At 46.5% G+C, this 576,716-nt stretch overlaps 1 protein-coding gene and 1 pseudogene across 1 annotated transcript; one reads left to right on the forward strand and one right to left on the reverse strand.

The window, feature by feature from the left end:
• Positions 1-50,651: 50,651 nt before the first annotated feature.
• On the reverse strand, positions 50,652-367,910 carry EPHB1 (EPH receptor B1). Its single transcript, XM_052645625.1, has 16 exons — positions 367,889-367,910; positions 367,528-367,592; positions 343,494-344,175; positions 202,924-203,079; positions 175,707-176,042; positions 152,953-153,077; positions 145,656-145,818; positions 142,047-142,155; positions 141,137-141,201; positions 128,006-128,128; positions 113,464-113,711; positions 101,870-102,085; positions 62,890-63,039; positions 56,049-56,242; positions 54,090-54,245; positions 50,652-50,760 (listed from the first exon to the last, which is right to left on the reverse strand). Exons 1-16 carry the CDS (start codon positions 367,908-367,910, stop codon positions 50,652-50,654), a joined length of 2,919 nt encoding a protein of 972 aa, XP_052501585.1.
• A 202,853-nt stretch (positions 367,911-570,763) lies between these two features.
• Positions 570,764-575,568, forward strand: LOC128053182 (protein BEX3-like; annotated as a pseudogene).
• Positions 575,569-576,716: the final 1,148 nt, after the last annotated feature.

Below are 576,716 nucleotides of genomic sequence, written 5' to 3' on the forward strand. Positions count from 1 at the left end.
GGGTTTGTGGAATTGGTCATGAGCCCAGATGGAATGCGTAAGTAGACAGAGAAGGAATATTGACTGGGTTACCTGTTGTGCTCACCTGAGATGCCACGAGCCCAGTGAAGGTGCAGCCCTGCTGCAGAGCATGGAAGGAGGCAAGCCGTGGACACGATGGGTCCGTGGCAGAGCATCCGATAGCATAAAGAATGTCCTACCCTAAGCTCAAACAAAAATCTATCCTTAAAGTAAATAATTTCTCATCTGTAACTGAAGCATCTTTAAAAATTCTGAAGATTGTGTCTCTTGTTTCTGAATGACAGCACTCCATAATTCACAATCTCATGGATCTGGGGCATGAAGGAGGGAGCTTATGATACAGGGATGGAGAACTCTGAGCACCAGAGGATTTGAGGACCCTGATTCTGCAATCCCTTCTGAAATACACACTCACCCTGCCCCTGGGTTGCTTGTAGAAGAGGCTGACAGTTTGCACCCACCTCACTGTTTGTCTCTGAATAAGCAGGAGTTGGATTTGACATGGCCTGGGGTGAAATGGATAATCAGGATACAAAAGAAAAGATTGTGCCTGGATGTATTGTAACTCCACCATTTGGGGTAACTTGGGGGCATACGATTTGAGAGTTAACTAATGAGGGTGAAATATAATTTTAAATGAGGCAGAATATATTGTCATAGGTGAGCCCATCAGATTCTGTTCCTGCTGTGTGTCTCCTTGGACATCTAGCTGGGTTCCAACAACTGGATTCTTTTATTAATGAAAACTTCTCCTGAAGATTGGCACATGCTGGGTGGAACCAAAGGGCCAGATAGCTCTGCAGCAATGCAGAGAAGGAAATTCAAAGACTCACTTTCTTGTTATATCCCTTGACAAGACCCCAAAGACTCCTATCTCCCTTGCCTTGAAGAAGAGATAGTAACGGAAATGCCAGAATCTTTTAAAAATGCGTTATGGATAGTCCCCTCTGGGCCAATACTGTGTATAGAGCTCACTAAAAATGGGCCGTTGGGCAGGAGTATGGACTGAGACACAGAGAGCAGACCCATGGACACAGTGGGGGAAGGAGAGGGTAGGATGAATTGAGAGAGTAGCACATGTAAAGAGATCTCATGTGTAAAAGAGATAGCTAGCGGGAAGCAGCTGGATAACACAGGGAGCTCAGTTTGATGCTCCCATATAAGAGGGAGGGGATGCGAGTATACTTATACATAAGTATATAATCAACTATATATACTTACAGTTGATTCACTTTGTTGTACAGCAGAAACTAAGACAACATTGTAAAGCAATTATTTCCCAGTTTTAAAAAGTGGGCCCTGGGTATCCTTGAGGATGGAAGAATCTTAGAATGGCATAGCCCAGGGCACAACTGGAAGCAAAGCAGCTGTGGTTCTCGTAATAGACAGTTTTGTAAGTGTGGCTGGGACTCAGTGAAGAATCTTATGCCCAGTAATAACTACTTGTGATCAGTCAGTCATGCATTCACAGAGACTGTGACCACTCAAGTCAGGCTAGGTTATGTTGCAGTAACAAACAACTTCTGTAATATCAGTTACTTAAAATAACAAAGATTTAAATCTCTCTCACTCAACACCATTTTCCACTGGAGTTACCCAGAGGAGGGTCTTGCACTAAGCCTCAGTGGAGCTATATATATATGATTCCTCCCTGGGCAGAAGTAGTCTCACAGTCCCACCCAACCAATAGGAAGCCAGGAAACACACTCCACTGTGTACTTAAAAGTGGAAAGCTGAAAATAATTGGGAGACAAAACTAATTCTGACTACTATCCTACCCACTTGAACATCACACAACACCTTGACAAGGTGGGTGGTTCTAGCAGCATCTGTTAGTCCCACCAAGAAGTGAGGGCATCTCCACTAAGAGATGCTCTGAAATACTGCTGGGAGAGTGATAACCCTCCCCAGAGGCCAGTTCAGCCTAGAAGAATAGATGAGTGTCAAGGTCTGGGTACTGGGCTCAAGAAAAAAACAAACAAACAAACAAAAAATCTCCTCTGGACACATCTTAGCAAACTCTTTCATGGATAAGAATGATTTCCATACATGTGTGTCTTCATTTCTTTATCCATCCAGCCTGTGGTGTCCCTCCCCAGTGCCAAGCCTTCAATACACTTACAAATATGAAGGGGCCTCGTCTTCCTGAACCACAGTCTCCTTTGGTTGTCACTGCAGAGCTCTGCCCTTGGGGAAGGAATGGATGGGAATAAGCCCTCATGTCCTGGCCAGGGATCCCAACTCACGGTAGGAAAGGGGACTTCCCTGTCTCTTAACTGTCTACAGTGGTATTAGCCCAGAGGTAGGCAGCATGGAGGTGGAAAGCCTCAGGACCAGTGTTGGGGTTTGGCCCTCTAGTTTCCTGCCCAGGTGGTGGGGAGCCATTAGATATTTCTGAGGAAGAAACAGAGGTTTCTAGATTGGTGGCTTAACTCCTGATGGTCAAAAGCTGGGTTGCTTGCTCTTGGTAGTAATTGAATTTTCCTCTGAGCATGCTAAGGACACTGGCATGACATGGCATGGTGCAGGTTTTCTGGCCTAAAGTTCCCCTCGGTAAGGCTCAGACTCTTGTCAGACCGTGCATACACCCTGAAGCCACTGCAGTCCCAGGAAGAACAGCCTGGCACAGTGAACGTGGAGCCCCGGGCAGCCTGCAGGAAGGTCATGACATTGTGGCATGTGCTGTCAGCCAACTCCTGAGTGGCACCCACTCAGGGCTAGAAGCAGAAATGGCTGGTCCAGGTCAATTGGAGATTGATTTACTTGACATGTCCATGTTATATGTCTATTGGATTTCCACAGATGGCTGATCTTTAGTTGATATCACAGTGGACAGAAGGAGAGTGATGAGATGGGCTGCTTGCTCAGATCCTGGCTGCCATAGCCCTCCCCTGTAACTGAACTATTTAATCCTTGCAGGTCCTTGAGACTGGACAGATCTTCCAGACTCAGGGACCACGTCCAGCTCCAGGCTAGTGCTCTGTAAGGAGCCTGAGGTCTGTGATTTGTTGACTTGGGTTTTCATCAGTCTGGTTGTGGTACCATCTCAAGTGTCCTGGATTACAAAACTGAGGCATTCATCCCTTTTCTAGGATCAACCTTTCTATCTTCTTTTGCCTCCACGGTCACAGCAGGGGTCCCCAACCTTTCTGGCACCAGGGACCAGTTTTGTGGAAGGCAATTTTTTCATGGGCTGGGGAAGGGGGATAATTCAAGTGCATTACATTTATTGTGCACTTTGTTTCCAATTTTATTATGTCAGCTCCACCTCAGATCATCAGGCATTAGATCCTGGAGGCTGGGGACCCCTGTTCTACAGTGAATCCCTAACTGTGGGTTCCAGCTTCTGCTGATCTATGGAAGACCCTGATTGACCTCAAGTCTCCCAGAGATTTGTCCTGCCCTTAGCCTGTGTCTGGGACACTGACACCTCTCAGATTTTGTCTTGTTCTCAGCCTTTGCCTTTCTTTGACCCCCCCTCCCCCCTACAAGTTTTATCCCATCCCTGGACCAAGCCATTAATACCTGTCAGGATACTGCCCACTTGTCAGGGCCCCTTATTGCTCTGCACTGGAACGTCTGTGCCCCATCTTTGTGTTGACTCTCTGTCCCATTGGAACCTCACAACCCCTGGACATATGCTTATCTCCCTGGCCTCATGGTCCAGGCTCCTAGCTCCTGCTGGGTAGACTCAGCGCTCCCTCCTGGCTTCTTCCCACTGTCCTGCTTCCAGGAAGATACTGGAAATACTGCCTCCCACCCAATGCCACCTGCATTGATTCCATGATCTAATGGGTGTGTGCTCTGCCCTGTGTCTGTGGATTGGGTCTAAAGGGTAGGACCATCCCTCTGGACAACTACTCAGGTGCCAGCTTTATATAGGCCAGCTGAAGAGGCATCACCGCTTGCCTCTTTGAAGATACCAAGAGGGACCGTATTTTATGCTAAGAAAGCTACCGGGGCTTCCCTGGTGTCTTAGATGGTAAAGAATCTGCCTGAAATGCAGGAGACCTGGGTTCGATCCCTGGGTTGGGAAGGTTACCTGGAGAAGAGCATAGCAACCCACTCCAGTATTCTTGCCTGTGAAATCCCATGACCAGAGGAGCCTGGAGGGCTACAGTCCATTGGGTTGCAAAGAATGAGACATGACTTAGCAGCTAAACCACAACCACAAGAAAGCCAGCAGGCATGTGCTTCTGGGTTGTAAGGAGTGCCTTGATGGTATCCACTGGAAGAGTGCAGACCATCCAATAAAAAGGGCTGGAGCAATGGATTCTCGATAACTGACTCTCTTTTGTACTTGATTATCTAATGCCATATTACAAATATTTGTAGAGCACCTACTGTGTTAGAAACAAAACAAGACCATCCTGACTACAGGAAAGAGTGGGCGGTATCCTGAGTACCGAGTATTGAACCTTGTTCTAGTCTTAAGGCCTGGTTTTAGCATAGCACATGACATAGGGTTCAGGGTTTCTGTTTGGGCTGAAATGTGAAATAAAAAATCAGATTGCCTGAACCCAGGTGGAGGTGTTATCGGCTACTAGCGAGATCCCAGTGAGAAGCAGAACCTTGGCAGTGAGAATCTGAATAGGCTGGTGGTTCCTCCAGCACTCTCATTGGAGACCCACCATCCTTAGGAGGCTGGCAGCGTGGAGCACCTTACAAGTATGGATTCTGAACGCAGATGAACCTGGGATACAGACTCACCTCCATCACTCACTAGGTTTACAATTTGGACAGTTTACCTAATCTTTTTGTTCTTTAGTTTCCTCACTTTGTAAAGTGAAAACTCAAATACTTGGGTTACAGGAGTTGAGATGACATATCCCAAACAGCATAGTGCCTGGAAAAGAGTAAACCTTCAGTAAATGGCAACTACTATATTTAATGTTTCCAACCTTGTATGATTGGAATTTGATTTAATCAGGAAGGAAGCAACTTCCTTTTACTGTCTTGCCTGCTCAGTCTTCTGTCACCTGATGCTTGGACCTGCCCTTTCCTAAGCCTGAGGAAGGAACCACTCTCTGGGTCCTGGCCAACCCACTGTTTGGTTCTTCCCTTTACCCACTGGGCCCCAGCTCTGGCAGCTGCCAAACCTTGCACACAGAGTGTCAAGACCTTTCTTTTGTGCTCCCTAGTCCTTGAAGATGTCTTGATAGTGCATTTGAACTCTACCATCACAGGTTAGTCATCTAACCTGAAGGATTTTGTGAGTTTCCTTTTAAAGAAAATAATAATCTAAAGTGAATGTGTGGGGACTTCCCTGGTGGTCCAGTGGTTAAGAGTCTGTCTTTCAGTGTAGAGGACCCGGGTTCCACCCCTGGTCGGGGAACTAAGATCGCACATGCTGCGGAGAAACTAAGCCTGCAGGCCACAACTAGAGAGTCCATACACTGCAAAGAGGGATCCCACATGATGCACTGAAAATTCCATATGCCACGACTAAGACTCGATGCAGCCAACTAAATAAAGATTTTTGTAAAAAGTGAATGTGTGGGTTGAGAGGAGTGGAAAGATCATAAAGTCACTGACAAACCATGGGAAGATCATGCTGACACCCACCTCCCCCCCCATTTCAATGAAGAGTTTGGTTTTGCAGCCCTACCTTCATTCCCTTTGTGAATCTAAGTTGGGCCTTATGCAATCTATCCCACTCAGTGCTAATTAGATGTGCATGCCAACTATCACTTTCACACCCTCTCTTCTTTTGTGCAACATAAGCATTTAATTGTCTAATAAGGGTGTTTGTAAGATAATCAAAAGGAGAGAAATCACAGCAAGGCCTGGGAGGATGGAGAATCTGATGGTGCTGGGGAACATGGGACGGCAAGCTGGTGCCCCTACCCACTCCCAACTCTGACCCCTACTGGTGTGTGTGTACACCAAGGTTCAAGGTTCAAGAATTCCACCTGGTCAGCCACTCCACACACAAACTCAGCTCCAAATTCCTTCACGCTAAATTAGGGATCACTCTCCTATCTTTCTTATCTTCTCACATCTTTCTCCTTCTCCTTTGAAATACACTGAAGAGAAGCCTTCTGTGTTATGTCCCATTGTTATTGGTACTTCACATTCATTCATTAAAAAAATGTTCATCAGGAGCCTCCTCTGATCTAAAGATACTGGTTATGTCAAGGTGAGTAGCCTTGAGCTGAAGGCTTTGTATGTTTGACCATATTGAGCACAGGGGAGAATACAAGGTGTGCTCAACAAATACCTTCCACTGATTGTCTTAATGTTCCTGTCCTTGACCTTGAGAAAAATGATCATCATTTCTCAGATGATCATGAAAAAGGAGGCCTGTCCCTATTACAAGGGGTGGATACACACCACATGCCCTGCGCTGGGGAGTCCACACGACTATTCTCCTATCTCCTTTTTGGCCCTTCCTTGCCCTTTGCTTTCTACCAGAGACACGGTCACTCACCAAGATTTTGCTTAGAAACAGCTCTCAGTGTAGGGCTGGAACCATAGATACAAGACAAATGGATGAACAGCGAACATCTGCCAGAACCTGAACATGTGGAAACATGTGAAAGACAGGCCGCCTCACCCACCCCGCCCTGGGCAAGGCAGACAGTGGGGGCTTTCTGCTTTCCTGTTTCCCTATCATTTATAGCAGCGTCTGTGAGCTCCTAGTAGTGTGGTCTTTTTGCTCTCTTGACACCGTTTTTCTCCTGTCAGCATCTTAGGATGGACACTCGTCTTGAGTTCTAATTCTGCAGTGCACCTCACTTAACCTTGTACCCCATTCATCTCATAACAACCATGGCTGACAGGAGAGGAAAAGGCTCTGCCTGGCAGGTTTTGTTCTGTGTTGAGATGATGGAAGACGGGTGTGCACTGGAGCGAGAGCTGTCCCTTGGGATGGAAATGGTCTGCTGTACGCTGTCACTGACAGAGTGTCTCTCCTACGACAGCCCCTCCCCAGGCCAGACTCTGACTCTAGAACACCTCCTCCCCTGCTGGCTTCCTGGGTCCGGCTCCAATCAGAGCTTGGGCTGCCCTGTTTATCCCCTGCATGCATCTCCCCCGCTTTCCTTTGCCCTTCAGAAGTCGCCCGAGGACCCTAATGATTCTCCACTTCCAAGTGGAACAGGGACAGGAAATCTGGTGCTCATCCGCTCCCGCTGAGACACAGCTGTTCCTGCTCAGTGGGTAGAGAGCCAGGCTCACCACTTCAGAAGAGCGAACTTAGGTGCCACTGACTTCTGCCAGCGGGACGATGAGATGTCTACATCCCACTGAAGGACATGCCCAGATCCTTCCTGGTTACGTGGTGAGCAAAAATCTGTCACTGAAGTCTGCTGCCTTGGCAGTCTCCAGGCTGCAAGTTCATGGAGAGACCAAGAGCCAGGAAATGAGTTAGCGAGCAGTGTGGCTGCAGGCAGACTCGAAGAGGCTGGCACAGGAAGAACTCAGAGACAGATTCATCCAGCCACTAGACAGGGCCTCACTATCTTGGCTCAGAGCAGAAGAAGGATGGGCGAGACACAGAGGGGCATAAAGAATGTAGTGGGGATTCCAGGCCTCCTCTGTGACCACACGCAGGGGCTCGTCTCCTCTTGAGGTTCTCTCTTTCCGAAGATTCCTGCTGTCACTGCATCTGGGGTCATTCATCCTGCCACCCCCTTGCTTTGCTGCAGGGCGCCAGCTTTGTTATCGTGGTCACTGGTCAAGCCAGTGTTAGTTCACAGACCTCTAGAGCTGCAGATATCAGCAGAGCCCGTAAGAAATTTCTTCCTTATATTGCCAGAAACTTTTCCTCCCTACAATTTCTACCCATTTAGTCTGAATTCTGAAGCTCCAGAAAACAGGCTTCTCCTTTGTGTGACAGTCTTCCAAGTATCTGAAGGCATTCAAGAGTCACGACATCCATGTGATCCAGGCAAGTTACCCCTTGTTTCTCCAGGGACTGTTTCTAAACCCCTCTTAATCCTCCTATTTTCACTGGATGTTCATAACTTGCTACTGAAACTGTGGTTCGCAGACCAATAGCATTCGCATCCCCTGGGAGCCTGCTAGACATGCAGAATCTCAGGTCATCCAGATTTCCTGAAGCTGCCTTTTAACAGTTTCTCTGTGTGAATCACATACATGTTAAACTTTGAGCACTGGCTTATAGCATCTTCATAGCAACACATGTGTCCATATGTAACCCCTATCCAAACAATAGGAGAAAGATTAATTACATTATGGCATATTTGGGCTCTTAGGTTTTATGCATAGGAACAATCTAGAAAATACATAGAAACCTGCTGTTGCTGCTGCTGCTGCTAAGTAGCTTCAGTCGTGTCCAACTCTGTGCGACCCCATAGATGGCAGCCCACCAGGCTCCCCCATCCCTGGGACTCTCCAGGCAAGAACACTGGAGTGGGTTGCCATTTCCTTCTCCAGTGCATGAAAGTGAAAAGTGAAAGTGAAGTAGTTCAGTTGTGTCCAACTCTTCACGACCCCATGGACTGCAGCCCACCAAGCTCCTCTGTCCATGGGATTTTCCAGGCAAGAGTACTGGAGTGGGGTGCCATTGCCTTCTCCAGGAAATCTTCCTGACCCAGGGATTGAACCCGGGTCTCCCACATTGTAGGCAGATGCTTTACCATCTGAGCCACTAGAGAAGTCCATGTTAATAATATTTAAAGAGAGTTTTGACTACACCTCAGACTCTGTTCAAAGCATATTAGTGATTACCTTTATGAATCACCACTATAACCTCACAAAGAAGATAATACTGTTATCTCCATTTTAAAGCAGTGAAAGAGGCCCAGAGAGGCTGAGTAACTTGCCCACAGTCACACAGCCCAGGCAGTTTAATTCCAGAGAAACTGTCTGACCACTGCTAAAGTCGAATGATGAAGCAAAGGTACAGAATTGTGTATAAGTGCTGACCACATCAATGAGGATATACACTGAGTATGCTCTAATGCTGTCATATTGTGCTATTGTAATAAAAATAATAAAAAGCAGCATGCCCCAAGTGGAAAACAGCTTTATCCATTCCCAACAGTGTTTCTATCACCTCATTTGCATTTTTTTCCAATTTAAACAATGTTTACAGTACAAAAATAATATACGGTCACACTAAAAAAAAATTCACATGCACAAAAGGATATAAAATAAAAAGTAGGCTTCCCTCCCCACTAGCCTTTCTCCACTTTGAGATCATCACTGTTAGCAGTTTCTTATATATCTTTCAAAAATGTGTTCTTCATTTAAAATAAAGAACACACACACACACATAGGTACATATATAACACACACAATCCACCCTTATCTTGGCTACATCTGTTAAACAGCCTCCCGATTGGCTCCTGTTTTATTTATGATGAATTGGAACACCCATATCTTTCGCACATGAAGTGTTATTAAGTTTTCATCTCTCCATCTTGTACAGTTTTTTTTCTCACCTAAATGTAGGATATTTTATATCTTCATACTGAGTTTCATGTAGCTGGTTGTGTTCTACCATTCCAGCGAATTAAATCTTTTTTTACTTCTGAATCCAAAGCCTAGAAGCTTTCTCCTTCACAAGTCTAACATTGTACGTATACCCTGATTTTCCAGGCCTAAGGAAACAACTACAGGGCTGGAGCAAGGGGGGCATTGGGATGCTTTTTGAGGGTTACTATATTAACGATTAACCCAAAATGTGCTAAATGTTAGCAGTGGCTGTTTCCAGATGGTGGGTATTTGTATACATTTTCCAAATGTCTAATGGTGAGCATGGGTTAATTTTGTCATTAAAAACAATGAAATAAAAGCTGAAGTTGTACAGATTGGATATTATTTCTGCTTATTTATTGTCTTCGTAAAAGAGATGATACACCCATTTCTTCTGCTGGGATACTTTGCAGTGACCCCCAGTAGAGTATCACTAATATGTACCTGATCTATTGACATGGTGTTTACCCATGTGACCTCCTGGTGTGATGTGAGCAGAGGCAGCAACTTGTCTGTGTGGTCTGGTTGGCCCCTTGTGCTTCCGCAGCCCACCATCCACTATGAGAAGCGTGTGCTCCAGATAAACGCTGGTCCCAAAATTGAGAGCCCTTGGCTCAGATATCAACCTGGTCCATAGCCCAAGGCAGAAGTCCCCAGTCCCCAATCAACCCACAGAACCCTGATTGACAAAAATAAATGAAATTGGGGGAGTCTTTTAATAATAGCATATTTACAGTAATAATTGAGTAGAAGGGAGAGTCAGCTCCTCCCATGCTGACTGGAATGTCCTGGAAAGAGTCACCTGCCCTTCTCCAGCTGTTGTAGCCACCCTCTCCTTAGTTTGTGCCTCCCCACCACCCATTTGACCTATGCTCACCCACTCCGGCCCTTAAGCCACCTGCCTCCCACCATTACCTGCTGGTAAGGAAGTGGGAGCCACACCTCCTGGCTAGTCCTAACATTCCTTTCTCCAAAAGTTCCTATTCTGTGGAGTAGAAAGGACTTTGGTCTATAGCTTAATCATGAGTTGTTGTGAGTTGAATTGTGTCCCTTCCAAATTCACTTGCTGAAGTCCTAACCACCAGCACCCCAGAATATGACCTCATTTGAAAACAGGGTCCTTGCAGATGTCATTAGTAAAGATGAGGTCATAGTGGAGCAAGATAGCCCCTGATCCAGTATGACTGATGTCCTTCGAAGAAGGAGAATTTGGACACAGAAAAAGATACACACACAGGGAGAACGCCTTGTGAACCTGAAGGTGGCGACCAGGGTGATGCCTCTAAAAGCTAAGGAATGTGGAACATTGCCAGCTGATCATCAGAAGCTATGAGAGAAGCAGGAAACAGATTCTTCCTCATGGCCTCAGAAGGGAGAAGCAACCCTGCTGACACCCTGACCTCTAGACTCCAGCTTCCAGCAGTGTGAGACAACACATTTCTATTGTGTAAGTCAGCCAGTTTGAGGTGCTTTCTTATGGCAGTGCCAGGAAAGCTAATACATGAGGCCACCTCAGATTCTGCTCCCAATTACAGCCTATGGGTTCTTTCCCCACCAAGCAATTCTCTGACTCAGGTTGGATGGTCTACAGTTCAGATCAACTCTGACGCCACCTATCTAGTGGTACGGTCAGATTCCACAAGTTACGGGCTCATCTTACAAGACTGCCTCCCCCAACTTCAGATTCTAGTTACAAGCCCAGGTTGTCATCTGTGCTTCTAAAGGCAGACCACAGACACAAGGTTTCAACAGCCCCTCCTTGCATTCTCTTAATTTGCTAGAGCCGCTCACAGAATTCAGAGAAACATTTTACTTACCAGATTACCAAATTACTATAAAAGGATACATTTTAGAAACAGCCAGATGAAAGAGATGTGAGAGGCATGGTGCGGGGTAAGGCCCTGTAGCTTCCATGCTCTTTCTAAGCTCAATACTCTCCCAGCACCTCCAAGTGTTCACCAATCCGGAAGCTATCCAAACCCCATTTGGTTTTTCTAGAGGCTGCATTACACAGACGTGATTGATTTAATCATCGGCTATTGGTGATTGATTCAACCTCCAGCTTCTCTCTCTTCCCCAGAGGTCAAGGAGACAGATGGGACTGAGATTTTCAACTTTCTAATTCCATGGTTGATTTTCCTGGCAATCAGCCGCCATCCTTAGCTATTTTCTGAAAGTCCCCTTACTAACATAGCAAAAGACATCTTCATTGCTCTCATCACAGGAAATTAGGAGAGTTTAGGAGCTCTGTGCAGGGAAGGGAAGGGAAGGCAGGGAAATAAAAACCAAGTAAATATTTTTTATTATGAATAACAATGTCACACCACAGCCAAGTCTCTCTGTCCTTTCAGTGCCTCTGGAGGCTCCCTGCCCCAGCCACTAGGTCCAGCTGACCTTGAGGGTGATGAGCAGGTGAGACATCTTCTCTCCTCTCCTCCTTCAGAACCAGTCCTTTCCCCACACTTGATGCCATGCTGTGCCAAAGCCACCCTCACCCCCCACCACAGTCCTACCACTTGTGAACTCAATGCTAGAGTCTATCATCTATTGCTGCAAACTCTTTCACTGTGCTTATGGTGACTGTCATTCTGCAAAATGAACCCAAAATACTGCTCTGTAGGTTCTATGTGAATGCATTGATAACTCTGTCAATAAAGACAGGGCTGAGTACCCCACTTGCCTTCCCCACTGCCATAAGCCATAAGTGACTTTCTATCAGGAGCTGACCTGCCTTCCAGCCCTGTGCCCCATCTACCACATGACTTGTCATGAAAGACCAGCCAGACACAGATGCCTGATAGCCTCAGAATAAAAAGGATATGTGAGCTGGCCTTCCTGGAGGAAGGCATGGCAACCCACTCCAGTACTCTTACCTGGAGAGTCCCATGGACAGAGGAGCCTGGTGGGCTATAGTTTATAGGGTTGCAAAGAGCAGACACGACTGAAGTGACTTAGCACGATGCCCTTAATCTGCCAAGCTAGTGAGGTTATCAAATGGGAAATAAATGAAGTTCAAATTAGAATGTTAGAAATTTAGAGGTGAAAAGAGCTTAGATATTTCAAGCTCTAGCCTCTATTTTATGAGTGAGGAACCTGGGGCCCCATAGAGGAAACAACTTGGAAAAAGTGAGTTCTCACCAAAGCCAGGACAAGAATACTAGTTTTCCATTTCAGTTTTCCTAAGGCCACATTAAAGAGATTTAAAAAAAAATCTATGAATGTTCTAATTGATCATAGTCCTAGTTTCTAATTTTCTCTGATCATTGATTTAATAATCCACTTCATATATCTTATTACAGAAGCAAACACTCACATTGTTAAACAATTTCAAATTGTACAGTAGAGCCTGTGGTGGAAAGTGATGACCCTAGTTGTCCTCCTTCACCTCAAACACGTAAGTTCCTCTCTCTTGGGTTAATCACTCATAACCTCTCCTGTCCTTACCGTGTCTGATGGTTATTTACCATTGTGTCACTAAATAACGTTATTATCCTCTTGATCAAACTTCAGACAGTTTTAATGTTAGGATTTATTTCTTTTACTCAACTTTAGACATTATTTCCCACAATGTTTGGGAAAATATTAATATTCGTTTCTTCTCTGTACCTTCTACATGGTCAAAGTTTATAATATTTATTTTTATTCTATAAGCATAATTTAGTTCTTTAGTACTTATCAATTAAGTACTTAAAATATTATGAATATAAGAATATACAGAGGAAATATACATAAAAGGTTTTAATCACCTGGATAACCACAATGGTGTGGTTACTCACCTAGAGCCAGACATCCTGGAGTGTGAAGTCAAGTGGACCTTAAGAAGGACTACTATAATAAAGCTAATGTAAGTGATGGAATTCCAGCTGATCTATTTAAAAATCTTAAAATTTGATGCTGTTAAAGTGCTACACTCAATGTTAGCAAATTTGGAAAACTCAGCAGTGGCCACAGAACTGGAAAAGTTTTCATTCCAATCCCAAAGAAAGGCAATGTCAAAGAATGTTCAAACTACTGTGCAATTGCTCTCATGTCACATGCTAGCAAGGTTATGCTTAAAATCCTTCAAGCTAGGCTTCAGCTCAAAATTCTCCAAGCCAGGCTTCAACAGTACATCAACCATGAACTTCCAGATGTTCAAGCTGGATTTAGAAAAGGCAGAGGAACCAGAGATCAAATTGCCAACATCCGTCATATCATAGAAAAAGCAGGAGAGTTGCAGAAAAAAACATCTACTTCTGCTTTATTGACTATCCCAAAGCCTTTGACTGTATGGATCACAACAAACTGCAGAAAATTCTTAAAGAGATGGGAATATCAGACCACCTTACCTGCCTCCTGAGAAACCTGTATGCAGGTTAACAAGCAACAGTTAGAACTGGACATGGAACAACAGACTGGTTCCAAACTGGGAAAGGAGTATGTCAAGGCCACATATTGTCACCCTGTTTATTTAACTTATATGCAGAGTACATCATGAGAAATGCCAGGGTGGGTGAAGCACAGGATGGAATCAAGATTGGCAGGGGAAATATCAATTACCTCAGATATGCAGATGGCACCACCCTTATGGCAGAAAGTGAAGAAGAACTAAAGAACCTCTTGATGAAAGTGAAAGAGAAGAGTGAAAAAGAACCTCTTGATGAAAGTGAAAGAGGAGAGTGAAAAAGCTGGCTTAAAGCTCAACATTCAAAAAACTAAGATCATGACATCTGGTCCCATCGGTTCATGGCAAATAGATGGGGAAACAATGGAAACCATGAGAGATTTTATGTTTTGGACTCCAAAATCACTGGCAGATGGTGACTGTAGCCATGAAATTAAAAGACCCTTGCTCCTTGAAAGAAAAGCTATGACCAACCTGGAGAGTGTATTAAAAATTAGAGACATTACTTTGCTGACAAAGGTTTGTCTAGTCAAAGCTAAGGTCCATCTAGTCAAAGCTATGGTTTTTCCAGTACTCATGTATGGATGTGAGAGCTGGACTATAAAGAAAGCTGAGCACCAAAGAACTGATGCTTTTGAACTGTGGTGTTGGAGAAGACTCTTGAGAGTCCCTTGGACTGCAAGGAGATCCAACGAGTCCATCCTAAAGGAAATCAGTCCTGAATATTCATTGGAAGGACAGATGCTGAAGCTGAAGCTACAATACTTTGGCCACCTGATGTTGAGAACTGACTCATTGGAAAAGATCCTGATGCTGGGAAAGATTGAAGGCAGGAGGAGAAGGGGATGACAGAGTATGCAATGGTTGGATGGCATCACTGACTCGATGGACATGAGTTTGAGCAATCTCTGGGAGTTGGTTATGGACAGGGAAGCCTGGCGTGCTGCAGTCCATGGAGTCTCAAAGAGTCGGACACAAGTGAGCAACTGAACTGAACTGAACTGAACTGAGGTTTCAGCAGCACATGAACCAAGAGCTTCCAGATGTAAAAGCTGGGTTTTGAAGAGGCAGAGGAAACAGAGATAAATTGCCAAAATTTGTTATATCATGGAGGAAGCAATAGAGATTCAGAAAAAAAATCTACTTCCTCTTCATTGATTATGCTTAAGCGTTTGACTGTGTGTATGACAATAAATTGTGGAAAATTCTTTAAAGATGGGAGTACCAGACCACCTTACCTGTATGCTGAGAAATCTGTATGCAAGTCAAGAAGCAACAGTTAAAACTGGACATGAAACTAATTCAAAATTGGGAAAGGAGTACAATAAGTCTTTATATTGTCAACTTGCTTATTTAACTTCTATGCAGAGTACATCAAGCAAAATCCTGGGCTGGATAAATTACAAGCTAGAATCAAGATTGCTGGGAGAAATAACAACTTCAAATATGCAGATGAAAGTGAAAGTGAAAGTCACTCAGTCCTGTCTGACTCTTTGCAATCCCATGGACTAAACAGTCAGTGGAATTCTCCAGACCAGAATACTGGAGTAGTTAGCCTTCTCCAGGGGATCTTCCCAACCCAGGGATCAACTCAGGTGTCCCACATTGCAGGTGGATTCTTTAACAGCTGAACCACCAGGGAAGCCCAAGAATACTGGAGTGGGTAGTCTTTCCCTTCAACAGGGGATCTTCCAGACCCAGGAATTGAACCAGGATCTCCTGCATTGCAGGTGGATTCTTTACCAGCTGAGTTACTAGCGAAGCCCCTAAACATGCAGATGAGTGAGTGTAAGTCACTCAGTCGTGTCCAACTCTCTGTGACCCCATGGACTATACAGCCCATGGAATTCTCCAGGCTGAAATACTGGAGTGGGTAGTCATTCCCTTCTCCAGGGGATCTTCCTGACCCAGGGATGGAACCTAGGTTTCCCAAGTGAAAGTGAAAGTCGCTCAGTTGTGTCCGACTCTTTGCAACCCCTTGAACTACACAGTCTGTGAAATTCTCCAGGCCAGAACACTGGAGCGGGTAGCCTTTCCCTTCTCCAGGGGATCTTCCCATTTCAGGAATCGAACCCAGGTCTCCCACAGATAATGCCACTCTAATGGCAGAAAGTAAAGAGGAACTAAACAGTCTCTTAATAAGGGTGAAAGAGGAGAGTGAAAAAGCTGTCTTGAAGCTCAACATTAAAAAAACTAAGATCATGGAATCCAGTTCCATCACTTCATGGAAAATAGAAGGGAAAAAAGTAAAAGCTGTGACAGGTTTTATTGCCTTGGACTCCAAAATCACTGTGGACAGTGACTACAGCCATGAAATTAAAAGACCTAGCTACTTCGAAGAAAAGCTAGGACAAACGTAGACAATGCATTAAAAAGTAGAGACATCACTTTGCCAACAAAGATCTGTCTAGTCAAAACTATAGTTTTTCTAATAGTCATGTATGGAGTTAGACCATAAAGCAGGCTAAGCACCGACTAAATGATGGTTTTGAATTGTGGTGTTGGAGAAGATTCTTGAGAGTCCCTTGGACTGCAAGGAGTTCAAACTTAAAAGGAAATCAGTCATGAATATTCATTGGAAGGACTGATGCTGAAGCTCCAATACTTTGGCCACCTGATGCAAAAAGCCAACACGCTGGAAAAGATCCTGATGCTGGGAAAGGTTGAGGACAAGAGAAGAGGGTGGAAGAGGTGAGACAGCATCTCAAACTCAATGGATATGAATTAGAGCAAACTCCGGGAGATAGTAGAGGACAGAGGAACCTGGTTGCTGCAGTCCATGGTGTCACAAAAGTTGGACATGAACTTAGCGACTGAGCAGCAGCAAGAATATTATGAATATGTAACTATTATTCAATGCAAATTCCAATACTGTGCTTTTTTTCCCCTCAAAAATATATATTCTCCTTCATTGTTATTGAAGACTGGTCGGAAGCTAAAAGCCAAGTGCTTTTTCTTTCCTTTACACCCTGTCAGCATATAACCATACCTCATCTCTGATTTGCTTTTAAAGACAGAACCATGTTCTTCCTGAGTAGCTTTTCATTTCTTCTAGCTATCATGACTGAGAGTCTCCTCACATTTGAAGATCTTTAAGTTCCTTAATCATGTTACAGTTTGAGTGAAATCCCCCTTTTTCATCAGAACATTTTCCACTGAAGTCCTCTTGCCCCTGTTTTTATGTGGCTTATGTTCTAGGATTGCTATACAGCAGTTAGGCCATTTGGGGAGTCCACATTGTCCTCTTTTATTTGGGTATCTGGGATACAGTCTTGAAGTTTTGTGTCAGAAAATATATGTGAATGGAATTTAAACTTTATGAATTTTGGAATGCCTGATATGTCTTCATTTCAGCCTCACACTTGATTGATTACTTAGACTGGCATGGACTTCCGGATTTTTGAAAGCATTCCCCTTTTGTGTCTTCTAGAACCTGCTGTTGCATGTAAGTCTGGATCGGTTTGATTTTTCTTACTTTGAAGTCATGTCTTTGTTTCTCTCCAGGAAGTTTTAGGATCGTCTCTTCCTGTTCGAAATTGTCACTAAGCTTTCTCTCAGTGGGAGCTTTAAGGCATTAATCTCTGTTGGGATATGGTCACTTCTTTCTATTGGAAGAATCTCTTATTCAGTTTCAGGACATTTTCTTCTAATATTTCCTGATAATTGCTGTTATCATGTTCTTCCCTCAGTTTTCACTTTTAAATCTCTTCTGTATGAATATTAGAATTGCTACATCTGTCTTACAGTGCCTGAACTTTCAATTATATGTTTCACTTTATTCTGTTTTGAGACATTAACATAACCTTATTTGCCAGAGGATGAACTTTGTCTTCAGCTGTGTATTTATTATTGGAATGCAATTTAATTTTTTATTTTTGCAATCATATTTGCTAAGAACACTTTTGTTTTCTGATTGTACTTTTTAAATTATCCAATTCTTCTTCTAGAGATTTAATTTCTCTTAAATTGCTATCTGTACTAAAATGAATTATTTTTAGGCACATAATATTCTGAACTTTGTCTTCTGAAACTGTTCGCCTGACAGTTTATTTTGGCGATTGTATGTCGGCACCCATAAGGTTGTTTCTTTTTAATAGCAACCTTATATCTCATTTTATATTTTACATATATGTAACTCTTTAACAAGTATCTTAGTAAAGGATACCTGGTTTTAAAATAAATAATTGATATTAGAAACATTATTTTACAACTATTATCTTAATATGAATATCTTTGTTCATATAGGTTATTATTTCAGTGAAATAAATTCCTAGTTGTAAAAAGTGCTTGTATATATAGGATGTACGCTTTCTAGGTGGCACTAGTGGAAAAAAACCTGCCTCCCAATGCAGGAAACATAAGAGAGGTGGGTGGGATCCCTGGATCAGAAAGATCCCCTGGAGGAGGGCATGGCAACTCACTCCAGTATTCTTGCCTGGAGAATTCTGTGGACAGAGGAGCCTGACTGGCTATAGTCCATAGCGTCACACAGAGTCGGACATGACTGAAGCAACTTAGCACGCACACAGACCACATATTTATTAAGTTATCGCTATTTTAAAAATGTTATAGGAATTCTTATGTATTACAAAAATTAGTATTTTGCTATCTGTGAGTTAAAAGCATTTACTTAGAAACTTTTTACGGAGTTTGTGACTCTTAAATCTCCAATAAACTTCTCAAGTTTTGAATATTTCAGGTTGTTGTTGTTGTTGTTTTTTTAATTGTGAAGGTCAGTGGGAGAACTTGCCATCGAGGTAATATTAAAGTTAAAAACAAACAAACAAAGTAAAAGTCACCTGAATTTTTTAAATATTGTAAAAATAACATAGAACTTCTATACCCTAGCTTCTCCTATTATTAACATCTTAGATGAGTATGGTTCAATTGTAGCAATTAATAAATCAATATTAATACATTATTTTTAACTTAAGTCCATATTTTATTGTTCAGATTTTCCTTAGTTTTCAATTAATGTCCTTTTCCTGTCCCAGGATCCTATCATATTAGATTTAGTCATCATGTCTCCTTGAAAGTGAAAGTGAAAGTTGCTCAGTCGTGTCCGACTCTTTGCGACCCCATGGACTATACAGTCCTTGAATTCTCCAGGCCAGAATACCGGACTGGGTAGCTTTTCCCTTCTCCAGGGGATCTTCCCAACCCAGGGACTGAACACGGGTCTCCCTCATTGCAGGTGGATTCTTAACCAGCTGAGCCACAAGGGAAGCCCTTAGACTTAGAAATCTCCTTGGATGCCTCTTAGTGTCTCAGATTTTCCTTGTTTCTGATGACCTTGACAATTTTGAGGAGTTCTGGTCAGGAATTTTGTATAATGGCCTTCAGTGTTTTCTCATGATTAGACTTGGAAGCAGAGCACAAAATTACGATTCCCATCACATCATGCAAGCTAAACGTACTATAAACATGATGATACTTTTGATGTGAACCTTGATTACCTGGCTGAGGTAGTCCAGTTTCTCCAAGATAAATTTACTCTGCTTTCCCCCCTTTCTAAACTTAACTCTTTGGCAGGAGGATGCTATGTACAGCTCACACCTAAGGAGTGGGGACTTATGCTCCACTTTCATGAAAGGAAACATCTCCCTGAATTATTGAGAATTCTGCATGACAAGATTTGGCTATTCTCCCACAACTTATAATTTGTGTGGATGTGCCACAGATTCACAGCGGGAATTATAATAATTTTGTAAGCCAATAGCATACAGAATAATGTTTCTTAATAAACCAATAAATAACACACTCCAAACAAGTGATAGCTTAATTATGATACTGTTCCAAGCAAGGAAAATGAAGGGAAGAAAGTTCAAATTAAGTAGGAGTTTACATTGTTAGAGTTTCTCTGGAGAGAAGACTGTGGGGAAGTTCAGCTGCCAGCACAGAAATAAAAGTCTCTTGTTGCTGGAGCATGTCACTAGGGAACAATGGTGTTGGCTGGCTGGCTGATCTTGGTGGGCTGGCTCAAGGTCTGCCACCATTGCCAGTAAACGAGTAACCTTTTTTTAGGGCAGAAGCCAGTGTTCCTTCTGTTCTTGAGATTGCTGCATGGTTTAACACCACTGCCGACTGAAAAAGAGTCACTTGGCCATGGCAGAAGCAAGCATCTCAAGATCTTCAAATAGCAGCAGATCAGCAAAGGGCAGATTTCCCCTGAAAGAAACTCTAGGATGTTCCTCACAAACTCTCAATATCTATCATCTACGTGTCCCCTCTCTGTAGCTACTTCTCTGTCTTTACTGATAATCCTGCAATGGGGTCTGTCAACAGCCCTGCTATTAAGTGCTTATCAGCAGCAACAGATGATATAATGATCTTGATGCCATTTATTTCATTTTCATATCAAAACAACTTTATTTCTGAAAATAACATTTTTGGTCTTTGTCATGAACAAGTAGATTAAAATTACTTTCACTTAAATCATGAACAAGTGGGTTTGAAATCAAGTCAAGCCAGTATACAACATACATAACATCATAAACAATAATTTCACCAACCAAAGAAAAAGTTGTTGTTTTTTTTTTTTTTTAAAGGTGGCTGCCAGCACTTCTGTCCTTGGTGAGACTTCCACCATATCCCTCCCCTTTGGGTAAATACCCTAAAATTAGTCAGCGAATCTCCTTCTTATATGACTCAGGTGCTTTTCAACACTCTGCTTCTGTGCTGGGACTTGGAGACAGTATCTGTGTGAACACTTCAGGGGTGGAGTATTGGTTTTCTAACAGCCCTTATGTTCTTCCAGATGTAAACCCCATTGGTTTTCAAAGCCAACTGTCATGGGAACTCTCTTCCTGGTGCAGGTCCCCAAGCTGGAGACTCTTACATGAAGTTTGGACTCTGACTCCTCAGGGGAAGCTTCTGTGATGGTATGTGGGTCTCCACCTCAAGTGTGAGTATTCTGATAAGACTGCATCTGTGCCCCACTTACCTGTCTTAAAGTGGCCTTTTCCTTGTATCCTTAGTTAAAGACAATCTCTCCTGCTTATCTTCAGGTCATTCTCAATATTTATTCTACATGGAGCTATAGTTTTGGTGTATCTGTGGGAGGAGGTGAGCTCAAGGTCATCTTGTTCCAGATTCCTCATATACAAAATTTTTATGTGAACATTGTGTCTATATCTCATTTTCCTTTTCTGTTCCAGTCATAGCAACAGCACACTGTACATTTATAAAATATTTTAAATTACATTTTATAAAATATTTTAATATTTGTAAGACTGATTTTTCCTCATTATTTGTATTTTTCAGAATTTTCTTAATGATGCATACATGGTTATTTTTCCAGTAACATATGATTCAATTCATTCTACTTCAAAAATAATCTATTGCTTTTATAGATATAAAATTAGGACCAAGTGAATTCTTTATAATATTGATTTTTCTGTCCAATAATATAATAGACTTTCCATTATTAAAAACTTATTTTGGGTCTCTCAATAGTATTTTAAAAGTTACCCTCATAATAATGCTATACAGTAATCACATTAAATGCAAGCAATGTTTCCACTCTAATTGTATAGTGGAGTTATAGACTGGATAAGAAATAAGTCTGATGTACTTGCTTCCTAGAAGAAATGCACTTTATATATAAGACATAAGTAAATTAAAAATGAAGGGATAGAAAATGATGCAGCATGCTAGCATTAATCAGAGTAAGAATGTTGTTGTTGCTGTTGTTCAGTCACTAAGTTGTGTCCCCCTCTTTGCGACCCCATGGGCTGCAGCACTCCAGACTTTCCTGTCCTTCACTATCTCCTGGAGTTTGCTCAAATTCATGCCCATTGAGTCAGTGATGTTATCTAACTATCTCATCCTCTGCCTCCCTCTTCTCCTTTTGCCTTCAATCTTTTCCAGCACCAGAGTCTTTTCCAATGAGCCAGCTCTTCACATCAGGTGGCCAAAGAATATTATCAGGGATAAAGAAGGGCATTTCATGATACTATAAGATATCAATCCATCAAGAAAACATACTAGTCCTAAATGTTTATGATCTGAATAACAGAGATTCAAAGTACACAAAAACTAACAGACTACAAAAAGAAATAGATAAATCAGTCATTGCTGGAAATTTCAACCCTCCTCTCTTAATAACTGACAGGACAAGAAGACAGAAAACTAGATCTGAAAGACTTGAAACACTCAGTTAACCTAACCTACTTGACATCCACAGTGTGCTCACCCAAAATGGTGTAAAACAGCTTTTTTCAAATATACATGAATTATTTACCAGGATAAACTATACTATGGATCATAAAATAACACAAAAATAAAATCAAAATGGATTAAAGATCTAAACTAAAGACCAGAAACTATAAAACTCTTAGAAGAAAACATAGGCAGAACACTCTTTGACATAAATCACAGCAAGATCTTCTATGACCGCGCCACCCCCCACCACCCGCCCAGGGTAATGGAAATAAAAGCAAAAATAAACAAATGGGACCTAATTAAACTTAAAAGCTTTTGCACAACGAAAGAAACTATAAGCAAAGTGAAAAGGCAGCCTTCAGAATGGGAGAAAATAATGGCAAATAAAACAACCAAAAAAGAATTAATCTCCAAAATATACAAGCAACTCATGCAGCTCAATACCAGAAAATTAAACGATCCAATCAAAAAGTGGGCCAAAGAACTAAACAGACATTTCTCCAAAGAAGACATACAGATTGCTAACAAACATGTGAGAAGATGCTCAACATCATTCATTATCAGAGAAATGCAAATCAAAACCACAATGAGGTACCATCTCATGCCAGTCAGAATGACTGCCATCAAAAAGTCTACAAGCAATAAATGCTGGAGAGGGTGTGGAGGAAAGGGAAACATCTTACACTGTTGGTGGGAATGCAAACTAGTATAGCTACTATGGAGAACAGTGTGGAGATTTCTTTAAAAACTGGAAACAGAACTGCCAAACGACCCAGCAATCCCACTTCTGGGCATACACACCAAGGAAACCAGAACTGAAAGATATACATGTACCCCAATGTTCATTACAGCACTGTTTACGATAGCTAGGACACGGAAGCAACCTGGCTGTCCACTGGCAGACAAATGGATAAGGAAGTTGTGGTACATATACACAATGGAATATTATTCAGCTATAAAAAAGAACACATGTGGATCAGTTCTAACAAGGTAGACGAAACTGGAGCCTATTATACAGAGTGAAGTAAGTCAGAAAGAGAAAAACCAATACAGTATATTAATGAATATATATGGAATTTAGAAAGACAGTAATGATGACCCTATATGTGAGACAGCAAAAGAGACACAGATGTAAAGAACACTTTTGGACTCTGTGGGAGAAGGCGAGGGTGGGATGATTTGAGAGAATAGCACTGAAACATGTATACTACTATAGGTAAAACAGATGACCAGTACAAGTGTGATGCATGAAGCAGGGCACTCAAAGCCGGTGCTCTGGGACAACCCAGAGGGATGGGTGGGGGAGGAGCTGGGAGGGGGGTTCTGGGTAGGAGGTCACATGTGCATCTGTGGCTGATTTCTATCAATGTATGGAAAAAAATCACTACAATATTATAAAGTAATTAGCCTCCAGTTAAAATAAATTTTTAAAAGTTGATTAATTTAAAAGAATTGAAATGATTAAAAGTTTAAACTTTGACCAGATCTAAAATTACACTGGAAATCAGTAAAAGAACAATATCTAGAAAATTCCCAAATATTTGAAAGCAAATAACATGTTTTCAAGGAACTCATGGGTCAAAGAAAAAAAAAATCAAGAGAAATTATAAAATACTTGGAGCTAAAAAAAAGGAAGAAAAAGAAACACCCCAAGTCAGCGTCCATCTCTAGAAGTTAGAAAAAAGAGCAAATTAAGTTCAAATAAGTAAAAGAAAGAAAACACTAAAAATCAAAGCAGATGACAATGAAATAGGAAATAGGAAAACAGAGAAAATCAATAAAAACAAACTTTTTAAAAAAAATCAGAAATATAGATAGACTTTAAGTCAGACAGGTTATGAAAAAGAGGGAGAAGACACTAGTTGTCAGTGCCAGCAGTGAAATATGCAGCAAGACAGTTGAATGGGTAAAGAAGATATGGTACATATACAAATAGAATACCATTCAACCACAAAAAAGAATAAAACAAAACAATACCATTTGCAGTAACATGGATTCAATTAGAGATCATCATACTAAGTGAAGTAAATCAGGAAGAGAAAGACAAATATCATATCATTTGTGTGTGAAATTTAAGATATGACATAAATGAAACTATCTATGAAATAGAAACAAGATCGGGGGCACGGAGAATACCCTGGTGGCTGCCAAGGGGGAGGGGATAAGAGAGTTGAACTGGGAGTTTGAGATTAACAGATGCAAACTGGTATATATAGAGCAGATAAACAGCAAGGTCCTACTCTTTAACACTGGGAACTATATGCAATATCTTGTGATAAACCATAATGGGAAAGAATATGAAAAACAATGTGTGTGTGTGTGTATATATATAAAACAGAGTCATTTGGCTGTACAGCAGTAATTAACACAACATTGTAATTCAACTATACTTCAATAGTGGAGAAGGAAACGGCAACCAACTTGCCTGGAGAATCCATGGACAGGGGTCACAAGAGTTGCACATGACTTAGTGACTAAACCACTGCCACCACCATACTTCAATAAAAATAAATTTAAAAAGAAATATGCAACAAAATGGATTTTATAACTATAAAAATTTAAAAACACTATGGAGAATTTTTAGCAACAAAATTTTAAAATCTTAGATGAAATGGTGCATTTTCTTTAAATATACAAACTGTTAAAGCTTTTTCAAATGGCAGATAACCTGAATACCCCTATATTATTAAAGAAATTAAATATGTAGCTAAATCCTTTCTCACAAAGAACCTCAGGCCTAGTTCATACCAATAGGGAGTTCCACTAAACATATCAATACAAGGAAGAAAAATGCCAACTTTGCACAAACTCTTTTTGAAAATGTAAAAGAAAGGAAAGCTTCCTACTGAGTTCTATGTGGCCAGCATTACACTGGTAAAGCCAGACAAAGACAAGAATAGTAAAGAACAAATATCCCTCATGAATATCGATGTAAAAATCATAATCCAAAGCAACCAGAATATATAAAGAGGATAATACATCATGACCAAACTGCCTTTATGTCAGGAATTATTTTTTGGGGCTCCAAAATCACTGCAGATGGTGACTGCAGCCATGAAATTAAAATACGCCTACTCCTTGGAAGAAAAGTTATGACCAACCTAGATAGTATATTCAAAAGCAGAGACATTACTTTGCCGACTAAGGTCCGTCTAATAAAGGCTATGGTTTTTCCAGTAGTCATGTATGGATGTGAGAGTTGGACTGTGAAGAAGGCTGAGCACTGAAGAATTGATGCTTTTGAACTGTGGTGTTGGAGAAGACTCTTGAGAGTCCCTTGGACTGCAAGGAGATCCAACCAGTCCATTCTGAAGGAGATCAACCCTGGGATTTTTTGGAAGGAATGATGCTAAAGCTGAAGCTCCAATACTTCGGCCACCTCATGAGAAGTGTTGACTCATTGGAAAAGACTTTGATGCTGGGAGGGATCGGCGGCAGGAGGAGAAGGGGACGACAGAGGATGAGATGGCTGGATGGCATCACTGACTTGATGAAGTGAATCTGAGTGAACTCCAGGAGTTGGTAATGGACAGGGAGGCCTGGTGTGCTGTGATTCATGGGGTTGCAAAGAGTCGGACATGACTGAGTGACGGAACTGAACTGAGCTGAACTGAACTGAGGTTAGATTAACTCTAGCATATTAATAGATTCAATTAGCCATATTATAATCTAAAAAAAAATGATTATCTCAATAGATGCAAAAAAAAAAATTTGTCAAAATGCAGTATCTTTTCCTGACAAAAATGTTCATCAAAGTAGGAAAAGTGAACTCCCTCAATCTAAAAAGGGGCATCTAGAATGATCCTACATTTAATATCACATTTAGTGTGAAAGACTTAACCTTTCCCCCTAAGAAACAAGGCAGGGATGTCTGGTCTGATTTCATCACTTCTGACCAACATTTTACTGGAGTTTCTAGTCAGGCTGACAAGAAAGAAAGAAAAGAAGAAAGGAATGAAGAAAAGAAATCTAGATTGGAAAGGAAGGGACAAACTGTCTTTATTGCAGGTAACATGAGTGTCTATGCAGGAAATTCTAAAAAATGTACAGTGATGCTCCCAGAATTCAATTCAGTTCAGTTCAGTCGCTCTGCCGTGTCCGACTCTTTGCGACCCCATGAATCGCAGCACACCAGGCCTCCCTGTCCATCACCAACTCTTGGAGTTCACGCAGACTCACGTCCATCGAGTCCGTGACGCCATCCAGCCATCTCAACCTCGGTCATCCCCTTCTCCTCCTGCCCCCAATCCCTCCCAGCATCAAAGTCTTTTCCAATGAGTCAACTCTTCGCTTGAGGTGGCCAAAGTACTGGAGCTTCAGCTTTAGCATCATTCCTTCCAAAAATATCCCAGGGTTGATCTCCTTCAGAATGGACTGGTTGGATCTCCTTGCAGTCCAAGGGACTCTCAAGAGTCTTCTCCAACACCACAGTTCAAAAGCATCAATTCTTCGGTGCTCAGCCTTCTTCACAGTCCAACTCTCACATCCATACATGACCAATGGAAAAAGCATAGCCTCGACTAGACGGACCTTAGTCGGCAAAGTAATGTCTCTGCTTTTGAATATACTATCTAGGTTGGTCATAACTTTTCTTCCAATAAATAAATTTAATGAGGTAATAAAAAATTATATTTCTATATATTAGAGATGACCACTTGGAAATGTAATTTAAATAGTTTCATTCGTAACAGCATCATAAACACAAAATGTTAACAAAATATACCCCGATATTTGTGTGCTAAAACTATAAAACATTAATGAAAGCAATCAAAGAAGGACTAAACAAATGGAGAGTTATACCCAAAAAAAATATAAATTCATTGCAACCCCATTCAAAATACCAGCTGGCTTTTTTGTAGAAATCAGAAAGCAGATTCTAAACACTACATGGAAAAGTAAAGAAATTAGAATAGCTAAAACAACCTTGTATAGACCATGGAGGACTCCATCATATTATTTACTTACTTATCGCAAAATACAATTAACACAGTAGTATTTGTGAAAGGTTAGGTATATTGATAAATGGAACAGAAAAAAGATAGGAAAAATAGGATCAAACAAGTATGATCAATTGTTTTTCACTAAAGTTCCCAATGTAATTTAATAGATAAAAGATAGCCCTTCAGCAAATATTGATGGAACAGTTCTTTTTACGGGATGTGAGTGAGTGAAAGTTGTTCATTTGTGTCTGACTCTTTGCGACCTCATGGATATCCCCATATAAAAAGGAAAAAAAAAAAAACAAACTCAACAAAAACAACTCAAAATGGATCACAAGCCTAAATATAAAATTAAAAACTGGGAATTCCTTGGGAGTCCAGTGATTAGAACTCCAAGCTTCCAATGCAGAGGACCTGGTTCAGTCCCTGGTTGGGGAACTAAGATCTCACAAGCTGTGTTGCATGACCAAAAATATTTTAAAAGCAAACCAGAAAAAAAAAAAAAGGAACAGGAAAACTGTAAAGCATAACAAAGAAAACATCAAAGGATATTTTTTGCTTTCAGGTAAACAAAGATTTATCAGAGAAGACACAAAAGTACAAACCATATTTTAAAAAAGTTAAATTGAATGTAACTGTACTCAGTGCTCTGTGACAACCTAGAGGGGTGGAATGGGGTGGGAGGTGGGACAGAGGTTCAGGAGGGAGGGGACATGTGTATACTTATGGCTGATTCATGTTGATGTATGGCAGAAACCAACACAATATTGTGAGCAATTATCCTCCAATTAAAAATAAATAAATTAAGTTTTTAAAAATGTAAAACTTAGGTTCTTTGAATGTCAAGAAGATAAAAAGATAAGCCATAGACTGGAAGAAAACATCTTCGGGGGGAAAAAAAAAAGCCTGGTAAAAGATGTCCATCCAGGATATGCAAAAAATTCTCCAAACTCAGTAAGAAAAAAAAAGCCTTAAAAAATGGAAAGAAGACTTGAATAGCTACTTCACAAAGTAAGACATACAAAATGATAAATAAGCACATTAAAAAGTGTTTGACATCATTAATCATTAAAGAAATGTAAATGAAAATCATAACTGAATATTTATTAGAACGATTGGGATTAAAAACAATTCCATCCAAGTACAAGGATGTGAAGTAACATTTTCATCCACTGCTGTTAGAAATGAAAAATGGTATAAATCACTTTAAAAAACCATAGTCAGTTTTTTTTCTTAAGTTAAACATGAACTTACTCTATGGCCCAAGAATCTATTTCAAACTAATTACTCAAAAGAAATGAAAACATATGTTCACACAAAAGCCTGTACATGGATGTTTATAGCGTATTTATTCATAATAGTAAAAAACTGGAAACAATCCAAATTGCCATCAACTGGTGACTGGATAAAAAAATAATTGTGCATACAATGGAATACTACTCGGCATTAAAAATATATGAGTACTGATACATGCAATGCCATGGAGAAATCTCAAAAGCATAGTGCTAAGTGAAAGAAGCTAGACACAAATGGCTATATTTTTTATGATTCCATTCATATAACACTCTGGAGAAGGCAAAACCATAGAGCTCAAAGTCTAATCAGTGGTTACCAGGGGCCGTGGGTGGAGGGAAGAAGCTGACAAGAAAGGAGCACAGGGGAACTGTGGGGGATGATAAAATATTCTATATTGATTGTGGGAGTGATCACTTGACTATCTGTGTTTTTCAAAACTCATAGGATTGTACACCTCAAAAGGCTGAAAATTGAACGTTTTAGTCACTCAGTTGTGTCCGACTCTGCGGACCCATGGACTATAGCGGGTCAAGATCCTCTATCCATGGAATTTCCCAGGCAAGAACACTGAAGTGAGTTGCCATTTCCTTCTCCAGTGGATCTTCCCAAGCCAGGGATTGAACCCATGCCTCCTGTATTGAAGATTCTTTACCACTGAGTCACCAGGGAAGCTCAAAAGGGTGAACTTCATGTAAATTAGACTTGTTAAGAGACATTTCTCTATGGATTTTTTGCATGTCTTTTGGGTAAGGCAATGCTTGCCCTTTGTTCTGGACTATTTTCTCAAGAATGTCTGCATAGTCCATAGCCTTAGGAGACATGCTCTGGAGCAAAGCACATGCATACTTAGTCACCAGTACAGTAAAGAAAATGCCTCTCTCTGTAACAGAAAGAAAATTTACCATTGAGTAAGTTCAGAGTTCTCTGCAGTACAACTCATTGCAGCGCAGGTGTCATCTGGCCCATGTCATGCCATTCTGTGGGGAATGGGACTCAGGGAGCCAGCCCAAAAACTATGTTATTCTGGTTCCTGCTATTTCTGTGGTAATGAACTGTCCTTCATTTCAGGAGAAATGTTGTCTGACATTCCTTATACATGGAATCTAAAAAGAAATGATACAAATAAACTGCCCTCTGACCCAGGAGTCTGATAGAACAGCATTCATGAAACAATGGCAGGATCACTTAGTTTGCAAGTAGGGTAAAATCTCTTGACCCTTCATGGTTTTGACAGTGTCAGCAAACATGTTCACCAAAATATATGTTCAACCAGGCAATAAATTGTCCTCCATTTCATTGCCTGTTAATGACAAGGAGTTGGGGAGGAACTGTAGATTGGATACTAGGAAAAAGGTTCAAAGACAGCTGCCTGAACTGGGCCTTGGATGTTACAACTCTCCTCTAATGGGGACAATTTGTCAGTCCACTGGACAGCTTCAAGTTCACTATATAACTGATATTAAGAGTTTTCTTGAGGGCCGTTGGCCAAAGGTTCTGTCTCCATTGAATAATAATTAAAAAATACCCACACACACCTGAAAGGAAAGGAGGGGAATTTGTGACCACAATGTGCAGAAAGCCAGAGAAATCTGTAAACTTTTGGCCAGTTCAGTTGGAAGATAAAGAAATGGGATGGATGATGCTTGTTAACGAAAGTTGGGAACAACTGGTTCATCCATCTGTCTGTCATGACAACTACAAATCTATTTGGAAGTGACAATATAGGGTTCAGAGATTTCTTTCTTTCTTTCTTTTTTTTTGCAGTAGGTACTGGCCGCAATAAGGGAGTTTTCCCTAAAACAAACTCCTCTGGGAAACCATAAATGAGGTGTTGACTAGTATCCAGGGCCTTAGTGCCCTGGATTGAGTTTACAATAATGATTAAAGTGACCTACTGCAGAATGAGAAACTGACCCAGTGGAATCTAGACAAATGCTTGCTGTCAACCCTGCCACCCTTGAAAATTCCCCTAGTCCTTATGTAGAGATCAAGTAAGAACATAGGAGGTTTTCTCTTAGTAATGGGAAATGATGCCCCAGATTAATGAGGGCTCCTCAAAGAAGGTTATTGGAGTGGGAGCCAAGCCTAAGCCAGCCAGATGGCACACATCCCATGGCCTCGGTGAGAAATCAGTGTGGCTGTGACTGCTGAGTCAAGAGATTCCCAGTGATGAAATAGAGGGTGTCAGCCGCGAGGACGTCACCATTCCATTTAGTATAGGCTAGGCTAAAACAATGGAAGTTTGTTTGTAAGAGCTGAGAGAAGCTGCTGTACTGCTTGAAATGAAAAGTAAATGTGTCTTGCTTACTGGGGTGGAGTTACTCTCTCCAGTTTCCTCGATTTCTCTATCCCTTGCTATCTCAGTTACTTTGAGGATAAAGATGATTACGCATGGGGCTAAAATTTCCTCCTGTTCCAGGAAGTTCTGAAGTCAGTATGCACCTGTCTGTGTGTGCTAGGAACTTTAAGGAGAGAAAGATTCAAACTGGTGTGGCTCTGTTGCATAGTTACCCAAGTCACTATCATGCCTGTTGCCCGATTATTTAATACTCACTTTTATGAAGTATAATATAGAAGAAAAATTGTCAAAATTGTTTAAGTCAAAAGCCTGATGAATTTTCATAAAGCAAACTAATCCATGTAACCACCACCCAGATCAAGAAATAAGAGAGCAGATGTAGTTAATGGGGTTTGAACAAGTTTCAGAGAGGAGGAAGGGAGTTAATGTAATTTTGTGGTTGGGACCCTTCAGGCCAATTAAATGTACTATGGTTGTGGCTTCCGCTGCTGAATGTGCAATTGATATTGATGTTTTACATGCATGTACTGTGAATGCTAATGAAGTCCAGAGGAGAGTCTCCTGATCAGAAGATAAGTGCTCACTGAATGCTTATTATTTCTCCACAGGTGCCTAAACTGTGCTGTGATTTGCCAGAGATGAATGAGTTGGATTTTAGCAAGAGTGTCTCTACTTCCTGATGTCCAAAGATTTCTTACAAAAATGAAGCCCTGCGGTTGGCAAGTCAGAAGCTTGGGTCTCTGTGGTTCTGACTGTAGTATAATCATACCTCTGGGGTGCCTGATAAACCCTGACAAAATTCAAACTCTACTCTCTTGAGACGATGTGGATGGATTCACAGTGCTCAGGTATACCTCTTCTGAAAAGCATCTATTAGCTTGCTCTTGTGGAAAGCAAATGCCTGATCATGAAGTCCTTGTAAGTCAAGATCAATGATTAACAAATGGGGAATGTCCAGTGAGCCTCACTTGTCATACGGAAATAGTATGTTTAAGTGCTTAGCCAGGTTGGCCCAACAGCCCCTTGGTTTTTTCATTAAAAAAAGTGAAAACTATCTCTTTGGAAGAAACTTCATGTCCTATTCTATGACTTTGGAAAACTACTTGAAAGTATCTGCGCCCAGCAATTTCACTTCTGGATATATACTAACAGAAATGCAAACATGTGTTTATCAAAAGACATGTACACCAAGAGCATGTGTTAGAATATTCATAGTACAGTTATAACAATCAAAAACTGGAAATAACTCAAATGTATGACAATAGGGTAAATAAGCAAATTGTGGTGTATTCACAAAAAGGAATATCATAAGCTATTAAAATGAAGGAATTAAATTGTAAGGACATGAATTTCACAAATATGATTTGAGCAAAAATATCAAGTACAGAAAAATACACATTATTATTCCATTTATACAAAGTTAAAAATAACACAAAACACTATGTTTAATGTTTTAGGTAGCAGGAAATGACTCCCTGTTTACTTTTGCAAAGCTGTAGCAATAGTGACTGGGAGGGAACTTGATGCTAGTGGCTTTCTTATTTCCTGATGTAGGTTGTAGTTATAGGGGTAAATTTGTTTTATGAAAAGTTATCAGAATATTGACTTATGATTTGACAGTTTTTCTTCTGTATTATACTTTTATAAAAGTGAAAATTAAATAATCAGGGTCATTGAAAAGAAAATGCTAGCACAAATATACAAAGAAGAAAACCACACATTAATCATATTTATGAACACAGAAGCAAGAATCCTAAGTAAAAAATAACATATCAGATCCACCACTAAATTAAAAGCAAAACATACCATGATGAAATATTTTGCTTCAGGAATTCAAGTCTAGATCAATATATCATCCTCTCTGTAGATGTCAAAGTGCATTAAAAAAATAAAGTACCTATTTAAAATAATAATTCCTGGCAAAACAAAGATGCTTTCTTACTTGAATATCTATATAATAGCAGTAACCAATATCACACTTCATTATGGAACAATAAAGGCATTTCTGTTTAAATGAGCAGAAAGACAAATATATCTGCCAATATTATTATTGAACACTTTTCTAGAAGTTCCAGACAATGCAATAAGGCAGGAAAATAATTAAATTAAAAATATTGATAACTTGGAATTAATATTCTCTTTTATTGAAGACTGCAATATTATGTACCTGAATAAAAAGCAAATGAAATAATAAATTTCAATGAAGAAATGTTAAATAGTAATAATTCTCAGCATTATTGGATATTTGGATATTTATAAAATATACATTAGGGACTTCCCTGGTGGTCCAGTGGTTGAGAATCCACCTGCCAATGCAGGGCATGCAGATTTGATCCCTGGTCTGAGAAGATTCCACACGCCATGGAGCAACTAAGCCTGTGAGCCTCAACTGCTGAGACTGGGAGCTGCAATTACTGAAGTCTGCATGCTTAGAGCCCATGCTCTGCAATAAGCTAAGCCACCTCAGTGAGAAGCCTACACACCACAAGAAGCCCTTGCTCACTGCAACTAGAGAAAGCCTCCATGCAGCACTGAGGACCCAGTGCAATCAACAAATAAATTAATTAAAAATACATTAAAAATTAGAAAGTGTAATGAGAAACAAGATTCTCTTAACTATATCAAAACTTGAACTACAGTATTTTTTAGCAAAAATGATACACAGCATCTATAAGAAAATTACAACACTTTGCTGCGGACTATAAAATACTACTTAATGAAATGGAGAAAAATGCCATATTTATAAATTACATGGTATATGAGGCAAGGATTTCTACTCTCCCACATTAATATTTAGAGCTATATCTTCCAGCTGGATGAATCACAAGCTAGGATCAAGATTGCTGGAGAAATATCAATAACCTCACATATGCAGATGACCCCACCCTTAAGGCAGAAAGCAAAGAGGAATTAAAGAGCCTCTTCTTGAAGGTAAAAGAGGAGAGCGGAAAAAGCTGGCTTAAAACTCAACATTCAAAATATGAAGATTATGGCCTCTGGTCTAGTCACTTCATGGCAAATAGATGGGGAAACAATGGAAACAACAACACACTTTATTTTCTTGGGCTCCAAAATGATTGTGGATGGTGACTGCAGCTATGAAATTAAACGGCACTCTTTGAAAGAAAAACCGTGACAAACCTAGAGAGCATATTAAAAAGCAGAGACATTACTTTGCCAACAAAGGTCCGTCTAGTCAAAGCTATGTTTTTTCCAGTAGTCATGTATGGATGTGAGAGCTGGACAATAAAAAAGGCTGAGTGATGAAGAATTGATGCCTTCGAACTGTGGTGCTGGAGACGTCCCAAGTCCCTTGGACAGCAAAGAGATAAAACCAGTCAATCCTAAAGGAAATCAACCCTGAACATTCATTGGAAAGACTGATGCTGAAGCTGAAGCTCCAAAACTTTGGCCACCTGATGCAAAAAAATAACGATGCATTAGAAAAGACCCTGATGCTGTGAAAGATTGAAGACAGGAAGAGAAGGTGATGACAAAGGATGAGATGATTGGATGGTATCACCAACTCAAAGGACATGAGTTTGAGGAAACTCTGGGAGATGGTGAAGGACAGGGATGCCTGGTGTGCTGCAGTCCATGGGGTCACAAGCAGTTGGACACAATTGTGTGACTTAACAACAACAGAGCTATATCAATAATATTGCCATTATTTTGGAACTTTACAAAATAATCTCATAATTCAACTGGAAAAATATATAGGGGAAAATAGTAATGAAAATTATGGAAGTGAATAAGGATTGATGACCCATGATACACAACATTAAAATGTGTAATGAGGCTGTGATAATTAAGATAGTGCTGTCCTGGAATAAGAGCTAGCAGACTAATGAAGCATCTCACATGTCCAGAAACAGATACGTATATACGTGTATGTATAGACAAGTGTGTGTGTGTGTATTGACCTAGTTTAAAGGCAGCAAGGGAAATAAGAGGGGAATGGGTAGCTTATCCCCACTATTTCCAATCATAGGCAACCATTTTATTGTGTTCAGTGCAGCTACTTTAGTTATGTATGTATATAATAAAATAAGTATTATATTATCCATCCGAATTCATACTTTGCCTACTGATGTTAAAATTTAAGAAAGCTTCTATGTGAAACTCTGCTGGTCCACTACCCGAGACACAAGCACTCCATGGTGTGCATCCAACACATTTTGGCTATTGACTTTCTCAGCAGTAGGCTCCCAGATTGCCTTGATGTCTTACCATCAGCCAACTTCTGGTAGAGTCAGTGACACTAGTCAACTGAGTTGGGAGATTTGAAATCAGTTAGAATGGCTGATCTTGACTCTTTTGATACTGTTGAGGACTTGCATCTTCTCTTGGTCATGAGTTTTCCCTTTTCTAATGTAAGAACATTCCCCTTGGCAAAGATGCACGTGCCATGTTTGGAAACTGGGCCATACTCGGTGGCAACTGTGTTGTCTTCATGCCTTGGCTCTGTGTGCCATTTGTGATCAGCACCCACACATCAACTTTTACACACAGGAAAGCAAGGTATGTTTTAGATAACAATGTGTATTTTCGGATCAGTTCAATCAGGATTGGAATCTTGTCTCTGCAACCCAATATCTTAGCCAAAGCATGCAGTCTTCCTATGCCTCATCAGTTTTTACATCTAAGTTTTTACATCAGTGAAATGCTAATAATGATACCTTGTTCATTAGTGCATAGTGAGGCATAAATGAGATAGCATATGGCAAGACTACTTACTGTTCTTTGAAGACATCAGGCTGTTTTTTGAACACATCAGATCATAGCTCCAGAGGCATTTGCCTATAAGACTCCCATCCGGGTCATTTCCTTACCTCCTTCAAGTATTTGCTCAAATCCCATCTTCTTAATGAGTTCTGCCCTGATCACCATAATTAAAATTGTGAACTACTCTTCTCCAACTTTTCCTTTTTCCACAGCACTTTCACCTTCAAAGACGTTAGAAAATTTAAGTTTATGTTGATTGTTACTTGTCTGTCTTCCTTCCCTAGGTCCTCCTGAAGATCCAGATCTGTATTTTGTCTACTGATGGATCCTAAACACTTGAAATAGTGCCTGTTTCCAGATGCTTGAGGTTCCTACTAAGTAAACATTTGTTGAATGAATAGTTAGAGTTAGCACTGTTAAAATCAGAGTAGTCCTGAGTCCCATTTTTCACAATGCCAGAATGGATGCTTGAGAAAGTCAGTCTTTGGAGAAGACAAATACCAGGCTGAAGTCTGGGTGGGGTTGAGAACTTATTCTCAATCACTGTGTAAGAGACCAGAGGTCCTTGGGGGATTTAGTCAGGCAGAGTCACCCTTGTATGGAGTAGACACTTCATAAAGGCCTGCTGGCTGGATTTGGAGATGGCATGCATTTATTAACTTTGAACAAGGAGACATACATTTATGCCTTAAGTGATAAGAGCTTATAGCTTAAGCTCCATGACCAAATGAGAAATGTCCTTTCCTGTCCATCAGCCCAACAACTTGAAAAAGAGCTCAACTTTTGTCTAAAAGTCAGCCTAGAAGCTGATCCTTCTGGTAGCTGAAATGAAAATGGAGTGCTCATTAGAAAGGGTTTTCAGGATCCCACGTGAGCAAAGGAGGAACACCATCCCTGTTTTACAGACCAGTGAAATGACATTCCTCCTCCCCCAGTATCAGAAGAAGGCTGCTGCAGCTGCAGGTCACTGATGACTTGGCAGTCAGCTCTGCTCAGAAAACTACTAGCAAAGAGAGGTCCCAGGTGAGGACAGATGCTGGTATCTGTAGGGTCCATGGAATCTGTGGGCTGTTTGTAAACAGCAAGGAGTGTTACAAGGGGTGCTTCTCTTCTCTCTTAGTTGCCTTCTGTGTCTCCTGTGCCACTATCAACTCTCTTCCTTTCTTCCCACCGCTCCCCCTTCCCTGCTCTCCTTTCGTTCCTCTGCTCTAGATCCGTGGAAGCCTGGAAAAGAACACAGCTGGCGGGGCCTGTCCCTCAGAGCTTCTGATCCATTGCTGCTGGGCTGAAGCAGGAGAGCTTGTAGTTCTAAGAAGTGTCCAGCTGATTGCTGCAGCCCCCAGTCTGGGGTCCACTTTGAGAAGCCCTGCTTTTCTGCCTGCTCCCTTTACTCAACGTCTTAGTATGTTTATCTGCTTCTGCCTCCATCTCCTCTCTCTCACTGTCTTGGTCTCTCCTCTGTGTGTGCTCACTCAGTCGTGTCCTACTTGTAGAACCCCATGGATTTTAGCCTATCAGACTCCTCTGTCTGTGGAATTTTCCAGGTAGCAATACTGGAGTAGGTGGCCATTTCCTTCTCCAGGGGATTGAACTCGTGTCTCCTGCATTGGCAAGTAGATTCTTTACCACTGAGCCAACTGGGAATCCCAGTCTCTCCTCTATGTCCTCGCTAATTTGTCTGTGTGCTGCTCTGAGGTCACCGGTTCCTGCTTTGGTAACTTAGAATTGTGAACAGGTAGAGAAGGAAACCCCAGGTCCCATTACCCAGCACCCTGAACCCCAGGCTTGACTTCTGTCTTTCCTTTTCTCCCTGATGTTTCATAAGCCCTTGTGCCAAAGCCTCTCTGTGAGGGACAGTGACACCCTGCACGCCCTGATGGGAACTAAAGCTCAGGTCCTTCCAAATGGCAGACCTGTGCCTTTGTTCCTTTCTCCCACAGAGAATGCCTGGGAATCTTCAAAGAGCTCAGAAGTGGGGGAAGAGATGAGAGAAAGTGAATCTATTAAAAGGCGTAAAAGTTGACAGTTTCAAAAATAATGATCTGGGTTTCCTCTTATTTAAAACTACCCAGATGCCCCGCTGCTTCCATTGCTGTTGCAACTGACACTCAGCTACGTTTGGAATTAAAAATACATAAGTGCTTTTTGAAAGAGCTGCTAATTTGAAGGTCATTAGCAGCCAAAAACATATTTCTTTTATTTATTAAAAAAGGCATGTAATAAAGCTATTAATATTTACTCTCCTCCTGAGCTCTGGCATGCTGACTTGTTCCAGCTTAAGCTGCTTGCCTCCCCTTGGCCCCCAGCAACATGTCCTTTGGTGGCCTTTGCGTCCTCATACCTGCCCTATATCTTACAGCTGCCTGGAGGCCTCCAGGACCCAGAAGAGCCTGTGACTCACAGCTGACTGGGATGGATGTAAATTGCCATCAGAGTTGGTGAAATGGCCCCGTCTTCCAGGACGAGGACACTCGCAGGCAGCTGTTAAGCGCTGATGGGTTCAGAGGCACTTGCCTCGATAATGAGAGTGTTTGGGATAATTTCCCCCGTGAGCTGCAGCTTGTGTCCTCACTAGCCCTGGCCTGTGTCACAGCAGCCAGGCAGGCAGTCTCCCCTGGGGCCTGCTGTGATGGCCAACAGTCAGGCGAGCTCTTGGCTCATCATCCTTGTGCATCTCCAGGAAGCATTGCACACCTTGCTCAGCCCCCCAGGCTGGGGTGGCCCCGGCTCCACACCACTGTCGCTCACTACAGCCTGCACTCTTTCTTTGTGTGTGCACATCACTCTCTTGTGTTTCTCTGTCCCCTGTGGCTTCCAAAGAGCTGGTCTCACCCCACAGCACCGCCTCCCAACTCCCTCTCCTAAGCTGTTTTATGAGGGAAATTACTAGAAGACCAGTCTGTCAGCAGCTTCTCTGCAAATCCTACTTGCAAAAGGAGGAGGGGATGAGGAGAGAAGCGGGGGGTGAGGGAGGCAATGAGGGTGGGGGTTGTGGTTGCCATAGAAATAGAGAAATGCAACTGACAACTGAGAAGCTCTGCGGAGCAAAGGAGAAGGAGGGGAGGGTGACGAGGGCGAGAGGAGCTGTTGATCGATGGGCAGTTGCATAATATGTGTTTGGAGGAAGGAAGATGTGGAGAGAGGTCTCCACCTAAGAGTGCAGATCCTGCCAGAGGGCAGGGATGACTACAGAATGCAGTCTCTAGGCCTAGAGCGAGAGAAGCAAGTAACACAGGGTCTGCAGAAATGCACCAATGCCATGGGTACCAGCCAGATGCCCTCCACTCCAGCTGTGGGACTAGCCACCAGCATTCTGGTGTGGGTGAGATGGAGCCTTATGGCGGCCAGGGGACCCTGGGATTCCAGCTAAAAACCTGATGTGTGACCGAAGGAGACACAAGTGTGCACTCTGCTTTCACTCCTTTTCCCTGAGATTTATTCCTTCATTATATATATATTTTTTTAAAAAGCCATTTTGAGCTTACTTAACCAATTTTATCTCATTGCTTTTATTTCTTCTAATTACTATATGTATGAGGCAACTAGTTATGCTGGCAGCTATGTGCAGGCTGGGAAAGGGACACATTCCCCATGGTATATGAAGAGTATAGGTCTCAGTGAGGCTTTAGGAATGCTCTTGGGGCCTCAGAGGCTGCAGGGGTGGGCCAATGGCTCTGAGAATCAGGGCCAGGAGCACACAGCATCTGGGTCATCAGAACCATTTCCATCACCGCCAATGACAGGGGACCTCACCTGGGAGGGTGCGGGCTGCTGGGGGCCAGACTTGTCTAGCTGGCCTGTCTCTGGAGCATGTCTGCTGCTCCCTGTATGTCCGGGAATGGCCAGCTCGTCTCCTGCCGGATCCCTCATCCAGGAGGCCAGACCTTCTGAAATCAGCCTTCTCTGCCTCCTTCAGGACTCCTGCCCTTATGACAGCACCTCTCACATCATTTTTCTCCACTCCTCAATTAGACTGTTAAGTGCCATTGGAGCAAAGAGCGTGCCTGTGTTATAGGGATTCAGTAAAGACACGTGAGTCAATGAATTCATGAATACATAAATAACTTTGGTTTAACCACTTCAAGACCCTTTTTGAGTCTTAACTGCAGCACTCTCGAGTCACCTGCTTGGATGTCTCTGCTTTCCCCTGTCCCTCTATTGGTCGCCTTGAGAAGGCCTCATTCTTTTCCTTAATCCCTAAGGAGACAGAGTCCCTGGGATGACTCTTCCCTTTCCTGATGCTTCAAGACCAGGATCATTTTAACACTGACCAGGAGCGTCTACCTTCCACCATTCACAGCAATGTTCTGAGAAATTACTTTGTTTCCACCTTTCTGTATGATGGGTGCTAATAAGCAGGGTGAGAGTCCAGTAAGAATCTCCTGAAATGGGCCTTCCAGGATGACTGTAAGAGACCACTGATGAGAGTCCCAGGATCAGGATGTATTTGGGGAGGCTTTTGTAAGTATTTTGGATTCCTGAACTTTACCATAGCCTCCCTGACTCCAGTCACTGCCTTTCCATCCACCTGAGGCAGGTTGTATCCAGGTTGGCCTGACTCCAGAGCGAGAGTTCTTAATCACTAGTTTAGACCAGGCTCAGCAAACTAATACCTGTGTACCTTATGTAGCCCGCCATCTGTTTTTGTAAATAAAGTTTTGTTGGAACACAGTCATACCCACTCATCTAGATATAATTTATGACGACTTTCATGCTACAATGGCAGAGTTGAATAGTTGTAGCAGATACCATATGGCTCACAAGTCTAAAATATTTTTTTCTCAAGCCTTTTACAGAAAAAAATGCTACTATCTCCTGGATTACATCTACTGCAGTAGATTCTAGAAGAGATGCTGAATAGTCCTGCTCTCTGCTTATCCGCAGGACTCAGAACCACAAACAGTTAACTAAACCTCAGCACCATACGACAGTTTGCAAATAAGACCAAAGGAATGGTGTTCACTCAGATGAAATCAGCTGTACAGTTATGCCCCCTGGGCCAGACAAGTTAATGCTTGGCAAACTGCCCTTTCTGTGAAACATCCCAGCAGGAGCTGAGCCCCATGGTGGGAAAAAAACAATAAAAAAAATTGTTAATTGTTAAATTGAATGTCAGAGAGAATATCTTTCAAAGTCGCAGTCGGCAGTTTGCATTTGGAAAACATTAGATTGCGAGTAAGGCTGGAGGTCACCAAAGAGGCAGAGGGCCCCTTCCCCAACTGGGCAAAGTGGATGCGAGGCTGGGTGCCATCTGCTCTGTTCTGCAGGGGGACCCGTCACCAGGTGCCCTGCTCAGCTGCTGCATTTTCCTTCAGAGAAAGCACAAATAAAAGCATGTGAGCAGGGCAGTGTAAACACAGTTCTAAAGAGTTGTAGTAAACGTGGCCCAGCTTTGCACCTGTGGGGAAGTCACTTCAAGAAGAATCAGTGTAATCAATGAGTATTGTTGGTCTTTTGGTTTTCTCAGCTGGAAGCAACTGATGTCAGAGGTGCATGGATTCAATTATTAGTTCATTTATTCAACAGATTTACTGTGTGAGGACTCTGCCCCAGGGCTTCAGGTTCAGCCATGAATAAGACATGCTTCCCAGTTTGGCAAAGCTCCCACTCTGGGAATGTGGGATACAGATGCATCAACAGACCATTATGATACAGAGAGTGAGCATTATGATGGTGAGAAGCACAGGGAACTGAGGGGCCCCAGAAGAGAAGCAGCTGACCAGGTGGGAAGCCTCTGGGATGCCTTCAAGGGGAGCTGAGACTCAAAGCTTGGCCAGGAAGCAGCCAGGTGATAAGAGGTGGGCAGAGCATTGTTCCAACTTGGAGTCCCAGGACAGACAGCAAGGCCATGCATATCAGGGAAAGGGTCATGGGAGATCAGAGCAGGGGGTTGGAAAATGTGAAAAAATATGAGAAAGATGCACAGGTTTCCAAACTTCCATTTTCCAAGTCCCTCCTTTAAGCACTTTGCCACGTGTACTTGCTTGCCAAGTCACTTTAGTCGTGTCTAAGTCTTTGCAACACCATGGACTGTAGCCCACCAAGCTCCTCTGTCCATGGGATTCTCCAGGCAAGAGTACTGGAATGGGTTTCCATGCCCTCCTCCAAGTGATTTTCTCAACCCGGAGATCGAAGGAACCCTCGTCTGTTTTGTCTAGCTGCATTGGCAGGCAGGTTCTTTACCACTAGCGCCACCTGGGAAGCCTAAGCACTTTGCTATATCCACATATTAATTACACTGTCATTTAGTTACTCTTTCTTCTTAAAACCAAGGCACAGTTTTACTTAAATAAATTAATTTAAAAGGAAACTTGATGGTATTCGTGAAATAACATAGTATGTATTTTATGCACCGCATATTTTTTCTCTAGTATACAGTAGAATAAATGTATGATTATTATGAGTTTAAACAATTTAGACACGTAAATTCTTGCCAATGATGCATTCATGGAAACCCAGCAGGTTGACCCGCTAGACAGCATTTTAGTCACAAGAAAATCTCTGAACAGTTACTAGCTGAAGAAAGCGTCTCGTATGGACCAATAGGCCCAGAAACTGGGTTTTGATCCAATGAAGAGATTTGGTTTAGCACCAGGAAGGACGAGAGCAGGCAACGTGCCTAGGCAACATATTGAAGGCATTTCCAGAACCCAAGCCTCGGTCCATGATGACAGGCAGCCTGGAAACCCACTCAGAAGCAAGGCAAAGTTCAGTTTCAACCTCAGCAAACATGCAAGGTGAAGGGCAGAAATGATTAAGATGACAGATACAAGCAACTGTGAAGTTCACACAAACCCCACATCCACAGAGGTTAAGGACTGACCTTATCAGAGGAAGAAGGCTTTTTACAGCAAACCTCAGGCACTGATTTGATTTCTATTTTTAGATCATGTTCCCAAATCTCTAGAAGCAAAACAGATACCAGGCAACATTTATGGAGCCCTCAGTAAAAACCAGAAATTAGACTGTGTGAATAATGGGGGCCCTCCTCACAGAAACCTTGTGAGGTAGAGGATATGATCCCAATTTTACAGACACAAAGCCTCCATGTATCAATAAGTCACCCATGCTGAGTGATAGGATTGGGACATCCGGTAAGGAATTTTGGGAGGACTCCTCACAAAGGATGGCAGTGTGCTTGTGAGTCAGAGAACAACCTTCAGACAAACAACCTGTGTTGAAATCCTGGCTCTTCACTGTCATCTAGAACAAGTTGCTTGAACTTGAGCCTCACTATTTAATTCATTTTCAAAATACGTATAATAATACCAGTTGAATAAATACTTGGTGTGCATGGTTCATAGCAAGTGCTCAAAAAAAAAAAAAAGTAGCAATAGTAGTAATTGCTATTACCAATTATATAATTTAATTTGTGATTATTATTTTTAAGAACTTCTCAAGTGGCCATAATTCCGGCTTCACCCTAGGAATACCTCCTCTAATGAGCTGATAGAAAGACTCACTTTAAATTCTAAATGAAGGATACTCTCTGCTTTTACACAGATTGAAGCAAGATACAGGAGCCCTAATCTGCTTATCTGCCTCTGAAAAATCTCCTGGCTGTGGTCAGAGATTCTGGAGATGTCTGTGGTCACACTGGAAGCCCAGCTGGAAAGCCAAACCCCACCAACCATGTGAGGAGATTGAGAAGAGTGAGGAAGGTGAGCTGGAGTTCTGCTAGAACTCCTGTCTGACATGGGGCCTGGTGGGCTCACAGCCTGCGGGGGGCAGAAGGGATCCTAACACAGGGACAGCCTTGAGTGCAGAGACAGAGGTGGAAAGGGCAAGTGGGGAGCAGACATATGGTAAGAAGGTTGGCTGGAGAGATAGGCATGGGCCTTCCCCACATGGTCAGGAACTGGGACTTTATCCCTTTCGTGGTGGGGGGCCAGTGTTCCGAGTGTGAGAGGGTCCTGAAATGTCCCACATGAGTTCCTCACCAGCTCCTCTCACTGACCACTCATCCATTTCATCTCAAATGTCTGCCTTGCCTCTCCAGTTGTTTCAAGTTGGTGGAGTAGAAGGACATGCACTCATCTTTTCCTGCAGAAACACCAAAATTGCAACTAGCTGCTGAACAACCATCGACAGGAGAGTATTGGAACCCACCAGAAAAAGATATCCCCATGACCAAGGGCAAAGGAGAAGCTTCAACAAGATCGTAGGAGGGGAGCAATCATGTTTAAAATAAAACCTCATACCCATCAGAGACAGTTGGAGGACTCAAAGAGAACCTTGTGTACACCAGGACCAAGTGAAGGGAGCAGTGACCCCACAAGAGACCGAGCCAGACCTGCCTTTGAGTATTCGAGGGTCTAGGCCTTGTCTCCAGCACCATGGGTTCAACTGAGACTCCGGTAGTCACATAAGAGGCTACAGGAACCATGTGACTAGATTGGGAGGAGATGAGAAGGGGAGCTTGAGTTCTGCTAGAACTCCTGTCATTCCTCATTGCATTCACCCTCCAAACTGAATTAGAGCAGCTGCATTTTCAGCCACAACACCCATCCAGCAGCACTCCCTGCCTTCTTGGGGCCTGACCCTCTCCATGCATCTTCCTGTCTTCTCTCCTCATGGATTCCTTTTCATCAGCCTTTAAACATGCTCCAGTTTTCCCCACTAAAACATAACAAGCAAAGGGAGCTTCTTCCAGCTACTTCTTTCTTTTTCTTCTTCCCTTCAAAGTCGAGTTTTTTGAAAGATTGTTGATGGTCTCTCTGTCTTCAGTTCAGCCAGTGTCTTCTGTCACTGCTTCTGCTGAAACTGCCCTACCAAGATCACCCGTGGCCTCCTGCAGCTAAACTTACAGCCCTTCTTGGCAGCCCTGGGCCCTGGAGCTGCTGTTCTCTCCCTAAAAGGCTTTCCTTTGGCTCCACAGACATGGCACACTCTGGCTTTTCCTCGCTTCCTGCAGTGGCTTCATCCTGACCCCTCTGTGGGCCATCATTTGCCAGGGCATCTTTTAAATATGGTTGTTTTCAATGTATCCACTTCTCTCCCCGCCTTCACATTCTCATGCAGGAGACTCTTACACTCCCACGGTTTTGCTGATCATCTAGAAAAAGGATGGCCCCCAAATCTATATAATCTATCCAAATCTCTTTGCTGAATTATGAACCCTGTGTCCAATGGCCCATCAGCAACTCAAATTCAATTGTTACCCCCCTCTCATATCTTCCTCCTCTCGTATCTTTTATTTCTGTGAATACCCACTCAGTTGCCCAAGGCACAAATTTGGGGTGTCCTCCTCAACTCCTCCCACCCTCATCCCTGACAGCCAATCTACCTCTACCTTCTGCTGGTCTTACCTCCTTCATATTCCTTGAATTGGTCCACTTTTCTTCATCCCCAATGGTACTTCATACCCCCACCCAGACCACCATCAGCTCCTGCCTGCATTATTTCACCAGCCTCCTAACCAGGCTTCCAGAACTGAATCTAGTTCCTCCACTACATTTTCCATTTTGTGGCCAGAGTGATTTATAGAACATATTAATTCCCTTGCTTCAGTCCACTTTCCACCATTCGTACTTAGAATAGTACCCAGATTCCTTATGCCACATAAGACCTTTCATGATCTAGCCCCTGCCTACCTGTCCAGGCATCCACATCCAAAATCTTCTCCAGCCTTGTTGAACAGCCGGTGATCCCACAGACATGCCACCTACCCTATGGCTTTCAGACTTTCATCTGTGCTGCTACGTCCTCTTGCAAGGCGAGTTTCATCACTGACATCTCCCCCTTCCCAATTTGATAAGTCCTTTCCACCCTCAGTGAACCCTCTCACCAAGGCCTTTTTTGACCCTCTGGGATAATGGCAGTGCCTTTCTCTGGGCTCCCATAGCCACGTTTGTTTATTTCTCCACTGAAGTTATTTACGAAATTTAGTTCAGCTACCAAAGATGGTAGCTGGAAATTGGCATCATAATCTGAGTCAGAAAACCATTTCCAGAGCTACATTAATTCATACTGTTGTTGCCAATATGAATTTAAAGATCAGAAAAGGAAACTGAAGTCTCATTGGAATGAAGAGAACCTCTCTCTTTTAGAACAGCATAACATGGGCTCAGCATCTCAGTAGCGTAGAAGTGGCTTATTTGCCCATCATTTTGTTTTCCGATTTCATCTCCTGTTGAATGCGTGGCTACAGGAAATCTTGTAGTGGCTTTAGAAATGTAAAACAACTCGTAGAAGAAATTCATAGGGAACAAGGAGTGGCAAAGATGCAAATAAAGTTTCCTTGCTCAGGGAAGTCCTGCCCATCCTTTCTGCCAAATTTGACATTGTCCTGAAGGGACAGGGAGCTGGTTCTGCTTTCAGGAGGATGACCATTCACTGTGTTCCATTGCCCTTCCAGTTTGTCTTAACTGTCCCAGGGACAATGTTGTTTTCATCTCTGCATCTGTGGAACTTCGTACAGTGACTGACACTCGGTGGGAGGCTGCTCTCCCAGATTGGTACTCTGGGGAAGTTCATGAGATCGTATCAAAGATGCAGGGTTGAAAGGGGGCGTGTTAAACTTCACACAACTATAATTAGAATAGCCTACAATTGATTGCCATTAAGAGTAAGTTAGAAAGATTCCCACTGAATATGTAGCTATTTATTTCTTTAAAAGCATGTTGTTTAAGGTCATGGGACCCTATAGGTGATGTAGGACATATTCAACTTTCTCAGCTCAAACTGATTGAAGTCACCCAATATGTGTGGAGCACCTTCCTGTGGCAGGCAGTGTGCTGGCTACAGAGATGAATAGGATGTGCTTCTGTGTCCACTTTCACTTTGGGAATCACTGGAAGTTTCTATCTGGGGACATTTGTGTGCCAGCCATGACTCCCAGCAACACAGGGCCCATCAAGGGCTTGTGATAATATGGTTAACCCAAGAGGGATGCAAATGTGGTGGGAAAGGAGAGGAAGCATCTTCTTTGCTCTCAGGTGAGTGATACAGGTCTATCTGCCACTGCCCATGGGTTGTCCAACCCACCCACCCTGAGGTCTGCAGAATGTGTTTCCCCCACCCACCCCCAACTCCTAGGCCTGATGCTCTCTGAGAAGGACTGAGAGTTTGTTCTTAGACCTCTGTGCTCCCATTCTGTTCTTTATATGAAATGCTGATCTCGAGAGACTCTTGGTGGTGAATAATTCAACATTTGATCTCAATCAACTTGAATGACTTCCTTCCTTTGATAACCTTTCTGTGACTTCAGTGACTCCCCTGTACCACCACCAGCCCCTAGCCCTATTGGTATTTTGGATAATAACAAAACATCTGGCTGCTTTTGAAAATGACCCTGTGACTTCTTTATGAACTGCAAGGTGTGGCAATGAACACAGGGCTCACTCTGACAGGGATCTTCTTTGAGCCTTCTTGGTGGCAGCGAACCCTGGATGATACCTGTCCACTACTGGTACCCTATCATGCTGTGTTTCTCCGTTTACTCACTCTCACACCAGGAATTAATCATGCTTAGTCAGTGAGTGCCCAAGCCGTTATTATTTCAGAAATGATGATGAAGTTCCCAGGCCAGCCCATAAAGGCCTCAGGAACGAAACAGAGCATTAGCATCTTCGTTAACTGATGCTTTATAGATTCTCACCCTCCTGCCTGTCTCCCCTTCCTGCTCTGCCCATGCCCCTTGGTATTCCTGGAGTCCTAGTCCTCAGTCCTCATTAGTTTCTATTCTCTTCACAAATGGATGATCAAGGGTAAGTTCTAATCCTCATTGGATTTAAATTATCCTAAGGGTCCTTAGTGTACTTCCCTGGTGGCTTAGACAGTAAAGAATCTGCCTGCAATGCAGGAGACCTAGGTTTGATCCTTGAGTCAGGGAGATCTCTGGGGAAGAGAATGGCATGGCAACCCACTCCAGTATTCTTGCCTGGAGAATTCCATGGACAGAGGAGCCTGGCAGGCTACAGTCCACAGGATTACAAAGAGTCAGACACAACTGAGCAACTATTACTACTACTCTACTACCAGGGGTCCTTGGTGTGAGCCCAGTGAACTGGTTCTACAATTAACTTGGTGGGGGTTGGGTACAGGGAGGTAGAAGGAGGTGTATGAACTCAGTAGTATGTGTACCTGTTCAACGTTTAAGAACTTCAGTGATTTTTCTGATGATGCAATAAGTACATGTCTGTAGATTTATCTATTCTATCCTTCATTCCTATCTTTGAGTATTGGAGAGGGGCAAGCAGAGGACATAGGAAGTGAGTCATAATCTTCAAGCCTTTCCCACAAATCACTTCCATTCCAATAACTCCTGATCCAGGAACATGGATTAAGCATCTCCCACCTGCCTCCCATGTCACCCCTACCCCTGTGACTCTTGGTGATTCAGGTGGCTCCCTTGGGAGCTACACCCTGGGCTGAACAGCACAGCTGTAGATTTCATTTCTTTAAGCTGGTCCTTAGGGCCACAGGCCACTGACTACTGTGCAAAGTGTGTTTTTAAGGAAGGATCTGAATTAGAATTAATTCTCTTCCAGAGAGTGAGGCAGCCTAGCTGAAATTCGTAAGACTGGGGTCTTGCTGTCACCAGCCTTCTCCCCAGGGACTCTTTTGACAGTGTGAGTAGAGTCACCTAGTGCCAGTAGGCACAGATGCCTCCTGCAGGAGACCAGCCTCTCCCATCCCTCACGCCCAAGAGTGAGAGGCTTCATTCCTCTCTTTCTGAGTTAACTCAAGAACCTTGATGTCTATCAACCACCGAGTCAAGGGCCTTACATCTACTGTCATTAATTGTTAGGAAGTCAGGTTACTGCAGGGGTTCTCATAGTGTGGTCCCCAAACCAAAGGCATCAGCATGACCTGGCAACTTATGAGAACTGTACATTCTCAGGTTCCCCTCCTGAGATCTGCTGAATCAGAAAACTTGGAGGTGGGGCCCAGAGATGTGTGTTTTATTGACTACACCCTCCAGGTGATGCTGGTGCAGGCTCAGGTGTAAGTCCTGCTGGGATGGCAGGTGAGAGTGCGGAGTCAGAGCCTGAGCCACAGCCTGAATCCACCATTCTGTGATCTAGGTAAGGTCCCTGTCCTTCAGTTTCCTCACCTGACATGGGGCATCTGCTAAAGGTTAATACAGGTAAAGCACTTAGGAACATGCCTGGCATGGAGAGCCTGCCCCAGAGTGTTAGCTAGGCTTCCTCCAAGATATTAATAGTTATCACTAGCTGACTATTCACTTGAGGAGACAGAGGTCAGAGAGGTGACTGACTGCCCCATGCTCAGAGGGAGGGCACGGGGTCTCACTCACCAGAGGCACTCTGCATCACTGTAGGTAGTTGTGTTCGGGCTTGGCCATGCCCTTCCTGCTGGGAACTCGGCAGAGGGTGCCTGAGCCTTGACTCTGTTGACCCCTCATGTTGACCCCAAATTTGCAATACACTAGTCTGCTGAGACAGTTTGGATCGTCTTCTCCCAGCAGCCCACGAAGCAAAGGAGGGAGCTTGCAGATAGGGCCCCCCCCTGCATCAGAGCCATACCCCCAGGCCCATGAGCCGCTCTGAAGGGACTTCAAGAAGGTAAGTGTCTCTCCAGGTAAAGTTCCCTGAGAACAGGTAAAAAGGCTAATCTCACCTTAAATATGTTTGAAATTACCTAAGTGGGAAACCTAGCTTCTTTCTCTGCCTCACTTCACCCCCCGACACACACCAACTGCATGTTCACAGACCCCACAAGGAAGTGCCTGGATTAGTCTTCAGTGGCTTTCACAAAATTCGCCTGGATGTGAAATCCTCGAATGCAGTGTGTAAACTGAGCTGAGGGCAGAGTCTGTGTTGCTGTTGGTTGTTTATGTTAATTTGCCAGTGACTTCCTGTGCTTTGGAGCCTCCAGTTTATTTGGTTCTCCTTTGGGGTCACACCAGTGAGAGTGATTCTCACACATTCTGCTTCTTGGGTGTCGTGGGGTCTGGGATGTCCCCCCAACCCCTTATTAGGGGAAGAAACGCAGTTATTAAGGATTCTTCCATACCATGGGGAGGGACCCGCTGGCGTCTGGGAATACACACTCTGACACCATTCTATGTAAACCCGGACATGCTTCTGCTCATTTTAATTAGACAGATAAAATTAGCAAGGAGATTAAGGTAAAAGGAGAAATTAAAAATATTTAAATGTTAGGTGGAATTTACAAAAGTGAATTGAACAATGAGGTACAGGAAGGAATGCAGAGAAACACAGACACATCTGAAACGTTCCTCGGATGCCACACAGCTCAAGCCAGTCCCCAGATGAGGGGAAGAAGACCTCTCTTCTTCACCATCTTGAATTAGGTTCGGGGGATGTGGAAGAACATTCTCCAGAAACACCTTCCTTCTCCTTCTCTTCAGATGTCACCAAGAATAATGAATCAGTCAGTATCATTCTCAAATGGCCCACACTGCATCCAATTCAAACCACTCACCTGTTTCCTGTCTGAATTTGCAAGCTTTCCGGAGATTTTTCCCTTTTTCATTTTATTTTTCTCCCTACTCTCTCTCCCCACTGAGCCAACAGGCCAATGGGGCCAATCAGAAAACCATACCGACAACATGCTCCAGCCCCTGTGGATTTTCCAGGGGCAAAGACTTCCCAGTTCTTTCTTGTTTGCATCTGTTACGAACAAGCAGTTACCTGATAACACAGACATACATAAGCGTGCCTTTGCACACGGAAACAGGTTTTTTTGTTTTTTTTTTTTTCCAATTTGTGGTTTCTTTTTCCTTTTTGCAGAAAATGCAAACAAAAGAAAAACAAGGTTTTCAATTGAAGGTACATCTCTTCTTCAATATGAAGACATTAATTGAATTGGTTGGATCCCCCATGCAGTGGTCAGCAAGGTCCTTTGGCAACTGACAAAACATCTGGAGTCTCAGGAGCTGGGGTTTGTTTGAAGAAACTTCCCTACACGAGTCATGAGCAAAGGGAGATGGATGTGCGGGGAGGGAGAGGGCTCGTGAGGAGGAGGACAAAAGGAGAAAAGAAAAGAACGTCATTGGTGAGGAAGAAAATGGGAAATTACTTCTGTTTCTTCCCTCGACCTCCTTCCCTTTCTTCTTGCCGGTGGATGACTCCAGCCCACCCAGGGTGCGAGCTGAGTTCACTCTCTTGGGGTTTTTGACACTTACTGTTTTGTCTTCACTTCCACTGAACATCACCTTTATGTATTTTTATCATTACATATTTGGTTCCCCACGGCACCTTAAATGTGCATCAGTCACTGAGAAATGAAGGTTGCCTATTAGGAATAGGTCCAGCTTATTCTTCATTATGAGAACACATTTCTCAGGTGAGAAGCCAGTCTCTCCAGAACATTCCACAGTGGTCAACCTCTGGTTCCCCTTGAGCCTAGTCCTTTTCCTTCCTCTCCTCCCCACAGAAAACAAGAGTTGTCATGCCATTGCCGTTGGTGACTGACTCATCTGGACCCTCATAGACAGAATGCTGTTCAGGATCTTCTTCTGATGACCTGCCAAGGTGACCCCTATTCTCAGGAGGTCTCTAGGAGGGAAAAAGCCACAAAGAAGGGACATTAGTGCTTTCCACTGGTCAAAACTCATCACAGAAGGCAAGCTCTAATAATAGTGGGGTAGGCAAGAAAAGGTGTTTACAATCCAATGTGGCCAAGTTTATCCAAGGCTGGCAAACATCTAACTCAATATTCCCTTTCTCAATCTCAATCTCTCCATACAGTGGCCCCTGCCTCCAATGCCCCCTCCAGCTTAGAGGACCCTGAAAGTGCTGTGCATTCTTCTTCACCTGCAGGTTCTGGAGCAGCCCTTTCATTGTGTCCATGACCCTAGGTGGACTAGAACTTTCCTCTGCTATTATTTTTAACATTCCAAGCACACACTGTATGGGGCTTTGGTTATTCTGTGAGGTTTCTGCCTAAGTTAGTGATTGCCCATTGTGATTGAAAAGATGTAGGGCTTGCCTGGTTTTCTGATGTTTTCCCCTGAGTTTCCATTTTCTGCTTCTGTTAGAATTTTAATGTCATGAATTTTTAAGAAGGGTGATCTCAAAATAACTTTCAAATATCTGCCCAAGCAGGAATCCAAGGAAGATGTTTAGGATAGGGATTTGGACTGGATTCATCTTTGAGCTGTGAGTCTTAATATGAACAAGTTCATGGCTTATATTTGACTTTGGGGAGACCTATGCATCTTCTTTTAGTTAATAATATTACATTATTTGAGTGCTTCCCACGTGCCATATATTAATTCATTTATACCCATGGAAGCATTTCATAAAAACTGCCAAACCACTCAGAATCGATTATAATAATTTACCAGCAATCATTTCTCACCTGTGTCCTGTAGGTAAACAATAGACAAGTGCCTTATATGTACTATTCCACTTATCTCTCACCACAAACCAATGAGGTGGGTACTATTATTATTTGCATATTTATAGACGAGGCAAGCAGGGCTCAAAGAAATTGAGTAACATGTTCAAGATCACACAGCAGGTAAGCAGTGGTGGAGCTGGGCTTCAAACTCAGGACAGCCTGGCTCTCAGTTACCCTGCACGGCTGCTCTCAGAATTCTTCTAGTGTCCTGACTGTACTCCCTGAAGACCCCCTGCCCCAGCAGGGCAGATGGCTCTGAGCACTGTACATGAGACTCATGAGGAGGCCCCTGTGCTGGCTTCCTGTCTACACCTGGGCCCTCCCAACTCCTCCTCTCAGCTGGTGGTCAGCCTCCCTTGGGTTGCAGCTGGCCTAGATAGTCAAATTGTCCACGTCTTTTCAGCAAATACTTTTGAGAGGTATCCTTGAATTCTGAATTCACAACTGTCCTGCAATCTACTTTATTTAGTTACACATGTTCTTTTTCTGCCTTTTATCACTCAAGAAGCACAGGAAATTGCTCCAATAGTGTGTGGACATTTTTTACTTTTAACTAAATCCCTTAATTTTCAGTTTCACTTTCCTTTTATTTTTCCTCTAGCTCTTTATCATGTGACTATTCCCAGACTGAAGGAATGTCTCCACTTGATTCCTTAGGCTTGTGGAGGATCAGGTGATGTGGGTCCCCATACTCATCCCATGACAGTGGGAAATCAGATACAGTCCTGCATTCATGGACACTCACTCCACTTCTAAACCCAAGCATCCTTTTTAGCTCTGTAAGATGGGGAAGCTGGTTTTCCACTGAGAAGGACTTATTTTTTATTTTTGGTGTCTGATGATAATTCATGATGCCAAGGGCTTTTTAAGGCATCACCGGGAATTGAACTCAAGTGTAAAAAATGAATTCTGGTGTTTAGTGGATCCAAGGCTAGAGGGACATCCAAGCCATTTCCCAGGAGAAAGCGGAGGTTCCAACATTTCTGGAGGGAATAAACCTGAGAGACGTGAAGCTAGACTCTAGGAAACTTGATTGCAGACTAGGAGTCTGGGACAGAAGGCTGAGGGTCAATAAGCTGTCCCCCTGGCACCCAACTGCTAGAGTTGGAAGACCCCCACCTCTCCCCAGGGACTCAGTAACTGGCCCACCCCAGGATGGAACCCCAGCCCAGAGCACTGTGTCTGAAACAGCACAGGTGATCAGTAAGTGTTTGTCCATTACCTGGCAGACTGACCAGGGGAAATATGTGTCACAGGCCACCAACCCTAGCTGCAGCAGGGCAGCTGGTCAGGTCCCCGCTGGTGTGTGTGTGTATGCATGTGTGTTCAGAATTTGACTCTTGCCCACTGTAATCCAGATGCAGATTTGAGTCAGTCACATTAGAATTACCTAGGGAGTTTTAACATCCGGATGCTCAGGTCTCACCACGTACCAAATCACTCAGAAGATCTGGGTGTAGGAATCAGGCATCAGTTGTTAAAAGGATCTCAGGAGACTCAGTGTACATGCACCAAAGTACAGCCCCGTGCGTCCCCAGTCGGATAGGCGGGAGCATACGGAGCCAGCAGTCAGGAAAGCAGGCTTCAGTTCCCGCTTTGTCACCCCTGACAGCCCAGTCTCCAGGCACTAACGCCATCGCCTTTCTGAATCTCTGAATGGAAGGGGTAGAACTAGACACAGATTTCCCAAACTGCAGGTCCACAGAACCCTGCCTTCTGAAATACAGTTCCACGGTATTTACTAATTTTCCATGGGCTTCTTTATCTCAGGATTTTTCATGGCCTTTACAGTGCTAATATGTGGAGTGAATCTCCAGGAGAGTGATAAAGTACTCAGTATTTCCTAAATTTATTTGACCATGGGACCTTTTTTCCAAGGAGAACCTATTAACATTTCCCAGAACGGGTGCTGCTCAGAACATTCTTGGGGAAATGATGGACTGCATGGGTCTTTAAGACCCTTTCTGGCTCTCATCTTATTTGAATAATTTTAGTTTTTGTATTCCTCCACACTCCTGTGGGGGCTGCAGTTGGAAAATAATTTGTGGGGGCTGGAAACGTCTGCTTATTTACAAGCACTATCTGAGGACAAAGACAGGCTCCGGGCACATAGGCGACTGCTGCTGAATCAGTGCTCTGCCTCTTCCTGCTCTGATGTTTAAAGTGCTGGCTGGCTGTGTTCTTTCCATCTGGATGCTCTCTTTGATGGGCTGAGTTTAAAAACTTAAACAGAGGAGAGGCTCTCGGTGATTAGGCAAATGACATATGGCAGTGGCTTGGAGGAACTCTCATTTGGGACCTGGAATAAATCTCAGCCTCCCCACCTCACCCTTCCATCTTTCCCAGGCTCTTCCCCACCAGGCCTGGTTCTATCCCGAGGTGGGGCTCTGAGGATGAGGCCAGACCCGCACCACGAGGGACAGCAGCGAGGGAGCCTTGACCTCCACCCTCAGGCAGGACAGAGACGATGCCCACCACTTACTCTGATGTCATCTGGGTGACCAGCTGGAGGGACGTGAAGCCGGCAGTGAGGAAGCTGTCCCTGTATTGGACCATCTTGATGGCGCTGAGCCAGTCATCCACGGTGGTGAAGGCTGTGAAGTCTGGGATGGAGCGGTCGAGTAGGGGCTGGGAAGGCCTGCGAGACAGAGGGCAGCAGTGACCCTACAGCTGCAAGGGGGCGTGGGCAGACCACATTCCGGGCGGACGGTGGACTTCATGGAGGTTCGGCGCCTCTGGTGGGATGAGGATTATGGAGGAAACCGGGGCTGACCCTTCCTTCTCTACACAGTTCTGGGCTGGCACAGCTCCTCAAGGCCAGGTGGCCCATCCTCCTGTCCCTGGGCTCTGTCCCATGCCAGTCAGCCCAGACCGGCAGACTGACACAGCGTGCAGTCTGAAGGGAAGAGAAGGATCCCAATCCTTTGTAAAATGAAATCTAAGAGCTTCACCAACCAAAGATATGGTTCTTTTACAAATATATGAAGTTCACTGCGGCCTCCCCAATGTTGGCAACATTCTTTCCTCCTTGTTCCGTCCTCCACTGACTGAAAGAAATGGAATAGAGCAGCCCACCACTGACCTTCTCTCGCATAGTCTCAGAGCAGACCCCCAGGTACCACCTCCAGAAATCAGGGTGCCATCTTCACATCACCCTCACCTTCAGCATCCATACCCAACCCTTCACCAAGTCATAAAGATTTGACTTTCAAAACCTCTCAAGCTCACTTGCTTCTTTCTACACAATTAGCCTGATTCAAGATGCTATCTCTATGGTTACTGACATGTCTTCCTATCAAGTTGGTCTTCATGCTCCCCTCAACATCAGGTCCACACTAGCCTGCACTCTTTAAAAAAGCTAGATGTGATCATGACAGGAACCCTCATCCCTTACCCCGATCCATGTCAAACTTGACCCACTTCAGTGGGTAATCATTGCTATGAAAACTCAGAGGCCTTAGCAGGGCCTAAAGGCTCTGAGCATCTGGCCCTTGCCTATCTTCCCAGCCTCAGTCCCCACCTGGTCCCCTCATAAACAGCACTCCCAACACGCTGGCCCTGTCCTTCCCATGCTTGGCCCTCTACACAGGCCGGGGAACCCTGACCCTCTACTCTCATCTCGCTTTCACTCAGCTAATGCATCCTCGCCCTTCAGCTCTCAACTGAAATAACAGGCATCAGGGTCACCTCCCTCATGCAAGACCAAGGTGTATGCTCTCCAAGTATCACATACTTCCCTGCCATACTGGCCAGCCAAGTGTCAACTGGAGTATCTTTGGGCAACCATCTGCTTAATGTGTACTGCTCCTAAATGATTCTGAGCTCCATGGGGGCATGTCTATCTTGCTCATTCTATACGGCCAGCAAGGTCATGGCAGTTAGCACATAAGCACCCAATACACTCTGGTCCAAAGGATGAATTAAAAAACAAGTTAACACTGCAAATGTAGATGAGTGATGTACAGCTGACAGTTGCTGACAGTAGCTGACAGCTCTGTGCATTTGCTAGTAACAAATCCAATTGCTCTAAATTTCTGTCCCATAGCTGTCAGGTTCCAAGTCTGCAGCTCCCCCTGCCTCATACACTGAAAGGTGTCTTCTGGAAACCGAATTGCCCAGAAGTGGGGTCTCATATCAGTCAGATAAGATCAGCCTAATTATTACAGAGCCCATGCCCAGTCCATCTGAGGCCAACGGACATAGAGAGCCAGACAGGTATTTGATCATCTGTCTACAACCCATGCTGGGGAGAGGGAATATTTCAGAAAGGTAGAGGGGAAAAGGAAGGGAAGAGTCTTAGAACTTCTTCCATCTGTGGATAAGCTCAGCTACCTCTCCCTTGCTCTCAGTGGATTGAAGACTAGCAGCCTTGCTCAGGGCTCTGCCCAACTATGAGACCCCACCCCCACCCCTAGGTACCACCCTGCTCTACTGGACTCACACGGCGGTGATGGTAGCCACAGTCTTGAGACTTGCCGGGTTCCGGATCATCTTGTCCAGGGTGTTGACAATCTCTGCAAAGCGGGGCCGGCTGTTACGGTCCTTCTGCCAACAGTCCAGCATGAGCTGGTGTAGAGCAGCTGGGCAGTCCATGGGAGGGGGCAGCCGGTAGTCCTGCTCGATGGCATTGATGACCTGCAGGGACACACATGAGAACAGGTATGATTGCTGATGAGTCACTAGCCAGTCATTCACAAATTAGCCCCGGAGGGTGGAGCCTCCTTGCCTCAGGTGTCCTCATTCTGTGCCACTATACCTGTCACTATAATAGACTTTATGGGCACTTGGCTTCTGCCCCTAGACTATGAGTTCCCAGAAAGCAGGGCCTGCATCTTATTGTGTCTTTGTGTCCCCAGCTACTGGGATAGGGCCTGACATATACTAGATGGCTATGAAATGTTTGCTAAAGAATGGTTGGAGCTTCTCCTTTGAGAGGATACCAGGCCCAATCTTGCCTTCCTGGCAGCTGGTGGCACCAGGGCAGATGAAACAATGGCACATGGAAATGCAATGAACCCACTGTTTGCAAACAACACCCACCAGAGCCCATGGTGGGCCTCGTCCTTCTGCTGCTATGGGAAGAGAAAGGGAGAGAGGGGATCAGAATGTGATGGAGAACCTACTTCATGCCAGGGACCCTTTAGATGCTTTCTAGACATTATCTGCCTTAGTCTTTATGAGGCAGCGATAGGAATTTGATAGAAGATAATTTAGTTAAACAAACTGGTTCAGTACAATGACTATGGTAGAAATAACAAGGTGATCCAACATAAATATCTTCCATCAAGTTTTGTTAATTTTCACAGATTCCAGGGGATGATATTGTAAAGATTTTAGGATCTGTAAGCACCCTTTACTTCTCAGTTTCCAATTCATTTAAATTAATTATGCCTGCTCTCTGGTTTTGGAAATAGTAAAAATAATTATAAGCAACCCAGTGCTAAACATACAAATTTATTATGACACACTCACAGCACAATGGAAGGAATGGAATACAATGCAGGCCTTAAGATGTTGCAAAAATGTACCTATTGAGATGGAAATATACTCCCATTATAATATTAGGCAAAAGAGCAGGCTGTCTAAGTGCAGGTATGGTATAATCTTACTTTTGTAGAAAAACAAGAATCAAAACAAAACAAAGACTAATAATTACACACATACATAGAAAAGTCCTTGGAAGGATCTATACCATGGAGCTAAGGGTGGTGCCTCTGGGCGGGTAGAAATATGAATGCCCTTTGTGTTTGTCTTTTTCTTTCTTTATATGTTTATACCCTATAATAATTAGGTGTTGATTTTACATTAACATAAACAGTTAAAGACCTTTAACAACATAGGAAATAGTTTGGAGCTCAGGAATTTTCAGGTGTTTTTGCTTCTACTTTAAAAAATGTCAGATTCATTTCAATTGATTATTCTTTGTTTTCCCCCACTTTGTAAATTGGTCAGAAAGTGAATATTCTTGATTAGTTTATACTGTTACAAATTCTATGCATGGTATTCAGGGCATGAGGGGGAATGACATAATATAATAACCTGAAGTCATTAGAGATAATCAAGGTATATTATTACTTCTATTCAATGTGGCAAAAAAAAAAAAAAACCACCCACAATGTTTCAGAAAAACAAGCACACAAACCATACCAATATGATCACTTTATAAAAAAAACCAGCTACTGTGGACGTGCACTTCTGAATAATATGTTATCCCACCAACAAATGTTTATCTCGGCCAGACTGTTGTCAATCAGATTACCTGTTACCCTCTCAGGAGTCCATTTTAGCCCTATTTTCCCCATGAGGAAATGAACATGCAATTGGGGGAGTTATTTACCTGAGGGCACGCAGCTAGTGAGGGACAGGGCTGGGAAAAGAGATATCTAAGTTCAAGTTCTGAACACTTTGAAGCCTACTCTTTCAGACTCCGTGGGATTGCCACAGTGATCTCAGCCTGGAGAATAGTCCTTGGAGCTGTTTGATGTCTTCACAGTAGGAAATGGGGATATGCAGCTAAACCAAGTAACCCGAGAGGGCAAGTAACAGGGCATCCTTTCTAGCTCCTTCCAGACAGCCAGCTGGAGGGGCCCAGTCACAGAGTTCCCACTCAGCATGGGGACAAGTGGGATTACCCACTGAATGGCTCCACAAGCTCTGGATTGCCTAAGGACAAGCTGGTGGGGCCAGCAGGAGGGGTTTGTGTCCAGATTCAACTTCTTTGAAGGGATTGGGGCCCCTAAAGTCTTCCAATGCAAGGCAGCACATGTTCCCCTAAACTGCTGGCCTCGTTGCTCAAATTATTTCATGGCTAGATTCCCATACACCAGTGCTCCCCCCAACAAGATTCCTCTTCTGCCTGCCCAAAAGGAGAAGGAGGACTGGAGGCAGAGCCCTTCTGTGGGCACAGCTCAGAGGTGTGGCCAGCCGACCCAAGCACTCCTGGCACATCACCGAGTGGCCAGAGCACTGGCATGCTCTGACTCTCCTGTCTGGGAGCTTTAGACCAGATGGCATTTAGCCGCTTTACCCCCGTCTCCTCTACACACCGCCTCTTTAGAAGCTCCGGAAGACTGTTCTGGGGTTTGATTATGTATTTCTTCCGTTTGCTTGATGTGCTGACTTTCTTTTTAAGAGGACATCAAAGAGTCACTGATCCCTCCTCCGTGCAGGCCCGAAGCCCCACGCACTGTGTCGGTGATGGTGTGGCATTGCCATTGAGCACATAGACCTTGGAGATCTGGGTTAAAATACTAACTCCACTTCTTATTAGCTCCAGAAACATGGGGGAGTCACTTGACTTCCTGAAACTGCACAGATGGGGGTGTCGGAAGAATCAAGTGATACAATGAGCAGCAAAGGTGAGAGTCATGGAAAGGATCCCATCATCACATGGAGGCTGTCACTGTGGCCACGGCTATTACAGTGGAGGTCTTCTCTGCAGAAAGTGCTGGTGTTCTCCAGCAGCCATCTGGAGGCTTAGGAAGACAGTGTCTGGAAAGCACCAAGCAGGCAGTGGGGACTTGTTAAATGGCACCTCTCTCCCAGTGTGTCACCTTTTGTGACAGAGGAGACAGAAACCCCCTCCCCTGCTTTTGCTTACAAAATTGGACTTTATTCCATCTGCTATTTCTTCTGGACAACTTTGCTGCTATTGCTTGAGTAGATAATACTTTGGGAGCAATGATGTTTCTTAAAGATTTTCTCTCTGCTCCAGAGAAAAAATACCAAATCATTAGTTGGTATATGGGTAACATTAACCTATGATTTTACCAGTGGCTCAGTGGTAAAGAATCCACCTGCCAATGCAGGAGACCTGGGTTTGATTCCTGGGTCAGAAGATCCCCTGGAGAATGAAATGGCAACTCACTCCAGTATTCTTGCCTGGGAAATCTCATGGACAGAGAAGCCTGGTGGGGTACAGTTCATGGGGTTGCAAAAGAGTCTGACATGACTGAGCTACTAAACAACAGCTTTCATCTACTCATGTCCTTCACTGAAGCACTATACATTTGAAGATTTTTATTCTCTTTTTAAGGACTGGTGTTTTCTAAATTTTCTGAGTACATATAAGTTATATTCAAATTAAAACATCATTATTTCAAAAAAGTACTTGTGATCCTCTAATGGGGCTTTGGGATCACTCGCTGTCACACCTGCCTCACTGGTAGCTGTGGAGAAAGCCACGAGGAGGCAGGAGAATTGGGACTTATAGTCCCAACACCAGTGACTGCATCTGACTTGTGAACAAAGATGTGACCCAAACCTGGGGTCAGAGGGCATCCTGCTGAGCAGACTTGAAAATCAGAGCAAGTACTGGGCCCCTTGGGCTTCCCTGGCGGCTCAGACTATAAAAAATTCCACCTGCAATGCGGGAGACCTGAGTTCTACCCTTGGGTTGGGCAGATCCCCTGGAGAAGGGGACAGCTACCCACTCCCATATTCTTGCCTGGAGAATTCCATGGATAGAGGAGCCTGGCAGGCTAGAGTCCATAGCAAAGAGTCGAACAGGACTGAGCGACTTCCACTTCACTTCTGCCTGGGCGCCTTTCCTTGATCCATGACAAGATGAGATAAATGGATGTTGAAAGACTGGTGAGTGAAATGAGATCAGATGGTATTTCCAGAGAGAAGCTGATGGTGAGTGTGGCAGTGAGAACATGTCGGGAGCTGTCACGGAGCAGGCCTAACTCACTTTGAATGGTCTACAGCGACAGGTGCAGTGGGCTGCCTTTGCTCACCTGTACCCTGGGATGGCAGGTGTGGGGTTGGGTGGGGATGAGGGGCAGGTGGTCTGGACCAGGGGCCCAGGGCTGGTGCTCCTCTTTGAAAGGAGCAGGACCCCTCCTCTTGCCTCCTGTCCCCAGCGGGGCTCCCAACTGCCCCCAGACATGCACTTTTCATTAGTGAGTTGGGCGGTGGGCGGGCTTCCTCGACCTTCCATGTGGAGAGTGAAGTGGAGGAGCTCAGAGCAGTGGTGGATCCAGGGCAGAGGGGGTTAAGTTGAGCTCTGATGTTTCAATAAAGCCGCAGCTCCTCTCCACAGACAGCGCCACTCTCATTATCTCTGTCAATCAGATCCAAGCAGTAGAACTTCCAAGTTCTCTCTCTGGCTGACAAACTCTCTGTACATGTTCAAAGAACTTCCTGGGCTCTGGAAGCCCAATTACCAGCACTCCGACTTGCCTCTGCAATTCTGTTTCTTAAAGCCTTTCAATTGTCATCTGTAAAATCCTTTACTGCCACCACCTCAGTGGTTTCTGATGAGTAGGGCTGCAGCCAGGAGCCCCTCCTGGGTCTCTCCCAGGCCGGGTCAGGAGATGCCTTCTGAATGGGCAAAAGTCACTCTCTGCCTTCCACAGAGAGTAGACTGGTACTTGGGACAATGGTGAAAAGGCTTTATTTTAGGGGGAAAAACAAAACAAAACAAAGAACGAAAAGAGAATAAAACTGCTCCTTTGCAGATGTTCCTATTCCCTTTGAGGCCCAGCTCAAGCATTAAATATCTGGAAACCTTCTTTACCTAGCCCCAAATGTTCCCATAGTCCTATGTATATGGTGCTGGGCTGTAAACCCCCAAAGAATAAAGCCAGTAAGCACAATGCTTAGTCACAGTTAGCAAACTCTGAGTGTCTGTTGAGTGAATGATTTGGGATTTCTGAAAGTCTAATATCAGAAACTCCATTTGTTTTCAGCAGAGGTGAATACATTTGGTGAGAATATCCTGAATGTCAAATCTTGCCTGTCAGACAGTTTTCTAATCCATTCCACATGTGCTGAATTGTTCTTAATCGGATTACAGTCTCTGGGCAGGGCAACATGGGTCTGCTTTTTCTGGCTAACATTTATTACTCATCTAGCTGACAGTGTGGACGGAACCAGAGTGCAAAACCAGAGTGCTTTCATAAAAGCAGCCTCGGCATCAATTCCGACACTTACTGATTTGACACGCTACAGGCGCAGAGGCAAAGCATGGAGAATCAGAGATAATAGAGGATCCAGACACCACCCATGGTCGGCAACAGAACCTGGCTGAGGAGACAGCTTTTTCGCCTGCTCCGGGCTGAAGGCACTCTACCCTCTGGAGCAGGTGGCATTACCACTAAGCACCAGCTCCTTTTCTGTCTCATTAGAAAGTGTTTTCTGGGTGCCCAGGTCACCACCTTTCTTAGCCTTCTGAGCAACAGCTATGGCTGGAAACCTCTGACTGGACAGGGGACTGGTTGGGGGCCAACTTCTCCAGTTTACCAGTGCCTCAGGAGCCCACACCCAGGATGCAAGTGCTTCTGGGATGGCTGTTTGCCCCATCTGGACTGGGCCAGCCCTGTCTCTTCTTCCTTGGAAGTCGGGGGAAGATAATAACTGCTACCCAGTGATGGGAAGAGCAAGTGAGAACACAGGTAATGCATATATTGCAGACTGCGATCCCCTTGGCCCCAAAGGAACTGTATATATTCAGAACACAAGAAGGAGTGGTCCCAGGGATGGGGTAGGGGGAACCCAGGTAGGATTTTGATTGTGACCTTATCAAAGCAAATCATCCACAAAAGGTTATCCACTTTTTGGTAATTATGGAGCAAAGGGTCCCATCTGGAACACCCTTAAAATGCCTCTGCTAAAAGCATCTCAGATGACGCTTCTCTTTCCTGTCTCCCTGTCCCTTGAGGGTCACTGACCACTCAGCTTGGGCCCCTCCCAAGACCCGTCTGGAGCTGACCAACTCTGGGACTCTTGCTCAGCACCTCCTTCACCGACAGGTGCCAAGGATTCAGAAGAGCAGATTCTCAGGAAAGAAGGGCCTTTACAATGAATTCCTCCCTTCAGAGCACAGAAGTCGCAGACAAAAGCTGCTGCTGGCTCAACACAGCACATCCATCAGAGTAGAGCAGCTGGAAGCCAGGTCCTGCCAGGCAACCAGCACTGCTTCCTCTCCATCACACATGGTGACAGAGGGCACGCAGGCAAGTGCTTGGCAGCAGGGTACAAGTCCCTGGTCAACTTTGGGCCTAATCTATTCATGATTCAGGCCATTCAGAACCAGCCCATCATCTCCTGGATTGGTCAGGGCACATTTACAGGCTTTGGGGTCATAGGAACCATCACATCTCTGTGCTGGGTTCTTGATTAGTTCAAACATTGGTGCAAAGGAGGTCCCTGCATCCCCTGCATCAGACACTTCACATTCAGGACCCAAGGCCCAGTGAGAAACCAGGTGGGCCTGGCATGCCAGAGCCCTGGGACCCCTGGGGCGAGGGTGGTAGCAGCCAGGAGCAGCTGACACTTACATCTTGGTTGGACATGTCCCAGTAGGGTCTCTCTCCAAATGACATGACTTCCCACATGACAATCCCGTAGCTCCAGACGTCGCTGGCAGACGTGAACTTGCGGTAGGCGATGGCCTCTGGAGCCGTCCATCTCACGGGGATCTTGCCTCCCTGGGGGAAGGAGAAGCCTGGTCAGTCCGACCACTGGGTTCCCAGTCGGTAGGAATAAACTGGGCATGCACATCCACCCCTCCACCCCTACCCCGATGTCTTGCAAACTAGGTCAGCGGGGTCCCCAGGCAGAGGAATCTGCAGGGCTGGTCTCTCTCACACCACGTGTGGGCACACTGCACTGCTCCACACCAGAGGTGGTGACCAGGGTTGCATTCAGCCCCAGTTCCCTATGTCCTGATCCTACCATCACCATGGGTGAGAGGAGCAGTGAAACTAACAGAGAGCCACTACCTCAGGACACTGTGTGAAATCAGCTACGTGAGCCGTGACAGGCAGGTGCGGCTCTGCTGACCTACAGTATTATACGTACCAGTCACAACACTTGGGTCAGAAGAAAGCTAAGCAAGCAAAACAGGAAGACAGTGAAGGTAATACCTCTGGACACCCCCAACCACAAATCATCCTCTGCCCCCTACACCCTGTGCTCCAGCCCCGGGGACAGGCTGTCCTCACTGTGCAGTCCGCAGGCAGCCCTGGCTGCACTTGGTTTACCCGGCCCAGCACTGAAAGATGCTGGCTCTCCTCCCTGCCCTTCTGTGCAGGTTGATATCCAGAGCTGCAGACACTTTCCTAAATGGCCACTCTTAGGTTTGTTTCCCCATCTTACCCTCCAGCCCTACCCTGGAAGTTTTCGGCTTGGCTCTCTGCTTGGCCCTCGGGTCATCTGCCAGATCTCAGCCTATTTTGTTTACCAGTGTGCATGCTCAGCCACAAAGTCACGTCCGACTCCTTGCGACCCCATGGACTAGCCCTCCAGGCTCCTCTGTCCATTAGATTTCCCAGGCAAGAATATTGGAGTGGGTTGCCATTTCCTCCTGCAAGGAATCTTCCTGACTCAGGGATTGAGCCTGCATCTCCTCCATTGGAAAGCAAGTTTCTTACCACTGAGCCACCTGAGAAGCAAGGGATTGCTATCCATCCATTTGTACATGTACCCTGTCAACAGATAGGCAGCAGGCACTGCTTTGTGCCAGGCCCTTCCTGAGGAGCTGGTGTCCCAGAGCTGAGCCAGCTAGGGGCCCTGCCCTCAACCTGCATTGAGCATGGGAAGGCAGACAAGAAACAGAAACTTAATACATACTGTTAACAGGATGGAAAGTGAGGATGAGGCCGAGGGGGATACAGGGTTTGTGAGAACTGGAGGAGACTCCCTAACACAGGAAGGGGTCAGGGAAGGTGGCCAGGAACAGTCAGAGGGGCAGTTCTCTGGAGCCTTTGGCCAGATGTAGATACCAGTACTGTCCCTTTCTACCTGTGTGACACAGGGAAAGTTACCTAACCTCTCTGTGCCTCTATTTCTTATTGCCAAAATGGGGGTAATGATCACGCTTACATAGTCAGGTTGTCATGAAGAAAACGAGGTTACTATCCATCCAGTGCTGGGGCAGGGCCAGGCATAGAAGGTCCATGCTATCCACTTGCTAACTAGTTAATCAGGCAGAGCATGTAGAGGAGGGAAGTCCAGGCAGAGAGGAGCACGGGCAGATGCTGGGGTAGCAGGCAGCAGAGAGGGAGGTAACTGCCACCAATGTAGGGTGGTCAGAGCACAGAATTCTGAAGGGGGATGTAAAGAGAGGGCAGCTCTCTCGGGCACTGATGCCACTCATGGGGGCAGAGTTCATCATTCTCTAGGGAAAAAATGATCCTCATTTTTAAGTCTTCACACCCAACACTGGACTTCACTGCCCTGGCCCCATTGAGATGCCTGGGCTCTGCCTCCATAATGCATGAGGCCTAAAGCTCCCTCCGTCCCCTTCTCATCTGCCCCCTGCCTTGACTAAAGGAGGCTATTTTTATACTGACCATCCTCATGATCTGTTCAGATCACCAGAGATACACGTTGGACTTCAACAAAACATACCTTTAAAATGTATAAGTGGTTAAGCTGAGCGTCAGTGAGAGAAAAAGGAGCAAACTGCAAAGTGTATTTTTATCTGGTTTCCTAGCCGGGGTCTGGGAGGAATGCAGGCATTCTGGCCCCAACCTCCCCAGGCACATATCCAGCTTTCTGCAAAGAAGACAGCTCTGATTTCCCCCAGGACTGTGGCAGGCCTTTGTGGTGGGAGAGTCCTCAACTCAAATACCAGCCATGTGACAAATGCCTTGAGGGCAGGCTCGGGCTGCGGAGGCAACAGGATGCTCTGTTCTCATCATTCCCCAAAACATGAATGAATTGATTGGTTTTATCTCCTTGGTACCATGGTTGGGAAGAGAGGTGGAAAATCCAGCCAGTGAACCAGGAGTTGTTGAACACAGTGTCCGACAGCTCAGAGACCCCATGCTGTGTGCCCACACTGGGTAGGGGATGTTGCCACACCCGGAGAGGACCTGGGGCTCCCTTGGAGCAGAGGGGTCTCTCAATACAATACACCTGGGTTACTTAAGGTAGGAGAGAGCAGGAATTTAATTAGTGTCAGGCTGTGTGACAGAGAGAGAGAGAGGCAATGAGACTCTGTGAGTGAAAACTTACCAGTGAGAAAGAAAATTTGGTCATGTGGGTCTGTGGATAAGAGTCAGGGCTTATCTTTTGCATCTGTTTGTGTCAGGGAATGGGGAAGGGAGATGAAAGCGTGCTTCTCCTGAATTTCAAAGAGGCGATTTGGGAGTCTGAAGGTGTCCTCTCTGCCAAGTCTGGGGCAGACCTCAGGGGCCACTGTGACAGCTGCTGCACCTCCCTCCTGCATGTCAGCTGGCAGTGCCAGGCCCGCTGGCAAGGTGCCTCAGCCCTCCTGCCACCTTGCGCTGTTGGGCCTCACTGAACAGAGTTCGTCCTGTCACCACCCTGCCTCCATCCCAGCAGGTGGCACAGCCTTTGAGAAGAGTGACCCTGGACAGGCAGGTGACAGTTTTGTCACAAAGACCCCCCGCCAAGAGAGCAGGGGACGCTGACCTCCAGGCTGGCAGGAGGGAAGGGGCTGGGTGGTTTCCTTCCTGGGGGTTTTAGAGTTCCCTCTCAGCTTTGCAAACATCACATCATCAGCATTGCCTTCAGATGCTCAGAGGTAATTATGATGGATTATTTAACTCATCTTCAATTACATGGAAGAAAATCTATTAATGTAGAGGATGGTGACCAGCCCCATGCAGGGGATTAGGTGAAAGGGAAGTGGAATGACACCACAGCTGCCAGCATTTCTTCTCATGAGGAAGGTCCTTCTTCCAGAAGCGAAGTCTGGACCAGAAAGACCAAGGTCAAGGTGCCCCTGTGATGGCCAAGTGCTCTGAGGGTCCTGGTTCTTGCCAGCAGAGGCATGAGGAAGAGGCATAAGGAAGGAGTGATTTGCTCTGCCAGATGGGAGGAAGCACTAGGGACAAACTCTCAGTGAGGCAGATGACAGCTGAAGCCCACGGGAAGGATTCTGTGCTCTTGTGGGCCAGAGGGGCTGACACTGGGCTTGAAGAGAGCATTGTCCCCTGCACGGGTTCCTCCAAGCACCAGATGCCTCGATGTCCCCCAGGGATGCTGAAGGCACAGGTGTGCATTCTGCAGGGACCGGGGACCAGGTTCCCTAGAGCTGCTCTAGGACTCACTGCTGGGACATGGGGGAGAGAGAAGAGAAGAGGATGGGAAGGCAGCTCACCATCATCAGTGTACTTCATACACTGACCTTCCAGGGAAAGCGTGGCATTCTTCACAAGTGTGACACTTCTAGAAGTTTGTTTCAGAATAATCATGCCTTAACTCAGGTATGAGACCAACTACAAAGACTCTGTGTGTGTGATTTGATAAACTAGGAAGTGATGTCTGCAGTAGATTAATTTTAACCCAGCCACTCAAGTGAAAGTGAAGTCACTCAGTCGTGTCTGACTCTTTGCGACCCCGTGGACTGTAGCCCACCAGGCTCCTCCATCCATGGGATTCTCCAGGCAAGAGTACTGGAGTGGGTTGCCATTTCCTTCTCCAGGGGATCTTCCCGACCCAGGAATCAAACCCAGGTCTCCTGCACTGCAGGCAGACGCTTTAACCTCTGAGCCACCAGGGAAGACATTCAAGGGCACCTGCTAAAAACACACAGCCATACCTACCACTAAGAGAGATGCCAGTAGGTAGAGGGTTTCAGCCTAGAGGTACTGTAGTCCCTCGGGCTCAGCCAGCCTGCAATAAACATCTATGCAGCACCCACTAGGCAAGCACCCTGCTGGGAACCTGACAGGAAGGACGCTCAGCCCCACTCTCGGGTGACAGAGATCCCCAAGGCCACCCAGACAGCTCACTGCCTTGCTGCGGTGACATTAGAGAGGTATAGCTCATATCTCTGGCTCTAGGACCCACCCAACTGTGGAGTTTTTCAGGCTATAGCCTGAGCATAGCACTGGTTTCTCTTCCTAGCTATTCAGCGTAGAGATGCCCAGAAGGGTAATGTTTCTAGCTGTCTGGGCACTGCTACAGTACTTTTCTCCACCATCAGGTGTGAGACAAAGTCTCAGGGGGGATATTACAGGAATCCAGACACTGATGAATATTGAGTATTGTCAATCATAGAATCTTTGGAATCATGTTGTGGGAGGAATCCCCTTGAAGTGACAGGTTTATAACTGAGACGTCATGTAGTGGCTGTGAATTTCATAATGCCCCCTCTCAAACAGGTTGATAATATATAAAACATATTGGGGTTGTTTTGAAGATCCAACATTTTATATATATATATATATATACATATATATATATATATATATATATATATATATATATATATGTAAACCACTCAGAATATTATTGTTACCATTAAACAAGACTTTATGGAGTGTTGTGAGTTGAGTTTGCCCTCCCAACCCCCAAAACAATACATTCACCTTCTAAATTCCTGTATCAGTACATGTGACCTTATTTGGAAATCTGGTCTTTGGGGATGGAACTGTAACAGAACCAGCTCTAATCTGGACCTATTCTGTTTCTAACAAGATACTGAGTCATTTTTCAGAGGCAATAGGAACAAAACTGCAAGTCATACAGCTGAAGTGTATGCAGAGAATTTATTGATCTCAAATAACACCCGGAACCAAAGTTTCTCCACCCCACAGAACCAAAGGACAAGGACATGATGGTACCAGAATGCTGAATCCCTTTCAGAAGCTAAAGGTTCACTGTCCATGAAGACCAGTTCTGCCACTCCTTTACCATATCATAAACAGCCACGTTCCAAAACCATCTAATGAAAACCTGCCCCACCAGTGGTCCATGTGCCAACCCTCCTCCTCTAATTTGTAAACCTATGACCCAACCCTGGATCGATCAGGGAGATAGATCTGAGCCCTGTCTCTCTGCTGGTTGACCTCATGATAAAGCTTTTCCTGTTCTCAAATGCTAGTGCCATACTGTCGGCTTCTATGCACGTCAGCCCTTTGCTGGGTAACAGAAAGTAGAAGGTGAGGTCATACTGGATTAAAGCGGGCCCTAAATCCAGTCACTGGTGTCCTTACAGGAAGGCCATGTGAAAATACAGAGATGGGAGAGGGCATGTGAATTGAAGACAGAGACAGCAGAGGGAGTGACGCATTTGCAAGCCAAGGAATGGCAAGTGTTGACAGCGGCCACCAGAGATGAGGAGAGAGGTCTCGCTCACATTCCTCTCTGGAGGTTCTGGAGGGAACGTGACACAGCCAACACCTTGATTTTGGACTTTTAGCCTCCACAACTGGGAGAGAAAAAAATGCTTGCTTTTTCAGATCAGTACAGTAGCTCAGTGATGTCTGACTCTTTGCAACCCCACGGACTGCAGCCTGCCAGGCTTCCCTGTCCATCACCAACTCCCAGAGCATGCTCAAACTTATGTCCATCAAGTCAGTGATGCCATCCAATCATCTCATCCTCTGTCGTCCTCTTCTCCTCCTGACTTTAATCTTTCCCAGCATCAGGGTCTTTTCCAATGAGTCAGTTCTTTGCATCAGGTGGCCAAAGTATTGGAGTTTCAGCTTCAACATCAGTCTTTCCAATGAATTTTCAGGACTAATTTCCTTTAGGACTGACTGGTTTGGTCTCCTTGCAGTCCAAGGGACTCTGAAGAGTCTTCTCCAACACCACAGTTCAAAAGCATCAATTCTTCAGTGCTCAGCTTTCTGTATAGTCCAACTCTTATATCCGTACATGACTATTGGAAAAACCATAGCTTTGACTAGACAGACCTTTGTTGGCAAAGTAAATGTCTCTAATTTTTAATACGCTGTCTAGGTTGGTCATAGCTTTTCTTCCAAGGAGCAAGCATCTTTTAATTTAATGGCTGCAGTCACTATCTGCAGTGACTTGGGAGCCCCCCAAAGTTAAAAGCCTGTCATTGTTTCCATTGTTTCTCCATCTATTTGCCATGGAGTGATGGGATCGGATGCCATGATCTTAGTTTTTTGAATGTTGAGTTTTAAGCCAAATTTTTCACTCTCCTCTTTCACTTTCATCAAGAGGCTCTTTAGTTCTTCACTTTCTGCCATAAGGGTGGTGTCATCTGCATATCTGAGCTTATTGATATTTCTCCCAGCAATCTTGATTCCAGCTTGTGCTTCCTCCAGCCCAGTGTTTCTCATGATGTCCTCTGCATATAAGACAATATACAGCCTTGACATACTCCTTTCCCGATTTGGAACCAGTCTCTTGTTGCATGTCCAGTTTTAACTTCTGCTTGTTGACCTGTATACAGATTTCTCAGGAAGCAGGTCAGGTGATCTGGTATTCCCATCTCTTTCAGAATTTTCCACAGTTTATTGTGATCCACATAGTCAAAGGCTTTGGCATAGTCAATAAAGCAGAGTAGATGTTTTTCTCAAACTCTCTTGCTTTTTTGATGATCCAGCGGATGTTGGCAATTTGATCTCTGGTTCCTTTGTCTTTCCTAAATCCAGCTTGAACATCTGGAGGTTCACAGTTGACATACCGTTGAAGCCCGGCTTGGAGAATTTTGAGCATTACTTTGCTGGTGTGTGAGAGGAGTGCAATCGTGTGGTAGTCTGAACATTCTTTGCCATTGTCCTTCTTTGGGACTGGAATGAAAATGGACCTTTTCCAGTCCTGTGGCACTGCTGAGTTTTCCAGATTTGCTAGCATATTGAGTGCAGCACTTTAACATCATCATCTTTTAGGATTTGAAATAGCTCAACTGGAATTCCACCACCTTCACTAGCTTTGTTCGTAGTGATGCTTCCTAAGGCCCACTTGACTTCGCATTCCAGGATGTCTGGCTCTAGGTGAGTGATCACACCATCGTGGTTATCTAGATCATGAAGATCTTTTCTGTATAGTTCTGTGTACTCTTGCCACCTCTTCTTAATACCGAATTTGTGGTATTTTGTTATAACAGCCCAAGGAAATGGATACACTGAGTATATGCCATTTTATCGGGCACTAGTTAAAAATATTGCTGTTAAATTCCCAGGTCCACCATGGGCTGCTACTTGGGGGGGGGGGGGTGATGGTAGTGGGATTTGGGGGTGAGGGAACTTTCTAACATTAAGGTGGAAGCCCAGCAGATAAACCACAGGGCCTTCTGTAATATCTCCTCAGTGCTGTTGATCAGTCTACTTCCTGAAGGACTGCCCTTTGCCTAGCAACATGAGCGCTGTGGGGTGGGGCCTTCAAGGACAGATCCTTGGTGCTTCCATTGATGTGGTACTGAGGACCACAGTCAGAAGGCAGCTCTGATGATGACGGTGACACGCCCCAGGGAGAACCCACCCTCACTCTGCCAGCAGTGTGCACAGACCCAGGCAGTCAGTCCAGGCCTGGGTAGCTACATCTTGATTACATAGCACTAGCTGAAGGCCATGTCAATATCTTTTCCTGACATACCCAGTAAACCTAGCGTGTGCTTCTAGGATCACTCTGGGGAAAGTCATTACTATTATTATTTTAAAATGCCAGTAGGTGATCCAATTTCTTCAAAATCTCTGGGAGTGGTGCCCAAGTACTGGTGATTCTAATGAGCAGTCACTGAGCACACACACTGGTCTGCAGCCGTGGTTCTCAAATTTGAATGTGCATCAGAATCAGTCCTGTTAAAACACACATCACATGGCCCTAACCTGGACTTCGAATGTACTAGCTCTAGGGTTGGCTTTGAGAATTTACAATGTGGCTCCTACACTTTAAGAATCACTAGCATAGACCAATCAAGCAGAAGTCATGGATTGAGTGAAGTCTCATCTCAAATACCAACTCTGGTCATTGTTAACAGCTGGGTTGAGAAGGATTCTAAGGCTTCATCTGGACTCAGCAAGGAAAAGTGCCATGACTGCTGAGCGATGCCTGCCACAAGTGAGGGAATGGTAGCCTATATACGGCAAGTATTTGCCTCACTGCACGGAACCACAAAAGATCTTAAAACGGTGGGGGGAAGGGCAATGAGCTGGTTTCATCAAAGTTTCCATTAAGTATTTTTAAGGCCCAAGGGAAACAGAGGGTTAACTGAGGTCAAGTTTACATCGTATCGAGCAAGCAGCCCTCTGGAGCAGCAAGTGGAGCGCTGCCAGCAGCAATGACTGTCCTGAACGTGTCGCTGAGCAGCCTTGATGAGGCATCTGTCCAGAAGGGGCTCCTTGCAGCCCTTGGTAGACACTTCAGACGCCAATGTCCCTGCCCTCAGGGCACATCCATGGGATGCACTCTCCTGCTCTCCAGCTCCTGTCCACTGCACTGTGCCCAGAGACCTAACATGACTCTAAGTGTTAAACTAAGAAGGTAGTTTAGAATGAACGTCTCTATTTAAAGCACTCTGAAAGTACACTGACCCATTTTTCCCAACCTAATCAGCAGAGTGATTTTTTTTCCAGATAAGACCCATATCAGCCTAGAAGGAAAAGAAGTTTATGTTGAAAAGGTTATCTTTCTCTTAGTGTTACCGGCTTCTAACAGCCAGTGGAAATGGCTTCTGGCTGCTGGATTGCAACTGAGTCTTTATTATAAAGAGGCCATTCCTAGTTCCCTAGGATGCCAGGAATTTGCATGAAAACACTCTCTCCATCTCTCCATCTTCTGAGAGAGTTCATCTGGCCCCACTGCTTATTTCTTTCCAGAAGCCACAATCTTGATGGTGACACTGTAATTTATTACCATGCTAAGGATTATGATGCAACATACAGAGAATTAGAACTTTAGGTGGGAAACCGGCTGCAGGAACAGGTGAGCTTTTGGAGAGGATGGTCTTATTTGTCATGCAAATGGCACACAGAACAGAGAAAAGGGCTGGGAGAAAAGACAACCCAAAGAGACACACTGCGTTGGCTGCAGACAAAATTGTTTCTAAATAGAATGTTTTTCAAAGCTTTTCTTGAAGCATTAGCTGCTCCTCCGAAATGAATGACACAATGTATTTCGTACTAGTAATAAAATATGTGATTTGAATAACTACAAATGGAGAGATTTACAGTCGGTGGGGTCCTGGCTGCCTCTCCCCTGAGCTTTGTGAGCACTGAAACCCTTCTGTGAGATGCTGTGAAAGGTAATTGCAGCCCAAACATCATTTTCCAGCAGCGAGAGAAAGGCCTATTTGGACATAAATTAACTAAAAATATGCGGATGATAGTGTGTGTTTCATGTGTGAAGAACAGAAAGGCCATTTGGTGACGTTTCCCAGCTGGAAAACACACACACACACACCCTGTTTTCAACCATACAGGCGTTGTTTCTCTGTACTATACTGTCAGGGTAAACAGCTGTCTTTTACTATCCACCCCCAAAATAGCCCCTGATGGCTGAGATGTGGGCATTTAGTTGATATATATCACAGATTTCTCGAGTTTATAATTTAAAAGAAAAAGTAGAGAGACAAGGGCTAAAAATTCACTGGCTGCCTTCATTCATTGGACAAGCAGGGTGTCTGTACCCTCTCTGGGCAAGGGCAGGGGCGGTAGAGGGGCAGAGAACAATACCACTTCTGCCCTGAGGAGGGAGCTTTGCGCGGAGTCCAGCAGCGGTAATCAGCAGGGATGGCGGGGCTTGGTCTCTCCTGGTGCAACCCCCAAGCCTGGGCCTCGCTCTCAGTGCTCCTGAAAAGTCTGCCCCTAGAGAGCATTTGGATTAACTGGTCTAATCTGCTTCAGATTCTCCACACTGTGCCTACCTAGAGGCGAACTGCTGGTCACCCAGGGAGGGACCCAGTACCCCTCAAGGACCTGCTGAGCAAGGATGTGTCTGCCCAGCTGTGAAACAAAAACAGCCCCCCCACCCCACCCCAAGAGGGTCGGGTGGGAGAGTGAGCTTCTTCGCCCTCCATCCAGGGATGAGCAGGGCTTAGGAGGAGGCTAGCCAGTCACCCCGATCTCTACCCTTTCCTTCCTGGGCTGATCCAGTGCGCAGGGTAGGAACTGAGCTTTTTCCTGGAGCCGCCATCATCACAGCTTCACTGCTGCCGGTCAGCCTCAGCCCCACCCTTAGAAACCACAGTTCTCTCCTTTTCTAGTCAACCTGCTTGCCTTGCCCTGGACCAGGTCTCGGTGGCTCCTGTCTCTGCCAACAGGCTGTGATGGTGCCCCACTTTGCCCCAAGGGTCGCCCCTGTGACCTTCAGGTAACCACGCTTCTCCCCTTCTAGTCCTGCCTCTGCAAGCTTCCTGCTGCTCTGAGGCTGCACCTCCCGTGGCAACCTGGCGAGGCCTCAGACAGTGAGCGATGAGGGAAGGGGCCGCAGGTCGGGTGGCTGCCCCGTCTACGCGGCCATCCTGGGGACCTCTGTCCCGCTCTGGCAAGCCTGTTTATTCCTCGACCTCACTGAGCTGACTAAAGCCTTCCATGTTTTCCTTCCCCTTCTGTAAGCATCGACAGACGGTGGCAACTCATTTTCACAGGTATACTAGGTCTTTTCCTTATTCACAGGGTAATATGCTGCCTCACCAATGTCCACTAGCCACGCTTCTAGCCTCTCTTCCTGTTCCCACCCTCCAGCAGCTATTTTAAAATAATCAGTCACATTAAATAGCTGAAGTTCCCCTGGCCTTCTGAACTGCCCTCCCTTCTTGGCACGGCTTCTCCCTCAAACAATCCCAGCAGTTATAACCAAGTCACTTAACCACTCTGTCTTACCGTCTCCACCTGCCAATAGGGATAATAATGCTTAATTATCTCAGAGGGGCGCAGGAGGCGCTGCTGGCTGCTGCTGGCAGCGTGTGAGATGTGTGAGTGAGGCTGCTCTGCCTGCCTCCTGGCGGGAGCCTTGTTCTCCAGGCCGCCTGTCCTCTGGCAGCAGTGAAGGAGGGCAGGGCCAGCCCCAAAGACCATTCCGGGAGGCCAGCTCCTCCAGAGCCCCTTCTTAATCAGTTACAGGAACCAAGGGAGGCAAGGATGGTGGCCAGGGGTCCACACTTGACAGAAGGTGGAGGGGGCACTTGAAAGCGGCTTCAGTTCCTAATCCCATGCTGCCTTTTCCTCATAGCAGATAATGAGAAAGAATGGGGACAAATGTCCCTGAATATGGAGGCCAGGAACATCTTGTCTATCCAAAAAGGGAAAAAAAGAATTGATTTCTGTTTCACTTTTACAGAGCACGGAGCCACTAGCTTCGTCATCACCTCTAGACTGTCCGAGTCCCAGTGAGTTCAGGCCTACAAAAGACCATGTGAGTCTACCGCATTTTTGATGTTTGGGGAGCCTTTGTTGCGATATAAGAATATTAAAGTGTACCTCAAAACGAGGAAAAAAAAATGTGTGTTGCTTTCTTTTTCAAATAAAGCATTAACAAGCACAGTGTACTGAGTAGGCATAAACTAAGAAGATTGGTGGTGGTCCCCACATAAGGAGGGGGATGGGGAGGTGGGAGGAATCTCACAAACTGTGGCAGGAGTATATACACTGGCAAAAAAGTTTTAGGAAGTGAACTTTTTTCCTACCCAAACTTGAAATATGCAGTTCTTAACATCACCATGAGGGGCAGCTGAACATCATGTGCTCAAATGTGGTACCCTGAGAAGGACATACCATCATTTATGTAATGCATAAAGCATAGCCTAGTTCTAAGCATGAGGAGAGATCAGACAAACCCCAAAAGAGGAAGCTTCTATTCAAAGTAGGGGCAGTATTCTTTAACAATGACAATACCATAAAAAACAAAGAAAGGCTGTAAAAGTGTTCCAGATTAAGAGACTTTCTCAACATGACAACGAAATGCAATATCTGATCCTGAACTAGATCTTGCACTAGAAGGAAAAAGTGCTAAAAAGGACATTGAGGGTCAGTTAACAGTATTAGAATACAGACAGTAGATTTAATAAAAGTATTTTACCCATGTTAAATTACTGAAGTTGACAACTGTACTATTACAGTTATTAACCGAATATCCCTATTCTTAGGAAATTCAGAAATATATACTGAAGTATGTGGGATACTTCATGGGAATAAAAGCCATGATATCTGCAGCAGGCCTTCCAAGAGTTTAGATAAAAACTTGTTTAGTGGGGAGCAGACAAATAATAAAGAAGTGGGGTGAAATGATAAGAACAAGTGAAAAATCTGGGCAGAGGTTATATGGATATTATTTGTATTATCTTTGGAACTTTCCTTTAAGCTTGACATTACTTTAAAAATTAAAAATGTGCAAATTCTTTGGCTCAGCAATTATTTTTCTTGAAGTTAATTGTACAGAACTAGCTATACAGGTGTGCAGAGTCATCTATATAAGAATATTCACTGAAGCATGGTTTGAAATAATACAACATCAGAAGCTGCCTAGATAGCCATCAAAGACAGTTTGTTAAAAAAGGAAAGTTTGTTAGTTTCTACAGCTCATTCATACACAGGATGCCTGAGAAAAAAATCTGAGAAACCTACAGGGGTAGCAGCAACAGGTTTCCAAAAGCAGGAAGTAATGTACTAAGCAGGGAAAAGCTCATATCTATGATACATTGTCAAGTGACAAAGCAAGGCAATGAATGGATTGGTTTGTATATTGAGACTATTCTTGAGACCATAAAAATATAAACACACACACATACAAGCTGGGAAGGAAACACCAAAATACCCATGACAGTGACTTCTAGAGATTGGGAAGGGAGAATCTCTTTCACTTTTTACTTTAAACACAATTTTAATTTATTTTTTAAGCATTGCTTTTAAAAATAAACCATAATATTTTAAAAACACAGCATTACTAGGGACTTTTTTGGGTCCCTTTGTTCAGATGAGCTGAAGTTTCAAGTTGGACCCATGAGGCCCTTCTTCCGGTCCTCCCTAGGTGTAGGGGGAGGGATTGGGGTGAGGACAGGCCTAAGTCTGGTGAGTGGGGCCTGTGATAACAGCCCCTAAGAGCCACAGGGGGAAGGGTCAAGTCTGGGTTGGAACAGCAGGAACTGAACAGTATCTTCCTCCTGCTGTGAAGAGCCCAGCTGCCTTGGGACAGCCATCTCACTCCCTGGGTTTATGGGTTTCTACTCTGCTCAACACTGATCAGTCTCCTACTTGGTATTTCAGATCTCTAAGAAGCATGTGTGTCACTCATTAATTAATTTCTTAATTCACTCCACAGTTACTGAGCAGCACACGAAAGCGGAGGTAAACGAGGAAGCCAGGCCAGCTGCTGCAAGAGACAGACGCAGGGCTGGGTGAGACCACGAGGCTTGTGGCAGAGGCCTTGATGGGCCACTGAGCCACCTGGAGGAGGGCAGTGATGTGAAAGCAGGTATGGGCTGTGCCAGCAGTGTCGAGAGCACGGTGAGAGCTAGGCTGTAGGCTGAGCTGCCCACGGTTGTTCCCAAGCTCTCATGGTCTTTCTTGGCCTTGGATTCTGCTGTCCAACGAGGCTTGCATACAGAACTTGCTTGGGGTGTACTGGGACCCCAGCCTGATTTAGACTTTAGTCAATGTTGCTTGCATCTTATCTGTTCTTTCTCTTGATTAATCTCTCTATTTTCTGATCTACTTTAGGATTTATAGTTTTCCCATTTCTTAGAAAACTGATTCCTGGAGAGCCTCACACATTCCCAGGCTCAGCTTTCTCCCAACTTGCTGGGTCTAAACCCCTAGTCTGCCTCCCTGTCTATCCTGCTTGAGCCCATAGGAGCCCAGGGCTGGGTGGTTTGGGACCACCTGGGCACTTCACAGTAGAAAGAAGAAACCCATCAGTGTCTGTACCTCCAGCCCTGAACTTGACCTTTTCGCTGTGGCACTTAGTGGCTGTTGTCACTTGGGGCCTTCCTAATCTCACCAGAGCCTTGAAACTCTGTCTGGAATTGCAAGGCCAATTCCATTTCAAATTTTCTGTAATTGTGAGAGTCATGGGAACATTCCCTGCTGAAGTCCAAGCCTCTTTCTCTTCAGAGAGTTCAGAAACCCATTTTATTTGGATCTGGTAAACCGTGAGCCCCTCCAAAACAATTCCTAGTCCCACCAGATCCATAGTCTCCTGAGGTCTGGGAACCCACTGTTTTGTAGGAGCCCCAAAAGTTCAGGAGACAGTCTTCAACCACAAGACAAGACAAACTCTGGCAACTTCCCAAGACCTGTGGCCTCTGCGCATGGTAAGCAGAGCCTGCTTATCTGGGCTTGGTGGACAGCTTCCCAGTGGTTCTACATCCTGTAGGAAACATTTCAGTATCTCTGGAGGCCTCTCAGACTTTCACATTTCTGGGCCCTCCAGTGCTGTGTTTTACTACCTGGGGCAAAGGATGGGTAAGGTCAGAACAGGGCAGGGTGGAGTGGGGGAAGGGAGGGCATCCTAGCTCTGGAACAAAGTAGGCATGAGGCAGAGAAGCAGGAATTAATGAGCCAGCATATCTGTGGGACAGATTGGAGTTTGTCTGCTTCCCCCCTCTTCTCCCCTCCCCTCAAGTAAACCAAGTAGATCAAAAGTGTGGGCACCTTTGAAAGGTCATAGCCTAAAACAGGAATTGGGGACAGATGGAATGTTAATGTTTCTGGCCAAAGATCATTCCAAAGGTTCTCAGGCAAAAATCAGAGAGTGTGATCTTTAGAATGTTATTAGGTTGAGTTTCCAAGCACAACAAAAGAACATTTGATTGGTTTATGGAACTAGCATTGAAAATATTCCCTTTGTCAATGACAAGTGCTGGCCTGGTGACTAGAGTTGGAAAAGGTAATTTTGCGGCTGTGGTAGTACAGGCAGGTTCAGACAAAAATCATCAATGAACGCTAAAGCTGAGGAAGAGAGAGTGAAGATTTTGATGAAGAACAGTGTATTTTCATAGCCTCACTGTCTTCCCACAGACTGCTTATCAGTTACAAGAGAAAAAATATGGAACATATATTGCATGTAAATATACATTGGAGAAGTTGGAGAAAACCTTGACTGGGTGATCAAATCATAAGTCCAGTGTGACGGGGCACGTAGACATGATGCGGCTTGAGATGTGATACTTTAGGAAGGACACACATCACTTCCATAGACTGTGGCCAAGAATGTGGCAACTGAATCTAATTATGATGAATACCAGAAAAACCCAAAGAGATAACGTTCTCTTAATGAAAACAAAACTGGCTGTACTATTTTTAAAAAAGTCAATGTCATCAAAGACAAAGAAAGACAATGGAAATATTCCAGACTGAAGGAGACTGATGAGATATGAGGACTAAGTCCTGACTCTGGACTGCAAGTCCTGGAAGGCAGTCAGTCTTCATAGAGACTGATTTGAAGAAAATTAAAAATCTTATCCATAGTGTAGGTGTCTTCATCAAATTTGAGGTGGTGGCGGGGGTGGAGGGGGCATGGATTTTAGCCAAATAAAAAGCTCTCTGAAATATCCTTTTCAAATGATCAAGTATCCATAGAAATTCTCTGACCAAGTAATGGAATTTCCTTTTGAAATTGTTCCTACAGAGAAGCCAGTGATGAGTGCCTCCAAGCATTTTTATCATGAGTTCAAATGTAGACAGTGAAGAAAATACAACATGGACAATATCCTAGCTTTGATGCTCCCAAAATGTAATAAAACTTCCCTGAATCTTCCTTGAAGACTAATAGTGGGCATGATCTGAAGAGTCTCTTTCAGGCCTGAAAAAATATTGATATGATTGGTGGAATAAAAATATGGAACACATAAAATGACCCATTGTCATCAAATGGGATGATCTATTGTCTTCAGGTACTGTACTTATAGTGGCCAATCCCTTTTCTGAAAGGAAACCCTGGTAAGAGTTCAATCTAAAATAGAGTAGACCAGGTGTGTGGTTGAAGCTGGGTGGTAGTCTAAACCTGGCTAGGTTTCCCCATCTCCCTGGCAGGGCCCCAACCCAGTTCCTATAAATTCTAGGAGCTGACATGGAGCTGGCATATTGGTCATGTGAGTTGAAAGGCATTCTAGTGACTCACATTTTTTTCTTTCCTTTGATTCACATGTATATTCTAACATAATTGCTTAAATTTTGATCTTATTAAGAATTGTAAAAACATTATTTGTCACAAATGGTTAGGCCCAGTGATGGTTCAACTATTTATTAAGCCTAGAGGAAGCATATGCTTCCTGTAGGTGACTGAATGGACTCTAATATCTTAATACAGGCTGGTTTTTTTTTCTATAATGCCCTATATAGTTTTTGAAAAAACCTTACACTCTGCAAAACTGCACAATAAAACAAAAAAGACTATGGGGAAAAATTGTGTTTGGAGAACACAACTCAAAATATAACAAAAACAAAACAGTCCTAGTAAAAATAGCAAATAGGTAAATTAAAACCTGCATTTGCAATCAAAACCTGGATTTTGTGCTTCTTCTTTGGAGATATAGGTCCTGGGAGGCATTCCCATCCCACAGAGATCAGTTTCATTAAAATTAAAAATCTGACACACAGTATAGACTTATTTATCCAAAATATTATAATTTAACATAAAGGACATTCTTCCATAGTCTCCTGATTTTTTTTTGTCTCAGCTTTATCAGGTAGCAGAGTAGAAAATAGAGTGGTTCTAAAAAGTACTAAACCAGCCACTACTTGCACTACAGAAAGGCTTTTCTGTTATTTCAACTTTTTTCTTAAGGTCTTCTTATGATGCTAATTAAGGTTTTCTGTTTAATTTTAGGAAACCTTGCCCCTCATTGCTTTAAGACATGAGTATCCCAGGAAAGGCTCATATGAGAGCCATTACACTGACACTGTTCCCCCATTAACCAACCACATATTGAGTGAGTTTGCATTGAAGAAACAGATGCTATAAGAGAACAGCTATATCTTCATTCCTGTTTTTGTGAGGAATCTCAGAGGAGGTGAGAGCAAATGAACATTTATCAAGGATCCACTGGGTACTCTGCTGGACACTTGGTATATTTAAAACTGTTTGATTTTCACAGTCATACCTTATTAGAAGTAGGTTCTTATCCATGTTTTATAGATTAGAAAACTAAGGTTCATGAAGTAAAAATCTCACCTGGTTTACCTAATATATTAGCAGCAGATTCTGGATTCGTACTTCAGTCTCATTGCCATCCAAGTGTGTACTCTTTATATTACATCAGTCAGATTTTAATGCAAGGATCCCACCATTTGCGTTATTAACTGAATGTAACTTTATTGGCACAGATTTTCTCCCCAAATCAGGTAAAAAATATTTCACTAAGATTCAGAATAATTGATTCTATTTCATCAACTTTTATAGTAATTTGTATCCTGTTACATTTTACAGGACTTTAGAAATGTATTAAAGTACTTTCAATACAATATTTTTCCTTTGATCTCTACAATCAATAGTCATGTGATATAGACAGAGTATAATATCCTATTCCCATCTGACAAATAACAGAGCCTCAGAGAGGTAAAGTGACTCTTACCATAAGTTAATAATTTGGCCAGGACTCACCATGTTTTCTGGCTAAAAACGCAGCCTTGTTCTTATAAATGATGAAGGGGATCACCCTTCAGAATTATCTACTGTGAAGCTCTATGCTTTGAATTGTTTGTCATTAGACCTATTGGACCGAGTTATGCTACATGTTTTGAAATGTGATGAAAACATTGAAAAATAAAGCAGGAAAAAATGATTTTAGTGTGTGTGTCATTGAAGATAATGATTACTGGTAGAATAATGCATATCAAAAGCCAGTACAAATAAACAACAACAACAAAAACTGAATAATGTATTTCAAATGATGAGGTATTCTAATTTACTAAAATAATTTTCTAATACTGAGAACTATTGTAGAAAACCAATCATTATTTTAGAATAATAGAACCATAGCATGTGTAATAACAAGTAATTTAGGAGGAACATAAGCTCCCTTAAAGTGATACTAAGGAACCAGCCCCTCCCCTTTTGCAGGCTTTCGTTCCCACCTTTCACCCCATTCCATCCACTCCTGTCCCAGTGTTTCCTGGCCAAATCTCTGCCCTTCTAATTTCTCCAGGGAGAATATCTAACTACAAAGCCATTTCATACTATTTTATCAGTGATGTTGGTTTAAAAGCATATGAACTCACATTTCTGGGCAACGGAGGATGGAGCCTCCCTGGATTTTCTGCCATCCTCTACCATCCTTGTGCATGCTCAGTCGCTCAGTCATGTCTGACTCTTTGCAACCCCATGAACTGTGGCCTGCCAGGCTTCTCTGTCCACGGGATTTCCCAGTCAAGAATCCTGGAGTGGGTTGCCATTTCCTTTTCCAAGGGATCTTCCCAACCCAGGGATCAAACCTGCATCTCCTGCACTGGCAGGAGAATTTTATTTTTTACCACTGAGCCACTGGGAGAGATCCTTTGAGTGTGCAAAATTCTCTTCCAAAGAAGTTTAAAAAAAAAAAAAAAAAACCAATGGTGCCTAAAGTCAAGGTCCCATGGCCACTCCTGGCTAAGTCATGGGCCAGAGCCCTGGGGTGTGTTCTCAAAACATACATCTCTAATAGTCAAGAAGTAAAATGATGTGTGCAGACAAGGCAAGTATCTTGTCCCATCTGGCATGGAGTAGCAAGATGTGAAGCTGCTGTGTCAGGCCCAGGCAGAATTGGGCTGAGGCTTTGCATGTTAATAGAAAACTCTCAGAAGGTTAATGAATGGAAGGTCAGCCTTGCTCTTGTCACTTGGGTCACCTCCTCTGACTTCTCCCCACTGCGCAGTTCCTTGGCCAACAAGAGAAGAAAGGAACAAAGATCTGACAGGTTACTTTGAAAAGCCAGTCACTGCTGACCAAGAAAAAAAAATATCCACCTCCAGGAAAGAAAGAGCTGGCCAGGAGGAGAGGCAAGCAGCTTGTAACTCACAAGCTGAATCCATGGGCTTTGAACTTTTCTTTATGCCTTTCCCCCCCCCTCTTTTTATCAAACACCCAGATGGCATGTGTTCTCTAAGTGAGCAGTATTAGTAGAAGTCTCCACGGATCTTTTTACCAGAGTCTTCTTTTCCCGTTTTGTACTCTCTCACTTTCTCACAGGAAAAGGGTTTCCTTGAATGCTTTTGTGGGAGGATTAAAATAAAATCTTCCCTCTGAAATCCTCCCCACACATTCCCCCGGAGCTAGAGTATATGCAGGATGAGGCAGCCAAGTGACCTGTGATCAGCTCTCTGCCTGCTCTTTCCCTTTCTCACTTTGCTCTCTCTTCCTCTCTTGCTTACACTCTGATTCACTCTTTCTTTTACCTCTGGATCTATAAACTGCTCTGGAAGAGAGCTCCTTGGCTGCCTTCAGATTTTTAAATTCAGCTTTCCCAGAGGAGGTATAATATGCTCAGCCTTGATAGGGCTGGTTTTGAGTGACTGGGGTCTTCAGAAAATCACTCTTGTTTCCATGTGCTCTCAGAGGGCTGGATGGAAGGGCCTGGTTTTCCTCTCTTGGATAAACAATTTGCCTTCTAGAGATTCGCTAGCCCCAGAGGCCTCTCTGTGAGGAGACTCTGCCCTGGGCAGGGCTCATGAATCAAGCCCTCTCAGGTCCTAAATGCCCTACCAAACTGGGAGCAATCACCTCCCTGTCCCCAGTACCAACTTCTCTAATGACGCAGAGGAGGCCTGCAGAACTAGAGGGAGATTGCAAAGACTCCAGAACCTCCTTCTTAAAAGGACACAGGTCATTGGATTTAGGGCCCACCTTAATCTATCCCATCTTAACTTGATTATATCTGCAAAGACCCTATTTCCAAATAAGGTCACACTCACTGGTACTGAGGTTAGAACTTCAATGTAACTTCTTTTGGGGAAATACAATGCAACTAATAACAGGGCCCTTCCAGGGTTAACATGACATGATTTTACTGGCCTGCACACCCTCTTCCCAAAACCAGCCTGTTTACAGCTGGGAGCACACTAATGCACACACTACTTTCTGACCTCTCCCATTCTGATCTGTTCCCCTTTCTGGAAAATCCTCAGCCTCTGAGCCCTTGTAACCTTATTCATTTACCCATCCATTCACCCAATCCATCCTTTCATCCATCCATCTTGTAAACAGTTACTGAGTACCTTTTCTGTGTCCAGTGTTACTGCTGAGTTTGCCTGTAACTCATCCAGAATTACTCCACCCCTTCTCTCATCTCAGCTGAAAGCCATCTTTCTTTTCTCTAAGCCATGGCTCCAACTTGTATTTACTAAGCATCCAATCAGGTAAGTAAGCTTATATCTTGGTGAATGATTTACAGATACTACTGTCAATCAACATATTAAATATAAATAACATTTATTCTCCTTCCCTAGCAGAGGTCCTTGGCTCTTGCAAGAAATCAATGATCCTTGATTGACAGCTTCATTGACTTCTTGACTCACTCTTTGGGACTTCAGCTGAGAAGGTGAAATCTGGCTCCCCACCCTCTGCTGGGTGTGCTTCAATCCAGGCGCCCTCAGGTTTCAAGCCCCATTTCTGCATAGGGTCCCCCAGCCTATTCCCTGTGGGTGTGGGTCAGGGTCTCATTTACAGCTCCTCCTCTCTTCCTACCCCCAGTCCCACCCCTAGAGCACAAAGGCTGGAGCAAAGCTAATAGAAGCTCACTTGGGTTGCTCACGGTCCTATCCCATGAAGCTGACTCACCTCTCCTCACCATTCCCAAACCATCCCTTTTGAAAGTTTTTCCTCCTGCACAGCTGATTTTCCCCTATCTGTGCTGTACACCAGCTTTCCCAGCACTCTCCTCCCATCCACACCCTGTCCTTGCTGGGATGGTTGGCTTCACTCTTTCACTAATGAACACTTTTCCACCTCTGAGTTTCAGCCCAGACATTCCTTCCTCAGAGTATGTAACACATTCTTGATATCTGTTTCACCATGGCACCTAACAATTGTAATTACAGCATGCAACAACTGTAATTACATGGTTAATTGCATTTGTTGTTTAATCTCCATATTTTTTGCTAGGAAGGAAATTCAAGGAGCTCAGGAAGCATCTGTTTTTTTTCATTGCCGTATTTTGTACACAATAGGTGCTTAATATGTATTTACTGAAAATGACTGGTGGAGGCATTGCAGGGGCCCGCGCTTTCCTACAGGTGGCTGGCCCCTCCTGCATGATGACAGGCATGATGACAGGCACACAGGGAGGAGGGCTTTGCCTGGCTGAACCCACCATCAGGCTTAGAGTAGAGAGAAGTGCTAGCCGAGAAACCTGACCTGGGCCTCGCTCTACTCCCCAGGGTACGAGCTCGCTCAGGCTCTGAAATCCCATCCTGATTCCACTCATGCTAATAATACACTGGCCTTACTAATAATAATTATGCTGAGTCTTTTTCAAAAGGGTATTTCAGTCAGGGCCTAATATCCCTAACTGAGCATCTGGTGACAAAGTGATCCTGGGAGAGACAGCAGTGGAGCAGGGGCAGGGTTGCTGCTGGAAGAAGAGTGATGTCAGTGGCTGAGCAGGGGCTATGGAGGTGGTATTTGAATGATTCAACCCTCAGCTTAATTAATGCAACTAGGGAAAGTTCAGGGGACCGGGATTCAGTTTCATTCTGGCTGCAATTAAAGGAGTTCCCCTCTTTTCTTTCCTCATCTTTGTTCTTCTGCACTTTGTCATCCACCCAAGAGAGAACCTGTTACCCTAGTTCAATGATTGAAAGAAGAGCAAGAGACCATAATTTGAAAACGGCCTCCTGAGGGAAGCCCAGGATCAGACCAGGAGGAGAAGTATGATTTAAATGCAAAAACTTCCAAGAAGGGTGAGGAGAAGTGAAACCAGACCTGAAGTCACTGGACAGAAAGCCAGCACACATTTCTCATTCGGAAGGACTGGGTTCCTAGCCTGAACCCAAAACATTAGGCAGAGCGACAACCTTCTTAGTGGCAACTTCTGAATGAGAAACTGCAGAGTGCAGACAGAGGGGCTCTCTCCTGAAGCCTGGAAGGAGTGATTGTCTCTGAGGTAATTTTCTGCTTTCTAGCATCTTTTAATTATTAAGTATACTATATAACAAACAAAACAACAACAAACAAACAAAAAATAACCCCCAAACAAAATAGAATGCTTTCGCAGCATCACTCACTTCTCAGTGGTAAGGAAAGGGACAGCCTAGCCCTCACCCCATGGCAGCTGGGAGGGTTTGTGTCTGCATGTGTCTGTCTCAAGGTAGCCCTGGGTGCCTATGCGTTCCTCTGTGTCTTACACTATATCTGTGTATGTGACTGTCCGCACGATGTGTGTGATGCTGGTGGAAGTCACTCACCACAGGCTTTAAAAAAAAAACTCATATATATATTCACACACACTATTGAGAAAAGAGAAAGCAAGGGAATTCCAGGAGAAAACATCTACTTCTGTTTCATTGACTGCCCTAAGCCTTTGACTATGTGGATCATAACAAACGGTGGAAAACTCTTAAAGAGATGGGAATATCAGATCATCTTACCCGTTTCCTGAGAAACCTATATACAGGTCAAGAAGCAACAATTAGAATTTTATATGGAACAATGGACTGACTCAAAAGTGAGAAAGGAGTATGACAAGGCTGTATATTGTCACCCTGTTTATTTAACTTATATGCAGCATACATCAGGTGAAATACTGGGCTGGATGAGTTACAAGCTGGAATCAAGATTGCCAGGAGAAATATCAACAACTTCAGATATGCAGATGATACCACTCTAATGACAGAAAGTGAAGAGGAACCAAAGAGCCTCTAGATGAGGGTGAAAGATGAGAGTGAAAAAGCTGGATTAAAACTCAGTATTAAAAAGCTAAGATCATGGCATCAGAATTCCCATCACTTCATGGCAAATAGAAGGGGAAAAGGTGGAAGCAGTGACAGATTTCCTCTTCTTGGGCTCTAAAACCACTGTGAATGATGACTGCTGCCAAGAAATTAGAAGATGATTGCATCTTGGAAGGAAAGCTATGACAAACCTAGACAGTGTGTTAAAAAGCATAGACATGACTTTGCCAACAAATGTCCATATAGTCAAAGCTATGGTCTTTCCAGTAGTCATGCAAGGATGTGACAGCTGGACCCTAAAGAAGGCAGAGCACAAAGAACTGATGCTTTCAAACTGTGGTACTGGAGAAGACTCTTGAGAGTCCCTTGGACATCAAGGAGAACAAGCCAGTTTAATCCTAAAGGAAATCAACCTTGAATATTCATTGGAAGGACTGATGCTGAAGCTGAAGCTCCAATACTTTGACCACCTGATATGAAAAGCCAACTCAAAGGAAAGGACCCTGATCCTGGGAAAGATTGAAGGCAGAAGGAGAAGAGGGTGATATAAGATGAGATGTTTGGATAGCATCACTGCCTCAATGGACGTGAAGTTGGGCAAGCTCCAGGAGACGGTGAGCGACAGGGAAGCCTGGCATGCTACTGTCCATGGGGTCGTTAGGAGTCAGGCACAACTTGGTGACTGAACAACAACAACATTATTGATACTGCGGGGATCAGGCGGTGCCTGCCAATGCAGAAGACATAAGAGATGTGGGTTCAGTTCCTGGGTCAGGAAGATCACCTAGAGGAGGGCACAGCAACCCACTCCAGTATTCTTGCTTGGAGAATCCCATGGACAGAGAAGTCTGACAGGGTATGTTCCATAGGCTCATAAAGAGTTGGACACGACTGAAGTGACTCAGCATGCATTTTGATGCTATATCTAAAATATAAACTACTAAGAACCTACTGTATAGCACAGGCAACTTTGCTCGGTGCTCTGTGGTGATCTAAACAGGAAGTAAACCCAAAAAAAATTCTGAAAGAGATGGGAATACCAGACCACCTGACCTGCCTCTTGAGAAATCTGTATGCAGGTCAGGAAGCAACAGTTAGAACTGGACATGGAACAACAGACTGGTTCCAAATAGGAAAAGGAGTCCGTCAAGGCTGTATATTGTCACTCTGCTTATTTAACTTCTATGCAGAGTACATCATGAGAAATGCTGGACTGGAAGAAACACAAGCTGGAATCAAGATTGCCGGGAGAAATATCAATAATCTCAGATATGCAGATGACACCACCCTTATGGCAGAAAGTGAAGAGGAACTAAAAAGCCTCTTGATGAAAGTGAAAGAGGAGAGTGAAAAAGCTGGCTTAAAACTCAACATTCAGAAAACAAAGATCATGGCATCCAGTCCCATCATGGGAAATAGATGGGGAAACAGTAGAAACAGTGTCAGACTTTATTTTGGGGGGCTCCAAAATCACTGCAGATGGTGACTGAAGCCATGAAGTTAAAAGACGCTTACTCCTTGGAAGAAAAGTTATGACCAACCTAGATAGCATATTCAAAAGCAGAGACATTACTTTGCCGACTAAGGTCGGTCTAGTCAAGGGTATGGTTTTTCCAGTGGTCATGTATGGATGTGAGAGTTGGACTGTAAAGAAGGCTGAGCACCGAAGAATTGATGCTTTTGAACCGTGGTGTTGGAGAAAACTGTTGAGAGTCCCTTGGACTGCAAGGAGATCCAACCAGTCCATTCTGAAGGAGATCAGCCCTGGGATTTCTTTGAAGGAATGATGCTAAAGCTGAAACTCCAGTACTTTGGCCACCTCATGAGAAGAGTTGACTCATTGGAAAAGACTCTGATGCTGGGAGGGATTGGGGGCAGGAGGAGAAGGGGATGACAGAGGATGAGATGGCTGGATGGCATCACTGACTCGATGCACGTGAGTCTGAGTGAACCCCAGGAGTTGGTGATAGACAGGGAGGCCTGGCGTGGTGCAATTCATGGGGTCGCAAAGAGTTGGACACAACTGAGTGACTGAACTGAACTGAATCCCAAAAAAGATGGGATATATGCATATATATAGCTGATGTATTTACTGTACAATGGAAATTGATACAACATTGTAAAGCAACTATACTCCAACAAAAATTAATTTAAAACAAAGTTCACAGAGGCTTCCTATCTTCACCTAGAATCCCCCTAACCATCTGTCACCCATGAAGGCTGGAGATTGCACCACTGGCTCCTGGTGAACAGAAAGTCTGGGCAGCCTGGACGGGAGATGGCTGGCTGTGCTCCCAGCTTTGCCCTCAGTCCCCCACTGGTTCAAGGACAGTGATACAGGTCTTCCACTCCTCCAGAGTGTGCCCAAGCGGCCTCAGATTGTGTGTGGTACCCGCTTCCCCTGTGCAGGGTGGGCTCAGGACCTGGCAAGGGGAAGGGGGAGGGCCTCTAAGGCTGAGGCTCTGACCCCTCCATTGATTTTCTCTGTCGATTCCCTCTTTGAAAGTCTCCCAAGCAGGTTCCTAGAGAATAAAAGACTCTCCATCTCAGACATGCCCCTCAGGCACCCTGGACAACTTCCCTTCCTTAAGCACTTACTGACTTAAAGAAGATGGAGGCTAAACAAGTGCAATGTACAAAACCTCTGGGTGCTGAACTTCAGTGGCTGGCCAGTAACCATGTCAATGAAAATGATGGAGGTGTTAATTTGTGTAAGTTTGGTGCTATGGCATAGAAGAATCTTAAAGCTGACGGTGATCATCAGTCTGTCTCCAACTCCTAAAAACTAACCTCAGGATCTTCAGGACTGATTTAATCAGTTACGCTTCCCACCCCCACCCCCATCCAGAAGAGAGCTGATGAATGGGGCAGGGGTGAGGGGTTCAGATCTGGGAAATGGGTCATTAGGGGGAGCAAAGTAGCAGGGTTAGACAGGGGTGCTGAGAGCTGGAGGCATATGCTGGTGTGGGGCTCTGTGGTGGGGACACTCACAGGTGCAGCGCCCTCTCTGCCTTGTCAGACACAGGTGATGCTGGACTAAGGCAGGGGGGCTCCAGTTCCTGCAAAGACATGGTGCCCAAGGGACCTGCATACTCCCCGGGGCTTGGGGAGAGAGAAAGAGGTCTAGGATGATGGAAAACACATTTTCTTTTCTAGTTTAATTGGACAGGGATTCAGTATCATATTTACTCTGATTTTTGAAAAATAACTGACATGTCTTGCAATGTAGGTTTGTGAGGAAATTTATGCTTCCTCAAACAGTTTCAATGCAGACATTCTAAAAGTGTGGTCCACCATTAGCGATATCAGCATTGTCTGGTTCTTGTATGAAATGCATATTCCTGGGCCCTATCTCAGGCCCACTGATCAGAAATTCTGAGTATAGGACCCAGAAATCTATGCTTTCCTGGCCCTCTAGGCCATTCTGGGGCACAGGGAAGTGAGAACCATGGGGGTTTTTTGTTTTTGTTTTTTTTTTTAATGTGGACCATTTTTAAAATTTTTATTGAATTTGTTATAATATTGCTTCTATTTTATGTTTTGATTCTTTTGGCCATGAGGCTGCACCCCTGGCCTTGGAAGGTGAAATCTTTCAAAATTCTTCCATGCCGATCCTATCACGAGGGCCCTCAGTTTTCCTTTTGAATATCAGCTTTTCCTGGGTTTCTGGAAGCTCTCTGTTCTACTGTTTTCTATTTTGGAATGACTCAGAAGAGGGAACAGAGAATGTAATGGCAACCCATTCCAGTACTCTTGCCTGGAAAACCCCATGGACAGAGGAGCCTGGGAGGCTGCAGTCCGTGGGGTCGTGAAGGTCAGACACGACTGAGCGACTTCATTTTCACTTTTCACTTTCATGCATTGGAAAAGGAAATGGCAACCCACTCCAGTGTTCTTGCCTGGAGAATCCCAGGGACGGGGGAGCCTGATGGGCTGCCGTCTATGGGGTCGCACAGAGTCGGACACGACTGAAGCGACTTAGCAGCAGCAGCAGCAGTGTTAGTTGCTCAGTCATGTCCAACTCTTTGTGACCCCACAGACTGTAGCTTGCCAGGCTCCTCTATCCATGGAATTCTCCAGGCAAGAATAGTGGACTTGGTTGCCATTCTCTTCTCCAGGGGATCTCCCCAACCCAGGGATTGAACCTGCATTGCTGGCAGATTCTTTACTGTCTGAGCCACCAGGGAAGCCAAAGCATCATTTGAATCCAAATCCTGCATATTCCTACCATGTTCAAAGACTTATTTTGCCACCCCAGAGTGAGAGAGAGTTCTAGAGAGATCTTTTTGCCACCTTCCCAGCCCACATTCCTGAAGACATGGGCAGCATATCATGGAATAAAGGCCAATTTTTTTGTGAAAGGAGAGGCCCTAGAGACTTCAGCAGGAATCGATTGTGGCTAGAATGGATGCTGTCTCCTGGAAACACAGTAAGGATGCAGGCTGTGGCTGAGGCGATAAGTCACGGGAATAATGGGAAAGCAGAAGACAAGGGTCCTGCCTCCATGGTGACAGGCGACTGGAAATTTATCACAGGGGAACAAGGGCTTCTGCAGAGCACATGGTGGAGTGGATTCAGGAAGAGCCCTGGGGCCAGGTGCCCCAGAGATGGCTTCAGGGGACAGGCTAACCCTTGTCCCGCAGGGAGGGTGGACCCTCCATGTCCAGTGCCCCCGGGGGCCACTGTGTCTGACACAGATGGAGCAGATTCTAGAGGGAGGGGCCCAGCGGAGCCATCCCAGTGTCCGTCTTCACGGAAAGCGGGGGTGGCAGTAGGGAGTGCAGTGTGTGAGGGAGAGCTGGGCAGCCCAGAAGTCGGCTGGCTGATCACCTGAGAAGATGGATTCTGCTTCCTGCCAGGAAGGGCAGATGCCCAAGAAGCAGCTCTGTTTGAGGTTCACAGATGGGGACAGAGTAGGCAAGGAAAGTCAGCTGACATTTGAACAGAGAGAGCCAGAAGGAGGGAGGCACAGGCAGGCTAGGACAGAAGGGAGCCTCAGAAAAGCAGAAACACCAGAATCACACTGGGAGCCGGGGCTGAGACAAGAGGGTTGAGAGGCAGGCAGAGCAAAGGGGAAGGGGCTCGGGAAGATCAGAGGCACCTTGAAGACAGAGTGCACTTCATATAAATCAGGGAGGCCTGCAGGGAGCAGCTTGAGGGAGGGTGCAGGCGGGGCCAGAGACTTCCTAGAGAGACAGCCTGGGGCTCTGAAGGATGGGAAGGTTGACACTGCTTTAGCAGAAGGAACCTGCCTGAATACTAAGGAGCGAAGATTCTGCTCACAAAGGGACTGGATGGGGCCTCTTCCTACTGATCAGAAAAGAAAGCCAGGCATGATGGAGCAGAGCTTTTGACTTACCCAGCAGAAAGCTGCTACACAGAGAGGGTCCGTGGAACCCTGCGGGGGCTCTGTCCACCAGTGTGGGCTGAGAAAGGGTGAAGGTCAGGTTTGTGAATTGTGTTTGTGAGCCCCAAATGCAAACAGTTAACCAAAGATGTGGCACTTTCCCTGATATGAGTGCCTTTTTGTGCTACTAGTATGTGACCTGTGAAGTCAAACACTGAGTCTGGGTCTGTAACTCAAGCATGGTGTCATGGACTAAATGTACCCTAATTCATATGAATTCATGTTTATATTTATCACATAACCTCCAATGTGATGGTATTTGGAGGTGGGGCCTTTGGGAGGTAATTGGGTCTAGAGGAGGTCATGAGGGTAGAGACCCCATGATGGGGTTAGTGTCCTTATAGGAAGAGGAAGAGAGACCAGAGCTGCTTGCTTTCTCTGTCTCTTTCTCTTTCTCTGCCTCTCTCTGCCATGTGACCATACAGCAAGAAGGCTGCCAACTGTAAGCTGGTAAGAGGGCTCTTGTCAGGAACTAAATTTGCCAGCATCTTGATCTTGGACTTCCCAGTCTCCAGTTTCTCCAAAACTGTGAGAAATAAATGTTTACTGTGTAAGCCACCTAGTCTATGATATTTTGTTATAGCTGCTTGAGCAGACTAAGACACATGGAAATGTCATTTTGAATACCCATAACGGCATTCAGACATATACCTGCCAAAAGGAAAGTGGTGTAAATTGTACAGGTGTTAGAGCCCAGCTAAGCTCATTGATCTGTCTCTCTGGAATGTTAGGAGCAATTCAGAACTCCTCCCTGTTTTAGTAGGCTTATTTCAATCATAAGAGCACAAAGGAGCAATTCTATCTGTTCATTATACGAGGAGCCTGATGGGAAGGAAATGCTCCTGGGGCTAGAAATAGCAATTTAAAACAGAGAAGGAAGACCTGGGGGGAAGCATGGTAGAGAATTAAGACAGAATAAGAGATGAAGGCTGAGGGCCTGGTAGGAAAAACTAGAAAACTTGAATAGCTATGACTGAGGTCTTCACTTATAAAGTAAAACAAGATGTATTAGAAGCTGACGATGTTTAAAAGATCTTGAAAGAATTGCATAAATAGGGAACTTAAGATGGAGCAGAGCTGGCTGAAGGGCTATTTCATGGATCTGCTGATTAAGGGTCATTAATAAGCTGAAGGTTCCACTTTTAGTGTGGAGGAGTATGCCTCTGACAAACAGATTCTCTGCAAATTAAAATAGAAGAGAAGAGAAAGGAAAGAAGAAAAAAAAAAAGAAAGGAAAAACTACCTGAAGGTTCCAGAAACTGAGCAGCACAAGGTGAGTCTTACTTTTTGCAGTTTTGCCCTGGGGCAGCTGTCCACCCAGTGGCTAAAACACTAATGGAAAAAACTACCATCTTTCTGGCTGAGGAAACCAAGGGAAGGAGTCCTGGATAATCAGGGATGCTGGAGAGCTGGGGAAGAATCCCTCAACACAAGAGAACCAGGGACATGGAATTCCAAATTCTAGGTGTAAACTTTCCTCAATTCTATGGCTGACTCCTGAACCATGCAAGCATAAGATAGACTGAAAGCCACAGGAACTGAGCTGTTGCCCACTGCAGACATAAAAGTGTCAGCAGGTTGAGTATAACATGTTCATTTCCTGCTATATCAAAAACATCAATAATCTTTGGGTCAATGTTACAGAAGTCAGAGTCTCTACATCATATAAAAACATTCACAACACATGTAATCCAAAACTACTAGACATACAAAGAGCCAGAGAAATGTGATCCATCTTCATGGGGAAAAAGACGCCAACCCATGATGACCTAGATTTATGATAGTGGCTACTATGGCTGTGTTCAATGGAGTAAAGAAAAATATAGTTATGATGAATTAAAAAAAATCTCAGTGAACAATTAGAAAGTATAAAAGAAAGATTCATAAGTACAAAGCTAAAAAAAATACAATATCAGAAAAAAATCTCTTGAGGGAAATTTTCAAAAGAATGGAGATGGTAAATGAAAGAATCAATGAATTTAAAGATAGAGATGAGGAATGGAGAAGAAAACAATGTGGAAAATGATGAACAGAGCCTTAGGAACCTGTGGGACAATCTACACATTGGTAATTATAGTCCTAGAAGGAGGGAAAATGGGAAAGGAAATAATATATGAAGGACTGTGGTTGAAAAATTCCCAAATAATAGTGAAAGACATAAATTTACAATTTAAGAAGCTTGGAGAATCTCAAAAAGATAAATTGGGGGGGTGGGAGACATGACTGGGCACATCATAGTCAAGTTAAAAACTGAAAATAATGGGAAAATCTTAAAAGCAACCAGAGAAAAAGTGTGTATATATATATATATATATATATATATATATATATATATATATACACACATCTATATATCTCCTAGGGTAACCATGAAAATTATGAAGAAGTAGAACTGAAAAAATGCATAGACAAATGAAAGTTAATAGCCTGCCCACCTCTGCTTAAAGATGGGGTGGTGGCAGTGATGCAACATGGCCTGACCTCCACATCGCCCAAAGGCCAGCAGAGCCAGTTGGCAAACATGACAATTCTTTTCTGGATCTTTGGGAAGGAAAGGGGAAAGAAAGAAGGAGAAATAGGCTTTCTGGGACATCACAAATGACCTAATCTGTGTAGGGAGTCAGGCACACTGTGGGGCCAGGGAGAGAGCCCAGGTGTCCCAAGCACTGGGCTCACAGTCTGGAGACTGGACTGAATGACCAAAGCTGCGTGAACAGGCTTTGAACTGAGCAGCTCATTTGATCACTTTGGGCCTCAGATCCCTCCTCTGCAAAGCGAGGGGGAAGGATTTACAGCAAATTCTTAGTAATTAATTGCCTCTCTAGAGGAAAGGGATAGTGGAGCATTCATGCTCCTACTTTATTTTTGTGCATTTGTGTTGGTCACTGTTGGGCTTCTTCATGCTCAGAATGAATCCCTTCACCCTCTTTGTCCTCTCCTGAGTCAAACACATTTACAGCCCCTGTTTTGATTCTTGTCTTTATGCTGATGACTCCTTAATGCACATCCTTTTTGGACTTCTCCCTCATGCTCCAAACCCATAACCAGTGGCCTGATTCAGCAGCTCTACTTAGCCTATGAGCGCATAAAAGTCAAATATTTCTAAACAAGAGTCTTTCAAAATTTTATATCAGAATCATCCTGGAATCTGTGCCTCTGGGCTCCTTATTAACTCTAGGTAAACCTGATACCCACCAAAATTTGAGCAATACTTATTTAAATGAAACCCACAATTCATTCAAAACCTGCTATTTCTCTAACTGGTTTCTTTCCAGCATTCCCATTCAATCAGAGAATGACACCACCATCCACCCAGAGGCACAGTCCAAGATGCCAGGTGTCATCCTTGGACCTCTGTCAGCCTCTCACCCAAGTATCACCCACTATCAAGTCTTACCCATGTTTCTCTCCTGATTTCTCTGGGTTTCATTCACCCCCACTGCCCTTGGCCTCCTAACACACATTGCTTCCACTTTTGCCATCTGTCCTCCACATTTGAGTCATGGTAAATGTTTTTTAAAAATATTTTATTTTGAAACAAGTTTTAATATCTAGAAAAGTTTCAAGATTATTACCAAAAATGCCTATACATTCTTCATCAAGATACCCCATTCAAATTCTTAAAAATTGTCACAGAAATGCCCTATAGGGATCATATATATTACCCAGTTATCATGCCTCTTTAATGCCCTTCAATCTGGAACAGTTGTTGGTCTACTTAACTTTCATGACTTTGAAATTTCAAGATCATAGGTTAAGCATTTAATAAAGCATATCTCAATTTTAATTTTTCTGATGTTTCCTCATGATAAGACCCAAGTTTTACATTTTGAACAGAGTATCTGAAATACTGTTTTTTCACTGCATCTTCTTAAGTGGCACAGTGTCTGTTATTGGTGGTGTGAACTCTAAACATTTGATTCAGATGGTGTTACCAGATTTCTCTGTAAAGTTACTTTCTCCTCTTTTGTAATACATATTTTGGGGGAAATACTTTGAGGCTATGTAAGATCTCCATTTCTCTCTCCAGTTTCACCCCAAGTACAAGCATCCATTATGTTTCTTAACTATTAATCTGATGGTCACCAAATAGTGATTTTTCATATCAGTGTTAACTCCACAGTTCCTATCTTATTCAATAGGTTATAATCTGTTACCATCAGTATATATTAAGTTCTAAATTATCCTATATTTGGACATTGGGAAGTCCTTCAAGCTGAGTATTGTGTTCTTTTGACATATTACCATTATTCTTTGAGTACTGTCTTACTTTCTGGCACAAAACAATGTACACACTTCCTCTGTCTAGGCCCTGGAAGGGGCCATTTAGCTAGTGAGTCCTGGTTGCTTCTAGTAGAGAAGAGAATATAGAATCCAAGATCTGAGTGCCAGGTGTATTTTTTTGCTACACGGGTGCCATTGCTTTGAGGCATTCTCAGCCCATATTTATTTATCTCTTTTTATACTGAAAACCACAAGTTTCACACTGATACCTCCAATTCCAGTTCAATTTTTTTAAACATGGAGAGGCTATTTATTCAACAGCAACTTTGAAGACAAAGCCTCAGAAGTCTGAGGGGATACATTTTCCTTATTTCTACTTCAGTTCACATAATTCATTCTAGCTTTCATGGTTTTCGTATTTGTACCTCCTTTTCCAAAAGCTTCCATTATCTCCAATATAATTTTCAATATCTCTATGTATATAGCTAATATCCCAATCATATTGGGTTTCCAGCTCCCTCACCTGTGAGTCTCAATTCCTGCTAGGGTTTACTTCTCTAGGTCAGGACATCTACCTAACCTGGGACTGCCAAATGGCCTTTTGGAGAAAGAAGGAAGGAAGGAAGCCAAGAGAGGTTTTTGATTTGTTTATAAAGAAGGGAGGGAAGATATTAGAAAGAAAAAGCAAGAGGAAAAACCAGGTTATTTTTCTAAAATGGAAATTAATCACCTTTGGGTCATGTGTGTGCATCGGTGTACACCCTTCTCTCCCCCCACCCCTACCCCCATACACAGAATGATTGTTTATTGCTCTAAGGCAGTAAATTCCATCACAAATGTCCAGGAGGCCCCATCTAATGTAACTACTGCTGACCTCATTGGTCATTTTCCCTTCTTTATCCAAATGCCAAGTACAGGTGTCCTCTCTCAGCTCTTCTAAAATTCCACCTTCCCTATTGACACAAGTCCTTTGTATGTACTACTTATGTTTCTCAGTGCTCTAACCTACCTTATGCATTTGGTTGACTTTGCTGGAGCCCATCTCCTCTGAAAGCTCTCCTTAATTCCCCTAGATCTAATAAGGCTGTTTTTCTTATGTATTATTTTCTTCATGCTGTCATAGAATACAGTGACTCTCATCTCAACCGTCAATTATGCACTTATTTGTGTATGCATCTGACTAAGCTTCCCTTTCCTCATTCCGTTGTGAGTAATGTGAGAACAGTAATGCTGTCTCTTTTCAATCCTAATTGTGCCTCCAGATTGTAGCCCGGGATTGGCACATAGTAGATGATCAATAAATATTTTTCATGAGAATAAACTGCATTTTTAGAAGCATAAATAGTTTAGTCATCAAACATGATAATTTTCTCTATTTTGAATAAAAGGAAAAACATGGAAGAATAATATGGTAAAATGGATCCTGAAAGCTGTTAGGTTTAGGAGTTTATATACTTCATCATTTAGAAGAAACACATACAAAGTCACAACAGATGATCTAAATAATGTGTGCAGGACAATAACACAGGAAGCTTTACATCTAAGAAATTTTCAGTGTAAGGCATATACAGATTGTATGTTTGGTTCACATTATTATTTATGTGACTCAAGGTCATTAAAATGTCAGGCTTTCCAAATGTAGAATCGCATTCCATTCAAAACTTATATGTGAGTGTATATGTATTACTAGGTAGTTTTAGGTAGATCACTAGACAAAGTGATCTTAAGTTGAAAGAAAATACATTTGAAAAGAGCCAAGATTTTTTAAAGATGAATGAAGATACCTTAATTTATCCAAACAGTAAAACTCTTGCTAAAATTAATATAATCAGAATAATACTGAAAGTAAAACTTTTGATAAAGTTACTATAATTAGAATAATATGGTTGGGCATAAGAATAAATAGATTGACCAACAGAGGAGATTTTAGAATCAAAACATTGTTTATGTAAGAAACTTAACATATGACAAGAATGACATATGAGCCAATAAAATATGGAAAATATCTTCAATAATGGTGTTGATGTAATTTTCTATATTTACCTGCATAAAAACACAATAAAAATATATGTCCTAACATATTCAAAATCATATTTGAGAATAGCCCTGCTGTCTACCATCAAGAGAATGGATAAATAAACATAGACTGTTACAGTAATTAAGAAAAAATGACTGCTTCACTCAGCAACAGGAAAGGATCTCATACTCAGAATGCTAAAAGAAAGCAGTCAGGCATGAAGAGCATTCTGATTCCATTTATGAGGAGTTCTAGAAGAGACGAAAGAAACCTATATTTGAAAAAAAAGTCAGAACAGCAGGCACCTCTACATTTGGGACAGAGGAAGGACATGAGGGAACTTCCTGGTATGATGACCAAGTTCTCTATTTTGGTAGAATTTTGGGTCACATAGTTGTATGCATTTGTTAAAACTCTGTAAATCTACACTTAAGATCTGTGTACTTCTTTTTGCAAATTTTGCCTTAATCAAGGAAAGAAGTATAAACAAATATATATACTCTCATTAAAAGACATATGCCAAAGTGTTTACGGGTGATGTGTACTAATGTCTACAACTTTTCTGGAAACATATCAACAAAACAGGGTGGAGTGATGAACAGACAGAGGAATGGATTAAATAAATAGTTACATGATAAATCAAACTTGTCAAGATAATAAAATAGTATAGAAAGTTTTAAAAAGCATTTTATAACCTTGGGATGGAGAGAACTTTTAGAATAAGCCAAAAAATCCAACAGGTAGAGAAAAAGATAGATATTTTTGACCAAATGAATATGAACCACTTTCGCAAGCCAAAGGGTATCATAAATAATATCAAAAAGACAAGTGTATTTTTTTAAATACAAAAAAGAATTGTACTGGGACTTCCTTGGTGATTCAGTGGTTAAGAATTTGCCTTCCAATGCAGGGGACATAGTTCGAGCCTTGGTCTGGTAACTAAGATCCCACATACTGTGGGGCAACTAAGCCTGAGTGCCGCAATGAAGGTGCGGAGCAGACGAAAAGAAAAAAATAATCTTTATAAAAAAGAATTGTACTTTTTTGTACAGGAAAACATGAAGGAACTAACTGTATTGTATATGGCAGAAAAAGGGTCAATATCTCTACTATAAAAAGAATTCCTATACATTCCTAAGAAACCAGAAAGTAACCCAGTAGAAAAATAGGTAAATACATGTATAGATGATTAGTGAAAGAAGAAACATGAATCCCAATAACTATGCAAAAAGATCTCTAGGAGTCAGTTGAAAATTCAATGAAAACAAAACCAGTTATCATTTTTCATCTTTGGATTAACAACTTTTAAAAATATTGATTACTTCCAATGCTGGTGAAGATGTTAGAAGATGGGCACCATATATCCTTAGTGGAGTGTGCAACCTGGAGTAAGAATCCCCAAGAGACACACAAGACACAGAAAAACAGGCACAGTATGATCCCATTTTTAGAAAATAAAAAATTTCTTTTTGAACAAAGATACAAGCGTGAAAGCAGACACATCTAATTGTTGAAACTGATGCTTCAGCACAGGAGTTGGTAAACCATTGCCTAAGTACCAGATCTGGCAGGTCACCTGCTTTTTTACAGCCCAGGGGCTAGGAATGGCATTCATACATTTTTAAAGGGTTACATTTTAAATGGTTATATAATCATGTACTTAATATCCTCATTTGGCCTCTTAGCCAGCAAAGTCTAAAATATTTTCTATATGGCACTCACTTTAGGAAAAGTTCACCAAACCATTCTTTAAGGGAATTGTAGGTTCTTATTTATCCTTTTTTCTTCTCTGTATTGTTCTGACTTTTGTAATAATCAGGTATTGTTTTTGCAAGTTTAAGGGATATAGCTGGTGGGTAGATTAGGAAGATCAGTCACTTTTGATGCTGTTATGAATGGATGTATGAAGACAAAAGGAAACCAGGGAGACTCATTAGGAAGCTACTGTAACAGTCCAGGTGAGAGAGAATGGTGCTTTGGAATAGGGTGGGGTCACAGTACAGATGTGAGTGTTGGATCATAAAACAGGCTGAGCACCAAAGAATTGACGCTTTCAAACTGTGGTGTTGGATAAGACTCTTGAGAGTCCCCTGGACAGCAAGGAGATCCAACCAGTCAATCCTAAGCAAAATCAACTCTGAATGCTCATTGGAAGAACTGATGTTAAAGCTGAAGCTCCAATACTTTGGTCACCTGATGCAAAGAGCTGACTCATTGGAAAAGACCCTGATGCTGGGAAAGATTGAAGGCAGGAGGAGAAGGAGACGACAGAGGATGAGATGGTTAGATGACATCACCAACTCAATGGACATGAATTTAAGCAAACTCCAGGAGACGATGAAGGACAGGGAAGCCTGGTGTGTTGCAGTCCATGTGGTAGCAAAGTCAGACACGTGACTGAACAGCAGCAGAGATGAGAAGAAAGGAGCAGACGTTATAGATACCTATAGGAATAGGGTAGGGCTGCTCTGGTGGCTCAATGGTAAAGAATCTGCCTGCCAATGCAAGAGATACAGGTTTGATCCTTGCGTCGGGAAGATCCCCTGGAGAAGGAAACAGCAACCCACTCCAATATTCTTGCCTGGGAAATCTCATGGACAGAGGAGCCTGGTGGGCTACAGTCCATGGGGTCACAAAAGAGTTGGACACAACTTAACGACTAAACAACAACATAGGATTAGTGGAAGGATTGTACTTGGATGGGGAGGCACAGAGAGAACTCAAGACTGATTCCTAGGTTTCACCATTAGGAATAGTGCAACCACTGAGTTGAAGAGATGGGGGAGAGGCGATTGGAGAGTAAATCAAGAGCTCTATTTAGGACCTGTTAAGTTCTAAAGGGAATTGTGTGAACTAGGCAGTTGAACACAGATGATTATAGCTGTTCAGGCTGTAGAGGAAGGGGCTGAGATAGAAATACAAATTTGAGAGTACTCATCATGTTGTTGTTGTTCAATTACCAAGTTGTGATACTTATAGCTTTCTGGAAGTAATGGAGACAGAGAAGACGACGGAGGCAGGACACAGATGGGCTCCGGGTTAGGCATTTACAGCTGGCCTCCCGTTTACAATTCATGGGCAGGAATGAAAGTGGGCTTCAGGCTGGACACTTACAACTGTTTGCACTTAGCCTCCTGTTTGCACTGCCTGAGACAGAAGATAGGTGGGCCCCCAGGTAGGCATTTTCAATCAGTCTCCTAATTGCTCTCCAAAATGGAAATAACAACAGAAACAGGGAAATAGCCAGGTTTTGTCTCTTGTGGGCACCTTAAAATAACCAGCATGGCAGGAACAGAGAAGGGCTAAATTTTGTTTGAGTAAAAGATCAAGAGATCACATATTTCCCTCCTTGGGGCAAGGGAGAGACTACACATGCACAGAGAGATTCTTTGGGGGTCAAAAGTCAGGGGATGCCAGGTCTTAATAAGTTTGGCTTCTATCCTCCCAGACACTTTTGTGTTGAAATCCATCTTGGCTGAGGAGTGCATGCGCACCTAGGGGAGGCTCACAGAGTTCAGCCATGTGTCTTATGTACTCTGCTTTTGCAAAAAATGTTTTACTTTTCTCTTTATCTTCCACCTCTTCATCAGAATTCTTTCTTGTCAAGGTAGGTAAGGACTGGGGATTTAGGCTCTAGTCACACTTCTGTGGTCTAGTGGTTAGGACGCTTGGTCAGGGAACCAAAGTCTCATTTCCAACTACCACTCACTGCTGCTGCTTTCTGCAAGCTACCACTAGCTGCTGCATGTGCCCCAAATCAGGACCAGGAATGTACCTGATGACACAGTGCTCAACCCAACCAGAGCCCGCTCCCCATAGATGATGTCTTTCGTGCCACTGACCAAATGTTTGGACTCTCCCAAATCATCCTTTTCAAAACATCCTCTTTCATTGGCCAGGAACAGCATGGCTTCAGAGGAGACACCAACACTTCCTCACAGCCTGTGCCCTAACATTTGCCTGAACAACCAGTGGCTGTCATTTCTCCCGGATGAATGGTCCACCCGGCATTTGGCTTCCCCAGAGGACAAATGAGCCCTGGTGCCAGTCCCTCCCTGTATGCCCCACCATGGGTCCTCGCTATGTGCAGCCACTTTTTACTCCTGCCGTGCTTTGATCTGAAAAGACCCAGAAGGACTCACCAAGGAGCTGGTGTAGGTGGGATCTGAGGTGTCATCCTGGAGGTAGCGGGAAAGGCCAAAGTCGGACACCTTGCACACCAAGTTACTGTTGACCAGAATGTTCCTTGCAGCTAGGTCCCGGTGCACGTAGTTCATCTCCGCCAGGTACTTCATGCCCGCGGCAATGCCCCTCAGCATCCCCACCAGCTGGATCACCGTGAACTGTCCGTCATTTTGCTGTAATAAGACACCAAAGGCATCCAGATCAAGACTGGCTTCAGTGGTTACAAGGAAACCAAGCTGCCAGGGTCCCTCTGCTAGTCACTTCTGTCAGTGCTGGACTAAGCTGCTTCCACCTCCTCCCGGCGCCCCTCCCATTCTCTTTCCTCTCCTCCAATACTCCGCCTTCTTCTGGCCAAGCCTCGTGGATCCCATCTTCAAGTTACATCTCAAAGCCATTCACTCCTGTCTGCCTTCACTGCCACCATTCTAACCAAGTCATCTTCATCCATCACCTGTAACAGCCTCCCTCCACCTGCTCCCCTCTGAAATCCCTTCTCTAAGGGAAGTTAGAGCCATCCTTACAAGACATAAATCCAGTCATGTCACGGGCTGGCTTAAAGCACTCTACTGGCCTCATATTGCATTAAGGGAAAGTGTCAGTCTCCTCAGCTTGGCCCACAGGGCCCCAGGGGATCACCTTATGCCACTTTTCTTGCACTCCCATGCTGAAGGCACAGTGCCTGATGACCTTTCAATTCGCTCCCTGGCCAGGCCCTTCCTGCCTCAGGGCCCTGATACAGGCTCTTCTCTGCTTCTCCCCCATAGTCAACACCCACTTGCCTCAAATCTCCCCTTAAATGTCACCTCCTCAGAGAGGAGTGTCCCTATAGCCAGTCCCCTCCCCCACCCACAACTAGCACGTGCATGTCACTGTCTTTCAGTGCGTGCTCTCACTTTCCTTCTTAGCACGTATCACAAGGTGTAGTTGTATGTGTGGACGGCTGTGTGTCTGCCTGTCTCTGCTGCTCTGAGATAGGAACTCTGTCCCTTGCAGACGCCATAGCACTCCCAGTGCTGATGACGTTTGAGTAGACAGATGTTGCTCAACAAACGTTTGCTGGCTGAACGACTGGTACATTACTTCCTGGCCCCAGAATTAAATGTTAAGATGTTTTCCTGGACACTGGGATAACACATGTGCCTCAGAGGGCTGGCTGGTCAGGAGAAGTGCTTGCGCCATGTCTGGCTCATGGACCATCCCCGTAAATGAAAGCTGTTGCTGCCCCACCTCCTGCCAACCTTCTTTCCAACAGGTTTCTTACCTGGCTGCCCTCCCTCCTCCATGGCTACAGACAGCTTGTCAGTGAATGAATGTGTCCCTTCCTCCACCTCCCCAAAGCCACTGAGTTTGGACATTGCCCGCACTGGTTACGTCAGTGGACCCTGGACCATGCTGCCAAGAACACATTTTCCCAATCAGTCCAGCCCCAGCTGCCCCCTAAAGTGCTGTGGGTTATGTAAGGAGAGCATGGTCCAGGCATTGAGGTGCTCTGACTCGGGGAGAGGTGGGAGGAGTCAAGATACCCTGGGTTAGTCTAGTTATTGCTGAACACAAACCTTGGACAAAGCAGCCTTTCCCTCTGCCCCAGGGTCCTCCTGTAAAATACAGGAAGCATAAACAATGTGTGGAGCTCCCATTTATTGAGCATCTACTGTCTGCGAGATAGCATACAATGCACTCACATGCATTATCTCACTAATATGTATGGGACACATCATTTAGGCATGTGGTTGTGCAAAAGTAAGTTTCTACACAAAAATAAGTAAGGAAAAATAAAACAGCCGTTATCAAAATGTTACACATTTTTTTATTCAGGGAAAAATCCAACAATTGGAAAGTTTAACAATGGTGGCATTAATTGTTGAAGACTCTGTTCCTCATGCAAGATTCCAAGCCTGGGGATGGTTATGCTCCTCGGTCAATTGAAGGAGGGGAGCAAACTGGCACTCCCTCTACTCCTTCCCGAGAACACCTCCTCCACAGGAAGGAGGTTCCTCCAAACACACTGAGTCTGACACACTTTGAGTTTCAATTTCTCACTCAAACCTTAACCACCTCCCCATCTGCCCAGAACGCTTTCCCTGCAATATTTGCTTCTAACCAACTCCAGAAGAAAGTGCAGGGCCACTTTTTGGAAACTGATTGGTTTTCAGCACATGGTGCCAGAGCTGGATGTGCTGTGAGTGATGCAAATCTTTCTTACTAATGAACGTCACTCCACACCTCCTTAAGAAGCTAGCCCTGCTTTCCCCAGCACCATCATTTCTCTAAGTGGGTCTCTGGGGATCTGCCTCCCCAGAAAGTTGTCATGCAACTTTCGTATATTAGAAAATGTATTTCAGCCACAAGCCACAAGGGTCGAGTTTTTTCAATTCAGTTTGTTACTTCTCCTCTGTAAGTGGAGACAACAATGTGGTTAAAAATAAATATCTCCCTACAGAAGCCCACTTGCAGACAGATGTTGGGGAGGGCACTGAGGGCAGCTGCAGTTCTGCCAAGAGAAGCATTGAAAGCAATTGCAGATTTGTGTCTGTGTTTCCACTTTAAGTCATTAAAAACTTCACTGAGCTGCTTCATTTTCTGATTTGAATATTTAGAACAGTCATCTTATAGATTCTGGTGTCAACAGAGGACAAGAAATGGTTAAAAGTCCAGGTACTTCATGGTGGGTCTGAGCTCCATCTCTTACTGGCTGCATGCCCTTGGGTAAGTTATTTAACTGCCAGAGCAGTGATCACCACATCTGTAAAATAAGAGTACAGTGAATCTCTTTTCCTTAGATTTGAGATTCAAGGTTAAATGAGATAATACATATGGAGGGATTGGCTCAATGCCTCATCGATACGAAGACAGCAGCCACTATCGCTGACATTATCAGTAAGGCCACAATGTCTTACTAACCAGCTCTCCCATGAACCCCAGGCACCTGGCAAGAGAGATGGAAGACACCACAGGCCAAGACTGTAGGTTCCTCCTGGCCTCTTTGGTGTGTGGGGCAGATATCTTAGAATCACTGCCCTCAGAGAGCCTAGTTCACTGAGAATTCAGAGTTCAGCAGGTTGGCACACCCACCCAAACTGTCAGTCAGTCAGTCAGTTCAGTCGCTCAGTCGTGTCTGACTCTGCAAGCCCATGGACTGCAGCACACCAGGCTTCCTTGTCCATCACCAACTCCCGGAGCTTGCTCAAACTCATGTCCATCAAGTCGGTGATGCCATCCAACCATTACACCCTCTGTCGTCCCCTTCTCCTCCCACCTTCAATCATTCCCAGCACCAGGGTCTTTTCCAATGAGTCAGTTCTTCACATCAGGTGGCCAAAATATAGAAGTTTCAGCTTCAGCATCAGCCCTTCCAATGAATATTCAGGACTGATTTCCTTTAGGATGGACTGGATGGATCTCCTTGCAGTCCAAGGGACTCTCAAGGGTCTTCTCCAACACCACAGTTCAAAAGCATCAATTCTTCAGCGCTTAGATTTCTTTATAGTCCAACTGTCACATCCATACATGACCACTGGAAAAACCATAGCTTTGACGAGACTGACCTTTGTTGGCAAAGTAATATCTCTGCTTTTTAATATGCTGTCTAGGTTGGTCATAACTTTTCTTCAAAGGAGCAAGCATCTTTTAATTTCATGGCTGCAAACACCATCTGCAGGGATTTTGGAATTCAAGAAAATAAAGTCTTTCACTGTTTCCATTGTTTCCCCATCTATTTGCCATGCAGTGATGAGACCAGATGCCATGATCTTCATTTTCTGAATGTTGAGTTTTAAGCCAACTTTTTACTCTCCTATTTCACTTTCATCAAGAGGCTCTTTAGTTCTTCTTCACTTTCTGCCATAAGGGTGGTGTCATCTGCATATGTGAGGTTATTGATATTTTCCCAGCAATCTTGATTCCAGCTTGTTTCTTCCAGCCCAGCATTTCTCATGATGTACTCTGCATATAAGTTAAATAAGCAGGGTGACAATATACAGCCTTGACACACCCCTTTTCCTATTTGGAACCAGTCTGATGTTTCATGTCCATTTCTAACTGTTGCTTGCTGATCTGTATACAGATTTCTAAGGAGCCAGGTCAGGCGGTCTGGTATTCCCATCTCTTGAAGAATTTCCCACAGTTTGTTGTGATCCATACAGTCAAAGGCTTTGGCATAGTCAATAAAGCAGACATTTTTCTGGAACTCTCTTGCTTTTCGATGATCCAGCGGATGTTGGCAATTTGATCTCTGGTTCCTCTGCCTTTTCTAAAACCAGCATCTTGAACATCTGGAAGTTCACAGTTCACGTATTGCTGAAGCCTGGCTTGGAGAATTTTGAGCATTACTTTACTAGCATGTGAGATGAGTGCAATTGTGCAGTAGTTTGAGCATTCTTTGGCATTGCCTTTCTTTGGGACTGGAATGAAACTGACCTTTTCCAATCCTGTGGCCACTGTTGAGTTTTCCAAATTTGCTGGCATATTGAGTGCAGCACTTTCACAGCATCATCTTTCAGGATTTGAAACAGCTCAACTGGAATTCCATCACCTCCGCTAGCTTTGTTCATAGTGATGGTTTCTAAGACCCACTTGACTTCACATTCCAGGATGTCTGGCTCTAGGTGAGTGATTATCTTGGTCATGAAGATCTTTTTTGTACAGTTTTTGTGTGTATTCCTGCCACCTTTTCTTAATATCTTCTGCTTCTATTAGGTCCATGCCATTTCAGATGGGTATATCTTTCCTTTCCTCTTTGCCTTTAGCTTGTCTTCTTTTCTCAGCTATTGGTAAGGCCTCCTCAGACAAGCATTTCGCCTTTCTGCATTTCTTTTTCTTGGAGACGATCTTGATCACTGCCTCTTGTACAATGTCACGAACCTTCGTCCATAGTCCTCCAGGCACTCTATCAGAATCCCTTGAATCTATTTGTCACTCCCACTGTATAATCGTAAGGGATTTGATTTAGGGCATACCTGAATCTTCTAGTGGTTTTCCTTACTTTCTTCAATGTAAGTCTGAATTTGGCAATAAGGAGTTCATGATCTGAGCCACAGTCAGCTCCCGGTCTTGTTTTTGCTGACTGTATAGAGCTTCTCCGTCTTTGGCTGCAAAGAATATAATCAATCTGATTTTAGTATTGACCATCTGTGATGTCCATGTGTAGTCTTCTCTTGTGTTGCTGGAAGAGGGTGTTTGCTATGACCAGTGCGTTCTCTTGGCAAAACTCTATTAGCCTTTGACCTGCTTTGTTTTGTATTCCAAGGGCAAATTTGCCTGTTACTCCAGGTATCTCTTGACTTCCTACTTTTGCATTCCAGTCCCCTATAATGAAAAGGACCTTTTTTGGGGGGTGTTAGTTCTAGAAGGTCTTGTAAGTCTTCATAGAACCATTCAATTTCAACTTCTTCAGCATTATTGGTCTGGGCATAGACTTGGATTACTGTGATATTGAATGGTTTGCCTTGGAAACGAACAGAGATCATTCTGTCGTTTTTGAGATTGCATCCAAGTACTGCATTTTGGACTCATTTGTTGACAATGATGGCTACTGTTTCTTCTAAGGGATTTTTGCCCACAGTAGTAGATAGAATGGTCATCTGAGTTAAATTCAGCCAATTCAGTCTATTTTAGTTCACTGATTCTTAAAATGTCAATGTTCACTATTGCCATCTCCTGTTTGACCACTTCCAACTTGCCTTGATTCATGGACATAACATTCCAGGTTCCTATGCAATATTGCTCTTTACAGCATTGGACTTTACTTCCATCACCAGTCACATCCACAGCTGGGTGTTGTTTTTGATTTGGCTCCATCTCTTCCTTCTTTTTGGAGTTATTTCTCCACTGATCTCCCATAGCATATTGGGCACCTACCGACCTGGGAAGTTCATCTTTCAGTGTCCTATCAGCCTTTTCATGCTTTTCATGGTGTTCTCAAGGCAAGAATACTGAAGTGCTTTGCCATTCCCTTTTCCAGTGGACCACGTTTTGTCAGATCTCTCCACCATGACCCGCCCGTCTTGGGTGGCCCTACATAGCATGGGTCATAGCTTCATTGAGTTAGACAAGGCTGTTGTCCATGTGATCAGTTTGGTTAGTTTCTTGTGATTGTGGTTTTCATTCTGTCTGTCCTCTGATGGATAAGGACAAGAGGCTTATGGAAGCTTCCTGATGGGAGAGACTTACTGAGGGGGAAACTGGGTCTTGTTCTGATGGGCAAGGCCATGTTCAGTAAATCTTTAATCCAATTTTCTGTTGATGGGGGGAGCACGGCTGTGTTCCCTCCATGTTGTTTGACCTGAGGCCAAACTACGGTGGAGGTAATGAAGTTAATGGTGACCTCCTTCAAAAGGTCCCATGCAGGCCCTGCTGCAGTCAGTGCCCCAGTCCCTGCAGCAGGCCACTGTTGACCCTCACATCCTACTCCCCGAACTGCAGTAGGACCTAATAACAGAGGCCTGAAGTTAGGATCAATTAATCTATAAACTCTGACTTCTTCCCTTCCTTGGTTTTTGTATGGCAAGTCATACTTCATAGAATATGTTTTCATCCTTAACACTGGTCCTGTGGAGTAGGTAAGGCAGGCGATATTACTTCGTTTTTATAGAGAAGTTAAAAGAAGTCCAGAAAGTTTAAGTGATTAGCCTTAAGTCATTCTGTGTGATATTCATTTATTAAAAAAATCTAAGTCAAACAACAAAGTGCTTCTCCACTGACATTCCATCTTTGATCGATTGGGAATGACTGCCTGTGTGGAAAAGTCTGTGTATCAGCTCTGTAGGAAGAAGAGCTATGATTGATGAATGATGTCTGCGATGGCCATAGAAATAGAAAGGAGAGCCATGAACCACAAATATGCTACACTAATCTGAATCTTTTCTAATTCCTGTTCAGTGCCTTTTCCACCTAAAGGGAATCAGTCCTGAATATTCATTGGAAGGGCTGATGCTGAAGCTAAAACTCCAATACTTTGGCCACCTGATGCGAAGAACTGACTCATTGGAAAAGACCCTGATGCTGGGAAAGATTGAAAGGAGGAGGAGGGGACAACAGAGGATGAGATGGTTGGATGGCATCACCAACTCGATGGACATGAGTTTGAGCAAGCTCCGGGAGTTGGGGATGGACAGGGAAGCCTGGCGTGCTGCAGTCCATGGGGTCACAAAGAATCAGACATGACTGAGCAACTGAACTGAACTGATGCTAACTCTGAAATACTTTTTCTTTAAGATCTGCAGGGAAATCACCTACTATGATAAGACAGTCACACCAGTTGAGTTCATAATCTTGGTAAAACTTATAGATATGAACATTAAGTTTTTCTGACATGTCCAGCTGTTTTCTATTCAGTTCATTGATGTAAACTTCCACAAAAGAACTTCCAGAGATAATGAACATCAACATAGAAAGATAAACAAGACAGAAAAAAAAAAAAAAAAAGCCCAGATTTCTTAGAACTCTGGGAAAGGATCTGGTTCCATGCTGAGCACATGGTAAAAACAGTTTATAGAAGAAATACAGGCTGGGTGAAGTGATTTAAACTTTCTTCCCTTCACAAAATGCTTTCTGCTGAAATTGCTTTTCTGCAAATTCACTGAAGCCACTTGCTGGCCCTTTTATTAGACAGGAAGGATTTAGGTATTTCAACTTTCATTGACAAACCCACTTCAGGAAATGAAACCCTTATTTGATTTGTTTGAAGAGAATGAATCATAGATTTTTTTTACCTGAAAGAGCCCTTTCAAGACCATCCAGCTCAATGCCTTTAGTTTATAGACTGGGAAATTGAGTTAACAGACTTGCTCAAGGCCACATGGTGACTCATAGCAGAGTCCAAAGCAGGGCCTTGGTCTCAGAACTTGCAATCTGGGATTCTCTTCCTGACAACTGACTTGCTGTCATCTAGCTCCAGCCTATGAATGAGCATCCCATGAATGATAAATGCCCCCAACTGACGTTGCTCAGTGACTTTTAAGAGTTTCCCAGTTACAGCCATATGTGAATGAACCAGCAATAACCACAAACCCTTGCTTTAGCCAAGAGGGCCTTACAGAGCAGGCCAACCTTCTTGGCTAGGGCATAAGGCATTGAGGAGGGCTTCAGCGCTTATGTCTAAGATGATGGAAGAGCTATCAGATAGAATCCCCTAAATCTGAGTGCCAAGAAGGAAATATTTAATTATAGACTGGCATGCTACGTAATCCATAGCACATTTTTTTAAAATATGGATAATTATGACCCTACTGAATGTATGGTTAAACAGTAGCAATGTTTCCAATCCCTCCATAATGTGAAGGATTCTAAGTTCTGCAATGAGAGAGGAGCACTGAGTGGACTGTGAGAAGCAGTGTCTGATGTCGTCACTGGACCCTTGATGCCCAAAGGCTCTGAGACCAAGCTGGAGGCATGGCCACAATCCAAAGCTACTATGTCTGGTGTGAAGGGGCCCCTCTGTGGGGTTGGAGGAGAGAAAAAGTGCACAAATTGAAGTCAGACCCTTTTCCTTTCTTCTCTGAATGGCGATCCTAAAATTATACTACCTCCCAGAAGATGGACCCTGCAGAACTGAACTGATGACCCACTTTTCAATTTTATCAAGCAGCAGATACATCAATTAATGCTGCTATGCTCCAGGGTCTGGTAGTAAGGCTGAAATTAGATTTATAGATTACCTGCCTCTACACCGCGCGGGGAGTTGGTCACGCTTCATTTCCTTCCCCTCCTGGCGCTGCCTGCTCTGGCCGCTCCCTTTCTGCCATCTTTTCCCTCCATTTCCCTGTGCTCCTCTCTCACCTCAAGCTTTTCTCTCACTGCCTAGGCTGCATCACCATGAAAAATAACTGGCATCCAACTTGCCCCCATGTCCTGTGCCCCCCAAATGGAAATATGCATGTGCAGAGCAGAGCAGAGTTCTGACTTTTTGCAGGCTCCTGAGCATGAATCGCTTTGCTCCCCTGCATGTTCTCGGGAGAGGATCTCATCTCAGTTCCCAGGCTGTGTTGAGAGTCTCTGAGAAGCACAGGCAGGTGACTTGCAGGAAATAAATGACTCCTGAATGGGTCTGGAGGCTGGTTCCAGAAGATACTTCTTCTAACATTACCACCTGTTCATGTTTACTTGACTGTCTGCATAAGCAATCTGATCACGAAGGAATGCCCCCAGGGGAGCATGGTCCATGCCCCACTGTGACACAAGAGGTCTGGTGACAAGGACAAGAGATCCGTGTACACTCAGGATGCTCCATCAATCCTGCCACACCCAACTGCTTTTGCTCCAGAAATGGTCTTTTATTCCACTACCCTCTACTCGGTGCTCACTGTGCTAGGTGCTAGGGTTATACAAAGTATATCCCACACCCTCAAGGAGACTGTACCATGCAAAGGACATGGGCCCCATCACCTAAATCATCTGCCCCCTAACCTGCCAAACAAAAGCCACTACTGCCTATCGACCTAGACGAGCATAAAGCGTGTGCTCCCCCTGCAAAGGAAGCTTCAGTACGTATAAGTGCAGCTTCTAGACAAGTCATCAGCTTCCTGTCCACAGGGAAGCCCCTAAACTCTACTTCTGGGCTTCAGAGCCACCATGCAACTGCTGACAGATTACTGAACAGGCCACCCTGACTTCAGCCTCTAAATACACAGCTCTACTGTTCTGTCAGCCTATCTGCTGTCTGGCAAATTCCTCTTTCTTCAATATTGGAGAAGTTCTCTCTCCTCTTTGAAGCCATCCCTGGCTTTCTCAAGAAGGTTTCAGTTCTACTACATGTGATACCTCTGTCCTTCATGTGTGGAAACAAAAAGTCACCCCAGGGATTGGAGCCTGCCAGGCTCCTCCATCCATGGAATTCTCCAGGCAAGAATACTGGAGTGGGTTTCCATTTCCTTCTCCAGGGGATTTTCCCAACCCAGGGATGGAACCCAAGTCTCTTGCATTGCAGGCAGATTCTTAACCACCTGAGCCACCAGAGAAGCCCATCATCACATATGTGACACCTCTGTGCTTCATGCATAGAAACAAAAAGTACAGTCCAGACAGATGATTATTGGAAGCTTTGGGCATGAAGGTCCCGAGGGGCAGGGGCATCTCTGCAGGTTGTGTTCTCTATGATGGACATAGCAGGACTTCCCATCCCTTATGTGCAAGAAGACATCAGGTTGCAGTACCCATCAAAATGTGGGGAGTGCTTCCTCCCCATGAATCTGGGTGGGCTCATCACCATGACTGAAGGGTGCTATGTGACTGTTCAGGCTAGGTTACAGAACTGATGCAGCTTCTGCCTTCTGTGCTCAGGATGCTTGTTCTGAGGACCCAGCTTGCTGTGAGGAAGCCAGAGATGGCCAGGTGGAGAGATGTCAACGGACACCCAGCATCCACTATGAGACAGATGAGTAAATGAGTCTTTGGGCGATTCCAGATCTTAGCCCTTGAGCTGCCCCTGCTGACAGCACATGGAACAGAGAGGTTCCCAAATTACAGACTTATGAGCAAACTAAATTGCTATTGTGCTAAGTCATTGAAGTTTGGGGTGATTTGTTCCATGGCATTAAAGCAATCTCTCTCTCATCAGTATAGACCCCGTTCCCAGCACAGGGCATGGTCAGAGCAGTCACCTGGTGAATGTTTCAATGACTAGTCCTTTGATCTGCAGCCATAGCTGCTGTTCGGTAGCTTTGGTGACATGCATAGCCAGCTACTTGGTATTACCCTGAAGCCCTTGCTCAGAAGGCCTTGCCCCTGTACCCTCTTGCTCCCAGACTCCCCAACTAAGCCTTTGGTCTGAGGCATGCCTTCCTCCATGGCCTGTGGTTAGACAGCTTCTATCCCCCAGACATAAGCACTATGCCCACACTCATACAAGGCCTCTCTGAGTAGCTCTGAGATGCCCCATAGAAATGAAAGTGCCTCTATTGTGGCTGCATTTGGGCATTCTGACAATGGTCCTTTGTAGATCTCTCGGCCATAGGCCTTTGGGGCCTCTATCCCTGCTCCAGGCTGGGTGGGAGCCACAGTTCTCCATCAACCCCAGAAAAGACTTGTGGTCACTTGTGACACACTGTTCCTGTCTCCTGCCCAGAAGCACCTCCTCAGAGGCCAGGTGGCCCAGGCATCAGATAAGGGTAATGTGTTTTATTTCTGAACTGCAAATGAAGAGAGCTGAATGGAAGGGCGGCTGTGCTGGGGAAAAGGCAGAGATGGCCACTGATGTCTGCATGCATCACGCAGGACAGCATAGCAGCTGGGAGTCTCTTCAATCTCCATGATTCATACGGATGCCGATGGCCATCCTCTGTCCTCTATTCATTCTTACTCATTGAGGCCTGGCTCTGTGCCATCCTTCTACGGAGGGGTCCACGGGCTCTGCTTTGTTCTTTCTTTTTAGCAACAAATCTGTTAATCTTGCTAACACCTCCAATGCCTATCTGTATTTCGTCAGGGATTCCTAAGTGGCAGGTGGTCCTCACGTGGATGCTTCTTCCCAGCCCACCATGGTCCCCCAGCTCCCACCAGCACCAGCATCATCTGTGCTTTTACTCTGAAGGGTAAAGGCAAGCTGAGCAGTTCTTACCCTGAGAAAAGAATCCAAAGCGCCATTCTCCATGAACTCCGTGATGATCATGACCGGCCGGCTCTTGGTGACCACACCCTCCAGGCGGATGATGTTGGGATGGTCAAACTGCCCCATGATGCTCGCCTCGCTCAGAAAGTCCCGTCGCTGCTTCTCTGAGTACCCAGCCTTCAGCGTCTTAATGGCCACATAGATTTCCCTCTTGCCTGGAAGTTTCAAACGCCCCTTGTACACCTCTCCAAACTCTCCTGCAAAAAGAATGCAATTATAACCCGCTTTATCCTCATCCTGTGCTGCCATGAGGGGAGGCAGCTTACCAGGAACAATGGTGCTCCAAGTGGAACAGTGATTAAAGTGGCAAAAAGGAAAGAGTGACCTCTCATTATAACTGTGACGGCCTGGCTCTTAGCAGTTCATGGCAAACACAGAAGAAATACCCAAACACATTCTTTACCTTGGATTTTAGATAGCTTGGGTAACTGAAGTGAAATTTCAGACTCTATATGGGTTTATTTTTCCTCACGTTTAGATTTTCATTTGTATCCCAGCTGAACAATTGAGATGAAATGGTCAGTTTCACTGTGGCAGAAACATAATTCATTTTTAGCAGAGCCTAGTATAAGAATGTTCAGGGGCTAGGGACATGTTCAGGTCCTCCAGTCCTCTGAATGAGATGTATAGTGTTTATGTTCCTACATTGCCCTGAAAGTGTTTATGTCTATTGGGTCCCTGAGAAGCAGACACTGAGGAGTTAGGAAGGGAAGTTAGCAGACTCTGTGCAGGATAAAGGGGAGAGGAAGCAGGATTGCCCAAGCCCCAGATCACAATGCAGGAGAGGTCCAAACTGCAGTGCAGACCTGACAGTCTCATCCAACGCAATGAAGAGCTCCAGAACAAAGAGCGCCCATCCCCAAAAGACCTACCCTAGCATCCCACTGTGCTCTGTCACTGGCTGGGGTTTTGCCAGAAAGAGTTGGGCTCTGCGGGAAAGCTAAGGTAGATCCTGAAGGCACTGCAGTGGGAAGCTGGCAGCTACCTGCACTCCTGGCAGCTGAACAGAAAGTGGCTTTTTCGAGTAGACATGAGCAGCACACCTCCATGGGTTCTGCAGCATTTAAACATTTCTGTAGTAAAATCACCAGGAGTAAAAACAATTCTGGTGACACTATTTCACAGCTGCTTAAAAAATCTGTTGAATCTTGTTCACATGCTTTCAAAAGTTATGATTTAACTTGGTTTTGTAACTTCAGTGCTGTTGTGTGAAGCAGTTTAGAATCTACTTGTGAGTGTATCACAAAGATGGGTGTCAAAGGCCTGATAGGAGAAACACGTCTTTCTGCCAGGAGAAATTTCTTTGTCACTTTCAGCTTCTGGAAGACGATGACGGAGCAAACTGTGAGCAATCAGATAAATCACTGGCCGAATTACGAAAGCAAGTTAACATCTGTGATTTAGATGGGACTTTTTTTGTATTTTCTGCTGCATGGATTGGAAGGAAGCTACATGAAAGGACTTTGGATGGAAAGCTGCTCCAGAGTCAATGGGACTTCTTAAGACTCTAAGGCTGGAGTAGAGGTTGTCTGAAGCACCATTAGGAAGATTTCAACATGAACTCAGGATAGACAGCATATGTAATACTGGTTTTGATACATGATCATACTGTTTGAGGTCAGACCCAGTCCCATTCACGTCTGCACCTTGCACCCGCTGCATTGCCTGGTATGTGGTAGGCATGCAATAGAAGTTGGGGTATCACATTTACTATGACTTCTTTGGCTTTGCCCATCCTTGGGTTACAAACTGTTGGAGGCTCTATCTCTGTCCTATCCAAAATAAGTAGAAGTACCAATATTAACATTTTTATAAAAGACTGTTTACTGGAGCATCTCCTTTAATGTTAAACACCATATGACCATAACCAGGGGAATGGTTAAAAAGAACCTCCATACAGCAGAATGCTATGAGCTACTGAAGACTAATAGATGAGTGAGATAGACTGACTTCAAAAGATGTCCACATTATATTGCTAAGTGAGACAGAACAGAAGAGAAAGTTAAGAAAATGGCCTGTAGAATATGCCCAGGTTGAGATCTGAGTGTGTATGCCAAAAAACATTATGGAAAAAAATCCATAGCAAATTTATTTTCAATTTCAAATTGTTTAAAAAATTGGTTACACTGGAATGGTGGGAATAGGAATGGGGGAGTATGGATTAGTAAACTTAATTTAGTTGCTTTTCTGTTGTTTAAATTGTTACAATAAGCATTGATTTTTCAGTTTGAGTAAAATTTAAAGAGAAGTATTGAATAATTAGTACCTGTCATATATGTGTGTGCTTGCAAATGTACATATTCGCGTGTGTGCACATGTATGTATACATATATGCATCTGTGCATGCATATACATGCGTGTCTATATACATGTTTGCATATATTGTATATATGGCTGTGTATATATGTGAATGTGAAAGTTGCTCAGTTGTGTCCAACTCTTTGCAACCCCATGGACTATACAGTCCATGGAATTCTCCAGGCTAGAATACTGGAGTGGGTAGCTTTTCCCTTCTTCAGGGGATCTTCCCGAGCCAGGGACTGAACCCAGGTCTCCTGCATTGCATGCAGAGATTCTTTACCAGCTGAGCTGTAAGTGAAGTCATGTGCGATTCCCCAGTAGAAGTGGAGAGGCTGTCTTTTGTATCAAGGTCAACAGCGAGGTGTGAGGGCTCTTGGAACTAAAACTCTGTGGTTTTTCTTTAGCTGAGTTTTTACGAGAAAAGAAGAGGTAATTTTTTTCTTGTTGGATTCAGGATTGTCCAAGGGCATGAGAAGCCCCCTCCTGTTCACCAGGTTTTATTTAGTTGCACTTTCTCTTTCTTCTCCTCCTCCTCATGCTTATTCTAATTTTTTTACACTTTCCACTTTGATCAAGGGCTTTCGAGGCGGCACTAGTGGTAAAAAGTCTGCTAGTGGTAAAGACGCAGGAGACTTAGGAGACAAGGTTTGTAAGTATATACATGGGTGCCTGTGCATAGATATATATGCAATCAATTCTCTGACACCTTGACCTAGCAGGTATTCAATAGCTATGAACTGAATGAATATATATGCATTTTAATAAGTATACTAATTGAAGAATATCAGTATTTCTTTCTTATGATTGTACTAATGAGTTCTATTTTCTTTTAGTAAAATGACACATTTCAGAGTGAGGGGAAAACATGCTAATATTTCTTCTTGGGGGAGATAGTACACCGATATGTTTCGACCGCCTATATGCCAGGCACAGTGCTGGGCTCTTTGCATGTCTTATCTCATTAATTCTCACAACCCGTTTATGAGTTGGGTATTATTATGCCCATTTTACTAACAAACAAACTGAGGCACAAGGAAAACATGCCTCACACGCCGCAGCAGTGAGGCAGAGTTAGGGATGCTGTCCATAGTTCATCCCTTTCCCTGGCACATCACCTCTCAGAAGGTGTATTCAGTTAGCAGTGCCACCGGGAAGAGAGCTGGGGGGAAGCCCCACACAGGGACCACTGTGCCCCAAGCATGCGGGTCCTAACCATTCAAATGCAGTCACTGTCACAATGACGCAGGAACAAGGGAACAGCAAACACAGTGGGACTATCTTCTAGACAAATGGCATACTTATGGAAAGCTCTTGCCTGGCTTGTTAGGTAAGATTAGAATATTTAGGAATCAGAATATTTATCAATTTCTACACATCAGTCTGGGAGTCTGTAAAAGCACCCTGGGTGAATTTATTGTTCCCCACAACATACACATAAACCTCATAGTTGAGGACTTCTGTTTTATTCAAGGATGTAACCCACAGCAACCCCCCAGAGAGCTTACAAGGCACAGGGGCCTGGATCCCACCTGCAGGAACTCTGATTAGTTGGTCTGGGTGCAGCCTGGGCATGGACATATTTAAAAGTAGCCCACAGGATCAGCTACATAATTTGCAGGGCCTGGTGCAAAATGAAAATGAGGGACTCACTGTTCAAAATTTATTAAGAATTTTAAGACGGTGGTGGCAGAGCATTAAACTGAGCATGGGCCCTGTTGAGCAAGCGGGCCTGTGCACAGGTCACAGGTTCACAAAGTCAGGCCTGGCTGCCCAGGTGGGTCTGAGGAGCAGCCAAAGTTGAGAGCCATGGGTCAAAACCACCTAAGCATATTGAAACAGATCAGGGAACTGTCAAAGGCCCTGGAGTACCTGGAATTCATCCCTACACCTTTGAATTCTTTTGAAAGCAGTGCTTGCATATAAGCTGCCTCTCACTGCACAGGGCCTGACACACAGAGTTGGCTTTGTAGCTGTGACCAGGGAGGAAGAAGAAGAGAAAGAAGGAAGACGTGGATGAAGGTGTGGCATCGCGAAGTCCCATCTACATGGAACAGGGTGGGCCACGTACATTCCTTTCCTAATCGACAAATGTCGTGTCGTTGTTTAACCTTTGTGGCTGACTGGTCTTCAGGTGTAGCGCTCCTAACACTTTAGCTCTAAATTATATCCTCTATAGGGGGTCTCTTCATATAGTTTTTTGAAATTATAAAGTAAAAATGTGAGAGGATTTTTCAGGCAGTGAAATTCCTCTGTAAGAAATTAAACGGGGGGGGGGGGGGGGTGCCTATCATTATAAATCTGTCTAAACCCATAGCATCAAGAGTGAACCTGCACTAAGGACCTTGGGGATAATGATGTATCAGTGTAGGTTTCTCGCTTGTAACAAGTAGAGCACTCTGCCTGGGGATGTTGACAATGGGAGAGACTGTGTATGTCGGGGCAGAGGTTATATGAGACCTCTCTGTACCTTCCACTCTATTTTTCTGTGAATCTAAAACTGCTCTAAAAAAAAATAGTGTTTTTAAGAAAGTGCTCTCCTTGGATAGGGAGAGATGGGTTCTGTATGGTTACTACACAGCAGCGCTATATGCTCTTGGGAAATTTGCTCCATAATCACTGAAAAGCAGTGATTTAAAGGATTATGGTTCTGTAAAAATAGCTCCTTTCTGATGTCTGACAAAGGAATGACTTCATATTCTCCAAGCCCAGAGGTTTTCAAACCACGAACTGCAAAGGAAGTCACTTCATCCACAGTTCTCACTCAGAGGCTGTCCTCCACCATGTAAGTAAGTGGCCCCCAGAGCAGCTGGGGCAAACTCTGGCCAAAAGGAGAAATCCTGGAGAAAGAAACTGGAGTCTACACCACCTCCTCACCCCCTCAGCCTGGCACCACCCCTGGACTTCAGGCAAGGTGCTTCCCTTGTTCAGCCTCAGATTTCTCAGCTCTGTTGGACAAAAAGAACTGATTAACTGTGGGGCCTTCCCAGGGTAGGGGCTATGACATTTGCATTGCAAACTCCAGACTATTGAAGATACAGCTGGATGGTGATTTTAAAAAGACGAACCAGGGGTGGGGAGTGGAGAATGGAAGAGAGAAGGGTTTCCCTGCAGCCAAGACAAGTAGGGCATCTTGCCAAGGGTGGTGAGAAGTCCCCCTGCCAGGTACCTGGGCATGGACAGTGTCTCCAGGTAAGCCCTGTGCACTAAAGTCTGCAGGTTCTGGCCCTTCTAGCACCCCCACAGGCTCGTAGGGAACTGGAGTTGCACCATTTTTAGTAATAAGCAGAAAATTAAGGCCATCCGTCACTTACAATCTGACTGCTGTCACCTGTGGTCTTTGACCTCAGGTTCATGTACTATGTTCAGGGAACTATTTTTGGACACCTTTCCTGCCATTAGGGCCAGAACTTGAAGTTTGTGGTGCTTTGATTCGCCATGATCTGAATTCTAAACATGACTGAGCACACAGACACATCACATGAACTCTAAAAAGCTTCCTTTCACACGAGCTCCAAATTTTAGCCATCCATTTTCCATATTTTTAAGAAAAATTCTTAACCCCTAAAATCTGTTTTCAACAAATTCAGTATTAGCATTACACACACACACACACACACACACACACACACACACACACACACACACACACACACATTGTTGTTGTTTAGTCGCTAAGTCATGTCTGACTCCTTGTTAGACATGGGCTGTAGCCCACCAGGTCCTCTGTCCATGGGATTTCCCAGGCAAGAACACTGGAGAGGGTTGCCATTTCCTTCTCCAGGGGATCTTCTGGACCCAGAGATAGAAACCACATCTCCTGCATTGGCAAGTGGATTCTTTACCACTGAGCCACCAGGGAAGCCTGTATATACACACACACATAGATATACATATAATTTTAATTTTGGCCCTTCTGTGTGGCTTGAGGGATCTTAGTTCCCCAACCAGGGATTGAACCTGGCTCATGGCAGTAAAAGTGCTGAGTCCTAGTCACTGGACTGCCAGGGAAGTGCACAGAATTATATTTAAAACAGATACTTATAGGAACTGACTGAGTAGTGGTTATGGTTAGTTCTTTCTATGCAGCTCCTTGACTGACAGTATGGCAGCCAACCTAATTTTGATCTGGCTGAACTATGATGGCACAGGTCTTTGCAGCTGACCTTGGATCCTCTCCTAGAACCAAATCTCCTCTTGGCTAGGACCCAAATTCAGCTTCAGGCCAGTTTAGGGCCAGTGGCTCTTAGCAGTGGTTCTCAAAATGTGGTTCCTGCCCAACAGCACCAGCATCACCTGGAAACCTATTAGAAAAAGCAGCTTTGGAGCCCAACCTCTACCCACCTAGATCAGAAGCTCAGTAGGCAGGGCCCAGTGACTTGGGTGTTAACTTGCCTCCAGCTGATTCTGATGCCTGGCTCTAGTTTGAGAACTGCAGCCCTCAAAGCTGTCTGCTGAGGGTCATTTTGCCAGTTCCTGTCACTGCCCTCCCAGACAGCTGCTGAAATGATTCCCTACAAATTTCAGCTCCTTGCCAGGTCCTCTTCCCTATCTTCCTTGACAAAATGAGGAATAGAGAAAAAAAATGGTTTAGCAGTATTAAATGCCTCAACTATTATATATAAAATCAGAGGGAAAGAATTTTCAGTTTTTGGAAATGAAACATCCAACCTGCCAGCAGGTATTTCAAGCACTAGCTGTTGGCTATGTGCTGCTCGGATCCGCACACAATTGCTCTCTTTTCTTTAGCATTTTGAAGTCACAAACTGCCTCAGGGAGGGAAAAAGGGAAGTAGAGCTTCGCGTAACTAATTCAAGCTTCCACCAGAAAAGAAAGTTTTACAGAATTAATTTAAACTAGGTTTAAAAATATGACTTAGAGCAAGTTTTATGATTCTAGCCTGTGTAAGATAGGTTATGGCTAAACTGCTGCTGCTGCTGCTGCTGCTGCTGCTAAGTCGCTTCAGTTGTGTCCAACTTGTGAGACCCCATAGACAGCAGCCCACCAGGCTCCACCGTCCCTGGGATTCTCCAGGCAAGAACACTGGAGTGGGTTGCCATTTCCTTCTCCAATTCATGAAAGTGAAAAGTGAAAGTGAAGTCGCTCAGTTGTGTCCAACTCTTTGTGACCCCATGGACTGCAGCCTACCAGGCTCCTCCAATCCATGGGATTTTCCCGGTAAGAGTACTGAAGTGGGGTGCCATTGCCTTCTCCTAGGGATAGTGAAATCATGGCAGGCATTCCACCACCTCCTGATCCTATATTCAGGACAGACATTACTAACTGATCACAGTCCCATTTCTCCTTCTCAGCAGAGTTCCCCCCGGTACCCATTACTAGGCTACTGGAGTTGGCAAATTAGATGACTCTAATTAGTAGCCATGATGCCCACAATACCTAATACCTAAATGCTGAGAGTAAATCTAGTTTTCTCTTTTCTCATAGTTTCTTATAGTCATTTAGACAACCATATACCTAGATATTATTATTTTTAGATTGAACCCAGGTCTCCTGCATTGCAGGCAGACCATTTATCATCTGAACCACCAGGGAAGTACTTAACATAAGCAAGCACATACAACTAAAAATGCTAAATATTGTGGCACTCATTGTTAGCCTTCTTAAGTCAATAATGGATTATATTAAAATAGAGAGCAGGACAAAGGTATTCTAGGAAAAAGATGCTCTTCCCAGGGAATGAGGGGCTTCTTTGTGGCATCACCATATGGGCACACTGAATTCTAGGACAGTACTGCGATTCCCAGTCAAGCGGCTTGGGTATTCCAAACTGCTAGATAGAGTCTAACATCAGAAGCAATGTCTCTGCATACTTAGCTGCTCTTTTCCAGGACAGTGACAGAAGTGGAAGGTAGTGTGGGAGTTACATTCACTGGATTAAGGTCAGTCATATCTGGGTTTCCATTTTTGCCCTACTATTAACTCAACATGGCCTTTGACAAATTGTTCAATGAATATTGATATCCTTGAAAAGAGAAGTGAAAGTGTTAGTCGCTCAAGTCGTGTCCGACTCTTTGCAATCCCATGGACTGTAGCCCGCCAGGATCCTCTGTCCATGGAATTCTTCAGGCAATAATATTGGCATGGGTAGCCATTTCCTTCTCCAGGGGATCTTCCCAACCCAAGGATCAAACCTGGGTCTCCTGCATTGTAGGCAGATTCTTTAACGTATGAGCCACTGTCCTTACCAGTTTACAAATGCATATGTAAATGCACGAGTGCTTGTGTGCTTGTGTGCACGTGCACACACACACACACACACAAACTCACAGGGCCAACAGGATCATTATGAGGGCTGAATGAAGCATGCACATGGTGAGTGTTTAGCGCATGTCAGCTATATTAATTGTCATTACTGACAACATCTATTTACTTTGCTCCTCTAGAAACCCTATAGTCAAAGCTATGGTTTTTCCAGTAGTCATGTATGGATGTGAGAGTTGGACTATAAAGAAAGCTGAGCACTGAAGAATTGAACTGTAGTGTTGGAGAAGACTCTTAAGAGTCCCTTGGACTGCAAGGGAATCCAACCAGTCAATCCTATATGAAATAAGTCCTGAATATTCATTAGAAGGATTGATGCTGAAGCTGAAGCTCCAATACTTTGGCCATCTGATTGGAAGGACTGACTCATTGGAAAAGACCCTGATCCTGGGAAAGACTGAAGGTGGGAGGTGAAGGGGATGACAGAGGATGAGATGGTTGAATGGCATCACCGATTCAATGGACATGAGTTTGAGTAAGCTCTGGGAGTTGTTGATGGACAGGGAAGCCTGGTGTGCTGCAGTTCATGCGGTTGCAAAGAGTCAGACAGGACTGAGTGTCTGAACTGTAATCTAGAAACCCTTTCTGCTGTGACTCCTATCCAGTATTGCTATTTTCTACCAAATCATCACCAAGAAACCCATTCTCTTCCTCAAAGAGAAGAGATGGGTCTTCTTTGCTAGCCCCATCCTATCTGTATACACCACAGGCTCCCTCTCCCCAACTCTCCTTATCCAGACCTCCCAACTGAGCCATCTGTGGAAATGCTGGGTCAGCATCTGCTGGAGTAAGTGGGGGCGGGGGGGGGGGGGTTATTAATTAAAATACAATGGGCATGCCTCCCCTTCGATGATCCCTTCTGGTGACACCTTTACCTCTATTTTCACTGTTGTGCTCAGGGTTGCTACATACAGTTATGCAGGTTGCACACTGTACAACCCAGGAACACCATTCATGCTTTAGGGCCCAAGTAGACATGGAAGCCTTAGTTTATGTTCTGGGCACGTCTACAGCACACACTGATCAGAATCAAGCAGTGGATCAGAACTCCACAGGTCAATTGAAGCTGACCTGTGAGTGATTCCTATGAGTCAGATTCATGGTTTCAAAGAGTTGACACTCTCCAAAGATAGCAGATGCCCCCTCTAAAAGGACTTCAATAATCCCCATCACTGCAAGGAAAAGAGGAAGGATCAGTCTTCCTCACTCCACTAGTCTCCTTTCAGAGCACTGAATGACTTACATCTCATGTGACCTCTTTCTGGTTTCTCTGCATGCTCCCAAACTATACCTAGTTCTTAAAAGTCTTATCTCTATTATGCTTTTCCTCCAAGGACATTTTTAACTGAGCACCTTAGTGCCACAGCAGGCCAGGCATGGGACTAACAGAAGCACTCAAGTTTCATCACTCCCATGGAACTTTGAGCATGGTGATAAAAGAGGGGCAGTAAACAATAATGGGCCTTCCCTGGTGGTTCAATGGTAAAGAATCCTCCTGCCAATGCAGGAGACACAGGTTGGACCCCTGAGTTGGGAAGATCTCCTGGAGAAGGAAATGGCAACCCACTCTAGTATTCTTGCCTTGGAAATCCCATGGACAGAGGAACCTGGCAGACTATAATCCACAGGGTTACAAAAGGGTTGGAAACAACTGAATGGCTAAACAACAACAAAGCAAACATTACATAATGATAAATGAACTAATTATATAGTTGACTCTTGATAAACATCAAGAGTTTGAATTGCACAGGCTCACTAGCATGGAGACTTCGTTCAATAAATAGGCACTATAGTACTACACAATCCATGGTTGGTTGAGTCCAGGGATGTGGACTCATGGATATAGAGGGCTGGCTGTCAAGTTATACACATCAATTTTCAACCATACAGAGAGGTCTATGCCCCTAACCCCTGTGTTGTTCAAGGGTCAAGTGTAATTCAGTCTTCTTGGTTGGTGTCACATCTGGCTCACAGTTATTTTTATTTTTTTGTTCATTATCCTCAACAATGGTAGAAGAAACTTTGGAGGTTGGTGCAATTCTTCAACCCCAAAGTTTTTAGATTGTATTCCATTGGCCTTTACTGGCAAGCACAACCACCAGTCCCCATACCCTGGTAGCCAGGCAGCCCCCTTTTCCCTTTAAGGTGTTTAACCTGATGGCCAACACTTCTGCCCACAACCTCCATGCCATGTCTCTCCGTCAGCTCCAGCCATCAAGCCCACTGGCGCCCCCCCCCACCCCGCCCATTCACCGTGTTTGGGTACTTTTTTGTTTAGGTTGGTTTACTTGCTGCAGAGCAGCCTTCCTTACCACACTTGATTCTAGCATTGACCACCTCAAACCTACTCCATGTTTCCCAGCCCCATAACCTGTCTACATGCCTCTGAATTCTTACAAACCCTTCCCATCACCCTTTCAAGTTCAATCAACACAGGTTCATCAGGTTCTTCTCCCACCTCATTTCTATTGCCTACCCTACGCTACTCACTCACTGTTTTATATAGGACAAAATCCATACCCACATCCTGATCACTAGATTCCAGACTTAATGCTTGATTAAGTCACCTACCCTCAGGGATCCCCTCTGTAGGAGCCTTCTCTCAGCCTCGTTCTCAGAGTGTGCCACACAGAGAATCAGCCCATCCAGCAGCCCAAAGTTCTTAGGGGCCCCCCAGGTGCCTCTTTCCTGCATTCTTCCTTTGACCATCAAGCCTCTCTTCCTGCTGCCTCTAGGGCTGCGGGTTCTCTGACCCTCCGTCTTACCTCTCAGTCCTATCCCCTCCTCCTGCAGAGCAGGACTTTGTGTTAACAAATCAGCCAGGATTATGAGGCACTGAGTGTGCTTTTCAGCATCCAGCACAGTTTCAGGCATGGAATCAATGTTTAATGAATGAGGATCTTTTAGAATTCTCTATCTAATCCCTCCTGCAACAAACACAGCTCTCTCCTCTGGATCTATATGCAGCAGAAATGGGGAGTTCCTCTGCAACCTCTTTGAAATTATCTTGCACATTCTGGAAGGCCTGGGGTGTGCTAAACTATCAGCTCTCCAGGAAGTGAAGAAACAAAAGCTTTGATTTGTAGCATTTGCCAATTGTCATGGTGTAAATACTCCTCCCATGGCTGACGTCAGACTACCAAGATGTCACCACACACAGGGCTGCAAAACGATGCACCAACTGGCAGTAGCACAAACTGGCTCAGCACACCACTGCTGCCAGGCCATGGTCATTTCCCTCCTGAAGTTATTCAGTTTTCCTCTTCTGCCTCGTTCTCTCATGCGTTTCCTCCAAACTTACTTTTCCTACTAGTTTTCAACCTTAAAAGCTCAGGCCAAAGGTGACCTTCTTTGCAAAGTCCTCCTGATCTCCCCAGTCCCTCCCAGAACAAGGCGCTGGATGCTGCTCTCTGTTGGCCCCAAACTTTGCATTTGCCTGTGTCGTGGGATGTGTGGAACAGTGATCATGTTACTGGCCTGTTTCTCAACAAGATTGTCAGACTTCTGGGCAGGAGAGTGTCTGTTCATCTCTGGGACTCAACCACAAGCAAAAACTATTTAATAAGAGCATTTTGAGGGAAGGAGAAAGGAACAGAATGAAGGAAGGGGAAAGGACTTCTGATTTTTCTCATGTATTACCATTTTGGAACCCAGATTTGATCCCCTGAGCTGAATCTGCCAGCTGGCTAAGGGAAACATTGCCAACTACACTACTAATGTTACCTTACAAAATTCTTTTTTAAAAAACTCAACTCACACCAGCTCTTTTAGCATAAAGTGAGGTCAAGCTCAGTGAGGCAAGGAGTGGGAAAAGCAGGAGTGGTGACAGACAGGAAGAATTGGAGGATAGAGAGAGACTGACTCCAGCCAGGAGTGTCTCCTGATGAAACTGCATTAAGTTCCACATAGTGAATTCACATCCACAGGGATGAGCTGTGCGATTACTGAATTGCAAGCAGATGGGTATCAGGTAGAAGGCAGTCAGCAGCAACTGGACAGAAGACTTTATCCCAAGCTGTTGGGCATCTTCTAAACTGCTCTGTGTATCCATCCCTCCCCAGGACCAGGTAAGCCATGGCAAGGACTAAGTCTTCTCTGAGCAGAATGCAAAAACATTACAGCATCAGCAAAGGCTACCCAGAGGTAGAAGGTGAAGGTGGGCCATGGATTGTCCCTTTATAGGCATCCAGCAGTTGGTGAGCTCACTCCAAGCTGCACCTCCCTGGCAGGATCATAAAGTGAGAAGGCTCTTTACTCCTCCACTGACAAAGATGGGAGGGGGGCTGACATGGGCTCTCTGGGAAGAAATGCAGTCCAGAATGCATTGCACTAAGCACTCGACATAAATAACATTAAAATCACTAGCACCATTTTCACAGGACATAACAATAATGAACAACACAGAGGAGCAGGGTACGAGATCAAAGCTTTCACTTTGAAGTTTACTGGAGAAATCTGAGTGCCTTCAAGTCATCCAGCTTATCTGGGATCCAGCCTTCTAAGGCATGATCCTTAGGTCTGTCGGTATCTAAGGGGGAAGAGAAAATTATCTGCACAGAAGTGAAAGTCGTGGTTCAGTAACATATTTAATGAAAGTCAATGGGAAATACATACAGATTCATGTGGATCAGATTATGGTCAGCTGGCTGGAACATGTGAGAGGTTGGTAGAAAGAGGGTCATGTGTCCTACAGGGAGGGTCCAGCACCCACCACAGGGATGCCATGAGGTTGGAGCTCTTTAAGAGGGAAATCAGAGCAGGAGAACGTGACTTAATGGGGCAAGCTTTCAAACGTGACTTCCAATTTCACAGATGGCTTTTTGACCCCTCAGTGCATTAAGAGAAGAAGTGAATGGGAGGAGGGTGACTTTCCCCCTAAAGATAATATATGGAGTGGCTGTCTGGAAGACTTTGACTAAACATATTTTATGGAGCTTAAAATATTGGAAGAGGCAACCCCACAGCTCTCCAAATATTGACATGAAAAAAAGCACTTCCAGACACAGGAGCTATGGGAGTACACCGCATATGAGTGAAGAGAGCCCGAACAATGTCTAATCCAATTTAAAGAAGAAGCGAAGACAAAGAATGTTGTATAAGGAACCAAAGGTAGGAAAGAGGACACAAAGCAAACGCATCTTTTAAGAAGATTCAGAAAAGACCACAGAGGGGGCACCAAAGAGATTATTTCCAAAGGAATGATATTTGGGGATATTTTCCTCATTCATACCAATAAGGCTGGATCCATTATCCAACTGACTCAACTATTGATCTATTAAAGGAAGATGAAAATGCTAGACCAGCCTTTAGGTAGAATTTCCTAACAGCCTCTCAGATAGTTATTCTCTGCTGGGCTGGGTTTGTACTCCAATGTAGATGAGAACATGCATTTCTTGGGAGGGAAGTCTATCTTATATTACCATCCATTTCATGGATCTTTTGTAGAAAATATGGATATGGGTGAATTTTCTTCTGGAAATATTGGTCCTTCTTTAGTTCATCATAGTCTGTCTCCAAATCCATGTATATCAGAAAAGGAAAACTGAAAGTGTGGGAATAAAGTTTGGCCCAAAGCCATGGAGATATTGGAGTCAGTGCTTGGGATACTAAGTTCAGCTTCTAAAAAGAGAAGTGCATTTCTCAACTTACCGCCCTATTTCTCTCTCTTTATTTACATTTGGTGTTCCATTTCTAGAGCTATTTCTGAATCTTTTAAAGCCAGAGTTGACTTCTCCACAACACCAAATAAGCTTGGACACCATGAACAAGGTCCCCAGAAGATCCTTAGACACATATTATAGATGGCTTAGATGCACCTTTTGGGGAGAAAGATGATAGACATCACCCAGAGTGGTGAAAGAGGATGTCTAGACACCAAGAGGGCAGAAAGGAGGGGAGAGAAGAGCCATACCTGCTCCGATGACCTCTTCGATTTTCACAAAAGAGACATCAATCTCCTTGGCAAACTCCCGGACAGCTTCGTTGGGGTCCTCGTAAGTGAAGGGGTCAATGTAGATCTTCATCCCTGGGGAGCCTTTTTGGAGGAGATAAGCAGGGTTAACATCCCAAAGAGGACACAGCAGTCACTAAGCACTGGCTCGTGTCCCCAGCAGTAATGGTCTGGCTGGGTAGGGGCGTCTCTCCTACATGTCCAGCTGCCTCACTTTTCCTTGTTGGACCTCCCTGTCTCCCTTCCCTCTGGGCCATGCTAGCCTGGTTCTCTGTCCTCTACTTCTCCTCCATATTTTCTGTGTTTGAGCTCTTGATGAAATGTGGAGCAGATTACTTATAAGTGACAGATCGGGACCAGTTCCCACACCAGGCGCTCATAGAAGGCAAAGAAGCTGATTGATGCCAACCAAATGCATTAGCAGAAAAGTGGTGGTAAAATGGCAGGGCAGATATCAATATTTATCAACTTGACAACTTTCCTGAGTGGAGGCCACCGTTAAGGTTATAACTGACAGCTGTGTCGAGGGCTGGAAGAGGTATGAGGATGGATTAAAAACAACAAAAAAGAAATGGCTATTAGAAAAACCTCAAGATAGGAGTGCCAAGCCAGTAACCAGAACAGAAAACGTGAAGAGAAGAGCATAGAAAATACTGAGAGAGAAAATTGTAAAGTCTACACAGAATAAATGAGGTGGAATGAAAGAAGAAATGGTAATTGAACCCCCATGCCTACAGACACAGTGAAGTATGAAAAGTGAATAAAATGGTGAATGAGAAATACATAAAGGAATATGGACTTTGTCACTGATGTTTACAGTGGCAAGATAAATAGGTGCACACGGGGACAAAATAGAGAATTGTCACTGCAGAAAAAATACATTCGAGAAGTGGAAGAGAGGGGACAAAACCAGGAAATGGAACCCAAGAAACAAATGGATTCATCACAACGTCATTTTTCACCATGTTGGACGTATCATTAGGCAAGCATGGAAAGGGATTTCCTGGGGGTGGTGAGATGGGAGGTGGGCTGCAAAGGCTGAACAGAACAGTCTGGCATCGCAGCCTTGTGAAGAGTAGTTGTTTTCCCTTCCTGCTGTTGCTGTCTGGTTCTTAAAAGAGGCAGGTCATCAGGACAGGCAGGTGGGGGAAAGCCCTCGTGCTGTGGCTGCGGTTAAGGTAACCTTAGGTTCCCTGAGCTTTGCCCTCTCAGCACACACTCCCCACTGCAGCTCCTTCTCAGCAACTCCCAGCCTTGGAAACACAATTTATATGTGTATGAATATATATACATATATAATGATAATTTATATATTATAAATTATCACATAATGACATTTCCCATCCAAAAAGTTCTGGTGGCGCTACGGTGACCCCAAATGAATGTTGCCCTAGTCACCAGGTCAGGCCAGAGTTTAATCCAGATGGAGAAGGAAGATGCAGCCAAGAACTCAAAGTGTAAATGTTTTTAAAGCCAGGTACCCCGCCCAGAGGCATTACTTTTTCTGAAATTTGGATTATTCCCAGTCAAGAAATAAAAGCACTCCAAGGGTGCCAGACATCAATCTAAGATGCTCTTTGAAAACTTGGGGATGACAATGTTGACTCTGGAATCTATTGATTAAACTTTGAACAAAGAAAATCCTCATCTTTATGACAGAATGTCTTAATCCCTGGGGCAGGGGTGGAGAGAGAATGGAAATTTTACTTTAATAGCAGTGGACAAAGGGGGAAATAGAACTAGAAGCTCATCTCTTTCTCCTTTGGTCTGGAGAACAAGTAAAGAGCAAGAACGAGCGAAACCACATGGACGCCTCACAATCCAGACCAGCATGTTCATGCAGTCTCACTTGAGGTTTCTTCAGAAGCAACAACTTAAGATAAGACTGTGAAAGTAAGTAGGTGGTGATCCCTACTGGAATTATCTGGGAGGTGATCCCAAGAAGTGCGTGCAGGTTAGCGGGCAGTAAGTTAGGCCGGAAAGGCAGCCTAAGAAAAGTGTGCCCTCAAGGCACTTCCCACCATGGGCTGTGGGTAACTGACACAGGCTTAACTCCCCACCCCAAGAAACGTCTGAGATCACAAGCTTCAGAGTCGGCTAGGGTGGCGTGAGCTGGAGTGGCGCCGCACGACTCCCGTCAGTCATTGGCTGAGGCCTGCTCTGCCTGCTGCGCAGCTGGGCTGGAAGGGTCCAGGGCCAGAGAGGTGCTCAGGTGAGGAAACACAGATGCTCCAGGCGGAAGGTGGCCCCTGTGTGCTGGAGGGCTGGGCCCTGGAGACAAGGCCATGGCAAAAGACCCACTCAGAATGCTAAAGGGGTGGCAGGCCAGTGTCGACAACCTGTGACTTCTCCTCAGTTCTGGACTGAGATGAGAGAAGGCTGAAAGGCCAGAGGCGGGGATCCCAAGGTGAGGTCAGAACTCTGAAGCCTCCCACTAACTGGGCATTTTGCAGCAAGACCACATACATCTCTTCTAGTATTTTTTTCTTCTGCTGAAGGAGGAGAAACACCTTCTTCCTGGGGCGGCTGTAATATTAAAGACCACATTGCAAGTGACAGATCTAACATGGTGCCGGGTGTACAGGGAGGGCTCACAAGCTGAAACACGCATGATTACTACCAGTAAATTGTTCTAGGAAGTGTATGGGGAGGTAGGAAGCTGGGGTGGTGGGGGTGGACAGTGTTAAGGTTATATTAGTTACTTTAAAAATACCACCTTGTTATTTTGGATTAAGGGCTTTTAAATGATGTGTGCTAAGCTGTCCTATAGGAACTCTTCCACGAAAACTAATTAAACAATCTAGAATGTGCTGTAATGAATGGTTTGCAAGTAAAGACATATGTAAGGATGAATGAGAGAGGATTCTGAGTTAATGAGCTCCACAGATATTGGCCCTGATCAGTTCTGGGAAGGAACTATTCCCAGAAGGGAGAGTTTCATCTCTTAATGGTGCCAGGATTCATTCAGGCCAATGATGTCTGGGCAAGTGTATCTTCATGAGAGAAAGTTCACCTTCTAATCACTGTCCGGTTTATTCATGAGCAGGTGTGCTACCTCACTGGCATGTGGAATTAAGGTGTGTGTGTGTGTGTGTGTGTGTGTGTGTGTGCATGTATATGAGTGCGTGTATATATGGCATGTGTGTGTGAGCAAACGAATGTATATCCATGTATGAGTGTGTGTGTGTGCGTGCATGCACACAACGTCTCAACTGCTGCTCTGGGCCAGGCATGGGCTTTGGTCATCACCAGTTTTTCACAAGAAACCAAGGAGAGCACGCAGGCTAGGAGAGCTGATGTACTGTCAGTTTAGAACATCCTGCACCTGTGCAGGGTAGGAATCAGTCTTTGTTTTCCCTGAAACTGAGGGTATCGTTATTAGACTGAGGCAGGAAAACTGAAATCAGAAGTCTAAAATGGATTCAAACCCAGTTCTTTTGCGATGACAAGGGTTTGATACAGAGCCTAGGAATGGCCCTGGCTGGACTCCTCTGCTGAGCCGGTCTCTATTCCTACGTCTGGAGAACCATTTGGCTGAACATGTGCTCTAAAGGCTCTCCCTGCATCCCTGGATGACACATCCCACCAGACCTCTCTCCTGCATCACTACCCTTTTTCTAGTCCCAGAAAGAGACGTGGGGGGAAAAAATGCCTTCAGCTATGCAGAACAGGTCATTTGTCTTTTGGCTCATTTTCTGTTTCTGCATAAATCCTGCATCAGCCTGTTCCTGCTCCCACTTGCCAGTGAGCAGTTTTTAATTATCAGGGAAATGGTATTTAGTGCAATGAATCACCAGACAGTGAACAAGGAATTCACGTCAGCTGCGGAGTCGGGCACAGCCAAACATTTGGAGACAGGGCTCAGAAAATGTTCTCAGATTGTGAGTGTTGGGGAAATATTATTAACGGCAGTTACAATAATATCAGATGTAATATAGCTCTATAATGTAAGACATTTTATAATGCTCCGTTCAATGCTTCTCATTATTATTAGCGTTAATATTGCAATATTTATAATATTTTATAGTTTCTGGTTATTTTAATTATTTTTAACATAAAACTTTGGCACAAAAATGGTATGCACAGATCTAAACTGATTGATGGTGCCAAGAAAGAGAGAAAACTCTTCAATTTTATGATCTTCTAGTTTGCTAATTTCTATTGAAGGTATGATTTGCAGATATGTTTGTTCTTTGCTCTCAAAATTCATTTAAGCTATGACTAGGGTCACAGCCTGGATGGCTAAAGCTTTAAAGGACCATAGTCCCAGGAGATCTGCAAAATCTTACACATGAACCAAGGCTGTAAAGATATTAGGTGAAGTCACTCAGTCGTGTCTGACTCTTTGCGACCCTGTGGACTGTAACCTACTAGGCGTCTCCGTCCGTGGGATTCTCCAGGCAAGAATACTGGAGTGGATTGCCATTTCCTTCTCCAGGGGATCTTCCCAACCCAGGGATCGAACCCAGGTCTCCCACATTGGAGGCAGACGCTTTAACCTCTGAGCCACCAGGGAAGGTTTAAAGATATTAAGTTTGGGGGAAAATGACTCAGCCACTATCCAGAGCCTTTCTACATGGTACAGAGCAGTCCATGAAGCACAAGAAATGGCTGGATATGGCTGGACACTCTGGATCAGGAGATCAGGATGCTCTCAAAAGGAAAGAGGCTGGGACAAATTGGGGGGATGCTGGCAGATTGTGGGGTGTATCTAAAAGTTAGCTTGATATGTTCGCAAGTGCCAGGGTCCCAGGACAGGAGAGCATAGGCTGGGAAAGGGCCAGTTCTAAACAGTCAGTAACATTTGGGTATTAACAGTGGAAGGAGAAGATGGAATGCTGCCATCCAATCCTCTTGCACATTCAGAAAGTACAAAAATGGTACCATGAACATTTTGTGGGTCCCATGACAGAGGCTTCAGGGGTGCCAGGAAGAGCCCAGTGCCTTCCTGCTGGTGGAAGATTCCTGGAATCCCACAGCAGGGTCCAGAAAGCTAGTGTATTAATTAGGCTGTTTTCAGTCTTTGATATCTTGTGTCCCAGCAGATCTGATGGAGCCATGGGGAAGGTGGAAGGCTGCCCCTCCTTTCCCATTCTAGAGCCAAGGCAGACTTTGCCATACTCGTAATTCACCTAAATTTAGTCTAGATATCTAAGCACAAGAAGGAAGCTGTTTAGGGGTTCCTGGGAGGGACCTCAGCTAGCCCTCTGCCTCAGGATGTTGATCACTCATTTTCTCAGTGCTAACCCATCACCCAGCTGTGCCAGGGACCGTAGGAGCCACAGGGGAAACAAAGCTCGTGGAGCTCTCAGGTCACTGAGACATGAACTAACTGGGGAGCGGGGCTGGAGAGTCTAGAGTCAGGAGCCCACAACTGGAAATGAGCCAAAAGTGTGGCAGAAACCAGAAAAGGCAGAAGACTGTGGATGCCAGTCTCAGAGTCAGAGACCAAAAAGGACAGGTCACTTGGTCCTTCACTGATGAGGGACAAGCTTGGAGTGTCACACAGCATAGCTCAGAGTGATACCTGCTGTTGCATGAGTGAGGAGAGTGTGGAAGGAAGTCAGGTCCAAGGTGGAACACTGCTGATACACTAGTGGGAGGGCCTTGACTACCATCAAAGGCATCCGATTGCTGCCACTGGACACACAGAGCTGACCACTGTGCCAGCAGCAGGGGAGGGATGTGCTAAGAATAAGACATCGGGGAGTTCATTTGGCTGGCAGCCCTCACCACTCCCATTCATTGTTAGGAGGAAGGGGCTGGAGGCTGAGAAAACAGCTCTGAGGTTGTTGCAGTAATTAAGGTGCAAGATAACAGTTTTTAGCCAGAGCCTCACAGCGACAACAGCATAAAAAGCAAGAGAAATTTCAAAGGAAAATCTGACAGCACTTGGTGAGCAATTAAAGATGAGGAATGAAGGAAGGACCAGAAGAATCTGAATTAATGTCAAGATTTCCAGAATCAAGTGGTACTATTAACTATGTGATACACTTTCAGAAGGAAACTTGACTGTCCAGGAAGTTTGCACACATGGTTTTAGACTTTGAATGCATGGATGAAACATACGGGTGCCTAGAAGTCAGTCTGAAAACTCAGAATAGAAACAGAGCTGCAAGACTGGATGTGGAGTGGTGGACGTGGGGGACACGTGAGTGACAGCCGAAGCTATTGGTATGACAGGCTAAGCACTGGGCAGGTTCCTAGACCAGATCTACCAGGAAAGGTGGACGGGCACTAGAAACACTTCACTCCACCTGCTTCTTGGGACCAAGGCCAGGAAAATGGGTGGATGTCTTTTTCCATGAAAGAATGGAGGTCATGGGTACCCAGCCAAGGTTAGAGGAAGAATCCAAGATGGGGAGCCCCAGGGTGGGCAACAAGCCTGGGGGGTAAAGCACCGAGTCTGAGGAGGCTCTTCATTCAACCTTCTGTTTGGAGGTTTTACCACATTTCAAGATTTGTCCTTAAAAACACAGTCACAGCCTAATATGTGTCTCTAAGAGAAAAAAAAAAATCGATCACAGGCTACTTACTTCTTGATAGAGAAAGGTATTTCAGGAAAAACAGTTTAACATCTCTCTACTTCTTGGGTATCAATGATTAAGACAGGAATGTCCTTCCAGACAAGGCCCCCTGTCTCTGGGCCACTGAAGTCCTGTCAGGAACCTGAGGGCAACAGCCAAGGAGCTGGGGACTCAAAGAGTTAACCTGGTTTCTAGAGCTCTGGCTTAGAGCCAACAGCAGCCACATGGGTGAAGCCAGCTCATTAAATTTATTTGGCATTTAATAAGCACCCACTGAACACTCAGCCACCTTTTGCACCTGGGGGCCTTTCCTCCTCTTCCCATAGGCCCTCATTTACTCCTGTTCAGGTACCTCCAGGAGAGGCAGCCAAATGCCCAGTCTGTCTCCCTCCTACAGGTATACCTAACTTTCACCCTGGTGTCCAAGGTGATTCCCAGCACACTGGACGCTGTGGTCTGCACAGTTGGGAAATCCCTCCCACCCAGAGTCAAGCAAGCTGGAGCTAGAGGAAATCTTGGAGCCAGATGTGCTTCTGGGATGAATCAAGTCCAGTATCTTACCTAAAGCAGAACTCCGTTCTACAGCATCTTTTACTGAGATCTGTGTCTGCGAGAGCAGAGAGCTCACCCCTCTCTCCACAAAGCAGCCTGTCTCTGCAAGGACAGTTCCAGTTTGGGGGGGCTGTTCTTACACTGAATCAAATCTGGCCTACTTGGATCTCTCACTGATGGTTCCATTTATCTTCACAAAGCACAACAGTGTCACCTTTCCTTTGCCATGATGGTGTCATGCTTGGTGATGACCCCCAGGTCCCTCCCTGGATGTGACAGTTGGACCATAAAGAAGGCTGAACATCAAAGAATTGATGCTTTTGAACTGCGGTGCTGGAGAAGACTCTTGAGAGTCCCCTGGACAGTGAGGAGATCAAACCAGTCAATCTTAAAGGAAATTAACCCTGAATATTCATTGGAAGGACTGATACTGACGCTGAAGCCCCAATACTTCGACTACACAATGCGGAGAGCCAACTTATTGGAAAAGATCCTGACACTAGGAAAGATTGAGGGCAAGAGGAGAAGAGGGTGACAGAGGATGAGATGGTTGGATGGCATCACTGTCTCAATGGACATGAGTTTGAGCAAACTCCAGGAGACAGTGAAGGACAGGGAAGTCTGGCGTGCTATAGTCCATGGGGTCACAAAGAACTGGACATGACTGAGCAGCAGGAAAAAAAAAAAAAAAAACTGCCTGCATTTCCCAAGCACCAAATCAGTTGGTGTCTCTACGGTCGCAACTTGGCACCCTCGATGGGCCGGCTATTTTGTTAACAATATCCTTCTTGACATGGGGTCCCCAGAACCAAGAACGTCCCTTTAGATGTTTCTCACCAGTGCAGAGGACAGCATGTCCATATGTATTACCTCCTCTGATCCAAACTTTAGTCTTGACCACAGAGTCAGATAGACTTGAGTTTAAAACTTTATGTTGCAAATCAGTAACTCCAAGACTCTGGACAGGCTTCTGGATTTTTCTGAGGCTGTTTCCTCACATGTGAAATCTACCTCATGGGATGGTTATGAGGATTAAATTAGTTACTGTGCTTAATACAGTCAGTGCTCAAGGTGGAGGCTTTTGGCAGTATTTTCCTGCTTTAGTGGCAGTGCTTAGCCTTTTTTTACTAGTTTTTTATCATTCCTACTAAGCATGTGATCAAGTAAATACCCAAACTTTCTCATACAAACAGATAGCAAGTCAGGTCTCCTCCTTTTCTTACTGCTTTATTTTTGTTTTAACCAACACTAGCTTCTAGATTTATCCCTCTAACATTTTGTCTTGCAGATTTCAAATTAGCATTCAGAGCTGTTGGATAGTTCTGAATTTTGATTCTATCTTCTGTGGTGTTACTTATACCTCCCAACTGTTACCTACAAACTTGATAAGCATCCCTAGGTTTGCACCTGACTATGATTTTAAAACACAATCAAACAAACAAGAGATCAAATTGGACAAGGACTAAGATAAAACTGATGACTCCCTCCCTGGTTGACAGACTCACTAACCTACCTTCTTTCTGTATGAAGACCAGCTCTGTACCCACTTCACCGTGCTTCTTCCCCTTAGGAGACCATCAAATATTTTGCCAAAATATGCAATGTCTTGCAAATGTACAGCCCTAGTAAATGAGATGAGGGCCCCATGGTGGTGGTTTAGTCACTAAGTTGTGCTGACCCTTGTGACCCCATGGACTGTAACCTGCCAGGGATTCTCTGTCCATGGTATTTTCCACGCAAGAACAGGAGAAGTTGGAATGAGTTGCCATTTCCTTCTCCAGGGGATCTTCCCAACCCAGGAATCGAACCTGGGTCTCCTACATTGCAGGCAGATTTTTTACGCACTGAGGTATGAGGGAAGCCTATATAACTTTTCTTAATAATAACTTTTAAAATAATCCTGTATTTAATCCTTAATAATCCCCAATGATCACTGAACTTAGTTTTAAATGCCCTGAAGGCATCTGCTTCCCAGTTTCTTGGGTGTTTGGCAGGGATTGAGCTCACACTTATGTTCTGAGGTCCCTATGTTCAGTCCTCTTGTCCTGTGTGGAAATTAATGTGTGCCAGTCTTTTATTTGGGATACATATCTCATTTGTTTTCAAAATTTCTCAAAGTTTAATAAAAATAACTCTGTGATGATAACTGCAGTTGCCTGTTAACATGGAGATGATTCTGTTAGTGCTTCTTTTTGAAAACCCTTGACCCCTTCCCAAGCCCTCACCTTCTCTCCCCACTTCTGCTCACTCCATCTATCTTAGAATTCAGTGCAGTGTTAACTACCATCCAGTGTGTAGTTATCCAAGCCTTATAAATACCTGGTAACATTTCCCAAATGTAGCATCAACTGGAACTTTTCTAAAGATAGATTCCCAAGCCCACCTGGATCATCCCATCCAGCCAGTTTTTAGTCAGCCAGCACCTTCTGAGGACTGTCCCGTGGAAACCATAAGAGCTTACCATCTGTCTGCCTCTTTCTAGACATGGGAAACCCACACTTACCCACTCACCCTTGAACATGAACCACAGGCTCCCAGGCTCTTCAGCCCAGCATCTGGCACCATATCCACGCACTTTCTCTTCCCTTCCTGCCTTCCCTCTAGTCACTCTCACCCCAGTCAAATCCTCCTTTACAAGCCCATTCTCTGTGCTGCAGGCTCAGAGCTTGCCTTGGAAGGCACTTGGTATTCTCAAACTGATAAGATCTGTTGCATCTCCACAGTCTAGAGAAGCCATTACATTTGCCAATATTTCTATTATGTCTCCTTCAGCCTTCGCATCAGCTTGAAGGGCAGGTCTGGGAGGACAGATGCCAGCAGACTCTGTATGAAGCCCTGTGCCCTGCCTGCAGGGAAGACAGGCAGGGGCCTTCTTGGGTACTGATGAGTGAGGCTGGGGAGCTGCTGCAGGTTTCTTGTCCCTTCCAGGGCAGGAAGCGCTGAGATGTCCGGGTTAGCATCCACGTCCCCACAGTAAGGTGCATGCATATAGGTAGCCCAGCAATGGTTGTGTGCACACTTTCAGATCAAGTGCACCCGCCTTTCTGCCTCCTGCAGTGGGACCCAGAGGAGGAGCCAACAAACCACCATCTAGGACTCCTGAGAGTGGTCCTCATGTTTTGACTTGCTCCTGACCTCCAGCCACCTTGAGCCTCTGCAATATGGAGAGATGACGGGCTCTGCAGCCAGGTTTAGAGAACGCGAGGTCCGTCTCTGCCACCCATGAGCTGCGAGACCTGGCAAAGTCATGGAACCTCCCTAGATTAATGCCTGCCACCTAGAGTGGTGGTCAGGGTTGGAGGAGTTGAAATGAGCTACCAGAATAAAGTTCCCCCTGCATGGCACTGGGTAAGCTTTCCATAACTAATTATTCCTACCCTCCCCCATCTCGGGCCAGGTCTGTCCTCCATCAGAGCCTTGAGTTTCCTCTTCTGCTATGCGTGTGCTGTGTCTTCCCCAGCTCCACATCCCTTTGGCTGGTTCTCCAACAGTAATAGCGTTAGTCAGAGTGACGGATGTCCGTGGGAGAGAATGCACTGATGCAATTCAGTGCGTGAGGCTATGAGTTCAGAGAACCAGGGTGCGGGAGAGAAGCCAGGTTTCGGGGACTGGGTAAAAAGAAAGGGGTTATTAATAGAAAGAAAGAGCATTTATAAAAGGAGAACAGATGTAAAAAGAAGACAGACTTCTAAGGCAGCAGAGGGACTGAACTCTGGTGCAGGAAGAACTCTGTGTGCCCAAGTCCTGGGGATGAAGACTGCACAGCTTGTCAACACTGTGTCCTCAGCCATCCGCGGTGGTCTCCGCTACTGAGGACTGGGCGTTGGGTCTTCTGCGGACCCTGAGAACCAGGGAGGCTTGATTCTCGTGGCCTTAGAGGTGAGAATTCCCCAGAAGGAGGCTGTGAGCACTTTGGAAGTCTATCTGTGCATGTGGGTGACATGTGGCAGCCCAGGGAAGCCAGGCTCTCCAGAGAAGAAAGTCAGGTCTGAGGCTGAAGAGGCCAAAAAGGCGGCAAGATGCACCCCCGCTTGATGCCTGGGAACTCTCTGTACCCCCAGTGAAGGGTATAAGATTTAACTTGCGTGCCTTTAAAAGGAGGGGCTCCCTCCTAGCGTATCCCATTCTCACTTTGGGCGTCTTTAGTTTTCAAAATGGCATTCCTCCTTTTGAACCCAATTTTGTGTCCTCTGCTTTCAGGTGGACATGACCATCTTTAAGTGTTTCTTTCATCCAAAGAGTTCAAAGGATGCCAAGTCTGAAATTGACTGCATAGTGGCTCTCAAGGTGGCCAGGCATCAGCCCAGAGCAGGGAGGCGGGGTGATGTCAGAACCCCAGGAGGCAGAGGCAGGGAGGTGAGGTGGTGGAGAGAGCCCACCAGGTAATCCTGATGCACCCTGGTGGGGACACCTCCCCCTGAGAATCACAGACAAATCAAAGTCTCTGTCCTTAGGAAGCTAAAGACCTGCCTGGAAGGGAAATGCGTCAGTTTATGTTAAGTAAAAGTATCTGAAGATTTTGCTTTGAGGTGCAAAATCAGAATGTGAGGAAAGGAGAGAGAACGCATTAGGATTTCCCTCTAAAACCAGTGACGTCTGGTTAAAATGGAGGCCCAGGTGGCCTGCTGGGGGGAAGAAAGAGGGATAGATGGACCTGGAGTGTTGCAGGAGCTGTGCCTGTAGCCTTAGAAGGGGGCTGCTCTCCCAGTCTCCCTCCTCTGACCCCAGTTTGTGTTGCTGAACATGGGTGTGAGCTGGACCACCCTGAGAGAGCCTTGGGGTCTCAGCCGGTGCCCAGGCCACAGCCCCATCCCCACCATGACTTACAACAGCAGCCCAGGTGCCAGGGGCTTAGTCCTTTACAGACCCTTGGTAGGTTCTTGGTCTTGGATTGAAAATCCTGGGGAACAAAGCCATATCTACAGAGCAATCTCTGCATCGCCCCAGCCAGCACCAGCCTTGCCCTCACTCGAACACGAACTCCTCCGTGGCAAACCTGCTATGTGAGCACCCCGGCATCACTCTCTTGCCTGGGGTCACCTCGAGTGAGAACTTTTGCCTCGGACGCCATTTCCACTCCCAGAACCACCCAGAGAAGGCCTGCTTATGGTGTGTGTAGACACAGCCTGTTTTCCATGCTCTCCACCCAGGGAGTAGGGAAAGGGGGCTGGTACAGCCGCAGCAGCACTGAGGTGAGATGCGGCTCACGGAGGAAGCCGGAGACAGAGAGGGCAGAGCACGCAGTGCCGGGGCAGGGTTCTGAGTGTGTCCGTGGAATCTGAAAGGAGTTATTTAGAAACAGCATGTCTGCTATAAGGATTTAAGCATTCTGCTTCCTGGAGGCAGGAAATAACCCAGCTGACCAGTAGGGACCTCTGCAGACCCTGCAGTGTTGTTATGACACACATCAAAGAAGAATTCCGACACAGGACTTAACATCACAAGTTGGTAAAGGGAAATTTCAGTTATAAAAATATTATATGTAGGTTTTAAAAAAAGAGAGTAGATAATGAGTGAAAAACTTTTAAAGGCACTGCTTAAAAGAAAACACTTGGGAGATATCCCAACACTTTGGCCTCTTGGGCTCTGCTATCTTTTTAATTCCCTCCATTCAAGTTCTCTGGCTTATCTGTGAATTTGGTTAACACATTCCCCAGCCGCCCCATTGGATAAGATAAGGCAGAAGATGTTAATAGAGAACCCTCCATCTTTTTCCACTGAGTCTGATTTCAGGATTCATTGACTTGCTAAACCCAATCTCCCTGCATTCCGTGTCCTCTATGGGCTTATCAATGAGGAAGATAATCTACCTGCCAGGCATTCAATAAGTGCCCATGATGGGTGGACACAGATGGGGTGGACAGCCTTGGTCCCTGGGGACCCAGCCTCTGGGCACTGGTGGCTGGGAGGGGGCTCTCAGTGGGGATGGGCCAGTCTGCCTACAAGGAGCCCCCAAGCACTTGCCTCTTGACTCCGGAGCTCAGGCGGTGGGTGGCTCAGGCTTTCTACTCACCTCGGCCCGTGCTGTAATGCTGGAGCTTATCACTGTACACAGCTTCTTTGCTGTAAGCACGTTTCCTGTGGACACAAGGGAGAGGAGCTCTCTCAGCCAGGGTATATCCACACCACTCTGCTCCCAGGACCTCCACCCAGGCCCCCTGTTCTGATGGGGGCTCACCCGGGCTTCTCCTGGGGTTGGGAACTGCAGCTGTCCCTTAAGCGGAACTCCTGTTGTGGCCAGTATTCTAGCTTGACCATCTCCATGGGCAGTGGGCTCTGCTTTCAAGTCAAGGTCTTTCAGAGGTCAGGCAGGGCCAGGGTCTCTACAGAGCTTGGTGAGAGGCCCTGGAGGGTGCCTGCTAGCACTCTGGCTGCCCTGTGGAACTTCTCGGGAGGGGCCAGCTGAATCTAGGCTAACCACCCAAGGCAGCAGCAGCAGCAGTATTAAAAATTCACGAGAACTTCCTACCTCCTGTAGGACCCGCTCTTGCAGAGCTCCTCTTTCCCTCCTTAGCTCCCTGCTGCCCACCTGCACCCTGTGCCCAGGCCCCAGCTCTGTAGCCAGAGAATGGGTTGAGGCACAGGGTGGGATGTTCCAGAGGGTCAAATGCAATTTTGTAACTGTCACTCCAGGAAGATCATCGTGTGTAGGGGGGTTAAATGAGTGGGTGAAAATGAGGCTGCGGGACAAATGCTCAGAGCCTTGCCCAGCCCCTCCAGAGGATTTATCCCCAGCACAGAGAAAATAAATGATCTGGAAAGTTCTAGGCTGCCCGTGGACAGAGAAAGGGTGATGACTGGTGAGCCTGATGGTGTGTCCCTGAACGGTCAGGTCCTGTTCCGTCCGCATGACCAGGGAGGGTCCATGAGCCAGCCTTCCTGGGTCTGGGGAGAGCGGGCAGGAGCGGGGCCAGGGGGCCTACCTGCTGCAGACGATGGAGACGGCCACCAGGGACACCACAAACACCACCCCAGCTGCCGCTGAGCCAGCGATCAGGGGCAGCTGCTCCCGCAGCTCAGACTTGTAATCATCTAGCAGAGAGAGAGGTGTTAGAAGCTTCCTGTCTGCCCTCTGCATGGGGCTGCTTGCTACTCAGGGATGCCACCAAGGACATCAGAGTGATAGAGTTTCTATATTTCAGAGCTGTAAGCCTGACCCAAACCAAGAGTAATCTTTAAGTAAAACACACTCACAAAAACAACCCCAAACAAATAACGTCAATAATAAAAGCAAGATAACAGTGACAGAGGACCTCACAACTAAGAGCTGATGACATTAGCCCCAGGGCAAAGGTAACTGTCTCCCTGCACTCATTCAGAAGGCCTCTCAAAGGTCTGTCAGCCATGCCAAGGATACATCTAACAGGGGATATGGAAACCACTGCTGAAGTACCTTCTAAGACACAAAGTTGCTGAGATGAAGCCAGTCAACAGATTCACTGAGCAGAGGCTTAAGAGCGTCTGCAGCCACCCAGTACCACATCCAGTGCTGCAGAGAATGAAGACACGTTGAGAAACAGCCCAGAACTCTCAAGCTCACACTCAAGAAGAATAGGGTCCTGGCTTCTGCCAGTGTTAGAAACACATGGGGTAGTGGCCGCCTGCAGGTCACAGAGGTGGACAGAGCTCTCTCAAACCCTGGCTTTACCATGGGGAAGCTTAGTGATCTTAGACAAAGCATCTAGTCCTTGACTCTCAGATTCTTTATCTGTTAAAATAAATTTTTAAATTAAATCATGTGATGCATATTTCAGTGTCTGATGTATCACAGATGCCCCAAATACAAATTCTCTTCTCCTTAATCCATACAAACCACTCCGCCCAGGGGCCAATTGCTATTATTGTGGTTCTTCTCTCACTTGGTGTCAAGGAGTCATCACAGAATTTTGGGGCTGAGGCAGATGGGGGTCGAGCTATTTATGTCCTATTACAATTGGGGCTGCCAGATACAGTGAATAAAAATATGGAATGATCAGTTACATGTGAATTTCACATAAATAACAAATAAGGTTTTAATCTAACCCAAATATTGCATGGGAGATACTTAGACAAACATTATTTGTTATTTACCTGAAATTCACATGTAACTGTATTTTATCTGCACCCCCTCCCCCCACTGCCCGCCATCATTCTGAGGTTCCCTGCTCTGCAGGTTTCTGCTCTGCAGAATCGCTCAAGCCCAACGGTTAGACCCTTTTCCAGGCCCCTCCTCAGATCTAATGAATCGGAACCTCTGAGTGAAAGGCAGAGTATCTGCGTGTTTACCAAGCACTCGGCATGGCTTTTATGCACCCTAATGTTTGGGAACCATGGTTCAGCTTTGTGGCTACAGGATGAGACTTGCAGAGACAAGGATATTGTTCTAGAAGCCTCCCACTCTCTAGAAATCCATTTTAAAGAGTGAAGGTAGAGTTTCGGTTTCCCTCTGCTGCGAACTTTTTGTAACATGTGTTTTTTAAAAAGTTAATTTTGCAAAAATAAAATAAACAAAAGGAACCACAGGGAGGAGTCCGTGTAAATTAAAAAATTCCTAAGCCATGTGACCTTTAGCCCTTCAAATTGATTTCTAGATGCTTCCAGAACCAGTATCCTTAGGTTTAGAAGTCTCCTTTACCCACAGTGTGGGAGGATGGTTCTCAAACACTGGGGCATAATAATCACCCAGAATGCTTGGCAAACATGTAGATACAGGGTATATACTATACCTATATATACTGTATATACTGATTTAAACTGCTGTATAAATCAGTATTTAAAAAATGAGGCAGCCAAGTCAAAGGTTAGCAGGTTGTAGCTAAGTAAGCCCAGAACCACAGCAGCTCTGTCCTTGTGGAGGTCACCAGTCCAAAGCATGGCCAGTGACCCTGGGCGGGATCCCACAGGTCCTCCTCGACCCAATGACCCTATCGCTGACAAACTTCAGACTCACCTTTGTGCTGCAGGGAGTCCTGAAGCCTCAGTGAACATAATTATTACTGATGTGTGAACCTCAGTCATTAAGACAAATACTCTCCAATTTGGCCACTTACCAGAACTCTCTTACATCCAGCTCCTCTTGGGTTTACAAAACTTAACTGCCAGAGGTAAAAGGAATAGCCTTCTTGGGAGAAATTTGTTACTTCTTGATTTGTCTAGCAGAATTGCCAAGAGACCAGTGCTCACAGCTTTTTGAATTTTGGGCTTTTAATCCTGTGTACCTCTTGATGCCAAAGTGCCCATAAATCTAGATGTGAAGTAAGGTACAAAGAGGGGAACAGAGTCCTTAAGGAACTGAAGATGGACTGCGTTCTTTTCACACCAGCAGCATCATTAATCTGGATAAACTGGCTCACCTTTCTATCCTAACTCACCATCCTCAAAATATGAGTCCAAACTCACCTAAAATAAACTCAGAACTGACTGCAAACTCTACTCCTGCAGAGGCCAGACAGCTCACATTGAAGCATCCAGGTACAGACCACTGGGAAGTGATAAGCCCTGCGTGGGGCAGCAAGCCTCTGTCTCAAGATTAAGTCCTCACACTAAGATGCTCACCAGCATTGCCTTCTCTTACAATTTTTCAAAATAAAACGGATATTATAATTTTTATATGAAATCACTTGATTTTTAAATTTTTCCAATGACTTTACAGAGATTGTTGGCCTAAAATGAAATGTTTTCCAAGGGCAGAGTGTTTTCTATATAATTTAAGTAATAAAGGAAAAAATTAAAGCCTTTCTATTTGAGAGGCTGGGAATAGATTGACACTTGGGAGCTACCAGGAAACAGCTCATCAATGAATAAATATAGATAGGTAGTAGATAAATGAGTACATACACTATGGAAAGTAGCTAATGAAGTAGACACCCATACACAAGTCTGAGGTTACAGGGAAACAGGATTTTCGTAACAACTAAAGGGGGTGATCTCAGAGGAGCAGCAGAGACTGTGGCAACAGGGAACTAATAAAGCCCAAAGGTGGAAGTATTTTCAGGGACAAGATCGTCTAGCCTTGGAGGCAGCTTGGAAAGCAGTGGCTGTTCTCTCTGGAGACACCTCAGCTGGACCTCCTGGGGGTCACATGTGAAGCTGTTTTAAATACTCTGAGGCGTGTGGGACAGCCACTCCCCAGTGCGTCCCTCTGTTTTCTTCCAGGAGCCCCTGACTCATGCAATGAGGCTGTGCACTCAGCTCCCAGCCCCGAGAGCAGAGGAGTGAAGTGGGAGTGAGGTTGAAACAACACAGAATCCCAGAACAGCATGTCCTTTCATTTTGCGTTGGGCTCACTGCTCTGCAGACGCAGGCGTGCATGCGGGAGGCTCTGCGCGTGCGCGGTACAGAGACCTGCGAAGAAAACCCACTAGATGTCGAAAACCCAGCCAGGCTTCAGACAGATGCTCTGCCTAGTGAATGCAGGTCCTCCTGGGGGCAAATGAGGCAATTCCACTGGAATCCAGTTAGCAGCTGGCATTTCGGCTGTGACCACTGCCTCCTGGGGACTTCTTCTCCCCCTTCTGCCTGCCCTGATCCCAGGTCACCTGCCTGCCCCTTACCGTCCGTCAAGGTCTGGAAGCACATCTTGCCGCTGAACTTTCCATAGCCGGCCACGGTGCGGGCGCGCACCTGTACCACGTACACCATGCCGGGCCGCAGGCCGTCAATCCGCGCGGTGTTGGTCTGGCTCCTGGCCATGGAAGAGTTGAACTCATTGTGTTCCTGCAGGAGAGCAAGGGAAAGGCGTTGGCAGCCTGCTCCTGAGCACATGGGACCCTCGGTTCTGGGTCCTTCAGATCTGCTAGAAGGTGTCCAGAGCCCCAGGCCATCCCTCGAAACCCCACAGATTGGGCTGGACCTAAAGAATTATAAACGGACTCTGGACTGTGGGGTGGTGATGGTCTTTACAGAGGTCTGAAGAAATGGCTGAGCTCTCAGGGCCTGGCAAGGACAGTCGTTTTCTACTCCTTCCCCTCCAGGGATGAGAGACAGAATTACAAAGCACTTGCAGCTTTGCACACCCCCTCTCATCCCTGACCTCAGCAGAAGCAAACGGCCACATCTGCACCTGCCTGCCTCTCTTTGCGTTGCTTCTGCCGAGCCCTGGTCTTTCCTCTCCTGGTCACTCCTCACAATGGCTGTTCTAGATCACACCTTAAGAGACCTCAAGTCCTTAGACAAATGACTTTGTGTTCGCTCTGCTAAAAAGCTTGAGACTGAGCTAAAAAGCTTGAAGCTGGACTACCTCCAACACCTGCTTCTGCTTTCATCTCGGCATGTGTCCGTCTCGGTGCCCACTGTCCGAGTTCCTCTCCATCAGCATCTAGGGAGGGCATGCCCCTTCTCCCTGGAGAACATGGCCTCTGCCCTCACCCCTCCCACTATTTAGGGGGTCAGTCCCACTCTCTGTGCGCCGTTCTCTTCAGCACCCTCTGCCTGGCCCTCTACAGTCCCTGTCACCTGCACATGGATATCCTCTGGTGCTCACAGACCTGCTGTGTCTTTCTTCCTTCTGACTCTCCCACCCATCATGAGTGCCTCACTGTGTCCTTGCTTGTGCTCTCTTCGCTGCTGATCTTGTGTAACATATGGTTTGGCCTGAACTTTTGTAGCTTCCGATCTTTTCTGCCACTCTCTTCCTACCCAATCCAAGGTTCTTTTGTAAAAAAGATCTCTGACTCCCTAAAGCTATTATCAGATAAACAAAACTCCTAACTCTCAGTCCAGGGGCCTCTCACAATGAAGTCAACTCCAATCTCTCACATCCCCCTGAGCCGCCACCTTGCTGCCTCTCTGGGTACCATAGCCCTGGCCTCCAGACCTTTGCTTAGGTTGTTTTCCCAGTCTGAAATGCCTCTCTCCAGGGGCTCCTCTGCATTTTCCGGTTTCCTTAAGCCTACACCCCTCAAGATCTCCTCTTCCAGGAAAGTGCCCCTCACTGTTCCAGCCCAAGGACTCTCTACACTGCTGCCCATCATCTTTCTACCTCGCCCGCATGCACCAGCTCATCTCTAATCATTTCCATGTGACCATCATGGAGATGGCAGCTGTTCAGAGTCTAGGTCTGCCCCTAGTTTGCACTGTGAGTCTTAGAACAAAATGAAGATCTTAGTCACCAGGAAGGAAGCCCCCAAGTCCCACATGCAGATCTAGGGCACTGTGACGAGTTCTAGGCATAGCAGTTCAAGAGGCAGGGTGATAAAGGAGGGGAAAGTTGTTGACCAGTGTGGTCTGTGAGCCACATCCTTAGTTAAAGGACAGAAGAAATGTTGGGAGTTGAACCAGGACAAAAGAATACAGTACAGCGATAAGAAATTACCATCATCTTAAAATATGTAGACGTCTACTGTGCAAGGGCAGAGATGACCTGATATGTGATCATTCATTCATTTGGCCAGATGGTCACCATGACAACACACTACCATGTGGTGCCTGCTACCAAGGGCTGTAGGTATCAAGCCATGGTCCCTGCCTTTGGGTACACAACATCTTGTGGGGTGGGGCTGAAAACTGCAGTGCTGAGTGAGTGATGGCACAGAGGGCAGCTCAAGGGGTTATGAGGGTGCAGTAGAGGGCCGCCCCAGCCCAGACTGATAAGGTGGTTGGGAGGGACTCAGAGAAAGGGTGGCATGAGTGAGTCCTGAAAGATGAAAGAAATTAGCCCCATGGATGAGTGAGGAGAGTAAGAACTGAATAGACTATCCTTTGAGAACAGAATAAAATATGCAAAGGTGGGGCTGAAAGGAGATTAGGCACCTGCAAGTAACTGGGAATCTCTGGAGGATAAGTGGCATGGGGTTGGTGATGAGTGACTTACATCATTTAGCCATACATCATTTGATCTATTTAAAAAGAAGGTGGATTCCTAACCCCACTCCACCTCCAATAAGGAATTCAGCAAGAAAGAAGGCTGTCCACTCCAGAAGGGATGCCATCTAAAACTTTCATCATTACTATCTTGACACACTGAAAACACAGTCTGAAACTATGAAAACATGGTCCTTGCAAATTAGGACAAAATCCCATTGCTCCAAAATCTAGGCAGCTGCCTGAATTCTCTGGTTTTATTGTATGGGATGCAAGTGTTCACTGCTTGAAATATGTGAAACATCTCCTGGGCAGCTCTTTTCCTGAAAAATGTGTGCTGGTGTATTGGGATTTGGATGGCGAGAACCCATAATCACGTTATTGTCCACACATCCTTCAAGAAGTTCAGTGATTAAAATGAGTATCAGTCCTTGTTCTCTCAAAACCGTTCATCAACCTCAGGCAAATAAGAGTGAAGAGCAGAGTTGCTTTTCCTTTTCTTCTTCTTTCTTTGGTTGCTTATGATTTTGGAAGTGTGAGGGGGACAGATGCTGCAGCTGTTGAGGGCAGAGACCACATCTTCTTTCTCCATCCCTAACATGTAGCAGGGGGCTCACCTTGCCTGGGTGCCCAACACCTCAGTGCTAAATGAATAAATCAACAGTCCACTTTGGACCAGTAATTTGAACCCATGGATGGAGCACAAGATATTGCCAAGGTCTGAGTAGGTTCCTGTGAGAAAATGAAGGGTGGAAATAAATTTGAAGGGTAGAAATACCCAAGGCCTAAAGCAGTCTGTCCTCACCTAGTTAATATGAAGAGCGAGTCCAGGTCTAAATGCTTAATCATTAAGACAGCCAAGAGCAGCTGTAGACGTTCTCCCTTGGTTTGCCTATAAGCACTGACGTCAGTGAAAAGTGCTACCAGACAGTAAACAAGAGAGAATGATGAATGGAAGCAGATTAAAATGGGGAAGAAGATGACCATGGGAGAGGCCCTGGGAGTGTCATCAGCTTGATGGCATCTGAGCTCTCTATTAATGAGCTATTGGAGGAGCCGAAAGCCTCATTGATTCCACTCACAGTCCTGAAGGTGACAGGTGTCCCAAGCAAAACCAAGAGAGTGATGTGGAGTGGCAGACCCAGACCTGGGAAACTACAGCCTATGACCAACTACCTGTTTTTGCAAATAAGGTCTTATTGGATCCCAGCCATGCCCATATTCTATTGTCACCTATCTACTGCCCATGGCTGCTTCCTGCTATAACGGCACAGTTGAGTAGTGCAGTAGAGACTATGGCCTGTAAGCCTAAAATATTCACTAGCTGGTCCTCACAGAAGAATGACGCTGATTCCTATTAGAAGAAGTGGCAAGGGAAGGAGGAATGATGAGTTCTATTTCTTTGGATTGAATCCAGGACATCTACTGGGCTGCGTTCTGTTTGCATCTTCTAAAGACCAGGATTCCACACCCCTGTGGAACAGGCAGGCAAATGATTCTGGCTACAAGTATTTGGATTGAAAATTAAGATACACTCTCTTATTTCCAAGGCCACACTAATTTTGAGCAGCATCAACATTGCATCCAGTCTTTCATTGAGCTCAGAAATATACTGAAATATAATAAAAATATCTATAGTTCCAATTCTGTGGTTCCCTAGCTGTGGCCTGTGAGGTTAAGGGTAGATCATTTGACCTTTCTGTGACTTAGTTCTATCATCCATAAATTGGTTATACTCAACTTTCAAGTATCTTTCATTTCTTTTGAGGATCAGAACTAATGTATCTGTGAATATCTGGCATATAACTGGCACTCAATATGTGATGAATTATTGTCATTGTGATTATTATTTCAAAACACCCTCATAAGATAATGTCCTTTCTTTAGAAATTAGAAATGGTCAAGGCAATGTAATGGATTTTATATTTGAGCACTTTATAAGCAAGTGAGAATTCTATCATAATATAATGAATGGTAACCAAGGCTTGGGCAAAGAATCTTCTCTTTCAGGAAAGCATTCTATCCTCTGGGACAATGGTCTGCCTCACCGAGGTATGGAAGCCCCCTCTGGCATTGAACTGCAGTGCAGGTGTTCTGTTAATAATCAGCATAAACTATTGAGAAGTTGGGATGGGATCTATAATGGGAGAATAAGCCTTCTTCATAGCATCAGAAGTCGAAGTTAATTGGAGTTTGTTTAGTGGGGAGGCTTGCATGGACAGGGAAAGGCTGTGGAGGAGTTGGGCGTGGGTAGGGGAATGAGGAGCTGGGGGACAGAGGCCTGAGCCTCATGGTTTCAGTTCTGAGGCTTTCACACCCTCCTTTGGTGACTGACCTTGGCACAGTGGGAGAGGAGAAGGGCAGGTGGTCTCCCATACATCCCACCCCTTCCCAGCACCACCACAGGCTACAGGGCAAAGAACCCAGGCTAGAGACTCCCTTTCTAGCTGTGTGATCTGAGTAAGTCAGCCTTGTTTTTTTGAACTTCTTTGTGTATTTGTTTCTTTACCCAAGACAATGTTATTAATATTTACCATACTGGGCTGTGAGGGGCACAGATTGTTTAGAAAGTCTCTGGCACCCAACAGGGGCACAAAAAGAAGAAATTTTTATTTATTTGAGATGAGCTACAAGGCTCAAGTTCATGTGTGTATGGGAAGGGGACTGGGTGTGACCTTACTGGTGACTGACATCACACCATAGATGGCCAAGCATGATATTCTATTGAAGAAGGTCAACAGAACTAAGTCTAGGTCAACCTGAATTTGGTCCAGGTCAACTTCGGTGATGAAATGAGGTCATGAAATCAATAGGTCCGGATTAGTCAAAAAATTTTTTGGATTTGTCCAACATTTACTTCATTAAATGATAAAAAAAAAAATCTAGCAAAGAAACACCCTCAGTTCAAAGCTGAATGAAAATAATGGTGGCTTATGAATCCAGATCATGTGAATTACCCCCAGTTCCCTGAATTATCAGAATCAACTGTCTGTGAAACTCAGAATCCTCTAAATGAGTAAATAGCTGCCTAACCCTCACCTTGCTTGCAAATTCGGCTATAACAGCTGAAGGGCACACCTCCTTGCTGGCTAGATCGGTGATCTATCTGGCCTTCTGCTTTCAGGGAGGTAAATTGGTGAATTTTACAAATGTGAAAACTGACCTAGAGTAAGTGGCTCAGTAATGGGACCACAGCTGTGTGGTTGTCAGTTATGGACAGCTCTGGAAATGAAGGCTCTCTTCCCAATGCAGTCTTGCTCCATTTCAACAACGCCTCCATGTTGGCGTCTGCAGGTCTTCATCCTAGAACCTCTTCTTATCTCCGCTGACCCACTGGACCGTCTTACCTGGGCTCAGGTCTCCACACACTGACAACTTCCAAATGGTCATCTCTAGCCCAGTCAACTCCTCTGAACTCCAAATGTGCATATGTAGCTGCCTGTTGCACATCTCCACTTGGCTATCTCAGGGGCATTTTAGACACGAAGCAGAATGGTCCCTTCCCTCAGCCCAGACGTGTTCCAGCCACGAGTGATCCCATTCTCAGTCATCCTAGTGACTCAGGCCCAAACATTCCCAACTGAAAATCCAACCTGTTGGAAATCCTGTTGGCTTTGGCTTTGTCCCCCATCTTTGTCTTAGATTATTATAATCTAGCAGGTCTATTTTCAGCGGAAACGCTTGAATGATCCTTTTAAAATGTAAGTCAGATTCTGTTTCCCTTCTGCTCCAAACCTGCTATAGATCCCGATCTCATTTGTGGAAATGCTCAGGTTCTTACAGCCCAACGTGAGCACCTGCTCGGATTACCTCTCCCCAACTACTGTTTTCCAGTTGCTCATATCACTCCAGTCATGCTGGTCCCTTCCTGCTCCTTGAACCAGCATTCATTATCTGGCTGCAGGGCCTTTATGTAGGCTCTCTATCTCCCACATTGCCTGCTATACAACACCCTTTCCTCCTTCAGGTCTTTACTTAGAACTTACCTTCTCCAAAAGCCCCACTTTTACCATTCTATTTATTTTTCCAACTACTCCTCCCCCAAACCTGACCATTCTGATCCCATTTACCCTGATCTACTTCCCCCACTTTACAATCCTCATTTTCTAACATACTGTATGATACCCTTATTCATTACGTTCATTATTCATTTTATGTCTACTTGCATTAGAAAATAAGCTTCTTGAGGGCAGGATTCCTTGTTTGATCACTAGTATATCCTAGAATAGTACTTGCCAAATAGCAGGCACTCAAAAAAAAAAAAAAAACTTGCCAAACAAATATAAATGAATAAATGGTGTTTGTATAAATACTGTGTTGGGTCAGTATATAAGAAATACTGTATTTTCCTGAGGTGTTGCAAGTGTTACAGTTCACCATGGTGGGAGGAAAAGCCCTGCTTCCCCCACAGATAGGCCAAGGGTCAATACCACAGGGCACCATTTCTGTTTTCTTGGCAGAACATGCCCTGTTGTAGTCCCCAGCAACAGCTACAAGAGAACAGTCAAAGAAGATAACATACAAACTTCTATTTCTATTAATTTCTAGCTCTCGTTTCTTCATTTCCACTTAGATATTTTAAACCTTCATACATACGTCAGTACATACATGCATATGATTTATAAATAAAAGATCTTATATTGGAGGTACATGATCAAAAACTTTGAAAAACACTAATTTACAAAATCACGAAATCTTCAGAAAGTTCAGGGGACACTGGTGAGTTTGTAGCCCAGCAAACACATGTAGCAAGTTCGTGACTGGGAGAATGGAATTGGTCCTGCCCATCCATGACAGCCCAGTGAGTGGTCCAGACAGTGGGGTGGGGTGTTGGAAGGCTCTCTCTTGAGTTGGTGCAAAAAGCGCCTGGGCGCTGGAGACCTTTGCTGGGGCAGAGCCGGGTTGTGCTCTCAGGGAGCCTCTGGCCTCTGTCACCAGGTTCCTCCCCACATCAGGACTCCCTCCAGCCTGTATCCCCTCAGCTGGCTACCACCCACACAACAGTGGCTGGCCCTGGATCTTGCAAGCCTGCAGGCAGGGCTGGCTTACCTTCTCATAGTACCGTATCTCATAGTCCAGGATGATGCCATTGGGTTGCTCCGGCTGTGGCCATGACAATGTGATGCTCCTCATGGTGGCACTGACCTGGTGCATGATGGGAACAGTGGAAGGGGCTGCAGAAAGAGGAAGAGATAGGGCAGATGAAGAGACCCTTGATGATATGAGAAAGGTTGTCTTTCAGAGATAAATAGGCAGAGAAATGCTGTTGGGTTGGAACTCTGCCTTTTCTTTCTCATCAGCTCAGCTGGATGTACAGAATTTCCTGAAGGTTCTGCAGAATGAATGGAGTTTGGGCACCAAAGGAGAGAAAAGGTAGCAATTTAGGACAGGAAGACATGTTTGAGGGCAGGAACTGGAGTGAACAAGAAGAAAGGTTTGATCAAAACAAGAGATGGCTGGAAAAACCATAGGAGAACAGTATGAACTGACAGCCAGAGTCAGGCACGAAGGGCGTGACCAGCAGGACAAATCTATGCTGCAGGCAGTGGATCACGAAGAGCGATGGACTGTTTTTGAGCAGATGGTGTTGAAGGAGCCTCAGCCTTGCAATAACGGGGTGAGCCATCCCAGAGAAGAGAATGTGGACGCATAGCCTATCAGCAAAAGAGTTGAGCTGGTCAGTGCTGAATTGCTGTGCAGTGGAAAAGAACATTCCAGCAAACATTCTGAGACTGCATGGAAGATTTTGCTGTGTTTCAAAAGGAAGAGAGGTGGCATCTCTCCAAAAGATATGAATACAGGCCAGCAACAGAGTTCTTTTCGACTTCTGTCAGAGTTTTCCAAATGAGGACATTTGCTATTGAGCGCTCACAAATATAAATGAAGAAATGATACACAAACCAAACATTTGGAAACAGAATAATAATTTCAAAATCTGTGAAGTGCTTCCGAAATCTCTGTTTAAAAAGAATATTATTTATTTCCCAATTCAACATTTTTCACACAGTGTAAGTAAAATGAAAACAGTCTGGAAATAATAAATGAGGGCTGTCTGTCTAGGGAAGAAGCGGGTAATGGATGAGGCTGCAATCTGCGCTCTATTCAGGGGCTGTTCCGTTTAGTCCTGGCACTTCTGCAGTGATGAAGGTCACTTCTTCACATGAACTCAACTTTACAAGGCTTTCTCTGGGGACCATGGCTGAGTGACATTTACTGTCCCGGATTTAAGTAAACAGATTCCCCTCTAGGACCTGAAATTACAGAGCACAGCTGCCGGGTCATAGGGCTCCCTCATTCTCCATTTCTCCATGATCCTAGGACTCTCAGCAAACACCTTCTGCATGAGGCGCCTGGGTGAGGTGGAGATGCAGGGGAGATGCAGGGTCGACGCAGGGAAGATATTAGGAAGATGCTTATAGTCTGGGGGAGCCATAAAGAGAGCACAGAGTGGGAGGTACTGTGATGAGCCCTTAGAATCACAGTGTGCATCTGGGACTTTGCCCACTTCCCATTAGAGACCTTGTGATGTCTGTGAAAATGCGCCCCTCAGAGCTCCTACTCCTGGGAGCATAACTGACTAATGGCCCCAGCTGCAGCATTCTGTGATACATCACTGCATCCATGTGGAATGGTTTCCCACACGCTGCTCCCACCCAGTGACTGAAAGTGGTGGGGATGCTATGGCAGGTCCATTCTTAACTCTTCCGATGGGTGACTTATGCTCAAACACGCCCCACTGGACTTCCCAGCACTTCCCTGCAACTCATGTCTGTCTAAAGCTCTTCCCACTCAATTCTTCTTCCTTCCCTCTCTCTCCTCTAGAGGGATCAGATCTTCATTGTGGTCTGATAGCTCTCCCAGCCTCCTCTGGCCTTCACCCCACTTTCCCAGTAAGTCTTTGGTATATCTGGTTTCATCGTGGCATCTGTGAATGGAGGACCTGAATTGATGTAGTTCTGAATCCCCTTATCAATTATTCTCTGCCAGCCCTGCTGTATCCCTTGGGACGGGAGGTTCACTGACTCCAGGAGTTGCTGCTTCATGCCTGCGTATCTCTCACCAGTGTGCACGTCTTCCTTATCCTTATCTGAAATATGTCTTGGAACTTCCCACTGGTCTCAGTTCTGCCAACTGAAGTAATATAGAATGTTCCCTCTTTCACAGAATGGCTTGTCAAATAGCTAAAGAAACTAGTTAGGTCTCCCCTGAGTTTTTCCTGCTGAAAAGAATGGCCAGATCCTATGGAAATTTCTCCCATGATAGGCTGCCACCTGAGGTGGCTCTCTTCCAAATGAGGCTTGTTATCTAAATCTCTTTAGGCACAAGGCCCTGAGGTGAATCCAATTCTCTCACTGCTGTTTGAACAGCAAAGATTAGAGTAAAACTAATATCTACCATGATCTGTGTACTATGCATCTATTCATATGACCATAAGCGTTTGCTTCAAAAACACATACCTGCGATTGGATTTTGAAACCACAGTCAATATAACCTTTAGGTTTTCCCATGGTATGCTCCTCATCTTTTGTCTATAGAGTTGGCTTTTTGCTTGGACTACAGGGATTTAAATGTACCTTCATGGTGTCAAATTTGGCCTATTTGTCAAGTAAGTGGAAATAATTTTTGATCCTGACTCAACTATCACATGCATCTTCACTTCCTCCCAACTTAGGATCATGGCCCAGATCCACTTAATTAACTATTTAAACAAGTATTTACTGAGTATCTGTCATGTGCCAGTAATCATTCTAGGTTCTAGAGAGTCCACAGTGAACAATTAACATTTTCTGTCTTCACAGAGCTTATTTTCTAGTGGAGGGATTCAGAGACTAGACATAGTAAATATATAAATTACAAGGTATGTTAAAAATCTCAAGTACAGTGGGAAAAAAATGGAGCAGAGGAGAAGGGATACAGAATGGTATAATGTAGGAGGCCAGCTGGGGAGGGGCTGCAATTCTGAATCAGGTGGTCAGTCAGGCGCTTCCTGAGGAGCAGGTGTTGGAGCAAAGGATGAAGGAGGGAAGACAGGAGGCAGGTGGATACTTGGGAGGAGAGCCCATGAGATGGAAATGTCAGGGCAAAGGTTCTGATCTGGGAGCAGCCAGGCAACAGGAAGAGCCAGTGGGACCGATGCAAAGACGAGGCCACAGGTGGTAGGGCTGCAGGGACACTATAAAATAGGACCTTGGCTTCTACTGAGAGAGACAGGGACTCATGAGAAGGTTCGAACAGGAGAGTGACATCATGTGAGTTTCATGTATCACCCTCTGTTGTGTTGTACGTGGAGTGCAGAGGCTGTGGGAAAGCTGAAAGAACTATCCTAACACAATTGCAATAGTCCAGCCAGAAGACCATGGTGACTTGGACCAGGCTCGGAGTGGTGGAGGCAGTGAGAATGGGGATGGTCAGATTCTGAATAGACTTAGACTATCTCAGTGGATGTGGGATGTGGAAGAAATAGAAGAGTCATCACGATTCCAAGGTTTCTGGTTTGAGCAGCTGGGAAGTTTTTGGGTAGGGGCATAAGTGAGATCAGGGAAGACACTGATACAGGCAGTCTGGAAGGAAAGGGCAGGTGCTCTACTTGGGACCTGCTTGCTTTGAGACATCTAGGATGTACCAGACTAGTAGTTGGCTGAGGACAGATGCACATAGAAGAGGTCCAGACTGAAGATATAAATTTGAAGTCATCAGTATATCGTATCAAAAGCACCAGAAATGACAGAAATGACCAAGAGAAGGAGCAGAAGAGGTTATACAGTCTAAGATTCAGGAGATGAGGGAAAGCTGCCAAGGGGCCTGAAACGAAAGACCAGGGCTCTGGAAGGAGAACCAGACAGAGTGATCGCCTAGAGACCAAGCAGCAGTGTTCCCAGGAGGACAGGATGTGTGCGGTGCCGCTGCTGAGTTACTAAAGTAAAACTAGGCACCAGGTATGGATTTGGTACAGGCTGGATTGTTAACGGTGGGGGTGGGGTGGGAGTGGGGGTTGACTGTTTCTCTGACACCTGTGCTCACTGCGTGCAGAGCCCCAGGAGAGGATAAAGCTGCTTCAGGGAGAGTAAGGCTGTATTCTGGAGTTTGTAGAGTTGGTCTGGGATCCTGCTGTGTCCACCAGGATGGGTGGGAATGGCCTCCTTGAATCTTCTCCCCACTGTCCCAACCCCTGCCCCCGTCCATCACACTGAAGGGGCTGCCCTTTCAGTCCTCTGGGGAAACAGGCTCCTTTGACCTGATGTTACTCATGTCAGGGCCACACAGATTTTCAGGATCCTTCTGCCTCAAAAGCTGAAGCATAATGTATTAAAAATTGGAAAGATTAATCCCAATGACCTGAGGATTTTGATGGGCTTGGTTCTTTTCTTTGCCTCTAACCCCTGGAAAGCCATCATTCAAAACTCAACATATTTACCACCCATGGTGCCAGGCCCCTGCTCTAACCACTCAGGACAGAAGGACAAGTAAAGTCACTGTCCTGCTTAAAGGTCCTGGTTGGGGTCAAATGGCAAAAAAAAACTCTCGTAGGGTGGGTTGATCCAGACTCAAAGGAGTCAAATCCACGGACATGGACAGGAATGCCCCTGTGACAGAGGTGGCAAGGACCTCCTGGTAGCCCCTCAGCAGCACACAGACCCAGGAGAAACTGCCAGAGGGCAATCCACCTCGGCCAGCATTTCTCAGATCTATGGTGATGACACTGTGGTCACAGACCCCATGGCAGGCTGTTTATCCTCATATAGGTCATTCTAAATGTCTTACCTTTTAATTGAGATGGGATTTTGCACAGGGGAGAAAGTGGGGAAGTATTACTCCACCTCCCTGAAGATCAGGGGCAGCGCACATTTGGTATTCTGCCATCAGTCATCACTTACAGTGACAACTTCTTTTTCCTTCAAGTGCAAATGCCACCTCTAAATCTCATGTTTTATATGCAAGAAAATCTTCAGACCAAACAAAACTAAAAAGTGCTCAGGTATTCATTCAAATACCAATTGCTTTTAGTAAAAGCAGATGTAAGATAGGAGGGAAAATTAATTCAGAGTAAGATAGGAGGGAAAATTAATTCAAAGCAGCAGCCCCTGGAACCCCAAATACAATGGTTTGAACAGTACACCCTGGCCAGCTGTCTTTTCTCATAAACCTGCATCTCAGATGAAGGGATAGTTTCACTGAATTCTTGAAAGAATTTCTTCTTCACAAGCACACAAATCACTTTTGACTAAACTAAACATTCTACAGAGAGAAAGAAATGAAAATTATTAAAATTTAGCAAGTAAGCAAATATAGACCTTTCTTTAGAAAAAGAAAGGACAAAGAATCAATTTAGGGGCTATTTGGAAAGAAGGTACTGATCAAGAAAGATGTGTTTGCAGACACAGAAACCAGATTGGTGCTTGGCAAGGGGGAAGAGTGCTGGGCAGGGATAAACCGGGAGTTTGCGATTAGTAGCTATGAATGCTTACATATAGGCTGGAGAAACAACAAGGTCCTACTGTATAACACAAGGAATTATATTCAATATTTTGTGATAAATCATTATAAAAAAGAATATATATATATATATATGCATGAAAGTGAAAGTTGCTCAGTCGTGTCCAGCTCTTTGCAACCCCATGGACTATACAGTCTATGTAATTCTCTAGGCCAGAATACTGGAGTGGATACGCTTTCTCTTTTCCAGGGGATCTTCCCAACCCATGAATCAAACCCAGGTCTTCCGCATTGCAGGCAGATTCTTTACCAGCTGAGCCACAAGGGAAGCCCAAGAATACTAGAGTGGGTAGCCTATCCCTTCTCCAGCGGATCTTCCTGACCCAGGAATTGAACCGGGGTCTCCTGCATTGCAGGCGGATTCTTTACCAACTGAGCTATCAGGGAGGCCATACTGAGTCATTTTGCTGTACAGCAGAAATTAACACAACACTGTAGATCAACTACACTTCAATACAATTGAAATTAAAAAAAAGAAAGATACGTTTGGCCTAAAGAGACAGTGCTGAGAAAATCCAAACATACTCAAAATTGCCCTGAACTTCTTCTCAGTGAAATAAAGAGGCCAACCCAACAGGAGGCCAGGATCCAAAGAGGAGAGTGGGGAAGCAATGACAAGCATTCCGTCAGGCACTCAGGAAAATCTGTGTGAGGGTCCAAACAGAATCAGAACCAGGGGTGTCTGAATGTATGTCTAGAGTCAATAATAAAAGGCCCTTTAACTGTGTCAGAAGCAGGAAGAGACTTGAACATCATCGGTCCAGGGGCTCAGGGATGGAGAAAATGCAAAGGCAGGTGGGCTGAGTCCTTTGTCTCTGTTGTTGTGAAGGAAGACCTCAGGGAGCCCTTCCTCCCAAACTGCTTTTGAAGCAGACAGATCTAAGCTGGTTATCACATTCAGCAGCGAGAGTGCACAGACTGTTCCTGCCTGAACTGACAAATGAGATGTGGATAAATTGCAGGGATGGGATGGTCCCAGTTGCAAGTTATGAAAGAACTCACATGTGACATGGGACAAGTGTCAGCCCCAACTGGTCACAGGTCACTGCCGGAGGCATCATGGATGACGCCAGGCAGACCACCTACCAGCCCTCCATTTCTAAAGAAGGGCTCCAACAGAGATTGGAGGGTGTGCACCCCTCTGAGATTCTGGCTGGGTCTTGGGAGGGTGGCGTGATTCTGTCTGGAATTTAATAACCCCAAATCTGGACCATGGAGTCTTACTGTGGAGCCTGATTTCCTATCTTGGGTTCTCCTGGACCAAACATTTTATGTTTAAAATATTCCTTGCTTGACCTTTTAATCGAGTTAGAGACTCTAGTCATGTTCAAAGTTTTCTCTGACTCCTTATTTTCGATTTGAGAAAATAAGGGGCAGTTTTCTCCCAATGATTAAGCATCTCAGATTCCAAATGTGAGAATAGATTGACATTTTTTTCCCCTAGGACAATTACTAAGTTCTAAAGCATTATCTTTCCTTATTAAAAATTACTTCCTAATGTCTTCATTGACTTTTATGTCCAAAGAATTCTTTCAACAGTTATCACCATAATCCATTTGGGGATATAATAAATGATGTTAAAATATTTTATTTAAGATAACCAAAGTATTTATCAGTAGGTTTGAAGAAAAATAATAGCAAAACACGCATGCATTTAAAATTAAGCTGATCTATTATATCAACGCTCAATGTTCATTGGAAGGACGGATGCTGAAACTGAAGCTCTACTATGTTGGCCACCAGATGTGAAGAGCCAACTCATTGGAAAGGACCCTGTTGGTGGGAAAAATAGAGGACAGGAGGAGAAGGGGGTGACAGAGGATGAGATGGTTGGATGGCATCATCAACTCAATGGGCATGAGTTTGAGCAAACTCTAGGACAGTGAAGGACAGGGAAGGCTGGCATGCTGGGGTCCATGGGGTCTCAAAGAGTCAGACATGACTTAGCAACTGAACAACAACAACAATCGGAGTGAGATGTTTGAAGAGGTTATGAAAATATGGAACTTGAGTTTTCAGAGTTCAGCAAATCTCATCTAAAGGGGAAAACAGTGTTTCGTCTGCAGGTAGAAAACACGCCAGGGGAAGCCTTGCTGTGAGGCCCTAGAGCGTCACTGCTGAGTCCCCTCTGCTTGGCTTCAGGTAACAAGCTTAGCAAATGTCCTGGAAGACACATGGCCTCTTCAGTTAGGGGTTCTCCTATCTGAACTTCTCAAGGAGGCCCATGGATAGGAGAGTCCATTGCCTCCCTCACAATAACTCAGGCTGGGCTGGCTGGTGCAGCTTTCCTCAGTCCTTCCATGAAGAAATGTTTGCACGGTGGGTGGCAGTCCTCAGAGTGACCCTTCAGAGTGATACAGCTGCCCCCGCCTGAACAGTGTCCACGTGAGGTGGTTTATCACCGCTTCTACCATCATGGGCATTGCTGTTTCTAGGACAAATATCCATCATTTGATGAACATTTGGGTTGTTTCCACATTCTGACTATTGTGAATAATGTTGCTAAGAACAGTCATGTGTAAATTTCTGTGTGGACCTATATTTGCATTTCTCTTGGATACACGCCAAGGAGTGGAACTGCTGGGTCACACGATAATACTAACCCCTCTTACTCTTTCTAGAGTAGCATTTCCCAGCTAAATCATCCCTAGACTAATCACCTGCAATACACCATAGACCCCAGCTGTGAGGAAGATAAAAAGGGTGGTGAGGAACGGTAAGGAGGCCAAGTCCCAGCCCAGACCAGTAGCAGTTAGCAAAAATGCAGACAGGCCATGCTCGGGGCCCTAGAGATGCTACAGAGAGAGGGGGGCTCCTATTCTGGCTTTGCCATCTGCTTACTGTGTGGTCATGGGTTAAGGTTACTTAACTTCTTCGGACCTTTAATCCTTCAACTATAAAACAGGAATATTAACCCTGATGTTTTCAAATGTTCCGAGGATGTGCCCTGTGTGGTCCATTGCTTCTTCCAACTTGATCCAGTCTGCCAACACAGGGGACTTGGCAACCAGCCCAAAGTCTCCTTCTGGGTCCACCACTGTTCACAGATGCAAATCAATCCCTGGGCATAGGTCCTCAAGGTAAATGTGAAAAGCACAACTCCGTGACAGGCCTTGGGTATTTGTGTGATAAATATCTTTGAGGGGATAAATAAACATGTCAACCCAGTCAGAGTGGAGCGATGAATAAGAATGGGCTTAGAGACCAGGAAGGCTAACAGCAGGGTTCCCCGGAGGTTGGTGTGACAAATGCTCCGGAAGAAAGATGGTTTCCTGTAACATCTCAGGATGGCCTGCAGTTTTGCTGGGAAGTAACCTACGAAATAAACGATAGGGTGTCTGTCCTTGAGGACAAGGAGAGCTCGTGACTGTGGGGAGGGGATGGACCCAACCATCCGGTGGTGCGAGTCAGGCCCAGGAGTCATGGACGGTCCCTTGGCTCTGTGCCCACATTTCTTCTGGTCTGGTCACCCACATTGACTGACACGTAACATCCTGTCCCTGATCCTTGTCTCCCTCTGGGCCTCTTCATATTATAGTACAGCCAGATTAACCATCCCAAAGCTCATTTTACCTACTTCCTTGATGCTCCTAAACATTCATTGGATCCCCACTGGAAAGAGATCTCTAACATTTCACAATGTGACAGCGTCTGGCCAGTCCAGGCTGCCTCCCACTCTTCCATCCAAGGAACCAGCCGCTCTCATCTCACCGCTCTACTTACGGATCCCAGCAGCACTCAGCTTTGGGAATCTCTGCCTGCAGAACCAACCCCTCTGCCCACCTCTCTTCATAACCCCACCAAGGCCCAGATCACGCCACTCACTGCCCTGGCTTAGCGTGTCAGATCACGCCCACCAGTGTCCCTTCCTACCTCCCAACTCAAAGTCCTTAGTTTTAATAATGCTCATTGGGCTGTAACTACCACCTTGGGACACAGTGCACTGGGACCTAACTTTCCAGGTGATCAGCTCTGCTCTCCATCACTGGAGTAAATTCTTTAGGGCAGAGGTCTTGTTTTTACCCTCCTCCCACTGTGTTAGCACGTAACAGATGCTTAGGAAAAGTTTGCCTTTACTGGAATGATCAGGGGCTCTTCTCCAAAGGCACTAGAAGTAAAAGGGGTCAAAATCATAGGTTTAAAGGCCAAACTTGGACAATAACCTTTAAAGGAGAAAGATGTGGGGTGGGGAGGCAGAATTGTGATTCTGCAGCCTGTACCTGGGAAGGAATATGGAGTGGGGCTGAGTATAGCAGTCCCAGGGGAATGGGGACAGGAGTGCTTCTAGATCACAGAGGCAGGAACTGGGGAGGCTGGGGTCATTCCCATCTCGCTGGAATGTTTCAGCTGAAATGTTACCCTAACATGCATGGTTTTCTAACTTCTTTTCTTTTTAAACTGTGGAATTCTTTCTCTCAAGAAAAGATTCCCTGAAGCATAAAGTGTGAAACAGACCCATGCAGTGCTGCTCTGGGAGATTCAAAAACAGGGGTCCCAGAACCTTGAGGCCAGCCCATTTTCTATCTCCTCCGCCCAGACTCTAAAGGGTTTGTGGAGGGAACCAAAACTGCTGGGCAGCTTCCATCAGTCCCCTTGAGACCTCAGATTAACTTTTCTGAGTTCCTAAAAGGCATTAGTGATGAGGTTGGACCTGAGGAGTTGGGGGTGGTGGGTTATCTTTTTCTTTATATGAAACACACCCTTAGAAAAAACCCCAAATCTATAAATGTCAGCTAAAGCCATCAGACCCAATAGTACCAATGACAAAGAAGAATAATTTGCACACAGAAGAATTGTGCAAGTGATGAACTCTGTGTAGAGGAATCGTGTTTCTTCTGACATCCCTATTCTAGGAGAGAGTTTTGCTGAGAAGGTAATGCTTAGATAACAGGTTCCTCTTCTGTTGATGAAAACTCATTTCATTGCACAAATATGCTTGAATTTTACATTAGGAAGCCTGACTCATTAAATATTTTTGGTGCAGTAACATTTCTGGTCCAACTAGATTAAACAAATAAGCAATTAGTTTGGAGACTGGGTATGAATACAAAAGCAGAATTCATTATTTTTCTAATTGTTTTTCCCTAATGTGGACATTGGCATCTTTGCTTTCACTCTGGGCTCTGCCTTGAGATGACCCAGACAATCCGTCCCAATCTCCCTCAGTACTTTGAGTCCCCTGGGGATAGAGGACTGCTCTGAGTGGGTGGCATCACTTCTATGCTGTTGTAGAGTATTACCTGAGTCTCATCACGGGCTCAACCAAGTGTGAGTGGGGGAGAAGGTGACGGCTTGCAGCCTGGGTGTCTGAGTCAGCCCCACACCCACAGGGAGGCACTTCCTTCAAGTCCATCCACTGAGGGTTTGGTTCTAAGCCAAGGGAGCATGTGACCATGGGGGCTGGGGCCTGGGGCCTGTTCTAGGGGTGTGGGCTTACAGCAGAGGCCTTTGTTTCTGATAATTGCCTCTGAGGTAATTATATGAAATTACCAGATAATTCTCTAGTTCTCTCCTGGAATCATCTACGTGCTAGTTCTCAAATGTATTCCCAGATCAGCATCACCTGAGCACTGGGAAGAAATGCGGCATCTTGAGCCCCACCCCAGACCTACTGAATCAGAAACCCTGCAGGAGGAGCCCAGCAACCTGTGTTTTAACAAGCCCTTCAGGGGATTCTGGTGCAAGCTCAACTTTGAAAACTGTTTGTCGAGAAATCAGAATGTTACATTTTAAAAGGACATCCGGGGTTATTCAGTTTTCTGTCAATTCTTACAATTTATGGATTATAGCACTGAGGGAGAGAGAGAAAGCTGACTTCCTTGTCCCTAGCGAGCTAGAGCAGAGTCTGAAACAGCATGGTTCCTGCCCCTGAGACAGCCTCTCTCTCCCCTCCCCATATACTCAAGCGCCTAGCATCTTCAGAACCCCTGGAGGATGCACAGCATGGGGAGGGTCACATAATTCATGGTTGCAGAGATCAGGGGTTCCACAGAGGTGAACGTGCGCAGATCCCTATGCTAGGAGGGTAAGACATCCTAGTGAGTGTGTCCTGGGGCTGCTCTGCCTGCTGGGTCACCCCTCCTGGCAATTTCTCTCTCCTAGGGCAACCAGAAGTTACGCTGGTAAAAGGAAGTGACCCTGAATGCTGTGCCCCATGGCAGCAGGAGGCTGTGAAGGGAAGTGTGAGTGATGCAGGGGTCCTTGTCAGGTGATATCCATCCTAGGCAGGGGCCCCAGGGTGGCTTGTAGGGCGGCTGGGGCAGGCCGCTCAGCTCCACCTCCCACAGACATGTCAGCCTTTGTCCTGTGGGACCAGAGCGATGGTAGCTCTGAGTTGCTGAATGCTTGATCACAGGAGGCACCAAAGGGGAGAGCAGATGACGCCCCGTGTGCCCTCTCACTCCCTGATTCTCACCCACACACCTGCAGCAGGGCACCTACCGCCACCACCTGTCATCACCGCACTGACACCAGAGAGGGGAGCCATGCCTGCAGCTCCTGCGACTCTCCTCCCTGGGCCTGGAGGTCAAAGTCTTCTGGCCTCAGGGCCAAGAGGTCCCCTGCAGGCAGGATTCCATGGGCACTGCCCAGCGGTGAGCCATCCCTACACCCCATTTCCACCATGTTCGGAGCCTCCATCCCCTTGACCTTGACTTCCTCCTTCACCACCCTGCACACCTCTGCCCTGGGCCCTCCAAATGACTGCTCAAGAACCAAAAAACTCCCCATGGCCTCCAGCAGGCTCTTTCCAGAACATTCCCTCCATGTCTTCCTTAGGGAACAGTAGCTCCCCTGCAGACCCCTCCATCCTGTGGCTTTCCCCAGCATGGTGCTTACGACTTCATGCCCAGCACACCTCAGGGTCAGGAGGTGGGCCGTGTCCTCCTTGTGCCCCATCCACCTGCACCCTCTGCACAAATGCCCTTGGGCTGAACCGCTGCTCCCCGAGTGATGCTCCCACATCACTCCCTGACTCACTGAAGCCTTGGGCTTCTCTCTCTGTCATCTTCCCAGTCTGTGCCTCGCCCTCCTGTAGGTAACTCCAAGGTCCACCTGAACAGCGCACACTCACTCCCCAACCCCCACAACTCCTCCAAATCTGCCCCTTCCTGACATTCACTTGGACCTGGCCTAGCCTGAAGTTGCTCCAATTTCAAAGCCACACAGCAAGTACACTTTTTGAATGCAAGCATCCTGCCCACGTGGGGCAACCTCTGATAACTCCACCCCCACACAGCCTTAACTGGTTCTGCAGAGCCCTATCCTAATTCGTATCCTGCTTCATCCAGCTTGGGTTGCATTTTGCAATAGTGTAATCGACAATACTCCCCTAAGCAACAGGCGTGAGTTGCCTTCATCTTTCCACAGCATACAACCAGGAAAACCCAACCTGAGAGAGACCCACCATCCTCTTTCTATAGGGCCTGCTCTGAGCAGCCAGGTTCTGCTGAGAAAGCCACACAACAGGGCAAATGGGCAGCTTTGTAAATGGAAGATCACAAACTTCAAATGAGCCTTCAAAATACTTTCTAGAAATGCTGAATTTCTCTGGTCAATTCCATCTCCCCTTCTCTGTAGTGCACTGCCTAACATTTTTCATTCTCCTTCAACCCCAAAGCCTCCTCTCTCATTCTCAGCAACCAAGCTTATCTCCCACCTACAGAGAAAATAGAAGACTGAATGTCCAACTGCGTAAATAATACCTCTGCTTGGGCACTCAGAATCTCCACAAGTGACACAGGCGCAGAACCCAGCCCACCATCCCTGTGCCCTTCTGGGAGCCCCTTTGCGTCTCCCACATATTTGCAAATCAGCCCTTCGTTCTCCTGCTTTGGTTCCTTTGATTTCCATGTAGGCTGCCTGAGGAGCCCATAGAAAAGCTGCTCACTGAGCCAGATTTCCAGGGCCCTCCCTGGGGAGCTGTGGGCTTATGAGAACTCAGTTCCCCTCTGTTCCCTCAGGCAGCACCCACTCAGCCTCCTGGAGCCTGTCTCCCTGCTGAGCTGCAGCACCTCCTCAGAGCCTTGGGGCTACCTGTCTGAGCCTTGAACCTCAGTGACCCTTCAAGGCCTCCTTCCTTGCCTTCCTTGTCTTCTCCTCCTTTTAGGGCATCAGATGAGCCGTCAGACACCAGAAGGCCCTGTCTCCACCCAGCACCCCCAATACCCAGCTCCTCACAAGCTTCCCTCCCCAAATACAAACCCGTTCCTGTGAACAAATGGCAGCCCACTGGGTCAGGAAACGCCACCAAACTGTGAACATTATGTCAGGCCCAAGAGGACTTCCTGGGACACGGGACACTGCTTAGAAGTACAGGGATTACTGGAGCCATGAGACCTGGTCTTTTCCCTTAGGAGCCCTGGTCCATCAGGAGAAATACAGTCCACGTGCACAAACAACTCGTGCACATCTAAGAACTCATGCATTGTCCTTACAACTAGTACAGCTCAGATGACAACGCATGTATGGGGATTTTCTGTGGGGCTCACAGGGTCATGAATGGGTGCTTGTTCCCCTGAGCTTTCCTGGATACAGAAAGCATTTGTTGTGTCCAGAAAAAAAGACAGAACGGAAGAAACACAAGCACATATTTAAATCTCCAGGGCTCAATACTACAGCTGATGTTGCCCTGCAGCTCAGCTCTCTGAGGAAACTGAGCCCCAGGCCTGGGATGCTGGCAGAAAGTGCCCCTTGCACTAGAAGAAATCTGGGGTCCAGCATTGCCTTTATTTACCCGGAATACTTAATGTGTCTTTTTTCCCCATCTTTCATATCCGCTCAGAGAAGATGTTAATTTTCTGAAATTAAACACTTAGCTTGATTACTGTTTTGTTAATTGCTGCATTCAAAAACCCCTGGTGCTTCTGCCTGTTTAACATGGATAGTGCTGTGAAAATGATAGGCGCAGAGCTGGCGTGCAGGTGGACAGACAGCAGCCCTGGAATGCCACCCTGACATCCCCGCTGGTGCCTGCTGGAGCAGCTGGGGCCCTGACTGTAGGGGAGGGGGCAGTCCAACCTCAGCGTGGCTGAGTGTCTCCCACACATGGCTGTGCTTTGGAAGAACATTGCACCCAGGAAGTCCAGGTCTCAGCAACATCTGAGAGAATGTGTGGTCTCAACTCTAATCACAGTGCCTACCCAGAGATGCCAGAGGGAGGAAACACCACAGAGAGAACACAAGCTATACCATTTGTTGATGTCTGAGATGAATTTAATAATGACTGAGGCATCCATTCATACATTCATTTGATAATTTATTAATTCATTCAATGAACATTTCTCAAAAGCTATTATTTCAGGCACCTAGCTAGACACGGGGGAATCATAGCCACACAGATGAATATAGGACCCAACTCTCCTGGAGATGACAGTCTGTTCACGGAACTGATATTTGCCAGAGGAGCAAGGAACAGGCTCATTTGCCTGGGCTACAAAGCAGACAGAAACTATCTCCTGCTCCAACTGGAGGCTCCCTCTGTAAAGAGAGTGAAAACAATCTCATTTGGACTTTGAATAGGGGAGGAACTTACTACAGTTCACTGCCAGCCATCTCCTTTTCACCTAACAAACTCTGTACATAGAGCGCTTGGCCCAAGAGCTAGTAAAATGAGCAAACAGGTCCCCAGGGCCCATGGGGCCCTCCAGTCACCCTCAGAGCAACGCAGCTGTTCGCAAGCTGTTAGCAGCATCCCTAGGCATTGCTTAGGGCTGGAACGGGGAGCATGCCTATGCCCAACCACCGAGTGTCCCAGCACGTGAAATCTGTCCATAAGAAGTTCCTACTGGTCGGATAATGAATAATATAATATCCCACCCAGTACTGTCTCTGTGTGGGCTTCCCAGATGGCGCTAGTGGTAAAGAATCTACCTACCAATGCTGGAGATGCAAGACATGCAGATTTGATTCCTGGGTCAGGAAGAGCCCCTGAAGAAGGAAATGGCACCCTACCCCAGTATTCTTGCCTGGAGAAGACCATGGACAGAGGAGCCTGGCAGGATACAGTCCCTGGGGCTGCAGAGTCGGACATGACTGAGCAACTGAGTGCAGACACTGTGTGGCAAAAACCTCCCCAGACTGAAAGCTCTGGAGCAGCAGCATGCGATCACATCCTAACTTTCACCAAGTGTGAGCTGGCACTTCAGCAGGCTGTGGAACCCAGAGCTCAGCTGAGATTCCCCCTTGGTGCCCTTCTGGGCCACTGAGCCCAGTTTCCAGGAATGCTGGGGACCAGAACATGAGCTCCCGAAGGCACAGACTCTTGCCTGTGCTGTTTGCTCCTGCGGTCTTCGTGCCTGGAACCATGAATGACACACAGAAGACCTCAATAAATATTTGTCGAGTCAGTGAATGAGAGCCCCTAGAAGCAGAAGACAAGCAATCGGCAAGTGGAAGGCAATCACAAAGACTGTGGTGCGTACACTTCCAAAGGTAACATGCTTAAACAAACAAACAAATCCCCCTCTGAACGTGGTTGAATCTCACTATGTTCCTTTGAGAGCACTGGGGCTCCTGGTAATACCCTACGATCAGTCTCTTACATTTTCCCTCTAGCATCTATAGGGGAGGAAGACACCTGGCTCCCTGCTGACCTGGAAGGATCACTTGCCCACCTGTGGATCACCAGGACATATTACAATCACTACACATCAACCAAACATATGTCGTATGCAAGGACTAAAGAAGCGTGGCAAATATTTATCAAGACTTTATGCTAGTGCTGTGTGGTCCTTCTCTCATGAAGCTGGGGTAGGGTGGGAAGTCTGGTTCTCTGCCGAGATCAGCATCTAGTGCAGAACCTAAGGCTGCCAGCAGTGGGAAGCCCATGACTTTGGTCAAGGGCAATGCTACATGCTGACCTGCTCAGCTCAAAAGACAAGAAAGCCTATTTGCTAATGGCAGGACCTCTCTGAGGCTGCTTGGAAGTTCCTTCTCAATACCAGGGCTTCAGAAACAATAAAAACAACCTTTTTATGATAAGAAAGCAATGAAATGAACTATGAAATTGAATTGAGAGCAGTGAAATTTTCATTGACTTTAGGTTTTTAAAAAACTTTTCCTTATTAACCTCAATGAAAGTTTTCCTTAAAGTCATTCCCATCTTTTTGAAGTTCCAACTCAATCTTCTCTCTGCTCTGGAGCAAATTTCACCTGCTAATTTCAAATGAGACCAGCCCTTAAAAACAGACTAGATTCACCATATGGATCGTAACACTCTAAATTTTCACAGGCAGCAGTGTAATATTGTTTTAATATTTAATTTTGAGATTTACATAATATCTTTCCTCCAAAGAGCTCAATATATTGCAATATCATAAAATTCCTTTTCATATTCAAAGATTATTCTTTATGCATGCAAATACTATATTTAACCAAGGAATAATGCAAATTAGGTGATATGTTCAGAGGAATTGGTGGGCTGGGTAATTCATGTATGGGAAAAGTAGCATCTCTGAGTGTCTTTAATTGTTTGGGAACTTCAAAAATGCCTTAAAATGGACAAACTAGGGGCTTGTGGCGATTGACAGAGTGGTATAGAATTTTTTAAATAAAATTAAGTAACGGCTTGTGTCTGTGTTGCAGGCTCAGGGGATATGTTAGTATTTCACATGCAGTCAGCACAGCAGGCCATATATGAACTGTGTGTAAAATAAACGTCAGATAGAAATGCTGCTGATGCGTAGTACAAGGGAAAAGTGCTGTTTCTCCAAACACAATGAGGAGAGACAGGCGGGCTCCTCGGAGCTGCAGGAGGAGCCCGCTTTGGGCACACACATCCCATTCTATCCTCACCCCCTCCATTAGCCCCTTGGGACACAGATTTCCCTGCTCGCCTTTCTGGTACCTACTCCTTTCGTGAAGAATGGCCACACTGACATCTGTCATTTATCTTACCTAGATGACATCAGTCCCAAACAAAGGGACTCAGGGCTTTGGAAAGAGAAAAACTGGGGGGGGAAAGGCCCAGCAAATTGCTGTCTGGCTCAGGATACATTCTCAGAAATGATGCTCATCTCCCAGTCCATCACACGGTTTGCAAAGTCATTTTCTATCCCGTGTCATTTGCTCGTCACACAGCACTAAGAAACAGGTGTCATTACTCCCATCTTACTGGGAAGAAAGGAGGGATCGTGGCAATTCAATGGATTTGGGTGAGTCACGTGAGGAGCAGAGAGAGGGACCAAGCCCAGGACTCCCCGCCCACTGCACAGCCACCACCATGAGCCCAGGAATCAGGAAAGGTGACTGCCCCATGGTGGGATGAGATGGTACATCACAGCACACTCACCATTTAGGCCTGAGTAGATCAGATTAGCTCTTTGAGTCTATGGGCAAGTCACAGCCAAAACGTCAGATCCAGAATTGGATTTGTTTGCCTCTCAGGTGTTTTAAGATTTTCTAGTTACTTGTCAACATTTTTAATCTGGGTTTTCAGTTTCTAGGATCTGGCAGCACTGGGTATGGCACCACTTGCTGGAGCTGAGTAGGGGCTGCTCCTTTCTCCCTGTCAGTTCCCTGCGGCCCCCACCCCTCCCTCCTGACTAGCCCTGGGTGGCTCCTCTCCATTACCTTCCTGGCCTCAGGGGTCTTTGAGTGTGCTCTCTCTGGCTTAGATGCTCCCAAATTTACTGACTTTATTTTACCACACTACAAGTTGATTTTATGGATGTGCTGGTCTGGTTTGTCTCATTTTTTCCAACATTTCCTCCAAGGTCCTCGTCCCCAACTCTGACACTCTGAGTCTAGTTGGCAGAAAAGATAGGTAAAGTTTGTCATTCACTTTAATTCTGTCTGACAGCTGGATGATCCAGCCATCACTCTGAACCTGGGGCCAGGTGCCAGAGAGTGACTGCAGGAGTTAGTGGTGATAACAACCTCTCTGCAGATCGCTGGGCCACTGCAAGAGAGAGAGTTCTACCTGATCTGGTCTATTTTAAACTCAAGGCAGCTGTATTCAGTGCAAGGCTGCATCCCTAAAGACCTCACATAAATCTCAGCTTGCATAATTCATGACCAACCCTGACCAAAGATGATGGACATTTTTTTGACAGCTAAAGTGGCCCAGCTATGTGGCAATAGCTTAGAGGGAGCTTACAACTTACACGGCTCACCATAATGCGATTTTTGATTTGTCCGAGGATAAAATGGCTACAAACCTGAGTATGAAACCCAGAAACATCATTTAGCTGGCTGTGAGAGGCTGAGCAAATTTCAAAAGCACTCTGAACCCAGTTTCTTCACCTGACCCACCTCATTTTTATAAAGAACTTGATAGGGACTTGGAACATTGTAGTTTCTCAAAAAGGGTAGTTCTCTGTCACTGTTTATGAGCTGGATGAGGAGCCTACCCTGATCTTCTCCAAGTAACTCAAGATCCTCGAGTAGTCTGACTATATATCTGACTGGGGTCATCACAGGAGGAGATGGAGGCTCTCTGGATCTCAGGATTCAATAGACCCTTTGGTGCCCCCCAGCCATTCTTGTTTATGATGGAAGAACTATTAATATATCTAATGTGTATCCAACGGACCAAAATATAACTATAAAATCTCCTTAGATCACAACCTTAGGATCAAGAGAAGTGTATTGGTGACTTTCTCAGATAGAATGATGCCAACCATAACCCGTTTCGTCAAGTACAAAAAAAAAAATCGGCTAACACGAGCTGTCTGCCTCCACTGCGTAGGGCTTATGAGAGAGACAAAATGCAGCATCAATGCGGCGTACCTGGGAAGCCCCAAGAAAGAACAGCATGACAAACCCTGACTCCGCTGGAGAGTGAGAATGGCTCAGCCAGCCACCTGTGGCCCATAGCTCCTGAACAAAGGAGGAAGCACCCCAGAGGAGTGCACAGTATCCAAAAACAGATAACGATGTTCAGATCAAGTCCAAAATACTTGCGGCCAACTTGTCCAAACTCTTCCCTCATGTGACCCAAACACCCATTGTCAGGATCCAACTCACCTTGGGAATGATTTGCACCCCTTAACAACTGCACACCTATCTCACATCTCCATCCACAGGCAGGGGAAGCCTTCAATGGTTCAGTATCCCAGAAAAAAATTGTGGAAGATAACCAGGTTGCACACTGAGGTCCCCTCCCCTCAGCAGGATGGCACTGTCTGGCTCTGGATAACCCCTCTGTGTGTGTAAGCTGTGACATGGGGAGCCCAGAGGCACCATCCATCTTTCAGGGCAGGAAACTGAAGGCAGAGGCAGAATGGATGGCCTGCTGACCCTTCTTCTAATCCTAGATTCCTCAAGCCATTGGAAGTCTCTGTTTCCTTACTGGAAAAATTGGGAACGATAACACAGAAGCCACAAAGTAATTATGAAGATCAAATGAGTCCATGTATTCCAAAACTGTCAACTCAAAAGAGACACAAACATGAATAATAACTATTACTCACCTACTCCTTAATCAGGACCTGCTTAGTAGTCTTCCATCATTTCAGTTCGGGCTGTTCCAGGAAGGGAACAGATGCTCAACGAACACTTAGCAGTTGCCTTAGTGATTGACTCCAGGACTACTCCTGGTCAAATTCTTTACCTGCCATCTATCTGAAAGTGAAAGTGTTAGTTGCTCAATTGTGTCTGACTCTTTGCAACCCCATGGACTGTAGCCCACGAGGCTCCTCTGTTCATGGAATTCTCCAGGCAAGAGTACTGGAGTGGGTAGCCCTTCTCCCAACCCAGGGATCGAACCCAGCTCTCCTGTGGAATCTTTACCATCTGAGCCATCACTCATGACCCAAATAGTAGGAGAGATGTGGTCACAGGTACTGATAAGGGGTCACAATACACCCAGAGATGAGGATAGGGAGGATGAACTGGATCTTGCCAGAGTGGAAGAGCTCTGGGGTGCCCTGGAAAGGGGACAGAAATGTCATGACTTCTTGGTGATAGAGGGGTTCATCTACCTCATCCCTTAACAGATTTGAGTGAGTCACTAGGAATCTTTTGATGGTATTCGTCTCTCTTTCATCTTTTATAAAATCTGGAGCTTCCATTCACGTTCTTAAAGTCCTCTTGCAGAGGTACAGGCTCAAGTGTTTATTTTGAAAGTTCTCATCTTTTTAGACAAATTCTCTTTTGGTTGAAAATAATTTGCATTCACGTGAGGATTCACCAAAGCAGCACATTTTTTCTTATCCATAGGATAAGAAATCACTGGTTAACCTGATCTTTATTTTATAATAACCATATGCCATGAAGAAGCAGTTGCAGTTTTACCTCATCGATCATAAACTTTCTGACACCTTCATTCCAGAATTCCCAAAAAGAAGTCATTGATTGGATGGTGACAGTGGGGCCAGGACTACAAAGTCAGGAAAAGTTAAGAATAAAGGGCCCATCAGAGGGGGAACAAAGGACATGAGAAATGCTTCTGGAAGGGCCAATGGCTGAGGATAAAAATAAATATTTTGAACATTGGTAATGCAGGGTCCCTTGTAGGAGCCCTGGTATCTCGGCCCCACACAGCCTGGGAAGGTGCAGATGGCAAGACAAGCAGATGGGCAGGTTCGGGAATAGCAGGGTAAGGGAAGGGAGGGGCAGAAAGCAAAGCAAACCAATATAAGTGGCAGGTTTGTTCACACATGCTTAGAGAGAGAAAAGACAGCCAAGCCCAGCGTAACATGACAGCCTGGCAGGATTATTATTCCCAGAAGCTGGGACACTAAAATATTTCAGCCAGTTTTCTGCCTTAAACTCTCCAAGGGAAATACTGCTAACAAAGGCTGCCCATGTTACGTGCTTATCATGATGCAGAAATTACCATTTCCTTCTCTTCGGGTAAGACAGGCTGTCACAACCTTTGTCTCCATGGCACTGGGGCTGTGGTCACCAGCTGGAGGCTTCCACACTTCCACTCTTATTTTCTCACTGCACACGTATGCATGTAAACACGTGACCGCACGCATACATACAAACACGCACACACGAACACACACATGCTCTCAGCAACAACGCAGCCATCTGGACAGCCATGCTCTCTGATGACACCTTTTTTCTTCTCCATTCTGACAGATTAAACCCAAGAATCATCTGCCATCAAAGATGCCTGGTATTAAAAGAGGCAGAACAAGTCTCAGGACTGGGGGGAGGGGGCGATGAGGAGGAAAGGATGGAGGATAGAAGAGGTCAAGAATTGGGAGCTACGTGGAAGGAGAGAGAGCTCAGCTCCTGCTATTCCACTAACAAGCTGTCCTTTTAGAATTTGCTGATTGAGAAAAATCCATAATTCCAAGTAAGATCATGGTCCACTGCCTATGATTCTCATCATTGTCTATAAGAGGTGATCTTAATGTCCCCTTTGCAGCCTTGAACCTTCCCCCCAGGGGGGACATTGCTCATTTCTCTATTTCCTTTGGTGTTTGCTGCATGAGTACAGCATATGATGCTTGGGATACACCACCTTGCAGCTCCACACTTTGTGTCTGCGCCCTGGAAATTTTTCAGTTAATGAGTTTCATGGGAGGAACAATGGTGTCCAAGTGTTACTGTATCCCTCACACTTTTAATCCACAGCTCGGCACACAGTAGATGCTGAATAACTGTCTCAATAATGAGGGAATAAATAAATAAATGAGTGAGTACATGAATGGACTGATTAAATGGGTTTTAAAAACTGGATTGTTGCAAGAGGTGTGAAATGTAATAAAAGGAAAAGGTCACAAGAGAAAAAGACATGGAAATAGAGAAGAGAAGAAAATGTATTCTGAGCTATGCGGTACAGGGATGTACTGGCCATCAGGATCGATCTATTATAAACTGTCTGAAGTCTCTATAACAGTGTAGCATTCATCTGAGCACGCTGTAAAGGAGAGTGCACTCTTGAATTACATGGGTTTAATTGAAAAATAATCTATGAAGGCAATACTGACAAGATTTCTGGGACGTTGCTTTCATTGGGTTTTCTAAGAAAGCAACACTGGTGTTCTCAAGATTGTACAGTGCTTCTGCCCATCCACCCACCTACCCATCCATCCATCTGTCCATCTGTCCATCCATCTTTCCAAGGATGTTCCTTGAGCCCTAGCTGAATGTGCAGAGCACTGGGTCCTGCGCTAGCCTGAATATACATCTTTGCTTCACAGGAAAATCCCTCAGAATCCAGCTCACTCTCAGAGGTGAAACCCTACCTCTCCAGGGTCTCAAATGCCCATCACCTGATACCTTCACTGCTGGGAGGAGGCCTGGGGGCAGACTAACGGGTTGAGTGTGGCTGCAGCTTTGTTCCTGCACAGAGGTGGCAAAGTGTCAGCCCCACAGACAGACAAAAGGGGCACAGACACCTCCAGACTTACCAGCTTGGTTTGTGGTGATGTTGACAGAGACATGCTGTGGGGGAAAGGGACTCTTGCTGGAGACCCCATTGACAGCCTGGATGTCAAAGGTATACGGGGTATGGGCCCAGAGGCTGCTGATGGAGACGCGACACTCGGTCAGGCCCAGCTGCCTGGGCACGAACTCCACGTTGTCGTCACAGCGGGAGCAGCTCCGGCGGTCTGCCCGGCACTTCTTACAGATGATGTTGTAGGTCACGTCATCCCGCCCACCCGTCTCCCGAGGAGGGTGCCACTCCAGAATGATGGATGTCTCATTGACGATGGAGATGACATTGCGGGGACCTGATGGGACACCTGTAGGGAGACAAAGAAAGGCCCAGTGAGGTTGGGTGGAAGCTTGGCCGGCTTCTCTCCATCCCTCTTTGGTGTGACCCCACCCTCCTCAGATACATATATCCCCTCTGCTCCCTCAAATCCAAACAACCATGTCCCGATCCTTTCTGAGAAAAAAGGACAGACGGAGATGACAGCCTGTTGCCAGCTCCCCATTCAGTCATCCCAGTGAGGCTTTCCTTCTCTGAATCATGTCTGCCAAGGGAGAGGAGGATGGAGGTCTTGGATACAAGCCCTTTTGTTCTCAGGACTAAGCTGCCTCCTCCAGGCAGCTTTAGCATCAGTGACATGTATGTATATTGGACTCTTATTGGATTTCATGTCTCTTCTTAACTTGTGGAGAACTCAAGGGTTGGAGGACAGGAGTCACCTCTCCTAGGACTCAACATATTCAGGCATCTTGCATACAGTGTCACACAACCTGGGATCTATGTGGTTTGTGCATGGCAGTGGGAGTGTTTCTCTGCAGGATGGGCTTCCAGAACACCTGGAGAAACGAATATTCACATTGTACAAGCTTTGGTGCACGAAGCCATGTTGGGTAGGAGACCCACACGGCCACTATTTCTTACCCCATGATACAAGAAGAGTATAGGGGTTTGTCCCAGACACTCTGCTAGCTACCAGAGCTGGTCTTAAGCTGATATGGGACTCCAAATGTTGGTGGTCAGATCTGTTCATGGAAAACAAGAGATCTGAACAGACCGTCTCTCCTACAAACTAGGCAGGCTCACTGGGACTCAAGGAGGGCAGCCTCTTTCCTCTGGACAGTTCCATCCATGGCTGCTGTTCACACACCTGCAAAGGCTGAGATGCCTTGTTGCAAAACTCTAGAAAGCTTGGTTCCTAGTAGGAGGGCAGAATGCTGCTAAATTCATAGCTGCAGTCCTGAGCATTTTGAGATCCAGTTGGAGAATCTCCTGCCCAAGAACAGAATGGATCATAGCCTCTGGTTCCCAGGATGGGCTCTGCTTATCCTCAGTATCCACCTGATGGAAACAGACTCTGCCTGGAAGCCCCTCTTCTGAATGGCAGGCCTGCGGGAGCCACTGCTCTGGATAGTAATGCATTCAGAATTCACGCACGTGACTGTCGCCAGCTGAACGGAGACATGTGTAAAGCGGTTCATGCTGGAAACAGGAATCAAATGCCAACACACAGAATGAGGGAATAACAACAAGGTCGGGGGGCACCAGGGAAGGATTCTGTGTTGAATCAGTCAACAGCAAGCAGAGAGAGCAGAAAGCAAATATTAAATCGGATTCTATTAAAACATGAAAGAAAATCAGTGCTGCACTATATAAAGCTCATTAGACCTGAGCTAAAGCATAGTTTTCATGCATGCTTGTGACAGAGCGGGATTCGTGAAGCATTTTTACTGAGGTCTTGCAAATAGCATTCAAGAATTCCCCACCCATCTGACAGGGATAAACATCCATCTCTTTTGGAATCAGTGCACAGCTAGTACTGGGCAGGCATTGGGGATTGCCCTAGGTGGGCGTGGCCAGCCTTGTCTCACACCACATTCATCATTAACGCCCATATTGGCCAGTGCCTGTCTTAGACCTGTCTGTTCGCTCAGACAGATGGGACTCAGACCACTAGCTCCCCATGGTGAATGCCCTCGCTGTCTGACTCATTGTCACAGCAGACAGCCTAGCCTCAGCCACAGGCCACTGTTTCTCATAGTCATAAAAATTACATTCACCAAGCACTTGTTCCACGCCAGGCATGGGGTAAATCCTTTAACCATATTATCTTGCTATATCCTGTGGCATCCTCTGGTTATCACTCAGAAAGCAGCCTTGGGCGGAGGGGCAGAAACAGTACTGTTAGGGAGAGTGGCCATTCACTCCTCCCATCCTTTGGAGATGCCCCCCCACACCCCGATTCCTGTTACCTCCTCTTGTCCTTGAACTTCAACTTCATCCTCTCCCCTGACTCTATTTTCTCCATTTAAATAAGTCATTGCCATTGAAAACCCAAACATGGTCACCTGGCATATCTTTCTCTATGTTGAATGTCCCCTCTTCACTCTCCAGCCAAGCTTCCCCAAAGTGGAGTCACACATCACACAGGCTCTCCTCTCTCCCTGCTCAACCACCTACAGTCTGGTTTCTCCCCGACTCCTCTGTCATGCCTGCCTTTTTTTTTTTTTTTTGGACAGGGGTAGGGTAGTGTGGGGGGTTCCCTACTTGGCAAATCCAGAGAATTTGGTCCTTACCTTCCTAACATACTGTGTGGTCACTGGCCAGAACATGGGGACCCAACACACTGTTCATCAGCGGCATCTCCTTTCCTCGTATTTTTTCCTTCCTCTATATCTCTATCACCTCACAAAAATGGGTTCCACCAATTTTCCTTCCCTAAAGGAAAGCCTCTAATCAATCCTTCAACATCGCTTTCCATACCTCCCATCTATTCTCATCCACCAGGGTGTGAGTTTCAAAATGTACATGGGATCATATCATTCCCTGCTCAAATACCAGTTATTTAAAAGTTTACCCTCCTTTCCATATCCTTGAAGTCCTCATATGGACTTGCTGCTCTTGATTTCATCTCTGGGTCATATTGTGACCAACAGGAAGTTCCCGCCCTGTCCTGTGCCCACTGAACTCACTTCACATCCCTAAGCATCTGCACTGCATTCTCTTATTTGTCCGGAATTCTTCTCCTTCTATCTACTCGAGGAACTCTTTCTCACCATTCCAGATCCAGCACATTTCACTAGGAGACTTCCCTGATGCTCACAGTCATACACCTCCCCTCTGGGCTTCCATAAGCCCATTTCTGGCTGTGTAACTCAGAATCGTATGGAGGTGAGAGTTGGACCACGAAGAAGGCTGAGTGCCGAAGAACTGATGCTTTTGAACTGTGGTATTGGAGAAGACTCTTGAGAGTCCCTTGGACAGCAAGGAAATCAAACCAGTGAATCCTAAAGGAAATCAACCCTGAATACACATTGGAAGAACTGATGCTGAAACTGAAGCTCCAATACTTTGGCCACCTGATGCGGACAGCCAGTTCAGTGGAAAAGACCCTAATTCTGGGAAAAATTGAAGGCAAAAGGAGAAGAGGGAGGCAGAGGATGAGATGGTGGGATGGCATCACCAATTCAATGGATGTGAACTTGGACAAATTCCAGGAGATGGTGAGGTACAGGGAAGCCTGGCATGCTGCAGTCTGGGGGTTGCAAAGAGTGAGACACGATTTAGCAACTGAACAACAACTCAAGAATCCACCATCACACTGCAATGGGCTCTTCCTAAGCATCCTCACCACACTATGGTGTCCTGGTGAGCAGGGCCGGTAGCTGGTTTGTCTCCATGATTCCCATGCCCAGCACTCTGCCTGGGGGAGGCCCCATTCTACCAGTTTTCGACCTCTGCTCAGTGTACGAGGCTGTAGGTCACACGTGTGCACCCTTCTCCAGCATGAGACAGAAGCCCTGCGGTGGGGCCGAGGGAACATGCAGGAGCAGTGAGGACCCTGTTGTGCCCCTGAGTGGTAGAGTGAAGCGAAAGTCGCTTAGTAGTGTCTGGCTCTTTGCAACCCCATGGACTATACGGTCCTTGAATTCTCTAGGCCAGAATACTGGAGTGGGTAGCCTTTCCTTTCTCCAGGGGATCTTCCTGAATTGAGCCCGGGTCTCCTGCCTTGCAGGCGGATTGTTTACAGACTGAGCCACTGGGGAAGCCCAAGGGGTAGAGGTTTTGGTGAAACACAAGTGGCAGGAGAGAAACTGAACCATCCCTGATCCATCTGCATCCCTGGGAGATGGGGAGACCCACCCTGGTCGATACTTTGTCCAGGTCTGTTCGTTTGCTTCCCATTCAAGAAGAAAAGCAGTGGGTTTCCGTGAATGATGAGTTCTTCATGTTTATTTAAAACAGCCTTCATATGAAGCAAGCACGTCTCACCCATGGCTGCGCTCCAGGGCACACGCGTCTGTGGGCCATGAACGGCGGTCTCTGGGAGCCATGGTTGCTGAGTCCAGGGCTACATAAATCTGAATCCTTTCCTTCCAAGATCAGGAGCAGACTTTAATGGCCCTCCCTGGAGAGCAGACTCAGCCAGCCAGGAGAACCTGAACACCTATCTTGTGGTCTCAGAAGCCAGCATGGTGCCTGGGTTCACAGCATACCCTTGTGGAGGTGGCCCAGGTCTGGGCCACCAACAACTACTAGAACCCCATTCATTCATTATTTGTTTACTCACTCACTCTTTAAATAAATACCCCTGCACTATTGTGGGCACTTGGGAGATAGGATAAAGCAAACCAGATGAGCTTCTGCTCCCGTGGAGTTTACACGGAGGGTGGGGGGCGGGAAGTGACAGAAAAGAATAGAGAAATAAAGAGATAAAGGACACAGAGATAAAGGAGATGAATCCAGATAACAATAAGTGCCAGGAAATAAAGCTGCCCCTAGGCTCAGATTGCCTCCCTGCAATGCTTCGCTCCTGACCCTTTTCCTATGAGGTCCCTTCCAGGACAGGCAAGCCAGGCCCAGTGTCTGGGCAGCTAAAACAATGATGGTTCCCAAGTCCTGCATTGTCCTGATGACAAGGATGCATTTCTGCAAGTAGGTAGCTTGGATCCTCCTGTGTCTGGACAAAGAGTGACCATAGCAGAGTTGGCCTCCAAATAAATCTTCCTAAAGGAAATGTCAGGGCCACTTCCTACTCATCTAGGCTGTAGCCCCCTGTTTGGGGTCCTCCCCCTGCAGAGAGAATTTGTCTAGCACCAGGTCCCCAGCAACATCCTTAGGAAGGAGGCCAACTGAGACCAGCAAAAAAAAAAAAAAAAAAACTTTAAAAGGGGGAGTGGAGAGGGAACCAGAGAGAAAAGAAAATTTGCTTTATCCGTCCTCAGAAGCCCTCAGGAAGTGCGCTGGCAGGGCTCAGAGCCAGGGTCTCCTTGTCTAAGCTCCCTGCTCTCTCGTCCGCGTCCTCGTTTTTCTTAATTACATACAGACAGGCTTTTTGAAGCCTCTCTGATCTGTTGCCACGGTTACTACTGATGAAAGCTTCCTGCTAAAAGGGCTAGGAAAACTCAGTCCTTTTAAAGGATGGGAAAACTGCTGAGCTGTGATTCTCTGGGTAGGAGGAACATTGTGGATTCTGGACTGTGGGGATGGGTCTCCAGGGTCTTCCAGGATGTGCCTGAGAGGTTAGCTCAGCCCACATGAAGCATGGATGGCACTTTGAATTCAGAAAGTTAGGCAGAATTTATCCTTCCAGAGCCATAAGCTACCCCAGTGTTCTCACACTGAGATGAAATCTCCCACTTCTTAATGTGTTTCAGGCCAGATGAATTTTTTTTTTTTAAGAATTGAGAGACAGAGTGGGTGGGAAAGAGTAGATGAGTTTATCTGTATAAAGCTGGAAATAAGAGCACTCTTGAGTAATCAGAGGGGAAATATGCTTAAGACAGGTAAGCCTCGAAAGCCACTTTTATCAGGAATCTTAAAAAAGCCAACATCTAGTTTCAGAATTTAGATGTGAATTTCTGGCTGGTCCAAAGTACAGAGCAGGCAATGTCCAGCTAACTGTGCATTGCTGTTGCTAGGGTTGGTGTCCTTGTATCCCCCACCATGGAGAGCAGGTGAAGATGACAATCACAGGAAGGTGATATACTCCTGGGAGCCCCCCTGTGCAGGCTGGAATTGGACCCCTCTGCCTAAGGCCAGAGATGAGGTCCTCCCTTGTTTGTGAATGACCCCTTGAAGAATCTGATGAAAGCAACAAAGCTTTTCCTGAGGAAAATGAACATGTATTTGAACATATATGCAGGTTTTCAGAGACTCTGAGGGATCTCTGAAACCAACCAACAAGCCTCTTAAATGTTTTCAGCAACAAAATTAAAAAAAAAAAATTCTCTTGTTGGCAAAGCTTAGGAATGTGAACTTCTAAGCCTGAATTTTCTCATCTGAAAAATGGTAGTTTTGAAGATTTAATGAGATAATAAGTCCAAGGGTTTAGCTGTGTGGCTGGTACACAGAAAAACTCAGTTAATGTCAGCTGCTATTAGTATTAGTACTGTCACTATTGGGTGATCTGGAATCCTGACCTTCTCATCAAACTAAGGCTAATCTAGTTCAGTCACTTATTCCTTGAGCAGAGACCCACTCTTGAGCAGATGCCCAGACCTGTGCAGGGAGCCATAAAGATATAGAGGTTACAGCCCATAATGTTGGAGAACCCATATGTTTATTACTGAGACAAGATCCCTTATCTATGGAGTACTGGGAATTGTGGACACATTTAGCTAAGGATCAGAGCAAGTGATCCAGACACAAAGAGTTACAGACAGATGTTTGAGGAATGGTAAGATCAATGCAGGACAGAATTTTTCGAGATGGTGTCTGGGCATCTTGCCCACAGATTGGAGCTGTACTTGGGGAGAGGCACTTTGAAAGCCATTTTCTCTCATCTATGCCCTCTGGGCCACCTAACCCTTGCAAGCACCCTCTAGGCAGAGACCTAGTCTTGGGTATGGGGCTGCGTCTCCAGCACAGTTCCACACTTTTTGTCTTTTGGGGCTTAAAATCTCTGTGGCACTTATACATCTGCTTCCTGGTCTCCCAAAAGGCAGTCTGACTTTAGCACAGTACCTGGTCTTGCTTGTTCTCCTTCCTCCTGTGGGCAGGGAAATCCCTCTTTTATACTTCTAGAACAAACTGTGTCCTCTACTCAATATCCTCTTAGGAGAAAGAGTTGAAATAGGGTCTGTGAATGAGCCAGAAAGGACATGGGATACTCAAGAGTCTGGGATGCACAGGTAGTGCTCTCATGGCTAAGAAGAGTCAAGATTATGGTTTGGAAAACTAACTGCATATTTTAATGTTAGTTGAGGGTTAAGAAGAGATAGAAAGGGAGATCAGAAAATAACATCATAGACAGGGGTGGCAAAAAAAATTATGTTGTGAGGGGCCAGGAAGACATATGAGGAGCAGGGCCAGATGGGTTATCGAAAATGATAGTACTATCAGGACATCTCTACTCACGGCCCACTGTGACATACCTACTTTAAGAAATTGTGTCTGAGTGACTAGAAGGCTTCCTAGAGAAGAATAAAGGTCTTTAAGATTTTATGGAGAAACAGGAGTCAAGGAGAAGAAGCAGACATGGAATTGGGGGCTGTGGAGATCTAAAGAGGTCTTCTATCAAAGGAAAACATGCAGGAAACTAAATCAGCCTGGTGGTTATGCCTTTGTCCTCAGTACAGAACGTAGGGCTGAAAGCAGAATGGGCTAGAGTGTAACATAAGCCAAAAAAGGGAACGTTTGCAACTGTCAGAAAGGTAGTAGAGTTACCAAGTAAACATGAGGTCAGCTTCATGTTCAGTTGTGGTTCCTTCTTTGGGTAACTTGTTATTTGAAAACAATGTCAAAACAAAAAGCTCTCTGTATTCTCTGGCTGCCATGTGTAGCTTTGACACTCTTCAGCCTAAGTTCAGCTCTCAGTCTTTCTCTCTGCACTTCTCTTTTCCTCCTAAGGCACCAATTCCTCTTCCACCGTTCCTTCACTAGGTGTAGATTTCCTGGGGAAGACTAGACAAGAATGACCACTACGCTAGAGGAAAGCATTGTGATGCAGGGGACCATGCTGGTTCAGCACCTTGGAGAGGGGCATGGATCGGCTGGCTCTCACTCCTTTCACTGGGATTTCCTGGATGGCAGTAGGCAGTTTCTAAAGATCTCTCGCAGGTACCAATAACACATAATAATAGGAGTCTGTGACAGCAGAGGTTGGAAGGTCTTGTCTTTGGAGATGGGATGGGTATATGACTATCTGAGGCCATATCAGGGGACCAAGAGGAAGCTATCAGGAATCTGAAGAAAAGCAGTGGCATCAAGTGGACAGACTGCTGAGGCACACTCCATGCAATAAAGAAGCCAAGAGGGGCTTAGGATCTTTGGAAAAAGCAGACCAAGTGTTGGCTATAATTTATGAGTGACAAAGACTAGACAATTGGAACACTGTTTTGCTCAAGGTGAAGGTGGTAATAGCTCAAGTCCTAAAGTAGCTTTTCCTAAAAGGGAGTCCGTTGTGCTGGGGGCTTGAGGCACAGAACTGGAAAGCTGAGTAAGGTTTGTCTCTTGTAACCAGTAACCAGTACACTGGTTACTCCCCCTAAGAATGTAGGCTGTCTCTCCTGAGGCAAGGAGGAGAGGACATTGAAACCTGGAGCTGTCGTGTTGCTTTACTTTTCCTAATTGCCCCAGGGGCAATTTTATATGCTTTGAATGAGTTTAAACTAGACCCCAGGGACTGAAGTGACTTAGCAGCAGCAGTAGCAGGGACATGCCTTCCTGTGAACAGACACCTGTGCCATCTGCATGGACATCTGAAGGACAAGGCTTTGATTTGGTTACATGTGTTTGTTTCATACCACTGAGTGAGTGATTAATTTCGGTAGTTCATCTAGAAGATTTCTACAAGGATCATCTGAAAGATCAGAGAGATGGCCGTGGTTTCCATTTTAATAGAGTTCTGCATGGAGTTGTGAATTTCATTTCAACAACAAACCCTACATGCAAAGTATTATCATAGGCATTTTGGTACATAATGAAGCCTCATTTTCCCAATATCCCATGAGGTAGGAACTATTATCCCCATTTTACGTATAAAGAAACTGTAGCTCAGAGACATTAAGTAACTTGCCTAAATTATGTGGTGGGTGAGTGCTGGAATAAAGACTTGAGTACAAGCCTGGATGTTCCCAAAGCTCATCCTTAACAACTCTTCCCCCCAGGGTGGAGGCACCTAAGAGTGCAGGGTGCAGGTGTGATGCAAATACAGCCAGGTGCTGGGGGCAGGGGGCTGGTCTCTCAGGAAGGCAGGAAGCTATGTTTCTGAACCATTTTAGTAGCGTCCCTGTAGAAACAGAGCAACCGGTTCCAGGGCTGGGCTGAGCGTGTCTGCATGTGTTGCTCATTAGGGTCTTGGAAACACTGGGCCTGTACTCAGGCAATTCCCCTAATCATAACAGTTAGTAATAAGAAGAAACGACTAGTCAAAACAAGGAGGGACCCTGCTGAGAGGGATTTCAGGAGCATTAAAGAACCCAGTGTTACACATTTCTCCAAACACCAATGTTTGCTGAAAGTATTTCCTGTTTCACCTGCTTCGATGGAGCTAATTGTGTGCGAGAGAGGGGGTGGATTCACTTTCTGGGAAGAGCCCCCTCTCCCTGACCTAAATTAAAGCCTGAGCATCTAGGTTTCTCCAGGGCTGCAGAAGCCCTTGGAGGACGGCTGAGGCCCCTGCCTTCGTGAGGCAGTGCATCCCAGCAGGAATGGCTTACAACCATCTGTGTCACTGCCTGTGGGGACAGGAGGCTGAATCTTCTGTTTGTGGCCCCAAGTGAGGCCAGAGAGAAGGAAGCTTGGATAGGATGTCCCCTGCAGATTTCCTGGGGACACTTCAATCAAGGAGAGATAGAAGTCATGTCATCTTAAAGACCTGGTCTTCAAGACCACCTTCTTGGCCCTGAAATGAGGCCTCGGGCTTTCTGAAATGGTGAAAGATGTGCTGGGAAATTGGGCTGAGTGCCAGCTTTGTGACTTTAGGCAGGTCACTTGCATACTCTGAGCCTAATCTTTCCCTCCTGGCTGATCCATCCATGTCCCTGAGACTCTATGTTACACTAAGACCCATACATAAGATTATGGTATGAAAAGTTCCCTGGGGTCTACCCTGAGGAGCTCAAAGTGTGCAGGGAAGGCAGGCACCTGCACAGCAGTCACACCAACCACTGACTGACAAGGCTGGTGGACACCCCCCCCCCCCCCCGGGCCTGGAGATGGCCACACACTGTGCTGCAAGGGGACACGCAGGGTCCCTGCTCTCTCCTCACTGATGAGGGAAGCAAACAGCTGAATATACGTTGAGGCTGTCAGTGTATCTTGGTGTGCTCCACATGCACCAAAGACTATCTGATAGTTACCCAGAAATCCCTGTCCATCCATCCACCTTTCAGCAGAGGAACTGTGACCACATACACACCTGTGCAGTGAATAGAAGACACTGTCTGGGACATCTGACATGAAGGCCCTCTGCAGACATTTTCCTGCTAATGACTTCTGAGGCCCCAGACAGACCCTCTATGGGATTTACCAGGTTTAAAACTAAACATGCAAAAAACTAAGATCATGGCATCTACTCCCATCACTTCATGGCAAATTGATGGGGGAAGAATGGAAACAGTGACAGATTTTATTTTCTTGGACTCCAAAATCACTGCATGGTGACTGCAGCCACGAAAGTAAAAGACGCTTGCTCCTTGGAAGAAGAGCTATGACAAGTTTAGATAACGTATAAAAAGCAGAGATATCACTCTGCCAACAAAGATCCATATAGTCAAGGCTATGGTTATTCCAACAGTGAAAGTCTTACTCCAGATGTGAGTGCTGAACCATTAAGAAGGCTGAGCACTGAAGAATTGATGCTTTTGAACTGTGTTGGAAAAGACTCTTGAGAGTCCTTTGGATAGCAAGGAGATCAAATCAGTCAATCATAAAGGAAATCAACCCTAAATATTCACTGGAAGGACTAACGCTGAAGCTTAAGCTCCAACACTTTGGCCACCTGATGCATAGAGCTGGCTCACTGGAAAAAACCCTGATGCTGGGAAAGATTGAGGGCAAGAGGAGAAGGGGATGTGACAGACAATGAGATGGTTGGATGGCATCACTGACTCAATAGACATGAGTTTGAGCAAACTCCAGGAGATAGTGAAGGACAGGGAAGCCTGGCATGCTGCAGTTCCTGGGGTGGCATGATTTAGTGACTGAACCACAAAGCTTGTCTACAGGGCTCCTACCCAGCTTAGCGAAGGCTGGACACTCCTAGACCCTGCTCATGGCATCTCTGACTCAAGTATCCCCATATGGTCCCCACAGATCTTCCTCCTGAAAGATCCATACACTAGGCCAGATCCTGCCAGGCACGCTCCAAGGTGTTTGCTGTCACCAGAGGCGACAGTCTAAGCCAGAGTCTTCTTGAAGTCAAAAGACTTTAGGACATACACCAGTCTTTGGTGCAACAGACAGATAGACCCTACTTTGGCTCCCACAGAGAAACATGTTTTGGAACATCATTTCTAACTGATACCAACTCAGACCCTGAACTACCCCAAACCACTTATTTGACTTAGCATGTCCTGACTCAGCCCAGAGCTTGGTAATTTCCTCCCCCCCCCCCACCCCCCGCCCCTCAGCTGGTGCAAGTGTGGAGGCTGAGATCAGGAAAGAAATCTAGAACAAGAAAATGGATACTATAGGTCTTGAGATATGGTTGGTAGCCACTGGGCCAAGGCCTGTCAAGGATGAGGTTCACACACATGATGTAAGCCTTACAGGTAAAGCACCTCAGCTCCCAGAAACATATGGGTCATCCAAAATCAAGGCCTGATTCTGACATGTCATAGACATACTCATTTTTGGCATGGGAAGGAATCCTGGAGGCTAGAGTGTGTCCCTGGTGGTGAATGCCCTCTATTATCCCTTATAGGTAAAGCACACAGCCTACTGTGAGCTCTCAAATACTAGGTACTAAAGGGAGAAGGGCATGGATTTTCCAAGGTAGTTTTTACAATACTATATCCATCTGGGCCAGACTGGACAAGCCCCTGCTGCGTGTGGGGAGCTGGAGAGGGAGGCAGTGGCTGGGATGAGGTCTCAAGGCTCCTGCATGATTAGCAGTCATCTCTCCTCACCATCCCCAGAGAGAGGGTGGTGCCCACGAAGGAGCCTTGCATCTCCGTAGTTCTTCACAAATGACCAGCAGCCCTTTCACTGTGTGACAGAATTTTTCCAGTTGTCATAATTCTCTATCATTTTTAAAGACTGTGTAACAGAAAGGCATCAAAACAATAGCTGGGAAGAGACTATGGGTGACATAGTAATGGGTTATTCATTTAGTTTTCTCTAGGAAAACACAGAAGATAAAGAAGAGCTTTCAAAACAAATTTCATATTTGCTATCATTCCCCTGGGGCTTCCCAGATGGAACGGTGGTAAAGAATCCACCTGCCAACACAGGAGACACAGGAGATGCAGGTTCCATCCCTGGGTCAGGAAGATCCCCTGTGTGAGGAAATGGCAACCCACTCCAGTACTCTTCCCTGGAGAACCCCATGGGCAGAGGAGCTTGATGGGCTACAGCCCATGGGGTCACAAAGAATCTGACATGACTGAGTGACTGGGCATGCACACAGAAGAATCTCCCAGCACCACCCCATGTGGTTCTAAAAGAGACTTGTGTTGCCTCTTTCTGGACGTACAAAAAGGCCCAGGATCCTAAGACAACAATTCAAGGTCAAGGGAACACAAAGAAAAGTTGAAAAAGGCAGGTATACCTCTCAGAAATGTATGGGTCATCCAAAATCAAGTCCTGATTCTGACATGTCACAGACATACTCATTTTTGGCATGGGAAGGAATCCTGGAGGCTAGAGTGTGTCCCTGGTGGTAAATGCCCTCTATTGTCCCTACCTGGTTGGCCAGCTTCTGTTTGATTCCTCCAGTGATGGTAAGCTCACTATTCCCACCACCAGTAAGTCCTTTGCTAACAGTAATCATAACCTCTTTGAAAAATATAATGAAAAAAAATCACCTATTCACAATAGCCACAAATCCCATAAAATTCTTACGATTAAATCTCACAAGGCTTGTGTAATGTTTGTATGAAGACAACTATAAAACTTTACTTAAGGGCATAAAAGAAGACTTGAACACATGCTCAAGATGAAGAAATGCAGATCATAAAGAGGACAGTCATCTCCAAAGTAACCGATATATTTAATGCTTTCCCAGTCCCAATGTAATAGGATTGATTAATGAGTTGTGCCAAGCTGATTTCAAAGTTCATCTTGCAGATGAAAATGTTTAAGAGTTGGCAAGACATTTTGACAATGAATAATATGTACAGACTTCTTCTACCAGTTATTGAAATATACGACAAAGCTACTATCTTTAGAACAGCTTAGAACTGGTCCCAGACGAGACTAAACAATCAATGGTAAGGAATAAAGATGAGTACAGACAGGCACTTAGTCTGTAACCAAAGAGGCATTTCACTAACATTTTGGATAATTCAGATGGAGCTGATTGGATGCTATTTTTAATAAGACAAATAAGAACATCAATATCACGTCTTACACAAAGTAAGTTTTAGATGAAGGAAGGCGCTAAAAATAAACACTATATAAAGTACTAAAATAAAATGAAAGTGTTTTTATATCTTAAAGTGGGGAAGACATACACAAAACCCAGGCAAAAAGTCAAGACTCAAATCCCCCAAACCAGAAATTTAAAAAGGTCAAGTTTAAGCTCAAAAATTAAAAATCTCAAAAATGCCAAAAATGTGTTCATAAATAGAGTAAAAAATAAGTAGAGGGGTGCAGAATCCCAAGTGGCTCAAGAGGTAAAGAACCCACCTGCAGTGAAGGAAATGCAGGAGACGTGGGTTCAATCCTGGGGTCAGGAAGATCTAATGGAAGAGGACATGGCAACCCACTCCAGTTGCCTAGAAAATCCCATGGTCAGAGGATCCTGGGAGGCTACGGTCCATAGGGTCACAAAGCGCTGGGCATGACTGAGCACATACACATAAGCGGGCTGGGGGGCAAGATGCCACATTTAATTAACAGGCATCTAGAAGTCAAGTTTTAAAAACAGAAAAAGGGCAAAAAGAGTCAATTTCCAAGAGACAAAATAAATTGGTCAATAAATGTATGAAAAAGACATAGTAATTTACATTAAGGGAAATATGGTCAAAAATTTTAGGAGGTCAGTCAAACTGGCAAAAGCCAGTCTTGATAACATCCAGTTGAGCCCATGGGTGGAGAAGCAAGATGTACACCACTGGTGGGGGTGTCACTTGGTCAAGGCCTAGTCCTCTGGGACAGCACTTTGATTGGCTTTCTGAGTACATGTGCCCAGCAACCCAGCAATTCTATTTCTAGGTTAATTTCCTCCACAAATATAGGCTTGTGTGCCCTCAAGGTATGTCTGAGCATTTTCATCTTTATTTATATCAGTGAAATGCTGTGTTGACCACCTATGGGGAACTACATAACACAGCAGAGGTGGCTGTGCCTCCACCCTCTCCCCTTTCCCACACTGTTCCCCTCTCCATCATCTTCCGCATCCCCCACCCGCCAATTCTCCTCTCTTCCCCAGTCTTGCTGAAGGTCATTTCCAAGCCACTTCCATAGAGCTCACAAAATGACCCTTGACCAATGACACGCAATCCTTCACTGTCTCAAGTGGGTAGCAGCATTAGTTTGATGTCAGGCCATCTCAGAGGCAATGGAACTCCTTCCTAAGGATTGAAGCCTAGCACTGAGGCCAAGGAGCCCTACCTGGTCAGGTCTGAGCAGAAATCGGGCCCTGCCACTCACGAACAAATGTATGAGCTAGGACACTAGCCATGCTGGACCTCAGTTCTCTCATCTATACATTGGGAATAACAGTAGTACCACTTTATATTCTGTGAGGATAGCCGAGAAAATCCACATCAGGGGCTTAATCAGCACCAGCTATCATGTTCGACTTACTGTTACTTGCTTATGCTCTTGATCCAGTTGGTTGTGGCCAGGGGTACCAGGCACATGGTACTTGGGGTCCACTCAGAAAGGGCCTTAGCCATAGGTCAGGTGCTGCACAGCCTTCACCATGCTTGGGATGCAGGCATGGGTGTGGCTGACCTCAACAGAGCTGCCTGCAGCCCTTTCACTGGCATGACCATAATGCCTGCCTTTTGCTCACAATAAGAGTGACTTTTCACCTCATGTGCAGTTCCTCTGTGCTGGCCGGCAAACAGCACCCTTTTGAGGGGATAGAGTGGCTTTCTAACTTTTCTCACTGAGCACTGGCAGGGCTTCCCACTACCCCCCTCCCCCAACCACCCACCTTCTAGGCGTGTCTGATGCAGCAGAGCCAGCTTGTACCAAGCCGCATCTCAATCTCACTCCCCAGGTGCCATGCTGGCCTCTTTCCACTCAGCAATGTTGAGCATCCTTTACTGCCACTTGCAAGGTGAGCAGAGCTTAGCGATAACCCAGAGGATCTGCTCCAAAACCACCTTGGACATCTTCTTGCAAGTCTAAGCCCATAGCCATGAGGGGCTAGGGGGGAGCAACACACCACGACCACCATTGCCCCAACCTTCTCTCTACAGAATGGGAAGGGAGGACAGAGGGACCTTTGTGTCCAAGTGGCATTCGGCCCTCTACCCATCAATTCCTGAGGCCATTCACTCTTCTTAATGCAGTCTCAGAGTCAGAGCACCTTGGTTGTGCTGAGCAGAGGTGGTCTCACAGTTGACTTATGACTGGAGCCTGCTCTCTCTGTGCAAAGTCATCCATGACCATATACCCACTGGGGAGTCCAGGCTTTAAGCCCACAGCCAACCCCCTATCATAAGAGTTTTCAATTGTCTGGATCCAAATGTGTACTTTATAGCCAACTGCATGGAAATTTTCTCAGAAGACCAACACAGAGTTTCAAAATAAATCACTACAAAATGCTAGTGTCCTGGTCCTATGCCACACATAATTCAAAGAGTATAGACAAGCCCATACTGACTACAAGACTCATTTCTTTCTACTTCATCCAATTTCCCATATGATTCAGAAACCTTCCTGGCAGGAATACCTCTTTGTACAATTCCAGTCATTGTAGTTCACTAATGACACAGGTAGCTTTGCTCACTTGGACAGTGTTCAGAATATACCCTTATACTAATTGAGAGTGGCTTGCTTCTATGAGAGTCAAAGACACCTGGAGCTCCTGGTCTTTGTCACACCCAAGCAAAGCCATCAGTGACATCTGTGGGTCTCTGGCAACTGCTTTGGGGCTTTCACATGTATTCACCAGCCAGAGGATACAGAAGACCACTGTCATGATTTGAGAAAGGGTCGGCTAGTGCCAGGTTTCTAATATGGCAGCTAGAAGGGCAGAGAATGAAAAAGGAACTCCACCCATTGTAATGGGGTTGAGGGTGGGTTCTGAGTCCAGCTCCTAGGGAAGCTTAATGATCAGTAACAGAGGTGCAGTAGGCTCACATGGGTACCAGGACTGATTGGCAGAGGTGAAATTGAAAGCTGATTGCAAAGAGGCAACTGGCTGAAGATCTAGGAGTGAGTCCCAGACCTAACCCCCTAAGGGACTTGGGCTTGGCCTCTGGTGTCAGAATTGGATCAGGATCTGATTCTGGGTTACATGGATGGAAGAAGTGGGGACTAGAGGAACCAGGACCCTAGTCACAGCTGGGGATCACCTGTGAGGAGCTGGGGACCAAGGTGGTCTGCATCAGCAATACCTGGATTTGTGATCACATCATGATGGAGTGGAGATGGGGATGATGGTATAAGATTCCAGCCAACCTAGGATGACTCTCCAGAAGCAACTGCCCTAAAATCCCATTCCCCAACCCCCCTGCCCCACATTTTCTGTTCTGATTGTGGAATGTGCAATTCAGATATGACTCAAACCTTATTCATAACAAGCAAAACAAAGACAAGTTTCTGAGACCTTACCATATGTCTGATGCTGAGTTAGGTATATACATCGTCACAACTCGGCACAGTGATAAACAATATCCTCATTTTATGGAAAAGAAATGGAGTTTCAGAGAGGTTCAGTAACCACAGCAACAGAAGGGTAGAGTCAAGAGTGAAGTCTGGTCTGCCTGATCCCAACAGCAGGGCTCTTACCATGTAAGCCCTATGTTGGGCACCAACCATGTAAGCCCACAGAGGGGATTAAAAAATCAGATCAGTATGTCAACAGCTTCCAGTCCAGTGGACAGAGAAAGCCCTACACCTGAACAGATCTGAATAGAATATTCAGAGCATGCACCTTCTTTCCTGGGGATGAAGTAAGATGCTGGCAGAAGAGAGACGATGTACAGCCATGTGCCTCTGACTGTCTCCTCTTTTGAGGAGGAGAATTAGAGCAGGGAAGATTTAAGAACCCTGAGCCGTAGCTGCCATCCAATTCCAGCAGCCATCCCAGGCCAACCCTGCCTGGGACCAAAGCCTGCAAATTAGACATCAAAGCCATTGCCTGAAGGCTACCAAGGAGCATTCAGGACCACAGTGACTCCCACAGCCATGCATTAGACAATTCTGTTCTGATTTTCAAAATAGAGAAGAGAGTAGATTAAATGAATAAATTTTACCTCAATCCCCTCCTACTTCTGAAACTTCATAGTTAAAATAATGCTTTGTGAGCCTCAAGAAAACAGTGACAAAAACCAGCATGGGTCTCTAAGTATAAGTCAGGCCAAATGACATTGTTTCTTTGTCTAAAAGTTTATGAGTCTTTAGAGAAAAAGAATATAGACAGTGTACCTAGATTTCAAGGACAGTAACTGAAAAAAGTACACAGATACTTGTGTACCAAAGGAAGAAATGTTAGCTAAATGATAATTCCAGTGCTTGCATTCAAGCTGCTTTGAAAATAGCACAAAAGTAGAGTGCACAACTCCAATAATAGTAGCAAAACAAAATAGCTTACTTTCATTGACTGCATCCTGCATGCCAAACACTGTTCTAAATAGTGTTCTAAATATTACTCTATTTATACCCTTGACAACACAGTGAAGCAGATGCTAATGCTCTGTTCATAACACACACCCAGTTTATGAATGAGAAAATGGAGACAGAGAGCTATGTCACTTGCCCCACATCACACAGCTGGGAAGTGTCAGAGCAGTGCCTGAACTCAGCCCTAGAGCATAGAGCACAAAGCCCACTCTTAACCAGTTACGCTAATACTTGTCAGTTGAAATCAGTTTTCAAAATGGTGTATACTTGAAAGAGCACGGTCCCCAAACCCATGAGGCCAAAAGGTCTGAAGTTACAAGTATAAGTGCAGGAAAGAAAAGACCCAGATGGGCAGTATCTCCTGAAGAGGCAAACAAAAGTTTTGAATGTTTAGAAGTAAAGAAGTCTGATTGGAGCCCATGGTGTGAGAGGCTGCATCAAAGTGAACAGTTAACAGGATCCCAGTCTCAGAAGAGCCACCAAATTTCTTTGGGTCCTGCTCAGGGGTGAGGGTCATACGTTTCACTCTGGCTGCCATATTTTAAGTTGGATTGATAAATGTGAGAGATTCAGAATAGGCAGCCAGGACACTGAGGCTCAGGAAATCATGCACATTCAGGAGCAGACTATGTTCAGCCTACAGTAGGTGATTGAGCAAGGATGAGAAAGTTGTTCATAAGCAATGGAACCAAAGGTTCCACCTGCAGGACACTGCTCCTCAGTGATGGACCAGTGGTGAGGAGGGAAGGAAGGCAGTGCCTGATCTGAGGTGCAGAAGCTCTCTCTTACAGTAATAGGTGATGGCTGCCTAGCAATGGAGTACAGCCACCCTGCAAAAAAAAAAAAAAAAAATCAGCTGTTTGTCATCACAAATATTCAGAAAGCTAAAAGTGAAATGACCACTTCTCAGGGTTGTTGGAGAGATGAGGCTGACACTGGGGAGGAGTTTGAGAGGCAGGGCCTAGAAGGCCACTCCAAGTGTTAATAATCTGTGACTCCAAATGCCCATAAGATGAAATGTACTTAAGATGAAAAAGTGAAACAGAAATGTCAGCGCTTATGCCCAGCTATTAGCTTAAAACTTGGAGCTACATGATGCCTCCTAAGGGTTATATTCACTTGGGTCCAACAACTGTGAAAAGAAATTGTAGACCATAGAAGTGTGAAAGCCCAAGTACACAGGCAATGCTGACCCTTCTTGAAACAGCAGTGACAGCTCTTTATAGCTTTCAGCTCCCCTCACATGCCCTCAACTCTAAATCCAGGTATATACACTATCCGAATCCAGGTGCTCAGAGAAACAGCTTACCCCATGACACTTGTTCCTCCATGACCCTTGTTGGAATTTCACCTCAAGGAAAACACACATTACCTCTACTTCAAAAGCACAAATTGAAAAAAAAAAATTAAGCACAAATGATGTTTTTATGCACAGTGTGGATCACATACCAGGGTAAAGTCAAGCAGCTCCTTTACCTATAGAAAGGGGCACATGGTGGAACTTTTCCTAAAGCCCTGATCAGTACTGAATGAGTAAAACTAACCTTGAGTGAAGTAGCCCTCTTTTAATAGGTTGCAACTCCTAGATGAAGAGGAACATGTTTTTGAAAAGGTTGGTTTGGGGGAAGTATTTAAAATCATCCCCAATGTGTAGGCATGGGAGCAAGCAGTCCCCAGTTTATAACACTGGATTCCTGTGCCCTGTGGAGTGCGTCCCCCTGGGGGAAGCTTCCTGCTCTGTTGGACTAAAGGGCCCTTTCCTGAAATGATGGCACCCAGAAGCTACCTCTGGACCTTCTCACTACGTGGTGAGAAGGACCATCTCAGGGGTGAGACCCATCACCCCATCACTCTGCTCACCTGACCCTCCATCTGAGCTCAGGGGACCGGCCCCCACCAGTCACCAGTCACTTTGCTTCTGCTTCAGCTTCCCCCTGCACCCTCCCTGAGCCTGCTCCAGCCAGGCGGTGCTCACTCATCTCTACTCTCTCCTCCATCACTGCTCCCGCCACCCAAGACAGAGAATGTAATGGAAACTGCGCCAGAGCAGGTGGGGGTGGTTCTGAGAACTAGTGAGATCTTCCTCTGAAACACTCAACACTGACACACACTCACATCACATCCCCTCCTCTTCTCTTCTTCCCTGGGTATGTATTCATACCCTCCCAACCTCTCCAGTCTGCTACACAAGACACTGATGGGGAGGAGCAGGCGCTTTGATTCCACTCGGCAGGAATTCACTCAATGGCCTTTATGCCCAGGAGTCATAAAGCGGCGCACAGAGAGACATGACTAATTCTAAAGCAATGTTCTCAAACTTTAGTGAGCTTCAGAATCACCTGGAGGGCTTGTTAAAACTCAGATCTCTGCCTCCTCTTCTCCCCACTCCCCCTCCCCAGAGTACCTCATTCAGGAGGTCTAGAGAGGGGCTGGGAATTTGTATTTCTAACAAGTTCCCTGGTGACACTGAGGCTGCTTGTCCAAGCACTGCATTTAGAAACCACGGCTATAAAGGAAACCATTACTGGCCATCTTGTCAAGCAAAAGCCAGCAGGACCCACGACTGGTGGAAGAAGGTTATGATCTGATGTCCTTACAGACTTTTCACAGTGGCATGAAGACTATCAGACCTCTGTGCAGAGGAGTTCCTTCTTTCTCTGTCATCTCCAGGCCCCTTCCATCCCCTGAGTCCTGCTCTCCTCTTCCTTATGCTGCCTGGAAAGACCAAGTTTGGGCAATGCCACACTCCTGGGCAGTCCATCCAAGGGCTATGTTCCCTCTATCATAGGGACCACTCTGCTGCCCTGGGACAGTTGGGATGAAAGAGGTTAACAGCTGCCAACAAAGGATGAAACATGAGCTTAATAGAGAGTAATGGGAGTAGGCAGAGATAAGAGAAGGAAGAGTGGATTCTTTTCCTTTGTTGTGGGAGGCAGATTCAAGAGCAAAAGTAACAGCAAATCTCCATCACCACATGGCCATCTCCAACATCCTCCTCAGAGCTACCAAAGGGTAGTTCTCAATGTGTGTGGGGTTGTGGCACTAGAGGCAGACAGTCGTGAGCTTTCATCCTGGGGCTTCCATGACATCCTGTCATTAATTCCCACAACCTCCTAATCTGAGTTCCATCATGCCCAATTCAGCCAATAAGAGGCCCCAGTTCACAGAAGATGTCACATGTCCCAGGCCACACACCTTAGGATCCACACCCAACGTGCCTGCCTTGCTGCTCAGCCTCTCTGAGTCAGGAGGAAAGTCAGAGGTGGTCACCGGGGGACCACAGGGACTGGCCGCCAACGTGTCTCCCATGAGAGGGGAGAGCGGTATAGGACAATAATTTCTGGAGCCCCTTCTAACACTCCACCTCTATGATCGAAACTGCAGAGGTAACCGAGTGCATTTGAAGAAGAAATAAAGAAACAAGACAAGTACTAGCTTGTCTCTGTGATCCATCAAAGTTTTTCCCATGTGGGTGATGGAGAAAAAGGGTTTTTGTGGTCAGAAATGTAACAAGGCAATTATTTTTACACCAATCCTTTCACATAGTTTTTCACAGACAGCAATTTTATAAGACATAATTATCTATTTTCACCTGCTTCATAAATTCCTCCTTTCTATTTCGTCCCCCATAAATAGAAATTACTTAAAACTGAAGACATGCATTTTGGTGCTCACAGTGCTGCACACTTCCTCATGCATTCCTGGCTCCCACCTCTCTCCTGCTGGCCCACCCATCACACTTCCGGGGCCATGAGACCCTCCTGAGAAAGAAGTGAGTCCGACCCGGAGGAGTCATGGAGTCCCTGCTCCCTGCGAACTGAGAGCCCAGCTCCTCGGCCACTGCTCCCGCCCCATTTCTCAGCGCCTCTCAGCTCTGGAAGTGAGCTGCTCCTGGAGTCCTCAGACGCTCTGTCTTCCGCTCCCTCCTCCCACGGCCTGGCCGCTCCCAGTGGCCATCACCTTCTCATTTGTTTTCATCGAGAGCTCCAGGCCAAGGTGAATGGTGACTGTGATCCGAGCTGCACGATAGATTCTGCTGTGACACTCGGGGCTGGCATCAAACCTGTTCTCCTCCTGAGGACATCACTTTTATTTTTAGATCTCCAATCATGCTGGAAGCTTCCATATCTGCTGCAATCTTCACACTTTCCAGGGATGTAACCAAAGCAAGTTCTAACACTGATTGAGAGTTTACTATGAACCAGGAACTGAGCCAAAGACTCCACAATATGATTTTGTTTAATCCTCATAACAACCCAGAGAAGCATGCGTTATTATGAGGTCATGAGAAGAAAACAACAGCACACAAGAAAGGTAAGAAACTAGTTCAGTTCACAGAAACAGTAAGAGACAGAGACAAGCTTCAAACTTCCGTCCGTGAAGTGCCAAGCCCACCTTCCCAGTGCTACATGCAAACTGATGATCCAATCAGCTTTCCCAGGACCTAGTCAAGGAGACTGGGGCAGTTTGGGGTGCCAAGACTCCCCAGGGGGCCTCAGGAGGAGGAAGCGGGAGGAGAAAGGTGAGCAACTTCCTCAGCTGAAGTCAGTAACCTTGATGTTCAGAGTCTCAGCTCCCCAGCCTAGAGCCTTTGCAACCCTTCCTGGCTGGTGGGGCTAGACATTCCCTTTGACCTCTCCTCCTGCCCACTTCTCTAAGTAGCCTACTGATAATTCCTCCTCGTTAAAGGTGGTCTCCACTGAGCACTCCATATAGCCTAGCTTCTTTCAAGGGGTTCTGTTAGCAGGGGTTGGGGTGGGAGTGGTGTCACCTGTGATCTGTGACTTGCCTCTAGCCATCCCTCAGCTCTCACCTGATCCCATCCGTGGCTTAGGTTGTCCTTCTGTCTCTGAGGGCAGCCCTGATATGCTGCAGCATTGCACCCTGAACTCTTATATCAGTCTTCTCGGTCCTCCCTTCCTTCCCTCCAAACCCTGCTGAGAACAAGGCTTCTTCCTGAAAATGAGCACGTGGGGCCCTGGCAGGACAAGGGGGCAGTTGGCCAGGTATGATGCAGCTGATCCAGAATGCCAGGACTGGCAGAGACTCGAGGAGGATGGAGAAGAAGGAAGAAGGGAGCTGGGTGTCCAAGATCAGCAGCACTAACATCATCAGAGATTCATTCACACAGCTCCCTATGCCCCTCTTCTCTGACTTCACTGAAAGCCCACCCCAGCCCTTTGACACAGCCTTGGGGTGCATCCAAGTCCCTGCTGAATCCATGAGCTTTGTCAAGCATAGGGCTGGACACTGTGCTCGGACTTAGGGCTCCCGGGGCGCCTCATCGGTCAAGGAGATCCTAGGTTCTCCCGAGAGATTAAAAAGAAAATAAGGAAATGCCCACACAGGGCTATGAAAGTTGTCATGCATTTTAAATGTTTAGATTAATTTAGAATAAGTTAACACTTTGAACACTATAAAAATTACAATGAATATATATGTGGTGCTTGTTTCAAGAGATTAGCAAGAGTCATAAAAACATCAATTTTTTTAGCAAACTACAGATATTTTTAGCCTTGTAAAAAAGAGTACATTTTAAATCAGAAATTTTTTTTAATAAAATGTCCAGTATTGTCAGTGAATGACTGTTGATATAACCTTATTAAAAGACAGTGGCAACAGGCCATGCCTGAGGCCTAGGCTCTTGGAGGCTTCCCACACTGTGTCCCTTTCCCGCATCACAACCCAGACCTGAACACCGTAGGCACCCACCGGCCTATATATTTTAGAAGGACAGAGTTCCCCTTTGCTTGGGTCCTCCCAGCACCTCATTGGGCCATCACCATCCTTTGTTTGCCTGGACAGAGGTGTGCATTTGCGAAATGAACAAGCACCTGGGCCCTGCCCACCAACCCTCTATCAGCTGGCCGGGCCCCTGCTGGCTGCCTTGCTCCACCTGCAGAACCAGCTGAGACCCAAGGCTGTGGGGCAGGGCTGTGCCTGGCCTCCACAGCTCCAGATATGCTCCTTGTATCTGAAAAATTATTTACACTAGTGATGTGCGATGCCTTTTTAAGAGAACAGATGGCACCTCCAATTAGAATGCTTTAAAAGGAAACCCTAATGAGAGTATAAAAGCCAACAAATTGACTTTTTCATACAGTACTTCCCTGGCACACAATAAATCAAATATATAATGAGGCTCAATAAAATAATAGGTTTATTTACACTTGTTTTGCCTAGCATTGTGCTGCCAACCAGTCTGGCCTCTGGGTCCTCTTACCTACTGCTGGCCCCTGCCAACCACAGCCTGGAGCTGGACAATGCATCCTTGAGCTGCTCTTGGCCAGACCTCTACAGGCAACTGGGACTCTGATTTGGCAATTTCTGGCCAGACCCTAGAATTCTGCTTCTAGGGGTTGAAACAGCTCAGGACTGTGTACAGGGTGTGGTGACATTCCTCCACAGCCTGACATCCTGACAAGTCTTGCATTCACCTCCCCACTCTGGGTAAGATGTGGAGATTGTGGTAGGACATAGGAGCTGGAAAGGTGTGCCTTACTTAGAGCTAGCTGCCAGTGCAAGAGAGAAAAGCTTGGGAGGTCTGAGTTTAATGAGCTGTACTCAGGACACGCGTGAGCAGTGGGCAGTGAAGGTTTACAGCGTGCAGAGTGAAGGCTCTGGGATGCTCCTGCTTATACCACGAATCAGCCCTGTTGGCTCAAGCACATCAGGTCAGGTGACAGAGAGATAAAAGGGAGATGTCACGTGAGGGGTAAAAGAGAGAGGCGCTATGAAGCAATGAGCTCCACATCTGTCATTGCCCTGCCTTCTCTCTAGGTGGCCTTCTTCAGGGGCTGGATGGATTTATAGGGTGTGTATGCTGGAGTTGGAAGCTGCGGTCCCAGACTTTTATTTTCACGAGTTTATCTGCAGAGGGAGGCTGGCCAGTAAGACAGGGTCTGTGAGAGCGGAGGGGGATGTTTTCAGGACGAAAGCTGTGAGAACCTGGATTTTGGCAATCATGGAGACTGGTCCTTAGTCTGGATATCCAGGAAGTAGAGACTGAGCCTAAGTGGCTTCTAAAGAAGTGCATGAAACAATGTTGGTCGGGTTCACAGGGACACACAGAGGAACCTCAGAAATCAGTACAGGGGTGCTGATTTGCTTGCTAAGTCAAACCCAACTCTTTGTAGCCTGCCAGGCTCCTCCTCTTTGACCATGGGATTTCCCAGGCAAGAATACTGGAATGAATTGCCATTTCCTTCTCCAGGGGATCTTTCCAACTCAGGGATCAAACCCACATCTCCTGCACTGCCAGGTGGGTTCGTTACCACTGAGCCACAAAAGGAAGACTGGGACTCCAATCAGCAGAAATGGAATCATTTCTGTTCATATCAACCCAGAGAGATCTGGGGAAAAATCAATTTACAAAAGGATGAGCTTTTTCTCAGTTCCAATCTATAAGCATTGATTGACCTCAGAAGTTTGATCTAGAAGGCACTTTCATTCTTCTTCTTTATCCAGCAAAGGTTATATATACTGCAAGGCCAGGATTAAGAAATTCTACCTGGAGTTCAGTCATTTTTTTCTGCCCATCAGAACTGCAAACATGTATGAAATGTTTCCTCTGTGTCTTTCTATACTGGGGTGGGCGGAAGGAGTTTGGTCAGAGGAGGTGAAGGAAAGGTCCTTACTCGGAGCAATCCGGGCAACATTACCCAACACAGAAGAAAGTTCTAGCATAATTAGAGGTTAACCTGGAGCACTGACTTCTGAATGCAACAGGAATACTGAAAGGGAAAAGTATCCCTATTTTAGGGCTGCCACACTTAGGAGAGGAGGAGCAAGTTCTTGAAAGTGCTGTGCAGGGATAAAGGTGCTTCTGATCTCCACATGATGGTGAATTATGAGGGAGAACATGGTGGGGAAAATCTCCCCTCCTCCAGCCCTCCCCTACAGGGAGCAGAGTTGCCCTCGCTTCCGTTTTGGCAGGATGACTGCCCTTCCCTCTACAGCAGAGAGTGGGAGAGTGGTGGGGCTGATGCACAGGCCCCAGCCCCTAGAATTTCTGCATCAAGGATTCACACTAGACTCTGGTCCTGTCGTTTGGCAGAGGCATGGATGTGCCATATAGGCACCTGGCACACAAGGACCTTCACTGGGTAACCAAAAAGACAAGTGAAGGATAACTGGACTCTGCTGTACAGTAGAAACTCACACAACATTGTAAAGCAACCATGCATGCATGTGCTTGCTTGCCAAGTCAAATCCAACTCTTTGTAGCCTGCCAGGCTCCTCCTCTTTGACCATGGGATTTCCCAGGCAAGAATACTGGAATGAATTGCCATTTCCTTCTCCAGGGGATCTTTCCAACCCAGGGATCGAACCCACATCTCCTGCACTGCCAGGTGGGTTCTTTACCACTGAGCCAATACTCCAGTATAAAGTTTAAAAGGGGAAATACTGAGAGGCAGAGGAAGGCTTCTTGAGCCTGGCTGGGTGGGGAACAGTTTAGAGACCTTATGAGAAAAAAGCTGAAACAGGGGAAAATCAGCAGCCAGCTGACAAAGTGGGAAGCAATGGTTGGGATCAATGGCTACTGCTAAATAGGAATTTTTGTTTAAAAGTGTTAAATTCTATTTTCTACTTCTCCATTGAATGTTCAGTAGAATCTACATCCAATGCCACAATAAGTTATCAGTGGTTATCTCTGGATATAGATAATATGGTTGCATTTGTTTTCATATTTACTCATTTCTGCTCAAATTCTCTCCAGTCAACATGCATTAACTTTATAATCAAAAACTATAACAAATGTTGTTTTATAAAAATCTACATTAGAAAAAAAGAAAAATTTTACTAGACAATTAGTAAAATCATGAGAGTTCTGAGGGGAGCCTGGTCACAGAGATACAGGAAGCCTAGTGAAAAGGGAGGATATTCTCAGCTGTGAAGACCAAGTGATCTTCTTGGAGGAGGTGACTGGAAGAGTTACCAGGAATTGTTCCAACATCTTGGTGCACCTTGATTTTGCACTCAAAGAACTCTCCATTTGACATTTTTAACCATCTGGTGGGCAGAAATTGTCTTGCTTGGGTAGGAGGAAGGCCCTCTCATTTGGGAGGAGGGGACAAAGAAAGAACATTCTCTTGACCATTACCACTGATAGAGAGGCCCTGCTTGCCCAGCAAGGAGCTGTTCATTTCAGCACCACAGCCAGCATTTCTGCTTTGTACCTTGCAATTGGAGAATGGTGTCTTAAGTCTTCCCTGCCCCAGGCCCACCACTTGCACTATCAGACAATCAAGCTCCCCAGCACAGAGCCCCTACTATACACTTACTAGTGCATGCCACTTCTGGGGGGTCAAAATCCGCTCGGTAGTAGCCGGTCCGGCAGGTGCAGATGGGAGATGCCTCTGAAGGGGATCGGCTGTTGGAAGGGCAGTGAGAGCAGACCTCAGCTTCCTGGCTGGCCTTGAACATCCCTGCAGGGCAAGCTGGAAAATAAAGATGCCGTCTTAGAATTAATGGAAGAGGGGCCACAAAGGCCTTTCCCCGGAACTGGAAAAGGAACCATTCTGTCCCCTTAAAAAGGACATTGAGATACCCCATTGCTCAAAGTGAGCATTTCAGATAGAGGAAACCTCTACTTAAAACTCCAAGTCTTCAAACATCCTAAGTGAAATATATTTTCCCAATACCAATGGCCTCTCTCACTTGAACAATATGAATAATGATTCTTCCCTTTCAGGTATGTCAAGAGATTTAATTGAGAAAATGAATCTAATGTGTAGCTCAGTGTCTGAGGCATAAGTGCTCTATAAATGGTTATTCCCTCCCTCTTCCACCTGGTTAACAGGTGGGGCCTTACCCTGATCTACTCAGTGAAGGAATTTCACTGGTACTCAGATGGAACAATGCCCTGGTTGACAATGGGCTGGACCTATGGTTCTTAAATGTCACATTGCAACACACATGAGGGACACTGTGAGCTGTATTAACACTTATTATGAATGATGGTAAAGGGCTGAAATTCATGAGTGATTCTTTAAGAAGAAATTAAAGTGATTTCAAGGTTACTGGCTTAACAACATCATTCTCCCTTAATTGCATTTTGAAACGCTTGGAGGTGGGGGTGGGGCAAAGAAGGATGGCTTTACAGGCAGTGCACCGGGGAATGTGCCATGCACTTGGTATCATCTATCATGTACATGTCAGTGGGGAAGTTTGGGAACGCCTCATACAACCTGATGCCCACTAGAGCTGTCCACAGATATAAGGCACTTATTCTTTTTTCTCCATAGGCCAGCCTGTGAAGAGCCGTGCCCCCAAAAGTCTGGCTCTAGGCCATTCCTCAAGCTTTTACCATGCCTCATCTCCAGAGACCTGTGACTCCAGACATCTGGTTCCTGCCTTGCTGATTCCTCAGAAAATTGGCCCTGCCTGTCGGCTTCCCTCAGGCCCTTTCTCACTATCTCAGCTCCTGACTCTTCTGGTCCCCAAGGAACCTACCCTGGCTTATCCTCCTTGAGACCAGGCAAAACTAATTTCATGGTCAACTGGCTTTCTTTCATACTTCACTAATTCACACAACAGACATTTAATATGATCCTGCTAAGAACTTGACCCAGGGAATTTTGAGAACAGAACCTGCCCTCAAGGAGTTCTTGATCCAACGTAGTCATACAACCACAGTACTATGCGATCATTGCCAGGGACTTCCCAGGTGGCCCTAATGCTAAAGAACTTGCTTGCCAGTGCAGGAGATATAAAAGATGTGTGCTCAATCCCTGGGTCAGGAAGATCCCCTGAGGTAGGGAATGGCAACCCACTCCAGTATTCTTGTCTGGATAAGCCCATGGATGGAGGAGCCTGGCAGGCTTCAGTCCACAGCATTGCAGAGTCAGATGCAACTGAAGCGACTTAGCGTGCACGCATGTGAGCACTGCCATAGTAGAAGTGCCACTACTAAGGTTTCTGCTTATACAAAGCTCATCTTCCCAAATAGACCGTCCTCCTGGAAAGTGCAGAGTATTTTTTAACAGTAGCAGTAGCCACCATCTGTTAACATTCTTAAGTGCTTGTATGCGTTCCTCTGTGGGATAGCTATTATTAGCTCCATTTTGTTAATAAGGAAATCAGAACACTGAAAGGTTAAAAAATGTTGCCTAGAATCACACAGTGGGAGAAGTAATAGCAATGATATACATATAAACTATTTGGAAACTATCCATGTCTCTTCTACCAAGACAAGGAAGAACTGTTTCCTTTGCTGGGTAAGTTTTCTCACCCCCTCATTTGAAGTGAGCTAAAGGGTTTTGGTCACTCTGGAAGTGTCTGGGGCAGGAGCTCATCTTGAATGGGAGGAAATTTTTGTCATGGAATGTTCTGGAATGGCATAACTCAAGCATGTTCCAAAGAGTCCATGTCCTTTCGGTTAACACCAGCTACTCACAAAAGGGGTCTGCGGTCAGACATTTTGCATCTGTGGATTTAAAAAGGTCATTTCATTTTTTAATAAGAATTTTTCAGAACTTCCAAAATGGGATATAGAATGCTGTATTTTCTCGCCAAGAAACCCTATTTTGAAGCACATCTCCTGGGATTCAAGTTCCATGGAACACACTGGGGTACACACTGTCTAGATGCTTCAGTAACCTTATCTTAAAGATTTCTGTTGTAACTCATGTAAAAATGGGCCACCCGCTACACGTCTCAGCACGTTCAAAAGAAACTTCTGGGTAGAAAGCAAAAAGCAAAAACAAAAACTTATATCTCTACTAAAGGCTTAATAAATAAAACACCAAAGGAAAACTGAATGGTACACCCAAAGTGTCCTAGAATTTGACTTGCAGATTTATCCTTTCAGGCCCATACAGTAAAGTCTTTCCTTCTCTTTCCTCCTCTCTCCCTTTCTCCTTTCCATTTCTCTTCCTTCTCACCCGTGAGAAGCACTTGGCCTTTTCTACTGGGGATCACCCAGCATTGCTGCCTCATTCAGTTCTGGAGGTGGAGAACATATAAATCCCACCTCTGTGCTGCCCAAACACAGCAGAAGCCCTTTGCCTGGAAAGTGGGGGAGGGGAACATGGTGACTCATGCCTTCACTGGAGCCCTGCCACATGTAATTTTCTTAATGTATCAGTCCAAGAGAAACAAGGTGTTTTCTCTCTCTTTCCAGCATTTAAAAGCCTCCTTTCTTTACATTTAATACATTAACAGCATAAATAGCCATCCTGATGTCCAGGAGTAGCAAGGGAGTTACAAAGTGTCTTCCTCTGAGATCTCTGCTGAAGGAAGGCAGACCCAGAAGGAGGTGACTCCAGAAGGAGGTGATTCCACAGAAGGGGGGGCAATGACAGAGAAGGAGCCAAGCTGAGCTTCAAAAGAGAGAACTTCAGAGAAGGGCTGGAGAGAAAGGTCTTGGGAGGGGGCAAGACCCCATCCCCCCTTAGCAACAGTCCTGGGTCAGCTGGATACTACCTGGGTGACCACTAGCAAGTTATGTCATCCTCATCTTGCTTATCTGTATAAAGAATCAATAAAAAAGACACAGCTGTGTATAACGGACTTTTGGACTCAGAGGGAGAGGGAGAGGGTGGGACGACTTGGGAGAATGGCATTCTATCATGTATACTATCATGTAAGAATTGAATCGCCAGTCTATGTCTGACGCAGGATACAGCATGCTTGGGGCTGGTGCATGGGGATGACCCACAGAGATGTTATGGGGAGGGCGGTGGGAGGGGGGTTCATGTTTGGGAACACATGTAAGAATTAAAGATTTTAAAAATTAAAAAAAAAAAAGAATCAATAAAAAAGAAATTTAACACTTCTCACAAAAATTCCCACAGGTCATTAGAATTTATTAAACTCAAATATGAAAATTTACCTAGGCTCAGTAAGAGTTAAACCGTGCTAATTCTTCTTCACCTTCATTTTTCCAGTTCCTTTTAAAAACAACTTTTCTTTTAAGATTGATAAGCTTAGAGTCCCAAAAGTGGGCAAATCAATCCTGGGACCAAATGGAAAAATGTGTTTCTGCACAGATTATTTCTGTTTTGTATAATGGGAGAATCATTATATCTGTAACATATTTCTTATTGATACTCACAAAATAGATGAATCTCATTAATATTCAGATTTCATAAGTTAATATTGTTTTAAAATCTATGTCTAGGCATTCTCTAATTTATAAAGAAGCTGTATTCCTAGGTTCACTTATTGAACATTTAGACTAACTTGTCAGCATACTTGGGCTCTATTTTCTCGTAGAATTAATGCTTTAAATAATGCTTAGCATGCCAGACTAGTCCACAAAGCCTTTTTTAACTCATCTTGTATCAGACATCATTGAAAAGAAATAGTACTAAGACTGTTACTTTACTAGAAATTTAACATAGAAAAGTAAATAAGAAATTTGTGCTACCCCTTAAGGAAAAGCAGTTTTAATTAGAGGTGATACATGGAGCTGCTCTTAGAGGCTAACAAAAAAAATTTAGACCAAGGGAAGCAAAAGAAATGGCCTCAGGCCAGAGAAGTCACCTGAGTACATAAAGTGGTTTGGAGTAACACAGTAGAGAATGGTAGGGGCTCTGGCAGCCACACACACCTGCCTGAAGGCTCAAAAAAATAATAATAATTAAATGCTGGGAGGGATTGGGGGCAGGAGGAGAAGGGGACGACCGAGGATGAGATGGCTGGATGGCATCACGGACTCGATGGACATGAGTCTGACTGAACTCCGGGAGATGGTGATGGACAGGGAGGCCTGGCGTGCTGCGATTCATGGGGTCGCAAAGAGTCAGACACGACTGAGCGACTGAACTGAACTGAACTGAACTGTGATCACCTAATCAAGCACATATCCAAAACTGTCAAGCAATTTTGAAGTTGATAACACAGTTACTTGCTTTAATATCATTTCAAAACTCAGGGGTTGACTTTCTCTTGATTAAAATTATGGTCAGCACTATCACTATAGACACGAACCTCTCATTCAACTAAATTTTTTAGATGATCTAGGTGAGCAGAGCTCAGAGCGTAGGGGACAGGCTCTGGGAAGTGCCCTTCCTTGTGGGGTGAGAGAGGAGGCAGACAATGGAACTCTGGTGCGTGTTCTTAGTTTGGGGGTGGGGGCACCGGTCAGGCAGGAAGTGCCTGACTTGGAGGATCCCCCACTCTGAGATGAGGACCAGAAGAAGCATTTTCCGGTGGTGACTAAGGGGTGAAATTCAAGAGAGGCTAAGACAAAACTCGAAGGGAAGAGGTGGAAGAACAGGAGAGGCCGAAAGGGAAATTAGGTCAGAGAGTGCCCAGGCCCATCCCCTCCCGGAGCATGTCATCACTATTCCCAGAGGTGTGTGGGAAAGGAAGAGCTGCAGGGCCTTGCTGTGTATTCCCACAAGACCCCTGTCCGAGGGACACCTGTGACTTGGAGGGCTGTACGTTTCTGACACTAGCATAGCCCAGATTGCTTTGTTTCCTTAAGAAAAGGGGGGTTGGCTTCCATTGACTCCATTGCAGAGGATCATGGTTCAGACAGGTAAATGGAGCTTTCAGGTGGCACCCCCTCCCCCGCCATGCACACACATCTTTCCCCGCCCCTGACTCTGGCAGAGAGCAACAGACAAGACATGAGTACCAGGTCCCTAAGCATGTGTGTATTTTCCATCCCCCAAGCAAAATATGCGGCATTTCCCTCCCGCTTCAAGCAACAGGGGACTGGTACGTGTGACCTCTAGCTGATATCCAGAAGGGCACCTTGAAACACTCACCCAACTTCTCAGAGCCTCAGGATGTAAGGAATCATCTAGAGCTTACAATGCTCTTGAGAACCCCCTCCCCTCCCCTCCCTGCACGCAGCCTCCCCGTGACACTAAATCCATCACCAACAGTACTATTACTTTATAAAGAAACAGATTAAGTGTCTCATAAACAGTGCAGTGATTGAGATAATGGAAAGCGCCTCTCGTCCCCATCTGCAGCATCAGGTTATGAAGCATTTCCAAGCAGCCAGGAAGAGGAAATTAATAGAAGCAAGAGGGAATAACCACTTTTATGCAATTTCCTCAGGAGATAGTGGACCATCTAATCTTTATTGGAGCCCTTTAACCTGTCACTCAGCACTCACCAGAGCCTCTTTAGCTCTCACAATTTTTCTTGATATCCAAGAGAGATAAAATGAAAACCTCATAACATTATTTTATAATTTTTGTACTTGGAGGGTGCACATTGCCTCTGCCCCTCCCCCTCTACTGAGGCCTCACGAAACATTTTTATGCAGCAGGAATGTGGGAGAGCTTAACTATTCCCGGTGCATGGTCCAGGGGGTCACAGCTTCTCTGCAGAAAGGAAATCTCTCCGTGCATTTTAAATGTGATGCTTCCCTCCACCGCCGCCTTCTGTCCTTGGTTTTTCTTTTTAATAATCTGATTACTTCTCCTGATCTAATTTTTTTTCCCCAAATGAGTTTGCAAAGGTTCATGCCAATGAATATTCATCCCCTGTTTAAGAAGCGGGTGCCTTTTTCTCAAGGCAGGTGCAGCTCAGCAGCTGGCTGGGGAGGTGTGCCTGCCTCTCGGGGTGACAGTGAGAGGGGCGAGGCTCATGCTCCTGGTGAGGAAGAAAGAGGTTCACAGCCCTGAGCTACCTCCCCTTTTGTCTCCAAACTCTGCCCTTGCTCTTGAGGAGCCTGCTGGGGTGGGCAGTGGCTGAGACACACCTCCGCAGCCCCCAGGATGGGCGTGGTGGGCGGGACAGGGGGCGGGGTCAAGCCCTTTCTGCAGGGCATGCGCACAGCTCTGCAAGGCTCTACTCAGGTCTTGTGGCCTCAGGTGAGCCCTGCTTGTACATTCACGCCTGCGACCCAATGCCTCCCTCATCTTCGCTTTAGGGAGGCTGACCCCAGGGGTTCTTGACTCTGGACCTCTAGGCATGAAGCTCTGGGGAAGGAGGTGTGCTGGGGTTCCCTGTCTATGTCATCAGCACTCTGTGTATTTCCCAGACATGGGTCTCCCTGAACAATCCCAGGCCATCCCAGTGGGACCCAGGACTTGCGAAACCCCCACTTTCCCTTATAGTGAGGGCAATGTGTGGAGAAAATCAATAGCAGAGAAGTGGTTTCCAGGCATCCACCCAGTGGATCATCCAACTACTATACTAGGTGGAAAGGTCTCTGAAGGTTGATGCTAGGTGTTGCCCTCTTTGCATTTTCCTCTCCCTGGTGCTGAGCACAGGCCTTCCACGTAGACACATGCATTGGCTGCCTGGAGGTGGTGGCACACGCACAGGCCTTGAAGGATGGGCAAAAGCTGACGCAGAAATGGGAGGGTGAGGCAAGGGGAAAAGAGTGCCCCAAGCCTCGGAGAGAACAGGAAGAGCACTTGCCTGGGGAACTTGGAGGGAGAGGGAACCTGGCAGTAGAGGCTGCCGGGCACACACAGCATTCATGGGGCCACAGCAGGAAATTGGCTGGAGGGCTCAGGTGTGTCGAACTGCATACATGGGGCGAAATGGGTCTCCAGTCCCTGCCTTCATGGGCCCAGTGCCAGCGGTAATAGCCTGTGCAGAGGGAACACTTAGCTGTGTCATACAGTCGTATCACTCTTAGTGACACTTGCTGAAATTGATGAATGCTTCAGGCACCATGACATAGACGAGACTGTAACTTCCAGTGCTATTAAGCTGCTCAGGCAGTAGCAGCAGCAAGCCTAGAACACATCAATCAGCAGGGAAGTTGTTAAAGATGTGGGGTCAGGGTCAGGGGCGCTTAGCCTTGGTGAAATGGGGAGATCACTGGTCAGAACTGAAGGATGACAAACAGAGGAGCAGTGTCCCGGGAGGAGGGGCAGGCACTTAGATCCTTGTCACTGATGGCGCCTACTCCTAGGGAACAGCTGGGCACAGCACAGCCAAGACCAGGTTTGGGGAGGGGGACTGGACTGGGGATCAGAGCCTCTCAGCAGGGAATTCAGGGCTGCATCCTGCAGTCCTGGCCCAAGTCAGTGTTTGGGTGGTGGGATTGTAAAGCAAACCTAGGGGTTTTCTGTGATCTAGGCCAGTGATTTTCAACCTGTGGTCTCTAGACCAGAACCACCAGCAGCAGCACCCGGGAACTTGTAGAAATTCAGAATTCAAGACCCCACTACAAACCTACTGAACCAGAAATGCTGGGGTGGGGCCCAGTGATCTGAGTGTTCGAAAGCCCTCCAGGGGATTCTGACACAGCTCCAGTCTGAGAACTGCTGCTTTAGGATCTCCAGGTAGACTAGAAATATCCTGGCTTTGGGGTCTGTGAAAACGGCCACTTCCCGGTTATGTGATCTTATGCAAGTTACTTAACCCTCAGCCTCAGCCCCCAACCCTGTATACAGGGATGCTAGAGTAACTTCCTTCTTACAGTTTTGTGATGATCAGTATAATATGTACAAACATACTGGAATGTAGCATCTCCTCAATAAATAGTGGCTAGGTGTTTTCTGCAAGGAGCCAGACTGAATGTTTTCAACTGCCATTCATTTTAAAGTATTTAAATTGGCCACTTAATATAAACTTGGGGCCAATGCTAGGCACTGAGATCTACCAGTGGATGAAACGCACAAAGAGCCCTCCACCATGAAGCTGACTTCCTAGTGGAGGAAGTGAAATGAAGTTGCTCAGTTGTGTCCGACTCTTTGTGACCCCGTGGACTGTAGCCCACCAGGCTTCTCCGTCCATGGGATTCTCCAGGCAAGAATACCAGAGTGGGTTGCCATTTCCTTCTTCAGGGGGTCTTCCAGACCCAGGGATCGAACCCAGGTCTCCTGCATTGCAGGCAGACGCTTTAACCTCTGAGACCCTACACTGGAAATTCCAACAGAGAGAATGAGTGTAGGAGGTTCAGACCAGGCACTAACTGAGGCTGGGAGGGTCTCAGACAACTGACACCTAAGTAAAGACATAAAGAATTAATAGAAGCTGAATAGGTTGCAGAGGTAAAGTGGGTTAGTGAGGGGAGACAGAACACCCTCCGTGTGGAGAAAGCAGCATGTGCAAAGGCCCTGGAGAAAAAAATATGACTCAGTCCATAAATTGTGAGCAGTGTTTCTGTGATCCATTGTTGTATGTGGGGTGGACAGGGGTCAGTTGATGAGGAGGCTGAGTCTCATGTCAGCCCCTAGATTTGATCCATAGGTCATGGGCCACTGCTAAGTTTAACACTGGGGAAAAAACACAATCAGATTTTTTGTGTCTGAACGATCACACTGGCGGCTGGGAAGAGAATGGGTCAGAGGAGTGGGGACAGTTAAAGAGAGTCACAAAAGCCTAGAAAGAGTGATAATCACTGAGGTAATGGGAACAGAATCAAAAGTCATTAGAAGAGGAGAAGCTGGCGATTAACTGGGCCTCCCTCATTCATCAATGGTATGCCCAGAGTCCCCACTGGATGTCAGGCACTGGGCTAAGTGAACTGTTGATGGCTTGTACCCCTACTTTCCTACCAATGCCAGAAAGCCTGCCCTCTACACTTCATCTACTTGGGCCAGGCATTTTCCTCTTCCTGGAGTTCTCTTTTAAAAACCCTATAGCCTGGCACTGAGTTCACTTTCCCTGTGACTTTGAGGGGGTTGAGAGTGACATTAGGAAAGGGAAGAACGGGAAAGGTGGGGTGGGGGTTCCTCCTGGAGATGGCTGGGTCTGCTTCCCACCACCAGCCAGCAAACAGGGCCCTCACCCTGAGGAGGATCCTTCACTCAGGAATCTTTCAGGACCTTGGACAGGGAGGGAGGGAGGCCTCTAGCTGGAAACCCAGCTGCCAGGTACTCGATGTCACTGGACCCTGAAGGTTGTGGCGCTACCTGAGTGCCTTCCCAACAGGCCACCTGGACAGCCAGTAGCTGCTGGGGGCCCCATGGAACTGCTGATTAAGCTTTAGCCTGACAGAGCCCTTTCCCTTTTATAAGTTTGACTCATTTGAGGGGTACTTCCTGTGTGCCCTGAGTTAGATCTAGGAGAGTCACTTTCTTTACACTGGGAGAGGAGAGGGCTGTTGTTGAGGAGTTAGGACAGACATGCAGGGAATCAGATGTAGAAGGGGCCTGGAGGAGCCCTTGATCCATAGGTAGCAGATGGCCAGTGAAGATGGAATTCTTCAGATGTGGGGCTCCAGGGGCAGAGCAAGGCCTCCTGGAGAAAAGCTAATGTCACAGCCAGGTGGTGAAGGAGGTGGGTGAGCACATGCTGGGGGTACAGCAGGGGAAGGAGGGGTCTGTCCTTGAGCAGAGAGCAGAAGCATGCTGCCAGCAGCAGGACAGATTCCTTAAAGGAAATATGGCCTCCCCACTTCCCTCCCCGCCACCCGAGATGCTCCTCAGGGTCCCCGGAACTCGACAAAGCAGAAATGAGGGTCAGATCACTTCAGATCTTCCAATGGGCCTCTCCTGATCAGACACACACTCTGGGCCACAGGGCTGCCAGGCCTTGGCCCCCACTGCTGTGTCAGGGGAGGGGGTGGGCAGGGAATCCCCAGATGCCCCGTCTCTAGGCCCTGTCCCCACCCACATCAAAGCCTGCCTGCCAGTGCTCTGAAAGCACCGTCAATCTGGTTTCTCTGGGCAGCAGGCGACGGGGACATATGCTTGCAGTCAGGTGGCTTCCCACATTTTCAAATTGAAGTGTTTATTTTACCCTTTGAGAAAAGCCTTATTTTTAAGTATTCCCCGACACAGAACTTGATGGATTCCCTTAAAAAAAATAATTTATGATCAAGTGTTTAAGATAAATGAAGGTGACTTCTTACTGCATTTCTCAAGGCTGGACAATGACGAGAAGCCACCCTCACTCTTCCTGTGGCTGGGGCAGGGCTGGCCACCTGCACGCACACAGACAGCCAGGCCTGGTGAGTCATCACACCCAGAAACAACATTGCTGTCCCCTGCTCTCTCTGTTTCTCAGTGACAATGTAGGAAAAGAAAAAAGAAGAAGAAGAAGAAAAACGCATGTTTATTGAGATGCATTTCCTCTCCAAAATCTGACAAGGTAAATAGCACTCGTCTCTTAGGGAAGGTTATTGTTTCTCCTTTTCCAAGCTTCCTCATTCTAGGATTTTGTTGAGTCCACAAATCACATGCAGTCAGGGTGGAAAAAGACCTTAGAAACACCCTAGAAGAGGGTCAGCCAGTATAGCTACGATCACCACCTCCCTTGTTGTCCACGGCAGACATCACTAATCAATCATAGCACTTATTCCCACTCAACCCAGATCAGAGCTCAGAATTAACACAATGCCCCCCCACCCCCAGGCAGCTGCTACCCATGGATCAGAGTTGGCCCATCCCAGATCTACGATAGAGAAACTAAGGCCAGGAGAAGGCAAGGGATAACTTGGTCAGAGACACACCAGAACAAGCCTCAGAGTCTGCTCCACCAGCCTTATCAGGATGAGCCCGCTGCAGCCCTGGGGGAGCTTAGCCCATCCCTGCCTCCGCCTGCCTTGACTCCTTCTCCTTTTTGTCTTTGAGGTCAGCCCCACTGCACAGCCTCCTCTCCAGCTGGGATGCCAGGGAACCTAATTATTCTCTCTGTGTGCATCCGGGGAAGAGTTGCATTATGTTTAAGTAAGTGTAGCTAAGAGGTGCCGCATCTCACGAGAAGGTCAAGTGCTGCATATGTATAATATAAGATTAAGATTTTCTCCTTCTGCAGTGCACTTGATAAAATAATTTTGCTGTGACCTTTACAGAAATGTAGGAGTAGAAATGGGCACAGTGGAACTTCCAGCTTCTCCCCTGGTCACAAAGTCATAAATACCATCAATCTATAACACTATTACACACCATTCAAGTGGGACAAGTGAGCAAAAGAAATGATTTTTATTTTTATTTTTTGGTAACGACAGAACAAAAGCATTGGAGGCTGAAATTCTCAAGCTGGATTACTGGAGCCGTGCTGACAGATAACGGACATGAATGCATCCTTTCCTCACGCTGCCCTGGCCTAGCCTGGTGGCACAAAGACTGTGGCAGGGGCCTCCTGCAGAGTGTCAGAGGAAGGGGCCCTGTCCAAGGTCACAGAAGAATCAGTAGGGTTTGACCGGCTCTGCCCTGTGCTTGTCAAGAGGGTGTGGGGGACTGGTATCAGCTCCTAAACTGCGGCGACAGTGGATACACCACTCTGCAAGTCTGGGAGTCAACTCTAACAAAAAGGGAAAGAGCTGTGAGTAATAATCGATATTGAAATAATAAGGTTATATGCATCCCAACAGATTCTCCAAGTAGGACTGACCATGACATTTATCCAAAAGGCTGAAGGCAGACAAAGCTGGCAGAATATTTTGGTCTGACCCATGACTTTCGCTCGAGAACCTCACCAAATATGAACAGGGAAACAGGGCTCGCAGATTCTGGAATAGGGAGGACACCCTCCTTCTGTGCAGCTGAGCAGAGCCATCAGAGGCGCCGGATCCCTGGAGGCTGTGTGAATGGCCCAGCAGCTGCTGTAACCCAGAGCAGCTGAAACAGGGTTCCTGCTGAGGGAAGGGCAGAAAAGGGGTGAAGAGCTGTATGCTCTCCGGTGACCATTTATTCCCAGGTGCTGAGAAGTCGTTTCCAGCATGCTCTGCATCCTCCCTGCCTGCACTTCCTGGATTTAATGATACAGGAGCATCACCAGCTACCTTCAGGCCTGTTAATTAAACATGACTAAGGGGGAAGTTTGCAGTAAAGCTCAGAGGCGTGAGGCGGGCACTTGGCTCTCAGTGCCCACCTAGGGCAGACCGAAAGAGCCGTCCTTCTGAAGGCACCACGTGAGGGACGGCTTGGGAAGGAGCAACAGGTGCAGATGCCCAGGGAGGACCATGAGGTAGCAGTGGGGAGAGATGGGCAGCCAGGGAGAGGATATTCCCAAAGGAAACAAGTCCCGGGCTGATGGTGACGGGTTCATAGCAGCCTAGCGGGACAGGAGACCACCACCTGAACCCTCCACTGCAGAGGAAGGCGCCTGCTTTTCCTTGCCTACCCTCTCCCTGCAGCAGAGGTCTCATATTAAATGAGAGACCAGCCTTTCCTGCAGAGCACAGCTGGGGGATGATGCTGAGCACTCTCCTCCCACCCTGTGCAACCTTCAAAGGCAAGGTTTGTGGGTGTCAAACTGACCTCCACTGGCTAAAACTGGTTACAAAGTTGTGTCAATAAAAATAACATAATTAATAATAACAACAATCACCATTTAAATAGCACATTTATCAAGGGCCAGGTACTCAGGTGCTCAGCATGACTTCATTTTGTACTCATAACAGTCCTAAGAGACATAAGCTACAATTATTCCCATTTCGCCCATCAGGAAACTGAGGGCAGCTTGTCCAACACCCGAAGTCAGTGATGGAGACAGGCACTGAACACAGGCTATCTGACTCCAGAGACTTGAGAGCTCATTTGGAATGTTTTAAAATCAGGTAAATTTCCTTGCAACCAATAAAAACCAGTGTGTATCACGTTAAATGTAAATTATGGCAATGTGACTTCCTGGGGAAGGGGTGCCAGCTTCTAAGTTATAGACGCTACTACTCCAAAGTCATAGGAAACAAGTTCTATCGGTTTTTGTTTTTTTTTTTTTTTTAGCCCTGGTTTCTTCATTTGTAAAAATGGAATTAATTGGCCCTATCTCATAGAGTTGTTTTGATCATTAAATGAGATAATGAATATAAAATGTTTGGTGCAGTACCTAGCATATGATAACTACTCAGTTAAAAGTAGCTGTTTCAATGCTATTCTCTCAAATAATCCTACCCTTGCCTTCTCCCACAGAGTCCAAAAGACTAAAAAAATAAAATAAAAGTAGCTGTTAATTTATTCTGTTATAAAATTATTATTGTTCACTATAAGTTCTATGAGCTTCCCCGATGGCTCAGTGGTGACGTCGGAGATGCATGGGTTCAACTCCTCGGGAAGATCCCCTGAAGGAGGAAATGGGCACCCATTCCAGTATTCTTGCCTGGAAAATCCCATGGAGAGAGGAGCCTGGCCGGCTACAGTCTATGGGGACATGACTGAGCACCTAGCACCATAACTAGTGTGCTGATGTTACACTTTTAAAAATTCAGCATTTGTCCCACTCCATGGAACATTCCCATCAAGGTTTAATAACCCATAGGCCTTGGCTTGAATTGCTAAGATTTAGGGATATAAACTGAAGCATATGTAACCTATGGGCAGTGACTGTCAAGAGAGAAAGTTAGCTGGAAAGTAGACATTATGGCTGGACTCAGGCAGCCCTCTTGGGCTATGAGGATTTCAGAGCAACAAGTTTAATATGCCTGGGTCTCTAACACCAGGATACCCTACCAGCCTGGATATATTTTACATGACAGAAAACAAGTCTCTCTATTTTAAAAAAATTATCTGACATATTTTTTCTTTCTCATTGACAACTGGAATCCTAACACATCATTTCCTTTCAATTAAGTTTTATAAGGAGGATGGTATCATTCCCATTTCACTGGTAATGACATTTGGGATCAGAGAGGTAGAACAACTTGCCTGGTATTTCACAGCTAGTCTGTGGGAGAGGCAGGAGTCAAAACCAGATATGTTTGGCTTCAAAGCTGATACCCTTCCCAGTTATTGGGTTGGCCAAAAAAGTTTATCTGGGGTTTTCAATAAGACTTGAGAATGACATGTTCAGATGCACTTAAGTTCTGATGAGAGGCTTGGGAAATGGATAAGATGTATTGCTTGTCTGCTTAATGACGGCATCTTGCCCTACTTTCCCTGCTTCAAAAGGGAGGAGGGAAAACCATCTATGGTCCACGTCATATGCTGGCTCTGATCCCTCTGAGTCCCCGCCTGCCTTCATTCCTGACCAGATGTAAAAATGTGATGTATGGATGTGGTTGCTGGGCATTCTGCAGAGGCCTTCTCCGAAAGGCAAATTCATCCTTCCTGTGGCTTCTGATGACTGGCTGATTTTCCAGAGGACAGGAGATAAGCAGCTCAGCAGAAGGTATGGGGTGGTTAAGTATTCACTGGTACTACCTACTCCCACCTCTAGTAGGCGCCAGCTTCCTAAAACATAAGATGTTTGCTATGGACATGACAGATGGGTACCTAGAATTATTATTGTTTATTACACCCCAGTCCAAATACGCCAAAGGAGGCTATCACATTTATGCCCACAGCCTGAATAACTTCAGGATGGGACAGTGGTACAGAAGTAGCCAGCCTGCTGTCCACCAGCATCGGGGGCATAGAGCAGTGAGTGCCAAGGAAATGGCATGCACTGAAATCTGGATTTCACCATCATCAGACTAATAATCATTATAATCCTATGAAACTTCATTACTGAATTCCCCCTTTACCATTTCTACACGTAACACTCATTTGTTAATAACCAAGATAAAGGTCCATAAAACAATATTGCTCCCATGTAACACGTCTCTTTCTCCTTGCTCTCAATAAGACTCCAGAATTTCATCAGAGGAATGCAAGTGCTTCCATAAGATGTGTCAATTATTTCAAGATGACAGGTATTCGATTCTCAAATTCATCAGTAGGGGCTGAGAATGTATTGGTTCATCAAGCAGAGCATATTTCTGGAAGCGCTCTCACCATTTGGGAATCAAATAATAATTGCAATACCAACACCTTGACTTTCTAATGTATTTTTTCAAGCTAAAGGGTTTCGACACATTCCCCCACCAAACCCATTCTTAGATTCATCTTCTTTGTAGGCTTCTGAAATAGTGAAGGCGCTAGTTTTATTTCTTCCATTTTGCAGAGGAAGAAATTCAGATTCTCAATTCAGAAGCTGAGTGACTTACATAAACAAAGCATATTGGAAGCAAAGGAGAGATAGCAGATCTTTCGCTCTAAGGCTCCAATCACTTGAGTACACAGCTTCAGAAACATCACTTCTTGGATCCAGGCCCTGAGCAGGATGCTAGATATACCGCACAGAGTAAGTCAGAGCCCTCATTCTCAAGGAACATCGGCATAATGAAAGATGCTGACAGTAATGACAAAATAACATGATTAATGGGAACAGACAGGCATGTATAGAAGTGGGGAGAAAAGAGACAGTCCCCTCTCATATTAGTTGGGAGAGAGGACAGGTCTTTTGGAGATGACAGTTTTGAAGCATGAATAGGAGTTTACCAGGTAGATAAAATGAAAGAAGGCATTCAAACAAAGAAAATGGCATGTGCAAGGGCATGGTGATTGGGAGAGTCAAGGATGTTTAGTCCCTTGTTGGTGCCCTTTGAGAAGACTTTGTCTTCAACGGAAGAGACATCAGCTGTTCCAAATGGGCTGAAATTAGTTTTGGAGCAGGTCAGAATGTTGTACTGAGTCTTGAAATAAGTTGGAATCATGGATGTTTCAGGAACACTCATCTCCATCACCCATTGCTGACACTCTCCTGATGAGTATCTGCCTCACTCTCTCATACAGTCCTTCTTACCCGCCTCCTTCTGACCTCCCAGAGCTAATCAAAGAAACTTTTGGACTTGGCTGGTTCTGGTTAGTAGGGTATGGGTGTTGCAGCTCTGGATGGGGCTGCCCAGATTTCTGAACCCTGAGATAAGCACCTTTCTAATGTCCTGAACACATCTGAATGCATTCTCTGTGATACATTCGTCTTTTGCCCAGAGCAGAATGATACAAGTGCAAAATGGCCCTTCTGTAGAAAGAGTGAGAAGGTGCCACGGACTGAATGTTTGTCCCCCACCCTCCCCAACAAAGATTTCCCTGGTGGCTCAGATGGTAAAGAATATGCTCGCAATGTGGGAGACCCAGGTTCGAGCCCTTGTCCGGAAGATTCCCTGGAGAAGGGAATGGCTACCCAGTCCAGTATTCTTGCCTGGAGAATCCCATGGACAGAGGAGCCTGGCGGTCTTCAGTCAATGGGGTCACAAAGAGTCAGACACGAATGAGCAATTCTGTCTGTTTCCGCAACAAATCCATACACTGAAGGCCCAACCCCCAATGTGATAGGTATTTGGAAGCAGTGCCTTTGGGAAGTAATGGGGCTTAGACTAGGTCATGAGAGTGGGGCCCCCATGATGTCTCTCTCTCTGTTTCTCTCTCTCTTCCCCAACCCGTCCCCCTTCCAGGTAACAAAGAAAGAGCATGTGAAGACTTAATCGGAAAACAACATGCTGTCCAGGAAACGGAACTTCCCCAGACACCGAATCTTCTAGTACCTTGATCTTGGACTTCCCAACCTCCAGACTTGTGAGAAATGCATGTGTGTTATTTAGACCCCTCAGTCTGTGGAATTTTGTTAGAGCAGTGCCCGCTCAGACGTAAGATGAGTTTCCCTTTTCTCCAAGGCCCTGGCCTTTCCTCCAGGCGCAGGCTGATTCCTGCCTCCTGCGGAGGCCTCCTCTCTGCTCCAAATCAGGCTACACTTCCGTCCTACCCAGGCAAGGCCCAGTGTGGATTTATGATTTAATTTGTGTGTATGGCACTAAGAAATGATTTCTGGGCTGGTCACTTAAGAAATGATTAAAGACCATCATTTCAAAGCCGCAGCACTCCCTGGGGGAAGGGAAGCGGAGCGTGAGTCAGAAGGAGGTGTCAGCATAGCACAGGCTAGACGGACGGGTGACTGGGGAGGGCAGTCGCCCGGGGGAGAGGAGGCGGGAGGGCAGGGCCCGGATGCCTCATTTTTGCGGTTGGGAGGGGTGTGCATGCGGGAGCCCTGGCCACGCCCCAAGACGGGTGAGCAGGGTCTCCCATCTCACATTCGATGCTATCTTTGTCCAGATCAGCAGGTACTATTTGAGGCAAGTGCGGGCAAAGCCTGGCCCAGGCTCCCTTTCTCGGCATCTTTACAACCTCAGAGCAGTAAACCTGGGCCTGAAGGTGGCGGAGTGTGAAGGCAGATAACAACTCATAAAGGCCTCCACCCTCCGGAAGCTCTCCGTGCACTGACATAGACCAGAAACCTGCATGCGGCAGCTCTAAATCACCCCGCCTTCTCTTCCCCACGACAGCCAAATGTCACACTGCCAATTTATGAGGTGTGGCTGTAAAGTTCTGAGACCAGCTAATAAGCTTTGGAAGACGCACTCGGCTCCCCTCGAGGAATTCCTCAAAGTCAGGGCTGTTCTCAGCACCTCCTGTGTTAATCAACCCACTTGGGGACGGGAAAACGCAGCCGAGTCCTGGCTCCGCCTGCTCAGGGCTACACATTCAACACGTGGCCCAGGTGTGCCCAGAGGTGGCCATGGGCCAGCAAAATTCACCCTAAGAGTTGACCCCAAACACCAGGGTTCCAGAACCAGTTCCTAAATCCTTGCTGCCTGTGAGGTCGTGGGTGAGACCCGCTGTCACCTCTTTGGGCCACAGTGGGCTCATCTGTGAAATGGGATGGGTGGGGAGTAAGACCAGCTCTGCACCTTCACTGTTGATGGCGGCGGTGAACACATAAGACTTGATTTTCACATGTATTACACCTCCCACAGCTGCTAACCTGAGCCTCTGAAACATTTGTCATGGTAAATGACACTGATTTTTGTAAACTACTTTTATTCTAAATAGCAAAATCAGCTGCAGGAGCACATTCTAGTTTGTTTTACAACATTCATCAGCATAGTGACAGAGAGGTTCCTGGGAAGAAAGGGGCTGAGCCCCAGGCCAGCTCTGCTGCTGAGGCGTGTGAGCCCCTCTCCGGACCACACTCACCCTTTTGGTGAAATGAATGGTTAAAATAGAGTCAATGGCCCACCTATTCCTCTAACACATACTCGCCCTTACAGTTATCCACCTATCTTCCCCCTACTTGGCATGCTCCTTTATTAAGCAGTGGCCCAGCAACACACACAGGCAAGCAAGAAGCAGTCCCAACTACGAGGTGCTCACACCCTGACCTGAAGGACCGATCCCGCTGCGGTGCAGCCAGTCCAGCCAGCACCACTGTTCTTTCTGGCTGCACCCGTGGGTCAGCTGGGGGTGCCCAGAAAGTAAAGGCTGTGCTCACCCAGCAGGTCTAAGGCAAGGTGGAGACTCGGTGCATTTGGATTCAGGCCACCTAGAGAGATTTTCCCATTAGTTTGTACGGCTTCTCCATCAATAATGATACCAGGCATAATGAAGATAAATATTTTGCAATGAACTGTCACTTTTTCACATGGGAAAAGGCTATTCAAATCAAAGGCACTTTGGTCTCTCTCTCTTTCTTCCCCTTTATTCCATTTCATTTTCTTGGCATATTTCTGAGCTTAAAAAAAAAGGAAAGAAAAATCCATCCTGAAAAGGGAGAGGGAGGACCATGGACTATCCAGGAGAGTTTACTCACTGCCTAGATTCACTATTTCACAGTTCTGCTGCCACAAACATGTGCCTGTGTGGGTACTCACTGAACTGCCATCCTCCCCTGCTCCTTGGGGGGGGGGGGGGGGGGGGAACAGCATGGGACTGGGGACCATGGGGACCCAGGCTGGAAGGACTGTTCTGGGCTTCCAAGGAAGCTAGGGATGGGGCCAGCGGATAGATGTGATGGACACACTTGGCCTTTATTGTCATTATTATTGTGCAGGCATTAATTAACTTGACCCATGTAGCACTAACCTGTCTACTACACACAATTAAAAGCTTCAGTTATAGAGATGGGAGAATAGCAGGAGGGAACCTCACCGCCTCCCCTTACCCTTCCCCAAGCTCTAGAGAAGATGCCCCTTGTGGTGCAGATGAAGCAACCCACCCCCCACTCACTTTCAGCCCATTTCATGCCATTGCTGCTGGGATCGGAGCCTTGCTCTGACGGTCTCACACTCTCTCTGTGTTTTCAGCCTCTGTCTCCAGGACGCATCCTATGAACTGTCCACCAGCAGATGTTCCACCACCTGTAACTTCCCTAACCTCCTTCCCCTCCCTGCATCCACTTGTCACCACATCCTGTCATCTCTACATTCCACTATTGTCAAATTCCCCAATTTCTGTCCCTACCTTGGTTCAGCCCTTGTCTTGTCACCAGATCCCTTATCTCCGTGACTGTGGCTCGCCTCCCCTGCACACCTGCCAGAGAAATCTGCCAGTAAGCCTCCAAGGGCACCTCCGCCTTGGCAATGACATCCTGTTCCTAGTTGTGGCTGATCCCAAGCCCTCCAGGATCAATGGCCCTGCTCACCCTTCTAGTCTCTTTGTCAGCCTCTCCCTGCCCCTAAACACCCAAGCCTGCCCAGCTGCCTGAGGTGCTCAGGGCCCTCCTCCTGGAAGTATTGGGTCCTCTGCACCTGTTCTAGAATTCTGTGTGCCCAAACCAGGGGTGTCTGTTTACTTGCCTGTCCCCCACCTCCACCAAGCTGCTCCCAGTACCTGATGCATCTTTGCCTGCTGCTGCTGCTGCTGCTAAGTCACTTCAGTTGTGTCCGACTCTGTGTCACCCCATAGACGGAAGCCCACCAGGCTCCCCGTCCCTGGGATTCTCCAGGCAAGAACACTGGAGTGGGTTGCCATTTCCCAGCACCTAAATAGCACTCATATACCCAAGTGGACTGGGTGAGAAAGTGGGTACAGGCAAGAAAAACTTTGAAGAGCTCAGACCTCTTCTTAACTTTTCCTGCCATGTGACTAACCTCCTCCCAAGAGGTTACTAACATGAATCCTACTCTCTGCAGGCTCTTTTCACTCATCTGTGCACCTGAAATGTGACCACTGCCTCCGGTTTAGCTAACAGGCCACCTACCCATGTCAGCGCCCCTCATTTCCTGGTTGGCATGAATATCTCCTCCCAGAACTGCCTCCCTGCCCCACCCTAGCCCTGCTTAGCCCTGACTGGGCATTTGTGCCCTGTCTGTGTTACAGTGCAGGATATGGAGCCAGAGGCCCAGGGAGGGAGCCTGGCCCCACCTCCTGCCAGCTGTGTGACCACAACCAGACACTAACCTCTCTAAGCCTCAGGCTCCCCACCTGTAAATTAGGAATAAAAGTAGTTCCTATCTGCTTGAAATGAAAGTGTTAGTGGCTTAGTTGTGTCTGAGTCTTTGCGACCCCATGGGCTGTAGCCTGCTAGGCTCTTCTGTCCTTGGAGTGTTCCAGGCAAGAATACCAGAGTGGGTTGCTATTCCCTTCTCCAGGGGATCTTTCTGACCCAGGGATTGAACCTACATCTCTTATGTCTCCCGCACTGCAGGCAGATTCTTTACCGTCTAAGTCACCAGGGCTCATTAATAGTATATAATGGTAGCACCTGTTGGAGGGTAAAAGTGATAATCTCTATAAAATGATTTGTAAATTAAGCAGTCAAAAGAGTTCATTGCCATCCTCCTCCTCTTCCTCCTCAACACCACCACCACCACCATCGGTCTCTCTCACTGATCAGTATACTTCTGAGGGCACAGCCTGTATCCAGGCTTCTATGTCAAGATCTTGTGCAGCCCAGGGGGTGGCTTCAGGCATTTGCTGAACTGAACTCACTATAAGACTGTGCTCTTATCCCACTGGCGCTCAGCCTCTTACGTCTGTCCATGGTGGTCCTGCCGTCTTCCCACGAAACCCCTGACTTTCTCCCAAGCTCTTCTCTTGGCCCTGAACCAGTTTTAAGGGTCCTCTGAGTGATCCAGGATGCCCCGTGGCTCTGAGTTGACCCCCGCTGCCCATGCTGGGGAGAGCCTGCATTTAGCGCCCCTGAGACCGGGCCTCCTGCTCAGATCTCCCCACTCCTGCTGCTGCTCCATCTGCCTCGCAGGGAGGCACTCAGGCCTAACCTCTCCTTCCCCTCCCTCCCCCAGAAGTTGTGCAGCGCTGAACTCTCTGCCCACAGCAAATCCTTGGTGCCTTCGGTACCCTCCTGCCTCCCTGATGCTGGCCCCACCTCCGCACACGTGACCACTGCCTTTCGGATCTTAAAGGGATCAAATCCCCACCTCAATGGATTGTCTGTTAGACAATCAGCCCCCCACACATCTCCAACCTTTTCAGATCTCCTTAGGCTCCCATGGGCTGGAAGCAGGGGAACTACATTTCCCAGAATGCTGTGCTGTGGGGTTTGGATTAGAGCCCACCAATGAGTGGCCTTCCGCCAGAGGGGTGGAGGCAGAGGCGGGAACAGCCCACGGGTTTGGTAGAAGTGAAGCTTCACAGTGACCTCCGCGTGTTGTCCCTGCGCTTGCTTCTGTGCTAGAGGCAGCAGTGACCACTGCCAATGCCATCTTCTGGCTCCTGACTCCCCGAATGTTAGTGGCCACCCTGAAAGTGCTCAGGGGTCTGCCTGACCTCTGTCTCCTGTCTCTTTCAAGAGTTTTGTAGGCATCTGTGTGCATGTGTGCCTGTGCATTTGATGCTCAGTTGTGTCCGACTCTGCGACTCCATGGACAGTAGCCCACCAGGCTCCTCTGTCCATGGGATTTTCCAGGCAACAATACCAGAGATTAGGTTGCCATTTCCTCCTCCAGGGATCTTCCTGACCCAGGAATTGAGCCCATGACTCTTGTATCTCCTGCATTGGTAGGCGGGCTCTGTACCCCTTGAGCCACTGGAGAAGCCTTCCCCTATGTCAGACTGATTCTGCTTGAAATACCTGGAGTATTTCTATATCAATTCCCTTTATCCTCCCCATATACAGCTTTTTATAAAACATTTAATAGGTTGAAATAATTCTTCCCAAAGCCACCCTTTTATGCCATACACTCTGAAAGGTGTGAGGAGTATATTCAAAGGTACCAGGAACACGTAATTCCTCAAAGACTTCATGTGCTTTGCTGATGATGGAGGGGGTGGGGCGGAACTCTGGGCATTCCTCCCCGTACCCTCTCGCCCCTCTTATCCACCTGATTCTTCCCCTCACTACACTGGAGAGAGAGAGGATGGAGATTTTGCAGTGAAAGATGTCTGACTGAACCAGAAAAGGTTGGATGTAAAGGCAACAGTCAACACTGAATACACTGTGCTGTACAGAAATTATGTAATTATGCCAGTTAATCCCAAAACAGCACAAGAGCCATGCACAATAACAGAAAATGGCCAGTGTGGGCAAGGACTTGCTCTGGGTGAGTGATGCACTCAGGCTCAGCTACCCTGCCATGCTCAACTCTCCCCCCAGCCCACGAAGGAGGTGCTGTCATTACATCTTTTAACAGATGTGGACACACCAAGATATAAGAGATTAAACAGTTTAACCCGGGTCCTACAGCTGCTTGTGACAGAGTCAAAATTCAACCCAGGTCTGTGTCACTCATGCACCTGTTCCAAGTTAAGGGAAGGTGGAGTCTGAAGCTTCAGACCACAACCTGCAGCTATTTTCACTGGCTCTCAAATCCTAAAGACACCAAGTTGTCCTTCCAGTGCCCCCTCTCTGAATCCTTCTCATAGCTGTTTCTCCCCTCCACCTTCCCCCAAACCAGTCTCCTCAGATGGTCCAAACAGTGCCCTCTGGGAGTTTCCTGGTGATCCAGGGGTTAAGATTTGGCACTTTCACTGCCATAGGGCCAGGTTCAATCCCTGGCTGAGGATCCCTAGGATCCTGCAAGAAAAACACACAAAAGAGCCCACAGCCCTCGGAAGACTCTGCCTTTGCCCCACCCCAGGTGTCCCCAGGGTACTTGAATTAAAGAAGTTCACCCTGTCTTGCAAAGAAAGTTTGAGTTTCCCCAGAAACAATTTCTTTTAGGAAGAATCTGATTAACCTTGTAAGTTGAGCAGAAATTTGGGGTAGGGGGCAGGTTGTTCCTGCTCATCTCTCCCCTGCCCTCTCTGCTTTCTTCCGTGGCCCCAGCTTAACCTTCTGAAATCCTCCTCCTCCAGGAAGCCCTCCCCTGAGCCTGAGATCTCATCCTATCAGGGCAGTAATCACCTTTTCTGCATGACCTTCCTCTCGCCCCTTCCAACCTTCCAAGTCACTCCCCAACCTGCAAGGATTGTGCAGACCAAGAGGCAGGGCTGCTACAGTGCCAGTGCCGGGGACAGGGTGCCTCTTTAGCTCCATCAGCCCCCGAGAGCCACCCCAAAGCAAAAGGACATCTGTTCAAACAGTGCACATACTTTATAGATCTAGAAGCCAGGGGGTACCTCTATGCCCTTTTGTACCCTGGCTCCCCTCTAGACATATGTAGGTGGGCCTGGGGTGGCCATTTCTACTCAGACACTCCTGTGGCCCCTACATCTTGAGTAAGGGAGGTAGCTTGGGTGCTGGTTGACAGGAGAGGAAGGCAAAGCTGCGGTGAAGAGTGATTCCTGTCGGATGGCATCGCAGTGCCTCCGAGAGTATGCACCAGGGATGGCAATTAGCGTACACATAGCCACACACGCACAAATTGCAGAACCATTATTTTGTAATTTCCATAACGAGGCCTTTGGAATAACAATCAAACTGAAAGGAAATGGAAGAAGAACTGCCTAGAGGGAGCTCAGGACTGTCTGCCAAGGGCCCCCCCCGCCAGGCTCTCCACCATCACTATCTAAATGAATGGCTGGTCTCCAGGAGGCGGGAAGCAGATTGAGGCCTCCTCTCTCATGGGGTTTGTAGGCAGAGTTTTTCAGAGTACTTGCTCTAATGGAGTTAGGGAATTTGTGGCTGCAGCAGGTGTAAGTCTCACATAGCACCAATTAATTGGAGGCATGGACCCATTGCAATGGAGGCATGGGTGCCCTATGGCAAGAGCTATGGGCCTCTGGGTGGAAGTTTGGATCCCAACTGGATGGAGGCATGGGTCTGAACTGGATGGAGGTCTGGTTCCCAACTGGTTGGAAGAATGGGTCCCAATTGAATGGAGGCCTGGGTCCCAATTGGATAGAGGGGTATATGACTTTCATTTGGATGGAGGCATATGTACCATCTAGATGGATATTCAGGTCACAGTTGGATGGATGCATAGGCCCATAAGCAGATTATCATCTTTTTGCAGGCTGAGAGCTCTATAAGCAACTCATTCTAGCCTTCTGGGCCATCACTGCCCAAGTCCAAGAAAGGTATTAATTCTTTAAGAAGAAGTTATGGAGGGTAACTCTTTAGTGGTTGGCTGGTTGGTTTTCAGGCACTGTTTGGGGGCTCAGAATTGTGGTGCTGGATGCTGGATCCTGGAGATCTGTGGCACCTGCTCACAAGTACTGGTACCCCCAAGGACCTTCTCTGCGAGTGGAGAAGTCAGAGGGAAGGAAAAGGGACCCAGAGAAGGGAATGAACCTGCCCAGATCTATGAGAAGGCCGCTGTTCTAGAAGCTGAAGTGAAGTCGCTCAGTCATGTCCAACTCTTTGTGACCCCATGGACTGTAGCCTACTATGCTCCTCCATCCATGGGAATTTCCAGGCAAGCGTACTGGAGTGGGTTGCCATTTCCTTCTCCAGAGGATCTTCCTGATCCAGGGATCAAACCCAGGTCTCGCACACTGTAGGCAGACGCATTACCGTCTGAGCCACCAGAGAAGCTGAGTACATGGTAAGTGCTCAGAAGCTACAGGCTGAATCTGAAGCCACACTAGAAGTTCTCTTGAATTTCAAGACTCTTCTGCTACTGGATTCTTCAAAAGTTATGCCCTTGTTGCTGTGAGCCCTTACGCTCCCTAAGAAAGATGCAAGATTAAGTTTCTCTGGGCACAGCACATTCCAACTCTCAAACTCCCTCTGCTTCCCTCTATCTTCCTCTTATAGGCGGTGTATTCTCTGTCCACACTGGCCTTATAGGCTGCTCTTTTGGAAGACCTCAGCTGGCTGTGGCTGAAGAAGGTGGTGGCTTTGCAATACGCAGGCCATGGGGTGAAGAGCTGCTGGCCTAGGCTTCTTCTACCTGCCTGCACATTGCAGATATAGGAGATCATCTTGTGAATGGCTGGTCTTTCCTGCCACCTGGGGCCAGGGAGCTGGAGTTAGGGTACATTGCCCAACTGATCCCTCTCCCTCTAGGAGACAGGCAGCCTCAGGCCCTGTTGGCCGCCAGGACATCTCCCTGGCAGGACCCATGCTCTTCTCTGTTCTAGAGTGTGTCAGCTGCTTCTCCCACTCTTTTCTTTCTCCCTTGCTGGGCTCAGGAGATGAGCTGGTCTTGAAGTCCTCCAGCCTTTTCACACAGGACCTTTAAGAGTCTGGCTTCTGACGCCATCAAACTCGCTCTTGGCAAGGACCCTGGTTGTGGGGGGGCGGGGGGGAATGCAAGAAGTAGACAGCCATTGTTCAAGCTCCAACCCAGGCTCTGCTGCCAGTTGCTTTCCAAAGCTTGGGTAACTTGCTTTACTCTCTGGACCTTAGTTCCACTCATCTGCAAAATGGAGTGATAACAACAGCACCTACTTCAAAGATTTTTGTGAGGATTAAATGAATGGCTACTGATTGCATACTTCTAACAGAGTCTACCAGGTATTAAGGGCTCCAAAACTGGGCTCGAAGTTCTGACAGGCTAATTCATACTGAATGTCTAAACCAGTGGCAAGGTTGACCTTCCAGGGGGTCTCAACTCCTGAAATTCAGCAAAGTCAAGCCCAGAAGACCCTAGCTGCTCCTGAGCATCCTACTGCCAGTTTCCCGGTTATACCCCCAAGTTGGGCCTCCCGGGCTGTCAGTCCCTCCCGTGTATGAATATCTGATGGTCTTTATGTTTGCACACATCCCATGCAATGTTCCTTCAGCACCCTCTCAATCCATCAGCTCCTTCTACTATGTCTTCTCCTTCCCTAGGTTTGGGACCATTTCCCAACAAGTTTACACCCAGCCATCTCATCGCCACTCACTGACACAGGCTAGAAAGCAACCATGCCTGTCAGAGGAAACGCCTTCCTAGACAATAGAGAAGGCCGGAGGGATGGTCAACACTGTGACTGGGAGTGGGGAGAGCTGTGATGGCTGAGGGGGTGCAGAGAGCAGGAAGGCACCCATTTTGTCTGTGGGAGGGAGAACAAGCTTAGGAGAAGGGATAGTGAACAGATGCCTCAGGGTTGAGCTGCAGAGCTACCAAGGGCTGCCTCTCCTGCAGGGAACAGTAGGAGGTTGGCAGGACTCAGCTCAGTGGGCTGGACCAGGTGAGGTCTGCACCCTCCTTCTAGGCTGCACCCACTCTTCCCTTCTCTCCCTCAAATGAAGTGATCCCTTTGCCAAAGCATATTTTGGAGTCTAACTCTCTTCTTTCTTCAAGTAGCACAACTGGTAAAGAATCCGCCTGCAATGCAGAAGACCCCAGTTCAACTCTTGGGTAGGGAAGACACCCTGGGGAAGGGACAGGCTACCCACTCCTATATTCTTGACCTCCCTGGTGGCTCAGATGGTAAAGAATCCACCTGCAATGCAGGAGACCTGGGTTCAATCCCTGGGTGGGGAAGATCCTCTGGAGAAGGGCATGGCAATCCATTAGAGTATTCTTGCCTGGAGAATCCCCATGTACAGAGGAGCCTGGTGGGCTACAGTCCATGGGGTTGCAAAGAGTGGGACACGACTGAATGACTAAGCAGAGCAGAACAAGCAACTTTATGGACATATAATTAACAAACCATAACATTCATTGCAATTATACAGTTCAATGATTTTTAATAAATTTATAGAACTGTGCAACAATCACAATTCATTTTAGAACACTTCCATCATCCCTGAAAGTTCCCTCATGCCCTCATGTTAATAACTTCCCTCATGTCAATAACTTCTCCTACCTCAACTGTGGGCAACCACTGACCTATTTTTCATCTATAGATTCCCTTTTCTAGATATTTCAAGGACTTGTTCTATATGTTCTTTGCATCTGGCTTCTTTCACCTGGCTTAATATTTTTGAAGTTCATACATTATGTAGCATATGTGAGTACTTCATTCTCTTTTACTGATGAATAATGCTCCATTGTATGGATGTATCACATTGTGTCTACCCATTCACCAGTAATAGACATTTGTATCATTTCTACTTCTGGCCGTTATAAATAATGCTGCTGTGAACATGTATAGCCAAGCCATTGTGTGGACATATGTTTCCATTTTCTTCCATAGAAAAACCTAGGAATGGAATTTTGGGGTCATATGGTAAATTTATGTTTAAGAAATGGCCAGATTGTTTTCCAAAGGGGCTGTGTAATTTACATTCCCACCACCAGTAATGTACAAGGGACCCATTCTTTAAATTTAAAATTTAGAATTATAGCCATGCTAGTGGGCGTGTGAAATGGTTGCTCATTGTGTTTTTGATTCGCATTTCCCTGCTGACTGATGATGCTGAGCATCTTTTCATGTACATATTAGTCATTTTTATATCTTCTTTGCTGAAATGCTTATTCAAATCTTTTGCTCATTTTTAAATGAGTTGTTTGGATTCTTACTCTTGAATTTTAAAATATTTTTATTTATTTATTTATTTAGCTGTGTTGGGTTTTAGTTGCGGCACACAGGATCTTCATCTTCCATCTTCATTATGGCAGGCAGGATCTTTCAGTTGTGACATGTGGGATCTATATTCTGAATTTAAGTCCCTTATCAGACAGATGATACACACATATTTTCACCCAGTATGTGCCATGTCTTCTAATTTTCTTAATGGTATCTTCTGAAGAGCAAAGATTTTCATTTTGATGACATCCAACTTACCAATTTTTTCTTCTGTGGACTGTGTTTTTAGAGTCATATAAAAGAAATGACTTTTGCCCTAAGGTCACAAAATACTTTCCTAAAAGTTTTATAGTTTTGATTTTACCATTTAGGTCTCTGACCCATTTTGAGTTGATATGTGTGTATGGTGTGAGATAAGGTTCTAAGAGTTTGTGTTGAGTTCAGTTCAGTTCAGTCACTCAGTCGTGTCTGACTCTTTGTGACCCCATGAATTACAGCACGCCAGGCCTCCCTGTCCATCACCATCTCTCGGAGTTCACTCAGACTCACTTCCATTGGTTCAATGATGCCATCCAGCCATCTCATCTTCTGTCGTCCCCTTCTCCTCCTGCCCCCAATCCCTCCCAGCATCAGAGTCTTTTCTTGTGTTGAGTATGGATACCCAGCTGTCCCACCACTGTGCCTTCTTTCTAAATGGATACCCAGCCCACCTCGTTGGATGCTTTCCAATCACCAACGTGACTCTGACTATCCATTCATCCCCAGATGCCTCAAATGGGAGGAAAGTAACACTGCATATCTGGTGCTGAGGAGAAAGGCCCAGGGATCCTCCTTGCAGGGTGCAGAGCATACCTCTTCCCTCTTAGACTGACCTGCTCACTGTTTACACTTAGGCTGATGCAATGATGGTGGAGGACCATGAGGTGATAGAGGAGGGGGCTGGAGAGCAGCCTTCCTACCACAGAGAGAAGGAAGACATCAAGTCCCCTTATCAGCCAAACCCTTGTCCTTGGCTACTAAAAAGCCCTGCCAGCCCCTAGCTATTGCAGCTAGTATTGGGAAGCAGGAGAGACAGACATCACTAGATACTTCATCTCTAGACACTTCATCAGATCCATGTGAGCATCACATAAACTGATCTTTCTGGGGACCAGCGTCACATGCTGCTGACCGAGATGGGGAAATGTGGGCCCTGTGACTGGAGGGTGGAGACATAGACGACAACTCAGCAGCAAGCTTCCTCCTCAGAAAGCTCCCAGAATACAGGCTCTTGAGGCCCACGCAGAGGAACCCTGTGACAGACAAATGGAAAATGCGAGCAGACCCTCTGGCACTCCAAGTGTCTGAATTTCCAGATGGGCAGAGCTGCCAGGGTGGCAGGGACGGGGAGATGGGCTGAGGGTGTGGCTCAGCTCCAGCAGAAATGCAGGGAGTGCAGAGGTGGGGGGAGGGGGGTCGTGGTTCAGGCATCAGATTCCCCTGCTCCAGGGATACTTTGAAAGCAGCCTCCTGCATCCAGCACCTAGCCACTCTTCCTCCAGAGACCACCAGACGTTCCCAGAAGTCTACCCTAATCTGGTGGGTACTCACTGCTCCCACCACATGCCAGAGAGCTTTCAAAGAAGACAGCACACTGAATGGCACATGTATTCCAGCCATGGAGCTTTGTGAGCCATGAGCAGGGGACCCTTCCTCCTGGTCTCTGAGTCCCACCTCTCCCTTCCCACCCTGACTCCACTGCTGCCTCGCTCACCCCCTCTGATGCCATTCACAGGGCCTTTACCAAGAGGTCACATGCTCTGAGGAGGAGGGAGAGCTCCCCACAATGTAAGAACTGGAAACAGCCTTGGTAATGACTTGGCACCAACCCTACATGTTCAGATGCAGAAACTGAAACCCAGAGGGGAGGTGACTGGTACAGGAGCCCGGACCAGGCTTGATCAGTGCCATTGCCTCTGGGCCAGGGGACCAGTACTTTCCCAGGTGAGAAACACATCAGTGGGTTTTGATAATGAAGTGACTCAAGATCTAACTGAAGGCATTTTGTTCAGAAGCAGATGGATAAGCATATTTCTAAAAGCAGGGACTATGTCGGACTTATTTAGTTAAACCCTAGAGGACTACATAAATCATTAAGAAACAGAATTAACCCTAAAGGAAAATCTTCCAATGGTTTTGCATATAAAATCTGGGACTATAAAGTCTAAAAAGAGAGACCTGAGAGCCTATAGGACATTCTAAACTTTCATTCACTCCATTATTCATGTATTAATTCAAAAAATATCTGTTGACAGAAATGCATCACTTTTGTTTAAATCTAAGAGCTCATGATGATACTGAAAATGAAAATCCTCTCTGATAAACTTTGGAGGGTGTAGGGACCAACTCATTATTTTAGAAACTGACACAGAATCAAGCATGTATCTGCCTTTCCTATATAAATTATACCTGAAGGTAACCAAATCATAATGAGGTTAAGTTTCTCCTTATAAGAGTATTTCAGCTAATATGTGCAGAAGGATAGGCAGAAGAATATTAACACTTTGTCAAGCCTAATGAAATACAGGATCTGGCCAATGGTAATGCCCACCTTTAACATCATGGGGAGACAAGCAATATGCCTCCTGATGGAAGAATGAGACAGAAGCATTCTTTCCCAAAGAAACACATCCAAATCTAATCAAGTCTCTTAAGTCCAATTTACAGAAAAATGCAGGGGACAGAGGAACATGTTAAACAACATTACTGTAATGCAATTAGCATACCTAGATTATGAGACACTCTCCTGAATAAACTACCTGGTTTTTTCAACAAACAGATCACAAGAACAAAGCAAGAGAGTAGGAGGGACTAAACAGACTGAGAGACATCATAACAATTGCAATTTAAAGACTTTCTTCAGATCCTAATATAAACAACAACAACCTGTTTAAAAAAAAAAGTGAGACACAAAGAACTTTGAAAACTCACAGGATATTTGATGATATTAAGGGATTATTGTAAATTTGTTTAGATATGATAATAGTATTGTGGTTTTTTTTTTTTAAACCCTCATCTTTAAGAGATACACATTGAAATATTTATAGATAAACTTATATGTTTTCTCGGATTTGCTTCAACACAGGGCAACAGTTGGAAACAGACTGACCTTGCATTGATAACAGTTGAAGCTGAGAGATGAGCAGAAGTGGGTTCATTTTATTCTCTCTACTTTTGTGCATGTTAAAACCTTCTATTATAATTAAGTTAAAAACCTATCTTTGAGTTCTTACTAGGTGATGGTGCAGAGGATGCAACCGTGAAACCAGATTGGAAATATAACTATTCTCATGAGTCTCATGGGGCTTCCATTCTAGCGAGGGGAGAGAGAGAGGAAGAGACACACAATAGTTAAACAAATGCATAAGATAACATCACGCGATGGTAAGTGCCTTGAAGACAATAGAAGAGGGAAAATGAGAGTGACAGGCTTCTGTGGTGGCTCAGATGATAAAGAATCTGCCTGCAAAGTGGGGGACCCAGGTTTGATTCCTGTGTTGGGAAAATCCCCTGGATAAGGAACGGGCAACCCACTCCAGTATTCTTGCCTGAGAAATTCCATGGACAGAGGAGCTTGGCGGGCTATAGCCCGTGGGGTCACAAAGCGTCGGACATAACCCAGTGACTAACAAACAGGGATGGAGCATGAAAAATGCTTTAGACTTCAAGGTCAGAATCAGCCATACAAAAGATCTGGGAAGTACCTTTCTAGGCAGGAGTGGCAAGTATAAAAGGCCCTGGAATGACCATGGGTGGTCTGAGAGGTAAGAAGGCTTGCGTGACTGCAGCTCAGTGGGCCTGGATTAATTGTAAGGAGACGTGTCAGAGAGGAGAGAGAGGTCAGGTCATGGTGGGCTGGTAAGGAATTAAGTTTTTTGAACAAAGGCAATGATGGTTCTATTAAGAGAAAGAAGATGGCAGTCTCGGCTGGGCTCTGTGCCTGAGACAGAGCAAAGACTGGAACATATTTTGAGGATGAAGCTGATAGAACCCAGTGGTGGATGGAAAACTGAGTTGGGAAAGATACTGAGGAGTGGAATCAAGAATGACCTAACTTATTCAATTCAACAGCTCGATCTGTGCTGGTGCTATTTATTGAGATGTTGAAAAGTAGGGAGCAATTAGTGTGAAGGAGAAATGCAAGAGTTCTGCTTGGGTGGTATTGAGCTTGAAATGCCCATTAGCCATCCAGAGGGAGATGTCAAGTCAGCAGGTGAATATATGACTCTGGAGCTTGGGTCTGGCTGGAGATGTAAATTTTGGAGTCATTAGCATATAGGTGGTATTCAGAGCTAGGAGCTTTTGCACTCACTACCAAAACAAAGAACTAAGGGGAACCCCCACTTCCTTTCCAAAGATATCTCTGGAACTTCAAATAAAATGGCTTTGGAACAGAAAGAAGTGTCAAATTGCTTTAAATTGTCAACCCCTGTGTGTGTGTGTTAGTCACTCAGTCTATGAAATACCATGGACTGTAGCCCTCCAGGATCCTCTGTCCATGGAATTCTCCAGGCAAGAATACTGGAGTGGGTAGCCATTCCCTTCTCCAGGGGATCTTCCTGACTCCAGGACTGAACCTGAGTCTCCCACATTGCAGGCAGATTCTCTACCATCTGAGCCACCAGGAAAGCCCGTCAACCCCCAGAGCCCAGTATGTAAGACTCCATAGATTCTTGTCCAGCACATTCTCTCTTCGTATCCTGCAGTTCCTCTTCATGAACTCTTCAAGAGTCACACAAACCCTTCCTCTGACTCAGCATATGCAACTCCTACTCTCTTTGAGGACTCTTAAAAAAAGTCATGTTATTCTCATGAAGGCTTCCTGTCCCTCACACTGGGTGGAAATGACCTTTCTTTCTCTGACTCACGCTGACCTGCATCTGCCTTCCTCTGAGATCTCCCTGTTCCCAACCCAACGCGGCGACTGTGCGGGCACAGTCAGCCTCAGACAGACTGTGATGGCCGCAGGAGCAGAGACTGTGTTAGCCTCACTTTTGTGTCCTGACACAAAGGGGATGGGTGTTTGCAACCAGCATCTCCTTAGTGGTTGTTCCAGTGAAGGGTCCTCCATTGCTGAAGGTTTACAAACCTTGTGCCAAGGCAGAGCCAAACCAGGTCAACAGAGGAAATCGGGCAGGAAGCAAGTCTCCTTGGCTTTTGAGGAGGATCCTATGTAATGAAGTGGCCTTGCTCACTCCCCAAAGCCTCCAACTGTGTGGAAAGAAAGAAGACAGGACCAGGCAGAACCCCTCTGACCCTACGGGTCACACTTCCGCAGTGGTACAATGAACACTTGGCCTCAGGCATCATTTCTGATTATATGTAGAATCAGAGCTTACCACCTGGTGTCCTTGTCTATCTACCGGTCTCAGGTGTAGAACTCCCTCTTTCATGCCCCAAACCTGTGTCACACCTGGGCATCCATCCCACAACTCTCAAGGTATATTTTAAGGGCGCAGAATAATGCAAACATTTGTCTAAAACTGCAAAACCAGGGTGTTACATAGAATGCAGAAAGTATCAGACATACAATTATTGAATAAATTAATTACTTGACTGTACATTCGGAGAAGGCAATGGCACCCCACTCCAGTACTCTCGCCTGGAAAATCCCACGGACAGAGGAGCCTGGTGGGCTGCTGTCCATGGGGTTGCTAAGAGTTGGACACAACTGAGCAACTTCACTTTCACTTCTCACTTTCATGCACTGGAGAAGGAAAAGGCAACCCACTCCAGTGTTCTTGCCTGAAGAATCCCAGGGACAGGGGAGCCTAGTGGGCTGCCATCTATGGGGTCGCACAGAGTCAGACACAACTGAAGCGGCTTAGCAGCAGCAGCAGCACATCATTTTTACTTTATTACTATCTCTACCCACTCCATCCCAAACTCCTCACAGTATTAAGCAAGTGACCTGGGCTGATGAAAAGAGGAAGATCGCCTGAAACAGTGGCCTTGCCAGTCCGTTCCTTACCTCCCTGGGCCCAGGACTCTTCCCCAAACTCTAGGGCTCAGCCTCCTGTTAGCCTGGTCAGTTCTACTGACAGTAATGCTGGTCAATGAGCCCAGAGACACCTGGCTTTCCACCTTGGACATGATCAAAGGTCAAGCCCCACTGATCCAGAACAGTGCAGGTGCGTTGTGGTTCCTTGGCTACCCAATGCCAAGAGAAATGTAGGAAGCCCTGAACATCAGACCAGCCGAGAGTGAAGACCTGAACGCTTTACAGGCTGTCCAGAGTCTCTTTCTATAACCAAGCCAGCTTGATGGACTGTTTCAGGCGCACAGAGGGTAAAGCATACTCTGGGAGGCAAAGCGCTCTGTGCCAGGTTGGACAGAGTGGCACCTGACCCAACAGTGTCACATACAGACAGAGGTCCAACTCTGTGACTGTCATTGCATTTACATGATGTGAAACTGGCATTCAGTTTTTTCAATAGCTCTTTCATAGTTAAACTAATTTGGGAAATCCTGCATAGCACATCTCCCTCCTACAGATTCAGGCTAGATGTTCCCAGAAAGACTCTGGAAAGTGTCGTAGTAAAGAGACCTATTTGTGTTTAATTTAGCAGTTCTCAGTCATTCACACACATGACCACCGTCTCTCACATTGCTACAGTGTGCATTTGAGGAAATGCTACTCAACAGCTCCACAATCAAACCATTCTAACTTTCTCTTTTTTTTTTTTCAAACATGACATGTCAGTGGGACTCAAGTGGCCATCAGTGTCTTTCATACAAGGTCACCAATGTCACATTTCAGAGCAAACACTGGAGGCTCAGAGTGGTTCAGTGCGTGGCCTAGGATCACTCAGCAGGTTATGGGAGAATAGCAAGAGGACCTAGGGCTCCAGAAACCAGACCAGTGCTTGAGGTCTGGGAGGATGCATATGAGCAAGCACACCAGAACTCAGCTCACAGAACTTGGGTCAGCCTCAATCCAACCTGGCAAAGCCTTACCCAGCTCTAAGTCCTGTTCACTAGCACACCTGTATCCATCTGACCCTCTTCATCAGAAGACCAAAAAAACTTCCCTGCCCCAAGACAGCCCCACTGGCCTCTACTGCTGCTGGAAGTCCTGCTCTAAACTGTCTTCCGTGGGGTTCGAGGTTCTCCCCCATTAACTCATAAAAGGCAGGCAACCCGACAAAGAAGCAGCAGAGATCCCTTAGAAAACCCTTGCTAAGAACTTGCAAAACTGATGACCCACAAGAAGGCTTGGCTTGATCCAATAGAACACAAGAAGGTTTTGTGTTCAATTGAACTGATTGTCTTAAAAAGAGTGTGCTACAAAAATTTGCTCAAAAGGATGAAAGGCCTAAATTAAGACCTAAAACTACTTATAAAATTCTCAGAAGAAAACAGATATAAATCATGTTCTTGGATTTAGGTAATGATTTCTTAACTGTGACACCAAACACACAAGCAGCAAAAAGAAACAATAGGTCAATTGGATTTCATAAAAATTAAACTTGTGCTTCCAAGGATACCATTTAAAAACAGTGAAAGGACAACCCACAGAATGGGAGGAAATATTTGCAAATCATATATCTGAGAAGGGACTAGCATCCACAATATGTGAAAACTCCTACAAATCAACAATAAAAAGGCAAATAACCTAGTTTAAAGATGGGCAAATTGGTTGAACCGACATTTGTCTGAAAATGTACAAATAACCACAATAAGCATATGAAAAGACACACAGTAACATTAGTCATTAGGGAAATGCAAATTAAAACTACAGTGAGGTACTACTTCATATCCACCAGGATGGCTATAATCAAAAAATGGACAATAACAAATATTGGTGAGGATGTGGGGAAACCGGAACCCTTATATATTGTTAGTGGGGGTGTAAAATGGTGTACCTGCTCTGTGTTAGCATATGATCTAGAATGCCCATTCTCAAACCCAGGAGAACTGAAAATTTATGTCCATGTAATAGCTTGTGCACAAATGTATATTATTATTCATAATAGCTAACCCAATGCCCATCGACTGATGAACAGATTAACAAAATGTGGGATATCTACCACGGAATATTGTTCAGTTATAAAAAGAAAAGTGATAACATGGAGAACCTTGAAAACATTATGCTGAGTGAAACAAGCCAGTTATAAAAGACCATATACTGCATGGTTCCATTTACATGAAATGTTCAGAATATGCAAATCCACAGAGATGGAAAGTAGGTGAGTAGGCAGAGGGGACAAAACCCCCTCCTTTCCTCTTTTCTCCATCCCCCTCCTCCCTCTTCACTCCACTGTTTGAGTTGTTTCAAGGAGGTGAGAGTTCACTTCTCAAGTAATGGCCAATTGGGAGACCTCCCTGAAATGGGGTGAGATGCCAGGGATGAGCCTATAGCAGAAAAGCGACCTATGTCATAATATTCAGAGAACCCGCTACTTCAGACACTTGCAGGTGACGCCTAAATTCTAAATGTCAGCTCAGGAACTACGAAGCAGTAAATGATCGTGTTCACTCCGAGAGGGCTCCTTCTGTCATAAAACCCTTCCTGCTTCAGAAAACCTTGTGGAGAAGTTGAGCCCACGTGCCCGGGTTTTACCACAGAACAGAATTTGGACAGAAGAATCTGCTGCCATAGGGACCAACCTGATAGACTGCACATGGAAGTGGCAGGAGAAATCTTTGTTGATCTGAATTGTTGGATAATATCCATAAGGATGTCTCCAGGAATTTGAACAAGGAGTTGATTTTAAAATAAATTGCTTCTTTCCAACTGGATTCTGGGAGGTGTCATTACATGTTCTGAGGAGAAAAGCTTCCTGGGCTCAAATAAGTTTCGTAGAAGGTTCATATTACAACCCCCTACTGGAATCTTTTCTAAAGGAGATCAGTCCTGGGTGTTCTTCAGAAGGACTGATGCTAAAGCTGAAACTCCAATACTTCGGCCACATCATGCGAAGAGTTGACTCATTGGAAAAGACTCTGATGCTGGGAGGGATTGAGGGCAGGAGGAGAAGGGGACGACAGAGGATGAGATGGCTGGATGGCATCACCGACTCGATGGACATGAGTTTGGGTGAACTCCGGGCGTTGGTGATGGACAGGGAGGCCTGGCGTGCTGCAATTCATGGGGTTGCAAAGAGTCGGATACAACTGAGCAACTGAACTGAACTGGAATCTTAGGAAGCACTCCAGAATATGAGAGTATGAAAATTCTCGAGCCTGTAGAGAACATTCTCCCACATCCCTGCATCGTCTGACCACGGACCCTTTCCTACAGAACCCCCCTGCCTGCTGAAGAAAGAGGAGCTCTATGATGTAAGTAGGAGATGCCATGGCTGAGCCAAGAGTGCGGCAGGACAGCCAGTGCTGAAGAGCAGCTTGAGCTCCCGATGCTGGGGATGGGCGAGCAGCAGCAACAAGTAAGGTGGAGTTTGGGCTGAGACCCACAGATGGGATGAGGGGGTTGGTGAGAGGACCCCCAGGGCTCCAGACTGATGCATACCCTCAAGAGCTTTATGGTGGCAGATGTCCAGAGATGCTGCTCAGACTGTGTTTATACATCAGCAGGAGAGCTGTGTCCAGGAGACCTGGACAACGGTGAAGACAAGCTAGAAAGGAAGCCCCTGTTGTGGCTGGGCCCTCCTCCTCTCCAGGTCATGGAGTGGCCACAGTCAATGGGGTAGGGGTCAAGAGGGGAGGAGAGCTGAGCCCACTCTCCAGCCAGATGGGCCACCCCACCATTCCCGTTCACAGCACCCCCAGCAGCAGAGGAGAAGTCATCAGTGCTGCCACGAGAGCACTTCACTCACCTTCTGCCATGTTCATCAAGCGAGACTGAGAGCAGAGGGATGGTGGAGACAGCGAGGCAGACAGAACACACCAGCCCAAACCCATTAGCTCAGCTCCAGCACTCAGCACATCGTAGCTTTTTGATGACCTTATTTCTCTCTTTTCCAGCCTGTGCCCCTCCACCAGTTGCCTGACTCTCTGCTCCCAGAGCTTGGGTGCATTTCACTGAGTTCTGTCTTGCCCCAGAGAATGCGTACCAGCTTCGGAGGGGCTGCCTCCTGGGCAAAATCCCAGTGTTTCAGTATCTGATTGCTCTCTGCAGCTGATCAAATGTGATTTTCCAGTTGAGAGAGAAAAATAAACTCACTAAAGGAAGGGAGCTCACAGTGAAGCATCCTAAAAGACAAAGCCCGAGCACAATGCCCGAGCAGCCCCACAGCAAGGTCGTCCCCGGCTTTCAGGAAAGGCAGCAAAGGAAAGAATTTGGGGCATCCCTGCAAACACATGTGTATGACACACACAGTATATGTGTGTGTACAAGCACATCCATCCATCCAACATGGTGCACATATGTCAAGGGATCTGATTTTGAGATTGGAAAATGTGGTCACTACATTCAGAAAACCTACAAATAAAAAAGTGTGACCAAAACACTGTGGGCTTGGGGCAGAACTCCTCTAAAGAGCTAGACAAGGGAGCCACCCATGCCCAGCCTGCCCTGTCCTAAGGACAGAAGGCAGGATGGGGGTTGCTGGGAAGAATCACAGGTGGAATGAGCCAGTGGGGACCTCAGCCCTCTTTGAGTCTAGGAGGGTGGTTTAAGAAATGCATGAGGCTGGGGAGTGGGGGGATTCCGGCTCTGGTGGACTTGCTAACCCCATTGGTAGGTCACACCAGAACCTCCCCAAAGAGGAAGAAAATAATAGAGTAGGAAGAGAGGAAGGAGGAAGATTTGGGGAGAGAAAGCAGTACTCTCCCTGGGGCAGGATGGGAATGAATTGGGTGGCCTCAGCTCTGGACACTGGGGGCTCAGAGGCTACCCCTAAATTTCCTGCTCTCCATACCTTTCATTTGCCCTCAAACCCCTCCAGCCTCTCACCTCTTGCTCTTTGGCCCCCTCTCCTCTAAGCCTTCCTCATCCAGGGACTGCTGCTGGGAAGGACTCTCCCAAGAAATCCTGGGCTGCATGTGGCCCTGGAGCCCATCTGTGTTGGCAGAACACTTCTGAGCTTGCGCCAGCTCCTGCCCCAACTCCCACCTCACCTGCTCCTGGGACCAAAGGCAAGACGAGGGACATGTCTTTGACATGTATGGGGTCTCCTTTCCTGGGGGTCTCTGAGCTGGTGCAGAGGGGACTACCAATTTCACTGCTCTGCACATGGACATCCTTCTCTCAGTCCATGTATGAAGGGCTGGTCCCCCTGAGTCTGACACTTTGGCAGGAATCTTCTCCCAGCACGGTGGTGGCCCATGTTGCTCACAACCTCTAACCCTCCCACCCACACTCCTCAGATCGCCTGCTTGCCAGCAGCCCTGCTCCCAGGGTCCAGCCTCTTCCCTTCCTGCCTGCTTGTCTGCAAGACCTCTGAGAAACCTCAGATATCTCTCTGTGGCAAATGCATTTGGAAGCATGAAATCTGTTGGAAATCTAATGAGACCAGGAGAAAAGAAAGACAGAATTTAAATTATTTTTCCCAGTCCTGGATTTGATGTTGCCATCTCCTGTCTGCCCCGATGTGGCCCTGTCTTTCCTCAGATGTGCCAGGGGTGCCATTAGCACACCTGAGCTCATCCCCACGCTCTCTGCGGCCTCGGGGAAGAGAACACAGAGCATCTCGTTGGCTTTGCTTATGATAAGTCCTACCAGAGGCTCCAGGAAGCCCACAGGCCTGCGGAGGGGTGCATTCTGGGAAGAGCCTAGCCGGATTGCTCCGTTTGAAGAGGACAAGGAGTGTGTGCAGTGTCTGCGGAGCCTCTATAGCCTGAGGGTGAGCATCAGCTCTGCAGGATGGAGCCTCACCCTTACTGTATGCAGAGTGCCCTGTGCAAGCTTGGGAGGCAGAAGGCTCCAGCCCAGTGGTCCACGGTGATGTGCAAGTTTTATGGTACTGCGGTCACCAGTCCTGGTCTTGGAAGTGAGTGGCACTCTTTCTCCAGGGAGTAAACAGCTGACGGGTAGGCGATCAGTGCCAGGACAAAGGATACAGGGCACAGTGCTGTCCCGGGAAACCCTGGGCAGAAAGGCCCTGGGGAGATGCTGTGTTTCCTGCTTCCTGTCCTCTAGGCCACAGGTCTAGGTGCATGGATGGAGAGAGGAGGAGCCTCCCCACAGATGGAGAAGAAGGGACCACCTAGATCTGTGCCGTGGGGGCCGCATCATAGAGACGAGGCAGCCATCCCTGTGGGCACCAACCAAGTAAGTACAGGATGGTGCCAACCTTGACTGCATGACCCCCTTCACTCACAAAGAGGGTTCTGCCACTTGCAAACTAAGCAAAAACCATGCACAGGTCCCAGTCACCTCATCTCCTTGTACCTCAGTGTTCTTGTCTTTAAAAAATGAGAGTCATGGCAGCAATTCCATAAGGCTGCTTCACAAGCAACCAGGCAGCGTTGAGCACAGGGCAGGCCCACGGGAGTGCACGGGACATGTGAGCCAGCAGTAGGATGGAATCTCCCCTAAATATGGACCCCAAAAGACAGACGGAGAGCTAGCTACAATATGTTCTCTGAAGTGTTATGCATCATCATTTTATGAAAAGCAGATACAAACCAAATGTCCAACATTATGGAAATTCATTTTCTATATGATATTATACCCAAAGGTAGACAGCCAAATGGACAGTCATTAAAAAGAAGGTTCATGATGTTTTATATCAAATGTTTGGACTAGATTGTTAGGTTCCAAATGCTAATAAACCAGATAATGAGGCTACAAGTTAAAGTAAACATACCAAAATATTAACAGAATTATGGATACTTTGTTGCCTACTTCTTTATTATGTTAACTTTTCAAATTTTTGACAGTAGGCATCTGTTAATTGCATAGTCATCCTTCAGTATCTGCAGGGGGTTGGTTCCAGGACCCCTGCAGATATTAAACTCTGCAGACTTTCAAGTCCTTTATATAAAACACTGCAGCATTTGTAAATAACCAGTGCTTATCCTTCCCTATATTTTAACTCACCTCTAGATTACATACAACACCTGGTACAATGTAAATGCTACGTAAATAGCTGTAAATATAATGTAAATGCCATGTAAATATTTGCCAGTGCATGGCAAATTCAAGTTTTGCTTTTTGGAACTTTCTGGAATTTTTTTCTTGGATATTTTTGATCCATGGTTGATTGAATCCATAGAGGTGGAAACTGCAGATACAAAGGTCCAACTGTACATTAAAAATACTTAATTTACTTGGTCAAAAATCAAAAGTGAGGCCAGAGGAATATTCTCTAGGCATCAGGACACACAAGGGAATGAGGTGCAACAGGACAAATGGACGCTTTTGGAAGAAGCAGCTTTAAAATCAAGAAAACACCCAGAAAGGAAGGGATGAAACCCATGCGGAGAAAAAGAAAATTGAGCCTATAAAAACTTTGAGTTTATAAGGAATAAATGTGCAGTGTTTGTGGAAATTGTGTTGCATCTGGCAGAAAGAACAATATATATGTATATAATCCAAGTCTTTTATAATAAATCCGGGAAGATCCAGTGAGCCAATGTCAAAGCCAGCAAGCACTGCGAGCAGTCTCAGGCCCCCCATGGACAATCAAGGTCCTTAGTACAGCAACGGTGGGTTTAGGTGGCCATGCTCTGAGGCCACTGCTCTCTTCTCCTGTGTGGGAGGCCACCTGATGCCCCCCAGAGTAGGGGGATCCAAGATGCGCAGCACGCCCACCCAGACCCTTCCAGGCTTCTACCCAGAGCTCTGGGGTTTTCCTCTCTGCACCTGGCTTCCCAGGGCTCTGTAGACTCTGCATCCCATCTTTCGATCTGCTTTCGTTCTGCTCCAGTTTCAAGCCAACCTCCACTCCCCTGGAACGAACCCAGAATTTAAGGGCTCAAAAAGAAAAAGAATGATCATTTAAGAGGAACATAATGTGTGCTAGGTGTCATGAAGGGGACAGGGGGTCTAGCAGCAGATGAGACAGTTGTCGTCTCCCAGAGGTTAAATTCATGTCAAGGCACCTTGTGCCAGGTCAGACACAGAGTAGAGCCTTCAAGCCTTGAATGAATGAGTGGGATAACTTAAAAATTATTTTACCTGCTCCATTAGTCAGAATTGTCTATAGAAACAGAACCAATGAGGGGTGTGTATATGTTTGGAGAGAGAGAAAGAGAGATAGAGGCAGAGACAGAGATTTTAAGGAGTTGGCTGACACAATTGTGGATCTGAACATGCAGGAGAGCTCAGTGTTCTAAAACCCAGGAAGAGTTACAATTCAAGTCCAAAGGCTACTGACAAAATTCACTCTTTCTTGGGGGATGTCAGCCTTTTTTTTTTTTTCAACTGTAGGCTTTCAATTGATTAGATGAGGGCCACTCTTTTCCAACAACACAAGAGATGACTCTACACGTGGACGTCACCAGATAGTCAATACTGAAATCAGATTGATTACATTCTTCACAGTCAAACACGGAGAAGCTCTATCCAGTCAGCAAAAACAAGACCCGCTGCTGGCTGTGGCTCAGCTCATGCACTACTAAATTACAAAACTCAGGCTTAAACTGAAGAAAGTAGGAAAACCATTAGGCCATTCAAGTATGACCTAAATCAAATCCCTTATGATTATACAGTGGAGGTGACAAATAGATTCAAAGGATTAGATTTGGTAGACAGAGTGCTTGAAAAACTACAGACAAAGGTTCGTAAAATTGTACAGGAAGCAGTGACCAAAACCATCCCCAAGAAAAATAAATGCAAGAAGGCAAAGTTGCTGTCTGTGGAGACTTTACAAATAGCTAAAAAAAGAAGAGAAGCAAAAGGCAAAGGAGAAGGGGAAAGATATATCCCAGTAAATGCAGAGTTCCAAAGAATAGCAACAAGAGATTTAAAAAAAGGTCTCCTTAAATTAACAATGCAAAGAAATACAGGAAAACAATAGAATGGGAAAGACTAGCGATCTCCTCAAGAAAACCAGAGATATCAAGGGAACATTTCATGAAAGGACGGGCAAGATAAAGGTCAGAAACAGTAAGAACCTAACAGAAGCATAAACAATTAAGAAGAGGTGGCAAGAAAACACAGAAGAACTATACAAAAAAAGTTTTAATAACCTGGATAACCATGATGGTGTGGTCACTCACTTAGAGCCAGACATCCTGGAGTATGAAGTCAAATGGGCCTTAGGAAGCATTATTACAAACAACACTAGTAAAGGTGACAGAATTTCAGGTGAGCTATTTCAAATCCTAAAAGATGATGCTGTTAAAGTGCTGCACACAATATGTCAGCAAATTTGGAAAATGCAGCAGTGGCCACAGAACTAGAAAAGGTCAGTTTTTATTCTAATCTCCAAGAAGGGCAATGTCAAAGAATGTTCAAACTACTGTACAACTGTGCTCATTTCACATGCTAGTAAGTTTATGCTCAAAATCCTTCAGGCTAGGCTTCAGCAGTACATGAACCAAGAACTTCCAGATGTACAGTCTGGGTTTAGAAAAGGCAGAAGAACCAGAGATCAAATTGCCAACATTTTTTGGATCACAGAGTAAGCTTCATTGAGTACTCTAAAGCCTTTTACTGTATAGATCACAAGAAACTGTGGGAAATTCTGAAAGAGATGGGAATACCAGACCACCTTACCTATCTCCTGAGAAACCTGTATGCAGGTCAAGAAGCAAAAGTTAGAACCGGAAATGGAACAATGGTTCCAAATTGAGAAAGGAGTACAGTAAGGGTGTATATTGTCACTCTGCTTATTTAACTTTATGCAGAGTACATCATGTGAAATGCCAGGATGGATGAATCACAAGCTGGAATCAAGATTGCTAGGAGAAATACCAATAACCTTGGATATGCAGATGATACTACTCTAACGGCAGAAAGTAAAGAGGAACTAAAGAGCCTCTTGATGAAGGTGAAAGAGGAGAGTGAAAAAGTTGGCTTAAAACTCAACATTCAGAAAACTAAGATGGCATCTGGTCTCATCACTTCATGGAAAATAGAAGGGAAAAAAGTGGAAGCAGCAACAGATTTTATTTTCTTGGGCTCCAAAATCACCATAGATGGTGACTGCAGCTATGAAATTAAGACCCTTACTCCTTGGAAGGAAAGCTATGACAAAGCTAGAGAGCATATTAAAAAGCAGAGCCATCACTTTGCCCACAAATGTCTGTCTAGTCAAAGCTATGGTTTTTCCAGTATTCATTTATGAATGTGAACAACTGGACCATAAAGAAGGCTGAGTGCTTTCTAACTGTGGTGCTGACGAAGATTCTTGAGAGTCCTGCGGTCTGCAACGAGACCAAACCAGTCAATCCCAAAGGAAATCAACTCTGAGTACTTATTGGAAGGACTGATGCTGAAGCTGAAGCTCCAGTATTTTGGCCACCTGATGTAAAGAGTCAACTCATTGGAAAAGACCCTGATGCTGATAAAGTAGAAGGCAAAAGGAGAAGAGGTGGCAGAAGATGAGATGGTTAGATAGCATCACTGAATCAATAGACATGAATTTGAGCAAACTCCAAGAGATAGTGAAGGACAGGAGAGTCTGGTGTGATGCAATCCAATGAGGTCGCCAAGAGTTGGACATGACTTGGTGACTGAACAACAACCCACATTATGGAAGGTAATACGTTTTATTCAAAGTCTACTGATTTAAATGTTAATATCAGCTAAAAAAAACTTCACAGAGACATCTGAGAAACATTTGACCAAATATTTGGATACCATGGTCTAGTTAAGCTGACACAGTAAATTAACTATCACACTAATCTAACAGATAAGAAAAAGGCCAATCCTTGGAGACACCATGACTTGGTTATTGAGCTGCCAGAGCCTAAATTCATAGTCCACCTAGTGTCTAAGCTACTTTCCCCCTTCATTCTGCATCTCCTAAATCAAAAGCTTTCTTTTAAGTTTTTCTTTTTCTACCCAGCTGTTCCCTCAAATCTAGAAGCTAATTCAACTTCAAATTTCAACATTTATTGAAACTCAGAGACCATATTGAAGGTACTATGTATCCTACCAGTCAATTTTCCAGAACTTCCAAAATATTCAGTCAATACATACCAGAGATTCATAACACTGTTCCATCAAGCCCATCCATGGGTTCTGTTCTACCTTTGACCAGCCATCTTTTTACATAAACCCAGTTTGATGTCTGCTGTGACCAGGGCTGTGACCTGAGTCCTTCCAGGCCTCTGCAAGGACTGGAAATCGTTTCCTAAATGCTCACATACAACCTGTTTCTTTCTTCCCAGTAGAGATCAACTCTGTACTGGCAAAGACATGCGTTAAAATGTTAGGTTGATCTGTATGAAATTGCTGATATCTGACCTAGGAAACAGCATTTTCATAGAGTTCAAGGAAAAATGAGCTCATCTTTCCCTGGTCAGAGCTCACCTTCCTGGCATCCTGTTCTCTGTAGAGAGAGACTCTCCTCTCTCGCTGTGGACAGGAATGAAAGATGCTGTTATTAAAAACAATCTAAAGTGATTTGCAAAGTGACAGCATCTCTTAGAGCAATGAGGTAATGCATCCAGTTTGCCTTCTCCACCATTTAACTTCCTGACAGGAGGCACGGAATGTGAACAAATTGATTGTCCTGTACAAAGTCAAGTAAATAAATAGCAATGCTTAATGCAATCATTTTCCATATTGCCTCATCAAAACCCATGCAGTCAAAGCCATTTATGAATTACGTAGGTCCCTACCGTGGTCGTCTTTTCAGTGTGTTTCTCTCAAAGATGCCTGCAGGTAGGGAGAAATAGGAGAGCAGGTGCTAATCAATCTTGAAGCTATGACCAGAAACGATTTAGCAAGATGACAGCTTTTGCTTGAGCCATTCCTAAATTTCCAAGAGGAAACCTCCAAGGGACTAAGTCATTAATGGAATGATAGGAAGGAGACTGGTGGGGGGAGGGGTGGTTATTATTAGAGAATAAACACCTTGCTGCGTTTGTCTACATATTTTTCAAAGCAAAAATGAAAAAAACTTTGGGAAGAAGAGAAAGTGGTTGAGATCCAAGCCCAGAGTAAGTGTGGGCTAGAATGAAATGGCCGCCCCCGCAGACACTCTAGCTTGCTGGCTTTCTTATTTCCCTTTCTTTTAGCCATTCTCAAAGTTACCAGAGCCCAGAAAATCAAGGATAAAAAGACATAAATATGGCTGGCAGTTGGATATTGGAGTTATTCCATCAGCAACTAAGAGTGGATCAGAGGTTCTAAAGCAGATACTCATGAATGAGATGAGGCCCAAACTGCAGGAAGCAGAAACCATGGCCTAAAAATTCAAGGCCACTAACTTTCCCATGCAGAAAGGATGGGCCCCAGGAAGACAGTGCCCACAAGACTGATTAATAATCTGCAGTATCATGACAAAAATATGAAAAATTCAATATGCTCTAATAAAGATACATTCATTTTAATTGAAAGGACTGCCCTTTATTATTATGTCCTTGCCACTTTGGGAGGTTGGGGTTAAGATGTCTTCTCTTCTATAGAATTAACAATGGCTGTAGATGGTCATTACATTTTCGGTGGTTTCCCAGGAGAATCACATCTAACTCAAAGGTTAGGCTATAAAGTAAGCATGTAAGACAAAAACCTTAAAGTTTAATCCTCAAAAGGGTCCTCATTAGCCTTCCATGGCAGTCAGACATTCATCCTCGTATCATTCCCTCCAATTCATTCGCAGTCAACACTCTGTATCAGTTTGAATGCTAGTAACAGAATACCTGGGCTTCCCAGGTGGCTCAGTGGTAAATGAATCCACCTGACAAGCAGGAGCCTGGAGTTCAATCCCTGAATCGGGAAGATCCCCTGGAGGAGGAAATGGCAACCCACCCCAGTATTCTTGCCTGGATAATCCCACGGACAGAGGAACCTGGCAGGATACACCCTATAGGGTCACACAGAGTCACACACAACTTGGCAACAGAGCACGCACAAGAGAACACCCATTGCACGTGAGCTTAAATTCCAAAGGGAACACATTGGCTGTGAAGACTAAAATGGAAGAAAAAAGCAGCCTTCACTGCCTGTGGGGAGTCTCCTTGGGGAAGCTTGTCCCGAGGTTACCACTGGAAGCTCACAGCAGGACACTGTGTACTGTTCCAATTCAGGTTTTCAAGCACAAAGAACAATCAAAGCACAGAGTTCAAAGGTCCAGAAGTTAGCCCAGGAGTGCTGAATTACTCACAGGCAGGAAGCATGGCTTTGCCTCTGTGTCAGAGAACCTGACACAAAACTAGTGCTCAGGACTATGTGGTCAATGAATGAATGGATGAAGAGCCTGTTTGCTCTTCTCTAATCACATGCTTGTTGTGAAGGATTTTTTAAATTAATTAATTTATTTTAATTGGAGGCTAATTACTTTACAATATTGTGGTGGTTTCTGCCATACATTGACATGAATCAGCCAAGGGCATACATGTGTCCCCCATCCTGAACACCCCCCCCTCCACCTCTCTCCCCATCCCATCCCTCAGGGATGTCCCAGTGTACCAGCTTTGAGTGCCCTGTTTCATGCACTGACCTTGGACTGGTGATCTGTTTCACATATGGTAATATACATGTTTCAATACTATTCTCTCTAATCATCCCACCCTTGCCTTCTCCCACAGAGTCCAAAAGTCTGTTCTTTATATCTGTGTCTCTTTTGCTGTCTCACATATAGGGTCATCATTACCATCTTTCTAAATTCCATATATATTCATTAATATACTGTATTGGTGTTTTTCTTTCTGACTTAATTCACTCTGTATGATAGGCTCCAGGTTCATCCACCTGATTAGAACTGATTCAAATGTGTTCTTTTTAATAGCTGAGTAATATTCCATTGTGTATAAGTACCACAGCTTTCTTATCCATTCGTCTACCAATAGACATCTAGGTTGCTTCCACATCCATGGCCCCCAAAGTACCAGACATTCTACCCATTCACAGGTAGGGTATATGTCTCCACCCTTATCTGAGCTCTGAGTTCCTGTCACTGTTTGAGGTGTTGACAATGATGGAAGCTCTGCTATGTCAGCTTCCAAACAGTAGCATTAGGAAACTCTTGGAAGCTTTCAATTCCTGTCTCCTGGGACACTCCCTCTTGGAACCCAGTCATCATACTGTGAAGAAGCCCAAGGCACATGGAGAAGAAAGGTGTTTTCTGGATGATGGTCCCAGCTGAGTTCTCAGTTGACAGCTACCATTGACCACCAGACCTGCAAGTGCAGAAGCCTTGTCTACGATCCCAGCCCAGCGCCATCCGATCACAACGGCACAAGAGACAGTGAGAAAGATGTGCCCAGCTAAGTCCAGCAAATCTTAGAATTGTGAGAAATATTAATGAAATGATTGTTGTTGTTGTTAGCCAAAGCATTTGTTACACAACCGACAAAGCACATTAAGCAGCTTAAAGATGTAGTCTCAAAGACTTCAGTGAGGAGATGCTTTTCAATCAGGAGGCTCCTCTCTTGCTCAGCTGCTGAAAGCTGAGTGCAGTCCTGTGATGGCGTAGGAGTAATAAGAAGGCTGGGCTTGTAGACCAGGCTGCTCCATTTAGCTCCCCAAACAGCCAGTGGAGCATGACGGCCAGAGGCACCTTCTTCAGAGGAATAGAAGACGGCCCACTTCTGAGCCTATAAGGAAGCACCCACAGGGCAAAAAACTCTAGCTCTAGCTCAACCAGTCCCCACACCTTCTAGAAATGTATGCTTAGCAACCAAGCCCACAGAGGAAGGAAGCAGGAGTGAACTGGCTATTGATTGGGCATTCGAGCTACTTCATCATCTCCTGAGACAGACACTCATGTGAGGAGGCACAAAGTTGGAAGGAGCAGAAGTCAGAGTGGCCTCATGATCGAGGGCCCTGGTGTAGATGCCGTGGTGCGAGAACACAGTACTCACCGCCCAGCAAGTGTGACTAGCTCCCTCCATGTGCATGGAGTGGTGGCTGCAGTGACAACATAGCTACTCAACTCCCCTACAGTTCACAACACCAGTTTCGAACCTAAGGGTGTGGGCCCTTGGCAAGAGGAGAGACTTGCTAAGACTCAAAGGGAGACTCAGCAACGACTACAGGAGGCTTCTTTTTCCTCTCTCCCTGAGACCTCAATCTGTGCTCATGCCACCCTCCCTAGCAGCCCCGCCCTTGTTCTCCACTGACCCCTAGAGAGAATGGCTTCCCCAGGCTCCCTCTTCAAGCCATCACTCCATTGTATAGGTCTTTACCTTGACATCATAGGTTGCTATCTGCTGTTTCCACGGCCTATTCACTCTCTGGGTAACCGCTGCATATCCATCTTCCATCTAGCTCAGGGGTCTTGATCTCAGTGTTACTGACTTTGCTGTTGTTATTTAGTCTCTAAGACACATCTGACTATTTGTGACCCCATGGACTGTAATCTGCCAGGCTCCTGTGTCCATGGAATTTCCCAAGCAAAAATACTAGAGTGGGTTGCCATTTCCTCCTCCAGGGGATCTTTGCAAATCAGGAATCAAACCCACACTTCCTGCTTGGCAGGTGGATTCTTAACAATGAGCCATCTGGGAAGCCAGCACTACTGACATTAAGGGCCAAATAATTCTTGGTCTTAGTAAGCTGTCTTATGCATCATGGGCTTCCCAGGTGGCGCTAGTGGTAAAGAACCCACGTGCCAATGCAGGAGACTTAAGAGACATGGGTTTGACCCCTGGGTCGGGAAGATCCCCTGGAGAATGAAATGGCAACCCACTCCAGAATTTTTGCCTAGAGAATCCCATGGGCAGAGATGCTTGGTGGGCTACAGTCCATAGCGTCACAAAGAGTCAGACATGACTGAAGCGACTTAGCGTGCACACATGCCTGTGCATTACAGCATCCTCTTACCCACTATTTGCCCTTACACCCTCCAACTTTGACAATCAAAAGCCAAATATGAGGGAAAACAATGCTTCTTCTGTTTAAGAACCCCTGAGGCTACCACACGGGTGTGAATAAATGTTTGTTAAGGGAAGGAACAAAGAAAATGAACGAATGAATGAGTCAGTGTATTGGAGAGGAAGCATTCTGCCCCTGGAAAGCCCTTGCATACAGAAAGCTGAGAGCTGCAGGCAGAGAAGAGTTAATGGGTCTGTCAGTCCTACTGATGCCCTGCATCCTCAATGGACTTTTGCTGGCTGTGCTGTTCAATGCGTTTCCAATTAACGAGAAGACGTGCAGATGCCAATGGACCTTTAATAGGGCCACAGGAATGGGGCCTCTGATAAGCCAGGCTGAATGCAGCATGTGACATGAGAAGCTCAGGAACCTGTCTGCCAAGGTGCTGATTCACTTCCTTTGTCAAGTCGTACTTTGGAATGACAGCTTCTCAACTTCTGCTTCCCCAGCTGCCATCTGCAAAGGTTACCTGCTCTAATTTGCCAAGCATTTCTCCTCTCTCAGCCTCTCCCAGCTGTCACTTCTCTCCCCCTCCTTCGGGGCCTCTTTTGGAGTTCACTGGACTGCTGTTTGCTGTCCCTCACTGAGGTAGGACCAGGGAGCCTGTGGGGTTACAGGCTGTCAGGCGTTCATCAGGGAGAGAGGAGACAGAAGGCTCAGGGGCTTGGCTGCACCCCACTCTTCCTTGACCTCCTGGGCCTCTCTGCTCCCTCCCCAACTCCGTCACCCTCCTTACCCTGAGCTCAGGGCCCCCAAATATGAGCAACGGCAGGGGTATGGGCAAGGAAACAGTCCAATAAGATGTAAGATATAAAACAGTCCAGGCATTCTTATCCTTTAAAATGAGAATAGGTACTGATTCTCAAAGGTTTAGGTACTGCTACTAAGCATCTTATGAGTGTCATCTCATAAAATGTGTTGGCAACCTCAGGAGGGAGACTTTTAATTTCCATTTTACAGGAGAATAAAAAGTGTTTAGAAGATCTCTAATTTTAAGGTACATCAGAACTACCTGGAAGACCTGTTAAAACCCAGAGGATGGCTGGCCCCAATTCTGAGTTTCTGAGTCAGTAGGTCTGGATGGGGGCTGAGGAATTCCTATTTCCTATTTTTCAATTGGAGGATGAATGCCTCAGACTAGAAAGCAATTAACATACTCAAGTTACTACACAGGTGCCAAGGGGGCATTTCAGGTCACTCTGTGGACCAACAGATCCCATCTTTATAGATGGACAAACAATCCAGCAACCATCACTGCACTCATTAAATATTTGCCAGACATCTACCATGTGCCCTGCTGTGTGCAAGTTGCTGGGAATGTAAAGAAAAATAAGCTGTTCTCCAAGCTTGTATGCCCAGCAAGGGAGAGAGACACATGCAACAATGTGTGTGTGCCTAGTCACTCAGCTGTGTCCAACTCTCTGAGACCCCATGGACTGTAGCCCCTCAGGCTCCTCTGTCCACGGGATTCTCTAGGCAAGAACACTGGAGTAGATTGCCATACCCTCCTCCAGGGGATCTTCCCAACCCAGGGATTGAAGCCAGGTCTCCCGCCTTGCAGGTGGATTCTTTACTGTCAGAGCCACCAGAGAAGCCACAATACTTACAATAAAATGCAGGAAGAGTACAGTTCAGAAAGAACAAAGCATTTGCTGCAGCAGCAGTTCTCAAACATTTTTCGTCTCAGTGTCCCTTGATAATCTTAAAAATTATTGAGAACCCCAATAATAAACTCATTATATGCGAACACAAATAACATATTTTATGAAAAATATCTATATTCTCAATAAAACTATATTTTCTATAAAAGTGAGAAGACTAACATTGTTTTACAATTTCTCAAATCCCTTTACTTTGGGTTCAACATTTAGCATTTGATTCATCATTTAACATCAGCTTCCACAGTCATGTTATAGGTTATTTTCGCTGAAGTATACAAAGAAAATCAGTCTCACTCAGATATGTAGTTGGAAAAAAGAAAGGCATTGTAGTAAGCTTTTCAGATAACTGAGGCTATTCTTTAATATTACACCAAAAATCAGTAAGTTTGGTTACAATGTGGCATTTATACCTAAACAACAATTTTGCATTAATGTTTAATTAAAATGTTACTCTTCTATTTTGAATTTTTCATGGAAGTTTTACTTACGCTTGATTTAGTCACATCATATATTGGTCATTTGGTAAATATCAATACAATGAGTTATGCAGATTTTTCAAATGTTGACATATCATATGGTATAAAGAAAGACTAAAGTCATTAAAATAAAATCTCTGAAATAACAGGAAACTGTCAAGGTTCCCCAAACTCTAATTTTCACTTGAAATCTCATATTTTATTGTTATCATTAGCAAACAATATTTTCAGTGGTTTTCCCTGGAATGAGGAGAAGGAAATGGCAACCCGCTCTAGTATCCTGGCCTGGAGAATCCCCATAGACAGCGGAGCCTGGTGGGCTACAGTCCATGGGGTCACAAAGAGTCAGACACTATTAAGCGACTTCCACTCCACTTCACTTCACTTCCCTGGAATGAAAGGCTCACTCCTTTTATTTTTAAGTTAAATACGTGCCAAATGTCCAACTCTGAATCGCCATAATTTGTATGTCTATTGTTCTTTCCAGTAAAAAGTGATGTTCCATTTAAAAAATGGCTAGTTCAGCGTGCAACTCAAATAAATATGTACTTTTCCTTGAGACAACCATGATACTTCAGTGTACAGCAGAAGTTTTTTATTTGAACTCAGTATCATCCAGAATCTTAAAAGGACATGTACTCAAGGACCAAAACTTTAAAAAAAAAAAAAAATTAACTTGTACTACTTCATCAAGGGTATTCTTAAGTGAAACTGACCTTTTCTGTTTGTTTCTTTGAGAGATTGTTAGTAAAGGACAGAACAACCACTTGTACACTTTGATGCTACTGCTTTAAGTCTTGCTAAGGCAATAAGTAGGAATATTAGCTTCATAGGCAGGTAGATCCAACCTTTACCCTCTATCTGTGCAAACATCAATGCAGTGAAATAGGCAAATGGCATATAAGTTTTATTACAAAGACAGTTCTGAACTTGAAGAACCCCTAAAAGGGTCCCCTGGGTCCATGGTGCACACATTAATGTGCTATGTACCACAGTAGCACTAAATTCCATTTCTGAGGTCTCTCCTGAACAACTACTTATCCAGTTCATACTCAGCTTCATTTCTGAGATGCCTCAAGAGATATCAAGAAAAGAAAACACAAAAGGTGAAAATGTAGGGGAAAACATTTCAGGAAAGATAGTAGTCTCTACTGCGAAGCTAAGAATAAACCTGAATTAAGCAGGCAGCTTAAAAGGCATTACTTTAAAAACAACCAAGTGTGTTAAGACACTACAGACCTAATTAATATGTTTTCTAATAATAATCAGTACCATTTATTAAACATTCACTAAGAGACAGACAAGTTTTGCCAAGAGAATGCACTGGTCATAGCAAACACCCTCTTCCAACAACACAAGAGAAGACTCTACACATGGGCATCACCAGATGGTCAACACTGAAATCAGATTGATGATATTCTTTGCAGCCAAAGATGGAGAAGCTCTATACAGTCAACAAAAACAAACCAGGAGCTGACTGTGGCTCAGATCATGAACTCCTTATTGCCAAATTCAGACTTACATTGAAGGAAGTAGGGAAAACCACTAGACCATTCAGGTATGACCTAAATCAAATCCCTTATGATTATACAGTGGAAGTGAGAAATAGATTTAAGGGACTAGATCTGATAGAGTGCCTGATGAACTATGGATGGAGGTTCGTGACATTGTACAAGAGTCAGGGATCAAGACCATTCCCATGGAAAAGAAATGAAAGAAAGCAAAATGGCTGTCTGGGGAGGCCTTACAAATAGCTGTGAAAAGAAGATAAGCGAAAAGCCAAGGAGAAAAGGAAAGATATAAGCATCTGAATGCAGAGTTCCAAAGAACAGCAAGGAGAGATAAGAAAGTCTTCCTCAGTGATCAATGCAAGGAAATAGAGGAAAACAACAGAATGGGAAAGACTAGAGATCTCTTCAAGAAAATGAGAGATACCAAGGGAACATTTCATGCGAAGATGGGCTCAATAAAGCACAGAAATGGTATGGACTTAACAGAAGCAGAAGATATTAAGAAGAGGTGGCAAGAATACACAAAATAACTGTACAAAAAAGATCTTCATGACCACGATAATCACGATGGTGTGATCACTCACCTAGAGCCAGACATCCTGGAATGTGAAGTCAAGTGGGCCTTGGAAAGCATCACTACAAACAAAGCTAGTGGAGGTGATGGAATTCCAGTTGAGCTATTTCAAATCCTGAAAGATGATGCTGTGAAAGTGCTGCACTCAATATGTAGCAAATTTTGAAAGCTCAGCAGTGGCCACAGGACTGGAAAAGGTCAGTTTTCATTCCAATCCCAAAGAAAGGCAATGCCAAAGAATGCTCAAACTACCGCACAATTGCATTCATCTCACACGCGAGTAAAGTAATGCTCAAAATTCTCCAAGCCAGGCTGCAGCAATACATGAACCGTGAACTTCCAGATGTTCAAGCTGGTTTTAGGAAAGGGAGAGGAACCAGATATCAAATTGCCAACATCCACTGGATTATGGAAAAAGCAAGAGAGTTCCAGAAAAATATCTATTTCTGCTTTATTGACTATGCCAAAGCCTTTGACTGTGTGGATCACAATAAACTGTGGGAAATTCTGAAAGAGATGGGAATACCAGACCACCTGACCTGCCTCTTGAGAAATCTGTATGCAGGTCAGGAAGCAAGAGTTAGAACTGGACATGGAACAACAGACTGGTTCCAAATAGGAAAAGGAGTATGTCAAGGCTGTATATTGTCACCCTGCTTTTTTAACTTATATGCAGAGTACATCATGAGAAACTCTGGGCTGGAAGAAGCACAAGCTGGAATCAAGATTACCAGGAGAAATATCAATAACCTCACATATGCAGATGATACCACCCTTATGGCAAAAAGTGAAGAGGAACTAAAAAGCCTCTTGATGAAAGTGAAAGAGGACAGTGAAAAAGTTGGCTTAAAGCTCAACATTCAGAAAACGAAGATCATGGCATCCAGTCCCATCACTTCATGGCAAATAGATGGGTAAACAGTGGAAACAGTGTCAGACTTTATTTTTGGAGGCTCCAGAATCACTGCAGATGGTGACTGCAGCGATGAAATTAAAAGACACTTACTCCTTGGAAGGAAAGTTATGACCAACCTAGATAGCATATTAAAAAGCAGAGACATTACTTTGCCAACAAAGGTCCATCTAGTCAAGGCTAGGGTTTTTCCAATGGTCATGTATGGATGTGAGAGTTGGACTGTGAAGAAAGCTGAGCCCCGAAGAATTGATGCTTTTGAACTGTGGTGTTGGAGAAGACTCTTTGACAGTCCCTTGGACTGGAAGGAGATCCAACCAATCCATCCTAAAGGAGAGAAGCCCTGGTGTTCACTGGAAGGACTGACGCTGAAGATGAAACTCCAGTACTTTGGCCACCTCATGGGAAGAGCTGACTCATTGAAAAAGACCCTGATGCTGGGAGAAATTAGGGGCAGGAGGAGAAGGGGACGACAGAGGATGAGATGGCTGGATGGCATCACCGACTCGATGGACATGAGTTTGGGTAAACTCTGGGAGTTGGTGATGGACAGGGAGGCCTGACGTGCTGCAGTTCATGGGGTCGCAAAGAGTCGGACACGACTGAGTGACTGAATAGAACTGAACTGAAGGGACAGACATTGTGCTGAGACGTTTGTCTATGTTATCTTTTTTGCTCTTTCCAACAACCATATGTAACAAATATAACTACCTCCATTTACAGGCCAGGAAACTAAGACTCAGAGAGGTGAAATAACCTACCCCACACAGTGAAGTAAGTCAGAAAGATAAAAACAAATATTGTAGGTATATTAAAGCATATATATGGAATCTGGAAAAATAGTACTGATGCACCTATTTGCAGGGCAGGAATAGAGATGAAGGCATAGGAAGGAGAGGGTGGGATGAACTGAGAGAGTAGCCCTGACACATACACACCATCATGTGTAAAACAGACAGCTAGTGGGAAGCTGCTGTAACTTAGGGAGCCCAGCCTGGTCTTCTGTGTTGACCCAGAGGATTGGAAGGGGGCTGGAGGATGGGAGGGAGGCTCATGAGGAAGGGGATAAACACACACACACACACATAGTTATGGTACATCAGAAACCAACACAACACTGTAAAGCAATTATCCTCCAATTAAAAAATTAAAAAATAAGAAACAAGCAGATGATGACTGAATAGGAAGCTGGTGGTCTCAGCCTCTCTGCTCTGCAGCATCTTGGGCACGAGTGCCCGCAGACTAGGAGGGTGTCACTCCAGTGCTTGCCATGGGGACCAGTCCCTCAGGGCAGGTGTGGACACAACTGCTGTCCTCCAGGAAAGCACAGCTCTGCCGCATTTGCACACCCCCAGGAGGCACTCTTGCCACTCCATCATTTCTATTGTCTTTATTACAGTGTCCATGGCAGTGCCGAGCTCCCCGTACATACTTGTCACACATACAGAAACATCTGCCCCTCCACTCCAACATCCTGGGGAGCTGCCACAAATATAGTCAGAAACCCCCTTTTTATTAAAAAAAAAATTAGTGGTTTGAAGATGAGACACATTCCATTCTAATTAGAATCCACTTCCTGAAAAATTCACTTCTCAGGACATGTTAATATCTACCTGCTAACCTATGACTGTCCTACTTGCTCTTGGACAAGCCCCGACCTGACAGCCTTGGAACAGTGTAGTGCTGGGAGAGTGCAGGGCAGGGCTGACGTGGGGTCAGCCAACATGCCCTGTCCTCAGTGTTCCGTCCTCACTGTCCCCCCACCATCTCCCACCTTTGGGGAACACTCAGGTCAGCCTCCCCTGCTTCTTCCTCCCCTGGCACAATCTCAGGAAAGGGCCTATGGAGCACAGTCCAAGGTACTAGGGACCAATCAGCCTCAAGGCATCATTGGTGCTGGAAGCAACTGCATCCCTATGGATGCAAAAGGCTTCCACTGAAGGAATGCATCTTGGGAATTTCCAGTATGGAGATGGAGCAGGACCTTACATGGGGGAGGGTGGTCGGGGGGAGACAAGGGACATGGGAACGAGGCCTCCCCAGAGCAGGAGGTCAGCAAGACCTCCTCCTAGTCAGGGGAACTGGTGTGGAGTGGCAGGGGAGGAAGACTGGAGAACTGGTGCTGGGGAGAGTCTGTACTCCCAGCTTTGGCCTCATGGAGGGGCTTATGCTTTGGGATGGATCTCTGGGCACAAGAGAGCCCCATTCTAGCCTTGATTAAGCTTGAGTCTGGTTTACTAACAGTTAAAAGGTTAGAGAGAGTTTAACAGCTCAGATGGTCTACATTCTCTTTGATATGAGAACAGGATGTAAACAAGAAAATAAAATCCTCGGAGTTAACCTTTTTAACTCTGATTCAATGGTCGAGCACTTGCTGTTTGGTATGGGGAGCTGTTCGTATGCTTAAAGAAAGGGCATGAGGGGATGAGTCATGAGGCTTCTCTAGATCAGTTGAAGAATGCACTTGCTGTTGGACAAACCAGATAACAAGGCAGCACCTTGCCTACCTGGGGCCACCGACCTTGGAGCAAGTGAATTCCTCAAGAGGAAACAATCAGCTGAAGCTGACTTGCAAATTCAGCAAAATTCAGCTCAGTTCGCAAGACCACTGATGCTGGGGGCTGCGTCCTCAGGCTGGCCAGCCACCACCGCTTCCGGAGGGGGCTACATCCACAGGCTGGCCTGCAGGATTTATCAAATGAAACACTAGGTGCCCACCCAACTGGCTCTGAATTTCAGACAAACAAGTAATTTTTTTTTTAGCATAAGTAGGTCCCAAGTATTGCATGGGATATACTTATTCTGAAAATTCACTTTTCGTGAGAAGTTCTTTAAGGACATACTTATGCTAAAAAGTTATTTACTGTTTATCTGAAATATGAATTTAACTGGGCATTCTGTATCTTACCTGGCCACCTCTCCTCATGGTCTCAAATCTTCGGCTTCAAATATTCATCTCCTGCCCATGGAGCCTGGAGCTGTCTTTTTCTTTGCAGAGGGTGGGCCTGATCAGGCTGTGAGGTGGAAATAAGACCCTAGCATTCCAGATGAAAGACTGGTTGGAATGCATTTGAGAAACCCCACTTGAGGAAGTAACTCTACAGGAAAGCAAAGAACTCCAGCATCACAGCTAGTACTTCTGCACCCACAGAAGGCTCCCCGGGCATTTCTTGCTTCTCAACAAGCTGGCAGCTCTGGGCCACACAAGTAAACTCCAGGGGACCACATCATGGTGTGTGGGGTGTGGGGATAAGTGAAAGCGAAAGTCACTCAGTCATGTCCGACTCTTTGAGACCCCATGGACTATACAGTCCATGGAATTCTCCAGGCCAGAATACTGGAGTGGGTAGCCTTTTCTTTCTCCAGGGGATCTTCCCAACCTAGGGATTAAACCCAGGTCTCCCACATTGCAGGCAGATTCTTTACCAACTGAGTCACAAGGGCAGCCCTGGGAGCTATTCTCTCCATGGCAGAGACAAGGAGGGAGAACATGAGAATTGTGTCTATAGAGTTCTAAGTACTTAACCGACATACCCACTAGTACGTCCTGGAGAGTGAGCGCATCCCTGCCCTACTGGTTCACAGATACCCTGGGAAGGGGCCCCAGGCAATGGAATACATCCCTTACCAGCAGGGAATGTATCCACACAACAGAAAATACTCTCGGAGGGGATTCATTAGATAAAGTCCTGGTTGAGCCTTTCCTAAGGGGCTCTGGGCCCTCTGCAGCTAGACACTCTAATCCCCATCACATTCCAATGCGGGAAGAAGGCGAAGGAATTATAGATGTACAATTGCTATCAGGAGGATTCAGGTGGATTTCTCCTTGCCCACTTTCTCTATCTCCTCCTCCTTGTCATGCTATTAAGAATAATGCCTTGCACATAGAGAGCGCTTTACAGTTTAGGAAGAGCTTTCCGGGCATTATCTCCAGTGACCCTCCTGGGCTGCCACCTGATGCCCTGCGCTGGACTCAACAGCTTTAACCTCAGTCCCTTCTCCTCTTTGGCCCACACACACATGAGCATGGGCACATGGGCACACCTTGCAGATACAGGTGTGTCTCATCCATAAACCCAATGCCTGTACTCCTGGCAGGTCAAGACATGGGCCTACAGCTCACCAAATGCCCCCCAGACCTAGGGCATCTTTGGGTGGCCCTTCCCTACCAATACCATAGGTCCCCAAGAGGACAAGCCAGGAAGTTCTTGGGACATCACACCCCGTATAGAGGAGCTATTGCCAGAACCGCCCTGCCCGAGGGAATTCCAGCTTGCTGGCAAAATGTTCTCTTGCACACCTCCTATAGGCCAGGTCCTTTACACTGTACTACAGTGTATGCTATTCTTCTGAAAGGAAAGCAGTGTTACCCAGTTTTATAAATGTTCAAACTAAGTTTCAGAAAGTGAAAGTGAAAGTCGCTCAGTCGTGTCTGATTCTTTGTGACCCCATGGACTATACAGTCCATGGAATTCTCCAGGCCAGAGTACTGGAGTGGGTAGCCTTTCCCTTCTCCAGGGGATTTTTCCAACCCAGGGATCAAACCCAGGTCTCCAAAATTGCAGGTGGATTCTTTACCAACTGAGCCATCAGGGAAAAGAATACTGGAATATTCTGGAGTGAGGTTTCAGAGAGAATCAATGTTCACTTCTAGTCCCAGCCAGAAAGTGGCAGAACTGAGATTCATACCCAGGAACCCAAATTAATACTTTTATTATCTATAGAGTTCGTGGGGGTCAGGAATTCAGACAGAGGTGGGTGGGGTAATTCTTGGGCTCCAAGTGGCATTAAGCAGAGTCCCTTGGTTGGTGGCTGGGCAGGGCAAGAGGGTTCAAGATAGCCTCTCTCACCTGCCTGGCACAGCGACAGGGCTAGCTGGCTCATCAGGGCCCATCTCCCTTGCCCTCACCCTGCAATGTCAGGGTTTCCTCATGTCCTCCCTCTAGCTGGGAGGCGGGACTGTTACTTGGCAGCCCAGGGCACCAAGAGATGAGGAGAGACTCCTGGTAGCAAAGTGTCTCTTTCCACATTCTATTGGTCAAAGTAGTCACAGGCCAGGGCAGATTAAAGGGAGAGGAAATGGCTCCTATCTCCCCATGGGATGAGTGTCAAAGAGATTGCTGTCATCTCTGTTTTCCCTATAGGTGAGAGATAAACACACAGATGAACTTGGCCAACCTGCCCCATTGGAACTACACATGGCCACCCTGCCCCTCAGACCTTATCCTGGTAAAGGCGATGAGAGGGGCACACTTATAGGAAGGGGCACTCCAGAATTCTACAACAGGAGCAATGGTTCTGGGGCTCATAGGCTGGGAGATCTTAGGCTCGTGGGCAGAAACAATGATGACTTTTTTTAAGGATAGGGACTGATAAGGGGCATATCAGAAAAGCATTCTAACACTCACAGAATTCCTGCAACTTTTCTTCATGAATCACCCAAACAGTCAAAGGCCAAGGAGGAAGAACACATGTGGCCTGATGAAACCCACCACTCAAGCGACACAGATGAATCAGTACCTGTTTCATGAAGACATCATGGAACCTCCAGGAAATATGAAAACCATGTTGCAACCTTGTACCTCTTGGCTTGCTCTGTAAAGAGACTGTCTTCCCAAGTGGACCTGAGGTACAATGCAAATTTTAGCTCATTCATTCACTCTTTTTCAACCAACAAGTACAAAACCTCCCCTCTACAGAAATCAGCATTGATAGGGTTTACTGCTGCTGCTGCTGCTAAATTGCTTCAGTCGTGTCCAACTCTGTGCGACCCCATAGACGGCAGCCCACCAGGCTCCCCCGTCCCTGGGATTCTCCAGGCAAGAACGCTGGAGCGGGTTGCCATTTCCTTCTCCAATGCATGAAAGTGAAGTCGCTCAGTCATGTCTGATGCCTAGCGACCCCATGGACTGCAGCCCACCAGGCTCCTCCGTCCATGGGATTTTCCAGGCAAGAGTACTAGAGTGGGGTGCTATTGCCTTGAGAACAGAACAAAAATAGATGCTGTCCCTGGCAACAGGCAAGTCACCTAAACTCTCTGAAGCTCAGTCACCCTTTGTGTAAAATGGACTTGGTCTACTTGATTTCTAAATCTCTCCAATATTTTCATGTTGAGAACTAGTGTCAATGCCCTTTAAAAGTGAAATCCATGCAAAACTAGTAATTTTCTCCGTTACATTAATATACCTAATGGAGTACCTTTCTGCACAAAACATTTATACTTAAGGGCCTCCACCCTGAGGGTTTGAACTCTCTCCAGTTCTCAAGTTCAAAACCACATAGAGCTCTATCAAATTCTCTCAGAGGCCAGAGACTCATCCAGTAGGCCTCCTCTCCCAGGGAGACTTGAAGCAGAGAACAGACTTCATTTGCAGTGTGCGTCTGGGGTAAAGAGGTTGAGCTTAGAGTACTGTGCTGAACAACCGAAAACCCAGATTTTGCTTCTGGGCCTGAGCAGTGACTCTGGGTCCTCAGCACTTGCTAATCCTCTAGTTTGAGGTCTGCTATGAGGATGGCATGTCTCAGGTCAGGACGCTGCCCATATCTTAGAATGTCTGATTCCAGAAGAGCAATCCATTCATTTCTTCTCAGTACAGTCACCATCCTAGCCTCTGGTCCTGCCCGCTTTGCCTGGCATTCCACTCCCAGAATCAACCAGGGCAGCAGATTGCTGTCCTTATGGCTGCTGCTCATCATGCCCTGAGGCTTGACCTCCATAGCTCTGGATCCTGACCATGTGAGCCCCTTGCTGTACCCTGGGCAGACCCTAACTGTGGCTTCCAAACCTCAGTTTCCTAACCTGGTTGCCTGCCATCAGCACAAACTGCTGTTTTTGAAGATTCCTAAATAGATGCAGGGACCCTACTGACCAGGGAGGTAAAGGCACCAATGCCAAGTTCAGAAAGGTTTTCGGAGGAAGGTGAGGGCTGGGACAACCCCCTAGCTAAACTATCATGGCGGCCAGTTAGCTGCACCCTTCACAGGTCTGAAGGTGAAAATAATGGTGAAGATTACATTGCCTAAGATGTGATGGCTGCGGGACACACATCTCAGGGCATGGTCATCTGTGCACTGCAAGTCCTCGTGTGGGAGAGGTGGCACCGAGGATAAAGCAGTGAGGGGCCTGCTGACCTCACAGGCCACCGAGGCCTGGCCCCTCCATCCTGAGTTGGGACAGGTGTGTGCAGATTCCACCACTGTCTTGATTAAGACATTCTGTGTCCTATTGGCCCCGCCCCCCCCGGGCACTCCCCACCCTTTCGGTATGATACCGTATCTGGCTCTCCAGGAGCCATGCTCCATCAGCCTCACCGTGCTGTTGATGCTGCTGGCTTTGTCTGCCCTCCCCAACCAACTGTGGGCGCCCAGGCTCAGGAGCAGCTTCTCACCTGTCCTCAGCCTTTAGCCCAGAGCCTGGCAGCCACTGGGGGGGTACTCAGTGGGTGCATGTGGCATCGGTGAATGGATGGAGACACGAGTGGATGGAGGCAGGACAGATGGAGAGGGAGGTAAGTGAATGTTCACACCTAAGGAGGTTTCCACCCCCTCATGCTCTTTTCCTCATACCTGTGAACCCACCCACACCAGAAACACTGACAAGTCCCATGTGCCAACCTCCCCATGGGCCAGTTTTCTCCTCTTGGTGGCACAGCAGAGTGCTGGCATGTTACACACAGGCCCCCAGTGCAGCAGTCATCCGACGCCTGCCGCAGGCTCGTAGGCTTTGGATGGCCTGTGATTCATGCATCAGGCAAGGTGGCCTGTGGTGGCAGGAGATGCTGAAATAGTATCTCAAGGCCAACAGACACCAGGCCTCCAGGCGGCCCAGCCTTCCCCAGCAACAGGAGTCTGATCCATGCGAATGGTGTGAGGAGTTGTGCTGGTGAGTGGAGGGAGGGTCCTGAGAGGGAGGCTGTGTCCCAAACACAGGACCTGCTGGATTTCAACCTCCTTGTCTAATTACCCAAAGATGTGCTCCCTAGGATGTACTTAAAGAATAAAAGGCCCTTTAATTAAAGCTAATCCACTTTTCCCAATTCCATTTATCACCACATATAATTATCATAAATACTGGCCTGGAATAGGAAAAAAGTTCTTTTTTCCCTGTGCAGTTCTAGCTTCAGCATCTGTGGAACTAGGGGACAAAATCCCCACTCTGTGGGTAAGAAGCCAGGCCCTGTCAATGGGAAGGGATAGGAGACAAGGCCTGTGGATAAGAGAAACCACAGACTCCTGCCAGGGGTGACACAGACATCTCTGCAGCAGCCTCCTCAGGGAGACACAGATGCAGGAGGGCAGGGGCTTGATGCCATCAGGGCGGCTGGCTCAGGGCATGGCCACTCCTCTTGAGTGACAGAAGCCTAGGGCTCAGACCATGCGGCTCCAAACCCCAGTGGGATTAGAAGAATGAGCTCAGAATGTGGCCATGGCAAAATCTGTGAGCCAGCAGCAGGCAGGACGGGTAAAGATGGCTCCAGGCTGAGAAGTGTGTGAGCCTTCAGCCTTCTTCTCAGCTTCTGATACTCAGGGGGCCTCTCTGTCCCACCAGGCTCTGCTCAGCAGCCTCCCTGTCCACTGTTCCCCTTCCTTCTGATTCTAAGTCCTACTCAGGACTTCCAGGCAGTGTCCATCCTACAAGGCCTCCTCCAGGAGAGGTTCAGACAGCTCCCAGGTGATGACAGGTTGCACTTAACACACCAGCTACAGGGTCAGCCCCTCCCCCAACTGCTTGCATATTCACAAGCCCCCTCTCTGCTGCTGCTGCTGCTAAATCGCATCAGTCGTGTCCAACTCTGTGTGACCCCAGAGACGGCAGCCCACCAGGCTCCCCTGTCCCTGGGATTCTCCAGGCAAGAACACTGGAGTGGGTTGCCATTTCCTTCTCCAATGCATGAATGTGAAAAGTAAAAGTGAAGTCACTCAGTCGTGTCCGACTCTTCGTGACCCCATGGACTGCAGCCTACCAGGCTCCTCCGCCCATGGAATTTTCCAGGCAAGAGTACTGAAGTGGGGTGCCATTGCCTTCTCCGAGCCCCCCCTTCTAGTGACCCTCAAAAGTACCTGCTGCCAGGAGTCCCAACAGCTTCCTTGACAGGATCACCTAAGCTGGCATGCAGGAATTTCCTAGGCAAAGCCACTTGGCAGGACAGGCCCAGCAGCCTTGCGGCTGTGACTGGAGGCTGACCCTTATCCAGGCACTAAAGCTATTGCTTCACCACAACCCCAGCTCCCCAGGGTCCCACATGGGGTTCCAGCCTCCAGCTCTCCTCCAGGCAGACCGTGCCTGCCTCTTACAGTCAGGAGCTACAAACACACAGTCAGGAGCCTGAACCCCGCCCACAGGACTACAAACACAGTCAGGAGCCTGAACCCCGCCCACAGGACTCGCTTCTGTGCCACCCAGGACCCTTCCAAGTAGACGTGCCCACACTTCTCAGGCTGCCTGCCCCCCAACCCTCCCCAGACAGGAGGTGCATATTTTATCTCCAATGGACCATGAAGGTCTGTAGGAGGTAGGCTGATTTATCAAAGACATAACCATACAGTTGAAATTGTGTCAATATATCTTTGCATAGTGGATTCTGAAGGATGCCCCCTGTTTCTCCAGTAAATCATATACATTTAAAGTTCCCAAATGCCTAAATATATATTTATCCAGTAAATCAACTCCGCCTTGAAGTGGTTCATTTCTTTCCTGCAGAAATACAGGATATAGTTGCTAACCTTGTTTTTCTTTCCTTCTCCAAGTTAATAAAAAAAAAAAATAAGAGCAGAGAAATGAAATTCTGAATAATGAATGTTTAAATATTGACGAAGGTTTGACACTAATGGTGTGAGGGAGTGAACTGCACAACAGCTTCGCTGCGGCAGGATCTACAGAGGGAGGCGTTTTGCGGGAACCTCTCGAGCCCCGTCCAGCAACTGGACTCAGTCTGTGACACACCGCTGAGCAGGCTTTGGGGGCCAAGAGAGCGCACTGGACTTGGATTGAAATTTCCTGATGCACCAGGAAAGGGCTGGTGATTTATTCGTCTTCATTTCCCGATTCCCTCTCTCAATCTACTAGCAAACAATTTATTCAGAAACAGTGATTTCTTATGTTTTAAGGATATAACTCTGACTCTAGCTAGCTCCCATCTTTCTAGGAGGACGTGTGTGAAATCCCTAACACTGTCCCTAGTGCAAAGCATGTTCTCAAGCCATGATGGTTCCCTTTTCTACAACCTCCAGACACTTGCATAGGTTGTGATTTCACAGCCATAGGCCCCAGGGTTCCACATGGGGTTCCAGGAGGCTAGAAACAATCCCTTCACTTTAGAGTCAGGAGGGTGGAGGCCTAGTCAATGTAACAGAAAGAGCAGCAGTCCTGCATGATTCCTGCAGGGTTAGGCTGGCCTTGATTATGGGAAGCCTAGTAGCTATAACGATGGAAGAGCCCCAAGGGGACCTGACCTTCCCCGCAGGACACATGCTGCCCTGTCCCTAAGACAAGCTTTGGCCTAAAGTCCTCTGAGTCTATTCCTCTATATTTAAGCTAAACTCATAGAAATGACTCCAGAATTTACTGATGGTCACACTGCAGGAAAGGAAGTCCCCTGCAATATTCTATCCCAACAGACTGAATCCTGCATCAAAGCTCAGGGGCCCCTATTCCTTCCTGGTGGCCCCTTCGGGTACTTCTTCTCTACCCTGCGGTGCTGGTCAGTCACAAGGACTTTGCCACCCATGTCACCATCACAGTCACGTCTCTGATTCAAACACATGTTTTGTTCTGCTACCTCCTGGAACTCCAGAAATGACAATACGTAGTAGAAAAGGTGTAAACTCCCCATGGACAGAGAGCACTACAGAGACTCAGCACACAAAGGTCTGTGTAAAATTTTGGAGGGAGGAATGTACATGGACTTGGAGAAATGGCCACAATGCCCGGACCTTGAGTGAGACCACATGAGCTGCGAGGTCACAGGAACTTCTCAGAGGCATGGTCCTCCAAGGGTAGCAGTGGAGTTGCAGGCAGAGATGCCTCTGCTGGAAACAAACATAAATAACACATCAGGAAACTGAGTAAACCATCTCTTGAGAAATTGAAGGGCATCTGAGAAAAGACCTCTAGACACTGACCCTAGTGAATTGATCACCTTGCCATGTGACCACTAGACAGTTTTATCTATCCATCAACAAGCCCCAGGCGCTCACCTTGAAGTATGAACATCTTTCAGTGCTACACACTAAAATAAGAATAGATGGCCTGAAATCTCAGAAATGATTTTAAGCCAGCAAATGAGATAGTAAAGTTACAAACAGGAAGAGCATCCAGAAGAAAAAGAAGCAAAGCAGAGAACTGAAGGAAATGTCTAAAATTAAAGTAAATACCCTCAGGGAGATGGGAAGGTATTATAGTCATGAAAAAAGAATAGGATGCTATGAAAAGAAACAGGTTTTAGAAAACAAAAAGAAAAGAAAAAATATCAGTAAAATGATTGTGTGATGAAATTAAAGAAATCACCTACACAGGAGAACAACAACAAAAATATACAGATGAAAAATAGGAAAAAGGTTATTTTAAAAATAAAAAAGAAGATCCATCCAGGAGGTTTCATTTATATTTGACTAATGAGCATTTAAGAAAAGAGATAGCTAATAAAATGGACTGAAAGAAATGATTAAAAAATAAAAACACTAGGATAAATTTCACCAGAATACTCAGGCAATGAGTGTTAAGAAAAACAAAAGCATGAAATTTCAGAATCCTAGGATACAAGAAGATATTAAAAACTTCCAATGAGGGAAATCAAACAAGAGAGAATACAAAATAAGGGAACTCAAGATGTCATTGGAACACTCCAACAGCAGCATTGACATGTAGAAGAAGTCAAATCAATGTCTTCAAGTGATTTTTTAACCTAGAATTCATACCCAGTCAATCAATCAAGTACAAGAGCAGAATGATCTTCTCAGACATGGAGTGAATACAAAACATTTACCTCTCAAGCACACTTAAAAAAAAATGATTGGGTCGTTTATTTTTCTGGAATTGAGCTGCAGCAGTTGCTTGTATATTTTATCATATATGAAACGAGTTGCCAGCCCAGGTTCGATGCATGATACTGGATGCTTGGGGCTGGTGCACTGAGACGACCCAGAGGGATGGTATGGGGAGGGAGGAGGGAGCGGGGTTCAGGATGGGGAACACATGTATACCTGTGGCAGATACATACTGATGTATGGCAAAACCAATACAATATTATAAAGTAATTAACCTCCAATTAAAATTAATAAATTTATATATATATAAAATGGAATTTCTGAAGGATGCACTGAAGTTAAAAAAGACAGTAAACCAATACAGGGAAGATATAAGACTCAGGAAACACAGGAAGCGATGGATGAAAGTAGTGAAGTCCTAAGACAGATGCCAACTGTGCAGCAGGACTGAAGAGCAAGGTTTCAGCAGGAGAATAGAGGATTTCAGGAAGGACGTGGGAAACCATTTGAATTTTCTGAGCTTAGGAAAAATAATATTCATTATTACAGGGTCAATTTGATTTTGTGAAAAAACATAGATACTCTATAGAAAATTAAATGAAAAAAATGAGGAAACTATTAATCCCAAATTTTATAAAAAGCAAACAAGGGAGAAAATAACCATATAACTTGATACAGCACTGAAAAATGATTGCATAGATAGAATAATGTAAACATAATATGGATTTAGCCAAAGTTATCAATGTAGGTTAACATTATGAACTTATTCTGCATTATACTCAGATAGATATCCTCAAATCAGATATATATATATATATATATATATATATAAAACAAAAACATTATATAATTATATATAAGAAGATAGAGTGATGGGTATTAATGAAATAAGAGAAGAAGAAGGCTGTGGGGAGGAAAGGAATAGGAGAAATTCTCAGCAACCATTGGGTGGAGTCAAAAGACAACGTCCAAATTAATATCAATAAATAACATTAAAAGTATATAATTCAAAAAATGGAAGTAAATATATAAGAAATAAACCCAAGTGTTAGGGAATAGGATGGAGTGAGGAGAGAGGTGGTCGGGAAACTGATATTTTTTTCACTTTGGTACTAGCTGAATTTTTTAACCTATGTACTTTGATAAAAATTAAAATTAATAAACAATGAAAACCTGCTATTCCCACAGATGGACCCTCTATAGAAGTGGGGAGAAGGTGCTGGTTCACTCCCTGGTATGGGGTGGGGAGGGGGCAAACGACCCGGGAATGCCTGAAACATGTTCCACTCTGGCTGGCACCAACACTCTTCTTAAACTCTGGTGACATCCATCCTTGTTTCTAAACCATGAGCTGAAAGGTTTCAAAGAAGGTGGCTTTAGCAGATTAGTTGGAATTTTCCCTCTCTGGGATTAAAATAGAAGGAAAAGTTGTATTTTCACAACTAGAGCCATACTGGGGCCCTGTTTTCATTCCACCACACAGTGTGTGACGTGAAAATAAGCAACCCTGGAATGGAGGTGCGTTTGTGTTTTCCAGAGTCTCTTGAGACTGAGTCGGGCAGACGGTATGCAGCCAGACTATTTTCACACCAACCCTTGACTGAGTCTCGCACGTCTTTGCATTCAGAGGGGATTTTCGTCACTGCCTCATTTCAGAACTGACTAGTTGTAGATGGCAAGCTGATGGCTCAGCCCAGAGATCTCAGCCAGCACGTGTAGCCTGAACAAGTTGTCCGTGGATCTGGAATGAATGACCAAATATTGAAGCTTGCCGAGGGGCTATTCTTCAGTGTGGCCCAGAATAAAACGACTTCACTGGGCATCCCAAATTATACCCTGAACCAATGACATATTCACTCAAAACACCAACATATGCAGTCAAAACAAATCCCCTAAGAATCAAGAATTATTTTTTAAAGAGTTTGAGTATAAAAATGCAGAGTGAGAAAATTCACAAGGGAGAACGGTGTAAAGTATTCACTGGCCAGCAATGCCTGGCAGTTTCCGCCAAATTCCCACTAAAACACTGGTAAAAACTAGACAAGTAAAAACTCAAAAGACACTATGTAAACTACATTTGATAGGGTGCTAAAACCTTGAGGGATTTTCACCAATTATAAAGCCATGGGCTCAGGACTGAAAGACACAAACAGAGGCACACATGTATTTTTTTTGCTTGACTTACCACCCGATCAAAGGAAGATGGGGAAGACGTTCTGTTCCTCATTCAAGTTCAAAACACAAGTGCATGCCACCCTCTATCCTAGGGATTCTCACAGGGGTGACTGTACCCCCTAGGAAACATTTCACAAGGTCTGGGGACATCTGAGGCTGTTGCAACTTGAGGGGAGGGGATGTTCCTGGCATTTAGTGAGTAGAGGCCAGGGAGACTCCTAACACCTTACAACGTACTGGATGGCTCCCCACACAATGATCTGGACAAAAGTGTTAATAGTTTTCAAGGATGAGGAAAGCTGCTATACCATGTGGGGGAATATGTGTGTACATACATATGTTTTGGGCAGCTCCTCATGGTTTATGGGATCTTAGTTCCCCTACCAAGGATCAAACCTGGTCCAGGGCAGTAAAAGCACAAAGTCTTAACTGTTGGACCACAGGGAATTCCTGTGTGGGATATATATTTTAAGGCAGTGAGAGTATCTATTTTCCCATCATACCAAACCTTACTAACACACACACACTCTCACAGTACACCTTAATACATTAGGCTTGAAGGCCTAATGTTATCTAAGAGGACTTTTAAAATTTACTAGTATTCAGGCAGGAGAAAAAGCAAAAATGAAATAACAATAAACGACTAGCCTCGGACCACCTCTACAATATCACAAAGGCAAGAACAGAAGAGTTCAGATGACAACACTCATTGAGTTTTGCAGAAAATGGCTGTGACCATGAAGTTTTATATGCAACCAATACATCGTCTAAATGTGGAGCAGCAGACATTTCAGGATAAAGCATGAACTCTGAAATTTAAGTATTGTATAGAAAAGAAAATATTACTTGAAAATACACTTCACTCAGCTGAGTGATGAATCAGAATGAAGAACGTAAGAATGGGAAAGCTGGAGGTGACTGATAAAACCCATTTCAATGTACAGTTCTCTGTATTATTACTGTAAATGAGAATGAGAGAAAACAAATAACATAGTAAGAAAGGGGATACACGACAGACACAGTGGTTTCCTGAAGTTCAAAAAATCTTTCTATATAACACTGTGCTAAAGAATTGAAAAATCTCAACATTTGAATGGTTTCCCTGAAAAATGTAAATTATTAAAATGTGACACAGGAAAAAATTTAAAAAAAAAACAAACCTTAAGGGATTAATTGTCAAGGTAGAATGAAAAAACTACTGACGTTTACATCAGAGAAATATTCCAAGACCAAAGACTTTTATGGAGGGGAGGGGATTCTTTCAAACTTACAAGAAAAAGATACCAACATGCTGTATTATCTGTCCCATGCATTAAAAAGTATAAAACTGTCTAGTTCATTTATGAAGTTAGTAGCAAAACCATCTGCCAAAATGTGCCAATATAACAACAACAACAAAATTCACTTATTAATACAGATGTGAGCATCTGAATAAAAACACTACAAACCAAATACAACATTCACTATGGTCAACTAATGTTTATTCTAAACACTGAAAATATAGTTTTATATTTTTTATTAACGTTAATCAAAACTCCATGTCAATTGAGCAATAAGGGAAACATTACATACTGATTATATTCTTCTCTACTTTTCTTTCAAGTAAATAATGCTATTTTTCTTTCTAGTTTTCTACTCTAAACCTTTACTATTTTAATAATGAAACAATTAAAGTCAGTTCCAATAAAATTAGAAAGACCATGAGCTTGTTTCCTCTCACTAATGTTTTACACTTTCCTAGAAGATCAGGCCAAGGCAATACGAAATGAAACAGAAATTAGAGATGTAACTACTAGAAAGGAAGAAAGAAATCATCATGGCTTTGGACAGTGTGATTAGAGACACAGAAATTGCAAAGAACCAACTGGAAAATATTCTGTAATTAGAAAAGAGAGTTCAGAAGAGTAGATCATTACAAAGGGGGCAGGGGGAAGAGCCTTCTTTAATACCAGAAATAACCAGTTTTTAAAATCCACTCACAACGGCAGTAAAAAATATCAAAAGCAAAGACACCAGAATAGCCCTAAATAGTGACACCAAAATGAAGAAAATTAACAGCATTGCTAACACATATAAAATAAGATTTGACAAAATGGGGAGACATGCTCCTGGATAAAGACTGAATGCAATCAATTCTTAAAATAACACAGAAGTCTAAAACATGACCAATCAAATTACCAGCAGCTGATGGTGGGGAAAAGGCATTGTTCCAGAGAAGGGAAGGAAACCTGACCAAAATCTTCTAAGATCTTCTGGCAAAATGAATAGGCAAAGGAATTAAGAAAGTCTGTATAAAGAAGAATAAAGAGAGATGAACTCATCTAACCAGACTGTACCCTGTTTCATAACAGTTAGAATTAGAAAGCCCAGTGCTGCTGCGATCGTGGGTAAAGAGACCACACAGAGCACTGCGTCATGACTGAAACAGCCCCACGTACACGTAAGAACTTAATAAATTACAGCGGAAGCAGTACAAGTAAATGGGGTGGAAATGTACTAGGACAATTGGCTATTGGAAAAAATATTAAATTAAACTCTCACTCTATTACTATTTACTAAAATACATGCTAGGTGGATTGAAGAATTGATATAAAAACTAAAACCGTTTTAAACAGGACTATATCCATATATTACTTTTGAGATTTAATTATTCTAATGTTTTAATGAAGCAGTTAAAAAAAAAAAAGTAACAGAAAATACAACTGTAAATTTAACTGAAGGGCATTTTAAGCATAAAAGCCCTGGAGAGAGAGAAGGTAGATTATACAAGGAAAACTCAAAACATTCATTACATAAAAATTTAAAATTTCTGCTATTAAAAATCATAAGCAAAATGTAATTGCACACTGAGGTACTGAGACATGCTACAACCTTGAAAACATCCTGTTAAATGAAAGAAGCTGGTTACAAAAGCCCATGTATTGTGTGCTTTCCTTTATATGAAATGTCCAGAATAGGCAAATCCGTAGAAACAGAAAGCAGATTAGTGGTTTCCAGGAACTACAGACAAGGGGAGGGGAAATGAAATGGGGAGAGACTGCTGGTGGGCACCAGGTTTCTTTTCAGGATGATGAAAATATTCTAAAACTGATCATGGTGATGGCTGTATAACTCTATGAATATCCTAAAAACCAACGAATTGTACACTTTAATGGGGTGAATTGTATGGCATGTGAATTATATCTCAGTAAAGCTGTTATAAAAAGCATAATGGCAAATATCCAATTGGGAGAAACATTTATAACATATTTGAAGAAAGATTAATAATCTTGCTATATAGGGGACCCTCGATAAATAAAACTGTGATACCCTATTGGAAAACTGGGCAAAATCAATGAACAGACAATAAATGACTAAGAAACTAATGTGTCTATTCTATCAAGTTAGCAGAGATTTAAGGAACCATAATGCTCAGTGCAAAAGAAGGTGCCAGAGCAAAGACAGTCTCATCTATGGTGGCAAAGCCTTCAACTGGAGACCGTGCTGGACAGCAACCTATAAATAAGCACCTAGACCCATCACCAAATCACATGCCCTTTATTTCATGTCCAGAAATCTGTCCTTAAGAAATAAGCATGGAGTGCCCAAGGATTTATGTATGAGGATGCTCACAGCATCATTATTTGTGGATATTCTGAATATCCACAAATTAGGATGAGCATAAGTGCTCAAAAAGGGAGAAATGGTTAAATAAATTATGGATCAGGCACAAGACTGAATATTATACAGCCATTAAAAATGATGTTTTCAAATAAATTTAATGACAAGGAAAATGATCACAATGTAATGTTCAGTGGATGAAGGATATAAAATTGCTTACAATATGACCCCATCCACACAAAATGCTAGAATGAAATACACCAAAAGGCTGCAGAAATGATCTCTAGATGGTGGCATTCTGGGTGATTTTCATTTTTCTTTTTATTTCCCATAATCTTCCATGTTTCCTACAATAGACATATTTTATTACTGTAATTCAAAAACAAAAAAAAATGATATTTTCCTGGAATATTCATCTACAGGCAAGTATTTGGGCAGAAGAATGAATAACTGCAATGCAAAAGCTGGCATCTGCTTTGCACCTCCTCCCCATTGCCTTCCCTCCTCCCAGAGTCGCAGGGGGGAATCAGTTTTAAAGGCTCACCCCCATCCTGGGGGCAACTCCATCCTGCTCAACCAGCCTGGCTGTCTTAGACTGTACAGGCTGCTATAACAAAACACCAGACAGGTGGCTTATAAACAACAGAAATTTATGTCTCACAGTTCTTGAGCCTAGAATCCTGAGATCAAGGTACCAGCATGGTTGGATAAGAGCCTTCCTCCAGGCTGCGGACTTCTCAGTGTATGCTCACACAGCCAAGGAGCACAAGAACTCTCTGGACCCATTTTTATAAAGTCACTAATTCCATCTGTGAGGCTCCCACCCTCATGATCCAATCTCCCCCCAAAGGCCCCACCTCCTAATTTCATTATCTTAGGGGTTAGAATTTCAACATATGCACCTGGGGAGGACACATTTAGACCACAGCCCTGCCTATGGAGCACTCCTATGCTCCAGCTCACTTAGGCTCTTATCTCTGGGGGTTGAGTCTCTCTGAGAATAATATAGCTGACAATATTGATGCATCTAAAGGAAAGTATTAATAGAATGCAGTGCCCAAAAATTTCATTTGGGTTTTCCCAAATGGGTTGCAGAAAAATCTGAATGAACTTTTTGGCCAACCCAATATTTATTCTAATAAGGAACATATAAAAGGCTAAAGAACCTTTAAAATTCAGTGATAAGAATGTGTCATAATTAAACAAAATGTGATATACATTAATATATATTCCATTGTACTTAACTGTGATATGTGTATATATATGTGTGTGTATATATACATATGTGTGTGTGTGTGTGTGTATATATATATATATACAGTCTATCATATAATGGAATATTATTATTCAACTCTAAAGAAAAAAGGAAATTTCACCATTTGGGACAACATGGATGAACCTGGAGGACATTATCCTAAGTGAAATAAGCCAGACACAGAAAGATAAATATTACATGATCTCACTTATATGTAGTGGAATAATAGATATAAAAGCCAAACTCATAGTAACAGAGAGCAGAATGGTAGCCACAGACTGAGGTATGGGGGAGATCTAGAGATAAAAGCAAAATGGTAGTTACCAAGGGCTCAGGCTGGGGTTCATGGGGACCAATTGTTTAATGGGGAAGACGTTAACTGTGCAAAAGATGAAGGAAGAGAGCTGTGGAATGTAGGATGGTGATGGCTGTACTGCCATACGAATAAACTTAGTACCACTGAACCATATGCTTAAACATAGTTAAGATGGTAAGATTTAAGTTAAAAGTATTTTGCCAAAATTTTTTAAAAGGATGTGTCAGGGTGGAATCTCAGTTCTGTGGAAGAGATGGGGAGGAATCCCCACTGAGCCCCAAAACCAGCTACTGTGGGCAGCCCCTCCTCTGCTGGAGCCAAAGGCAGGAGTGTGGGGAGTACTTATGGGGCCCCCAGGTACTCTGCAGCACAGCACAGAGGGCCCCACTGTCATGGAGTGGAGCCTGGCATGGCTAACCCTTGGTAGAAAGGCAAGAGCCCGGGGAACACACAGTCCCCAGGCAGACTTCCCCCCAGCCTCACTGCCTCAGCCTCTCCAGGGGAGAGATTCAGCCTGGAATTCTGTCAGTTCCCCTCAGCTGGCACAACCAACTCCTGTCCAGTGCTGAGGAGGCAATGAGATCACACAAAGCCCACGTGCAACCCCTATCGCACAGCGTCACTCAGAAAGCATTAAGAAACTGGCCTGTCAAGGAAATAAGCCCTGTGTTTATCCAGCAGCTACTAGGCACACTGAATGGGATGCTATTAGTGTCCTGGGCCGCTCGTGGACGGGCACACCATACGAAAAGGCAGAACAACAGTAGCCAAGACACAGGGGAAACGGTGGTCACAGTGTAAGCAGAAGCTTCAGGAATCTGCTGAGGGGAGGAAGGCGACATCTGAGCCGGTCACTGAAGAAGGGAAGGAAGGCTGTTACAGCAGGAGCTCAGAGGCTCAGCAAGGGCCCCTGGGCAGGAGGAGTGTCAGATGTGCTAAGAGTCTCAGAGAACCTCCCGAAGAGGTCGGTCCTTGCTCAGCACCCCATCAAAGCAGCTGACAGGCCTCGCGGATCACTCACTGGCACTGTTTCTTGGAGGACTCATACCTCCATGGGTCTAAGTTGGGCAGAGTGTGGGGAGGATTGGGGGCTGCTGCTTGCCTGGAAGTGCCAGTACCCCTCATGAGCGGGGATTCACAGAACCTGTCCATCTGTCCAGACCCAGTTTAAGTACCACCTTCTGCCTCATAGCTTCTCTTCCCTCCACTGTCCTCCCCAGGGGTCTCATCACATTCCATCAACTCACAGCCCAGGCACAGTGGACAAAGTTGGCAGTGAGATGACCTCAGTGCATCTGAATGTACGAAGGTCCCTTCTGCGCCCAGGCATTTATTCAGTCATTTATTCATTCAACAAACACATACTGACTGACCACAGTAGGCCAGGCCCTACTGTAGACTCATGGGAATGCCACAATAGAAGACCCGTGAAAGACTTCTTGACCCCAAGCTATTCAGCTTCGAGTAGATGAGACAAAGGAAAAGCCTAAGCCCCCTGAGCTCAGGCATGGAAGGTAGAGAGAGCAGAGGCTGCCAGAAAAGCAGTGATGGTGGTCTTCCACCAGGGTGCTGTGGGGCACCCCAGGGAGCTGATGGCATCTATGCTGGTGCTGGAACACCTGAGCAGGTGGCCTCCCCGGCCGATGCTGCACAGGCACCTGAATCTAAGATTAATCAGACGGCTCTGGCTGCCTGGGAAATACTGACTTACTGTTTCATTGTCTCACACACACACACACACACACACACACACACTCTCTCTATTTGCAATCCTTTTGTTCTGGGTTTTCTACACATTTAATTACCTCAGGATAAATCTGATTTCTCCTCGTGGAAAATCTCTCTTTTGTTTTCTTTTAATTTCCTTTCCTTTCACATTATATTTGACAAAGTTGGGAGAGACATCAAGACTGATGAGCAATGGGGGCAGTGGGGAACAGGGCGGGGAATGCTGAAGAGCCTTCACGGCTGTGAAGGGGGCGCCCGGTGATGCAGGCTGCCTCGGCTCTGCACCCAGAGCCATAAATTAGGAGAAGTGCCCTGGACTTATATTTAATTCAATAACAAATACTTACTCACATAAAAATAACTTATTTTCATTCTGGGAGGGTAAGGCCTAAATTTAAGCAAGCTTTCCCAGGCTGCCTGAGGAGAGTCTGCTACTTCTGCCTCCGCCGCCCCCTCAAGCTCCAGGCCTTCAGCCGCCACTTGAGAGGAGCAAAGGGAGTCCTGCGCTGGCCACAGCCCAGCCAGAGGAGGGCTGTCTGGGCATCTCTGTGATGAGCACAGTCCTGGCCAGAGTCCTGAGAACTAAGCACACAGACTCTTTGAAGGGAAACACGTCAAGTGGATGGAATGACGGCTGTGCCTATGGAATAAAGTTTCTATTTCAAGCTTGAGGGAAGACAAGAAAAGCTATCGGTTTCCCTGGGAGAGAGGACACTACCCCCAGGATTCTGGGCCTGGGCAGGGAGGGTACTGCCCCTACCTGGCTGCCAGACCCTGGGCGGGGTAGGACTCTGGACTTGGTTCTGCCTGGAATGGTTACCCCAGAACAAAAGACCTCAAACAGTTCTTTTAAATTCTGGCACCTCATGGAGTCACCTAGGAAGATTTTAAAAATACTACAGCCCACTCCCATGGCGACCAATTCAGACAGAAGGGCAAGGGAGGGGCACAGGCTGGTATCAGTGTTGATTTAAAAGTTCCCCAGGCCTTTCTCAAGTTCAGCCAGGTTGAGAAGCCCTGGGCCAGCACGTAGGGATGTGTGTTACCTGCTCTTGGAGGTATGCAGAGGCCACTGGGTCAGTGGTAAGCAGCCAGAAGTCCATTCCCAGTCCATTCCACTGGGCACTGAGATGCCCAGCGACAGTAGGAGCGGAGAAGCAGGCAGAGGGCACCAGCGAGAACAGCACAGAAACCGGCAGATGGGAGCTACGGTTCTGCCCTCAGGAGGATGCAATCAGACTCCTGGCCCAGATGGAGTGGCTATGCAAAGGAGGAGTCAGGACCAGAGCCTGGGGTGCTGCCTGGGGGTTCTTAACACCCCCAAACACATACACACCTGATAACGCAGAACCCTTCATCCCTAAAGACAGAGGGTGGATCTGTGATTGGCAGTGACCAGCAATTCTCTCCCTCTATTAAATAAGAAGAAAGAAAAATAAAACCAGAAAGCAAAAAATAGAAGAAACAGTGGGTGATTTGTGCCTCTGTGAATGCTGGGTTCTGGATAAGTTGTCACGGTTCAATGTTGAGACCTTACCTGACCCTTCACACAGGCCCGCAGGGCACCGCCCCTTTGGAACAGTGATCTGGAAGCTGGACAGGCATGTCTCCTCTACTGGTGTGAAAGCGCCATGAGGGCACGTTTCCTAGTGTTTAGCACAGGGCTTCCCACCAGCACTGTGAATGTGAATTATGAATAACCCTTTACTGAATTATGAATGGGCATTTCTCCATCTCTGCCATAGATAGAGTCTTCCTGCTAGAAGCAGCCTTCCTGTAAGAAACACCTGGTAAACTCAAAACTCAGCACTGCTCTTTCGAGTGGTGGAGGATTCTGTTGCAAGCAATAGAGATTGTGGTTAAACGAAAGAAACAGAAAAGGGAGACAGACTTATGGAAAGTGAGGGAACAGTGCTCTGAACCCTCAGAAAGACTGGGCAGGAGACAAGGCAGCCGGGGCCACACCTGGAATGCACTTCGAGCTGCCTAGACATTCCTGACGACCCCTCGGCCCTGCCCGCCAGCCAAACACCCGACGCAGCTGCATCTGCTGGGACTTAATGCTACTGCGAACGTTCCAAGTCGCCTAAACCTTTGAGACCCTCCCTCAGAAGTCAAAGCCTTAGTGAGAGGCACCCAGACGGCTGACCTGAGGTCCGTCCGGTGCCCATGCACTAGCTCCTTGAGGAGGGAGGAAGACCTTGAGGCCCCTAAGAGTTCCTGAGGCTTTGCAGGTGAACATCCCCAGCCCTGCTTCAAGCTGGAAGGAGTCTCCCATTTCTAAGTGGGTCCCCTCGGCCCCTTCACCAGGCATGTGTCCCTGCAACATGGAATCCCATCTTGGAATTCCAGAATGACTTCATTCCATCAGACTTTAAAACCAGCTGAACTGAAGCAGGCATAAGCTCTCTTGCTTGATGTGTAACTGAGACAGTTCTACAATCTAGTGTTTACAACACACTTCATCCCTAGCCAGAAGGAAATGGTGGCAGTTGTAACATTAGCCTCTGGTTACCACGAGAGGCTGGGGACACTGTTTGGGGGAGACACTTGGGAAGAAGATAAAGGACCCTTAGAGAGCTAGGCTATTTCCAAGCTGTGGGCTGGGGGTGGAGAAGAGTGGACTGCTTGGCTGGAGCAGCGGTCTGCTCAAATTACTTGTCTTTCTTCTTGGAGCTTAGCCCCAGGCTTCTCAGAAGCCTGATGGCTAACACTTCCTCCTTTCCCCATCCCTGCTCTCACCCTAAGAATATCGGCCCAAATCTGCTGCCAGCCCTGCTGTGTCCCCTGACACACTGATTCTGCAGCACGCTGCGGTGATGCAATGGGTCAGGCTCTGCTCCCAGTGCCTGCAATTTGCCCATCACTCATCCTCCCGGAGGCAGCTGATTTCATAGCCGTCCCAATAAGGAGCGTGATCATCACATCACTAGGCAGGGGGCAGGATAGGGGAACCACAGGGATGGGCCACATGTGAGTTTGCATCACAGGTAAACCTTGGCACCTTCCTCAGTCCCCTCATAACTGTTACTAAGGTCCTGAGATGGGGGTTTATCATCATCTGTTCATAGTTTTAGGTAGAAACAAGGTTGGGTCTGTGACTCCCACTTCTGTTTCCTCAATGTTCCTTTCTCAGAAGTGGAGATGACAGCCTTCCTGGCTGGCATGGTCCTAAATGGGTAAAAGTGGGAATGATTTGGGAGACCTAGGGTTTTCACTCTGAAGTGGTCAGGTGCCACATCTACTATGACGCCATGGCTGGAAGCTACCCTGGAGGAGGGAGGTTTTGGTCACCCTGAAGTACCTCCAGCCAGCCTCCCTTCCTTCTCAATAAAGCCCAGATATGCAAATAATAGTGCAGGCAATGATGGTGCACATGGCTTTCCCCTAGGGAGCTGAGTCAGCGGGTTTGGTGGTTTCAGAATTTCTCCTGGCTCACCACTTGCCAATAAAAGAGCTTCAGCAGAATAATGAGGTGAGGCTACCCCTGGGCTGAAGTGTATTCCCCCTGAGAGGGAGTTGGCTTGGGGTGGCCATAGCACTGAACAGCTCCAGCTCCAGGAACCTAGGCAGCAGAGACAGTGAGCCAGGTGCCCCCAGTTAGACTTGTCAATTGCAAAAGGAAAAAGAAAAAAAAAGAAAAAGAAGAAGAAGAAGAAAGTTGAACCTCATCCTGCCCTTGGCTTAGACAGAAAGGTGGAGAAAAGTAAAGTTGTAGCTAAAGCTTTCTATCTCTAGCTAAATGCACAAAAAGAGTTTTTCCCTGTAGGAAGGGAAGAAAGATAACTTTTACTAAAATAAACAGCCATCACAACAAAAGAAGCTGCCAGCCAATGCAGGAGACAGAGATGTGGCTTGATCCCTGGGTTAGGAAGATCCCCTGGAGGAGGGAACAGCAACGGCTCCAGTATTCTTGGCTGGAGAACCCCATGGACAGAGGACACTGGCGGGCTACAGTTCAAGGTTGCAAAGAGTTGGACAAGACTGAAGTGACTTAGCACATACACACTCACTACAAACTGCAGAGTAGAAAACGCATAGAAATGTGGAATAATATTGAAAGCTGACACAAACCTCCTCAGACTTTGGGCAAGATCCGGATTTCTCCAAAGGAAAGGCTGCCTCCTTGAAACACCCTCCGGCGTTCTGAGAGCCAAGGTGCAGGAGAAGGTGTGGGAAGCTGGGAAATACCCCGAGATTGCTCGTCTCTCTTCTCTGTCTCTGCCTCCTCCTGTCCCCATCTCCAGGGCTACCAGGCTAAGGGGTCCTGGCTGGGAGAAACTTCGAGAAGAGAGTGTGGAGCAGGCAAGGAAACAGCCTCAGTGGGTCCCAGCCCACGTTCCCAGTGACAGCAGGCTGGGCCCCGTGCACCCACCAACAAAGCTTCGTCAGTACTCTGCAGACTCCAGGAGCAGAGCACCTGGAGCACGCAAGACAAAGGCTTCCTGAATTAACAGCTTGACACTGCCACCTGAAAAAGCCAAAATACATTCCAAGGTCAAATCAAGACACATCCTGGTGAATCACCACCTCAAGGATAAAAGAGGAGTCCTCTGGACATCCAGATGGCAAAAGGTGAATCTCCTTCAAAAGGTAAAAATCAGGCTCTCCCTAAACTGACCACAGCCATGTTCAATGCCAGAAGACACTGAAAAAGGTCTATAATTCTGAGCGAAGGAATGGATGTCACCCATGTATTTTAAAGTCCGGCACCCCCTGCACACAAATAGGCAAGAGGCAGGAGAATCCAAGTATTCTCAAGAATGCCACATTTCAGGGAGCACAGCCCCAGTGAGCTATGGCGGGGAGGGCTGGGAAGGGGTCAGAGGACAGAATGTGATCAGCTAAGAAGTCAAACAGTTTAGAACCTGTCCATCAAAGGGTGGCTCTTGCAGCCAGCAGTGTGAGTATCCTAAAGGAGCTGGTTAGAAATACAGATCCTCCCACCTCAGACCTAGAGCCCCCAAATCTGCATTTTAACCAAATCCCCAAGGGATTCATATGTACTTTAATGCTTGAGAACCCTGCCCTGGAATATAGGAACGCCTGCTGGTGAAGGTCAGGCAAACAGCAGGTGAGCAGAAGGGAACGCAGTACTGTAAACATCTCGGCCTGACAGCATAGAACACGATGCAAATGCTACAAACTTTATTGATGTAAAAATAGTAGCAAGAGAAATCCAGAGTCAGAGCGAGGGGGGAAGGTGGCAGGAGACACTGTGAAATTTTAAAACTGGGACCAAGTCTCATCTTCTGCCCCCAAAATAACTAACTACAGAGAATTCTCTCGGAAACTGAAATAACTTGGAGGGAAGAAAACTATTTCTGAACTTCAGCAATTTTTAAAGTTTCAGTTTAATTTTTCTGTTTATTAAATTCAAATCAAATTAAACATATTGCTTTTAATTTAAAAATGTGTACAGTAAAATTCTATTTTTGTAAAAGTGTTTCAATTTACCTAATTAGCTATCACTCTATCAGAGAGAGAGCGAGAGCTGTGATAATGTTTACCAAATGTTAATTTCTTTTCCATGGTGGAATTTGAAGTAATTTCTTCTTTTTTTATTTTTTTGGGGAGGGTACTTTGTATGTTACTTGATTGAAAAAAACAAATAATGGGTTTGAATCAATTTCACAAAAGAAAAATCTCTTAAAAACAGATAATCAGAATTTCATAATCGGAAAGGTCTATCTTTGTTTTAAATAACAGATTTATGTTATATTCTAATTAGCTCTTAGGTTGTATAAATCTTAAAAAAAAATTAAAATGAGGCTAAAAGAAGTCATATTGAGAAATAAGCTGGCTAAAAATATAACTGCTCTAGGTCCACTTAACACTGTTTTTCCATTACCAGGATATTAGAAAAACCTTACAATGCGTTCTGTGAAGAAGCTTCTCTGACAGTTCGCACATGCTCTGGGTCTCCCCAGGGCCCCTTCCCTCTCCAGGGCTCTGTCCCCCAATGCCTGCCTGTAGCTGCAGCTCCAGCTATGGCCAGTCCTGCGTGTCACCAGTCCCGGACTGAGTTCAGAGACCTGCCTTTGCTTCCCTGTCCTCTGCTGCTGTCTGCACCTCTCAAAGCCAAACACAGGAGAGGCCACAGACTGCCTCACCTTGTCTGCACAATGGAACACCCATAGCTCTCAGAAATTACTGAGCCACACCGCAGACCATTTGTTCTTCATTTTGATGATGATCAGAATCAGTCCAGAAAAACGTAGCAAAAATGTAACAGCCTGGGCCCTATTCTCCTTCCAGGCTCCGGGGGCCATGCATGCTCAGTGGCTGATCCTGATCCCCACCAATGTGGGAAGACCGATTGAGGCTCTGTACATGGGCTGGGGTATCAGTGAGTGTCCAGCCTTCCCAGATTCTGACTTGTGCAGTGGGGCTGAGGACCACTTCCCTCACCTCTGCTCCTAGATCTAATGAAGGATGTGGGTTCATGCTGCTTCCCTTCCCCAGGCAACATGGGGTTCTGTGAGTCTTCAAGAACATGATGGAAGGTCGGCCCATCCCGATGTGGACCCCAGCTGTCCAGTGAAGAGGCTGCCTGCACCGAATGCCCTCATCCAGGTGTGTGATCTAGGTTTCCCCATCCTAGTTCAGTTCAGTTCAGTCACTCAGTTGTGTCCAACTCTTTGCAACCCCATGAATCTCAGCACACCAGGAGACATACTGAATTTTTACATAAGAAAGTAACTACAACTAAAGTTGTCTTTTAGATCAGTCTTGTCCATTCACAGATGAAACAACTGAAGACCAAGGGGTCAGGTGGTGGCAAAGCCCCCCCTTGACCCAGACCTTCTCCATTGTCCCTGCACTATTCAGATGGGGAACACGATGAGGAACATGATGTTCAGATAGGAACATGATGAGACACCTTTTGAGGCAGATTATTTAACAGCTCATCATAGCAATCACTTCCACCTCTCCCACTTGGCTGAGAGAAGATTCCACAGGAACTGAAGCCCTGGAAAAATTTACCTGAGGTCTGGAGTCCCTGGGATTAGCCAAGTCCTCTTTCTAGAAGCAGAACATGCCAGTGGACTCTTTGATATCCATTCAATAATACGATGGAGGGACTTCCCTGGTGGTCCAGTGGCTAAGACTCTGTGCTCCCAATGCTGGGCCCTGGGTTCAATCCCCGGTCAGGGAACTAGATCCTACATGTTGCAACTAAGACCCAGTGCAGCCAAATAAACAATAATAGTAATATGATGGAGGCTGAGCTTTCCAAGGCCACAGGGTGCAGTAAAGAGCACACACCCTGGAGCCAACACGCTTGGCTTTCAATCCTGCAGGTATGACTCGGGCTAAATTACTTGACCATTTTCTGTGCTTCCATCTCCTCATCTGCAAGATGGGAATAATAGCTACACTACACCTGCCTCTTAGGATGTGTGAGAATGAAATGATTTCACATATGCACAGGACCGTGTCTGACACACAGTAAGCACTATATATAGTTCTGTCATTCCTAGACTCGAATTATACCTACATGTCTGTATGCAACCACCCTTCTATCCTTTTGCAGTTCCACATACCAAGTCAATACTTTCGCCCAAGTGCCCCCTTCCACCTTACAACCTACTTGTTCCTTGGTAGTCAGAACTTAGGCACTAATAGAAGCTTTCCTGTTTTGTCCCCCAGCTCTCCCCACAGGCCCCATCATCCTGATATCAGCAGAGCCCCTGAGCCCCTCATAATTTCACCATAGGCATGATACTTGGCTGAGACCTCAGTCGTTGCATCAGTAATAATTCTGTTAAATAACTGTATCCTGTCAGCCTTGAGAAATGGGATGTCGCCACCTGACACTGCCCTTTGTCCTGACCTAATCAACACTGTAATCCACAGAGTGGAGGGGAAATATTTAATGGAATGTATATCAAATTGGGAAGTGACAGAAAGCTGGAAGAAATTACATAAAATGCTGGTGAGTGAGTTAAGATTCACTCAGACTGATCATGGGGGTTTGGAATTCTGGACTGAAGCCAAGAGAAGGTGATCTTTAGACAGGACAAATGTATGTTATAAATCAAGGTGCCTTGGCTCTGGAGCTGTTTGAAGAAGACCAAACAGTGCTAGGTGGTACATGCTTCCTGCATGGACCCAGAGCAGGATGCATCCTGGAAAGGGCCAGCCCACTGTCCTCTGAACTGAGGAGGTGTCTTCCTAAGAATTCTATACTGTTGAAGAAGCCACAGGGTAATAATACTATTAGTGACGGCAATTTGCAAGTAATTCATGTATTCTTGGAGTCATTCACCAGCATTTATTTCAGGCTCTATCTTTGCCAGTAACTGACCCCAAAGCTACTCAAATAAGAACAACATTTGTTCTGGTTCTTCAGAGGACCCTAGATTACAGGTTGGAAAACCAGGAGGTACGTTTGATGGAAAGTAAGTTTCCCAGGAATCAGGAAGGAGTGAGCTTGCTGTCAGGAGCTGTGTGCGGACTCGCCAGGTTGGGAAGGGAGCACACCAAGGACTCGCTGTACTGGGCAGCTGGACCTGGTAGGGCCTCTTCCGAGCTGCATTCTATGGTCCATGAGTCACATGAGGAAGCTAAAGAGGGTAGAGGGAGGCTGGGGAGGGGTAAAGGAGCCAGAAGCTCTTTCACACCAGCCAGCCACCGTTGTGCCTCCAGGCTGCTCCTGGTCTATTTCCATCTTGACCTGGGACCAAGGTGACTCCTGATCCAGGGAGTCTCTGATGCTCACCCCACATGTGGCATAACCAACTCAGAGAAATGCAAATTAAATCCACATGGGGTCCCATGTTTCAGCTGTCAGGGTGGCAAAGATCAAACTGTTTGACATCATAATGTGGCTGGTATCAAACCAACCACATATCTCATGAGTCAGAGCATTGCCTAGTCCAATCTTTTGAAAGAAAATTTGGCATCATATATCAAAATGCAGGCTAAAATTGAAGAAAGTAGGGAAAACCACTAGACAATTCAGGTAAGACCTAAACCAAATCCCTTATGATTATACACTGGAGGTGACAAACAGATTCAAGAGATTAGATCTGATAGAGTGCCTGAAGAACTATGGACGGAGGCTTGTGACACTGTACAGGAGGCAGTGACCAAAACCATTCCCAAGAAAAAGAAATGCAAAAAGGCAAAGCACTTGTCTGAGGAAGCTTTACAAATAGCTGAGCAAAGAAGAGAAGTGAAAGGCAAAGGAGAAAGGGAAAGATATATCCAACCTAAAGCAGAGTTCCAGAGAATAGCAAGGAAAGATAAGAAAGTCTTAAGTTAATGAAAAGAAAAGAGTAAGACAATAGAATGGGAAAGACTAAAGATCTATTCAAGAAAATTGGAGATACCAAGGGAATATTTCATGCAAGTTCAGTTCAGTCACTCAGTCCTGTACGACTCTTTGCAACCCCATGGACTGCAGCACGCCAGGCTTCCCTGTCCACCAACAACTCCCAGAGCTTGCTCAAACTCATGTCCATTGAGTCAGTGATGCCATTCAACCATCTCATCTTCTGTTGTCCCCTTCTCCTTCCGCCTTCTTTCCCATCATCAGGGTCTTTTCCAATGAGTCAGTTCTTCGCATCAGATGGCCAAACTATTGGAGCTTGAGCTTCAGCATCAGTCCTTCCAATGAACATTAAGGACTGATTTCCTTTAAGATTGACTGGTTTGATCTCCTTGCAGTCCAAGGGACTCTCAAGAGTTTCCTCCAACACCACAGTTCAAAAGCATCAATTCTTTGACGCTCAGCTTTCTTTATGGTCCAACTCTCACATCCATACATGACTACTGGAAAAACCGTAGCTTTGACTAGACAAACCGTTGTTGGCAAAGTAATGTTTCTGCTTTTTAATGTGCTGTCTATGTTGGTCATAGCTTTCCTTCCAAGGAGCAAGCATTTTTTCATTTCATGGCTGCATTCACCATCTGCAGTGATTTTGGAGCCCACGAAAATAAAAGTTTGTCATTGTTTCCAATGTTTCCCCATCTATTTGCCATGAAATGATGGGACCAGATGCCAAGATCTTCGTTGTTCGAATGTTGAGTTTTAAGCCAGCTTTGTCATGCAAAGATAGGCACAATAAAGGACAGAAATGCCAAGGACCTAACAAAAGCAGAAGAGATTAAGAAGTGGTGGCAAGAATACACAGAAGAACTGTACAAAAAAGGTCTTAACGACCCAGATAATCATGATGATGTGGTTACTCACCTAGAGCCTGACATCATGTAATATGAAGTAAAGTGGGCCTTAATAAGCATTGCTATGAACAAAACTAGTGGAAGGGATGGAATTTCAGCTGCGTTATTTCAGATCTTAAAAGATGATGCTGTAAGTGCTGCACTCAATATGCCAGCCAATATGGAAAACTCAGCAGTAGCCACAGGACTGGAAAAGGTCAGTTTTTATTCCAATACCAAAGAAAAGCAATGCCAAAAAATGTTTAAACTATTGCATAATTGCACTCATTTCACATGCTAGAAAGGTAATGTTCAAAATCCTTAAAGCTAGGCTTCAACAGTTCATGAACTGAGAACTTGCAAATGTACAAGCTAGATTTAGAAAAGTCAGAGGAACCAGAGATCAAATCGCCAGCATTCACTGGATCATAGAAAAAGCAAGAGAATTCCAAAAAAACACCTATTTCTGCTTCATTGACTACACTAAAGCCTTTGACTGTGTGGATTACAACAAACTGTGGACAATTCTTAAAGAGATGGGAATACCAGACTGCCTTACCTGTTTCCTGAGAAATCTGTATGTGGGTCAAGAAGCAACAGTTAAAACCAGACGTGGAACAATGGACTGGCTCAAAATTGGGAAAGGAGTACATCAAGGATGTATATTATCACCTTGCTTATTTAACTTATATGCAGAGTACATCATGCAAAATGCTGGGCTGGAAGACCCACAAGCCGAAATCAAGATTGCTGGGAGAAATATCAGCAACTTTGTAGATATGCAGATGATACTACTTTAATGGCAGAAAGTGAAGGAGAACTAAGGAGTCTCTTGGTGAGGGTAAAAGAAGAGAGTGAAAAAGCTGGCTTAAAACTCAACATTCAAAAAACTAAGGTCATGGCATCCAGTCCCATGACTTCAGGGCAAATGGATGGGGAAAATGTGGAAACAGTGACAGAATTTCTTTTCTCAGGCTCCAAAATCACTGTGGATGGTGACTGCAGCCATGAAATTAAAAGACACTTGCTTCTTGGAAGAAAAACTACGACAAACCTAGACAGCATATTAAAAACAGACGTCACTTTGCCAGTAAGGATCCATAGAGTCAAAGCTATAGTTTTTCCAGTAGTCATGTATGGATTGGCGCTTAAGTTCCAATACTTTGGCCACCTGATGCTTAGAGTCAACTCATAGGAAAAGACCCTGATGCTGGGAAAAATTGGGGGTACAAGGAGAAGCGGGTGTCAGAGGATGAGATGGTTGGATGGCATCATTGACACAATGGACATGAGTTTGAGCAAACTTCAGGAGATAGTGAAGGACAAGGAAGCCTGGTGTGCTGCAGTTCATGGGGTCACAAAGTTGGACATGAGTTAGCAACTGAACAACTAGAATCAAAATTTTAAATGCACACACTGCCTCTCTGTAACTCCATTTATCATACAGATATACTGTGTTCCTACAGAGTGCTCTATTGTAAAAGGATGCTCCCTGCAGCATTCTGTTCCTTTTAAGACTTCAGCAAAACATTACTATCTTCCCTATCTTTCTACTGTCGTTAAATACATTCACCAAAACACACACACACACACACAGCAAATACAAATACATTCTCAATATTGCACAACTATCTCTACTATCTATACCTGAAACATTTTCATCATCCCCAAAATAAAACAGGGTTCCAAGGTGCTGCTACTTGCAAAGAATCTGCCTGCCAATGCCGGAAGCACAAGAGATATGGGTTTGATCCCTGGGTTGGGACAATCCCCTGGAGTAGAAAATGACAATAGGTCCCGCCTACACAAATTTCAGGTCAGTAGCTCTGGGATAACCAACAATGTAAAACTTTGTATCCATTAAACAATACCTCCTCACTCCCCTTTCCCTACCCTCCCCAAACCTCTATTCTCTTTTATCTCTATGAATTTCCCTATTCTACACAATTCACACAAATGGAATCATACACATGTGTCCTTCACTCAACATGCTGTATTCAAGGTCCATCCATGCTGTCGTATGTATCAACATTTCATTCCTTTTTATGACTGGATTATTATCCATTTTATGGATATACCATATTTGTTTATCTGTTCATCTCCTGATGGCCATGTGGGTTGTTTCTGCCTTTTGGCTCCTGTATAGGTGAGTAAATACTGTTATAAACATTTTTGCATGAATATCTGTTTGGGTCTCTGCTTTCAAATCTTTTGTGCAGCATGTTTTCATGGTAAAATAAAAATGAGTAGAAACAACCAAAGAAACTATTAATAGGGTATTAGTTGAATAAGTTATTATACATCCACACAGTAGAATTCTATGCAACCCTTTAGAATGAGGCAGGTTTATGAGTCTTGGTATGGAGCCACCTACAAGATAAATTATCTCAAAGAAGAAGAAGGGGATATGGAGGGGTGAAGGGGGGCCAGGGGACAAGGAGGGGAGAGGAAACAGAGGAAGACCAGCAGCACCATGGACAGTGATGCTGCAGAAGGAACTGAGGGCATGTCTGATTCTTAGACTGTCTCTAGAAGGTTCCATGGAGCCAGTAAGAGCAGTACTCTGAGAGGCCATGAGACCCAGGGTTAGCAGTGAAGGAAGGCTTATTCTTTCCTATAGGCCCTTCATCCTGTTGGAAATATCTTAATGAACTGAATGGTTTGCCTTCTGAAAATCTAATCAATATTTTTTTAATTGTTATGTGATCTCTTCAGATCCTGAGTTTGGTCACGGGTCCAGCAGAAGGTGGGGACGTGTGACAACCAGGAGGCTGCAGAGCAGCCCTGACAGTGGAAGGAAAGGGCCCTCTTTATATCTACCATTTCGGGCCCTGGAAACATGGCGGCTGCAGCCCCATCTTCCAGCACTGAGCTCACTACCAAAGCCTCCCCAGTGCCTGCGGCCTCTCACTTCTACTCCCCCTGCTTCTCCTTTTCTTCCTCCTCTCCCTGGAAGAGTAACTTTGAGAGCTGCAAGGTGAAAGATGTGGTCTCATCCCACCAGAAAGGGAGGCTGTGCAGTGAGGCTTCAAAGCTGCAGGGACACCCTGCGCTGAGGAGGTCACGCCCCACAAGGAGAGGTCTCTTTACCCTCTTCTGGGCTGTACAGGTCAAAAAGGTGCCAACTGAACAGACCTCACAGGATGATAATCAAATCATATTTGGAAATGAGATAAGGAGGGGAGTCAGAACAAAAGCCTGTGAAAAGAAAAATAAGGTGAAAGTTGCCGAAATTGGTGTTCTGTATTCTAAGGCCTGCCTGGCTCCTAGCAGAGTTTGAGATTAGTGTTGATAATAGTCTCACCATAGGACCACAAAAAATCAATGAAACTGGGACTGAGGCAGGATCCATTTATCTTCTTGGGGTGAAATAGAAGGTGTGATTTTAAAAAGACAAATTATACTGAATGCGTGTAATTGATGTGCGTACACAGAACCAGACAAGGAAGGCCAACTGCACACAATTGCACGATATCAGGCATTATTCTCATCAAGAGTTCCTTGTAACAATGCCAACCCCAGGGCACGATTCAAGTGCTCTGGAGAGTGGTACTCAGAATTGAGTTCTAGAATATGCTGCATTATTTTTGCATGGTTAATTATTTGTTTGAAAGGGCACTGAAGAATACCGAAAGGAAAATTAATTTGCAAGTTCTGGTTTATCATGAAATGGCTTGGTTGAGACAAGGCTCCAGACTCACTCCAGGCATCCCTCTACCTCTCCTTTCAGTGGGCTGTCTGCCCCTTGGGTGAACTGTCCCCCTTAGTTTAAAGGCTTTATTTCTGTGAGTTTCCTTCATTGAGCTCTATGTATATTCTCATGGGCACGGATGATTGCCTGATCATCTGGGTATCAGATAAATGTTTTATTTATGAATTGGCTAATTAGTTAATTGAGATCTTGTTTCTCAACTCAAGAAGACTATCATAAGCACAAGTTCAGAGCTGAGTCTTTCACAACCACACTGTCAACTGGGTCCAGCTGACCGTGGTAAGCCAGTGCAGTTGAAGAGCTCAAGGCTGTCCTTGGAGAGGTTAAGTAGCAGAGAGGAGTGGGGAGGGGCACAGGGGCTGTAAGCGGAACCACTGCCTGGGGTCTGGAGATCAGTGAACCAGGACAGGGACATGTCCATGGAGGTTTACTGTGTGTCCTCCACCCACATACTTCACATCTCTGGAGACAAGCATGGAGCCATATCCCACAACACCTGAAAGGGGAGGGAAACGGAGAGCCTCCCTCCTGACTTAAAGCCACTTCCTGCAAGCTTTCCTCAAGCCTCCTGGAGAGACAATCAATGTTAGCACTGGGCACAAGGCCACCTGAAGTGAGATGCTTTCAAGGCTCTCTTGTGGTGCCACCCAAGGTTGCCTCTAGAGACTTCTTTTGACCCCAGGCTGGGCTGGCAGGCTGCCGGCAACACTTTCATCTTTATTTTTTCACACCAGGCCTTCTGTGCCCCGCCCCTCCCGCTTCCCTGCAGCCTACTGCTCCTCCTGCAGTAGGAAGGTGGAGAAGAAGGCCCCCTCCCCTCTGTCCTTGCCCCCCTAAGGCATCTCTGTCACAGCCCCATCTCCCCCCCACCTCCCACCAACACACACACACACACACACACACACACACACACACACACACACCTGCACCTCCCTCGCCCTTGGCGCCTCCTGCGCAGAAAGAGCGGCTCTCACCTTCCAGGGGTTCTCAGACCAGCCTCCCCTCCACTCCTCTCATTCTCCTTCTCAGGTCAGACTCACACTGGCTTTGGATCCTACTCCTCCTGTCTTGCAAATTGCTCTTTCTAGTCACAGTCTCCTTCCCCCAGGATATAAAGCTGATCAGATCTTCCCAGTTCCAACAACAGTAACAACAGTCACCAAAACAAAAAACCCTTCTGGCATGCTGATTTCCCCTCAAGCCCTCATTTTTTCTCTCTTTCACTTTTCCTTTTAAAATCTGTTCAGAACTGCTTCCACTTCATCAATCTACGCAGCCATTCAACCACGGAAGGGGCTGTTTCCTTCAGGCTTCTGAAACTAAAGGTCACCAGTGACTGACCGCTTCACTCATCACCCTTCTCAGCCCTGTGGCAACCCTGCCAGCCTGGACCAGTCAGCCTGCCGGCCCTCTGCCACCCAGCCCTCCCCCAGGCAGCCCTCTCCCACCCAGAGACCTCCTCTGGTCTCTCCTTCCTGGCTTATCTTCCTCCTGCTGCAGCATGTCCCTCAAAGCTTAGCATTCTCTCTCTCTCTCTGGTCTCTATCTTAGCAATCATATCCCAGTTTAATTAAAAAAAAAATTCTATTAAACTTGATGAACAAGACTCTGTTAACAGACACTGTTGATGTAGTGCTGAATTATAATTCTTTCCGAGAGCTGACAGACAAATGCAGGCGGGGTAGGGTGGGGAGAAGGGTGTAGACAGATAAATAAATGATTTAACACCCTACATTTAAGAAGACATGTATACTATCATGTAAGAAATGAATCGCCAGTCTAGGTTCGATACAGGATACAGGATGCTTGGGGCTGGTGCACTGGGATGACCCAGAGAGATGATATGGGGAGGGTGGTGGGAGGGGGGTTCAGGATTGGGAACTCATGTACACCTGTGGCGGATTCATGTCAATGTATGGCAAAACCAATACAGTATTGTAAAGTAAAAAAAAAAAAGAAATAAATAAAAACTGAATAAAAAAAAAAAAAAGGAAGACTACTTTCTGGCTCAAAATGTGGATGACAGCCCAAGGCATGCACAATTTTTCAGGAAAACTTTCATGATGTCAGGAAAATGTTGAAAACTTATAACAACCTTTCTTCAAGCTAATACTAGCAGATAATCTAGTGTGGGGATGAGGGAGGGGATACTCTACATCAGGGCTGTATTGAAGAAACACACCTGGGCTTAGAACAGGCTCACCAGACTGTGCTGCCTGAAGCAGAGGATTGCCTGAGAGGATTGCCTGCTGCCCCTCCCCTGAGACCTAGGGCTACTACCATTGAGGAACTGGGCTATGCTGGCAGTGAAGGAAGTTTTCATTTCTTGCCCCCTGCCCCGAGTCTCCTCCCTAACCCAGAAAACATCCAGATAGAACATAGCTATCCAAGGTCTACAAGTGACATCATGCATCTGAAAGCTGTGGGCTGAGGGGAAGAGCACTTCTGAGAACAGGTAAAGAGAGTAACACCCAGAAGTGAGGCAGGCAGGGAACTGTACTTTTCATACGTAACATCAGACAAGAAGAACCAAAGAACCAGATGCCGCAGGTCAAAGGAATGTGCCACGTAGGCAGAGATACATCATGGGAAGCATTTTATATGCGAGAAAGTGGGCAGGGACCTGTACATATCCATCTTCCCAGCTGGTGCAGACACAAAAGGGGAATGAAGTCACCCTGACAGAGGGCTGACACGGAGTCCCAGGATGGGCCTCCCTCGGAATTGAATGGACACAGGTTCTCAGGACAGGCCTCTCACCCAGTTTGTGGAACCTCACTGAGTCTCACCAAAGTTCATCATGCTTTCAATTACAAGGGGAAAACCACACAGCCCAAGAATGAGCACATCATTCTGTTCAGCCAGAGGAAGAGCATACCTCTAAAAATGAGATACTGCAGAATTCAGAAGAAAAATTCAGGAAACCATTTACTTTTTCAGGAGAGTGTAAGAAGTTTGGTTTCTAAGAAAGAGGAACAAAAAAAGTGATCAACAAGATGAAATGAAAGGGAAGATGAATTCAAAATGAGAGGATAGCAATAGCAGGAACAAAGCCACTTTGTAGGCAGGGAAGAGTAGCAATCAAGCTTCAAGATATCAAGTCAGTAACACAGAAAACAAATGTGACAGAAATCCAGACAACATGGCAGAAGGTGAGAGATTTGGCAAATGGAGAATGAAGAACCACATGTAGTAATGAAGAACCACATGTAGTAATGAAGACTCCTAAAATAGAATCCACAACAAATGAAGCAGAAGAGAACTGAGAGATATAATGTAATAAAATGTTACTGAGCTGAAGATAAAGGCCTGTGTGTACAGACAGATGGGCTCACCAGGCAAAGTCAGCAAAAAAGAGATCCTAGACGCATCACGGAAAATAATAAAGATAATATCGAAGAGAGAAAGCAGGCTGCTCGCAGGTTGAAAAGTTGGCTTCGGATATCTCGGTGACACAGAGCAGATCTGAGAGCAGAAACAAATGTGGGCCGTGGTGAAGAGGGCCTTTCCAGTCAAGGGAAAGAGTGAATTACTCAGGCTGCGAGGAAAAGACACAAGTCAGCTACTGGAAAACAAATTAAATCCCTATTTTATACCAAATCCCCAAAATGAATCCCTACTAAACTAATATTTAAATGAAAAATTGAGCCATAGAAGTAATATGGTAAAACACAGATGAATATTTATATAACTTTAGAGTCAGGAAGAACTTTCAAAGGAGGAACTGAAGGGAAAAACACTTAAGAGAAAACCTGATAGACTGAACTACATAAACATTTTAAGGTCTGCTGCAAAAATACTGTTCTAAATCTAATTACAAATTTAGGAAAAATGAAATATATATGACAAAGGTTCATATCCTTCAAATCAATAGAAAAACGGATTAAGTATAAAAACAGGCAATTCACAACAGAAGAAATACAAACAAATATTTAGTCCAACTGGCAATCAAATTTAAAAATCTAAAATCAAATAAATAAGACATCATTTTCTGCTGTCAGCATAACACAGATTAAAAAGAATTACAATGAGCATTGCTGGAAACAGTTGAGGTCACTTATGGGCAGCCAGGATATGAAGGGTACACCAGCATAGCATACCTGAATGGCAACTGGGAATTTTATGAGAAACCTTAAAAATCGGAAAAAGTTTAATCCAAAAATTCTACATACTGAAATTTATCTTGAGAATATCCTCCATTCAGTTATTAAAAATATGTGCAACAAGGAACTTCATTAGGACATGGAAAAACAGACTGGTTCCAAATAGAAAAAGGAGTACATCAAGGCTGTATATCGTCACCCTACTTATTTAACTTATATGCAGAGTACATCATGAGAAATGCTGGGCTGGAAGAAGCACAAGCTGGAATCAAGATTGCCAGGAGAAATATCAATGAGCTCAGATATGCAGATGACACCACCCTTATGGCAGAAAGTGAAGAAGAACTAAAGAGCTTCTTGATGAAAGTGAAAGAGGAGAGTGAAAAAGTTGGCTTAAAGTTCAACATTCAGAAAACGAAGATCATGGCATCTGGTCCCACCATTTCATGGCAAATAGATGGGGAAACAGTGGAAACAGTGGCTGGTTTTATTTTGGGGGGGCTCCAAAATCACTTCAGATGGTGATTGCAGCCATGAAATTAAAAGACGCTTACTCCTTGGAAGGAAAGTTATGACCAACCTACACAGCATAGTAAAAAGCAGAGACATTACTTTGCCAACAAAGGTCTGTCTAGTCAAGGCTACGGTTTTTCTAGTGGTCATGAATGGATGTGAGAGTTGGACTATAAAGAAAGCTGAGTGCAGAAGTATTGATGCTTTTGAACTGTGGTGTTGGAGAAGACTCTTGAGAGTCCCTTGGACTGCAAGGAGATCCAACCAGTCCATCCTAAATAAGATCAGTCCTGCGTGTTCATTGGAAGGACTGATGCTAAAGCTGAAACTCCACTACTTTGGCCACCTACTGCAAAGAGCTGACTCATTGGAAAAGACCCTGATGCTGGGAAAGATTGAGGGCAGATGGACATGGGTTTGGGTGGTCTCTGGGAGTTGGTGATGGACAGGGAGGTCTGGTGTGCTGTGGTTCATGGGTTCTCAAGGAGTCAGACACGACTGAGCAACTGAACTGAACTGATAACAGCAGGAGAAGAGAATAAAAATGTCTAGATGTCTCAGCTTAGTGAAATAAGTCACCAAATTTAATGAGACAAGTGTTAACATTATAACATAGGTACTCATTGATATGAAGGAGGCAAACTCTATACTTTGAAAAAAAGTCAGAAAAGTATATGGCACCATTTTTGATGAAAGAAATATACACACATACACATACACAAAATATTCTAAAATATTAGCAGTAATTAGGTCAAGAAGTTATGGCAAGATATAGATTATATCCTTTATGTTTAGTCATATTTCTACTTTTTGCATTATGGATATGAATTGTTTTTTTTTTTTTCAAATTTGCTTTAATATACAATTTTAAAATGCCCAAGAGTTAATTACTGGGTCATATGATAAGGGCATGTATAGTTTTGTAAGAAACAGTGATAATCTTTTCCAAAGTGACTGTACCATTTTACATCCCACTGGAAATGTATGAGTGATTCATTTTTTCCACATCCTTTCCAGCATGTGGTGTTTATTTTTAATTTTAGCTATTTTGAGAGGTGTCTAGTGACATCTCATTGTGATTTTTATTGGTATGTCCCTAATGACTAATGCTGTTAAGCAACTTTTCATATGCTTGTTGGCCATCTGTAGAAAAATGAAAACTTATGTTTATACAAAAGCCTAACGATGAATGTTCATAGCACCTTTATTTGCAATTGCTCCAAACTGGAAATAACCCAGATGTCTTGTAACAGGTGAATGGTTAAACAAACTACAAGACAGTCATCTCTCAGAGGATTGGTTCTAGGACCCCCAAGGATATCAAAAGGCGTGGATGCTCAAGTCTCTTACATAAAACGGCCTAGCATTTGCATTTAACCTACACACACCCTCTTGTGTACTTTAAACTATCACTAGGTTACTTATAATACCTCAGTTCATTTCAGTTGTGCAGTCATGTCTGACTCTTTGTGATCCCATGGACTGCAGCACTCCAGGCCTCCCTGTCCATCACCAACTCCTGGAGTTTACTCAAACACATGTCCATTGAGTCGGTGATGCCATCCAGCCATCTCATCCTCTGTTGTCCCCTTCTCCCGCCTTCAATCTTTCCCAGCATGAGGGTCTTTTCAAATGAGTCAGTTCTTCTCATCAGGTGGCCAAAGTAGTGGAGTTTCAGCTTCAGCGTCCATCCTTCCAATGAATATTCAGGACTGATCTTTAGGATGGACTGGTTGGATCTCCTTGCGGTTCAAAGGACTCTCATGGGTCTTCTCCAACACCTCAGTTCAAAAGCATCAATTCTTCTGCACTCAGCTTTCTTTATAGTCCAATTCTCACATCCATACATGACCACTGGAAAAACCAGAGCCTTGATTGGACGGACCTTTATTGGCAAAGTAACGTCTCTGCTTTTTACTAAGCCGTGTAGGTTGGTCATAACTTTTCTTCCAAGGAGCAAGTGTCTTTTAATTTCATGGCTGCAGTCACCATCTACAGTGATTTTGGAGCCCAAAAAATAAAGTCTGTGACTGCTTCCACTGTTTCCCCATCTATTTGCCATAATCTTAGTTTTCTGATCTTATAATACCTAATACAATGTAAATGTTAAGTAAATAGTTGCCAGTGAATGGACAATTCAAGTTTTACTTTGGGGGACTTTCTGGAATTTTTTCCCTAATATTTTTTAATTTAATATGTTTATTGAGAGAATTAATAAAACTGAACATTGAGACAAAGATGAAAAGGGTAACACCCATATAAAACTGTAGGTCCAGTTCATCTATGAATATATTAATAGATATATCTGAAATAAAATATTACCAAGACAAATCTAGCAATCTAACAAAAAAATACTATATCATGGCTAAGATACATTTACCCTAAGACTATAAGGATGACAACACTAGGAATCCTAAGAAGAAAAATTATATAATTTTTTCTCCCAATACTTTTCAGCCACTGTTGGTTGAACCTGCATATATGAAATCCATAGAAATGAAGAGCTGACTGTACATCAATACCATGGAACACTCACTAATCAGCAATAATAAGGAATATTTGATATACACATTGGATAAGTCTCAGTGGAAGCTTGTACTAAACTGTTCTGTATCTTGACTATGGTGATGGCCATCCAATTCTACACATGTGATTAAAATAAATAGACCTAATTACACACACAAGTGAGTGCACGTAAAACTGGTGAAACCCGAATAAGGTCAATGATTGCATCAATGTCAACTTCTTCCTTGTGCTATTGCACTACAGCTTGGGTAACGGGATGAAGGGCACACGGGTCTCTCTGGTCTCTGTATTGCTTCTTACAACTGTATAAGAATCTATGATTATCTCAAAATTTTTTTTAAAATGTAAATATGGGACAGAAAGATATACAATGAAAATGTAAAAAGATACAGCCTAAGACAGCTATGTAAAGAGCAATGTAAATAGTACTGCTTGGAGGAGGGCCACAAGGAATTCAGGGAGGCCTTCCTGGAGGAAGTTGATTGTGAGCAGCAAGCAAGTTCCCAGGCAGGAAACAACAGGAGTTGAAGACACAGCCTGAGATGACTAACTGTGAGGCCCCAGAAACCTGCTGTAGAAGGGTAAGAAGCAGGATAGACAGGCACAGAGAGGATCCCCCTAGGTGGGCCAACTTTTTTTCCCCACTTAGTGATTTTATTCATTTATTTTCATATCATCCCTTTATTTATTCATTACTCATTTGTTCCACAAATGACCTCCATGTGCCAAACACTGCATCATGCCGTAGGGATAAAATTATAAATAAAAAACCATCTTTGTCCAGCCCACCCCAGTCAAGGATTTGGTGATGAGATGAGCAAGTAAACAGAAAAAAAATGCAAAAACATTTGCACAGACTGCATATGGAAGGGGTACCTCACCCTGGAGGGCTTCATGGAGGAGGTGGCATCTACTATAAAACCTGAAGCATTAGTGACAGAAATCCAAATGATCAGAAAGTGGGGAAGAACTGCCTTCAAGGTAAAAGGAATCCATGGCTTGTACAAAGGCCCAGAGATGAGAATACGTGTCACAGATGGGGGGACCCAAGGCATTAAATGTGGATAGAAAGCTCATCAAACGCAGGATCTCACAGCGCCCCAAATGCCATGCTAAGGAGTCTGACCAACACTTGAGGGTGGGGGCGGAGGAGCCAGTGTAGTCTTTTTTTTTTTTAACAAGAGATCAGAATGAGCTGGAGGAAGCCCATGCTGTCAGCAGTGAGGGGAGTAAACTGGGCTGGCGCAGGGAACCCAGCCCCATCTGTGCTCCAGGCCCCCACGGCACAGCTGTTCAGAGCTCTCACATGGCTCCCCAGACCTCCATGCTGTGGTCAGGGCATGTCCCCTTGGGAAGCACTGAACTCCGTGGTTTATGGAGTTCTGAGCTCTGGGGCCAAGCTCTCTCCCATCCCCGATCAATTGCTCCCTGTCACGAGCTGATCTTGTTCCAGTTCTTTACTTTCTGGATCATAAAGTTGTCCTCTGTGTGACTTAGGAGGCTCTCTGGTGCTGGGCATTTATAACCCAGAGATACCTGTGCAGTCAGCAGCCCCCATTAGTGTGCTGCTTGACAATTTAGCTGTCCCCTCCGAGGCCAGGTTTAGATCTATCTGTTTCCCCAGGTCTCACTTGCCTGACATCCAGATAAGACTGGATGGCTTCCCAGCAAGTGCTCTGGCAGCAAGGGCAGCCAGTGGCCTGTGCTGCTGTAGCTTCCAAAGACACAGAGCAAGAACTGCAGATGGGCACCCTGGCCATGGGGGGCAGGGGACAGCGCCCCTTATAGCCAGGCAGGCAACCTTCCGGACCTTGAGGTGTACAATCAGTGGAGAGGCTTTCAGGAAAGGACACGGAACCAGGGGTAGGGAACCCACCATCAGCTCCAAATTGGGGTGTGAAACAAGAAGCAGAAATTCCCAGATGGGGCTAGGAGCACACTCTCAACACAGTAGCAGGGGCCACAACAGCAAGGCCAGGGTGATGTAGGTCAGGAGGGATGGGATTTGAGTGTTCAGGGAAGAGAGAGAGAGAAGAGGGTCTTTGAGATTCACCTTTATCTACTGCCTCATTGCAGCTGGGGGGATGAATAAGACAGGTCTTTCCAGGGACTTCCTTGGAGGCCCAGTGGTTAAGACTCTGCACTCCCAGTGAAGAGGGTACAAGTATAATCCCTGGCTGGGGAACAAAGGTCCTGCATGCCACAAGGTGCAGCCAAAAAAGAAAAAGACAGGTCTTTCCTCCACGAGCTCACAGCACAGAGCGGGAGGGACAAGGCTCCACGCTGTCCCCAGCTGCTCAAGACAGTCTCTTTCCTGTAGGGAGCCACTGCTGAGGCTGTGGGCACAAGGGATTTTGAGGGCATTGGCAGCCTTAATGCTGGTGAGGATCCCTCCACTACAGCAGGACCATTCTGTATTTGTGTTCAAAGCTTCAGACAGTGCACAGCAGCAAGCTGATGCTCAGTCAACACTCATGCAATGTCTGTCCTGATTTAACTAGGAGCACAAACAAGTCTTGATTCCAAATATTGACCAGAAGCTTGGTCAACATTGTCCTAGAACCAGAGGGAAATCTGCAGGCCCATGGGTTGCATGGGGTTGCCTCCCTCAGAGGCATCACCAAGCTCCCCAAGCTTACAGCTCAAAAGAGAGATTCCTGTGGAGCCAGGTCTCAAGAGCAGATTCCAACCTTCATCTTCACAGCAGGGCGGCCCCTTCACTCCCTAAACCAGCCTCAGATCCCCGCAGCATAAATCACAAGCTTCTAAGGTGTCTCAGATGAGGTCTCAATATTGAACTCACTTACTGTATGACCTTTCAAAAAAAAATGAAAAGAAAAGGCAGTTTTCCCTTCTAAATGACCTGGGATTAAAGTTTCCAAATTGCAGCTAGAGAAAGTGGAAGCTAAGGAAGCCTGGGGAGAAATGGAGGACTAAAACGAATAGCTCTGGAAAGGGGCTGGCTTCCAGATTTAGCCATAAGTCCTGAAGGAGTTTAACTGCACACCTCAACTCAAGATGGATTCTTGCCAAGGGGAGTGGACAGCTGTGCAAATCATGACGGGCATGGCCTGTGTGAGTGGTCCTTGAACGCTCCTTGAGGTTGGGACATCTGAGCTGAAGTCTGACTTAAATGAAGTGTGAAGAAAGGGAGCAGTGATCTGCGCAGAGAGATCAATATTGGAAAGGCTGCAGACTGGAAGAGAGCATGGGGCAGGGCGAGGAACAAAAGCAGGCAGGCAGGAGGGGTCTCTGGCGAGGGGGATGTGGTCTACATCCACCAGGTGAGGGTAAGGCAGGCAGACCACACAGGTCTCTGGGGACAGTTCAGCGTAGCTGGTGAGTAGCGTTTCTGAAAATTCTCTCTAAACCTCTTCCTTTGCAGAGTTAGAAAGGAATAGGCTAAAAGGGTATATTTTTTCTTTACAGGGCTAACACCCTTACAGAAACAGAAGTTCTTGGGGTTCCACCTTGAAGCAGGGAAACTATTCAAATGCCAAGGCTTTATCCCAAACTCGAGGAGGACCAGCACTAGTTGGAAACACTGATGGAGAGTACATACGGTGCCTCCATCAAAGACGGCGCACAGATCCAGCTGAGCTTTCCTCCTCCCCTATGGGCAGAAGAGCTTTCCTCTTCCCCTAGGGACAGAAAGGTGGAGGGATGAGTAACTGGTGCTTTAGGTGGGACTCAGGTGTGAAGACAAGTGGCCCACAGACCAGGCATGCAGACAGTCAAAGAGGGAAGAGAAATGGCAGGTGTGCCCAGAACTGCTCTCAGAAACTGTGAACAACATGAAAAGAAACAAAGAGCAGGGCAGATCACTACCAACTGTATCAAAAATAAAAAGAAATATAGAAACATAGCATGAAAAGAAAACAGGAAAAGAGCTCACTATGAAAGAAAATACAGTCTAAGAAATAGAAAAAAAAATCCGTAAGGATTTATTTTCAGAAGAATTCATAACATGAAAGCTCAGAACCAGATGATAAAACAAACAACCCCCTCCATCAAAAAAAAAAAAAAAGTGTTAGAGAGTCCAGTTACAGACACAAGTTATGATTTAAATGGAGTTGGCTCCATTTTCTTTACCACTGGTGGCTCAGCGATAAAGAATCCACCTCCCAAAGAAGGAGATGTAGGAAACCGAGGTGTGATTCCTGGGTCCGAAAGATCCCCTGCAGAAGGAAATGGAAACCCACCCCAGTATTCTTGCCTGGATAATCCCATGGGCAGAGGAGCCTGACGGGCTACAGTCCATGGAATCAGAGTCAGACACGACTACAGCAACTGAGCGTGCATACGACAAAACTTATAAACTGTGGAAAATTCTGAAAGAGCTGGGAAGACCAGACCACCTGACCTGCCCTTTGAGAAACCTATATGCAGGTCAGGAAGCAACAGTTAGAACTGGACATGGAACAACAGACTGGTTCCAAATAGGGAAAGTGAAGTCGCTCAGTCGTGTCCGACTCTTTGCGACCCCGTGGACTGTAACCTATCACGCTCCTCCATCCATGGGATTCTCCAGGCAAGAATACTGGACTGGGTTGCCATTTCCTTCTCCAGGGGATCTTCCCGACCCAGGGATTGAACCCAGGTCTCCCGCCTTGCAGGCAAATGCTTTAACCTCTGAGCCAGGAGTATGTCAAAGCTATATATTGTCACCCTGTTTATTTAACTTAATGCAGAGTACATCATGAGAAACGCTGGACTGGAAGAATCATAAGCTGGAATCAAGATTGCCGGGAGAAATATCAATAACCTCAGATATGCAGATGACACCTCCCTTATGGCAGAAAGTGAAGAGGAACTAAAAAGCCTCTTGATGAAAGGGAAAGAGGAGAGTGAAAAAGTTGGCTTAAAGCTCAACATTCAAAAAACTAAGACCATGGCATCTGGTCCCATCACTTCATGGGAAATAGATGGGGAAACAGTGGAAACAGTGTCAGACTTTATTTTTGGGGGTTCCAAAATCACTGCAGATGGTGATTGCAGCCATGAAATTAAAAGATGCTTACTCCTTGGAAGAAAAGTTATGACCAACCTAGACAGCATATTCAAAAGCAGCATATTCAAAAGCATTACTTTGCCAACAAAGGTCTACCTAGTCAAGGCTATGGTTTTTCTTGTGGTCATATATGGATGTGAGAGTTGGACTGTGAAGAAGGCTGAGCACCGAAGAACTGATGCTTTCGAACTGTGGTGTTGGAGCAGACTCTTGAGAGTCCCTTGGACTGCAAGGAGATCCAACCAGTCCATTTAAAAGGAGATCGGTCCTGGGTGTTCTTTGGAAGGAATGATGCTAAAACTGAAACTCCAATACTTTGGCCACCTCATGCGAAGAGTTGACTCATTGGAAAAGACCCTGATGCTGGGAGGGATTGGGGGCAGGAGGAGAAGGGGACGACAGAAGATGAGATGGCTGGATGGCATCACCAACTCGATGGACTTGAGTTTGAGTGAACTCCGGGAGTTGGTGATGGACAGGGAGGCCTGGCGTGCTGCGATTCTTGGGGTCGCAAAGAGTCAGACATGACTGAGCAACTGAACTGAAATGAACAGAACAATATTATAAAGCAAAGCAGAAAAAGCTACAGAATTGGTAGGGTTTAAGACTGAACTACTGATAGAATAAATACATAAAAAATAAGTGGTGAGCAAAGAAAAGGCTCAGAATCTATGGATGACAACTGGTATTCCTAAATTAAAGCCCCCAGCAAAAGAACAAAAAAAGGAGTCAGTATTCAGAGACCCAACAAAGAAATTTCCTAAAGATGAAGGAATTATGGGTAGAGTCACAAGCATTCAAACATTGCCCGGTGAAGGTGTTGACTTTCAAAGGTAAGGAGGTACTCAGCAGGCAGAGGACAGCCAGTCACCCCTCATGGGAGGCACAGGTGAGACTCACCTTGTCTACAGTGACCCTTCATCCCAGGCAGATGTTCTCAAGGATATAGAACCTCAAGTAGCAGAGAATCCTTCTAGGGGAAAAGAGTACTTAATAATCAAATTCAATCAATCAAGAGATAAATGAAAATGATTAATTCAATGGACATGGGTTTGGGTGAACTCCAGGAGTTGGTGATGGACAGGGAGGCCTGGCGTACTCTGGTTCATGGGGTCGCAAAGAGTTGGACACGACTGAGCGACTGAACTGTACTGAGCGGAATATTGAGTAACCGAAAAAGCAGCTGGGAATTGTTAGAGTATTTTAAATAGAGAAATAAAATAAAAACAGTTTGAAGTTGTTATAAACCCTGAGATTTTAAAAAATTAATTAATGAAAATTAGGAGGTAGGGAAAGGTAAAGAAATAGAAGAAATAGAAATATACCTACTTCCTCATCTTTAATAGAAAGGGGTTAATAGTTACTATTTAAAATTGAAATATGAAGTTTAGAATAATGATTCAAATCACCCAGTTTTTTATATAATGTTCTTTCCTATCATTATAGAATCTTTCATGAAATATACTTTCTGGTGAAGAAACATTATCAAATGTAGCAATACCTTCCACTGTATATTCGTCTCTTTTTCTTCAGTTACATTTAAATAAAATTAAATTAATATTTTCACGATTACCGTTATCACATTTTTCTAAAATTATTTGTGATTCTCCTCTATCTTTCTAAAGCTATAGTGAAGACAGATTATAGAGACATATCTACGTTGACCTAAAGTTAACAACTATAATTTCTGGATTTTTTGAGTTGTTTTTTACTTTCCTCATTATACTTTTGTTTTGCTTCTGTGAAATGTTAATAGAAATGGGTAATTTTAATAAAAACAAAAAAGTCACTTTTCTTAAAATAAAAATGTCAGAAACAAAAAGAATATCAATAAAATGTCCCATAAATTAAAGTAATATTTTATGATTTCCATGCTTGGTAATACCCGTTCACTGGCTCCTATTTGCAAAAATACTTTCAGAATCTCCCTCTACACAGTTTCAAAAAGGTATTTGTAATTTTCTTACTCTGATGCAGTAAATAAACACGCTGATTCACTTTTCTGGGGGCCCTGTCTCATCCTCTAATCAAATATTCAGAACCTTTCTGATAGATATGACTTATGTCACTTGTCCCTTAGACCTTGATTCATCACTTGCACTGGGATGCCAGAGACACAAGCATTGGGAAGTTTGAAACATTTGCAGGAATCTATTTAATTTACCCCAGAAGACCTCTGTAGGTGTCTAATTCCTCAGCCTGCTAACAAATACAGTAGGCAAGACAACCAAGTCCCCGGCCTTGACTCGCAGGTGAGCACATCCCAGGACCCTCCGGGTCTTCCTCCGAGACTGCTTGGTGAGCGTGGTCCACTGCACGGCCTTCCACTACTCTCCTTTCTCCTACTGTGATACTGTAAAGTATCCCCAACAGCAGTGACTCAAAACCTGAGTGTTCTGGAACTGAAATTCTCAAAGTATACAGAAGTAAATCCAGGGATACCAGAATTTCATGGAAAAAAAGAATCTGTGTTTGGGGAGGCATTACTGTATACACAAACCCCTGTAAGTAATACAAGTATAAATCAGGTGAATCTGGACACCTGAATCTTTATACCACGTATCTGTCATGGTTACCCTAGCCAGGATCCATTACCAATAAGAGGGGTGGGGGCGGGCATCTTCTGGTATTAGTCCTGTTTTCAGTCTAAGGGCACATTCATTTACTGTGAAAAGTGAAAGAGAAAGTCGCTGAATTGTGTCCAACTCTTTGCGACCCCATAGACTACACAGTCCATGGAATTCTCCAGGCCAGAATAGTGGAATGCGTAGCCATTCTCTTCTCCATGGGATCTTCCCAACCCAGGGATGTAACCCAGGTCTCCCATGTTGCAGGCAGATTCTTTACCAGCTGAGCCACAAGGGAAGCCCTTCATTTACTGTGGTTGCTCTTATTAGGGCTGTTAGCACTTCAAGACACGATTTATAGAACCTCACAGTGATTCATTCTGCTCATGTTTACTCATTGGATTAGGCTAACTGCTCCTCTTAGAAAAAAAATACTTAAGCTGTTCTAGGAACATGGTTATACATTAAGCTGAAGACAAAGAGATGCCAACATATTCAGTGTACACATGTGTTTATTTATCAGATTCCATTAGTGCTTTTGAGCTCTTGCTTACTTGTGCCCAGCTCGGAGCTTGGGACTTTATATTCATTCTCTTTCTACCATAATAGCTCCCCTTGGCTGGGAAGCATTTCTCAGTACAGAGCCCTTGCACCCTGGCTTGGAGGGATGGAGCTCCTGGCTTAGATTGAAGAGTTAGGACTTGGGACTCCCTCCAATTTCAGTGCAAGGCAGGTGCCTTAATGGATTCTAGCTCAGGCTCTAGAACACAGCCGAACACCACGATTTCTGCTCAGCCATGGACAAGCTGCTCATAATTCCGGGATTCAAGGCCCTCCTTGGCAAAAAGGAGCTGACAAAAGTACCTATCCCATAGGGTTGTTGTTGTATTAGTCTGCTCAGCTGACAACAGAATATCACAAACTGGTCACCTACGCATCAGGAATTTATTTGCTCACAGTCCTGGAGGCTGGAAGGCTAAGTCAAGGTGCCAGCACGATTGGCTTTTGGTGAGATCTAGCTCCTCAGCTTGCAGATGGCACCTTCTGATTGTGCCTCACATGGCCTTTTCTCTATGCTTATGTGGAGAGAGAGGGCTGGTGTCTCTCCCTCTTCCTCTCAGAGCCCCACCCTTATGACTTCGTTTAACCTTCATCACCTTGTCAAAGGCCCTACCTCCAACTACAGTCACAATGGAGGTTAGAGCTTCAGTACTGGAATCCTGTGGGGACACAGTTCAGTCCCTAAGACTTGTGGGGACGATTAGATGAGTTAGTGCACCTAATGCACTGTACACGCTACATGCTTAATAAATGTCAGCAAGTATTATTATCGATATTGTTGTTAGCAAAAGATTGCATCATCACAGACTAACGCTTGAAGGGGAGTGAGCGTCCAATATTTCACAGTTCTCTCTAGGTGAGCATCTTGATGAGCTGTATGAGGTAAGAAAGGAAATGAATGTCCTTCACCTTTAGAGCAGGTAAGATCACCTATTCCCACATGTGAATTAGTCAAAGAGAAAGCCATATGAGCACAAGAGGGATAATGTAATGAGAGTTTCACAAAGATGAAATTTTCATAGATTAAACTCTTAGATATATAAATTCTGAGATTATAACCCTCTCTCTTTTTTTTTGAAAACTTAAGCTGTTCCCAGACAGTGATGACACACAAGCTGAAGAGAAGTTGTTCTTTTTTTGGTGTTAAACTGACCTCCCTTTAAGAAATGATGCACCTGTGATGGAAAGCTAGTGCTAAGTCACTTCAGTCGTGTCTGACTCTGTGCGACCCCATAGACGGCAGCCCACCAGGCTTCCCCGTCCCTGGGATTCTTCAGGCAAGAACACTGGAGTGGGCTGCCATTTCCTTCTCCAATGCATGAAAGTGAAAAGTGAAAGTGAAGTCGCTCAGTCGTGTCCAACCCTCAGCGACCCCACGGAGCCTTCCAGGCTCCTCTGTCCATGGGATTTTCCAGGCAAGAGTATTAGAGTGGGGTGCCATTGCCTTCTCGGTGTGGAAAGCAGTTCTCTTGTTTTTGTTCAAGCAGTGGTGTGTGTAATATCATTAATAGGGATTTTATATTAGTAACCTGTATTTTGGAGAGCATTTTTGGTCTAAAAGTCTGGATCAACCCATGGGTTAGACTTTGGTCCAGTGTGAACTGAAAAATCAGAGTTCTCTGTCCAGACCCCTTTTCAGATGGGTAAGTTGGATTATGACCTCACTTGGTTTCCAACTGCCCTGGCTGATGCTGAACTTCAGCTGGTCCCTCAGGCTACCTACCGTCTGGAACCAGCCACAGGTCAGCCAGGATGCTAACTGCCACACACACACAGATGTTTATAAATGCACATGCTTATATGTGAGGATTGGCAATTAAGAAAGCTCATTTAAGCTGCACTGTATCTGAAAGGAATGAGTTAAAAAAGAACCATCCAAGAAATAAAGTACCCTGAATGAACTCTGGCTAAATTCACTGAATACTGTCACTACTTTTCTCAAATGAAAAAGATGGTTCCATGGAATAATCATGAGGGATTCTCCCAGCACTCACATTCTTTAATTATCTGGAAAACAGTCACTCCCCAGAAAAGTGGGATGAAGCTGAGGAGCTGGCAGCTTAAATGATCACATTATGACCTGACGTGTTAAGCCTCAATTTATAATCTAAAGAAATGCGGGAAAGGCAGATGTTTTTATTTGTGCCTCACTCCTGAATTGCTACAAGTGAAACCCCTGTCTAAGGGCCATGATCTGGGCAAGCACATTTTCTGCTGGCTGGAACCCAGCTTGACTTCTGACCAGTCACTGCCCAGCAGCCCATGGCTGTTAGGATCAAGCCAATGATTCAGGCTTGAACCACACCGGTCTCAGAGTTGTGGGGTCCTGCCAAACAAAGCCAACAGGTAACACAGACTAAGCCATCCTGGGTGAGGGGCAGGTGTTCTGGGAAGAAAGTAGCCTCCATAAAGTAAGAACAATAATAACATGAGTAACTTGAGTACTAATATTGAATGAAGGTTTGCTCTGTTCTACCTAACATGATGAACATTTCACTCATCTCATTTAATCCTCCCTACAATCCGAACAAATAGGCTCTAATATTATTCCATTCTTAAGAATGAAATAATGTCATGTGCAGCAATTTGGACAGACCTAGAGATTACCATCCTAAGTGAAGCAAGTCAGACAGAGAAAGACAACTATTGTATGATATCATATAAATGTGGAATCTGAAAAATATGAGCTTATTTACACAACAGAAACAGACTCACAGACAGAAAACAAATTTATGGTCACCAAAGGGGAAAGATGTGGGGGGAGGGATAAACTAGAAGACTGGGATTAATATATACACACTATATTTAAAATAGGTTACCAGCCAAGATTCACTATACAGCACAGGAAACTATGCTCAACACTCTGTAACAGCCTAAATGGGAAAAGACTTTGAAACACAATAGATGCATGTACATGTATAACTGACTTTGCTGGACACCTGAGAGTAATACAACATTGTTAATCAACTATGCTCTAATATAAAATAAAATTTTTTTAAATATCATCTCACTTTATAAACAAGAAATCTGAGGCACAAGGAGCAAGTGGTAAAGATGGTCACTGAACCTCTCCAGGTGCATGCCACTGACACCCTCCAAGGGGCAAGAGGATCCCAGAGTCAAGCTAAGTCCTGTGGGGTGGTTACTGAAAGAGGCCCACAGTCAGAACCCAAGGATCAGGACAGGGAAGCCAGGTTTAATCATGCAATAAAAAGGACTCAACTGAAAATGTGATGCCAGGGTGGTGGCCCTCCAATCCAGCTTCCCTGTGGAGTGACCTCGGCTGGGAATCCCAAACTCCATGAGGTCTCCATGAGGTTGTGTTCGAGACCCCACGCCTTTCACTGCGGCCACTCAAGAGCCTGGCCACAAAGTGGAGTACGACATGACTGTTCTCCCTCTGCGCTGCCCTGTCTCTCCTCTGGCCTCGGGCCCCACCCTCACATGCTCCACTCCGACCCTTGGTAGCACATCACCAGAGTTTCCCTGGTGGCTCAGCAGTAAGAAGTCTCCCTGCAATGCCGGAGACCCAGGTTTGATCCCTTGGTCGGGAAGATCCCCTGGAGGAGAGGGCATGGCAACCCACGCCAGTATTCTTGCCTGGAGAATCCCATGGACAGAGGGGCCAGGCGGACTGCAGTCCAGGGGGTCACAAAGAGTCGGACACGACTAAGCAATTAAGCAGCAGCAGCACATCAACCCCTCAGGACACTAAGCTGTCCCTTTCTGGGGCTTTCGCCCCACAACTCCGTGGGCCCCCTCACCCCAGGAATGCATGCCTGGATCTGTGGTGAGACGTTCACCATAGCAAGAAGGGCTCCATGCAGACACTAGGGCTCGACGCTCTGAACTCTCTAGAGCTCCCAGGGTGGGCCCTTTTCTCTCCACTGCTTGGAAGCAGCTAATCCACGCCCCCTGCCCCTCAGCTTTCCAGAGAAGATTCTTGAAGAGCTAATACTGCAACTTGCGGCCTGCTTGTCCTGTGGTGCTGCCCCAGCCAGCTCCTGGCCTCAATGGGGCTTCTTCCCTGGAGCTCTGTCTCCACTCCCTGAAGCCCCATCCCACCCAGGCCTGGGCTGTGGAGGGGGCCTCTCTGAAGGCTACTGTCAAGGCCACTGTCTACAAGGTAGCTGTGCCTCAGTGGCGGCAGGGGATAGAAGGAAGAACCCCCACTGGGAGGACCACCCGTGTCCCAAGAAGGGTCATCTCGGGCTGTTCTCAGGCCTTCACTTTCAATGAGTGTTGAGACAGAGGCCAGGACGCAGGCCACAGAGCTCAGGACCAAGAGTTCCTGCTTCTTCAGCCCTTGACCCACTTGGAGACTTCTATTATGAACACATTACAGCTAAGAAACTGCCCATGGCCACCCAAGAGTCACCTGCTCCCTTGCAAGGCACAGAAAAGGCAAGAACACAACTGAAGTCACAGTAGCCTAACCCTCAGGACACCCTGGGCCCACCAGGAAGGTGAGGGAGGGGGTCACCCCCACTTTACAGGTGAATTGCAGAGGCCAGGAGTGTAGCTGTCACACGGGGGGCAGGGGCAACACTACAGAGGGGCCCCAAATGCCAGAACAATAGTCCAGATTTCCACCAGCCACTTCTGTCCTTGAGGGTTTGGGTCACTGCTTGGACAACGGGTCCAGGAGAGGGAGTCACTCTCGGCAGAAAACCAAAGCCCTTCACAGGCCGGGAGATGCCAGGCCTTGGCTGCGGGGTTCTGCCACATGGCAGCACCCATCAAGCTTGACTCCCTGGAGAGGTTTCAGGAGCTCTGCCCTTCAACTCCCTTACCCTCTTGCTCTGAAGCAGCTTTCCCTCTTCTCCCTGGGCCCCTCTCCTGAGGATATGCTCTGGCCAGAGGAAGTGCCCAAACCCAGATGGTGGGGAGATTCAGCACTGAGCCCCACTGAGCCATGAAGGGAACTCAAGAGGCGAGTACTTGACACCTTCAATTAGTCACACACAGAGACCTGTGCTCACAACTAGTTGCACCTGCAAGTGGTTAATTGCTAGAGAGCAAACGCAATTAGGCACTTACACATCAGCTCCAGGCCACAAGCTGCCAACACAGTAGTCACTAGTGCATGCATGGTCACACACGGGTGCATGCACACACACGCACACAGAGTATACATAGGGGTGCACACACCAATACAAGGGCACACCCACATACACAGAGGTGCACACACAAGAGGAACTAAACACAGGAGAAAGCAATTTGACCCTTGAGGTTGGAGCCTGAAAGACACTAAGCAGGGAAGTCTTTTTATTAAATGTCAACAAGCTCCACTAGAAAAATCTAGGTTAACCAAAGCCGTGTATTGATATATAGGACACAGTCTGGGGCTCTGGCACCAGACAAGAGCAGCCTAGGACTGCAGATCATTCTTTTGATAAAGCCTGAGCAATCATGGAAAACAAATTGGACCTAGCACACATGGTCAGGCTGCTTTCAGGCCTCACGGACTGTTGTTGATCCCAATGTAAACCATTATTTAACTGCAGAGGATGGAGGCGAGCCATAATTGTTATATATATTTTTAAATCTCAAAATACTGCTTTGGAAAGTAACACACAAAATAGGAGAGTGACCTTTAAAAATTCTGTTTAATACCTCCTTTGTAGCCCTTTCTCCCTTCCTCCAGTTTCTCCAAGTTGTGATACTGAGTTGTCATATTTTTCAAAATATTTCCTTTCCAGCAGCCGAGTGAGGAGGAATACATCTGTGCATTTAATTGTAGACCATTCAGATGTGGTAGACAGGAGAAGCTCTTCAGAGGTAATGAGACACACCAGGCACGGAACTGGGAGACCGATGGACAGAACTGAAGATCAGCGAGGAGCCGGTTACAAGAGCAGCGCCATCGACTTACAGGGTACCTTCCTACCGGGTCAGCGCCCTCGCCTGCCTTCCGCACCAAGTCCCACGACTTCAGTCAAGGCTTTCACTCTATGTCAAGAGCATCAACACCCTCCTCCTCCCCCTCCTTTGCTTCTTTCCTCCCTTTTCTTCCTTCCCTTTTTTCTGTCCCTCCCTCCTTTCCTCCTTCTTTCATTCATTCATCAAAAAGAACTTGAATGATCAGACATCACTGGAAATGATCCTTGCCTTCTAAGTGTTCATAGTACAACTGCAGAAAATAATTTTTGTTGTTTTCAGGTCTCTGATTCAGAAAGAAGAAAAATTCATGAGTGTAAAAAATAAGTGTAATGTAGCTGTTGAAGAGTAAGAACTTGGACTTGGCCCAAATTTAAACCTCAGCTCTGCCACTAGGTAGCTGTGGGATTTTGGACAACTGATTTAACCCCTCAGAGGCTGAATTTACTCATTTGTAAATGGGCATCATCTAGCCAATCACTCAAAATTGTAGTGAGAGTTAAACTGAACCCTGAGCAAAGTGTCTGGCTTACTGCAAGGGCTCAATAGTAATGAAAAAAATGATTATTATTATGCTTAACCATTGAAGACATATTTTAGAAGAAAGATCCACTAATACTTGCTATCTTTATGGAAAGTCTGGCTACAGTCTGAAAAAGTTGCATAGATTTTGAACAATCTAGTAAGATTAGGTACTTCTCCAGGGAAGCTTTTCATCTCCATGTGCTTAGCACCTGGAGCTGTACCTGGCACAGGACAGGTGCTCACTACACATTAGATGAGCAGATGGATGGTTGCTTGCAGGTATGCATGCATCATTGAAAATGTGGAGAGGGAAAAGACGTTGTGAAGAGAGAGCAAAGATACGGATTTTCAGAGACCACTGTGGTATTCGTGTAGCGGTTAAGGCAATTTGCCATTTTTCCCAGCTCTCTGTGTCCCAGGGACATGGTGGGATTGTGCTTCTGGCCACTGAGTTGTAAATGGAAGCGATGTGTGTCTCTTCTAAGTCAGGGCATAACTATCAATGTAAGACCCACCAAAGTCCCCTTTCCCTCTCACAGATGACTTTCCATGGCATGAAACACAACCCTTGTCAACCTATGATGAACACAAACTATGAAGGGGGAATAAACAAGCGTTGTTTTAAGCCACTAAGACTTGGAGGGTATTTGTTATTGCAATGTAACCAAGTCTCTTGCTGACTGGAACAGGCATAACAGCTCATGAAAATTTAATGACAAAATCTAGAGTGGCTGGAGTGCTGGTGAGAGAGCCACCATGTGGGAAACGAGGTATGAAAGCTCACTGGGGGCCACATTTGACTGCCAGGAATGAAGCAGTTGGTCAACATGTGTCCCAGGAGATTCTAATGTGTTAGAGATGTCTTGGCATGACACGGGTGACCCTGAAAAGTCCCATGCCCTGCCAGTCCTGTGCTTATCTCCTTGCTCCAGCCTTGAGTCAGGGAACCTTTGGAGCTAACGGATAAAGTATTTTGAATTTCCAGGAAGCCAACTCTTTACTCCTGTCTCAGAGGGGTTCTCATTCCCTTCATCCCTAAAGATTATGCCAGATGAACTCTCTTCCCTTCAAGGAGATACATGGTCATGGCTTAGGAGCAGCAGACAAAGAAACCTCAAACCACACAATCCTTAAGCCCTGGCCGAGCAGGATGCTTGATGATCCACCCGACATGCGCTGAGAGTTTACCCCAGCAGAATGTGGCAAGGGCCACCTCTTCTCTGGCCTGGTCCGGCCCATGAGAACCAGGTGGGACAATCTAGAAACCCTGTCTTCTTCTCATGGGAATGGAGAAATCAAAGGTATCACCAGAGTCCGCTGCTAGCAAGGGTCTCCAGAGGTGAACCTCTTCCTCTCCTTTCATCTAGATAACACTGAGCCCTGATCAATCCAGAAGAGAAAAGGCCTGTGTGGTTTTAAAAACATGACTGTGAATTCCTAACACCCTTCCCACTGAGATCTATATTTACTGGGATCTACATATCCTTGCCTCAAATCTGGGTGGGCTTATGACTCCTTTGACCATCAGGGTGGGACAGAAGTGATGATGCATGACTCCTGAAAGTAGGTCCTAAAAGCCAAGGAACTTCTACCTTCTTCACCAAAATACTCTAAGAACATGGAAATACTTTAAGAATATTCAAGGGATTAGATCTGGTAGACAGAGTGCCTGAAGAACTATGGATGGAGATTCACAGCACTGTATAGGAGGCAGTAACCAAAACCATCCCAAAGAGAAAGAAATGCAAGAAGGCAAAGTGGTTGTCTAAGGGAATCTTACAAATGGCTGAGAATAGAGAAGCAAAAGGCAAGGGAGAAAGGGAAAGATATATCCAACTGAATGCAGAGTTCCAGAGAATAGCAAGGGGAGATAAGAAAGCCTTCTCAAGTGAACAATGCAATGAAAGAAAGTGAAAGTTGCTCAGTCATGTCTAACTCTTTGCGACCCTATGGACTGTAGACCAGTCTCCTGTCTCCCAGGCTCCTCTGTTCATGGGATTCTCCAGGCAAGAATGCTGGAGTGGGTTTCCATTCCATACCAGGGGATCTTCCCGACCCAAGGATCAAACCCAGGTCTCCTGCATTGCAGGCAGATTCTTTACCATCTGAGCCACAGGGAAGCCCAAATGCAAAGAAATAGAGGAAAACAATATGATGGGAAAGACTAGAGATTTCTTCGAGAAGAACCCTGAACCACCTCATAAAAAATTCAAATTGCCCTGAGGCCACCATGCTATAAGGAAGCCCCAGCCACATGGACAGGACATTTGTAAGGGTGCAGTCCAGTTCCAGAACTCTCAGCTGAGTTCTCCCTTTAGTCATCCCAGCCCAGGTGCCAGACATGTGAGTGAAGAAGCCTGTAGAAGATTCCATCTCTCAGCTGTTCAAGTCTCCCAGCTGAGGCCCCAGCCACAGTGGAACAGAGGCAACCCAGCCCTGTCCAAATTCCTGATCCAGAGAATCTGAGAGCATGATTACAGTAGTTACTAGTTTATCCAACCATTGAAGTGGTTTGTTATGCAGCAAGAGGTAAACAACACACAGGTCTACCCGTTAAGTTTCCAGCAGTGCAGTGGAGGGACAACCCAAATGACTCTGGCATTCAGACATCAAAATGGCCATGAAAAAATATATGATTTAGAGAAACAGGGTCTGGGCTCAAAAACCACCTATAACCATGCATTGACAGAATGGTCTTGTGCTGGTCATTCAAATACTCTCCTTTGAATCTTTTCCTTCTACAAAATGGGAATATCAAATACTCTCCTTTGCATTTTTTCCTGCTACAAAATGGGAATAATGTTCACAGTAATAACCTCCTCACAAGCACGCCCTGCTGCTGTCAACAGGGTGAAAAAGGCCCTTTCTGAAATGTTTTCTTGAGGTGAACAGAATAATTTTAAGCGATGTAGAGACTGGTGTGAGTTACACACACACACACACACACACACACACACACACACACACACACACACACTACCAGTTCCCCCTCTCTGAAGACAATGGATGCCTTTATACAAGTTACAGAAAGAACTGAAACACATCAATCTGGTTGGATTTTTTTTTTCTTTCTTTCTTTAAACATATTCCTTTACTAAAGTTTTAAAATTACACAATAGCTTCCAAAGATCTAATCACTAGATTTCTTCTTAGATTCCAGGTTAAAAATATCTTAAACACATTTCTTCTGTCAGTCAAGTCATAATGCAGAAGACACTGTACCATTCTCAATATAAGTTGAGAATATTTATTTCCTTAAGGAAAAATCCTCCAACATCTTGATTTTGTTTCCTTGGGGGCTTTGACAAGCTATATCGTGGGGCCAAAAATCCTGAGTGTCTTCCTAGCTTCCAGATCCCAGGACCAAGGCCCTCAGTCCTGCCTTCCATGCAGACAGCATGTTGAGGGAGAAACCCCAAGAAGGCTGTTCTATGTTACTTCTTTGAAGCTGGGTGGCAGCAGCATCCACCACCCGGCACATCGCTGTAAAGCTCTCATACATTATTTCATTCATTTATTCAGCACATGTGCAATGAGTCCTTGTAATAACTACACTGGACCCGGTGAGGAGCCACAGAAGTGACCTGGAGGCTGTCCTGCCTGCAGAGAGGGCACCATGTCATGAGAGGACTGGGAGAGAGAACACACTGTTGGTACCGTGTGAGGCATACCACCAGAGATGATGCTTACAAAGCACTGGAGATGCAGAAGCAAGAACTGCTGACAAGCTTTTGTGGAGGAGACACGGAAGGCTTTGTAAGGAGGAGCCACATGAGCAGACTTGAGCTGTACCAATTAGAGAGAGAGGGAAGGCAAATCCAGGAAGAGGAAAGAGTGTGTAAGTTCCATTGAAGACAAGATTCAATTCTGGGAACCTCTGGGCCAGAAGCTTGAGGTGGGGCCACAGGTGACAGGCCTGGAGATAAGTCAGGGGCCAGATTACTAAATGCCCTGGTGCCATGGGGGCTGGGTTGCATAAGATTTTATCCATCAGAAGTCATGAACGGACCTAAAGAGTTTTACATAGGCGGTCAAGACAAGCTTTATTTTGGGGGAAGACCCCTGGGGCAGTTGTGTGGAAGATGCACTGAGAGGCCAGGATCAGAACCAGGGTGACCAGGGAGGGCCCAACTGCAGCAGAACAGGGGCAAAGGAAGGAAAGTGGAGGTTCCAGAGATCTTGAGTAGTAGAAGGGACAGAACTTGGCAACTCAATGGCTTGGGGAGATGGAAGATTCTGTGGGAGGAGGGAAAAGTTTGGATCTCCAATCTTTGATGTTCTGGAAGCAGCCCCCTGGACCCTCAGAGGGGGCTAAGTCAGCCACAGGCTGATGTGTAAGCATGGCAGAGATGCCAGGTTCCTTCAGTATCCATCACAGTCCACAGATCCTCCACACTGGCTGAGACATTGTGGGAAGAAAAATGGAGAATGGAGAAGACATGGGAAAGTCTCCTTTGATTTCTTCCTCCACAGGTGGAGTCATCCCTCTAGCCTGGCTCGGGGAGGCTGGAGGCTCTGTTCCTACCCTAAAGATTTCCCACGTTCACTGGGCTCAGGCCTCCACCCTTCCACCTTCTGTGGATGACCCAGGTGGCATCTTGGGAGAGTGGAAAACTCATCCCACCCATGGTAGGGATGGGAGAGGAAGCAGCTGGGAAAGTCAAGTCAGGGGCGGGGTGGGTGAGGGTGAGCAGAGAGAGTCACAGAGGACGACCCTAGTGGGAAGCATCCCCCACTCAAACTGCCACCTCTCACCCCAGGAGCAAACTGGGAACTCCTAACTCCATGGGAAATAGATGGGGAAACAGTGGAAACAGTGTCAGACTTTATGTTTTTGGGCTCCAAAATCACTGCAGATGGTGACTGCAGCCATGAAACTAAAAGACATTTACTCCTTGGAAGCAAAGTTATGACCAACCTAGACAGCATATTCAAAAGCAGAGACATTACTTTGCCAACAAAGGTCCGTCTAGTCAAGGCTATGGTTTTTCCAGTAGTCATGTATGGATGTGAGAGTTGGACTGTGAAGAAGGCTGAGCACCAAAGAATTGATGCTTTTGAACTGTGGTGTTGGAGAAGACTCTTGAGAGTCCCTTGGACTGCAAGGAGATCCAACCAGTCCATTCTGAAGGAGATCAGTCCTGGGTGTTCTTTGGAAGGAATGATGCTAAAGCTGAAACTCCAGTACTTTGACCACCTCATGCGAAGAGTTGACTCACTGGAAAAGACTCTGATGCTGGGAGGGATTGAGGGCAGGAGGAGAAGGGGACGACAGAGGATGAGATGGCTGGATGGCATCACTGACTCGATGGATGTGAGTTTGAGTGAACTCCAGGAGTTGGTGATGAACAGGGAGGCCTGGCGTGCTGCGATTCATGGGGTCGCAAAGAGTCAGACACGACTGAGCGACTGAACTGAACTGAACTGAACTTCAGGATGGAGAAGGAAATGGCAACCCACTCCAGTATTCTTGCCTGGAGAATTCCATGGACAGAGGAGCCTGGTGGGCTACAGTCCATGTGGTCACAGAGTCAGACACGGCTGAACGGCTAACACGACACAACTTCAGGAAGACTGAACATCCTCAGGGTGATGGTGAGAAACTGAAGTAGGGGACGTGGGAAGGAGAGGGACCAGAGGGTACCCTGGTCCCTGAGGGAAAAATGTTGAGACTTGCTATCTTTCCTGAAAGGAAGGCATAGGTTTGGGGGCAGGGGCGTCAGCATGGTGTGGGCCACAGAAGGACAATGAATGGGATACAGGACAGGGCATCCACTGTTCCCGGAATGAATTTCCTGCAGCTCCCGCCCCTCTTCTGGCCAGGAACTGGTGATTTTCTGAGGCTCTCACACTGCAGGCCCCTCTGTGACAGGCAGCATGGGCTGAAAGTCTGCACACATGCTTCCTTTAGTGTAAGTTGTGGCCATTTAGCAGCTTCAAGTACCTTGGCTCCTCCCCTCCGTTGAGCCATAAAGGTGGGAATGCAGGCAGCCTCAAAGACACGGCTGCCTATCTTAAAACAGTCACAAGGAAGCTTCAGATTTTTAATTTTGACAAGTTGGGTCTCAACAAGAAGTGAATGCCTTCCAGAGACCTTACATTTCCAAGAAAAAGGCAGGGCCCCAGGGTTCAAGGCTACAAAGCCTTCACCCATGGGGAGACAGAGATTTATCTCAGCTACTGGTTTTGTTCAGTAGGATTATTGTTTTTCTTAGGGCTTTGGCTACAGAGTGCCCAGGTGATGAAGGACAAGCCCTGACGTTTCTTTCCCCAGAAGCACTGGCACCATAGGGTGCAACTTTAGGGAACTGCATGTGGCATTACCAAAGTATGCCTGGGTCACAGGCACTCAGGAAGAGCTGGCATGGCTTCTGATTAAAATGAAGTCGCTCAGTTGTGTCTGACTCTTTGCGATCCCATGGACTATAGCCCACCAGGCTCCTCCATCCATGGGATTCTCCAGGCACAAATACTGGAGTGGGTTGCCATTTCCTTCTCCAGGGGATCTTCCCGACCCAGGGATCGAACCCAGGTCTTCCACATTGCAAGCGGATGCTTTAACCTCTGAGCCACCAGGGAAGCCCCCAAAGTGACCCCTAAGTTGAAATCCAAAAACCAGCAAAAAGATAACCAGGGAGAGAAAAAGGGCAAAACTGTTCCATTAAGTCTAGATGATATCTAAAAGTTGGCCAACAGGCCAAGGGTTCTGTGTCATTTCAGGATGGTTTGATATCTTTTCAACTATTCTAAAAGTTGTTCATCCCCATATTGCTTTTACTGAGCATGGTGATGAAGCTGTTCTACATCTGCCAGGGGCTGCAGGCTGCAGTGCCCAGAGGCGCTGCTGCAGGGACCCAGCATGTCCTTGACCCCTCCTCCTTGCCCCTGCCCAGGAGCCCAGGTCAGATGAGCTGAGGTTAGGCTACTGCTCTCCAGGCTGCTTCCACAGAGCTCTGAACTCATGTGGGTAGTGAACGAGTGAGTGAAGTCGCTCAGTCATGTCCGACTCTTTGTGACTCCATGGACGATAGCATACCAGGCTCCTCTGTCCATGGAATTTGCCAGGCAAAGGTACTGGAGTGGGTTGCCATTTCCTTCTCCAGAGGATCTTCCTGACCCAGGGATCGAACCCAGGTCTCCCACATTACAGGCAGATGCTTTACCATCTGAGCCATCAGGGAAGCCTTCAACTCATGGCTGCAGAACCCAAGCAGGGAGTGGCAGGGAGGAGCACAGCAGGGACTGGTGATGATCACGCAGTCCAGTGCGGAAGGACCCACCTCTGGCTATGGGTGTCAGGACTTTCAGCTACAAATCATCTTATACCCCTGCCTTTATTTTCCCTGCATCTATTCTCCTGATTCTGCCGGTTTATTTATACATACCCAACGTCACTCCGAAAAAGACGTCACGCAGCCCACATACATGAACACAGGCATCCTCCAGGAGGCAGGATTCTGCCTTTTCCCTCATCACTCTGCCCACTTAGCTCTATTACTTCATCTTTACAGATCATATTTTTGAACCTACTGCCCTTCCCTAACTTTACTCCTGCAATGTCATCTTACCCACAAAGTAGAATGTAAATAACATGACCTGCCCCCTAAGGTTACTGAGGGATTAGATGAGATGAGGCAGGCAGGGCCCTCAGCACAGGCGCTGGATCACTGTGTGCTTTGTGGGGGAAAGATGAGACCAACCTGTCTGATGCCAGGGCAGCAAGAGCCTCATCAGCGAATCCCACCGTGGTCCTCCACCCTGCCTGCCCCCACCCCAGTGGCTGACAGTCATCTGCTTGGTTTTCACCCAGCTCTGCACCTGCTCTTTACCCTTATCCTCAAGGCCGGGTCAGGGTGCAAGGCCTCTCCTGCCCAACGCTTTCTGCCCCCAGACTCTCACCCTGATCCCAGCTCATGAGATGCAGCATCTGAGGTCCCCGAGTTCTCTGAGTCTCCAGAAGAGTCTCCAACCTCTAAAGAAGATGCGGTACATATATACAATGGGATATTCCTCAGCCATTAAAAAGAAAGAAATAATGCCCTTTGCAGCAACATGGATGGACCTAGAGAGTGTCATACTGAGTGAAGTAAGTCAGAAAGGGGGGAAATATCGTATGACAGTTATTACACGTGGAATCTAAAAAGAAATACAAACGAACTGACAAAACAGAAAGAGAATGAACTTACAGTTGTCTGTAGTTAGGGAGTTTGGGACGGACATGTACACACTGCTATATTTAAAATGGATAACCAATAAGGGCCTACTGCATAGCACATGGAGCTTTGCTCAATGTTTTGTAGCAGCCTGGATGGGAGTGGAGTTTGGGGGAGAATAGATGCATGCATATGTATGGCTGAGACCCTTTGCTGTTCTGAAACTATCACATTGTTAATTGGCTAATCCCAATACAAAATAAAAATTAAAAAAAAAAAAAAGAGTTTACAACTTCGACTACTAACTCAACAGAACAAAGTCAATGGCTTCTGAAACAGCTTTCTTCCCACATGTAAATATAAGATCATGAAAAGTGCCCCCAGAAAAATCAATGCTGGCTTTTTAAAAGTCCGAATCAATATGACGTGTGAAAGTTCTCATTAAGAGCGAGGTGGGGGAGGTCAGAGAAACAAGGAGAATCGAGAAGAAGAACGAGGTGGTGAGAGGGGAGGACAAACAGAGGAACAGAGAGAGCCAGGTAAGGCTGGGAGAGGAGGAGCACGGCGAGAACGAGGAAGGCAGAGAAGCAGGCGCCAGCACTGAAGCTGCTCACGGGGGAGAAGCTCTGACAGCCTGTCCCCTGCAAGAAGCAGGGAGACGGGGAAGAACGAGGAACAGGTCTGGGACCCCTCAATGGCTTACAGTCTGTCCCTGGCACTTGGAGGGCAGGAGGACTGTAGGCAATGTGCTGGGAGACAGGTGTGGACAGAAAAGTCAATTATGTCCAGTTGGCAATTGGAGCAAGAAATCAAAAACTGTTTATAGAAGAGGCAGAAGTTCAGGCAGGCCTTGGAGGGTTGATGAGATTTAAAACGTGGACTGCTGGCCTTGAAGGGGGAGGGGGACCAGCGGGCTACCTGTGAGAGCTGGAAAACAATAACGATGATTCATTTGTACTGACCACTCTCTAAGAGTCAGCAGTGCCCTGAGCGCTTTGCAAGCATTAATTCGTTCAGTCTTCCCCATCACCCCAGGAAATAGGTTACTCTCATGCCCATTTTACAGCCGAGAAAACCAAGTAACCAAAGTAACCTACCCAAGGTCATACAGCTAGTAGGTGGTGGTGACAGAGTTCAAAGCCATAGAGTGTGGCCCCAGAGTCTATACTCTTAACCAAGCTTAGGGGACTGCGGTAGTCATGGGTATTGTGGTGCTCCAGGTACAAAAGAACAAGGTGAAAAAGAAGGGTCTTAGAATACAGCAACAGGAAAAAAAAAAAAAAAAGAAAAAGACCCTTATTGCCCACCCCCCATGTTGTAACTACTGAGGAATTTTTGGACCCTCCTGAGCAGTATGGCCTATCTTCCCTCCTATCCCATATAAGGAAGAGGTATTTGCCTTACTCTCCTGCCTCATATACGTACCTCATCCAAATAGCAAATAACTCACAAGACCCCTACCCCACTCCTTGCTATAAAAACAAACCAAGGACCATGTCCAAGGTCAGTTCTCCCTGACTATCAGGACGCCAGCCCAGGGTACGGCACTGACCCTCCCCGCCCCCGCTCTAATAAACTTGTCTCTCCTTTCATCCTGCCTCGTGTCTGGAAATTCTTTTCCAACCTGGGCCTGGACCACGACAGGCACATGTGCGCTTTTGAAAGCCTGCCTGAGACATGTGCTTAGGGCAGCGAGGAGATGTAACAGTCTGTGAGCAGGGGGATGAATGAGCATGTCTGAGATTAAGAAGACGAATCTGGAGATGGGGTGAGCCTGGAGTACTGCGGTGGAGCTTGGTTAGAGGCCACTGCAGCCGACAGGGTCTCCAACAAAAACGCACGGGGATGGGACACACCCTCCATTCAGAGGCAGCTCTAAATCACTCCACAGCATTCTCTGAAGACTGTCCCCTCAACCACATCACCAACTTCCCGCTGGTCTATGGATTCTCCCTCCTGCAGACATGTGTCTCTGTTTTTCCGGGTCAGACACATCTCAGCATTTCCCCGAAGAGATGGGGCATGCTCTCCTACTCGGGCCTTGCAGTGTTTCCTCTAGGATGAACTGTACCACAAATATCTTCTCCCCAGGTTCCTTAACTAGCCCTTCCCCAACCCACCCCATCACTCCTGTGCATTTTAGTTCTGCTCAGTTGATTCATTTTGGGAGACCAGACTACAGACAAGGAGAGCTGCTTCTTCTCAACTTTACCCCTTTTTCCCAGACCAGCAGTGGGCTTCCCCAGAATAAAGAAGAAGAGAGCATTCCCATCAAGCTGAGCCAGGCCTGGCATGGAACTTGGTCAGCCCTTCATTTCATCATCAGGCCCCCCTGCCCTGCTCCCCAGGAAAGGTAAAGGGCCCTGCTTCTCAGGACAACCAGAAAAGCAGCCTCTTTGGGTGCCTGCCCCTGGACCAGGCTGCAGACCTGGGTGTCAGGGCACACAGGTGCCCACAAACACTTAGCCCACAGGGGGTGCCATGAGGCAAGGCTCCTATAGGAAGACTCATTCCCCACACCCAGGAAAGGAGAGTGACTGGGTCAGCCATCAGATCACCTGTCCTCTGAATCAGACTCCAAATGAGTCTGTCCATGGAGCACCCACCAGGGCTATAAATAGAGCAAGAAGAGGACTCAGACCCACAGGGATGGAGATGCTGCTGAGGATCAGCTGGGAGGCACGGGTGGGCAGGTGACCCACCTCAGTCAGAGCTGCCCGGCCCCTAGACTCAGGGGCTAAGCCGGCTGTCGCCAGCAAGGTAGGAGGGCCCACCTGGGCTCACTCCCATTCAGGAAATAGCTCGAATTCATACTTCATACTTCGTCCATTACAACTTCAAACATACCCCATTATCCAACCACCCTGCCTCTAAGGGGCTACATGTGTACACATCTCATAAACCCTGCAAGTACTTTCTGGTAGCATAACATCAAGTATTGCAGTTTTTGTGTTAAAAGCATTTGTTGAACATAAACACTTAAAGCAGGCTTCCCAGGTGGTGCTAGCAGTAAAGAACCTGCTTGCCAACGCAGGAGACATGAGACGGGGGTTCAATCCCTGGGTTGGGAAGCTCCCCTGGAGGAGGGCATGGCAACCCATTCCAGTATTCTTGCCTGGAGAATCCTCATGGACAGAGAAGCCTGGTGGGCTACAGTCCACAGAGTTGCAAAGAGTTGGACATGACTGAAGCGATTTAGCACACGCACACACAAACACTTAAATCATACCACAATGTCTGTAACCTTGTTGTGACATTATCATACATAGATTCTCAGAGAAAGACAAAAGATCCCAGCATTCTGCACAGCTAAGGAATCCTGCACCCCGCGCTGGCTCACAGCAAGGATGCTCTGGAGGGAAGGGGACCCAAGAGGGAGAGACGGCTCTTCCTTGGCAGGTGTTCCCCCAGAGGAACCACGGGAGACAGGTGTGGCCAAAGGAACAGGCTTCAGGCAATTCTCACACTGCAAGTTTCTGTTTCTGATCTGTAATTAAGACCTCCATTTAAGCTAGTAACACTTCTTTAAAAAAAAAAAAAAAAGACAAAGGAAGACATTTCAAGCAGATCGGCTTGGACTTCCTTTCTGTGAATTATTACAAGTGTTAATAGGTATCCTCATTAAAGCATAACTTAAGAAATATTACAAGTTGGGTTCCTCCCTCCTCATAGGTCTGATGACTCAAAATCAGCAGCGCCTCCCAGTGAACTGAAGCAAATTTATCAGAAAGCAAAATTAGCCGATTTGGTCTATCCAGTGGTGGAAATGAGACAGAAATAAGAGACAACGTGGGTTTGCTTTTCTGGGAACATAGTATGTGACCAGATTCCAAACAGGTCAGGAGCCTTAGCTGTTTAGAGATCGTCAGAAAGCAGGGCCTGCTGAACCATCGGCTGCTGTCACGATCCATGGGCCTGACAGGTTCCACCTGGGGCGGGAGGTGGGGTTGTATCTAGGGAACCAGTTCTCGTGCAGTGAGGAAGGGCAAGGGCCAGCTCCTCCTGCACCCAGATCTGGTTCCCATCAGCACCCCACACCCTAAATTAACATTCCCTTTAAGAGAAGCGGGGACTTCCCTGGTGGTCCAGTGGTTAAAAATCTACCTGCCAATGCAGGGGACACAGGTTCAATCCCTGGTCCGGGAAGATTCCACATGTTGCGGGGCAACTGGGCCCGTGGGTGATGGCTACTGAGCCCATGCTCCACCACAAGAGAAGCCCCCTCCATGAGAAGCTTGCCCACCGCGACTGGAGAGCGGCCCTGCTCACCACGACCAGAGAAAGCCCGAGCCCAGCAAGGAAGAACGAGCACAGCCGAAAACAAATAAACAGTCATTAGAAGAAGAACACTGGTCTTGTTTCGCAAATGCAACCTTTAAGTGGCCAGTCAGGCCTTCCCCGCCCACCCAGCCATGAAGTGGCCCCAAGCTCCTTCTATACAGACTTCCAGAGCAGACCCCAGGGGAGACACAATGTCACACACTCTGTCCACCTGCCACTGGAGAGAGACTGACGCCGGGGCTCAGGGGAGGGACAGCATGGAGAGGGTTCCATTTCGAACGACAGGATCTAAGCCCCCCACTGCAGTTTATCTAACCTGCCCTCGTTTCTTCTGGCCTCTCCTTATCCTCTCCTCGTATCCCTTGTTTCTCAGATTCCCTGGGCCTCTCCCTCAATAAGTTAAGCCTCATCGCTGAAGCGGAAGCACTGTCAGCCAGGGGAAACCTGCATGCTAGCTGACTTTGCCTCCTAAACAGCTTTCCCTGCACGTCCTCTACCCTGACAACACCTCATCTCTGAGAGGCTTCCAACACCCAGGGCTGATTAGAATTGAAGATGATTTTCCCAGGGAGTTAGAGCACTTTCTTTCCAGGGGCCTAAGGGTGAAAGGGGGATAAAGCTTAAGTTTCGAGGAACAAATACTTTAGATGTAGAGGAAAACTGTTTAATAAGTTCTTACTGGCCTCAAATAATACAGTAGGCTGGTGAGGAAGAGGAGAGCTGGGGTGGAGTGTTTGACAAACCTGTTTTGCCTGATGAACCAGCGAGGCAGGGCTCTATACAACTCACTTCTGATCTGACCTGGCCTGGGGGTTTCTACTAGCCACCCCTGCACCTCCTCATTCTGCAGCCCTGTGCCCTGGAGGACCCCAGCCTCTCCATGCATCCAGTTCTTGTCAATCACTCAGGACACATGAGTTAACAAGAAGACCCCTCCCCACACACCCTCAAATATCCCTGCTTTCAGGCAGTGCACATTCTAGTGTGAAGACACAGACAACACACACAATAAGTTACACACTACGCTAGGGATGATAAGTGCCATGGAAAAAATAAAGCAAGGTAGGGTAGACAGGAGAGCTGTTAAGGGTGGTCTACACTGTAAGTAGGGTGGTCAGGGCAGGGGGCACTGAGAAGGTAACAATCTACTAAAGGCTTGGAGGAGAAGGAATCATCTCTGGTGCTGGAACAACTAGACATCACAGGCACAATAATAACAAAATGACCTTCATTCTGAACCTCACACTCTCAACAAATGCTAACTCAAAACGGATCACAGACCTGAATATAAAACACAAAACTATAAAAGTTTTAGAAGATAACATTCAGAGAAAACCTTTGTGACCTGGGGTTGGGCAAAGAGTTATTGGACACGAAACCAAAAATATGATTCTTATCCTGAAACAACTGAAAAAATAATTGGTTGGATAAATTGGAAAAATGGATAAATCCTCCAGACAATGGAGTATTATTCAGCTCTCAAAAGAAATGAGCTGTCAAACTATGAAAAGGACATGGAGAAACCTTAAATGTACATTACCAAGTGAAAGAAGGCAATTTGCACGATTACAACTGTGGGACATTCTGGAAAAGGCAAAATTATGGAGACAGTAAAATGATCAGTGGTTGCCAGGCAATGGATGTGGGAAGGGATGAACAGGCAGAGCACAGATGATTTTTAGGGTAGTGAAATATCCTATATGGTACTATAATGATGGACATATCATTATACATTTGTCCAAATCCACAGAATGTACAACCTTGAGAGTGAACTCTAATGTAAACTGAGTGACTATGATGTGTTAGGGTAGATTCATCAATTACAACAAATGTGCTACTCTGGGGGGGGATGTTGTTAATGGGGGAGGCTATACACGTGTGGGAGCAGCAGGTATATGGGAAAGGTATATAATATACGTACTTGCCTCTCAATTTTGCTCTGAACTTAAAATTTCTCTAAAAAGCAAAAATCTTCCATAAAAAATTAATGGATAAATTGGATTGCATCAAAATAAAAAATGTTGAGTCCCTTGGACTGCAAGGAGATCAAATCAGTCAATCCTAAAGGAAATCAATTCTGACTATTTATTGGAAGGACTGATGCTGAAGCTGAAGCTCCAATACTCTGGCCACCTGATGTGAAGACCCGACTAATTGGAAAAGACCCTGATGCTGGGAAAGATTGAAGGCAGAAGGAGATGGGGACAACAGAGGATGAGATGGTTAGACGAAATCACCGACTGAATGGATATGAGTTTCAGCAAGCTCTCAGGAGACGGTGAAGGACAGAGAAGCCTGGAATGCTGCAGTCCATGGAGTTGCAAATTGTCGGACATGACTGAGCAACTTTAACAACAATGCTTTGTCAAAGACACAGTTAACAGAAAGAAGACCCAAGTTACAAATTGGAAAATATTTTCAAATCACATGTTCAACAAAACAACTTGCATCCAAAATATGCAAAGAAATCTCAAAACTCAATAGTAAGGAAACAGCCTAATTAAAGCTTGGGCAAAAATGTTGAATAGACACTTCACCAAAGAGTATAAACAGATGGCAAATAAGCACATGAAAGATATTCAACATCATTATTTGCTAGAGAATGCAAATTAAAACCACCATGAGATATCATATACCAATTAGAATGACTAACATAAAAATACTTACAATACCAAGAGCTGACAAGGATTCAGGGCAAGTGCTGGTGGTAGTGCAAAATGGTACAACCATTCTAAAAAATCAGCCTGGCAGTTAAACGTACAATTTCCATATGACCAAGCAATCTCTCTCCTGTGTATTAACTCTAGAGAAACGACGTATGTACAAAAATCCGTGCCTGAATGTTTATAGCAACTACTTATAATCACTCAAAATTGGAGACAATTCAAACGTTGGCCAGCAGGTGAACAAACTACGGTGCATCCATACAATGGAATATTACTAGCAATAAAAAGGAACAAACCACTGACACAAATCAACTTTGATGATGCTCACAGCATTATGGTGAAGCCAGTCTCAAAAGTGGGCACAGTGTATCATTCAGTGTTAAAAGGCAATGTAATGGTGATGAACAAATCATGGATCAACAGAGGTGGGGGATGGGAGGAGGGAATGGAGAGAAAAGGAAAGCATAAGACAGCTCTTCTGTTTCCTAATTCCTGTGTGATGGTTGCACAAATCTACACATGTGTTAAAGTTCATAAAACTGTCCAGCAAAATAAGTTTAATTTTCTGTATGATAATTTTTTAAATAAAATTTAAAGTTACTTCAAAATGCAAAAAGAATTTTTTAAAATTAATTTTTCAGTGATAAACTGGACAAACTTATATCCACTAATGACTAGATGGGCGGCTTCTACCATCTTTAGAGACTCAAATACTTTCTGTACCCCTGACTCAGATCATGTTATCTAAGCCTTCCTAATATTTCCTGGATCTCTGTAAACATATCACATTCTTTCCACAATTCTCCTATGCCTCAAGAGAACCAGCCCCATACATAGAAAATAATGCTCTGGTTCATTTAATAATGAATTGTTAATAACCTCAAACCCATTTTTAACCCTTGCAATGTGGCCAGATTTCAGCTGAACTCTACCTGGACAGATCCTTGTGGTGTCTTCACAGAAACCTCCTCCCCTGCATTGCAAGGCAAATTCTTAACCACTGGACCATGAGGGAAGTCCTCTGTCTCCAGCTCTTGACAACTACCCATCAGTGGCCGTTTTCTCAATGGTTTTGTGGCCTGGCTAACTGCATAGAATAGGGACTCAAGCCCTTATTTTCTAGAGGCGTCTTTGGGCAGGGTTAAGACAATATGCACTGAGCTTTGGGAAGTACATTATGTACTAGAGATAGTCCATACAGACTCCAGAAAAATTCATTTTGAGATCTCATCCCAGAATTGGGGGATTTTCCCAGAAGATACCAGTGTGGTCTCTTTTGTCAAATGTAGCCATTACCCTAAACAGATACCAGTGGAAGAGAACGAGTTAGTTATAGTCTTTGCTGTCCAGATTCGATTTCCTTTTCCTTTCTTCCTCCCTGACTAGTTAGTACCAATGTGTATCACACTGATACACTCTTCTTTTCAGTTGTTTACATTCACAAGAAATCAGGAAATCACCCCATGTTTTCAGTGCCCAGGCACTGCCGTCAAAGCTTTGACACATCTGCATCATCAGGGTGTACACCATACGCTGGGAGAAACTGCATCTCTAGACAGGCCAAGTTACCAGGTAACCCTCTCTCCTCATGCTTCCAGCTCTCTGAACTGGTCCCCCTGTCACCTCCAGGCCTTCAGAATGACCCTGGCCCAATGAAGCATGGGCCACTCCATTCTAAGCCACAACAGAACTGCCAGGAAGGTGCAGACTGCTCCGGTATCTGGAACCTTCTGTGAGCCTGCCGTGGGTTCAAAGACCTTGGGTCAGAGCTGGGTTCTGTCCTAACACTGGCTGCTATTCCCCTGGTGACACACGAGGCAACTGGGCTGCTTTCAGCGAACCTAGTGACACAGGGAACAGAAATTGCCTGGCAAACCAAGAATAGGACTGGGTGAGAAAAATGCCCTAGGAGAGTGCCTTGATTTGTCAGAGGACATTTCCTAAGTTGGAGCATCCTGATGACTCAGCAGCTCCTCCATAAGGAAGGCCCCTCATACCAGTGATTCCCCATCTATCAGCCAGAACAAAATTACTAGTAAAAGGATAGACTTAAGTGTCCCCCAAAAAGAGTTTATTGTTTGTAGGGCTATTGAGAGACGGACAAAGATAAGAAGGGTGGTAGACGCCAGCAGTGGGAGTTTACAAGAAACTCTGTCATTTCTTCTTTCCTTTCTCTTAGGATGGGAGGTTAAGACAAAGACCCTCTTTGCCATTCTGAAGAAGCTTTGTTGCTTTTTGTCAAACTCTCCCTCCCAAGCCTCTCCAAGGTCCCTCGGCCCTTCCCTCAGTGGCTGACTTGCACGGGAGTCGGCCCCTCCACTGCTCCCCTCTTCCAGGCTCACTCTCATTCTCTGGCTCTAATTAGCAACTGCTTTTTTATTTTTGTATGCATGTTCAAAGACAGAGAGTGGGGGGCGGGGGTGGGGAGACTGAAAGGGAGAAAGCAAAGGTCTGTGTGAAAGGAGAGAGCAGCTGGCTTCTCCCTCGCCCCCTCCGTGTACCCGGGCCCCCGTGTTGGCAAACAGCACACAATGTCTGTCTACAGAGCCCTTTGTGGCCCAGAAGGAAGGGTCTGCACACAGCTAGGAGCAGGAAAGGAGACTAGGGTGGAGGTGGGGGTTGGAGGGGGGGTGGGCAGGCAAGGAGAAGGCTAGAAGAGGCCTGGCCGTCTGGGGGAACCAGGGCAGAGATGTGTCTCCATCTCTGCCTCCTCCTTCAGGGTCAGGAAGATGAGGAGTATGGATGTCCAATCGGCTTGTGTGCTAATGCTATCAGCTCTCTGGAGAGCACATCCATTGCCCCCAAGGCTGCAGAAAGGGCTCGGAAGGAAGAGGGCCTGCTGCTTGAGTTGGGACTGTGAGCTCACATTTAGACTCCACAGAGGTGCAAGGAGAGGGCACTGAGTGCATCCTGATGGGGTTCAAAGCAAAGAGGCATGGAAAGGCCAGTCCCCAAAGGTGAAGCACTCTCCCAAATAGTTGAGTTTTCATTGAGCAAATTCTGAGGTAAGGAGGCTGGGTAGGTGGGTAGAGATACTTGCAAAAGGGGAGGGGCAATATTAGCCTGAAAGGTTAAATCTGTCACCCTGATTGGGTATGTTTAAACCACAAACAGCTACGGTTACTAGTTCTTAATTAGTACCTGGACTGAAAGATTTAAAAGACAATAAGAAAAAATAAAGTCTGAAAGAATTCTCATAAGCCAAGAATCATCATGAGGGTGAGGAAGCTGAAGGAAGCAGAGTATGTTCCAGAAAAATTAAGAAATGAGCATGGAGAAGCAGGGCATCCTACAAAGATATTGTTTTAAAAAAGCAAATGTTCTTTTAAATAACTGAGCTTATTATCAATATGTGTGATTATATATTAATAATTGTTATGACAAAATTATTCATAATATTTACAATTGATCTCACTGATAAACATTGATTTCCTTTATTTCCCTCTATGAAAAAAAGAACTTTTTCTTGCAATTTGCATTTAAACAGCTTTCTAGAGGGAAAAAAATTAAAACAATGAATGGAACTAGCCGTTCACTCATTAACATTCTACCAATGGAATGTGTCTTCTCATTTCTCTTTTTTCAAATCAAGTCCAGAGAGAAGACAGACAAGAGGCTAGAATAAATGGAGGAAAGGAAAACAGCGGACAGATGAGTTTGGCCAAAGATGCAGAGGGGAAGACAGACAGAGCCAGTGAGGAAAGGAAAGCCCAAGTCGCAAGGGCCTCCACATTTGGATCAGCACAGGCATGTGTGTGACAGACCCAGAAACCGAACAGCAACCCTCCAATTGCCTAACTCCCAGAACAGGCACATTTTTGCCAAGTTGATGATTTGGCAGAGTTCTTGCATATTCCATACAATTTCATGGAGAATCTCCATCCATCTTGTGCAAAGAGCAGATTGTCATTTTCCACTTGAAACACACACGTTGCACTGACCTTATGTCCTCTGTCAAACTGACACATTATCATCAACTTTTGGTGAAAGGGTTTCAAGACGTATGGGCTTGCTATCATTCTGTTGATTTTCTCCTGTGAGTGCTGTGTGTGCACAACGTGTCACTCTATTGGACAACAGACAGACAAAGCCTCTGCCATCACTGGTTACTCCCTCCATCTGGTTCTGCCACTGTCACCTCTCCAAGTACGTGGCTTCTCATTGGACTCGCACTCTCTGCCTGCCTGGTTTTCCTGAAGTTTACGCCAGCAACGCTCCTGAGATATTTTCTTACACATTTTTTTTTAGTTTTTTATTTTATGCTGGATTAGTTGACTAATAAGGTTGTGTTAGTTTCAGGTATCCAGGAAGCGATTCAGTTATACATATACATATACCTATTCTTTCTCAAATCCTTTTCCCATTTACTCTCTTACAGAATATTGACCAGAGTTCCCTGTGCTGTACAGTAGGCCTTTGTTGGTTATCTATTTTAAAGATAGTAGTGTATGTATGTCAATCCCCAACTCCCAATTTATCTCTCCCCCCATCACTCTGCTGGCATCTTTCCTCTTTGGTAACCATTAGCTTGTTTTCTAAGTCTGTGAGTCTGTTCCTATTTTGTAAATAAATTCATTGGTACCATTATTTTAGATTCCACATATAAGGGTCATCATATGATATTCGTCTTCCTCTGTTTGACTTACTTGCAAAGTCTTTCTTCCTCCTCAGCTCACCTCCTGCTTCCACCAATTTTGCTTTCAGTGTGTTTTGCTTGGTTTTCATCTAGCAGATGGCACAGAGTAGGCATTCAGGACAAAGAGGCACATCAGGGGTGGCCCTGCCCATGGAGAGCTGGGGGAGAAGAAGAGTGGGAGCTGGGCTGACCATGGAGATGGAGGGGTGTGCCTTGATTCATATGTACCATGAGCACGGTCACTCCATGAACCTCCCGGCTCATCCCTAGCCAACGGGAAATCCTGATCAAACTCTGATGGCTTTTCTTTGCTATCTTTACTTAAGGCTTCTATCTCAGTCCACATGGGACACTGAAACCCCAGCTCCCATCACACATCACACATTTGCCCCTAATAGTCTCTTGCTCTTCTTCCTTCTGGGGAGAAATACAGAACAGCGGATATTAGCCAGGCCTCAGAATCCTATGCTGTATGACCTCGGCAAAACTACTTGGCTTCTTTGCACCTCAGTATCTTCAACTGAAAAGTGAGCATGATGATGGGGTATACTTCACAGGGCTATCTGAGGATGTAAGCGATAATGCAAAAAAAGAATCTGGCAGAGAAACCGGGACATAGTGAGTGCCCTGTTAATGATAGCCATGCCACATTAGTGCCTCCATGCAAGCTGGAAGCCGATCCAGAGAAGTTTGCTCCATACCTGAATCAGAACCATCACTGTGATCTGACAATGAAACACAGGACTGCCCAGCAGAGCCTTTAAGCTGCTCTCTTAGCCCAGATAGACAAGCCAAGTCAGTAGTCTTGTAAACATCAGTCATTTGCATATTATCTCTATCACTTTTTGCTCTATTTTCATGCCAGGTTTTAAGTTTATTATTTAACTTATTTTTTTTAGGCTGACTCATCTTTCAACCTGAATATATTTAAATAGAAAAGTAGTGAGGAAGGAAGGGAGGAAGAGAAGAAGAAAAAGAGGGGGCGAGGAGAAGATGGGAAGGCGCGGAACAAGGAAGAAGAGGGCTGAGGCCAGGAAGAGAGGTGGGAAGCCCACGGCCCCAGAGAGAAAGAATTGCTGCAGACTTGAAGACAAAAACCAAGAAGAGAAGGAGGCAGTGAGCAAAAGCCCAGGGCTAAGACAAAGCCCACTGGCACCAGCAGACCTAAGGCATCAGCAGGCTGGGCTAGACGTGTGGTCAGGGAGTGGACTGAGACAGATCCAGGGCTGCTGGGGAAGGGGTGGCAGGTCTGATGAGAGTGGGATGCTGCAGAAGAAATGAAGAGGAGCTGGAGGAGGTGGGGGCTGAGTGCTGCTGACTTTTCATGGGTGGTGGAGTGGGAGGCACCACAGTGGGCTGAGCTCCAAGGCCCCAGAGGTGAGCTGGCAGAGTAAAAGGAAGGGATGTAGAGCGGAGAGACTGGGCCAAAGAGGAAGAGCTGAGAGGTGCATGCCAGAGGGGAAGCAAGGAACTCGGAAGAGGCCAAGGGTAGGAGAAAAAGGATGGGAAAATCAAGGCGTGCTTCCCACCCACTGGCTGCAGTGGCCTTCCTGAGGCAGCACAGCCCTTCCACACCAGCACCGGCTCTTGCCTGTCCCACCCCAATGCCCCTTTCCCCACCACAGTCAGGGAAACACCGAAACAGGTGTACAGCATGCGCCAAAATGTCCTGAGGCTACAGATGGGCAAAGAATGTGTGAAGGGTGGGATGCAAGGCAGAAGGGAAGGGACTAGAGAGTGAAGGGTAGACCATGTCCTTGAGTGACTATACTCCAAACTGACTACCATGTGCAGACCTACCTGACATAATGATGCGTTACATAAGAATATTCGTGTTCAGCTCCCCAACAAGGCAATTTATGGAACTTTGCCAAGTTCAACGCCCCTCATAGCAAGAGAAATGCAAATGGGAACCACAGTTGGATGCCAGTTTTCATCTATCAGATTGGCAAAGATAAAAACAGTTGATATTTTATTATCTTGGCAAAGGTATAAGGAACAGAAACTCTAAAACTTGTTGGTCCGAGCAAAAATCAGTAGAAAGTGTCTTTTTTTGGAGGACTGTTTGGGAATATCTATCAAAATTAAAAATGTTTATACTCTGAGTCAGCAATTTTACTTCAAAGAATCTGTTGCATTCTTAGCTCTTGGAAAAGTGCTTGGCACACAGAAAGCCCTCAATAAATATTCATTGAATAAATTAATTAATGAATTTGTTTCACAGATATGCTCACACCTAAGTGCAAAGATGAATGCACAAGGATGTTTGCCGAAACATTGTTTAGAAATATCAAAACACAGGAAGCAACCTACGTCTATATAAATGAAGGGCCAATTAAATAAAGGTACATCGATCCAATGGAATACTACACAATCATTGGAAAGTAAGAGGCAGATCTCTACATAATACAACCAAACCACTCCTAACTTTCACTGTTAAGAAAGAGAGTCTGGGGTATGAGAGTGGTGGGTGGAACTCAGTGAAAAACCCTGTACAGTAAGCCCTGCGCAAATGAAGACAGATGTGTCTGTGTTTTGGATGTGCAAATGCATGGACCCTGTTAACAAGAGAATATCAGCAACTGAAACAGTGAGGGATCTGATGAAGACAAGAGTCAGGGAAACTTAATGTCCTACCTGCTCAAAATATTTAAAAAATAACAACAAAAAGTAACCTGGGATAAGGGAGATTTGCATTAAAGTTCCACCCCAGGGTCTAGAGCAATGGGCCTCTGATTCATTTCAGTCCTAGGAAGCGCTCTGAGATGAACCAGGCTGCCTCTGGAAGTCTGAGTGTCAGACCACTGGAGGTGTCCAAGAGCAGGGGAGGGCCACAGTGGCAAAGCAGACTACGTGTCATCTGGTGGGCTGGACCCTCCATAGGCCACTCATGACCCTGCCCTTTGGACACGGCAAGCACTGTCTAAGAGCTAAGATTCTAGTAGATTCTCAGAAGTAAAATTGCTCCATCGGAATGTTTAAGTGTAAAGGGCCTGGCATCAGTAGGTGCGCAATAAGAACCTAGAGAAAGAAGTGAGCATAGCGACACTACATCTGCAGGAGCTCACAAGTGGAATCCAACCAGACTGAGGAACTGGAGGCCACAAGTGCCAAGGCCTGCAAGGAGTGAGCTGAGCAGGCCCCAAGGGTCATATCCACCTCATTAACTGGCCCTTAAAACACGAGTGGAGGGCTCAGCTGCAGCCGCCTGACCAGGTAACTGTACTCCAGCTCTTAGCTCAGCCGGCAAGGACAGTACAGATGGCATCTGCAGGCAGAGACCCCTCCCCTAGGGAAAGGCCAGGGTGCCCCTCTCTCAACATCCCTGCCACAGTTCCATTGGCAAAATAAGGCTTGCTCCTGGCAGTGTGCAAATGGGATATATTCCTTCCCCTTTTGCAGCTGCTCTGAGCTGACTGTCTCAGGCTCTTCCTCCACTGACTTGAAAGAGAACTGAGGCTCAGGAGCATTAGGGTACTGTCAACACAGCTTGTCAATGGGCCAAAGCATGGAAACCAAACTCACACCATTAGAGCTCCTGGGGCCCAGAATCGAGGGATCGCACCCCAGGCAAGTTCAGATTCACTGGGAGTTTTCTCTATACTTCAAACTCCAAAGTGGCAAGGAAGTTTGTGCTGAGATATATGTGTTCAGGTTCTGCACACAAGACCGTCCAGCTCGAGAGAGAGGCAGGACCAGGGAGAAAAGGGGGTAAGTCTGACAACAGCACTGCCTCGGGGGCCCATATTGGTCCTTGAGGTCAATTACTGAGCCATAACCAGGACTCCATCCCACAGCCCTGCCACCCTCCCTGTCCTTTTCTAGAAGCACAAAGCCTTTAGACTTCATCCTTCCCAGGGAGCTTTGTGTCACTTACCCCCACTACTGACGCCATGACCCTCTGGATGGTCCAGAGGCAGATCAACGTGTCAGAGCATCTGACATGGTACTGAGAGATGGTGCTGCTTCCAGAGAGATTAAAAAGAAGACAGGGGTAGTCAGCACGGAGCTCTGTGCTGCACAGTGCAGAAACATCAAACCACAGTGCACAGTTGCACAGAGCACCCGGACCCAAAAAACACAAAGGGCAACACAGGTGCCGAGAAAGAGTTCATGGGAGAAGAGCTGAGAGGGGGTTGCTATTCCTGAAAACAGATATTGCGTATCCAAGGATGGTTAATTTCGAAAAAAAAAATAACAGTCTCAGAAGCAGAAGCAGACAGTGGCCTCCCAGACTCGAGTTCTGATCCCGGTCTGACATCACCCAGCCGGGCTCCCCAGACTGGTGCCCAGCGATGCTCTCTGTCTGCCCATTCTCCATGGATATATAAGGCAGCCAGAATAGTTGGCCTCTTGGTATCCGGCCCACTTCCACCCCAGCTTGGGCTGTTTCAGACTCCATAGTTCTTCATGGGCCCAAACTGGACTGCTCATGCTGTGATGTACCCAGCCACCTCAGTAACAATCTTGTGGTGCCTTTGTCGTCATCTTTGATAATGTTTACTAAGTCATGGACTTCTAGCCAGGACGGCTATCATGCCCAGAACATTCTCAGCAGCTTCAGCACTGACCTGGGAGAATCATGATTGCTTGGTCAACACCAGTAGAATCTGGGTACTTCTAACCTATCCTTTAAAGGCAGAAGGGGTGGCGCAGAGCACAAGGGGATTTGGAACTCAAAACTGCCCCCCCCACTTCCCTGGTTGTCCCCTGCAGCCCCCAGAGTCTGGGCTGTGCACACCCGCACAGTGTGCTGGAGTTGGTGAGGCAGACAGCATCCTTCCAGCTGTTTGCTGTTGCTCATGCTGGGGTCACAGCCGATTACATGCAGTCTATTACATCAGAGTCCTCTCTGGAGGGTACTGGGCAGGGCCACCGTGGAGGCCCAAGAGGTTTCTAAATGAAGTAGCCTATTGGGAAATCCTATTATGAAGCTCATCTTATAGGATTGCGGTGTTAATAACTCGGGCCTTCCCCAGCACTGAGCTGAGTGGGTCTCCCTGGGGCCTAGGAGGAGGCATCTAGGCTGTGGGCTTCCTCTCAGTCACCAGCCAACAGCTGATGGGCCAGAGAGCAGAGCAGAAAGACTTCCTCAGTGCCCCTGAATGTGGTCACCTGTACACACACACACACACACACACACACACACACAGTGCCAGGATGAGGAGGCAGGAGGAGACCTAGAGCTGGGACCAGCAACCCTAAGGGAGGTGGAAATAGGCCCCAGAAACTTCTCTTTTCCACGAAGAGCTAAACTAGATACATTTTTCTCCCCTTTTGAATTCTGCAGATTTCTTAGCTCCCCAGGTTTATAAACTGGCTCTCTCCCTGGCTGCTCAAGTTGACAAAGGCACTGAAATTACTGAAAGGTTCAAAATGTCTCTCGGATTTCCAGGCATGAAGGAAGTTACATGTAGGTGGAAAATCACGAAGGAAAACAGTCCCTCCCAAGGAAAACAGGGGAGGGAGGAAGGAAAAAGAGACCTGGAGGAGGGGCAGGGAAGTGTGGATGAAGGTGTGGGATGCTGCACGGACAGTGCCCATGAGGTCTCAGGATCCAAGGCAGGCTCTGATGGATACCAGGGGACAGGAGAGACACAAAACAGGGGACAGAAGAACCAAGAACAGAGCTGTTCTTCTTTAGGAACTGCCAAGGCCTTGCCAAAATCCAGAGCTGGAATGATCTTAGCTGACCTCCAAGACCAGCGCAACATTTTAGGGACCACAACACAGAGCGAGCTTGCCAGGCACTAGTTCTTGGTCTCCCTGGCCCAGGGACAGTCAGGCTATAGGGACTCACATGGAGAATCGACTCAGCCATTAACCTGAGCAGGGAAGGCTTGAGGGTGTATAACGACAAAGCCATCATTTCTCATTAATCAGCTATACTATCCGCATAAAATCTGAAGCTGGGGCAGATAGACCATTTTGCTAGTAATCAACAGTTTCACAGAGATAAATGCATGATGGGTTAGAGTCACTGGTGGGGTCAACAGGCTTCTGGGATTCTGACTGATTGGCCTAACCTATGGGTACAGAAAGGATGAGGCCGGAACAGGCCCTGGGCCATGGAGCCTCTAGAAAGAGTGTGAGCTGCTTGCTGCACATTCTGATGTGCAAGCTCCCCAGTGGCTTCCTCCGCTTGCCACCCCCTCCCTCCTCACAACAGGAACAGTTCTAGGCCATGGCCATTCTTTGCTGGCTGGGCCACCTAATTGGTCTCCAGGCGCCTCTGCAAAACCAAGCAACTGGTCACCATGACTCTGACAGGCAAGAGTTTCACAGAGGCAAAGTGAAAGTCAGAATAAGATTCCTGCCCATGATGAAAGCCTGTCCTGCCAGAAAAATAATACAAAGTATATGCTTTCTGCCACCCCATAGATTCAACACAAGCAAAAGCTCAGATTCAAGTATCCAGAAAAGAAAACTGATCAGCTTCACACAACTGTGTGAATTGTGGAACCATCCCGGCTTCTTCCAGCCAGGCTCTGGGGCATCAATTCTCAGGGCTGTGCTGAGAGAGCAGCTTGCCTCCCTTCTCAGGTCTTACCAGGACCGATGATGGAGACTCGCTCTTTCCCACCCACAAGTCTCTACTGCATCCACCGATCTCCATGCTCTCAGTAGGAGGCTGTGCTAGGCAGGCAACTGTGGGTGATCACGGTGCCCACCTGACGGCCCAGCATGAGAATCCAAAATGAACTGAGCATGCTGCCTTGAATATACACCCCAGGAACCAGTTACAAATACCTCCCCAAGCACTGTCCATCCCTATTCAAAAAGTGCAGAATCTGCCCAAAGCCCTTCACCTCCCTGGGCATCCCACTCCTGTGAGCCCTAGAGAGGTGGAAGTTGGTCTCAGTCATCAAGCCCAGGTTACTAGCAGAGCCAAGGGGAATCCTGTTTATACACACACACACACACACACACACACACACACATACACACAGCCAGGATAAGGAGGCAGGAGGAAACCTTAAAATTCTTGAGACAGAAAAAAAGGTGCCTTTCTAGAGCACAGAGGCCAGCCAGGCTGCTGGGCTGCAGGACCTATGGTACTGCCTGGCTCGCTACTCTCTGCGCTTAGAACTACCATCAAAATGTGGCTTCCTGTGTCTCTGAAATGGCAAATCATGGTGCCCAGGGCTCCCCATCTCCTCCAGCTTCCAGTGAGTTTGCAACAAGCAGAGTGTGAAGTCAAGTCAGGTTCCTAACAGCTCTAGATTAGGAACAGCCACCAAACGTCAGGAGGAGGCTGAGGCTAGGTAGACAGGATGGAAAGCAGCCACTTGGTTTTACATATTTGCCCCCATAGGCCCTCCCAGGACAACCACAGGAGGTAAGCAGCAGGCACTGCAGAACCCTCCCAAAAGAGAAAAGTTCCGATTAGCCCAGAGAAATGAAAGCCTGTTCCCAGAGTCCCAATTAAATCAGAACCAATCAATACTTTCTCTGGTTCCTGCTGTTCTGCTCAGGAAATAATGAGCAAAACAAGGGCCCCAGCCAGCAAGTGTGGGATGGCAGCCCTTTGAAGTCTGGAGAAATCACCCTTGCTATCAAGAGTGTGCCTGGCAGCTGTGGCACCTGCAGCTAAACTCAGCCTGGCCTGGGTCCCCACGCAGACCCAACACATGCTCAAGAGGGCACTGCCCTCCCACCCCCAACCAATGGGACAGGGGAGCATGGTGGGACCAGGGCGGCTGGTATTAAACCAGTCTGTATTGATTCATCACTTGATCTGGCATGCTCTCTCCTCTGTTTCCACATCATCCATCATGGGCATCATGACCAAGAAATCCAATAAAGACATAAAGGCACAGCTCCCTGCTCTCAGCAGGTCTCAGAAAGGCTGTGAGTGCCCCAGCCCAGGCAATTAACTGAGTCCAAAGGACTGCAGAGTTGGTGGGCAATAGCACTACTGTGCCCGGTACTTCACCTGCAGGTGGTTGGTGACTAAAAGTGGAGAAGGAGACACACAAAGGATGTTCCATTGCTCAGGCAGGGTGGGGAGGATGACAGGGGACAGCTGGCATGAAGCTCATGATGGAGAAAACGGAGCAACTGTAGCTCCCCCCAGGCTTCCCTGGTGGCTCAGCGGCTAAGAATCCACCTTCCAGTGTAGAAGACATGAGTTCAATCCCTGGGTTGGGAAGATCCCCTGGAGAAGGAAATGGCAAACCACTCTAGTATTCTTGCCCAGGAAATCCCATGGACAGAGGAGCCTGGTGAGCTACAGTCCATAGAGTTGCTAAGAGTCAGACAACTTGATGACTGAGCACAGTTGCACACACAGCTCCCCCCATCTCCAAGTGGTCTCCAAAGGACTGGGGGCAACCCGAGTAAGGAGTCAGGGTCAAGGTGGTCATCTCTGAGGTCTGTGTGGGAAACCTTGCTTTTGAAAGACTCTGAAACTTTGAAGGCCACGAGCAAAAGATAAAAATAAAGGAAAATAGTCTTCTCTTCTTCAGCTTGGGTTCTCCCCTGTTTAGCTTCCATGTACTCAGGCAACAGATGAGCCATGGACCCTCTTGATCCTTCTATTAACTCCCAGAGAAGGCCGAGTTTCCAGCCAGTTCAGCATATTTATTGCCATAGACTGGACATGTGCTCTCCTAGACTGAGGAGGGCCAATATGAGGACAGGGTACCCTGACACCGCCAGCCGCAAAGTCACCATCACTCTGTAACGTCCTGAAGCAAAGGTAACAGAAAACATGGTACTATACCACCCCCATTCCAACACATTCATCTCCTTTCAGGACCTACTAACGCTAGGCCCCATCCTTGCCCCATGGCCTGGCACTAAGTCCCTGGACGAAGACAGCCAAGCCAGGAGGCTTTGAGTTAATGAGCTGCATGGGTTCAGTACCAAGCTAAGTGATGTGGGAGCTGGACTGAAATGAACGAAAATATTTTCTAAGTTCAGTTGCTTCTCAATTACCCTTGAGTGACTTATCCATGACAACCCAAATAATCCATGCCTCAGAGCACAGGGCTAGACAGGATGCAGGGGTGTGTGTGTCTGTGTCTAAAAGAGGAAGAAAGAGAGAGAATATGAGTGTCAGTGTTCCCCAAACTAAATATACATGAGTGGTTATGATCCCCCATTTAGAATTCTCCCCATCTCTTTCTCCCACCCAGAATACAGAAATTCTGGTTGAACACAACTGGAAAACCATCAGGCCTAGCACTGGAGATGGAGGTTCTCCAGAACTTTAGAAGAAGCCATTAGGCTCTTCTGTCCCTATCTGATCCAGAGCTGGACGTGGGGACTCCTGACTCCTGATTTCTTTGCTGCAGGAAGGAGAGGCCTCAAGAGCCTCAGGGCTTACCCTTGCAGGCCACGCTGTTCTCGGGCTCATAGCCAGGCTTACAGGTGCAGCGCCCGATGGGTACCATCCACTCCCCGTCCCCGTTGCAGTAGAGTTTAATGGGCACATCCACTTCCTCTGCATTGGGGATGCATGTGCCCCGAGCAATGACCAGGGATGTGCTCTCCGCCCCAGTCATGGTCTCCGGGAACACTGCAAAATTTTGCACAATGCTGGGACACTTTTTGAAGAAGACACGGACAGAAAGGAGAGACATACAGGCTCCATAATCCTGGAAAGCAAGGTAAAAACCATTCCGTGTCAGAGGCCCAAAGCTCCTGACTTCTGTGTTGACCTTCATCAATCTTCCCCCGAAGTCCACCTGGGAGAAGCTCTCATCTGCCGCAATGGTGTCCACTTTGAGGTAGGGGGCCTCGGACCAGAAGGCCGACTTCTTGGTGGCAATGACGGAGTCAGTCTCATAGTAGTACAAGTTGAAGGTCTCCTTGCAGGAGCCTGGGACGTTGGGGAGGCTGCTGCAGTCCCTCACAGTGAAGCGCATCTCCGTGTAGATGCGGTGGGCCCCCCGCCGGTTGATGAAGGTGGTGAGCAGCCAGTTGTTCTGATTGGGCTCGAAGACATTGCACACCTGGTAGGTGCGGATGGTGTTCAGATTTTCATCGTAGCCACTGACTTCTTCCCACTGTACCAAGCAGGCCAGGCACACACATGGAAAACACAAAATAGAGAGTAAGAAGACAAGGAGAGGCAGAGCAGAGGAGAAGTCTGGCACTGAGGGGGCCTTACGAGCTCACCAGTGTAACGGCTTGACTTGAGAAATGAACACGCTTAACCCTAACTTGCATTTAAAGATCTCTTTATGAGCACATTTCAGGAGATTCCTATGTAGTCCATCCCAAAATATAACAGACATCACTGTATAAAGCTTCCCATCACCTAAGCCACAACTCTCATGCTGTGACAGTGACTCATGATGTCCACAAGGGACATTATGTCCACCTGCAGCTTCGAGTCCCTATGACAGCAGGGACTTTCATCTTCAATGCCACAGCCTCTACTCTTGTAGTCACTCTGGGGATCTGACCACATGTCACCGCCATCCACCCGGGAAATCCTCATTTCTGAGCCTAATTTCTTTATTGTGGTATAACTCCTTTATAGCTCCAAAAATCATATGAATATAAAACTTTTCAGAATTGTTCAACATAGATTCACAAAAACTTGTTTTATAACATCAATCTCTCTGAAAGAGCTAGACTGTGAAACTGGGAAGAGCAGAATTGCTGAGAGATCCCAAATGAAGCAAATTAAGCTTCCTTGTGTGCATACTTTGAGCAAAGATGTGATGGAAGAGAATATTGGAAGGTGTTACTTAGGGAGTAAAGAAAGCTTCTGAATAAGGGAAATACAGTTGTGGCTCTTATTGGAAAAGAGTTCTCTTATAATCAGCAGTCCTGTGGGTCAGAAGGAAAATAATGTCCCTCAATCATACCAACAATTCCCCCAAAGAGCTAGCTTACCATTACCAATTTATAGGTGCAATTCATCATTCAATTCAACTCACCCATGCTCACATCACCATAAAGGATACGGGGAAGAGAGGAGACAGAAACAAGTGCTTTGAATGGCTGAAGAAATTCACCTAGTAACTTATTTTAGTAACAGGCAATACGGGAAGAGGGTCAGTCTGTAAAAGACATGGCTCCCTTCATGAGCCACCCAGGGGGCCAAAGAAAAGTTGCTGGATCATTCCCTCTTCATTGTTCTGAGAGAGGAAGCAGCCACCCATATTGGGGAGTCCTCAGAACCCTGCCCTCAAGAACTGGGGGTCTTCCCAGGAGGTTCCAATGTGTTTGCTAAAAAAGTAAATAAGGGGCAGAAGAAATTCCACTTCCTAAAGTGAAAAGTGAAAATAAAGATCCTTGACTAATTAGCAGTAATAACAAAAGAAATCAAACAGTATCATTTCTTTAAATATCGTGTTAGTTGCTTATTATTCACAGTGTACAGTTAAATATATAAATGAGAATTCTTTATTAAAAGAGCCAAAAACTAATCAAGTGTTACATGGGAAATACACTAGGATTTCTTCCTGCACAGAATTAATTCTCTATAGGAGCAAGAGGCAAGGCAGAGGCGAGGCTGTCCTTCAAAACTGTACCAGGGCTTCTGAACACCAGGTATGGAGCAAAGGAAAGAACACCTGGAGACCTGGCCCTGCCCACTCAGGCCTGTACAGCAACCCCCAGTGACACTCCTCCCCAGACCCCTTCCAGCACTCTCAGGAGGCCCAGTTCCCTCCCCAGTCTGGAGTTTTAGTGGGCTCCTTCCAGGATCCTTGTACACAGTCAACCTCACCTGCATTTTGTTTAATTTCGTATCCAATCTCTAGATGCTAAGGTACACTTTTTATTCCTTCTTTAGATCCTTTTTTTTTTTTTTTTTTGGTGTTATATTCTATTTAAATGTGTTTGTTAAAGTTACATTCTGCTTGCCTGGTTTTTTACAACCAGAAAGTAAATACATTAGGGAGAAGTCATTGCCAGCAGTTTTTTTAGTTCAACTTTTCAGACCTCCCTCCCTTTTCATGGCTGTTTTGAAATTACATTTTCCCAGTTGACCCTACATGACTTCAGACGGAAGGACAGGATTTTTTTTTTTTTTTTTTTTGCTGTTCTGCAATTGTTTAAACACAGCAGGTCTCACGATATATCATTTCACTGGGCTGTATGAAGTTTCAACATGAACATGGGGCTTCTTTGTCAATGCACAGGTGAAGCTTGAGGCCCACTTAGGGTGGGGACCTTGAGCCACCCAAGACTAAAGCAGCTCTCCTATGTGAGAGCAGGGCAGGAAGCTCACCATCTGGGGCTCATCTTAACACTAAGGCTGTCACCACTAGCATGTCTCGAAATAGACAGAATGAGGATTTACACTCTTGTGGAGCTGGGATATTGAGAACATTTATCTCAGAAAATGACATTGATTGGTATTATACGACCCAATAGAGGTAATTGTTTCCATCATTAACCTCTCTGGGCCTCAGTTTTCTCATCTGTAAAATGAGGAATCATACTGGGTGACCTGGAGTCATAAAAGTCTACAGATCTAATTGATTCCATGACAGCTCCTAAGGGAGTGATCAAAGCAAATTAGGGGGAATACAGCTGTATGTTCAAAGGGAAAGAGCAGAAAGAAATTGAGAGAAAGAAAAATAATTCCTCGTTGTTTGGGGAAAGGCTGTGATGGAGTCTCTTTCCCTTTTTTATTCTTCTGCCTGCTAGAGCTACAGGGGTTAGAAACACAGCAATCAGAGCAGGCTGGAGGAAACACAAATACTCTCTGAGCAAGGGGCAATTAGGATTGTGGGCCTTGAAAGAGAAGATCTGAGTAAGTCAAGATGAGGGTGGAACAGCATTCCCAGCAGGGAGGAAAGACATCATTATTCGTTTGTGATACTTGGAATCAGTGTCATTGCTTTATAGTTCTACTTCATGCATCCATCAGTGGAAAAAAATATTTATTGAAGGCCAGCTTTATGCCAGGCATTCCATTAGCCACTGGGGATGCAGAAATATGAAACTTATAATCTAGTGAGAGAAACAGAAATTAGACAAACGGTTATTAAAATAACTAAATTATTACAATTGTGCTAACTGCTGTGAGGGAAAATTTCAGGATGCCAAGAGGCCTGGCAGAGATGACCCTCCAAGCTGAGAGGGATGGGTGGATAGAAGTCAGCCAGGAGAAATGTGCGTCTGCTGCCAGCAGAGAGGGGCAGAGAAGAGACAGAGCACTGAGGCCCAAGAACAGCAAGTGCAAAGGCCCTGTGGTGGAGAGAAATGTCCTGGCACCACTGAGGAAGGAAGAATCATTAAAAAAAAAAAAACTAGAGGTAGCAGGAAGAAGACTGCAGAGAGAGTGAGTCTGATGGAGAACTTGGAATTTCACCCTGAGAGTAGAAGGCATTGATAAGTTTTAGGGAGGAAAATATAGGTGACCAGAGCTGAGATTTTTAAAGAGTTCTCTGATGCAAAGTAGAGACTGGGTGGATGAGTACATGAGCAGGACAACCGGTCTTCGTTTTCCTGCTTCAAGTGAGAGATGACAGAGGGTTGGACCAGGCTGGTGGAAACTGAAAGTGTATCTTGGTGCAGAAATTCTAGGTTCTTATCATGTTGAGGTGGGGTGATGGGGTGAGGGACAGAGAGAGGGTGCTTTGACCAGATCCATGTGTCCCCTTAATACTCTCTCATGCATCAGGTCTGCCTCCCTAACCAAGCTTTGAGGGACTCTGTGTCTCTAGGTGCACAGCTTCACAAATCCTTAAAAAAAATGGGTTTCACCAGCGTTGGATACTCAACCCCATTGGTATTCAGACCTAAGACCTGTGCTGGTTCCAGCCTCTGGGGGGCGCTCTCACTGCCCTTCCCAAAGTCAATCTCCTACTAAAGGTTTCTCACCCTCCACTTCCAGGCATTTGACATGCTGTCTCCTGTGTTCCTTTCTGTAATTATCTCCTCCCATTAAAACAACAAAACACCTCCATTTGCTTATCAGATTGGCAAAAAATTAAAAAGATAAAATATCAAGTCTCTGTAAGAATATAGAGAAAAGGCCACTCCTGAGCCTATATGTGGCAGAGGAACTGATGGGATGTTCTAAATATCAAATCAATAGGTCTCACCATTTGGAAGGTTGGCCACAACTCAAATCATTGGGGAAAAGGTGAACCATTTTTTTAAATTGTTGTAATAGCTGGGTATCCATCTGGAAAAAACACATAATTCTACATCCATACTTCTTACCTTACTCCAGAAAAAATGTCCAGTGAATCAAAGATGTAAACATTAAAAATGAAACCATAAAAATACTAAAAGAAACCAAGAGACAACGTATGTATAGTAATGACGACATGAAACTCATAAGCCATGAATGGAGAGACTGATCAAGTCAGCACCATACAACTTTGTTTTTTATTAACATGATGGAAATAGCCATGGTAAAATCAAAAGGAAGAGAAAAGAAAACATGCTGGGAAAAGACTTATTGCAATTTATCACAGATAAAGTGTTAATTTCCCCTAATAGATTTTTTTTTAATCTATATATCCAAAAAAAGAAAAAAAAAAAAAAACAGAAAAATGGGCAAAGTATTCTAACACTGTTTACTAAAAGAAACAGATACAGCTAATAAACATATGAAAAGGTGCTAAACCTCATTCAATATAACCAAAATGGTAATTAGCCACAGTGGGATACTTTTGACACTTTTTTCTTTTTGGTCAGACAAAAGTTTGATAACACCCCATGTTGGAGAGGGTGTCAGAGATAAGCATTCTAATAAATAGCTAGATGAAGGGTGAAGTGGTACAATCTCTATGAAAATTCTGGCTTTACTTATCAAAATTAGAAATGTATACATCATTTGACCCAGCAACTCTACTTCTAGGATCAACCCTGACTTTGATGCCAATCTGACTGTAGTCCTTGCTCCTTGGAGCTCTCAACTGGACTTTCATATGACACCTGAGACTGAGTCTTCCCCATGTTAATGTGCATAGTAAACACATACACCACTAAACACATAATTAGTAAGCACATAAACTACTAAACATATGAAATGGGATATAGCTATATGATGGAGCACTATTTGGAAATAAAAGAGAAGGAAATACTGGTACATGTAACCTCTAAACCACGACTGCCCAGTGAAAGAAGCCAGACACAAAAACCACATACTGTATGGTTCTCTATTTATGTGAGGAGTCCAGAAAAGGCAAATCTATAGACATAAAAGCGCTAGTATTCCCCTGACTGAGACCGTGGATGGGCAAGGAGAGTGCCTACAAACACACATGCAGAGTCTTTTTTGGAGCTGACGGAAATGTTCTAAAATGGGATTGTGGTGGTGATTACACAACTCTGTAAACTGACAATCATTGGATCGTACAATTAAAGCAAGTCAATTTTATGATATGTAACTAATTCCTCAACACAGCTTTTTCTGAAAAACACTCTTGGTTAGTGGGTACAGCCTGTACCTCAACACCCAACAATGATGGCCTGGTCTCTATCATCCACAAACAGTATGCCCCTGGCAACTTCATGCCCAATTTGTCACCACAATTCGCCATTTCTTCCAGAACAACGTTCCCCCATCCGGCCTCTCTGTTGCTTTCCACTGCCGTGCACTAGGGCTGGCATTACCTCACTCCTGGACTCATGGCCCGGCTTGCTGTTTGGTCACAGAGTGACGGCAGCAGAGCAGGCGAGAGACGGCCAGGGCGTGAGCCAGGGCCACATCCTCTCCCATCACTCAGAGCCAGTGCCTATTTCTGCCCCTGATGTTGTTGCTGATGTTCTGGCATCTTTCTTCTGCACCATTCTCATCCCATCTCAACTCCTCCAAAACACAGAACCAGAGAATAACAACCTGATAGGAAGCCATGATAGGTTGTGTTGACCAAGACCTTTTGTTGACAAATGGGCACACTGACTCTCAGAGACACTCAACAGTAGCCAGGAGTCAGGCCACCGATGGGTGGCAGAGCTGAGCTCTCTCTGCAGACATTGCTTTGAGTGGCCTCGGGTCTTATATAGGGCTTCCCAGGTGATGCAGTGGTAAAGAAACTGCTTGCCAATTCAGGAGAACCAGTTTGATCCCTGGGTTGGGAAGATCCCCTGGAGAAGGGAATGGCTACCCACTCCAGTATTCTTGCCTGGAGAATCCCATGGACAGAGGAGGCTGGCGGCCTACACAGTCCATGGGGTGGCGAAGAGTCGACATGACTGAGCTACTGAACACAGGTCTTATTTCCCCCATGATGTCTTTCCAGCTTTTATTCAGCTACCATGTTCCCAAATGCTTAAAGTATGATTGAGCTTATTCCACACAATTTAGCATTGGATAATACAGTGTTTTGAACGATTCATTAATTGCTTTGGTTTCTGCTTCCAGGCAGTGAGCTCCTTGAGGACAGGGAATTATGTTTTGACTAATTTATTAGTTCCTGTCGACAGTGAAGTAATTCTGTGCATTTAGCCTTGCAACACTGGTGTTACATGACAACGTTTTTATCCAGGATATCTGGGACCAGTGGAATCCACAGGTTTCTCAGGGCTCCACCCTTACTCCCGTCTCCTCTCACTTTTCATCTTGGGTGATCTCAGCCACACAGAAGGCTGTAACAGCAATGGGGACCATCACTGACCTCCTCCCAGTGTCCAGAGTTATTTACCCAGCTGCCACCTGGACATCTCCAGGTAATCTCCTGGAAGTCACCACCTTGCTCTCTCTAGTCCTGCTGCAGTCTCAGAAATTCACCCCCACCCCAACACCACCTGTTCCTGCCGTGGACTTGCCCCTTGGAAGGTTGACTGCATCAGAGACTTCCTGGTATTAGTGCCTAGCCCTCAATCAATACAGACAAACTGAGGGGACAAGCGAGGTCCTGGTCTGTTCCTCAGCCCCTGGTCGTTGGCTGGGGGCTTAGAGCAGGTGTCACCAGGCTAACTTGTCCCTGGGAGAAGAAGAAACAAAGCAGCCTTGCACAACCAGCAGAATACTAATAGCCTTTGAAAGGGCATTATTATTGATGCCAATAGACCATCTGTCCTTGAGATAAACCTAATAAAGAAAACAATGCACCCATTAGAAAGCACTTGTTCAGGCTTCCAGATCAGGACTTTGATGTATGATAAAGATGCCTCTAGGTTTCTCCAAGATCTCAGTTTCTCAGACTGACTGCCTTGTTGGAATCAGAACCTGCAGGTCTGTTGGTCTGGAGGAGGCTGGAGTGGCTATTGACATTTGCTGTCTGGGCAGCTACATGCGTGTAAAATACACTGTTCTCCTTCAAAACCACTGCCATGAACCCTATCTACTGGTCCATCGACACCACCTTCTAGGACATCCTTCTAATACATTCTCCATCCTCCGAGAATGGAGTTGGATTTCAGAAACAGACAAAGGTCATCTGGAGCCCAATCTGATGAGTCAGATGTATGAGCAAGCTAGGAAATACTACATCTTGATCAAAAGTTAAGAACCACTATAAAATGAAGTTAAGAGGTTCTGATTCTACTTATGCCTCTGAAGACAGTTCCAGGCATGGAGTTCTGGAAAGATCTATGATTGATAGCCCTTCCTTGGACTGCTGTATCTTCCTGGGCCAACCCAGCCCCTCCCAGAATGCCCAGTGTCTGCCAGGGTGTTGTATTGAAGCAATCGCTGAGAATAAGCCATTTCTACAGCCCCTGTCCTAGACACAGGCTCTTCTAGACAAAGAAATCACTGAAACTGGCTTTTGGGGCTCTCTCAGTCTGCTGCTGCTGCTGCTGCTAAGTCGCTGTCCTAGACGGCAGCCCACCAGGCTCCGCCGTCCCTGGGATTCTCCAGGCAAGAACACTGGAGTGGGTTGCCATTTCCTTCTCCAATGCGTGAAAGTGAAGTTGCTCAGTCGTGTCCGACTCTTAGCGACCCCATGGACTGCAGCCCACCAGGCTCCTCTGTCCATGGGATTTTCCAGGGAGGCTATTCTGATGTGTTTCCAACCCTGCTCATTTAACTCATTTTTACAGTAAAGAATTGAACGCCTAACACATCCCCAAGTAGTGACCTAGGTGTTAGTGTGACACAGCAGGGACTAAGAGACAAAGTCCTGCCCCATGGGCCTGATAATCTAATGGAGCAAACCAGAGGATGAATAGCAAATGAATTAGTAACATACAGTTGAACAGTGTTAAATGCTATTGAGGAGCAGGAAGGGGCTAGCAAGCGACAGCTGGCAGTGGGGTTATCAGAGGTCTCCTTTTGGGAAGAGGTTTGAACGACTCTCAGGAGCCCCCTAGCTTCACGGGGAGATGAGGGAGGAGCATTCCAGGCTCAGGGAATAAGAATAGACTCTCCGGAGCAAGAGTGTTCCTGGCACATAGCTGAGAAAGCCAGGATGCCAGAGTGGCTGCCAAGTGGCACAGGGTAGGGGGAAGGTGGGAGAGGTTGGTGGGGACAGGCGAACCCCACTTTTGCCAGTTACAGCTCTGTGACCACACACAATTTTCTGAGCTTCAGTTTCCTCAACTGCAAAATACTCTTTGCCCTGCAGGGTGTCAGGAAGATTGAAAGATCATCACCTAGACAGAAAACCACGCAGCACTGAGCTTGCATGTAACCACCATTCACTAAGTACCAACTATCATCCTTACTATCAGCAGCAGCACGGCTGTTATGTTAACCTCAGCATCCGCTTCTGACTCACGCATGAAGGTGTAAAAATCGTCTCCTCCATCTTAGATAAATATTCCTGCCATTCAGTCAGCAGGAAACGCCGAGACGAGAAAGCTGAACTCAGTCTCTATACAGACCCAGAGGGACAGCCAGGAGCCTTCTCTCCGCCTCTCCCAGAATCTCCAGGACTGCCTCTGGCCAGGTTTCAGCATGGGTCCCCTTCTTTCATCAGGCAATCCCTGAGTCACTGTCAGTCACCAGTTCAGACCACAAGGAGACAAAATTCGACACAACTCATAGACTTTGGTCCCATGTCTGCATTTGGGCACAAACTTGTGTTTGAAGGAATCTGCTATTTTGCAAATGGTTGCCATTGCTATGCCCCATAGGATCCTAACTCCCCAGGCACTGCCCAGTTGAAACAAAGGAAGGGGGCAGGGCACAATCTTTGAAAGAACGACATAGGCCCTGCACGTGTTCTCAGTCGTTCAGTCGTGTCTGACCTTCTGCAGGACCAAGGACTATAGCCCACCAGGCTCCTCTGTCCATGGGATTTCCCAGGTAAGAATACTCGAATAAGTTGCCATTTCCTTCCCCAGGAGATCTCCCCACACAGGGATCGAACCCACATCTCCTGAGTCTCCTGCATTGGCAGGCAGATTATTTACCACTGAGCTACCTGGGACCTCGATTAGAACCAAATAGGTTTAAGATGACCACAAGTCGACTTCCACTAGATCTTGAGCCTCGGGATACACTCACTGTAATACACCAGCAAGCTAAACGACACACCTGCCAGAGCCGTGACAGTTCCAAGGCTGACTATCAAAGACCAAAAAGCAGGCAGTGCCCCAGTTCCTGGAAATCTCTGCCCTTTCCCCCAAATTACTGGACTAATCCTCCCACTCATTAGTCTGTGAAATTACCCAGCCTATAAAAACTAACCACATCATTCTGGGGGACTGCTCTCACCTTCTGAGATGGCCCACACTCTTGTCTGTGGAGTGGGTTTCTCTCTAAATAAATCCACTTCTTACCTATCACTTTGTCTCTCACTGAATTCTTTCTACAGTGAGACATCAAAAACCTGAACCTCATTAAGACCTGAGACCAGGTGTGTGACCTCAGTTAAAAGACTGTGGATTCAAGTCCCATTCTGAGTTACACAGTATCACGATCAGGGAGAATTCAGAGTCCTGCTTTTAGGTTCCCAGTAAAAGATGGCTGGCCTCTGAACAGGAAGAGAAGCCCACTGAGGCCCGGGAAGCACGTGTTCTCACAGAACATACAGGCCAGAGACTCCTGAGGGCTGCAGATTGCTCCGGCAGGACTGGAGCCAGCATCACCGGCTGCCCTGGATCCCAAGGACACAGGTCCTGTGTAGACAGTAAACTAAGCCTGAAAGAGCTTGGATATTAGACAAGCTCGAGGGCTAATTAAATTGTAAAATGTAGTCCGTGGGGCATAAACTCCTACAAGCCCAGAGGGATCTACCATTTAGCGCACCAACCAAGCAAGGCAGCCATTTACTCAGGGGCTCCCCCGAGGACTGTGAGCACCACCTCACCTCCCAACATGCTCCATTTACCTCCCAGATGTGCTGGGCTGGTGGGGGGACATGGATGGCCCCTATTCGTTACCATGGCCCTATGTAATGTGCCAAGGAACTGGGCACCTGGCTTGGGGCAGGCACTGCTTCTGAGAGCCCAGAGCTTTGAAAGGGCACAAAGCAATGAATTTCCTAAAGGGGCAGAGGAGCAGGGGATGGGGGCAAAGAACACAGTTAGCATATGGAAAGACTTAGAGTCTGGAAAACATATTCATTGTTTCCCAAGGCAGTCTCAACAAGATTCTTCTCGAAGTTTGGATGGTGGAAAAATGCAAGAAATACTGTGCTGAGGTGAGAGTGAGAGAGATGAGCCCAAACATGATCTATCCAGACTGCCTGGAAGTGTTTGTATCGCCCAACAGTGTGGGTTGGGATAAAGCAGCCCTGCTGTCACCCTGCCAAACCCTGACCCTCAGGAGTTTAAGGCACAGGCTCTGGAGTCAGTGAGACCCAGCACACCCCTAAACCTCCCTGAGCCTCAGTCTCCACCTCGGAGACAGGGATACTCAGAATATGGAACTACTTCACCAGATGGCTGTGAGGATTGAACGGAAAATGCATGTGAAAGACCTCAACCTGATCCGAGACACCCGCCCGTGAGTTGTGGCTATCAGCCACAGCCTTAGGCTTAGCCTCTCTCTGAGCTCCTGGCACTTTTCTTAGAAAGGCTGCTCTCCCTTCATGATGTGAATGAACTACGATTCTCTCCTGTCCCTCTAGTCGTCTGCACCTTAGATCATCTTTGATGTGTGCACACTTGCATGTGTGTGCATGCATGCTTGTGTGTATATGCATGCCTGTGGGTACTATATGAAGTTGGGGACACTGACTATGGCCTAAGCAGGGCCTGTGTGCCCTCCCTTGGGTATATGCCCACCCATCAAAGGCCATAGGAACCCTGGTCAGCTCAGACCACTCCCAGCCAGGGAGTGCCCCGCACTGCTCAGAGAAGCCATGGCTATGGGCCAAAGGAGTCACATTCATAGAAGGCAAGGCCAGCCAGCCCAAGGTCCAGATGGTTTGCATCTCGGCATCTGGGCACATTTCACACCCTGGTCTCTGCCAGTGCACCAGGCTTGTGCCTCGGGAGGAGGCTCCTTGTCCACAGGACCCGGGTTGCTGTAACTTCCACCAGGCAGCAGCATTTGGTACCAGGCCCTGCCTGGAGTGGGGTCCTCAGCCATTATGACAGCTGCTGCTGCTGTTGACACTGAAACAGTGACAAATTCATCCTTCTGACAAGATCCCTTTAAATAATTCACAGGGAGCTGGGGATTAAGACACTGTTTCTCTCTGTCTCTGTTGAGATTTAAAACACCTCCAGCTGGGGTATTTAAAGAGCATATAATGGGCTACCCCTCTTGGGTCTCCCCTCCCCCTTTTCCTCCTCTTTCCCATTTCCCAAACTCACCCGCCCCCCCACCCCACCAGCCAGCCCTGTAACAAGGAGGCCCAGAAAACAAGAAAGAAAAAAAAGGAGGGAACCAGTGCTTGGCTGGTCACTATGGCAACAGCGGCAGGGTATTCAGCTGTCATTATCCCAGTGCCTCACACATGTGATTATCTTAAGCTGTCGATTGAATGCGGTCCTCACCGCTGCCCAACAAGGCCTTGTCGAACAAGGCAGGGGCGGGAGCTGCCGGCCCCAGGCCCCACCAACCTGGTGCTGCTCTGCCCAGGCCTGCTCTCCATCATCACTGAGGAGCAGTTTCCCCTGAGAGAGACCAATGGCATTTCCCTTCCGCTTGGATGGATTTCCGCTCAAAACACAGAGCCGAGGCCAGCACACTAGGTTACAGGCCAAGGAGATGGGCTCTCCATTCCATGGGTGCAGAGTTTTGAGAGTGGGTCAGGCTGGCCGTGGCCAGTGGGAAGCATCCTGGAAACAAGGGAGCAAGGCACAGGGGGAAGAAAAGACTGGCCTTCCTAGAGGAGCTCCTGGCGTCATGCCCATTCTCAGGGTGCAGGAAACTCAAATCTGGCCTTAGAAGGGGACACACTCCCCCCATCCTGCCCCCTCCCTAATAGTGGGAATGTGGCCACTGTGTGTGATCCACTTCAGAAACCATGGCTGCTGGAGCCTGGTTGGATAAGCCTGGGGAGGGCTTTGATCTCATGCCTTTGCCTACTGGACTTTGCTTCTGATTGTTTCCGGGCTGAGGTTCCCAGGTCTAACCAACATTCTCTGAAAGACACAATCACTGGTCACCCCCCACCAGGCACCACCCCCACCAGGCATCACTCCAGGTCTTCCATTGTCCCTTTCAAAACTGGGCTCCCAGAATAAGCCCATTTCTGCAGACATGCTCAGGCTGGAACAGCATGCAATGAGGCCACCATCACCTGTGACTTGCATCTGCCCTTCCTGTACCTGCATCGTGTAGTTGGTCCCCAGGAGTAACCAGCCACTCACAAGACCTCACCTGAGCCACTGCCCACCTGGCTCCCAGTGACTCGTTTGCACCTAAATGAAAGCGTGGACCTTTAACACGGACCATGACATTTTGAAGGCAGAGCTCTCACTCGGCAAGATAAGTCTGAATATTGACCCCAAAGTCGTTCACGTTGGTTGTCCTCTGTGACCCTGGGAAACATGCTGGGCATCCTGTCTTCAGCAGGAAGAGAGGTGAGTGGGACAGTACGTATAGAGAGGAGGGTGCGCCACAACTAGACCCCTGCCTGCTACCAGCAGAGGAGCACCTCGAAGGCAAGAGGGGCCGGTTCAGCCCAACTGACACGGCGTCACTGGATGGAAAACAACAGCTCACCTCTCTCCCTTCCCAGGAGTCCTCACTTCCTCAGCATTCGCCAAGACCTGGGGGCGGGAGCTAACCACATGCTCCTTCATCATCACTTGGAGCCACCCATCTCCAGGGACCACCTGCATCCTCCTGGATGCATCCATCCTTCCTGGCCAGGCCTCACCTGCCCTGGGGGTGGGGTCGCACCCTCAAGGCTCCCCCTGGACTTGCTACTGCTAAGTCTAAGTCGCTTCAGTCGTGTCCGACTCTGTGTGACCCCATAGACGGCAGCCCACCGGGCTCCCCCATCCCTGAGATTCTCCAGGCAAGAATACCGGAGTGGGTTGCCATTTCCTTCTCCAATGCATGAAAGTGAAAAGTGAAAGTGAGGTCGTGTCCAACTCTTAGCGACCCCATGGACTGCAGCCCACCAGGCTCCTCCATCCATGGGATTTTCCAGGCAAGAGTACTGGAGTGGGGTGCCATTGCCTTCTCCAGGACTTGCTACTACTCTGCCTCTAAAGCCCACACATTACACACCACCTGCTCCACACCTCTCCAAACAGCTTGCTTTAAAAAGTGATCCATGGGTGCTTAATAAGTGTATGTTTCACTGGCACTTGGCTTTCAAACCTACCATTTCCCTTTGTAGAAAACAGAGCTTTTACCTTTCCTCGCCCTCTGTTCCCTCATTTCTTGATGATATATGACTCGCCCTTCCTCACTCTCATTCAGGGGCAGAAGCACAAGTGAGCTCCAAGTCAGACAGGCCTGGGGTCAGTCTCCGCAAAATCCCTAAGCAGTTCCGTGACTTTGGATCCTTGCCCGCAAGCTCAGCGTCTGCTCTGCAAATCTGCAAAATGCGAGAAACACTCCCTGGCATGCACGGTCCTGGTGAGAATTCGATGAGGTGGTACCATTGATGTCCAGTGCCTGGGACACAGCTGGTACTTAACGACAGTAACTAGTAGTAGCAGTAGTTATCACTATTCTTAATAATAGCTCTGTGAGTAATAACAAGGTGAACCCTCTGATGGTATTCTCACAAGAGCCACAACCTAACAGAAATGCTGGAAAGTTGATCTTGCATCTCAGGCCTCCCAACCCCCATCAGTCCCCACTCTCGTCCCAGGCAAGTTAAGTCCCTCAGACAAGAATCACTGCAACCACTAGCGCTAGTCAGGGCAAGTGGTATTGACTGGGCCTTGGAGTCTACAAGGAAACTAAACACAATTTATGCTGCCAACCACTCTGTAAATAAGATCTTACATTAGCCATGTGACAGAGGCAGAAGATGGACTCAGAAGTTAAAGAACTCAGAGGGAAATGGCAATAGACCCAGCACATCAGACTCCAAATCCTGGGCTTGCTCCTTGATGCTACCAGAAATACAGCGGGATTCAGGCCAAATGATCCTTTCACTTTTGGCTGTACCTGGGGGTCAAGTCAAAGGTGTATCCCAGGGCTGCCCTGTTTCCGCACAGGTCAGGCGCCTTCTTCCAGAGCCAGGCTAGAGTCCCCATCTGGCTGCTGCCAACCCTGAGCCTCCCTCCTCCGCCTGTTTTCCCGTGGCCCATCTTCTACAGGTCTCTTAACTCTGCCTCACCTTTCTTCTCATGCTTTGTCCTCTCCTGTAATAGATTTCTTCTTTCACCAAGGAGACCAGTGAGGAGCTGTGAGTCAGGGCTATCAAGGCAACGAGACCCTATGGACCCCCCTCAGCTCCATCAGGAGCCCTGTTTCCTTCCAGGGCCCTGAGAGCCACTCTGACCTTCACCAGGCAGTTGGTCCTCAGCCTCACATACCGGTGGGAGAAAGGTTCCCAGGGTTGGGACAAGGGGCATGGTAGGGGTCTGCCTTCCTGGAAAAGATTTTAGAGAAAAGACATCTGTCTGTCTGGACAAATGAGGGTTAAGCCTGCCTCTGAGAGGGGGAGGGGGAATGGGTGACCTCTGGGGTTCCCTCCTGGAGTCTATGGACAGAAATATCTCCCGCTCCACTGATGAATGAGTCTGTGAGCCATTTTCAAGAGCAAGAAAATAAATCTGTCAGTCAGGTTCTGGTGAACCACCACAACTCCCAGAGTTCTTTAACACAGCGAGTCAAGAAGCATCTCTTCCTTAATCCGTCCCTCCCTCCACACACATACACACAGTCATACCGCATGTACTTCTGTTGCAGGAAAGGGGAACCCTTCCAGGGCTGGAGAGTGGGCTCCTATCTAATACTCAGAAAGGCATTATCTCAGGAGACATACACGCTGACAAAGCAAGAAATGTTATCGGGAGGGGGCACCCGGGTGGAGAGCAGCAGGGTAAGGAAAACCAGGACAACTGCTCTGCCATGCGGCTCACAGTCTCAGGCTTTATGGTAACAGGGTTAGTGTCCCGGTTGCCTCTGGCCAATCATCTTGCATGTGCCCGTATTTGATGTGACTTGGGTCCTTCCTGGTGACACTCACATCTCTCAGCCAAGATGGACTCCAGCGCAAAGGATTCTGGGAGGTTGTTGGGAGATATTATGGGTTGGAGTCTCCTTCCTCCTTTGGGCCCCTTCCAAATTATCCCAGTTAGTTTTCAGCAGCAGCATCCTGTTCCTTATCGAGACCTCTTGTTGTAAGACAACTCATGCAAGTGGTTATCATCTTGCCTGACCAAGATGAGCAGTTTCGGTCAATGGTTCCCTAACATTTCTGCAACCAGTGCAATAATTAATATTCTACTCAATGTAATAATTCATATTCTACCCAATGACATTGCTCATCTGTAACACTCTAGTCACCTCTCTGTCAAAGGCACACACATGCCCACAAAAAAGAGCTCATGTAAAAACCCAGTGACAGCAACCACACATGATGAAGTCAGGCAGAACAGTGCCCTTGTCTGGCCCACCTTTCATCCCAGGGGATCCACCAGCCTTGGCCAACCCACCCCAGGGCTGTCACTCTTTCCAGAGCAGTGTCTGAATCCCATGGCTCCCTGGGCCCATGGCTCTGTCCTGAGCCCCCAGCCTTTGTCTATCACTGTCTCTGTCAAGCAGGTGATTTTAAACTCCCATTCCTAAAAGACATGTATTATATATATTAAAAAAAAAAATGTTTTAAGTGCCTCGGGGTGTTTTGTTCCTCATTGCTTCATAAAAGTGACATTAATAGCCAGAGAAGAGCACTGCTGAGTGCAATTACAGAGGATGTTTCAGGTGTGAAAGCTGTTTTGAGCCTGCTAATGTTTCCTAATTACAGGCCTTTTGGTAGTGAGAGAAAAAGATAAAGAGTGGGTGGGAGGCGCAGGGTGGGAGCTCTGACTTATCTCAGGGGTTTACCTGAAGAGGGCAAGGGAGGGGGGAGGCGGAGGGGGCAGGGCAGTTGGAGGCCCACCTGCTGGGAGGCAGGGCCCCCTCGCAGTGGAGAAAGCAGTACTTACTCCTTGGTAACAGCTCAGGGCAAAGATGCCACTGTGTCCTAAACTGTGAGAAAATCTTTGAGACACTGAGCCTGAATTCGACGGACCTCCAGCAACTCAGAACTGGAAATTCCGCTGGAAGCCACTCTCTGGAGACACTAGCATTTCACTAGGAGAGAGGGTACAGTGTGGTTTTCAGCAGGCGGGCGGGCAGCAGAGGGTTAGATGGCACTCTCCAGCCGCGTGATCAGAAGCAATCTAACAGCTGTTCAGTGCTTTGGTTTCCTCTTCTGTAAAATGGGGCTGTTGTGAGGACTGGTGCACACCTGGCTGTAAAGCACACGGGGCCTTGCGATGTAGTATTCAGTTTCCTCTTTCTGTGCCCAGCAACTATGCAGCTTTCTGGTACCCACATCCCAATTCCTTCTGGAGAGGTACTCCCTCCAGCCCTTCAGCCCAAGGCTTCTGGTGGGCTCAGCCCAGCACGGGGTTGGAACAAAGGACCTGAGAGTACCACTCAGTACTTCCTGGATGCAGGGACTAGATCAGGGCAGATGTGGGAGCCAAACTGATATAGTCAGGCCCACTCAGAGCTAATTCCAGAGCTTCTGCTGGGGGATCCCAGAGGAGGTACTGGCTCTTCCCCAGGAGATGATGGATGAGGTTGTAAGAGCTAGAGCCGCTGCAGCCTTCTTATGACCAAGAGGAAACTCAGCAAGGAGCCAACACCAGGGGAGCAGAGAGAGGAGAAAGGTGGTGGGGAGAGAGACAGAGTGATCTAAGGATTTGCACCTAGCCACAGAGGAAGCCACATCAGCCCCCGGACCATTTATTCACATGAGGCAAGATACCTCCCTTAAGACTGACTTGTGTTTTTCTGTCCCTGGCCACCAGGAAACCCTGACTGATCCTGAAGCGTGGCTCCCAGCAATCAGTGACCAGTTCCAATGCTCCCGAGTCCCAGGCAGTCTGAAAAAGGATGCCCAACTCTGTTCCCCTCTGCTCTCCTGCCCCTGCAATGGCCAGAAATTCAAACACCATACAACTCCATTCACAAAATCATTTTGCCCAGAGCTAAATGTCTCCTGGATTTGCCTAATTTAGCTCAGGCTTTTCTGTCTTAATTAGCATGATTGAGTCATCAAAAGAAGAAGAGAGAAAATCCAGGCCTCCAGAGGGTGAGTACTATGCTAACACTTTCTGAGTGTTTACCCAGGAAAACTTTTTGTCGACACGGTTGCATATACGGAATCGTTCCCATCCTCGGCCTGTTGAGCAGAGGAGACCCTGGGACTAAAGGAGTCTGGGTGACGGGCCAAGATCACACAGCCAGGGAACTGCAGAGCAGGAACAAGAGCCAGATTATTTGATGCCAGGGCCTGAAGCCTTCATTGCTGCACCATAACCTTCACACCTATCAGGCCAACTAAATTTCTATTGATTTTGCTTAGCCTTGGAATAAATGGGGTGCTATCGGAGTGGATTTCTCTCCTAAGTGTGCTGTCCTTACTCCCAGGATGTGGCAGCCAGTGAGGGTGCCTGGAACTGGATAATGGGGAAAGGGAATAGCCAGGAGGGTCCTCAGGAGGGCGGTGGGGAAGGACAGCCCCCGTGTGCCGCTCTCACGGGCGTGCCTCCTGTTTGAGGAGTTGATTTATCAGACACATACACAGGTACTCAAACGAGGGTTTTGCCCTACACACTGGCCTCTGCGGAAGCTCTCCACTTAGTCCAATAATACTCTCATCACTTGAGATCTTTCCAGAACTCTGGAAACCGCCTGCAGAGGCAAAAGGTGAAATCAGCTCATTTAACTTCATACATCCTCACCCACAAACACATACACTCACACATGTATCACATAGAAATACACACACACATATCACACAGAAACACTCAGATGTACATATACACACAGGCACATACACATAGACATACATAAAACTGGATATGCGCTCCCCAGGTGGCACTAGTGCTAAAGAATCCACCTGCCAAAGCAGGAGGCACAAGAGACGTGGGTTCAATCCCTGGGTCAGGAAGATCACCTGGAGGAGGCCATGGCAACCCACTCCAGTATTCTTGTCTGGAGAATCCCACGGACTGAGGAGCCTGGCGGGCTATAGTCCATAGCGTTGCAAAGAGTCAGACATGACTGAAGCGACTTAGCACAGCACAGCACACAGATATAAACACACATTTCACATATTTATACACAGGTGCACAGACACACACACACACAGACATACACACACGGAGCACAGGCACACACACGGAGCACAGGCACACACACACACCCAGCCTGCTCAACCTGAAGGCTCATCAGGCTTGGCTCCAGACTCTTGCATCTTTCCTCTGTCAACCTTCCCACCTTCCCATGATGAAGATTTGCCAATATTAATGTGGTAAACAAAACATGTCACAGGTTGTGAGAAGGTGGTTCCACAGGGTAGCACAGATGGAGGTGGAGTCTGGAAGCCCGTGAAGTGCTCTTTCAAGGTAACTCAGGATCTGTGGATGTTCACACGGCGGCCACATGTTACACAGTCACAGACTCCCACACAGAGGCTGTCGGCTGCCCACGTGCAAATAGCCAAGGAGCCCTGGCAATATTCCGCGCAAGTAAAAGGCCTTGCTTGGATTTCCAACAAGCAAGGCAAATAAGCCTCACTATCAGAGGGACCCAGCTTGCCTTCCTTATCCATCACAGCCAGTATGTGAAAGCAGCTGGACCTTCTGGAGAGTGTCCTGGTCTTCTCCGTCATGCTCATCACAGGAGAAGTAGCTCTATCTGTATCACTGATTAAGTTTCTTTAAAAGATACTGACAATCAATTGGGTATTGTGAGATCTACAAAAAACATTTTATGGGGCTACGATAAACCTAAACTGAGCATCTCCTGAGTTCAGAACCCTGTGTTGAAGATGCAGGAAGTATCATGAATGCACTGCTCCTTCCTCATTCTATGTAGCCGACAATCATTTACTGAAGCCTGTCCCTGCTGGCCCAGGGACAGAGATGAAGCCACTTCTTTCTCTGCCCAGTGGGAGGAAGCACACATCAATGCAGGTTTAGCTCACAGAGTGATGGACAGTTAGGAGTTGGCACCAAGCCTTCTGCTTTAGGAAAAGGGCCCCTACCATGGAATCCTGGTGGAGAGGGGCACCCCGGAGGGCTCCCCGAGGGGAGGGGAAAGGAAATGACACTTGAGGGACAGACAGGGATGCAAGGGGGAGAGGGAAAAAGGAAAAGAGGGGAGAGGGCCAGGCAGCATCTAGGCACAGTGGTTGTTGTTCAGCCACTTGGTCTTGTCTGACTCTTTGTGATCCCACTGACTGTAGCTCACCAGGCTCCTCTGTCCATGGGATTTCCCAGGCAAGAATACTGGAGTGACTTGCCATTTCCTTCTCCAGGGGATCTTCCCGACCCAGGGATCAAATCTACGTCTCCTGCATTAGCAGGCGGATTCTTTACCACTGAGCCACCCGGGAAACCCCTCCAGGAAGGGGGACAACCGTTAAGGCGGACCACGGAAACCATGAGAACTAGCACTTACTGAGCCCTGTGGCAGCTGAGCACCGCCCTGAGTGTTGACCACAGGACCTCTCAGGGCACCCTTCTGCCCAGAGCTTCACATCAACATGTGAAGGTCAGGACCCTTTTGGAGCAGGACTGTAAAGAAGGGTTAGGGAGAGGTAACTGAAGGCAGCCCAAGGGAGGAGGGTGGAGGTCACAGGGTCATGGGTTGAGGGTCCTGGGATGCCCTCTGATGGGAGTTCAGCCCCTCATCCCCCCAGCATCTGTTACTTCATAAATATATTTGTTATTTTCTCCCTCTGCTCACCAAGTGGCCTCTGATACAGGTTAAACCTAAAGGCTTTAAATTAAAGCTGCAATTAGATTATAAAGCAACATTTTGCCATTTGAGCAGAAATACTTTCTGGTTTTGACACACAATATTATAATCCATTTTCCAGAGATATAACTGAAAACAATTTGCAGGCTATGTGTGGGTGGGCAGTCCAAATCCTTCCCGCATCTGGCAGTCCTTGAGTACAAGGGTGAAGATAATCCAGGGAAACCATAAAAGGAAGTCTCCTGGCCTCTCTCTGGGGAGCCTACCTCACAGGCCATGCACCATGGATAGGGTTCATTGAAACGCCAGCTGGGCCCCCTGGTAGAATCATAGTACCCTTTCTGGACCAGGCCTACCAGTTCCCTGGAGACCCACAGGCTACCAGAACAATGCCCACCCACACGTCAAAATCTTCGGTACGCATAGTATCCTGACTGCAGGGGCCATCTGAGGGACAATTTGCTCTTTTTCTGGGTTGCTGGGGCGGGGCTTATCTCCTCCCCTACTGGATCCCAGGAAAATGCAGACCATTCACCCAGCCTCCTGGCTTCTCAAATATCGAACCCTGGCCCCACTCCCCAGACCCCTTTATCACCCAGAAGTACTCTGTGTGTCTTAAAGTTAAGCCCTGATTCAAGGCCACGGCCTCGAGTCCTCCTCCAGTCTCCTTGAGAGCCCCAGCCTCTGTACTTTGTCACAATGCTCCTGGCTTCACTCTTCTTTTTGGGGCGATGTCACGCTACAAGATGCTGACCCCCTCCTGCCAAGGTCCTCAGCTCCTGACCCTCCAGGCCCACCATTCTCACATAAGCGTAAGTAAGGATGACTCCACTGCCACACAGCCTCCAGGTACCCCTGATTGGGGCTATCACACACACACAGCCTGGACCTCAACTAGGTCCTTACTGCAGCCACATTCCTTCCAAAGAGTCCAGACTCTCCCAACTCACCAGCAGTGGCAGTTACCTCCCAACATTTTCCTCCCTCCTAAAACCTGCTACTTAAGACTCCCCACCTCCACTCTCCCAACTGCCCCTCCAACCTCAGAGAGAAGCTTCTATATTTTACAGCTTCTATACCAATCCTGAGTCCTCCCATCTCTCTGTCCTGTCATTTCAACAACAAAGGCATCCCGGCCCCTGAGAGGCACCTGCCTCCACAGCCTCCCTTCCCTCGGCCTCCTGTGCTCTGCATTCCCTCCTCTCACGGGCTGCTCCATCGCCTCACCTCCCATTGACCCTTCCACATCCTGCTTTCTGGCTTCTGACCCTGGTCCCTTCTGAAACCATCAGCATGTGGCACCAACAGGGTCCTTGTAACCAAGCCCAGTGCACCATCCAATGCCTAGCAGCACCTGCCACCTTTGCCCCTTTGCCCCCTTCCTCCTTGACCCCTCCCCCTGGGCTTCTGTAAGAAGACCACCTCTTGGCTTTCTCCTGCCTCTCACTCCTTCTCATCCCCTTCCCGGCATCTCTTAACTTGGAATATTTCCCAAAAGGACCATCTGCCTTGGGAAGGAGTTCAGAAGTTTAAAGAAGACAGGTGGTATGTACAAAAATCAAGGAGAAAATGAACCAAAAGTCACATCAATGACTTAAGTCACGGGAGAAAACATGCAAAGCTCCCACTAACAATGTAACTTGTAGAAGAGGGGCAAGTCCTTCATGTCTGGGCCGCTTGAAGAGTTGCTGCACCATCAGCTTTCATGAGGTCCCCAGTGGGAGTGGGAGGCGTTCCCTGGTGGCCTGCAGTGTTCCCAGCAGGATTTGGACCTGTCAGTGTCCAAAGATTGGCCCCTGCTCGTGGCCACACTTTGGAAAACACAGTTCACCCCAGACCTTTCCCTGCTACCACAAAGCTCCATGCCTGCACCCAGAAGTGAGAACCTGGGGAGAAAGCGCGGGTGAGGCCTCAGTCTGCCTTGGGGCCTGAATCCCAATGTCCCTAAGACATAGGTGGGAGTCTTAGGACCGGCTGTGACTCACACCCTGGGTTGCAGAGGGGCCTGAGGCCTCAGGCTGGAGGTGACCAAAGGCAGGGAGGAGAGAGGAGGTATAGGGTTGGTGAGATCCAGCTAACCCTGCCCCTGCCTCACCCCCTCGCCAGGATAAAGAGTCCATGCACTCCCCCTGTCCCCTCCTTTCGTGATTAAGCCTCACAGAGAGCCAGCCACTTGAGCCTGATATGCGAATCCCATCCCACCTCCTCCCTCTGCCTCTCCCCACCCCAGTGTCTTCACCCACTGCCAAATGCTGCCAAGGCCTCCTGCTTAGCTTTGCTCCAACTGTCCTGAGTGTCCCATTTTAATCTGATGCTTCTGACCCATCCAAGACAGCTGCAAGAGCCTTCTCTCAACTGTTCCCTACAATCATGTCAGCAAGTGTGACAAGATCCATCCTTTACCTATAGGATAAAGCCGAACGGCTAACTCAGCAGGGCAGTCCCAGTTCCCCACGCTGTGCACTGCCCAATCCAGAGCCCAGCCCCACCTCAGCACTATCCATTCCCTCCCATGGTCCAGACACACAGACTCTTGTTCTTACGTTGTTTCATGACTCCCATCCCTTTTAACCAGCTATTCCTCCTACTTGGAATGTCTTTCCAGACTCCCTATTTACTGCCTGTCAAACTCCTACTCCGTCTCCAAAGCCCAGCTTGCATGCACTTTTTTTGTAAAGGCTTCTTGTCTCCCTCTGAAGCGTCTCACTCCCAGTTCTGTGCCACACCTGGTTGTCAGTCTCCCCACTGCCACCCAGGAGGGATACATTTCAGCTCATTCATGCATGTGGTGGATCCCACAGGAGGCCATGAGCTCCTCAAGAGTATTCATCTCTGCAGCTACAGATTCTGACCAGGTGCATGAACACTGAACAAATGAATCCAGAACATTGCTCTAAGGCAGCGCCAGGTGAAAGAGCGCCTCAGTCTTTCTGAACTCGAGCTCCTCCTCATGCCCTGGACCCTCTTCAGCCCCAGGGGCATCTGGATCTCTGTCCTCCCCATCACCACTGACTTGAACACCCAACTACTGACAGCCACTGGCCCCAGTCCCACACAGGCCTTGGCCACCTGCTGCTGCCTCTCTGTGGATGGGCCATGGACAAAGCCATTTACACCTGTAATCCACATCCCAGAGGGGCAAGTGAGGCCCTGCTCCCATGACTGCTCATCAGGACAGGAGGACAGACGGTCTGACACTCACCCCGGATGCAGGATTGGCGGTCCAGCCCAGCTCTGCAGTAGCCGTCCTGGTGTCCATTAAAGTTTCTGAAGGTCAAAAAAAAGAAAAAAATGGTGCGTCAGAAGAATTACTGGACAATGAAGTTACTTAGGACTATAAATGTCAGTGCTAGGAACCCTGGGCTCCTCTGCCAAGCCTACAGCTGAGGGGAAGAGGCCTGCTAGGAGGACGCAGCTCGTGGCAGAGTTAGGTGCAGATCTCAGGTGTCCTGATACTAAGGCTCTACTGAATGACCCCAAGCCACCTGGGGGATGGTGTGTGACGTCATCTGCCTACTCATCACTTTAACCCTGAGACATGGCATCTTCTCACATCACTCAACCTATGTGTTCTCCACAGGCCATGCTGACCCAATAGCCAAACCTAATTCCCTCCGCAAGTCTTTCTCAGCCACCTCCTTCTGACCTGTGACTCCCTACTCCTTTCTCCCCACTCCTCTCCTCTGCTTCCCCTTAGGCATCCATGTTGATACTCTCAGCTGATTTCCCTTCAACTTCTCTGGCCCCAACACTCAGTCCTCCTGCAGGTCCTTTTGCCCAGATACATGGCCCAGATACATGGGCCCAGATACATGGCCACCCCCTTCCCAAGACTCTGCCGAAAGCTCATGCAACTTTGGCAAAGGCCTCACCCCAAACACAAACACACATCTCACACCCCAGGGGCCTGCTTCCTGGTCACCAATTCCTCCGGCCAATAAGGGAAAGACAGACACCCTGACTTAGCTATGAGCCCCCAGGGGCACCAGGGGGGCTACAGTACATACACCAAGATCACCAGGCACCATGTAGCAATTACAGAGCTGATATTTACTACAACTGTTTTCGGGCAGATAGCAGTGAACTGTCCTGAAAATGGGGCACCTTTTTCCTTTTTCTTTCTTTCCTTTTCAATCTATTATTGACTGCTGTCAGCCCTACCTCTCGATGGAAACGTCTCCCCAAAACATGACTAGAGCTTTGATCAGCAAGTCCAAAAGCCCTTTTGTTTGCAGGGGGTTTGTCTGTTGTGTAGAGGGGTTTGCGTGTTTTGGCTGTACTACACGGCATGTGGGATCTTTGTTCCCCAACCAGGGACTGAACCCGTGCCCTCTGCATTGGAAGCAGAGTCTCAACCATGAGACCACCAGAGAAATCCTTTTTTTAAAAAAAAAACAGCAGCTTTACTGAGGTACAAATGGCATGCAATAAACTGCACATAATTAAAGCATACAATTTGATAAGTTTGGACATATATTTATACCCATGAGACCATCACCACAATCAAGATAAGAAACACAGCCGTCATTCCCAGAAGCTGCCTGTCCCTCCGTAATCCCTCCTCCCTCTTGCCCAAGCCTCACCCTGTCACTGTCCCCAGGCACTAACGAATCTGTTTTTTGTCACTATAGGTTAACTGGCATTTTCCAGAAATTTATATAAATGAAATCATAGACTATATTTTCTTAATCCCGCTTAGCTTAGCATAATTAAGATTCACCATGTTTGTGTCCATCAGTAGTTCATTCCTTTACATTGCTGGGTAGTATTTCACTGTATGGAGAGATTGCATTTTGTCTACCGATTCACTTGTCATTTCCATTTTGGGGCTATTACATGGGAGCGTATGAGAGTTCCAGCTCATCCACATCCTTGCCAGCACTTGGCATAGTCAGTCATTTTTAATTTTGGCCATTTTAACAGATGTGCAGTGGTATCTGATTGTGGCTTGAATTTTCATTTCCTTAATGAAGAGTGATATTAAGCATCTTTTCACATGATTTCTTGTCATCTGTATATCTTTTAGTGAAGTGTCTGTTTGATATTTTTCCATTTTTAAATTGGATTGTTTCCTTATTGTTGAGTTTGGTAGGTTCTTTATTCTGGATACAAGTCCTTTATCAGACCAGATGGTCTACAAATATTTTATCCCACTTTATGACTTATCTTTTCATTCCTTTAATAGCATCTTTCAAAGAGCAGAAGTTTTAAATTTTGGAGAAGTCTACTTTATCAACTTTTTCCTTTTATGGTTTGATATCATACCTAAAAAAAATCTTTGCCTAACCCAAGACTACAAAGGTTTTTCTCCTACCTAGGTCTATGATCTATTTTGAGTTAAGTTTTGCCTAAGTTGGAAGCTATGGGTCAAATACATAATTGTGAGGGTTTTGGTGTGTTTTTTTTGGCATGGGAGTCCAGAGTTCCAGAAGGGCACCTTTCAAAATCACACAATGGTGCTCTTTAGGCTAGTGGAGGTGTCTTATGCACTTGAACTTTCCAAGGCATGTATCAAAGCACCAGGCACAGCACACCCTAGCTGAGCAGGCGGCTCAGCAAACATGGGCACAGGACACAGACTTGATTGATGTGTTGTTCCGGTTTCTCCCTACTCTGTTCCTTTGCTCCTGAACATCCCTCCACCCTCTGTGAACAGTCATTCTCTGTTCTCTATTCCAGGCATGAGATGGGAAGTATGCATGCAGAAATTTGGGCCCCTTAGGAAACAAAAGAACTCCTGGCATAAACCAAAGGATTAGGAAGAAACCTACCCCGTGGGCAGGACTAAGGCAGTGAAAATAAAGTGATAAACGAGGAGCTGTGCTGAGCCAAGGGGTGTCCTATGCCCTTGTCTCTCAGTGCTCAATCCCAGAGAAGGGATGGTGGGAGTCTGTCCAGGTGACAGGGCCTTGGACACCCAGCACCCCGGCCTGGAGTGACCCCACCAGGCGGACATGGCATAGATGGAGCAGACAGAGTCTTTGGGCCAGAACAGGTCTAATGAAGGGACCCCAGAACCACCCGATGGTGACTTGCATGGACTATACCCATGGCTCAGATGGGGTCCAGGGAATCTCAATGGGCACCAGTATGGACAGGTGCTAACAGGTCAGGGAAGCACCTCCTCACAAGCTGATACTACATAGCCCACCGTGACAGCCGTTCTGCCTCTCAGTGGAGTGGGAGCTCTCACTGCAAACAGGGGAGTAAAGCAAATACAGTGAGCTGGGTTCACTAGCCCATCCAAGCTCACTTGGAGTTGGATCAAGAGTAGTGCCTCTCGCATAACTGAAGGAACGCAAGCACAGGAACAGACTTCTTGAGTTTGTTTTCTCCTCTGATTCTTCCAACAGCTGGGGAGGCTGGTTCCTGCACCGAGCAGCCCTCCTTCTCCCCCGCATCTCCACTTCACAGCACTAATAATGATCATAATGACACACCAGATTTACATAATACATGTCTCCAAAGGCACTCCATGAGGCCCTGGAGAAATTCATCTCCATGATTAAAATGCCTTCGCCAGGTGGGCCTGAAGCAGGAGTCACTGAACCCACTTGGCAGAGTTAGGGACCAGGGTACAGAATAGCGTAGTGCCTCTTCAGGGTCACACAGCCTCCCATCCTGATGCTGACAGCCTCAAATCTCAGCCTGCTGCCTACTGGGCAGACATGGGTGTCTGCGGACTCTGCAGTGCCCTGGAATGGAGGATCTTGCTCATACAGCTAAAAAGCCATCAAAGCCCCCCAGAACAGCACATATTGCAATGAAAGTGTGTATGGAGGCACTCCCCAACTTCAGGATCATGCTGAAGGGCAGTGAAGAGCAAAGGACATGGGTAGGGAGGGAACGAGAGTCCAGAAGCAAAAGTAAGAAACAGCTTTCACTCCTAAATCTTCCAAGGACTGGTTTGTTCTGCTAACCCCATGAATACGATCTAAGAGTTCATTATATTCATAGTTACCTGCTCAAGGGCTATAATTGAATCTGTTTCTAAATAATGTTTTCCATCCACCTTCTTGGACAGAAGTTGCAACGAGAAGAATCCATTTCTCTGCATCCTGCCCGCCATGGAGACTGAAGGCCACCAAACCATAAACCGTCCACTCGATATGATTAAGGGCAGTTTCTTTTCTGGCACAGAGCACTCCTGATTATGGCATTACACTCTGGTGGGGGCTGAATTAAAGTGATTTGAGGAGGTTTACATCTCCCTGGAGAAGAAGAGAGTGCTCATTTGCATTTATAAAGCATATTGAGAGTTCTGGCAGAAAGTTATGGTGGAAGCACAATTAAATATTTACCATCACTTCTGCTTTCAAACAGTGGCATGGGGACCAAACCAGCTGGAGGTGCATGTGTTGCTGTCAGATCGCACGCCTGCAGGGCACATGACTCTGGGACCCATACCCACCACCAGCCTCTGCTCTCTGGGTGTGCATGCTCACTGCCCAAGGGAGAAAAGCTGGGGAGGGCACATGGAGGGCAGAGAGGGTGCTGGTGCAGGTAAATGGGGTCCAGGCCCCACTTCCATCACATAGTGACCATCTCTCTCCCCTCCCTCCTCATCTGCAGAACAGAGGAGGGCTCATTGGAGCTCAAGGCCAAGAGTGGACTGCGTGACACAAAGCACAGCAAAACAAATGCTTTTATTATTATAACTTAACCACTCCAAGCTTCAGTTTCTTAGCTATGAGAAGGATCTAACGATGGCATCTGTAAAATACCTCTAAGATTTCTAAAAGAATTAATGATCATAGATACCTACTGATCATCTACCTCCTTCCTTTAAAGACCCAGGAGTGACATAAGCGGAGAATACGGCCGCAAATCAGAGCAGTGGGTCCCCTGGAGGGACTCTTGGTCCAGGGGAGAGACAAGCAGCAAAGTCTCACTCTGCATTCTGTTCTGGCTGAGACCAGGAGAAGGAAACCAAGAAACTCAAGAGAATGGACATGTGGGGAGCAAGTGGGTCCATCCCCAAAGACACATGCCACTGTCTCTGGGCAAAGGCAACACTGGCCGCCTGGGCAGGGGTGGGCTATGGTGGGGGTGGGGAATGGAGACAGCCACCTGCCACATGGGAGAGATGACAGAGTGACCAGGAGAAGCAGAGGCAGGTCAGTGTGGATGAGCTGGGAACCATCCCAAACCTAAGAGGGGGTGAGGAGGACCGAGCCAGAGGGGAGGGGAGGCCACAAGGGGAGACAGAAGGGGGTCTCTGGCAGGAGTCGGCCAGACTGGCAAGAACCCGAGAAGCCTGGGGCCCATGAGCAGCCTGGTAGAGAGACCCCACTTTCCCAGGGAACAATTTCCCTTCAGCGGTTCTGGTAGGGAAACCCTCAGGGTCTCCCCTCCAACCATGGGGGGCCGCCACCCGAGGGTCAGGATGGTGGGGGCAGGTCTGAGCCCCCTGCACAGAGGAAAAGGCAGCTGCCACCCAGCTCTGCAGACGGTTCCCCTTTCTGTCTAGATTGGCACCTTGGGATGTATTGACATTTGGGATGAATTAGATGCCCATCATGGTGAAAGAGAGCTAAATAAACCCTCTCCTTACAGTTCTGCCACTCTTTCTGGAGAGACATTAATCAGACATTCAGCTGAAAATATTTACAACGTCCCTCCATGGTGGTAGCAATATACAACAACATACACAGATGGAATGGGGGCTTCTGGGCCTCCACTGAGCAGAGCCTCATGTGTATTTGATAAGGCAAATTTAAGGACCTCCTAAGCAGGGAAGAACCAGCGTGGCTGTGCAGTCACTGCCTGGTGCAGCCTTCTGTGGCTCACGGAGCTCCCAAAACCCAGGAGCCACAGCCCAGAGTCACTCCACGAATCCAGGTCCTCCCAGGTAAAGGCCAGGAGTTGGAGGTCAGCCGACTGCAGCACAAGCCTCTCCCTCAGCCTTCACAAGCGGCTGGGATCACTGGAAGCAGGCTGAGATGCATGGCATCAGGGGGTGATGGTACCCATTCAGCAAAGGTTGTCTGAGTCACTCCCACAGGCAGGTGGGCGCTGTGCAGGAACCAGATACAGAGCAGAGGAAAATAGACACCCTGGCCCTCGAGGACTTTGCAGACAAGTGAGAAGACAGAAATTAATCAAATAACCACGCAGCTAAATCTGCAATTACGGCCTCGTTGAGTGGCAGGAAAGGGGAATCCCAGGGACAGTTGTGAACACTGAATAAAATGACAGGTGTGCGAAGCCTGGTGCACAGCTGATACTTCCTCCTTGCTTTCCCAGCCCCGGCTGATGGAGGCACGGCAACCAGCCCCTTCACACACACACACACCATTGTCCCAGGATTGAGTCCACACTGGCAGGAACAAGACGTGTAGTAAGCAGTCTCCCCCACTCCCAAATCCAGAGTGTGCCAGTACTCACAGTGTGCTGGGAAGCTCTGACCATGGTGAGGCCCTCAGCCTCCCATGGGACCCCTATGTTGCCCTCCAGACCTGAACTCATCACAAGAACCTGAGCATTTCCTGCAGCTCACTCCTCTAGCCACCATCCCAGGCTCCTCGGTGCCCCCACTCATGGCCTTGCTCCGTCCATCACCGTGGCCTGCCAAAGATGCAGCCCAGGTTCACTGCAGGGGCCTCGTGGGGCTCTTTCTCCAGGTCTTCCCTGGGGGTGTGTCCTGTCTTCATACATCCCGTTCACTGGGCAAAGAACTCCTGATGATGCCCACAAGATTCCTCAGCTGTCTGTCACTCCCGCAAACCTCAGCCCCTGACACAGGGTCCCGCAACCAACAGCTGCTCAGCTCCACCTTCACACTTGCCCAGACTTCCTGTTGCCAACTCAGTCCAGCCTCCCGGCAATCTCATCACCAACCTTCTGAACAGGCTTCAGGTTGCCCCCCAGGACAGAGGAGCGAGAGCTGTGCCAGCTCTGGGTTTGGAGATGGCTCTGGTTGAGTGTAAACTGGGAAAAGCACCAGCTAGCCTCAGGGGCTCGTGTTCCGGCGTAACTGGGCCCTGGGCCCAGCACAGCTGGTGAAAAAGTATTCCAAGCAAGCCTTTCACGTCCCATCCCACGTGTCCACCCAGGCAAAGGTTCTTCACATGCACCCTGCTCCACACTATCCCACTGCCATTCCCTGGAGCCCCTGTGGGACACCTCAGGCGCATTTAGCTTTGATTCCTTGTTCTCCTCAGTCCATCATCAGATCACTCACCATGCCACAGCGACTCCTGCATCTTCTTCTCTGTGTGTTCCTTTCCAATTATCAGCAACTATGAGTCTAGGGCATCAGCCCTGCACAGTGGGACCACAGCAACCACCTCCTAGCTGGTGTCTCAACAGAGGCTCCATCTGTACCCTTCTCCACAAAGCTGCCCAGTTTAGCTCCTTCTGTCCATGTAACTAGTTCAAAGGCAAAACAGCCACACTCAGCAAAGGCTTATAGAATCTCGGTTCCTCTGATCACCCAGTGATGTCACCCCCAAAACACTAGCCAAAGGAAAACACAAGGCTCTATATCAAGAAGATATTCATTACAGCATTATTTAGAACATGAGAACACTAGAACCAGCCTATCCAGAGGGGAAGGAAATGCAGGACGGCACACTCACATTCACACTCCTGGAGTGTTACAGTGTCACAGTGTCAGGACGTCAGCAACTAAACACAGAGCAAGACACAGAACTGTGTCTGCCTCACAGATGCAACGCAGGAAACAGGGCTTCAATGGAGTAAAATAGCAGCATGAGTACCAAGACCAGAAAGCCAAGTGCAAGAGCTCGTAGGCCAGGGACACCAGTTTACTATCACTCACATCCTTCTTATTCCTATGCTGTTTTAGAAGACACACATTCAGAAACAGAAATTTAACACACCTTCTAAAAACCCCGATTTCATCCCATCTCACTCTCCTACTTTATGATTTCCAAAGTCTCTTCTCTAATCCAAGACATGCCACAAACTTCTGGCCTCCATGAAGCTTCTGCTCCAAGCCTAGCTTTTCCAAATTGACCTTCAGTTTCCCAAAGGAAACCCATCATCCCCCACATCACCACTTGTGCTCAGGAAGGGCCTCCTGCCCGGAATGGTTTTTTCCTCTTCTCTACCTGAATTCTGTTCTGAATCTTTCTTGCCCAAGTGGTGCTGTAAGTACTTTGAGAAGGCATAGCTGTGACTTACATCCCATAGACTTTAATCAGATGCCTTGTGTAGGAGAAATCCTCCATCAGCTCTGGAGACCTGGGTTCAAGTCCCAGCTCCAAGACTAACAAGAAAATCGACATCTGAACATCAAAATCTAGTTTTCCAGAAAGAGGTATCTCCCTTGCATGTCTGAGCCAGTGAGACCAGGTTCAGAAAGATGCTCTCTATATTTTTAACAACACTCATTGGAATAACATTTATTTACTGTTAGTTGGCATCACCGACTCAATGGACATGAGTTTGGGTAAACTCTGAGAGCTGGTGATGGACAGGGAGGCCTGGCATGCTGCGATTCATGGGGTCACAAAGAGTCAGACATAACTGAACAACTGAACTGACTGACTGACTGTCTCTGCCAAGTACAAAATGTAAGGTGGAGAGGAAATGTTATCACATAAGTCTCCATTGACTGGTATGTAAGAGGGGCTGGTGAGAAAGAGAAACAAGCCTGAGTAAATGGAATGAGCCAGTCCAGCTCATCTGCTGGATGACTGACTGAATGAGTCGGAACAGGCACTTAAGCCATAAGTACAAACTGTGAAATTTGCTCTTGTAAAGAACACAGATTAGTGTAGTCCTCCCCACCACACCCTTCTCCTTCTGTTTCTTTCCTTTCTCAAGGTGCAATTAATTATCATAAATAGAAGCCACAGCTTAAATGGGTCCGAGCATAGGAATGTGCCTCGAGGAGGTGGGAGGGGCTCTGGGTCTGGTCCTGGTTGACAAATCAGAGTTGGTCCCCTAACAGCAAGCACTGCCACGCCCTGTGCTTGGTCCTAGTGTGGGCAGCAGACTGTCTTAAGGGCCTAAGGTCCCAGCTAGGTCCTAAGGGCCCACTCTGAAGGGTGGGCTTTGGTCTCCCAACCCCAGCCCACCCTGGCAGTCTTGATTGAAAAGCCTTGGCCCTCCAGCTACCCTCTAATTTCTCCTCAGCCCTCCTTGTCCAACCCCCAAAGAACCCTGTTGCAGCCTCCTTCAACCATGGACACCATGCAGGGGGGATCTGGGATGGGGCTGCAGCCTCAACATGAGTGTACTGAATGCCTCTCCTGCAGGCTGCCCGCTTAGACACACTGCACCCTGTGTGGTCTTACTCGGGCCTAAAGAGAAGGCTGACGATGTAGCCCAAATAGCCAAGCGGCTCCCCTGACCTCAACTCTGAGGCCCGGGGAACACAAACACGCCAGGCCTCTCCTGGGCCCCATGTTATCCTCAGTGCCCTGCTGCTGGTGCAAAGCTGGTGAAGCTGGCATGCAGGGGTACCAGCCACAGCTCTACAGCCACATCCCAAACCCAGTGACCCCAGTACTACCCTCTTCAGCACATGCCTCCCCATCCCATGGGGCATGGGCTCTGCAACCAGAGGGCAGCAGCCTCCAGCAGCCAGGCCTGGGGCCCACAGCACCTCTGCTGGGCTGGACACAGGGACATTCTGGGTTCAGTTCAGTCACTCAGCCATGTTCGACTCTTTGCGACCCCATGAATCACAGCACGCCAGGCCTCCCTGTCCATCACCATCTCCCGGAGTTCACCCAAACCCACATCCATCGAGTCAGTGATGGCATCCAGCCATCTCATCCTCTGTCGTCCCCTTCTCCTCCTGCCCCTAATCCCTCCCAGCATCAGAATCTTTTCCAATGAGTCAACTCTTCGCATGAGGTGGCCAAAGTACTGGAGTTTCAGCTTTAGCATCATTCCTTCCAAAGAACTCCCAGGACTGATCTCCTTTGGAATGGACTGGTTGGATCTCCTTGCAGTCCAAGGGACATTCTGGGTTAACCAACAACAAATGTCTGTATAAGGGCCCTGGTCAGGGATGGGGGCCCACGGTGGCCTGTGGAATGGGGGAGGTTATGGACTCATGCACACGCATGCCCCACAGCCTGTCTTGCTCATCAGTGTGGCTCCAGCAGCCTCCACTACGGAAAGCACAGATCCTGTTGGTCCAGTGTGGCATGGCTTCATTCTTCAAAACTATGACTGAAGAATCACTGGTTTGAGAACAATGGTGCTGGGCAGTGGTCTTCTCTCTCATCAACAGTCTCATGTGCCACCAGGGAGGGTCCCCTCTTGCAAGGCCACCAAGAACTGAAAGCAAGAGTCTCTCCTCATCCAGAGAAGCTTGGGAAGAGGTCAACAAGCAGCTCAAACATGACTGAGCGACTCACTTTCACCCTTTGAGTTTTCCCCAGGGCCAAGGTCAGGGACAGCGCTTCAGAACAAAGGCAGGGCGCCCACACACCTGTGCTATTACCTACTCATCGTCCTGATGGATCAGGACCACCGGGTCCACCTTTAGTGAAAGGATTTCAACAGTGTTCTTGCCCAAGTGGAGGTGGAGGCTCCGTGCCGGGCCCGCCCTTGGGAGACTGTTCCCTTGTGGGGCCCTGCCTGTCCCCTCCCCACGCCCCTACACTTATCCTGCATGGCATGCCACCCCCATCTGGCTCCTCGATGGAGGAGCGGATTTGGAATTCAAGGACTGGCAGCTGCTCTCCAACAAAAGAGAAGCCCTGAGCAAGTGAGACTATACCCAGGCGCAAGGAAAAGGGGAGACTGCAAGTCTTCATTTTAGGCACAAAATACCAAACAGCCCCTCTGTCTTCTGTCTGATTCCTTATCTACATTCTTTTCCTTTTATCTCAGCTCCCTTTCCCATTCTAACGTCTATAGTTCCTGATCCTTCAAGCTGGCCAGACACCCTCTCAAATCCACGTGCACCTCTCCTCCATCTGAAAATACCCCATAGCTAGAGAACTGAGAAGAAAAGTGGGTCTCACCCATCCTGGCAGGGGATCTCTGGCCCTCCACAGCATCAAACATCTGTAGGCAGAACCCAAACCAGCCAGGTGGTGTCAGTGGGCACAGGCAAGGTAGACCTAGGAGGCTCCTCTCCGCCCAGGCATGATGGTCAGCAGCCCCGGGCACACCCAGGTCATCAGGCACTGAGGGGCCTTTAACCAGACCTGCAGCAGAGCTCCTGCCCAAGCCCTCACCTCCTCCTGACCCAGCTTCCCACTCCAGCACCAACATGGGTGCCTTCCAGCAGCAAGGAGAGAGAGGAGAACCACACAGGAGTGCTGTGGTCCAGGGACATCCTTTATCTCTCTGCTCCAGCACGCTGATGGTGCCGGCCTGGCTGAGTGCCCACTGCTCAGTGCTTCACCTGTTTGCATTTTTGTGGGGAGAGTCAAAGGCCCATTAAAATGGAGAAGCCTGGCATTTTGCAGTCTCCCAGCACTGTGAAATCTAAGGGATACTAGATCTGTTTGCCCTGGCCATTTTGACAGCCCTGTGAGTTGGCGCCAAGGGCACACAGGTAAGAATCATGCATAATAAGCCAGCTGCCTCCGCTCCTCATCCACAGGAGGAGAGAGGGCTTCTCACTTGCTGGGGGATGCGGGCACCTGGGGGCATCAATCACCCTGGAGAAGAGAGGGGAGGAGAGGCCACACGCCCATGCAAAATGACTCTCTGCAGCCCTAATGAAGGCCGGCAATGGATGGTGGCCTGGGCTCGTTAATCAGAGGGAACATGCTGCCGTCTGCCTCTCCTTCCAGCCCTCCTGTGCCCGCATCCTGGATTGATCTGTGGCACAGTAACTCTCAGACGTCACTGCCCCCTGCCAGGGGCACCAGGGGGAGGGCTTTAGTAGCGGCTTAGGGGATGTGCCAGAGAAGGAAGAAGTGGGGGCTGGGAGGCAGGCCCTGGCCTTCTCCTGGACATATCCTGGACCAGCCTGGGGCTGATGACTCCAGAGGGGCCACCAGAGCTGACACGCCCCCTTGGGGCCTCTTCACAGAGTGCCTCCCACCAGGTACACAGACATCCTCTTCCAGGGGTCTGCATCCTTGGCATGGCTGTGGAGGGGTGCTGCCCCACGGCACCACTCTCCTGGCCTCCAGCCTTCATGCCCAGCCCACCTTCCTCTCTCCAGAGAGCCAGACTCCATCCAGAAAAAGGCCCGGAGTGATCAGTTGGCCACCCTACTGTTGTCCACCCCAGGAGTGTGGGCAGAGAGGGTCCAGCCTCTCGTCACATGCTGACCGCAGGGCCAGGCCTACTCCGCAGGTGTGCCGTCTCCTGGTCTGCCCCTCTGACAAACTGATGGGGAGCTGGCCACCCTTCTGCTCGTCTCACTTTAGTTGCTTGTTACACGGAAACAACTGCAAAAAATGTCTCCTCTGCAGCTGAGGGTGCTGCCCTAAGGCCTGGGTGTGTGTGGGAGGGCATCTGGGTTGTGATGTGGCATTTGTCCAGTCTCCAAAGCCTGACACTCTCAGAGGGTGACAGTTCCTGCCCTGGGAGGTTTCAGGCCCCAGACTCCCCCCTACCCTCCCTTTCTGGGGCAGAGGGCAGCTCAGGCATTCCCGGCCAGAGCAGGTGGGGAGTGGGACCCTGGCTACCAGGCCTGCCAGCCCCCAGCTGGGGAAAGCCAGCAGGACCCCTCTAAGGCTAACAAGGGAGGCTCAAATTCTCTGGAGATATTTCTGTACAAAGGCATTCACTGTGGGGAGGACACTAATGGCATCGAGACTGTTTGGGGTCTCAGGAAACGCTGGTTGCCGGGGGCCAGTCAAGTCTATTGATTGGAAAACACAGATACAATAGCACCATTCCTGGGGTGCTCCTCGGCTGTCTTGGCGATAATAGAGGGTTCTCAGGAGCAAGATTGACAGGCAGGGCAGGACGGGCTCCCTGACAAGGAGAGGCACAATGGCAAAAGGTCAATTCCCAATGCCAGGAGGCATCGTGGAGTTACAAGGGCAAAACCAGAGGGGCTGTGGGCATCACCCCACTGACCACAACACCCACTCAGCTAGAAGAGGCCAGAATTACGATCTCATGGACCAGAAGGAGCCGTGACCCTGGCAGGCTCCTCCCTGGGTTTGCTACTGGTGCTCCTATCACCACCTCACAGATGACAGAGGTCATGCAGTATAGGAGGGCGGGTTCAGAGCAGAGGACAGACCATCACAAGCATTCAAAACCCACCCAACAGAACAGGGGACATGACGAAAGGCAGAGAGTGACTGAGGCTGCCCTGAGGGTGTAAGGGGGGAGATGGGGTAGAATGTGGGCTTCAATCACCAGGGAGGTTCCTGCAGGAAGCATGATGTGGCCTCCACCTTGCAGCCTGCAGCCTGTGAACTTGGGGCCTGATTCATAGAGCAGGGCTGGCACATGGGTCCAGCACAGAAGGTCCACAGATGAGGCTGACATCACTCACAGAGCCTATAGGACATGGGTCAGGGACTTGCTGAGAAGGAGCCCAGAATGCAGGCCCCACAGAGCTGGGGTACCAGTGGCACGTGGGCTACACCCTCAGGGCGGGAGGAGAGCATGGCTGGGTGGTCAGGCAGGCTCCCACAGAGGGTGCTAGGGACTGTGGCCAAGCCTAAGAGAAATGGACAGATGTGGTGGGGTGGAGGGTCGCTGTGACAAGGACAGACTCTCTCTCAGAGGCTCTGCCTGAGAGGAAGCACAGCCCCTGTCTCCTGACCGAGGGCCATGGGGGCCCCTGGAAATCGCCTCCTCCTCCTCAGGGCCAGAAGCTTACAGGGAAGGCTGTTCATGGACTTGGCCTTGCACTCTCCCTGATGGCGTGAGGCAAGAGTACTGTGACTCTCCACTGGGGTTTTTTGGACAAAAGAACAGACTGAAAAATAAAGTCTGCATTTCTCCTCCTTTGAACTGAAGAGCAATTAAGTTCAGTGACACAGGGTCTGGAGCCCTGTTCCCTGTCCTCCAGCCTGTACCCAACGACCAGTCCAGAACTCACCTGCCCACTCACTTCACTTCTTGCCTATCCAAAGGCAGTCGGAGGCTAGGCTCAAATCTGGGCACCACTCTCAATTCAGAACCTCTCAAAGAGGGCTTCCCTGATGGCTCAGATGGTAAAGACTCTGCCTGCAATGCAGGAGACTGAAGTTTGACCCCTGGATCAGGAAGACCCCCTGCAGAAGGGAATGGCTACACATTCCAGTATTCTTGCCTGGAGAATTCCATAGACAGAAAAGCCTGGCAGGCTACAGTCCATGTGGTCTCAAAGAGTTGGACATGACTGAGCAACTAACACACACACACACACACACACACACACACATGGTCTAAAAAGCTCCAGAGACTTGGTGCACTCCTCCTCCCCAGCTTCAGGCTCTGATCCAGCACTCTCACCAGTTGGTCATTCAATCTTTGCTTGCATACCACCCAAGATGAGGCACTCACTACCTGTCCAGCTGGGCCATTTTCTTGTCAGAAGTCTGCCTCCTGGGATTTCCTTTCTTCAACATGCTGTGCCCTAAAAGGGCCTCCACAGAACCAATTACTCCCCTTTCTCCATGGCAGCCCTTCCGAGTTTTCTCTCTCCCAGTCCCACGCTCTTGGCTCCATCAGCTCTTCTTCTAGCCCCCACCACCTCTGACAGATCTGAACATCACATGAGAAGGAAGGGGGCTGTCACATATTGCTGGGCAAGTCCTACTTCTCTCTTTATCTCCCTGCAGATCCCCTTACCAAGCATGGGGATGCAGGTCCCCATCCTCCCCCACCAAGCATGCCAGGGTCTCCTTAGGAGAATCAAGGCTCCTCGGAGCTCTGAATCCATTGCCAGTGCCCCTTTCGAGTCTCTTCTTCCTGGCCCTCACCTCCTTCCTCCTATTTCCTCTACCCACTCCCTTTTTGTGCTGTTGTTGCTGCTTAATAGGGTGTTTCTGAAATGAATAGTGTTTTCAGCTCCGGCTGGGAATATATCTGGCCTTTCCCAGCCCCACCCCTGTCCTCATGGAGCTGGTGAAGGTCTAAGGAGAGCTGGACCCAGACAACGGGCCAGCAGACTCACTTGAGAACTCACAAAAGCCCCATTTCCCTCCACGTAGCAGAGCGACAGGCACAGAGAACAAACCCTTGCCTGCATGCTGCCCACATGGGATGCTGTGGGGGCTTGGGGCCCCTGAGCAGAGAGCCTGCTGCTCTTGGGCTCTGGCCCCGAGAGAGAGCCAACATGAAGAGTTGGAATGCACAGAGCTGCAGATTCCCAGAGGCTTGGCATAGTCCCCACCTCATGTGGTCACTGGGACCACCAGCACCTCCAATACTGACATGCTGGGGCCTCTGGGTGCACATAGAGAAGGGCCCATAGCCTGTGTTTAGATTCTGAGAGACGAGGGCTTGTGGAAAAGCAGACAGGACATGAAGCTCCCTGCACTCCAGGTTTCCTGAGGGTGGGCAAAGTGCCTGGAGAGGCCGACATGGAATACTGGCCCCTACGCACCTGCTGTGAGGACAGGTGAATGGATCAGTGACTGAATCTGTGAGGGGATGAGGCCCTAGTGGGGGTGCCAGCCCTGGCCTCCAGCATCTCAGGGAGGAAGCTTACCTGGAACACACTGGTCCCTAACTCTGCACCAGGAGACCCTAACTTGAAGGGCAGCAACATGTAAATCCTGGCATGTGGGAGGGAAGAGCACAGGTGAGGCAGATTTGCATATGGACGACTACCCCTCGCCTCCCATGTACACCGGCCTGGTGAAATGTGGACCGATTCCAAGACTTCTCTTAATTTTTAAGTTGAGTAATGCAACCAAGGATACAGTCTTTCTTATAAAATGCCCATTCTCTTTGCCTTCTCTTGATATCCATCACCAGTACTACTGGCTGGCTTTCATGGGAAGGAGGCAGGAGCCACCTTCTCCCTGCTTTGTAAGGGTCACTCTAATGAACACAACATAACATAACATAACATAACATAATATAATGATGATAAATGGCAACTAGCAAGCAACTGTGTGTCCCTTTGGCGACTCCACTGGTGCTGTGATTCAAATTCACATCTCAGCAAAATGACCTGGAACTTTACTCTACAAGAGGCACAATTCAGTGTTAATGTTGGGAATGGCTAGAGACAACAAGCCATGTTTTCTTTATGCTTCACTAAGATCCCTGGGCTTGCCTCCTCAAGCTAGAGAAATGATGCCCAGCATTATTTACCAGCAGTGGAAAACACACGCCTACCTCCTTCAGAGGCCCCTTACCTTGTCAGCTATGCTGTAGTGAAGAGAGCACTGGAGTTGAAGTCACAAGGCATGGGTTCTAACCCAGGCTGTGTACATAAGACCAGTGTGGCCTGGGCAACCCACAAATTCTGAGCCCCATATTTCTCACAGGGAACATGGGTGCAAATACCTGTTTCTCAAGGAAATAGGAAGATCAAATGAAATGTGTACCTAATCTATAATAATCACTCATCAATATTACCTATTTTTATTTCTAAACAGTTGGATACAAATTATGCTTTTTATGAAGGATATAAGTCAAGACTTCTTTTCTTTTTTCAGCATGTGGATGGCTGGTTGGTTATTTCAGCACCATTTGTGGAAGACACTATCTTTCGTTCCATTGTATTACTTTCACTCCTTACTTACAAATCCTAAAAGATGATGCTGTTAAAGTGATGTGCTCAAAATGACAACAAACTTGGAAAACTCAGCAGTGGCCACAAGACTGGAAAAGGTCAGTTTTCATTCCAATCCCAAAGAATGTTCAATTCATTCCAATCCCAAAGGATGTTCAAACTACAGCACAATTGCACTTATTTCACATGCTAGCTCAAAATCCTTGGAAGTTGGGCTTCGATAATACACGAACTGAGAACTTTCAGATGTTCAAGCTGGATTTAGTAAAGACAGAGGAACCAGAAATCAAATTACCAACATCTGCTGGATCACAGAGCCATCACTTTACTCGGGCTTCCCTGGTGGCTCAGAGGTTAAAGCGTCTGCCTACGATGAGGGAGACCTGGGTTCAGTCCCTGGGTCGGGAAGATCCCCTGGATAAGGAAATGGCAACCCACTCCAGTACTCTTGCCTGGAGAATCCCATGGACGGAGGAGCCTGGTGGGCTACAGTCCACGGGATTGCAAAGAGTCAGACACGACTGAGCAACTTCACTTCACTTCACTTCACTTCACTTCACTTCACTTCACTTTACTCACAAAGGTCCATCTAGTCAAAGCTATGGTTTTTCCAATAGTCATGTACAGATGTGACAGTTGGACCATAAAGAAGGCTTAGTGCTGAAGAACTGATGCTTTCATACTGTGATGCTGGTGAAGACTCTTGAGAGTCCTTTAGACAGAAAGGAGATACAACCAGTCAATCCTAAAGGAAATCAACACTGAATATTCATCGGAAGGATTGATGATGATGCTGAAGCTCCAATACTTTGGCCACCTGATGCAGAGCTGACTCATTGGAAAAGACCCCTATGTTGGGAAAGATTGAAGGCAGGATGAGAAGGGGACAGCAGAGGATGAAATGGTTGGGGTTGCAAAGAATCGGACACGACTGAGCAACTGAACAACAAAATTATTTTCACTCTTTATCAAAGATCAGTTGACCAGTGTTATGTGGGTCTACTTCTAGGCTCTCTATTCTTTTTGTAAACATCACACTGTCTTGATTACTGTAGCTTCACAGTAAGTCTTGAAGTTAGGTAAAGTCAATCCTCCAATTTTGTTCTCCTTCAATATTGTGTTGGCTATTCTGAGCATTTTGCTCTCCCTATAAACTTTAGAATCAGTTTGTCAATATCCACAAAACCTTTGCTGAGATTTTGATTGTGATTACATTGACTCTATGATCAAGTTGTGAAGAACTGACATCTCAGAAATATAGTCTTCCTATCCATGAACATGGAATATCTCTCCTTTTATTTAGTTCTTAGTCCTTCCTTGAATTGATTCATCAGTTTTACAGTTTTCCTTCTAAAGATCTTATACATATTTTGTTGGATTTATAACTACTGCATTTTGGGGCGTGCCAATGTATGTATTTTATTAATGCTGCTGCTGCTAAGTTGCTTCAGTCGTGTCCGACTCTGTGCGACCCCATAGATGCAGCCCACCAGGCTCCCCCGTCCCTGGGATTCTCCAGACAAGAATACTAGAGTGGGTTGCCATTTCCTTCTCCAATGCATGAAAGTGAAAAGTCAAAGTGAAGTCGCTCAGTCGTGTCCGACTCTTTGCGACCCCATGGACTGCAGCCTATCAGGCTCCTCCATCCACGGGATTTTCCAGGCAAGAGTACTGGAGTGGGGTGCTGTTGCCTTCTCCAATTCTTTTTGTTGTTGTTGTTGTTCAGTCACTCAGTCGTGTCTGACTCTTTGTGACCTTATGGACTGTAGCACACCAAGCTTCCCTGTCCTTCTCCCTCTCATGGAGTTTGCTCAAACTCATGTCCATTGAGTTGGTGATGCCATCCAACCATCTCATCCTGTTGTCCTCTTCTCCTCCTGCCTTCAATCTTTCCCAGCATCAGGCTTTTTCCTAATGAGTTGGCTCTTCATATCAGGTAGCCAAAGTATTGGAGCTTCAGCTCCAGCATCAGTCCTTCCAAAGAATATTCAGGATTAATTTCCTTTAGGATTGACTGGTTTGATCTCCTTGCAGTCCAAGGGACTCTCAGGAGTCTTCTCCAACACCACTTAGAGTCTATATAAAAGTTTTCACAGATATCATCACACTTCAGAAGATCATTACAAGAGAAACATTAGACCTACATAAACTCTCTGAGCCCCAGCTTGAGATCTTATTACCCAAACTGGACATAATATCAAATAAGTCTTGGCTTGCATTCTCCTAGACCTATACAGACAATACACATCTTTGTTAGAAGCACAGCTCAAGGAACAGTCTTCCAGCCCAGCCCAGGAGCACCTCCTCCCAGTGGGCCTTAGTTTATCACTGGCCCTCTGGAGTGGGGCTGCTAGGATGTGCATTGCATAGCCTACATTGGCAGTTGGCAAACTTTCTATAAAAGTCCAGATAGTAACTATATTTGGCTTCATGGGCTACAAGGTCTCTGTTATAGCTGTTCAACTTTGCCTGAAAATAGGCTACAGGCTATTGTTTGCCCACTGCTTGTCTAGCTAGACAGGCAAGGGTTCTGGCATGGACAAATGTGCTGACAACACTTGTTTAGTGATATTTCAATTTCTCTTGTAATTTTCATCAACAAATTCATTATTTAGCATATAATAATAGCATATCCTTCCAGCCATCGGTATACCTGCAAACTTCCCCATTCAGAACACCAGAAAGACACCAGCTGGGGCCCTGAGAATGTTTGTAAATGAAAACAAAATAAATAAGCTTTATATTCAGTGTACCTGTGGAAGATGACTGGCCCACTTCTGGCTTGTGATGCTATCCTCTTGAGCTAACTGGTTTCTACCAGACTTGGGAAGGTATTTGAGTCCTTCCTGGGCTTCCCAGGTAGCAGCAGTGCTAAAGAGTTCATCTGCCAATGCAGGAGACATGAGAAACGCAGGTTCGATCCCTGGGTCAGGAAGATCCCCTGGAGGAGGGCATGGCAACCCACTCCAGTATCCTGCCTGGAGAATCCCATGGACAAAGACGCCTGGTGGACTACAGTCCATAGAGCCGCAAAGAGTCAGATATGACTGAAATGACTTAGCACGCAGGCACATTGAGTCCTTCCTATAAGCTCTGAAGGAAAACTGGAGAAACATGGGCAGCATAAGCCTATTCACCACTAATGAATTTGCAGAGGAATGTGTTTGTCGGTGGGGAGCCTGTGGACCTGGCACATAATGAAAATTTGTCATCCTGGGAGCACTCTTAAGGGCCCTGAGCTCAGGGAAGAGTCTCCCCTGGTCTGACGGGGCCACAATCAGAGGAATGATGAAGGAGGGGGGAGAAAATGCATCACAGGTCAACCAGGTGGTGGGTACAGAGAAGCCAGCAGGTGGTCAACAGGGACTTCCAAAGGGAAGACAGCAGCAAGATGCTCTCTCAAAAGAGGCCAAGATCTACCCACCCAGGAATGATGGAAGGGTGGCAGGGCTCCAAAGCCTTGAGGGCACCTGCGGGGAAATGGACACAGCAAGGCCCCTGTCACCACCCAGCAGAAATATCATTGAGGAAGGTTTGGCCAGACCTTACAAGCAAAGGAGTACTGGGATCATCAGGGTCACCCCTCAGAGCCTCCAGCGTAAGACACAGTTGTGACGGCAGTTTCCCAGGGCTACCTCCAAACTCCTCCCACAGTGAAGAGAAACTGGGGAGTCCACAAAGTCAGATAACAGCCAGCGAAATGCTAAGGCCAAGACTGTGCCCTCTCCACACCTGGCTCGTGTTATTGTGAATGGCTGTAATGCATGAAGGCAGGGGCTCCTGGGTGAGAAGGCTGGACCCCTAACCACACCTCCAGTAGTGGGGAGCAAGGGTCAGCATAGTGCATTGAGCTGCGTTCCCTGAAAGATACATCCAAGTCCTATCCCACAGTACCTGTGAATGGGACCCTACTTACTCATGTAATTAAGGATCTCGAGCTGAGATCATTCTGGATTTAGGGTGGGCCTTAAATCCAGAGACTTGTGTTCTTAGAAAAGAAAGAGGCCTGACACACAGAGATACACGTGAGGACAGATGCAGACCCTGAATTTCTGCAGCTATAACTAAGGAACACAAAGGATCGGCACCGACAGAAGCTGGGAGAGTCTTGAATCAGCTTCTCCCTCAGAACCTCCAGAAAGAAGCACCCCACAGACACTGTAGTTTCGGACTTCTGGTCTCCAGAACAGTGAGAAAATAAATTTCTATTGTTTTAAGTCCCCTCAGTTTTTGGTTTTGTGTGTTTGCCTTTTTTTTTTTTTCTTCTCTTGCTTGTTTTTTCTTTCACAGCAGTTCCTTTGTTGTTGAGGTTCAGTTGCTCAGTTGTGTCCGACTCTTTGCGACCCCATGGATTGTAGCACACCAGGCTTACTGTCCCTCACTATCTCCCAGAGTTTGCTCAGATTCATGTCTATTGAGTCAATGATGCCATCCAACTATCTCATCCTCTGTCACCCTTTTCTCCTCCCGCCTTCAATCTTTCCCAGCATCGGTGTCTTTTCCAATGAGTCGGCTCTTCAAATCAGGTGGCCAAACTATTGGAGTTTCAGTGTCAGTATCAATCCTTCCAATGAATATTCACTGTTGATTTCCTTTACGCTTGACTGGTTTGATCACTTTAGCGTCCAAGGGACTCTCAAGAGTCTTCTCCAACACCACAGTCTGAAAGCATCAGTTCTTCAGTGCTCAGCCTTCCTCACGGTCCAACTCTCACTTCCACACAGAACTACTGGAAAAACCACAGCTTTGACTAGATGGACCTTTGTGGGCAAAGTAATGCTCCGCTTTTCAATGTACTATCTAGGTTGGTCATAGTTTTCTTTCCAAGGAGCAACTGTCTTTTAATTTCACAACTGCAGTTACCATCTTTGGTGATTTTGGAGCCCAAGAAAATAAAGTGAGTCATTGTTTTCACTTTTCCCCCATCTATTTGCCATGAAGTGATGGGACCAGATGCCATGATCTTTGTTTTTTGAATGTTGAATTTTAAGCCAGCTTTGTCATTCTCCTTTTTGACCCTCATCAAGAGGCTCTTAGTTCCTCTTGGCTTTCTGCCATAGGGTGGTGTCATCTGCGTACTGAGATTATTGATATTTCTCCATGCAATCTTGATTCCAGTTTGAATTTCATCAAGCTCGACATTTCACATGATGTACTCTACACATAAGTTGAATAAGCAGGGTGACAATATACAACCTTGATGAACTCCTTTCCCAACTTGGAACCAGTCTTTTGTTCCATGTCCAGTTCTAATTGCTGCTTCTTGACCTGCGTACAGGTTTTTCAAGAGGCAGGTAAGGTGGTTTGGTATTCTCATCCCTTTAAGAATTTTCCAGTTTGTTGCATTTAAGTGTGTGTCTGTGTGTGTGTCTGTGTGTTTTCTTTCATGGCAGTTTCTAGGAAGCTAATTCAGCTGGGAATGGTATGTCCCTCCATGATCCCAGGGGTATGGTCTGTCTTGTCTGCCCTCTGTCCTCAGCCCCAGGCTCACTGTAAGTATACTGCCTGCTCTGGGCTTGGATGGTCAGGACCACTGAGGCCCTGAGTTGGCTGGCAGGTGATCCCTAGGCCTGAGGGTGAGACAAGGAGTGAGTGGTCAGCCAGCCAAGATGAATGCCTGAAGACTGTGAGTTTCTCTACCTAGGCTTGGGAGGTCCTGAGCTCAAGGGTGCTGGGGCAGTGGAGGAAACGTGGCAGAGGGTCAAGGGTCTGTTGGGCTCTGGGCAGGAGAAAAGAGCCCTGGATGGTCAGGAACACTTCCTGCAAGAGGCGGATGACAGGCAGCTTGGTTTATGCAAAGGATTTGGATGGGAAGAGACATGAGAGGGTGGAGGGTTTGGAGCTGTTTCCCAAAGGGGCATGTTTGGAACTGGGGAAACACAATACATATTCCAGGAGGAAAGAGCTAGTGTGGTCAAATCAGGGAGGTTAGTGAAGCAACCAGCATTGTTACTGCAAAACTCTTCAGAGTGAGCATGAAGGGGCGAGCTGAGAAGGGGTCCCCAGGGACAAAAACAACCCTCAAAACTGCCCCTGGACAAGCACTCTGGCTGCCTAGGTGAGGGACAGTAAATGGATATGGGAGTGTGGCCATGTCAGGGCCAGGCTGGTACTGTCTGGCAGGACCACCCTCTTCATCTTGGCCTTCCTCCCACATCACTTAGGAGTTGGGCATGATGCCGGAGGTGAGGGGAGCCCAGGTCTGGGGTGGAGGCATCTCTAATAAGACCCTGGGATAGCAAAGGACCCCTCCCAAACGAACACAAGCAACTCCATCTTTTCTAGTCAGGAGGAAAACTTCCTAATTAGGAAAGAAGGCAAGATAATGGGCACAGACTGTGCTTATCTTCATTTTATATCCTTTACGATGAGCTTAATGACAATGTTTCACTTAGGCACAACTACCATTCCCCTGAAGAGCACACTGATCCTGATTTGGTTCATTCACAGCTCACTCCTGGGTGGAATTCCTGCCCCAGCTCCCCAAACCGTGCTCATTTCAAGAAGGGGCAGCAGAAGGGGAGAGGGAGGGAAGCCGCCCCTCATTACCCCTGAGCCCACCCCAACCCAGCTTGCCACTCATCCTCCAGGGAGCACACAGCTCAGTACGGCCCCCAGGCCATTCTAACTGGTCCTGTAAATCCACCCACCACACGCTTTGCATCCTTTTTGCATCCACCTATGACCAACCTAGATAGCATATTAAAAAGCAGAGACATTACTTTGCCTACAAAGGTCTGTCTAGTCAAAGCTTTGTTTTTTCCAGTAGTCATGTATGGGTGTGAGAGTTGGACTATAAAGAAAGCTGAGCACCGAAGAATTGATGCTTTTGAACTGTGGTATTGGAAAAGACTCCTGAGAGTCCTTTGGACTACAAGGAGGTCCAACCAGTCCATCCTAAAGGAAATCAGTCCTGAATATTCATTGGAAGGACTGATGTTGAAGCAGAAACTCCAATACTTTGGCCACCTGATGAGAAGAACTGACCCATTGGAAAAGACTCTGATGCTGGGAAAGATTGAAGGTGGGAGAAGAAGGGGATGACAGAGGATGAGATAGTTGGATGGCATCACTGATTCAATGGACATGAGTTTGAGTAAGCTCCGGGAGTTGGTGATGGATAGGGAAGCCTAGTGTGCTGCAGTCCATGGGGTCACAAAGAGTTGGACATGACTGAGCGACTGAACTGAACTGAGGCATCTTTACCCAGCAGCAGTCTCTATAGCCAGGCTGAAAGAAAGTGAAAGTGTTACTGACTCAGTCATGTTTGACTCTTTGTGATCCTCTTTGTGAGCCCTACCAGGCTCCTCTGCCCACAGAATTCTCCAGGCAAGAATACTAGAGTGGGTTGCCATTCTCTTCTTCAGGGGATCTTTCCAACTCAGGCATCGAACCTGGATCTCTGGCACTGCAGGCAGATTCTTTACCACTGAGCCACCTGGGAAGCATCTGAGCTGACAGATGAAGCTTGTGTGCTTCCCAAAGCAGAACTTCACCCTCCTACCTGGGTCTGCAATGGCTAGGCAGTCAGGAATACACAGGGTGACAGAAGGAATGTTAGATGTCATGGAGGGTGGAGGGTGACTGGAAAACCATGTGGAAGGGGAAGTGGGGTGGTGCCTGCAGTGGGCACGACCACTGTGGGAAGCCCACAGACGGTGCAAATGTGCAGATGAAGTGTTAGCTTGCAGGAGAGGCTCATGAGCCCCCTCCATCCACCGCTACAAAGAGGAGATTGATCCCTGGTGGCTTCTCAACCTCCTCCATCTCAGCATACCAGAGGATGTGAAAAGGTGCCCTCCCAAGGGAGGCACTTTCCTGTAGCTAGCTGAGGGCAAGGCAGACCCTTCTGATGGACCAGACCACAAGCCCACCACCACCCACCTTCACGTGGGCTGAGGGACTGCCTGGTGATCAAAATACATAGCTGCTCCCCACCACCCTCCGTTACCCTTGCAGATTCAGCTGCTGTGGAGATCATTTGTCTCTCAAAGTGCAGCTCTGTGACAGGCGATCCAGTACCTGCCACCAGGTACAAAGCCTCCCGCCCACCCCCAAAGTCCCAGGTTAAAACAGAGAGGAGCCAGAGAGAGGCTCAGCTAACCAAAACAAGCAACTTTTTGTCAAAAATAAATCTCCTTCAGGCTAGCAAAGCTTGAGCAACTTACACGAACACTATATTTAGACACTTTAAGGCAATTTTTCAAGTCTGTGTTCCCTAAGTCACATCCGATGTCGTCCCTGACCACCCCACAATGGTGATCAGCCACAAAAATCATTTCCTCCCTCCCACGCTTGGGACCCACAGATGCTAGCTTCAGTTTGTATCCTCAAATCTCTCTGCCACAGCCCCTCCATCTGGAGGGACTTCTCCAACCATGAACTCCCCTTCCGCCTCCTGCAAAGAGAGTCTGAAACAACCCCTAGCAAGTGTAAAGGCCTGACCACCTGGACTCTCCTCCGGACAATTTCTGGGGGGATGTTACCCCTCACGCACTTCCTGAAGCCCCCGCCTTAGCACCCCCTCCCCACCCCTGCAGCTGCCTTCTTGCACAAACCACTTCAGTAAGATGAAAAGGACTGCTTCCCTCAAACAGAATATTTTGAACAGAGAATTAACAGCAAATTAAATTGGTTTCATTGTATTCATTCATGCACAAAATGAGTGTGGGTGTTAAACAGAGAAAAACCAAACAGGCGATGTATCGCAATAATCAGGGGGCAGAATCAGGCTGACAGTCAGGGGAGGAGACCAGGCAGGCAGAAGGGCTCCTGATCAGTCCGGAGCCGGGCCATCCCTCTTCCCATGCTGGGATGCTTCCTCTCCAAGGTGGAGCTGGGAGGTCTGGGAGGTCTGTCAGTCCATCTCAGGTGGACACAGCCTCCTGAAAATGGCCCCGCTGACTGCCCCTCCTTGGAGAACTGTGCTGGCTCCCGAGCGGGAACACTGCTTCTGCACTCCATCCAAAATGGTCCAGCAGCAACCAATTAGGGCCCTGGTTCTCCCATCCTTTTCTCCTCAGGCATGTCTGGCCGCGCCAGGGTGGAGGTGGAACTGCTCAGCACAGGAGTAACAGGCAAGCGCATCGGTCTCCTGGGATTCTTCAGGACCCGCAGTGAGCAGCAACACAATGATAACTAGCTTCAGAACATGGAACAGTTTTAAACAACCCCACAAATCTCTTTTCTGTCTATCTGGTTAATCTATCATGTGATTTTCCCATCTCTGGTGTGTTCCAGGGCCCCTCCCTTTACAGACTTCATCTACCCACTCCCTAGAAATAAACCTGGTAAAAGTGCATGCTGCCTAGGCTGGGTGGGAGGGCAATGCCCAGGAGCGGGCAACTGGGGGACCCTGGCCTCCAGCCCCCAGGACCTTCTGAGAAAGGGATGCTCAGAAAGGGCAGCCATTCAGTTCAGCTCAGTCGCTCAGTCGTGTCCGACTCTTTGTGACCCCATGAATCGCAGCATGCCAGGCCTCTCTGTCCATCACCGGCTCCCGGAGTTCACTCAGACTCATGTTCAGCCATGGTCCCAGGCAAATTCACTTTTAATCACAAGGGATGCTGCTAAACATGCCAGTATTCACCCGCACGCTGATGCACACCAAGCCCTGGGGCGAGCTGCGGTTTCTCTCTGGCCAGACTGCTGTAGAGGCCAGAGTTGGGTACAAGAAGCCCCTGCCCTCTCCCCTCCCCTCCCAGTGCCAATAGGACCCACCTGGACAACCAGACCCATGAGCTGCAGGGGTACCTGGGATTCAAGACCCCAGACTGTAGCCCTGAACCAGCTGCTCAGTGCCTCACCTGCCTTAACCACTCCCACAAAGCATGTTGTTACCCCACCTTGGCACAGAGCAGCCCAGAACTCAGGTGGAGTGCCTGTACGTCTATTCCTTTTTAATACATAAAAGAAGATGAAAGAAAAAAATTAAGTTTTAGTCATATGGAATATACAGACAGACCCCGATGCTTGGGTCATGGTCAGGGTCCCACAGCGGGTGCAGCTTCTGAGGTGTCCCGGGAGCCTCATGGGAGGGCAGCACATGGGAGGGGTCCCAGGCACCCTAACTCTGTGCATTTTCAGGGTGATGTACTGGCAAAGAGCACTTAGAGCTTATGTGATCTGATTTAGACCAAATCAACCCCAACAAAGGTGGAATAAGTGACTTTAAAAGATTCCTGCAAAGAATACACAAGTTGAACCCTTCCAACATCATAAGGGATGTAAGTCCGTGAGCCTAAGGGTGCTGACACTTGCCCTATTCCTAGTAAGAACTCTTCATCGGCCACACCAAGAGCTAAAAGCTATGACAGCCTAATTGGATCTGACAAGAAATTGGCCATAAACATCAAATAATCGGGAAGACTATTTGAAATATGGATATGCATCTACTGCCAGGAATGATGAACCTCTCCCAGACTCTATATTTTGCCTTGCTGTACCAGCTAATGAGATTAAGAAGCCATTTTAATCATAGCAAGTTAGTTTAAAATATTGCTTATTTCATCTTTATCTGATTTTTAATAATTTTTATTTTATTGTATCTATTAAATATGCACCAAATATATTAGCATAGTAGCACACGTGTTCACTAAATACATGAGTATACAAGTACTGGGGTGGGGGCTTGGTCTGGGATCTTGGAAGTTTGGAGACTACTCCTGCCCCATCTCCAAGGGTGGCACCACCCTCCTGCCAGACTCAGTCCCAAGCCCTGACCTCCTCCTGGATCTCCAGCTCCCCTGCATCTCCCACAATGTCTATCATCTTGTCTCTGTGCTTATTCTCTGAATAGTTCCCAGTTAGTCCCCACTGCCATGACCCCACCCAGGCCAACCCCTTCTCTCTGGACGACACCATCAGCCTACTACAACTGCTATCCTGCACCTTTTCTTGCACCTCCCAATTTCATTCTCCATCTTGCAAGACAATTCAGGCTTTCTAAAATGCAAATCTGATCATATTACTCTGAGCCCTGAAGCTTTCAATCGGTTCCCATAGATCTCAGTTGGAAATGTCCAAGCTCCCTTCCCTCCTCCTCCACATTGTCGTCATCAACATCGTGATCACCAATAGCACCGATCGAATCCTTTCTACCTGCCAGGTGCTGGTGCTAAAGGTTTTTCATCCACTGTCTCTTTTAATCTCCTCTCTACAGATTAGGCTTAAAGGGGCTGAGAGACCGCCCAAGTTCCCACAGCTCTGCTTTGCCTCTGCCTCCGGCCCAGTCCTCTTTCACCATGGTGCTGACCTTGCCGCTCGCATCCCAGCCTCTCAGAGCTGCTCAGTTCTAACATGTCCTCTCTGACGCCCAAGCCTCAATTCATGATCCCCTCCCCTCCCCCTCCCTTCCCTGGGTGACTCTTCTGACCCAGCTGGTTTTAGCTCAGATGCTGCAATCAATGATATGTCCTCCCCAGGGAGGCCACAGCCACCAACAGCTGCCAAACCAGCCTGGAAAAGCCTGTGCAGAAACCAAATTAAACCTGAGCCTGCCCAGACCAATAGGTTTGACTCTCAGTTTGTTTACAAGATGTCCAGGGGACCAGGTGACACACTAAGCAACACCATGGGGGTTTGATCAGCAAAATCCAGACTCTGCAGAACTCTATAGGACATGTAATCTGGTTCATTCAACAAATAATTCATGGGAAAATGAAAAGGATTAGAAGAGACCTGAGAGATGAGTCAACCAGACATAATGCGTGGATCTTGTTTAGATCCTGATTTGAATAAGCCAACTATAAAAACGTTTATGAGACGCACAGGTACTCTGAACACTGACTGGCCATTCAATAACACTAAGGAATCAGTGCTGGTTTTTTTAGGGGTGATAATGGTGTTATGGCTATGCTATGGAATGAACACATGCACATATTTATGTAAAAATGTAAATTATGTTTATATTAAAATTATGATAAATAAGATGAAAAGATGAAAGCTTTTTAAAAAGCAGATTGTCTTCCAAGCCCACACTGATGAATGAGGTGCTTGTATGAACTTTCAAAGAATTCTGGAAATTGCCCATCAGATTAATCATCATACTTTCAAGGAATGATTGCATTAAGTCATTACAGTCCTTCTGCCCCATGTCACTGCAGTTGCAAGCTCTGTGAGGGTAGAAAAGTGTCTTTTGGCTAGTGTTGGGCAGACATATCCCCCCAACACCTACACAACATTGTAAATCAACTATACTTCAAACCTACACACACTGGCATGTACCTCTACCTACACACAAACACATCTGCTCTCACATGCCTGCCCAAGTCTGCCCCCACCTCCCAGGCCCCATGAGCCCAGACCCTTCCCCTAGAGGCTCCAGGACATCCTGGTGGCCTCCAGTCCAGGTCACATCAGAGTGTGCTTGAAATGTCCTGATTTCTCAGGTTCCCCTCCAACACTCCTGCTTCCTATAACCCACCACACAACACACACCCCAGCCAAAGCCTTCTTCCTTAACTGCCACTTTCACCCTGATTCTTCCAGCTCAAAATTCTTCTTAGGGTATTATCTTTTTTTCCCCCCCAATTCTACGTATTTTTAGATTTTTTTCTTATTTATTTGTGTATTTTTTACTTTACAATACTGTAATGGTTTTTGCCATGCATTGACATGAAGCAGCCATGGGTGTACATGTGTTCCCCATCCTGAACCCCCCTTCCACCCCCTCCCCATCCCATCCCTCTGGGTCATCCCAGTGCACCAGCCCTGGGCACTCTGTCTCATGCATCAAACCTAGACTGGTGATCTGTTTCACATATGATAATATACATGTTTCAATGCTCTTCTCTCAAATCATCCCACCCTTGCTGTCTCCCACAGAGTCCAAAAGACTGTTCTATACATCTGTGTCTCTTTTGCTGTCTCACATACAGGGTTATCGTTACCATCTTTCTAAATTCCATATATATGCATCAGTATACTGTATTGGTGTTTTTCTTTCTGACTTACTTCACTCTGTATAATAGGGTTAGGGTATTATCTTCACTCTAGTTTAAAAAGTGAGCAGCCAGGAAGCACAGGCACTATGTGAGGCCAACTGGCAGACCTAAAGATGTAAGAGGTACGATGCCTGCTCCCAAAGGCCTCGGCTTCTCAGCCCAGATGAGCTCAGTTATGTCCACTGCATCTGAGCACCTGCTTCACACGTACCTGCATCACCTCACACGATTCTCACAGCAGCTTATGCAACAGGCTTTATTATCACACGTCTACAGAAAGAGAAACTGAGGCTCAAAGAAGATGAAACCTCATAACATACTGCACCCCAAAATCTTATCCCAACCAAGGTCCTGTCTTACTGCCCTGTCCATTCACCTTGATGGTTTTATCAGCTTAGATCTCCACAACCCATCTAGCCTAAGTCCTACCACTCCTGCCCTGGGGGCATCAAGCTCTGGGTCCACTAGTCTCCCCACCACCTCGCAAACGCACCAGGCGTGGTTGTGAGTCCTGCCATTGTCTCACTGTGCCGCTCCCTAGAAAGTCCTTCCCCTCAATAAGCTCAAAGTCTAGTGTGTGTTTTGGATGGTCAAACAATGGGGATGAGATCAGTTTTAGCATGTGATAAACACTATCCTTTGAAAGATATTTATTCTGACAGAAGAGGGGCTTAAGCTGAGGCTTAGCACATGAGCAGGAGTGTGCTAACCCAAGAAGGGTGGAAGGACACTCTCAGCAAAGAGAAGAGCAAGGGAAAAGGCACTGAAACATGCAAGGGTGAAGTGCTTTGGGGGTCGGGGGAGGCCAGCAAGCTGCCTAGTGCAGAATCTCAGATAGATGGACAAGATTGATAGGCCAACCTCAGAAGCAGTCTTGCTCTCTGCCTAGAACACCCAGCAAAAATATTCCATAAAAAGAATCCAAAAAAGAATATGTGTGTGTGTGTGTGTATGTAACTGAATCACTTTGCTATGCGTCTGAAACACAACATTGTAAATCAACTATACTTCATTCTAAAAAAAAAAAAAGAGTTCCATAGTCCCTGGGCCCCCATGGCTGAGGATGCTGATAAAAATGCTGCTGCTGACACTCAGGTACCAGAGGTCCACAGTGATGCACCCCTCCCTACTAACTCCTGGGAAGCGTCCTGGATGCACCCCAGGTGATGTGAAGCACCCGTGGCCCACCTCTGTCCTCCATTCTGCTGACCAGCACCCTGGGAATTAAGAAAACCTCTGCCCTGTGCAGTGGCCCCTCTGTCCCATTCCCTTGGGGGACCAGCCCAAATCAGAATTCTGTGCATTGCTAGACCTGAGCTCCCAGCCTGTGTGCTGCATACCCAACACTGCACGGATTCATTCCAGCCAGGAAAGGAATCATCAAGGTGCTCCCAGGCCTGGAGGCAGCGCTCCCGAGGGTCGGAACCCCGTCTGGGGCTTCTCAGTTGGGAAACAAAATGGCACACGCAAGGGAGCGGGCATTTCCAGTCCTGAGCAGCAGTTGTTTCTGCAACAAGCAAGCAGACCCCGCACAGACCCCGCTCTCCTCCACAGATGGGCGCCTGGGAAACACAGAGTCGCTTCCAGACTACAGATTGCGCCGAAGCCCCGTATCACCTGCTACATGCAGACTCTACTGCCACTTGCCTGGAGTCTCCTGGGAGTTGGAACATCAGGGCTGGCCTGCCACCAAGTACAGAGAGAAGTCAGATCAGTGCCATGAAGTGAGGCTGACGCCTGGATGCTGGGGTCAGAGGGAAGGAGGGACCTGTGGAGATGAGCCTGCAAATCCTACCCTCCCAGCTTCTCCCCCAGCCCTGCCATCAGCACTCCTGCCACATGAGCAAGTCATTTCTTTTCCATCTGAAAACGAGGCTGTTAGTGAAGCCCATTTACAGGACGACACTTGGAACTGTGAGATGGTAACTATGAAAATGTACCTGAGAGGAGCCGGACATGCCATCGAGAAGCTGGGACGACAAACGCACAGCCTGAGTGCAGCCACACCTCTCCCCCTGCCCACAACACGTACAGCCAGAGACCCAGGATGCCCATCCACTGGGTCACTGTCTTTCTCACCCTAGCCCACCTGGAGATGCCCCACGCGATGCCAGCTGGCACACAAGACTACATCGATTTGCCTACTTGGGACTAAATCAGCAAAGCCTTAAGCCAGGAATCCCTGAGGGATGTTTAATGGTGACATACTTGAGTGTCACAGCCTCAGGCCACAGTCCCCAAGCAGTTTGGGTTCTATGAGAAGAGAAGCTGCCAGCTGAAGGAGCTCTAAAACACCTCCCTTCCTCAAGGCATTGAGAGCCAGCTCCTAGAGAAGAAAGAGGTTTCCACTCGGGCTGTGGGGGGTGAAGGGGGGATGAGCAACACACACACTTGTGCTGGGCCCAACCCAGCCGCCGTCACAGCCAGCCATTCACTCATCAGCTCTCCCGCGTGTCAGTCACCAGTGCAATGGAAGGACAGGGGCTGGAAATTTGAGAGCTGGTGGTCAGGGGAGGCCGCCCAGAGGATGTCCCTCTGAGTTCTGGATGAGTCTCAGCCCCAAAGAGACCAGAAGGGAAGGCATTCCAAGCAAAGGAAACAGACAGTGCCCAAGCCTGGCAGCCCTGTGAACAAAAACCATTCGAGGCACACTGCTTTGCAGGCCTGCACTCCCAGGGTGGCCATGCTCTCCCGCAGGGCTGCTGCTGCTCCAACCCTCCTCCCTTTCTTTGCCCCTTGACTAAGTCCCAGGGGTTCAGAGAGTGACTGGGGTTGGGGCACTATCCCTTCAAGATGCTGTGCTCACCACTCCCCAGACTAAAGAGAGGTGCAAATCTTCCAGGCTCCCAAGGATCAGGAACAAAGCTGACCAAGAAGAAAACTCTTCTTTAGGAATAAATCTGATGAGGGGACTGGGTGTGCCCTGGGTCTGCCAATTCCAAGCTGGTTGTGAGAAAGGATCAGGGAGAACCTCTCTCCCCTCACTCATTCAGGAAAGTTCTCTGGGATACAGTCTCCCAGCCAAGAACTGGAGCCTGCCTCCTGCCACCCTGGGTAGCCTCATGACCCCACCTGCACAGCCCAGATGTGTCCCAGGTGATGGGACAGATACCATATGAGGAGGGTGACATTCACCAGAGAGACCTTCCCACCAAGGCTGAGCCCTCACCATCCTCCCTGTCACTGAATCAAGAAAGCAGGGGCTCTGGTGGGGCCTGCATTCAGATCACCACCTCCGTCAACACCAAAACCATGGTGCTTTCTACTTCTAACAAACCTGCCTTAGTGGGGCTGCTCTCTGAGCCTGACACCCAAGGGAACTGCTCTCAATGAGCAAAGCAATGAGGGCAGAGGGTATGGGGTGGAGGAGGTTGACTCCACGGAGATCTGCAGTAGAGACCAGGCTGCATGGGCTGCGATGCAAGGAAACCAGCAAGTCAACTGGCAAGAAGAAAGATGACTGGTGTCATGCCAGTGGAGAGTGTGAAAATGGCTGCCATCAGGAGATCCAACCAGTCCATCCTAAAGGAGATCAGTCCTGGGTGTTCACTGGAAGGACTGATGTTGAAGCTGAAACTCCAATACTTTGGCCACCTCATGCGAACAGCTAACTCATTTGAAAAGACCCTGATGCTGGGAAAGATTGAGGGCGGGAGGAGAAGGGGACGACAGAGGGTGAGATGGTTGGATGGCATCACCGACTCAATGGACATGAGTTTGGGTAAATTCCAGGAGTTGGTGATAGATAGGTGCTGCAGTTCATGGGGTCGCAAAGAGTCAGACATGAGCAACTGAGCAACTGAACTGAACTGAACATCACCATTATCATCATAACAGCCACCACAACAACATCAACTGTTATTGGGCACTTGCGATGTATCAGGTGCGGTCCTGGCACCTGTGTTGATCCTCAATGATTCTGAGGGAGGCTCCATGATCGTCTCCCTTTACTGACAGGACAACTCGCATCCAGTGGACCAGGTTATGGGAAGGAGAGCTGAAGAGAACTGGCAGATGCTAACCAAACCCAGACCCAGCATCTCTGAGATGACTTCCGTGGGGCACAGGCGGGCACAGGGGAGCCTCTGAGGTCTGGGTGCTCTGCATGGCATCTCAGTGCTTCTTCCCTGGCCCCAACACACCACATACCTGAGCTGGTGAGCCACTCAGATGCTGCTCTTTCCACATCTCCCCAGTGGTCCCAGAAAGATCCCAGAAAGCCTACAACTCCCTGTTACTGGCTACATGGAACACAGGGGTCAAAGAGAAGATTCCAGTTCCTTGTTTCTTCCTAGCCTGCTGCCCCTCACCATTTTTAAGCCCTGTATGCCCATCCTGAAGATGCCTGGCAAAGGCTGCGGAATTTGGGACTTCCTTGGTGGCACAGTGGATAAGAATCTGCTTGCCAATGCAAGGGACATAGGTTCAACCCCTGGTCTGGGAAGATTCCACATGCCACGGGGCACCTAAGCTCGTGTGCTGCAACTACTGAGCCTAGGCTCTAAGGCCCTCAAGCTGCAACTACCAAGCCCTCATGCCAGTACTACTGAAGCCTAGTGCCTGTGCTCCATAATGCGAAGCCACACAGTGAGAAGCCTGTGCACTACAATGACGAGTAGACCCTGCTTGTTGCAACTAGAGAAAGCTCCTGTAAAACAACAAAGACCCAGTGCAGCCAAAAATTAATTTAAAAAAAAAAAAAAAAAAAAAACACTGAAGAATTTGGGGTCAAAAAGAAAGGTAGAGGCGACTTTATGGAGGGACCCATGCACCTTTCATCTGGGGTCTAAACGGTACCCACGTCCCCAGGCCAGCCCATCTGTTCACAGTGCAAAAGATAAACCTGGTGTGCTTTCCTATTATTACACACCCTCTCCAGTAGTTTAAACCTCAATAGAAACTTCAGCTGCCCTCTTAATATTCGGTGGCTTTTCCTCTTAGAGCTTATAAACAGCGAGTTCACTTTTGCTTACAAGAGTGCTAGAAAGATATTTGAGCATGTACAATAGGAAACATGCATGTTTTCAGATTCCGTATCTGCACACAAAAGGTCCTGGCACCACAGCTTTCTTTTCAGCTTCTTCCAAGCCTAGAAAATTTCCACTTCAAAGACGCGACTTTCTTATTTCCTTTGTGGAAAAAATGCATTGGTAACAGTCAGAGATGAGTCGCTCCAAGCTCAGCTTCTGCCACACATGGTCACAGTTTCCACTCACCAACATGCCCCTTCTGCGCTGGGCACCACAGCCACACCTGTGTCCACTTGGACCCTGATTCTCTGTCACTGGGCAAAACGTTTAATTCACCAGCCACCCAGTGGGCCATCAAATGCAGAGTGAGAAGACAAGATAGAAGTGCTTTTGATCTCTGTGGATGTCAATTCCTGGGGGTGGGCAAGCTTGACAGGAAAAAGCAAGGTTGCCCCACAGGGCCACAGGAAAGGAGCAGGGCAAGCAGAGGGCTTTAGAGCTTTCCCAACACAGACTCCTAATTTCTTTTAAATGATACCTTTTAAGCTGCAAATCTCCAGAAGAAAAGGGAATGGTTGTTAAAGCAGAAGATCTGGCCACACATTAAAGAGTGGAAAGCCTGTTTCTGTGCCCAAGGCTGCAGGCTGTCACTTCCTTCAGATGCTGAAGATTTACTGAACTCCAACAAGAAAGAGAGGCCCTCGCGTAACAGTTCCTCATTTCCAGAGACAAAGAGAAAATGAAAAAATAAGAGAGAAAAACACCAGTTATGGGAATAAAACCATCAGAAGGGGACATCTTCCAGTAACAAAGCACTTGGCTTGTCAACCTACCTCTGCAGATGGGAGGTGATCTCAGGAGAAGGTGGAGGAAGTGCCCTTTCTATGAGTGAAAGTGAAAGTTGCTCAGTCGTGTCCGACTCTTTGCAACCCCATGGACTATGCAGTCCATAGAATTCTCTAGGCCAGAATACTGGAGTGGGCAGCCTTTCCCTTCTCCAGGGGATCTTCCCAACCCAGGGATTCTTTACCAGCTGAGCCACAAGGGAAGTCCTTTCTACGAATGTTTGTATCCTCAAATGCTCAATGAAGGAGTGAGTCTCCAGGAGTCCAAGGCAGAGAGTCTGGAGACAGAGGCTGGCTGGTCTGCCACCAGAGCCCTTGTTCCAAACAGAACTCTTCATCATCCTTCCAGAACCTTATTTCATTTGCCAGATCCCAAGGAAATATCCAAACCAAAAATACTGGGCTTCAGAAACAGTGGGCAGACAGTAAAAAGCACAATACAGAAAAACAGACTCTCAGAGAGGAAACGTTACCTTTCCCGGAGGCTGGCAGTGGCTTAGACAACCTCCTGAAAGGCTTCTAAGCTGAGAAGCTTTAGTCTTTGCCTTCCTGCTTCAAAGAGTTCAAAGTGTATTAACAGAAGGGTCCTCAGATGAGGAAACTGAGGCTCAAAGGTGGGAACTGAGACCAGGGAGAACAGCCTCAAGACAGCACGTTGAGTCAGGTCCTCCCGGAGCCGAGAACTTGCTGCCAGTCCACCCTTCCCTCCACCAGCCGCATGCTGCTCAGCTCAGACGTGGTGACAAGGGGTGCCCTGGGCAGGTACACCTCAGGATGAAATCACCAGTCAGCCCAATGTATACAGAGTAAGCCTCACGTGCATGGGCTACAGGAGTCCCACACGGGAGGAAGCTTGGCCCCTCCTCCCTGAGGCTCTGGCTTTCAGAAGGGAGAAACCAGCATGGAGTCAAGTAAAAAATAAACAGGAATCAAGGAGGGTGGGAAGCAAATAGAGGAGAAAATGCACATTCCAATGCCAACATCTCCCAACAGCAGAGGGAGGAAAAATGCTGTTCTTGGTATTCTTTTCTCCCCTCCTCTCCCTCTCCTCCTCTCCCTCCCTCCTTCTTTCCTTCCTTCCTTCCTTCCATCCTTTCTTCCTCAGTTCAGCCCACAGGTTCTTAGGGAGCAGTGCCCAGTCTGCAGCTAAAGCCCAGAACATAACAGGCAGGAGCCCAACCCCCAGGGAGCCCATGGTCTGGAGAGAACAGATATCCCACAAGGAGTGGACCAAATGCTTACCTCATGACCCCTGCACTGAGTGACACGTGGGGGAGGGTGCCAGTGGGCAGACAGATAAGGGGAGCTCGCTCAACACAGGGGCCTGGGGGTGTGAACGTTTCCTAGAAGCAGCAGCTTTGGGACTGAGACAGACGGATGGGTAGAGGGACCTGCTGAAGGAGGCAGGGCTGCTGCCTGGTAGGAAGCAGCAGGGAGAGCCAGGCTGGTCCAGAGCCGGCACTTCTGAGCAAGTGAAAGGCTCCCGTGGGCATCTGCAAGTGTGTTGTGCGTGGCAGGGGCGTGCACTTGGACTTGAGCAAGTGGGGAGGAAACAGGCAGGCAGGGCTTCCTGGCGCACATTAAGATGTTCTTTGCTTGAATTTATGGTTTGTCTGCTTGTTTTCCTGCTGTATTCTCAGCGTCCGGGGATACTGCTGAAGTGTGTTTGAGGCCAAGCAGCCCATGAATGGATTGTTTCACTCCTCCTTTCAGTTACCACAGTTTAGGTTTACACTCTTTATGTGTATTCTGGATGCAAACCACAAAGGTGTTACAGGCCTGCATTTGCTAATGACACAACTAATTGGGTCTGTAATCAGGACAATCTCTAGGCTCCTGAGACCACTGGCACCCAGAACCACATGATGGGGAGGGTAGACAAGTCAGGGACATCTCTTCCTACATTCTCGCAACTTAATTGGGTCTCAGACGGATGACTGGAGATTTTTCATTACATTTGGCTAGGGAAAGATGTAGAGGGCTGATAAGCGCATGTGAGCACGTGCAGCTGCAGGCATCCTGTTTGCAAGGGGCTTGACCCAGGCTACACAAGGGTGGTGAGCTAGCCGGGATGCAGCAAAGCAATCCATTTATTATAATTCTGCTGAGAAGAGGCCCAGTAAATCAAAGAGACAACCTCCCTGCAAACAAATTACACACCAAGAGATAGGAAGGAGGGAGACAGGGAGGGCAGAGGAGAGCGGCAGCCAACTGGAAAAAGAGGGGAAAAAGAAGAGGGGGAGGGGGAAGGGAAAGCCAGGGAATAGGGACCTACAGGGATGCCTGGAGTCTGAAAGACATAAAAAATGGAGCCTAATTTGTCCATCTGGAAGAAAACGAAAAAGAAAAGCATCCACCAAGAGAGAGCCCATTTGCTGGTTACCCCCAACTTACAAACCCTTGACTTAAAAAAACAATTGCCCTTTGTTCTCCCAAGGGGTCACCTAGGGAGTGATTGATGGGCAGCTACTTTCTCTGGAACAAGGGCACTGAGTTCTCTTTTCTCATGCAAATAGAAGGGGCCTCTTCTTAAAATAGAGTTAACCTGTTCCTGGTACCCCTGCTGCAAGCACAAAGCCCAGCCTAAGTATCCTCCAGAAGCCACTGCCTTCTGGAGATGAAGACACTCTCACCGGGCCAAGGTTAGAAAGGATGGGCTTCTGGGGAGGGAACTTCGCCCAGGTTCCTGAAACCAGAATGTGACAACTGGGGAGCAGCTGCGGCTGGGAATGCCACCCCAAACTCCTGGGGCGGGGCGGGGGGGGGGGGGGCGGTCATGAAGCAGTAAATGGGCTTCAAGGCCAGGAAGAAGTGTTAGTTCGACTACGACTCAAAACATCTTTTTTTCTGGGAAAATAAACTCCTAGATCCACATGTCTCCTTTACAAATTCAGCTCTGAAAAAAGAACCTGCTTGGAAAGCTGTGAAGTGCTTCCACTGAAGCAATAAACAGCAGACAAGAGGTTGGGAAATCTGCTTAGACAATGAGTTATATCTTGTACTCCAAAATGCACTTCTATGGGAAAAAACCCAACTAGAGAGAGAAAAGTATGAGCTATTATAGGAGGCTGTGGTCCATGGTTATTTCCAAGGAATCTGACAGGCCCCTCCTATTTGAGGGGCCATCCTTTTCTGTGACAAGATTATGAAGGAGACCACCTCTAGAAGGCTGAAGGTCTGTGGATATTTGGGGACCAGATAATCATGAGAACTAACTGGCTCTTAGTATAAACCTTGAGGCTGTAAGGGGGACTCTAACACCCAAATCCCACAGGGTGGGTCCTTCATTACCACCCAGGCAAGCTTTTGAAATCAATCTTTCTTATGAATATCTGTGCACAAGTCTTAAATAATTAGCTAAAAATCCAGTAACACCATGAAGGACCCCAAGTTGGGTTGACTGCAAAGCAAGAATGCTTCAATAACATAATTTAACCAGACTTCTCAGGAGACAGGTAAGGTGGTCTGGTATTGCCATCTCTAAGAATTTTCCACAGTTTGTTGTGATCCACACAGTCTGAGGCTTTCGCCTAGTCAATGAAGCAGAAGTAGATGTTTTTTTGGAATTCTCTTGATTTTTCTATCATCCATTGGATGTTGGCAATTATATCTCTGGTTCTCCTGCCTTTTCTAAACCCAGCTTTTGCATCTGGAAGTTCTCAGTTCAGGAACTATTGAAGGACTGCGGACAGTGCCTGCAGTCACAAAATTAAAAGACACTTGCTCCTTGGAAGAAAAGCTATGACAAACCTAGACAGAATATTAAAAAGCAGAGACATAACTTTGCTGACAAAGGTCCGTACAGTCAAAGTTATGGTTTTTACAGTAGTCATGTACAGAATGTGAGAGTTGGACCATAAAGAAGGCTGAGTGCTGAAGGACTGATGCTTTCAAACTGTGGTGCTGGAGAAGACTCGTGAGAGTCCCTTGGACAGAACGGAGATCAAACCAATCAATCCTAAAGGAAATCAACCTTGAATACTTATTGGAAGGACTGGTGCTGAAGCTGAAGCTCTAACACTTTGGCCACCTGATTCAAAGAGCCAACTCATTTGAAAAGACCCTGATACTGGGAAAGATTGAGGTCATGAGGAGAAGGGGACAACAGAGGATGAGATGGTTGGATGGTATCACCAACTCAATGGACATGAGTTTCAGCAAACTCAGGGAGATAGTGAAGGACAGGGAAGCCAGGTGTGCTGCAGCCCATGGGGTCTCAGAGTCAGACACAACTGAGTGATTGAATAATAAACAACAACAAAAACCAGATTACTAGATACAAACATTGTCTAAGCATCTCAATAGACACTTGAGACAATAAATAAAACAAAAGTCATTCTTAATTTTTTGAAAACTCAAAATAATATCAAGATAGATGGCTGTATTTCTGCTACAATGATACATGCTTTTCTCAACACAGAATGCTTAATGGAAAAACAGATTTTTCACCATCAAAATTAGAAACAAGGCCAAATGTCTAGATTTATCATATTGAGCAGTGTTGTGGGGCAGTGGGCAAAACAATTTGTACAGGAAATCAGGTATATAAATTGGAAAGGAAGAGACAAACACGGCCAACGTTGGTAGATAACATGATTGCACGCCTGGCAAACCCAAGACAATCAACTCACAACCTACTCTAAATGGTAAAAAGACAGGTTATAAAAGTAATATCTGGAAAGCAATTTTTTTAAATTTACCACCACCCAACTGGAAGACACAATGGAAGAGAAAATTCTCATTTATAATAGTACAAAAATGACAAAATACCTGGAAATGTACTTAGTATGAAAAATAGATAAGTCCATATTCTTGGATAAGAATTCTAAACATCATAAAATGTTAATTATCCGTGAATTGATCTATAAATTTAAGTCAATGAAGCTGTTTATTTATATGTTCATTTGCAAGTAGTTGAGCTAATTCTAAAGTTGTTTTTTTTTTTAAATAGCAAAACAAACAAGTATACTCACTTCAAAGAGCAGCCTGACTCTATCTAAGATGCCTGAACAAGTGTATATCTGATGAACAACTACTCCATCCCTAGGTATAGATCCAAAAGATCCACAGGAAATTCTTAGAAATGCACAAGAATGTCAGTAGAAGTACTGTTTATAATGGCAGAAAATTGTATTCAAGCTCAATGCACAACATGGGAAAATGAGCAAATTGTGGTATTTTCATACAACAAAATACTACCCAGCTGTGGCAATAATGGACTAGAGCAAGTTGTCTCAACTTGGAAGAATCTCTCAAATACAATGTTGAGTTGGGAGAAAAGGAGCAAGATTCAGAAGGACACCAAGTATAATACTATTGATATAAACTTCAGAAACATCTACATTACTGTTAGGCTTCCCTGGTGGCCTAGTAGTAAAGAATTCACCCTGCTAATACAGGACATGAGGGTTTGATCCCTGATCTAGGAAGATACTCTGCAGAAGGAAATGCAACTCACTCCACATTCTTGCCTGGGCAATCCCATGGACAGAGGAGCCTCGTGGCTTACACTCCAGGGGCTCGCAAAAGAGCCGGACATGACTTAGCAACTAAAAAAACAAGGTTACTATTGTGTCTAGGTCCACATACATAGGCATTAAAAGTGAATAAAATTCATAGAAACAAAACCCACCGAATTCAGTGGCAAGGAGGAGCCACCCTAGCGGGTGTCCTCAGGACACACGAGAGGTGGATCCTTCCCCACCAGCCCTCCCCCGGCACTGCCAGCAAGAAGAGCTGATTTCCCAGTCTCCTCCCAGGTGAGCTCACTGTTTGGAAAGGAGCATCCCTTCCAAGCTGTGTGACTTTGTCTCTCTCATGCTGCCCACACACAACCATCCTGTAGATTCAGTTCTGTTTCCAGCCAAGCCACCATCTCCCATTTGTTGGCAGAGCAGCATCTCCCAAGAGACTCTGGAAGCACCTGCTTGTGAGAGGACACACCCTGCCCTGAACAAGTGTTTCTGGATCCAAGACCAGGAAATACTGCTCCATCTCCTTCACCAGGAGTCTGACGGTCTGCCGAGTTGGCAACATCTAGGTCTGCTCATTTGACTTTGCTGTGTCCAAGGCTTCCCAAACTTTCTAAGCCATAAACCCTCCTTTGTCACAATATCAATTATGTCCCACAAAATGCCCTGAAAGAATTTAAGAAAGTTTGATCAGGGAGTCCCAGAGGAATAGAGCTGGAGAAGGCAATCTGCCAGTTGCTGGCTAGTTTCAGTTCAGTCAATTAGTCATGTCTGACTCTTTGCGACCCCATGAATCACAGCACACCAGGCCTCCCTGTCCATCACCAACTCCCGGAATCTACCCAAACCCATGTCCGTTGAGTCGGTGATGCCATCCAACCATCTCATCCTGGCTAGTTCAATTCAGTTCAGTTCAGTTCAGTCACTCAGTCATGGCCAACTCTTTGCGACCCCATGAATCGCAGCACAGCAGGCCTCTCTGTCCATCACCAACTCCAGGGTTTACCCAAACTCATGTCCATTGAGTCGGTGATGCCATCCAACCATCTCATCCTCTGTCGTCCCCTTCTCCTCCTGCCCCCAATCTCTCCCAGCATCAGGGTCTTTTCCAATGAGTCAACTCTTCGTGTGAGGTGGCCAAAGTATTGGAGTTTCAGCTTCAGTATCAGTCCTTCCAATGAACACCCAGGACTGATCTCCTTTAGGATGGACTAGTTGGATCTCCTTGCAGTCCAAGGGACTCTCAAGAGTCTTCTCCAACACCACAGTTCAAAAGCATCAATTCTTCGGTGCTCAGCTTTCTTCCCAGTCCAACTTTCACATCCATACATGACCACTGGAAAAACCATAGCCTTGACTAGACGGACTTTTGTTGGCAAAGTAACGTCTCTGCTTTTTAATATGCTATCTAGGTTGGTCATAAAGTTAACTGTCTTCAAATCTGGGACTGCTTATCAGATTATAAATACAAATAGATGATTAATGGCATATTTATTTCTCTGAAGGAATCACAAGAAACTGTTATCAGTGGTAATCAATGGGGAAAGACATGGGGGTATAGATTGGGGAAAGAACCTATCACTTTCATTCTGTACTTTCTCTGCTGTTTGCATTTTCTAACATATTTTACACTGTACTACTTTTTTTTGGCTGCACTGGGTCTTCTCAGTTGCTGCTCAGGCTTTCCCTAGTTGTAGTTAGAGGGAGTTACTCTCTGTTGTGGCATAAAGGCTTCTCATTGTGGTGGTTTCTTTCGCTAGAGCACAGGCTCTAGGAACATGGGCTTCAGTCGTTTTGGTGATGGGCTTAGTTGCTCCACAGCATGTGGAATCTTCCCGGACCAGGGATCAAACCCACGTCTCCTGCATTGGCAGGCAGATCCTTATCTACTATACCACCAGGGAAGTCAGGGACTACTTGTTTTAAATACCAGTTCACTGACGCTCTGTTCATTATTCTTCAGTCATTTATCCCTCATCTTGGATTAGGTCTTCAAGTTCACTCATCTTTCCTGCAGTGCCTCATCATCCTTCAACTCTATCCAGTGTATTTCTCATCTCAGATGTTCACCTCTAGATGTTTAACCTGGACCTTCTTGTTTTTTTTTAACATCTCGTTTGTCTCTCCTTATCATGTTCATGCATTCCTCTACCTTCTCACAAAGCTGGGATGACTCTGCACCATTAGAATCCAAACTTTTTCTTCAATTGCTTGCTAAAGCTAAGTCACTTCAGTCGTGTCCGACTCCGTGCAGCCCCAAAGATGGCAGCCTACCAGGCTCCCCTGTCCCTGGGATTCTCCAGGCAAGAACACTGGAGTGGGTTACCATTGCCTTCTCCAATGCATGAAAGTGAAGTTGCTCAGTCATGTCCGACTCCTAGCGACCCCATGGACTGCAGCCTACCATGGGATTTTCCACGCAAAAGGACTGGGGTGGGGTGCCATTGCCTTAGGGAACTCCAAACAAAGCCATCCTTTCAGACCTGCAGCCTGAGAATCATTGCATCCACTCCTGTGTTTCCTCAAAGGGCTGATGTCAATTCCAGCATGCCTTTATTTGTATGTGTTCAATAAATGCATGCTGATTGATTGACTACAGTTCCAAAGATCAGGCCTAAATAGCTGGATTGCTCGATTTCTGTTCATTGGCCCACAAGTGCCTCCCTTGCGCCCATACGTGTCAGGTGTGAGTACTGCACAGCTCAAAACACAGTGGAGAAAACTGAGAGGCTTTCTCACTTATACTATTCCAGTGCCCCAGTACCTTGGCTTCTTGAAATGCAAAGATTCAAATAAGCCAAAGGAAATATGGTCTGGGTAATTCAGGTCTTTTGAAAGAAAAAAGTGTTAACTTGCATCCTATTGCTTGTTTATGCTGATTTTTGATATTTTATTTAACTAACAGAACAGTGGCCAGTGCTCACTCAGTCTTTGAACCCCAGCTAATTAGAACCCACCATACACTCTGGCAAGAACAGACCACCTCCTGATCAAAACTTCTGAATCCCCAGGAACAGCATCTGAGCAGCTTTGGCTTCCAGCATGTATTTTAGAGTTAAAAGAAAGCTTACACTCATTTATTTATAATAAGCATATGCATACAAAAGGCTTCTATGAGCCTTCAGAAAGTGATAGAATTGTGATTGCTCATGGATTCAGAATTCTTCCATCTGTGCCCTGCCCAACAAGGAACTTTTACATCCCAGCTTCCCCACACCACCACTGTTCTCCAATATGCTGTGGGGGACCACAGCCTCTAGCACATGGGGTTCAGCCAATGGAACACTGCTCGGACATTCAGACATTATGTCCCATAAGTCCGACCACAGTCACAGGGCCTGACACATAGAGATCAGAATGAAAGGCAGCACAGGGCAGTGCTCCTAGCTCTACAATGGATGGACGGACCTGGGCTCAAATCCCATCCTTCACCCACCTACCAGCAGTGTGACCCTTAAATTCACGGCAACTACATTTCTCTACCTCTTAAACCAGGGGAAGCAGTTTGTGATTCATACAGTTGCCATGAGATGATGCATAAAATGCATTCAGCACAGTGCCCAGCACAGGAAAGGTCCATGGAGACCTCACTCTCCCTGACCACTGCCCTCATCCTCCAAGGCAGGGCAACATCTGCCCTCTGAGCACCTCAGCCCTGCTCGGAGCTGCTATGGAGGCTCCAAGGTAGTCAGAGGATTACTCAGGAAGGTCCAGTCTCAGAACAAGCAGTGATCTCCTTGTCTGCCTCCCCATGCACACCCATTTCTCTCCGTAGGGAAGCAACACTCTTTATTTATTCATGGCTAATGCCAAACAGAGGACGAGATGGTTGGATAGCATCATTGCACATGAGTTTGAGCAGACTCCTGGAGGTAGTGAAGAACAGGGAAGCCTGGCATGCTCCAGTTGACAGGGTTGCAAAGAGTCGGACACAACTCAGTGACTGAACAACAACTCAATGTTCATTAAAAGCTAGCCAAGGAACCCTCTCTTCCTCTCCAAATCTAAAATCTATCACTTATCCTTTCTAGGAGAGTTTAAAGTTGGTCCCACTGGCAATCTCAGAATTTTACAGCACAAGGATTAAAAAGGCCGTTTCAAACTCAGAACTCAAATCCCCCTGAACATTTTTGGCAGGAGGTTGTACAACCTCTGCATGGCATGGAGGGCTCACTGTCCCCCAAGGCTGGACATTTCTTTCTAAGACAGCCAGGGCCCAAATCAGAGACTCGATGTCCACTATGTATTAGAGGCCCTTTTCCTTGCAGTGCCTCTCACATCTGCCTTTGAGATTCTTCCCTTGCCAGCCTGCCCTCATTGCTTCAGTGGTTCTTCTTAGGACAGGATTCCAGAGCCTATTCTTCAGAACAGACTGCAGCTTGTTTCCCTTCCTCCTGAGTGGAGCGCCAACAGGGTGGAATATTTCCTTCCAGTCCCAAGAAGTCCTAATGCAGGGGGAAAGAAGACTTCTTACACTATTCTCCAGGTCTCCAACTCCATCATGTTTGAGATACCCCCTCACACACACACACACACACACACAAGCTGATTCTTCATGGTGAGTCTCTGTTATAGCCATCTGGACTCTGATGCTTCGTAATTAGGATTTTTTTTTATAGCTTTAATTATTTCCTCTGTTCTCTTTTCTTTTTTATATACAATGAATCATTCTGCTCCTGAGAGAGGAAAAATAAAAAGATTTTTGAAAGTTATAGCTCTAATTTCAATAGAAAGAGATTGGGCTTTGAGGAATATGAGCATTTGTTGTATTTTCTGAGTCCATTTTTCATCCCCACTGGTTAATGAAGATGTTATTTCTCTCTTGCATTTCGGTTGCTAATTTCTGACAAGTGTGTTTTTCAGTTATGGCTGGTTGTATGCCTCTTGGTTCATCCCTCTTTTGTATACTTTATGAAATATTCAGTTCTTCTTGATAGGATGAGGTTTGATTCTCCCCTGGCTGGGATTAATTGTGTTCGCATTTTGGGACCTAATTTATGTTTATATGATTCCTCTAGTGTTTCCATTTTCTTTTCTAATTATCCATTTTCCTCCATCTTTTTCCCTGAAATTAGTACTGAATTAGCTTGCCTCTGATTACAGTCTTGGACGCATCCCAAAGAATATTGTTGGACAGCTCCCCATTATCATTTCATTCCATGAATTCTTTGTTTTGTTTTTGCAATAAAGCTTTATTAACTCTCCGTGAACCCTCCTTTTCATTTGCTCAGTCATTTCTGATGGGAAGTCACACCAGGCTACGGCCGGGTGTTAAGGCAGTCACTCCCACATTCTCTGCTGCTGTCTGCCAAGTCAAGTCAAGCTCTTTTTAAAAAGTCACAATTCTAGGGATTAAAAGTAAGATCTATGCCTGTGTTGAAGGGCCAATTTCAATTATTTATTTATTTACTATTCTGGTGTGGACATCTGTTGAGGTAGCTCTGCTGATGGGCAAGAACCCATCACTATCCTTTGCCAGGTCTCCTGGCCTGTATGTCTCTCCTGGTTTATGCTGACAGATCCCTTCTGACCCGGCTCTATAGATGACGGGCGCTCAGTCTCTGCCAGTAGGTCTCTCCAGTGGCCCCATTAGTTTGAGGCAGGTGGGGCCCAGGTGAAGCTGCTCTGGAATGAGGTACCTCTCATCATCATCCACCAAGACATCTTATCTCAAGTCAGCCTATTTACAGACTAGGGTCTGTAATTTGCTTCTTGGTAGGCTCTCTTTTCTGACAATTCATTGCCCCTATCTGCCTGCACACCTCTCTACATGCCCCTCCCACCACATGCAAACTATATACAACATTCTACCATGTACACGCTACACACCCAATATGCCCATGTACCTGTGAAACACATGCCCACTGCCTCTTCCCATGAACCTGTGGGACCTCTGCCTCCCTGGGAAATGCTATTTTCTGCATTAGGGATGTTCGCACAAGGGCTCTGGGTGACTGTTAACAAAAGACTCTCCCACAGCCAGCAAAGGCTTGGCTACTCTCAAACTGTTTTGACCAGGGTCCCTCTGCAACCCTTGACCTGCCAAGGTGAGTGCAGAAATGGTGCTGTTCCAGTGATGAACAACTCTACACCCCTTAACTGCACCCCAAGTCCAGAACCCTTGGCTATGGAATTCTCACACCACCCCTTCCTCTCACAGATAAAGCAATAACATCTCTTCCTTCTTGAAAGCAGGACCCAGAAGCCCAATTCCAACCTGCCTAACCTTCCTATGAAGACACCGCAGGGATTCTCCACAGCACTGTGAGCCTCACCATTCGATCCTGCAGCCCGGATGCTCATCACTGCAGTCTCGGCCTGCAAGCAAAGGCTGGTGCTCCGAGGGCCCAGGAAGATGAATCTTGGCTGAGCAGCGATGTGAACCTTGCTGTCTGGCCTTGTGGGCCCTGGTGATGGGCCCTCAATGCCATGTCCTCTGAAGTGATGGAGACTTGGCTGTGTGAAGAGCAACTGTAGCCTCCAGGAAGAACCTCTGGTGGGGTGGACAGCATGCTGCCCTGCCCTGAGCAGCCCTGCCGGGAACCTTTCTGGCCAGTGGCAAGAGGAATGAACAAAGAAGAAAGCAGAACCAGCCTTTACTGCCCATGGGCTGCATCTGGCCAGCGCCTCTGCTGAGCAGACAAACCAGCCCTGCTGGCCTTCTCACCAAAGCCCCTCTGTAGGCCTAAGAGACTGTTCATGATGCTAAAATGTCACTGAGGTGTCCTGAAGAAACACACTACCACAGAAGGCTGGAGCAAAGCAGCCGGGTCTGTCCACACACTCCCCTCCCTGCCCCTCAACTTTCCCGAGTCAGTCCTTCAGCGGCTGCAGGGCAGCAAGGTCCTTGTCATCTCTGCTTCTGTGCTTACTGTCTGGCCAGCTGCAAAGGGGCCAGTTCAGACCAAAGCAAAATGTTTCCTCCAACAAGGCCTCTTCCAGCCCTGGAGCATAACGCACGGTTGCAAAAAGCTGAGAACAAAGCGGGGAGCACGGTGTTTGCGAAGGCCCAGTGTTTGGGGTGGATATAAAGGAACAGGATCCCAGGATGCTCAGAGATGTCCTTTGGGGTATGTGGACTTTTTCCATCCTCATTTATATCACTTCCCTACCAACTGGATCCTCTGTGTGTGTGTGATAAGTCACTTCAGTCGTGTCTGACTCTTTGTGACCCTATGGACTGTAGCCCGCCAGGCTCCTCTGTCCATGGGATTCTCTAGGCAAGAATACTAGAGTGAGTTGCCATGCCCTCCTCCAGGGGATCTTCCCAACCCAGGGATCAAACCCAGGTCTCATGTCCCCTGCATTGGCAAGCGGGTTTTTACCACTAGTGCCATCCCAGGAAGCCCCAAATGGATCCTACCAATACCCATTTTGGATTGGATTTTGCCTGTTACTATGGCATCAGTCTAGATTTGGATATAAATCATTGTACAACAGGTCTGCAGACCTGTCTTTTCTCTTCCACAATTTTGTCCAAACTAGGCTCCCTTCCCCTAAAGCTCAGGAAATGGAACCAATCTCCCCATACTGAATCTCCATCCTTTATATTTCTTGATGGAATCATTGTTTGGTAAATGCTTGGCACTGGGATCAGATGTTGGTTTTCCAGGCTGAGAACTGATCCAAAGATACCAGTTTCCCAGAAAGTCTTAAAACGTGGGCTCTGCTTTCTGGCCAGCTCTGGGCACCTTGGATATATTACTCTATTTATGAGCCTCAGTTAAGTGTTCTGGAAAATGGAAAAGAGGATTGAAAGGAGCAGGGTTTTCTAGGTGAGGGGGAGAAGCAGGCACCACTGTGACATTAGAAGAAATTTTAGGGTAGCACCAGACACACTAAATCATACTGAATGACTTAGGAAGAAATGCAGCCCTTCCTAACGTCCTTTCCATCCTTTTGATTACCTTAAAGAAGAAAGTCTTAGTTTGAGTCTGGCATTTCAATAACACCTCTTTAAACCTAGATACTCAAAAACAAGAAAACCAGCTTTAGATTTTAGCTAAAGCTTAATATTTTTTTTCATTCAATTCATTTTAATAGTTGCCTTCCATTGACTGCATGTTTTCCATGTACTAGATTGATTTAAACTTTCTTTTACAAATGAGTGCACTTAGGCTTTTAAAAGGGGAATCAACAATGATACAATGGTGAACCGACACCAGTAAACTCCTGGCAAAAATCATCACAGTGGTTGGTATGTGAACGACAGAAATGGAGGAGATGCTGGGCTCTGTGGCCCTCTGCATCCAGACTCCCGGCTAGGAAACCCGATCATGACCATAATCACAGCTGTCACAAGGGGATAAGATCCTCCCTTTCCACCAGCTCTTTGGAAACCAGAGAAAGTCACAGTAGGGAGAGAGCCCTGTCTCCAGCACTCATCCCCCAGCCCCTAGCCCCCAGCCCCCAGCCTCCAGTGGACTCACCTGGTGCATGGCAAGCAGATCGCCCCCTGATGGCCAGGGATGACAATGCCAACTCCGGGGGTTAGTTACCTCCACTGACACAGTGGTTTTTAATTCCTAAGGTTTCTAGCCTCTCTTTGTTCTTTAATAACTTTACTACCAGCTACCAACTATGCCTACCCCACTATCTGGCTGATTCTCCATTAAGAGAAGAGCAAATTTAAATTTGGAAGAAGGAAAATGAATTATTCAGAACAGCTAATTTCACCTGCGCCATTGTCTTAAGAAACTGCTTGAAGAGCAGACTGAAAATTGTTCTTAACTCATGATATACAAATATCCCTCAGAAAGGTCAATGGAGACAGAAGGTTCTCCTCCGGGAAGCCCCAGCCTGCCCAAGGCCACCCTCAGCTGGGGTGTGAGCAGCTGACACACCCAGTGCAGCCCTCACCTGTGCTGGGAGGACCTGTGCTCACATCCACACAAGGGCAAACTCCTGGCAAAAATTCATCATGGTGGTTGGTATGTGAACGACAGACATGGAGGAGATGCTGGGCTCTGTGGCGGGGGGACTGGCCTTCCCCCGGCTGCCACCCCACCCCCTGACTCAATTGCACCCTGGCAGCACTGACAGCTGAGGCATGGGTGAGGGGGCACTCCTACTGCTGAAGGGAGGGAGAAAGGCCTAGAGCGGTGGGTCCTGCCTGAACCCCTGCCCGGTTGGGTGACACTGTCAGGCTGGGCACAGCCTCCCCAGGGTCCCCAGGTGAGGGGGAGGCTGCAGGCCCCCCTACAATAGAGCCACACCTCCTCTCCCACACAGGAAAGCACATGTGAGTGAGGGGCAAGTTGTTATAGGGAATCATCTTGAATCCCAACAATTTGTTAAAGAAGCAAGTAGATTATTCACAAACTTGGAATTTTTTTTGTCATCAATTATGATTTCCTTACGGTCTATCCTGACTGATGGAGACCTCGTTTCTGCAGTTGGTGCCTCGGGGAAGATAGTGTCCTGGGTGTGCTCAGGGAACCATCGAAGTGGCTATGTGGGAGCCTGAGAGACAGCGGAGGACAAGAAGAGGTGTTCAACAAGGAAGGGACAGAGTTCGAGGGCCAGCCCTGCTCCTGGGGGCTGAGGTGCTGGCAGCTGCATGGATTCCTCCCCAATATGGAAAGGACCAGCTCCTGTGACAATGTACCACCCATCCCCATCCTTGCGGGGCAGCATCCCCATCGGAATCTAAGGTTCTCCAGCTATCCTGTCTGTGACAGGACATCTCAGCCCACGATGGAGCGGCCCCAGTGATGGGTCTTATCAGACCATAAGACCCACGATCTGGACTGCTGTACTCGGCAAGGGTCCACATCCACTACCATTAGCATCACCCAGAACCACGACCCCAGTTCTGCCATCTGACTCCAGACTTCTTAGTGGGGCTCTGCTTGTATGTGAGCTGAGGCTGGAGTGCAATGGGTTCACAGGTACCGAGCCCCCATGGGGTGCAGGCCTGGGGTCAGGCAGTGAGGAGCTAGTGCTGAAGGCAACACCCACCTGTCCTCAGGCAGCTCACAGTACAGTGGGAGACACAGGTGCATGAGCAAAAATTCCTCCCCTTGAATAGAGAGTAGCAAGGCACTTGGGCAGCACACAACCCCTGAGGTGGCAGAATAGTCAGGGAGTGTGCTGGAACCTTCTGTGCCTGCCACCCAGCATTTACACACTTTTCTTTTGTAAGAGCACCCAATTCTGCTCCAATAAACCAGTCCCTCCCACTCTCGGTCCAGGACAGTCAGAGACTCCCCATCCTGCCCCAACCATCCGCCCCATCCTAGCCCATCACCCCCAGCCACAACGGAGGGTCAGTCGCATGAGTCAAAGCAGCTGACAAAGCCCCTGCCTAAGGCCTTGTGTGCCACCACTATGGAGATGCATCGCTGTCTGCATTTTAAGCCCGAACTGGTGACCGGCTATCTTTGCCACCACTTGGGGGCCTAAGAATGAAGCTTCCAGGGAAGACAAGAGAGCCACAAGATGGGAGAGATCAGGTCCTGGTGCTGTCTGAGCACCTGCACAAAGCTCTTCAGTTCTGTGAATCAATACACTTCCTTTTCCTTGAAGCTATTTTGAGTGGCATTTCTACCTCTTGCAAGCTTCCAAAGGCTGAGTCGTGAAGGCTGGGCAGGAAACTGGCAAATGAAGAGGAAGGGAGGAAGAAGAAAGGGCAGGGAACCCAGCACCAGCCTGGGTGTGTCTGAGAACTGCACCTGCTGGGAGTTTCACCTGGAGCTTGGGGAGGCAGGGGGGTGAGGAGGATGGGCGGGAGAAGTGGGCAGGGGTCCGCCCCAGAAGACTTGGGAGCCAGGATCCTTTCCCTCAGTGGCAGAGCAGCCCCAGACTGTGAGCCCAGGGACAGGACTGTGCGCCATCCTTCTCCCACCTAGCTCCTTGCCTTGTACAGAACTCAGCCTACATACCTTATGTGAGCTATGACCTGAAAGGTTTGGAGCAGAAAGACGAGACCACAGGAGCCATTTCCCAACGCTCCCTCCAGGGACTGTGTGGAGGACGACGGCACAGAAGCAGCCAAGCCTGGTGCTGGGAGGCTAGAGGGCGGAGGCAATGGTCTCTGCAGCTGGAAATGACAAAGACTCAAAAGAAGCCCTGTGGTCACTTGCCTGACCTGTTCCATTTGGAAGTCTTTTATAAAAAATTGCATTAAAGACCTGAACGAAAAATAAGTACTTGAGAAGTGGAATAAAAATAAGTAAACATAATAATCTTCTCACTTAGGTGTAGCGATCTATGGTGTTTCAAGCCCTCTCAGCAACATGAGCTCATCACCATGTTGAGAGGTGGTTATTATCCACATCTTATAAGATGTGGAAATGAGAGCTCAAAGGTGCTGAGGAATGTCCCGTGACCATGGCAGCATCCGCACAGGAGCTCAGGGAAGAACAGGTCTGACAGGCCATGTGCCCAGGCCTCCCAGGGTACCACAAAGGCCACTAGTCCCCCTATTCCCTGGAGCTCTGCACGTGAGACCCAGGCCAAGACCTCTCCACACTGCCCACATGCACACCCTCCCCAGTGCCAGCAGCACCTCCATCTGCCCACAATCTCCCTCCCAGCTGGCCTTCTGCTCCCCTCTGCCTGCCAACACAAGCCCTAGTGAGGGACCAGGCAGGCAGGTCAGCTGTTCCTGGCTGATTCAAATGGAAAAGGATCAGGACGAGGCCCGGCATCTCCCCAGGAGCCGGGAGAGCCACCTGCTGGAGGATGAACTGGGCTGCCCCCTCCCTCACCTGGTGTCACTGTGCAGGGTCCCCACCCCGAAGACTGTCCAGGTGCCACGAGCCCTGCGGCAGGCCAATCCCTTGGGAGATGAGTTCCTAAGGTCACCAGCCAAACTCTGGGCCAGACCCGAGAAGGGATGCAAAAGCCTGGCCCACTGGCCTCCCAGGTCAGACAGGATGGGGAGGGAGGTGGACTGATTCCCTCAGACAGGGGCCCATCCCAGTTCTCAGGAAGGTGCAGTGATGCAGGCTCAGATGCCACAGAGCAGGGAAGGGGCTCCAGTGGTGGCAGACTGGGGGCCCATGCTCCACAAATTCTATAAAGAACACGTGCATGTATGTTTGTGCTAAGTCATTTCAGTAGTGTCTGACTCTTTGTGAACCCCTGGACTATAGCCTGACAGGCTCCTCCGTCCATGAGATTCTCTAGGCAAGAATACTGGAGTGACTTGCCATGCCCTCCTCCATAATTAACACAGGTACAGGTAAATGTACAGGTAAACCCTATAATGAATGCAGCTCCCACACTGGGGGGCCTCCTGAAAACTCTCCAGCAAGAAAGAAAGAAGAGGAATGTGTCTCCTCATTAGGAGTCATTTCTGCCTGCGCTTTTCAGATGGGGAATGGACAGTCACCACACACCCACCACATATTCAACCCAAAGACCCTGCCAAGCCATCCTGGCCAGCCTGCTGCCGTCAGAGGTCAACCCCCATAATTCTAAGCTGCCCACAGACTTTCTGGGGAGGTGAGGGCAGGGAACGGTGCATAATGTTTTTAAAATCTGTTGTTAATGTTTAAAGAGTGAAGATTTCACACAGAAATCCCTGGACTGCATTAAGGAACATGTGAAGACCGAGCTGTGCCTGCTCCTGTTGGAGGCGAGGGCAGGGCTGAGGCCATCAGCCTGAGCCCACAGGCTGCATGCCCGTCTGCCAGCATTGTCTGCCAAAGCCTGCTGAGTTCAAGTTTCCACCCAGAAACAGCCTGCAGAAGCTGCTGGATTTCTGCTGCTATCAAAGTTTCTCTAGAGAGGAGGGCTCCCCAGCCTCCTCACTCAGCCTCTCCTGGAAACCTCTCAGCTGAGTGACAGACCCCTGTCCATAGGCTTCCCAGTAAAGGCCACTCTGCCGAAACCGGAGCCTGAGGTTGAGCGAGATCGCCTCCTTGTTCTTGTTTATTTCTGTTCTTCAGTCCACACTGGAGGCTCTTCCATTGCCCATCAACTCACCTCAACCGTCCTTCCTTGGGGATTCGAGGGACACAGTCTGCCACCACCCGCTGGCCCAGATGCATGAAGGGGTCGTCATTTAACGGCCATCGGTGCCAGTCAGGTTTCTCCAGAAGAGCAGAAGGTGGGGTAGGGCAGAACCACCTCCTGGTTTCAGGATAGGTGGCTCTGAACAGAATCTTGTGAACTGACAGCCACAGTCCCCACTGCCATTTCTCAATAAGCATATACACTCCTATGGCTGACATGCAGACTAGAGGGAAAATAATTACTGTGGCTGACTACAAGAATACAGATAAATTCATTATGAATCTCAAAGCCATCTGGGTGGCTCAGATGTGGCAAATACACCCCAGAAAAATGTTCTCTGATGTGGGATAAGGGTGGCCTGAGTAAAGGCCAAATCCTTTCTCACGCTCAGAGCAGCAGGATGTCCAGGTCACACAGAGCACGAGGGAACCAGGAGAGAGGAGAAACCCCTGCCTGGCCCACCATCGCTCTGGGGCCTGCTCTCATCTCTCTCCCTCTCCTGGGCCTCTCTCTCTCTCTGCTCTCTCCATGAGGGCATGAATCGGCTTGTGTTCTCCCCATCTTTGTCACAGCATGGGAAGTTAGGTTGCTGCTGCTGCTGCTGCTAAGTCGCTTCAGTCGTGTCCGACTCTGTGCGACCCCATAGATGGCAGCCCACCAGGCTCCCCCGTCCCTGGGATTCTCCAGGCAAGAACACTGGAGTGGGTTGCCATTTCCTTCTCCAAGGCATGAAAGTGAAAAGTGAAAGGGAAGTCGCTCAGTCGTGTCCGACTCTTAGCGACCCTATGGACTGCAGCCCACCAGGCTCCTCCACCCATGGGGTTTTCCAGGCAAGAGTACTGGAGTGGGTTGCCACTGCTTTCTCCAAGTTAAGTCAGCAGGATTCTAATTTGTTTCAGGGTAGGCTGAGACAGAAAATTTCAGGTGATGTGTCAAATATCCAGAAATGGCACTGCGAATTACAGCTGAAACACGAGCCACATCACATCCGGAAGGCCTTCCCGCATCCATCCCCAACAGCCAAGGTCCCCAGGATCTCAGGCTGATCATTTGGTCATCCATCCCCTTAGTTAGCCCCTGCAGCACTCTCTCTGGATGCCAGGTTCTGTGCTGGTCAAGGGACATAGAAAATAGCATGGTCCCTGTCTCAAGGGAACCCAGTCTGGTGGCAGAGGCCCGTGGCATGGTCTCATACGGTGCTCTGATGCCAGGATGGAGGGGAGCTGTGTGGCATCCACCATCATCCTAATTTATGGGAAGTCACTGAAGGAGCTTAAGCAGGAAATTACATGATCACTCATGTAATTGAGTAAATTAGCTGTCAAGAAAAAACCGCTCTGCCCACGATATTGTTTGCTGGATTGTAATACAACTGGCAGGCCCCATTCTAGCTCCCCTTTATTTATTGGAAATCTGTGGTGTCTAATGTGATAGGTTGGTCATAAAAATGTCTAATCACTACGTGTGAAATAGCCATGTCTCTCAGCTTTGCATGAAAATGGCAAATTGGGCTTAATGTTCCTGGACTCTTTTAAAATCTGATTAACTGCTGTTGTTGTTTGTTGTTGTTTAGTTGCTAAGTTGTGTCCAACTCTTCAGTGACCCCATGTACGGTAGCCCACCAGGCTCCTCCGTCCATGGGATTTCCCAGGCAAGAAGAACAGAGCGGGTTGTCCTTTCTTCCTGCAGGGGATCTTCCCGAGCCAGGGATCGAACCCATGGGTGCTGCGTTGGCAGGTAGATTTTTTTTTTACAACTGAGATGCCTGGGAAGCCCCTGATTAATTACATATGATCCAAATTTATAAGGAATAGAAGAGGCGATGGGAGGGAGAACTAAGTCTATGAGCACAGGGCCTTTCCTTCGAGTGGGAATTCTTTTCCAATGTGCTTATAAAGGCCCAGGCAAACCACATCAAGGCTCCTCTGTGAGGGGTCCTAGAGACCCCTCAGTGGGGGAGTCATCAGTTCCCTCCTAGAGAGACAGAGTTGTTACCCCGAATCTAGCCATCCTTTGTCTATTTGTTGTAAGTTTTCTTTATTCTAAGGGACCAGGTGAGGCCCAGAACAAACAGAATGTCCCCAAGGGCAAACAGAGCAGAGGGAGAGAACCAGAAAGTCAAAGGTTTTATAGCAGACGGGGTCCCTGCCACATGGGCATGAGAGCAGACGCAGGCATCAGAGGCGACTCAGGGCAATCTGGCAGCCCCCATGTCACCCCCGGTGACACAGCATCTGGGGCTTGCTGTCACATAGCCCCACCCACGTGGCTTCACTCTGGTCTGGACTTCCTGCTGACACTACCCTAGGTTGCATTAATAGCTCGATACCATGAACTATATTAAGTCCCCTTAGCAGGCTGATCACCAGCCATCACAGGCCACACCATTTTGGCCCCTGTGGTTATAACCCAGAGACTTAGGGCAGCCACTGCGCATTCCACGCCCCCTCCCCACATACACACACACTCACACTTGCTCCCTACCTGCAGCTTCTAGGATGATGAAGGTGGTATTGCAAAGACCCCAGGAGTGACCGTGAGTCCACTAAGGAACATCTTCCCAGGAGATATCTCAAACTTTCTCTTTTGGGGGCAGCACCCAAGCAGATTTGTCTTGGCAAGGTAGCAAGGTTTTAGAGAATACTGTTGGAACAAACAAAACTGGATTTGAACTTCATCTCTGCCACTTACAAGCTTGGATGACCTTAGGCAAGCTATGAGTTCTTTGAACTGCATCTTCCTTAAAAACTGAACAAAGGAAACCTACTTTGCTAGGTTATTACGGAAATCAGAAAAACATTTGTTCATGGATTCAATCAGTAAGTACTTACTGAGCGCCTACAATGTCCCAGGCACTGTAGTAGGCCCTGTTCAGAGCAGAACCTGCCCGTTAATGGTTTCTGCTCCAGTGCACACAGACTCCAGCGCATGCAGACTATACATCAGGAAACAAAGGAGGGAGATAATTTCAGGTAATTACAAGTGCTGCATATACACTGAAGCAGGATGCTATGATAACGGGGCTATCATTAATATCTAAACCAGGGTGAGCTGGGAAGGCCTCTCTGGAACCTGCCGATGAGAAAGAGCCAGTCCAGGTATCCCTGAGGGAACAGCAAATGCAAAGACCCCGAGATGGAAACAAGCCTGCTCTGTTAAAGGGCCAGAGAGGTCAGCGCATTCTGAAGAATACTGCAGAGTAAGAGGTGGCAGGGTTGCAGCTTCCCAGGGGTGCTAGTGGTAAAGAACCTGCCTGCCAATGCAGGAGACATAAGAGATATGGGTTCAGTCCCTGGGTCAGGAAGATCCCCTGGAGGAGGGCATGGCAATCCATTCCAGCATTCTGGCCTGGAGAATCCCCATGGAGACAGGAACTTGGTGGCTACCATCCAGAGGGTCGCAAAGAGTCAGATGTGACTGAGCAAGCATGCATGCAAGAAGCGGGGCTGCAGAGGTAAGCAAGGGTCAGAGCACATTGGGGACCTAAAGGCCATGGCACCGAGTTGGGGTCTTATTTTTCATGTGACAGCAGGATGTTTGAGGTGGAGATGGGAATCACCTGACTCAGAAGGGCAGGGAGGCAGAACCCTGGAGGCAAAAGATGCTGGGGGCTAGGACCAGGTGGAGAGATACAAACAGACTCAGGAGGTACTTTGGAAGGAGAGCCAGCAGGGTGTGTGGGTGACTGGAAGAGGGCCACAAGGGAAAGACGGGATCGAAGGGGACCCCTGCTTTGGGACTGTGACAACCAGACAGATCAGAGCACCATTCACTGGGGTGTAAAGGCTGGCAGAGGGGCAGTTCCATTTTGGACTCACTGTGGCTGAAATAGCCCAGCAGAAAGGGCAGGAACAGAAGAGAATCATGTGTTTGCAGTGAGTAGAGAAACTGGGCTGGAAGTAAGTTCGGGGTCATCAGCATCTTGGTGGTATTTCAAGTCCCAGGCTTGTCTGAGCTCACCTAGGGATCCCTGCATGCAATAAAGGCAATAATAATGATGATCATAAATAATGAATACAGCTAGGTGGCAGACCCCAAACCCCACATCCACTGATACTTGATTTTTCACTGGCAACTGCATCTGCTTTGAACAAAAGACTCAGAACTGCAGAGCTCTGCACTCTGCCCCTCACCGCAGTACCAGGGTGTGAGGACCTCACCTGCCGAATTCCTCACCCCTCAGCCCAGCCAATCCCTCACCCAGAGAATTGGCCAAAGTGACTCATTTGTTGCTCAAATTATGAAAGGGACCTACCTGCCTGGACCCAGGGGCATGCACGCAGTAACAGCCAGAAAGCGGCAGCATTATAAATAAGTGATGGGCTCCTTGTTAGGCCCCGAGCTGTAATCATTACCCAGCTCCATTCATTCCCTGAGTTGCAGCTGGTTTAAAAGGTCGTTATTTGAAATGGCTTTAGTAACCAGGTATTTCCAAGGCCTCCCTTTGGCCCATGTTTTTCTAATCTCTGCTACATTATTAAACTGAGGCACTCCTCACCATGTGGAACCCATGGTAAAGGGTCACAGGCCACCCATCCCAGGGAAACAGTGGGTCTGAGCTGTAAGAGAGGCAGCGACCTGCCTGGTAATATGGACTGCAGACAGCTGCAAGGGGGAGGTGGGGAAGTGGGAGCTTCAGGGGCCCCACTCAGCCCCTCTTGTATCATAATAAACACAGCAAGTTAACTTTTGTAAAATCAGTGGAAAACAGGGAGACATGGCTAAGAGGAAGCTGAGACTTACTAAGTACTTACTCTGTACTGGGAACTTAGTGATTCTCAACTCATTCAGTCCTCACAACAATCTGTGAGGCCCATATCCATGTCCTCATCTTGTTGATGAGGCTCCTGAGACCGGCTCTGTGTATGGCTGGGGTTTTCTGGGGCACAATGCAGCTGATGTCAGGCTGTCTGAGACAGCATTAAACGCTGCCAATCTCTGCCAAGATCTGAAATCCAGTGGGACTCAACATTTTTGTGACTACCTGGGTCCCTGGGCCAAGGGGTCAGTGCCTTTCTGGGCAGGCAGCCCCTTTCTGAATACTCCTCAAGTGACCCAAGGGACCACTTCTGATTGCGAGCCTGCTTTGCTCTGCCAATTGGGACCACCCCGAAGGGATGCACTCAAAGTGGGCAGGATGCTCTCTGAACACCCCCAACTCCACCCCTGCCAACTCTGCCCTGGGTATCTTCCTTGCTCAGATCAGATGCCCACAGACTCTGGACATCAGGTCCACAGGTGAATAAAGTCACTGTGTCTCTCTCTGGACTGTTGGCTCTTCTTAGGCAGGCCAGAGCTGCCCTCCTCTCTCACTCATTCCATGTGGCCCAGCTTACTTTCTCAACATCCTCTGCAACTGGCCCCAACATGCCAGTGATCCAGGAGCAAGCCTGGGCATTGGAAACTCTCTTTAATGACCTTATCCGATCTGCCTGCCTTACCTACTCTTTCCATTTGCTCCATCAAATGCATGGACCTGATGTCCACAGTACTGTGACAGCCCAAGGATACTCGTGGACTTGTGCCTACAAGATAATTAGAATGCTTGCCCAAGGTCTACTGTGTTGTCCCCATACTTGTTTGCCAGTTGTGTTTGTGATTCTAAATATTTAATTTAATCAAATATTAATAGACCTACGAAGTATAAAAGAATCCGCCTGCCCATGCAGGAGATGCAAGTTCAATCCCCGGGTTGGGAAGTTCCCCTGGAGAACGGAATGGCAACCACTCCAGTATTCTTGCCTGGAGAATTCCATGGACAGAGGAACCTGGCAGGCTATAGTCCATGGGGTCGCAAACAGTTGGACACAACTGAGTGATTGAGTATGAGCACAATCAAGTATAACTGTGAAGAAGAGCTGTTGCCTCTATAGCACTAAGTTGAATGCTTTAGGTTAAGACACAACAAGCTGCTAAAAAAAAAAAAAGTTCACTTTTTGGACGGGGTAAAACAAAGCTAAATGATCAGAAACAAAATTTGCAGTCAACATGCTTTAGGCTCTTGAAGACCTTATTCCATTACAGGAAGCTGGACCGTGGACATTGTAGACGATGTGTCTTAGATGGTCAGAGTGGAATGGTCTCTGAGCACTCAGTCAACCTCAGTGGCTTGTCCAAGGTCAGGACAGGCTTAACCAGCCCGGGTCCATTCAAGGGCTCTTCCTAGAAATGCAGGAACAAAAACTCTTGCTATTACTGCCCACTGAGTTCATCCTGGAAAGCTATGGTCCCAGCAGCTGCCTGCAGCCATCTTGGTGAGGTTGTTCCGAGAGTCTGTGAGAATAGTATCAGTCCAGCGGAAGTGGCTAAAGAGGAGAGAGAGAAGCCAGGTCCATGGTGCTGACTGACCTTCCTGGTCCATTGAGAAAGTCAGTAAATTTATCATTCACTTAAGCCGGGTTGGGCCGGGCTCTCAGTCACCTGCCTAGCTTTTTCTCTTTGACAACACCCATCTAGTTCTGCTTTCCAGACCTCCCCTTCCCCTTCTCCATCATTAAACCTCTATATAACACAACTAGTCCCTCCAGCAACCCTGTGAAGTGAGTACCAATGAGAGGAAACCCAGGTATTAAACGACTCCCTCAAGGCTATGCAACTTGTAAGAGGCAAGACCTGAACCCACCTAATCATCCCTGCAGTGAGAGTTCCTTAAACCCCGGAGGCCCATGGCCTCCATTGCACCAAGTGGCCGCCCAGTGGCACATGACGGCTGAGGGCACAGCGTGAGAGCCGACCTGTCTGTAGATTCATTATTTTCCCATCAGGAGGTCTAACACAAATGTCTGTTATCGAACAAGCCATAGGTACATCACACCCAATGTTTAGCAGTCCATTTTCCTTACTACCTGGTAAACAACTTAAAGCCAGGGACATATCTTATTCCCCAGAATCTGACATACAGTATGTGCTCAATAAATGTCTAGTGAACTAAACTGTGCAAGTCAGGCCTATCCTGGGCATTTCACTTTCCAAGTCCTGCACCCTACCTTCTCTTTTGGCTGGTGTGTCTGGAAATAAAATCACCCCTGCCCTGGGTGCCAGCACTATGCTCTCCCCATGTCCTCTACATCCATTTCCCTTCCTGGCACAACACAGAATCTCTGCATTCCTCGTGACCTTCATCACACATAACAGCTGCCACACTCAGAAGGCAGTTTCCTGTCACCAAAATACTCTGCCCATAATGAGGGTGACACCACTCAGTGGGCATGGCTGCCTTTGCACAGGGCCTGAGGGTCCAAACAGCTGAGTTTCACATGCGGGTGATTAATTGATAAAAAATGGTCAGAGTCTCCACTAAGTCATGCTTTTTTAGTTAAAATAGAAGTCTTTGTTAAAACAGCCAAACCGGAGATCCTAATAACATTAATCATGTCTACATTTAAAAATCTGATACATAATTTAAGAACAAGAGGCAAAGAAAGATAAGCACTTAAGTACAATTTAGTATCTTTTCATTAAACCTTAACTCATCAATCAACGACTCGTCTAACCCTAGTCTTCTCCCCTGGCCAAGGCAGAATCCCTCCTTCAAATCTCCCTGCATTTCACATTTAGAGACAGTCTTTACTTAATGTCCTCAGGGTACACCCTTTGCTGGTTCCAGTTCTCCCCTAATGCCCCCAACTCTGTTTCCACTGCAGGCTGAAGGGATTACTGGGGACAAAGCCCATAGGAAGGGGCCTCCAATACATGATTCCCATAGTATTTCCCTCAGAGGCCCTGGGAGACCAACCTCCTCTCCACTCAACCCCTAACCCCACCCGATCACTCTTAGCCCAGAACCCAATAAGAAGCAACACAATACAATGCTCCCCAAAGGAGCAGTCCCCTTTGGCCACCGATTTCCTGTATTACCTGTTAAATGATTTCATTCATCCCTTCATGTGAGTTAGTCACCACCTGTGGCTTCTACAAAGTTTAAGTCAAAATCTCGAACTCAGTCTCAAGCTTGAGATTAATCAGGGCAAAGGACGATGGGACTCTCCATCACCATCACCAAGCCAAACCTGAAAGTCCAATCTTAAACTAATTAAGCATCTTTCCCCCTCAAGACTCCTCTCCATCACACTTCCCACCACCAGGCTTGAAGCAGAGTCATATCATGTCTGTCTTCTTACCTCTGATATTGAGTCAGTTTCTGAGCCCTATCATTTCCTCCTTCCCAAGACAGACAACACCACTCACTTGCCTGCTCCTCCCAGTCCATGCCCTCGGCTGCTCGTTGGAGTTCCTGCAGCAGCTTCCTACCTAGCCCTGCCAGCTCTTGCTCATTCTGTCTATCTGGTACTTCCTGGTTAATTTCAGAAAGCCCCACTGGGGTCCCACTATTCTCTCTACCCATCACTATCCAAGGCTGTCTCTGTTATCTGAGCAGAGGAGTGCTGGGTTAAATGTAGGCAGAAAATGAGAGGGAGCATAAGATCCTCTCCCGCCAAAATACATACATACATATATGACTTGGATAAATGTACACACGTAGTGTTTTCCAAAGATCTCTGTCCAGACAGAACCAACTATAATTGGAATACAGGTATAATAACGCTAACGAAGGAATGTGCCCCACAAAGGAGACTGGTTGCACCTAGAGAATAAAAAGAAACTTCTAAGAGATGATTAAGCCATGGCTCTGCCAGCACTGCCCCCACCCGAGTCCGCATTCTAGTCACACATTCTCAGTGGGAAGGATCAGCCCCCAGGTTATCCATCAGGGCTGGTGCTCCTAACCCTAGGCTGGCCTGTGTAACTCGGATTCCTGCCTACCAAAGCCTTTTGATGTTAGTTTTCTGCCCTTCTGGAGCTGCCTGAAGGAGAAGGTATACTGGTCAGAGAGCTTTTGTATCCATTTCCCTTGGTGGTTCTGCTCCCAAGGTAATGAACACACCAGACTGGGTCCACATATGAGTCTCTGGAAGGCTGAAGAATATCCACATGCTGATGAAAACAAATTTCCATATCTGTAGCACTAAGACTGTGGTGGCAAAGGGCCAGGTAAATGTTGCCCTATGAGGTCCTCACTGAATACCTTGCCAGTTGCCCAGGGATCCTTCTTGGTCCTAGAAACTTGAACTAAATCAGCATGAGCTGTGAAGTAAATAGACCAGAGCCCACTTCCACCTCAATTCTATCCCTACCCCTATCCCAATAGTGGCCAACCCCTCAAGACACCTGACCAGATGACTCTAGGATCTGAGAAACCTCACCAAGGCTGAACCTTCAAGCTTGGCATCAGGTGCTGGGCAAGAGGAAAAATGGTCTGTGCCTGTGGGCAGTGCTCCTAAGTCCTAGGCCCTCTCTAGCCCAGGCCTGAGAAGTAAGAAGTCCCACTTGGTCCAGTCTACAGCAATCAATATTCCTTGTTGCTGTTGTTCAGCGGTGAAGTCGTGTCCAACTCTTTGTGACCCCATGGACTGTGCCACACCAGGCTCCTCTGTCCTCCACTATCTTCCAGAGTTTGCTCAAATTCATGTCCACTGAGTCTGTGATGCTATCTAACCATCTCATCTTCTGCTACACCCTTCTCCTTTTGCCTTCAATTCTTCCCAGCATCAGGGTCTTTTCCAATGAGTCGGCTCTGCATATCAGGTGGCCAAAGGATTGGAGCTTCAGCTTCAGCATCAGTCCTTCCCATATTCAGAGTTGATTTCCTTTAGGACTAACTGTTTGATCTCCTTACAGTCCAAGGGACTCTCAAGAGTCTTCTCCAGCACCACAATTCAAAAGCATCAATTATTTAGCACTCAGCCTTCTTTATAGTTCAACTCTCACATCCATACATGACTACTGGAAAAACTATACTATACCAACCTTTGTCGGCAAAGTGATATCTTTGCTTTTTAATACACTGTCTAGGTTTGCCATAGCTTTTCTTCCAAGGAGCAAGTGTCTTTTAATTTCATGGCTGCAGTCACCATCTGCAGAGATTTTGGAGCCCAAGAGAATAAAGTCTGTTACTATTTCCACTGTGGTTTTCCCTACTTTCTTCAATTTAAGCTTGAATTTTGCAGCAAGGGGTTGGTGATCTGAGCTACAGTCAGTTCCAGGTCTTGTTTCTGCTGACTGTATGGAGCTTCTCCATCTTCGGCTGCAAAGAATATAACCAGTCTGATTTGGGTGTTGACCATTTGACAGTTCTTGGGTGGTGCTTTTTTTGACACCTGCAATTGCATTCAAAATTTTACGTTTTGAAAGTTAAATCTCTAACCATGCCATTCACACTTGATATCTAGAAAGAGGGAAGGAAAAAGAAGGGAGACAGAGGCATTCTCCAGATGCTAGTACACTCTGACCCAGTCTCTACCCGCTGTCTGGGTGTCAGGCATGAAGACAGGGACCAGTGGCCTCTGCTTGTTCTCCACTTGGGCATGGGGCTGCCCTTGGTTCTGCCATAGCTCAGAGTGAGCCCCATTCATCAATGGGATTCCTTATTCTAACAGGTCCTAGTGAGAAATCTCCTCCCATCTGCTCTTACCTTACCCTTCCTTTATGCACATTATATTGACTCATGTGAAACTGCCAATATTCAGTTATTTTGACCTTTCAAAATGGTAATTTCATACTATTCAACCCAATATAAACAGGGATGAATATAGACTCTAATTACCCCTTTTTTACTCAAGAGGTAACATATTAAGCACACTGTTTTGCATCTTGTTGTCTGAGTTAATATATCTTGGCAGTCTTTCCAACTGAGGTCATTGTGAGCTTCCATTCTCTTAACACCTGCAGAGCATTCTTCTATTGTGTGGATGTTCCATTAGCTATCCAGCCAGTCCCATCATGATGCACGCTTGTTTCCAATCTTTTGCTACTATAAACAACAGAGCAAAGAATGATCCTGAACATCATTGTGCACAAGTATATCTATATAATAAATTCCTAGAAATGGAACTTCTAGAAATTCCTAAAAGTGGAATATCACTGTATGAACATCAGGGTCAGTGGGTGTATGTATTCATAAACTGACAGATATCGCCAAAAGGCCCTTATTAAGGATATGCTAAGTTACACTCACTGTCTTCCCGGGTGGCTCAGTGGTAAAGAATCTGCCTGCCAATGCAGGAAATGTAAATTCAATCCCTGGGTCGGGAAGATCTCCTGGAGAAGGAAATGGCAAACTCCTCAAGTATCCTTGAAAATATATTCTTGAAAATTCCTGAAAAACCCCATGGACAGAGGAGCATGGTGGGCCATAATCCATGGGGTTGCAAAGGCTCAGACATGACTGAGCAACTGAGCAAAAAAAAAAAAAGAAAAGAAAAAGACAACCTACACTCCCACAAGTGATAAACGAGCAGTCCCACATCAGTGATCCCTAACATTTTCCTTTAAAGTGCAGGTTATGACTCATTACTGGGTCATGAAATCAGTTCTGTGGGCTGTAGTCAGTATTTTTTAATGAAATAGAAGAGTATAGTTTATTATAGAATCAAGAAGAGTAAAACAGAAAATACCACATTGAAGTACATGTAGAATGGTAAGTACTGTTTGGGGAACTTTTGTTTCAGAGATGATATAGATAAATATGGATATAGAAATAAATATAGATACCCACACAACTAACACACTCTCTCTCATACACACACACACACACACATACACATACATACATAATTTGCTAAACAAAGTCTAGACAGGTCTTTTAAACTACAGGTCATGGTCAAAGAAATAGGAAAGTCTGAGATCTTGAATCTTTTCAGGAATCCAAGGAAAACTGTAGAAACTCTTCCCAGAAAATGAAACTATACACAACATCTCACATCTCTGACCTCCCCAAGGCCCATGCAGGGACCCCAGGTCTGGAGGCCTGGACGATAACTGTGGGTTACTCAAGGACAGGCTGGTGGGTCCTGCACCCCTGGGCAGCCCCATTGACAGCAAGGTGTTCTGAAAACACATGCTTCCCTGAAGAAATTAACAAGCCACTGACACAGCCGTTCTGTGTGCCTTCCACTGCTCCCTCTGTTTCTCAGCCATGGGGCCACTACTCTCGACCTGCTGCTTTGGTTCTTATGAAAAGAGTGGGCAAAGGTTTCAGAAAGAGAGAATAACGATTTCTCTCCTTTGAGTTCACTCATTTCTTTCTCACTCTGAGCTTGTGGCTCTGGAGAGAAACAGAACCATGAGAGGAAGGGGTGGGTGGGGAGGAGAAGGGTAAGAGGACAAGTTAGAAGGAGAAAGGCAGTCAGTGGGGGCCTGAGACAAGGTTTAGAAAAGGCCAGGGAAACAAGAAGGGTGGCAGGGACTTTCCAGGACAGGAGCATATGTGCACAGGTCTCTGAACAACCTGAGGAAAGGTGAACAAGCAAGGGCTCAAGGGGAGAAAATAGCCAGCCTGACAGCTGGGGATGGGGGCACGGGTCATGGCTAGCCCTCTCCTGCCTCAAGGATTGCCCAGCCGGGTCCAGAACCCACTGATCGGGGGATTTAAAAGAGGGGGTGAAGGCACCTCACACAGAAGCATCTAGCTGCAGCAGGACTCGGAAGAGGGCCAAATGGAGGCAAATAGACACAAAAAGGTCCCGTGCCAGGGTACGAGGTCACAGCTGAGCCATCTTCTCTGCTGTTCTCGAGAAAACAGAGGACAGGATGCACCACTTTCCTGCATCATCTCTCCAGAGAGGCAGTCTTCATCCGGCCCCACAGAGATGCTGTGACCTCCTGCAGCACTGTTCCTGAGCCCCGCTTCCCACCACCTGCCTCCCCAGTGAAAGTTGACGCGTGACTGGAGAAGGGCAGGCAACAGACACGCCCACTCCCATCACCTGTTTTCCCTCCCAGAGGATGCAGTCTGGACACAACAGGGTGTCAAGACAGCAGGACTGCCTCTCCTGATCTCTGCCTTAAATATTGCAAAGGGTGCCACACCTGCTGTATTTCCAGGCTCCAAGGTAAAAGACCAAATTCCAAACGTGGATTTCCTATCCCCAGGCTCACTCCCGGAGCCTGGCAATAGCAGCTACTGTTCCCCGGAACCAAGGATAGTAAAAGACTATTAAGTCTTTAAAGACTCAACACAAATATTGATTCTTCCTTTACCTAATTTCTTCCTTCTTTTGTTCCTGGTAGAGCTTGCTGCCACTTAACAGCATTGGGCTTAAAAGATGAGCGCGCATGAGGTTATTGATTTCCTCCTAAGAACTTGCCTGCTCTTGAAGTGAGCTCGCATCAGGCAGGTGGGAGTCCAGGTTATAGCTCGGTGGTCCAGCCTCCACAGGTGGGGGCGTGCTGGCCAGATGCTGGAGGGGCCTTTCCACACTCACTTTGTTCCTGTCAAACTAGAACGCTTCCTTAGAAGAGTAAAATACAATTTGAAAAGTTTGAGTTGATGACTGTAAAAATTAGTGGATAATAAAAAGATAAGTAGTCTCCTACACAACAGAGATGTGACTTAATGCTGCATATTAATCTGTAGCATAACTTGTACTCAAGATGGCTGTGTACATAATGATGCAAGACAGGCCAGTGGAGGTCAACAGACCGACTTGGAGGAGCAGCAAAAGGCGTATCTCGTTGGGCTCTGAGGACGGGTAGCCAGGGACAGTTTAGAGGAACATCTTATTACTTCCAGAAACCTGCCAGTTAGCTTGGAGCCTGGAGTGGCTGAACAGAGGGCTTCTGTACACACAGGGTGGGAGATGAGGAAGATGGGGTAGAGCGCTCAGGGGGCACGAGGCCACGAACGCCAGGTTCCCCAGGTCGGGGGAGTCTGGGGTCCACCCCACCTGCTGTCCAGGACAGCAAAGCTACACACAGCGGGTGGTTCTCAGAGCCTCACCACCAAAAGGAAGGAGAACAGCACCCCCAAATTTACTGTGCCTTTGAGTCCAGGTGACTCTCGGGTGCGGCCTATGAAGCCCCCTGTGTGACCTACCCTGAGCCTGCTCCATATGCAGCCAGCACCAGCCATGAGCCCCTCTGTCTCCAGGAAAAGGAGCAGGAGGGCCACCACCTGTGGACAGGTCGAAGGACTCGACAAGAGGGACATCCTGTTCCCAGGACCCTAAGGCAGCCTTCCGCTTCCTGCTCCGCAAGCCAGCAGCATGTCCAGCTGGCCCTCCAGCCGCCCGCAAGCAAAGCTACTGCTTTCAGGCCATTGGGCCTTTCTGGTTGCTGCTTGCCGGAAGCACTTTAATTAGTACTCTATTGTAATTGATGATATGTTTTCATTGGTGTTTTGAGTTAATTAAAGTTTCATTCTAATTTGGCTGTCTTCTTTTTTTAAGTTCACAAGATTTGAACAAAAGAACAAATAAGACCTTGTCCAAATAATAATAATAATAAATCTAAGACCAGCATCCCCAGGGGAAGAACTGTGGTTACGAGAAGTATGTCTTTAAGGGATCCAGGGACACAGACTGAGGATATCCATGGAGTACACACCCCTGACCTCTTTGGGCCCAACTTAAACCGTTCCCCCCTGCTGCCCTCCACCTCCAATCCTGCACCAAGCCCTCCTTCCCCAGAGGGCTGGGTGCCTCTCCCAGGCATCAGCCCCATGCTAGATGCCCAGGCGGCTTTGCCCATGAGCCCCAACACCCTCTGCATTAGACTGCATGCTCCCAGCAGGCAGGGAACGCCCAGGGTAAGGCCATGATTCCTTGCTCTTCACAGCATCTCACCCTCGCCCAAGCCATTCAGGGGAATCTGAGAATCTGAGAATTGGCTCTGCAGCCAGTGAGGCCACTATGGACACTCCCTATGGAGCAGAGCCCCTCACCCGGGATGCACTGAGAGGCTGCCAAGTTCTTATTTCTTCACTCCTACAAAAGGAATGCCCAGGTCAAACACCAGGCAGAAGCCCAGGGACTGTATTACACATGGGCTATTCTTTCAGCCCAACAGTGGCTGAGCACATCTTTCCTACCTCTTGGGGGATCGGTTTCTCCTCTTATCTCCCCCCACCCCCCATCCCTTCCATGCCTCTTTCACACACCTTCTTTCCAAGGCAATTTCCTTTTCTGGAAGCTGCCATGGCTTTCCTTCCTCTGAAATCTCCTTGCCTCTTCTAGCTGGTATTACAAATTCTCTAATTGTAGTTACTGAAACTCTCAGGTCTACATCCTAAGGCTCACTGTCTGCAGTCGCCTTCTTATCCCCCTCATGGGGGTTCCTCCCCATCGTGCCAGAAAACAAGCTTGTCAAAGTCTGCTTTTCTATCCATGCCCCTGGCCAATCATCTTGGCCGCATCCCATGCTCTCCACTTGACTGCGTACTCCTTAAGTGCCCTGGCCCTTGACAACTCCAGAATGACACTACCATCCTTCTATTCCATCTGTCTCTTTTTCCTGGTCCTAGGGATTCCCCCTGCTCCTGGGACACCAGTGAGTCCTGGATACATTTTCTTTCCCCACCCCAGCCCCATTCCCCTCCCTTTAAACCCCACAATTTCAACACCTGCACACTTGGCCCACCCCTCTCGTGGTATTCAAGTCACTGATTCCCTCCACTCCCTCTCCGACTCATCCTGTGCATAGCCAGGGAAGTTCTTCTTGGGGAAACACAGAAAGGAAAAAAAAAAAAAACATGGAACACACATGCATACCGGGCAGTGAGCCCTTTCCACTTATGCACTTATTTCACTTAATCTGGGGATGAGCTGGGGTGCTTGGGGGTGCAATGACTGGCAGAGGATCTACAGTTTCACTTTTCAGAATGCATTAAGTGAGCTTGCTTCTTATACTGAAGTGAATTTGAAAAGTCCATATAGTCAAAACCGCCCTTGAGAGTCCCTGAGGAAGGCACCACGCTGGACACCGCCACATCCTCTTTTCTGGGAACAGATGGCCCTTCCTTTGGCTGGGTACCAGAAGAAGCAGTTGGTGTACACTTAGGTGCCAGAGAACACGAAAACCACGCAGCTTTAACATCGGAGTCTTTAACAAGGGTGTGGCTTCCAGAGCAGGAGGCTTGAGGGAAAGAAGTTCGTTTAGGGGTCAGCAGAGCCCTGTGCCTCTTCCGCTCCTGTGTGTGGGTCTCTACCCCTTCTCTTTTCGTTAGTCTTGTCACTTACATGTGCCTATGATGCAACTCTGCATTTTCAATAGCTGTAACTGTTAAAAATAATCCATTCTTCAGAGTTTATCAAAGGGAAAAAAAAGTGGTATTAAAAGAAGCTAAATACATGATATACTTTGCTGTACACCTGAAACTAACACATTGTAAATCAACTATACTCCAATACAAAATAAAATAAAACAAATACATGACATACTTATTCCCAGTTTCATAAAACAGGTGAATGCTTAAATACTATACAGTCACTTGACAAAGCCATTGAAAATTGACAATTATAGAGATTATGCGAAGCAAAGAAAATGAACAGTAAATCTGCATGCATCTGGACACAGATTGGAGACACCAGAAAAACGTACTCACTGGTTCCGTAAAGCGTTATTTCAAAAAAGGGAAAGTTTGCAAACAAATGCTTATAAACTGAAAGAATGATTGCATTTGGGGAGCAGAAATTTAAAGTCCTAATGGTGCAGCTGGAAGACTCCAGAAGACCAAAGTCAGTGTCTTGAGGGGCAGAGGAAGATGCTTTAAAAGCATCTAGCAGAATACTCAGCCTCTAGCAGAATACTCAGCGGGAGTTCCACCAGGGCATTGGGGGTGTCAGGTTTCACAGAGCAGCACCCTGGGATGGGCCCTCGAGAGACTGCAAGTCTGGGACCACTGGATCAGATCAGGGCCCAGACCTGCCACACACCTTGACCAGCATGGCCTAGAACGGGCTGGACACTTCCTTCCCTCCAAGTTCACTCCCTGTAGGGAGTGAAGGCTGGATCAGGCAGAGAAGGCTGGTCCAAGGCCACTTCCTGCAAGCCTCCTCGTTGCCACCACCCAGGGCTGCACTAGAGAATTTTTACCACTGATTAGCGACCATCATTTGATGAGGTATATAGAGAGGGGCAACTAGGAAGTGAGGGAAGAGAGAAGATATTACACCACGCGTCATGGAGCAAAGCCTGAAGATACAGGGTGTTAGTCTGCCCTCAGACGTGGATGGGGAAAAGAACCCCCCTCCAGATCAAAGATGAGACCTCCCCCAGTTCCTCCTGCCCTTAGTCCATGGGTCCCAGCTCACGTGACCATGCAACAGGGAGGATGAGGGGTGAGCAGCGTCCCCCCAACGTGGCCGGGTGGCAGGATGAGCTGGAGCCCATGCCAGGATTCCCACTTCCTGGTGGGAAGGGTGCCAAGGGCTATCGTAAGTGCCTCTGAGGGACCTGTCAGGGCAAGCTGGGATTGCAGGGACCCCCTGAGGGGATGTCCTGGCCAGGGGATGTGGCTGGCCGCCCTGGCTCTGTCACTAACTATGTGGTCACTTCTTCCTATGCCACCTCGGTCTTCTCGGGTCAGATGTGTGGGCTCGATCAACTCCCAGGGGTCCCTTCTCAATCAAGAGTCCATCATTTCATGCTATTTCTAGCAGATGAGCTTTCCTGTGCCCTGTTCTGGAAGTGATTGGGGGTCAAGCTACACAAGCTCCAGGCCTCCTTAATTTATGTTGGGGCTGCTCCGGGGGCCGCCAATGGGAACAGATTTAAATCATCCCTTTGCCATGCTGAGCACAAACACGCCATCCCTTTCGTGCCTAACAATGCCGGCCATCAGTGAAGCTCCATATTTAGCAGATGTTCAGCAGTAATTACGTGGACATCAGACACATTCTCCTGTTTAATTACTCGGCTGCAGTGGTCCCACATGCCCTCCCACGTGCCACTCCAGGTGCTCACATAGACACACTCAAAGCATTGCCCTTGATTCTGACCCAGTAGGGGACCAAATACGCATCTGGGAAGGTAAAAGAACAGGCTTGGGGGACCCCCAGCAAGGAGAACATGTCACCCTGTCTCCAGTGACACCCGGAGGTGACAACAGTGACGACAATCTTGATGGGACCGAACGCTCACCATTGAGAGCAGGAGAAGGCTGTCAGCCTGCAGCCGCTCCGTAAAAGTTAGGTGGGGACGTGGCACAAGTTAAGACCCCCTGGGTGGCCTCCAGGAAGCCCGCCTAAACGGCACCATCTTTCGTGAAATTATGTCACACCAGGTCAGATCCACAACTGCGGTAACTGCAGGTCGACTCACGCTACCAATATCTACAGAGTAATGCATACCCAGGACGCCAACGTGTTGCTTTCATATGAAATAAGCACCTCTCCGGGAGCCAGGACATCTGTGTTGGCTCACCTGTGCACTCTTGCCCATGGACAAGCTACACAGAGAGTCCCATGATCCACCAGGTACAGGGGAGCTGATGACGGTAGCATCAGGCTCGCAGGCTCTGCTCTCACCTCCACCGTGGGGATGTACAGGCATCACTCCTGGACAGATGCCTGCGGCCGGCACTGCCCTTCAGCCTGGTGCAGGGATGGACACTGCCAGTTTTTGCTTCTGTTCTCCTGACTGAGCCCCACCCCCCAGTGCCTGCCAGGCCCAGCATCCCTACCCTCTGCTCAGGGACACACACCAAGCTGGCATCCACACAGAGGCAGTCACAGAGTGGATCCAGGCCAGTTCTGGCCCCAGGACTGACATCCTCAGGTGGTCAGTGGCCAGCACACGGCCTGCTGTGGGAAGGTGACTTGCATGGACCAGAATGCCTCCGCAGAGTGAGGGAGCAAGGGGGAGCTGAGGCTGTGAGGGGACAGGAGGGCTAGGCAAGCCCAGAGGAAGCAGGGAAAGGTACTTGTAGAATAAGGAGACCATATGCCAACCAGGAGCAGACAGGGGACAGGGCCAGGAACCTCAGCTATACAGCCGGCTCTCCCAGGAGGCCCGTCCTCATGCAGCTCACTGCTCCCCACCCTACTGGGGCTGGCTCTCTTGGCTGCTTCCCTGGTTTCCCAACATCAGATGCCCACCACAACACCCTGCCCAGCAACCCGACCTAAAGCTACCTCTGAAAGGATACATTCCTTCTTTAGATGCATTTCACACCACAGAAATTCACAGTTTCATAAAACGTGCAAAAATGGCAACTTTCCTTTTTGTTTTTTTAACCATTTTCCACCTTGTCTAAAACAGTGCTGTCCAGCAGAAATATAATGTTGTGTATGTAATTTTAAATTTCACATTAATAAAAGTACATTTTAATAATTTATGGATCCCCAATATGTGCCTACAACGCGGGAGACCCAGGTTCAATCCCTGGGTCGGGAAGATCCTCTGGTGAAGGCAATGGCACTCCACTCCAGTACTCTTGCCTGGAAAATCCCATGGACAGAGAAGCCTGGCAGGCTACAGTCCATGGGGTCGCAAAGAGTCAGACACGACTGAGCGACGTCACTTTCACTTTAATATGTCCAAAATAGTACCATTTAATATGCAATCAATACACAAATTCTTGAGATAGTTTATTCTTTCTTTCACACAAAGTATTCATAATCCAGGGTGTCTTTGACACGGACAGAACTTCTCAGGAAGGAGCCACATACCAACAGCTCAGCTGCCACAGGTGGTTAGTAGCCATCACACTGAACAAAACAGGCTATGAGAGCAGACAAAAGTACAAAGTTAAAGAAAACTGCACGTCTTCTGGTTCAAAAGAATCTCCCTTCAGAAGTACTCAGGCTCATCTGCCTCCCACCCCATCTGTGGGGTGAGGTGCAGGGAGGCTGAGCTACCCTCACTGGGGGGTCATGAGATGTGGCTATCTGCTGCTGTCCCCCTCTCACACACAAGTGCCCAGGCCCCCCGTACCCCTGCATGGAAGGAGCACTGCCTGGCGTGTTGTGCAGGCCCTGGGTGCCTGCCCGGGTCACTCCCACCGTGGCACAGCCCCTCTTCAGGCCTGCTCCCATCTGCTTATCCACTGCAAACATCCATCTTTCCCCCAAAGCTGCCTAAGGACCTCCAAGTTCACAGCACCCTCCCACCACCCCACCCCAAAGTTGGGGGCTGGAGCACCAGCACTCAGTTCCATCCTTCCACTCTTGCTTCCCATCTTCCTCCAGGAACCAGAAGGGCTTCCTTATTTGTATTTCTGTGTGGATCCTGAAGCCTTGTGGCTTAAGGGTGACATCTGCAGTCAGGCCACTTGACATTGGACCTGCCTCCAACCATTAGCAGCTTCGTGACCCTAAGTTACTTGATTCCTCTTTTCCTCTATTTTGTCATCTGTAAAATGGGTATAATCCTAATTCTACCATCTAATCAAGTCTCTTTGTGGATCCAATGCTGAACATACAAAACATTCAGAGGGTACCAGATCAGGGCTCACAATAAGAGTTAATCCAGTGGAGCAGAAACATTTCTAGGTCCTGGCTTCCTTTTTCCCTGTGCTTTGGTATATTCCCTTCTTCCTTCCCCCAGCATCATTGGTGGGAAAGCTACAGGGAAATAAAGCAGCCTCCTGATGCAGAAAAAAATGTTTCAGGAACTATTTCTACATCTCAGCCCCATCACAGTCTGTACGCTCAGGTCACAGCCCCGTCTGCCACCAGGAGTCATTCTGCTGCTTTAAGGTGACGTCCACTGTTTCTGCTAGAGGAAGGGCAGGCTGCTCAGAGGGCGCACATGCTCCCCATTTCTAACACCTTCTAGCAGCTCCAGTATTCCGTCTGCAGGTTCCACGGGTGAGTTTCCTCCAGTCTGACTGTGGGATCCAATGGGCACCTGGAAACTTCTTCCAGTGTGTTCAAAATCCTCTCAAGAACCTGAGGCAGCCTTCCCAGGGGAACTCCATCCACAGGGCAGCTCTCGCTGTGAGAGTGTCAGTCCAGAGCCTCCAGCTTCTGGGGCGCACCCTCCAGTCCCTGATTTGCTGTAGGCCTTGCCTCACTCTGGGTTCCAAAGCTTCCCTGGAAGATTCTGCCTTAAATCTTACATGTTACTTTATTTATAACCCACTCTATTTTAGAAGATTTAAGATGGCTTGCAAGGATTATGTAAAATACTCTAAGATATATATGTCACCAAGTAAAAAAATATGATATGTATTGCTATTTTTTTAAAAGTTACTAAACACTATGTATAACATGGCAAAAGTGTTGTTTGAATATTATGCAGGTGTGTACGTGTGTGCACACCTATGTGTCATGTGCTCATGTGTGTACAGGGCAGAGACAGGTAAGCTGAACACAAAATTTAAGAGATTGCCACAAGGATGGGGTGGGGATTACAACTGACTCAATTTTCTTCTTTATAGTTTTCTATGCTTTTTTTAACTTTTGTAGAGCATGCATATTTGTTTTATATTTTTTAAAAAAGCAATAGAAAATCTCTAAGTAAAAATAAGTAAGAAGAAAAAAACAGGAGCAAAGGCATAAACTGGAGCCCACAGTAAGGCTAAAACAACTCATTTTTTTTGGCCAAGCCACCCATGAAAGCTGGATTTTCTAGCAGTAGATGGATGAAGAAAACCTGATCAGTTACACAAGTCATGGGGTCCATAGGACGTCAACAAAATGACTGTCAGCAAAGTCCGCGGTCCTTGCTATGCAGCGTGAAGCCAATGCCTCCCACGGGCCCCCACAAGGACACCGAGGAATGCAACCAATGACCCCCTCATGATAAATACCACCAGGACTTTACCAGGGCTGTTCTTCCAAAGCTCCTCAGTGCAGGCTGACAGCACCTCGGCAAACTGTAGCTCAGGAAGGCAATTTCTCAAGGGGAAGAAACCAAGAGGCCAGGCTCACGGCGGGTGTCTGAGTTAGTCCAGAGGGAGATGTTAGGAGATCACGATTAGGATACACATTCAGTGACCTTTGCAGCTGCACCTCTGTGCAGCTCAACTCAGCTCCTGGGGTCATCAGGCTATCCCTGCCCCCAAAAGGCTGCAGGCACCCACTTACCTAGACATTTGTTCATCTCTCATGAGTTCGCTGAGCACCTACTAAGTGCTCCAACTACATAATTCTTTGCAATAAACCCAGATCCATTACTCACATGGAGACAAGCCAGCCCCACCTGACATCATCTATGGGTTTGCAGCAAGACAAACATCATTTCTGTGCATGGGAGCCCTGGGTAAACTCCCAGGACATGAGAGGAACAGGTGCGCCTGCTTGCCCAAGGAGAGAATTTCACAGCCACCGGAGGAAAGGATGCTGAGGCTGAGCACAGTTTCAGTACAAGGACTCCGGGATGGATACAGTCCTGGTCAAGGAAAATGGGCTTTGCTAAGACGTGTTGTCATTCTTGTATGGAACCCATGTCTCATATTTTCTATGGAACTCGTGTCTTACCCTGCTTAAGCTCTGGGCAGGGCAGGAGCTCAAAACTGTCTCTTCCTCTCAAAGCCTTTCCTTTCTCTACCCGTATAAGAAGAGTTCAAGAGTACCGCCAGGCCATGGTATTCCTGGCGGGGAATTTACCATCTGTGTATATCCATGGTTAACAACTTCCACCTCGATCTCAGCCCACAGACTTCTCCTCAGAGCCCCAGATCCACACATCCAACCTCCTTCGCCACGTCCACTTGGAATTCTCACCAGTGTCTCAAAGTTAGCACATTCAAGTCTCCCAAACTCAGTTAGCTCCCCATCTTTCCCATCTCAATGAGAACACCCATTATTCATTGACGGTAAAAACCAGAAACCTAGATGCTGCCTTTGACCACTCCCTCTCACCTACTTCCTTCCCCAAAATATGTCTGCCATTTCCTCCTGTTTCCAGCTCCACTGTGAGAGACTGCCCAAGCCCCACATGAACTGGGAGTCCTCAGGGCACCGTGGTACCTCCACCTGGTTCTCCAGACTGATCCAGGGAGGATGGGCGCCATAAGTCACACAGGGCTCGAGCACACGTGCCTCTCACGTGCCTCCTGGAGTTCTGCCACGTGCTTCCCTCCTGCCTCCTCCTCCAACACCAGCTCCCAGATAAGCGCTCACCTTTTCTTTCTCGTTCCTCTTCTCTTGCTTCTGTCTCATCTTCTATTTTGCTCCTTTCCCTTTTACTCCTCGGCCCTGTCTGTTTCCTTCCTCTCTCTTCCTCTCCCTCTTTCTTCCTCCCCTCTCTCTCCCACTCTGCATCCTGCCCCGGTTCTCCTCTCCTCCCCTTTTCAGATGTGACAATCACAGAAAATCGGAGCTGGTAGTGACCTCCCTGGCCTTCCTGACTTGATGGGTGGGGAACCTGGGGCTCAGATGGTGAAACCACACGCCCACATCCTCACAACAGCTGGCAGCAGGGCCTGCCCTGGCTCCAGCCCAGCGTTCTCTGCTACTCATACTCCCTAGTCCACCGATTCTCCTGGTTCCTGCTCCTTACCCCAGGACTGTGGTCTTCTACTCAAGACAACAGGGCTGGTCACCCTCCACACAACACAAATCCACAATTAGGGTGCTTGGGTGTGTCTGTCTGTCACACCTCCATATTTACTGCATACTTGGACACTTGCACCCAAGACTCCGAGGGGAGTGGTTTCACCCTCTCCATAGGTGACTCCATGGCTTGTCAGGCCTTCAGTTCTCCTCCTGGTGAGGAGGATGCATTCTGTTATACTTGGATGCACCTGCAAAAGTCCTCTTCAAAATCCCATCACTTCACCACAAAGGACGGAATAAAGTACCATGATGAAGGTGTCTGAAGGAGATGTAGGGGGTGGGGGTCGGGGATGAAGTGTCTGACCCTCTGTCCTTTTCTCCTGTAGCCCCATATGGCCTTGGCACACATGGCTGCAGAAACCCAATAATGCCTTCAGATTTAACGGAGCCATCTGCGAAAATGTGGCTCGCCAGGGTAGGACTGGCAGCACCCACCGTGGCTGCAGATTTAGGGTTGAGGCAGGCCGTCAGAGGGGTGGGGCCACCTGAAGAAGGGGACCACTGAGGCGACAGTGGTGCAAGGTGGGGACAGCTGGATGGCACAAGATGGCATGTGCTGTCCTGGCATGACCACTAGAAGCAGGCACAAAAACACCCCTGAGGAGGGTTAAGTACAAGGCGCCAGCTCAGGATGGGGGCTGGGCATGTAATCTGAACTTGAACAGACCCTTGAAACCTTGGGGGTTTGCTGGAAACCCATCCTTGGGCAGAATTTCAAAGACAGACATTGGGCCAAGAAGGCTGGTGAAGATCCGAGCTCATCCCGAGGTCCACAGACGTGCATCAGCCCTCCAGAGCCTGACAAAGGACAACAGCTCAGCTCTGAGCACAAACGGAGCTACAAAAAGGTAAGCACGGCGACAATTTATTTTCCAGACTGTCAAGATTTTCACCATTTTATGATTTTCAGCCAATGTAATTCATTAAATGTGTAACAAAGGGGAGTCCGTATTTATCCCTTCGTTTGTAAGGATTAACATGTAAACAAATCTCAGATGTGAAACAAAGTGCCCTTTGTCAGGCAGTGAAGAGTGACCACAGGGCCCACGGGTCAAAGCACTGAGGACAATAGGCACGGTCTGGCCCTCTGAACTGGCAGCAGCCCAGAGGACAGGACTGCAACAGCCACGGCAGCCCGTGCATGCCCAGCGTGCATACAGATGTCCACAGAGTCTGCTCACCAAGCAGGCAGAAGGTGGCTGCAGAAGGAAGGCACTTACCAAAGGAGGAGGGAAGGGACTGAAGGAGGAGGAGGGAGAGGAAGATCGGGAAAGAAAGGGAAGTGGAAAGAGAGAAGAGGAAATAACCAGCGTGGGGCAAGGGGACCTCAGGGGAACAAAGGGGCAGTGGGCAGAGGAAGGGGGCTACCAGGAGGAGAAGCAGGAAGGCAGGGCACCAGGGATCCATGCAAAATGGGCTGTGAGGACTAGACAGTGGAGGAAACCCCAAAAGAGACTCTGGAAAGGACTCTTCTCAGAACCCTTAGCCATTTTTGCAAACCTGTCACTGAGAAGCAGCATTAAGGAGCTATGTGTGTGCCCTGCTTGGTAATCTCCCTGCAGCCAGACAAGGCCTGCCCAGCCCTGGGGACCCCAGCACTCCCGGCTCTCTTCACTGGACTGGAAGGACACAGAACCAGCACTTTACCGTCCAAACACATTTGGGCCTTCAGCCAGGAGGAAACAGGGCAATGATTCAACAGGGACGAGGCAAGAAGGGCAGCTTCTGATCCAGGCCCAGGCCACGGCCCATCCTTCCACTCTGATGCAATTTCCCTCCCAGCTGCTTCTGCAGGGCTGCCCCAGGTCAGGGGACACACATACACACTCCTGGCTCTACATCAACCAGCCAGAGGGTCTGCTGCAGCTGGCCCTGCTCCATCTATGAGGAGACTGTCCGCGCCCCCACCTCATGCCCACAAGGAGACCAAACCAGTCAATCCTAAAGGATATCAATCCTAAATATTCATCGGAAGGACTGATGCTAAAGCTGAAGCTCCAATACTTCAGCCACCTGATGCAAAGAGCTGACTCACTGGAAAAGATCCTGATGCTGGAAAAGATCAAAGGCAGGAGGAGAAGGGGACAACAGAGGATGAGATGGTTGGATGGCATCATGGACTCAATGCACATGAGTTAGAGCAAACTCGGGGAGATGGTGAAGGACGGGAAGTCTGGTGTGTCCACGGGGTCCATGGGGTCGGACATGACTTAGTGACTGAACAATGACGACACACCTAGAGGGCAGCCATGGGAGCGCCCAGGGAACGAGGAGTGGGGTGGATCACGACCCCCAACACCATCGGGCAAATCAAGAATCCCAGCTGTGCTGGCCCAGCAAGGTGGGCGGCCCCTCCCTGCTCGGGCACAACTCCCCGACTCCTAACTCAGCCCCCAGGCTCCACAGACCCTTCTCACCTCTGTGTCCAGGACACAGCCTTTCCCTGCCCTGCACTCCCCATCTCCTAGCCCTAGAGAGTACTCAGTGAAGGCAAGCCCAGAGAACCCCAAGAAGACTGAGGGGTCCTCACCCCTGAAGGCCTCCCAGCCTCATTTCTCCAAGCCCCAAACCAGGGTGGTCTCGCAAGGGGTCAATGTAGAGGTTGCCCCTTGTTCAGAGAAGGTCTCAGCAGCGGGCTCCTGTGGCCCTGGAAGCACCGGGGCTGGCGCTCCTCCTGTTCTCTCTGGAGCTCCACGTGGCTTTGATGTGGAGAAGCCGTGACATGGCAGTAACTGGGGGGAAGGAGCTTTAAAGCTGCTGTTTTAAATGACAGTCATTGTTCCTTGGCAATTTTATGATGAAGGAAAAGAAAGAGGCCTTTTAAGCTAAGATGTAGCACATTAAAGAAGCCCTAGAGGACTGGGGAAGGTGGAAGGCTCCGAGGGGAGGCGGCTCCACGCTGACGTCTCGGCAGTCCCCTCCCCAGCGCCCCAGCGCACAGCCACCAGGAGCAGCCTCCCAGCCAGCCGTGGAGAGCAGCCAGCAGCCAAGGCCACCCCACTGCTGGGCACAGGCAGGTGCCAGGCCCCATCCCAAAGCAGTGGTCCTTTTCCCCACAGAAGGGGCTCTATGGAGCAGAGCTCCAGGGGGCACATCCTCCCCTCCCCATCCCCTGCCCAGCAGAGGCAGCATTAGCAGCCCCGACAGGAGGCAGGGGTCATGGGCCATGAACCACAGGTGTCTGGTGTAGTCCCACTGGGCTGCCTCTCAGGAGGAAGCTGTCCAGCTGGTGTGAATGGCTTCTGACCCCATGTCTCCCAACTCTGCCCTCAGGATACTCCTGCATCCTCCCTGTGCCACTCACCCCTCTCCAGTGACGGGGAGAGAGTTCTCCATCTCCAACCCCCAGATCCACCTGCTGTCCACCTCCATGTCTGCTGCAAACGCTCTGCAGCCTTCTCCCTGGGCTGGCGGCCCTTAAACTTCCCACCTCCAACTCTGGCCCACTTTCCAGGATTTCTCCTCCTCTCTGCTTGGTGAGGTTCTAGGCTTCCTACAAAGGACAAAATGACCCTTCTCTGTGAAGCCTCCTGGTTTATTCATAGCAGCCTGTGGACTAAAGAAAATAGTCATAACCTAAAAGTTGAGGGTTGTGTTTTATTCGTTGGGAGTTTTTAGGACTCCAAGAAGGGCTGGGGGGTGGGAGAAGTCAAGTTATATAGAAGTTTGCAACAAGTGGCAGGTAATCTGAACATCAAAAGATTACTGTTAATTAAGGAAAACCAGATGTCTCAGGTTAAGGAATTTAGCACTTTTCTATGAATGGGAAGATGTAAGAGTCTGCTCTCACTGACATTATTCTTTTTATATGCATTTCAGCTATCTGGGGCCAGCATCCTGTGATTTGATTTTTCACATCCTTAGTTCCTCACTTACCACAGGGAGTTGCACTGGGAGTGGTTGTTGCTGTTTTTGCTCAGTTGCTAGCCATGTCCAACCCTTAGCGACCCCGTGGACAGCAGCATGCCAGGCTCTCCTGACCTTCACGATCTCCTGGAGCTTGCTCAAACTCATGTCCCTTGAGTCGGTGATGCCATCCAACCATCTCATCCTCTGCTGTCCCCATCACCCCCTGCCTTCAATCCTTCCCAGCATCAAGGTCTTTTCTAGTGAGTCAGCTCTTCACATCAGGTGGCCAAAGTATTGGAGTTTCAGCTTCAACATCAGTCCTTCCAATGAATCTTTAGGACTGACTTCCTTTAGGATTGACTGCTTTGATCCCCTTGCAATCCAAGGGACTCTCAAGAGTCTTCTCCAATACCACAGTAGGAAGACATAGATTCTTTGGTGCTCAGCCTTCTTTATGGTCCAACTGTCACATCCATACATGATTACTGAAAAAAACATGGCTTTGACTAGATGGACCTTTGTCAACAAAGTAATGTCTCTGTTTTTTAATATGCTGTCTAGGTTTATCATAGCTTTTCATCCAAGGGGCAAGCATCTTTTACTTTGGGAGCGGTGGCAGCCTGATAAGCTTCCAGAATTGTTAGGGGAAGCACACTGATTGAAACTGCCCACCCTGGCCAGGCCTTTTAGTAACCATTCGCTTGAATTGTTTTATGACAGGAGATCCTGGTAAGGAATATGGAACTAATAAGCCGCCACCAACCAAAAGAGTTCTGGAAAGGTCAAAAGGTGACACCGCGTGTCCGTCCACTTCCTAGAATCCCTCTCGCTAGCATCCATCTTGGCGGAGCAATGCGTGAGCCACCAGAAAAGACTCTGAATTAGAATGATTGGCCAAAGACAACCCAGAAACTAATCCCATCACCATAAAACCCGAGACTGCTAGCCACACGGCAGAGCAGTTCTCCTGGGTTCCCTTACCCTACTGCTCTCCACCCAGGTGCCCTTTCCCAATAAAATCTCTTGCTTTGTCAGCTCATGTGTCTCCTCGGACAATTCATTTCCGAGTGTTAGACAAGAGCCCAGTTTTGGGCCCTGGAAGGGGCCCCCCTTCCTGCAACAGAATCATGGGCATTGTTTTCCCTGGGTGCCCTCTAGGCTCAGAAATTCACATTTGGAAGGCCAAAATCACGTATGGCTGTGATATCCTTGTTTATTGATATGGTAGGAAATACTCCATTTCTCAAGCCTTAGTCTAAATCAATGGTTCTCTAAGTGTGCTCATCAGATCAGCTCTGTTTATCCTCTGGGTGCTTCTGTCTGTACTGCTCATCTGAGACTCATGCCTCCTGACTTACGCGTGGTACGGCCTCCAAGAGCAGGCTGAGTCTTGCCTCTTTTGGCATCTGCCCTGTATCTTGCAGACACTCAACAATGATCTCTCATACTGGACTGAAAAATAGAGACCTATGCCTCCTGGACACACTTCCACCACAAAGAGACAATCCCAACCCACCAAAGGCCCTTCTGCTTTCTCAAGGAAGAACACACAAGACTTAAGGATTACAGAGCATGGAGGAACTTCCAGCGAGAGAAGTCTCACTCCCGAGTGGCTGCTGCCTTGAAGTTTGGGTTGGAGAGTGGCAGCCGACTGCAGCAGGGAAAGAAGCATGACAGCTTATGACAGTTTCCTCAAAGTCTCCAGCACTATTATTGCATCAGCATCAAAATAGCAAGAAAAAGTTAGTTCTATTTTAAATTGTCAATATTAACCTAATGCTGGTGATGAATGGAGTGTTGATGATAAATGAAGTGTTTAATAAAGATGAAAGCTCTGGCAGCCTAAGAGAAGTTATCATCTTGATTAAAATTCCCATTTTATTATCCTAATCAGCAATCTTTGTTCAATGTGCTACAATCTCTATTTTTTCCACTTAGAGAGATAATTAACAACATCATAAACATATTAAAAGTAAAATGTTTATTAAAATTGCTCTGTTATCCATATTTAACTTATGTTTAGTAATGCCCCTGCCTCAAGACATGCCCCTGCCTCTAGGAGAACTTCCAGGAACTACCCATTGCTGAGAGCCTCATCCCATTTCCAAGGCCCCCAGGGAACAGACAGCCCCTTGTCCTAGTCACGTGTTCCTGCGTTCACAGCTTTGTCAATTTAACTCAGCTCAATTTCATTTCATACGTTCTGATACCTCTTTATGCAGAGACTAAGAAATTTACTCTTCTCCATGGCGAATGTGCAGCTGGGGTTGCATGCAGACACAGATGAGAAACTGAGGGAAGGAAAATACATAAATCTCTTCAAATGAATCACCTCTGCATCTCTCTGCAAAGCAAGGGTTTCTTTTAATGAAAGCTACTTAATGAGCAAACAGCCACTAGGCACCAGTGGGAGGAGGCCCAGCGCCTCACAGGCCGGAGCCTGACTCCAGGCAGCACACCAGGACTCACAATGTCTCCAGGCCACAGTGGAAAATTGTTTAAGAAGTCCAATTTTCTTTTTTTAAAACACAACTCTGATCCTTATCCAGACACAGAATCTGACTCCCCATATGGGATATCTGCTCCACACAATATGAAATACCAGGTTGCAACGGCCATCTTGGTCACTGAGGGACATTCTTGGGAGGAATCCCAGGCAAGGACCTTCTGGGTCCTTAGTCCTGCTTCCTCTTGACCTCCTCATCTCAGGGCAGATCACCAGCCTCAGTCCACCCACCTCACCTTGTCCTCTACACAGGGCTGATTATGCCTCAGGAGTGGTCCTCCCTGCAGCCACCAGGAGTCCAGAGGGATGGCGAGAGGCCACCCTCCAGCAAAGGACTCTGGTTTAAAAGCACAGCTCTCATTCAACCTCTCCAAGGCCTGGTGATATAAGCGTATCTCTGCAGTTTATAGATGAGGAAGCCGGGCTCGGGGTGGTTGGGCTTCTTGCTCCACATCACACAGCTGATGAGCAAGTAGGAGCTCATCATGGTGGAGTCCTGGTCCCAGCTGTCTCCCGGGGGGTCAACGCTCCAGCCTGCTCCTAGGATGAGTGGCTACATGCGAAGCAGGAGGGGACCCAGCCTCGTGCCACCTCTGTTGGCAACTTGCAGAGGTTCTTGGGGATGGCCTCTCTCTGTCTGGTATGTGTTTTTCCATGATGTGTGGGTTTTAACCCAGGTCACTTCCAGGTATCCTGGAGCCTTCCACAGGGAAGGCTATATTCCCTTAATCAGCGTGAATCGGCACACGCCCCCTGACCCCAGCATACTGGCGCTGAGGACACCCGGGGAAACGCAGGAAACGGCTATCTGTACAGGCCGGGAAGGGCCATTAATCTCCCTCCCTGAAGGAAATGAAATCATTATGTCTGCAGCTCCAGAATCCAAAAGAACAAATTTCCTGCCAGGATAATAAATGGATTCTTTTGTACTCGCCTCGACTCCTGTCACATGACCCTCCTGGCCCATTCCTCATCCAGGTGACTTGGCTGGGTAAATACCCAGAGGTTTCAGTTTCAACTTCCAAAGCGGACCAGGGAGTGGCCCACCAGAGCCCTTGGCTGTCTTCCCTTTCTGCCCTTAACCTTTCCTTCCCCAAACACCGCCCGCCAAGGTAAGCAACCCCTTTACAAACAGGAACACTCCTGCCTTCAACCAGGAGCAGGGTTTGAAGTAACTCTGTGGAGAAGACAGACAAAGAGCCATTTTTCACTGACCAGGCATCGAGTAAGATGTACTTGGGAAACAACAATGAATAGTAAATCTGGGCTGTAAAGTTCCCACGGCCAGCAAGGAGCGTAGAGCAATGCTCTGGAAGAAGCATGTGCAGGGAACAGTGCTGGGATCAGGAGGGCTCTTGAGGGCAGCATGATAGGCAGCTGGCACGGGGCTGCACTAACATTCTTCTGAACAGGGCCCCGGAGTCCTGTCCTGGCAGGTGGCAACGTGAAAGCAATGAACCACTTCATAATGGGCTTCTGTTCTGACACAACACTCAGCACCAGGCTTCAAAAATGGATCTGTATTTGCAGAGAAAAATTGTTACTGGCTTAACACAACAGGAGCCATGGTGCCTGGCGAACAGACCCAGGGACAACCTGTCCGCTGCTCCTTGCCGTCCTGCCCCTACACCCCCGAGAAGAGGCAAGACTGAAGCACAGAAGAAAAAGCAAGTCTGAGGCACAGGTTGGCCGCACCTCTTCCCCAAGGATGTGGCGACCTCGGAAAATCTCTGCAGATGTGAAACAACTACAGCCTTCGCTCTAACCTGCACATGAAAGCCTCTGCCTCCTAAGTATGGGCATGTTGGGGGCAGCAGGTAGAAGCAGGGAGATGGACTAGCCCCAGTCATCTAACAGAGGCAAGAGTGTCTCCTCTGTGACAAAAAATGAGAGCTTGCTAGGCACTCCTGGACTCCACGAGAAACTATGACATGTTTAAATGCTTTGCAGTAAAACAGTGGCTGGAAATGACATGTGTCTTGGCAGGAAAAGTAAAACTGTCCTCCTACAGAAGCAGTGTGAGCACATACATGACTGCTATAGCCTGAGACCCACTGGATTACCTCCCTTGGGCTGGCATGGGATGAAGAAGGTGCTAGGTTATCTTGTCACTACCCACCTCACTTTCTGCCCCAACCAGAGAGCCTCAAAGCCACAGAAGAGGGTAAGGGACACTCCAGTATCACTCCTTTGGCCTCTGTACTGGCAGTTCATCACTCATACCTACCACAGCTCTTGTCCACAGGATTGTAAACTATCTGTGTTTGTCTTCTTCATAAAGGTGGTTCTCCAGAGCACATTTCCTGTCTCATTTATCTCTGCATCTGTAGAAAGATGGCTGGCTGGATGAATGGGTGGATGGATGGATGGATAAGCCAGATTACCAAAGGCATATTATCTTCATCAACCTCACATCTTAGAGGAAGAAATGAAAGCAATAATTATAAAGCATTACTCTATGCTGGAATTATTCCAGATAACTTCTACATTTCCTCTTATTTAATTCACACAGCTTATCCTAAGAAGTGAGTTTTATTTTTGACATTTTACAGATGAGAAACTAAGGAGTATTAAGGCAAGGCACTATACTTGAGAACCAAAGCCAGGTCTTTCTGAGTCCACATACAGCATTACCCCATCTGTCAGCCATCCATAAGATCGTAGGTGCAACAAACATATGCTGGGCACCCACTGTGAGCCAGATATGATGCCATTCATTGAGGATCCAAAGACAACTCCGAAAGTGGTTTCAGACAGAGCTCTTGAGTAAGTAGGGAGGGAAACCCACGCTCTCCAGTGACTCTGCAGCCAAGAAAAACCTGATCACATTAAAAAAAAATATGTAACCTGGGAGAGACTCAGGGCTGAGCAGAGGAAAGAGGTAAGAAGATACTCTTTTTTTTTTTTTTAAAAAAAAAAAAAAAAAGCAACTATAAGTTCAGTTCAATTCAGTCACTCAGCCAGGCCTGACTCTTTGTGACCCCACGGACTGCAACATGCCAGGCTTCCCTGTCCATCACCAACTCCCAGAGCTTGCTCAAACTCATGTCCATCGAGTTAGTAATGCCATCCAACCATCTTATTCTTTGTCATCACCATCTCCTCCTGCCTTCAATCTTTCCCAGTATCAGGGTCTTTTCCAGTGAGTCAGTTCTTCACATCAGGTGGCCAAAGTATTGGAGTTTCAGCTTCAGCATCAGCCCTTCTAATGATATTCAGGACTGATTTCCTTTAGGGTTCACTGGTTGGATCTCCTTGCAGTCCAAGGGACTCTAAAGAGTCTTCTCCAACACCACAGTTCAAAAGCAACAATTCTTCAGCACTCAGCTTTCTTCATAGTCCAACTATCACATCCATACTTGACTACTGGAAAAGCTATAGCTTTGACTAGACAGACCTTTGTTGGCAAAGTAATGTCTCTGCTTCTTAATATGCCATCTAGGTTAGTCATAGCTTTTCTTCCAAGGAGCAAGTGCCTTTAATTTCATGGCTGCAGTCACCATCTGCAGTGATTTTGGAGCCCCCCAAAATAAAGTCTGTCACATTTTCCACTGTTTCCCCATCTATTTGTCATGAAGTGATGGGACTGGATGCCATGATCTTAGTTTTCTGAATGTTGAGCTTTAAGCCAACTTTTTCACTCTCCACTTTCACCTTCATCAAGCAGCTTTTTAGTTCTTCTTCTCTTCTTACCATAATGGTGGTGTCATCTGCATATCTGAGGTTATTGATATTTCTCCTGGCAATCTTGATTCCAGCTTGTGCTTCCTCCAGCCCAGTGTTTCTCATGATGTACTCTGCATATAAGTTAAATAAGTAGGGTGACAATATACAGCCTTGACATACTCCTTTTCCTATTTGGAACCAGTCTGTTGTTCCACGTCCAGTTCTAACTGTTGCTTCCTGACCTGCATACAGGTTTCTCAAGAGGCAGGTCAGGTGGTCTGGTATTCCCATCTCTCTCAGAATTTTCCAGAGTTCGTTGTGGTCCACACAGGCTTTGGCATAGTCAATAAAGCAGAAGCAGATGTTTTTCTGGAACTCTCTTACTTTTTTGATGATCCAACAGATGACAACTTGATCTCTGGTTCCTCTGCCTTTTCTAAATCCAGCTTGAACATCTGGAAGTTCATGGTTCAAGTACTATTGAAACCTTGCCTGGAGAATTTTGAGCATTACTTTGCTAGCATATGAGATGAGTACAATTGTGTGGTAGCTTGAACATTCCTTGGCATTGCCTTTCTTTGGGACTGGAATGAAAACTGACCTTTTCCAGTCCTGTGGCCACTGCTGAGTTTTCTAAATTTGCTGGCATATTGAGAGCAGCACTTTAACAGCATCATCTTTCAGGATTTGAAATAGCTCATCTGAAATTCCATCACCTCCACCAGCTTTGTTCATAGTGATGCTTTCTAAGGCCCACTTGACTTCACATTCCAGGATGTCTGGCTCTAGGTGAGTGATCACCCTATCGTGGTCATCTGGGTCATGAAGATATTTTTTGTACAGTTCTTCTGTAACTATAAAGCAACTATAAAGCTGGGCAAAAGTGGCAAAGACAACCATCTCAGCAGTTTGAACCTTTACCAAAGCAACCCGAGAAGTGTTTATGTCTCAAAGGCTGAACTTCGGGTAAGAATGGGGGAATCTGTGATATTCTTGCCTAGGGCCACTCCCTGCTCTCCTCTGAGCTGGACTGATAAGGAGGTTCTGCCAGAGAAGGAAGACATGAGAACAGCAGATCTTTGAATTCACAGAAGACTCGGATTTGGAGTGATTGGCGATGCCGAAGTCCAGTATCACTGTCACCAGAAATGAGGATCTTGGCAGGCAAGGCTGAGGCAAGCATACCCCTGGCTGAGGCTGCACACATGTCCAGTGAAAACCAGAGAGAATCCAAGATATCCACACACTAGCTCTAAGACTTATAGGAGAAGCAAAAGTCCCACCGGGAAGTTGAAGCTGAAGTAGGTTTCAAAATGGTCTGAACTTTTTCACCCATACACAGATCCATCAGCAGAGAATGGAAGATGGACTGGTTCAAAGTGTTTGAGCACAACTTCTGTCTAATCACTGGATGACCACTAAGCTACACAGACGGAGGGGCTACCCCTAGGAAACAAGATCTAAACCTAAAAACAAAAATAAAAAAATAAAAACTGAACCAACACATTGGGGGCCACACACCCCAGGGGAGACAGATTTCACAGATTTAACCCAGGCAAGTTACAAAACAGATCTATAAACAAAAACAGTAACAACAGCCTTCAAGGGGGAAAGAGATAGTGTAATATATTGACCTAAACATCTAGTTTTCAATGTTTTAAAAAAATATGACACATCAAAAAAATGGGAAAGTGTGTCCTATATGCAAGGAAAAAAAAAAAAAAACAGTCTCCCAATGTTGGAATTAGCAAAAACTTCAAAGTAGTTAATTTAAATATGTTTTAAAAAATAGAGGAAATCATGTTTAAAAGTATTATGATAACTATTAATCAACAGATATTTCCACTAAGGAGACAGAAATTATAAAGAATGAATCAAATGGTAAGTCTGGAGATGAAAAATGCAATAACTGAAATGAGAAACTTCCTGGAGGAGCTTGACAAAAGATTCTTCAAACTGGACAAAAAGGAAAAAAAATCAGTGAACTTGAAGATGGGTCGATGGAAACCATATCTAAGAACAAAGAAAGAAGATTAAAGTAAAAAGTAACAGAACCTCAGAAATCTGGATAACATTTAGCACACCAATACGCATTTGATGAGCCTTCCAGAAGAAGAGTAAAAAGGACAAAATTTTTGAAAAATAATGGCTTAAAACTTTCTGAATTGATGGAAAGCATTGATCTACACACAGTCAGGAAGCGCACTGTGCCCAAATTAGGATAAGTATAAAGAGACTCACACATAGATACATCACAGTCAGATGTTTAAACATCATAGTCAAATGTTTAAAAGATAAAGGGAAGATTTTTAATCCAGCAAGAGAAAAATGACTTATCACATACAGAGAAACATCAATAGGATTAATACTTGATTCTTTTCTGAAACAATAGAGACCCAAAGGCAGTAGAATGACATACTCAGAATATCAAAATGAAAAAAAATAAAAAACGGTCAAGAAAGAATTCTATATCCAGCAAAAGCAAAACTATCCTACAAAATCCCAAAGGCAAAATACAGACATTCTCAGATAAACAAAGAGAGAATTCGTTACTGGAAAACCTGCCTCAAAAAGTTAGTAAAGGATGTCATGCAGAATGGAAGGAAATGACATCAGAAGTAACATGGAAATGGAGGAAGAAATAGAAAGTGTTGGATATGGTAAATATGTGGGTTGTAATAAATGACTCTATAAGTATATTTTTCCTCATGTATTCTTTCAGTGTCTTTTAAAAGCATAAGATTATATAATCATTGTAACACTGTGTCATTGAGTTTATCACATCTGTAGCTGGAACAGATACAACATTAATGGCATAAAGGAGATCAGGACACTACTTCAAGCAGCCTGTTAAGGGGGGGGGGGGGGGGGGGGGATGGTAAAAGATGGAGACAGTGGGGCGGCCCTGCAGGCAGAGAAAACTGAACAGCCCAGAGTAGGCAGCCAGAAATACCACATCTGAGGAAGAGCCAGCTGTCTGGTTGGAGGCCTTAGAGGGTAGAGCTGGAAGAGTCAGCTGCAGGTAACACCTAAGGAGGCCCAGGGAAAGCAAGTGGCTTGCGGATCTTAGTTCCCCAACTAGGAATTGAACCCAAGCCAGGGCAATGAAAGTGCTGAGTCCTAAACACGGGGCCACCAGGGAACTCCTGGGTTTTGTTTTTAAGTTAGAATAACTGACCTTTCCAGTCAGTGCCTTTGGAAGGGTCTTCTGGAACTGAGGTGGCACAGGTCCTAGGTGGAGTGAGCCTTGACAGGATGGGCTCTGGATAGCACGGCATAGAGGAGTGAGGCTCGGATCAGGGAGGTCTCCTAGGAGCCCACCCTAATGGTATGAGGTGATCTCCATGACATCCTCTTAATTTATTCTTACCCTGAGTCTCAAAGTCTCTGCAAATAAGCTCAGCAAGGTATAAAGCAGTGAGGGAAACCCTGGGGGGTGGACAGCTCAAGTGAATAAGCAAGTAGGAGAATTTAAATCAATCTCTACACGAAGCTAAACACTCCAATAAGCACCTCAAATTCTCTCATTTAAGCCTAAAAGGAGATTTTATTAAACCCATTTTATAGAAGAAACTGAGGACATACTGGCCCACAGCCACACAGAGAGTTCAGGGCAGAGCAGGATTCAGATGCTCACGTGCCTGACTCCCCATGCACACTGCTCCCAGACTCAGTCACTCTGGTGAGAAGGTAGGCAGGCGAGAGTCAGCTTTTTCAATCAAACAAACGGGGGAACTAAGGAGAGGAGAGCTCTTCAAGCCAGAGGTGCCCCATCTCCTCCCAGGAATCTCTCCTCCCATAGCCCATGAACCTGTTCAGATTCCCCAGGAAGCAAAGCATCTGGACTTAGCATTTCTCCCAGTCACCCACCCCTACACTGGCCTGCCTGAAAAGTAGCCCCCCTCAGAATGCAGCCCGAGGGGCCAGCACTGCAAGGAGCTGGGACAGGACACCCACTCCTTCCAGGTGTCCAGGCTGGATCTGAACATGGCCAGGGCCGGCAGAGCACCTAACAGGGTTTTAGAGATGTCCTGACCACTTCTCGCATCAGAGATCTTCCCAGAAACCATGAAAAGGTCCCAGGATGGGCAGGAGCCACAGCCACGCTGCAGAGCCATGAGTTCTGCCCCTTCTCAGCACACACACCCTCTCTTGGCCAGGTGGGAAGAGACGCAGCCAGAAAGGGGGGCTCTGAGAGCGTGGGAGACCAGGGAGGGGGCCTGTCCTCTGGAGGGAGCCCCAGGATGGGGTTTGAACACACCCCTCCCCCCCACAACACCTGCAATCAGCAGCCTGATGACCGTCACCACAGTAACGAGCTCATCAGAAATGGGCCTAAGGGCTGTGAGCTGCCAGGGCCAACAAAGTCCATCCCTGTGCCAGGAGCTTTGAGGGGGTACTCTTAAAGGGAGGTGGCTTCACATCTGTCACCAAAGGGGCGGTCGAGGGGGAGGTCAACTGGCATTTACAACGCGGATCAGTTCTGCACCCTGTAAAACAGCATCCAGATTACAACCCTCTCACCAACTTCATAAAATACATTTTATTGGTATTGTTATGGTTCTGACTCAAACAACTGCATAAAATTTTTCCTTCTCATGAAGTGGATGTTCTGACACACTCACTTGAAAGACGGAAACTCAATTGCCAAGGCCCATTTAATTAGGCATATGCATTGAGAAACTATTTTTTAAAGGACAAGGGCATATGTTGGCTATTTGTGGGGCTTTAACTGAGAGGTTTTCAATGCATCTGAGAGCCAAATTGATTTTATTTGGTCTGCACACCAATGTAAAGTGAAAAAAGGCATTTTTTGTCAACATTAAAAAATTGAGGATTACCCTAGAAAATCCAGAAGAGAAGGCAATGACCATACAGATAGATAGAGTGCTCAGATGGTAAAGAAGGTGAAGGTGAAGTCGCTCAGTCGTGTCCGACTCTTTGCGACCCCGTGGACTGTAGCCTACCAGGCTCCTCCATCCCTGGGATTCTCCAGGCAAGAATACTGGAGTGGGTTGCCATTTCCTTTTCCAGGGGATCTTCCCGACCCAGGGATCAAACCCAGGTCTCCCGCAATGGAGGCAGATGCTTTAACCTCTGAGCCACCAGGGAAGCCAAATCTACCTGCAATTCAGGAGACCTGAGTTCTATCCCTGGGTCAGGAAGATCCCCTGGAGAAGGGAATAGCTACCCACTCCAGTATTCTTGCCTGGAGAGCTCCATGGACTGAGGAGCCTGATGGGCTACAGTCCATGGGGTCACAAACAGTTGAACATGACTGAGTGACTGTCACACACACAGGGCAGGGGCTCATCAGTTCACATGGCCCCCAGCGGGCAACTTCAGCTTATGAAGCCTGTGTGTCCCCAGCCGGCTTTTGGGCCCCTGCTTTTGGATGAACCACAAACACTTACAGCATAGTCTACCATAGGCAAAGTCCTGTGCCAGGCACCATGGGAAACAGTAAGACCTTGTCCCTGAGCGCTAGTGACTGGGAGACAGACAGACAGGCAGACATACAGAAGTAACTGATCCAAAACAGAATGCGTTTCAAGCAATAAGGCAGAAGCCAAGTGGAGATAAAGAGATTTCTTAGGGAGAGACAGGACTGATGGGGTTCCCTAAAGAAAGGCCACTCTTCTGCTTTGAGCCAAAGTGGTGGGATGCCCCTGGGTCCCCAGTGAGCTATCAGCCCAAACCCTTCCTGAGCAAATCCTCAATGAAGCAGAAGCACACTCAACCTTTCACTTGTTTATTCACCAAAGGGTAGCCCAGGACATATAGCAGAGTCACTGGGAAGCTTTTTCACCCCCACCCAAACAGGTCCCACCAACTATGGAGTCGAGCTCCCTTCCTTTGGGGGTGTCTGGTCATGGGGACATGGAAGAGGCTCACCAGATGGATCACGTTACTCACTGCTATCCATTGATGCCAGGCCCTGCCCCAGGACACAGCCTGTCTCTCCAGGGCCACCTATTATATTGGTCATCCTACTTGGGCTAGCCTGACATGAGGTCACAGCTCAGTCAGGGGCCCAGGATCTGGCACCCTAAGCCTTGTGCCTGGGTGTCTATGAGCAGAGTTGTTTTCAGGACCTGCTCCACCCCTCTGTCTTGTAACTTAAGCATCCATCATATTCTCTTCCCCAGGACTCACCCACTTCCACTCCAGCCCCACAGCAGCAGAAGCTGGCAACACAGTCTGAACAGCCAACCACAAAGGAACAGATTCTAAAAGTATAGGTGAAACTCAGATCAGAAGTTCTATCTACGATACAGAATTAGTTATCAGCCAATGGCTCTGCTCAGTCGGTAGAGAATCTGCCTGCAAAGCAGGAGACCCGGGTTTGATCCCTGGGTTGGTACAATCCCCTGGAAAAGAAAATGGCAACCCACCCCAATGTTCTTGCCTGGGAAATCCCATGGACAGAGGAACCTGGTGGGCTACTGTCCATAACGTCACAGAGTTGAACACAACTTAGCAGCTAAACCACCACCAATAACAAAAAGGTAAAGTCAGGGAGGTGCCCACTGAACACTGATGCCATCAGCACACACAAGGCTGCAGAATCAGGAGGCAGGAAATACAAGTAATGTCTTGAGCCCGAAAACTCGAGTTCACAGCCTAATCCTGTGAGTTCCAGAGTGTAACTCTGCCTGTTTACGCCTCTGCATCTGATAAGAGTAATATCTTGGGGTTGTATACTGAGAAGCAGGGCTTCTCAGATGGCTCAGTAGTAAAGAATCCACCTGCCAATGCAGGAGATGCAAGAAAGGCAGGTTCAATCCCTGGGTCAGGAAGATCCCCTGGAGAAGGTAATGGCAACCCACTCCAGTATTCTTGCCTGGAAAATTCCATGGATAGAGAAACCTGGTGGCCTACAGTCCGTGTGGTCACCAGAGACAGACACGGCTGAGCAACTGAGCATGCATACTGAGAAGCAAAGAAGATAACACGTAGAAAGCACTTACTACACGTAGGCACCTGGCACACAGCGTGCACCACATAACATTCCTTCTTTTTCACCTGGACATTAAGGGATGGTTAATGAGGGCTCAGACAGTAAAGCAAAGAGTTGGACACGACTGAGCGACTTCACTTCACACATAGTTTAAAAACTGATCTACTTGAACATGTTCCAGACTACATATAATTATTTTGTTCTTACTGTTTTTTTAATAGCATCTGCCTAGGAGTAGAAAGTTCCCCTTTATTTTCTAGCTTCAAAGTTGCATGCGAGAAAGCTGCCCTCTTTTTAAATATATACTTATCTTGTAATTAGGGTACAACGCCACCAGGTGGCGGTGGTTGGCTGCTCAGGCCTCATTAAGCTGGAAGACACATGATTTGTCTTAGATCCGGCTACAACCATGAATTGTCCAGATATTAAATTTCAAAGAGCCAGAAAGGCTACATGTGATTGATTAGAAGATTCTATTAAGTGAAGGTTTTTTTGTTTTTTTGTCTTAGAGAAGAGAGCTAAGCAATTATTCTCCCATGACTTTCAAGTATACCGTGAAGTTTTAAATGTGGGCAACACTAGATGACAGACACTAGGAAGAACTGATTGACCAACAGGGAAACAACATTTTAGCATAAACTTCTAGGAGATTCTTAGGAAGAAGCATCCAGGTGATGTCTCCAAGAACCAAAATAAGCCCAGGAAAACTATGAGAGGGCAAAAAGGCTGGGGCAGGAAAGAAGCCACGGTTTCCCTTTGGCTCTGCTCCTAACACTCCCGAGACTCTGGCCAGATCACCTAATGTTTCAGTTTCCTCAACTGTAAAAGAAGGAAATGATCTACTGAGGCTCCCCTGACCTCAGCCCCAACAAATCTCCCATCTTTTTTTGCGGCATCTCCCTATTCCCAGTCTGGGTCCTACATGGTGCTAACAACTTTCTCCACGTGAAGGCAGAACTCAGGCCACAATCTCAGGAGGCCAGCTGCATTTTCAAGCTACGAGAAACCTGGGCATGAGGGTGCTGGGGACAAGAGCAAGGCCAAAGCACGGTCCAGGACCAAGGACTACCTAAAACCTGAAGCAAAATCCCACTCAGTCAAAGCCCTTGGTCTGTGTTCCCCATCACATGAATGAGCTACTCATGTTCCCCACTTTCTTTCTAAATTTTCCTTGTTTGGAAACTGGTAAAAGTTCCACCAAACAGCCCTAAACACCCAAGTCGTATCAGCTAATTCTCAATCTTCAGAGACCAGAGGAGAGCTTTCTTTAGGATTTTTGTTCCTTTGATAAAGCCATGCTTTTATAGATTCAAGCTACCCTGGGTTGGGAAGATCCCCTGGAGGAGGGCATGACAACCCACTCTAGTACTCTTGCCTGGAGAATCCCCATGGACAGAGGAGCCTGGCGGGCTACAGTCCCTGGGGTCACAAAGAATCCAGCATGACTGAACAACTAAGCACATCATGGCCTAAACAAGCTCCAGGCCAAAATACTCTCTCTACTCACCATGAGGGGCCAGCCCTGAGGGCGTCATGTCCCACCAGCCCACTTCATGGGGGCTCCAGCAAGGTCTGCACAGCAAGGCTGGTTATCCACTCCTCTGCCACGTCCCAGGGCAGCCAGAGGCATTCTGCAAAGCAGCCTGAGGCCTTGGTGTTTATCCTTAAGTTTATATCAACATCATCTGCATCCATGTGGACCAACGATGACAATCAGAGATCCTTTAGAAGTAAATTAGATTTTTAAAACATCTGTTTCTGAAAAAAATTAACCCCAATTTTTAAAACATTCACTTGCTTTCTATAACAAAAAAGATATGCTAAAGTTCAAACATATAACCACAGAATAGAGAACATGCCTTTTAGTTATGGGGTGTTTGAGAGAATAGATTATTTTAATCTTTTTAAAAGAAACGTTTTACAAATAAGTCTCAATATGCCCCCGACACACTGGTTCCTAGGATTCCCTTAGGTGAGCTGGGGTCACTGTTTTTTTGCAGGGACACCCTGACATTCAGCCATGTAGACAACTAGCTACTCATCCTTTTCAGTATCAGCTTTATGAGTCAGAGCTTAGGGTGGATGAGTTAAGAGAGAGAGATTCGCTGATGAGTAATTTCAACTAGTTAAAGTCGTTTACCTCAAGTCATCAGAATATTAAAATGATAAACCAAGCTTTTAATAACAGTACCCTCTTCTATAGCTGAAGAAACAGTATTTTCTTTCTTTAGACAAATCTATTCGAGATTAGTCACTTGAGAATTGGAAAGGCAGGCGAGCTCAGATTTCTTTTCCGGCCAATGAATTAACAGGAAGAAGAAGGTAAGCGGCTGCATAATGAAGACATTAACTTTCTTATCTTGATTAAACTTGGGCTGATTCATATTTACAGTTTTTTTAAAGCCCATGTTTAATATTTATAACCAGAATACTAACAATGCATGTACATGTTTTTGTTAAAATGTGCTATTGTTGAAGGTAAATATTCATAAATATGCAGTTTTAATCAAGGAAAATAGTTTGACGGTCTGTTATTTTGGCTGTACTTTATTTGCCTAATAAAGTATCATTTTAAAAAAATGCACCAAATGTGTATCATACCTCTGTTAGATTGGAGATGGTTTGCCTCTTAATTTACAAAGATCTGCTTCAATTTGTGTTTAATGAAAATACTGAAAGACTACTACATTTTCAAATGCAAAAATTAAAAATAGAAAAATGAAGCAATTCTTTAAATGCACCTTTTAAAAAAGCCGCATCTGACTGAAGAGAAACAAGGAGCTAAAATCCATTAGTAAAATTTACTTTTTAATTGAAAAGAGTGAGTATAATAGATGTTGAAATCATGCTTTGCATTGACCATTGCTGTCAAATCAACCTGAGAACAAGGGGAGACCATGCTTTGGGGGGTGGCTCAATGTGGCCAGTGTGCCCAGAGGGACCAGGGCAGCTGGGCCAGGCAGGGCCCAGTGGACAGCTCTCCCTGGGGCTTGGGAGGGGGGTGTCCCACCCCTTCTGTCTCCAGCCAGCCTATGCATCGACTTCTGCCTTCAGACAAAATGCCCACAGAAGCTCCAAACTGTTGACTCTAACCCAACCTTTCACAAAAACCTTATTTATGGAGAAGCCTGCCAACTCTTGGCAGGGTGCCGGTCACTTCTGTGTTTGGACCAACACAGCTCCCATGCAGCAGCCTCCAACCTTTGGCCAAAGGAACCCACAAGACAGGGCGACAGCAACCTCAAAGTTCTGGTGAAAGAGATGATGGTGTGGCAAAGAATGGCTGGAGCCCTGGGGAGCCTCGGAAACCCTGACACCACTTTCCAGTCCTCCTTCCCCAGACAAGCCCTTCCCTTTACAGAGCCGTCCACGAGGCTCAAGGGCCTGTCAGTCAGCCTCATGGTCTATCCCACCTGACTGAATGAATTAGGTGCAAGGACAGAAAGAACACAGGCTTTGAAGCTAGACAGTCCAGGACTGGATTCAGCTCTCTCCATTTCCACTCGCCTTGGTCATGTGGCCTCACCTCCCCAGACCTCCAGGACCTCATCTATAGAGTTGTGGTCAAAATTCAAGGAAATGCAGGTAAAGACATCAGCCCAGTGTCGAGCTGTACTGTCAGCATCAATAATGTAAAGTTTACACACACACTCTTGTGTTCTCATGAGCAACCTTCCACAGAGCTGGAAGCAGCCATCACAAGGGCTGGAATCTAGACTCTACCAGCATCCAATGCTGTCCGGCCTGGAGAAGGGGAGGGGTCTCCGATGTCCTGGCCCCAGCCCCTCAGGGATGGACCTGGCTTCTCCCGGGTCCCCAGCACCACATGCCAGCACCTCTTAGCTCAAGCAGGGGCCCAGCCAAGGCACCACCTCCGGGAGTGGCACACCTGTACAGGTGTCAGCACGCCTCACCTGGCCTCTGACAGAATCAAGCAACGGATGCCCAGACACCTTGTGGAAGCCAAGAGAGCAGGCTGCCAACCCACTCTGCACGTGTCCAGCCAGCCAACCGTGAGAGAGTATCTCTAAATTACCCCCTGCTCACTTGACTGAGGAAGTAGCATTTGTTTTTATTTTCTAGGACAGACAGTCAATCAGTCGTATGTGACAGAAATAAAGATAAATACCACCCATTGAACTTTAAATCAAAATGCTAATCCCAAGCTGACTTCTCTGTCAAGGTCTGACACTGAAGTAATTCAGCGGGCTTTGATTATGCCCAAAATTAATGCTCTGTTGGAGACTATGTCTATTAATCACAGATTCTGATGGCATGTTCATGCTTCTCTACTGGGTGACATCCCAAACCGTCCTGGTGGCCAGGAGACCTTTAGCTGGGTGTCCTTAGCTCACATATTATAAGGCAACATCCAAACAGGAGGATCCAGAAAGACCACTTGATATTTACATAGTGAAAAGGCTCAAAGGGTAGGGTCATCCCTAAGAAGAAGCTAGAAGGTGACATGTTCTGAGCATAAAATGATGGCAAAGCATTATTCTATCTCCACTAAGGACCAAGCTAGATAGGTTTAGGGTGGTCAAACTGAATTCAGTAGAAAAGAACCCAGAGATGAGCTCACACAGAGATTCCCAAATAATCAGCAAGCGCATCACAAACAACCATCTTAAGTCAAGAGTTTGGTTCGTGTGAGAAAAACAGAGCTCTTGTCTCCAGAGGTCTGCTAGAAGGGACAGTTAGGTTGTAACACCAAATGCTCATTTCATCTCCATAAAACCCAATCCCTAAGTCTCCCATCAGCCTGAACGTCTCACTCCACATGTATCTATTGATCACTTACTGTGTATCAGGCTGTCGTCCAGGCATTTAGGATTCGTCTGAACAAAACAGTAAGATTTGCATTCTAGGGGATCAGGTGAGCCCTCTGGACAGGCCTTCTCATCTCTGCCTGGAATGACATGGAAGCCTTCGAGTTGGCCTTTTCCTTCTGTCTTAGCAGCCTCCCATTCATCACCCACACAACGGCAAGAGCAACTTTCTTAAATGTAGACTTGAGCCAAATCCTTCAGTGGTTCCCCTGCTTAAGACTGAGAGTCCATACCTCTTAACAGGCTCTTGGGCAGACCTTCATAAGCCTCCTCTGCTTATCCCTCCAAATTCAGCTCACTTTCTTTAATTTTATTTTTTATGGCTGCGCTGGGCCTTTGTTGTAGCACACGGGCTTCTCGCTGCAGTGGGTTCTCTTGTCGCAGAGCACGGGCTCAATAGATGTGGCCTCAGGCTTGGCTGCCCCATGGCATGAGGAATCTTCCTGAGCCAGGAATTAAACCTGTGTCCCCCTGAAACCACTGGACCACCACAGAAGTCCTTGACTCACTTGAGAAATATGGGCGGATGGGAGCAGCTCAGTACACACAGTGCTGGTCAGCCCTGGCCGGCTGTCGGCTGACCATCTCCACTCCACATCCCTGCTCTTCACCCATGGAAAACCTCCTTCAGCTTCAAGACTCAGCTTCAGGGCAGCTCCTCCCGATGCCCTCAGGCTTAGCCAGCCCCAGTGCTCGACCTCCCAGCACACTGGGCCTCCATCAGTCCTGTACCCGCTGCCCGAGGCAGCTGCTTTCTGCTCATCTCTCCCACAAGACTGAATTCCATTTAGCCCAAAACAGTGCTTTCTACATTTTTTAGTCCCAGCACAGTGTCTGGAACATACTAGGTGCTCAATGAAAATTTACTACCCTGAACCAATCATACCATAAAACCTAACCACCCTTTAGTACATTGTTTCCATGGAAAAGTTGTGTTCCAAGTCCTGCCTGGCCTGTTGAGGACATGGCTTGCCCACTCAGCCTCAGTGACAATGACACAGGTCCATTCAGCACGCTCTATAATGTGCTGGCCTTGCCATCAAACCAGAGGGCCTAGGCGGGGGTCCTAGGGGCAGCGCGGGGCTTCTGATGGGTAAAAGCTGGAGCGTCTAGCTGGGTTTGCCTCTGTGGCCTCATGGGGGAATGAGGGCCCCAAAAAAGCCCAAGGTGGTTTCTGCCGGAGGCTGGCACAAAGGATGTAGGGTCAGGCCACTCTGAGTGTACATGTGGTAGCTCAACTCTGACCTGTAAAAAGTCAAACCTCTCTCCAAGAAAGAAAAACTCATTTATAAGGGACTTAAACTATCATTAGTGGTCATTACTAAGACATACCCAAGATACCCAGTATCTTCTAGAAGCCAGAGCCACATTAGCCATCAAATACGCTGGCCTACAGGACTAGAATGGAGAAGGCAATGGCACCCCACTCCAGTACTCCTGCCTGGAAAATCCCATGGGCGGAGGAACCTGGTGGGCTGCAGTCCATGGGATCGCTAGGAGTCAGACACGACTGAGCGACTTCACTTTCACTTTTCACTTTCATGCACTGGAGAAGGAAATGGCAACCCACTCCAGTGTTCTTGCCTGGAGAATCCCAGGGACGGGGGAGCCTGGTGGGCTGCCGTCTCTGGGGTCACACGGAGTCGGACACGACTATGGCGACTTAGCAGCAGCATCAGCACAGGACTAGAAAGTTCGTCCCTTGCAGTCCTTCTCTGGCCCTTCTGATTAGGTCGAGAAGAAAGTTTCAAGCAGAGACTGTGTCTCATTAGCACCTCTCCACCACTTATTAAGGTCACTTTTTAAGGAATCATGAACAGGTTTCAGAAATTAAAGTCAAAGGCTGGAGTTCGATAACAACAGTGTCATGGTCCTTACGTTGACGTCACCTGCAATTTGTGAAAAATGAGACTGTTTTACCCCTGAGATGGATGGAATCAACTTTCCTTCTTGAAATACATTTATTCAAGGTTTTAAGTGAATGGATTTAGGAAAAACATTAAATCTATACAAGCACATAAGGGGTGTGGGGGAGTCACAGCAGTGACCTCAGATGGCTGGAGCTGGAGACAGAAGGGGCCTCAGATTAACAGGGCAAATTCTCAGGAGCTGTGATGACTCAGGGGCTTCCCAGGTGGCGCTAGTGGTAAAGAACCCGCCTGCCAATACAAGAGACAAAAGAGACATGGGTTCGATCCCTGAGACAGGAAAATCCCCTGAAGGAGGGCATGGCAACCGACTCCAGTTTTCTTGCCTGAAGAATTCCATGGACAGAGGAGCCTGGCAGACTACAGTCCATGGGGTCGCAAAGAGTCGGAAACAAATGAGCAACTGAGTGCATGAAGTGAAGTGAAGTGAAGTCGCTCAGTCGTGTCTGACTCTCTGCGACCCCATGGACCATAGCCTATCAGGCTCCTCCGTCCATGGGATTTTCCAGGCAAGAGTGCTGGAGAGGATTGCCATTTCCTTCTCCAGGGGATCTTCCCGACCCAGGAATCGAACCCGGGTCTCCCGCATTGCAGGCAGACGCTTTACCATCTGAGCCACCAGGGAAGCCGAACTGAGTGCATACACACTCACAAAGCTTAGCTTAGGGATGAAGAGTCAGCTCCGCTGTAGGGAAAACATCCTTGCGGAAACAGAGGCAGCCCACAGGAACTACTCTGGAGACCTGTCAGACCATGTCAGACGGGTAGGATAGGCCAGAAGCAAGCTTCTGCTGCTTGTTTTGAACAGACCTGAACAAGTCTGTTAATGTGGGGGAATAAAACGAGAAAAGGAGGGCGGGATGCAGTGGGACATGGTCCCAGAGCATTTTCTGGATCCTAAATCGATCTGCTCAGCCATGGGGTCAGGCAGTTGGCCTAGAACTGCAGGGTCAGGTTCCAGCTCAACAGACCACAGCTTCTCTCATTAGAACCTAACCCCTTGCGGGCCCATTCCTGGTCTCCCAGCTGCTCCTGCAACCTCGAGGGAAGAATGGAAGTCACTCTGGTCAGTGTTTCAGAGCTCTGAGGAGCTGCCTGCCTGGACAGGACACTCGACCTCGGTGATGCCAGTGAGGAGCCCTTGTATGACACACCTTCTTCCCAGAGGAATTTCTCTATCAGAAGGTGTTAGGAGCAGTACTCTGGTTGTGGATACCATTCACTTGACATGAATAGGAAGTCACTATCCATTTCAGGAAAGCAGGGAGAGCTGATGGAAGTCATGAGGATGTATGCCAACTGCCCACCTCCCCACCTTTGCTGTCTGAGTCCTTGCTGACTTCTGAGAGGAGGGAGGATATATTCCACGCCTCTCCCCTTGCTTCTGGTGGGTCCCCGGCAATCTCTAGCATTGCTCAATTCATAGATGCCTCACCCTGAGCCCGGCCCTCAGGTTCACATAAAACTGTCCCCAGGCACATGGACCATCGAGCCTTCCCCTCTTGATAAGGATACCAGTCATACTAGATTAGGGACACATGGCCACCCTTCTCCAAATGACCTCAACTCGATTTAGTTATATCTGTGACTGCCCATTTCCAAGAAGGGCACACTCTGGGGTACTGGGGGTTAGGAATTCAACATGTGTTTGAGGTGGGGGGTGTAATTCAACCCATAATGAGTGTATAATGCAGTTCTTTATACTGAATATGGTTCCTATAGGTCTAAAGTCATTTCATCATTAAAGCTTTTTTTTTTTTTTTTTTAAAGAGAAATGTAAAGGAGTTCTGAGAAGGATTGAAGAGCAGGTGTGCTGGAGAGGACAACACTGCTGGGAGCCTCTCAGACCCCAGAGTTATAACAGCCCAGCAGGGAGACTGCTGCCACGAGGCCCGTGAGGGAGGCAACCTTCCCAAGTCCCAGTGTCCCCTGAAAAAAGAGGGCCTCCCACTCCCCACCCCCGAGGTGAAAGACTCACTCACGACTAGGGTCAAGACTACAAATTAATTTTTTTTTCCATCAAAACAAGCATGCAGCAGGCGTGCTTGCCCAGCAGCTCAATAGATGCTCATGGTAGTTAATTAGAAGAATGTTGCTGAACAAAGACAACTAAATAATTGTGTGCTTCATAGAATTTTATTCCACAGCTAGTATCTCTTAAAAATAGCACCCACCATATGAGAGTTTTTCATTCATTCCAATTATGTCTGAGAAACAGCACATCTCTACGGCAATATTTCATTGACTGTAGGAAGAAAAGGGCTCTGGGAGATGGTAGGTGCTCCCCAAACAGAGTACGAGCTGGGTGATGGCGACTCCTGCTCAGACCTCCCCCTTTAAGCCTCCAGAGAAGGGACCCAGGGCCATCCTGCCCGGCCCACCCCAGGGTTCTGTCACCTGTCATACTATTTATTCCTCTGCAGTACGGAAAATATTGAGGTGGCACCATCCTAACCAGAAATCTCCCATCCCAGAGAAGATCATTAGCCAATCTGGGGACCACACACTGACTCAGCGTCCATGTGTGCCCAGGACTGTGCTGACCAGTCTCTAGGAAGGTCCATCAGCTCCTGTCCACGACCCTCAGCCTCTTCCTGGCTGGGGTCAGCCTGTGGTCCCCCACAGTCACTCCCCAGCGTAAATGCCTTGTTGGACCACCCTGGAAAACCACAAAGAGTGGAAACAGCACTAGAGAGGGCACAAGAGAGACCCTCCGCTTCTATCTATGCCTCTAACCCACTGCACGGCCCGAATTCAGCTTCTCGGGGCCTCAGAACTGACTGAGTCAGATGCTGGGAATTAGTGCATTTTCAGGTACAGTGGTCCAACTGGAGACTAAGCCTCCAAAAGGTTCTAATGGACCAGGAATAGAACAAGAGGACAACAACCTCCCAGGCCAAAATACCCCATTTGTTTGTATTCCAATTGGCTGGCTGTCTACCAGACTTCTCATGACGGCACTGCATTCAGACTTGGCGTCATCACTGGCCTAGTAATACCCCAGGATCTTTCTTGTTCCCATTCATACACCATTAGCTTAGCCTCAGTTTCTTCGCTGCAGTGATTTTTCACCAACTATTCACGGAAAGCCCCAAATGCCACACAGAGAAGTGAATTTTGCACATTTATTCCAACTTGGACATTATCTCTCTTCTTGAAAACTATCCAAAGTGGCAAGCAGATGTCTTTCCTCAGTGGGTTATCAAGGAAGAGACAGCAGGAATCCAGATCACAGGCCCTCAAGGGAGGAAGCTTCTGGAAGCCAGGCAGTCAAGGAGGCTTCCCCGGTCCCAGAAGGCAGGAAACAGGCCAACCTCCCGGAGATTCAAATGGGAAGGGCAAAAAACAGGATCAGGAAACAAGCGTCAGCAAAGAGATGCTGGCAGGACAGGCACTGCCCATCTGAGGAGCAGCCCAGATGAGCACAATGGCTATTTTCTGCCAGTCAGCACCCTCTCGTCCTACTTTTCATAACTGTCCATGGTCTCTGCTTGCAATTTCACCCACCCTTTAGAGTGCCCCAACTCGTACGCCTTCAGTTGCCCAAGGGAAAGTGTCATCTATGCCCATCAGTGAACTGCAGCCCCTGGGTATGGTGATCAGCTCAGGGATGAGCATGTGACCTAGGTTGGCATCAACCAGAATGACTCCCAGGACCTGTGCAGGAACTTCCAAGAAGTGAATCTCCCTGTTTGTGTTGTATCAGGACAACGGACCTACTGATGGTGATGGGAGAACATGTGGCCAACCCAGAGGAAGTGGGGCCGAAAGACAGGCAGACACTGAGTCAGGCATCGCCCACTGCACCCAGTCACACCTGAACCAGCACCACAACATACCTGAACTGCATGGGTAAGGCACATGTATGTGTGTCTACATGTATTGATTTTGCTTCCTATCACTCAAAACTGAAATAGTTGGAATGGATGTACCCATCAGCTCAGGCTGAAGAGAAGAGAAAGTACGAGACTAGAGTGTTAGATTAACCTGGTCTCTGATCCCAGCACCGCCACATGTTAGCTGGGCGAGTCAGAATAAGCCACTGACCTTCGACAAGCCTGTTTCCTCATCTACAAAATGGACATAATAATTCATGGACTGATGTATGTGAAAGCACAGGCTCCTTGAATATTGGCAGAACCTGTGGCATTTGTGCTTGATGCTGTGGGAGACATTGAAGCACTCTGGACAGAGAATGCACTCTATGGGAAAGTGCTTTATAGTCATTATCCTGGACTCTGTTCCAGCAGATATACAGAGGCCAGGGGCACTGGAAGCCCACTGTCTGACAGTGGGGAAGAGGCAGCAAAGCCCACTGGCGCAGGGTTGGATATGGAGAGTGGAGGCCTCTCCCACATGGACCACACTGCCCAGTGCCGAAAAAGAAGTTACTTGCACCTTCACGGCCTGTTCCCTGTAAAATAAATGACCCCTGCCCCTTTTCTCCAGGAAGATGTTGAGAATTAATGATGAGCTCTACAAACTACTTGGTAGCCCCTGCAGAAAGCCGCTATATGGCTATAAGGGGGTGATTAATTTCTTCTCTTTAAATGTCTTGGTATCATTTGCCAAAACGATGATTTATTATTTAGACAACCTTTATATTTCCAAGGGGCTTTAAAATCATTTATAGTGGAGAATGAAATAAAAATGATTAGGGCCCTGAAAAACAGGGGTAGTGAGGAAACACAGAAGGAAGTGGGGGTTATTCATCCAGAAGCAGAGAAGGCAGATGAAGGACACAGCAAGAACTGTCAGTTGTATGGAGAACACTACCCCCGAGGAGAGGCCTGACTCTTCTGCCTGCATGATGAGAGGGAAAGACACGGGAAGAGAGATGCACTGTACCCCAGCTTCCAGAGGCTAGACATCAAGGTGACAACAGGAAGCTGGGGAGGGTGTGGAGAAGGGAACCCTCCTCCACTGTCGGTGCGAATGGGAGCTGAGGCACCACTATGCAAAACAATGTGGAGGTTTCTCAGAAAATCAAAACCAGAACTACCATATGATTGAGCAATGCTACTCCTGGGCAAATATCCAAACAAAAATACAAATCAAAAAGATACACACATCCCCGTGTTTACAGCAGCACTATTCACAATAAGCCAAGACATGGAAGCAACCAAATGCCCATAGACAGATGAATGGATAAAGATATGGTACATATAAACAATGGGATACTACTCAGCCATAAAAAAAGAATGAAATAATTGCATTTGCAGCAGTGTGGATGCAATTAGAGATTACCATACTAAGGGAAGTAGGGTAGAAAGAGAAAGACGATTACCATATGATATCACTTGTACGTGGAATCTAAAATATGACACAAATGAACCTGTCTATGAAATGCAAACAGATTCACAGACATAGAAAACAAGCCTGTGGTTGCCAAGGGGATGTGGGTCGCAGCAGGGGTGGAGCTTGCGGTGCAAGAGACTGGGGTTAGCCAATGTGAGTGTTTATATGGAGAGAGTGGACAAACAACACGGTCCTACTACAAAGCACAGAGCACTATATTCAGTATTCTATGATAAGCCATCATGGAAAATAATATTTTAAAAGAATATATATTATAATATATATAAACCTGAAGCACTTTGCTGAAGAGCAGAAATTAACACAATATCGTAAGTCAACTATACTTCAATAAAAAATATTTGAACCATGACAACAGGAAGAACTTCCTAAATATATACTCATTCTAAGCACCACATCTAAAAATGTTTTCATTGCCTTTTACGATATAACATTATCTGTGGGGAAATACAATATGGAAAGACAATGCAGATACAAAAAGAAAGGCATCTGCAGGGAATGAGAGGACGAATAACGGGGGAGTAAACTGAGAGTGAGAAGGCAAATGTAATTCTTCTTTAAGGAAGGAAAAGGTAAAAGCAGTGAACGTTGTAGCCCATGGGCCAACCCATGGGGGAAGGTGGGGAGCAGAAGCTACTCATACACAGAGGAAGCACGGGGTCTACTGGAGGGTGATGGACTGAGTAAGAACCACCAACTAGAACTCTTTTCCTGATGAAAGTTTTCCTAAGCCACTAAATCATGCTGTGTCTCGACTTCAGTAAAGCACTTCATGAAATGGTGCATCAGATGCAGAAGCGGAGGCCAAGACAAGTACAAATTGGTGGATTCACAGCTGGCAGAATAATAGTACCCAAAGAGGGCCCCCTGGAAGCAGCATCTCCTGTGAGACTGCACAGACTCCATGCTCTCTGGCATTTTTATCAACGGCTTGGACGAAACTCTGCAAAGGGACATTCATCCAATTGCTGGGAGACTCAGCCAAAACCAACCAGATAAAATGAACGGTCCTGCTTGCTGAGGTTCAAAACCATCCCATCGGAGCTGGAGCAGATCCGGCCTCACTGGCATGTTAAACTGCAGATGGACGGCCAGGCTCCTGGAGCTGACTGACGGCGGATCCCCATGCTTCCCACACACTCTCCTTACATCAGGATTCACCCACAGGCTGGCCATTGACTGTCCTCTGGTTTTGAAGGTCAGAGGCCTTGCACGTTAGGGCCCACCACAGGGCCAGTCACCTGCCATGAATGTCATCTCTGAGCCTGGACTGTCTGAGTTTCATCTCACACGACAAATTCAAGTCATTGCTTGTGTCCTTGTGAGTACTGTGTGTAACAGTTGCCCTGGAAATGGAGCAGCTGGTGATGGTGATGCTTGATTTTATGCCACAATTCTGCAGGTTGGCTGGGCTCAGCAGGGTAGTTCTCACTGAGGGTCACTCAAGAGCTGCAGTCTAATGTTGGCAGGGTGTATGGTCACCTCTACCAAGCTTGACGCTCAAATGGCTGGAAGTACACCTGGAACCCCTCCATGTGGCTTCCCCATGTAGCTTGGGCATCTTACAACATGGCAACTGGGTTCCCAGCATGAGCATCCTAACAGCTAGAGTTCCCAGACATCCAGGTGGAAGCTGCAAGATGCTGATGACCTAGCTTTGGAAGGTCCATCACTTCGGCCACATTTTATTGGTGTTGAAACTCACTGAGACCAGCCCAAACTCCAGGGAAGGGGAATGTGATTCTGTGCTGGTGCAGTCCCACTGCCAAAGAGCATGTGGGATGGAAGATGTTGTTGTAGCCCTCTTTGAACAACATAACCAGTTACAGCTTTTAACAACATGGAGCACTGCGATGAGAATGATTCCAACTGGCAAAAGGATCCAGGGCTCTCAGGTCACACGGTTGGAACTCCAGACCTAGTGCCTTTCAGCCCCAGCATATTCAGCATCTGGGCTCAACCTCCCAGTCTCCTTCCAGAAACCCACTTGCCTCCCAGTACTTGATCCCCGATTGGCCCTTCTCCACTGTCATCCCCAGCCTGCTACACCATGTCGGCAGGAATTACTCCCCTCCCTATGCTGGGCACACAAGGAACCAACCATCACTCAGCCAACCGCAACACCCCAGGATTACAAAACATAAAACAAGAAAAGAAAAATAAAAAAGTATTGTCCTTTTAGCAAACAGTCAAAGAAAACTTTTCGAGAAATCAAATTTGTTTTTGGTAATTCTGTGACTTTGCAAGCAGAAGCATTCAGTGGTTTATCAAGCCCCCTGTATTTGCTTGTATTTGCTCTGAAGATCCGTGTATCTCCCTTGGAGAAAGCTGATGCGGGGGAGGGTGGGTGGCAGGCCTGCACAGCTGTGCTAACGGGTCATGTTTTACACACTCTCTGCCATGGCTTCCCATGTTCCTGCCTGTTTGTCTCTCTGCTGAGCCAGGCATCTGTCTGTGACAGCACAGCCTGTTGCCACAAAACCTGATGCTATCCCCAACTTCTGACTTCAGGCAATAAAATGTCCTTGGATTTACAAGTTCCTGCGAGGGCCTCAGTTTGGGTCTTCCCATGGTTGGTGGTCAATGGGACACTTAATAGCTTTTAGAATATTCATCAGATTCCTTATCGCCAATGGCCTCAAGGGAATAGGAGAAAGAATCCTACCTGCAGGGGTGGGTGGGAGGGGGAGCGGCCAGAAGTGGCTCTGGTGTTACCTTTGCCAAGTTGGGCCTTAGTTTCTCTATCTATAAAATGAAAAGGAAGATGCTTAGCCTTTGGGGTTACCTGTCACAGAGCCTGTAGGAAGGCAGACACTCAACAGGCAAGCCCTCTCTTCCCCAAGACCTCAGAGCTCTATTTTAAAGAAACTGTGTGGCCTGAATCAGTAGGAATCCTGGCAGATACTGGGGATTGGCAATGGGGGCTAGAAATTCTGAACATCTGAGAGGACCAAAATGCCACTAACTCCGAGCCCCTTTGCCCTCTCTCCCTTTTTTCTCTGTCCTCACTTTCTGCTTCCCCAGGGTTCTGCAAGGTGTTTCTGCCCAGAAGGGGCCCAGTGAAGCAGGAGAAGCTTATCCTCAGCCACACCCATCTCCTCCTCTTCCTCGCTCCTTTCCTCCTCCTTACCACTTCCTTCCCTCCCACACTCCATAATCCAGAGTCTGACCCTCCTTTAGTCCTGGAAGACCTGCCTCCCACCATCCCAGGGCACTCATCTGTCAGCCTGGGCAGCCCCATCTGGGAAGAATCCACCCTGCGGGCAGCTTTGAACAGAGGCGCAGGCTCTGCTCAGGGCTCCCTTGTGCCCTCAGCAGGCATGGCCTGGTCTCCCTGGGACACCTTGCTCCTTCCAATCCCCAAGTCCAGGGTGACCTCCTGCTCCCGTTCGATTCTCCCTTGTACAAGCTCCATCCCACACCTTTCATTAAGCCCACTGCTCACAGAAGACGTCTCTCATCTGGGAGAGCTTCCTCTGCAGTTGTATTCTGGAAGCTTCTCTCTGAATTTACTTCCTCCATCAAGGAGGCAGGTGAGTGAGTCATTTGCATCAGTTCATCATTTCTCCTGAGAGACTTAATGACTTTTAAGCAAAAACAATTAACTGAGAGGCCACAGACCCAGGCCTTTCAACCCAGTGCTGGGTGCTCAGGGATACAGGGAATTGGGAAGCTCGTTGGTCCCACTGAGGGGGCAAGGGATGGCCCAGTGGCCCCCATCAAGGGCACTTCTGTTTCCTCCCTAGCTGGATGGGAGGCCGGAGTGCAGGTCTTGCTGAGTCTGGCCCCGAGGTGGACAGTCTAGCTGCCTTTTTGCCAAGTCAACCTCCCACACAGCTCACCGATCCCCATACACTCTGCCAGCAATTCTGAGAAGGACACAAATCTCTTCCGAGGTGATTGAAAACAATCTTTTTAATTTTTTTCTTTTTTTTGAAAACAGCAAAATCTGCTATGTAGAAACAGAGGGTCCCTGATGTAACTAATCTGTCATCTTTGAAAAATGAGGCAAAATAAAAAAGGAACATGCTTTGGTGAAGGGTGGCTCACTAGAGCAAGGTGGGGAGAAGGTGGAAAGGTTCCGTTCACACACGCTATGGAATATCTAACAATTTTAAATAAGAATCACAGGTGTTCCTGAAGTGTCAGGGCCAGGTTCTGACTTTAGGGGGCAAATTCTTTTACAAAAGGAATGAGAAAGGGAAGCATGTACGGTAGCTACTGCCCCCACCCCACCAGCCTGCACAAACCATCAGCCTGACATCTCAGCTCACCTGCAGCCAGGTGGGAGTGAAGGATGACCAGTATCAAAGGTGAGAGACGCCAGTGGTCTGGCAAGTCTAGGCTAGGAGGGTGTCTGTAGAGTTGGCCCATCTCTGGGGACAGCCCTAAAGTCTCCTGTGTGGGGAGATGGCTGGTGGGGACCAGAAGTTGTGTGGCCAGGAGACTGTGTTTCAGGCAGGACGGGAGTCGGGGGAGAAGGGTGTATGTCTGCCAGCTGAAGCAATCCTTTACACAGGGACCTAAGTACCCAGCAAAGCACGAAGATCCCCCCAGCTTCCACAACAGTTCCCAAACTGGTAACACGCTGTTAGCCCTGCCTGTCCCATTTTAACACTGTCTTTACCTGTCCATTTACTCTATGTTCTCCTGGAGATGATGCTTTGGTGGGGGCTGCTTTATTCTTAGCCTGTGGCCCCCAATTTCTGACTGCCAGAGATGCAGGTTCAATCCCTGAGTTGGGAAGATCCCTTGGAGAAGGAGATGGCAACCCACTCCAATATTCTTGCTGGGAAAATCCCATGGACAGAGGAGCCTGGTGGACTATATATGGTCCATGGGGTCACAAAGAGTCAGACGCCACTGAGCGACTAAGCACACACACAGCCTACCCCCTTGCCTCCAACTGTCCCAAACACAGGGAGAAAAGGGACACTCAGCAAGGCTGGACCCCAGCGGCAGGACAAATCGCGCCAGCTGCGCCCAGCCCCCAGCTCCACCATCCCTGCCCCAGCCTCGTTCTCATAAAGAGAAGCACTGTTTCTATCTACATTAGAACTTCTCCTGCCTAAGAATCCTTAGAGAAAGAGACAGATGTCCACCCTGGAACTCTCACAGGGCTTGCCCCCATCGCCTCTGGTTTGGGAATGCCTGCCTCCTTCTGAATTTAGTCTTCTTGGGCTACACAATCCAGCCTTCAAGTATTTTAGGTTTTTTAATTTCACATTTTATCTTGTCCACTTGGGCATTTACGGTTTTTTCACAGTAATTGTTATCACTATCTTTTATCTTTACTTAAACTTTTTTCACTTGCACTAATTCTTTCTGGCAATTAGTTCCCTGGTTTTACCATTTTACTATCATTTTAAAAATTCCATATCTTCTTAATTCTAATACTTTTCCTTCATTTTAAAAATCAGTCCTTCCGCTGAAGGCTTATCTGATCTCTCTGCTCCTATTTCCCAGCCGCGGGAGCAGCCAGCCGGCACAGACATTCCGAGGTGGGCAGGCAGGAGTGCCAGGAGAAGAGGACACAGCGGGCGGGGTGGGGGGGGCACACTGCAGATGGTCAGGCACACATAAATAAATGAAAAGCAACTACCGAGAAGTGCTGGTGAAGAAGCGCTTGGGCCCTGGTCTCCTGTCTCTAAGTGGAATCACCTGGGTTACTTTTGGCCTGTGATCAGAGAGCTCAGCCCCCATGATCTGAAAAGTTATCCCTGAGCATCTCCTCTTCCACTGCATCAAGGCAGCCAGTTGCCAGTCTAAGGGAGCCTCGCTGGAAGGATGGAGGGAAGGAAGGAAAGGAACGGGGAGGGACAAAGGGAGGGAGGAGTATTCTGAGCCCTCCTGGTGGATAAGGCTTCCCCGAACAGGGAGGCGTTGCTGCTGTCCCCAGACTGCAGAAAGGCCGTGGTACAGCAGCAGGCACATGGCCACCTGCTCTCTACATCCGAGCCCTCTTCCCAGATGGATGCTCACTCCATTTCCCAGGTCCTGTCTAGCTGGGACCACGAGAGGAGAGGCAGTGAGCTGTCACCTCCAGGCTGGGAAGGTAAGACCGCGTGGACTCCTCCTCCACCAGCACCAGTCCCCCCACTGGCCTCCGGGGACAGTGATGCGAGGAGGAAACACACATTTATCTCGTCAGCTAACAGGTTTGGAGTCAGCTGTTACGGCAATTAGCGGACACCGGCCAAATCAGACACTGTCACCGGAAGCGTCCATCTGTCCTCGAGCTGTGCCCACCCCGGTGAGGCTCAGAGCAGGAGGTGGGGAAGGCAAGGCTGGGCTGGAGACAGAGGCGAGAGTGTCTGTTACACAGAAACCCCCATTAGGGCAGAGAGGACAGAACGGGGCTGCAGGAGCTCGGGGCAGGGCAGCCGCCTTGCCCACAAGCAGGAGGGTCTGAGCCGCTGCGGGAGGCACAATATGGGTTTAGCTTCTCCAGGCAGAACCCCCAGGCTGCAGCCTTGAAGGAGGAGGGGAAAGAAGGACGCATCTACTGAGTACCCACTACTCACCCAGCACTGCACCAGGCACTGGACATGCGTCATCTCACTCCCTACTGAAGCTCCTACAAGGGGGTCTTACTCATTCCCATTTTACAGAGGAGTTGACTGTCCAAGGCTTTCTGGGACAGAGCATCTTATGTGCAGCAGCTCCAATTCCTACTCAATAACCTCTTTCTGCTTAGAGGGCAGGAGGTTGGACCCCATCAACTCCAAATGAAGACAGGGACGCAGTCTTTGAGACCACCCAGCACACACCACTGCACCTCCCTCTGGGCGGGTATCCTGTCTGCCGGCCCCCTGTGCAGAGCACCGAGGCTCAGACAGGAGGACCCAGCCCAGCCCTCAACGTCCAGGAAAAGGAGGGATACACACCCAAGGGAAAACCCCAATTTACCATGGAAATGGTAAGGCAGAGGTGTGCTTCTGCATCCCCACCTTGCATTCACCGTGTTCAGTTCGGAGCTCACCTCTGCCCCTCTCCTGTTTGGTACCCCACATACAGACCCATTTGTATCCTGCTCAGACAGCCCTCTCTGCGCCAATGCTGGCCCCTAAGCGTCCTTTGGTGTCTGAAGATTAAATGCACCCCACCTCCTACCCCACCCTGTTTCCAGCCAGGCTACCTGTTCTCTTCTGCTCCTCGGCCCTCTGCTCAGCCCCCTATTTGCCCTAAAACACAGTCGTGTGAGAGGAGAGGTCAGATGGGTGGAAGACTCCTGGGGGACCATATCACTGTCCCCAGTCACAAGGACCCACCACGGTCAGGTCACACATCAGAAGCCAAGACATCCCCCACACCTTCTGCTGCTGCCTGTCAGGCTCTTAGGGCGCCAGGGACTTCTCATCTCATTACTCCAGAGTTGAACACAAGTTTCTCACCTATGGAGTGATGTTCTGAGAAAAGTAAAATCTACCACAATGGTTTGGGAATCATCCAGAAATGTGAGATGGTCATCTGGGGGTACCTCCTGTGCCTGGTTATGCCTTTCCTTTCCACATCCTTCCTCCCCATGTGGCCCTTGGCAGAGTCAGGGGCACAGACAGCCCCACAAGCTCAGGTGAGCCAGGAATGGGGCAGAGAGGGACACTTGAGGGACACCTGTTTGAGGAGTAGATGGGTGGGAGCTCAGCCCTGGAACCTGGAGAGGTATCTGTGAACCAGGCTCGATGTGAAGGCAAGCCCCTGCCTGTCACCCCGCCCTCCCATCCTCTGCTAGGTGGTGGGGTCTTTGACCACTTGGCCCCCAGAATCAACTGCACCCACTGTTATGGTAGAGGTGGCTTGCATCTCCAGAGTGTGGGCCAGTTCTGGACAGAGCATCTCATGTGCAGCGGCTCCAATTCCTACTCAATAACCTCTTACTGGAGACCTCAGAGGGCAGGAGGGTGGACCCCATCAACCCCATTAGACGGGCTAAGGTGACTTTCCGAGGTTACGGCAGCCAGTCCCCTGCCTCCAGTACCACACCTCTGCTGTTGAAGCACACCTTCAGTGTGAGGCCAAGGAGGGCCCTGCGTGGACCCTCCACCATGACAGGGAAACGAGTGCTACCCAGTACAACTAGAACCCACCACACACATCCCCCTTCAGCTGCAGTGCTTTTTCTAGCTGAGCCAAGAGCCACACTGGCCATAAGTCCAAGAAGAGAGCATCAGGGTGTCCAGCCTTTAAGGGATGAAAGTACTGTGCAAACTCCAGAATGGCCGGATGGACATTCCACACTGAGGACAGCAAGTGCGGGAGCGCGCTCTCCAGCACCCCCAGTTCCCGGGGCCAAAGAGAGGGCGAGGCAGACTGAGACCCTCAAACTTCATTTTAAAACTTTCTTATTTACAGAAATAGGCAGCCAGCCCACAGGCTAGAGTTTGAAGATTTGATTTTTTTTTAATTGCATTAAAATATTTATCTTGGTTCCTGAGGTTTTGGTGCCCCTTTAAATTTTGCATGCCTCCTCTGATCCTAGCCCCAGTACTGTGCTTCCCTACCCCTACAAACACGAATCCTGGTCTAGCAAGAAGAAATCCTGGAGACAGGATGGGAAAGGGAAGAGTGAGCCACAGGCTCTCTCCTTACTTCCCTGGGCTGTGGGATCTTCACCCTGATGTGCTCACTGGGGGTCAGTGACACGGGAAGTTCTGCAGCTGTGATTCCTCGTCGTGATGTCAGCTACTTAACCTCACCCCAGCACACACACCTGTGTATCAACTTTCCAGAGACAACTGGAGCCAACAGGACAGAACCACACACCAGCAATGTAAGGTCCATACAAGGTCTTAGTGGGCAGCGTAAAGACTTAGGGATCAGCTTGCTGGAGGAGGTGGCCTGGAGGTCTGCACTAAACAAAAAGAGACATTCTGAAGAAGTGACAATCCTAACAGCTAAGCAGGTTACCTCATTTATCTTTCACCACAATCTGAAGAGGTAAGGGGTGCCATCCCCACTTGTCAGATGAGCACACCGGGCTTAGCGAGGTAAGTAGCCCAGGGCCAGAGATGGAACTCCAATTCAGGCTTGTCTGACTACAGCATTCTCCTAAAGTGCTCCAGAAAACAAAGCAAAATAATTATTCCCTCTGTTAAGGAAGCAATTTGGGGGAAAAAAAAAAAAAAACAACTTAAGAGATCAAGGACCAGGTGCAGAAGGTACGGCGGCTCCATCACTTACCTGGTACTGCATTGTGCTGAGTCTCAACTCCCAACCGCCCCTACCCCTCAAAAAACATGTGCTGATAAATAAACATGGTAAAATACTCAACAATTGTTGAAACTGGGTGGTCAGCTATGGATGTTCACTGCACTATGATTTTTCTTTACTTTCAGAAATATTCATAATAAATTGGGAAAAAATAAAATGTCCACAGGTCAAAACTGATATATGACCCCATCAAAAAAAGTCCCTGGCATGAAAATAGCTGAATTAAAAATAGCTACATCAGACAGCTGCAGCAACCCTCTCGTGGCGATGTGAGAATATAAATTGGTTCAGCCTTTTTGGAGGGTAACTTGCAACATCCATCAAACTTTTAAACAAGACACATTTTATAAAAACTCTTTATTTTCAAATAATAGCAATTACACAAGAAAGTATCATGAATAGACCCCCATGTAGCCTGACCCTGAGATACCAATTTTTAATGTTTTGCCACATTTGTTTTTTATTCTCTCTACACATGTATTTTAGAGTATGATAATATAATTGATTCCATATATGCTTTTGCATTACGTATACATTTATTATAGGACACACACACTCGTTTGCTTGTTTTCTTCCCAAGTCATCTGAGAACAAGGTGCATACATGAAGAGAAAAAGGATATTCTCTTAAATGTGCTGCTGCTGCTGCTGCTGCTGCTAAGTCGCTCAGTCGTGTCCGACTCTGTGCGACCCCATAGACGGCAGCCCACCAGGCTCCCCATCCCTGGGATTCTCCAGACAAGAACACTGGAGTGGGTTGCCATTTCCTTCTCCAATGCATGAAAGTGAAAAGTGAAAGTGAAGTCGCTCGGTCATGTCTGACTCCTAGTGACCCCATGGACTGCAGCCTACCAGGCTCCTCCATCCATGGGATTTTCCAGGCAAGAAGTCACTCAGTCGTGTCCAACCCTTTGCAGCCCTATGGACCATAGCCTGCCAGGCTCCTCTGTTCATGGGATTCACCAGGCAAGAATACTAGAGTGGGTTGCCATGCCCTCCTCCAGGGGATTGTCCCGCGCCAAGGACTGAACCCATGACCCCTGCAGCTCCTGCATCACAGGTGGGTTCTTTACCGCTAAGCCACCAGGGAAGCCCACCTGACCACAATACAGTTGTTAAATTTGGAAATTTTAACATTGTGATGATATTTTTATCTAATGAGACCCTTTCCCTTAATTTGGGGAGTTCATTGTCAATTTTCCAAATACCATGATTTAGAACAATTTCTTTGCCAGGATATAGTAAAAGGATCATGTGTTATATTTACTTGTCATGTCTCTTTGGTCTTCAGCAATCTGGAGAAATTCCTTTTTTAAAAAATGCTCAAAAAATTATTTGTTAAATTGTTTAAAGAGGCTACTTCCCTGACGCAAGAGTCTTAAAGCCTAGGGCTCAGGGTGAGGCAGATCTGAATTCAGTCCTTTCAAGGCAGGGCCTGAGATTCTGCATTTCCCATAAGCTCCCAGGTAAGGCCCACGCTCTGGCTCACATACCACATGCTGAGTATGAGGTCAGAGAAGACAGCTGTGAGAACTGCTCCAGACCATTGCAAAAAGCATCCTGGATTCCCTGAGATGAAGCCGTGTTGGCAGTGTCAGCTAGGCCCTGGGATTCAGGATGTAGCATAGATGGGAAGCCCTTCCCCACAGGAACATCTCCTGGGCTTTCTGGAGCCAGGAGAGTGAAGACAGAGGGGCACGAGTCACAGAAATGCGCTTCTCTGAGGTTCTCCAGCCCAGATGATTTTGGCCCAGGGAAGGGCAAGCCTGCTAGAAGGGAGTCCCATATAGAAATGCCTGCTTCTTCTATAAGCACAAACCCTCTGTTTCCTTCAAGGGGTCTCCCTCCTTAAGGAAGCAGTCCTGGTTACCCTGGCCACTCCATCTCTCCGTCCTCTGACCTCCAACAGCACCAGCCACCTGGCTGAGCCACTGGGCACTCACTAGGCTGCACTGCCCTCCCTTTCCCCGTGCTATGCCTCCACCTCTGCTTCTTCTGCCGAGACATGCACCCCACCCCTTTCCATCTCCACATGTTCAAGGTACAGTTTACCCCAGGCTTCCTGTAACACAGGTCCTTCCAACGCTGGCTCCTTGCCTGAACCATCTTTGGCCTCTCCATCCAGCCCCAGACGTGTCAGTCTTGTCTTCACAATTAGATCTGGGTTCCTATGCTGCTGCTGCTTTGAGGCTGGTTTTATGTCATGGTGGCACCAGCATCAGCCTCTCCCTGAGTGACCCTGAGCAGTGTGATAGGGACACAGTCCATCAACCACTCATCCATCCACCGTTTACCAAGTGCCTCCCTTGTGCCAGGTCCTGGGCTGGATTCTGGGGGACCCTCAGAGACCCTTACCCTGCCCAGAGTCAGAAATGATTCAGCGTCAGTTGCATCCTTGCTCATGGGCACAAGAGATGTGAGATGTGCCACGGGGCCCAGCCGTGCCTATCGATTCTTGATGACACCGCGGCGGGCCTCTACATCCTTGTCACGTGTCACCACCCCCATGATTACTGTGATCGCTGATCATCATCGTGCAAAGAACAGCAAACGCGGCTGAAGCGCCCGCATCATCCCCGGCGGTGAGAAGCCTGAGGAATCCTGCATCTGTCATCTACAGTCCAGAAACGAGCCAAAGTCATGACCTATGGCTTCAATGCAGCACATACCAGCGGATCTGGGAAGCCTCTCAAGCCTTTCGAGCCAGACCTGGAGAGAGGTGATGGACCGCCTGGGTGCCCTATCGCTGGGCCCAGCCTGAGAGCAGGTGTCCTGAGCAGCACCACACTAGCCTTCAAGGACAGCCTGTGACGAGGAATCACGCCTTTCCCCATAGGAAGGAAACTCCCAAAGGTGCCTGTAATAAGACCACCCTGGAGAAGCAGGACACTTGGGGGTCTCTGCCTGATTTCTGCCACCACCACCACAGAGGCCCAGGTCCTTCTACAATGCTGGGCAGGGGCAGGGCATGCACCCTCCCTCCAGAGACAGGCGTGGCACTTACAGACGACACAGAGGAAAGAAGCACAGGGAGGCACAATCCCGGATCACCTGAACTGTGGTTTCCTGCAGAGGCTCACACATTCTCACAGCAGGGACCACTCTCCAAGGTTCTGGCTCTGATCTAGGAATGCACTTCTTCCCTGATAACTGACAGCCATCCTTGTCGAGAAGGTCATGGACCCCTGGCCCACCTTCAGGAATGAGACCCAGCACGTACCAACCTTCTCTGCACACCACAACAACCACAGTGGTCAGGTGAGAGTGGGGGAGAAGCTCCCCTGGAACCTCCAATCAACCATACACATGGAAAGGCGCCCAAAACAGAAAACCCAATCACACACACACATACACACACACTAAACCGACTAAAGGTCTGAACTCATTTCATCAAAGAGTATGTATGAATGGCCAAGAAGCATGTGACAAGTACAACATTAACAAACAACACAAATGAAAACCATGGGATGCTGTCATATACTCCCCACAATGGTTAAAATTTAAAAGATTGACAATAACAACTGCTGGTGAGGATGCTGGTGAGGAACTCTCATACATAGCTGATGGAACGCAGAACGTCTGAAAAACACATTGCCAGTATCTTATAAAGATAAATTCACACTTATCATATCATCCAGCAATTCCATGCTCAGGTATTTACATAAGAGAAACAAAAACCTATTTTTCATTTTGTGTCTTCACAAAGACACATAATCCGTGGTCCAGGGGAGGAGCTCCTAGACCAGTAGCTTTATTCATAAAAGCCAAAAACTAGAAACTAGAAGAAAATAGAGATCAACTATTAAATGCATAAATCAAGGGTACATATATATATGTATACACATACACACACACATATGTAGATGTCCATGGGGTCACAAAGAATCGGACACAACCGAGTGACTAGGCACAGCACATCTATATATATTCATTCGATTGAACACTACTCGGCAATTAAAAGGAAGGAACCACAGATGTGGGACCACAGGGATGAATCTGAAATGCAAGCACTGAGTGAAAGAAGCCGGACAGAAAAAGACAACATATTCTGTGACTCCATTTGTATGAACTTCTAGAAAAGGCAAAACTGTAAAGGCAGAAATCAGATCAGTGCTTGCCAAAGGCCAAGGAGAGAGGGACAGAGGCAGGGGACAGCAGAAGGGCACAGCAGGGTGATGAAAATGCCCTATATCATGTTTGTATGGGGGCTACGTGCCCACATTCATCAGTCAAGTCTCATGGCATCATACACTTAAACTTGGTGAATGTTACTGTGTGGAAATCATATCTCAAGAAAGCTTATTTATCTAAAAAAAATGGACCCAAACTCAGGAAACCATTTTCAAATCTGGGGAACTCGGGACTGATATTCACTAAGCGTAGGCTGGCACAGCCATGCTTGTTAAAATACTGAAAGCCTTCCACACTTACTGGTAAATCACCACTGCTTGAGGTTTCCAGTTACCCTTCTATTCCCAGGCCTTCACTGGGCCCCTCAGACCACCCCAGGACCTGACAACTCAAGGTAACACCAGACAGCAGGGTATTTCCTAGGCCAGCGAAGGTGGACACCATTCTGACTGGCCGGTGCCACTCCTGATAAAAGTCATGTGGAAAAACAAAAGATGTCAAGTTGCGCTCTAACTCAGCAGAAAGCTGGCTAATTTTCTGCCAGGCTTATTTTGTTTATGTCGTGCTTTCTGAACAGGGGTGGCAAGTGATTCTTGGGGGAAGGTGCAGAATGAAAAATCTTAGCCATTACAATCATTGGTGGCCCCTCCAAGGGCATCAATATGTAAAGAGATGGACAGTCTCTCCAGGTATGAGTATTTCACAGGGTATGGTACTGGGTGATCGGGAAAGATTATCTACAAAGGCTCCTGGGGAGTGAGGGGTGGGAGGACAGTGAGAATAAGGCTGAGAAACACCAGTTCAGATGCAGAACAGAGACCTCCCTGACACCACAGAGGCAGCCCCAGTGCTTGCATGGAACTCCTATCTGATGGTTTTCCCTGTGCCATGGGTGCCCATCCTTGGCACAGCGAGGCAGTGTTGTGAGTCAGAGGATACGTCCCATCGTGGCAAAGCCAGTCACTCATTCTCTGAAAGGCTTTAAACCAACACAACTCAGCAAACTTTCCCTAGAACTCTGGCAGCCAGCAGCCAGCCTAGCCCATTAGGATGGCCTCAACCAAGACCGCACACAAAGCTCTACAGGGAGCCAAGCACAAACCCAGGGATTCCCACCCCTTTCCTCTGGACAGATTTGCTTCTGGAGCCCCTAATGGCAGAACTGCATGCAGCTCTTAGGAGGCTTTCTGCGGCATGAAATGATGAAGACCACCTCCAGGTGAGCAGAAATTAAGCGCAGTCTCTGAGTCCTGCTTCGTCAGGCTCAGCTGAGCCCCAGATCCCCTGTACAAGGCTGGCTTGTGCACTTAGACGTTATGACAATACTATAATTGTTCTTTCCGTCTTTTCCGGATATTTAATAACAACGTGAAGTGGGAGTCGCAAAGGTCAGCCCTGCTGTAGAACGAGCTTTGTTCTCATTGTCCTTTTCTGAATAGCATCTTCCATTTGCCAGCTGTTCCATGCCAGTGAGCCCTGGTGGTAGAGGCCTGGTGCTGCTAAAAAGGTAGCACCACTGACTGGTGCGGAATATTCTGATTTGCTAACCAGCCCCCGGGCCACAGTCTATCCACGTTATCTGCATAAATACACACACGAGCACATGCATGCACAGACACACCAACACACGTGCACACGGGGCTTCCCCTCACTCCTCCAGCGCGACCCACAGCTACAAGCCCAGGAATGGAAAGAATGCCGACCACCAAGATCAGAGAAACGAGGTGATGTACACATGTAGCATATTCATTTGGGCAATTACTCTTTCTGGTTAGGTGAGAAACAAAAAGCTCCTAGGATTTCCGAAGAGTCATGTATCTATGTTTTGGTGTTTTATATTTCTTTTTTTTATTCTTTCTTTCAGTTTATTCCTAAAGCTCACAATAGTTGGCAAGTGGGAGTCACTCTTACGGTCTCTGACAGCAGTGCACCGAGCTCCCACCATGCCACCTCGGCGTGTCCAGATTCCTGTCCCATCCTGTCATTTCACCTCTCTGAGCCTCAGCAACCAGGTCTACAAAATGGAACAAACCCACTGTCTGTCTGAAGACAGGACACTCATCCAATGGAACGTATAGACTACTGGGAGCCTTTCAAGAACCAGGGTCTTCTTAGAGGTCTGCGTGTCAGATGGGGTAACAGGGGAACTGAATTGTAATTCAGAACCCATGCAGTATTGTCAGTGAATATCTCTTGCGTCTGGGCAGGGCTCGGTTTGGGAACTCAGGTACCATAAAAGAGGGCGATGTAGGCCTGGCAGTCTGTGTCAGAGAGCAGCTTTGTACCTAATCCAGAGAGTATGATAGTTGCTAAGGAACCATTGAGATGCAAATGAACTGGCAAATACTTAGCAGCAAGATATCAGAAAAGGGTGGGGAGGGGATGCCTTGAACAAGTTAGTCAGGTGAGTGAAAGGAAAATTACTTTCTTCTGATTGGAAAAAGAAAACCACGGGTTTTCGTGCGGAGCGGCAGCACTGTGCTACTGCGTTTAAAAAGGAATAAACCAAACTGTTCTTGTTCTGCTCGGCTGAGAGTAGAGGAAAGTTAGAGCTAAGAGCAGGGAACCTGCAAGGGCAAATGGAGTCTTCCTCTGGTGAACACTAAGCAGATTTCAGATACCTCTCTCCCAAAAGAGAAAGAGACATACAAGGTTTGACAAAAGAAGTCTGCAAAGGACACTGAAGACCTGCCATCTTTATGCAAGTCTCAAAACCTAGACAAAAAGTACACAGAAAACTAAATGTGCTACTGACACAAAATGGAAATTTCTGGTGAAACTAAGCCATGATTGAGAGTGGGGGAAAGTAAGGGGAAATGGGCCATCTTACCAGGTACCTATGAGTTCGCATTTCTTTCCATCTTGCTCCATACTGAGCATTCAATTTAAATACAATGGTTAGGTTAGGATGTTGTGGCATCTGTGTTGGAACCCAGAGATACAGTGAGAAGCATGGCTCCTCACTCATGTTTTTTTTTCATTTTGTCCCCAAAAGGAGCCCTCCTTTTTCAGAGTCTAACTGAGATGCTCTAGTCTTAAACTCATTTTGCCTTCAGTCAAATACCCCTTCTGTCTGCCTGTTCATCACTTTGAGTTTGATCTTAATGCTCAGGGATAAAGAAAATATCCTCAGCCAGAAAGAAACCGTTGGGCCAGCCATCTCCAGGTTGCCCTTCCTGGGTTCTCACTTTTCTATCACCTACAGTTTCCCCAGCTTTTCCCACAACTTTACCCAGGATCATCACAGCTATAGCCGCCTCCTTCTGCCCCCAAAGTCCATGTTCTTTCCTTTCCTGCAGACCAGCTCTCTTATGTTCCAATGATGCGAGAAGGTTGAATGGCTATCGAAGACTGCTGCCCCATCCAGCAACCACTCCCACTACTTCCAGTAGCAGCACCCTGACATTTCTGGGGGGACCCAGCCCTCCCCATCTCTGGCCTGGTGGCTCTGGTGGGTCTGGGCTACCCCTCTCCCCCCAGCTCTGGGGATGGGTAATGTGCCCCACATCTGGCCAACAAGTGCATTTCAATATGCCGGTGACAGAGCCTGGTTCATGGAGAGACTTAGGACCCGGGGAGCCAAGGAGGCAAAACTTCCAGGGCCTCTGCTAGAGCCGCTGGGAGTGGGAATTCATCACTCTGCCAAAATTTCCAGAGGACATGAGCTTGAGCTGCCAGCAGCCACGTGAGTCTCTAGCGGGAGAGCTGTTGGAGGATGAAGTCAAGGTAAATGGCTGAGCTGATTATTCTCCATAGCCCTGCAGGCCCATTCTCCAGCTTATTTTGCACTCTTCTGAGGCTCAGGAGACTGACTTCCATGGACCAGGCCACCTTGTCCTCTGTCTTCTTGTTGGGCTCACCCAACAGAAGGTCCTGGCAGGCGATGAGAAAGTGGAGGAGAAACAGTTCCAGGACTACATCACCCCTCTCTGCGCCCATGCACTCCTCTGTCTAGGACTACAGCTCCTGCCCCCAGGGCCCTCTCCTAGTACAGCCCTGACCAGGTCCTGATGGCACCTCCCACTGCCACTTCTGGCCTTAGGGAGCTATCGCTTCCCACTATTGCCAGATCCTGGGTACACCCAATCCTGTTTGGTTCCCTTGCTGTCCTCTGCTTAGTCATGTCTGCCTCTTTGCTGTCCCCATGGACTGTAGCCCACCAGGCTCCTCTGTCCATAGGGATTCTCCAGGCCAGAATATTGGAGTGGGTTGCCATGCCCTCCTCCAGGGAATCTTCCCAACCCAGGGATCGAACCCAGGTCTCCGGCATTGCACGAGGATTCTTTACTATCTGAGCCACCAGGAAAGCTCAAGAATACTGGAGTGGGTAGCCTATCCCTTCTCCAGGGGATCTTCCCGACCCAGGAACCGAATCAGGGTCTCCTGCATTGCAAGTGGATTCTTCACCAGCTGAGCTACCAGGGAAAGCCCATTTAATCCCCTTAACTCTGGTCACACCTCTGAGAAAAAGTCTCTTCACTGAACTCTCCTCAGCTAACCCTTTGAGAATACCATCTGTGTTCTGCCCAGAACTTGGCTGACACAAACACAAAGCTAAGGAATGAAGAAAGGAAGACTGAGCCTTAATATAGCCTTGGTGCCCCGGATACAGTCACAACCTGAGTCCCAAAATATCCAAGAAAACAAAGGCCAGTAATCACTCCTTCACTTTTGCTCTCCTCCAGTTTAAGCTGTACATCTGTCTCTACAACTGAAGATATGGCTAACAAAACAGGTAAAGCCCTTCATGGAGAGCTCTAGTGGTCCACCATGATGAAAAGGAAGACAGAAACGATTATCAGCTTTGGTTTCTCATCCCAATCCACTCCCATTTCTGTCTGACAAATGTCTACCTGTCCCCCAAGGAGGACGTGTCTCTATCTGTCTCTTACACACCCAATCCTGCCTCAAACCCTTCCCACTGGAAGTACGATCCTCTCCTCTGGTTTCTCCTAGCAGCTGATGTGTAACTGTTACGCCACAGCTAGCAGACTCCATCACACCTCCTGTGACAGCCTGTAGTCTGCATAGCTCTGTTTCCCCCACCAAAGTGTTAATCAGTGAGCTCCTGGAAAGAAAGGCTGTGTCTTCTTGAACTTCATGTTTTCAGCTTCAAGTACATTTCTCATGTAGATGCTCAGTAAATGTGCTCTGTACCAGTATTTATGAATCTGGCAGCTTCCAAGCCGTCAGTTCTGTCCTGCAGCTCCCATCCCCCATTTGCCTCTTGTAGATTTTGGGCTCTCACCTCTGGGAGCAGCTTGGCCCTCCTTGGACACTCTGGGATGGGGCTGTATCATCCCTCAAGGCTTGGTTCAGCCTGGCTGGAAAGAACTGCATAATCAAGCCAAAACCCATCTCCCATGCAGAGTAAAGCCTAGCCTGCTTGGCAAGACCACCCTTCACGTATTCATAGAGAAGCCTTCCCTCCACTACCCTCTCCTCTCATTCTCAGTTGCCCAAGCCTGCATCCATCACATTACCCTGTTTATTCCCTTCATAGTACTTTCCTGAAATTATGCTCTCCATTATTTTTCTTCTTAACGACCATCTGTCCCACCACTAGGATGCCCCCAAGGGCTGTGTTCCCCTTCATCACTCCCCGTTTTGTGCATACTGCCTGGCACAGAGTAGGAAACTGACAAATAGTTGATAGAAGTTGAATGACTGAGACATTTCCTCTCCCCGTCCCTAACCTCCCTCAAGCTCTCTCTGCTGCTACTGCTAAGTCGCTTCAGTCATGTCCAACTCTGTGCGACCCCACAGACGTCAGCCCACCAGGGTCCTCCGTCCATGGGATTTTCTAGGCAAGAGTACTGGAGTGGGGTGCCACTGCCTTCTCCACAAGTTCTCTCTCGTCTTCTCTAAACCATTTTTCTTTCACTACTTCTGCTAGGATATTTTGGCTCTCAATTGCTATATAACAGACCAATCCAAAACCCAGTCATTTTAAACATGACAAGACCTGTTTTGTTCACAAATCTATAATTTGGACAGGGCTCAATGAGGAAAGCCTGTCTCTTCCCACTCAGAGTCAGCAGGAATGATTGGAAAGATGGGGGCTGCAACCATCTGAACACTCCCCTGCTCAGAAGTCTGGCATGTTATGCTGGCAGTGGGCTGGAATATGAGCTAGGGCTGTGGCTAGAACACCTACAAGTGGTCCCTCCAGGTTGCTTGGGCTTCCTCACAATATGGTGGCTGAGTCACAAGGGCAAGCATCCCTCATGTAAGAGAGAGCCAAAGAAAAGCTGCAGTATCATCTCTGAACTCACCTCCAAAGTCATGCAAGATCACTTCTGCCATAATCTATTCATTAGAGTCAGAAGACCAACCCGTATTTAAAAAGGATAAGAATTAGGTTTCATATTTTGATGAAAAGAGTAGAAAAATTTCCAGACATTTTAAACTCCCACAAAGGACATGATTTCAGGGTTTTTTGTGTGTGTTCTGCTGATTTTCCTTTCTTTGTATTCATTAATACAACATATATTTATTGCTGTCACCTATGTGCCATATAGTGGGGATACCATGACAGTTAAGCTGGAGCCCCACCCTGCAGGGGCTCACAGAGCTATGGGGTACCCAGAAAAATCAACACATAATTACAGACCAGTGTGGACTGGGCTCCCACTGAGGGAAGCAGAGATAGGTGTGGTGGGAACCAGCTGGCTACCTCATCCAGCCCGGGATGGGATGAAGGCTTCCCAGAGGAAGCGAATTGTGGCAAATTCAAAAGAAAAAATTAAAGTTAGCCAAGAAAAGATCAGTGACAAACACAACACAGACACACCAAGCAGGTACAGACCCACAGGTGCACAGCAGCAGAAGGCTCAGTTAGGCCTCTACACACACAGGGGCAAAGAAATGGGGGATGCCCAAGGTGTGTGTGCCTCTGCCGGCATGGAGCAGGGAAGACGGAGCAGCAGGCTGTGATGCTAGTGGGGAAAGGTAGGGAAGGAGGACCCAGACTGTAAAAGGTCTCACATCAAGAAGGCGCTGGAAGAGACTCACGCATATCCCAGCCAGGATAAACCCAAACAGCATGGTATGTGGTCTGACATCCAAAGTATGGTCTGACAGTGCCCAACATGGGCCACTGGGTGCCTGCCCACAACTCAGTGAATGTTCTGATACTAAGACTCTCTTCCTTGCCCTGAAGCTTACAGCCTGCCCCCTCACCCCCAGTTCATCCGGACCACCTGGATGCACTGCCAAAGGACTGAGAGCATCCCTGGATGGGCCACCCTCCGGCCCCTCCCAGAGAGGTTCCTCTCTTCCAAGCTCACCACCCGGCTCAAGCCTCAGCATCAATGAGAAAGCCAGGGGCAAAGGTCCCACCTTGATGTGCTGGAAAAATAGCGAGAGGAAAACAACAGAACAATTAACTGCAGGGCCCAGCTGCCTCTCACAGATAAGGCATTTTCTCTGTCACCCCTGTCGATGAAGCTGCCTGCTATTATTCCCAGTACTTCTGCTCAGTCCACAGGTGTGGTCCTGGGAGGACCAAGCACTATCCAATGAGACTAGGATGCTCAGGGGTTTCTCTCCCCCCTCCTCCTGCACATCCATCTATGCTCAAAGTGAAAGTGAAAGTGAAGTTGCTCAGTCGTGTCCGACTCTTTGTGGCTTCTCCATCCATGGGATTTTCCAGGTAAGAGTACTGGAGTGGGTTGCCATTTCCTTCTCCATCACCTGATGCTAAACCCCTGTGTCCTCCCCTGATGTGAGTCTGCACCTGTCCAGATGGGCAGGAGCTGCCAGAGCTCTGGAAGCAACACGGCCCCAAGCAGGGTGGGGCGCACAGGGCAGAAACCAGGGCGGCTCCCAAAGGAGAACACGGGCAGCTGGCCCCCCGTCTAGAAGGCAGGCCTGTGGAGGGAGCTCCCGGAGGCCCACAGCAACCCAGTCCCCCGCACCCCACCACCACCACAGCCCGGCACAGATGCCAAGCAGCCACCATCTAAGCAGCACATCAAAGACGTGAGCCAGACGGATACGCAGCAAAGAGAAGACCACTAATGACCACAGCAGGGGTCTGACTGGTGAGAGAACATGGAAAAGGCCATGTACAAACAGGAAAACACAAACAGAGAAGGGAAACGGTTTTCCTCTAGCTGGAGCACAGGTCGGGCAGGTCCAGAGAGCAAGAAGAAAGCCCGGCCACAGGGACCAGGATACTCTCCGGTACTTTGGACATGACCTGGCAGGACAGTGAATAAACAGCTGGTGCTTAATAAGTGCTCCCTGCTTTCATTCATGAGTAAGCAATGTTCAATGGAAAAGGCACTGAACTTGGAGGCAGTGGCCTGAAGGGCTGGCCAACTTCAATTTGTTAAAACTTCAGTTTGAATCTTAGTTCTTGTGTCTGTAACCTAACCTCTCAAAGCCTCGGCTTCCTCACCTGTAAAACGGGACAACAGATGCTTGGATATTAAGAGTACGGGATCAATCAGCACATGATAAATGGGAAAAGAAAAGCTTAGTGCAGTCCTGGCTCTAATGCTGTCAGGCTGTAGGATTTCTAGAAGGTCTCTTCCCGTCCCTAAAGTCTGCCTCCAGTCCCACTCCCAACGTGCCAGGGCCCTGGGAACAAGCCCTGTGGGCTCCCACATGCTGCAGCGGCCCCTGGATCAGTCCCAGGGACCTCAGACAGGAGTGCTAGGCTAGGCCTGGGGCCCCCTGCTCCCTCACTTGCCCCTCCCCTCCTGGCTACCTGCCTCTGCCCATTTCTCTGCTCATTATCACCTCCACGGGGTGGGGAGGATAGAGAAGCAGGGCAAGGAGGTTAAATTCAAATCAGTCATTTGGTCACTTGCTGCTAGGAAGCAGGTGGAGTGAGAGGAGAGACTAGGGCCTCAGGTGCAACCTGCGGGCAGAAATGAGTCCTGGTAATTCTCGGGAAATTTCCTATATGTTTCCACGTTGGCCCAGCCCTGCTACTGAGAACTCTGGGAACCTTCAGCAGCTGCTAATCATGTTGTCTGTGGGCGCTGGGGCTTCCCTGCCCTGGAGGAACATCACTGCTGGGGAGGGAGTGAGAGGGCCTTTTTCACCATGTCTGCAATGTCTCTAGTAGCTGAGCATCCCGAAGACTCCATAATGGGGGTCGTTACGATATAGCGAAGGGCCCCAGATTTTCAGCTCTGAGGCTGAGTAATACTCCATGCTGCCCGGGGATCAAGAGAGCAAGTGAGTAAGACACTCTTCTGAGGCTGTGGAAATGACACCTTCTATTTCACAAAGCTAGTGGCAAATGTAAAGCCAAATTTCATTGAGAGGCAACTGGCAGATGATGCTACATGGGACCAGTGGAGACCGTGGTCCCAGTGCTGGACCAGGCCAACAGGAAGTCCCAGGAGCAAAGTCTCCTTGTGGAGGCACCAGGCTACGGCCCTTCCTGATGTCAGCCAAGCTCACCCTCACTCATCTTTGAGCTGCTGTTGCAGAACGCCCACCAGTCTATGAGGATCCACACCCCACCCACAACTAGTCAGGGGGTCACCATGCCCCAGACTTCACATTACCTACTATTGTCATCCCAAAGCTCCTAATTCTACCACTGCTTCTACCCTGGGGTTCGCTCCCACCCCAAGCCCTTTCTATCCTCTCCGTCATGATGGCCCTTCCTCTAGTCTTTCAATAATGGGAAAACTGGGACACAGAGAGGCAGAGAGTGAACTAGACATCCAGTTGCTTCTCGTGTCTTAGGTCAGATGGAAAGCAGGTTTCCATTAGCAAAGAAGAACCAAGTCCACCATCCTCCAGGGCCCCCGGCACAGCATGTTCCCATGTCTCTAAGCCCCAGAAGAGTCATCAACAAAAGTTAGTGAGGCAACTCAGATGTCAGGCGTCAGGGGCCTTTGATGGAGCAGGTGGCCTTGACCTGGTCACTCAATGCTCCCTCTCTGAGCACAAACACACACCTGGGGGCCCTGATTTATCACTGCAATTTAAACAGAATCAACAGAAGGGACTGAGAAATTCCTCAGCAAAATTGTACTTTGAAATATGGAATCTCTCCCAGGGTGTTACTTTATTATTATAGTAATTTCCTCAGAAGGGCAGGCATCCAATGCTCTGTTCCTGCACCACCTTTGGAGACGTGGAAATCTAACAGAAATATTCAGGTTGCTTTAGTGGCCAATGCAGAAGAGGAAGACACAAAGGGAGCTCTTCCAAGAAATGCGGACTCCTAGAATCCAGGTGTAGGGATGTGTTCTAGAAGACTGGGGGAGGGGATGAGACAGGTAAGGGTCCAGTGTGCTCCCTCCACTGCCCCCAAGGTGCCTAGGGAGCCCAGGCCCATCTCCTTTAGGGGCCCTTGTCTGCAATCGTTTCTTCCTTGGGAGGGCTGGCCAGGGCAGGAGGAGGAAGAGAGATGCTCCCAGTCCTGCTACTAAATTCCTTATCAGAGGCCATGCCACGGTGCAGGTCCCCAGCTCCGCATCTGCACATGTGCAGGGTGGGGGAGGTGGATCGTGGGAAAGGGGGGCAGGAAACCTGCTCCAGCTGAAGTGTCGAGACCGTCTGAACATTTCACTCATCTCTTCTCTGGTGACCATGGAAACATGGAGTCCCCAGTAATCAACAGAGTACCCAATGACCAGTGGCTGAATCAGCATTAGAATTTTTCCCGTCCGTGAATTCAGGCAGATCCGAACCTTTCTTCTCACAAAGTTCACCAAAGTGGTGAAGTGAGGTGGAGTGGTTAAGAACACTGACTGCCTGGGTTCAAATGCAAGCTTCTTACCAGTTTTGTGACCTTATCAAATTATTGAACCACCCTGTACCTCAATCTTCTCATCTGAAAAATGGGAGAGGAAGGTTGATAATAATACCAACCCAACAGGGTTGTCTAAAAAATAAGCAAATTAATTTATATAAAGTACCTCGAATAACACCGGGCATTAAGTGTGAGCTATTATCAGCAGTTTCCAAATATACCAATGCCAGGCTGTCTGCATCTGCATCACTGGGGACCTTTATAACTGATAAAAATGAAGATGCCCAGGCTGTTCAGCAAGGGCAAAGTGGAGCAAGACCTGCCCAGGATTTGTTACTGCAGCTATTTTAGAGTAATTCCCCTGGGCAGAGTTTCCAGGATGCAGGATCTTCAGCAGGATCTTTTGGGAGGCCAGAATACAGTCTTTCAGAATATATCCAGACCTGCTGAACGTTGGCAGAAAGAGCCCAAGAGTCTACAGCAAATTGCCCAGGTGGCATGAAACTGCCTAAAGCCAAAAACCCTCCCTGAAATGTGATTCCCTTCTGTTGCTTCCAAAACTGCCTCCACCCTTTGCCCACAGTGGAAACCCTACACTCAAAACCGTAGGGTTTCTAAGAACTCTTGAGGATTAACTAAGATGACTGTTTTAGTTTAATAATATGAATGTATCTTTGACTTTAACAGCATCTTTATTTTTAAACTAGTTCAGGGATATCCTCATAACGTGTGTGTTACCTGTCTGACTTCCTAGGCTGGAAAGACTGAGTATCACCAGCCACTGGCAGCTCTGCTCTGCCAAGCCAGAAGGTTTGGGACTGGCCAGGGCTGGGCCCGACCCCTGCAGCTATCTACACTGCCAAGACTCCTCAAGAAACAGCCCAGGGCTGCGTTACCCTATCTCACCAGCATTCCACTCAATGGCTTCGGGTGTCCCTCCACAAACACTAAGTAACGGCAACCATTTTACAATGCACAGAAAAGAATTCTCTCAAATTTACTTTTCCCTCCAGATATATATATATTTTTAAACTTCGGTGCCTGCTACCGCTTGCTGGCTCAGGATATCCAAACCAGAGGCACACATAACGAAGAATCATTAACCGAAAATGCAGAAAGAGTCAATTGCTGCCTGACCTGGTAGCCTGTTGTAGGCATGCAGACTGACGTTGGGGGTTTTCGCCACCAGCCTGCGATAGACTTAACTGTGGATGGTGAACTTAGGGCCCTTGCATTTCAAGGTGCGGCATGTGCATTGATGCACCAGTGATTCCTTTGGAGAATCCACTATTTGCTAAGTCCTGAGAAATCTACCACCACGTCAAACATGTGCACACTCAAGGGTGGCAAGTCCTGGATTTCACCCTGGACCACATCAAAGAGCAGTTCTTCTGGGAGTGCTCTGGCTGGCCAGCCAGCGTGGCAATCAGAGGCCACCTGCATTTGTTATGGTCATTCACGGACACTGGTGCTAGGGCTAGGAGGATGCTACAGGCTGTCAGTGATTCCAGAGCACCGCCTCCAGAAGGGCCACCACGTTTAGCTCAGGAATACTCTACTCTGAGGGAGAGTGTCTGCTTCCAGCCCGACACCACAGAAGCCTGGGTCTCCAGACGCCATCATGAAGGGCATGGGCCAAAGGGTAGCTCAGAGAATGCAGCCTGCAGACACCAGCAGCCCATTGACAAGTGCTCAGATCCAATGTGAAAAGACATGAGCTTCAAGAGGCAGCTGTTTTTCTGGAGACAGAGAAAGGAGGCCTAGTTCTCTGTCCAGAAGTCCAGGTTACGTCAGCATCCCTGCCCCCCGACCCCCACCCCAAGCCTGCCTGCTCCTCTCTGAAAAGAGATTTAGAAAGCCTTTGCCCTGCAGGCCATCTCTCTCCAGAGCAGAGCCAAGGGCTAGATGGAAGTGGGAGGAGAGGGCGGAGAGCAGGAGCGGTGTCCCTCAGCGTGGGCCTGCCCTTCTCTGCATGTTAGCCACTCCCTCTTCCTTCCATTGAGGCAGCGGTTCTCATAGGACACTGCCTGCTTCTGGCTAAGTGTCCCCACCTGGCCCATGGTTTCTGCTAAAGCTTTGGTCCGGCCCTGGCCTGGGCTGAGGACCTGCCTGGTCTTGGAGCTGCTTGCCGTGGGTGATAAGGCCCCACTGAAATTCCATCAGGGACCCAGGACAGAAAGACCACAGGCGGACACAGAAGTGGCCAAATCAGGAGGGGCGCCCCCTGGCCACGGCAGTTTGAGAGGGATCTGCGATCTGCGTAGGCAGCTCATTGATCCACTTTTCTGATAATTATTCCTCACTCATCACAAACGAATGACGCTGGCCCCAGCCCAGCCAGGCAGGCGGGAAGGCACCGCCGCGTGTGCAGAGGAGAAAATGAGCCTGCCTGTGCTCACCCGGGAGAGGCAGGAGTGAATGGTGTGTACTATCTCTGTGCACTGAGCAGGAGGCCCGGCTGCTTTAATATTCTGCTGAATGTGGCGTTTCTTTTAACCCTTACTGGAGAGACGTTCAGCCCAGAAAGCCAGGCTCTTCTGGCTAGGCTAAAGGTAAAGTTTCTGGGCTGCGCACAGAGAAAGGCCACAGGCCCCGCACTCTGGGTCGCTCCAGAACCCACGGGTGACCGGACGGGTGCACGGGGCTGGGTACCGGCACCACAGCACCCTCCTTGGGGCCGCTCCAGTAGAGGGTCTAGGGAGGAACCAGCGCGCCGCCAGACGCCTGGGGACTTCCCATACATTTGCTCCCCAATTTCGCTCGAATACAAAACTGCAAGTGCCCTCCTTCAACGTGGAAACCCAACCCTGAAACCAGGTTCCGAAAGTGGGCACCTATCTGCTCTCCGAGACCGAGCCGCTGACCCTTCAGCGGACGCCAAGAGAGGCGGGCAGGATGCGCCGCCCCAGCGCTAGAAAGTCCAGTGTGCCCTCGACCATTGCAAATGCCCGCTCTCCCAGGTCGTCCTGACCGCTTTGGAAGTGTGCCTCGCCCACCCAGCCCCAACTCAGCCGCTCCCGCGCTTGTCCCTCAAGAAGACAAACCAGAGCAGCCCTTGCGCGGGGCGTTGATGGCGCCCCACAATGCTCCAGTCCCTGCACGACCCCGAAAGCAACCCACAAGCACAAAGACCCAGCAGCCGGAAAGGGCAGCGGCACGCGCAGGGCGGACAAAAAACCACCTTCAGAAAAGCAAGAGCGGGCTTTCCAGGCGTTAATCGCCGCACCCCCGCGCCGCCACCAGAATGAACGCGGGATATGGTGGTCTTCACCACCAGGCCGGGGAATCCTAGCCCCGCCGGGGGCCAAAAGGCCCCAGTGTCGCTTGGAGAAGGGCAGCGCTTTCCGGAGGGGTCGGGGCGCTGAACCACGGGGCTGTGGGGCGGGTGGAGGGTTCCGCTGGGCAACCAGTAGCAGCAGAACAAGGACCCGGGCAGCCCAGCGGAGCGAGCTCCCAGCTCTGAAGGCGGCGCCGGCGCCGGGGGCCGCGCGCGAAATCCTTCGAAGGAGTTTCACCCGCGCCGGACACGGGGACTGCGAGCGGGGCTGAGGTGCGCATTTTCCCGAGTTGCTTTCATCCCGGCACTAAACTCCGCTCCAGGCCGGGCTGTGTTTCCGGAGGTGGGTGCGACTGCCGCTCAGCTGCGAGGAATGGGGCGGGAGAAGAGGGCGGGTGGCGGGAGGCGGGAGCGGGGCAGGGATTTCCCACAGGGATTCGCGGGCGCCGCCGAGCGCGGAGCTCCCTGCTGCGCCAGGCGCGGTGCCCGCCGAGCGCGCCTTCCCCGCCGCGGCGGCGGCGGAGGCACAGTCAAGGCTGAAGTAGCCGGGAGAGCAATGCTGCGCATAGGTTACCTTTCCCAGCCAAGGGGGAGACTGGGCGACTTTCGGCAGGACCAATCACCCACCCTACCCCACCCTCGTTTTCAGGTGCAAGAGGCCAGGAAGGTGTCCACTTCTCCCCGACTGACTCGGGAAGAATGCAGCCCGTAGGCTCCCGGACCACCAAGCTGTCCCCCGAGAGTCGGGCCATCTAACTCAGCCGCTATCATTCGGCAGCCACTTGCAGGGTACCAGGGCAGAGCATCTCCGGTCCCCGCGCGCAGCGCCAGCCTGCCGAGCCGAGTCCCGGAGCCTGCGGACCCGGAGCGGGGGAAAAGGAGAGGTGGCGCGCGGCAGCCTAAGGGCATCGGTGCCCGGGATAGGAAGGGAGCGGACAGACGCCCGCACTCCAGCGGCCGGACGGCCAGAAGCGCCCCTTCTTCCCCAACGCCCAGCTGCGCCGGAGCTCAGGAGCCGGCACCGCAATGCAGCGGGCTCCGTGCTCCCCGAGGCTGCGGGCGACCAGGGCTGCTAGGGAGCGCGGGAGCCAGGGGGCTCCGCGAACCAGCTGCGGGTGCCGAGAGCCAGCCGGGGGCCCGCGGGTGGGTGCCGCCCCAGCCCCGCGCTCAGTCGTGGCCGACGCTCTCCCACAACCTGGCCCTCGGGTCTCGGGATGAGGGCGACGCGTAGCAGCCAGAGAAGCCCTGGGGATACAGCCGTCAACTTGCTCCGCGGAGGCTACGTTACCTTCCATTGCGGCCACTGCGGATGCCAGGAGGAGCAGCAGCAGGAAATCCAGGGCCATCGCCGGCCGGCGGCCCCCAGGCCGAGCCCGAGCCGAGGCGGCCGCGCGGGGAGGGCGCCGCGTCCCGGGGCGCCGCTGCGCTCCCCGCCGGTGGCTTCTCCGTATCCTTTCGCGCTCGGGCCGGGACCGGACTTCCCGGAGCGCGGCGTGGGCGTGGGCGGGAGTGTGCGCGCGTGGGGCGGTGCGGGCGCGCGTGGTTGTGGGTGTGCATGTGTGTGTGTGTGTTTATGGGAGAGGTGGGTGTGTGCGTGCCTGTGTGTAAGAGAGAGAGGGCGAGGGAGTGCGAGCCGGGTAGAGCGCGCGAGTGCGTGTGCGTCCTGGTGTCACATTGCGAGCTACATCCGAGCCTACGAGAGGACGGAGCCGGCCAGACTGACGGGGGAGGGAGCGGGATCCCCCACCATCAGCTCTCTCCCCACCCCTAACACCTCCTGTCCAATCAAGGAATCAAACCTGCAAAATTCCCCCATCCAATCAGGCACGAGCACCTCCTTACACTGGCATTGTTAGTTTAAGAAAAACTTTTGCTTGCAAGGCTGTGCGGGAGGGCTCGGAAGGCGCTAGGAGGGGTCGGGGCTCCCCCTGGTGGTGCTCTCGGAGAACCGCACAGGCCGGCCCTAGCTCTCCACGCCCTGATTTAGGGGGCCAAGGGAAGGAACGGACTCAGGCCCTTTCCTTTACAGCCCACCAGGTTTAGGTGAGCTTTAAATAATCAAATTTTTCTTCTTTCATCTTCTCAGCAAGACTACGCTGACTACCCTGTTTAATGCAAGCCCAATGGCACACCTTATTCCTCCTGTCCATAGCACTTCACCTAACGTGTGGTTTTATAGCTATCCTGTTTATTGTGGGTCTCTCCTTACTAGAATGGGGTCTTCATTCCTGGGATTCGTGTGTGCTTTGTTCACTGCGGAATAGCCAGTGCCTAGAACAGTGCCTGGCGGCATGGCGTGCATCTGCTGACTGAGTGAATGAGGTTCAGAGAATCTGGGGGCATCAGCCCAGTGTGCAGAGCAAGGGATATGCTTCCTATCCAGCTCCCTGCGGCTCTCCTCCCCAAGAAGCCCCCGACTTCTCACTTCCCCATGTGTTCTGTGAACGTCCGCTAAGGACCCCAATCCCAGAAAACAGGTCAGGTGGGAATGACCAGCGGTCACATAACCCCCTAGAGGGGCGTAATGCAATAGGGACAGTGGAGAGCTCTGCAAGGAAGTGGGCAGAGGAAGGCACCCGTACTGTGGGGGAAGGACTAGAAGGACTGCTGAGGGGGACCGGGCATTGGAGGCAGGAGTGATTCTCCCTAGCCCAGCTTCCCCAGCTCTGCTTTCTTTAGCCGGATGGCTTAAGATCAAGGACCTGCCCCGAGGCTGTAACGCTATGCGCTATGCGGGAGAAGCGTCCTCACTGTACCGCCCCCGCCCCCCCCACCCTCGCCCCCGCCTCCAAACCTGCTGATGGTCTCCTCCTTTAGGATCAGCGACGACATGTTAGGCCACCCCTCCCCACGACAGTCACCTCTTTCCCACCAAGCCTTTCCCAGATTTGTCAATGACTTGACAGTGGGCAAATGTGATGGCCTCTTCCACGCTCCCTGCTCTCCTCTTACAGCGTTGCCAAACCAAGCTCCCACCCCGAAATGTTCAGTCTCTCCTCTGCTTGGGATTGCCCCTATTCAGTCAGTCCTAGCCAGACTCCTATCTCCATTCTGACATTGTTTTGCTTCCCCTCTCTGACTCAAGGCTACCTCCCTCTCCACCACCCTCCATCCCAGCTGCCTCGGCATCGGCCTTCACTCCCTCCTCCTCCTCAACACAGTGCCAGCTGCCCTCTGCCCCATCACACTGCACCAGGTACATCCCAACGACTCTGAAGCCATCATCCCAGGAAGAACGTGCTCCCATTACCCATATCCCTCCTAAGCCTTCAGCACTCCTGACGTTAGGGACCAGTTCTCCTGGAGCTCTTGCCTCAGTTTCCATGGTGCCCACTTTCCTCCTACCTGCCTTAGCACTTCTTACTGTTCCCTTTTCAGTTGTGAAGGAGGTTCCCCTGACCAGGCTCCGTCCTTGGAACCTCTGCTTGCTGAGTTCCTCAGCAGCTTCACCTGTTCTGTCTCCAGCCCTCCCGCTATGGAAGAACAGATAGATGAGTCTCAGACTCCTTTCTGTCCTTTGTTACATCACAGTCTTAGGAGAGACATATCAGGCAGAGTCCCCTCTGCCACAGCTTGCTCCCTTGTCCCAAGCCCTGTCCTAGGGCCAGCCTAATGCCTTGGCCACCCAGCTTCCAACCCCTCCCTTCCCCAATCCTTCTGCTGCCAAACCAGTCCTCCTCCAGCCAAGCTTGATCTTATCTCTTCTCAGTACAGAAACCTAATGGCTCCTCATTGTCTGCTAAAGAAAGACAGACCACTTTGGGCTGGCATCCAGACTCCTCCACAAGCTCCCTGGAACCTGCCATCTCAGCCCAGACTCCACCAGCCTCCCTATGGGCCAGGCTGTTCAACCAGCTTGATCCCCTAAACACAGCCCCAGGCTTTCCTTCCCTTGCATCTGGCTAGCATGCACTCACCCACTTATTCCAGGGAAATTTACTGGGTAATGACTACTAGCCAGGCAGGCCTGCTCAAGGCTGTAGAGACACAGACACAGGCCCTGCTCTGAGAGAGCTTATGGAGTAGTGGAGAAGGATGACCACAAAGAGGAAAGAGGTGTCAGGTAACAGGAAGGACTGGAGAGTCAGCAGGGTACCAGCTAAAGGGTGATGGTGGGTAGTGAGAACAGGTGTTTATTGAGCACCTGCTGCATACAGGCATTGTACCAGATGTTTTTGTGCAAACTGAAATGAAATAAACTTCCTGCCTTCAACTTCTTCCCAAAGCGCACCTCTCTCAGGAAGCCTTAGTGTCCCCTAACTGTCTCTCTCGCTCACAGTCTTGTGCTACGTCTCCTTGTGTGGGTACAGAATGGCTCTTCCAGACCTGGCTGAAGGCATTATCCAACTGCAAACCTCCCTCCTGGGAGGACCCTGGGACATCACAAGTGCAAGAATGCCAAGAACTATGCCAGGCACTCTGAACCTGTGCCAGGATCACAAGGATCACCAACCTAGTATCTTCTGGCCCCTACGGCTCACCCTGAGAATTGTAAGTCTGTAGGGATGAGGTAGGGCCACAGATGTTTTTTTACAGTCTACACCCTGATGGGTTCTGCTGCTCAGGGAGGCTTGGCGGCCACTGTCTAGGAGTTTCAAGCTGTGCTCCGAGGATCTCTCAGGGGACATGCAGGTGGGGAAGTACGGGAGCAGTCTGAGGGTGGGGCTTTAGACCTCACCTCTGTTCAGATAGCCTTTTGTTTTACTGGGCATCTATATCAGGTTTTGTTTAAAGGAAGGGTTCTATGACAAGAAGAGAAGGAGGCAGAGGAAAGATAAGAGGCGTGAGAGGAGAGAATTGGATTGGGGTGGGGATGTGCCCATCAGTTCACAAGGGTATGAGGGAATGACACTGATGGCTTTTAGAACATGCTGGTGGCTCAGGTAAAAACAGCTTCAGTTTAGGGCTTTTGCTAATTTCCCTAATAGCCCAGGGGATTGACTTTTCCTGAGCAAGTTAAATATTAATTTAGCCATTCAGCAGATTGATCTCTCTCACAACACGTTATGCTCTGTAAATATCCCTGAAAGCACCATTGGTTGGGATTCCAAGCCTGGGTGCCCATTTTCCCCAAAGCATCTCCTAGGCTGTTTTTTTTTTTTTTTTCCTCTCTCTCTGATGTCAAATGCTCACTTGTTTTCTTGATTAATCACCCCTCTATTTGATATCACTAAATCATTCCTTCAAAGTGACAGATGTTCGCCTCTAAGCCAGCAGCTGAGCACTCTCAGGCACCCAAGGGTGACTTGACACTTTTGCTAGGACTCAGAGGCCCTTCTGGTTAGAAGGTTTGGGGGCAGCTAACTAGGTCACCCCCACCTCTAAACAGCTTTGTGTCTATAAGATTGAAAAGCATTTCTAGTGAAAGCAACTGCCCAACTTCCCTTCTATACATTATGAAGCTACTCTACTAGAAAGTTCCTGCTCATCTCCAACCGTATCCCTTTTGTTGTGGTTTTAGCCTGGTTTCTTCATTCTGCTTAGTAGTGGGAACATAGGTAAATAGTAAGCAGTTTGAGAATGATCATATGGATGTCCTGTGCATGAGATCTTAAGTTGCTCCTTTATGCCATTGTTTTCTTTCTAAGCATTGCTTAACTGCACAAATGAAAGGTTCTGTTACACAGTCCATGACCCGAGCTGCTTTAAAGTAGATTCTTAAGCTGCAAGACACATTTTCATCAATTCTTTTTGGAGAAGCAGGTGGATCATGTGTGGGTTATTTAAGGCATTTTAACAATGGATAATAGGCAAAGAACAAAACTTTCAGTGTTTATTGAGCAGGAATTCCATGTTGGTGACTAACAAGGTGCTAGAGACCCGGTTATGTCTGTGACCCCAAGCCCCCCTTTAGGGATCTCAGGATCTTCCTGGGAAGACAGACACTGAAATGCATTGTGGGACTTTCTGTACAAAATGGCCTCTGGCTAGTAGCTTCCAACAAAGTTTCTCCTTATTTCTCAGGAAAATGCCTCAGCAAATACAGACAAATATGAAGACTCAGAGTAACAAGGTGAATGAACACTGACAGACAACCTAATTGCCAGGATGTAGAAGGAACTGACAATCCTTATAAGGCCAATGAAGCTGGGTGGAGAAAAACCTATCAAGCACATGTACAACATATGCCAAAGTCTCTTCTATAGAGAGAACTTGCTTTAAAGAAATAGGTGGAAAGATATGTGGTAATTCCTATTCTGTCAATATCTGACTCAGACACCCAGGATCTCTACTAACCCGAGAATGGAGTAAATATCCATTACCATTACTGATTCAGCTCCAGAGCAAATGAAGAACAGTTTCCCTGAGTCATCTTCCTCCCTTCCCTAAGGTCTTCTTATACCCAAGAGACTCTGAAAACAAGCAAGTTCAGTTCAGCTGCTCAGTCCTGTCCGACTCTTTGCGACCCCATGAACCACAGCACGCCAGGCCTCCGTGTCCATCACCAACTCCCGGAGTCCACCCAAACCCATGTCCATTGAGTCGGTGATGCCATCTAACCATCTCATCCCCTGTTGTCCCCTTCTCCTCCTGCCCTCAATCCCTCCCAGCATCAGGGTCTTTTCAAATGAGTCAGCTTTTCGCATGAGGTGGCCAAAGTGTTGGAGTTTCAGCTTCAGCATCAGTCCCACCAATGAACACCCAGGACTGATTTCCTTTAGGATGGACTAGTTGGATCTCTTTGCAGTCCAAGGGACTCTCAAGAGTCTTCTCCAACACCGCAGTTCCAAAGCATCAATTCTTCAGCGCTCAGCCTTCTTCACAGTCCAACTCTCACATCCATACATGACCAATGGGAAAACGGATGAGCTGATGGAGACACAATGCATTCCAGAGGGGATGAAAAGTCAAGAGGCTGCCGCAGACATGGTAATAATTGTGGGAGCAGTGCACCTACTGAGTGTAGTTTTTCCTGTGACATATCAGGTCAGAACACTAGAGAATCAACATTGTATTTAGACAAAGATGCCACTTCAGTTTGGCAGATGAAGCCTGTTGGCAACTAGCAACTGAACACTGGCTCATCCTCTAGATGTAGGTCTAAAAAGATGATTCAACCATCAAGCAAGCAGGGAGAAGGAGAGCCCAAGGCCAATCCACTCCTCCTGCCTAGCATAAATCAGGACTATGGGTCTTCCCTTCTCAGGGAGGAGTGAAAAGGGGTCAAGAGAGCCCAGGGACCTGTAGGAAATACTGCAAGGCAAGGAGCAGGGATGGTAACTCCAAGACCCAGAAGGGGAGCATCACTTTAAAAATGATGTTCTGCCCAGCCAAGAGACATTTCAGGAAGCTTCTTGGTACGCATGAAGACAAATTCCATGGCTAAGGAAGAAGCTGGCAAGAAAACAGACTAAGAAAAAAAGGCAACCAAATGAGAGAAGGGAGGAGAAAGAGAGAACAGGATTTTAAACAAATAAAAATGCAGGGCAGAATTAAACTCTACACGTGTGTGTCTGGAAAGAATAGATTTGTTGCTGCCGAGTGTTTATAGGTGGCGTGGAAGACAAACTGGGGAATCTTTCCAAGAATGCATGCAAAATGGACAGAAAAGGAAAAACACTGAAAAAGAATACAAAACATATGGAAGACAGAAGATGGAGGACCAACATACGTAAAATTGTGTTCATACTTGCAAGGGAATGGGAACTATAAACAGTCCCCAGGAGCATTCCTGAAAGAGTTTAGAGTTCCTAAAAGAAATAGCAGTACAAATGTCATCAAAGTAATTGCAAGGCTACAAAATAACAAAACTTTTCTTAGCTGAATAAAGACCTGATACTCACATCTCAGTGATGTTTTTGAACTGTATGGATATTTTAAAGAAATCTTACATCTACCTGAGGACGCACACAAACACACACATAGAAAAAGAGACTAAATTGCCTATAGTTGGAATAAATATCATTAACTTCATAACACTGAATTCCAAAAGAAAATGGAGCCAGAGCTGTAGACTTTGAGAAGTGAAAAATTTGTGACACGGATAATATATTTCCAGCAGACTGAGAGCAGCAGACATTTTCAGTTACATTTTAAAATCTCAGAAAATTTGCAGCAGTTTGGAGAAAAAAGTTACTTGAAAATATATTCCAAACGACAGAGATGAGGTGTGCTGGCAGACGTAAAATCAATTAAAAATAGAAGTCTAAATGTTTGCAAACCACTTTTAAATTTAATTAAAATGTCAAAAGTAGTCTCAATACAGAATGTTGTCAAAATTCAGGTTATAAAAACCTAAATCTAATAGCTCAAATTGTATTAAGATCAAGGAGAAGGCGAATGTTAGGTGGGGGAAAAAAAGCTATATGAAATTCCTTGTTCACATAGGAGGGTTTCAGAAGTTTTTTTGTGTTTTTTTTCAATGCTTATCTTACAAATACTGAAATTGTAAGCTGAAATTGGCTTAAAATATTTGAAATTAGTTTTTAAAAGGTTTAAATATTAAATGTTTCTACAAATATAATTTAAAGACATATATAGACCTTTAAAAACACTGGAGAAGGTAAAAATAAAATATAACTTGTATATTTTTAAAGGAATTGAAAAATTATTAAATGGAAAGTAAATTATAGTTGAACTATAAAAATGCAAAAGGAATAACAGAAATAACTTCCAATAATAAATATGAATGAATTGAATATTGACTAAAAACTCTTTAGCTAAAAAATATCATTCTATAGCATACATAAAGGAAAAATAAACCATGAAAGAATAACTTACATTCACATTAATTATATAGGTTAGCCCACAAAATTGTTGCTAAACACATTTAGGAAAACCCAATAATATGTAAATATTTTCTTTTCAATGTGCTACAGAGTCCAAAAGAAGTATCCCCAAGAGCCTAGAAACGAAGTGCTGAAATCCGGATGATGATGTGGGTGCTTACACTGCAGACTGGGTAGGGGTCAGTCCCCAGTCAAGAAACCTAATGGCTTGAATTTTAATGTGCATCAGTAGAAAACAAGAGTTTGAATGAACGCAAGACAGAAAGTTTGAACTGCGAACTGCGAACTGCGAAGTCACTTCAGTCGTGTCCGACTATGTGCGACCCCATAGACGGCAGCCCACCAGGCTCCCCCATCCTTGGGATTCTCCAGGCAAGAACACTGGAGTGGGTTGCCATTTCCTTCTCCAATGCATGAAAGTGAAAAGTGAAAGTGAAGTCGCGTTGCTCAGTCATGTCCGACTCTTAGCGACCCCATGGACTGCAGCCTACCAGGCTCCTCCATCCCTGGGATTTTCCAGGCAAGAGTACTGGAGTGGGGTGCCATTGCCTTCTCCGAGTTTGAACTGAAATCATTGCATAAAGCTGAGGCCTCTAACTGCAACACCTTCATTGAAAGCATGGACTCAGAGAAAAGTTTATCCTCTGTCAGTGAAGAGGACAAGGAAGTTTGCTTCTCAACCTGGGCTCAGGATATGAGAGAAAATAACCTCCCCATAAAACTCCTATCATAGGCCTTCACTCACGTGGGCTTCAATTTAAGTTTTACTACTTAATCTCAAAACTTGCAAGGCAAAAACCCAATTAGAAATATTCAATACTTTTAAATAAGTGGATTGGTAGAAGGAAATAAAAAAGGCACAAACCCTCCATAAGATTCCCACAAATAAAGCCATGCCAAGTGTGAACTCAAAATCCAGAATCACAGAACACATGAATTAACCTACCATAAGCAAAATTCAACCAACAAAACTGATTTCATGGGCTAGCAAGGTTATGCTCAAAATCCTTCAAGATAGCCTTCAGCAGTACATGAACCAAGAACTTCCAGATGTACAAGTTGGGTTTTGAAGAGGCAGAGGAACTAGAGATCAAATTGCCAAAATTTGTTGGATCTTGGAAAAAGCAAAGGAGTTCCAGAAAAACATCTACTCCTGCTTCATTGACTGCATGAAAGCCTTTGGTTGTGTGGGTCACAACAAAATGTGGGAAATTCTTAAAGAGATGGGAGTGCCAGACCACCTTACCTGTCTCCTGAGAAACCTGTATGCAGGCCAATAAGCAACAATTAGAACGGGATATAGAATAACTGACTGGTTCAGAATTGGGAAAGGATTCTTATTATTGTCTCCCTGCTTATTTAATTTATATGCAGAGTACATCATGGGAAATGCCAGGCTGGATGAATCACAAGCTGGAATCAAGATGCCAAGAGAAATATCAACAGCCTCAGATATGCAGATGATACCACTTTAATAGCACAAAGTGAAGAGGAACTAAAGAGCCTCCTGATGAGGGTCAGACAAGAGAGTGAAAAAGCTGGCTTAAAACTCAGCTTCTGAAAAGCTAGGATCATGGCATCTGGTCCCATCACTTCGTGGCAAATAGATGGGGAAAAAATGGAAACAGTGACAGATTTTCTTTTCTTGTGCTCAAAAGCCGCTGCAGACAATGACTGCAGGCATAAAATTAAAAGAACCTTGCTCTTGGAAGGAAAGCTATGACAAACCTAAAAGCAGAGACATCATTTTGCCAACAAAGCAAGCTCTGGGAGATAGTGAAGGACAGAGGGGACTGGCATGCTGCAGTCCATGGGGTCGCAAGGAGTTGGACCTAGCTTAGTGACTAAATGACAACAATTACAGATCTTTCAGAAAAAGACTTAAATGTCAGTATTTAAAATAAAACACTACAAAAATTATACATTTGAGAGAGAAGCACATAGAACAGGAAAAAAATAAAGACACTGGAATAAAAACCTACATGGACAGTCTTAAGAGAATAAATATGCTTGAGGAAATGTTTACAGGAACTTCAAGTTAAATCTGAGGAAACTGGCTATAATGTAATACAGAACAGTAAAGAAATGTACGATATTGCAAGAGGTTGAGAAATGTGGATGATGCAAAGAGAAGGCCACCATATATTTTTAAAATATTTTGTTGTGTTGTTCAGTTAGTCACGTCTGACCCTTTGCAACCCCATGGACTACAGCACACCAGACATCCCTGTTCTCTACTATTTCCTGGATTTTGCTCTGGCACATGTCCGTTGAGTCAAAAATGCTGTCCAACCATCTCATCCTCTCTTGCCCCCTTCTCCTCCTGTCCTCAGTCTTTCTCAGCATCAGGGTCTTTTCCAATGAGTCAGCTCTTCACATCAGGTGGCCAAAGTATTGGAACTTCAGCTTCAGCATCAGCCCTTCCAATGTATATTCAGGGTTGATTTCCTTTCAGATTAATTGGTTTGATCTTCTTGCTGTCAAAGGGACTCTCAAGAGTCTTCTCGAGCGCTACAATCCAAAAGCACCAATTCTTTGGTGCTCAGCTTTCTTTATGGTCCAACTTTCACATTCATACATGACTACTGGAAAAACAGCTTAGACTAGATGAACCTTTGTCGACAAAGTGATATTTCTGCTTTTTAAAACGTTGTCTAAATTTGTCATAGCTTTTCTTTCAAGGAGCAAGCGTCTTTTAATGTCATGGTTGCAGTCACTGTCTGCAATGATTTTGGAGCCCAAGAAAATAAAATCTGACACTGTCTCCATTTCTTCCCCATCTATTTTCCATGAAGTGATGGGCCCGGAGGCCATGATCTTCATTTTTTGAATGTTGAGTTTTAACCTAGCATTTTCACTCTCTTCTTTCACGTTCATCACGAGGCACTTGAGTTCTTCTTCTTAAAATACTTGAGGAAATAATTGAAGTAATGGGGGAGTGTGTAAGCAATATTAAGAGAAAATAGAAAAATCTCTAAAACTGTTGGAAGATATAAATTGTGGGTTTAGGAAGCACAGATTTAGAAAGCCTTGAGCAGAATAAACAAAAAATATTCATGCCTAAACAAATCATAATGAAACTTCAGGCCACCGAACACAGAAAAAATCATAAAAAGTGATCAGAAAGAAATGACAGTTACTTTTAAGACATGACACTTAGTTTTCTCAGTAGCAAAATGTTAATTACAGAAAGAAAATAACCATGAATCTAGAATTTTGCATGACATAAAATCCTGCGTGCATGCTCAGTCGCAAAGTCGTGTCTGGCTGTTTATAACCCATGGGCTGTAGCCCACCAGGCTCCTCTGCCCATGGGATTCTCCAGGCAAGAATGCTGGAGTGGGTGCCATGCCCTCCTCCGGGGGATCTTCCCAAGCCAGGGAATCCGCATCTCCTGCATTGAAAGGCAGATTCTTTACCACTGAGCCACCAAGAAAGCCCAACCTAAAATCTGCTAAAGTTGTGCTCAAAATTGAACACAAAATAAAGGCATTTTGAAGCAAGGTTTAGGGCATTTATCCCCAAGATACTATCTCTGAGATCTACTAAAAGAAATAGTTCACAAATAAAAGAAATGAACTCAGAAGAGCAAAATAAGATGAAAGAAACAATAATGTGGGCAAATACTTGAAGTTTATAAAAGCAGGATAACACTAAAATACTGAATATAAACAGCAACAAAGATGGGAGTTAAAAACCTAAATACTTTTTAAAACTCTGGTGCCATTTTGGAGGCAGGCGAAGATATTGGATAATTTTAGATCTTGTCTAGTTAGCCATGCTTTTGAATGTTAAGGATAACCATTTCCCAGATAAGCAGTATGGGAAAGCAGAAATAATGAAACTTAATTAAAACAATGAGGAGTAGGAAAAAAGGAAAATAAGGAATGAAAAGCATAGCATACTATATTCTGATAAAAATTAATATGAGAAAGAAAAGCATAGCATAAATAGAGCATAAAATAAACTGGTGGAAATAAATCCAAGGATACTAGCAATCATATTAAATGTATCTGTAACATAATAAATATAAATGAAACAAACTAATTTAAAATACGAATATCAGATTGGTTAAGAAGAAAAGCCAGTTATATATTGTTAGAAGAAACACCTTAAAAATAAGTATTCAAAAATGTTCAAAATAAATGGATAAAAAAAATATGCCAGGAAATTCCAGGAAAATATTGATTTTAGAAATCTGTTATAGGTAGATTAACACAGAAATAAGGGAAAAGCATTATTAGTAACAAAAGAAGCATTACACAATAATAAAATGAATAATTTTTTAGGAAGATACATGGATTCTGGACTTTTGTGCACCTAAGGCATGGCCTCAAATTATTAAAAGAAAAGTGCAAAATTTTAAGGAAAAGTTGACAAATCAACCATAATAGAGAGAGATTTTAAAATAACCTCATTTGTGTAGATCAAGCAGAGGAAAATTGATGTTAGAAGACTGTGACAACATAACTGCTCAACTTAATAGAGATGGATACAGAGTCCTATCTAATCACTAGCGATTGCCTGTTGCCCTCAAGTATCTATAGAACAACTGCCAAAAAGGACGTCTCAGCAAAGGCCAAACAATTGGCCATACAAATCTCATTGTGCTTGCGTGATAAATGGCTTCATTCTTGTCCGACTCTTGGTGACCCTATGGATCGTAGCCCTCCAGGCTCCTCTGTCCATGGGATTCTCCAGGCAAGAACACTGAAGTGGGTTTCCATGCCTTCTTCCCGGGGATCTTCCAAACCCAGGGTTTGAACCTGTGTCTCTAATATCTCCTGCATTGGCAGGCGGGTTCTTTACCACTAGCACCACCTAGGAAGCCCCACAAATCACATTATCTGGCCTCAAAGTAATTCAATTAGAAATCAATAATAAAAGAAACTTTGAAACACACTTTAATGACCTTTAAATAAGGAATTGCCGCTCTCTCTTTTAATTGATTTGGCTGCATCGGGTCTTAGCTGAGGCACACAGTGTTCCCATTGCGTCGCATGAGAACTTTTGGTGCAGCGCATGGCACGCAGGCTTGGCCGTTGTGGCACCCAGACCATCTAGTTGCTCCTTGGCGTGCGGGATCTTAGTTCCCTAACCAGGGATTAAACCCATGTCCCCCGCTTGCAAGGCAAATTCTTTACCACTGGACCACCAGGGAAGTCCCCTAATTAAGAAATCTCAATGGGAAATGAAAAATATTTCAAATTGAATGATAATTAAAACTCGACCTCTCAGAATTTTGGCATGCAGCTAAAATGATATTTAAAGGTAATTTTGTATCTTGGAATATTATAAAGTTGAGAAGAATAGAAGTTGCTAAGTAAAACTTCTCTCTCAAGAAGCTAAAACAAAGGCAATAAAACTGAGAATAACTCAAAGGAAAGAAATACAACATAAAGAGAAACACATAAATATACAGGAATGGAAAATACAGAAATTATTAACAAGACACCATATCTCAAAGCTCACTGTCTGAAAAAAAGGAACAAGATGGAAAAGCTTCTGACAAGATTGAGCTAGTTTGCAAGGAAACTGTAATGAGATAAAGTGTTAGGGCTGAAAAGAGGGACATACGTATAAAAAAATAAACTTGAAGTTTTAGAGAATACTGTGAACCACTTGAATGAAATAGAAAAAATATAACATATGCAATCTAATTCACAAAAAGTAGAATATTTGAGTAGACTCATTACCATGAAATAACTTGAATCAGTAAAATCTATGCAATGAAAAGGTAACAATATTAAATCCAGACGGTTTTGCCAGTGAGTTCTACTCCAAATAGTCAATGATGTTTCTAAAATCATGTTAGGAACAGTACAGGAAAACAAAGGACCAAATAAATGCACAAATAAATAATAAAATATTATCAAACTGAACCCAGAAATGTACTGTATTCTCTCTCTCTTTTTTTTAATAGGACCAATTTGGGCTTTCCTAGGATTGTAAGGATGGTCTAACTTTAGATGAATCTATTTACTTCATTAACTGATTAAAAAACAAAATGTATATACTCATCTCAACAGACACATAAAACCTCTGATAAAAATTCAGAACTTTTTCATAATTTAAAAATATTTAACTAAAGAAATAAAAAAGAACTTTCTTATCTGAAATATGGTATATACCAAAAGCAAATAATACACTGGATGATCAAATATCAGAAGCATTCTCTTTGAAGCTGGGGAAAAGAAAAGGATAACTGCTCTGTTTGTTTCTATTAAACATTTTACTGCAGGTCCTAGCCAGCACTCTAAAACATGAAAAAGAAATGAAAGTTATAAAGAAAGGAAAGGAGGCGGGGGGAAAAGAACATATTGGGTCATAAATAGTAAGATTATCTAGAAAACCCAAGAGACTGTACAAACAAATCATTAGACCAAACATGAGAGATGAGCAAGTTTGCTGATAAAAAGTCAATATATAAAAATCCACTGCTTTCCTAACAAGGATGGACCTAGATATTTCCATGCTGATGGAAGTAAGTCAAAGAAGGAGAAATATTGTATGACATCCCTTATATATGGAATCTAAAAAGAAATGATACAAATGAACTTATCTACAAAATAGAAACAGGCTCACAGACTTAGAAAACAAACTTATGGTTGCCAGGGGGTAGACTGAAGGGAAACGGAGCGTTAGGGGAGTTTAGGATCAACATGTACACATTGCTATATTTAAAATGGATAATCAACAAGAACCTACTATATAGCACAGGGAACTCTGCTCAATCTTTTGAGGCAGTCTGGAAGGGAGGGGAGCCTGGGGGAGAATGCATACATGGACATGTATGGCTGAGACCCTTTGCTGTCCACCTGAAACTATCACAACGTTATTAATCAGCTATACTTAAATAGAAAATAAAAAGTGAAAGGTCAGGGCGAGGTCAGGATGAAAGGTCAGGGCGAGGTCAGGATGAAAGGTCAGGGAAAGGTCAGGCATGTTGAGGCATGCCCAGGCATGTTGAGGCATGCTCGGGCATGTCGGGACATGTCCCAGCAGAGGGCGCTGCAGACAAGCCCCGGAGACGGGCCGGCAACCAAGCCGACCAATCAGGAGCCGACACGAAGCCCTCGCCGTCCAATCAGGAGCTGACACGGAGCCCTTGGACACCAATCACCGCTGAGCCCGCGTTTTCTTCCTTATATGGGAGCCCCAGCCGGGGCTATAAAACCCCTCCCCCACCCCTCACACCTCGAAGACTCCGCAGACTCCTTCCCCCCGCACCCCCCCCCCCCCCCCCCCCGCAGACTCCCTTTACCCCGCTGACTCCCTTTGCTTCGCAGAGCCCCCCTCTCTTCCGGACTTACCCGCCCCCGGGAGTTCTGCCCGAGAGCGACCGCCCAATAAAAGGCCCTGTTCAACGGTCCATAGGGGTGGTTCCTTCTTCCTGAGGTGTTTCTTACAAAAAGTTTTTTAAAAAGAGAAAAAAATTTACTGCTTTCCTAAACATCAACAAAAAGAAATTTTCAATATCATAGCATTTGACAACATAAAAATGGAAGTATTTTAGAACAAATTTAAAGAAAGTTTTAAAAGACTTGTATGGAAAAAAAGTATAAGACTCTATTAAAGAGTACTTAAGTAACCAGAGAGATACACCATTTTCATGAATAAGAAAATTGATATCAATTATCCCTGACTTTAAATATAACTTTAATACAAACACAAGAAAAGCATTCACACTATTTTTTAAGAATTTGATTGTTTGACCCCAAATTCAAAGGCAAAAAGACAAGAACAACCAAGACGATTTTGAAGACAAAAGAATGGAAGGCCTTGCCTGATCAACTTTTCATACTTATTATAAAGCTACCATAAATAGAACAGTGTGGAAGTGATGTAGCGATTTAGGACCAATGTATAGATGGAAAAATCCATGTCAAAAAAGAATTACAATGTACTGGGGAAGGGATAAACCATGCTGTAAATGATGCTGGAAAATTTGAAAAAGTTAAAATTAGATATTTTTCTCACACCAAATATAATCAATTTCAAGTGGATTAAAAATAAACATTAAAGGTAAAACTCTAAAAATGTTTTTGAAGAAAATACAGAATACCTTAATGAAGAGCAGTGGCTGGAGTAAGATTTTATAAATAAGACACAAAAAGCCCAAATTACAAAAGAAAATATAGGTACCTTTGACTACATATAAGAAGCTTTAGTGCAAAAAAGCACCGTAAACATAGTTAAGCCAAATACTGGGAGAAAATGTTTGCAACCCATTTAGTGAATTCATATCTAGAATACATAAGGAATTCTCCAAACCAAAAAGAAACATTTAAAAAGTGCCCAAGTGCTTGCTTTGACAGTGTGTTGGAACTAAAATTGGAATGATACAGAAATTAGCATAGCCCTTGAAACAAAAATTCATGAAGTGTTCCATATTTTTCCACCAGACACAAAAGGGTAAATACTGTATGATTCCACTTGTATGAAATATCTAAAATGGCAAATTCATTAAGACAGGAAGTAGACTGGAGGTTAACAGGGGGTATGGAAAGGAGGTATGGGGAGTTACTGTCTAATGGGTTGAGTTTCTGTTTGAGGTGATGAAAGGGTTTGGGAAATGGTGAATGACAACATTGTGAATGTAATTAACATCACTGAGTCGTACACTGAAAATGATTAAAATGAAAATTTTGTATTGTATATTTTTGACTATAATATTAAAAGCACTCAATATTAAAGAGGGCTAAAAATTCAAACAGACATTTCAGATAAAGGGAAATGTGAATGAGCTAATCATATTTGCAAAGATACACAACCTCATTTGCAAGTGAAAATAACAGCAAGACAATACTTCTCACACCACTAGGCAAAAATAATACAGTCAGACAATAGCAGGGTTGGTTTGATGTGGAGCAACAGGAACTTTCACATGTTGTTAATGGGGGTATCAATTGTTTCAAACATTTCGGGCAGGAGTATAGCATCAGCGAGGTTTAACATGTGCTTCCTTATGTAGTAATTGAGGTACAGGCTGCTACAATAAAGATACTAACAATAAAATGCTAACAGTAAAATGGTTTAAAGGTAAAGAAATTCATTTTTCTGATACCTTTCATTCTTGAAGTTTATAGTTCTGATTAGTGGGACAGCTCTGATCCTCATGGTCAACTTTGATCAGGGTCTTTGAAACTTTTCAGGTCGTTGCTCTGCCATCCTCTAGGATTCTGTCATTTTCTGCAAAGTTGAAGTTAGGTCACCACCACCTATGGATTTGGGTTAGAGGGAAGAGAGATGAGAGCATGGAAGTGGTGTGTCCATTGCCTTAAGGCTCTGATCTCAAAGTAGCAGGATGGAAAGCTGCTTAGATTTTACTGGGAAAAACTTAGTCACACAGCCACATCCAACTAAAAGGAAAGCTGGGGAAGATGTCTATCTGAATACCTTCCATGAAGGTGGGGAGAATGGACTGGGGAGAATGGATTTGGATGGACAACTGGTAGTCTCCACTGTACCCTAAGACGCAGCAATTTCACAGCTAGGTATACCTTAGCAACACTCCTGCACACATGTGAACCAGCAGACATGCACAAGAAAACTCAGATTTCAGACAATGCATCAGAGGAAAAACCAGGAAACAGTCCAAATGTTCACAAGTGTAGAAACATTAATTTTGGTATATTCATACACAGGAGAAAAAGGAATGAATTACTGCTGCATAATTAGAAAGATGCTCCTAAAGACAATATAGTCAGCTGAGTGGTAGGCATTAATATTTAAATTGCATATGCATACATACACACACATGCACATCTATTCATTACATAGAAGTATATATGTTTATATTTATAATAACAAAGTTACTTCCTCAAAATTAGCTAGATACTATATTTCACCCAGCAGACTGGTAAAAACTAATGTTTGCTAACACTAAATGTAGGCAAGGAGGTGTGGGCAGATGGACAGTGAAAATATAAATTGCAGTTTTACTCTTTAGGGCACTTTGGTAGTATCTAAAAACCTTAAACTGGGCTTTTCTATGAACTCCAGTTTCACTGCTTAACACAAACATGAAGAAATGGTCATGGAGGCACGTAAGCAGGCAATGTGCTAAGATGTTTGATGCAGCAAATTTTAAAATAGGAAAAAATTGAGAATAACAGTTTTTCAGTCTCTAAGTCATGTCCAACCCTGCAACGCCATGGATGTCAGGCTCCTCTGTCCTCCACTATCTTCCGGAGTTTGCCCAAATTCATGTCCTTTGAGTCAGTGATACTATTTAACCATTTCATCCTCTGATGCCCCCTTCTCCTTTTACCTTCAATATTTCCAAGTATCAGGGTCTTTTCCTATTGAAAAAAAAGTTGGCTCTTCGCATTAGGTGGCCAAAATATTGGAGCTTCAGCTTCAGCATCAATCCTTCCAATGAATATTCAGGGTTTATTTCCTTTAGGATTGACTGGTTTGATCACCTTACAGTCCAAGGGACACTTAAAAGTCTTCTCTAGCACCGCAATTTGGAAGCATCAATTCTCTGGCACTCAAGCCTTCATTATGGTCCAACTCTCCTATCCCTACATGACTACTGGAAAAGCCATAGCTTTGACTATAAGGACCGTTGTGGGCAAAGTGATGTTTCTGCTTTTTAATGCACTGTCTAGGTTTATCATAGCTTTCCTTCCAAGGAGCAAGTGTCTTAATTTCAAGGCTGCAGTCACCATCTGCAGTGATTTTGGAGCCCAACAAAATCTGTCACTGCTTCCACTTTGCACTCCTCCCCGCTTTTTTTTGGTCATAAAGTGATGGGACCGGATGCCATGATTTTAGTTTTTTTAATGTTGAGTTTCCAGCCAACTTTTTCACTCTCCTCTTTGACCCTCGTCAAGAGGCTCTTTAGTTCCTCTTCACTTTCTGCCCTTAAAGTGGTATCATCTGCATATCTGAGGTTACTGATATTTCTCCAGGCAATCTTGATTCCAACTTGTGCTTCATCTAGCACAGCATTTTGCATATAAGTTAAATAAGCAGGGAGACAATATACAGCCTTGTCATACTCCTTTCCCAATTTTGAACCAGGCAGTTGTTCCACACCCAGTTCAAAACTGAGAATAAGCTAGATGCCATTAATTAAGGAAGTAACCAAGTAAACTATGATTCAGCCATACTAGTAAAGGCCAGATTTAGAGGGATATGGAACTATCTGTGCTTAATGTACATGGATCTTTAAGACCCAATGTTCTGTGAAAAAGCAAGTTGCAAAATAAGTGAAAGTAAACAGTAGTATGTCTCCCAGAAGGGTGTGTATATGTATTTTTATTTTTTTGAATTTTCTCCAAAAAGAATTTGCTGTTTTAAAAAAGCTGTACGAGTAACTATTGTTTTAAAATATTAAGCTTGAAAATGTTTTAAAAACTAATAAAAGACACTTGACTAAATAAAACTAAATGAAGAGATGATACAACTTATCCATTCATTTAAAAATATATCTTGAAAGCATACAATGTGTCAGATTCTGGGCCACTGCAATGAGTTACAAAGTCTCTCCTTTGCAAAATTCAATCATTTGAAGGATTGAATCTCACCAAAAATAAAACTTAGAAACCACAGTTGCTAACCATTTCCATGTATTTTCCTTAAGCAAATGCCCCCAGTTTTTTGTGTTTTTTTTTTTTTTTAAAGAAAAAAACTGAGTCATTTGGAAAAGTCCAGTAATTGTTCAGAGCCTTGGTTTATCCATCTACAAAATGAAGTGAGTATATATTCTGCTCAAAAGTCAGCTAAAAGGCATTTGAGAGTGCAAAATCTGATCATTCTCTTTATAAAGTGCTACGTGTGGTTGACCAAGAAGAAGAAATGAAGGCAATTTATCTTGCTCTTCACAGAATCTAAGCTATGAAGTGCTAATCATTATAACAAGAATTACAGTCCAGATCAAAATACTGTGAGACGATCACACAGTTAATTGGAGAGTGAGAACCAAAGGGGACTTATTAATGGTAAAATCCACAAGTATTTTTCAAGGAGGTCAATGTGAAACGTGTGCCTTTTTCAACACCTACACCAAGGACTCAATAATGCAATAGAATGCATGCTGGTTAAATTTGCATCTGTCACTTCTCACCTTTGGAAATCTTTCTTTTGAAAAATTAGAGTTAAGAATTGACTTAAAAGTCAACAAAAGGTTGACTACCATGGATGGTTTCAAAGACCTTAAAAACAGTGGCCTGAAAGTTCCTCCGGTTCATCAAGCAAGTGGTCCCTATCTGCACCTCCTTTTTATAGCCACAGCATCAGCCACTGCCCCACTTCTGTCATCTCCAACTCTGGAAATTGCCCTCTTGGATCAGGACCTCCCAGGCTTCCAGCCAATCCCTTCTCTTCTCCCACTCATCATTACCCTTCAGCCTCATTGTGAATCTCAGTCCTCAACTGCAATCCAGCCACCCCACACCATCAAGAACATCAGGTCCTTCTGGCTTCATCTGCCTTGTAGTCCAGGCTAGATACCACAGTTTGGCCATTTCAACAAAACCAGGCTTACAACCAAACACTATGGAACTGAGCTCTCCAACATGGTACCCATTAGCTATGTGCAGTTAGTGAGCACTTGATATGTGACTAGTCCAAATTGAAATGTTTTTTTGGTATAAAATAGGCTGACATTTATGCCATTCTTCAAGAATTAAGGATAAAAAATGTAAAAAATCTTGTAATTTTTATATTGATTACATGTTGAAATGCTAGTTTAATATACTGTATTAAATTATATTAAAGTGAATTTAACCTGCTTCTTTTACTTTTTGTATGTATTTATTAGAAAGTATATAGTTTGTATTATATTTCTACCTTAACCAGCTGATGGCTGGTATTGTGAAACAGAATCTGGCTCAACAGGGCCAGGGGTTGGTGAGGATTAGGTGAGCATCAGAACCACACAGAGGTAGGTTATGGTATAGGGCATCCAGAGGGACTAGGCTACCACACAAGGGAGGAGCCCCACGACACCACACGTGCCTCTGCCCACAGACTACTGGGCGGGAAGTGGCTTCCTGAGGAAGCAGCTGGCCATCTAGGTAACACCCGGCCCTTTTGCCATTTCAGCTGTTAGTGCTCACTGTGTAGATCTGATACAAGACGAGGGGATTGGGCAGGCAGAAAGCCCCACATCCACAACTGAATGGCAGTAGGAAGACAACTGAAATAAAAGGGGGCCAGGTCAGTTCAGGAGGAGCGATATCATTCCACGCAGAATGAGTGATGGAGAGAGAAGAGGTCACTATCTGTATAACTCCACCAATTATCCAAGAACCAAATGGACAAATGAGTGCTTGAAAATACTATTCAGGGATCTGATGCCTCCCTTCTCCTGGAGATGTAGGTAAATGGTAAATCTGTCTTTCATCCATACCCAGAATCAGACCCTGAGACAGATCAGATCACCAGCCTACATGGCCCCTTCCCTCCACTGGCCAGTGCACCCTTTCTCCAGCTGTGGACACTGGTGGCTAGCAGGTCACAGCTGAGCCCTTTTCTGGAGCATTGTCTTTGGCCAAATGGGCACCATCTCAGCTGGGAGTATATGTCTACCCACCCCCACCCCTCAGGGCAATCTTCAGGAAGTAACTAACTGAAATGGGGATTCCAAAGGTCAGCTTCCTCGACTCCAGAGGGACTAACTTTGAGGTAAAGTCTGTGCTCCAGAGTTCCCCAAAGGATCAGGCTGAAGCCATCTCCAGCGAAGACCGTAGCTTTGCTCAGCTCTTTCTCCTGCCCCATGATGGTTCTCACTTCTTGCCTGAAAGCACTCCCCACTAAGTCATCTGGCCAAGCTTTAGGCTCTGCTTCTAGGGACCTCACTTAGACAGGAGGGGAAGGAAACACAGAGAGGTGAGTGAAGAAGTGAGATAATGGAGGAGAAGTAGCCACAGAGTGTACTACCAAGCCAGCACCACCATGGGTGACCCAAGATTAACTCTGTGGGGAAACTGGATGCCAGTGTAGAGCAGAGGCCTGCAAGTTATCCACCCAAGGGGCAAGGAAGTGGGGGTATTTATACACCAATCCTCAGCAGACATTGGTTCAGGCTGCCAAAGTGAAGAACATCCACTCCACAGCACTCCCAGCTGCGTGAGTATGGCCAACAGCCCTCCGAGGTCCAGAGAAAGGCCTTGGGCCCCAAAGCTGGTAGCTGGAAGTCAGGCCTCTGTGACCGCAGCTAGGGCTGAAGGAATGTGATCAGGGCATAGAGTTTTCAGCTGTAATCTTAAACTTGTCTCTTCTTCCTTAGTTCAATGCCTGGACCTCCACTACCTCTCCACTAGGCGCCAAACTGACCCAGACACACACTCACCACTCTCACTCAGAATTGTGTATGTGAGGTTGACTTCACTGAGGACTCAGCAGTGATGATGGAGATGTTTACTCTTCAAAAATGCAAATAGACTCGGAGAACATTCCTGTTCCTGTTCTTCAAGGTCCTCCAGCAGCCCCACCCAGGGGACCCTCCCTGCTGCCTCTCTCTAGGCTATCCATGGTGACAAGACCCCATGAGGGGATTGGGCGGAACAATAGGGTCATTCATTTTATGGGACTCACTCTCCTGAAGTCAAGTGGGCCTTAGGAAGCATTTGTATGAACAAAGGTAGTGAGAGTGATGGAATTCCAGCTGAGCTATTTTGAATCCTAAAAGATGATACTGTTCAAGTGCTGTACTCATTATGCCAGCAAATATGGAAAACTCAGCAGTGGCCACAGGACTGGAAAAGGGCATTTTTTCATTCCAATCCCAAAGAAAGCCAATGCCAAAGGATGTTCAAATTACTGTACAATTGCACTCATTTCACATGCCAGCAAGATTATGCTCAAAATCCTTCAAGATAGGCTTTAGCAATATGTGAACTGAGAACTTTCAGATGTACAAGCCAGATTTCGAAGAGTCAGAGGAACCAGAGATCAAATTGCCATCATATTCTGGATCATAGAAAAAGCAAAGGAATTCCAAAAAAAAGAAAAAAATCTATGTGGACTTCCCTGGTGACTCAGACAGTAAAGACTGCTCGCAACGCAGGAGACCCGGGTTCAGTCGTTGAGTTGCGCAGATCCCCTGGAGAAGGGAATTACAATCCACTCAAGTATTCTTGCCTTGAGAATTCCGTGGACAGAGAAGCCTGGTGGGCTACAGTTCATGGGATCACAAAGAGCTGGACATGAATGAGTGAATAACACTTTCACTTTCTGCTTCATTGACTATGCTAAAGACTTTGACTGTGGATCACAACGAACTATGAAATATTCTTAATGAGATGGGAATACCAGACCATGTTACCTGCCTCCTGAGAAACCTGTATGCAGGACAAGGAGCAACAGTTAGAACTGGACATGAAACAACAGACTGGTACAAAATTGGGAAGGGAGTATGTCAAGACTATATATTGTCACCCTGCTTATTTAACTTATATGCAGAGTACATCATGCAAAATGCCAGGCTGGATGAATCACAAGCTGGAATCAAGATTGCCAGGAGAAATATCAACAATCTCAGATATGCAGATGATATCACTTTAATGGCAGAAAGTGAAGAGGAACTAAAGAGCCTCTTGATGAAAGTGAAAGAAGAGTGAAAAATCTGGCTTAAAACTCACATTCAAAAAGCAAAATCATGGCATCCGGTTCCATCACTTCATGGCAAATAGATACAGAAAATGTGGAAACAGTGTCAGATTTCATTTTCTTGGGCTCCAAAATCACTGTGGATGGTGACTGCAGCCATGAAATTAAAAGGCACTTGTTCATTAGAAGAAGAGCTATGAGAAACCTAGATAGTGTATTAATAAGGAGAGACTTATTATCACTTTACCATCAAATGTCCATCTAGTCAAAGCTATGGTTTTTCCAGTAGTCATGTACAGACATGAGAGTTGGACCATAAAGAAGGCTGAGTGCTGAAGAACTGATGCTTTCTAACTGTGGTGCTGGAGAAGACTCTTCAGAGTCCCTTGGGCAGCAAGGAGATCAAACCAGTCAATACTAAAGGAAATCAACCCTGAATATTCATTGGAAGGGCTGGTGCTAAAGCTGAAGCTCCAATAATTTGGCTACCTGCTGTAAAGCGCCAAATCATTGGAAAAGACTAATGCTGGGAAAGACTGAGGGCAAGAGGAGAAGGGGGTGACAGAGGATGAGATGGTTGGATGGCATCACTGACTCAGTGGACATGAGTTTGCACAAACTCAGGGAGATAGTGAAGGACAGGGAAGCCTCTCCTTCAGGGAAGGGAAGCCTGGTGTGCTGCAGTTCATGGGGTCACAAAGAGTTGTACGTGACTTAGCGACTGAGCAATAACAACTCTCTTGACAAAGTACTTGTGGATGAAGAAAGCAATTTTCCTCTCCATTACATTAGTATTGTGGCATGCTGTTACATTGCCTCAAGTCAAGTTTTAAGTTTGTATGTTAACTTGGAGAGTAAATCATTTGTGTCATTTCTTGGTTATGTGACTTAGCACAAGGGAAGGAACTAGAATGCAGATACCAGCACCTCCCAAAGAGTCTGGGGAAGGGAACAAGGGTGAAGGTGAGGACGCCAACACTGGCCTATCGAAGGAAGTCACGGATAGGATGTGACTACTGGTTGACTCCTGCGCTGACCTAGGCCATCAGAGGCTCCTCATACTCTCTCCCTGGAATGTACGTTCTGTCCACTGTTCCCACACTAGGAGCCATTCAAGGACACAGCCTTGAGACAGCAGTGTGTTACAGTAGACACGTGGCGGGGAGGTGTCAATTAGATAGCGATACCCCTGGCCATACCAGTGGGAAGTGTTTCCTTCCCTCTGGCACCCAAAGGACAGTCCTTACCCTCTTCCCCGACCCAGGAAGCCTCTGCAGCAGCAGGGTGAGGCCCTCTGTTCCTGCTGTCAGTCAGTGATGTACTCGGTATGTATTTTCTGACCACTTATTGCATCCTGGGCACCAGGCTGGGTACTGGGGAAGCAAAGGCAGGACAGAAAGTCCCTATTCTCATGGGTGTGAAATTATGGAGGAGACAGACCCTCCCTTCAAAGTGCTGCTGCTGCTGCTAAGTCGCTTCAGCCGTGTCTGACTCTGTGCAATCCCATAGACGGCAGCCTACCAGGCTCCCCTCCCTGGGATTCTCCAGGCAAGAACACTGGAGTGGGTTGCCATTGCCTTCTCCGATGCATGAAAGTGAAAAGTGAAAGTGAAGTCACTCAGTCGTGTCCGACTCTTCACAACCCCATGGACTGCAGCACACCAGGCTCCTCTATCCATGGGATTTTCCAGGCAAGAGTACTGGAGTGGGGTGCTATTGCCTTCTCCTTCAAAAGACTAAGCAAATACAGTAAGATCATCTCAGAGGGCATCAACCAAGAACCATGTAGGAAGTAAAACACTGCATGACAGAGGGTGACTCCTGGGATGAGGAGCACGCTTCACCCAGGGCCATTTGGGAGGGCATCTGTGGGCACATGATACTTCATCAGGGGAAGGAACCAGAAATGTCAGGGACAGGGGAGGGCAGTGGGGCTGAACCCTAGTGAGGAGCCAATAGCTGAAAGTGTAGGGCATGAGGTTGGGAAGATGGGCAGGATTCATTTATGCGGAGCTCTGTTCTGTTACAGTTTTAAGTATCACGTTCATGGAGATGTATGGTGAGGAATACACCTATGACCAGAGGTAACATGGCAGGTTTCACTTGGATTTTCTCCCCTCCATATGGGCTAATACCAGCAGCACCTGGAATTTAATGCTCAAGATAGACTTATGATAGACTTATGATGATTTAATGCTCAAGACAGACTTATAGATTCAATGGGTGCCATTGCCCAGGCTAAGGGAGTGGCTTAAGTGGCCTCCCAAGGTCATTCCCAGCCAGGCCATGTAGAAAGGGCTCTGCCCATCCACGAGGAACTGTCCCTTGCAGGAAGGGAGCCCACATGTCTGAGATGGCTGGGTCTCCCATCTTTTCTGAGGCCTTGGCTCCATCCTTGGGTGCTGGTGGCAGCAAACAGGAGCAGGATCCTGCAGCCAAGGATGGAGAAGGAGAGCGAGGAAGCTGTGCAGTGTCTCCCCACTTGGCCAGTGCGTGTCCCTGCTCTCTCTCTCTCTCTGAGCGCACGGGCACTGGTGGGAGGCTGGGGCTAGCAAGCACACTCCGAGGGATTCCGGACTCCAAGAGGCTCTGGGCACCTCTGGGCAGACCCTAGGGTATGTGTAAGAGGAGCCTGTAGCTGCCTCCCATGCTTTGAAATCTGGGGACTCCTTCCCAGGAGAGGTGCCTTGGCAGCACCAGCCTGGATAGCTATCTCCACCCACCAGAAACCAAATTCCCTTCCCCTCACTCCAGAAGGCTGCAAGGGGCATAAACTGAGTCACAGTCAAGCTGAGCTCCTGGAAACGACCCTTCAGAGCCTGAGAGGGCCAAGCTCCCCAATCCTTCTTGGGAGCAGTCAGACTTCACAAGCCAGTGCTTGCACTCTGCCCATGAGACTGAGGCATCTGGGAACATCACTGGGCAGCAGCAGGAGCCTGCTGGGAGCCCCACCTCAGGGGCACCCTTGGTAGGGACACAATGGGGAGAATCTAGGGAGCTGAGCAACCCTTCAAGCCAAGTCAGGATGGGCTCTGAGTCCTTTTCACACGGATCATTTCCAGACCATGAGGGAGAGCATGGGAATGAATGAGGGAAGAAATGGAGGATAAGAGAGGAGGGGGAGGGGAGAGAACAGAACAACAAGAACCTGAAGAGGAGCCTCACCTGGGTCTCTGTCAAGTGCTTTCCCCCAAAGCGACTGGCACGCATACAAGGTGTCCACAAGTCAAGTGTCTCCTTTGCAGCCCTTACAGTCTCCCATTATAGCTGGCTAACAGAAATCCATCTTCTTAATGCTGCTTCGAACAGAGAGGGAGCCTAGCCAAGTCTGGCAAGAGGACCCAGCCACGCATCAGCTGCACCGGGTGTCTGGCATTAGAGGGTCAGGTTTCTCCCATCCACCTCTTCTCCTGGCATCAAAAGAGCATAAGGCCCGCAGTGCCTCCAGGGGGGTGGAGGGAGGGTATCAGGCAGCCAAGTGTGATGTTTCAGACAGGCCCAGCCAGGATGCCTCTGCTCAGCGCCCCCGTGTCTACTTCCACCCCACCCACCTGGATGGCTGGATCCACTTTCCCTATGTCGATGTCTGCAATTCGATCTCACTTGCACATTCGCAAATAACCCCTCATCCCTCAAATGTTTTCCCCTAAGTCAGGGAGCCAGAGTGCACATGGTATTAAGAGCATTCCAGCTATTTCTCAGTGTCAGTGGACAAGAACTGGAAGAGAGAAGAGGTCTCCTGGATGTGGTGCCTTCTAAGGGTGGAGACTGGCATAGATTGCTCCTTGCTGGAACTTCAGTCTGCCCACCTAGCTCGGCCTGGAGAAAGGACAGTAAAAGCTCTCTTAGCTGGTCTCAGGAAGCTGGCAGAGTTGATGGTGTGAAAGCAGGAGGCAGAGTCGCCCTGCCTTCAGAATCTGTGAGGCTCAGCACCCAGGAGTGGAAGAGAGGATGCAAGCTCCCCGGGTTAGCATCCGTCCAGACAAATTCTTACAGTTACCTTCTGGCCAAAATGGGTTGATAATTTCTTCTGGAGTTTGGGGGTGGTTGCTAAGGGAATCAGGAGGAACGTGTTCAGTATGTAAATTTTATCACTGTTTTCCAAATTAGCATCCATACAATCTGTAACTTTGGAAGACTTGGAAGCTAATTAGCCCCTGTTCTAATGATTAAGACAGACAGACACAAGAGGAGAGAACTCAGGAGTGAGCCTGATGATGCTATTAACTATTTATGGTTTTTCCTTTGCCACTTCCTAAGAAGAAAGTGGAAGCTAAGAGGGAAAATGGCAAAGACCTCATGGCTAGGGACCCCTCATCAATTATGATACAGTTAACCAATGTTTGCAGCTAGGAAGGGGGAAAAGTAAAAGCATCTTGAATGGTGTTTGATGACAAACTAGTTCAATGCCTTAAAATCACAAGGGGAAGATTAAATTCAGAAATTAGTTTAGGATGAGAAGTACCTGTAAATCTTGAGAAAAGAATCAGGTTAGTGGGGAAAAAAGAAGGTAAGTAGACAGAACTGTAACTGTTGTGAAGTATTGATAATTCTTAACTTTTACTCTAATTCCTCTTTATTGATACAACTTTTTGCTAAAGCTAGTTTACATTTAACAATGCTGGGATCTTTTTATAGAAAGAACATTTCTTTGTGAATAGAGGATGTTAGGATGCAATGATTCCCAAACTCACATGGACTAGAGACATTGGACTCTCCTGGGGTTTCTATTATAAGCTCAGCTATTGAACATCGTAATCTAGTGGTTCCACACTGACCCTAGCAATATGAATTGTCACTTCCCAGGGGATTTTGATGGGCAATTATATTTGAGAATAGTCTGGTGTCTCTGCTATCCATGTGCTAGAGAAGACTAGCCATTTGGACTAAAAAGCCAAGAACCTGTCACACACTTGCTTACCTTCATGAGAAAGCAATTCCACAAGAAGATAAGTCGCCATGACCTGCTGCTACTGCCCATCAGTGAAGTGAAGGGGAGGAAGCTCTGAGGAGTTGGTGTAATATGGTTCCCCCATGCCTCAGAAATGAACTCGTTTATACTCCACAGACTGATGTGATGTAAGAGGAAATAGAAATAACTGTAGGCTCTCACCCTACACCTGCGTCTCATCTCCATGCCTTTTGGGTGAACTTAAGTAGGATGCATTCGAGGTTAGAAAAATGTTCAGAGAAGAAGAAGACAACCAGGACCAAGGCTGGCTTGTCCCTCCCTCTCCCACAGCTCCTGAGACCCTTAGGTTCTGGCTTCAGTGTTGCTCCTCTGGGTAAAGCTATCCCTAATATCAAGGATCTCTCCAAGTATATTATTAACCATCCATCTGGTTAGGAAATATTTATCAAGCTTCAATTACATGCCAAGCATCTGGATAGCAATTTTAAAATATTTATTTCATTGTATTTAATTATTTTTGGCCACACCACATGGCATGTGGGATCTTAGTTTCCCAACTAGGGATTGGACCTATGCTCCCGCATTGGAAGTCTGGAATCTTAACCACTGGATCACCAGTGAAATCTCTGGGTAGCAATTCTTATTGTACATTAGAGGTGCCGGGAAAACTTAATTACAAATGTCTATCCCCACCTTAAGCTTCCCCAGTGCCTCAACAGTAAAGAATCCACCTGCAATGCTGGAGATGCAGGTTCCATCCCTGGGTTGGGAAGATGCCCTGGAGAAGGAAATGGCAACACACATCAGCATTCTTGCCTGGAGAATTCCATGGACAGAGGAGCCTGGCGGGCTATGGTCCATAGGGTCGCAAAGAGACATGACTGAAGTGACTGAGCAGAAACATGAGCCCCACCCCAGGAATTTTTAGTAAATTGGTCTGACGTAGGGTCTAGGCAACTGTAACTTTTTAGAGCACCCCAACTTCTCCCAATCAACAGCCGAGATTGAGACTCAGATTGTTCTAGTTGAGACTAGATTGTTCTAGTGTTGCTGCAGTGATCCTCAAACCAGCAGCAGGACCACCTGGAGAGCTTGGTGAAACACAGACTTCTGCCTTCACCCTGAGATGTTCTGACTCAGCTAGGCTGAGGTGCACCCAAGAATTCGCTTTTCTCTGGGAATCCAGGTAACACTGATCCTTCTTGTCCTGGTTCAGGACCACACTCAGAGCTACTAAGGTACTTAGTGCCTACATCTCATGAAACTTACAGTCAACTGAAACTACATTCTCGTGCTTATTTCTTAGCTAGCCTCAGAGCCCACCTAAAGTCACATCTCCCTCACCACAGCAAAGCTGTTCTACCTTGTGAATCTCCAAGCCCAAGCACCTGGCCTGCCCTGAGGGCTGTTTTGATTAGAAAAGCACAAACAGCTGCATTCCTATTGGAGGGTAGTGGTGGGGGTGCAGAGACCTGCTCCTAAGCTCAGTCAGGTTGTTACTAGAATCCAGTTCCTTGAAGTTGTAGGACTGAGTTCCCTGAGTCTTTCCTGGCTGTCAATTGGTGCTCCTCTAGAAACCTCTCTGGTCCTTGTGCTCCATCCCCTCTATCCTAGAGCCAGCAACAGCACATCAAACCTTTCTCATGCTGGGACTCTCTTCTGGGACCCTCTTCTGCTTTTAAATTTCATGTGATTGTATGGGACCCACCTGGACAGCCTGGGCTAACCTCCCTATCTTAAAGCCCACTGAGTAGCAACCTTAATGCCTCTTCAGAGTCCCCTCACAGTTGCAAATAGGTTAGTGTTGATTGAATAACCAGGGTCCGGGGTTTTGAGAGACATCTTTAGACTCCTGCCCACCATGCCACTCTGGGGCTTACCAGGTGGTGCTAGTGGTAAAGAACCTGTCTGCCAATGCAGAAGATGCAAGAGGCTCAGGTTTGATCCCTGGGTTGAGAAGATCCCCTGGAGGAAGGCATGGCAATCCACTCCAGTATTCTTGCCTGCAGATTCCCATGGGCAGGGAAGCCTGGCGGGATAAGGTTGCAAAGAGTTGGATACGACTAAAGTGACTTAGCACTCACACACGCATGCCCCCATGGCACTCTTCCTGTTTAGTGGTGCTTTTCAATGAGCAAGCACTTGGAGAAGCTATGCCTTCCTAGTGTCAGCCATGTAAATAGCACCTGGCTAACCAGAATCCCAGGGTTTCCAGCACCTGGGCCAGCCCGCAGTTAGGAAGGGGTGCCAGTGCCAACTGAGAAGAAAGAAGGGTTCTCAGCTCCTTCTGGCACCGCGTGAAGAGGAAGAGAAGGAAAAATGCCTCTGGTCACTGTTAAAGCCTTTCATGGCCTTAATTAGAGCTCCAGTAACTTCTAAGCAGGGCTTGCAAAACTCAGATCTGTAGGCAAAGTCAGTAGCAGGACAAATGAAGTCCTGTTCCGGGGAAACTCAGGTCTGTCTAGCTAAAGATAATCCTCAGTGATGGGGCAACTTGTTTTAGACACCCTCCAGGCTCACTGCCTGTAATCCATTGGCCAGAGCACAGCCACCAGAGGGTTGTCCAACATGCAGATATGATCGTGTTCCTGCCTGTTTCTGATCCTTCCATGGCTCCCCATTTGATTCCAAAGGTTTCGAGTTCCTTGAGTATAGGCCTTCCAGAGAATGCCCTCTGGTCTGGTCCCTGTCAGTCCCTCCACCCTCATATCCTGTCACTCCTGGCCTCACACTGTCCTCCCTAATTGTTTCAGCTCCCTGTACACATTATGACACTCACTTCTCCAGATCTCTGCCCAGGCTGAACTGCCTAGAGTCTTTGACTAATCTTTAATCACCCATCACTCAATTCATGTGTCTACTGTTTCAGGAAGGCTTTTCCCTTTCCATGACTAGATCAGATTCATTGCCCTTGCATGTCCATTTTCCAATGAAACATCTATCTCCTCCTTGAATGAGTTCCCTGAGCAGTGTGTAGTGCCTGGCACAGTACATGCTCTCAAAAATGTTGGCTCACAAGCAGCAAGAACAACACCTGTGGCAAGAACTTAGTGCAATCAGACCCAGATTTGTGCATGTGAATGTGAGTTGGAGTAATCAGTGTGGAGTCAGGAAAGGGCCAGAACAGGGCCCCCATCTGCTGGACTTGTCTCTTACCTACAGTGCCCTTTGCAAAATAAAAATGCAGATCTCCTTGTTAAGCAGTTATTAAGTCATCTCAAGATGACAGAACATTAAACCAGATGTTTCTGAGTATGAAGCCCTGTGGAAATTCACAGGTCATACACCTGTCAGCCCAGCCTTCCAGCCTGGAATCTTGACATGAGCTTAAAAGGGTGAAGACAGCAAGGCCAGGACACTCACCTCCATTTCTCCCAGTCCTCAATTGCCTATGATGTTAACCTTTGAAATAGTCATTATGAAGGGGTCTGTTATCCAGCATCCAGTTGAGGCCTCTTGGGATAAGAATGGAGATACCACATGCCCAACACCCTTGACCATGTGGTATAAAGCCTGGCTCTGTTGTTGCCTGGGGCCTGAGTACCTGAGAGCCCATTTTCCCATGTAGTGGTTGCAAAGGCCAAGTTACTCCAACCTACACATGTCCACAGCCAGCCTCTTCCCAGCCCTGGACCTAGAGGGCTCCCAGTAGCAAGATGGAGCCAAATGGGAGGCCTGGGCTGCAGACCAAATGGTCCTCCAGAGCAGAGCACAGTCCCCAGGCAGGAAGCCTCTGGAGAGAACTTGTCAATCCCAGGCACATCACCAACAACAGGGAGCCCACTGAGAGTCAATGAGCTACAAAGAACAGAGACTTCTCAAGCCAGTTTTTCAATTCCACTGGGTACAGTGGAGAAGTGCTTTTACTGGATACCATGGAGGGAAACTGGGAGACACCAGGCCATGCGCAAATCAGAACTTAAGGCGATGGGGTGAGGGGCAAGGAGGGCGAGCTTCTCCCCAGGTGCCTCTGCTCTCCCTTGCCCCTGCACCGTCTTGCCTCCCCTCTCCTCTTACCAGCTCCTGCCAACAGATGGTTTCTGGCCCTACATGACTTGGACGGCTCAAGCCCCCAGGGCTGTCCTGGCCTTTTCCTCTACATCATGGCTCTCTCTCCTGCAGTCTCTATGCTCATGGCCCGATCCAGTCCGTTTTCCACATTTTCCTGGGAGGGGTCTGAATTGGCCCGACATTAGCCCAGGCACAGTCTCGGATGACCAGGCAGGTAGTGATGGTCAGATGACCACCCGAGGTCCAGCTGGTGTGACTTTGGTTACAGGTTGTGTAACAGCTACAGCCCCCAAGTTGGCCCACTCAGCCCCCTGACCAGGAGAGTGTGGTCAGGGCAGGTGGAAGGGCCTTTTCTTGTATGAGACAGAGCAGGCCCTGCAGGGCAGCCTCGCTGGTAAAAGACCCAGAGCAAGCAGCAGAGCAGGCAATAGAATCTGATTTGTGCTGGAGGAGGCAGGGCCCCAAGAATCTGAGGAAGGCTCTCAAATCAGGATGCAGGCACCAGAAGTAGAGGAAGGAGCAAGACCTGGCTCAGAGCCAAGGAGACCCTTGGGGCTGCGCAGATTCACATCTCTGAGCCTCCACCATCAGAGCAGTCAGCAGCAGAAGACCACAGGGGAGGCAGATCCTAACGCATACACACACAGCTGGGCCCTGAGTCCAAGGACTTTCAAGGTATGAGTGTGTCCAACCTCAGTCCTCTGCATCCTTTCTTCCCACACAAGTTGATGGAGTTGATTCTGTTGTAGGTGTGTGCTGTATTCATAAGCGTATTTGGAAGTCATGGGGAGCCAGGCTCAGCCAATACCTCCACCTTCTGACCCCTGTGAACAGGACCCCAAGGCCTTACTCCAATAAAATGATAACTAACCATAAGAATAAAGCTATGCACAGAAATTATGTTGTAGACAGTCTCCACACTGGCCAAAGAGATGCCTTGAAAATACAAGTAGGTCACGTTACCATTTTGTTTAAATTCTTTCACTTGTTCAATCAAGCAACAACTACGTGTTTACTGAGAGATGGTTCTGTGCTGTGGGTGATATGGGATCAAATCCAGATGCCCTAACAGGACTTATATGGCCTCTATCCAATCTCTGCCCACTTCTCTAGTTGAGTAACTCTCAAACATGAGCTGCATCCGATCCCCTGGGGGGCTTGTGAAAACAGAGATGGCTGGGCCCCACTCCCAGAGTTTCTGACTCAGCAGGTCTCTATGGTGCCCAAGTACTGGCATTTCCAAGAAGTTTCCTATTCATGCTGATGCTGCTGGTCCAAGGGCTGTTTGGAGAGCCCTTGCCCCAGCATCACCAGTTACCATGGCCAGCTCCAGCTTCCAGTCTCTCTGTCTACTTCCCATCCTCCTCTCATACACAGACACCCTCCCCATTACCTGAACTTCCAAGTTCCATATCACACCATGCCATTACCTCCCCTGATCTTTACACCTGATTTCTCCTTTACCTGGAACGCATTCCCTTCCTGACTTCCTCTGGCTCACCCTTACGTCTATTTGAAGATCCAGTTTAGATGCCACGTCTTCCAGGAAGCCTTACAAGACTTCTCCCTTACTTACTTACTCACACAACAGACTGGTCTGGAGCTCCTGCTCTGAGCTTCAGCAGCAGCCTGTACTTTCCCTCCTATTCTTCTGAGCCCACTGTACCATCAGACCTGGTCTGTAAGGAGAATCTGCATTTCTAAGAAGTTCTCAGGTGATGTTGGTATTGCCAGTCCAAGAATCACACTTAAAGAAACAGTGTAGTACCATATGCATAAACTACTAAAATTCTGCCTGATTTGAACATAGAACAATATCTTAATAAGATAACGATCAGTTCATGTTGTTCATTCATTCATTCAGCAAATATTTTCTGACGGATTGCTGGTCACTGGTATGTGTGTGCCTATGTTTCCATCTGTTGATGGGTACCTAGGTTGTTTCTATATTTGGCTATTGCAAATAGTGCATCAGAGCTAGTGTGTCTTGTACTCTGAGAGGGCAGGAGTCAGAGCAATCCTAGTCACTATTCATCCTTAAGGCCTGGCTAGTGACCAGTAGCCATGCAGAAAATATTTGCTGAATAAATGAATGAATGAATGAACATGAACTTGATCATTGTTTCATTAGAATATTAGTCTACATTCAAATCAGGCAGAATTGTAATACTTTATGCATACACTACTATAGTGGTTTTTAAGGAGTAATTCTTGGACTAGCAATACCAATATCCTTTGAAAATGTTTTAGAGATGCAAATTCTCCTTGCAGACCAGCTCTGATGATACTGTGGGCTATATGGGCTTCCCTAACGGTTCAGTGGTAAGGAATCCATCTGCGATCCAGGTGACACAGGAGATGCAGGTCCCACCCCTGGGTCAGGAAGATCCCCTGGAGGAGGGCATGGCAACCCACTCCAGTATGCTTGCCTGGAGAATCACATGGACTCAGGAGCCTGGCAGGCTACAGTCCATGGGGTCATAGCATTTGCACCAACATGGATGGACTTGGAAAGTATTAATCTTAGTGAAATGTCAGGCAGAGAATGACAATACTCTATAGTATCATTTATGAAAGTGAAAGCAAAGTTGCTCAGTCATGTCCAACTCTTTGTGACCCCATGGACTATAGCCCACCAGGCTCCTCCATCCGTGAGATTCTCCAGGCAAGAGTACTGGAGTGGGTGCCATTTCCTTTTTCAGGGGATCTTCAAGAAAAACAAACTAGTGAATATTAAAAGAAAAAAAAAAAAAAACCAGACTCACAGACACAGGGCAAACTAGCAGTTACCAAAGGGGAGCAGGAAGGGATTAAGCAAGTAGGGGTAGGGGATTAAGAGGTACAAACTACTCTGTATAAAATAAGTAAGCTGCAAGGATATATCTTACAGCACAGGGAATATAGCCAATATTTTATAATAGCTATAATTGGAGGATAACTTTTAAAATTCTGAACTGCTATGTTGTACACCTGAAACTTATGCAATATTGTGCATCAACTATACCTCAATTTAAAAAATTTAAAATAGAAATGTAAATTCCCCAGCCCAGACTAGTTCATCAGAAACTCTGGGGATGGGGCCTAGTCATCTGGCTTTACTAAACCCCAGGTGGCTCTCTCAAGTTTGAGAATCACTGCCCAACACACGATGAGCCTTCAAAGGAGTGGAAGCACTATAGTATTTTATGGGTGATAGCATGCTCAGGTACCATGAGGTCAGCCATATGTGAACACTGCTTGGAGGATGCTGGACACAAGTCATGGTGGGGAAGGGTTTGCACTCAGCAGAACCCTCTGCTCAGGGTAGTTGAGCTCAGTTTATTCTCCAAGTTATTGGTATGTATGAAGCAATGCCTCCAGGGATGGAGATATCACTACAGATGAAGAGAGTTTGGAGAAAAGATCGTTTCTCTATCGGGTGAATAATTTGGAGACTAAATTGAAAATTGACAACAAAGAAAACCCAGAGAGCTGAAGGCTAATTCTGTGGCTGGAGTGAGTAGCATTGGGAGGGCGAACGTGTTCCATTCACAGCAGGTTCCAGGAGCAAGTCCTTTCCAAATTCTGCTTGCTGCCCCTTTGGGAGAAATGAATATCTGGGTATTGATGTCTGAGTATGAATGTCTAATGAATGTCTGAGTATCTGGGTGTGAGAGACAAATGCTGCAGAAGTGGCAGCAACATGGCCGTGGGCGTCTCGGGGCTCAGGAGGAAGCTCCAGGACAGGAACGGGATCACAGTAGGGGTCAGGATAGTGAAGGGAGCCTGAACCAAAGAAGTACGTTAGTGCCATACAGCGAGGCAGGTATCGCCATGTACTCACTATAAAAGAAGGGACAATCTGTTTGTAGGATATATATTAAATTAACCTTAAAAATGCATTCCAATATATATTAGGTGCAGACAAATATTGATTCCACTCATACGAGATACCCAGAATAGTCAAATTCATAGAGTCAGAAAGTACGTTGGTAGATGTCAAGGACTGGGGGTGTGGGGGACAGGGAGTGGGGACTCAGTGCTTCATGTGGACAGGGTTTCAGTTTAAGAAGGTGAAAAATTCAGGCGATGGATGATGGTGAAATTTGCTCAACAATGAGAGTGTACTTAGTGCCACTGAACTGTCCAGTTAAATATGGTTTAAATAGTACATTTTATATCATGTGACTTTTACCACAGTGAAAAAAACATTTTTTAAAAAAGGTAAATGAAAGGGCCCAGGGCTGTGCTCCAGGGGAGAGCTGACCCAGGTGGCTCAGAAGGCTCTGGAAAGAGGAAGCCCAACTTGAACTTGGGGCTTGTCCCTGAAGGCCCACCAAAAAGAGCTCATTTTCCTTTAAAGACTTGGAATATGGGAACTCGTGCATTGAAACTAACTTAAACTTGGCATTGAAGCCGACTGGAAATAGAGTTGATTTGTTTGTTGAACTGTGCCCACGGCAGGCTGGGGTTCTACCATATGCTTCTGGATGGTCCGGCTCCCTGCAGCATGCTTTCAAACAGCCTTCATGTGCCAGCAAAGTATATCCTACCCAGTAAATGAAGTCGACCTTGGGCTACCCTGATGGCCCAGAAAGTATAAAGGTGAGGCTTGTCACCCTACCTGGCACCCACAACATGGGACCCTAAGAAATGAGAAGTCAGTGGTGGAGACCTCCACAAGAAGCGGATTTGCCACATAGAGCCAGAAAAGCATTCACCAGGTCACTAAAAACAAGGCATTATTTCAAATGACTGGGTCAAAGGTCAGGGCTAAGGACACCAAGCTCAACATCTCAGATAACCTAGGGGAGACACTTGACCCACAAGGAACTGACTGCTCTAAGAGTATGTGTTTTGGTGATAAACACTCCTCCAATACACAGCTAACTGTGTGATCTTGAGCAAGGGACTTTGCTCTTCTGATTCTCGGTATAATCTGAGAAACAAAACAGGGGTATAGCACAGGGACTTTTATCAACATCTTGTGATAATCATAAGTTATGGAAAAGAACCTGAAAAAGAATAAATATATATATATATATATAACTGAACCACTTTTCTGTACACCTGGAACATTGTAAATTAATTGTATTTCAATGCTAAAAAGGGGAGTGTAATTAATATCTACTAGGCAGGATTTTTTTTTGAGCATTAAACAAGATCTCAGTGTCTCTCACAGAGAAGGCAATGGGCACCCCACTCCAGTACTCTTGCCTGGAAAATCCCATGGATGGAGGAGCCTGGTAGGCTGCAGTCCATGGGGTTGCTAAGAGTTGGACACGACTGAGTGACTTCACTTTCACTTTTCACTTTCATGCATTGGAGAAGGAAATGGCAACCCACTCCAGTGTTCTTTCCTGGAGAATCCCAGGGACGGGGGAGCCTGGTGGGCTGCCGTCTATGGGGTCACACAGAGTCGGACATGATTGAAGTGACTTAGCAGCAGCATCAGCATCAGTGTCTCTCATATATACCCATAACTGTTAGAGGTACTCATCTCAGACTTCTTGATTATGGAGTCTGGGCCTGTCTGAATCCTGGTTCATAAAAAGAAAGAAGATATGGGACACAGCCCTGAATTATAGAAAAGCTGTGCTTTGTAATGAGTCTTATAAATTACCGTCAAAAATCAATGATGAAGCTGCTGTTACCCCCTGCCCCCAACCACCCCAGTCTGGCTCTGCAAACTGTCTTCTTATTTACAGTGGGAAGAGTTTCCAGCACAAACCCTAGAAATTGCATTCACCCACTTTCTGGAACCCCAGGGGAACTTCTCGTACCCTCTTATTCACTAAGTCCTGGCATCTGTAGCTGTTGCTTATTGTTCAGTCACTTAGTGGTGTCCGAGTCTTTGTGAACCCATGGACTGCAGCACACCAGGCTTCCCTGTCCTTCACTATCTCCTGGAGTTTGCTCAAACTCATGTCCATTGAGTTGATGATGCCATCCAACCATCTCATCCTCTGTTTACCCCTTCTCCTCCTGCCCTCAGTCTTTCCCAGCATTTGTAGCTAGAGGTGCTTTTTGTTTGTTTTATTTTGTTTTGGCTGATAAAGTCCTCTTTACAAGTTTGCAAGCGCTGCCCACAGCAAACTGGGTGCTTAATCCACAGAAACGTGTTGAATCACCATTCTCTGAAATTCAGGTGCTGGCAGGATCTCACACGTGCCGAGGGCTCTATAGGAAGGACCTGCCCAGACCTTGCTCTGTGGCTTGAAGATGGCCGTCTTTCCCTGATGCCTTCACATCATCTTCCCTCCAGGCAGGTCTCTGCCCAGATTCTTCCTTCTTCTCAGGACACCGGTCCTATTGAACCAGGAATACCCTAATCACTTCAGTTTCACTTGATGAACTCCATGAAGCCCTGTCTCCAAATAAGGTCACATTCTGCAGGACTAGGGGTTAAAGCCTCAACATAGGAACTGGGAGGGACATAATTCAATCCTTAAGATCCCTCAACTCCACTTATGTACACTTGTGCCAAATGGGGGATGTGAGTGCAAAGTGGCCTGGTCCAGATCACCAGAAAATGGCACATTCCCACACTGCAGGGGAGAAATCAATATAATAGTCGTTCTCAGCAGAGCCCACCCGGGGTAGCTAACCAGCAAGATGCGCACTTGGCCTGGCTCAGGCTGACTTTCCGTAGGCCTGCAGATCTTTTCAGAGTCTGGACCGACCTATTGCAATGACACACGTGTGTCTATGGGTCTCACACATGGGGAACTATGCAGGTGGTCAACACTAAGGTTTCTCACCTCTTCTCCTCCCCAGCTAGCTGCAGAATATGACAACTCCATTAAATCTCAGGATAAGAACTGGTAGGTTCTGCTCCTCAGGAAGCATCAGGAGCAGGTGGAGAGGTAAAGGAAATCCAGTGTCGTCTATAGAATGTGGAGCAAAGATGCCCAGGGCTCCTTCTGCTTGCTGTCAGGCTGGGTGACTGGCAGCTTCCGAGGCACCTCCTCAGCAGCACCTCCATCCACATCAGGGACAGAAGAGAAGGAGTCAGGGGCTCAGGTGCATTCGAGGGTTACACACAGATAACATAAAAGAGCTGAGTCAGGTCTTTGCAAATCCTGCTCTGAATCTCCTAGACAAATCTGAAGCGCTTATATCACAGCGGGTGGACAGAGTGCCCAGGAGGCCACGGGATCCCTGCCCAGAGCATCTCACAGCCTTGATGCCCAGGGTGGACTCAACACTTCCTCCAGTGGCCATCTCAGCCAAAGCAGGAAGTTTTCCCTCTGCCTTTTTTGGACAAAATGAATGTTTTCTTGTCTCAGCTTTAAAATGAATCCAGGGAACACCTCCTAAGAGCCGTCCTCTTTCCCAAGGGCTGCACAGTGGCCAGGAGGTGCCCTGGGGAGCCCTGACCTTCCCCGTCCAGGCAGCAACAGGCCTCTCTCCACACCACGTCTTCTCCCAGCCCCCTTCATTTTCCATATACGTGCTTATGAAAATGAAAAGCCCTGAAGATCTGATTGGGGGACCGAGGTAGGAGAACAAATGGCTGAGCTTGATAAGCAGTCACAGGAAGCTGGTGGGCTCCGGGTGAGGTGCTGTCTGGGCCTTTAAATGGAAGAGCTCCGTGGATGAGCCGAAGCGTGACCCCAGGGACAATAAAAGCTGGATCCACGTTCTTCCTCAGTGGCAAAGCTGAAGGGCTTTTGCTACAGAAGGTTATCGTTAAGGAGCAAAAAGAACCCTCAGCCTTTTCTTAGAGCAGCATGTTGAGCAACAGGCTCAGTCATTCCAAAGAATTAAAAACTCCAAATACTCAGAAGGATCCAGCATGAGAATTCAGTGCAGTGCTGCTGAAAAAAAGCACTCTACAGGCACTGAGGCCTGAAGCAAGCATGATTCCTTGTTACCTTGCAAAAGTGCCCCCCAACAAGACGGCACAATCCATCAAGGTCTGCAAGTGGTGAGGAGCTACTTGATTGGACTCTGAGTTCTTCTCACACCAAGAGCATGTGAGCGTTTCAACCTCTGGCTTGACCACACTGACAGTTAGCTGTGTGACCTCACAAGTTCCTTAACCTCTCTGGTCTCCACCTCAGGGCACTATTATGAGATTGAATGCACGCATGATAACGGATTAACAGCATTCCTGGCAGGCATGAGTAATTGCTCATTAACCCTTCCAACTATGCTATGGGGCTCTGCTGTGTGGATATACCAGACACACACTGAACAGGGATGGCAGTGGCCACTTTTCCTTGGACCAGTCTCTTAACCTCAGTTTTCCTTACCTGAAGAATGGACAGAAGGACTTCTGCCTGCTGCTCTGAGGACCAAAATGAAACCACCAGTGGGAAGGTGCTTTGGGATCTGAGATGATGCAAATTAATATCTTTACATTTGATTCGAGAGTGCATTCCCTAGAGTCAGACTCAATTGTTTGATCTCTCTGTGCTCCAGTTTTCCATCAGCGAAACAGGGATAATAAAGGCAAACATCTTGTAGGTTACTGCAAAGATTAAAAACCATGTGCTAAATGCTTGGGAGAGAGCCTGGCATGTGGTAAACGCTCGTTAGTCCTCTTGTTGTTTCCGTCACTGGCCTCACTGTTATGAACAGGAGTATATGCAACACTCGTGGCTGCTTTTGCCATTACTTGCTTCCTAAGAGTTCTGTGCTTACCCTTCACTGCCAGAGACCCCGGCCGGTTATATAAAAGTCTGAACATCAGGAAAGTGACTTGGTTTCCCTTCTTCCCAGTAGCCACCACTGTAACTAGGGTGCTTTCTACTCCACAGTCCTATACATCAGGCTTCACTAGTTCCCAGTTTTCAAATCCAGGTGCTGTGAGTCAAATCAGGCCCCACCTGTTCCCAGCTCATTTGGATTAATTCCCTGCTGGGAGGATGCTGATGGTCTCCTGGAGGCAGCTGGGAGGAGGGGAAGGTTTCCCTTGTCAGATTGTCCTGAGGTGATGACGCCAGAGGCAAAGGTGCAACCTCTGTACGAGACCAGTTTGTGGGAAAGAGCAATGAATTGGCAAGGAAAGGCTTTGATTGCTAAGAAGTCATGGCTGTAGCCATAAAGGGCTGCCCCTCTAACAGTGGAGAAAGACCCATTTGGCCACAGACTGTATTTGTTTATGACTGCTGTAAAAAATGACCACAAACTTAGGGGCTTAAAAGCACATGCATTTATTATCTTATGGTTCTGCAGGTCAGAAGTCTCAAATAAAAGGCATCAGCAGGGCTGTAATCCTTCTGGAAGTCCTAGGAAAGACTCTGTTCCCTTGCCTCTTCCAGCTCCTGGTGGCTCCAGGCAGTCCTTGGCTTGTGGCAGAATCTCTCCAACTTCGGAGTCATCTTCACAAGGCCTTCCCTTCCTCTCCCCTGTGTCTCTTCCTCTTATGCCTCTTGTAAGGATAAATGTCACTGGATTTAGGGCCTGCCTGGTTAATCCAAGGGAGTCCCTTGGATTGCAAGATCAGTTCAGTTCAGTTCAGTTCAGTTGCTCAGTCGTGTCCGACTCTTTGCGACCCCATGAATTGCAGCACGCCAGGCCTCCCTGTCCATCACCATCTCCCGGAATTCACTCAGACTCACGTCCATCAAGTCCGTGATGCCATCCAGTCATCTCAAGGAGATCAAAGCAGTCAATTCAAAAGGAAATCAGTCCTGAATATTCAATGGAAGGACTGAGGCTGAAGCTGATGCTCCACTACTTTGGCCACCTGATGTGAAAGAATTGACTCATTAGAAAAGACCCTGATGCCGGGAAAGATTGAAAGCAGGAGAAGGGGACGGATGACAGAGGATGAGATGGTTGGATGGCACCATCATCACCGACTCAATGGACATGAGTTTGAACAGTCTCCAGGAGTTGGTGATGGACAGGGAAACCTGGAGTGCTGCAGTCCGTGGGGTCTCAAAAAGTTGGACATGACTGAGCAACTGAACTGAACTGGTTAATCCAGAATGATTTCATCTCAATATTAATAACTTAATTGCATCTGCAAAAATCCTTTCAACAAACACGGTCCTATGCAGAGGGACAGGGGGTTCAGACCCCCTCTTTTGGGGTGCTCACTACAGAAAGAATGATTGGATAAATGGATGAACAAGTGAATGGGGTACTTGCCTGTTCCTTAACCAGAATCCCATTTTGTGGGGAGGTACATACAGGGATGGTCTATGAACTGGAGGGACCCCAGGGCACCCCCAGCTCAGTCTTAAAGTTGAAGCTGAGCCCCCAGAGGAGAAGGTGAAACCCACTGGGTATCAAAACGACACATACACTGGGAAGCTCTGGGTCTGGGTGCAGGTGACAATTGAAGCGAAATGGAGCTGCCATTGACTGGGGCATCCCAAAGTTGGGGTGACAAAGAGCAGAAAGAGAATAAGGCTGAGGGAGTGTCCCAGGCTGGCTTGGAAGTGGGCTCACACTGACTGGGAGGCCAGGGTGACCATGTCTAGGGGACCAGGGTATGGTTGCAATGGAATAAATGGGCCCAGAACTGGGCAGAGATGGGCCCAGCATGCCCATCTTGTTAGGGAGGGGCAGTCGGCATCCCCTAGAGCTGCTCCTTAGGCTGCCCACTGGGGAGAAATGGCCTGTCCGGATTCCTGGACAAGCCTCAGCTTACAGATGAGGAAATCGAGGCCCTGGGAGAGGGGAGCATCCCCCACAATGATCAGTGGTACAGCCACAGCCAAAGCCTGGGCTCAGCTCCTGGCCCTGTTCCTCTTCTCTGTGTGTACAGCTAGAAAGCATGGCTGTGTCCTGTGAGGGGGGTCGAGCCCACGTGACCACATCTCCCAGAGAATCGTCAGGCCCATGGTGGTAGAGAACAGACATGATAAGAGTTCAGTGTGAAGCTGGAGTTTTGCCTAAAATCAAGCAAACCTGAAATGTGAACAATAGTGGGTGGTGAAAAATGCACCCCATGCAACCTTCTGATGGAAAGATTTGCTGCACATCTGATGGAGCCAAGGCTTCAGGGTAGGGGCGCCTGCCTGGGAGGACTCTAAAAGGCAGGGAATGGGGAAGGAGAAACAGGGGAGAGCTGGGGCCGGGGGTGAGCTGAGGACGGGACGGAAATGGAGCAAGTGGGTGTGACGTGCCCACAGGGGACAATGAATGCTGTGAGAGAAGAGGCGGTCGCTGGCTGCCCTGACACACACCCAGCCTGGCCATCTCTTCCGTGACCCTTCAGAGAAGACTGCACAGCTCAGGGATGGATGAGGGGTGGGCATTTGGAGTCTCTGAGGCTTGCTTTGTGTGATGTAGAGACCAGCAGTGTCACAGGCAAAGAAGGTGTGAGAGGCTTGTGTCCAGATGTCTGCAGACAGACAAGGGAGCCTTTGGCCTCCCACACACCATGCAGCTGGGATGGACTTGGGCCCATCTCATGCAACTGACCCTTGGGTTACATCTTTTAATGACAGCAATCCATAAATGGTCAATGATTGTCACAACAGCTGTGATCAGAGGTGACTTGGTCTCACACAAGGTGTGCTTTGAATCACTTTTCTTATTTAATCCCACCTCTACGCAATTTCTCCGGCCAGTCCATCTGGGCTTAGCCCCCGCCTGCTCACAGTCACACACAAGGGGCACGTGCACGCTCATGGCCAGGTTCACTCCCAGACCAAGCCCTCACTGACCCCCCACTCTCCCGGCCCCTCATCAGGGCTGGGGCTGAAGTCCCCACACCAGCCCCCTTCTCTCACCCACTGCCGGAACTGCCTCCTACCCTCCCCCTGACTTCTGCGCTTTCCTCTGACTCTCCCACCAAATCCCCAAATTCTATCAAGTTCGCCTCAGGCTTGAAAACTGGTCCTGCCCTGACCCTCCTAGGACTCATGTCACCATTCTGCTTCCCTGCCTCTCGTCCCTCCCTAGGGGTATTCATGCCCTTGGCACCTGCTCTTGGTGTCCCCCAGCTGCGTCCAGCCCCCTCCAGGGTCACCCGTCCTTCACCTCTTTCTCCCCAGGCCTTGGCCCTGCTGACAGAGGTGACAACGGGAGGTCTCGTCCTTGTCTCAGGGACTCTGCGCCCCGGTGCCCCTCTCTCCTCCCGGCCCTGCCCAGTCAATCTTCATCCCCTCACACATCTGACTTTAATAAGTCATGGCTCTTCAGTCTAGAAAAGAGTGAATATATGTCTGTGTGTATGCATGCTCAGTCACTCCAGTCAAGTCTGACTCTTTGCGACCCCATGGACTATGGCCCCCCAGGCTCTTCTGTCCATGGGATTCTCCAGGCAAGAATACTGGAGTGAGTTGCCATGCCCTGCTCCAGGCGCTCTTCCTGACTCAAAGGTTGAACCCGTGTCTCTTACATCTCTTGCACTGGCAGGTGGGTTCTTTACCACTAGCACCACGTGGGAATCCCGAATATATGGCCAATTCAGTTTGCTGCACAGCAGAAACTAACTTTGTAAATCAACTATTCGCCAACAAAAAAAAATTAAAAAAAAGAATATCATTGCTTATCTCTTCCCTAATTTCTACATTCATTCTCTCTTTAGAACTGAAAATTTCGGAATAATTCTTGATTCTTCTTTTTCTATGCCCACTCTTGCTATTCTGCCAGTTATCAAATCCTATGCATATTTAACAAATATTGTTGAATTGGATTGAAGAATTGATAAAACAGCCTAGCTGTGAGAGGGCAGAAGTTTCCGTCCAAAGTCTAACACAGGCTTTGTTATGGATCTGTTTGCTTATCCGTGAAAAGGGGGTTGGACTAGCCCCAGACATTGCTTAGAGATTCTCTCTGCCGTTGAGTGTACTCTGGGCCCATAAGGAAGTTTGTCCTACCAGCTCCATCTCCCCTCCAGTGCTGGATGGACAGAATGTGGGGCAAAGGCGCTCTGTTCACTGGGTCTCCTCTTTTCCAGGTTTCACTGGACCTTCTACTGTCAGGACAGGACTGGTTTCCAGACCCCACATCATACTGGTCCCTGAAATGTACCAGACATTGCAGCCCCCTATCCTGCACACAGGAGGACCTGATGTCCCTCACAAGGCTCTAGATAAGGACACTCTTCTCAACTATTTAGGATCCCCCTGGCACTTTGTCAAGTGTTCATTGCTGAGATGAGGATTTCCCTGCTGTCCAAGGGGCATGGGCCTTCTGCTGCTGCTGCTAAGTCGCTTCAGTCGTGTCCGACTCTGTGCGACCCCACAGACGGCAAACCACTAGGCTCCCCTGTCCCTGGGATTCTCCAGGCAAGAACACTAGATTCTCCAATGCATGAAAGGGAAAAGTGAAAGTGAAGTCACTCAGTCATGTCCAACTCTTTGCATTCCCATGGACTACAGCCTACCAGGCTCCTCCATCCATGGGATTTTCCAGGCAAGAGTATTGGAGTGGGGTGCCATTGCCTTCTACTCCGATCTAAATCTGAACTCAAGAAGGCTAGAATGTATAAGCTAGAAAGTACTGCTAAGAGATGCCACCCAGACCAGGAACACTTGAAACTGTCCTGTGGGTGCTGAGAGGAGGATGTCCCCTCAGACTGGGCAAGTACCCCCACACAAGGGGCTCAGTGACTGTCAGGAGCCTGCTGCCTCCAGCCCCACTGACTCCAGCTCCCCAGCAGGACCCAAAGCTCCTGCTGCTCCAGCGTGTGGCTCAGGCCACTGTGGATCACACGTGCAAGCCTCTTTCCAAAGCAGGGGCGAGCCCCTTGCATTGTCCCTCAGGGGCTAAGCTGGACCCTACTCTGTGCTATTTCTTAAATGCTGCATCTGGGGACACGTAAAGTACCAGCCAAGTTCTCAGAGCTCTTCTGGCATCAAGCACTCAGCTAGCCAGTTGGGCATTCCGCACACAGCTCCTCAGCAACAGGTATCGGCTGTGTAGGAAAGTGACCAAAGCTGGGGTTGCTCTCGGGATCTGCTCCTCAATGGGAGCCCAGGCTGAGGGAGGGGAGGGGCAGAGGCTGAGATGTGGCCTCAGCCACAGAAAAGGCATGTTGAGAGGGGCTGGGGGAACTACTGTGTGGAGAGGTCCCGGCTCCAAGCCGTGTGCACAGGAAACTAAAGAAAGAAAGAGTGAGCTCTCCCCAAGAAGAGGCTGAGTCCCCCGTGGGGCAGCCCTGCAGCTGTCTTCAAGCCAGATTGTTCTGTGCCAACAATGTCCTGGGGCCTACCCCTCATCTCCAGCCCCCGGGAGATGCCCTCTTGGAGCTGAGAGGCTGACCACCTGAAGGCCTCCATTCACAGACTCTCCACTAGAGGGCAGCCCTGGGTGAGGGCAAGGCTCTGCCCCTCCCGCGAGCTCGCTGGCTCTCCAGGCTCAGGGCCCTGACAGGAGCTTTCCAGATGGTGGAGGATAAGGCACTCCCCTGCCCCACCCCCTTTTGTACCTGCTGGGTCCTCCATAAATCTGCTCTCACAGGCCACATGGCCCAGCACCCTTCCTCTGAGCTCAGAATAAGCTGACCTCACACCCAGCTGCCCAGGAGGCCCCACGTGTCCTGGCGAAGGGATTCGTGGTGAAGAGAGAGCCTGGGTGCAGCTGAGCTCTGGAGAGGAATGTCAGAGTCTCACAGGCAGCCCACTCGTGGCCTGCTTTCCCCAGACCCATGGGGCAGGCAGAGAGGATTTGAGGGGCTGAAAGCTTGCCTGGCCCTGGTTAAAAGTCAGTGCGAAGGGTGGCCTGGAGACCTTTTTAAGAAAACATACAGACACGTGGCAGGAGTCAGGGCCTAGCCAAGCTCTTAGAGGGAAGCTCAGTTTGCAGAACATAAAATCATGAGTAGAGGGTAAATAGACTGGTCCGTAGAGGATAAATAGACTCTCGTCCCCTGAGTATCCATAACTACCCACCTCTCCACCCTGGCATTGATCGTCACTGAAGCACCTCACTGAGAGGCTACAAGTCTCGAGGATGCAGCTTGAGACAGCCAAGCTAGGCTGCATGCGGCCTTGGATGGCCAGAAGCCTGGGCAGCCCTGGGTCGGAGCGTGTGGGAGGGTGACCTACTTTCGGAGGAGCCCCTCCCCACACTGGGGCAGCTCTTCTGTTGACAAGATGAGCTGTGTCCTTCACCAGAACCCCGGAAGAGAATTTTGGCCTCTGAGTGTGTTCCTGATGGGCGACATGGGAGCTGGGGGTCCCTGCGTGTTCACCTGCTCTCAACACAGTCACAGGGTCACAGACCCAGCAGGGACAGCCCCGGAGTACCCAAAGACATGGCCTTAAGGCGTCCTGGAGGCCAAAACATTATGTCGCCTGTCTGGCCCAGGCGCAGTCACCATGCCATGTAGTGCAGGATGCCAAGGCAGGCAGCAGTGTGCTTCAGTCCAGAAGGAGTCTTGCACCTGGCGAGTCCTTTGGGCTCAGAGACGCTGTTTTGTCACACTTTCAGTAAAGCCTAAAAGGGGTGCATGAGCAGCACACACAGAGACACCCCCAATATGTTTGCACGCACAGCCTCTCAGATACTCACATCTGAGCGTGCACACTAGCGCGTGGCTGGCACAGATCTGTGGCCCACATATAGGGCCCTGCGGTAGTTTTGCAAAGTGGTCAGGAGAAAGGACTGGGGGCCAAGAGTGCTGCTGTCTAGCTCTGTGTCCTCTGATCAGGTATCCTACCTCTCTGAGCCTTTTCGTGTGTCAGAACCATCTGCCTCCACAGCTCACTCTGAGGGCAGGAAGGGGACCTGGCTCCCAGAGCCCTGGCCTGAGACGTGTCCCCTGAACATGGGGATGCTGGCGAGGTGTGGTCATCAGGGACAGCAGTGCTGAGTCGGGGCTCTCGAAACCAGAAGGACTGGCTCCCTGTCCATGTGGTGGACTGTGGACTGGGGGGCTATTGCTGTTTTTAGGCCAGTCTTCCAACTCCAGTGATCCACGGGGGAGGGTCCTTAGCCAGCATCAGGAAAGGGATGGAGTTTGGGGAAATTCAGCCTACAAGCTCTTTTCTGGAAGACCTAAGTGTTAATAAGTCTGCACAGAGGCAGGCGCTGACCCAGGGAGACAATGAGGGGAAGGAGAGCTGGGATAAATATAGAAAAAGAGAAACTGTAAATAGAGCGGTGACGGATGCTAACGGAACGAGAGAGGGCCGGGATACAGGGCTCAGCTGAGGAAGACCACACAGACACAGCCAGCCAGAGACCCACTGACAGATGGATGCAAGGACCGTTCTTGCAGGTTCACAGGCTTGAGTAATCTCCTATGCCCAGACCCCGCAGCTGGGGACGGAGAACAAAGGATGGAAACACAGAGTCCCGTCTGCCAGTGACCTTGGCGCCCACTTCGTGCTTGGACTCCCCAAAGGCTCTTCTCTCCCGGCAGCTGAGTCCCTGCCAGGCTGCTGGCCATCGGGCCCGTGTCGTGCCTGGGCAGTGGCAGAGCCTGCAGGGAGGGAGGCATGGGGGCAGTGCAGGTCACCCGCTAACCCAGGCATCAGGAGGAGACAGCGGAGCTTCAAAGAGCTCTGTCCCTCCCACAGCCATAGGCAATCGCCCAAGACCTTCACGTGTCAGCCCTGCATTTTCGTGACATAAATGAGACTTCCTGCAAATTTCTCCCTGGAGGAGTTGCCTGCCTTCTGAGTCCTGGCCCTGTGGGCCCGCCCCTCTCCCTGGCTTCACCTGCTCTGTGAAGGAGTGTGGCAGAAATTCTTTCTGTCCTCTTTGTATGCTTGTGGTTAATTCTATCCAAGAGGGATAAATGACAGGCTGTCCATGGACCTAATCATCTGCCGGCCCTCCGCTAATTCACCCTGGAGAGGAGTTGGCTGCCATCCCACCACTAGGGAATGTGGGGTGGGAGGGGCTGGGCCAAGACTGGCAGGCAGAGCAAAAGACGCCAGGCTAGAGGGCGCCCGGCAGGATGCAGGCTTCCCTCCCCTTAGTGGGAGGGTGCAGGTCATGTCACAGGCTCATGGTCCTCCTGCAGGGGTGCTAGCTGCAGTGATGGTCATATCTGATATGACCTCTGTCCTAGGAGCTGATGCCCATGTGTCCACATGCAAGGTGTTCCTGGGATGAACTGACTTGTCTTAAAATACCTCCTTTGGGGGTTCCCTCTGGTTCCTTCCTATCTCTCAGTGATTTTCTTCATCTCTTTCCTTGATTACTCTTTTCTCACCCCCTCTTAACTGCCAAGGTTCCCCAGGTGCCACTCTGGGCCCTCTCACTTCTCACTCCATCACCCTCAGACCCACTGGACAAACATTGCAGGCCCTGAGCCAGGCCCAGGGGAGCGGAGGGGACAGAGTGTCCCCTGCCCTCAGGAGCCCAGTCTTCCAGGACAGCAGCAAGAATCAAGTGATGGTAACATCCAGGAGCCCCGTGCCTGGGGGCCATCGACGTGCCTAGGTAGCCCAGTGTTTTTTACCTTATACGGAAAATGAGAATTTTCTCACAGGTTGTTGGGATGATGGAAAAGTAGAAAGTGCTCAGAGCAGTGCCTGGGAAGATACACGCTCAGGTAGTTAAGACGAATCTAATAGCCTGAGACACTGATGAGACCCACTTCAGCCTCAGCCCAGACCTTCCCCTGTGGATGCAGGCGAGCACACCCAGCCCTTCCCCCAGGCATGTCCACGTGGGCATCCAATGGCATTGCAAATCTAGCAGGTCTCAGTGGAACTCATCTCCCACTCCCTACGTGTGTGTTGGTTCACAGCCTCGGGAGGTCCCCCGGTGAAATCTGAAACTGAAATCCACTTCCCTCCTTGCCCTGAAAAAGAAGGGGGCCCCCACTCCAGCTTTGTAGGCAGCAGGTTTCATCAGGAAGGAAACTCCCATGAGAGGCTCGTCTTGGTTGAGTATATGAGTAGACTTCCATACCCACCTGCCGGAAACTTAAAACTTTATATAGAGGCTTGAAGAGGTTCAGTCTAGACGTCCTCCGTGACTTGGCTCTCTCAGGGCTGTGTCCTTAACATAGCTCCTAGTGCAGGAACAGTGGACAGAATGTACATCCCAAGGACAGGAAGGGGGAAGGAGCCTCTGATTGCTCGGGTCCAGCTTCCAGTCAACTGGCAACGGTCATGTCCTCTTGATAACTTGCTCCTGCGATGCGCTCCATAGTGATGGCACCACTGTTCATTCCTTGGTCCAGTTGCATGAGCGGGACCCTAGGAGCCATCTCCTATCCAAACCAAGCAGTCACAGTGTCCTGGGAACTGTGAGGAATTGGTTCAGATGATATAGGAAAACTCTTGAACTGCAAATAAGTCTCCTCGAAAGATAAACAATGAATTATCACATTATGAACCCATTCCTACATATCATTCCAACTCATAGGTACATGTCCAAATAATTGAAACAGGTACTCACACAAATCTTTGTACACAAGTTTTTGTAGCAGCACTAGTCACAAGACCCAAAATGTGGTAACAACCCAGATGTCTATCAGTCGATGAATGGATAAATGAAATGTGGTATATCCACACAACGGAACACTATTCAGCCATAAAAACGAAGTGCTGATGTATGTGGATGAGCTTTGAAATAACAATGCTAAGTTAAAGAAGCCAGACACAGCAAGGAATATACTGTGGGATCCCTCTGATTTTAACTTCAATTCCAAAATGTGAGGGTTTCCCTGCATGCTTCTAAGCAATTCCCTGACCCCAACTGGGTATCCTACAATTCAACTCAATTCTGACCCTATCACCTGGAGATAGCATCAGGTGCCACAGGTTAAGGGCTCAGTGCCACAAGACTGACTCCACTTCAGACATCAGTCCCAAATCCAGGTTATTATCTATGCTTCTGAACTGACTGGCTATAAATCAGAGGTTCTCCTGACTCCTTCCTGGGGTTGAATTTATCTGCTCTTAATAGAATGGCTCACAGAACACAGGAAACCAATTTACCCACTAGATTACCAGTTTATTCCAAATAATATCAAAGGATGAAAATCAAAAGCCAGAGGAAGAGATACCTAAAGTAAGGTTCTGAACAAAGGAGTTTCTACTTGCTAGAGTTTGAGCCCTGCAAGGTGGCATGTGGAAGAGTTCTGATCCACCAGCCTGGAAGCTCTCTGAATCCCTTCCTTTTGGGTTTTCATGGAGGCTACATTACATAGGAGCTTCCCTGGTGACTGAGATGGTAAAGAATCTGCCTGCAAATCAGGAAACACAGAAGAAGTCGGTTTGAACCCTGGATGGGGAAGATTCCCTGGAGAAGAGAATGGCAACTCACACTAGTATTCTTCTGTGGAGAATCCCAAAGACAGAAAAGCCTGGCTGGCTATAGTTCATAGAGTCACAAAGGGTTGGACACGACTGAGCAGCTAACACACATACACACACACACACACACACACACACACACACACACACAACATAGGTGTGAGTGATGACATCATTGGCCATTGGTGATTGGACTCAACCAGTGTTGAGTCCCTTTCCCCTCCCCAGAGCTGGAAGGTTGAGGATGAGACTGAAAGTTCCAAACTTCTAATCATGTGGTTGGTCCCTTGGCAACCTTAGGGGACCAAGGAGCTTTCCAAAAATCACTTCATTGATAAAGCAAAAGACACACTTATCACTCTCATCACTTAGGAAATTCCAAAAGTTTTATGAAATCTGTGCCAGGAGCAGGGGAATGCTGCTGCCCTGGACTCAGGAGCATCTACCTGGAATGCTGGGGAGCCCTGCTCTGGAAGTTCCTGGAGTCAGGAGCAGGCAGGATAGGATCTGTGGGGCTGCTTCTGCAGGAGGTGCCTATAGGGGCAGGGACATTTATTAACAGAGAGGGAGGGCCTCTGACCAAAATAACAGCAGAAGCCTTGCTCCATCACTCTATTCAACCCTGGTCAATAGCTTGCCTACACTTGGATAAAAATTCTGTTTTTGAAGGAGTCCAGAAGAGCTCACACTGGGACTTCTATCCAGGGGCTGCTAATGGTGATTCAGTCCAGAGCCTTGCAGGGTCTAGGGAGAGCAGCCCAGCCACAGCAGGTGAGGCAGTAAAGTGTCACTTGGCTGAATGGATCCCTTGCTTACAAGTGCCCCCTCCCCCCGACACCAAGCTAGTGTCCTGCCGTGGCCGGGAGCCAGGGCTTAATCAACGGCTAGGAGACTAGACCTGCCACAGAACACCCATTAGCATCTGGGAGACCCACCCCTCCCCCTGAAAGGCCCAGGGCTGGAAGCACTGGTCTGTCTGTTCATCCTCTCCCCCCGCCTCTCCGTCTGCCTGGCTCTCCTGTTCGCTAGCTTCCAGCTGGCGATCGATTCGTTGCTTGTCTCTCCTTTTGTTTTATCATCCCACTTTATCTTCTTTGTGGCATTTTTCCTTTCTTTGAACAGTTTCCGTTGCTCTTCTAATCAGGAGGGGGAAGCGGTGGAAGGAATAAAGGAAAGGGGGGGGTGGTCTGTCTGCCTCTCTGTACAGGTCCCTCCAATGGACACCCTGACCCCCAGTCTGGATGTGTTGAGATGGTGATAAGATCCACTTGCATTCCTATATATCCTTTTCCCAAAGCACAGAAGCCCTATTGACTCTCCTTACCATTTCTGCTTCCCATCCTACTCTCTCCATCCCCACACAATGGCTCAGGTTCGTTCAGCTCCCCACTGAATCACTGCAGCGGCCAACAGCCTTCTAACCTTCTCCAGCCTGCTGCTGCTGCTGCTGCTAAGTCACTTCAGTCGTGTCCGACTCTGTGCGACCCCATAGACGGCAGCCCACCAGGCTCCCCCATCCCTGGGATTCTCTAGGCAAGAATACTGGAGTGGGTTGCCATTTCCTTCTCCAATGCATGAAAGTAAAAATCAAAGTGAAGTCGCTCAGTCCTGTCCGACTCTTCACGACCCCACGGACTGCAGCCTACCAGGCTCCTCCGTCCATGGGATTTTCCGGTCAAGAGTGCTGGAGTGGGGTGCCATTGCCTTCTCCATTCTCCAGCCTATCCCAGCACAAAGCTGAGCCCTTCACTGCTTCATTGGTTCTCAAAATGCGGGTCCCAGACCACCAGCATCAGCATCCTCTGGGAACTAGATAAAAATGCAAATTCTAAGGACACATCCCAGACCTACTGATTCAGCAACTCCAGTGCAAGGCCCAAAGCTTTGTGTTTTAACAAGCTCTCCAAGTGATTGTGATGACTGCTAAAGCTGAAAACCACTGATCTCCTTAAAAGCCCTCATTGACTCCCACCTTCTTCAACTCCTCCCACCTGCCAGTGGTGCCCTGAGCAGGGCTGGTCCAGGCCTCTGTGCCATGGGCTCCTCATTTCAGAGCACACTGGCCATTTCCTTTTGTGGTGTCTCCTCCAGCCCTGACTAGCCTTGTCCCTCCTGCCCTTAGCTGTCAGCCTGTTGCCCACACTCTCTCTAGACTAGGAACTCTTGGAGGGCAGGGCCATGTCTTGGTTTGTGTGAACACCAATACCACGCACATATGTGGCACCTGATTCAAAGCCATGACTTAAGTACTGTCCCCTGGGTCATCACAAGATCCCTAGACACATGCTGGCACAGATTCCTGGTTATTTCATTTTACTATTGAGCTTACTATTAATACAGAGGGGTTGGTGGGCCCCTGGAGGAGGCATAGCAAGCCCCTGCAGCTCTCTCAGACTGTGCTCTTGAAACACAGAGGTACCTAGAGCATGTGGGAAGAACAAGGGAATTGGGGTCTGATGAGCTATGCTGGCACTCTGGCTCTCCCATTTTTCAGCCCTATGACCTCAGAAAAGCTCCAAGACTCATTTTTCTCATTTGTGAGATGGAATTGTTGTATTAAGTTTAGATAAGTTTTGTCCTAATTTGAGTGCCCCTGACAGCAGGGCCTGAGACAAAGCTTTGGATGCAGGGATTTATTACAGAAGGGATCCCAGAGAGTAGGAGGGGAGATTTGGGAAGGGCAAGTCAGAAAAGAGGAAACACTCATGTAATTATTACTAACGGTGGTGGGAGGGTCCATCCTGCTGAAACTTCTGAGAAGCACACAGAATGTGCCCCCAGAACTGCCCACCCAAAAGACAGGGTCATTTATCACATTTCCCACAACCCATTGGTTCAGAGCTGCCAAGGCCCTCCCTCTTACAGACTGTTGCTGAGATCCTCCAGTCTGCAAGTATGTGGGTTCTGAACCTTCAGGGAAGGCCAGAGGCAGAGAGACACAGAGGTGGAAGGTGCATTTGGAGTGGTACTGGTTTGTGACCTGCTGCTGAAACTAGAGGTGGGCTAAGGGGATGCACAAGGGGCCTGAGAGCACCCGCTCCAGTCTGTGAACACACCTGCCCACCTGCCGAGAATGCACCTGCACTCAACATGCCAGCAAATTTGGAAAACTCAGCGGTGGCCACAGGACTGACAAAGGTCAATTTTCATTCCAATCCCCAAAAAGGCAATGCCAAAGAATTCTCAAACTACCATACAATTGCACTCATCTCACACACTAGCAAGTAAAGCTCAAAATTCTCCAAGCCAGGCTTCAACAGTACATGAACTGTGAGCTTCCGGATGTTCAAGCTGGGTTTAGAAAAGGCAGAGGAACCGGAGATCAAATTGCCAACATCCGCTGGGTCACAGAAAAAGCAAGAGAGTTCCAGAAAAACATCTATTTCTGCTTTATTGACTATGCCAAAGCCTTTGACTGTGTGGATCACAACAAACTGTGGAAAATTCTTCTTAAGAGATGGGAATCCCAGACCACCTGACCAGCCTCCTGAGAAATCAGTATGCAGGTCAAGAAGCAACAGCTAGAACTGGACATGGAACAATGAACTGGTTCCAATTCGGGAAAGGGGCACATCAAGGCTGTATATTGTCACCCTGCTTGTTCAACTTATATGCAGAGTACATTATGTGAAATGCTGGGCTGAATGAAGCACAAGCTGGAATAAAGATTGTCAGGAGAAATATCAATAACCTCACATATGCAGATGACACCACCCTTATGGTAGAACGTGAAGAAGAACTAAAGAGCCTCTTGATGAAAATGAAAGAGGAGAGTGAAAAAGCTGGTTAAAACTTAACACAGAAAACTAAGATCATGGCATCCAGTTCCATCACTTCATGGTAAATAGATGGGGAAACAGTGGAAATAGTGACTGACTTTATTTTGGGGGGCTCCAAAATCACCGCAGATGGTGACTGCAGCCATGAAATTAAAAGACGCTTACTCCTTGGAAGGAAAGTTATGACCAACCTAGATAGTATATTCAAAAGCAGAGACATTACTTTGCCAACAAAGGTCCATCTAGTCAAAGCTATGATTTTTCCAGTAGTCATGTATGGATGTGAGAGTTGGACTATAAAGAAAGCTGAGTGCCAAAGAACTGATGATTTTGAACTGTGGTGTTGAAGAAGACTCTTGAGAATCCCTTGGACTGCAAGAAGATCCAACCAGTCTATCCTAAGGCAAAGCAGTCCTGAAGAGTCATTGGAAGGACTGATGCTGAAGCTGAAACTCCAATACTTTGGCCATCTGATGCGAAGAACTGACTCATTTGAAAAGACCCTGATGCTGGGAAAGATTGAAGGCAGGAGGAGAAGGGGATGACAGAGGGATGAGATGGTTGGATGGCATCATCGACTCAATGGACATGAGTTTGAGTAAGCTCGGGTAGTTGGTGATGGACAGGGAAGCCTGGCATGCTGCAGTCCATGGGACTGCAAAAAGTCAGACACAACTGAGTGACCGAACTGAACTGATTTGCCAAGACTGCCTCTCACATGGCTCTGCTGCTCTGATCTGAGGTGGCCTGTTTAGCTGTCTGTATCCCCCGCTTGACATGAGTTTTCTAGATGCCCATTACTATATCCTCAATGCCAAAGCAAGAGCAGTGTACAGACCACATCCTCGGAAATATCTTTTGAGTGACTGAATGAGCAAAAGCACTCTTCATGTAATAGAGACTCAGGACTATCCACTGTGGCACTAATCAGACTTCTGAACTGAGGGAGAGAATGTACTGCTTTATCATCAAGTTGCAAAGAATCATCCCAGGTGGCACAGTGGTAAAGAATCCACCTGCCAATGCAAGAGATGCAAGAGACACAGGTTCGATTCCTGGGTCAGGAAGACCCCCTGCAGTAGTAAATGGGAACCACTCCAGCGTTCTTGCCTGGGAAATCCCATGGACAGAGGAGCCTGGCAGGCTACAGTCCGTGGGGTTGCAGAGAGTCAGACATGACGGAGCACACACAGAAAGAAAAGAAATCCATTATGAGTGGGTTTCAATTCCTTTCTATTCAAGATGGAATAACAGAGAACAGGTTTACCTCTGCCCTGAAACTACTACAAGCCCAGACAAAACATAGGAAACAATGATGCTCGAGAGTTTGGACTCAGAGCAAAAAAGAAGGCTCATCTTCAAGAGGAAATGAATGAGGTGAGCCGTGTGACTGCCCCAGCTTAGTGGCTGGAGCAAGTTTCGGGCAGCTGTGGGAAGCAGGGGAGGGAGTAAAGGATGGAGGGACATACTGCAAAGGGGCATGAGGAAACATGTCTGGGTGATGGTCTGGTTCACTGTCTTTATTGTAGAGATTGTTTCACAGGTATATACAGAACATGTCAAAACCTATCAAATTGTACACTTTATGCCATTTAATTGTATATAATCATACTTGGATGGAGTTGTTTTTAAAAATAATAAATTAGAAAACTGATATTTCTGCTAGGTAATGAAGAATACTCTACATTAGTAAAAACACGTAGAAACTCATTAAAGAGTATGGAACAAGTCAACATCTTTCTGGTAAGATCCTCAGCTCTCTGGCTTTTGACAAATAATCTTTGTCTAAAATTTGGATCCAGTTTTCAAAGGAGGGTTCAGAATTTTGTCCAGCAGGCAGGCAGATTGAAATTTACATTTGTAAATTTCACCTGAGTTACTCTCTCCATATCAGAGCCTGTTGCCTTGGAAGGGGCACACCTACTTCACTAGGCCACAGGCCAGGTTATCTCCTCCGGGGGATTCAGAAGTGTCTTCCACATCCACTGCTTCCACCAGCGAAGCCCCAGGGAAGCTTCTCACAGCTTCCCTGCCACACCTGGATCACTGTCGACCACCTCTGAGATCTCTGACCTTAGATGCCCTCTACATGTGCCCACTACCTAGAGGTTCAGGGACCTCTCAGTCTCCCACCTGGAGACTGGAGGTGCTGGCTCCTCCACTGACCACTCCCCTAGTGGTTTCTTGGGCCCCTAGTGGAATAATTCTCTCAATGCACCACCCATTTCCCCAGCAGAATAGCTTCAGTTCTTAAAGCCACAATGCTTTCAGTCTAATATCGTAAGCATCTCCTCCCAAGAAGCAAAGGACATCTCTAGGGGACTATGCTGGAGTGTGTTCAAAGGATGCCCTTTTCTCTTCAGTACCTTAGGCTAAGTTCAGCTGCTGCACCAAACCCTGTATGTACTAATGTGAGTGTGTTTCCCTCAGAGCTCTGTGGTCCTTCTTGACAACCTGTCATCATTCTGACAATACAGTCCTCCTGCACACGCCTAATCTTCCATCAAACTGTGTGCAACTGAATCTTCAGTGTGGACAGGGCTCTGGTTATTTTCTGTTGGGATGCTGAGCCCAGGGAAAGTCAGCCTAGGTGGTTGGGGTGACCATTACACTTCCCAAGGACCCCCAGGCTGGGCCACACAAAGCTCTGCAAAAGGACCCTGCCTTCTAGGTTCTGCCTCCTGTCCATAAAGCTCTTATAAATAGTTAGGTATAGGGATTTTGTGAATGCAAGTTTTCATTTATCTGGGATAACTGTCCAGGAGTGTGATTTCTGAGTCTTGTGGTACAATGCATGCCTGCATGCTAAGTTGATTCAGTCATGTCAGAGTCTTTGAAACCCTATGGGTTATAGCCCACCAGGCTTCTCTGTCCATGGTGTTCTCCAGGCAAGAATACTGAGCAGGTTGCCTTGCCCTCCTCCAGAGGATCTTCCTGACCCAGGGATCAAACTCATGTCTCTCACACCTCCTGCACTGGCAGGTGAGTTCTTTACCACTAGCACCGCCTGGAAAATCCAAGTGTGTAGTAGAAATAGTTTTAACCTCTTTTCCAACTCTTATACCTTTATATATATGTTCTTATCCAATTGCATTGGCTAATACCTCAAAGGCCATGTTAAAGCATAAGAAAGGTAATGAACACCTTTGCCTTAGTCAGAGTAGCTCTAGCGTTTCCCCATCAAGTAGGATTCTGGCTTTGGGATTTGTGGCTTATATATTTTGACATGTTAAGGAAGTATCCATCTGTATTAGTTTCCCAGGGCTGCTTTGACAAAATGCCACAGACTGGCTGGCTTCAAGCAACAAAATTCATTTTGGGGGATAGAAGCCTGAAATCAGATTGTCGGCAGGGCCACAATCCCTCTGTAACTTGTAAGGGAGAACCTGTCCTTTCCTCCCAATAGCTTCTGGTGCTTTGCCCACAGTCTTTGACATTCCTTGGCTGGCAACTTGGCCTCTGCTGTCATGCATTGACCCCTTCTGGGTCTATGTCTCTGGGTTTCTTCTGTTCTTATTGGGACACTGGTCACAGTACTCCAGTATGGCCTCATCTTAACATTACTAATTATATCTGCAGTGACTCTTTTTCAACCCACCCACACACAACAAAACACTCAATTCCTGCCTTCCTTTATATGTTGCTCTTGAGAAGACTGCTGGAAGCTGAATTTTCTCATGCATCCAATTAATTTTATAGTTGGGCCTGGAATCCCTGAGGATTTTTTTTTTTTTTTTTTTTTTTTTTTTTTTTTTTGGTCTTTAAAGTCTAGTAGTTTATGTCTCAAATTTGAGATTTGAACATTCTGGGGACAACTTTCAAAGTATATGTGCTGGGAGACAATTCTCTGAGTCACTCACATTTCTGTATATATTGCTAATATATTGTATAGCAAATACATTGTATAGCAAACAGCCTCAGAAGATAGAGGTAGTTTTGTCATCCAGGACAAAAAGAAGACATGCTTGGTGTTCAGCACAGTGAAGCAGAAGGGATGATATCTACTCATTATGAAAGACTCAGCTTCCCTGAGCTAAGAGTTCCTCTCCTGTTATAATGTATATAACATATATATCTATATATATATCTGTATATAATGCAGATAGTCTCTAGTCCTCTGTTCATCACCCTTGAATATTAAGGCTGAGAGGATCAATGTCAAAAGGACAGTATATTGGGTACTAATATTTCTGTGAGTAATAAGCTATCTTTACTCTCTGACCCAGGAATCTCATGTTTTCTATTGGCAACCATAAAACTGTGGCAAGCTAACTTATTAGCTTATAAGCAGAATAAAATATAAGACTCTTCATAGTTCTTGACAACATGCTGGGGCATTTTAATATGGTTATTTACTTTTTCTGAAAAATCTTCTTGAATACAATTTTAAATATTTGTTGTTCCTGTGTTTGGTCATTTCAACCCAGGACTCCTATTATATGTAGGCTGAATCTTCTTTGCCCGTTTTCCTTTTCAATCATTTTCAGAACCATTTTACTTCTTTTGTTTTTATTATTTTTGTTGTTTTCTTTGTTTTTTGCCTTTCTTCAGTGTTCCTTTTCAAATTTTCACTTCAATATATTCCTCCTTGTACAGCTTGCAGTTTATTCTTTGTTTCTGAAATTGTGTTGCCTTTTTTTTTTCAGTTTCTTTCCTGAGTTCAGTCAACTCATTGCATTTCTTTTGCTTTGCTCATCTTTGTTTTTAGATTTTCAATTTCTGATTCTAATGTTTTAATTTACAAATGATTTTTAACATATGTTCAATTCATAATGCAACGTGTATTATCAGTTTCTTCCATTTTGGAGAAAGGGAGACTTTTGATCAGCTACCAGTCTTATATGGACTTGGTTTGATTTATTTTCTATTTTTCCTGTGCCTGAGCACTGTGGGGACAGAGTTCATAGTTTAAGAGTACCCTCTTCTCAGCTTTTTGTTTTTTTTTTTAATGGATAATAATGAGGGGGATGAAAAGGATTGGGATATCTTATTCTTTTTTTAATTTCTGCAGAATCAATATTTTTCCTCTCTTACTTAAACTTTTCCTTCACGATCAATTCACAAAGGACATAACTCATCTCTTTATTTTATTATCTCCTAGAAGCTCTGCATCTATGAGGCACCAGTTCCAGTCCTGTTCACTATCAAGCCATTCTCTGTTTGGCTGTTGCTGTGAACTACGATGTCCGAGACCTATGTTCAACTTTTTGACATTTACTATTGTACTTTCTTTTTCTGGGAGTAATTCTGTGTGTGTGCTATGTCCTCTTCCTCTGCTTTCCCTTTTTGCAGATTCTCATAAGCCTCTCCTCCTCTACTCTCCTACCTCTAGTAGCACAGACGCTCTATTGAAACACAGTGCTTCCTTCTCAAGTTGTAGTTTGTACAAAGTTTGTGGTGGTCTCTATATCCTAAAGGTGTGGACCAGGGATGAACTTATTGTTTTTTCTCTTAACTTGACTGATTTTTGGATATGAGGTAGAAAACTAAATGGATGCAGAAAGCTGCCATTATTTTTCAGACCATTCCAAATATTTTAAATGCTTGTTTTTATTTTTCATTTGATCTATAGTTACTTAGAGTTTGTTTTTAAATTTCATAATTTATAGGTTCCTAAAATTATTTACCAATTTACTTTCACCTTAACTGCATTGGAGTCAGATATGTGGTCTCTATGTTATTACTGATTCTTTAAAATGTACAGAAACCCAATTAACAGCCTACTTTTGGGTTAGCTTTGTACATGATCCTTATGTGTCTGAGAAGATTGTACATGCTCTAATTTCTTACTACAGTGTTCTCCCCCCACCCCCATATATATACATACATATATAGGATCAAGTTTGTTAATTATAGTGTTCAAATACCATGAAAGATTTATTGTCTGTTTGATCTAATTACCGAGGAAGGCATATCAAAAATTTCCCAATGTGATGTATGTTTATCAATTTATGCTTGTTGGTCTGTCAAGTTTTGCTTTATATGGTTTGAGACTATGTTATTAAGTATATTTTTAAAATATAATTAATTGAAGATTTTATCATTATATCTTGATTGACATTCATCTTTTCTAAAAATATGATATTGATATAGCTATACAAGCTTTCTTTTGGCAAATATATAATTTCGGTCCTTTTATTTTCAGCCTTTTCATGTCCCTTTACTTCAGTGTGGCTCTTGCAAGCAGGATGTTTGAATTTTTCAACTTAATCTGATAATTCTATATGTTAAGTAGAGAGTCTGTTACACTTGTATCATGCTATAGACATACAAAATAATGTATGTCAGGTTTTTTTACATTTACTCTGCTTTTATTATTTTTTTAATTTAGATTTCTTTTAAGGAACTGATTTATCTTTCTGTAAAATCATATTTATCTGGAGTTTAGTAATTCTTTTATTTACATTTTTATGTTCTGTCAAATTCAAGTAAAATTAAATATATTATTACATACTCATGTATATGTATACATACATGTATATTTATTTATATCTATTTTTCCTACAATGTATATATATTGCTTTTATAATCCAAAAGTTATTTAGAGATAGTTTAATATGTAAATGAGTAGATAAATGAAATCATATCTTTCTTTATTTTTAACATGGAAATGATGTTGTTATAACCAGGTAGATTTATCAACAGCAATAAAATGGAAGTCACCTGAAGGCAGAATCTCCTCAACTTCTCCTGCCCTGAATATTCTCTGCTGAGATTAGTGAATACCTGCAGAAAAATAAAGGATGCTGTCAGGAGGTCATGAACTGAGTTGCTCTAGTGGGATTATCAGACTTAGCAAATAAAAACCTTATGCGGGATATACGTTTATGAACAATTTACACACTGTTTATCTGATACTCAGATATAACTAGATGTCCTATATTTTATCTGGCAACCCTAGCCTATGGATCGCCCTTTCCCATGCATTTCACTGGAGAGTGGAGCAAAGCAGATGTCTCTTCCTTGTAAGCCTGTGACCTGTCTCTGCTGAATGGATCTGGGAAAAGGCAAAAATGTCCGCTATTTGGACACCCACACTCATTGTCTCTTGTTTGCTAGTAATCTCTCAGAGGCCCCTTAGCACTTAAACTAGGGAATGAGGACACTAGGCCTTTGGTTTTCAGCCTGCTAGAATTTCCATCCGACCCCTTGCCAACAACCCCAACACCAGCCTACCACACACAAACACACATCCGGACTTCCTGCCAATGTCAGACCTCAGGAGCTAGAACCAATCAGGGAAACCCCACACTGAAGGATTATGGCCAGGTTCTGCTTCCTCTCTGAGCTCAGGAAAAGACTGCTAACCAGTTGCCCACTCAGGACTTCCTTATTGAAAAACAACAAATTTATTGATCCCAACAGGTACTGGTTCCTCAAAATCACTTCAATGTCCTCCTGGATCTTCTGATCACCTCCTCTCCAATCCTTATCCAGGAGTTTTCCTGCTCACAATTATTCAGAAGTTTCTGTTGGTCCTTCTGCTATGCCTAACTAATTATAATAAACTAATTATTAACTTTTGTTCTAAACTCCCTGTGTATTCTTTTATTTGTGATAATTAGTTCCCAGTCCAGCTCTGATTGAAAAAGCATGGGCTCTGACCCTGATAGGCTTGAGCCTGAGGTCAAGATCACTCACTGACTAGCTTGGCTTTGACCAATTCACTGAGCCTCTCTGAGGCCTCTATTCTTCATCTATAAAATGGGACTCAGACAAGTGACTTTGAACCAATCCATATTCTATTAGACACCATTCAGACTCACAAGGGAAAGAAAAATTTTGCAAACTCCATGTTTGAACTAGATTGTACTCTTTTAGAAGCATGCAGGAAAACATGCAAACTTCATTGGCAACAGAACTAATTAGACAGATTTCAGCTGATTGGAAAGGAATTTTCAGACACAGAGTATTGCAGAAAGGAGTGAGTTTATGAAGAACAAAGAGCAGAGATAACGTGGAGCACAGTGGTCCAAAGTCCTGATGGACCAAGAAAAGTTGACAGGACAATGTTGAAAGAGCGGGCCAGCTCAAGGTAGTGCCGACTGAAGGGAGAATAGATAGTGAGGGGCTTAATACAGTGGGCCGACTTCCTGAAACACCAGGGAGTTAGCAGCCAATTTTTATAGCCTCGAGACAAAGAAAATTCCTGCTAGAAGGGTGGCGTTAGGTAATTGATTAGGGAGCTATAGGATGAGTACCAAGGTGGGCATTTTTGCCTAACTTGGCATCAGGAAGCTGGCCGGTAAGGATCAGGGGTCATTTGGCAGCAGTTACAATGGGGCTCAGTCAGTTCTGGAGATGGCCTCAGTTCTGGGCTCTACTTCCATGGGCCCGGTGCAAGACCACACAACCGTAGCCTTGGGATAGGACTCCACAATGTCCACAGTAGATTAAATGAGGAATTTCTTTAATCCTCACAACAATAAGAAGCAGACTTCTTTTAGTGAGAAAAGCAAGATGGGAAATAAAATGTATGATATGTAACGTTTTGTATTAGGAAGAAGGAATATGAAAACATGTTTATTGTATTTGCTTATTTTACATAAATAATACACAGAACTTAATGAAAATAGTTAAATCCAGTGTGAAGATTGGGGATGTTGATGCAAAGCACAGTGGTTTAGGGCAGGGATATTCTTTCACTATATATCATTTCATATTTTTTGGATTTTGGAACCACATGAATTGTATTTTGGAATCCATTCAAAAGTAAAGATAGGAAGTTGAACACTTTTAAAAATTAAAAGTAAAGTTCACCTCTAAAAGTTGTCAGTTAAATGAAACTATATATGCAGCATGTGTGTGTGTGTGTAGTTTTATAGAATTATGTATTTAGATAGAGAAAATTTTGCAAGTTAACTTCTAAAGAAAAAATAATCATTTATTATCCCAATGCTCAGAGGCAAATCTGTTAATATTTTTCACATTGTTTATCAATATTTATATTGTTATTTAAATATTTTTACATAGAGAGTATGTACAGTTTTTTATCCTGCATTTACCTTAAAGCAAAGCCATCCTTTGTCATTTCTGTTTTTGATATCTGTAGTATACTTAATTATGTAAATGATCTATGTCACCTGTTTACTTGTCTGTGTTCCCATGGCCCTGTCAACTCCCCAAGGACAGGGGCTGTGCCTTATTCATCTTTGTGTTCCCCCGGCGTGATTTGTGGAGGGATCTTGATAAGTATCTATTGAATAAACGCACACACTATTTGACCAAAATTACCTAAGGAGTCACTTAGTGTTGGGTATTTGGGTCATTTCCAATTGTTTTCACTCCTCTGAATAATGCTAGCACAGTCATCTGTATCTATGAATCACAAATCACCATGCACATCTTTGCTTGTTTCCTTAGGCAAAATTCCTAGAAGTGGAATTACTGGCTCAACGGATAGGAAAAATTTAAGGTTGTTGAAATCACACTGCTAATTTGCCATCCAAAATGTTGTCCCAATATGCACTCTCAGCAGCTGCCACAGGAGGCCTAGTCCTGACATTCACTGAAATTAGGAGCTCCTGTTCCTAAAATCTTTGCTTATTGCAGGGGAAGAGAATGGCATCCCATATGCAATCCTACTGCACTGAAGTTTCTTTAACTTTTTTTAGTGAGTTTGAACAGGTGTTCAAATTTTCTCAGACATAAATTTTTTTTTTAATTTTGTTTGCTCATGCACTTCATACATCTATCTACTCGGGCTTTCATATTTTTCGTCTGTATCTTCTCATTTAAAATTGTGAATCTCTCTGCTTGTCTCTTTCCTCATAGGTTACCTAATTTTCTCCAGGGAGTTTTTTAGAGGTTTAGGGGAGATACATATTATGGAAAATTTCCAATAAACAAAACAGTAGAGAGAAAACTACAACAAAGTCCCAAGTTCCTGTCATCCAACTTCAACAACCTTAAGCACTTTGACAATTTTATCTGTTTATCATGTTTCTTCCCCAACATACACAGACATTTGAAAAACATTTTTTTTCCTAGAGTATTTTAGGCAAATCCTAGACATCACAGCATTTTCCCCATAAATAGCCAAAGCATTTTTAAGCTGCCATATGAGTATTTCTATTTAAGAAGAGCGCGGATTGACTCCACAATAAGGAATTTATTTATAACAGATTGGAATCCTGCCCTCTATCATTTCTCCACGTTCAATGACTCTTTCTTTATGTAAAACGTGGCCTTTGTCTTTCTTCAGCCTACTTGCGTGTACTTCATGGGAGACCGCTAAAATATTGCAGTCATGAATTTAGCCCAAATGAATGGCCAAGGCCTTGTCAGAGTCACCCAGGTCTGCAGGAGAGTAGAACCATCAATTTGCATTTGCTGAGCATATAAACAACTCATCTCCAATGCTTGTTAACTGATTGCCCACCATCATCAAACTCATAATTCAACAGTGTTAACGCTGTTAAGTCTTAATTTATCTTCATTAAATAGCAGCTTGCGTTGAGAAGGGAAACGGGTTGATTTCCGTCCCCTCCCCATGAAATGGTAGCTTCTTTGTCAGTCTGGAAACAACGAATCCCTCTGCAGACTGGGCTTCATGTTTTAAGCAGAACTCAAGACAGTGGCAGTATTTTTATTTCCTTTCTTGAGACCATTTTACCCAATTTCAAATATCTATAGAAATCGGAGTCCAAAGAAACTTTCTCAAATGGGAGGACTCTAGGTGTGCAGGGTGGAAGGAGAGGCAGAGAGAGCATGAGAGTGTGTCTGCAAGACAGCAAAAGTCGTTTTTAAAAAATAAGTGCTTGCAAAGACAGAACTGCAGCCAGGCTGGAAGAAGAGAAGGCCACGCACCCCCCGTGCTCCGGCCTGCCGTTCCCTGTGCTAATCCCGGTGACAGCAACAGAAGCTACTGGAATCTGAGCCGCCGGCCTGACTTCAGCACCTGGCGCAGGCGGCCGGGGCTGGAGATCTGGGGAAGTTATGCTGTGGGAGCGAAGAAAGCCCAGCTTGTTGAGGACCAGACCCACCGTGCTGGGGATCCTGAGGCCACTCCAGAGATGTCGACATGCCTTTCATGAACCAGCACTTGCCTGCATTCTGAGCCAGCCCCTTTGCCTCTCCTGGCCTGGTGTGCTGCAAGGAGAGGAGCCCGTCCCCAAGATCAGGGAACATTCTTGCCGTGCGTCTGCATGCTTGTGTGTGCATGCGTGCATGTGTATGAGTGTGTGTGTGTGTGCGTGCACGCGCATGCATGTGAGTGTGCCTGTGTCTTGCTCTTGCTTCAGGAGCTGGAAGTTACACAGCATCACCTTCAAAATGAAGCCTGCTGTCAAGTGGTAAACAAGGCGGATTCTGGGGATTAGAATGTCAAGCCAGGTCTTTGCTAACATGCACAGTGGCCGGATGGTGCCCAGAAAGGTTTTTAAAGGCTGGAGGCGGCACGAGGTGTGTGAAACCAGAGCTTTCCCTTTCCGTGGAAAAAGCAAGGGGGAACAGGAGGAGACAGGCTCTCTCACACTGAAACGTGTTTAAAGAAGAATCATTTGAATTAAAATAGATGCGCTCCCAAAATAATCTTGTTTTGAAAGCTCAGAAATCTTAGGAAGAGAAAAAGGCTATCAGTACACTTACCCTTTGAATCCGTTATGGCCCTTGCTATTTATAATTTATTTTTCCTCCATGTGGCTTAAAATAATCAACAGACATTATCACATTAACTCTTGCAATCCCCCTTGCCCTTCCACAAAGTCCTGTCCTTCAGGGCACAAAGGACACAGCCCCAGCCCTGTGGATGTGGCCCCTCCTGCCCTGGCGCCTCTGAGCCCCCTGGCCGGCCTGGGCCCAGGAGAACATTCTGGCCACTGCAATTCACAGTCTTTCCTCATCTGCCCCAGCGCCAGGTGGCGGGGAGCCTGCTGGAGGACGTCAGTGCAGGAGAGCCGTCAGGACCCCAGAGACGCCCTAGGCCATGCCCCTGCGTCAGTGTCTTAAGGTGTCACTGCAAGGCCCACAGCAAGCTATTGTTAACAACAATAAAGCTCTGGGGTTCACAAGTTGTTTACTCTTTTAAAAAAGTAATTTAGAGAAGGGTAAAGTTATCTCAAGAGAGGGTGGGAAATAGCAGCTCACACAGTAGGTATGTGTTAACTTTAAAGAATTCACATAAAATTCATGTTATCAGTTTCTTTTGGAAAACCCAGGGCTGGGGTCAGCCCTTGATGGGCGCTAAGTGTCCCTGTCCTTTCAGTCGGGAGCAGGGCTCTCTCTTCGAGTGACACTGAGTCTCTGAGTGGGCACACCACTTCCCCAGGAGAGATACTGCTGGCCCCCTGCAGGCTTCTGGGGTGTGACCTCTGGAAGGCAGGAGTGGAAACAGTTTTCCTGGGGGCCAAAACCTATATAATTTCCAGCTTCCCAGGGGGTGCTAGTGGTAAAGAACCCATTTGCCAATGCAGGAGACATAAGAAACACAACTTTGATGGCTTGAACAGGAGGAAGAATTAGCAACCCACCCCAGTATTGTTGCCTGGAGAATCCCATGGACAGAGGAGCCTGGTGAGCTATAGTCCATAGGGTCGCACGTTGGACACAAGCGAAGCAACTCAGCGCGCGCGCGCACACACACACACACACACACACACACTTTAAGAAAAAGATACAAAGTTAAATGCAAAACAAATATTTATTTAGAATAACAAATTCCAATTGACAAATTGTAAATTTATTTATGAATTTGATGACAAATATCAATGATGACAATTACAAGCTATACAATGATAACAATACCCTTACCACAAAATCCTGAAAAATAATATAATTTTAAAAAATAATACTTCAAGCATGACAAACCTCTTTTATACTCTTTTTTAATGTTGTTTTTTGACTGCATACTCTTTGATTAAGTCTTCTTATGAAAATGATTGTGTAATATTTTCTCTAGAAAGAATAAACAAAAATCCACTCTTTCCTTTAGATCAGCTGTTTGAAATTTGGTTTAAGTTATTGATAGTATAAGAGAGTTTCTTCCAGCTTCACCTCTCGTCACTGGTAGTGTCACATGAATTTTTAGGATTGTTGTCAAATTTAAGAAAACTTTTATCAAATTTCTTTCATATCTGAGGTGCTGCTATTGTGCTTGAGGTGTGAAATACTGTTATGGGCCTGTGCCTGTAACATAGCAATTCTAATCAGTTCTGTTTTACGTGATTCCCATTGGAAAAGGTAAAAGGACATTTAGTACAATTATAATTGTCTGTTCTGCCTTACTGAGTATATTCTTGCATAAGTGAACTTCAGTTTTGACTAAGCATTGATGAGAATTGAATCCATTGCTTACAATTTTATTTGCTGAGTAATTAGATTCTCTTACCATAGTCTGTGTATGTTTCAAGCCTTATGTCTCCTGCATTACTCACATATTTCAGGAGCTGGATGCCTCGGGTGCTGAGAGAGTTTGCAGAATGGGCAGTAGGCACATTCTTGGAAGTCATTCCTATACTAGCATGGCCAGCAATGATTTATCATTGACAGTGATGCAAACCACAGAAATACATCCCACTAAACCCAAACTCAATCCATCCAACTCAAACCGCTGTAACAGACATAGAAAAGCCCTTGGCCACTCCAGTGCCACCAATGACACAGAGAGAAGCTTGACAGAGCCGACGAGAGAATGGAGAGTGACAATGGTTGAACTGTTGCCATTCAAACCCCTCAGCTTTGCAAACTTTGCAAATATGTGGGTCCATCTGCATATATTGTGAAGGCCCCTCCCCAGAGTCTTGAAGGGAACTAAAAATTGAGAGGCCCAAAGTCAAAGGTTTACTCGCTTATGGGTGAATTAGCCTCTGATGGATAATAACAATCTCACTCTCCACTTTCCTGAATGGAAAAGAAAGATGTTAAATAACTTGTAGAGATGCTGGACTTTCACATCACCCACAACACCTGGGACCTGAGCCAGAACCTGGTGTGAGTACCCTTTACTGCTTCATCACGAGTTGTTGTGGTGCTTGTCAATTGTTGAAGAGACTTACTTCTCCAAAACTATCTTTTGGAGTTTTGTCAAAATCTATATCTTGTGGAGGAAATGCATCTTTGCATTTCAACTCAAACTCATCCATTCAGATGGCCTTGCCCACCAGATGACCATCACAGAAAAATGGCAGAGGACTGCTGTGCTGGTGGGAGACCCTTATTTGCAGAGAGATGTGAGAACTGCCGAGCATATTGGGCCCAAGATTAGATGCCTCCTGAACCATTCTAGTCCGTCTAGTCAAGGCTATGATTTTTCCTGTGGTCATGTATGGATGTGAGAGTTGGACTGTGAGGAAGGCTGAGCACCGAAGAATTGATGCGTTTGAACTGTGATGTTGGAGAAGACTCTTGAGGGTCCCTTGGAATGCAAGGAGATCCAACCAGTCCATTCTGAAGGAGACCAACCCTGGGATTTCTTTGGAAAGAATGATGCTAAAGCTGAAGCTCCAGTACTTTGGACACCTCATGAGAAGAGTTGACTCATTGGAAAAGACTTTGATGCTGGGAGAGATTGGGGGCAGGAGGAGAAGGGGACAACCAAGGATGAGATGGTTGGATGGCATCACGGACTCAATGGACGTGAGTCTGAGTGAACTCCGGGAGATGGTGATGGACAGGGAGGCCTGGGGTGCTGCAATTCATGGGGTTGCAAAGAGTCAGACACGACTGAGCAACTGAACTGAACTGAACTGAACCATCCTTAGCCCAAAGTGCTTTCCACTGAGACTCAGAGCAGAGTCTCAGCTTTAAGGTAGCTCTATAGTTTCTTCTCACACCTGGTGAAACACCACATGTACAGATGGGTCTTACTTAATGTGTTGGTCAGGTATTGTGCCAACGTTGTGTAACCACCCACCTCAAAACCCGCTGACTTGAAACAATCATCATTTATTCTTGGGGATTTGAAAGGTTGGCTGGAGAGGCTCTTTTTCCTGCCATAGGATTGTGAGCCTAATGTGGTTTGCTCCACATATTTCTCATCTTCCTTGGACCAGAGGACTAGCCTAGACATGCTCTTCTCAGAGTGATGGCAGAGGTTCAAGGTGATGAGCAGAAACATGTGAGGCCTCTTAAGACAGGCTTGGAACTGGCACACTACAGCTTTCATCCACATGCCATTGGTCAAAACAAATCCTGTGGTCAAAATCAAAGTACAGGAAGTAAAGGGTACTCCATTCCTTAGGCTATGGCAAGGGTGTCAATGCAAAGAGGAGTGAAAACTTGGGTCAATAATTCAATCTTCCACACCTAGCAAGGAGCACAGACGACAGATGGGCAAGTCCAGCAGCCCACTGTAGAGATGAGAGAACTGGGGAGTGCTACAGACAACACAGCTTTAGCAGGGCATTTGGCAGGGGCCTACATGGACAGCTGGGTAGATTTATTGCTGAACTACTGTGTCCAAAGAACATTGACTAATGGATTGATGTCCATCTGGAAGAGGTTTGCAGTGGCATGCCATTAACTTCTGCCCTGCCCCACTCTTTTATCCACATTTTGGATGTAGGTATTGGAATGATGTCTTACCAGATCTGCAGGTGATAGCCTGACTATCAGTGAGGAGCGTGATTAATATGTTTTGATGGCAATTTAAAAATTCAAATTGGTATTAACAGGCTGGATTTATGGGTCCAAAGCAAGAATGAATAAATAAAAAGGGGAATAACATTTATTGAACATCTATTATATGCCAGGCACATGTTTTATTTAATCCTTGCAACAACACTTTGAAGCAAATATGCTTTTCTTTTTCAGATTAAAAAACTATATCCTAGAAAAAGAAGAATAAACTACATCCAAATCAAGCAAAAGGAAGGAAATAAAAAGAAGTATGAAAATAAATAAAACAGAGACTAGAAAAACAATAGAGAAAATCAATAAACTTCTATCATGTATACTATCATGTAAGAATTGAATCGCCAGTCTATGTCTGACGCAGGATACAGCATGCTTGGGGCTGGTGCATGGGGATGACCCACAGAGATGTTATGGGGAGGGAGGTGGGAGGGGGGTTCATGTTTGGGAACACATGTAAGAATTAAAGATTTTAAAATTAAAATAAAATAAAATCAAGGGAAAAAAATAAAAATAAAAAAATAAAGTTGGTTCTTTAAATAAATATCAACAAAATGGATGAAACTTTAGCTAAGCTGATCAAGGAAAAAGGGAGGAAACTCAAGTCATTAAAATCATGACTGAGAGGACATTGTTACTGACCTTACAGAAATAAGAAGTATTATAAGGGAACACTATAAATAACTTTACATCAATAAATTCGATAACCTAGATAAAATGGACAAATTTTCAGAAAGAGACAAGTTACTAAGACTGTCTCAAGAAGAAACAGAAAATCTGAATAGGCCTATGACAAGAAATCAAACAAGTAATTAAAAAATTTCCCATAAAGATAAGCAGTCCTGGTCCAGAGGGATTCACTGTGAATTCTACTGAAATTTAAAGAAGAATTAATACCAACCCATCACAAATTCTTAGGAAAATTAGAAGAGCAGGAAATATTTCTCAACCCATTTTATTAAGCCAGTGTTACCCTAATATCAAAACCAGATAAGGACATCATACTTGCACACACCAAAAGAATCCTACAGAATTGCTATGACTAACAGAGGATGAGATGCCTGTACAGCATTGCTGACTCAATGCACATGGGTTTGGGTGAACTCCAGGAGTTGGTGATGGACAGGGAGGCCTGGCGTACTGCAATTCATGGGGTCGCAAAGAGTTGGACACGACTGAGCGATTGAACTGAACTTAACTGAAAAATATAAAAATCCTCAACAAAATATTAGCAAACCAAAACAAGCAACATATAAAAAAATTATATGCCATGAAAAATGCATTATCCCAGGAATACAAAGTTGGTTTAACCTTCAAAAATCAATTAATATAATACACCATATTGGGCTTCCCCCGTAGCTCAGTGGCAAAGAATCCACTTGCAATGCAGGAGATCTAAGAGACGTGGATTCAATCCATGGGCTGGGGAGATCCCCTGCAGAAGAGCCTGGCAACCCACTCCTTGCCTGGAGAATCCCATGCATAGAGGAGCCTGGCAGGCTAGAGTCCATAGGGTCTCAAAGAGTTGGACGTGACTGAAGTGACAGCACAAGCACAAGCAATACACCAGATTAATGGAATAAAGACAGAAACCATGAGATAATTTCAACAAATGCAGAAAATGTACTTGACAAAAATCAATACACTTTCATGATACAAGCACTCCACAAACTAGGAGCAAAAAGGAACTTCCTCTATCTGCTGCTGCTGCTGCTGCTAAGTTGCTTCAGTCGTGCCCGACTCTGTGCAGCCCACCAGGCTCCCCTGTGCCTGGGATTCTCCAGGCAAGAACACTGGAGTGGGTTGCCATTTCCTTCTCCAGTGCGTGACAGTGAAAAGTGAAAAGTGGAACTGAAGTTGCTCAGTCGTGTCCGACTCCTAGCGACCCCATGGACTGCAGCCCACCAGGCTCCTCCGTCCATGGGTTGCCATCGCCTTCTCTGCCTCTATCTGCTACACGGCATTTATGGAAAACCTACAACTAGCATCATACTAATGGGTGAAACATTAAACATTGTCTCCTAAGATTAGGAACAAGATAAAGTTGGCCATTCTCACAAATTTTTTAAAGCATGTACAGGAGTTTCTCGTCAAGACAATTAGGTATGAGAAAGAAACAAAACGCATCAAGATTGGAAAGGAAGAAGTAAAAGCCCATTTTCAGATGCCATGGTCTGTTTAGAGAAATGCTGAACAATCCACTAAAACACTATTAGAACTAAAAAATGAATTCAATTATGTAGGAAGATACAATACCAGTATTAAAGAATCAACTCTATTTTTATACACTAACAATTCAAAATTAAACAGTTTAAAACTGGAATTAATAAAGCAATTCCATTTACAATAGCATCCAAAAGAATAAATGCTTACGTTTAGATTTAACAAAATTAAAAAAAATAAAAAAGAAATACAAGACCTGACTTGTTGAAAGAAAATAAAGAAGAGCTAAATAACTGAGAAGACATACAACGTTCATTTTTTGGAAAACAATATTATTAAGATTGCAACCAGAAGTAGGAGTTGGGGACGAACTTGGCAGTGACGTGAAGCCCTCACGTGACCAGGAGCTGCAGAGTGACACAGCCTTCAGTGTAGTAGTCACTCCAGTCTGGGTACCAGCTCTCTGCTGCCTCACACCCAGCTAGCTTCAGACCTGAGGCAAGCAGGTCTGTGGGACGAAGCATGGCAGTGGGGTACTTGTGGCAAGAATCAAAAGGAGAAGGAGACAGCAAGGATAGGCCCAGAAAAATGATCAGGGGAAAAAATCTCATCATGGTGAATATCCACTAGGAAAAGAAAGAAATGGAGCAGCCCGTGTAGAATGGACAGGAAGACTGCCCTTTGGGAGGAGGTGAGTGTCACCAGTCAGCAGGAAATCACAGAGGGTGACAGGCTCACAGACTTGCCCCTAATTTCCCATGGGCCATGCCCAGTAGGCAGGACAATGATGGGAACAGTGGAGATGGAGATGATATGGAAATTTTCATAGAGGAGTTGAGAGAAAGTAGGAGAAAACAGGGAGCTGTAATTGAGAACTGTCTTCCTATCCTCATGGGGGAGGTCTCGAATCATCAGGACCATCATGACGAACTTTGCCTTACGCCTTGACTCCTGCCATTTCCCATGAGATTAATCTGTGATTCCCACGGTTGTCCTCTTTATCCTTGCATTTTCTTGTTAATGCCTTTACTGGTCTGTTTGCTGTGAACCTTATGTAATCTCCATGTGTCAGATGAGTTCTGTGTTACCAGCTTCTAATCAGAGATTGCCTTGGCACTCAATCTAAGTTTCCATCAACAGTAGAGTTTCACCCATTTGCATGGAAACATGCAACTAAAAATGCAACTACATCCACACAAAGACTTATACACAAATGTTCATAGCAGCATTAGTCACAATAGCTAAAAAGTGAGAACAACCCAAATGTTTGTCAACTGATGAATGGATACACAAATATGGTACATCAGACACTATTATATTAATTGGCCGTAAGACAGAATGAAGTACTGATATGTGCTATGAAAAAACATCATGAATTTTGAAAGCATTATACTTACTAAGTGAAAGAAGCCACACACAAAAGACCACATATTGCATGATTCCATTTACAGGAAACGTCCGGAATAAGCAAATACATAGGCAAAAGTAGACTAGTAATTGCTCAAGTCTAGGCTTGGAAGTCCCACCCCAGTACTCTTGCCTGGAAAATCCCATGGGCGGAGGAGCCTGGAAGGCCGCAGTCCATGGGATCGCGAAGACTCAGGCACGACTGAGCAACTTCACTTTCACTTTTCATTTTCATGCATTGGAGAAGGAAATGGCAACCCACTCCAGTGTTCTTGCCTGGAAAATCCCAGGGACGGGGGAGCCTGGTGGGCTGCCATCTATGGAATCACACAGAGTTGAACACGACTGAAGTGACTTAGCAGCAGCAGGGCTTGGAAGTAGGAGGGGAATGCAAGTTGTAAGTAGGTATGGGAATATTTTTACTAAATGGGGACAAAAACTGTCTGAAATTATGTTATGGTAATGGTTGTACAGGGCTTCACATGTGGCACTAATGGTAAAGAGCCTCCCTGCCAATGCAGGAGATGTTAAAAGACACAGGTTAGATCCCTGGATCAGGAAGATCCCCTGAAGGAGGGCATGGCAGTGCATTCCAGTATTGTTGATTGGAGAATCTCATGGACAGGAGCCTGGCAGGCTACAGGCCATAGGATGGCAAGGAGTCAGACATGGTTAAAGTGACTTACCAC

The sequence above is a fragment of the Budorcas taxicolor genome, chromosome 1 (assembly GCF_023091745.1).
Source record: "Budorcas taxicolor isolate Tak-1 chromosome 1, Takin1.1, whole genome shotgun sequence".
In the NCBI taxonomy this organism is placed as follows: Eukaryota; Metazoa; Chordata; class Mammalia; order Artiodactyla; family Bovidae; genus Budorcas; species Budorcas taxicolor.

What these genes read in the sequence shown, in the direction of transcription:
- EPHB1 (XM_052645625.1), bottom strand. Translation starts at nt 367,910, where the DNA reads ATGGCCTGTGGAGAACACATAG. An exon ending in CATCACCACAAACCAAGCTG is followed by an intron (nt 153,078 to 175,706) that starts GTAAGTCTGGAG and finishes CTCTTTCTGCAG; the next exon opens with CCCCTTCCACTGTTCCCATC. An exon ending in AGATACGGTACTATGAGAAG is followed by an intron (nt 145,819 to 152,952) that starts GTAAGCCAGCCC and finishes GCTCTCCTGCAG; the next exon opens with GAACACAATGAGTTCAACTC.